Source organism: Drosophila nasuta, chromosome X (genome assembly GCF_023558535.2).
Source record: "Drosophila nasuta strain 15112-1781.00 chromosome X, ASM2355853v1, whole genome shotgun sequence".
Lineage (NCBI taxonomy): Eukaryota > Metazoa > Arthropoda > Insecta > Diptera > Drosophilidae > Drosophila > Drosophila nasuta.
The window spans coordinates 17,155,412-17,637,810 of NC_083459.1; the positions used below are offsets into that span (position 1 = coordinate 17,155,412).

Sequence of the window (482,399 nt, forward strand, 5' to 3'; positions counted from 1 at the left end):
GTATTTTGTGCTGCTTTAAGCTCCAGTTAATTTTAGCCTCGGTGTGCTTTGCATGCTTTATTTTCACTCTGGCGACACGCTGTCGCATATTTCTTTAGTATATAGCACACACTTTGTTCCCCAACCGAAAAAACAACAAAAAAAAAAAAAAAAAAGAAAAAACAACAACTCTGTCCGCTGACCAAGCAAAGTCAATAAAGTTAATGGCAGTTTCTAATGAGTAAATACTCGGCTATAGCCGAGCAAACATGCTGCTGGCATTTCTGTTCATTTTTATTTGAATTCGTGTTATTGTTGTTGTTGTTGCTTCTCGTTGTTTGCTTTACATAACAACAATGCGGCTTCAATTGACCGCACATTTTGCATTGCATACTTTTGTGCGACGCTTTTATGCGGCTGCCTGTCAATGCGAAACTCACTGTTTCACAGCATACTTTTGTGCGCTGCGATTTAATAGCCACATTCTGCAACTGGATTGGTTGTTGTACTAGCTAAGCTATTTAATATATGTATGTATACACGCCTGGCTGTTGCATGCCTTCTTGGACACTTGCATAAGCTGAGAGCTGGATTATATGTAGGCTTAAATAGCTACTCGCTTAATGGCACCAAAACTGGAATTTTCCTCGCACAAAAATGTCGTTTAACTGTCATGTAACATGTGTGTGTGTGTGTATGTCTGTGTGTGCGTGTTCATTTATTTGCCTGCGACTTTTGGGCGCTTCAACAATATGTATGACAAAGCAATGGCAAGAAGAACAAGCAAAGCCTAAAAAGTTATCGAGTTTCCCAGGCCTTTTCCTACTGTGCACAGTGCTGTCGCCTAGAAATGTGCGTGTGCCCATTTCCTTCGTCTATTGTCACAATTTGATTGTTGCTATTCAATTGGTTTTCTTGTTCAGCTGCTACTGATTTGCTCTTCTTGTTGTTGTTCTTACTTTCGTTATTGTTGTTGTCGTTGTTGTTGGGTGTGCCAAATTTACATAACGTAAATGCTGCATAAATAAATTATTAAATACGTGCTGTGACAATGGATTGAATGTGAACAGAATGTCTAAAAGGCCAAACACACACACACACACACACAGCCTGAAAGTATGCAATGTTTTTTTAGTGTGTTGCGATTCCGTAACAATTTCACAATTTCGATTGCAAAATACATTGTATATATTTCTCATTTGCATAGCTCTCTAATTGTAACTTCCATAACGAGAGCTACAAACCACATCACAGGCAACAGCAGCACTCACTCTCGGTATGTGTGTCGAGGCACTTAATTGACCAATTGACTGGACAATGCAATGCAATAAAATGCACTGCACAAAAGCGGATCAGCAGGTCATAATGATTTGTGATAATAGCTCTGTGCTATTTATAACGAGAGGGGGGAAAAAACGATTGCCAGCAAAAAAAAAACACACACACAACCACACACACACACACACACAAAAGGGGTTGAGGTCCAGTCTGGCCGGTGCCAAATGTTGCCAAACGCCAAACGTTTTTCTTTTTTCATTTTTTTTTTGTTGTTCACTTCTGAGCAAATGTCGTTGCTGCGGCGAGGCGAGAGAGTTGGCCACCAATTTGATGACCTAAAAATAGCATAAGTCAAGTCAGTAAGGCATGCGGCGAGAACAGCGGCAAAGTAGCACAACAAAAGTTGTGTTGACAACGAGTAAATGGTGGACACAGTGGCCGATCCAGGGGGATTGGGAGGCAGCAACTGGGGGGGTGAAAGGCGAACACTAATCGAAGCGAGAGAGAACATACACACACACACATACACGCACACAGGGAAAGGCGCGGCGAGGATTCTCTTTGCAGCGAATTCGTTGCCGCGGCACTAAAATGAATAAGAACAAAAAAAACAGTTGCTGCAGCCTTTTCGTTCAAATTGGAGCTGAAAATTGTGTGTGTGTTTCAAACTTTTTATTATCCTTGATATTAAATGTGTTTTGTGAAATATTTGAAAAGCAAGCAAAGCAAAAACGTTAAATAAATAGTGTAAGCTGCTCTTACGCTCTCGTTTGTTCTCGCTCTCTCTGCCTGCCTGCCTGCCTGCCCGCCTGCCTGTCTCTCTCTTTCCCTCTCTCAGAGAGTGTTGACGTCGCCGTCGACGTTGACTTCGACGCTTAGCGTCAGCGTCAGCGTCAGCGTTTTCGCCCTGACTGACTCGATTTGTCTTTGACTTTGGTGCTGGCTGCGTTTTTCACGTGCGCGCGAAAGTATGCTACGAAAATAATCTGCTCGCTCAACGGTTTCTCCAAGTTGCATAAACATAAACAAACAACCAACAATAAAAATCAAATAAACAAAGCATATTTATTTAAAGAAAATAAAATAAAATGACAACAAACAAATAAGAAATTTCATATTTTTTTTTTTCGTGTGACTTTTTTGCAAGTGAAATAAATCTGTGACCCAGACAAAACACACGCATTGCGCTGTAGTGACAAAAATCGTATATATGCGTATATATGCCATATGTATGAGAAACTGCCATGAATAATTGCATAAAGAAACAAGTTGAATGCAAGCATTAATCAAATAACAAGATAAACCGACACCGACAACGACAACGACGACGAAAGCAAAAGTAACGAAAATAGCAACACAAAAAAAAAATAGGAAAAAGAAAACCGAGCAACCGAACGAATGAACGAACAATCAATCAATCAATCAATCGATAGCGCAACAACAAGAACAATAAACTAAAAACCCTCACATCAAAAATCATCATCAAAAAAAAAAAAAAAAACAGTTGTGCCGGCTGCAAATGCGAAAGACGCATTCACACGCACATGCTTGTGGACAGAAGCTGGCTGTTACGGCACCAAAGTCTGTCCACAATCATAATACACACACTCACACATTCTCACACTTTGATTAATTTGTAATTTGTTATTCGTTCTTTGTTCAGCGCTGGGAACCAACAAAACAGTAAATAATATTACAAAGCAAAAAAAAAAAAAAAAACAAAATACCAGAAAAACCCATGAAATAAAATAGCAAAGAAAGTAAAACAAAAAACAACAACACCAATAAATAAAATAGTTAAACAAAAAAATAAAACAACAAAGCACGCGTACGCATCGCAAAGCAACACAAAAAAAAAACAACAAAACTAAAGCAAAAGAGTAATCAAAAAAGAGATAAGTAAAGCGAAAGAAGAATTGTTGCAACGCGCCGCGTCGTCATCCGAGTGCCGCCATCTGCTGTGGCTGTTTGCCTGTGACTGTGTGCAACCTGCTTGTGTGTGTGTGTGTGTGTGTGTGTGTGCAACTGAAACAACAACAACTGCAACAACTGAAACAGCAACAGCAACAAGAGAGTTAACAGCAAGCCTGCAGCAACATTTGTAGCAGTTCAACAGCAGCAGTAGCAGCAGCAGCAACAACAAGCGGCAACAACAACAACAAAAACAACAATCATCAAAACATCATTACCAACAGCAACAACAACAACAACAATTGCAGCAGCAGCGGCAGCAACAAAGGCGCAACATCGATTGACATCGATTAACGGCAAGTACACACACTCTTAAGAGTTCGACTTCGATTTCGAGTTTGAGTTCGAGTTTGAGTTCGAGTTATGTAAAGATCTTTTTGACAATTGCCAACGCAAATTGAAGTCGTTGTGTGAGTGTTGAAGCTGAGCTTCAATGTTGTGCAGCATCACAATGTTTGAGGCTAATTGTTAGCCATGATGATTATGTCATTAATGAGGCCTAAAAGCAAACGGCACACACTCGCATTCAGGGAGAGACGCACGCAGTTGGCCTACTGCATAGTTGGCACAACCTTTTGCTGGCTTTTGGAGGGCAAACTTTTTAGCCAAGTTAGTCGAAGCACACAGCCGAAGCCACGCCACGACTACGACCACGACCAAAACGTTGCGAGTTTCGTTAAGAAAAATGCCAAAATATATAATTGTATCTTTGAGATACAAGTCGGACAAAGAGAGAGAGCGCAGGATAACTTGCGCAAACTCTCTCTCTCTCTCTCCCTCTCTTGTTCTCTCGCTAGCCCACTTTCGCTCACTTTCTCTCTACGCTCTCTCTCTCCCTCTCTTGCTTGCCTAGCAAATTGTATATGTAAAATTCATTGACTAACAACATGTGAATTTCGATGTTCGTTCAGTTTATGGCAAGTGTATGTTTTATAATATTATTATATAGATACATATACATATAAATATATATATATCAAGAGTATATAGTATGTATATAGAGCGTTGGCTAGTTAATCAATTTGCGCTACGCTTAGGCAGCATTAAATATTAAACGTTGGCTGCTGCAGCAGCAGCTGCTTTAATTATGGCAAAATGCATCTATGCATTTTTTATAGCATACTTTTGAGCGCCTCAACGCTTGCTGATGATTCTTCCTTCTGTGCTGTGCTGTGCTGTGCTGTGTCCGACAATTTTGAGCCTTGTTTCATACAAATTATGCGCATGCTGAGCCAATGAATGAAACACGCATACATATGTCGAGATGGATGTCTGTGTGTGTGTGTGTGTACATAAATTCATGTAAGCTGCGTTTCCAAGAGTGTTTGTGTGTGCGTTGCGTATATGAAGGAAGGAAACACGTCGAAATATCGAACTGACCTACTTTTGTGCTCGATACAAGCACACACACATACATGTTTACATAGATATTCGTGTGTGTGTGTGTTGTGTCCATGTTTCGCCGAATACGCCAAAAAGGCAGCGCACACACACACACACATACACACATATTCTGCCATTGGACAAGAGTGCTTTGACCTTAGCTCGCTGGCTGCGCTTATATAAGCCCCAAAAAAAATAAAAGAAAAGAAAAGAAAAGCATAGAAAAAACCAATTTCCAGGCAATTCTACAAGTTTATACGATATATCAAGCTATATTATTTATGTAATTCCGTGCCACGACTAACAACAACAATTAAACGCACAACAAACTATGCGATGCGAATTTGAAAACAATCACATTTTTTTTCATTGAACTCTTAACTTGATTTTCGAGTTTTCGATTTCTGTTTTTGCCATGAGAAAACCTTGATACGCTTTTCACTAGAATCTCGATGTTGGTGTTGCCCTTTTTTTCGCAATTACTATTTGGCTTGCGTTTGCTTCTTGGAAAGGATAATCATTCAGTCAATCGTCTGTTGTTGATTCTCTCCCCATGCTCTGTATGAATTCTATCATGCCATTTTTCTTTACCTTTTACCGTTTTCCATTTTCCATTTTCAGTTTTCAGTTTTTTTAATTAGTTTCGTGCTTGAATGCATGTTCCTGGAATTGTGGCAATTGCAAAATTCAAGAACAGGCACGTTTGTCTATTTTCAAAACGCAAGCAAAGATACTTTGTGCAATCCATGGCAAATAACTAGTAGTTGTCCTTGATGTAGCGTGTGCAGCAGAACAAAACAACAAGTTTAACAAGTTTCAAGTGGCAAATCACAATTCAAGGCATTAAATTGTTATGCTCGCTGTTTCGAATTACTTTTCAATAATTTGCTAATAGTTCTTCTATTTAATTAGCTAAATTTAAATATATTTTAAATAGTGGGAGAAGAGTTCTGCAATTTAAATAATATTATTTTAAAATATTTGCAAAGGCTTTAACAAATCAATGTTATGATAATGTAAAGTCTTTTACATATTATCACTATTGATAATAACGATATTAATAACGACCTGAAATAGATATATATTTGAAATTTAAGCAACATAAACAACTTACTTCTAACTTGAATTTGTATTTTAGTATTTTGTGGTGAATAGCTTGGTATGTTTTCGGAAATTTATCGCACTGAATGTAAATATCGATATAAAAAATTTTGCTCTCGGAATATTTTTTAGTATTTTGTGGTATATTAATTCGGTATATTTAAAGAAAATTATCGCACTGAATGTATAACTATATCGATATAGCAAATATAGGCTTCGGTATTTTTTTTTTGAATATTTTTGTTGTATATTAATTTGGTATACTTTAAGTAATATACCGCACAGTTTTGCTTTTATTCAGAATGTATAGCGGGTATCTCACAGTCGAGCACACACAACTGTGGCTTTCTTTCTTGCTTTTATTTGCTCTAATATTATTTTTTATACACACATTGTGGTTAATTAAAATTCAACAAACAATATGGCATCTTGGGTTTATTATAAGTTTATCCCAGAAATATTTAGCAGAGCCCTGCAAATCGAACTTTTGCTGAGCGGAACCAAATAATCAATTGATGATTATTGTTGATTATATTTCTTTTTCTTGTTATAATCATACAACAGCTCGATTAACTACAAAGGTTCTATTTTCTGTTTCTTTCGTTGTAACTTATAATATATTAAAATCAAAATTATATTTATTTTTTTTTTGTATAAAATACAAATTTGATTGTTTGATTTCCTTTTAGAGTTCTTTTTATCCTCTGTTTCTTTTGATATAAATTATAATAAAATCAAAATTATATTTATTTTACTTCTTATATATAATATATAATAATATAATACTTAGATTTTTATATATCTTTTTTTCGGAAAATAATTATTAAATATTCTATAAAAATCATTAATTTATGTATAAAATACCAAATTTTCTTTCTTTAGTTTAAACACGTTTTCTTTCTTTTCCTATTAATCTAATAAAGTGTTCTACTTTGCCACTATAATAGTTGGATTTACGTAGCTACTTCTAGCTGTCAGTCTCTGCACTGCATTTATTGATTGTCAATTGTTTTGGTTTTCAATTTGATTGGAATGCACTTAATGGCAATTGCCACCTGCAGTTAATCCCAATTACACAGTGCATTGCGTTGTGGTTTCTGGTTGTTGACTTTCCGCTTCGCGTTCCTCTTACTCTTCCTCTCTCCTTCTCCTTCTCCCTTTCTCTTACTTCTCTTCGAGTTCAATGAGCCTGTCACACTTGAATTTCACATTTAAATTGATGTTGCATACTAATAAATTATGTTTTTTTTCACGGTTCTGTGTTTTTTTTTTCTATTTACAGCATCGTGCTAAGCGGCGGGCGCTACTCGAACATGGCGCCTCGGATATAGTTGTAGCTTCATGTAGCAGGCGACATCCATGTGCCTCATGTGAGTATTGATCAAAAATTGTGTTGTCTCTCTCTCTCTACCTCTGAAATTGGGCTATTTAATTTGTTAATCGTAATCCTAATCATAATCGTTTGTGTGTGTGATATTGTGTGGAAATCGTCGTGGAAATCAGGCCTTGGAAATCTAAGGCTCTCATCGTTGGCCGCATAGACAATGACAGAAGATTCCGACTCGATATCTGAGGAAGAACGCAGTTTGTTCCGTCCCTTTACCCGCGAATCATTGGTGCAAATTGAACAACGCATTGCCGCTGAACATGAAAAGCAAAAGGAGCTGGAAAGAAAGAGAGCCGAGGGAGAGGTGGTAATTATTTCTAGCTGAATGTTGTAACCGCCTCTAACTACTTATTTATTATTACTTTATACTTTAATTTTATACGCTATATACTATATATATATGCAATACGTATTATGTGCTACTACTACTACTATTATATTCTGTGTACCTAATCGAATATCTCTGCTGTATCTGTAATTCTAACTCTATTAACTCTCTATATATTATATACTACGTAATTACTATTTGTTGTGAGCCGATAATCGATTGTTCATCGATCAATTATCGATTCACATGAACATGAACGCTATTGTGCGCTTATAATCGTGCTTAAACGTCTATTGAATATGATGTATAAATAGCCAAAAACTACTAATACCTGCTAATACTACTACCTACTACTACTATTACCTACTATTACTACTAATAATAATAATAATACTACTGTTACTACCATTCCTAATCCAAAAACAACCAAGTACTTAAAACATATTACTTGCTATTAGCCCATTCGTTGACAAAACAAAACCAAAAATATAATATGCCAAACAGTCAATTCTTAAACATTAAATCCCTCTCCCATCGTCGATGACTATCTTCTGTTCATTAACACAACAATCATTAATTCAATTTCAACTGTCCAACTGTTCAACTGTCCCAACTGTGTGTAAATACTCGTTGTCTATCATTATTTCTGTACTCTGTATAAAATCCATAACCATTTCGATGCTTAATGATTCAATCATTTCCCATCTACCATTCTATTCTTTGCCTAGGATGAATCATCGTGAAATCCACTTGAGTAACGAAAAAACTCTCTCTCTCTCTCACTCTCTGCACACTCTCTTCTATCTATCTTCAAATTCAACTTTCCAAGTATTGTTAACTATCTTCTTCAATCCATATATAACTTTAATGTACTCGTATCGTAATAGAAACCAATACCAAATACCAGCTAGAACATCTACTCTGTGTTTCTGTTTCCCCTTCACCCCTTCACCCACGCCCACGCCCACGCCCACGAACATTCATTTGGGTTTTTGTGCTTCGTGTGAATAATAATAATAATAAATTCTCATTTAAGTCTATGCTAATTCAATGATTTCGTCGTTTTCTTATCATTTCCACCAAATTCAAAAACAATTTATCCAAAAATATATGTATTATTCGTATGTTCTTTTTTACTTTTTGTTGTTGTCGTATTTCGTATTTCGTATAACTCACAAATTTTCCTCGCTCCCAATTCGTAACTATGCGTAACCTTATTCATATCGTATCTACAAAAACAACAAATCGAAAAACAAAAGAAAACTTTTCCTGCCATAATCGTTGTATGTTTGTTTGTTCGTTTGATGGTTTGTTTGTTTCATTGTTTTTTTCGGTATTGAGAGTAAGAAATGTGTATTCCAACTATTGGCTTCGTAATGTGTTCTAATCGTGTATATATATATCGTAATTGACTATATCGATTTATGTACGATTTTTTCGTTTTTGTTTTTCATTTCTCAAGTATTTTTCTATTTCAACGCAATAACTTTTGATTATTGTCCAAGGCAAAATGTTTAATTTCGTTTGTGTTTCCTTCTTTAATTTTGAATATTGCGTTTCATTATTGCCTTGTTTCTTTTCACAAATGTTTATGTTGATCTCATTTCTATAACTTCAACTTCGACTCAATAAATCACTGTCCTTAGTCCTGTGAATCACACACAGTACGTCGTAACTCACAAAAACCAAACAGAAAAAAAAAACACCAAGCAAAAAAAGAATACGAAAAAAAAACTAGTAAAAGAAACCCAGTCATGAAAGTTTGGTTGTGTAAATACTTATACTAAAAGTTCGAAATTGCCATTGAAACCACTTCACTAGATCAAAAGAAAAAAAAAAAAAAAAACAAAAAATAAAAGCCAGACCATATATACATAATATACATATATACATGTGTACCTATATACAATCATACTTTCAATGAATTAGTTCTGTATACTCGTAGTTGCGATTCAATCAATTATATATACTTATAAATAATCAATAATAATAATAATCATAATAATGATCGTAAACAACATTAAACCGGGAAGTTCAAAAAGATCTCATAGCTGGCAGCTACAAGCAGCACTGGGAGCCACTCAAAAGCTGCATGCTACGATATCAGCTCATTATGTTTCATTCTCAATAGTTGTACAATAATTTGCTTAGTTTAAGTGCTATCGCTATCGCTCTCTATCTCTCTCAATCAATCAACTCTTCTTTTCGCTCTCTCTCTCTCTCTCTAGCAGAACATGTATAAAGAAAAAGAAAATAGTTTACACGTTAACAATTTCCTCGCGAGCACTAACATCAGTTTAGAAATCAGCTTCTATATAGAACTATAAAATAATTCAATATCTATCGCTCACAGTATCGTAATGTTCTCTCAAGCTCTGTTTCCGTCTTCGTGTCGCTCCCCTTTCTAACTCTCACTTGACATTGCCACAGCTACGTCTCTTTACTTCACTTCACTTAACAGCTCTCTATCTCCCTGTCTATCTGTCTCTTTCGCTCTCTATCTATCAATCGTATTCGTCCTTCATTTATCTATCTCTCTCTATCTTTCTTTCTGTCTCTTTCTCTGTGCAACTGTGTTGCGTCCCACACAAAAACATAACGAAAACACAGCGATAATAAATCATAGAGCATAAATATTGATCATAACCAAAAAAAAAAAAAACCAAAGAAACAAAAACGAAAAAGAATTAAGACAATTATCAGCAGAAAATTAAACAGTATTATTATAAATATTACGTATAATATCTTGAAGAATGCTGAACATTTCACATATATATATATATTATATTATTTTTTTCTACTTTTTTTTTCGTGTACTTTTTTCTTTTTCATTTACAACTTTTTCTCTACTATTTAATGCTCCCAAAACGAAACTTTTGCGCGCTGCTGTCTGGAAAAAATATGAAAATAAATAATAAATATAATAATTAACAAAAACTATGTATAATAATGAAATATGATGGATGTAATTCGGCGCTTGCATTTCGAATATAACAAATATTTAATTTTTTTGCATAACTTTTACTCGAATGAAATGCTCCAAACTAAAAACGAAAAACCAAAAAAAAAAAAAAAAACCAAAAAAACAAAATATCCTAAACCAAATACCAAATCCAAATCTTCTTTCAGCCGCAATATGGTCGCAAGAAAAAACAAAAAGAAGTAAGATTTTTCACAGAACTTTTAGTCTAAACACACAAAAAAAAAAAAAAAAAAAAAACAAAACGAACAACGTACCTGCCTAAAACACACAAGAAAACCTAAAAACCTTCAAAATACCCCTCGAAAAAATACTAAAGAAAACCATATCCAAAAGAAAATACCAAAATTTACAAAACCCAAAAAAAAAGAGAAAAGAAACAAAGCTTTTAATTTGATTTTGCCATATTTGATTTGGAAACGTTATTGCCAAAATTTGTTAGTTCTTTAGCAGCTTATTCTTTTGTTCGTTTTTATCGTAATCGTAATTGCTTCCAAAGATTTGCTGTATTCATATATTCGTATAAGTATATTCGTATATAATATATTCGTAAACGTAATCCTATCTGTATTTGTAATTGTAATTCTATTCGTAAACGTAATCGTATTCGTAATCGTGTGTTGGTATGCGTACTCTCTCTCTCTCTCTTAACCCCCCCAAAAATGTATTATAAGAATACTCGTATATTAGCCTAATTTGGACCTGAACACTTGCCCAAGAAAAAAACAAAATTATATCAGTTATCTACTTTACGAAACTTTTAAACTTTAAATCTAACAACTTTTGCTTTTGCGTATAACTCACGTCTAACTGTATAATCTCGTATATATACTATATACACTATATTACTTAATACTATTATATTCCTACTGCTACTACTACTATTACAAACTAAATACTGCTATTTCAACTACTATCAACTTTATGGCCAAAGCAACTTTGACTTGATTCTTTTGTAAACTCTTAAGTATATAATACATACTATATATATATGTTATATACCGCTTTCATTTTGTCACTTTTCTAAAGCTACGCCAATTGCAAATTCTACTTCTATATTATCTTAAGTATATTATCTATGTACTTCCACTTAAGTGTGTCTTTTGCTTTGAGTGAAATTGAAATAGTTTAACGAGCTTTAACATACACTATGCAACAGGATGTGTTAAAGTTAGTCAGATTGAATAATCTGATTTCGATAAATAACCCCGAAAAGTATGCTTTAATATTTCACATGACGAACTAATTAAGATTGTATGAGTTAAATACCTTGTTGTTCAGTTTGTTGCATAGTGTAGTGCTCATGTGATCAAAGCAAATGCTTTGAACTTCTACTCAAGCTCAAGCAATCTTTGCCACCCTTCTTTACCTCCGCCCCCTGAATACTTGAGTACCGTTAATGCGCTTATGAGGCATAGCGTAGTAGAAGAGGACACAACAACACAAAAAAGAAAGGGAAAGTGTGGGGGAAAAGATGAGAACGAATTGCGACTCAAAGATACAAAATCAATGCACAAATTCCAAGAGCTCAACTGTTATACGCAAGGCACTTTGACTGTTCTACTACACGAGTAGCAAGCAAGCTAGTGTGTGTGTGTGTGTATGTCCCAGTGTGTGTGTCTCGTAGGGATAATAAGAATAAGAATGCGCTAGAGTAGGACAGACAGAATCGTTTCTTTTGACCATACTATGCAGATGTCTGATGATTTACACAGTGCGCGCAATGGCCAAATTTATGCACAACAAGCAAATTTAGCATTGCCGTCAACAAGCAAAAACCAGCAAAAACAAGAACAACAAGTACAACGAATAACTAACTAAAAAGTGTTACACAAAAAGACTCTTGCAAGAGGCAAAACTATAAACTATAAGCATAATATTCAACTTGAGCTGTATAACGACTTGTGTATGACTCATCGTGCCACATCGTATGTGTAAGTGGGTAAATGGAATCAGAAGTAAGTGCCCCCTCTCAGACTCTCTGACAAACAACAACAACTATAACAACTACTACATACAAGAAACACAACAACAACTAAGAGTATTATTAAAGCAACTTCGGCATCTGCAGCGAAGTTAATGCCCAGCTTTTTGAGCAAAACTTTGCACTTAAGCTGCGCGCATTACTCTAGGAACAATTAATTGCTTAGCATTTAGCCAGGCTCTTTGTGTTGATTTCTTTCGTTTCTTTTTTCATTTGTAGCTGCTTGCCTCTCCCCCAAATATAGTAATCCAACCCTCTGGCCAAATAGATATTTGTAGTTCCGTATACGAATTCCCCCTATACAGTAAATAACTAAAAAATATGTGCGTTTGACTTAGTGCCATGAATGCAACTTGTTTGTTTCCCTTAGTCTGTGCATGATGCATCGAATAACTTTCGACTCTCTTACATGCTATACATGACATATATATACTCTACTTTCACACACAATCATCATTTATTAGGTGTTCTCTGCAAAGTTATGCCTGATTCCCTGAGAAAGTAATCAAATTTTAAAATCTACACTGTTCCATAAAGTTTAAACTGTCGTGAAAGTCAGTTATTCAATCAATTAAATTCAAACTTGAATAATTAAATATATTTCCGTAATTTCTTTATAAAGTGGAAACGAAGGAATTGGGTTCAGAATTTATAAAATTCTCTATAATAAATATAAAACTCGACAGAGTTTCCTTCAGCTATAATCTTAGTTCTGCGTTTCCGTTTCGTCTAAGATTTCGATTTCGGTTTCGATTTCTGTTCCCCTTTATGGATAAAAAGCAGTTTTCGTTTCGATTCCAAAGTTCCACTTCTACCTTCAGTTTCAATTCCAGTTTCAGTTGCATGCGTCATAATTAAATACGTTTTGTGTGAGCTGAAATTCTACTGTAATTTCTTTATAAGGCGAAAACGAAAGCATTGTGAGAAATACTAAATAATAGAGATTGTAATTATAAAACTCGACTGAGTTATCTTCAGCTTTAATCTTAGTTCTCCGCTTCCGTTTCGTCTAAGATTTCGATTTCGGTTTCGATTTTGAAAAGCAGTTTTCGTTTCGATTGCAGTTTCAATTCTAGTTGGAATTCTGCCGTAATTTCTTTATAAAGTGAAAGCGGAAGAATTCGGTTATAAAATCATAAAATTAGGGATAACAAATATAAAACTCGACTGCAGTCTTAGTTCTCTACTTCCGTTTCGACTAAGATTTCCATATCGGTTTCGATTACGATTCCTCTTTATGCAGTTTTCGTTTCGATTCTTCTTATAGTTTCAGTTTTAGTTACAGTTCCAGTTCCAGTTTCAGTTGCATGCGTCATAAATTGTATACGATGTGTGTGAGCTGGAATTCTGGTCAAGTCGTGTCCAGTTGAAACCGCCGCGTTTGGTTTTCTTTGTGTGCGTGTCCACGCGTGTGTGTGTGTTGGGCTTTTGTGGTGCGGTTTTGCCTTTTATTAGTTTAAATATAGACTTGACTTGGCCTGTTTAAGGGACCACCCTGGCTGTTCACCATTCGCCGCAGTCCCCACACAAGTTTCGCTAGCCTGGAGGCAAGCTATGTGGCCATGGCTCCAGCTCTTGCTTCACTCTCCATCCTGGGGCCTCATTCGGTTGGCGCAATTGCGTCAACACACAAACACATACACATAAACATACACACATTCACATGTATACACCAATACTCGGGCAATCTAATTGTCTCGCCAAGCAAACAAGCAAGCAAACCAACTATTATGGAATTTTTTAGCGCTCTTTCGCTCTCTCGCTCCCTCCCATGCGACTGTGTGTGCGAATGTGTGTGTGTGTGTGTGTGTGTGTGTGTGTGTGTGTGTGTGTGTGAATAGAGGCAACTCGAACAATTTCATGACGGTGACGTTCGACTTTTTGCTTTACTTTAGCTTTTGGCATTGCATGTCCATGTCCACGTCCACATTCATGTCCATGGAAAGTAAAAACTAACTACAATGCTAGTTATTTTATACATCGATACTCACTCACTCACTCTCCCTTCTCCTTCTCTGTCTCTCTCTCTCTCTATGTGAGTGTGTGCGTGTGTGTGTTTGTGTGTTTCCTTGAAATCGATAGAAGTGTCGTGGCCGCAGCAATGGGACACAAATATTGTCCCCCCATACAATATGCATGACAGGGCAATTAAAGTTGCCCAAAGCATACAAAAATAATCATTGTCATAATAAATATCTAACTGGATAAACACAACAAAAGGAAAAGCGAAAAAAACAACTCAAAAAACCAGTCGAAACCGAATAACGTAGATTCCTTATAAGGTTTGAGGTCTGAGGTGTGTGTGTGTGTGTGTGTGTGTGTGTGTGTGTGTGTGTGTGTATATAGAACTGTATATAATATTTGTATGTAGCTTAAATTCCTTTGTCCTTAATGTTAGAATGCACACACAACTCTGCATGCATTCTTTGCTCTAGCTATGCGACTATATTTGCACATTAACCAACACTGTACTGGTTAGCTAACACTGTTTTTTTTTTAGCATGTGCCTTACTTTCGATACAACTCTTGTTTTTCTTTTGGCATGTATTTTACACTTCTTTATTTTTCAAATTTATGTTTTCGTTTTCAGTAGCAATCCTTTAAACACTAACCAACACTGGTTAGCCAATACTGTTTTTGGAAACTCTTTTCATTTGTAAACCGATATATATATATATTTTGACTTTCATTTCAACACACTAATCAACACACAGTTTTGCATGCACTTTATTCTTCAGTTTAACGACAATTTTCTTTTGATGAAAACGTTTTCTTTGTTTCCCAACACTTGGATTTCTAAGAGAAAAGCTCTATTGAATTGTGATGATGAGACCAGTCCACTTTGGTTTTAGCTTTTGCATAACAACCCGAGTCCCAAAAAAAAAAAAACACTAAAAGTGAAGAAATGCTAATGCTTATTTCTATATATTTCTGATATATAACTTTACTTCCTTCTCTCTCTCTTCAACTCTATGTGAAGTGTGTGCTATGCAAAACTATAAACCATAATTTGAAATTCGAAATTCCTTCAAGATTTCTCTAATAAAACTAATGATGCCCCCTATTTGACCATGATGATTTCAATTAATGTTTTTAGCTTTTTTGATTTGTATTTAGTTACCTCTATTTACTACTAATGTGCCTACTCCTAACTGCTACTACTTTAATACTACTACTACTACTACTACTACTACTACTAATATTGTCACAACTTGATGGACTATAACTACAAAAAATACCTATACTTAATGTCTATGTATGTGTGGTGTTATGCAACTGCAAATGTTGTTGTTGATATCACGCATACGTATTGAGTATACGATGTTGTGTTATATGAATGCTAAAGATCATAATGATTATGATGATGTTGATGGCGATGATTGCCGTTTCCGTTTCGATGTTAAATACTAATATGTGTGTGCGCAATGTTCTTTGTTCTTTGCTGTGTGCGTGTGTGCCGCAACGTGCCGCATTCACAGATCCGATATGATGACGAGGACGAGGATGAAGGTCCACAACCGGATCCTACACTTGAACAGGGTGTGCCAATACCTGTTCGATTGCAGGGCAGCTTCCCGCCGGAATTGGCCTCCACTCCTCTCGAGGATATCGATCCATACTACAGCAATGTACTGGTAAGTTCCTCCCAAGTATTTTATAACATTTTACATTCCCAGAACTAATCTTGAAATAATTGAATTGATATATGTATATATTTCGTATAAAATGATGTGATGTGTATCTCGTTTTGCAGACATTCGTAGTTGTAAGCAAGGGAAAAGATATTTTTCGCTTTTCTGCATCAAAAGCAATGTGGCTGCTCGATCCATTCAATCCGATACGTCGTGTGGCCATTTACATTTTAGTGCATCCATTATTTTCGTTATTTATCATTACCACCATTCTCGTGAACTGCATTTTGATGATAATGCCGACAACGCCCACGGTCGAGTCCACTGAGTAAGTACTGTTGCATTAGCGATTGTCTAGAGTTTAACTAGAGATGGCCCCGATATGTACATACATATATATATATATATATATATATGTATATGTATATATCGGGACAACCCTTAGATAAAATCGATTGATTTTCTTTATTATTACAATCTATTTTCGATTGTTTTTTATTATCCTACCTAATTTTTACCCATTGAACTTGATGTTTTGTTTTGTCTTTGACAACAATAATAATAATTATCTATATATGTAACTATATATATTTATATATGCTATATAATCAATATATTTACGTAATACTACTACTACTATACAAATATATATATCTATATATACATATATATTAAATGTAACTTTTTCGATATTGATGCAGACGTGTATTTAGGTCAATGCATAAATTTCTTTTAATAAAACGTAAAAACAACAAAAACAAAAACACAAAAAATAGTTAACAAAAACAAAAACAAAAGCCAAGCAAAACAACAACAAACCAAAGTAATAGTATAATAAAATAACGGTAACGATTGCATTTACAGTCACATTTCTGATGTGAGTAGAAAAGAATTTTTCGAAGCGCCTCAAAAAAAGGTAAAAGAAAACTGAACAAATTTGTCACAGTCTCTTTCTCTTTAGTAATGCCAGGAAATTGTTGTAAAATATGAATTAATCGGTAATCGATAAACGATAAACGATCAAACAGATCAGCGATCATTATTGTAGTAGTTGAAAAGCCCATTGCTATGAAACTCGCGCGCTGAGTGCCGCGCTCAACAGCTTTTGTCCGCCAGCAAAACCTGTTGAATGCAGCCCTGACCCTCGGCCCAGCCCTGTGTAATATAAATACTACTTACTTACAACTCTCTTCAATTCGATTGTACTTGTAAACTATCACGTGCATACTGTTCATCTAATTAACTAACTTAATAAATTACGCTATCTATTATATATTCAATCAATCAACTTGCAATTGTGTAAAAAATAATAAAGTAAATTGAACGTAATCGAAAGACGAGCTTAGTTACATTTCTCAAAATGCCTCATTGTAAATTGCCGTAATCGAAATCGCATTTAGTTACCTGGGCGCTCTCTTTAACTATCGATTTGTAGTCACAACCTAAACTTACTTACAAAAATAAAAAACTTGTTATTCAATATGTAAAATTACATTACTATTTATGCGAACTGGCTGTACAAATTGGTCAGATGGTTTTGGTTTGTTCACGTTTCGTAAAAAAAAAAAAAATACAGAAAAATAAAATACCAATCCATCAACTTAAATTCGAACACATTTTCAAATAGACTTTTACTTAGTAATATATTCTTGACGTAGCTGTTAGTCGAAACTCATAAGTAGTAGTAATCAACATCAATATTAATAACAATATATATATATCTTCTTATATAGTACATACGATAATTTGTAAGTAGTCTTAAGACCTATATAAGTATCGCTTAATTCCCGTCCCCCCAAAAATATATGTCTGTATATCGATAAATATAATAGTTTAGTTAACGTAGCATTTATAAAACTAGTTCCATTTTGTTAGTGATCATAATCATACATATATAATAATTGTAACTGTACAATACGTATATATAAATTATATCTGAATTAGTTAGATCGAAAATTGGATAAAAGTAAAAGTACCTCTAGGAGTAAAGTATAGCAAGTACTATGCTAAATATAACCATAAAATTTATAGCTAATAGCTAGTATACATAATGTAGATCTGATATCTGATATACATAATATATATATACTATAGATATTTGACTATAGAAAACTTGTCGTATAGTTAGTCCAACTCCCCTCAGACCCGCCCCCCGTTGTAATCCTCCTGCGCTCTCTCTCATTATTGTAAAGTGCCACAAAAAACAAATAATGCAATCTGCCATTGTGTTTCGATTTACATAGCTGCGTAACTAAATCTGTATAACTTCATTCGATCTGCCAAATACTTAAAGTGGTCCATATATATATACATATATAGAATCGAGTTGAATCATTCGTATATTTAGCGGTAAATTGTACATAGTTCATGTACTTTTTTGTAATATCGTAACGTAGACACAGACAAAATAGTTGTAAAGTCGTAAAAAAAAACCAAAAATTGAAATAACGAGCAAAATGCTTGAAAGTGAAAGAAGCGATAAAATAAGCAACTAAAAGTGAAAAGAGTTACGTCATTTTTTTTAGCTGATATCAAAAACATTGTCGCAGATTTGGTATCAGAATCGAGCACCCTAACAGAATAATCGTTAGCCCGCAGCAAGTGTGTGTGCGTGGGAGTGTGGGAGTGTGTGTGCGAGTGTCACTTGAACTTGGTACGTGAAACATAAAGACAGACAGACAGGCGGACGGACAGACAGAAGGAAGAAGAAAAAGTGCTGCTCCAACTTCGTTTCGTTGGCGTCTTGGGCTTGGGCTTTTGGGCCAAGTTCTCAGGGTCTCGGTTGACAACGGCTGACGGCGACTGCGCTTAGCACAAAATGGCACAGCTGCTGTGCCGCATAACTTGAGACCTCTTCCTCCCCTCTTCCCTCTCAATTCTCGCACACACACACACACACACACACACACATAGAATTTTGTAGGAGTGAACCACATAGGGAAAGAGCGAAAGAGAGAATAGAGAAACTTTGTGTCTATCTAAGCAGTTGGCAGTCGCATCTATGTGGGTCGCCATCGCCAGCCTGCCTGGTGGCTGTTGATGATGATGATGCTGATGCTGATGCTGATGCTGTGATGCTGTGGGCAGCACTTGTGGGCAGAAGAGAAAGACATAATACCTGCAATTAAAACGCAACTCAAGTGTCCTTCACAGGCATTGGGGCCTAGGTCAAACGCAACAGCAGCATCAGCAGCAGCAGCAGCAGCAGCGACTTTGAACTACATAGTGTGTTGCAGTGGCAAGGAAATGTCGTGGCAACTGGACTGTCTCAACTGTCCATCTGTCTGTCTGTCTGTCTGTCACATGCAAGTCGCCTTAAATCTATCAATTGACTAACCAAGAAGACAGACGCAGAACAGAGCCGAGTAGAGCAGCTGCCTCAGCTGAAATTGAGGCCGAAGGTCGACCTATTGATCTAACGCCCACACACACATACACACACACACACAAAAGTGGCTTGAGGATGAGAGCACGACAGGCAGGACCAACTACAACTACAACTACAACTACAATTACAACTACAGCAAGTCCTTTATCAAGTATTAACCATTATTGACATTGACAATTGGCACGAGACCGTGCAACAACTGCGCCCATGTCTGTGTCCTATCTATCTGCAATCTCAACTACACGTAATTAACAATTGCGCCCTTTGATCTCTCTCACTCTCTTTCTCTTTCTCTCTCTCTCTCTAGTTGCCAATTGTCGATTATACGACTCTTGATTGCCAATTGCCAGTTGTCAGTTTTCAACAACATACATACATATGTATGTATGTGATATTATGCAATTCGAGCATATTATTATTATTGGGAGTAGCTTCTCCCATTCTCCTCAAACGCATTGCGGTGAATCGAAGCACAAGGATTAGCTTTTAATTGAATATACATATATTTGCAATAAGTTTGAAGAGCTATGAATTTGAGATTTGACATTCGATAGGGTTAAGCTAATCATTAAGTCTAATTGTAAGCCTAAGTAATTAACTAACTAAACTAACTAACGAGAGCTTAGCAAACAATGTTTCTCTTCAACACAATTGGAAGCAGCGCAGAACCTAAGAATTTTCCACTTTTCGTTTTGATTTCATGTGATTTTCCATTTCGTTTGTTACTTATTTAATACGCTTGCAGTTGAAAGAATAAAAGAAAAATCATAATATAATTTAAATTTATATAAATGCAACTTATTTTCAAACTTCAAGCGTATGCATATCTTCGGCTCTTGTCGAACTTTGATTTGTCTCTATTTGATTAATCCTGATAATGAAAGTAAAAAAAAAAAAAAAAAAAATGAAGGCAGGCAGCGCAAGATTGAGAAAAGAGAACAAAAAACAAATTGCATTCGAAATTCAATTCGTTTTTAGGGTGATATTCACCGGAATCTACACATTTGAATCAGCTGTTAAAGTGATGGCACGAGGTTTCATTTTATGCCCGTTTACGTATCTTAGAGATGCATGGAATTGGCTGGACTTCGTAGTAATAGCTTTAGCGTGAGTTAATATTATGATTACTATATATTCAACTATTTAAATAACGAATTTTACCATTTATGAATTAATGAATCATTAATCAACTCAATTAATCAATCATCCCATCCATGCTTCGTATACAAAACTATATATATACTTCTATATATACTTTATACATATATATCTATATATTGCTATCTGTACTCTTTAACATATATTTGTGTTTTTTTGTTGTTCATTTTTCTTTTATATCGTATCGTATATCGTATATCGTAACATGATTATTAACTCGGTGAATTATCATTGCAATCGCTTATGATTTACTTTCAATTGTGTAGTTAATACATATCGTATGATAATTAACTAGCATCCAGAGCCCATTAAATACAGAAAAATATAAAAAGTACTTCGTTTTGTTTTCGCTTTAATTTCTGTTCTGATTCTCTGATTACCAATTAGACATATTTATTGCACAATATTTATTAATTTCTTGTTCAACAAGCTTCATCCACATTTACATAATTGTGCGTGTGTGCAGTTGGGTGTAAGTGTGTGTGTGTAATTGGCATTCATTAGCTACGCTTGGTTGAGCATTTAATTAAATAAAAAATATTTATTTTATATATTTAATCAACGAATTTCTTGTACAATTGAGCGATAAATTGCACATTATTTTCAACTACAAAAAGAGAGACACATACACATACGCATACACATACACATACACATGCAGACGATGTGGCTAACATGTGAAAATGTCACGTTAACAACAACAACTACAACAAGAACAACAACAACGACATTAACAATAATAACACGTCGCAAACGGCAGCTAAAATTATACATACGCCATGTGAGCCGCGCCGCGGGCTGAAAAAGTCGCGTTAGTTGAGCGCTTTTATTGATTTATTTTGTGCCGTTACTAATGACGTGCCCAACACACACACACACACACACACATACCAACACACATACTATTTGGATTTTCTATGATTATTTCCAATTCTTACACACACACACACACACACAGAGAGGAAAGTCATAAACAAATTTTTTGGCTTTTTATTTGGTCATGCAAGTTATTATTTTCTCTTCTTTCATTCGCTCTCCTCCCCTCGCTCTCACACTCTCTTTCGCTAGCTTTTTGTTGTTCTTTTCTTTTTTTTTTTTGTTAGTTTTTGTTGTTTTGTGTTGGTTTCGTGACAGTTTCATTTCATTGCTTTTTGCTCCATTTTAACCATTTATTGGGCGCCCTTTGTCTGAGTAGCGTTCCAACTTGCCCTGGGAGTGAAGTAGTTGGATGGATGTAGTTAGGGGGCAGAGACTGTGGGGACTGACTTCGAGGTTACTGTAACGGGGTTTGGCGGCTATTCGTGCAGCAGCGTTGTTTCGCTGGCGCCGCATAGACGCGCAGCCTTGGACACCAATGAGAACGAATGAGAATGGAAAAAACATTTTAAAGCGCAAATTAAAGTCAAGTCGAAATGGGAAATGGAAAATGAAATGCATACTCTAAACTTTGAGAGAGAGTTTGACTTTTAAACCTGCATATATGTATTAGATAATACTGACATACGTGAAGAGTAGAAATTGGGAAGGGGATGGGGAAGGGGAAGGGGAAGGAGGGGAGAATGAGTGGCAAACACAGTTTTAGAGGCCAGCACAATTAGATGGCCAAGTTGCACGCAATATGAATGTACTTCAGCGAGTGTGTGTGTTGACTGTATTTATATGCGTCGAAATCGATAAATATTCATGAAATATAAATGAAAGGTGGCTGCAGAAGTAACGACGCTGTGAATTCCCAAAGGATGACAGCATACACAGCCAAAGCGACAAGGCAAACAACTCAAGCAAATGGACATTAGCAGGCCACGCCAATACCTTCTTCTTCTTTCAAGTCTCTGTCTCTTTCTCTCTCTGTGTTGGTGTGTATGTGTGTGTGTGCGTGTATAAATATTTTTATAGCAACACCCACAACAAACCACATGCACAATTGATGTGACAGCAGCAGCAGCAGCAGCAGCAGCAGCAGTTGGAGCTGCACCTGCCTGCTGCCTCAGGTGTGACTCGGAGCGAAAGAGAGAGAGAGCGAATGAAAGAGAGAGTGAGAGCTCTGAGCTCGCCCGCAGCTTGTGGCACATTTTCGTAATGAATCATTAACTTGAGGGCTGCGGTTTTGTGGTTGGGGTTTGGGGTTAGGAGTGCACAGGAGGGAGGAGCGGGTGTAAGCTAGCCAAACCCATTTCACAACTCGCACACACACACGCATTCACTCATTTTCAGCTCTGTAAATTCTTTCTTTTCGTTTTTTTTGTGCGCTTTGTATAATTTGTTGATCTTTATTTTCGGAGGCAGAAGAAGCATTAAAATGATGCAGCAACAATACTGTTATACATTTGTAATTACTAAACGACTGCAAACATTATCTCTCGTACGCAACAACTACTATTTTTTACCACTACTCCATTACTACTACTACTTAGATCGATAGTTTAACAATTGCCAATACTTAATGACATTTCATCTGTATATGTATATTTGCTTTTGTGTTATCGTCAAACCACAACAACAACAACAACACCATCGTTGGATCTGCGCAGTTATGTGACCATGGGTATAGATTTAGGTAATCTTGCAGCCTTGCGAACGTTTAGGGTGCTGCGTGCGCTTAAGACCGTAGCCATTGTTCCAGGTACATTTTCCAAAAGCAAAAAAACTAAAAAAAAAACAGTTATATTTGCACATTGTTACACTGTTATACATACGCACATATGAAACTGTTATACTAATACGAAATGCATTATAGGCCTGAAAACCATTGTCGGCGCCGTCATTGAGTCTGTGAAAAATCTGCGCGATGTGATAATTTTGACAATGTTCTCCCTCTCGGTGTTCGCACTGATGGGTCTGCAAATCTATATGGGCGTGCTGACACAGAAATGCATCAAGAAGTTCCCCCTCGATGGCTCCTGGGGCAATCTGACCGATGAGAATTGGGACTATCACAATCGCAATAGCACCAATTGGTATTCCGAAGACGAGGGCATATCGTTTCCACTGTGCGGCAACATTTCTGGCGCCGGGTAACTGATTGAACAACTGATTGATCCTACAATGTATAACACTTGTATAACACTTGCTACACTTGTGTGTGTGTCTATTTTCAGACAATGCGATGACGACTATGTGTGTCTGCAGGGGTTTGGACCGAATCCAAACTATGGCTATACCAGTTTCGATTCCTTTGGCTGGGCTTTTCTGTCTGCTTTCCGCTTGATGACGCAGGACTTTTGGGAGGATCTGTATCAGCTGGTGTTGCGCGCCGCTGGACCATGGCACATGCTGTTCTTTATAGTCATCATCTTCCTAGGTTCATTCTATCTTGTGAATTTGATTTTGGCCATTGTTGCCATGTCATATGACGAATTGCAAAAGAAGGCCGAAGAAGAAGAGGCTGCCGAAGAGGAGGCGATACGTGTAAGTAGAAACCCAGTAGAGACCCGAAAACAACAACAACAACAACGCCCAATGGACTAACAAAAACCAAAAAAAAAAAAAACGAACCAACAACCCAACAAGAAACCAACCATTCCATAAGCCACTTGAATACTTAAAATGGGTAGATAATTTCAATCTCAATATCCACAAAGCTGAATTGATCATTGAAAATATCTACCTCTAAGAACAGAGTTGCTTTTTTCTTTTTGTATATGTATGTATAACAAACAAATTCCTATAATACTAATAATAATAATAATCGTCTACGTAATCGTACTATATATCCGTAATAGTAAAACTTAATCGTACGTCATATACGTGTTGATCGTAATGTATGATGATATATCTCTATCTATCTCTCTCTTTTAATATACTATCTTTCCACTTATCTACTATCTATAATCACATTTGAATGTACATAACAGTACTTACTACAATATCTCATGTAGAGCTGTACAAAGCAAAAAAACCAGAAAAAAAAATAGAACACCTATTTTCACTCGTAAATGTATAACTTAATCGTACACATACATACATATGCATATGTGATTGATCAATCAAAACTTTAACTTATACTTCACTTTTCATTTACATTATGATTTCTATGTGTTCGACTTCTATTTCGTATTTCGTATATTGTAATCTTAATCTTGACTCTTTTCCTTCAATTCACTTCTGACTATTTGCAATAATAATCGTATAATCTCTCAATATATCTATGTATATTTCTATATATATATTATCGTATGCATTTCTCTTTTCTTTTGTTGTTTTAATTTTCATTTATGTGCACTTTTATTTCAACTAATGCAAAATTCACACCTGAAAGTAAAAAGCAATGAACAAAAGCAAAAAAAAAAGCTGAAAAAAATGAAAATACTTTAGACTTGTACTTTGAACTTTCCCTCAATCTGTCTATCGTAATCCTCCTTCCCCTCCAAAAAAAAATTCCATCCAATCCCGGACCAAGCACCGCACTTTATACACTTATAATTTCAATAGCATAATCTCAGTAGATGGTTGCCCTTAGTTCTGTATTCCAAACACTGTTTCCCTCCCCGCCCACCAAGTACTACTACTACTTACTACTGCTATACTCTTCCTACTATACTATACTTACTATATATATATGATATATAAACTATAAATGTATATGTACTTGTATATGGATATATATACCTGTTGTACTATATATATAAATATACTATATATGCGTCGATATGTTGGATGTGGATGCGCACCAATTGAAAGAACATATCTAGCTATACGAATCATTGTGTGTGCATCGTGTCATTGTAGGAGGCAGAAGAGGCGGCCGCTGCGAAAGCGGCCAAGCTGGAGGAGAGGGCCAATGCCCAGGCGCAGGCGGCAGCCGATGCAGCTGCCGCCGAGGAGGCGGCATTGCATCCCGAAATGGCAAAGAGTCCAACGTACTCGTGCATCAGCTACGAGCTGTTCGTGGGCGGTGAGAAGGGCAACGATGACAACAACAAGGAGAAGATGTCCATACGTAGCGTCGAAGTGGAGTCGGAGTCGGTGAGCGTTATACAAAGACAACCAGCACCTACCACAGCACACCAAGCTACCAAAGTTCGTAAAGTGAGCACGGTAAGTATTCCGAGCGCAATAATAATTTCCCATTATCGGTTTTCTGTTTTAGTCTCTTTAATCTTTAATCTTGAATCTTTAATATTTGATAATATTTAATCTTTATCGTTTTTATCGTTATCGTTATCGTTTTCATTTTTAACCGTAATTGATTGTGATTTTGGTTTTGTGTTTTTTGTTTTGTGTAAAATGGGTTATATACTTATATATAACGTCTATGTATATAAATATATATGTATATTCTTTGGTATTTGATTTCGATTACAAATTTCGATTTGGATTTCGATTACCCTTTTTTGTCATACGCAGCTAAATGGCCGGCCTCTTTAACTTATCGATTCTTTCGTTTCTGAATGAGTGTATTTTTGGTCATTTCTGATTTCTGATTTCCTTAGTTTCGCATTCACTTTGTTGCCTTTTCTCTCTTTCTCTCTCTCTCTATCTATCTATCTATCTCTATCTGTCTCTTCTGATTTGCTTTACGTTGATTCCCCGCTGCAAAGTTTGAGCGAGCTTGCGCTCTCGTCGTTTCACTCTCGTTACTTTCTGAAAGAATGAGCTCAGCTCAGCTCTCTCTATTTCTCTCGTTCTTGCAGCTGCTCGCTGCTCTTTCGGCTACTCGCTGAATGTTCATTTCCGTTAAACGTCAACACTCGCTACTCGCAGCTTACGAGACAATAATTTTTGCTGTTTAAACTTTAAACTGTTATACCATTATCATTACGTTTAGTTGTTGTGCTCTCCTTGGTTTATAAATTGCCATTGTTCCTTTTGTTGTTGGATCGATCGTACTACATATCGTGTTTATCGTATATATATACTCGTACTCTTATCATAAACTAGCGATAAACTATTGATTCCTTTTGCCTCTCTATCTCTCATTATATCGTATCAACGAGTAGTGCTCTAGTTCGTCTATGTGTGTGTATGTAAAAAACTATTCTAGTTATTAGCTATATACTAGTTCCATGTTCCACATCTAACATCTAAATTACTCGCCAGAGGGGGGGACAGGGAGACTCTCTCTCTATTATCTTATATCTTACTTGATCGCTCTCTTTTCGTGTAACTCTCTCTCTGTCTCTCTCTCTCTCTGTATCTTCCTACATATATCCTGCTCTGTTTCTTTGCAGTCTCCATTCTAAAGTAGCAAGTCTTTAATTGTGTTAGTGCATGCCAGTCTCATTACATGTGTGTGTGTGTGTGAGCAAGTGTGTGGGAGTGTGAGTGTGTGTGCGTGTTTTTGGTGGTCAGGCAGTTGTATCCAAAACAAAATATCTAGTACTTATTTTGTTCTTTGTATTCGTAGTTAGCTGGCTCTTATAATTGGCATTCGCATACGTAATTTATTCGTTTTAAAGAACTTTTGTCATTATTTCCTTATTGATTTCTCAATTTCAATTTTATGATTTTTAAATTTTTCCGGTTGATTTTCCGTGAAATTTGTTGGACTTTTGCGTTAAAACTCATTGCTCGGAATGCTTTAGGTGAAAACTTTTCAGTTGTACGCGATTGGAGCTCAATAAAAATCTAAATCAAATTCCACTTTCGATAATCAACAAAAACAAATTACGAAAAGAAATGAAACAATTTACCAATTACCAATTACAATTTACCAATATACAAATTACCAATTACCAATTACAAATTACAAATACAACGATGCTTAATTTCATTACCAATGCAAGCAAAAATTTAAAACTGAGGACGACAGCAATGCTAAACAAATGCGAATGGCTTCAATTGATTGATTGAGACTGATTGATTGATTGATTGATCACACGATTGAAGTGCCAAAAAATCAAAGCAAAGCAATCAAAACAAATGCTTTTTCAGGCTTTACAACAATTTACTACTCTTTACACCCAACAACTAACTTTCTGCGCTCTCTCACAATCAGTCGAAATCTATATTTTAATATTACTACTACTACTACTACTCCTAATAGTTATATTATGCTCGTGCTTGACTTTACACACACACACACACACACACACAATCACACGACACATGCATGCATACATACATGCAGATGATGGATTGATTTGATTGACTTATGTATGTATGTATGTGTGTGTACATATGTACGTGTACATCAACTTTTGCGTAGGTCAGCTTTGGGCTCTCCATTCAACTGCAAAACACCTTCGTTATCCTCTCTCTTTCTCTCTCTGTCTTTCTCTCTCTCTCTCTCTTTTACTTGTCTTGTGTTTGTTTCTTTCATTCTATATTTGTTTAATCGAAATTGATTTGTGTTTGTGTGTGAACATGATTTCGATTATTTCGATGGCTGAATTATCATTTGCATGCAAAAAAAAAACATTCAGTGAACGTTGCTTTCATTTTTTTTTTTTTTCGTTAACTGAACTTATGTCTGAAGAAAGTGCAAAACATAGATATTTAAGTACTCTACTTATACAAAATATAACTTCTACTACTCTTCTCTACTTTACATACTATTATATCAAATCAAATTCGATCAAAAGAAACTGAAACAGAAAGTACAGTACGCACTAGCATCCATCTCTAGGCAATCGATAGACGATAAATAGCAAATCGTTGCAGTGTGATGAACATTCTCAATAAGCCGTTGCATGCCCTGTCTGAATTCGCTCTCTCTCTCTCTACTATTTCTCTTTCGCCACACACACTCAGAAACACACTCAAGTACACTTAATAGTGAGTTTTGGCTTTGGCAAGTATTTGCTTAGCGCACAGCGGCTGAAACAATCGAAAACTTGGCACCGATTTAAGGGAAACCAAATCGAACATCACAACACACACAGAGCAGCCTATAATACCACTTGGAATAGACTTCATATGCCTTTGCAGTGCTCGAGGAACAATCCAAAATTGACTGCGAGTCATTTATCGATAAATGAATTTCGATCACAGGGCAAACTGCAAGGGTATTTGATCTTCGGCTAGTCGAAGTCATTTTTCGGTTCGTTCGATTCGATTTGCAAAAAACGATCGAAGTGTGTATGAAAAATAATTATCGAACTTTTGCGCTCACTACTCAATACTATCGCTGTCTCGCTCTTGCATTCGCTAGCTCGTTCTTAATGACCATTTAATTGCTCAGAGTCGCATTTCCAAATACTTAATACAATACTCATAATCGTTATCGTAATCGTTATCGCTGGCTCCCAGCTAGCTAGCATCTCAACCAAGTGGCCCTTGGCCTCAGGTAGGTTTCTCTATCTCTCTCTCTCTCTCTCTCTCTCTGTTTGTCTAATGCTCTCACACTCGCTAATTTACTCTTTCTCTCTTTAAAACAAAGAAAAACTTTACACTTCAAAGAAACAACAAGTAAAGAATTTCTAGTTGAGATAAATGGGATATAATATTTAAACTTTATAGAGCATACACTTTACACAATACACACACAAACACAAACACTCACATACACACACACACACATAATGTAGGTTGTATCGTTTGATACATTTAAGATTGCGATAAATATCGCACAAAGTAATCGTGTGATCTCTAGCAAGTTTTTTGAAATGCATCCGTAAGAATTTTACAATGAAAACTATAATGTAGAATTTAAAAAAAAATGTTATGTTCAATTTCGAGTTCCATTGAATGTATACTTTTGTAACGATTTTCTGTTCTGTTCATCTAATGATCTTATCTCAGTATGAGGCTGAAAATTGTTATATCTTTTAGTTTAGTTTTACCTTCTGATTTTCATTCAAAGTGATTTATTTGTAAGTCAATTCTCTGTAGAGCACTCCAAAAGAGAGCTTTCTCAATTTTGTACTAATATTAACTCTATCTAAAAACAAAAAAAAAAGAAACATAATAAGATATCACACACATATACATAATAACATCTTTACTAAATAGTTATTATAAAAAGCAGCTAAATTATTGAGTATATTAATTATTTAAATAGTTGCAATTTAAACACATCAAAACTGGGGCACTTTAAAACTTCATTAATTTACTGTAGCATATTGTAATTCTCACACTCATACACATATATTCGAACACACAATAATTACAGTTAAACACTTTCTTGAGTATATATCTTTTAAATACTTATATAAAACAACAAATACAACAACAAAAAATATGCTATTTTCCTTTTGACAACTACAGTAAAATATTTTAGCAGGAAATATCTATATTATTCTACATAAATATATTTTATTTGATTCAATTTTTCTTTTTCTTCTATTTATATTTTATTTGTAAAAAAAAAATGAAACGAACGACAAAAAATATAAAAACAACTTAGACATCCTTATCCTTACCTGGTTCACCGTTTAACATACGCAGGGGATCACGTAGTTCTCACAAGGTAAGCGCCCAATACACACACACACAAACACACACAGAGCCATGAACACACTCACACCCACACACACACGTATTCAATCAGTGACAGCTAACAGTACAATAATAATAACAAAACAAGAACTACAAATCGCCTTTAACCATCTCATATCATAGTCGACTAGAAAGCGTATCAAACAATCAAAAAATTTCAATTCATTAACTGCACTCACTCTTCCATTCACAACTGACCCATGAGTGTGTGTGTGTATGTGTGTGCAAAACTGTTATACTACCACAGTCACACATACACACAGCCCTTAACATTCATTGAATATCAATTTTTGCATAGATCGTAAATAAATCGTCCGATCGAATTCGTCGATCAGTTGGGCAATGTTGCCGAAGATCAGACAAATGAATTTCAAACCGAAGAAAGCCAGACTGTATATACGTTAATACTCTTAAGATTATCCAAAAACACACACACACATACACACACAATCAAGTCACTTACACGCACTCACACACACACACTCATACACATAAATGCCCATAGCTGTAGTTTCGATATATAGGAAAACTCTTTAGTCAATCCATAACGTAGAGGTTAGTTATATAATCTCATACATCCCGTAATACTAGGTACATCTAACATAGCTGCATACTAAATAAACACACACACATATATATATATATATAACCTCCCGTACTATATCTCTCATATATAGACGATACGATTAGTGAGCTGTCATTTTGTTGGGCTTTCACTGAGGCGCATTTACCATATTTGTATTTTGTTATAGTTTATCATACTCTACTTACCATATATCCATATATATATGACTATATATTATATATACATTTATCTGTTTTCATCTATATATATATATTTTCTATGTATAATCGTAACTACATTATAATCTATGAATTTCTCGTCTCGTCGTACATTTCTCACTTTTGTTTTATTTATTTGTTGAGTTCATGCCCCCCACTCGTATTATTCACATCTTATATATACAATATATATCTTATGTCCGTATCTACATATTCCAATACTACGTATACTCATTTTGTGTTTGTTTTGTAATATATATACATACATATCATATGTATAATTTCGTGATTTTGTCTTGTTTGGTGTAACTTGATCTACATATACCTACATACGAGTGTCTTTCATAATATCTCACCTCTCTCACTCTTCCACTCTATATCTCTCGCTCTGTCTCTCTCTCTCTCTCTCTCTCTCCCTCCCTGTCTCTCTCTGTCTGTCATTTCCTCCTATATCAACTTTTCTCTTTCTAACTGTCACTTTGTATGTACAAACCTAAAGCAATCAGTATTTGTACTATCGGCTGATGTGTCTGTGTCTATTTGTGTGTGTACGAGAGTCTATGTGTATGCGTGTGAGTGTGTACGAGTGTGAGAGTATGTGTGTCTGCTCCATGTTTCATGTTCGATGACAGCTTCGAAAAATATCTGTCAAACTCTAAAATTTTGTATGTACAATGTGAATGTATGTATGTGTGTTTATATGTATGTATGTATATGTATGTGACCCAATTGGATGTGTGAGCAAGGAACTGTTTATTTCATCAGCGTATTGAGGCGCAGCCAACTTAATAAGGCCACCGACTGCTGTGTCAGTGATGCCAGATCAAGGGAAATGAACAGTTCTCACCAGCAGTATGCGACACACACGTTCACTGTATATGCACATGTTTGAATCGTCACAGTCACAGACACGGTCACAGTCGCGGTCACAGTCACTGAATACAGGCATACAGTCACCATCACTGTCACTGTCACTGTCACTGTCACTGTCACTGTCACTGTTTCGGTCACTGTCACGTTTCAATCGAAAAGTCTTTTGTTGACTTCAACTTCCAATCAATATATATACTATATATAAATTATTCTTTTGTTGATGAGTGTGTATGTCTTACATTTGTTTATTTTTATTTTTATGTTGTCGCCAGTATGTAATCTTGATGATTATATAGATTTTTTTTTTCATTTTCATTTAATTGAACTGCAATTCATATCGAATTGATATCAGCAAATATTTTCTCGCTCTCTCTTTCCCTCTCTCTTTGTCCTCTGTCTCTATATACCCTTCTATTTGTCTGTCTGTTGTCCCACATTGTGTGTGTGTATTAACCCTGTCTATGTGGTATATACTACACACAATGACCGCTAGGGACCCATCAAGTGTGTATGTATATGTGCCGGTTATGTCAATTACTGTTTGAGTTATGTACTTGAGTTAATTGTTGTTTTTTCTTTCTGGGTTCTCTACAATCATTTATAATTGTTGTTATCCCTCATACAAACTCATGCCAATAACTTGGCACTTTTTTAATTTACTCAAAAATATATATAATTCTCTTGTATATCATGATATTTGCTATTAAAAAAGAAATAAAACTCACCACTTTGACAATAACTTACTTATTAATCAATAACCTAAGTACTACTTACAACCACCACTACAAAAACTACTACTACTACTTTTACTGCTACTTATACTACCTACTACTATTACAACTACAACTACTGCTACTGCTACTAGTACTGTTATAACTGCTACTATTACTGTTACCGTTACTGCTACTGCTACTTATCGATGAGTTTGTGTGAGTTCATGTACTAACCGGCAGTTTAATCGTCAACTCGAAACCAGTACACGATACGCAATGGACGTGGCCGTTTCGGAATACCCGGCAGCGATCGCAAACCGCTCGTATTGTCAACATATCAGGATGCACAGCAGCACTTGCCCTATGCTGATGACTCGAACGCCGTGACGCCCATGTCTGAGGAGAATGGGGCCATCATAGTGCCAGTTTATTATGGCAATCTAGGTGAGTGTGGTATTAAAATATACCAATATACCGGAAAATACTAAATTATATCAGAAGCTATATTTTGGTATATTTATATACTATTACATACAAAATATGACAATAAAGTAAAAAATATACCAGATTGTCATATAATGATAAAACAATCTAGGCGAGTACGGAATTTAAATATACCGAATTATTCTTCCGAAATATACTAGATTATATCGAAAGCTATATTTTGTATATCGATATAGTACTACATTCAAAATGTACCAGATTGTCATATTGTGGCACATGTAATAAAATAAAAAATAAGTCTTGTGTATATAGATTTAATACTTTATTCTAAACATACCAATATATAATAAAATATAAAATCGTAAATAAATTAAAAAATCAAGAATAAATAAGATATCCACACAAATTTCGATAAATCACATTAAACGTTATCCAAATAGTTCCTTTAATACAATTTTCTTTACTTTTAAATCTTGTCACAGGCTCTAGACACTCATCATATACCTCACACCAATCCCGTATATCGTATACCTCACATGGCGATCTGCTCGGGGGCATGGCCGTCATGGGCGTCAGCACAATGACCAAGGAGAGCAAGTTGCGGAATCGCAATACACGCAATCAATCAGTGGGCGCCACAAATGGCGGCACCACCTGCCTGGACACCAATCACAAGGTCGAGCATCGCGATTACGTAAGTGTTCGATATTTGTCGATAGTATTTCAAACCCAAATTTAATTAATAACGCTGCAGGAAATCGGCCTCGAGTGCACGGACGAAGCGGGCAAGATCAAACATCACGACAATCCTTTTATTGAGCCCGTCCAGACACAAACGGTGGTCGACATGAAAGGTAAGTTTATACTTCTATATACCGTTTAGTATACCATTTAAATATAAACCATTTCTTTCTTTTTTAGATGTTATGGTCCTGAATGATATTATTGAGCAAGCCGCTGGTCGGCATAGTCGAGCTAGTGATCGCGGTGGTAAGTAACAAACTGTAGATAAATTCCAAAATCTGATCTTGATATCGTATCGTATTGCATTGCGTTCATGTTGTACATTATTGACATTATGCCATTGAATATACCTACATACATGCTCGTTTACATACATACATATCCTATACTATATATACATATTTCTATATTCAACTATCGATCGTCTTTGTTTGTGTTTTTCTGTTCCATGTGCATTGTTTTTCTTTTTTCCCTCTCCTTGGTTTCATCTTATCATTTGAATACCTCCAAAAGATTGATGTAAATACTTAATCGCAAAAGAAAAAAACCAATAACAACAGATCATTATTAATGCATTTTATTTTTGCTGTATGAATTCTCAATTTAATAATATTCTAGACTAAGTGCCGTAACGTTTGTTCCTGTGACAACGGATTTTTCCCATAGTCTATTTCTATTTTCTATATTTTTATCCGCAAATCTGTATCTAAAATACAATACGAAATACAATACGAAAATTAATCAATTGCGATTCATAAAACAAAATCCATCAGAAATATCGGAAATGTGCTGAGAGCTATCTATACTTTTTTCATTTTTGTCTATAGATTGGCTTTCTTTCTATACTCTACATATTTCGATTTTTACGTTTTGACTTTGGTTCAAATAGCGCATGAGGTTTGTGCGTTTTTCAAAGGGTTACAGACTGGCTGATTGATTGATGATTGATGGATTGATTGATTAACTTATTTAATGGCTTGAAATATATTTCTAGCGTGCTGCATGTGGAAGCATAAAAGCCTGAAAGCCTGTGCATCAGTTGATTAACCCAGTTAATATTCCCTCCCTCCAAATATTGATTTCATTTTTTCAATTTGTCCAGAAATTCAATCTGCGAACTTTTTTGTGCTAGCAAATACAATTTTACTCACTTGCATTTACTTACAACAAATACTCTTGATATCTAATTTTTGTGTTCTCATTTACCCTTTCTATTTTTTGTTTGTTTTGTGTTTTCTACTTTGATTATTAACAAAGAACTCAAGCAAAATGAAAATATAAAAAACATACTTTACTATTTTAATAATTATACTTATACAAATATAATTATATACTTATATGTATACCCAAATGAATGACTTCTTTGACTCGTCCATTTTATTTAATGCCGTTGATGCTAACAGAAGAAAGCGAAAAATATCGAAAAAAAAACGAAAAAACGAAAAACCAAAATCAAAAAATCAAAAATAATACAAATAACAATTTACAGAACATATATATATATATAAAATGCAGCAAGCAAGCCAAAACACACACACTCACATATTCCAGCAAATATGATAATTTTGTATGACTAAACTCACACATTGACAACAACAATCCAATCCAATTACACGCACATACACCTGCAGTTAATGCATATTTCCGCCTTCGCTTCTCGCAGTTGCCCCAAAAAGTAGGCAACACTTTTTAGGCGCTTTCCGATACGTCCTCCTCTGAGCTTTTGTTAGCTTGCTGCACCATTACCTCTTGCCTTTTACCTCTTTAATCGCTGCTTCACTGCACAACACAACATAGTTGCTGCCAAACAAATCTCAATTTTTCAATAGATACGCGGAGAACTAACAATAAAACCAATTTCAAGTTCTCAGCATAACTGTTGAAAACAAATTCAAATTCTTAATAAAAAAAAAACAGAGAGGCTCAAAAAACACGTAATACATTTGGACCACAATAACAATAATGAAAAAACAAAAAAATGAAAAAAATATAATAATTTCAACTTCATTTTGATTTGATTTCTTACTTCTTCTAAAAAAAAAATACACAGCAAAAATTTGTTAGTTTTTCGACTTGATTTTTGACTAATTTAATACTGCATGCCTAATACTAATCTTAAATCTATCTAATTTCTAATCTAACTAAGTATTCTATTGACTTGTGTAACATAGAGTTAATGCTTTTGTTTCGTAGTTTGCGCTTGCCTTGTAATTGATCGATTGCTAATTACATACAATAATCTAATCTATTTTGAATACTGAATTAATCTAGTCTAAGTTTTAGTATACAATATCCTCTATATATGATTAGCGCATGCTTTTTCAGTAGTCAGTCACTCAATCACCCTACTCCCTACCCAAAAAAAAAAACCAATCCTATTGCAACAACTCGTAATTATTTTTAACATATGTTAGAACTTGATCTACATATAATAAACGCTGCGAGCTGAATCTGAATGCTAAACATTTGTATTGGAATATAATTCGCGCTTTAGTAGCCAATCGATTATTGACCAACTTTTCGAGGTGCAATTCAAATATATACTAATATTTCTTGTTGTCGAATTTTCCAACTCAAGTTTAAATAGATGAAAATAGTCCGATTTGGGAATTTGCCGATTAAACATTCATTTAATTTGCTCGTAGTTAGTTGCAGCGTTGTACCACGTAGCTTGAAACAGAAAACATCTCTCATATATCTCTCAGTAATGGAGCTGCTTAACGTAGACTATCTGAACAGAACAGAGTATAGAGTAACTAACAGTCGTGCAAAGTCGAAAGTAGTTAAATTATTACTTTTCATTCAACATTTGACAAGCGCTCCAAATCCAAAAAAAATAAAATAAAAAAAGCCTCTCTCTTTTTCCAACAAAGACAAAAATGAAGCACACCTTAACACACACACACACACATTCACACACACTCTCACACACACACACAAATTACACTGTGTTTTTTCTTTCCGTTTAACCTGAAAAGCTAACGAATAATTTCCAATGCAATGAAGCTTCAAAACAAAGAAAAGAATCAAAAGAAAAGAAAAAAATACTTTCATACTAACTGCGAAACTCGATCGTATGAGAAATCTGCTAATGAAAAAAAACAAAAAATGAAGAAAATCTGCTAATCTGGCTGAGTCAAAGTTGGTCAAATCACAACTAATAACAAACTTTTGTATGGTTCAGTCTCCGTTTACTATTTCCCAACAGAGGACGACGACGAGGATGGGCCGACATTCAAAGACAAGGCACTCGAAGTGATACTCAAGGGCATCGATGTGTTTTGTGTGTGGGACTGCTGCTGGGTTTGGTTGAAATTTCAGGAATGGGTCTCGCTAATCGTCTTCGATCCCTTCGTTGAGCTCTTCATCACGCTGTGCATCGTTGTCAACACCATGTTCATGGCCATGGATCATCACGACATGAACAAGGAAATGGAACGTGTGCTCAAGAGTGGCAACTATGTGAGTACCCCAACTATATTTACTTTTATAGCCATTACATATAGGATAGAAGGGTATTATAACTTTGTATGTAACAGGCAGAAGGAGACATCTCCAACCCTACAAAGTATATACATTCTTGATTAGAGCTAACAGCCGGGATGATATAGCCGTGTTCGTTTGTCTGTCCTTATGAACACCTAGATCTCAGAGATTATTAAAGATAGAGATATAATCTTAATGTTACGCAGATAATATTTGTATCACATTTTTACCACGCCCACTTTCGCCTCTGCCATTTTAATATAGACAATAATAAATATAGTATTTATAATTCCTGAGAATTTGGTTATGAACGGATAAAAATTTTTGAAGTTATTTAAGAAATTTATATTTTAGTATATTTCAGTATTCTATGGTATATTTTGAATGTAGTACTACATCAATAAACCACATCCATTGGTATATTTTTAATATTTTTGCGGCATACTTATTTGGTATATTTGCATTTTACTATTTCAAATATAGCCTGTGGTATATTTTTAGTATATTTGTGGTATATTAATATGGTATATTTTAATGACACTATTTCGCTTCCATTCAATATGGGCGGTATCTTATAGTCGAGCACACTCGACTGTAGACTTCATACTTCTTGATAATAAATATTGAATTGAAATCTCTTTTCTAGTTCTTCACTGCAACGTTTGCGATTGAGGCAACCATGAAGCTGATGGCCATGAGTCCCAAATACTATTTCCAAGAGGGCTGGAACATCTTCGATTTCATCATTGTCGCCCTCTCACTGCTCGAGCTGGGCCTCGAGGGCGTCCAGGGTCTGTCCGTGTTGCGTTCTTTTCGTTTGGTAAGCACCCCGCACACTTCTCACATTCAGTACTTTCAGCTTTCAGCTCTTTCTGTCTAGTTTAGCTCAGGAACTAAGGTAGTTTTTGTTGTGTATGTACATGAACGAACGAGCAAAGAACTTCTTAGTGATGATGATGACTCTTTCAGTGCGATGATCGTATCGTAAACGTTAATCTCTGTCCCCCCATCTTTCTCTCTCTCTCTCTCACTCTCTCAAAATGTGAACCCCTCACACATTAACAAACACACACACATACACACACACACGCTCTAATGTTAACCACGTTGTGCCAATTTACAGCTGCGTGTATTCAAATTGGCCAAATCATGGCCAACGTTAAATTTACTCATATCGATTATGGGTCGCACTGTCGGCGCTCTGGGCAATCTGACCTTCGTCTTATGCATTATAATCTTCATATTTGCTGTAATGGGCATGCAGCTGTTTGGCAAAAACTACACAGGTATTAAACTATATGCCCAACTGACAACAAAAACCAAAACCCCACAACAAACAACCAATCCCCCGCCTCCGCCTCAGCCTCAGCCTCTGCCTTTTATCCCTTTTTATCCTATAACCAAACTAAACAAGAAAAAACAAAAGCCAGACAATTAACCACTGCAAAACAAACAAAAAGCAAGTTTTTCTTAGCGTGCAACAAACAATTTTTCTTAATCTTAAACTTAAAACTTAACATAACTAATAATCGTACCAAGCATTTTCCTAGTACTCAAACTTTTACTCTCAACTTTTTACTACTCTACAAGTTAATTCAGTTTTCCTTTTTCCTTATTATTTTTCAATACAATTTTTCGTTTTGTTTTTGCCAAAATACTAGTTGAACACCTTCTTTGATAATTGACAAACCGAATCGAAAACTCAAAAAACAAAACAAAAATGCTTTTGGGCACGGTTTATCATTTTGATTACGATTTTCCAATTTTGCTTCAGCAAATCTCAAATGACAAAACAAAAAGTGTTTGAACAATGAGAGAGAATTTTGTATGCGATAAAACTGGATGGGTTAACTAATCGTATACTTAATATTTAAGCTGCGCGCGCCCTAAGTTATGTACATACATATATACTAATTGAGTGAATGAAGTATCATGCACAGCATTCGAAACTAGCACCGAGTCTGCAAATCTACAATATATATAGAGTCTACAGTCTACTGCATATTACTATAAAGTGCCACAGTTCACAGGTCCTTAGGTCTGGCATATGTATTTGTAGCGAGTCCAGTCGCAATTGCTGTGCATGATGGACGTCATTAGCTACGGTCACTTCGTAGCTTCCTTCTTTTTTATAAATCATAGTTACAAACGTTTTTTGCATTTCCAACAACATAATGCTATATCTATATCTATATATATAAATATTTTTTTGTATTCCTAATGCTTTGCCCGGCTTACAAACCAAAAAAACAAAATACAAAACCAATAATAATAATAATGATAATGACAATAATGATAATTATTACCATAATGATAACTGAAATTAATCAATATCAACATTCCCATACACTAATTGCAAATCAACTCAAATCATATCAAATCAAATCAAATTGAATTGAATAAAATCAAATGAATGCTATTTAAAATCCCCACTACATCACAACAAATCAAATATGAAAACTAAATTCAAAATCAAATCGTAACGAATCCGTAAATGCAGCTGCGTGTATTCAAATTGGCCAAGTCTTGGCCAACACTTAATTTACTCATTTCGATTATGGGCCGCACCATGGGCGCTTTGGGTAATCTGACATTTGTACTTTGCATTATCATCTTCATCTTTGCGGTGATGGGAATGCAACTGTTCGGAAAGAACTATCATGGTAAGTGCTCCAGTTCCTCCAGTTCCGCTCGCCTTCTATCGATGTGCATACTTTCGTTGTTTATCGTTTATCGTTTTTGGATCTTTCTTTTCTGTTTAGTATGTGTGTGCGTAACTTATATACATATGTATATGTCATTTGGGTTCTGTCATAAATGTTGTATTTACTTATATATCCATATAATTGATGTACATAAAATCTTATGTTGTAACTGTGAGATTGCTTATTATATTTTATAATTCAGTTGCATACTTCAAAATGCAGGAGTTTAAAGTAATTTGATTTGTGTAAATCATACTTCATTAGATTCACACTTTATTCTTTGGCTTAAAGTAATGGTAATGCCTCGAGTTTAATGGGGATGAACTATTGATAGCATTTCGTTATAGAGAAGCTCCTCCACTCTTTCAATTGTGTGTTCCATTTACTTGTATTTATTGTTCTTATCCCGCCCAAGCACAAAACCCAAAAAAATCACTTAATTTTTATATTTAACTTATTATTATTGATTATTCCGTCCGAAAGAGATAATGAGATACAATTATATATGTTAGTTAGGGATTCACATTTGATGATTGCGCTGCTTACGTTTATGTTTTTGAGTTGAGTTTTTCGGGTCGCAATTTGCCTGGCTCTCTCTGGTTGGTATTGTCTTCAGTAAGTACTAAATAGCGTGCAATGAGCAACAACTTTTCCTCTAGCTTATTTATACTCCAAGCTCTCAAACGTTGTTTTTTTTTTCCTACTCTACTGTACCATATATAGTTTAATCCTCAATATGCATATTTACTAAATACATAATGCAACAAATTTGCAAATCTGCAACATGGCTGTCAACATTTTGAAGCCTCGCGATTTGTTTTGGGTTTCTTAATTTCCCGTATGGTTTTTTTCCAATATTTTAATTTTTGATTGTGGTTTTGTGTACGAAACTATTTTCATGCATATTTACACAAAAAACACTTGTATTTTTGGGTGCTGCTGCCACTTTTGCACACGCTTTTTGTATGTGGCTTGAGTAACACGCAAAAAAAAAAAGAAAAATAAATAAAAATGTGAAACCAAAAGAAACCTATCCTATTAATTGTGAGCACTACTGATTACTGATTATTATATTTGCTCACTACATCTTTTGTACGTTTCTCCACTTTATTCTCTGTGTGAAACAGATCATAAAGATCGTTTTCCGGATGGCGATCTGCCGCGCTGGAACTTCACCGACTTCATGCACAGCTTCATGATCGTGTTCCGAGTACTGTGCGGCGAATGGATCGAGTCCATGTGGGATTGCATGTACGTGGGCGATGTCTCCTGTATACCATTCTTCTTGGCCACCGTTGTCATCGGCAATCTTGTGGTAAGTATCAGATTTGTATTGAATTACCAAATGGAAATTGTTGATGAGTTATTCTCTTGCAGGTTCTTAACCTTTTCTTAGCCTTGCTTTTGTCAAATTTTGGCTCATCTAGTTTATCAGCACCGACTGCCGACAATGATACGAACAAAATAGCCGAGGCCTTTAATCGAATTGGCCGTTTTAAAAGTTGGGTTAAGCGTAATATTGCTGATTGTTTCAAGTTAATACGTAACAAATTGACAAATCAAATAAGTGATCAACCATCAGGTGAGAGGACCAACCAGATCAGTTGGATTTGGAGCGAAGGTTTTTATCCACTTGTTTTCAAACTATTACAACTACTTTTAATTATATAATCTGTTATGATATGATATATATACTGCATATAATATCAAATATTGATAATTATATATAAATACTTAATACTAATTGCGTATAATTGAGTTTAACGTTAACTTCCAATTGGCCAAACCAAACAAACAAAACAAAACAAAAAACGTACCGATCAAATTATCAAAATCGAAAATGCAAATTCTAGTTCAGTCAACTCAAAACCCAATTCGTCTGTAACTGTAATGAAAATGTTCCAAAAATCAAAGTAAATGAAAAAACGTAAACGTAAAATCAAAATTATCTTTAGTTAGATCTTCCACTTCCCCACCCCCCTCAGTCAAAATGCAACTTTCCCCACAATAAATCCCAGCAAATCATTCACATGAAATCTATCGAATAATCGAATTCGAAATCGAAATCAAAATCAACATCTTTCGCCCGTCTCATCTCGAAATTTATAATCGTAATCGTTTTCCTTTTTGGTTTCCGTTCGATTTGAACATAATTGTTGTTGTTCGATAACCTCAAGAGACTATGCATATGTACATATGTATGTATGTATGTATGTATATATGTGTATGTGTGTGTATCTGTCTATATATATATATATGCTAAAATATATATCTGTATCTGTATTAACTGTATGCATCGCGGGGGCATCTCAAGAGTGTGACATAACCGATAGACTCACTTCATACCCGATTCTACCTATATATATATATATCTATCTATATATCGATCTATCAAATAGCTATCTTTATACCCAAGTAACCACCCAACCCAACCTCTATATATTAAAACATATATATATGATAGAATTGTAGCCTTAGTGCGTAATTTAGTCAAGCAACCGTCATGCCAACCAAAAAAAGAAACAAAAAAAAAACATACATACATACAAACATATATTTAATTCCTTTTAGAATTAATAATTATTGAAATTTACTTCTTGTACTCGTACTTAGTAACTGGTCGCTCTTGTTACTCGTTACCTACTACTACTTCTAATCGTTACTCTTTTTTTTCGTTTGTTTATTTTCCCATTCTTACTCGTCGTACTCGTTCTCGTTGCATTCATATATTATACATACGTATGTATATACTATCTACAGTCTATCTCAGTTATCAGTTAGAACTCTCTCGTCGTAATCTCTTGTATATTTGGGTAATTCGAAGAACTTGTTCAAAGTTTTTGATTTTTCAATCGGTTTCATGATTCCCTCGCATTCCCAACAACAACAAAAAAAATACAAAAATCATCAAAGTTTGCACCCTTAATTCCGAATAAAAACATTTCTTTCTTTGGGCCTCCACATTAGCGAAATTCTAACAAAATCAAAATATATTTACAAAAGTCTCTTGACATTTTGCTAGTTAATTGCCAATCTAAAAAAACAAAACAAAAAAAACAGTAATAAATAACATTATGTAATAGTTCCCCATTGTAACGAAAAATTATATAAATTGAAAGTAAAACAGTGGATTTGATCCTTCATCTAGTATTACAGAACTTTTCTTTTTCGATATTATTGTTGTCTGTGTATATTGTATATTGTATATGTATGGAATTGAATTTTCAAAAAAATGAAAAAAAAAAACAAAAAACAAACTTTAGCACTTAAATTTCATCATAAAGTTGTATTTAAAAGTAAACTTAGTGCTTATGTAACATTCATGTCAAAATTCAAAAAGCCAAAACAAAAAAAATCATCTCGCATTTTGGTCTTTTGAATACGGACACAAGTACAGTTCCATCGATTTATTTGTTGTGTTCTCGATAACAGCATAATCGTTCATCTTAGCAATCATCTTTTGTCTCACATCCACATTTCACTCAGCAGCTCTTGCTCTCTAGGAGCTTTGATCAGATCACAGTTTACGATACTTCGAGTACCGTATCGTATCGTATCGTTGTTCGCTGTTGTGTTGTATCCGCGTACCGATAAATAACTGGTAATCGACTGCAGTACTGTACCGATCACTGATCACTGATCTCTCGTTCATTTCAATGTAAATGCAAAAGCAAAGCGAAACCAGTTATCGATATGTTTAGAAAAAAACGTGACCTATTCTATTCGTATGTCTTGTGTTTTGCATTAATCGTACTCGTACTCGTATGTGTGTCGTAATCAAGCATTGTCAACCCAATATGATATTAATCGCATAACTATATCTATATTCTTTTTCATTCACACTTTGTCATGATTTAACAAAAATTGAAAATCAAAAATAATTATCGTATTGCATTGGCCGATGTATCAACAACGCTTCATAAACTAAAAAAAATCAATCGATCAACCAACGACAACCGATAACAACGTTTACGACGACAACAACAACAACAACCAACGACAACAACAACAACCAACGACGACAACAACAACCAACAACAACAACAACAACTCTTGCGAACGGCAACTGCTTGCGGCGAATTCGCTTTATGATTTCCATCATCCCAATCCACATTGTACGTGCAATTACATATACATACACACACAAACACACGTGCGTGTCTGTATGTGTATATGTTGTACGTGATCTATCGCTCTCTCTCTCGCAATCTCGCAATCTCTCTCTCTCTCTCTCGATATATGCCATACCTATATATATATTATGTAACATGTACATATCGAAAATTAAATGTGTGTGTATATAATACTATAATATATATAATTCGCAATGCGATGTGATATTCGGATACGAAAAAGGCAAGGGCGTTTGTCGTTGTATATCTGCAGAGCATGGTGACAACGAGCTGGAGCTGGGACACGACGAGATCCTCGCCGATGGCCTCATCAAGAAGGGCATCAAGGAGCAAACACAGCTGGAGGTTGCCATCGGTGATGGCATGGAGTTTACGATACACGGCGACATGAAAAACAACAAACCGAAGAAATCGAAATATCTAAATAATGCAACGGTAAGTCACTCCAAAATCGAGTAAGTCCGAGTCCCCTTCGTGCCCCTCAAACACTATACTACTACATACATACATATATCTCTAATCTATCTACTACAACTATTTGCTCACACACTTACAACCATAACAACAACTATGAATTCTATATACATGCGTATATACATGTGTACATATCTGATATCTGATTAATCGAGATCGATCTATCCAGCATATATACATGTGTGTGTGTGTATGTGTAAATTATATATCTTATAAATCATACTATGTCTCGATTTCTCAATTAACACTTAACATATACTTATATACATTCTTAGACTAATTTACTTACTACATTAACGACAACAAATTGATTTATGTTTTATTCATTTCCTTTTCGTTTACCTTTTTGTTTTTTTCTTTTACATATAACTGTCTATATGTGTACTGTTATGTGTGTGTGTGTATTCCACAAATCCAATCAACCAAAAACAAAAAAAAAAAACTGAAAAAAATATGATAACCAACCAATCCAAACCAACTGAACCCGACACTTGAACTGAAATCGTTCCAAAAAATATAACAAAAAAAAAAAAAAAAAAAAAATACTGAAAACCAAATACAAAAAAAAAAAAAAACAAAATATATATATATGATATATGAATAATTATACAGATGATTGGCAACTCAATTAACCACCAAGACAATAGACTGGAACACGAGCTAAACCATAGAGGTTTGTCCTTACAGGACGACGACACTGCCAGCATTAACTCATATGGTAGCCATAAGAATCGACCATTCAAGGACGAGAGCCACAAGGGCAGCGCCGAAACGATGGAAGGCGAGGAGAAGCGTGACGCCAGTAAAGAGGATTTAGGTCTCGACGAGGAGCTCGACGAGGAGGGCGAATGCGAGGAGGGCCCGCTCGACGGTGATATCATAATACATGCTAACGACGAGGATATACTTGACGAGTATCCAGCTGATTGCTGCCCCGATTCGTACTATAAGAAATTTCCAATCTTAGCCGGTGACGAAGATTCGCCGTTCTGGCAAGGATGGGGCAATTTACGACTGAAAACTTTTCAATTAATTGAAAATAAATATTTTGAAACAGCTGTTATCACTATGATTTTAATGAGTAGCTTAGCTTTGGTAAGTCAACTACAACTACAACTACTTACAAAAAAAAAAGAAATATTAAAAAAAAAGAAAAGAAATTTCACTTATTTTTGTGAGTTTCGATTGCTGTAAAACCTCTTGCAGCCATCTGTAAATTCACAAAAATAATTTAATTCATTACAATTAAAAATGAAAAGAAAACAATATACAAAAAAATGAAAATAAGTAGTTAATCAAGCCTTGCTTAAAAACTTTACCAAAGTTGATTGCTTCATTTACTTTTAGGTTTATCATTTAACTCTAGAGTTAATTAGAATTTTGCTAGTGCAGCATAGTTTAGCTTAGAGATTAAATTCTAGATCATTATGTTAAAATCAATGTAATTTTGTTCAAGTGATTTTTTTTTATTTTCAAATGCTGCTGATAGCAACACAATTCACATTGCTTTCTGCCTAACTGCTTTCCAAGTAAACTATTTTTACGCTTGCAGAATTTAAATATCGGATTTAGCTACATACATATTATTTATCTGTCATTTTAATTTGCTGGAAATTGAAAATATTAAATATTCAACATCCACCCTCTGCAAGCGTATTTCAATTCGATTTGCCAAAGAAATACATCCAGCAAGCTGTTGCTATCAGTAGTGCTTCAATTAATAATATAATTTTATTTTAAGTTTTTCAAAATTGAAACGCGATATTCGAATCGTTAACAAAAAGAGTCTCGTAAGACCGACTTTCGACTTGAACTTAGGCGCAAACCATTAGTCAAACGGTTTGTGTCTTTGCTCAAGCCGAAAGTGTTCCCGCATAAAATTGATAAGTGAAGATCAAGATGGGAACAGGTCTTCAACGAGTTTGTGTGTTTGTTCATGTTCTAAGTATGTATGTATTGTTGTACATATCGTTGAGGGTTCTTTGTGTAGTTGTTTAGTGTTAGATTTTATGGTTAGACGCTTAAATGCGTATTATTTCAAGAATTTTGTCTTCAATTTCTTTGAAAATTTTTCTTTAATTGCGTTTGACTTTGAGTTGTCCATAAACAAAGAAAAAGACACGAAACCAACAATTGACCAAAGTTGCCTTTTTTCTTGCGTAAAATACGAAAATCGAAAAAAAAAAAAATATACAAAAATAATAATAATGTTAATAAAAAAAAGAAAGCAAAAAAGAAGAGAACAATAGTAGACACTGTAATATGAGTAACGCCACTTACATTAATTCCTACTACTATATATTATACTACAAACCTTAATTGTTGTTACGAATTATCCTAGCTTTTTATACAAAAATGCTTCTCTAGATTCTCTAGACAAAAATTTGTATGTACTTGTAATGCATTTCTTTTATAAATAACTTAAATACCCCCCTCCACCCCCTGCCCAACAACAACAACAACAACAACAACTCAACGAAACATCGCAACAACAGGCTTTAGAAGATGTACATCTGCCACAAAGGCCCATACTGCAGGATATTTTATACTATATGGACAGAATATTTACGGTGATATTCTTCTTGGAGATGTTAATCAAGTGGTTGGCCCTCGGCTTCAAAGTGTACTTCACGAACGCGTGGTGCTGGCTTGATTTCGTCATTGTCATGGTAAGTGATCATGTTGGCCATGCTAACAACTCACCCACAACTCCACAACTCTTTTTTCGACACTGTCTCTCTTTTTGGTTAACTTATCGGAATCTCAAAAAAAAGAACAAAAACCAAAAAACAAAACAAAAGATATAGATACGTACATACTCCAATTCTATAGATACACTTGTACAAAAAAAAAAATATAAAAAAAAATATATAAACAGAAAAACACTGACTGACTTTTGTGGACTTGAAAATTGTATATGATTTATGATTTTGCTATAAACAGCGTATAAATATGTTGATATACTCTAGTTAAATGCTGCAATCAAACAGTTATAACAGCTCAAAAGTTAGGAGATCTCTTATATAACGTATATAACATATGTAATTGTAGTATTCTATATAACAATCGAGTAAAACCATGTATAAAACCCAGTTGATATAGCCAAACAAATTAGTTAGTGATTTATTTAGTTAGTCTAAGCATAAATACCCTACAATTTGCACTCGTACCTAACTTACATACTATATACTATATATATAAAATACTATTATATTCAGTAGATCATTTCGAGTTGAGTTTTGTGTTCATCCATTTTTTGGTTTGTAAAGCTTTTGAGTTTCGATTTCAATTACAAAATTTTGAGGTGTGGTTTACGCTTCACAATACATATAGTATACTATGTATTTACTACTACCATTATGTGTGATATGGTCTGGTTTAGCTGTCGCTAATCAATTTGGCTGCGGTCTGGTCCGGAGCCGACGATGTGCCCGCCTTCCGCTCGATGCGGACCCTGCGCGCTTTGAGGCCATTGCGCGCTGTTTCGCGATGGGAGGGCATGAAAGTAAGTAGTGTCCATCCGGGACAGTTCCTTTCCCTCTCTCTCTCTCTCTCTCTGTCTCTCACTATCTCTCTGTCTGTCTCTTCTCGCTGTATCACTCTATGTGTGTCTCCTCTCTCTCTGTCTCTCTCTGTTTATAATCGTTAAACATATCTGTGTCTTGCTCTCGCTCGCTCTAACTTTAACTCAAATTCTATTTCTCTCTATATACAAATACATGCATATTGTTGTCGCTGTGTGTGAGTGTGTGAGTGTGTATATGTGCGTGAGTGTAAGTGTGTGTGTGCAGCTAGGTCAAGTGTGCATATCGATGTATGTACATATGCTATTCAATGTTGTATCCACATGTAATTAAGAATCTTTTTCATACATCTAACTAATTGTACTAACTGTTATACAACTAATACCTATCAGAGCCTTCTCAGCTTCAAGCTGTACTTTCCAATCGGCTCCATGTTCTATTATTCTCTCTATCTTGCTGTTGTATTTAAGTGTTATACATCTTGTATGTATCTATGTTTAACATATGTGTGCGTGTGTGTGTGTGTGTGTGAAATGAAACTGTTATACTGATACTCAAGCAACATCAGGCTAAGCATTTGCTTAGTACTGCAGCTGTTGTAAACTGTTATACGCGCTTCTAAGTACTTACCCAATTTTTATGCCAATTTGCCATTCTCAATGTATGTTTGTGAGAGGGTGTGTGTGTGTGAGTGTTGATGTGTGTTTCAGCTGTTATTGGTGTTGAATATGGAACTCACTGTGTGCGTAGGGCGGCGCTATGCTAACTGTTATACCAGCCAGTTTATACATTTCGTTTATGTTTCGTTAGCCATTGTATCAATCAGCCCCACTCCCCCCTCCATCCGCCATGCTAATATATCCAATATATAACCTATACTACCTACTATATAACAGATGTATTATACCTATAATCTATCGTATTTCCCCAGTCTATAATCCTTTGTATGTACCCTAACTATATGCCAACATTTACCTATGCTTTCTTTACCTTTTGTGTGGGGTGTATGATGTGTGTAACATGTTTGTACATACTCGTAATATGTATTAATGATGTACGTTGATGCTGTGACGCTTTAGCTTTGTATATTATGTATTTCAACTGTTATCATACACATCGTACTGTTATATACATATATATTGATATAAGCTCAGATCCATACAAGCGCCTAGAGCAAATTAGCAATGTAATTTAGGTTAGTTAAGTCTTAACTGTATAACAGTTGTATCATATGTATTTATGTATATGTATATCTAGTGTTAAGTACTTGCCCAAAACATACTAGATTACGTATGTATGTAAGTAGTTTGGTTCAATCGCAAAAACAAGTATTAATACTCGCGTCTCGTCCATTGTAAAGTATCGTTATCGTAATAGAGTCGTCCCCTTAGTCGTTGATATATATCCTCGATATACCCCGTACATACCGATTATATAGTACAGTAGTCCCTAGCGTAAACATCAAGTAGCATTGACTTTTCAACCAACCTCCAACCAACTACATGCATAACTATTTGCAAACGATCCGAACCCCGAAATCCATAAACGAACCCAAAAGCAGATCTCTCTCTCTCTCTCTCTCTCTCTATCTCTATTACTTAGCGGCACCGATAATATAATACTCTATATATTTTGCTGTACTCGTTGGTACACGCGTTGATGCACCACCACTGTATAAAGACTCGAACAAAGTGAACTTCCCCGTTTTTGCGATCCTCAGTGATTGCTTAGTGTATAAAATACTCGTTTCCAAATGTAGGTGTGATATTAATTCGAGTGTATATACTCGTATTGTATATATGTATTAAATATAGAATCGAAAAAAGACAAAACAACAAATAACAATGACAACAAGTGCAATTGTTGTGTCAATTGACACACATTGCGTATACGCAGTGGTGGCAGTGTTTTACTTAAATACAAGCCGCATCCAAAATAAAACTCTAAACTCTCAAAATACGATCTTCAACATTGACATTCAGTCACACAATTACCGCTTGGTCTCGGCTATAAACGATCTCTCTCTCTCTCTTTCTCTATTTTACTCACTCTCTCTCGCTCTCTTTATATTAAATAAAAAACATAGTAAATATATGTAATTACCAACCAGCCAAAGATATCCACGACCCAATCGAGTCCGGCAGCAAAGTTTGAGCAAAAATGTGTCAATATAAAGACAAAAGCCAAAATGAAATGAACCCGAGAAATCATTTCAAAAGAAAAACCTAGTTAAAATGAACGTCGCGCGGCTACACAATAGACCAAAAGGCAGTGCAAATGTCATGATCTCATAACGAGGACAATCGAAAAGGGAATTTGTATATACAACTACTACTAATAATAATACTCTATTCGTATATGGAAGCGCACCTAGTAATTGTATTTGTAACTGTAACTTTAACTGTACCTTTCTTTCTTTCTCTTTCTCTTATTCTGTCGCTCTTTATCTATCGATAACTGTAACTAACTCGATCATGACCATGAGCATTGCATAAACTTAAAGAACTCTCTCTCTCTCTATCTATCTCTCTTCAATAATCATCTTGGTCCATGTGGCGTTTGCATGCCACATTTGTCCATTGTGGAGCGTTGCGCGGCCGTTGAGGGTGCAATAATGAATTTAAACTTACATACTTCGAATCTTCTTCTACTTCAACATAGCTTCAAAACAAATATCGATATGTGTGAACAATCGTCGAAACCATTTCTTCGTTCACTCGAATCACACACTTTCCCTCTCTCGCTCTATTCGAAATATAAGACTTTTTAGAATAGGCGCGATCTCAACCATTTTACTAACAAGTTGACTGTACTACGAAATATACAACTACTTTATTCTACTCAGGTCTCACAGTCTCTCATTCTACCACATACTATATATTTATGCTATAAATTATATACTCTCCAACATTACACTTTTGATATTACTCTATCTCTCTCTCTCTCTCTGTTCCCCTGTTAAAACTTACTACTTTTGAGTGTTGTAATCTCCTGCAAGTTGTGTTGTGTAACCCTTGATATTGAAATGAAAGTAAAACAGAAAAGCAACTCGAATGCTCTCGTTTTCTATAACTTACATATACATACTTATTGAGCTGTACTGTACTTCGTTCGTACTTCAACTGTGTTCTTGTCCAAATGTAGCGTATAATTGAACCACAACTACATGCATCACTCTTATAATATTAAGTATTATACTTGCCGTGTTCGTCTTATATACTCCTAATACTATATGTGTGAGTGTGTGTGTGTGTGTGTGTGTGTGTGCGTGCGTGTGTGTGTGATCTCCTATATACTTAGCTAAGTAATTATGTGTTTCGCAAGTACAATATATACTTATTTAACACTAGGCTAAAATATAAGACTTTCTTTCTCTCTCTCTTTTATAAGTATAAGGCTAGGCTCGTTCCCTTCACTTTCTACAGAACTTTTATTGAGAACATTAAGAAGCAGCAGCAGTTAGTTGTTTACTTAAAGCTTATTTCAATTGCATAATATAATGTATTTAACAAAAGAACGATTTGAGTTATTTGAGAACAACTACGACAGGACAAAACACTTAACAACTCCCCCTCCAATTATTATTATTATTATTACGCTACAAAACAACAGAAAAACAACAAAGACTTGAAAAGATGGTTTTACACAATCACATATACAACTATATATCGTATCTTTTACAACAACAACCAAAACCAAAACCAAAACCAAAACCAAAAACAATGATAATAATGTGTTGATGATTATGATGATGATTTAAATGATGATAACAAAATTGTTAAACTTGGCACTATTCGAACTATATCGAAACTAGGTATCGCTTATCAACTTCGTTGCTTCACTTGTTGGAGCTGGTGGTATTCAAGCCTTCAAGACTATGCGAACGTTAAGAGCACTGAGACCACTACGTGCCATGTCCCGTATGCAGGGCATGCGGGTACGTACTTTCATACATAAAAACAAACAACAACAGCAAAAAAAAAAAATACAATCAAATACTTACAAAAAAAAAAAAAAATACAAAGCAAAACTTTTCAATACTTACATTCCACATCAAATTCAGTATCAATATATCAGTATCAGCATCCAGTATCAATTTCAATCATTTTCGATTACAACGTTTTTTAAAATACCAAATTAAATAAATACCACTATTATACGTGCGCTGTATTACTCTTATACATATTCATGCCACAACTAACAAGCGAAAAAACCACCACACACCAAAAATACCAAAACTAAATCTCTTACTTAGTTAATTTGTAACCAAATGTATTTAGTCAACTTTATTAGTACAATTAAAAAAACAAAATAACAACCAACAATTTAAACAAAAACCTTTAATAACAGTTATCAAAGTGCAGCAGATGATATTTTGTTGTCCTTAGATATCGTTATCAATTAGAATGCATCCACAAATTTATTTGACTGATTAGCTTTAGCTCTTTATTACTCTAACTCTCTATTTCTCTCTCGCTCTTACCATCTTATTGTATTTGTCATATTCTTTGAATTTATTTAAATATACAAATACACAGTTTTTTTGTCTTACTTAATAATACCGTACTTAGCATACTTTTACTCTTATTCTTATTCTTACTCTTACTCTTAACTCGTACTGCAACTGCATTCAATTAATTAGATTTGCCTTAGTTAACATTAAATTTAATGTTAAATAAATCACATTCTCATTTCCACAGCTTTTCATACAAATCTGCGCTCTCTTTCTCTCTTACCCACTTACTACTATCTGATCTCTCTCTCTCTCTCTCTGGTTAGCTCATCTCTCAGTTGTTCAAAAGTAACTCGAAATTCAAACCACATCCTAGGTTATATTCGCTTCATCAATTGTAGCTTTAGATTACTTGTACTTATATTTGCCTGCCCACATCGAAAATCCTACAGATGTAACTTATATTATTACACCTCTTAAAATGATCGAACAAACTCTTATACTGCATTTCGCTACTACTCGATAGATTTATGGAATGAAGATAGTTATTTTGGTTCAAGTTCATTTATTTATTTGCTTATTATTTTGTTGTAATTGAAATACCAAATACAGCATCAAAATCTTCATTCCCAGCAGAGATCGTAACTTAAAATTCATTGCAAAGTCAATTGAAATGCATATTTACTCGTATTTAGTTAAGTTATACATACGATAAACAAGCACTTATACTACTATATCTTTAAACTAGAGATAGCGCACTTGAGAGTAATTTTAAATCTAATTGGCTATTCTGATTTCACACCAATGTAACTGCAATGTTGTATAGTGTATATTGTATAGTGTACAGTGTATGCTTCGCTTTGCTATTGCTGCATAAATTTTGCTTGCCGCATGCGTTTTTTATCAACCGAATGCCTTACTATACAGTATATAGAGGAAACTTTACACAAATAGACACTGCCATTAGACACCATTTCATGTACTATATCATAACCTCAACTCTATACTAACCTCACTCTCTCACTCAAACACACACACTCTCATACAAAGTGTACTATACCATGCTTACTACACACACATAACTAATTAACTAATACTATATATACTATATATATTATATCAAATTGACTAAATAACTCTCTGCATTTATTGTATTATATTCTATATACTCTCCCTCCAACCAAACCAAACCAAAACCAACAAAACAAACAAACTAAATAAAAAATGAAATCACTCAAACATAAATTCACTCTACGATCCCGCGATCCTCAACCAACCTTAACCTCAAAATGTTCCCACACATCAACGACATCAAAACTTCGACATCTCGACATCGACATCGACATCGTTGCGACAACGACGACGACCCACATCTAATCCACCAATTGCGATCAATCGAATCCGAATTACTCATCTTATCGAAATACACACAAAAAAAAATCGAAAAAAAAAACCGAAAAAATTATCGATAAACCAGGTCGTCGTTAATGCGCTGGTACAAGCTATACCGTCCATCTTCAATGTGCTATTGGTGTGTCTAATATTTTGGCTAATTTTTGCCATAATGGGTGTACAGCTTTTTGCTGGAAAATATTTTAAGGTACGTGCAAACGTTTTTCAAGACAATCAAAACCAAAAAAACCAAAAAAAAAAAACAATTCCAAAAATTAAATGAAAACCGAAACCCCCCAAAAGAAACAATTAAAAACAATGACAAAAAATCTCGAAAAGTATTGCAAACGAGCTTTCTTTTGTACTATTTTTCGATTACGAAATTCAAAGCAGCAATTAATTAGCAAACATAAGAATTAGTAATTAATTCAATGATCGAAATCGAGAGAGAAGCAAGTAGTCTTCCAACTTGAATGATATGCGTATCTTTGCATCTATTTTTCGTAAATAGTTGATCAAATTCAATTTCAAATTCATAACTACGATTATGTCGATAATGCTCGATAGAATGTTGCAAACAAAAAACTCAAAAAAAATAAACATATAACAGTGTTTGTTGCCTGTGGACAAATGTCTGTAAAACATATTCGTATGCTGCTGTACATATATAGTACTATATACTACTTCGATTATGTGTATATGCCCAACTGTATAATTTAGTCGTTGCAGTTGGGCAAACAGCATGAATACAATAACAATAACAACAATATATACTCGTAGTTGTGTATATACAATAATTGCAAGTACATCTATCGAACGAGTCAGTTGCACTCCTAAAGAAAAAAAAAAAAACTTACTACTTAATCATTTAACTATCAAAATTAGTACACTAACTTAGTACTAGCATTTAGTTTTTTGCCTTTTGCACCAAAACTCGTACTCGTACCCTCAACAAAACCAAAAAAAAAAAAAAAACAATAAATATATAATTTAAACTACAATTAAAAATCCAATTTCTAGGCAAGCCAAATGGCTGCTATCAATACAATTTATCAAATGCTAATTAGCTGCTGAATTTACACACAATGAACACACACATCTTATACTTACACCCCTCTCCTCTCAATTATTATACGATATTTCATTTATAAATTAGCTAGTGCTTAGCTATATTAAATATATTCTTAATTCTTGTTCTAAACTGCTGCTCTTAGACTGCCGCAACAAGTTTGCTGAAACATGTTGCTGCAACAAAGTTGCTAAGAATGTTGCAAGCCAGCTGATGAATTTTCGTTTGTTTTTTCTTACGAATTCATTTTCGTTTTTGTTTTGCTTATTGTTTTGAACAAGGCTGCGCACTCGCTTGCAGAAAATCAAAATAACAAATATCATTGCTCCCTAAACCCATCAAATGCTTGCTCAAAAGACAAATAAAAAGGCATGACACAAATTTGCGATCATGCATGTAACAATAATAATAACAACAACAACTGATTGAAGTACGTATTTCACATGTATATCACAAGCAATATTTTCGTATACGAACTAAGTATATCCCCTTTATCATAACAAGCGAATCAATCCATCCGAATTGTCTGTCTTCTACACTAAATAACGAGAAATTGCCACAAGCTGTAATCAAATCTCAAATCTGAACTGCAGAATTGGTCTCCAAAATATTTTGTCGGAAATGAAGCCAAGCTGCATTGATGGGTGCAGGGTAGCGCCCAGTCGAGCACTCTCGACTTGTGCATTTTGTTAATATATTTTGTCGTTGCGCTTGTTGCGGCAGTGTAAAAGTGGCTTTTACCCCCCATTTGCCTTGTGTAATTTTGCATAACTGAAATACATTTTTCTTAAATTAAATTTTAAAAAAAATTCCCCCCCAAAAATCAAAATCAAAATTTAAAAATTCGAAAATCATCTCAACGTCGACGATGATGATGCTGCTGCTGCTCGGATATGCTGATGAATGGTGATTGGCCACGAACGAAAACACAGTGCGAAGACACTAATGGAACGAAGCTCAGCCATGAGATCATACCAAATCGCAATGCATGCGAAAGCGAAAACTACACGTGGGTGAATTCAGCAATGAATTTCGATCATGTAGGTAACGCGTATCTGTGCCTTTTCCAAGTGGCCACCTTCAAAGGCTGGATACAAATAATGAACGATGCAATCGATTCACGAGAGGTAATGTTGTCCAGTTTGCCTAATTTCTTTACATATGTATATGTATATGTATATGTTTTATTTTCATTTTTATACCGTACACTAACATACATACTATATATACTACTAAAATATACTGAATATTTATTTGGTTATGCGCTTAAACGAAAAAAAAAAACAATCGAATATATATATACAAATAAAAAACGCAATTAATACTTTGAGTAATTTTCGATTAATCAAATATTTCTATCTATATATTTTTTTCTCTTTTTTATATGAACTACAACTACAACTCCAACAACAACAACAACCACAACACTATACTACAAACAACAATCACTCCAACTACAACAACAACAACCACTCTTGTATGGCCCACAACAACACTACTACAACAACATCAACATCAACAACACTGCCGTATAACACTAAAAATGATCCATTCACCACCGAAAAAAAAACAAAATACCGATGCGAATTGCAACACTAAATTTGATATCGATCTCATGGTAATCGATAACAAAAATGTCACGAAACATTGCAAAAAAAAAAAATTAAAAAACAGGTGGACAAGCAGCCGATTCGTGAAACGAACATCTACATGTATTTATATTTCGTGTTCTTCATCATATTTGGATCATTTTTCACACTCAATCTGTTCATTGGTGTTATCATTGATAATTTTAATGAGCAAAAGAAAAAAGCAGGTGGATCATTAGAAATGTTCATGACAGAAGATCAGAAAAAGTACTATAATGCTATGAAAAAGATGGGCTCTAAAAAACCATTAAAAGCCATTCCAAGACCAAGGGTAAGACAACAACAAAAATACCAAAAAATAAGAAAACCAAAAAAACAATAAGAAATGAGAAAATATTACTAAACATTACTAAGTATCAAAAAAAGAAGTAAGCCAACTAACCAAAACTAACCAAACTAACAAGCCAAACAATTTAACATTAATTATTATGCATAACAACAAAATCTGACATATCAATCTCTAATAACAAAGAAAAATACCCCAAATATACATAAATACTTATAAACAAAAAAAGAAAGATTAGGTCAAGACACGATGTGAGCTATGTTTTTTCCGAAATTATTTTCACTCAATTTATAACAATATGTGTACATAATTCGAAATAAAGTCTCAGATAGTCTTTGTTTCAAGCCATCCAGTTAGGTTTTACTAGCTCCGTCGTACGCTTTATAACTAATATTAACTAATGATATACTACTTATAAAAGAAACAATTAACAAAATAAATACTTTGAGTCGACGTAAAAATCGCGTAATCTGTGCCAATCGTATTTCGAATTGTATATACTTCAAATTTTTTGTATATGTGATTAACACTTTTTTCTATACGTACGGTGAAAATGCTGCTTTTGTATTTAACTGTTTTACTGTTATACAATACTGTTATACGGACTGTTATACATTCGCAATTATGCAATTTCACTGACCAGAACGACAATGACGATGACGTCGACGCCAAATACCCTTGCAATCTGTATACATTTCTTATAAACTTGTCATTACTGCAAATATATCGATCAATTACAAAGGCCCTGTTCTCTAGCAATATTTTGATCAAGTTGAATAATGGATCTTAAAACAAGCGCAAAAGTTGAGTCGCTGGAATAGCTGCCGTAGTGTGTGGCATGCACAGCTGTATGTACATAAATGTTTACATCCACATTTCATACATGTGATGTATACATCAAGCAATATAGTTTTGTGCATAGTTCCATTGAATTTAGATAATCGCACCCTACTGTTGCCATTGAGCGAACTCCTGAAAGCATACTATGTTCTCAACATACTACTGTTTTTCTTCAATAATATTGTACAACTATACTTAATTTCAATATCAATATTTAAGTGTCCGTTTGGTTGTCTGTACTTAAACATTTTTATGTCTGCCATTTTTAAGCTGGACGAACATGAAATTTATGCCAAAATTCAAAAAAATAAGAAAAAATTAAACTGTTAAATAAAAAGAATTTAATTTATGTATATATTCTAACTTTCTCTCTCTCTATCTATCTTTCTCTCTATATAACTAACTACACTCTCAAACTATTTGTAATGGCAAGCTAAATGCATGTTTCTTTTTAAACTAACTTAACTAAATGGCACGTGACTCAAACGATGTTCTGGGCATGATTAGCGTTAGACACCCGCTCAAATTAGACACAACTGGCATGTCGAAAAAAAAAAACGCGAAATGCGAAAAATAGATTTGAGAATTGGGATGATCGATCAACGATCGATTCGAAGCGAAACGAAATTGACTGACGTATTAGAGACAACAACAAAAAGAAAAAAACAAAATGACACTAGCAGCACGTTTTATACTACAAGTAATAATCATTATACCAATTAATCAACTTACTCAATCTTGAATGCTGTCTGTCCTTATGAAGTAGTGTGTATGAAAAGTCTGTTCTCAATCAATCAAGCGCACTGACTCACTTGTTACACTTGTTATTCCCAGGTATTAACAAACAAAATACTACAATATACTATAATATGCATACACTTACTATACATGATGTAAATGTGTTCCATTCTACGCATACTTTACTGTACATACAGGTTTTTGAGCGCGCGCGCCGATCAATGGAAAAAAGTTTGCTATTGGCACAGATCTACAACGAATCCAAAAGAAAACAGAAATAATATAATAAATCAAACAATGATAATGCTAACAATAACAATAAAAATACTAACATTAATAATGACAATAATTTATATATAATATAATATTATAAACGACAAGACTAACCCAAATAACTAATCGAATAAGTAACTAACTTACCCTTTCATAGGATATACATAAGTTCAAAATAACGTCATGTCTATGTACATACATGGTATGCCTTAATATCCAATCAATAATTTATAATAGGAAAGACAAAAGCTATTGCCGTATGTGTACATAATCATATTTATATATCTTTCTATATACATAGTATACGAGTAACTAAGTAACTAAGAATCGTGGTTAACCAAAATGTACTTATACCAAACTTTTCTATTCCTCTTTTTTTCTTATCTCTCTTCTCTTCCTTGTGTTTTGTGTGTGTGTGTGTGTCTCGTTACCGTTATCCGTTCCCGAACTTATAATTTCCGTGCGTGTGTGTGTGTGCATTTGTGTTTCCCAACACTACTTTTTGTTTTCGTTTTCTTTTGTGATTACAATTGATACTTTTTGATTTCGATTTATTCTCCATTTTTACAGTGGCGTCCACAAGCAATAGTCTTTGAAATAGTAACCGATAAGAAATTCGATATAATCATTATGTTATTCATTGGTCTAAACATGTTCACCATGACACTCGATCGTTACGATGCGTCAGACACGTACAACGCGGTCCTTGACTATCTCAATGCGATATTCGTAGTTATTTTCAGTTCCGAATGTCTATTAAAAATATTCGCTTTACGATATCACTATTTTATTGAGCCATGGAATTTATTTGATGTAGTAGTTGTCATTTTATCCATCTTAGGTAAGTAACAAAGCCAAAATTTTTATAACAAACCAAAATCCAAAAACAAAACAAAATGTTAAAGATGCTTAAACAAATAGCCAAAAACAAAAAAAGAAAAAGCTAACTTTACCATCCAATTTCCAAACAAACCAAAATGTTCGAATACCCTTCCTCCAAATTACCATATAACCGTACGCTCTTTTGCTGTATGTGTCTCTCTCTCTCTCCCTCTCTCTTACACTTTCTGTAATTGTCTCTCTCTATATCTCTGTATTATTTTCTGTCTTAATGCTCTGTAATAAAAGACACAGTACGCTCCTTTTCCTCTATATAAATACTTAATATATGTACTAAACCTTTCTAATAATTGTTACTAACTTGCTGTCGTACTTATGCGTATATTCAATTGTCCAAATTGTTAATTGTTCATTCGTAATATAATTCGTAATTAAATGTTGTTACAAACCCAAAAAAAAAACAAATTCCAAATGTACTTAAGAAACGTAATCAATTTGTTGTAACCAATTTGTGTTCTTGATTTCTTCGCATCATAATTGTGGTAATTTGCCAATTTCTGCAAATATACTTTCACAATTTTTACTATATAAATTTATATATTCGATTTATTTGTGAATTGTGCAAATATGCCAAATGTGATGCGAATCAATCTAATGTCGTTGTGCTTATCGTATTCCAAATGATTTGTTAGCTTTGCGAGTTGATTTCAACAGGGCAAATATAACAGTTGCAACTGTTATACACGCTCACGTTAAAGTCAGCTTCTCTTTATTGTTTTATTCTTATAATTTGTTTGTTGCTTTTTAAATGTTGTCGATTAACTGTAAATTTAGAAAATTGTGTTGATTTGTATTAATTTGAAAAAAGGAAAAAAAATGAAAAAAACATAAATGTTGAACAATATTATAATCCAATTATTGGTGTTGAAATTTGATGTTGTGATTGTTGTTAAATTATTATTATATGAAATTACCAAAGTATTTGTAAACATGCGAGTATAACAGTTTGAATTATTGATTAACAATTCGTGATCTCATCGTAAAAATAACGACTTCGTAATTATATTTCCATTTTCATTTTGCTGCAAGTTTTCCATATTGTATTCAATTATATCCTATGTCTCTGAATATTACGATATCATTTGGCAGACTATTGCTACAGCTTAACAATTGCGCATACGTAAGCACACAAAGAAATCCGAAAGGAAACCAAAAAAAAAAAAGGAATTCTAAATCAAAATAAGGTCAAAGTGAAATACGTTCTTTTCATTTCGAATACATTTTCTTTCTTCTTCTCCAATCAAACTTTTTACATATACAATATGTATATATATTCTCTTTATACTATCTTTTCCTTTTGTTTGTTCTCGTTGATCGATCAATTTTTGGATAAAGAAAACTATGGCTATGTGTGTGAAGCAATCAAAAAAAAAAAAAAAAAAAAAACGATAACTGTACAAAAGATGGCTTAAAATATGCTTTACTACATTCATTTTTGCAACAGAGAGCTTCCATTTTATCTACTTGTATTTCGAACTTGCGAATAACATGTACATAAAAGGGATGTTGTTATCATTTCTGCTGCTTCCTCAAAACTAAAAAGAAAAACCAAAAATGAATTCTCTTTTAAAATAATACCCCGATAAGACGTTTAGCTCGACTCTTGACCCGTCCCCATTATTCAGCGTAACAAGTTCTTCGTCGAATACTTCTTCTTCTTCTTTTTTAAATAAGTATTGTGAGCAATTTTTTTTAGTTTTTGTTTTCCCTCTAAAAATGCTTCAACTTCAAGTTAGATTTAAAAAAAAAAACAAAACTTTACTACTACAAAATGCTGCAATTTTATTATTGCTTTTGCTTATTTATGTGAGACACGCGCCAATGATAATAACTATGTTTCCAAGCGCACTTTCAATAACTTTACCAACTTAACAATTCAATTTCTCAAATTGAAAAACAAAACCAGCTTCAAGAGCAAAAACAAACTTACTTACTAACGCCTTAAAGTATATGCTTCATTCTTTGGCTTCGATGTTGTTGTTGCAGCCCCGTTGCAAACGCAGAGTGATATCCTTATAGACGAATATATTAATACACGCTTTAACAAGAACAAAAAAGAAAAACAATGAAAACAACAACAAGCAAAGAAAAGAACAAAAAACATAACTAACAAAACTTACAGAAACCTAAAAAAACTACGCTTTGTAAATGCTAAAAGAAAAAAAAGAAAAAAGTATAAAAAGCTGAAACTAATAAGCAAATATAACTGCGATATACATAAATCAATAAAATAAAAGAAGAAATGCTAATTTACACCCACACTCAACACACACACACCAACACCAATACACACACACAGAGTTAAGAAAATGGCTTGCACAGAACGCAATGAAATGAAACGAATTCGTTACACAACACAATAAAGATTCAATCAGAGTTAGGTGTCAATGGGCATTCCACAACTCTCTGTGCGATTGTCGGTTGCATAACTCTGTCAGCTACTGCCCGGTATACAAAGATCTGACGATTGTCAATGCAAATCCCCCCTCCACACACTCACCTCAATACTTCGTCAACCATTTGTCATCACCCTCCATCACCCTCTCCACACTCGGGCAGCCAATGCAGCGGCCGTGCAGAATGCTTAGCAACCATTCGTGTACGACAATTGTATTGGCCAGAAACTTAGTTTGGCCTGATTCGATTTATAGTGTGTAGCTGGAACTTGGACCCACCCAACCCCCCTTTATCATTTACATCCGATTTATGTGTTCACAATATTGGAATATTATGTATATCCCAAAAGTGATAAGAAATGAATATACAACAAATACCGTGGCACTAGCCTGAATCTTCTTAATGGTTTTGGTCCAATCTGCAATGGAGATTATGTACTTTACTATGAACGTAGTAAAACGCATATAAAATATTTATATAGAGTTAGCATATATATACATCCAAATGCTATCCCAAATCCCGTAACGCGATTTAGCTAGGAACCAAGTACAAAAAAAAAAATAATGATCTCTATTTTATGATAATTAATTCTAGTTCCAATTTTTTTTGTTAAATAATAACTTTATTATTTACTGGTTTCTCCATCTATCTGTCTTTTTACTACACTCTATCTCTCTATGTCTCTCTTTTTCTCTCGCCGCTCTCTTTTTGCCATTTCGTTCGCTATTTTACAATCGTTTATTAGCCTAATGCTCTCTCCCTTGTACCACGCCACTCCACTCTTCTTTTTTGTACTCTTCTTCTCGAATCGATGTTTCTTTCTAAGATTTCTTCCCCACCGCCCCTACCCATCGCAATAGTTCGTTTGTCTACCCAGCTCTTCCCCCCTCCGCTCGTCAGCTCATCGCTCACGTTAGTGCGCATTTCGTTTCATTTAGCGAATATTTAGAGCAACAGAAAAATGAAAAAACCAAAACGAAAACGAAACCAATGAACATATTGTTCCAAAATTTCTCCCACTCTCTTACCATTTCGCTCTCTATCTCGCTCTCTCGCTAATCTCTGAATTCTTCTCTCTCCTCTGAGCCTAAAGGGGCAGCGAACGAACTTTGCTGATATTTGGCAACCTTAAAATATGCTGCGGATTATCGCTAAAGTTAAGCAAAAAGAAAAGAAAAGACGCCTACGTACAGCTCACGCATAATTTTTATACCCAAACCATTCAAAAATCGAATAATTATAAAAAACAAATAAAAACAAAAAAGATCTGAAGTCAAGTGTGCAAAAGTATCCCAAAAGACGAGATGTGATTTCCGATGTCAACGCTCTCTCCCCCCCAACGCCTACGCCTTCGCCTTTGCAAACGCTGCTGCTGCTTACAAAAATGCCTGTGCCGCTAGCAAATCAATAAAAAAAAGAAATACTACAAAAAAGTAAAAGAAAAGGATATCGACTACTGAGTGTTGCTGCTTAACGTTATCGTTACTGTTAACCGTTCTATACTTAATACGTATTCTTCAGTTTCAGTTTCATTTTCATTTTTGATTTTGATTTCATCAACATACTCATATGAACTACGTATGTAATTAAACTCTGTATCAATTGAACTAAGCCAACGTATTTGTATCTGTAACTCTGTATCTCTCTGTGTCCATGTATTTTTGTATTTGTTTCTGTATTTCGTTTACAACTTTCTATGTCTTATCGCTAATACTGTACATACATAACTGTATAACAAACCTTAACTAATTTATTGTTTTATACGCGCTCTGGATCAAATTAAGTTGATCTTGTTGCTGCCTAGCTTCTAACTGCTTAACTGTATTTTGTGGCAATCAAATCGACAAAACTTTAACTCAAATCTTTCGCTGCATAACTTACAAATTTCTTCTCCCCGATCGAGTTTTTGTTATGCACCTCATGGCTCAAAGCTTCAGTTAAAGTTTTCGATCAATTCGATTGCAGTCAGCAGAGTTTACAAACACACACGTATCTTGTTTTTGTTTTCGTTGGTATTATTATTTTGGACAGCACTGTACATATGTATGTAAATGTATATGTATGTGTATACTCGCATTGTACTCGTATTATTTGACTAACACTTTAACTAATTTTCAGTTTTCAAAAGGTGACTAACAAAAAAGAACATTGTAAACTTGTGTCTGTACTTAATGCTTTGACTAACCTATATTTCAGCTATGTAAATTGTTGATATTGTGCTGCGCCCCCCTCAAATATATTTTCGTGTCTTGTTTGTGCAATTTTGATTGCGCTGAGCATCGAACCCAACCCGTTAACCCAAAAACAATCCCAAATCCCAAATCCCAAATCCTAACCCAACAAAATAAATGAAAAAACAATTTTATGCAAAAATGCTCTACACAAATTTCTCACTTAACAACTTAACTCTTTCCCCAAAACTGCTGTCTCGCTCACTGTGCGATCGTTTCTGTGCGATCGCCGATCTGTGCAGGTCTCGTACTTAGCGATATTATCGAAAAATACTTCGTCTCACCGACGCTGCTCCGTGTGGTGCGCGTGGCGAAAGTGGGTCGTGTGCTGCGTCTGGTCAAAGGCGCCAAGGGCATACGAACTCTGCTGTTCGCGCTGGCGATGTCGCTGCCGGCATTGTTCAACATTTGCCTGCTGCTCTTCCTCGTGATGTTCATCTTTGCGATCTTCGGCATGTCGTTCTTCATGCACGTGAAGGAGAAGAGCGGCATCAACGATGTCTACAACTTCAAGACATTTGGCCAGAGCATGATTCTGCTCTTTCAGGTAAGACCATCACGCCACAATTCCGTTAACGGTTTATGTTGTCTATTGTTGTTGTCGTTGGGTGATGTTGCCACAAACCCCACACTTCCCCCCCTAACCCTCAACTCCCATCCAAACAACCCGCCAACCAACCCACCAACCAACCAGCACCTTCCAGTTACCTGCGAGCGGTCTGGCAGGTCTTGAGCGCACACACAGTGAAGTGTGGCAACGCCGCACAGGCTGTTATCGATCAATTGACTAACCAAGCTATCGATACTCTTGCCTTGCACCGTGTGTGCGTCAAAGTTTTTACTTCTTCTTTTCTCGTTTTTCGTTCTTTAAATGTTTTTTTTTAAGTGGCAACATCACAATGTTGATTCAAGCTGCGGTATTTGTTGGTAAAAGCTAAATTAGTGCGATTTTTTGATCACCCACCTTGATCCCGTTCCTTTTTATTCTTTAGTTACTTTCATTTCACATTTCTGCCATCAGCTGGCATTCAATCAATTCCTCCTTTCGATCACAATTGCTGATCTTCTAAACTTCCAATTGTATAAATTATTATTTTCCACCACTCAGCTTTATTTCAATCCTGAACTCCCGTTTTAAATACAACCAAAAACAAAAAATGCAAATCTAATTCAGCTCTTTCAACAAATGCCAAACGAAATGTTGGAATTTCCTCATGACACATTGCAAAATGAATACTTTTCGCGCGTTTTTCAAACGCCACCGAACACAGAACTACGCTACTCTCTCCCACTCTCTGTCTCTCTCTTTCTCTATCTATCTCTCTGTCACTGTCTCTTACTGAAACTCTAACTATAACTGTAGCCCTGTTTCTAACCCTATCTTACACACTAAAGCATACACTCTCTCCCTTTCTCTCTCACACACGTACACTTTAAATGTTTCCAACTCGAACATAACCTCAAAAACGTAACGAAAGCTTGCATTTACCGCTACTTGTGTAGTCGGCCTGACCCCTCCGAATTGTACATAACTGTTTGTTGGCCAATTGGCCAATCGCCCTCCTCTCCACACACCACACACACACACAGACACATACACGAACACACACACACACATGCAGCAAGCGATCGTTGTTATCGAGTTACAAGAACACACTACTGTAAATTGTATGCTACACCAACAACTACTACAGTTACAACATTTACTTATACAACTGCTACTACTGCTACTTATACTTCTACTACTACTACTACTACTACTACTACTATTACAACTACAACTTCTTCAACTATTTGTCTCATAGCTACTTACTTAGTTTTGCTTAACCAAGTGATCCATTAACCTAACGTTTGACTAATGACTCTTCTTGTTATTGTATCTTCTGTCTTAAACTTCTCTTTCACTGCCCACACATACACACACACAAACACACACGACACGACAAAATAAAACGATAAATGAACGAAACCACCAAAAAACAACAAATACAAAACTACAAACAACCAAAAACAAAACCCAAAAAAAAAACACCAAACCAACCGCACAACTGCCTGCCGTCGACATGCGTTTCGAAATCGAAATCGACGTCGACCTCGATATCGATGACAAAACGAAAACGCAAACGTTATCGAACGTTGATCGTTCCACACGAACGATTCAACACACATTCGATATATTCCATTGCATTTTGCGCATGCGCTAAACTTAAAAAAAAAAAAATCGAAAAAAAAAACGAAAAAAACTATATCGATATATCGAAACTTGACTTGACTTGGCAGATGTCCACCTCAGCCGGTTGGGATGGTGTACTCGACGCCATTATCAATGAGGAAGCATGCGATCCACCCGACAACGACAAAGGCTATCCGGGCAATTGTGGTTCAGCGACCGTTGGAATAACGTTTCTCCTCTCATATCTAGTTATAAGCTTTTTGATAGTTATTAATATGTACATTGCTGTCATTCTTGAGAACTATAGTCAGGCCACCGAGGATGTGCAAGAGGGTCTCACCGACGACGATTACGATATGTACTATGAGATCTGGCAGCAATTCGATCCCGAGGGCACACAATACATACGCTACGATCAGTTGAGCGAATTCTTGGATGTGCTCGAGCCCCCGCTGCAGATCCACAAGCCCAACAAGTACAAAATCATATCGATGGACATACCCATCTGTCGCGGTGATCTCATGTACTGCGTCGACATACTCGACGCACTCACCAAAGACTTTTTCGCGCGCAAAGGCAATCCCATCGAGGAGACGGGCGAGATCGGTGAAATTGCCGCCCGACCCGACACCGAGGGCTACGAGCCCGTATCCTCGACCCTCTGGCGCCAGCGAGAGGAGTACTGTGCCCGTCTCATCCAGCATGCGTGGCGCAAGCACAAGACGCGAGCCGAAGGCGGCGGCGGTGGCGACGATGCTGACCCCGATGGCGATGCACCTGATGGTGAAGGAGGTGGAGGAGAAGATGGCGCAGGAGGGGATGCCACCATCAATGGTGATGGTGATCCTGGTGATGGTGCTGCTGCTGCCAATGGTAACGGCGGTGGCGGTGGCGAAGGTGATGAGAATGCCGCCCACGATGGGGGCGGAGGTGTTTACAATGATGACCCAGATGCCGCTGGCGATGCGGCAGCAGCAGCAAACGATGCCGCCGCTGGCGATGAGCCCCAGAAGAGCAATGTAAATAGTCCAACGGAAGGTGGCGGCGGCAGTGGCGGCGGTGGCGGCAGTCCCGGTGGCCAGAGCGCCGGCAGTGGCGGCAGCGCCGGTCGCCAGACGGCCGTTCTCGTCGAGAGCGATGGTTTTGTGACAAAAAACGGCCACAAGGTTGTAATACACTCGCGATCGCCGAGCATAACATCGCGCACGGCAGATGTCTGAGCCAGGCCTCGCCCCCCCCTCCAAGACGCACGCGAGTATTAGGAGCAGCATCAGCGGACAACAGCAACATCAACAGCAGCAGCAACAACAACAGCAGCAACAGCAACTGATGTCGGCTGACAGCGGCTACAAAGAAAACAGCGAACAACAACAGCAGCATAACAAACAACAGTGAGCAACAGGTACAGCGAACAACAACAGCAAACAACAAGCATAATTTTCTGCTATAGATAACAAAATACAAAAACAAACAAATATAACAAGCAACAACAACAACAAACAACAGGCAGCAACTCAACACCAACAACAACAAAAAATAGGACAACGACGAAGGACGATTGACGACAGCAGCAAGTGTCTACATTTAAGTTAATTCAGTTCTCAAAGTAAGCACAACAAACAACAACAACAAACACCAACTACAACAAACTACAAACAACAATCATAATTAAGCAAATAAGAAAAATGAAACCCAAAAAAAAAAGAAACACAAAGTAATTAAATTTGTAAGCAGGCTCGTAGTTATACCGAAAACAAACAAACAAACAAACACCAATCGAATCAAATCAATTGAATTGAATCCAAATACCTTAACCGTTAACCTTAGTAAAAAACAATTCACAATTGGCCTATTTAACTAATTATATACTAATAGATGCAATCCAATGAATTCTCATCATCGTAACTTAAGCGACATAATATAACAGATAACACACACTTCACACACACAGCCGCAAAAATATGAACAAGTATTCAATTTGAATTCTCTTTAAGAAGCTACAACTTTATAGTTTTCTTTTTTATTGCTAACAATCCATAACAAAAGAAAAGTGCGAATATAACTACAGAAGAAGTGAGCAAAGCAAGAGCAAAAGAGCAACGGCATAGCATATTCCAAACCCATAAAAACATAAACATAATTAAACTAAAATTAATAATCGATTACTCAAAATAATGAAGAAATGAAGTCAAACACCAATTTGCATGGATTACGTAAATAGTATTTTGTACATTGACATTTTACACACATTTGAACATTCAAAATGATGTTGATTACCAACCGTGTCTGAAGAACTGCCATAAAAAGCAATACGAAAAATAAAATACTAATGAGAAATATCACAATATAGCGAAAAACATTCGAGAACATTTCACGCACAAAACAAAATGAAAACATAACAGACACTAACTACTTAGCGAGTGTTTGTCAACTCAACAAGAACAACAACAACAACCACGACTCCAACTGCAACTACAACAAGAAATAACATAATATCGAAATATATAGTATACCTTATAGAGTTTTCATTTGCAGCTAAATTTCAAATCGATTCCCAATTTCGATTTCGGCGTGCCTATCGAGTCATTAAACATTAAAGCAATATGTTGAAGCGAATTTATTCCTTTTTTTTATTTTTTATTTGTCTGGATCAATCGAAACACTGAGACACCCACACATGTTAGGTTATGATACGTTTATGCGATGACGTCACAAACGTAAGTTGAAGAGAGATTTCTTGGAATGAAGCGGCGGCAATTAGCAATAAGTCAAAAGCATACATAACCAAACCACATTTCGAGACACATGCACCAACTATACAACAACAAACAAGAAAACAAAGCAAAACAAAAACAACAAATCCATAATAACAATCAACAGTGCTGACAAACTGTACCGCACTCACAATCCTCACACTCACACACACATACCCACAATCGAAAAATACACACACACACACTCTGAGAGAAACATTTACATTGGAGCTGGGGCGCATGAGCTAAATATGAAACGGAACTAAACAGAACAACAACAAAAACAACAGGAAAATCTTAAAATAACAAAAAAGTATATACTTTATATCAAAATGATACTGAAACGAAAACCGAAATGAACAATGACATTCAATTAACTAAAATAAAATAGGTAGAGCGAGAGAGAGCGATAGAAAACTCAACGAAGAAACGAAGAAAACTGTGCAAAATATCACATGAGTGAAGTGAGGTCATTTAAGACCACCAACAACAAAAAGCAAAAGCAAATGCAAAGGCAAATGCAGAAACAAAAGCAAATACAATACTGACAATGTAAGATGCAAAGCAGAGCAACAAAGGTGCTGAGTTAAATGTAAACAATAAATGAATGAACAAATGCAAAACACAAAAACTTAAATTTGCTTTCAAAGAAAGCGTGTGAGAGAAGCAAAAACAAAAAAATTAAAAGAAACAAAAAAAAACTTACCAAAAACCTAAAACAAAAAGAAAAACAATGGAGCACAAAGAGTGTACAATCGAGAGTTTTATTTGATGAACGTGTTCTCTTTTTTAACAACTCATTCGTCTTTTTCTCAATCCTTAACTAGCAAACAAGCAAACAAAATAAACACAAAAAGCTACAACCCAAAACCGAAAATATGTAAAGTGCAGTGAAAAGTCAACAAAATGCAAGCGAAACTTAAGCGAAAATAAAAACCTAATAATTGACGAACAAAACTTAAAATTTTAAAATATATACATACATATATATGCGTACATGTATAAGTATAAATAGTATTCAATTAAATCAAAAAACCAAAAAAAAAAAAAAAAAAAAAAAAAAAAAAAAAAAAATGCGAAGAAAAAGAAGATTTTTTGCTTGATTGCTTTGTGTATCGAACAAAAACAAAACTGCTTTTGCATCGTATCGCATTCGCCGCCTTATGTTACGTTTCATTTCGCTTCGTTTCGTTTCGCTTGAATTTTGCCTCGTTTGATTTCGCTGCGTTTCGCTTCGCTTTGACTTAGTGTGTAACATTTTGCTTCCAAAAACTAGCGAAACATTTTGTGTTAATTGATTTTGTATTAGATCTTTTTGGTTGTTCTATTAATTTGAGATGCGATTCCAAGAGGTAAAAAGCAACTAACAATGGATGAGTTAACGAGATGCGAAACTGCAGTTAATTATCCAATAAAATACATTTGTAAAATACAATATGAGGTTCCATTGCGCACTAAACACATAACTAAGCACAACTCACCTCCACACACTCACTAACACACACACTCACTAACACACACACTCACACTATACACTCACATGCTTTGCTATTGCCAACTGAAATGAAATGGAAGGGAAACAAATGAAGGAAGCGCCTCTTTAAGTTCTATCAAAAAATAGTAGAAACACACACACACATACACAAAACATTTGAAACATACTCGACTTACCTTATAAATAGTACAAACCCTAGCGTCAGCTCACTTGCTCTCTCTCTCTCTCTCTGTCTCTCTCCGTCTATCTCTCAGTCTGTCGCTCTGTCTCTCTTCTGTATTTCGAGAACAAACGGAAGAATCACTCACTCACACACACACACACACGTGCTTTGAACACACTGCCTTCTTCTTCTTCCAAACTGACTTGAACGTGTCTGTAAAATTGATCCTAAACTCACACACACACACTACTACACGCATAGAGATCAACGAAATTATGTAAAATGAAATTGAGAGAACGTAGCAAAAACATTTTAAATCCACACCCAAGGCAAAGACAAACGTTAAGCTTCAATAGATTAATTCAATTCAATTGTACGTCAATTATTTTCTTTTCTCTCGAATCGATCGAAAGACTCTAATTTGCAAGCCGTATAAATGTATTATTTCGATCACAAGCGTATAACAGTATTCCAGTATTTCAGTTTGAGTTTCCATTTTAGAATTTGAGCTTCAACTTCCGCAATCTTTTCCGTTCATTTTTCGATTGCAACCTAACCTTAAAAAGCACCGAGTTAATATGCATACATACATACATATTATGTATTGTATGTGGTAGTATTTACATACATATATTATACATTATGGGGACCAGTTTGAGCGTTGCCTTTGTAATTGAACACGAACAAGTCGAAGTCGAACAACAAGCAAAAACCAACCAAAAACCAAAAAAACAACAAATCAAAAATCAAAATCCTTGTTTTTACATACATATTTGTGTACATAATATGTACATATATGCTTTTTGTTTACTCCCCCGAAGTTTTAAAGGCAATCTTTTCATACATTCATACTCGTATAAAGAGCATCCATATCCCATCATGAGGCGTGTTCACGCGATGCACAGACTGTTTGCTCGTCTCTATGGAGCAGTGCAACACAGTGCGTATGCGTGATATAGCCTGAACAGTTCCTTCGCTTATTGAAATTGAAATTTGATCATTTTTGGTATCTATATATGTATATGTGTATTCTTAGCGCCTCTTTTGATTTTGACGCTTTTGACGCATACTTCTACGTTTCCAGCGAAAAAGGCTCATTTACCGGTTACTTAACTTAACCCAATAATTTCTCCCCCCACTTCACGAAAAAGGAAAAAAAAGAATGAAGAACGTAAATAATACAACAACGCTTGCCAATTGCCAATTGTGTTTAACGACTTGAATATAGCTTCATTATTATACATTTTGTTGGCTGTTTGAAAAATAATATGAATCCACGAAACGAACTATGATATAATAACAAACAAATTGAACACATTGCTAAACAATTAACCAACAAAAAAACAATTAACAAATATGCTAAAAAAAAAGAAAACTAATAACAGAAAATTAAGTTTGAAATTCCGTACAAAATGCATAAGTTATAACAAAAAAAAAACATATATATATCTACTGAGTGCACTGTTATAAATGAGGGGCGGGGCGAGATTAAATAAAACAAACAAAAAAAAAACAACAAACAAAACAAAAACGAATACTACAAGTAAATATTATAAAAAAAAGAAAACGAAAAACAAAATACATTACAAAATGACGTTATAAAAAAAAAAAACGAGCGTACACAAATTAAGCTTATGCGATTCAAGAACTACAAATGCGACAAAAACGAAAAAAAGAAAACCAAGAACAAGAAGAAAAAGCTAAGAACACTTATAAAAAGAATTGTAAAATTACAATAATAATAAATTCGAATTAATAATACAATAATAATCATAAATAACAAAGTTTAGTATTAAACGAATATGACATAAATTATTAAATGATTATCAAAGTAAAACGTGAAAAGGAAAACAAAAATTACAACAAATGGAGAACTAAGTATTTCATATTTTAGCATAAATATTTTTTGTGCCGAGGTTACGTTCGAAGCAACACGCGCATCATTGCCATTAGACGAGAATAAATTAAATAAATCAATAAATATATATATATATATATATATAGATATATAATATATATATACATATATATACGGACATATATATATATGTGTATATATATATACATGTATTGTATATATATACAATATGAACATGCCTAAAACTGAATATGAAGTATAACTATTTATAATAAAATACTTATTGCATATTTTGTGCTGCTGAATGAGGTCACAACGCAACAACAAAACAAAACCAAAAAACCCAAAAAAAAAAAAAAACAAACAAAAAAACAATAATGCAAAATAAATTTATTACAAATCTAGAGCAATAAAATCCATCTGCATAAACTTAGAAACTTACATAGTTATTTGTAAGCGTAGTGTGACCAATATTTACCGCCTGCACTGTGTCACTGCACTGTGCCCATTTGCGCACAGGCGGCAGAAGAGAGACAACAACAACACACACTCTGACACAAGCTCACTGGTACAACACTTCAACAGTCACACTGCAAACAGACACAGATCAGTGTACACAGTGCCGGCGCAAAATATGTGAACAGGCGCGACAAAATTAAAGCAACAAAAAAAACTTAAAAAAAAACAACAAAAATGGAAAAAAAAATAATTAATAAAACCAAAACGACATAAAAGAAAACAAACAAAAAAAAACAAACATTTTTTTTAGGTACACTTAAATCAAAGCGTGGAATATTATATTAGTTAATTAAAATAAATGCTTTTTTGTTAAATCACTATAGAAAAATGAACAAAAAAAAAAAAAACAAAAAAAAAAAAATACAGATAATGAAATGAACAACAACTTTAGCTTTATACTCGTACATTTACATTTGTAATATATTACATAAGTCTAGTTAATTACATAAACAAAAAAAAACAAATCTAAGAATGAAAATCAAACGAAGCATAGCAAATTAATTCAAAGAAAATATATGAAAAATTATATAAAAAAACGAACTGTAAAGAGAAAAAAAAAACAAAAAACATTTAAATGTAATGCAGCCAGTTATTATGCATAGCTATAAATAATAATACAGCAAAAGAAAAAAAAAACAGATTAATAATGAAAACATTTGCAATTAGATATTCTATATATAAAAATTTTACATTTCGACATATTTATATATATTTTTTTGGAATTTTCGTTACCTTTGTGGTGTGATTTAGTTACGAATATATACTTATGTTGCTCACACACACACACACACTCACATACACGCATACATACGTACATACATACATATACACAGCGATGCCCATGCCAAGCAGCTGAGAAATAATTACCTAATTAATTGAAGCAAGTCAAGCCTAGAGAGCAAGCTAAAAACCAACAACAACAACAACAACTACAAGAACTACACAACAACAACAACAACAACAATTATGAAAGTTGCCATCCAGCGAAATATTTGCAATTTACATTCCATGTGTATTGAGCGCATTGAGAAGCATTCCAATTCAAAGAAACAAACAAAAATGCGATAAACGATTAAATTAATTGACGAAAACAGAACAACAGAGAAAAACAAAATAAAACCAAAAAACAGACTGAAAAAAATGAATAAAATAAAAATGTAATAAAAAAAACTGCAAGATGTCAAGAGAAATGCGACAAGCTGCTTTTAAAGATACAGATACAGATACACACACTCACACACACACACACACATACACCTAAATCCAAACACTCACAGACACACGCACACATACGCAGTTTATTAGCAGCAGCAACGGACAGTTTAATAAACCTAAAACTAACATGAAATATAAATAGCGCCACAAGAAAATGCTTGTAAAAATTCAAATAATATCAGATGAGAATATATATACATAAATATATATATGATATGATATGATACGATAAACAAACGACAAACAATAAGAAAAATGTATTTATATTTATACATTATACACAACAAAAACAAGCAAGCAATGAATAATTTAAATATATACATATGAAATTCTTTTCTAAACACTGACAAAAAACTGATGAAAAAATCGACAAAAAAAAAATGCAAAAAAAAAAAAAAAAGAAATAAATGAAGATGAGAGTCACAGGCACCGTTAGCATATTTTTTTTATATACAAAATACAATTTAAGCAAAGAAAAAAAAAAAACAAAAAAGAAAAAAAACCAAAAAAAATAAAAGAAAAAGAAGTACATGAGGTAAAAATAAATTAGTGAGAAACAACTGATGTCTTTGTAAAGACTTTATATATGCCTGCCATATGCCTACATATGCCTACATCTGCCTAGCTGTCTGACTACTCTATTGAACACCAAATTTATTTCTCTCGCTTGAGCACTGAACACTCACCCCCCACAAAAGAGTCCCCAACAAATACACACACACACAGATACAGATACAGACTAAAATTGCATACTCCATCCAAAATAGATAAAAATGAAGCTCACAGGCAAATCTAATGAATACAGAGTTGGCGCGCTTAGCTTAACTTTTTGAGAATCGCAGAGAGGAGTCGTCGTGTTCCTTTGGAACACAGAATTTCCTGTGTTTGGTTTTTTTCGTTGCCAATTCTACACACATACATATGTATGATCGATATATGTATATGTCGACATTACTTTCAACGCGCATTGAAACAACTCCTCCCCCAAAGTAAAGAAAAACTCCACACAAAATGGAGCGCAGTGTTTTGAGCAACTCGATTTGATAGCAACTTCCCCGGCTACAAATGATTAGTGGTTCAGATGACTGTACACGCCCGAAAAAGAAAACAAAAGAAAATTGTTATACTGTTATATATATTTGTAATAGTATTTGCAGCTCAACACAAAGAAAAAACCGAATAAAAACAATTAAAAAACGAAAAAAATAATGTATGTATGTATGACACCCGCCACTTTTCTACTAAATAAATCGACTGTATATATAAGATAATACAATGTATGAGTATATATATATAAATATATGTATTTATGTAGCAGTATAACAGTACAGAGTATGTGTTGTGCATTTGCTTGTCAGGACACACACACACACACACACACCCACATTACACAAACAGACACACACACACACACACACACACACACACACACGACTCGCTATAGATGTATGTGGGTCGTTGCATTTTTTCCTGAAATTATTTATATTTTCTTTCACCGAACATTACTTCTATTAGCAATATTCTTACAGCAAAATAACAAAAATATATGAAAACAAAATCTAAGTAAATAAATTAAAGATACAAAATAAAGCTGTCATACTTACATCTAAATGTTTTCGCAACTCGAAAATGTTATGCATAAAATAAAACAAAATATATGAAGAGAAGCAAAAGAAAAGAAATGAAAATAAAAAAACCAAAATGAACAACTATTGTTATCGATTTTTTTAAATACTCGTAAACTACAAGATCATTAAGTTTGAGCGCCATTTTTGATAATACAACTACAAAGCAAAAGCAAAAGAGTAAAATAAATATACATATACATAGATATATATATATATATTTATATATATATAATATGTATGTATATATATATAAGTATATATTTATATATATATTAATGTATATACATATATCAAATATTTAACAAATGCAGTGCGACAACAATTTTGTATGTATTAATTTTTATTAATGACAAAATACACAACAACAACAACAACAACAACAACAAGAACAACACAAACATGAATTGTTTTTATAAAATTATATATATATAAATAAATATATATATAAATATATATATATACATTAGATATATTATATATAAAACAAAAAACAAAAAGAAGATAAACTTAAATAAAAACAAAACAAAATATAAGATACAAAGACGCCTGAATTAGTTTGTTACGCAAACAAAAAATTATAATTAACTAAATTCAATGTAAACAACAACAAAACAAAAAGACAAGTACCCAAACAAAAACAACAACAACAACTGCACAATAACATCTAAATGTAAAAATATGAATTAATTATACTTAAACCGCAATGCAAAAAGAGAAAACTGAACATACAGATTAAACAACAACAAAATGACAAAACAACAAATTATGTCCGAAGAGCGCTAAAAACAAAGTAAATCATTTTTATTTTCATTATATATAAATAATTAATGCTTTTTTAGTTCTCAACAAGTTGCATTCATGTATAATTTATAAAAAACGAAGAAAACAAAACAAATAATAATAATAATAATAATGAAATCCAACTTTAAAAAAAGAATAACAACAACAAAATATTGTAATGTAATAAAAACAAAAAGTATATATATATTAAATTAAAAGCGAAATTTTTTCACACTTTAGCTTAATAAATTGTAAAAAACAAAAAATACAAAAAAAAACAAAACTGAAATAAAATGAGATTTAATTGAATTTGTTATGCAAATGAAAAAAAATAACATGGCGTATTATTAACTTTTCTAGTTTTAGTTTTAATTATGTTTCAAATTTGCGCACAAGGTCCGCAGCAAGAATTATGCATTTGTTGCAGCATACTTTTAGGTGGCGATAATTTAAATCATAATTGACGCCACTTACCAACTTGCTGCCAAGCTTGGCATACTTTTAGGGTGTGCATTTTAGTCCGTGAAATGACTTACAGAGAATTTATTTTGAAGCTAATTTAAAGCATACTTTAAGGATGACAAAGTTAATTGTGTTCAATCTGGCTCATGCAATTTAAAATTCTGAAAAGTATGTTGGCATACTTTTAGTATAAGAAATTTTTAATGAATTTATTTCTGCTTGCTGCTGATTTATGTTCGCCTGGTGTTTCATTTGGTCCAAGTGGCAGTTTACAAGGGATTTTCGATCTCTCAAAATTGTTGGGTACGTCATCTACCATAAGGACGATCGAAATAAAATGCGGCAGAACAATAGTCCTCACAAATACTCTTTGATTGACGTAGGACACGCATGGATCAAATAGGATATGGCTATGGTATACACGATTTTCTGTAAGCATAAACAAAACATATACAAAAATAATGATAAAAAATTATTTTTAAATTTTAACAGATTTGCTTTTTCTTGTCGGTTACTTTAAAATTTCAATCTTAAAATTGTGCCCAAAATGGATGGCGCCACTAATTTTGTAGCTGCCTTTGACTAGGAAGTTTTTGCCGTTCTTGATTGTTGTTGATGTTGTTGTTGTAGTCGATGCTGTTTTTGTTGTTGGCCATTCGATGCCTCGACGAATGGCTAAAAAGTGACAATTCAGCAAGAGAAATACTAGGCGAACATAAATCAGCAGCAAGCAGATTTACAAAAATCGTGGAAATGCGCCATCTATGAGTAGCTCTGACAAACTTACGATATTGTAGCAACTTATAGATGGCGCTATTCAATGATTTTTGAAAATATGCTTGTTGTAGCAACTCATAGATGGCGCTATTTAATGATTTTTATAAATCTACTTGCTGTTGATTCATGTTTCCCTAGTTCTTTTTTTTCCGTCAACTGTTGCCGTTCTTGGCCACCTGACGAACGGCGAAAAAGTGCCAAGTCAGCAGATGAAATACCAGACGAACATAAATCAGCAGCAAGCAGATTTACAAAAAATCGTGGAAAAGCGCCATCTATGATTAGCTACAAACTTACGCTATTCAATGATTTTTGTAAATCTGCTTGTTGTAGCAACTCATAGATGGCGCTTTTCCACGATTTGTGTAAATCTGCTTGCTGCTGATTCATGTTTCCCTAGATTTTATTTTTCTGTCAACTGTTGCTGTTCTTGGCCACCTGAAACAGCCGTGAACGGCGAAAAAGTACCAAGTTAGCAGATAAAATACCAGACGAACATAAATCAGCATAGCATATTTTTAAAAAAAATATCGTGGGAAAGCGCCATCTATGAGTAGCTATGACAAACTGACGATATTTAGTACACCCTGAAAGTATGCTACACTAATTATTTATTCTTTAGCCTGCTTGCTAATTTTATGTAGCATACTTTGGATCTGCACCAATTTTCGTTGGTTTTCGTAGCAACTCATAGATGGCGGTATTCAATGATTTTTCTAAATCTGCTTACTGCTGATTTATGTTCGCCTAGTATTTCACTTGCTGAATTGACACTTTTAAGCCCTTCCTCGTGGCATCGAATGGCCACCAACAGCATCGACCACTACAACAACAACAATTCCATCTGTGACTACAACAACTACAACCTTAGGCAAATTCAGTTGTTAAGAATCCAATAATTTTGGGGTCATCTCAGAGATCGCCTGCTGCATTCTGGATTGCATATGGATCATAAGCAAGTGACTTTCTACGTGGCTACTTGCTACCCACTTCTGTTGGCCTGGTAGAATGTTTCAATTTTCATATTTAAGGTGGCCGCAAAAAAGAAAATTGTAATGTATGTACATATTTTTAAAGTTAAGTAAGTGATTTTTTTTTTGCATTTCTGCTGGATGCAACGTCTTTTCTAGACCCTGAAGGATTTAAAACGAAAACAAATTTCCTTTAACTATAACTTGTGATAACTCGAAAGAAAACACGCAAAGTTCTTGATAAGAATATGGAATCTTAAATATTTAATTTGCAACAGAATTTTGCAATATACAAAATACTAAATAATACACAAATATTATAATAAATGTATAAGTACTACTGAATGTGTATCGTATCGTATCGTATTATATGGTTAATAAGTACTTTCTAATCCAAAGTCGCATCTTGTTAAACGCCCAGTTCAATTATTTCGCTGGGCTTATATGTACCTAATATAAACTTAGGTTTATTATATTTATAATCATAGCTTATTGTATATGTATTCAGAATGAATTTAAGAAAACATTAATTAAATGGACTTTAAGTTTTACTTTGCAATTTTTCACTTTTGCACACAAAATGGCGATTGCTTTATAGCTAAACAAAAAAAAAAGATTTATGATAACTATACTGATATTATTATATATAAATATGATAATGGTAATGCCTGTGTATATATGTGTGTGTTATTTACAGCATGATTTGATATCCTTTCAAGTGACAAATTTAAGTTCGTTTGTTTATTTTATACAATCCAAATGATGAAAGTTGCATTTGTTTGACTTTTGACAAAATGTTTTTGAGACTTGCTTCAACTGAATTCGTTATCGATTCTCTCACGATACTTAATTGAAATTATTAATATATACGGGTATGTATTTACATGGTCTTTGACTTAGAGTTAGACGATCGATTAATGCAATTTTGTTGCTTATTGTAAGCTTAAATTAAGCTAAGCGCATCGCATTGCGCGCTTTACATGGAATACTTTCATTTCTTGTAATTGTATTTGAATTTGTTGTAATATGAGCTTAAATATATGCATTTGTGGTGAGGATGAAGAGTGTGTGTATGTGGGCTTACTTTCCCTTGTCAATTGGGTATAAAAAGAACATTAATTTAAAAACCAAAAAACAAAAAAAAGAAATATTTATATGTATTCATATATGAATATGCATCAAACTGGTTGCCAGTTTTGACAATTGCTTTGCCGGCCGCTTGCGTCTCACACGCGTCTTAAACAACGTCTCCTTCCCATCCGATTAGCACTCGGTGGCATAGTAGAAGACCTCCACTTCGCTCAACTCCGAGTGGCGGCTGTGTGGACTCTCCACGAGAACGTCGCGTGTGGCGCGCGCATGCGCCAGCACCTATAGTCACACTTTCGAGGCATGCGGCTGTGCACCTGCAGCACTGCCGTATTGTGACTGCGACTGCGATTGCGCCTTCTGCACTGTCTGATAAGTGGGCTGCTGCTGTTGCTGCTGTGGCATGCCACTCTGCTCGCGTATGGTCACCTGGGTCACAAATGGACCGCGACTACGTGCACTGCTGTTGAGCGATGCCGGCGAGAAGCCATTCAATGCGGCTGCCTTCCAATGCGGCTGTGCCACATTGACGCTGATGGGCGACGGCGTCGAGTTGTTGTTGCCGTTGTGCAACTGATGCGAGCCATGGCTGTGATTGTGGTTGCTGTGCTTGATGCTGCCCACACGCTGTTGCTGCTGCACAGTGTCGTATTCATAGTAGCTGCTCATGGGACGCAGACCGCCATTTGATTGCTGCTGAAGGGCTGCTGCCGATGGCGGTAAAGGCAGAGGAGGCTGTTGCTGCTGCTGTTGTTGGCTTGACGTTGAATGCATGCTTATGTCCTGGGAACGGGCGCTACGCTGCGAATGGTAATGCTGATGGCGTCGACTGCAAAAGCGTATAATACAAATGAGTTGATGCGATGCGAAATAGTAGAGAGAAGCAAGTCGGGTTGTTAGTCGGTACGAAAAACATTAGCTAACTACAACCAGGCAGTATGTTACTATATGTGTGGGAGTGTATTAGTATGTGTGTGTGTTACCTTTCGGCCTCGACTTTGATGCGCTGCCTGATCACCTGTTGTCGCATGCATTCGAGCGTCGACTCTGAGAGCGCCTCTTGCACGCCACCAACACCAATATCATCGCTGCTGCAGCTGCTGTCCAGTGTTGGTTAATGTATGGTTATCGTGTGAGTACAGTAGCGTGTGTGTGTGGGTGTGTGATCGAGTGTGAAAGAGATACATATATAATATGTGGTACACAGAACAGACAGAGAAAGAGAACATGAAACACAGTGACGGGTTAATAATAAACAAACACAAACAAATGCAAATGTTAATAACAACACATTTAGCCACATAACAAAATAGTGCAGTTAAAGCCACAACAACAAATCACTAGAATATATTATATATCTTCAGATCTATGCAAAACAAATATTTCTGACAGTCTATTTCAATACCAAATACATTTTGAAACTTTGCTTCTAGTCCACCTCAGCATTCCTTTTAAGTCTTTTACTTTGTTAGACAATCACAACTGTAAATTATTTAAATATCTCATATTTTGCAATATTATTAACCTGAAGTTATCTTTAGTATTCAGCTAAACTTTTCAAGCATATCTATAATCTCTAATTTAATATTTTTTGCTTTGTAAAAGACAACCATAAATCTAACATCAATTATATATAAAATGCTGATCAAGAAAAAACGTTTTCTTTTCTCTAAACCTTCCTTTTGTAAAGTTAAAAATGCAAAAAATATCAAAGCTTTAAAGTAGTCTTAAGAAAAGTATCTTACATTGAAATTAAGTAGCGAAGCAAAGGAACTTTTTGAAGGAAGTCTTGCGATTGCTACAAATAAATAGAGACATAGAGACAGAAGTCTTCATTTCGAGTAAACAGAACAGACAAGAACGAAGTGAATATGCAGCGAATTACTAAAATAATGAAGTCTGTCAAAAGTAGAAAACTTTTGCAAACATTAAAAATTGCCTAATTTATGTTGTTGAATTTTGAAACAGAAGAGATCCCAATAAAGGTTAGTTATATAACAAATTTGTGAACCAACACCGTTAGATAAACAAACAAACAAACAAACATATATTAATGTGGTTGATGTGATGTGTGAGTTGAGTTGAGTTGAATTGTGCTTTAATGGGCAGCCTATCTCACCTAATCTGATGCTGATGCAGATCTTCGTAGTTGGCGTAATGCTGATAGCGATGATTGAATATGTCGTTCTGATGAATCCCACCATTGAGGGCCGAGCCACCATTGACGGCTGCTCCCCCTGCCCCACCGCCACCGCCACCTGATGCATTTGGAGCCGGCAACGGCGGCGGCGGCTGATAGGCTGGCGGTTTGCCATTCCTCTCAAGAGCCGCCAAAGCAGCAGCTGGAATTTGTTGTTGCTGCTGTTGCTGCTGCTGCAGTTGTTGCTGCTGCTGCTGATGTTGAGCTGAGTTTGGCGCGGCAGAGACCAGCGTGGAGGTGGCATAGCTATCGACGGGCACAACGCCATCCTTGCGATTCTTGCCAAAGCGAAACATGTGTCCAATGCCGCGCAATATGCTCGGCTTCTTGGCGCGCGACTTGCTGCCGTGTTTGCCATCGTTGAGCGAACTCTGGAACGGACCGTTGCGCTGCGAGGAAAATCCGCCCTCGTGATCGCCCTCCTCCAGCAGCCAAGTTTTGCGTGGTTCTAAAATAGAAATGGGAGGTGTAAGAAAAGGCATCAAGGAGAAGTTTTCTATGCTTACTGTTGGCATCCGGTTCACTGACGACCGCAGCTCGTAGACTGTCCTCTCGCCCACGTCCGCGTGGCGCACGCAGCGCATGATGAGCACGCGGCTCATCGGACATTTGCAGCTCCTGCACCATCGTCTGTAGCGACTCCAGCGACGACGACTTCTTCAGTCCCAGCGATGGCCCCAAGTCACCCAGCTGATCGCGAGCCTCCGCCTCGGCGGCGAGCATTTGTTGCTCCCGCTGCTGCTGCTCGCGCTGCTCAATGTGCGAGCTGGTCTTGGCGTGCTTATAGCCCGCCGCCGCAGCCGCCATCTGTGCATTGGCGCTGGCAATGCGCGTCAGTGTCAGCGACTCAATAGAGCCGCCATAAACCGCTGATTTGGTCAGCTGAATGCGACGTTCGCGTTCTCGCTCCTCGCGCAACTTCTTGTTCCGCTGATACGTTCCCGTCTCGCGTGCATCCAACGCTGCATGATGCTTCTCCGAGATGCTGCGACGTCCTAGCGCATCGCGTGAGAAATGTTCCACTCCCGAATTGTTTGTCTCGAGACTCAGTTGCGATGAGTAGGTGGCATCAAAGTTTGCCGCAGCTGCAGCCGCTGATGTTGCTGTTCCACCGGCTGCTGCTGTTGTTGTTGCTGCTGTTGTGGCGCCTCCAGGCGTTGGGATGCCACCAATCATCTGCCCCATCTGTCCGGCGCCAGCTTGCGATGTGTTTCCGCTGCTCGCGTTGCAGTGTTGACCATCGTGATTGCGCACCGGCAGCGTGCTGTAAAGGAAGTGGCAATTAGTTGAGGGGTTTAGGAAGAAGCTTCTATTAAAATATTAAGCATACAAATGTGATTATTATGTATACTTTTGTGTTTATAAATATGTTTAGGATTATTAAAATATTCATATTTATCGTTATATTTTACATACATTTCCTGTCAGCAGAAAATAATAATACCCTTCAACCTTATGGGTAACGGTACCTTACGGTAAATAGCATTGCAATGATTGATTGGCAAAACACAAAAGTAATCAACAATAAAGTGAAGTTGTTGCTTACGGTGACATGGGCTCCGCATCGTCCTCGATAAGCAGCGCCGTGTTGCCGTGCCCATTGAGCAGCTGCAGCTGCGCTGGCGACCAGTTGTCATTGGTGGCCATGTAGTAGCTCTCGTTGCGCAGCGTTGCCGGCGGCGGCGGCAGACGACGCTGTGACTGCGACTGCGATTGTGGCGTCTGTTGTTGTTGCTGCTGCTGATGATGCTGATGTTGCTGATGGTGTTGCTGTTGCTGATGTGTGGGCTGCGCAGAGTTGCTGGAGCAAATGCCACCGGTTAGACGATCCAAAACGGGATTGCTCCATCTGCAAAGTAAATCAAATACATTGAATGAACTGAGAAAGTCAATAACAGATTTATCACCTACCTATTCATGTCGCTGCCAGCGCTGCCAGGTCCGTTGCCGCTGCCGCCGCGTGGTTCACGCTTCTCTGGACTCAGATAGATGACAGTGGCGCCTGAATTGTCGCTGGCATTGGAGCTGCTGTTGTTGTTGCAATTGTTGCTATTGCTTCCGCTGCCGCTGCCACTGCCACTGCTATTGCTGTGACTGTGACTGTGCTCGAGGATGTCACTGGAGCTGGCCGAGCGCAGTATTTTGCGTCCCACCAGCAGCGTTATGGTCCCCGGATGCTTGCCCGGATTGTTCACCATGGCACGACGCAGCGTCTCCATCGCCTCGGCATTGTTCTGGCCACGCAACGAGACGCCATTCACGCTCAGCAATTGATCATTCATCCTTAAGCGGCCATCGCGAGACGCTGCACCACCGTGGATCACATTCTTCACAAAGATGCCCAGATCACCATCGTGTTTCACGCTGCCGGCGCTCGCCGATGAGCTGTTCAGGTTCGAGCACGTCTTGCCTTTGACACTGACGCCCAGGCCAGCCTTCTCTGTGTCGTGGACGGGTATGTGCAGTGTCAGCTCCTCCCGCGAGTGCCAGCTGCTGCTGCTTGGCGGAAGGCTGTCCTATAGAGCGGAGGGAGAAGAGATAAGAGAAAAGTATTAGTGAATGAACGAGAACAATTTACAATTGTTAAGGTTTACTTTAACTTATTGAAATGCTTTCGAATACTTATTAATTTTTGACTTTTATATATGTATACATACGAGTATATTGTATAAATTTAATATTTGGAGTCATTTTGTAATTCCCATTCCCATTTATTGAAGTAATTTTTTAGGGTTTAGTTATTAAATTAACACTAGTTAAGTTTTCAATTTAATCTAATGCCCTAAGTGAAAAGACGTTATGTGAAGCAACAACTCCTATGATTTATATTTATTTCATCTACTTTATCTTTTAATGTGCCACTGTTAAACGCACAAAATATGTCAGAAAGTAATGTAAATGGAGTGCAAATGACATAAAATGAGACGAAACAATAAGAGAGGATTTATGGGAACTTTTTCCAAACATATAATATATATTCTTTACACTGCAATTCATTAGTTTCATTCACACTGAACTCTTTTCTTTATGTTCTTCCATAAATTCACACCCACTTGCCAAGTATTTATATTATTAATAATTAATAAGAATGAGCTCAACTTACGTTGGACGCTGCCGATTCGCTGCCCGCATCGATAAAGTGCTGAGATTCATTGAGCTGCGCCTGCTGCTGCTGCTGTTGCTGCTGGAACAGCGAGCGAGCGCTGCTCGACTTTTGCACGGGAATCGAGACAGGGGCTGCTGTTGCTCCAGCTCCAGCTCCAGGTGCAATTCCTGCTCCTGCTGTTGCTGTTGTGCCTCCGACCTGTTTCTCCACAGTCTCAGTCTGCAAATACATGAATATTAGTAAAGAGCAACCAATACAACTCATGATTTAACTCACCCCAACTGGCATCTCAGCCAACTCTTGTTGTCGCGAGACCACAATGCGTACCGTGGCGCCCGCTGGCATGCCTCGTAGTATGGCCACGACATCGGTTTGTGTCTTGCCCGTCATCGGTGTGCCATCGACCTCGAGCAGCCGATCGCCGGGCTTGAGGCGACCATCCTCGATGGCGGCGCCTCGTGGCAAAATGTTCTTGATGTAGATGGGGCAATGGCCGCCGGCGGGATTGTCGCGCGTCGTCACCGAGAAGCCCAGACCGTTGGGGCCCTTCTTCAGCAGTATCTCGATTTTGCGCCCCAGCTTCCGGGTGTTGGCCACCTGCAGCGAAGTGCCCACCGGCGCTGCATGCGGCTTGCGTGTGGGCGACACGGTGGCCACCTCCACCATTTCAGCCACCTTCGAGTCGCGTCTTTGTTGCTGTTGCTGCTGGCGACGCCGTTGATCACCGCGCAACACACGCACACGAAGCTCCGAGGATTCGAGGGCACGACGCAGCTGCTCCTGCACCTGGGACTCGCTCAGACCGAGCAGCTTGATGCCATTGATCTCCAGGATGCGATCGTCGCGACGCAAGCGACCGCGCTCCGCTCGACTCCCAGGCTCAACGTGCTGCACCAGCAGCCCGCCGCCATGCTCCTTGTCCGGCATCGCCGTCAGTCCCAGCGGACTGCCGTACTCGTTGATGATCAGCAGCATCTCGCCGTCCTTCTCGCGTATCGATTCGTACGCCTGGCCGAGCGGCTCTTTGCGTTTGCTTTCGCGTGGCAGCGATTTGCTTGAGTACGCGCTGTTCGGCAGCGAGCTGCTGGGCAACGGTTGTGGCTGCTGTTGATGCTGCAGCTTCTCGGCTGCCTCCATCCACTTGTAGCCATTGCCATCGCCAAGGAACTGCATCGACAGTCGACCGGAGCGTGCAAAGGGCTGATGACCTGCTCCTCCTCCGGCTGCAGCTGGTTGCAACAGTTGCTGCTGCTGCAACAGCTGCTCCTTGAGCTGTGCGGCCGCATCGTCCTCCTCCTCCCATTGTGGCGACAGCTGACCGCCAGCCTTGTCCAGCAGCAGCCGTTCCGGCGAATCGCCGCCAGCGTAATGCGGCGCTGCGGCCGACCAACGCTTGTTGCTGCCCTCCGACTTGAGCGAGGCCAACAGATTCGGATCGCTGCTGCGTCGCACCATCAGCCCCACTCCCAGGCCGGCCATCGGTCCCGAAGTGGTGCTCGTCACCTCGATGTGTGGCGTGGACAAGTCGCGGGTGGGCGCCTCGGTGTTGGTGGGATCGCGAAAGATGTCCGGTGAGCCGGTGCCCACCGAGGAGCTGCCCGAGGCGCCATCGCCGCCGCCCTGCGGCACTCCCGGATCGGGTCCCGAGTCCTCGAAGTGGGCGAGTATCTGCTCGCGATCGTCGGCCACATCGCGCACACAATCGTCGGGATCTAGGATGCCCGACTGTGTCTGCAGATGATGCACCGCCACCCATGAGCCAGCCTCCTGCAAAGGCAGACAGTAGAGTAAAAATGTTAATAAGTGTTTAAGAAAAGCAATTTTATTTTAAAACTCATTTCAAATATTCTGAAAATTCGAAATTTTTATAGAATATCCCCCACTTATTATCTATTATATTGTGTTGCCAGGAAAAGGAATTTAAAACAGTAAAAAAATTTCATTACTAGTTTGTAAGAATGTTACAATCAAGTGTGCTCGACTATGAGATACCCGCTACCCACTTACAATAAAACTATATTCTAAAAATATACCAAATTAATATATAGTAGGACATAGTACTGTATTTAAAACATACCATAGAGTACAAAATATACCATATTGTCAGCCAAAGCAACTAAGACCCGCGTGAAGTGGCCTTTTTTGTACCATACACAAGTATTTCTTAAATAACTTCTACATCTAACTTCTTCTATCTGGTATCAACCAAATCTTCTGGAACCATAAAAACTATTATTATTATTGTATGTACCAAAAATCAATACACTACAAACTATTTGAATTCATTATTATTAAAGATGTAAATTTTAATTCTATACGAATTGACAATTGAAGAAAAAAATGTTCGTATAAATAACTCATACGCAATGTTCAACGTCAAACAGCAATTCGAATTAAATGAATTAATTCGTAGCGTAAATTGACTGCCAAAAACTAGTTCAACATTTTATAAATGCACTTGTTTTAGGTTTCTACAAAAACAAGTAATTTGGAATTTGAGAATTTGTTATATAAAATTCAGCTCAATAAATAAATACTTGAATGCAATGCAGTTCGTGGAATTATAAAGTGTGAAGCGCCAGCTTCGACTTCTCAGACTCTGTGAGCTGCGAAGACAAAGACAAAGCAGACGCCAATGCAGTTGGAATTGCAAGAGAAGTTTAGGCGCTTCCGGGCCCTGAAACAATTGCCCAATTGGCCATGTCGTTGAGTCATTGGCGTAGCAGCTCTACAGCTCTTCAGTTCTTCAGCTGGCAGCCAAGCTAAGCAAAGTCTTGCGAGTCGCCATCCATTGAAGCGACGAAGACGACGACGACGACGACGCCGGCGACGGCGACCTCCAGCCTACCAAATACTGCAGCACGGACAATGGACACAAAAACGTTGAACAAAAATATAAAAATAAAAACAAAAAGCAATACCAAAAAAAAACAGGCAAACGAATCAAGTTGGTAACGCTATCATTGCTGGCATTCCATTGAATTCCAGCACACACAAATGCCAAATGCCGAAAACTGGCCAACAACAACAATAACAACAGCAGCAACAGCAACAGCAACAGAATCGACAACAACAATTGCATCATGGCCCGAAACCAGTCATGGAAGCAGCAGAGCGTGCGCTTCGCTCCCTGAACTAAACTGAACTGAACTGAGCTGAACTGGAGAACTGGAACGTCAACTTGGCGCAACAATTTGGAAGGTTGTTTTCTAGTTTATGTTGCTGTTGTTGTTGTTGTTGTTGTTGTTGTTTTTCTTATTTTCGCTAGTTTGCAGCCAAACAAACACAGTGACTAATGTTGCTGTTGTTGTTCTTGGATTTATGGGTCAAAAAGCGTCCACTGGCATTGCATTCTATTGTTCCATAAATTGATTTTATTTTTATTTGATTATTTTCGTAATAATTATTCACTTGTCTGTCTGTGTGCTCTGCTTCGTATTTCGCACAGTGGTTTAAATTTAACGAATTAAGTGCTTAACGAAAATCTAAAATAAATGAATTAATATTGATCATTTTAAAGTATCCTTTTTTACAAAAGTATATCGCAATCGATTACAAGAAATATATCAATAATATGTATAAACATATATTACACATACGCACTGTTGCTTAACAATTTAGTGATCAAAATTTAAATTCAATATTTTTAAAGTAATATTGTTGATTTTCATAATTTTGTTTCAAAATATTGTAAATTCATTATTTTTAAAGTAATATTTGTAGTTTCCATTAACTACCACAATCGATACAATCAAAATAATTAATATTACGTATACGCAGTGTTGCAATACTATTTATCATTGTTAAATACTAACTTCACAATTTTAGTGAGCATAACAAAAAACGATCACAATCTATTAAAAAATCGATGCTTATATATTTATATATATTAAGTATACGCATATCACCCATACGCACTGTTGCAATACAATTAAACGATGATCGCCAACAGTTTTATTTTCTTTATTTTTTACCCGCACAATGCATGAGCTGAGCCCACTGTAGTTGCGGTGTGCGGTTTTTTGTCATGTCTGTTGTTTGTTTGTGGCATATCTCAATCGTTGATTGTTTCTTTATGGTCATTTGTCAATGGATATTATGCGTCAATGGGCATCCGACAACGATCACAACGATCGTATATCATAAACATTAGCATACGTATGTATGTGTGTGAGTGTGTGTGTGGGCGTATGAGGGGGGCGTGTCTTATCACATTGAAGAGGAGTTGACAACAGTTTTCATTTGAATTTTGATTCGATTTAAATTGTAGTTTTGTATTTTCGGATTCGTTACCTTCACGCAATCGTAGCTCGGCGATGGCGGCCGCTTGGGCAGCGTCAGTGAATAGGATTTGTGGAGGGTGCCATGCGGTATGCCCTCATGCTTGGCGGCCACCTTGTAGGTGTGGCGCCACCCAAACAGACCGCTCAACTTGTTGGCCAATGCCGGACACTTGGGCGGCACGTCGAACATGCTTTCTTTATTTAGTCTCTTGATTCTTTGGTTTCTTTGGGTTTGTTGTTTTTAGTTTTCTTTGTCTCACAATTGATTATTTGTTTGTTGATTTGTTGTTAATTGAGTTCTTCATTGTTGGGGGTTAGTTCCGAGTTAGTTTCACATTTTTACACTTGAGCAAAAGTCATGAAAATTCGCTGCTCGTTTTGAGAACGCAGGACGCACTGATCGCTTAGGAACATTGCACCGTTCTTTTGTTTTGCTTCTGTTTCTAAACACACACAAAATATATTATTAATCTTATACTAGAATTGTTTTTGTTGATTTGCTTTGTTGTTGCTATCGTTGAGAGGCACGCGCACGTTTCTTTCTTTTTTGTTTCAGTTTCTGTTCTTATCGATGATGCAATTCCAGTTACGCTATCGAGTGCAACACGACACGCTTATCAAATGCAATGCAGTAGCAATCAGTCAACTATCCAAACAGTAATCAGAGAACTACCATAAGCTGATAGCTTGAGAATTTTCTTTGTTTCCACAGCGTTTCCACAAACCATTTATTTATAAACACTGCAATTCCTGATCGCCATAAGCTAAATGTTTACCAAAGCAAAGTTGATCAAATAACACGAAACAAGTGCTTACAAAGAAGTAACATAAGCATTTAAACAATATTGATTTCAAATTATTATTATTTTATTGAAATAACGAATACAATTCCTTATTGCAATGAGGCTAAGAGATTTCAAATGTTTTGAAGTATTGTATTTTCTCAATTGATTAGAAATTCAATTAAAAATTAGTATGATCTTTAATGATTGCACTTGATTTAGCATTGCACTTTTTTCCGCCCCTTATCGTGACTATTGTTTTCCCACTTGTTTGCCTGATTTCCCACAGTTTCCATGAAGTGCATACAACTGTTGTTCGTGCACAGTTGGCATTAAATACGTTGAAAAAATGTAAGATATAGACATCAACTGACAATAGATGTGTGAAGGGAGGAGGAGGAGGGGGAGGAAGAGCAACAACTTGAACTCATTTCGCACACAAATTCACATTGATTATGCACTTGTTCAGACACACCTGTAATAAAGGCGACGTCAACTTGACGCACAGCAGAAGCAGCAGCAGCAACAGCTACTAAAACAACAATAATAATAGTAGAGACACCCATTTTGAGTGCGAAGTAGACGACGCACTGAGGCATAAACAACTCGCAACAGCAGCTTCAACCTCACTCGCTGCTGCTGATGATGATGAGGGGAAGGGAAGCCAGAGGAGGGGAGAGGAAAGTGAGAGAAGAGGCGCCGCTTGCGATATATTTGCTTACTAGAAATTTTCGACGTAAACAGCAGGCAATGAAAAAAAAACAGGCAAAAACAAAAGAAAAACAGCAACAACTACACTATAAAAAAACGGTGCCAATTAAAGTAAGTATTACAAACACACATGAGTACATATGTGCATACCCACATTTAATATGTATACAACACAAACACACATACACACACACACACACCTAAACACACGTACACATTTTACTATATTTTGCCCAATTTTGTTGTGAAAAGTGGTAAACAAAAAAAAAATGGCAAGAGAAAGAACTGAGCGTGCTAAGTACACAATTAAGCCACAGCGTAAATACCCTCATATAACAGTTGCTGTTGAGTATAACAACTAGATCGTGCTTTGAAATGGCAAAAGAATGTGGTGAGCATTGTTTGCAAATAGCAAATATAATGCTAAGAAGCAGAATTTCCTCAACACTTTTGTTTAACAGCTTAAAAAGAGCTCGTAAAAGCAAAGTAAAAAAGATCTGCATTTGTATAACAGCTATGTATAATAGTTGTACAAAAAACTGATGACACTTCTATATACCCTTCATATAAACATACAAATACATATGGTATTATTGTATAACAGTATAACAGCCTTGTATAACTGGGACTTCATACTATATTTAAGGAGTAAAACATATAAAAATAATTTAAAAGTGTAACAGATTAATAAAATAGAATGGAACAGATTCATATAAATGTTTTGTATAACAGTTTCGTTTTTATATTTAATGAATGAATTTCAATTACTACAAGAAAGAAATGGTATACACGAAAAAACTAAAGCTATTTTAGTATCCATAATGAAATATAACAGATCTGTTTAACAGTTCTGTATAACAGTCGTGAATATCAGCTATTACAACACTTGCGTATAATGTTCTCGTATTGATTTCAATTACAAGAAAAACACAATCATGCCACAAAGCAAACTAAGGCTTCGATGCCATCCAACAATCAGAGCTATGAGTAATCACACACTACTAAGCATACACTACACTCTGCTAATTATGGCTATTACAGGGTACAATGACAATTAATTCCAATGTCAATTCTAAACTTAGCCACACAGCAAAGCGAACGAAGCAAGCGCAATTAAAAAAGGTTTTGTAATAGAAATGAGTGATACAAACAGTCGATTCATTCATAACACACAAAAGAAAACACAAAACCATTCACAATATTGTAATGGAGCGCGACAAGAGAGGAGAACAGAGCAGAGCCACAGCACAACAGGTAGCCAGCAAACAAACAATGAATGGGTTCAAGTTCGATTTGGGTATTCAAACAATTTGTTTGTCTAACACGTAGTATTTGCAAGTGACTCAATAGAACACCGATGCACGACTATGATTCATTTGGTATTCATCGAGTAACCTTATAAACAATCCTCTGCATATTTGAAATATGAATCGTGAAGGGAAAAGCGAAAACAAACCCAAGTGGGATCCTTCATATGAAATTCCTTTCGGGAGAAGCAATCACGCTTCATGCATAGAAACTGCAGAATTACGTTGCCAACATTAATAATAAATCCCAAGCATAAGGAATGAATTGATTTTATAATGAACTGACAATAGACTCAACTCAACTCGACTCGACTCGAATCGAATCGTAGCCTGAGTAGCCTTTTATAGACCCAACCAAGTTAAGCGAAGTGGGGCAACAAAAATTAATTAAAAATTGCATGCGCAAAGCGCAGAAAAATATAAAAAAAAATACATAAGATGTGAGCACTCGTAAATTAGCATAAAATGCTTTTTAGCCACATGCCATCAAAATGCCATGAATAAGGCTTGTATTGTGATCTGAAAGCGATGGCAGGTAGAGGGCACTGATAAATAATCACAACATGCAACTGGCGTATTTGCCACGCCCACACCCTTGAGACTAGAGACTCCTTTACTCGCTCTATCCATAATTTGCAATCAGACTCTTAACAACCCACGACACCGAAGTCTTTGCTCCAATCTGCCGACAACTACAGCAACAAGCAGCAGAAATCTAAAAAGAAATCCACAACGACAACGACGACGACGGCGACCAAGAAATATGCAAGGCAGGCAAAAAGAAAGGCCAAATTACATGTTGTCATTATGCAGCAAGGGGCGAGGGCGAGTGCCAGGGAGGGAGACACTACACACAACACACCGCACACAACACACAACATACAACACACACATAATGAAGTGTAGCAAAAGGCATGCAACGGCCACGTTTGTTGTTTGTTGATTCGCAAAACGTTATAGTTAGCTATGAGTGCAAGTTTTGAGTGCGGAGTGAATGTTACTGCGAATGCGAATACGAATACCGACTAACGAGGGTCACTCCTAGAGTTGCAACATTACCAAAAGCAATCAACAGAAAACTAAACATCAATTTAACAAAGCATTTTAACAAATTCTATATTTATTGCCATTGAAGTAGTTGAAAATATATTCATACTATCCAAAAATAAAATACCTTATGTTGATAGTATCAAAATATGAAATACCAAAAAGAATACAAAATACTATCAAAGCATCAAAACGCCACATAATAAATTAATACCAAATATTTTTATACTTTCCAAACATTAACTACGACAAGGAACTTGAAATATTTTCATACTAACAAATGATTAAATAAGATAAAGAATTCAATGTATTTTCATACTATTCAAGAATTATCTATGATAAGGAGTTGCAAGTCAGCAAAATTGTGTTCCCCATAGTTTCTTGTTTCCTAACAACACCTTCTACAATTTGCAAATTATTTATCAGTCTCATATGAAAGATAGGAAAATAGGTTCTTAGTCCCATCGCTTGTTGCCAAAAGAAACCATCGATTTGCCCCTCGCGCTTGAACGTGAGAGGCCAAGTGAAAGGAGCAGCCATAATAGGCTCTCACAGCGGACTCTATCGATAATGGGCAACCTTCTCTCGCTCTCTTCTCTTCTCTCCGCCAAAAATGGAATCCTCAAATGCGAGACGTCACGACGTGCCAAGCTAATCAGCTGATTTGCATATGATTAACAAGAAAATAAATATGTTGACACAAATAATTAGCAGGTAATCCGCAAAGCAGCTGTTTCTCTTTTAGCGATCTTTATTTTATTTACATTCATTTTTTGGGCAAAACAACAGAAACTGCTGCGAACACATGACGTTAAGAATGTGTGTTATCAACACAGGCAAGCTGGCAGGCAAAACCTCTGACTAACAATGAGACAAGTATATATATATGCTATATATACTCGAAGAAGACAACTGAATTTATCACTTACTCGCAAGTCGATTAATGTCAATGCTTTCTAATGCCTCAATATGTGTATATACCATATATTATTGCGTTTGTCTGTGCTTTGTTTGTTTTGTTGTCTCATTGTCTTTCAATTTTCTTTTCATTATCAGTCGAGTGAGTGGGCGTTGGGTTTTGATTCACACAAACACACACATTGATTAGTCAGAGGCCTGGCCAGTGATTTTTATCTTTATCGCCAGGGCGCATTTGTTATAGTTACTAACGCCAACACCGATTTCAGACGAAACAATAACACCTCGCGAGGTCGTTCTCATTGACAACAATGCCAAACTAACTATAATACAATTTAAGTATGTAGTTTTCTAGAGCCAAACAGTCTGATACCCTATGATGTATGGTTAACGAGATAAGACTACTGAGAATGAAATTTCAAAAGCGTTGAATGCCAAAGTAATGAAGAAGTTTCCAAATGTTTATTAAACGTAGAGTAACTCTTCAATTAGTTAAAGGGTATTAAAATGTGTGTAGAAAACAGTGAAAACGGTAACAAATGCAATGGACAAGAAAGCGCACTCATAATTGCGATCACACAGGGCACAAATTGTAAAAAAAGAAAAAAACGCGAGAGAGCTCAGGTGATTGGGGTGATGGGATTGCAGACGATGGTAAAGCTGGTGAATAGGTTCCCACATGAGGGGCCAACTACCTTAGCGGCTCATCAACTTTTGCTCTGCTTTTTTCCTTTTCGTTTACTTTAATATACTTATATTACACACTATATGAAAGTGCACTTAATTGCCACAAGAGAGCTGGCGAACCGGACTGGTACTGGACGGGTGCCATATGTGCCATATGGCCAAATGCTGGTTGGGAGTTGGATAGTTTCACACAGAACAGAAGAAGTTAGTCGTCGAACAAACTGATGATGATGACTAAACAAGTTTCACCGCAAATCGATCAATGAAGTCTTACCCCGCCACCCGCCACCCGCTGTCTATCGCAACTCCCTCTCGGGGCATCATTAGCAATGATAGATTCTTATTAAAACGAACGATACTAAACGATTTTCATTGAAGCTTTCTCTGCTGCTTCAATGAAGTGCTTGAATCTTTCATATATATGTATATGGACATAGCCATAACTGGCCTATATCCGTCTTAATTGTTTGAAACTCTCTTTCTTCTTCTTCTGCTTTTTCTCATGCACAGAAATTACTCTCTCAAGAGCGTAAAAGCTCGTTGAGTTTATTCTCACTTAAGTCGTAACTCAATCTTGTAGACAAGCAATTAAATCAAAAGCGAGCTGAACACAAAACCCCAGACAAGGCATAACAAATTGCCGAATTGATGAATTGAATGATTGACAAAGCATGGCGTAAAGATTGTGTGCCTAATGAGCGGATTGACAAATTTAGCTTCTTATCTCATTACGTATTATTCATTTGTACAAAGCCCAAACAATGTATAAATAACTTTCTTTCCTTCTTTCTTTCTTTTTGATTATTTTTTTGTACTTTTTTACGTTTGTCGTGTCGTCATTTAAGTGGCGTCTCATAAAGTGCACTTAGAGTTACAGCAATAGCGAAAAACGCCACGAAAAAACAACAAAAGCCGCTTACAAACTTTACTCGTAATTGCGATTGCCGAAAAACCAGGCAGCAGCAAACACATGGAACCCAGAGTTAAAGCCACAGCCACAGAGTGTGTGTTTGGAGAATGGAGTATATTTTATATACATACATACATATATATATTTTGGAGTAGGGAGGCAAACTACATACATATGTATATGTTGAACCGGTTGGCTACTTGGAGCACCGAAAAGTTGATTGAACCTGCGCGCTGCTGATTGAGTAACACACATTTAATTGATTTAAATGCGAGGCTTTTGCTTAATTGCCACATCAACATAAACAGCTAAGAAACGGCGGCCAATTATAATTACAGATGCTGTGCACAAGTCGAAAGTGAAACGACAGCCACAATAAACGGAATAAAAAAGTTTAGGTTACAAGCAAACAAACTAAAATAAAATAAAAATAATAATATAAAAACAAATGTGCGCCCTTTGGGGGTAATTGACGAAACACTGCTGCTTTATCATAAAGAGGAGAGCAAAGTGCGCATACTCTGCATTCAAGGCATATCAGACATTATATCTTAACTGAAACGTGCTTCTCATTATTTCTTATTGCAGTCTGAGCCACAAGTGAAGCAGTTTTTAATTTAAGATTAACATTTGCAAAGAGTATTGCAATTATAATAAGAACTTTCTGCAGATTGTCATATTTTTTAATGATTAGTTTAGAAGATTATCGAAGTATCAGATTGTATTATTGCTTAGAGCTTTCTGCAGATTGTTTTTTTATTATGATTAGTTTAGAAGATTATCGAAATTTTAGATTTTATCATTGATTAGAACTTTCTGCAGATTGTTCTTTATTATGATTCGTTTAGAAGATTATCGAAATATGATATTGTACCATTACTTAGATTTGAATTTATTACGTAACTGCATTTGAAAGTGCATAGTGTTCGCATTAACATGATTGATAAGCAATCATAATTACACATTGATTAATAGACAGACATATAAATGGATTTTATGTTGCATTTGCTGTCTGCTCTAGCTTTTATATTTTTTGCAGGGTATACGGAAGGCAACGTAGCGGGTCAATTGAGTTCACTGTCACTTTCACTCTCACTCCATCTCTGTCTCTGTCTCCGACTCCGACTTCGACTTTGACTGTCTTCTGAAGCCGCCTGTGCGTCGTCGTCAGCTGGTGACAAGAGGTGACATTTTGTACACAATTTTAATCGATGATTAAGTGCTTCAAACTGCGAGCAGAGAGTACAGTTAATCAAGGGGAAGGGGAAACAAAAGACGGAGACGGCGATGATGACGTGAGTTGACCGCTTCAGCTTCTGCTTCATTCACCGCATTAACTGTGCATTTCGAGTGTTTGTTTTTATTGGTATTTATGCTATGTTTACCCGCCCGATTTGCGATGTCTCTTACCCTCTCTCTCTCCCTCTCTCTGTCTCTGACCAAATCTTTTAGTAACTCGTTTCGTTTTATTGGCTCGAATTGTCGCCATTTTCAAGGCGGCATATTCAGTTCACAATATCAATCGAAAATATTTGGCTTAAGGGTTTTTGCTTTTGCTTTTTGTTGCCCATCATTATTTAATTTTTTTTTTGTGGCGGAAAGATGAAAACGGTAGCGATTCGAATGGAGGTGAATGCACTCAAAGATCTTCATTTTTGATTTATTTCATTTGGGATCGGAGTGAATATTAATGAAATGTATTCATAACTGCATTTTGTTATACTAGCACTCAATGAATATGCTAATTCTGCAATGTGGCGAGTTTATTCAATGATTCATGAATGCAGTGACTGAATAAACTGTATTGTTCAACACACCCATGCGTGGTATTGACTTGACACTTAATCAATTAGATAAGTTTAACATGATTTGTTAGCATACTCATAGTATTCACGAGTGTATTCATGAATAAAACGTATTCATTTGCAGCATCAAAAGCTGATATTGATCTTTCTATTCGCTGTATTCAAAACTATGTGAGTGTATTCATGAGTGTATTCGAAAGTATTCAATGTGAAGTAATGCTTAATCCTCCAAACAGACGCTTTTGTGAAGCACTCTTAAGCCATTTATTCGTCATCTAATTCACTTAAGATTCACAGGTACACACAATTATTCAATCGCTCGGTTCGCACACACTCATTGGGTTCTTTTGTTCGTAGTCTTAAGAGCTCTACAACTTTTTTCCGTTTGTTGTTTATGGTTAGAGGCTTTTGTGTTTTATTTTTGTTTGCGTCTATTTTCTTTGTGAAAACCCCGAAACTAAATACACTCAAACCACTTTTTGGGTGTATTCGCACTCACTCACAAATATGTGTGACATAAACAACAACAATATTTTTTATCAACTTCTTTAGTAGCTTGCTTAGTTATTTTATCGACGAAGGACCCAAAAAAATGCTGATGATTAGATTAAGTAAACACCGACAATGCAATGAAAACAAATACCTCGCAAATCGTTGGGCGGGTGTGTTCAAAAATGTGTCATAGAGGATTGAATATTCATTGAAGACTTTAAAGTAAACTTATTTGCATTTCTAAGGGTATAACTGTTGTTGTTCTGGTATTCAAGTTTGAGCAACGACAACAATTCCGTTGCCTGCATTTTGGAGTCGTTCGTCATAGTTAGGCGGGATTGTTGTCAAGCAATTTGATTAATTTGCGCTTAGCTTTAAAGCGTTGGCATGCACAGTGGGTCAGCGTCAATGGAAAACGCCTTCAAGGCCAGCAAGAACAACAGCAACAATTGGAACAAGAACAAGAACTGCAACTGCAACTGCAGCAACAACAACTGGCTGATGCATGTGCTACATGCGCCTTGTTGTTGTAGTTGGCCTGTTGCACATTCCTGGCTAGTGAAAGTCGCTTTGGCCAACAAGAAATCTCAAGGCTACAACATTCAACAGGCTGCCGTGTTTTGTGGCCTGGCCCAGCTGCGTAATCCGAGACCCAAATAGATTTATTAGCTGTCGCCTTTAATTGAAAACGCAGGCAACTGCATTAGGCATTAGAGAGAGCGAGAGCGATAGATATCCTCCTTAGGTAGAACCACAAAAAATAAAACCGAGAAGCCAATGAAAAGTAGTGGAAGAAGCAGTATGATAATGCCTGGGAAACTCAACGGACACTTGAAATTCTTCCCCAAAACCCACCCTCAACCGCAGTCGCTGCTCAAGACTCTCCCACACACACACACACACACAAACACACAGGCAAACACACACACATAGCACGTCTTTAGACATTTCCTGCTGCAATTCGTTGCTCGCGTCATGGGAAGCTAAACACACTAAGAAGTTCAAGAACGAAGCGAAGTTGAAGAAGAAGCAGACGAAACATAAGAGGACGAATAGAAGACGAAGACGCCTCTTGCATGCATATAAAAGTATATGAAGTACTTATACATTGATAAAGCATGCATGTATATACATCCGTGTGCGCCAGGCATATAATTAAGCAAGAATTCAAAGTTATCTGGAATTTAATCTGCATTTAAATAAAAATGTGTGTTCACGTAGATAACGTCACGAAATTTAGATAAAACCCGAAAACAAAATTATTCACTTGACATTTTTTTCGCAATGCATTTTTTGGTACTCGCAAAAAAAAGATACACACAAAACAGGCGACGCGCACTTGTGTTTTTTGTACAAATGACAATAACTAAAAACTAAATCAAACTGTCAACAGCAGCAGCAACAACAACAAACAACGAAAAAAAAACTGCGTAACCAGCGCAATAGTAACAACAACAACCACAAGAAAAACTACGTACAAACTGCGACGACGACGTCGACGGCGACGTTGTGAACCGAGCGAAGTGCGCTGCGCTCGCGTTTCGTTTTAAAACTAAAGTCAAAGCACAGTCAGCCACAACGATCATGCAGCGACAAGTGAACAGCACAAACACACACATAGCCAACCACACAAAGAGAGTGTTGGGAGAGCGTGTGCGTGTTCATATGCGAGAGCGGCAGGTGTGAGAGCGAGCTTAAGTAATCAGTGTGAGAGAGAGAACAACAATTTTGCCGGTGTGCCGTGAGAGAAGTGCAAGCAACACTGTGCTGCTGCTGCTTCTGCTCTAGTGGCTGCCAAACTGTGCAGTGCAGCTCAAACGTGGCGCTGGACAGCATAGAATTGGAGAATTGGCCAGAGAACCCGGAGGGAGAACAATGAATGACCAGCTAGCAGCTGAACATGGCCAAAGCAAAGCATAGATAGCGACAGCAGTTTGTCAAGCGTAACGCAAATAAGCACGCAAAACAACAAATCAGCAGCATAGTCAAGCAAAATCAAACCGACTGGGCCAATGCTCTAACAAAATTGCAATCTGTGCGTTACGATTTAAATTCTATTTAGTATATATTTAATACTTATGTATATACTTATGGTTTTTATTAATTTGTCACCTTAGAGTTTTAGAATTTATGCTCTTGGTTTTCTTTCAGAATAATTTTCCCATTAACAAACCTTGCCTCAAAGCCCATAGACTCCCTCAATCCTACTCTCTCTCTCTCCTGAGTTTCTATGTATTTCTCTGGTTCTTCCTATGTTTATTTTTTATGCATTTTCCTTAGCAGCTCATAAAAAAGAAGCTAAAGGCAAAGAAAGACAAAGGCGAGCGAAGCATGCAAATCTGCGGCGAGTCAGAGACAGAAACAGAGTCAGAGTCAGGACGGTGGCAACAACAACAGGTGGCAACTCTGCAGCCAGTTATACGAGAGACAATTGCCGAGGGCGTCGCATGGGCGTGTGCATAATGCAACAAGTGGTACACAGGTAGAGGGGGACTGGGGAGTGGGGGGAAGGGGGTTGCATAATTGCCAAGAACATTGCAAAACGATGGCAAGCGTTTCCTTTAGCGATTTCCCCTTTTGGGCCAACAGAGCGAGATAGAGAGAGAAAGAGATAGCATAAAAATGAATTGGCCTTCGAGTGCAACATTGTGGCGAGTTGGAGTTGCTGGCTTTAAATGAATTCTAGCCTGCTGCAAACGTAATGAAATTAAACGAACTGGAAAGCTTCCTTTTTCCATGAAAAGCCTCCGCATCGTTGGCATAATTAATGAGAGAAAACCGAAGCACAGCAAAACAGCAACAACAACAAAAGGAGATGGCAGCAAATGTATTCAAACGAATGAATGCATATATATGAGTATTTTCATATTGTATATAGTATATATTCGTATATTCAATTTGTTATTGTAATTTACCATGGCATAAATAATGCAAAAGTTGCACTCTGCAACAATTATAATTGCATCAAAACGGGAAATGCGATAAGCACGTGAATGCGAGTGAGGGAATGAGTGTGAGTGTATTCATAGCACACACACACACACACACACACACACACACACACACACATGCATTTCCTATTCACAGCATAATCAAGACATTTTCATATTTTATTCGACGCTCCAAATTCATTGAGCATTCTGCGCAGTTTGAAATGCATCAAACCAATGACTCTCAAACTGTCCGCTCAGCCAAACAGCTGATCTTAAAACCCGTTTCACCGCGCTCCTTTCGCACTCACTCAACAAAGACGATGTTGGCCGGCAAAGCTTTTTGGCCAAACAAAAGCGAACTACCGTTAATTTGATTGTGCGACTTGAGCACTTGGCAATCTCATTAAAAGCACACAAAGACTTCCGTTCGACATTATTAAAGCACAAAACTCGTGTGTCACCATCATCCCAGCTAGTGAGAGTGAGAGCGAGAGCGGGATAGTGTCTGCTTAGTACCCCCACCCACCGCCAGGAGGAGAAGTGATTGACCGAAGCAGCAACAAAGGCAACTAATGAGCAAAAAAACAAAAAGAAAGAAACGCAAAAATAGAAGAAACACAATGGAAAATGAAAAATGAGGAAAGAAACGCAAAGCTTAGGGAATTCTCAATCAGAGCTTTGTACTTTTGTGTATAAATTTAAGTATACCCTGTAAAATAAATAATACAAATATGTTTGAAGTCAAGGAATTGCAATAGTTTCAAGTTTTCTTTTTAAACAAAATCAAACCAACTGAAAACATTGGAAGCATTCTTCAGCCAAGTTTATTAAGGCATTACAATATTTTAGGCGATAAGTTAAGTCGTTTGTTGAAAACAAGAATATTTCTTCTAATACTGATTTTAAAATATTTCATCATTTAAGTGTAATTATATGAACCCGCTACAAATAATCTGTTCTTTTTAAAGAGTATCTACAGTTCGAGTTCACTTTACAGATGCAAATGAAAATGCTTTTCATGATTTGCCTAATCCTAAACTGTGTTTCTCTCTCTTTCTCTTTCCCATTTTAAGTTTTTCACTGTTTTTTTCTGTGTCTCTTTTGCACTGATTTTCTGACTGGCGGCTGAGCACTCAGCTGATTTTGTGTGTAGTTTTTCTATGGCTTTTGCGGCTTAAAGCTGGTCTCGTTTTGGGAGTCGCGTGTTTCGAGCGCTGCCCAAGCGGTTTGACTGGTCCATTTTAGCCGCTTTGCCGCTTTCCGCTCACAGCTCACAGCTCGCCGCTTGCCAATTGCCGATTGCCGTTTTGTGGCTTAAAAGGCGTCTGTGGCTAAAGCTGTCGGTGTCTGTCTGTATGTGTGTGTGTTGGCCTAAACTAAAACAAAAGGCGAGCAAGTTCATTCACCATTTCACCTAATTTTTATGTTGCTGATTCGATGCTTTGTGTTTCGATTTGAGGCTTTCAATCCGCTTTAAGCCATAAAAGCAGGACAGAGAGATTGAGAGGAAGAGAAGAAAGAAATGCAAACAGACAATTGTCACTGCAATGCAAAAAAAAAAAACAACACGTGCACGATTCGCTTCGCTGCGCTTTGACTTCAAAGACCTCAAGGTCGCATAGAAAAACTAGCCAAAAAAAAAAGAAGCATAAATTGATGCAAGTGTGTTGCGCGTGTTGTGTCGCCAGATGTCGCCACCGAATGCAACTGCAAATTGAATGCGATCAGCGATTGTGCTCTGTGCGTGTGAAGAAGTTTTGCTCTCATTGCGGCAATTGTTGTTGGCGTGTGAATAGCAAACAATGAAAGAGAGAGACAGAGAGATAGGGACAGAGTTGGAGAAGCAGACGACAAGTGGAACAAACATTTTCCATTTGGCTTTTCCCTCGTCATTAATTTCAATCAAATCACACACATTAGCTAAGCAACCATCGATGATAGCGATAATGATTATCTCACTGATAATGCACAGTGAGTTATCTGCACTCTGTAAAAACCATAAACAACAGTTAGTTAACTAACCAGATTACGCATAGATAATGTAATCTTGCCATTATTATTATATAGTAGTCGAGAAGACTGTTCAATAAAGTTACAACACGATATTGTTTACTGGATTATCAATATCATTATTAAAAGCAGACTATATATTAGGCTTCCAAAAGTCTAATATAAAACATAAATGTTAAGTGCAAAATATATGAACTAGCTATATTATTTAGCCTAATTCGTCAAAGGCATTCATAACAAATAATTCTAATAATTTATTACTTTGCTAACGCATTAATGGAAATATTATACAAACTAAAAACAAAATAAATAATGCTAAATGTAAATGAAACATTTTAAATAATCAACAAATGTATTTTCCAAATAATAAACAAATGTATTTGCGACAGATGCGCACAATTGTTTATAATTTTGCAGAAAACCACAGAAATAAATACATTTACAATGTGGTGATCATTTGGCGCCATCTACCGCATGTCGACAGCAACTCATAGCAAAAGTGCTCTTCTACACAGCGGGTTCGTGTCTCAGCTAAAGCGCAAGCAGTGTTGATAGTTGTGGTCCGTGCTTGAATTTTCAACGAAAATACTGCACTGCTTTGCTCTGAGCTTTTATGGAAAAGCTTTGAAAGCCGAAAAAGCGTCATAAATTATTTATTTGATTGTCGTTAGTTATATTGTTGCCTACCGCTGTTGCTATTTATCGTTGTTGTTGTCGCTGGTTATTTGGCCTATTTACCCAAATATTTGTTGTTACTTGCAACATGCATCGATTTAATGGCAGCATTTTCCACCGAACAACGATAAGATATGACGGCGGCAACAAACAAAATACGAAAATATACACAAATAAAACAAACATATTGTGCAACGACAACGACGCCAACAACAACAACAGGTAAGAAACAGATCCAGCTAACTAGATGCGATGCTTATGAAGCTTGTTTGCAACCAGCTTTTGCCTCCAACCTGATCTTCTTCTTTATGGCCGTCTGCCACTCTTCTTCGCGTTGTTGTCCTTACGACTCAGTGCACTTGTGGCATGTGTCGGCTTTGGCTTTGCATTTCATTTGTCAAATTGGCAACACACGCCTCTTTTGACCACCGTCACCGACTTAAAGAATATAACATTTCAACTAGCTTATTTATTCTTCAGTCTTTACCTTTGCTATTCGAATCGATTTTCCGCTTATCTAGCACACAACCCGATTGCATTTCCCAATTTTCCCCCCCCATTTTCTTCTTACCACTTAAATGCTGATAACCAATTGAGGCCGCATGAAATGTCGAGTGTCGAAAAATTGTTATGCTTACCTGCAAAGATAACAGAGAAAAGAAAGAAAATATTTATGTCAAATATTTGTTTAATCAACGATTGTAACTATATTGGGGTAGGTAGGTAAAGTTATGACTTATCTAATCTATTTGAAGTAACGATAAAACTATCGTTGTGATAAAGTAAAATTTAGAAAAGAAAATCATTTTCAATAACATCAATTTAAAAAAAAAAAAAAAAAATTTTGACAGAAATTTTCCAACTTTTCTGGTTCACTTATTTCTGAATTAACTTGTATGTTTAGCAATCAATTGTTCTGAAAGTTGTACAATGAATACAAAATATAGTTAATTAAATAATAGTCCAGCTGTAATCACTGGGTTCAAGAGTCACTCGATATATTTTAAAGTACAAAGAAAGTTGCCAACTTTTCTGTTTTCCGATTTCTAAAATAACTTTAATCTTTAACAATCAATTTCTCTGAAATTTGTAGAATGAACTGAAATCCAAGTTAATTAAGAAATTTACTAACAATTGATATTGAAAATCCGTTTAATCAAACTTGATATCTTCTATTTAGATAATTTAATACTAAGGAAAGTTTCCAACTTTTCTGCTTTACAAATTTCTAAAATAACTTTTCTGTTTATCAAAAAATTGCTTTGAAATTTGTAGAATGAAGAGAAATAATTGTTAATTAAAAATGTTGCTATCACTTGATATTTAAAATCCAATTAATCAACAGTAGACAGATATTTTCTATGTAGATACATAAATTTGAAAGAACATCATCGATTTAAAGTATAAAGAAAGTTTCCAACTTTTCTACTTCATTAATTTATTAAATCATTTTTATGTTCACCAATAACCTTCTCTGAAATTTGTAGAACACATGCAAAAAAGTTAATTAAATAGCTTGGTAGCAATTAATACTAAATTTGCATTTGTTTTTACATAATTATCAGTTGCGTTTAATCGAAAGTAACTCGATAACTTCTATATAGATACGTGTAGTATTTACCACTAGGCTGCGCTTTCAATTCACAATTGATTAACGCCGACAAAGCGTTGTTATTGATATTCCGAACAGAGAAGACGTGTTGTGATCATGCTTTAGATACACATACATTTCCATTTGAAATGAAAAACCCCAATAAATTCTTGCGTGGCTGCTGCTGTCACCGCTTGTAACTAGATAGATAGATTTATGGATTGGCATATTGAATTGAGTTGAATTGAATTGAATGGAGGAGAGTTTACTGCACTCATTATGCGCAACAACAGCACAATTGTTGGCTAAACAAATTCCAATTTCAATACGATTTTCATTGGAAATATCGATAGAGGGGGAATGCAATGCTTATCACGTCGACAGTTTCGAATGTGACTCAACTGCGACATATTGTGGGGCTAGGCGACATCGGCCGCAATCCCTGCCACAGACCCTGCCCTAATACCAGTCACAGTCGCAGCAATCCCCGGGTCTTAATCCCAATCCCAATCCCCAACCCAATTTCAATTCCAATCCCAGTCAAAGTCAGAGCACCACCCCCAAAAAAACAAAACAAAAAAAAAATGACTCGATAACGTCACGAGCCGTCGACTAAACCGCTTGTAATTGATCGTGTCTTTGACATTAGAAAACATTTGTCCGTCCGTCCGATCGTCTTGCAGTCGTTATTTGGTTGCCATGAAAATGTAACGCGAAACACGCCAAGAGACGCCGCCAACTGGTGCACGGTGGCTAATAAAGCGCATGGAAGGCGAACGCACGCAGCGACAACAAATCCACTTAGGCGTGCAACACAGAGGCAAGCCAAGACACTCCAAGCAATTGTGGCAGCAACAACAGCAACAGCAACAACAGCAGCAGGAGGAAGCCAAACAAGGCAGCCAAGAGCGTCGAGTGAAATGAGACGTGGCAACAACACCAGCAAACAACAAACAGCCAACAACAAACAGCAACAGGCACATCGACATTCATTGGCTTTTGCCAATGTGGAGGGACTCCACATTTGGGTCTATGAATGCATACAGTCTATATGCAATATATATATATATGTATATGTATATAGTTCGTACATAGTTCGATAGAGCTCTGGGCCCACTAATCGGCTAATAACACAAAGTGCAATTCCAATGTTCGCAGTCAACTGAAAGTGGTTGGAGAAAAAAAAAACGCTTTTCTCTCGCCACATTACAAAATGTTTTGCTAAGGCTGCACTTTCAATTAATAAGAAAAACATTGATTTCAAATGAACTGTTTAATATTTAAGGAGTAGATCTTTATTAAAAGAGTAGATCCTTTAAAAGATGAATTTTTTATAAAGTAAATATACTTTAGTATTTTGTTTGAAAGCTTAATTATTCAGAAAATAAACCATTGAATTAAATATTTAATATTTAAGTAATAGTTACACTTAAGGGTGCATTAAGGGTGTAGACAAAATAAATATTATTTAGTATTTTGCTCAGAAGTTCCATTTTTCGTGACGGAAAACAATTGAAAGTTTAGTTTTGTTATGCTTTAAATTACATTTATTCTAAAATCCTTATAGAAGACATACTATACACATACTATACTTCAAAACTCTAGGAAAGCATTGAATTGCACTATTTTTTGTTTTTAGTTAATATGTTGTTCTAAATATAGAATATTTTTAAAAGTTAAATCATTACGAAAATGAACATCTTTTTACAAAGTACAAATTTAAAGTTAGTTTATCACTTTGTTGTTTAAATTTCGGGAAGCAGAATCATTTAGAGATCGAGCCATGTTTTCTTTACGATTTTATTTTCAATTCAAATTAAATCATTAAATCACAGATGATCAAAAATACGTAATGAATATGCTACAATATTTTGTACTGAGGTTTTTGAATTATTTTAAATCTAAACTATATTTTCTTTAAGAATTATATTCCAAAGTTTATTTAATAATGCTTTTAATATGAAATTCATTATTCGACATATAAAACTGGCTTAAAATTCTCAATAATTTATCATCTACTCTACTCATAATTTCACTCTCCCTTTTCATAGCTACAATCTTGAAATGGTTTTCCTGCAGTTCTATCGTTGCTCTCAGCTACGCTCTTGGATATCCTGGCCATGACTCAGCAGCAAAGTCAGAGCAGAGAGATGACTTGCGGATCACCAAATTGAATGAAGCGTGCTGCTGACCCAGAGAAACAGAAGCAGAGACGGTAAAGTGAAGTGCTTGGAAATTGTTAAGCGGCTTGAGCTAAAGACACAGCGCCATCTAACGAGCAACAGCAACAACAGAAGTGGAAGACAATGACGAAAACGAAGAGCAGAAGAAGAAGCAAGAGCAAGTGAACCAATCGGATATTGCGCAATCGAGTTTTAATTCATTTCATCGCGTCAACTGTGAGTTTCCGCAATGCCAACAACGCGAAGAGCAGACGTGTTAAGCTGGCAGCTTTTGCTCCCGCTCTCCCTCCCTCCTCTCTCCTCACACATCGTCTCATCGACAACACATCGAGCGGCGGGTCAGTAAAGTTCATTGCAAAAGCTCAACTTAGGCGGCCCATGGGAGTTGTTATGGGTTCAGTGTGTGTTATGCAAAAGACGAGAGACGAAAGAAGAGAGAAGAGAGGCGATGCGATGGCGAAAGTGATGGCAACAGGTGAGTCAAAGACAACAGCAACAGCAACAACAACAACAACAACAACGGAAACGTTGTTGCGTTTTCAAGGCGAACCAGATTAATCAATCAATCAATCGTATCTGTCCGTCAGCCAACCAGTCAGTCAGTCAGTCAATCAATCAATCAAATTACTGCTAAAGGTTGGCTTACACAGCTTCATCAATGCGATACCAAGGAAAACCAAACCAAGTTTGTCATCCGTTTGTGAAATTCAAACCTCAATAAAAACAAACACAGCAAAGAAAAAACAAAGAGAAATGATTATCATGATTATTATTATAATTACTATTATACACACACACACGCACACAAACATGGCGGTATTAAATGTTGGTAACCGGATTCGAAATCGGTTTCAGATTCCAGACAAACGCAGCTCAGAACAAAGAAAGCACCTTTTGTGATCATCTCCACACAAATCGCAGCAAGCGGGGGAGAGCAAGCTAAAAAAAGCGGCATCAAAAGTGGAAGAAGCGCGCCAAAACAATATAATTTATTGTTTACCTTAGCGCAATTGACAGACGGACGGACAAAGCGCGTCTTAAGTCTAAAGAACAACTGGCGGACAGCAAAAGCGAAGCGAAGCCAAGCATAAGATGAGTAAATGATATTTTAACCATGTGACAAAAAGAGAAAAACACACACAAACAGAAATAAAGTGCAGAACGGGGGCACAGTAAAAGCCTCTCATTGGAAGCTGCTGCCAGACACAGACAGTGTAATTGTATATAGACTACAGTGAGCCCTCGCTAACAGTATCTTCAACTACTTTTGGGGAGAGTGTAAAGAATGTGCTGTAAATGAAAAAGGTAAAGCGAAGAATGGCTTAAAACATGTCACGCTAAAGTTTTATAAGAAATAAATTAAATACAACAAAAATAAAGTCAAGTAAGATAAAATAAAAATAAAACTAAAAAAATGAAATAATGAAATAATGAAAAACAAATAAAAAAAAATACAAAATAAAAAAAAATAATAATAATTACAATTTAAAACGTAATCAAATAAAAAGAATAAAATTAAAACAATTTAAAAAATTTGAATATAAACCAATAATAAAAAGAAATACCATGCTTTTCAATAGTTTAACAATAGAATGTAAAACTTTACTACATTTAAATGGTATATTAAAGTATTGATACAAGTGGCGATACAAAATTCCCTAATTAAATACATAAAATAAAAAGAAATTTCACTTTATTTTTCCAACGTAATGTTTAGAAATTACTTTATTCAAGCATGAACCTTAGACATATCATTTAGACATATTTCAAAAAGAATTTCTCAGCTACTCAGCAATAGCAAAAGCAATGAGTGCTCACTGTGTGGTAATAGAAAGCGTCAAAATGCTAAATGCCTTTGCCTTAAAGTAGGAAAACCTTTCACAAAGCATAAAAAAGAAAGAGAAATACCTTTAACAAAGGATGACAACTGCCACTTAAATTTCAATAGCTTTTTTCTTTTTGTTGGTGTCCAACACAGAACAGCAGTAAAATGAGATCTCAAGTTGAGAGCAAAATGTGAGTATGAGTAGAGTAAATGCGATTACGAGCATGTAATGCCAATCATTGATCATTTTGTATATAGGCAACAGACAGACAGACGGACAGACGTGAAGAGTGGAAACGGCTTTTGGGTCTCGTTATTTTTCTAAGAACACACAAAACATTAAAACGTGCCCCGCAATGACGGGGCGACAGTTCATTAAAAAGAAATTACGAGGATGAAGGACAGACAGACCACGACAAAGAAAGAGATCGAGAGCGACAGCGACAGCGAGAGCGAGAGAGACAGAGAGGGAGAGACTGAGAGATCGACAGAGAATCGTAAAATTGTCAGTTTATGAGCGTGGCAGGAACTGAGCAATGCCATCGACAATAGATAAAAAGGCAGTCAGGTAAATTCATGGAATTGCCGCAAGTTCGGCAATCCCAACAAGTTATCTTCTTTATTTTCTTTTTATTATTTGTATGCTTTAAGATTATTTCTCCACATTATCGACTGACTATGGGAACCATGTGAGTCGTGGTAATATCTATATTGCAAAAGCAAAGCTGCAAAAGGTTTTGTAAGGTGGAAGTGACATCACATTGTGTATTACACACATGTTTATAGATGGCTAAGTCGAAAACGAAGTGAATGAATGTGATGGCAACCCTAGGCTAAAAGCCAGCATAACACACAAACACACAAAACATAAATAACAATAAACATCAAGACAAAGACAGACAGCGAAATTAAAAGAAACAACATCAAGCTTTTAAGTAAAAAACTTATAAAAAAAAAAAAGACGAACACAAGAAGAAAACATCCAAAATCGCATTTTTACGCATACGCAACAAAAAATACATCAACAATCATAACAACAACCACAACAGCAAACAACAACAACAACAAAAATGTTGACAACTGTTTCATTTTATGGGTGTCGAGAGCTTTTTTAGCGGAAAAAGTTTTACTCACACACAATTTCTATATAAGCAATTAATTTTACTTTTATTTATGAGACGCTTTATTCGGCCTCTTTTTTGTTTTTGTTTGCAAGTGAAATTAAAAGCTGCGTAGCCCTCAATTCGCATAGCTTTGTGATTATTTTTAAGTTTATTGTCAAGTTGCATTAAGCATGGAAAATATTTCAACATGACTAAATGTGTTTACCACAAACAGACAAAAGTTTTATCAACTTTTATTGAATTACAATTGAATCAAATTATTTGAACAAAAGTGAATGTAAGAAAATGTAATTCTAGAGTCAAAATGGATGTCTATTTATGAAGAACAGTTTCGTTACTTGAACCGGTTTCTGAACCACTTTAGTAACTAAATAAAAAAAAAACAAAAAAGAGAAACAAGTTTTATATAATTTAATAAAAAAAAAATAATAATAAAATGATGATTTAAAAAAAATTATTATAAACTATTTTTATTGGCAAAATAGTTGTCTATCTGAAAGAACCATTTGGTTATTTCAATCGTTCTCTGAACCACTTTTTAAATGGCAAAGAAAAACATGTTCCCGGCCATTTACATTGAAAATGCAAATTTAAATAAATTTATTAAACTTTTAAACTGAAATTACAAGGCAAATTGTGAGGTAAGCGCAAATGATAATTGTTGTTGTAGTTGCTGTTGTTGCACAGCAAATTCAAGGCCACAAAACGAAGGCGTCGCTGCTTATGTGGGTGTCTTTGCAGCAGGTATTTGTGTGTGTATGTGTGTGTAAGTGTGTGTGTGTGACATAGCAAAGTTCAGCGGCACTCAATCGGAACGAAGCAGCAGCAGGGCCATGCCACGCCCCTCCCCCGCATCGCCTCGCCTCGCGCTCGCTTCGAATGGCCGACATTTTTAGGGTGGCGCGTCAAGTTTGTCGCTTGAGTCTTTTGTTCTGCGCATGCCACAAAAATGTCAATTATTTATTTATTTATGTATGTATTATTTAATTAATTAAGCATGCACACGCATACACACACACACACACACACACACGCACACACACACATACAAGCTATCTGCGCAATTACCCAGCTCCACAGCTCCGCATGAGCATGGGCGTGTCTTTAGCCCAGTTGCCTACCAATTTCTCATTCTCATGTTAATGTTGTTGTTGCTGTTGCTGTTTTTACTGTTGTTGTTGCGACTCGCACGTGCAGCGCCTACGCAAAAAACAAATGTGAAGCGGAGACGCAAAACAAATAAATAAGTATAAATAAAGCGGGCAAAACGAGCAACGACCAAGCTAAACACTGTAAAACACCGAACAACAGTCGCAAAAGTATGCAAAAAAAAAACAAGGCAAATTGTGAATACTCTTCACTTAGAGAAATGTGGAAGCTAAATACATATAGGAATATATCATGCAGATAGTCATAAAATTCAATCCAATTCAAGTCTATTTTCTTTTCGAATTTTATAGCATTGCTAAGCCATAAATATAAATAAGAATATATCAAGCAAATATCCAAAGAAACTTTTTATTAGAATGTCCATAATAATAAGAATATTATCTAAATACGTATTCAAATATATCATGCAGATAGTCATAGATTATCAATAATAATATGTTCAATTCAAATCATAATAACATTTCTTTATAGTGAATTTTCTTTTCGAAACTTTAAGCATTACTTTCCAGTAATGCTAATTCTAATTCCAAATATAAATCATGAATAAAAATAAGAACGCTTTACAGCCTCATAAATATGTTATATTTAATTTTCATTAAATAAATAAATAAACATATCAATCAAATATCCAGAGAGACTTTTCAAAGAATGAAAACCTTACTTTGCCTTGAATTTTCTTGGCAAATTTGCAAACATTAATTCAGAATATCAAAAGAGAAATAATTATATAGAACAAGTATTAGTTCAAAATATAAAAAAATGAATAAATACCAAGTATAAACCACTTAACACATCTTTATATAATAAACTTATTGTTCCACTTTTAAAATCCAGAATATAACACCATATGAACCACATCAAAGACAACTATTACAAGTCTTTGCAATTCTTTATAGCCTCTTGCTTTGTCAACACATTATATGAGTACAGGGTATTAAAAAAAATCAAAACAACTGTGAACTCACTGCTGTCTGCATCCACAATTATGTGTGTGTTTATTTTAAGAAAACCATCTTTACGCTCTTGACAACAGGGTATAAAAAACATGATAAAATTATACCAACTGCCACATAACGAATTCAAGTCGAGTGAAATCGGTTGTGTGGATCAAGAATTTATATGTGGAGCTACCTCTTTAAGGAATCGCCGTTGCCCGGTTTGATTGCGTTCGTAATTCGTGAGTGTACAAAATAAAAAATTATAATAAAAAGCATATTAAGTTAATGTAAGACGATGCCAAAGTCGAAGTTGAAGTCTCAGTCGCTGTGGAAGTTAAACTTAAACTTAAAGTCGCAGTCGCTGTTAAAAGTCGCAGTCGATGTCGAAGTCGAAGTCGGAGTCGAAGTTGTTGCCGCCGTTTGCTGCATGAAGATAGCAGCAGCAACAACAACAACAACAAGCGAAGCACAATCCGAACATTTTACGACCTTTTGTGGCCTTCAACATTCTTTGGCCGCGAGTCGTTTGGCAACACTGGCGATTGCTCTCGCTCTCGCTCTCCTTCGACTCCTATCTCTCATTCTCTCCAACTCATGATCGCGCTCTTTCTCTCGCTCTCTCTCTCTCTCTGTCTCGCTCCACTCCCACTCTCTAGATGCTGAGCCATCGTTGTCGGCTTTGGCTTTAACGTATGATTCATGCATTAAATTTCACGTTTTAGAGGAAACACCTGGATAAATACCTCTATAGCTACACGATCGCCGAAGTCGCCGTCGCCGTCGACGTCGCACCAGATAAATTGCTTATTATTATGTGAAGCTGAAGTGAGTCAACGTACCTCCGGAATAACAAATTCTGGATGCTGTGTGACAACATAATGTAAATACACAAATACACAACATTGTTGTTAATAAATATTTATATTCTCATGTGTGTGTGTGTGTGTGTGTGGAGAAAGAGCCATTAAATCAAACAGCGCGCATTTCGTAAATTTTGATACACTTTTTTGTTTACTTGCATTTCATTTAGGTCATTTCCGGAATGTGGAAATAAAAACCAAAAACTTGTATTAGTTTAAACTTTGACATTTATTGCCTAAGCAATACATTTTTACTGTGTTTATGGTTGCTGAACTAAAATGTTAAACTGTTTTTTGTGCAATCGAAACCTTCTTGTAATTACTAATTTTAATTGTTGTGCTTTGGGTTGAGACTTCCTTGACAGATAATTCCTTTTTTTTGTTTTTTTTTTGTTTGTGGATGCTTCTCACGAATCGAGCATTGTTTTGATGCGCAATTGTGTCGGAACGCTTTGAGCTCTTTTGTTTCATTGGAAACCATCTCATAATTATCCATTTGAATGGTTTCAGTATTATACCCGCTACCCAAAGGTTAAAAGGGTATTGCAGCTTTGCAGAGGGAGACATCTCCAACCACAGTAAAGTATAAATATATATTATACTTATAGTTATACTTATAGTTATATACTTATATTATGCTTATAGTTATAGTTATAGTCTTAGTTGTATAATTTGTATGTAATACTATATCAATATACGTTATATATTCTTTGGTATATTTTAGTATTTTTTCGGTATCTTAATTTGGTGTATTTTGTGGGTTGCGATCAGATAAAAATTCTTAAAGTTATTTAACGCCATCTGAAATCGGGTCTCTGTTGCTTTGGTATATTTTAAATGTAGTACTATACCAATATACCATGTATAGCCTTTGGTATATTTTAGTATTTTTGTGGTATATGAATTTTTACCCATTGAATATGAAACCAAATCGTTATACAATATATAACACTTGGTATATTTTTGTGGTATATTTTAATAATAATATCATAATGTTTTGCTATTATTTAAAATGGATAGCGGGTATCTCAAAGTCGAGTGTGCTCGACTTGTTGGTTATATTCGGACAACGACTCAAATGTGTAACTCATGTCAGTTCTTCAGCCCGCACATGAGTCAGAACATATATTTTATTATTTATTTGTAGCTAGTCAGATTGCAGATTGGCGACAGTTCGACAGGTCAGTATTCACTTCCTCTTTCTCTCTCTACGCTATCGAGGGGGACGCACTGGAGTGAAGCGTGCAATGGGCGTGCATCTCTCTCGCTGGTCAACGAAAAAACAGAAAAAAAGACCGAGTGCAGTTGCTGTTTTTGGCTCAGACACGTACACGTTTCGGACAAAGCATATTTCTGTGTACATCTGTCTGTGTGTGTGTGTGTGTGTGTGTTTGTGTGTGGCATGAGTAAGCGCGAAATTGGCACGCTACGAGTGTGGCACTTTACCTTTGGCTATAGCAATATATGTAGGTATGTACAATGTATGTGTGTGTTCATATATAGTACTCGTATGTATATATTTATACGGTACGCGCTATAAAGCCGGGCTGCCGCACCGCCTGATCGCATTCGCCAGATATGACGACACATGCATGCATAGAGAGCTGAACTCCGCGCTGGGAATGTGGATGGCGAAAGGGTTGGCTGGGTCAACATACCGTAGTCAACAGCAACAGCAACAGCGACAGCCACAGCAAAAGCAACAGCAACAATAGCCAACAAACTGGCAACCGGCAACCGTCACCAGGCAGTCAGCCCATCATCACGATCAACGTCAACGTCATAAACACATTAACCACTGTGCTTTGTTATTGTTGTAGTTGTTGTTGTTGTTGTTGTTGTTGCTGTTGCTGGCGACGACTTTGCGTCTGCAACAGCAGCTTCAACCAAGCAACCAAGCAACGAACGAACCGAGCCAAACATTTCCCCCAAAGCCAATGGAATGCATTCCACAATTTTTGCATTGCATTTTGTTAACGAAATCCAAAACCCAATTGCAAAACTCACAATATCGAAGCTGGAGCAATTCACTCGCAACGTCGCGCACGTTTTAGCAATAAAACCAAAAAACAAAAAGCAAAAAATGACAACAAAAAATTGTAACGACATTTTGTGATATGCAAAACTTGTAGTTTTGCTTTTATGGCCAAGAATATTTCATCACAATAATTAATACAATATCTGAGTTTGCTCACATTCTTTGCCTGGCATAATTAATTCAGACTTCGGCCTGGCAACTGAAACATATTAATTAGTATAATTCATTTAAAAATACACACATCAAAGGTTTACGTTTGCGTAATTCTTGGTAAAGAAATCTATCAGCCAATGAATCACTTGAGACGTGAGTAAAGCACAGGAGATGACTTGAACAGCCAAAGTAATTAAAACAGATTTGCGCTCCATTGATAAGAAATGCTAATAAACCGTGGAATGACTCATTGGGAGAGAAATGAAGAAATGTTGAAAGAAATCAATAGAATAAAGACTTGTTTTTTTCCATTAAGTTGAGATAATCAGAAATATAGTTTTAATCACGTAATTTTTGAATATTTTACTATATATGTACATATCGTCTATTACCAACGACCTTTCTGATGAACGCTTTGTTATCTTAAAGCACTCAGTACTTTACTTTCTTTTAACTTTATATATATTCAATCATCTTTTCATTCCAAGATTCGCTCAGTTTTTATGGCAACAAAGAAATAAATCGAATGTACAAAAGCTTTTTTTCTAAAAGTTAAGTTAAGTAAAAGAAAAGTTTTACGTATGAGAAACGTCGGAAATACAGATCTTATTATCAATATATTCAATTACTATTCTCAACTAAGGATTAATTTAAATGTAAATCGATATTCTAATACACAACTATATAAATAAATTATTTTATCAACCACCTTTCAGCTATAAGTTTTTGCTACATTTGTCTTCTATAAGAATTTGGAATCTTAACTTGCTCTTAACTTTATACACTTTTATGATCTCTTTATTCTACTTATTTCCCCCTTGAAGTACACCATTCCAACTCTTGGTCTTCTTTTGAGGGGGAAGGGAAGAGTACACTTGCAAGATAATGATTTGAACTTCACCTTCGCCCAGCAATTGACATTCACTTAATCATGCACTTGACCCAATGCACCTCAATGGAGCATATCATCTGTAGTCTGGAAGCCACCGTTGAGGTCCAAAAACCCAACGATGCGTGGCAGCCAACACAATGACGCAGAAGAAGCAACATAAGAGCTAGAAGAAGCAGAAATATAGCTAGACAAGAGAGGGGGAGATGGGGTGGGGAGTAGAGAGTAGAGAGCAGAGAGTGGGGGCAGTTAGTTTTACCTTGAACTCTGGCCGACTGGCAACACAACTCAATTGATTAAAGTGAAGCGAACAAAACCGAAATGGTAAAAATAACAAGGAAAAGTGAACAAATTAATTAGAATGATGAGAATAATGAATATTGATGCAGTTGCTTTTTGTTTACGCTTTTGTTGTGCCAACAACAATGGGTGCGTCATCTAGGCGCAGTAGAGGGGGTAAGAGTAAGGGGGAGTAATCAACTTGGGATGAGTTTCTGTGGCATGAACTAGCGTGGCGCTTCCGTTGCGTTTTGATTGTCATTAGGCCTCAGTTTTGTTGTTGCTCCAGCCACTGTTATATTTTAATGATATATCGCCAGGGTAACGCATTGCAGTAGCTGCTTTTGTTGTTGTTGTTGTTGGTTCGTTATTTGAGCTGCAGTTCGACACGCAAAGGGCGAGTGCAGAGCGCAGGGCGCAGTTCGGCAGGAAGTTCATTTAATTAATGTGTCAGGCACTCGAAGTCAGTTCGTTTTTTTTTTGGGCAAATCCTGCACTGCATTTAGTTGGGTGTGTGTGTGTGTTTGAGCAGAGAAACAAACAGAACGGAGAACAAGAAAGTCGGAAAGGTAGTTCAGCAAACAAAAAGACACAGAAACACACACGTGTGCGTGACTAAAATAGATACTCAATTAGTGCGGCAATAAAAGTATTGTTTGTAATTGCAGAAGATACTGACTGCTGCCTGCTGACTGTTGCACCCGCCACCGCACCACCTACACATGCACCCGCACATGCATTCACCCACCACAACGCACAGAACTTCGTGCAGTCGTGTGGCAAATAGATTAACCACGGCGGTGGCGGTGGTGGAGGCGGAGGTTAAGGGGGAGAACTTCAGAACTACATTTTATTGGGGCCAACAGCAGACACACGTTTTGCGGCATTGCACTTATGGGCCACAATTTGGAACAGTCGTGAAAGACAAACAAATCCGACACTCTTGTGCGTTTCATTTATATTTTCTCATGCCTCATATTAACCTATTTATATAATCAACACATTTCTGTCACAAGTCACTTTAACTATTTCCCACTTTCTCATCTCAATGTCAACTTGCAATTAAACCCAAAGCTGTCATCTGTTGTGTCAAAACTATTTCAACTGTTGTCTTGTTGCCAACTGACCGGCAACAAAAAAACAGCAGAAACGATCAATGCCAACTAGAAAATATAATCAGACTTTAGTTGCTACATGACAATTATCTATATGCTAAAAACTTGCCTCAACGTGATTTCTGCTGCGTTTCAAAATAATATCTGCCACTAAACTGCGGCGGGTGGCACATTTTGTTATCAGCTGGATGATAAATACTTTTCATATTGTATGAAAACATCACAATAATAAGCTTTCAAATATAATTTCCTATTTAAAACTGCATTTTATTATATTGCTAAGAAGTTAAATTAAATTCATTTGTAGTTAACTAAGCACATAGTTAGTTGACTTACAGTTAACATAACAACCAATTAATTAACTTACAGTTAAGTAAACAACAAGAGAGAAAACCTTAAATAACTGATTTAACCTCATTCCATTTCATCATAATTAATTTCGTAGTCATAGGCAATTGTTTAATAATATTATCTGTCATTTAACGTAACTTTATCAGCTATATGATAAATATTTTTCGTATTTCTTAAGCATCACAGTAATTAGCAATAATTTGATTCCAATTTTGACTATTGTTTTAACATACTACTAAGAAATGTAATCAAGTTGGCCTACAATTAACTTCACAAGATATTTAACCTGCAGTTAACTTGACAACAAGTTATAATCTTTATGTTGAAAGTTGTGCGAAAACCTTCAATAACATAATTAACTACCTCGCATTGTAATGTCGTATCGAACTATTATATTTTGTTAGGAAATTGTTTCAAAATATTATCAGCCACTAAACTTAACTTTAACTTCAGCTTGTATCGGATTTCTTTAACGGATAAATGATAAATATATTTTGTCTTTTACAGACCAAGTACAGTCACAACAAATAGCTTTTAACAACAATTTCCTATGTAAAGATTCATTTGATTGTATAGCTTTTTTACTCAGAGAACTTCACTTAACTTAACAACACGTTGTTATCTTCAAGTTAAGTTATTTAGCTGCCTCGCATTGTAATGTCGTATTGAACCATTTTTTATTTCGTTAAGTGATTAGACAATTGCTTAACGGTATGCCAAAAATGCAGCACAGTGGGCTGCAATTGAGTTTAGTTCTCTTCTGTGCTCTGAATTACAGGCTTCTGTCCAATGTGTGGGCGATCGATAGCGTATTAAATCAGCCTGGGACTGTAAATGGGGGAATGTGGGCGGCGGGCAATTGAGGTTTGGAAATTGTTTTCAATTACAGAGTGGACCCCAAAAAAAAAGAGAGGAGAGAAACAAAATAAACCGGGCAACTTCAAGTGAGACGGGAGCTGCTGAATGAGTGTGTCTTTGACTTGCGAGACAATAATTCAATTGAATTTCGCGCCTAATTTGGTCAAGCGCATGAATCAACCCGAAAGCAGCCCACAATGCAATGCGCGTTTCAATCTAGTATTTATATGGTAGATAAATGCCAATACGATTACGAGTATCTATTGTTGACATTATATGACAATTGTAACGCTATATACTATATATGATACCTATATATACATATATATATTGATATTTACTACTGGCATATGTTGTGGCCCGGTTGTCATGACAACAACGAACGACTAAACAACATTCAGCCAACCCTCGGTGAGTTTTTTCGCTGCTTTTCGAGTCCGAGTTTTGTCAAGGTGGGCGCAAAGAAAGAAGAAGAAAAAACAATATTAAAACGCAATTGATTTTTATACCCTACATACATACATATATGAAAAGTGTATGCCAGCTGACTATGCAAAATTCATTACAAAGTCGAGGGTATTTAAGCTTCGTTCACATTATTTCTAGTGTTCCCATTTTAGTTGCAATATTGTGTATACAGAAAGAGGGCGGACAGGGTCTCAGCTAACTGAAAATGGCAAAACCATTATGGCATTAGACCCACAGCTATAATTGGCTTGCATTCTGAGCCAAACACGCTTCGGCATTTTGAGGTTAACAGCAGCAAAAAAGAAAGCCTTGAAGAGAACTTTGTTAAGGGTTCCTCCTTCAGTTCGAATTATGTATAGAGAAAGAACAAATGCGGAATTAGCACCTTGACCAATTAGAATTTTCCACTCAAGTGCTGTGAAAGCATTTCTTGACTGTTATTTAATAGCAAATTACTCAACTTTTATTCATTGAGCGTTAGCGATTCTAAACCTGCAAAGCAATGTGAAAGTTGAATTATAATTGGAATTTATGCGAATGCAAATTTGATTCAAGCAATTAAGATTATATTAATTGGTTATTGCATTTACTATAAAAAACCATTCAGCAAATGAGTGTATAAATTTGAGTTTTATTGCAAATCTTCTAAGCAATAACAATTCCACAACCGCAGCCGATTGTGACGATTGTCAAGCCTAATTAATCGCAGAATTATATTTATAATTGTGTATATGAATGTTTCAATATTTCATTCAATGTTTCGCATAGCTTGTGCACTTGCTCAGCAAAAGATCGCGACGACTGAGAACGGAACGGTGTTCGACTGAAACCAGTTTCGATTTCCGGTTATACATATGTTATGTATGTATGTGGCTACTACTACTACTACTATATATATATATATATGTATGTTTATATCATTATAGTAGCCCCGATGGCCGATAATTATCCTCAATACTGTCTGTGGCTACACCTGCAATGTAATCGACTTGATCTACTTCCAAAAAATAACAAGGTTTCTTCACATAGATCTCAATAATTTTCAGAAAATATTAAATAGATTAAGTCCATTTCATTGGAATAATAATAATAATATAAGTTATAATTTCTTGACTTTAATACATTACGAAGAGAGCTTGATATAAACAAAAGTTAGATACAATAATTTAAATGAAATGTATTTTTATTCAGAGTCGATGACTGTTTAATGAAATTCGCAAACTCATTCGTAAGAATTGGCAACACACAAAAAGCTTAACCAAAAACAATAATACTTCTGGTTTAAAACTAATGAGCTTGAAAAAAGTTCTGTTCAGGGTCTCTGGAAGAATTCCTTGAGACAATGAATGTAGAGAAATATCTATTGGATTACTGCATAAAGCAGGCGTTTGAGTCTGTCGTCAATGTCAGTATTTGTTATTGTTTAATGTTGATATTTGCCATGGAATTTCTTGGGTGTTGAGGCGTTGTCGTTGTTGTTGTTGTATCGCACAGGTGTTGAGGTGTTTTCCATTCTAATTATTAAGTGTTTGGGGCCAATTAGAGCGCACTTAAAATGCGCTACAATTAGCGTGAGCAAATTTTCAAATTTTTAACAGCAAAAATATTTTTTTTACGCTATTTTTTTTCGCGCCAGCTTCGTCACACACACACATGCTTGTCTGCATACAATTATATAGATATATGAATTTTTTTCTTTAGTTGTCTTCTGTTCTGCTGTTCTCTTTTTATGACTGAATAATTTACAAATTGAGCAAAGCAAAAAAAATGAAAAAAAAAAGAAAAACAGGTTTTTTAGGTTTTCAGAGACTTCAGAGACACAAGCACGGAATGCTCAATGAATCTTTTTCAGCTGACGGTTTTGCTCGTTGTCCAGATTGCGATTCCCAGACGCGGTTCTCAGTGCTTTGCTGTGCCGAGTTGTGCCAAAATGAAAACAAACAACAAAACAAAACAAATGCCAAGAATGGCACGCCCAGTTACCACAGTTAGTTACCCAGCTCAGTCTTGGGTTCTTCCAATTCCAATTCAACAGAGCTGCCCAGTTGGCAGCGTTAGCGATAAGGCGATAAAAAACGCCCACCAACCAAGAGAAAAATGAATAGCGGAGACTCGCTGTATAATTGATTAAACAATTATTGCATTTATTTATGCAAACAATTTGTTATTGCTTCTAGTACTTGCATCGAACTCTTTGATAAACTCTGATTGCAAACATGCGGGCTTTCTTCATGTGGAATGCTGATCAAATTTGTTATTTCCTGAGATTAATGCTAATTGAATAGATAAAGAATTACTTAACAGTTTGCAGATTATTTTCCAACTTTACTAAGCTTCTACTTCCAATTTAATTTATCCTTAAACTTCCACTAAACTTATGTATATCTAGTAAAGTAAAGATCGATAAGAATTGAAAGATTCTGTATCTATCTTGCAGATTATTTTCTAATATTAAGCGCACTCAGTTTACTAAGTTTCAATTTTCAAATCAATTTATCCTTCAACTTCATATATTCCTATAATATATAATGATAAAGTGGACAGGTAAATATTGATGCAAATTAAAAAGATGGGTAAATAAGTATTTCGATTAGTTTACTTAGTTTTCATCTATTGAAACCCCAACTAAGCTCAAGTTTGACTAAGCAGTTACGAATAGTTCAGTTCAATCATAGAGATTGCACCAAATTCCATGCCAAACACGACAGCTGCGAAAGCGAATCCGAATCCGTTGATGCCAAAAGCACAAAAAGAAAAAGAAGAAGAGAAAAAAGAAGGGGGTCTGTTGCTGGGCTGTTATAGCGGCTATCATCATTCCATGTGCGAGAATTTGAAATCAGAGCTAGAGTCTCTTTCTCTCTCGCTTCGTGTTGTAGTTGTTGTTGTTTTGTTTTTATTGTTGATGTTGCAATTTGTGTGCCGTTGAAGCATTAAATTGCATAATTAGCAAGTTAGCTGCGGAACTGTAGCCCGAGCTATCGCTATAGCTATGGATATAGCTTTATATGTTAGGTCTGGGTCTGGGTCTGGGTCTGTTGGAATTGCCTTGGCCAGCCAGTCCCAGACACACGTGATCGCGAAATGGAAAGCGTTGGCTTATCTTCTTCTGTTTTTTTTGTGTATTTTTGCAGCTGACACAGTTTCCATTTCCATTCGAAAACAATTGAGAGTGTGATGCCAAATATTCACACGTTGCACAAATGAAGATTTATTTAGATGGCTGCATTTTCGTTTCTAACTCTTTCTCTACCGGAAATTCCAAAAACCCCAAAATCTTTATAATGACTTAATCAGCTCAAAGTTCTTCATCATCGCCAACGCCAACGCCAACTCCGCCATCATCATCATCATCATCAGCAGCAGTGGCAGCTCGATTGTGATTATCATAATGAAATTGATTTGATTTCTTTTCCCCTCTTTCTTTTTTGAATTCTTTATAGTATTGTTGTTTTTGTTGGTGTTGTTGTTGTTGTTGCTTTTGATTAATTACAAGGCGCTGAACCGTATGCAACTGCCCGGAACCCTTAACCCAAACACGAACCCAAACCCAAGCCCAAATCGAAACCCAGATCCCATATCATATTCGTCTTCTTCTGCTTGGTTCTCCATCTCTTTGCTCCTTCTTCTCCATCTCCTTCTCTGTTTCTCCCTCTCTCCCACGTCTCCACTGCTGCATTACAACGTTGTACCTGTCGTCTTCTTTGTGGGCACAAGGCTGGGCCCTTAATTTGTTGCCCCTGACGTTAGAGCTGCTCTTCTCGTCTCTTCTCTTCCCTACCCAACCCATCTCTTCTCTTCTCGGGTTCAAATGAGTTCACAATGCGCTGCTGGCCCCCTCCTCTTCTTTACTCTTCCCCCTCCCTCTACCACAATCTTTTGGTTTTAAAGGTATTTATTTACCTTCTCCTTTATTTTTTCTTGTGACTGCTTTGCCTCTTTGCTGTCTGAATTTCAGTTTGTCTTTTCGATTTTGTTTGTTGTTGTTATCATTTCTTGAGCATTTACATAACTATCTTCAACTTTTGGGAGACCCTTTAACAAAAGCTATACGAGTTTTCTAAGCAAACTTGTAACTGATATTCCACACACAAAGAAGGAGACTCAATTTAATGCATTAAATAATTAATAAACATTTCGACTTGAAATGAATTCTGACAACAAAGCACAGCTTCTGTAATGCCAATAAGTAGCGTATTCAAATGTCGTTACTATAAAAAAAATAACAATGTTTACCTAAATACATTAAATATTTATTAAGCATTCGAATTGAAACGAATGCTAAAATATAAAAGAAAGATGCTTTGGCTTTGTGATAAATTACAATTAATATTCGTAAGAATGCCAATAAGGAGTGTATTTAAAGGTCGTAGAAATAAAAAAAAAATATTAAAGTTTAACGCAATACATTAAATATAGTATTAGTTTACATTTCAATTCAAACGAATTTTTATAAAAATATGAAGAAGAACATATAGCATCTTCAATACAATTTTTCTAATATGACAAATAATTCCAATAAGAAGTGTATTAAAATGTCGTAACGACTTTAAGTTTTGCTGTTTTTATTTGAACTCATTTGCTTGCTTAGTCTTTTCTTTTTTTTTTTCTTTCTTTTTTTCTTGTCGTCCCCCCTCTCATTTTGGTGCGTATTTTATTGGGCCGCCGTTTATCATTATTCAAATATTTTACCTAGAGACTATCCTCTCTCACATTCCATTCTGCTTTACCATCATCTTTCTAAGCGCGATAACAACTACAAGTACACATGCACTTATGTATGTGTGCTTGCATGTATATGGTATAAGTGTGTGTGTGTGTGTGTTCTCTCGCTCTTTTTTTGGGGGGGAGTTCAATTTGGTGCGTTATAATTACAAACAACTGACGCTCAAGTGCAGTATTTCCGCTCACACGAACAGCACAGGCTGAGGTGTGTGTGCGAAGGGAAGGGGTGGATACCTATGTATGTATATGTAAGTTATGTATAGATGTGTAAGCTTACCTTGCCGGCTGCCTTTTTGTAGCGTCGCGTGGCCTCGCTGATCAAATCCCTGACGAGCAGTTCACCGGAGCCGCAGGGCACCAAAATGCGAACATCACCAAAGCAGACGGTAACCTTCATACTTGGTTTCGTTTTCGCTTCCAAAATACACTTTCTATTCGAATTGAATTTGTAATTTTAATTTAATTATATTAATAATGCACTTGACTTTCGACTTCTTTGTTATTTCGTTGTTTTTGTTGTTGTTACTGTTGTTCTTTAATGTCGTTGATATTCGTGTAATTCACGTTGTCGTTGTTCTTGTTGTTGTTCTTGTTGCTTTTGTCTGTTGTTGGCTTTTGGCTTTGGCATCATCTTCTTGCTTTCTGCTCATCCTAAACGTATTCCAAGCAGCTGCATTCATTCGTTTTGTATGCACGTCTCTCTCTCTGTATGTGTGTATGTCTGAGAGGGTATGTGTGTGGCTATTCGTCTAGCTTAGTGCTGTGCAGCAGGAGTGCGAACGAGATGGCATGCACTACACACGTTTAAAGGACTTTGGCGTCGCTGCTGCGCCTGTTTCTACTGCTGGCTGCGGCTGCGCACTTGACAGCAGCTGTACACAACACAAACGACGAAGAGAGAAAAAAACGTGTGTGTGTGTGTCTGTATTTTTTTTTTTTTCACCTACCACCAACGAACGGTCAGAACTATCGCGTGTGTGTGCGCGCGTGCGTCTGTGTGTGTGTGTGTTGAAGAGCACCGCTGTTTTGTATTTGTATATTTTTTAATTTTTATTCTTTTTATTTTTTTGTGGGTTTCTTATCGATGCTCTCAATGCAGGATGCACTCGTCAATCGCGCACTCGTTTTTTTGCCTTTGCTTTGTGTGTTATTTATTTAGCATATTTCACACTGCACTCACTGCTGCTAACTGTTATTGTTGGTGTTGTTGTTACTGTATGAATCACACGCGCTATCGTCGTCATACAAAACGAGTTACAATAACATCAAGCAGTCGCCGCAGCGAAATACAAAACAAAAACAGGCAACCAACAGGCCAAGATCATCGGAAACGTCGTAAACGCAAAAAAAACACGTTAGACAACAACAATAATACAAAAACACAAGCTGCACCCCGAAAATAGCAAACTGCAATTGCAATTTTTACGTACGCTTGATTCGCGTTTTTCGCTTTTATTTAATGTTAATTTGTCTCTCTTTTACCAACTGCTGGCACACATATTCCGTTCGATCATTTTTTACGTTTTTTTTTATTTTGTCGTTCGCAACGTCGTTTCGTGGTTATCTTCGCTTTAAATATGTGTAAGCGTCGTTTTTCTTATTTTGTTATGCTTGCACCTTTACTGTGTACTGCATGTAGTATTCTTGTTGCACTTGATCGTTCTCGATTCTATACAATTATCATTTAGTTAGGTCTTAACGTGTTATTTCAAAAACAACAGCACACAAAAAAAAAAAAAAAATTCCTTAGCGTTGAACATCGCGCTGCGCTGCGAACGCTGTCTTCGCGTCAAATGCCAACAACAACTAACGATGTCGCGCACCATCGATGTATCGTTGCGCCAAACGTATATCGGCTAATAGAGCTCGATAGGTGGCGAGCTATTTCGATAGCACACGGCAATTCGATATGCATATCGTTATATTGAACACATATTAATGAGTGAATTGCATATTATGCAAACTTTGAAATAAATATAAATTAAACTCATTACAAGAATTAATACTTTCCATAAAAATTGTACAAATAAAATATATAATGTTTCAATAAGCATAAAGTTGGACTGAACCAATTGGATATTGCATTGAAAAAGAGTATTTAAGTTTTTTTTTAGTAGTCATATTAAAATTAATATTTAATTATTTGCCTCACGAAATTATGATTTTTTGTAAGTAATTCCCGCTCTTTTAGTGGCATTGCAATTAATCAACGAACTAGTTTGAGAACAATGTGACCACTTCGCTTTCGCACATAAGTATGTTATCGAAAATAATCGACAGTGTAACCAAAACATCATAACATACAAAATACTCAGGCGGTGTAATAGTTGATTGGTGGACGCAGCAATCGCTCAGCACAGGTTGTTACTGATGGAAGATGAAACGTAAATGATGTATAAAAACTTGTTATTGAATAAAAGTGAATAAATATATAGTGCAAAATGGCCGACGCCCGTTACAACTACAAGACACTGCTGTAAGTAAGCAAAATACGAGTAATAACAAATCTCAAATCTATTGTGCGGCAAATTCCATTTTGCAGTTGCACCAACATACCGGAACTTTTCCTCGACAAATTTGTGGCGCGCACGCATTTCGGACGCTTCGGCAACTTGGTGAACTTTGTGCTGCGCCCACGACGCATGACATGCACGGTCAGCTACGCGAACGAAGCGGAGGCAGCCAAAGCTCTAAAGGAAGGCAACATCTACAATGGCCACAGATTTGATTTGAGTTACATGGAGAACGAGTCGTCGCCCGCCCAAAAAACGGAGGAATGGGTGGACCCTGATGTGCAGGCGGAGCTGAGTGCGCTCAGTTCGGTGGCCTGGACGGGCGGCAAGACTTTCGCCGATGCTGTCAAGGCGGTCAACAAAACGCCGGTAGAACGTGATCGTGGCAGCAAAGAAAAGGAACGCGAAAGGGAGCGAGAACGTGAGCGGGAACGTGAGCTTCAGCGTGCCCCAGCGCACTACAAGACAACCAAGCTGGAGCTGGAGAGCATTATGCACAAGGCGGCGCATAGCAGCGAGGAAAAGTATCGTGTGCTTGATGCCCGCGACAAATTGATGCGTCTGCAACAGCGTATGGACACCGCTCAGCCGCAACATGGCCTGCAGGGTCATTGTCCGGACATGTGTCCAGAGAAGGAGCGTGTGCTGCGTGAGTTTCAGCGTCAGGTGGCCGCCTATGAACTGCAGCCGTATTCGGATCAATTGATTGCCCACGAGTTGGCGCTGAAACAATATTCGCGTAGTAGTGCGGATCAGGAGACACCGCTGCCGCACGAATTGCGCGACGAACAGGCGCTGCACATGACCATGAGCTATCTGATGCACGAGATCATGGATCGCAGCGAGCAAGTGAATGCGAATCTGGGCGATTGGTTTCACTTCGTTTGGGATCGCACACGTTCCATACGTAAGGAGATCACACAGCAAGAGCTGTGCTCGCTGGGCGCTGTCAAACTAGTGGAGCAATGTGCCCGCTTTCACATCCATTGCACGGCTCGTCTGGTGGCCGAGGATCCCAGCGTCTTTGACATGAAGATCAATGCGGAGAACTTGACGAAATGCCTGCAAACACTCAAGTACATGTATCACGATCTGCGGCTCAAGGGTGTCGAGTGTCCGCGTGAGGCCGAATTCCGTGGATACATTGTGCTGCTCAATCTGGCGGACGCGAACTTTCTGTGGGACATTGGCCAGCTGCCGGTGAAGCTGCAAAATTGCGAGCAAGTGCGTCGCGCCATTCGTTTCCATTTGGCCCTGCAGGACACGAACTTTGTGCGCTTCTTTCAAATGCTGCGCGATCCGCAGACCAGCTACTTGGAGGCCTGCATCCTCATCAGCTATTTCACCCGGCTGCGCATCCTGGCGCTGCAGCGTCTGCTTGCCGCGTATCGTGCACCGCGCAAGCACGAACGCTCCTCGTTGCCCGTCGCCTATGTGCGCCAGATGCTCGACTTTCAGGATGATGGCGAGGCTGAAGAGTTTCTCGAGAGCTGTGATCTCATTGTCAACGAAACCGGGTGCGTTGTCTACAGCAGCAAACGGGTCGAGCCACCGGAGCACTACACGCTGCAGCGGCAATTGGAGGTGAGTTAAATTAGACATGTTCATTTGTTTTTAACAAACAAATTAGTTCTGCAATATTTGAAAATAATTGAGTATATTTTGCACTCTATGGTATATTTTGAATGTAGTACTTTATTAATATAATAAATACAGAATTTGGTATAATTTTAGTAATTTGCGGTATATTAATTCAGTATATTTTAAAGTTAATACCGCATTGTTTTACTTTTATTCACAATGTATAGTGCGTATCTTAGAGTCGAGCACACTCGACTGTAGCTTTCTTACTTGATTTATTATGACTTACCCATCTCCCTCTCGCTCTAGTTGGTGGAATCGAAGCGCATGCAAACGGTAGGCGAATGCATCTGTGGCGAAGAGCTGCCGCCCAAGTCGCTGTATCAATCGCATCGGCCGCACAACAGCTTCAATGCGCAGGGCTTTCTGAAGAGCGGCGCCTGGACGGCAAAGGATCAGTTGCGCAACGGCGTCGAGCACGAGGAGGAGGAGCAAGAGGAGCTGCCTCCGCCCAAGGAGCAGCCAACAACTGTTGTTGCAATCAGCAGCGTCGTACAACCCGCCAAGGACAGCAGCAATATATTCAAAGTGCCGCTCTTCTCGGCACCAATATCACCCAAGTTGAAAGCAGCAACTCCGCCGCCTCAAGCACATCAACAGCCAACACAACAACAACAGCCAAGCAAAAGCTTTAGCTTTGTGGCTCAGCCATCGCAACAACAACAGCAACAACCAGCAGCGACAACCACATTTAGTGGCAACATCTTCGAGGTGAAGCCGAGCAGCAACGCCTTGGGTGGATTTAGCTTTGCGGCCGCTAAGCAAACAGCAGCAGCAAATACTGCGCTCATCGCACAAGAGCAGCAGCAGCGACAACAAAAAGCGGCCGCCGAGGAGGCTAAGCTGGCGGCACTGCAGCAGGCGATAGCGGCAGCCAAGCAGCGTGAAGTGGAGCTGCTTGAGCTGCAGAAGGCCAAGGCAGCGCAGCTGGAACGTGCGCGTCAAGCGCGTCAACTGGAGCAGCAACAGTTGCTGCAGAAACAGCAGGAGCAGCAACAACAGCAGCAGCAGCAACGCGCCGAGGAGGAGCAGCGACAGCAGCGTGCGCGTCAAGCGGCCGCCGAGGCGGCACAACAAGCAGCAGCTGCCGCCGCTGCAGCCGCCGCGGAACAGAAGCGTCAGCGACAACTCGAGAAGCAGGCGGAATGCGAGGCGAAGAGTCGCCAGCTGTTGCAGCAACTGTTGCAGCAGCAAATCGAAGAGTTGTGCGCCCACGAAAAGCAGCTGCATAACAAAGCGATGCAATGCTACGACACGCTGCTGGATCAGGAGATTGAGCAGCTGGTGCGCAGCCAGACGCTGCGCGCCGACTACGAGCTGCGACTGATGCGCGAATATTGGCAACGTTGGCGCCGCTATCGTCGCGTGCAGCAGGAGAAGAAGGCGCTCTTTGCCAGCCTCCCGCTGAGCTTTGCCGGCGAATCAAGCGATCAGCTGCTGGACATGCGCAATGCGGCGCCAGCATTGCGTCTGATGCGTCGCTATCGCCAAGGCGCCGCTTGTGATTATCGCCAGCTACTCGCCGGCCTGGAGGAGCAGTGTTGGCTCAAGCTGGATCTGTGGGAGCTGTTGGCGCGCACTTTAACGCCACAGCAGCCGGGCGTGCGTCGTTTCTACAAGCTGCTGTTGTCGCTGCCCGCTGGCCCCGCGGGTCAGGTGGTGGAGCATGCCTTAGATCGTGGTCTGCTGCAGCAGCCGCTAGAGGAACAACATTCGACTGCCAGCAGCAACAACAACAACAAAGCCGGCTATATCAATGGACTTTCCCGTGGCGTGGCATTGTGTGTGCAAAAGTTGCTCGGTTTGCCGCAAGATGTGCGACAGCTGTACCACTCCGATGGCATTGTTTGCTATGTGCATGGCGAGCAACTGGCGGAGGCACAGCAGCGATTGCAGCTGCTGGCGCGGCACAGCAATTGCCGGCATGTGGCGCTCATTCTGCTGCCCTCACAACAGCAGCAACAGTTCAATGTGGAGACTCTGAAACTGCAGGTGCAGCAACTCTTTCAAACGCATCACATCTTTGGCACCCGCACGCCAACGCTGGGCAAGCAGAAGCAACAGCTCGTCGCTCTCCTACAGTGTGCCGTGCAATTTGTGGCCAAGCAGCCGCATCGCAGTCGCAGCGCATTGCAGCAACGCGAACTGCGCGATTGGCTGCTCTGGCATCTGGGTGATGAGCTGTTTCAGCGTCTGCGTTTTGCCGCCAAGCAGGATGTAACAATTGGTCAGCGTTGCCGGCAGACGCCGCAGTTCTGTGTGCGTCTCTACAATGAGGCAGTGCGTCGACTGCAGCTGATCGCTGGCGAATCGCTCGAGGATCGTCCGCAATTGCCTCAAGAGTTGCGCGCCTATGTGGAGCCATTGTCATCGCTGTTGCCGCTGCCCAATCGATTGGAGTACTTTGTGGACGGTTGGCAGCGTGACGAGCAGCGTGCCAAGATTGTGCAGCTGCTGGAGCAGGCCAAGCTGCCAGAGATGTCGCCACTGCCGCAAGCGCAGCTAGAGTTCTGTGAGTGGCTGTTGGATTATGCGCAACGCAGTCAGTCATCGATGCAGCCAGAAACGGAGGTCGAAGCGGTGGCATTGCGTGCCATACAAACGCTGGAGCTGCAAATGCGGAGAGATGCACTAAACTATCTGGATATTGTGGAGATCTTTGCCAAGGAGCGTTTGCAATTGTTGCTGGAACAAGCAGCCAACACGCTGCTCGCAGCGATTGTCTACAGACGCCAGACAATGCAGCGCACGTTTGAGTCGCATTGGTATTACGAGTGGCAGCCACCAGATGCGGCTGCAGTTGCCGAAGCGGCAGAGAAACTGCAAGAAATGGCCGAGCAGGAGGAGGAAGAGGAGGAGCTATTGCAACAGCAACAGCAGCAGCTGAAACCCATCGATGAGCTGAGCTTCGAGCAAGTTCTGGGCCGTGCCCAAGCCGTGCTCGACAAGTTCCAGCAGCAGCGTAGCGATCACGAGCGTCGCACTTTAGGCGATCTAAATGCGCCGCTTGGCAAACTGCAGCGTGCCATTGAACGTTGCGACAACACTGCCATCAACAGGCCAGAGGAGCCCGCTATCTCTTCATCTGTATCGTCTTCGTTGTCGTTGACAAGGTCGTCATCATCGCCACCGAAACAGCGCAAGCCACTTGAACAAGCCGAGAACCTGCCAGCCATGAAACGAGCTCGTCTCAGCGGCCCATCAACAGCAGCACAAGATTCCTTGCGTGATGAGTCGGCTGCGTTGCTCGATCGCACCGAGCGTCTGATCAATAGCTGTCAAACGAGCGAACAGCGACGTCTGCAAACGATGCGGCGTGCCAAGAAATTTTTATAACTCTCGTCATATTTTTGTACTATACAAGCGCCAATAAACAAGTTCATTTCAATTTATTTTCGCGATTTATTTAAATGTTGTACCAAAAATGTTTTCTTATTGATTTCCAAGATTTTTAAAAATGCCCCATTTTTTTATAGATTTTATTTGTTAGGAATGGGGTTAAACAGCATGCCACATTAAACAATAAAAGCCAGCAATGATTAAATTGTTGTTGTCGGAAATTAAATACAAATTTTGAATTCGGACAAATATTAGCAATGATTTGCATTATTTTAAATTGTCCCTCAAATTAAACGCAGATTAATAGGACGCTTCAATTCTTCCATAATTACAGTTACAACTTCAATATTTCACGGAATGGTTTTTGAATAGCTTCAATTTAAAGTAATTAATTTTGTTATACCGATAAATGAGGGAATCCCCTTAGATAAATATTTGCAATATGGCAACACTGGCAATCACTTGCATAATAATAGAGCAACACTGTCCCCAAAGTGCAAGTGTAATAAAACCGATAATTTTTGAAAGCAGTATTTTTCTCAACTGTCAATTTGGTATATTTTGAAATAACGGTCACGCTGCTTTTTGTTTGAAGTGCTAACAAATACAAATAGAACAAAAAACAAAATAAAAAACATGCACTGCAGTCACTATTCAACGCTCAGATCAAAATTTTATAATTATAACCAGACCAAATTTACATATATTTTTTCGTACTCCAACTAAACTCAAAATTATTAATCGACGGACATTATCTAGCAACAGAGATATCAAGACCCATTTTTCTAATAACATTTGACTGCTTTTCAATATTTCCTATCCGTTTTTTTACCATCTTAACAATACAATATTAACGATGATGAACAATCTGTCGTTGGGATGCTGCAGCAATACATGGAAAATGCTGCCCAGGCAGGGCATGATCTGGTGGCAAATGTATCGATGCAATGTAATGCAATCGATAAAACGTATCGAGAACAAGCTGATGGCATTTGGTGGCCAGGATCCGCAAGCAACAGTGCCTGTGGTGCAACGCAATGCGAGAACAATGGTGCCACAGCATCGCTTTGGCATGTGGTGCAAAGCAATGATGCTACCCACATCGTTTGCCTGGACAGGATTGCAGCCGCAACGGGCCTACGTGACAAAACCGAAACACAATCGATACGATAAGTTTGGCCGCAAGATCGAGAAAAATGACAACGAACAGCAGCAAAAGAATGAGCAGCAAACAAAAAAGACATGCAGCACAAGTGGGACCAAATTGACAGCGGAGAGTAATCTAAATAAGAAGAGCACAGAGAAATGCCGCAGTGTGGCCAAACAGCGAACAGCGCGCTCACACAAGTTGGACATTCGATTGGCGGCCGAAGGACAATTGGATAACAAGGCCACACTCGATTATGGCAAATCGAAAATAACGCGCCATTTCTATTTGAAAAACAAGTACCTCTTGATGGATAAGACGACGTCGGGTCGCAAAAAACGCAAAGTAGACTATTATACTCTTAAAGTGTCGACCAAGTCAACAGCGGAACCACAGAGTACAATAAAAAAGCGACAAAGGTCAACTGATCGTTCAGATATCAAGTTTAAATCGGAGCAAAGTGGACTTAAGCATTTGCTGGCAGATCTGTTGGACAGAAAGCCCAAAAAAGAGCAGTCCCCGAATTATGAATATATAAAAAGTTCGCCCATCTTTAAATTGATCACACATAGCGCTGAGCGTCGCAATTGTTTGCGTGCTGGTTTCTTTCACAAACAACTTGAAATACCCACAATCTTTAAGCATCCGTTGGACAATCTTCGTAGACGAAAGATCAATACAGTGCGACGTACGATTCTTGGCCCAAGCGAAAATCTAATTGAGAAGCGAACGAAGAGTGCCCTGAAAACGAAGTTATGTCTTCTTCTACAAGATCACAAGGATCAGGACGATGATGTGGACTAATTAATAAAGTGACTAATGCGGTATCAATTTTAAAGTGTGTCATACATTCTATTGGTTGCCATGGTGAATCAAAATTACTTATATACATATGTACATCTACATATATAGATTGGCATATATATACATGTATATATATATATTGCTACTTGTAAATAAATTTTTGGTTATGTGCGTGATTCTTCTTCAATAAGTGATTATTTTCATTTTCGTAAAAATACCTGTTTAAAATCAGTTTATATAAATTAAAAAAATTTGTACTGAAAAAATTAAACAAATTGTACTTTTGAATTATTTTAATTTCGTTATATGTAAATGACTTCGTATATATGACTTTCTTTTAAAATAAATAAAGCAAAGAAAACTTGATTGAAATTAGCTTTTGTTAATAAATGCGCAATATGTGCACAATTAATTTCGTTTAGAAGACCATTCTGTAATTATTCGAAAACAGTTTAATTCAAAATTTTACGAAAATTGCTGAAATTAAAAGTGAAAGCTTTGTCCTATAGATAGAGGTTGACTAACACAGTGAGTGAAAGCGAGATAGATGTCGATGGGGGGTAGAATATTCCAACACAATGCACAAGTGTATGTGTGTGACTAATACAAATACACTGTGCACTATCGGAAACGTAAACATGTTTATCATAATCGATTCTGTTTACTTGGCCTGGTGTGACCATTTCACCAAAATAAGCCGCAATTAGCGCAGCGAAATCAAAACAACAACAAAGCGACAGCGTCGCACGCGATGTTTGCTGTCTCTTTCTTGCCTGGTCACAACATATCAGCCCTTTTTGCATCAGCAGCAAATGAATCAGGTTGTCTATTTTAAGACACAATGCGCGCCTTCTTTTCATCCAAAGAAAAAGTGCAAGGTCATGTTCGAAACTCACGTGACATGCACAAACACACGCAATACATATGTATGTACATATGAATGTATGGATGTGAACACCATTTCACAACACGATGCAAAATTTGCATCATACACATTATCCCGCTAGCCCAATAAGAACATTTAGTGTTTTTTTTTCTTTTTCATCAGCGACCCTTTTTGGTGTCGCTGCATTTCTATTGAACATCTTCACTAAATTAAACAATTTGTTGTCTCATTAACAATTATATATGAATATGTAAAACTAATTGCAGAAAAAAAATAAACAAAAAGTAAAGAAACAACACTAGCTCAACATTTTCGCCATTGTGTTTTTAGAGTAGCATAATGTGTTGTTGTTGTATTGTTGTCATTTGCTAATTGTTGTTGTTGTTTACTGCAGATGATGCTGCACCTTGCACTGTCGCAACGCCTCATTGAATCCCTCGCAGAGCGACAAATCCGATTGACCTTGAGCGCATTGCAGGAACTGTTTGATCTCCCAAGCGCAAGCGCCTTGCGGCTCATTGGCCTGCGCGGGCTGCGCATAGTACTGTTGTTGTTGTGGTGCTGGCGCAGCAGCAGCCGGGGCAGCGGCCTCCTTATCGCCAGAGCCGCTGAACAGCGATGTCAGGCCATGACCGACAGTGTGACCAATCGCCGAGCCGACAGCAACGCCGCCAGCGGTTGCCGCCATCTGTTGGAACATCGATGGTTGTTGTGGTGCCGGCATGCCAACGGCGCTAGGTGGCGCTGCCATTGGCGTGGGAGCCGGTGGTGGTGCAGCGGCACGTGCGGGCACCGGAGCAGGTGCTGGCGCTGGTGCACTACTGTAAAACCAAAAAACAAAAACACAAACACACAATTGTATTATTTGAATTATCTCTCGTTGTCATTGTTGTTGTTGTTGCCACGCGTTTGAACTTTGTACGTTGCACCGTGTTTTTTTTTGGTTACGTAACTGATGATTGCGGAAGCAAAACTTCCAGAAATATCTTTGCGTTTCCCAACATTTCTTTTCACATTAACAAACATCTATATATTGAATACTATTTACTTTTCTCCACCATTTTGCATGCAAAAAAAAGAAATACACTTCACACAAACACACATGCATCCACATAGACATGTCGCCTGTTGTCTTACGTCTTTGTGGAATTTGAATACGCAGTGTTCACGCATTGCATTTTATTTTTTCGCTACTTTATTGTTGCAACTTACCGTCTGGTTGATGGTGGGGGGCTAGCAGAACGTCCACGGCGTACCATTTTGTTTGATTTGATTTTTTCTTTATTAACTTGAAAAAGTCGAAAAGTGCTAGTTGCTTAGTTATTTACGAGAATTTAACTGTGTGCCTGCCGATGCCTGCTTCTCTTTATAAACTGTAGATGAATTTCGACTTTTTTCTTACAAAATAGAGCTTTCTGAAAGCTTTTCGCTTTAACAGCTGTATCAGGGTGTGACCAAAGGCAATATTTGTAAGAATATACTCAAATACAGTAAGCATAATAAGTGCCAGCTGGTCACACAACGAAGTTCGAAGCTGTAAATAAACGCACTGCAGCGTAATTCTGCAGTGACGTTTTTTTAAAATTGTAATTCATTTTTCAACATCAATTCATAACGTAATTAACATCTTTCATATATTTGCATTTTTATGATTTAAAAGACTGTACGTCAAGTAGTACTCCAAATATTATTTTCAATAGGTGTGTGCATATCACACTTTTTATGTATGACAAGATTACTAATTTAAAAAAATGTGTACACACCATTCGATCTTATTAATTAATTTATAATGTTTTGCAATTTTTTGTAAAACAAATTTTCTTTAAAAATAGCATACTTTATTTTTTAATAAAAACAATATTTTCTGTACGACAGTTATCGATATCAGCCAGCCAGTGTTGACGAGTGATTCGGTGTGCCAGCGTTGCCAGAAGTTGCAGGAAACGGTAACCATGCGATCCGTTGTAACGGTTAATGGCGCCCATTTTCATAATTTCATAATGTAAAAGACCGCAACGAGGTTAAGCAGAATGTTGCGATTAATGGTAATACTACTTTTTGGCTGTAGCTGGCTGCCAAATGCAGCATTGGCCAACGATTTGCTCGAACTGGGCTGCCACAACGATACCGATTGCCAGCAATATGAACATGCCAAATGCCATAACTCACATTGCCAATGCACCGCCTCCGCCGAGGGCAACGAACAAGTAACCTGCAAGCCCAAGGAACTCAAGTACAGTAACATCATCGGTGGAGCCTGCACAAAGGAACACACATGCACCCAGCCGTATACCGTATGCGAACACTCAACCGAACAATGCTACTGTGGCGAACATTACATGCCCAGCGATGATAAACGACGCTGCATACCACGAGCCGTGGCACTCGACGATGCATGTGAGTTGACGATGCAATGCCAGGCCAAGGACAGGGCGGCCGTGTGCCACCCGTCACAGAAGAGTTGCATGTGCAAGGAACACTTTGATAAGCATGAGCAACGTTGTGTCGCTTTATTGGGTAAGTTTTGCTTTATATGCCAGACTATATATGTATTCCCATTCACCATCTGATCTCATCTTAGATGTCAGCTGTCGCAACGATACCGTGTGCAGTGCCCTCGATGCCATTTGCCTGACCAAGCTGGAGAAGTGCGCCTGCATCGCTGGACACGTTCACAACCCCAACATGACCATGTGCTTGCCTGGTGTTGCTTATGGCGACAATTGCACCACCAACGCCCAATGCAAACTGACGCTGGGCAACGGTGCCGCCTGCACCAACAACACCTGTCTCTGCAGTCCTAAGCATTATACCAAGATCAGCAGTGAGAATGACACGATTTGTGCAGCAGATGTTGCCTATGGCGGCTATTGTCGCCGACAAGAGGATTGCGAAGAGTCCGCTGAACCCTTGCAGCTACAGTGCAAATGGGGCGAATGCATGTGCCGGGATAACTATCAGGTGGTGGACAATGCACATTGTGTGCCGGAGGTGAAAACAGCAACTGCTTCTCAGCTGTTCAGTCAATATCATTTGCTCGCTTTGCTCCAAATCTTTTGGCTTATTTATTAAAACAGAAAAAAAAAACATTTGTGGATAATTGTGTATACAAAGGCAAATGAAAATATATGTATAAAATAATAATAATTGGTTGTTAATCGCTGCAGTCGTCTAGAGTCCGATGCGCGCTGGAGTGCGACGTGGCGTTGCATTGCCTGGCGTTGCAATCTCCTGTTTGGCCGCCAGTTGTTCTTCGCGTTGTGCTGCCTGCTGTTTGCGCTCCTCCATCTCGTGCTGCGCCTGCAACATTTGCTCCTCCATCTCCTTCAAATGCTCGGCGGCCAATTTCTTTTTATCCCGTCCACTGCGTCCCGTTTCCTTCACCGAAAAGAACATAGGACCCAGCTCGGCCAACCAATAGCCATCCACAGCGGTGGCACATTGCATATACTCCTTGGCCGTCATAATCAGCTCGTGATACACCACATAATCCGGTGTTGTTCCCAGTCCATAGAGCGCTGACGTTGGATGCAAATGACAAGGCATTCCGGTCCTCAAATTCACGTACTCGCCGATACCCTTGAGACGCGCCGCTTGATAGAAATAGGCGGAGCAGATGCACTTGCGCACAATGTCCCAATCGGTGCCGCACGACTTGACGTTCATCTTCTGCTGGGTCATGATGTCCTTGAGCTGTTGCCGCACCTCGCGCACCTTGCGCATCGCCTTGATGTGTATAAAGTGCTCGTTGCACCACGTGGAGCTGTAGCTGTTGTTGTGCAGAAGAGTTGAAGATTAGTTAGTAGGAAGGTCGAAGGTGTTGCGAATTTGTTGCACTTACTTGTTCTGCTTCCACTGCAGATACACATTGAGGTAGGTCAAGTGATCCGATTCGGGCACCTGGAACTTTTCACGCACTCCATCCGCCTCCTCCTCGCGTCCTTTGGGGCGATAGAAGATCGAGGGCACCGACAGCATGGAAACTGCAAAGGAAAAAGAATAAAAGCATTAAACGATTGATTAATTGAAGTTTTGTTTGGAATTAATCCAACAAAGTCAACTATTGAATAATATAAATAAGTAAGCAACTAAAGTAGTAAGCAAAATTTAAACTCAACCTACTAAGGCGAGTTTCTTCGTTAAGTTGAGATACAAACCAAAGCATGTACTTCAACCAGTGCTGATTGAAGACACAAACCAGTTGTAGCTTATTTCATGTTAGTGGATGAATAACTATTTAATAGGCATATATAACCATATAATAATTAAGTTGAGTCGAAGGCCCCAGCAGCCAGTACTCTCTTCTCTATTAAATGTAGTATTAAATACTAGATTTAATATAATAAAGTTCTTTCTTCTTTCTAATAAAGTTCGCTGCCTTTTCACTGACCTATGATGAGCACCTCGGAGCTGCACTCCATTTGGCAGGCGACGATCAGCATTTGACACTGCGGCGGATCCAGAGGAAACTCGGCCATCTGTCTGCCCAGCGTGGTCAGCGCACCCGTATGATCCAGGGCACCCAAAATCCACAGCTGATACAGCGAATTGAGAATGTTATCCTGCGGCGGTGGATCCATGAAATGAAACTGCAGCAGATCGACAACGCCCAACGATTTAAGCAGCAACACCGTATTGGCCAAATTGGTGCGCTGTATCTCGGGCACTGTGAGCGCCAACAGCTCGTCCTTGTACTGACGTTGGGTGTAGAGGCGATACGCCTGACCAGGACCTGTACGTCCAGCACGTCCGGAACGCTGATTGGCATTCGCCTGCGAGATGGGATAGATTTGCAGGGCATCCATGCCAATCCTTGGATTGTAGACCTTCAGCTTACAGTAGCCGGAGTCAATCACATAGATGATGCCATCGACGGTCAGCGATGTCTCTGCTATGTTGGTGGCCACCACACATTTGCGCACACCATCTGCGGATTTCTGAAAGATCTTCGCCTGAAGATCCGATGGCAGCTGGGAGTAGATGGGCAGTATGCTCAGTTCGGGTGCATTATCGATTTCACTGAGTCGCTCCTCGAGCACCTCGCACGTGACTTCGATGTCCTCCTGGCCGGGCATAAAGATGAGCATGTCGCCCTCATTGGGCGTCAAGTGCACTTGCAGCGCCTGCTTCACGGCAGACTCCACGTAATCCTCGCAAGCGTTCTTGCTGAACATCACATCGACGGGAAACGTGCGTCCCGGGATGGTAAATGTGGGCACGTTGCCAAAGAACGTGGCAAACTTGGTCGAGTCCATGGTAGCGGACGTAACGATCAATTTCAGATCATGGCGACGCGCAACAATCTGCAACACAAAATGGGAGAAAAACATATAAACTTTAAGTTGAATTTCAAATATGGGTATAAAAGTTCGATAAGAAATCATTTAAAAGGGGAAATCGATTGTTATCTTAACAATACATTAATCGATTGGAATTTGATGTCATTGATCGATTGATAGGCAAGAATTGATAACAGTGTTTCAAACGCAGTAAATCGATGGGCATTTGACATACGAACAATCGATTGACATTACAATAAATCGATAGCTCATCATTGACATTCGAAATGCAATCAATTGGCAGCATCTTATGACACAATTTCCAATCAGAACGTAACTGGACTAACGTTTTTTTGCCCATTTTTGTTTGTGTTGGCCGAACAACTGCTGAATGCAATGACGTGGCGCTTTCTAGAGCATTCAACTTGGGTGCTACTTGATGATGCTGCGGCCTTGGAGCTAAGCCCCCAACCCCAAGATACACACAACTCCCCTTTCCCCACAATGTTGTGTGGAACAAGCATGACCCAAATCCCAAACAGCGGCACTAAAAGCTAAGCAAGCAGCAACAACAAAAACAACAACAACAACAGTAATTTCAAGTCGCAAGTCATGAAAATCATCCAAGCAGCGCAGCAGCAGCGACAGCGACGACAGCGCTTTTATCCTTAGCCAGAACACACACATTTCAAGTGTGTTGAATTCAAGCACGAACAAAACGAAACTCAACACACCCGAAGCGCTGGCAGCGTGAGACGACAACGCGACTGCGGGAGAGCGACAGAGCAGCAAAACGTTTTGCGACTGCGACGCGAACGATTTAACGAAACAACAACGTTGCTAGAGAGAGAGCGCAAGAGAGCCGTAGGAATGTGACGAAAGAAGACGAGCGACCGACCAACCGACCGAAGCAATGCGATGATTTGGGTGGTGGTTGCAGTCGGCAGCTAGCCCAACACCTCCTGGCCCCCGGACAGGCGATAAAACATGCCGGAACGCACGTAGGCAGCGTAAGCAGCAAGCGCTGGGGGCCAAGCCATGGGGGAGTGAAGAGGACGTGTCGCAGATCCTTTTGTGCACTGCATCATGCACTGTGCTTATGCGTGTGTGTGTGTTTGTGAGTGAGACTGTGTGTGTGTGTGTTTGTGAGTGAGACTATGTGTGCTTTGCAGTTCTATGCAAATTTGACAAGCAGCAGCGAGAGTGACAGCAAAAATACCCTATAAATTATTTTGAAAATATTTTTAATTAGCTTTTAGCTTTAATTTAAAGCATATTAATCTATGTTGGTTTATTCACACTCGACAACCGACTATAAAATACCGAATGATAATATATTTATATTTCTGATGTACTTTAAATACAAAATCATTTTTTTAAAAAATCAAACAATCATAAAAAACACCTAAGCTTATAGAACTGCAAAGTGATCATGAATAATTAGTCAACGAAATGCATTTTAAAAAACAATTTCAACTAGCTTATTTTCAACGTAATCGTTTAAAAGCCTGCGTGCTAAATTTTAAGTAAAATTCAAAACTTTTATTTATTCATCTTATTATCTAAAAATTATGTTTATTGCTTATTTATTGATTTTTCTAAATTATATGCATTTCAAAAACAATTTTAGTTAGCTAATTTTCTCATTGTACAGTATTATAGTTTGCCATTTCTACTGACTATGACTATGACTAGGACTAAAGTATAGAGAATTATTTTAGCTTATAGATTATATTATAAAGCTGTCCCTTTCATATACAACTGAACTGTAGTTTAGTGATCCAAACAATTATATTCACCGATAGGCTTTTCACTGCATATAGAAAAACAGAATTTCTTCAAAGTAACTTGCACATTTTAATGATATGCTCCACTTTCTCAGGTTTGCTTTACAGGGTATCTAACAAGCCACACATTAGCCATTCCGTTTGCAGCACCTGCGGCACAGCGAGAGCGGCAAACTGTTGTCGAATCACTGGCAAATTGCGCATTAATTTGCAAGGCGCTTAGAGGCGTGGCACACAGAATACAACAACGCAACACGACCACACATGCAAAGGGTTTATTATGCGGTTTATCAAGATATACACAACACACTAAGACACTCTGCATAAATAACGAGCACAGCGAGAGAGCGAGAGGAAGCGAGAGGGAGCGAGAGGGAATATAGTATTTATAGCAGCTCCAGTTTTGCACTCCAAACGGATAACGTCAATGCATTTGCTTCAATTTTATCTCGAGCAGCAGCTCGAGCGATAAATGACGTTGTACATTGTTCCGTTCGTTCATTAATTGCGATAACATTTCGATATATGACAGTTATATGGCACGCATACACATTTACTAACATATATAGTATATAATATATGGTTTATGGGAACACAAGATAAGACTGCGAGTCTGAAAATGAAAAAGCACAACACGCAGAGAAGTCGATAAAAAAATATAAATGAAAACAGACAGTAAAAGCAGCAATGAGAGTGAAAGTAGAAGCTGATAAGCAAAATCTTGAATAAAGTTGATCTAAAAACGATAAAAATAAACATTATAATGCACATGCAACAGTAGCTAAAAGATTGCAGTTTCCTTATTGAAAGTTCTTTTTCTTATATATTAATTCTAAGGTAATGCAAATATCTATGTAATACTGTGGGCAAAAAGTAGTAAGACTTTGTTCATAATTTTAAAATTCTTTATTTATTCGGCCAAATCTATTTCGTCCCCCTCAAATTAATCCCCCCCGGCCACAATACACTTTCGCAAACGTTTTTTCCAATCCTCGAAATAGTTTTTAAAGTAGATTTCCGGAACAGCCTTCAATGCGCGTAGCTATTCTCGTTTAATGTCTTCAATTGACTCAAAACGATTTCCCCGGAGCGATCGTTTGAGTTTTCTGAACAGCCAGAAGTCACACGGAGCTAAATCAGGCGAATACGGTGGTTGTGGAACGATATTGGTTGAATTTTTGGCAAAAAACTCACTAAGAATCAATGCAGTATGCGACAATGCATTATCGTGCAGCAGAAACCAACAGTTATTGATCCATAATTTTGGTCTTTTAGACGAATTGCCTCACGCAAACGACGCATAACGTTCAAATAATAGTCCTTATTAACAGTTTGGCCGGATGGAAGGAAATCATAGTGCGCAACACCACGAAAATCGAAAAAAAACTGTCATCATGACCTTGATTTTTGAACGACTTTGACGAGCTCATTCTTGACCCTCCTTGAAGTCTTTGTACCACTTATAAACCTTTTTTTGTGACATGGTAGAATCACCGAAGGCCTTTTGCAACATTTTGAAACATTTCGGCACCCGAAATTTGATTCCGCACACAAAATTTAATGGAACTTCTTTATTGAAAAATTTCACTCATTGTAAAAATCGCCGAATGCACTTTTTGTACTTCAGAAAAACAGGCATATATTAAACACTAATGATTATTTTGATATGATATTTGGCATAGAAGTTACTGACAGTCTTGCCAACCTAGAAACAAAATATTTCGACGAATGGACTTCCGCACGAAATATAAATTAAAAAGTCTTACTACTTTTTGCCCACAGTAGTACACTTCAAATTTGAAATCTCTACCGCTTTTAGAGACTGAGTTAGCAGCTTTTGAGCAAGCGGACGGACGGACAGCCGGAGCTTTTTGCTGATAAGTTTTGGAGTTGTCTGTTGGTTTAACCCTTTTTTTTTGTGCACCAAAATTATGGCAATGCAGTCGCAATCTCAAGTTGTTATACACACATACGAATGATGATTAAGCTGCAGATAATAATCGACATATTCGTATCGCCAAGGTCGCAAAAAAACATCTATAAGCAATGTATATGTATGATTAAATGGAGCTGATATTTGTGAAACGTTTTATGATCGTATCATAAAGTGTAAATATAAAGCGATGGCAACTATAAATATGACTAAAGGCAAAACAAATGCAACGTGACGAAAGCGCCAACTATTTATTGAACAAACATGACGAAAATGCAATTTAAATAGTCTACAAGCTAGATAAACTGTTAAACTATATATTGATAAGCATTCATCGGGGATTACTTCAGAATATACAAATTTCATCAGCTGTCACAAAGCTGTGACTAACTACAACACTGACTAAGAGAAATCACGAGCTATAGTCACACACCCACTTAATCTCCCTCTTGTATACGAGTCGTAGGTCTATATGTACATATGTCTTATAATTCAACTGATACTAGACTAATTCGATTAAAGTCGTAAAACCGGGGCGTTTGCACCTTGTGCCCATTGAAAGCAAACCGAAGAAGCAGAAAAGACGGCGACCCGTACATATTATACATATGGTATATATATTATTGATGAGCATCAATCAGCCGTTAGGCGCCTGATTGCCCTACTTGACGTATCTTTGCGATTCGATGAACTAGCAACTTTCAATTGGGTCGTTAAATAATACTTTTTCTATATTTATATGATTATGTAAATCATTAATTTATGTTTGGAGTAACTTTTTTAAATTCATTATTGTTTAGATCGATTCTATAACTAATTATATATAAACTATATAACTAAATTCTTTCATTCATTCATTGGTCAAACATCAACGCACAGCGCAAGTGGCAAATGCTGAAAAGCACCCCTAAATGGACTACTTACATTACGCCCCATAAAGTATACCAATGGAGTAGTCGCAATATAGTGTACCAAAATGAAATACTTAGATTACATTATAGTTATTTTTATTTGATGTCAAGTTATTTTTGTATAACTTATAATTGAGAATAGCAATAATAAATTAAATTTTTCTGCTCGTTGATTTCCGCATTATTGAATTTCTTTCTTCTTAAAGTCGTTATTTTATGATTTGTACAGGGTTTCTCACAGCCGAGTCTACTTAGTCTAGTTTGAATATGCGCGCTGCCTTATTCAATGTGGTATATACTAATTTAGAGCGTACGTGTTTTTTTCAATTCTTTTTGATTTCTTTCTTGAATGTGGAATGTAGTATGTAGTAGTATATCAATCTTGATTGCGATAACATGGTCACTGAGCCACTTGAGCTAAGTTCTGACTTTGCTCGTAATATCTACATAGATAGATGGTGTTGTGGTGATAGGTAAACGAGTAATGTACCCACTAACCACTACTTCTATTTATATTGCAATTTCATTTCAAAACTGTTGTTATTCATCAACACACACACACACTCACACAGTGGCTGTCAATTGTTAACGCCACATGTGCGATCATAAGGAAACAGAACACAGGAAATGCTCATCCAAAAACAACAAAAAAAAAACAACGTCGAACTTTGATAATGCCCGAAAAATCGATCGTACACTTGACATAAGGCAATTAATCAAGGCATAAGTATAATGTAAATAAATTATAAATCAATGGGAATTGCGCTATGGAAATTGTAATACTCTGCAAAACTTTTACAATTCTATACATATAGAGATAAGATAATAAAAGGAATACCACATATCTATATACACATGTATGTGTATGTAGTATAATCCTCAATAGACTTTCCATTGCTTTTATGACAGCTATATAATCGACATAAAGTGTCTCAGGTTTCCCCACTGTTCAGTTCATAAGGAACATGTGTCTATAGCGTAGCAGTTCGTCGGCCTGATCGACTCACCATATAATTCTACGTATACGTGATAAGATCGAAATAACGTTACAAAAATCACGACCAAATTGTACAAATAAAGATTCTATTATACATTACTCCATATCTATCAGGAAATTGCATTGAGCTGCGGCAATCAAAAATGCACACAAACATTTAAGAAATCGTATAAGAAAAATCGTAGGCTACAAAAAAAAAGAAAAACAATTTTCGGTGTCATTTGGTTGAATTTGATGGGCAGCGAGCCAATAAATTTTTTTAGATGACACGAATCGCAACAACCGAAATACACCAGATATATAAAAGAAACGATAAATACAAAAAAGAAATATATATCTGTATATATATTATATATATTCTACATACGTAAGAAATCAGTTTTATATGAAGCATAATTAATATGATGTACTAAAAATTATGACACAGTGAATGTATTTTGATTGAAGGGCATTGTTATAACTCTTTAAGTGGGTCACGTCAAACACTATGATATAGTGTGTACAATACTTATCGCCATAGTTTTCGGGGTGCGATTCATATGGAGAAATGTCTAGTTTATGGCATTCTCTTATTTCATTTTAAATGAGCTGACGCTTCTGCCCAGCCCAAGTAATTTCGAGCAGTGCGATCTTCTTGATTTAATGCCCACATCATTTGCAAAACGACAAACAAATGCAAGTAATTAAATATACAATTTATGCAAATGTGTAAAAATTGCACACACAATACTCTCTAGGTAGTATTTAAACAATAACAAAAAGAAATACAGCATTTATTTTGAGTGCAAATTTGATTTGAGGAATGCAATTGCTAATTAAGTATATAACTTGGACGCACATTCAATGATTTCAACCCAGAAATGTGGCAGACAACCCCAAACAGAGTACAAAGTCTGTTTCTTGATCTGTATTTTATATACATAGACAAATAATGCATGAATATTGATGGAAAATACCTGAAAAAGAGCATGTAAATTGTTCGCAGCAATATGTAACACATTTCAAACTTTAGATCTGTCTATAACTGTAGTTTAGTAACAACTTATATATGTATAAAATTGTTAAATACAGTTTCCCTCTTGAAATAATAACATTATATATAAAATTTGTAATTTATAATAAAAATAAAATGCAAATCATCAGATAAAATCTTTATCTAAAACTTATTCAAATAAAATATATATATTATATATAATAATCTTATCTAAAAGCTTTTTAAATGCAAGTGTATCTTCAGATAATAACATTATCTTGAAATTTTAAAAATAAAATATACATAGTATCTTTAGATACTAACTTTATATATAAGCTTTTGAAATAAAATATCAATCTTTCGATAGTAAAACTACAACCAATTAAATATAAATACATGATATAATGAAGTTGTACAAAAATTATTATTTATGTTACAACTAAAGATATGTGAAATCAGATAATTGCAATCAAATTCGATTAGCTGCAATCGCAACACAAATAAATGTGTAAGAACACTTTGGTGTGTAAACACATATTATTATGCTTGTTGAAACTTATCAAGAGAGCCTTTGCATAAAGTAGATATTTAAGCCCACACTCCATTGACGTCTGATATTCCCATAGAGCTGTAAGCTGATAACCATTGCAGTGCGCTAAAGTGGGAGCTTTAATTGCTTTCATTGCTGATAAAGCTCTCCACGCAATGAGTGCAATACTAGAGAGCTTTTGGCGCTAGAAGAGTATTGCATCTTCGGCAGCTTGGATAAACATTTGCCAAGATATCGAGCGATATATTCTTGTTGCTTTTGTACGAGGCGCCAAGTGTCGTCAAATCTATGCGATATATATATGTTCATGTATGTATGTACATATACATATGTATAATTGATGTCCGCATGCAATTTTCAGTGCATTTGCATTGCAAAAAAAGCAAAAAAAAAAAAATGTCGGAACGGGTGAGTGGAAAAGCTCTTTTTTTCCATTGCCTGAGTCTGATGAACTGAGTTGTGTTGTGAGTGGGCAGCAAAACAGCAAAAAGTAGAAGAGAAAATGTTATATTCACTGGCTGCAGGCTCAAAACTTGCAGGCAGCTTTTAGGCGACACCGCTATGAGGAAGGGAAGGAGATAAAGAGGGAGCACGAGAGGAAGAGAACAACGGAAAGAGCGAGAGAGTGCGGGAGAGCGTGCTGTCGTCGCTGCCGTCGACGCTGTGGTGAATTTTATGTGCTGCCATTGGGAGGTGTGGCATCGTTACTCGTATGATAAAAACAGCAATTTATTTGGCAAAACACTAACCGCATCAAAGATGTAAACAAAGCACATATTCACACACACACACACTGGCGCTCATACACAAGGCAAGCGAAATAATATAGTATGCAGGCACGAGCAAAAACACGAGCCAACAACAACACATCCAAGTCAAATACAAAAACAATAAGAGCTAAAAAAAATATTCGCCATGCAAAATATGTGAATAATTTAAAACAACAACAACGATCGTCGTCGTATTTACTTTGCTGTTTCATATTATTTCTGTTTTTTTTTTTTTGCATATTTTGTTTTTATCCGCACATTTGCAAGGCAGAACAAACGAGCAAAAGGCAAAACAATGAAGCCGCAAAACGAGTTATGAGCGGCAGCAGATGTCGACGTCAACGTCAACGTCTCTGTCAGCGTTGGTTGGCGAAGGTGAATAACACCCGAGCCAGGCAGCAGCCTAAAACGCCAGAGACTGACAGAGCGAGAGAAAAAGAGAGAGACATGTGTGAGTAGGTAGAGGAAGCTTACAAGCCCAAGTGGCCCATCTGCTTGCCCAACAGCTTTTTTCTGCAGTTTACAATGGGATTGATGTTTATTTATTGCAATAACAACAACAAGAGGCCCCAACAGCTGTTGCAGACTCCTTGTTTGCTTCCGCCATTACCGCTTCCCCCTCTTCGCCCTGCTTAGCCCAATATTTCACCTCTAAACCTTGCCACACACCAGGAAGAAAACGCCGCCATTGCGACGGCTGTGAAAACACAAGAATTCTTTCATTTTGTTTGTGTTTTTACATTTTTGCATATTTTATATTTATTTTCTGCGCTTTTTTCGCCGTTGCTCTGGTTGTTGTAGCCGCAATTTTTGCCTCGCGTTTCATGTTTTTGTATTTGCCGTTTTTGGTTTTTGTTGTTTTATGATTATCTAAAAATAGCTGAGAGCAAAGCACATGACAGACGCCGTTGAAGCTGACAGCGACGTCGGCGCTAACGTCAACGGCGACGTCAGCAGACAGAATGTTGCGGTTTAGGATTACAATAACAATATCAACAAATGGCGGCCACAGGTGGCTTTACTTTGCTGTCTATATTTATTTCACACGCTCTCTCCGTCTCTCTCTGTTTTTTATTGCTCTCTTTCGCCGAAATCTGTGCTATAGTAAAAACATTTTGTATTGATCAATACAAGATTCTGTTGCGTATTTAATTCTTACTTCACTTTGCCAATTGCCAAAGCTTTGGTGTGCGTGCTTTTAAAAAAGCTTCACCAAATTGCCATAAACGTTTTGTGTTTATCACTTCCATCTACATTATCCACGGTCTCAGTCGCAGTCTCTGCCTGCGTCGCAGTCACTGCCATAGTCGCAGACCGCGACCCGGGCCATTGTCATTTTCATTGTTAAAGTCATGTTTTGACTAGACGCTCAATTGAGTGTGTATGCGTGTGTATGTTCTCTCTGTGTGTGTGTGTGTTTGTGTGCAGGCTTGCAGTCTATTCTATTCTCATCTAGTTACTTTTACTTCGTGCGCCTGCCCATCATTTTACTTAGCGGTTGTTTACTTGAACCTGACAAAGTCTCCGACATCGCCAACGCCTGTGACTAGACCCCCCACCTCCCCCTCCACTCAACACTCTACATTCTCCACCCTACGCTGCACACAATGTTTGTCAACACAGAACAAAACTAAAGCAAAGCAACGCAAAGCAAAACGAAACAAAACAAAGCAAAACGGAAACAGATTTAAAGCTTCGGCATGAGACCAAAGTACGGTTATCGATATCGCTAAATAAAGACTTTAAGTAGCATCGGCTTAAGAAATATAACCGCAATACAACAACAACACGGTATAAAATACTTGAGTTATGATGACCTAGCTTGCATATACCCTGCAGGCAGCATTCAATTTTTCAGAGAAAATCAATGTAAAAAACAAATGACATAAACAATGATAATCTAGAAAACAATTATTATAATAATTGTATATACATATATTATAATTCTAATATATATTTTTCACAATTTCAATTTATTTCTTCACAGTTCGAAACTTCTAGAAATTTTAATTAATCCATGCAATGGATTATTTAATTTCAATTTCTTGTTTTCACTTAATAAAATAAGTTCAAAAGCACAGAAATCTTTTGTATTGTAGATTTTCACTCTATAGAAAATAAAATTGTTCACAAACAAAGCAGTACTCTGTTACCTTCTAGAAGATTCTTAAGTTATTCAATAATAATATGAAGCCAAAAACGATATACCCGCTCTCAATACATTTTAGTGTTACAGGGTATTTTTAATAGAGCACAAACACTTGAAACGAGTTTCGTTTTTGTTGCTGCATTTCGCATTAGAATTTGTGGTGTAGTATGTAAATTGATAGATAGTTGCGCTGATAGCCTGGCCCATTCATTAGCGTATTAAAAGCAGGGGGCTCAACTTGTATCGACATCGACGTACATACCACATACATATTTATTATTCATGCAACGCAGACATGCCACATGCCAAGTTGAAAATATTAGCGACCAAGTTAGACAAGTTCACCAAATTAGCCCAACAATAGACAATGGGTATAAACAAATACAGGTGGTTCAGGTGCTTCGATTCGATTCGAGAAACGAAACCACAAGAAAAAACCAATAAAACGAATAACAAAAAGGGCAGCAACAGAGAACAAGCGAGAAAGAGAGGGAGAGAACTGCAACCATATGAATATGTATGATTGTGTGCGCTTGTGTCTGTGCACATAATGGAAGGCAAACAATGCAAAATCGTAAATGCAAATAAGCTTGCATAAAATGTAACTCAAAACTGTGCTATTCGACTGCAAAATACCCTGCATTTAATGCAAATTGCGCTCATATATTACTCTCATATATTCCTTAATGATTTCGAGTGGTTTTTAAAGGTTTTTTTTACTAGATTTTATTTATATGTTTGTTTATTGAATATTGATTCTAAATATAGTGTGCTCATTATTAGGAAATAACGTAAAACAATCGATGAAATAGGAGACTAAACGTTTATTTATTTATTTAAAGGTTAGCTATAATTAAAATTAATACTAACGCTATTGATAAAGCAATGGCAGCGAAGGCCTTCAGCTTAGACTAAACGTTTAAAAGTAATAGAATGTTCTAGAACTCATGATTTTTGGTTTTTTTTTTGTTTGAAAGTGTGTCTGTTGATAACATAGTGTGGCTTTTAAGCGTGGTATGTATGGAAATATTATAGAAAATATGAAAAAAATTATTAATTTTGTAGATGTTCTAGTTTATCTACTTAGCTGAACGTTCTGAAATTCTTGGAATTTGTTAATAGATCAGTATTGAAATGTTCAGCCAAACGTCGTTTGTAATTTTTCAAACTACAAATTTTAATTTTTAAAATTCATACCGAGTAAAAGTCAAAATGATCATTTAAAGTAAGTTGACCGACTAATCGAGAGTATTTGAACATAATACATTGTGTGTGGACTATCAAATAACAAGTAGAATGTACGTTGGATATTATTACGCTCGACTGGATGATGAGCGTTGATATTGTTGCCGTTTTTGGACACTGACCTACGCACTTGCGTGTCGCATTGCGCTGTGTTGCGTAATTGGCGACTAAAACAATAATTGCAATAACAACTATAACTACAACTACAACTGTGACAACAGTCAGAAAATAAAACAAGCTGCAAATGCAGCACTCGTAATTAGACAAACAACTGAAAGTGATAAACGAACAGGTGTGCGATAGTGTGTGTGTGTGTGTGTGGGAGAGGTGTAATACAGAGTTTAGCGATGGGAGCGTGATTTAGTTATTATCACGAAGTAAGATTAAAACTATTCTGACAGATATGAAGTAAAACTATAATTCAATTCAACAATTCAAGAATATTCAATATAAGATTACCTATGTCATGTCGTGTCGTGTCGTGTCACGCCACATTTGTGCACATCGCTAGCAGAGGCTGCTAATTAAACGCAGTTCAACTGAGCAACGAAACAGTCAATTGGCAGCGAAAATGTGAGACACGGCATAATCATCTCACACCCCTCACGCCCCCGACAAACAATCCAATCCACTTGACATGTTCTCCCCAACTATCGGCAAGGTTAAACTAAAAATAGATATGGAGAATAACATTGCAAACAACAACAACAACAACTACAACAAGTTGCAGAGCTGCGGGTATTTATAGCTGTAGCGGCGACGACTGTAAAATACTCGACTAAATGGAAAACTCGAAAAACAAACATCGAACAAGAAGCAGAACGGCAAAACTATAATAATACCCTGTGGGATATTAAAGTAGAAACATTGACCAGAGGGAACTTTTGTAATAATAAATTGGTAAATTATGTGATATAATCTTTTTGTATTTAAATGAAAGTGAAAATTAAATTAATTTCTGTTTCAAATCCTTAAACAGACACCTAATACGATTATTCATTTTTCTATCCTTAAAACACAATTCCTACAAATTATTAGAGTATAATATTAAGTTACTTTGAAGTAGATGACAAAAAAATACTAAATACCAAAAAGAATATAATAATAAAACACTCAACTTTAGAAAAGTTTTAATATAAAATGGAAATTTTTGAAAATTCAGTAAATTTAAATGTTAAATAGCCACTTAATTTGTATAAGAAATATAAAAAATATATGGATATAACGAAATATTAACTTGCGGTGTCAAAGTCGACGCTACTTTGGCCCAGATTTAAAGCTTTGGCAACTTAATAGGTCACATTAATTGTTGTGTGCGATGCCCCAAAAACCAAAACACTATTTATATATGTGCGTGTGTGTGTGTGTGTGTTTAAGTAAACGAAAGCTGCGACGTCACAACGAAAAGCTTTAATACAAGCAAAGCCACATTGTTGATAAAGCCAGACGATTGAACCACTTGGAACCACTCGACCTTTCGCTACTCGGTATCGATCTGCCCCGCCAAGGGCGAGGGGACGCAGGGGGAGGGCGGAAGACAACAGCAACAACTAAAATCGTTAGTCTTGTATGGCCTCTTGAAAATGTGATTACGGATTCTCAATGACCAATAATATCTCTAATGCCCCCAACGATGGGGTTACGTACACATTGATCAAGAAAGAGGTTGGGAAGATGGGGAGGAGAAGCGATTTACTAATTGCATTTATTGTGTGGACCTTTTAGCACTTGGAAAGAACTCAAATGTAAACTCGCAATTCGAATTTCGCATGTATTTTATACATTTGCAAATTGCGATTTCGTCAGTTCACTTAAATCGAACGGATCTCGCAAAAAATTGTGAAATAACCGAAATTGTGCAACCGTATCAAAGGAAGTGCCGATAAAAACAAATAATTATCAAATGCAATCTGTGCTAATCACATGAATATTACAGTGAAGCTTCGCTAAGCTGAAAAGCTCTTCAAATTTAATAAATATATTTCATTGAATTCAAGAAAATTAAACTTATCAGGGAAAAATAAATAAATAATTAAATATGTATATGGAAAGCTTGGAAGATAAATAAATAATTTTAAATTAAAAAAAAATGTTTTTAAAGCTAATATTTTTATTCAGCTTTTATAAAATGACAAAGAAATAAAATATATAGATAGGAAACAAGATTAAATTTCAGCAACTTAAAGCTTAGGATGGACAAAAAGCTCGTTGTATGAGAAGCTTTCGAAATACTGCTAATTGAGCTTTATTTTAAGCACGCATTTAAATACTTCCACATGAGCTAGAGAATTAGTAGAGTGGGAGTAATAAATAAATATAGACAGCGAGTAAATATATGATCATATGTGGTGGTGGTAATCAAAGTTATCAACAATTGCCAATACACAATACATCAATCACATTTCTCATAATAATAAAAAATCAATCATTTTTTATAGTTTATTTTTGGGGTTTTCGGGGGCTGTGCCATGTGATGTACATAAATAAATAAATAACTATACTTTGTTGTGTATTAAACATTTTGTTGCGCACTGTGTGAAGGGCAGCAGCAGCAAAAACAACAGCAACAAATACCGCTGACAATAACAAAAAAAAACTACGCCGTTAACAAAAACAAAAATCAACGATACAAATTTCTTATAAGAATCAAAAGAAGGTCAGGCAGTCAGTGATGTCGTCGTCGTCGTCGCCGCAATTGCAGTCGCAGTCGCTGTCGACGGCGCTGCTGACGCCAGGTGAGCTGTTGTTGTTGTTGTTGTTGCTGTAGTAACTGCATATGCAAGAGACAGGCACATAATTAAATTGATATGCCCAACAATTAAGCAAAAAGGCAGCAACAATAATATTAGGCGCAAATGTCTAACGGAACGTGCAACAAGCCAACGATTGTGCTGTCTCACGGGGGGGGATGGGGTGGTGGGCAGCGAAGCGACAGCAGCGCTGTAACTCACCACAGCAGCGACAGAGAGCGAGAGCGAGCGCGAGACCACCACAAAGAGAAGAGAGAGCGTCACAAAGCGCGCTGTCGACGCCAACGACGACGACAGCGACAAGCCGAAACCGGCTTTGGTTATAAATAAACCTTTGCCGTGCTGGTATTTGGCTTTCGAGTCTCTTGCGGTGCAGTAAGAGCAACAGCAGCAGCAGCGAGCAGCAAACAGAAAAACAACACCAGGCGAAAAACACGAATATACCGAGTCGAAAAACCGTTGTGAAAAGAAAACAAAAGAAACACACAAAACAGAAAAAAAACCGAGACCAAACAAAACAAGCAAAGAAAAATTGTACTCGGCACAGACTTTTAATTATTTTTTACCCCTACCCCCCAACTTGTTATCGTTGCTTCAATAATTCCATTGAAGCTCCCATTGCGCTCTTTTTTTTTGTTGTGTGACTTTTCTTTAAATTGTCTACAAAAAAAGACAACACAATTAGTGCAAAACTAAGACGCGTGTTGCGTTTGTTTTTTGTGTCGCGCACATCAGCAACAGCAAAAAAAATCTAATTGGAAAAATCGAAAAAAAAGAAAAGAAAACTGCCGAGGGGGGAAAAATCGCGCGCGCACTGCAAGTGTGAATTTTGAGTGAAAGTTACGCGTGCGTGTGCATCACAGACACACACACAGTCTAAGCGCCACGCCCACGTGCGCCCACAAACAACAACAAATCATAGCAACACAATGAACCGATCAAACAGTTTTGTCAGCTCATTGAAATGGTGGCCACTGCAGGGCCACAACAATCAAGCGACAGCCGCAACGCCAGCAGCGCCCTCTGGCGGCAACGTTTATTCCCAATCAGCGCCCAGCTCTCCCACATCTAATTGGCCGCCATCGCTGCAGCAGCATCAGCATAAGCTTAACGTTGGCGGCGTCGGCGCTGCCGCCAATGTAAGCGCAACGTTCGGCAGCAGCGTCGCCGTACAAAAGCTGCGCGAATCGAAATGGTTCAAGCCCGAAGAGCAGCGCATTTTCTGCGCCGTCGTCGAATGCGGCTTCATTGTGGAGGTGCGCAGCAGTGCCGCTGCCGAAGCAGCTGCAGCAGCAGCGGCCGCCGCCGCAGCAGCCGCTGCGGCCAGTGATGCCGATTCCCTGGACATCGATTGTCCAGCACTGATGACATTGGCACCGCCGCCACTCATAATACCACGCAACGGCAGCAGCAGCATTAGTTTCCTTGAGGCGCAGGATGAGAACGAGACGCCGGTGGCGTCGTGGTATGGCATCGTTCTCTGCAAGGTGGCCAAAGGTGAGTAACACCCACATACACACTTGCATATATACAGAACCCACCTTAAGATATGTAGGTACAACAAAAAAGCTCTTAGAGGGTATCATTTATCGGTTTATCGATTGCATTGATATCGTTTTCCTTCGCCTCCTTCGCCCTATTAAAAACTTATCAATCAATAATTCGAATTACTTTTAATTCTCATAATGACCTATTAAATAGTTTTCGTTGTCCGTGTTCTTGACCCAAAAAACTAATGAAACAGTTTTTCCCATATTTCGATATGCGTTGAATGATTAATAATCACTCATATGTACATTGAAGGCGGACGTCAGAGCAATTAAAGAGCGTCGACGTCTTATCTCACAAGTTCGGTAAAATGCTGATATATATTTCAAAATGACATTCAATAAAAAAAAAACAGCAAAACACACATATACACACATGTATTTTATCTAATCAAACACACAACAACAACGACAACAACAGCAACATTGTCAAGTGCGGCAAACAAGAACAATGGGAACGCAAAACAAAGCGCCAGCAGCGACGTCGACGCTTCGCTTTTGCACGTACACACACAAGTGTGTGTATATTATACTCCCGACTCGCTCGCACTTGCTGCTGCAGAGCAACATCATGACCATTCACAATGCTGCGCCGACAGCTGCCAGAACATTCCATTTGTATGCGTGCGCATACAACAACTACAACAACAACAACAGCAGCAATATACACATGCACAGAAACAACGAACGAAACGTACATATATGGAATGTAAACAAAACGAATATTCAAATAAAGCCTGACAGCAGCAGCATCATGTGCTTTGAGTCACGCATGCAGCTTTCTGTTGTTGTTGTTGTCGCTGTGTGTCTGACTGTCTTGTGATGCGTGGTGAGCTAGCAAAGCTCTCCCACACACACATGTACACGCATAGCCAGCTAGCTATTCACCATGGCGAGCTGCTATGATTGTTGCATCTCGTGCGGCCAATAACCCACCACACGTGCGATGGGTGTTGAAAGTGCGTGTGCGTGAGTGTGTGTGTGTGACAATCAATATTTCAAGCTTTTGCTTTTAATCGCATGTCATGTGGTAATTATCCTGTGTACATGACAAAACACCGTTACACACGCTAGACTGCATTTTCTTACGTGTGTGTGTGGGTGTGTGTTGCATTGATATACAAGAATATTCTAGGCAGATGTCTGATTAGTCTACTTGTGACGTCACACGAACAATGATGACGCTACTTCTTATCAGAAGCGCTTGAATGAAACTTATCAGCTTCGGCCAACAGGTGTCGCTAAAGTGTAAGGCGTTCAATGAACTAAATACAAAAATAATCTGCAATCCATGAGATGAGCTCACTGCAAATTGCCCCATATTAGTCACTTTCTCACGGTGAATAGATTACATATTGCTGATAAGACGAAGATTACACCATCTTGTGTCATCAGCTTGGCTATATAGAGAGACATACAACAAAATATTGCAATTCTAGCGCACAACAATTTGAAATGCGTGCAAATTAGTTGCGCATGGCAAACAACAATAGAAAAAACAATTTAACAAAAAGGAGCATCAAAGTGTGAAGTATCATCAACAACGACGTTAATTATAGATGATTAAAACCCATGTCAAACAATTGCGCAACAAAATTCAACAGCAAACAAAAAATTAAAAGCAGCGCATTAAAATTTAAGTAATATGCATTATGATATAATTTACAAATTGTTTATTTATATAATGAGCTACTTAAGCAATTGCAACATAAACTATAACAACAAAAAATGTGAGAAAAGACTTGAAAATTATATTTGATTTTGTGATGAAATCAAAATACATTTCGGACTGACTTGCATAAGCGAAAGCTCTTACTGTAATCGGTTATCGTTAGTCGCACTTACAATCGATGACAGTTCTCTTAGTACGCAATGTTAGTGTTGTATAACATTTGCATAATCTGCACGCAAGGGGGCAACGCTGCAAATTGCAATGGCAATTTGAATCAATTGAAATTGCGAAAGGGGAATGGGAATGGGAATGGGAACGGGAATTGTACACCTGAATTGAGAATTGCTTTAAATTGTTCTTAAATGAAATGTCAATACAAATTAATAATATCAATCTGTCTATTGTTGTTGTTGCTTTTGGTTTTTATTTATAGATAACAAACCAAAACCGGATACCATTGAGATATTTTCTGTGAAAATACGCGAAAATGGAACATACAAGCTGATCAAAATGTCATTGGCCGACATCTGGAGCCATGGCTGGGAGTTGCGCATCAATAATTTCGCCGACAAGGAGAAGATGCCACACAACGAGAAGGACATACGCAATCAGGTAAAGATATTTTAAATTGAATTCCATTTTTTTTGTTTTTTTTTTGAAAAGGGTTGTGTCTTCGATAAGCACTGGTTGAAATGCAGACTATGGTTTGTGTCTCGACTGAACTTAATGAAGAAATTGCTTGTTTTTTGACGCAATCTTAAGTTAGATAGCATTGGAAATGCTTCCTTATTACATTTTATTAATAATTATATGCATTTTCTTTATTTTCAGGTGTCACTGGCACGCAAAGCCAGACAAAGTCTGTGGAATAATAACAAGCATTTTGTGTATTGGTGCCGTTATGGAAGTCGCCAGCAGGATGTGCGCAAGCGACAGGTAACGACGAGTGCAAATCACGTGCTGCTGCATTTGATCAACTGATAAGCAAATCAAAATCAAAAAAGAAGAAAAACAAAAAGCGAATGCAAAAATCGGACCTATATACAATGCACTTTTCTCCAAATATGCGTTTATTGTATATAGGTATTACATTGATGTAATATTCCAAATGCCCGCCACAAAATTACCCTCAACACACACACACACACACATGCATACACAAATACACACACACACAAACACACATTGTTGTAGTTGCAGCAGCAAAATTCAAACTGAACTAATTTCTAATTGTAAAAGCAAAAAAAAAGAAGCAAAATCACACTCACATACACACACACACGCACGCACATTCATCGCCCTGGCGCCCTCTATCGACCTAGCTTCCTCCCCTCCCGCAAACTCATCTTACACCAAACACAATTGAATTCGTGTTGAATTTCAATGCAAATGGCAAATCTTACAAGTAATCCTATCTTACAGATGTCCGAGTGCGTGAAATGGGGCAGCGTTGGCATGAATGCGGGCATGTTGCTGGTGCTCAATAATAGGCAAAAAAGCTACTCCCACTCAAAGTAACTAACACACCACACACACACACACACACACACATAGACACAAATATACTCTCTTTTTAATGTTGCGATCACACACACACATACATACATTCAGCTGCTAATTCTTCTGCTTTGTCAACAAAGCAAATTGTGATAAAACAGCAAACACACACACACACACACATATATATACATATATTTATTTATTAGAAACAGCTCAAGAATGAGCAAGACAGCAAGAGAGCAGGCTCCAAATTTGTTATTTCAAAAGCAAAACAAAAAAGAAAAACAAAATGAAAAAAACCAATTCACAATTAATTTCCAAGTCCCAAAGCGTGCATCACTCACACACACACATACACACACTTTGTTCATTTGCTGTTGCAACTTGAGCTACAATTTATGCAAAATACGAATTGTATTTACATTTTTGTACAATTGACAGAGAGAGAGACACACTGTGAAATTCGAAAAGACTTATTAACAATTTGTTGATTTTTTTTTAATATTATTATTACTATTATTATTATTATTATCGTATAAACTATTATATAATGCCTATTATATTATATTATGTTGTAATAGGAATAAAAACAAATACCATATGCAGGCACATTCTATATTCTCCAATTCTTATTTGTTTTCTTTGGCAAACAAAAAACGAAATCAAAATCACAAAGTCAAACAAAAGCAAAAGCAAAGAAAGAAATTGCTGCATACTTTTGTGCGCGTCGCTTTAATCCTGTATATACATACATACTATGTTACGTATATGATAGGGCAAGAACAAAAACCCACACAAACACACCACAGCTGCTACATTCACACATTACGTAACGCCACGTAACGTAACGTTTGGATACGTCAAACATATTTAGCGCGTAAGCAAATTTAGATCTTTTTTTTTTCGTTCTAATCTTTAAGCGCGGTTTATACACAAACAATATTTATATGCAAAAAAAAAAGAAGAAAACAAAAACGTTTGTAAAATACTTTACCTATATATATATATTTGGATATTATTAAATGTTTGACAAACACAGTCTTTTTACTGCAATCGGACAAAAAACCAAACAAAAAAAAAGCGTTTTGAAATTTATTTAAGAAACTCACCTCACGCAGCAGCCCAAAGAGCACATCGGTGGATAGCGAACGTTCGTGTGCCTCGTCCATTATAATGGCCGCATAGCTGTCCAGATCGGGATCACGCAAACTCTCACGCAACAAAATACCATCCGTCATATATTTGATCACTGTGCGCTCCGAGGTGCAATCCTCAAAACGTATAGCATAGCCAACATCTTCGCCTACAGTGGAGATAGAGAGAGCGAAAGGGAGAGTTATTAAAGACTAGTGGTAAGAGAAATTAGTAACAGAGGTAAGGAGGTGGTAACTATATAGAGTGTAATGAAGAAGAAAAGCTTTGACAATCATTCCCTTTCATAATTATAACTAAGCAAATTAGTAGTAATTACTACGAAGCATTAGGAAAATGTCGAAAAACTTACAATTAGTAGCTTATAGAAAGCTAAACAGAAGAGTTCCTATTATGTCTTCTATTTATCTAGTTTCAACGTATTGGAAGATAACGAGAAATGAGCAATATTATTATTATTATTACTGGGAAACTAAGAACTCGTTTTTAAAGGAGTAATTGGAAATAATGACGAAGCCTTTAACAGTTTTACTAGGTGAATAAGATTCAGTACACGCCAAAATTATTACAGAGTAACCGATAGGTACTTAAAATCAGTAACAACTAAGAATTATTGCAGTTTAATCAGCAGTTATTAAAGGGTAACCAGACTAGGACTGATTAAGTACAGGGTAATAAGAAATGATTAAAGGGTCACTAAGACTGATTGCAATTTAGTACAGGGTGATAGGAAGAGCGTAAAGGATAACTAGACTAGGACTGATTTAAGTTTAGTACAGGGTAATAAGAAATGAGTATAGAGTGACTCGTCAATCAGTTATTGGAATTTAGAACAGGGTAATAAGAAGAGAGTAATAAGACTAGGACTGATTGAAATGAAGTACAGCGTAATAAGAAATAGTACAGTGATTAAAACATTGTACTTAAAATTAGTAATAACTAAGAATTATTGCAGTTTAATCGGCAGGTATTAAAGGGTAACTAGCCTAAGACTGATTGAACTTTAGTACAGAGTAATAAGAAATGAGTACAAAGTAACTAAGAGTTATAAAAGATGAAATAAAGCTGCAGTAGAAGCTAGGAATATCTCTAAAATAAGCAGAAGTTATTAAAGGGTAACTGGGCACGCTTTTTAGCAGCTTAACAGCCTAACCAGAATTTAGTACCGGGTAAGTAGAACTTAGTACAGCTTAACTAAGAGCTGAAGAATGGTATTAAAGCCCACTTTAAGTTAAAAATCATTAAAGCTTTACCATGGCTAACGGGAAATGATTGTTGTGTGACTACAAATAAATTGCAGGGTATTACAAAACGCAATAGCCGTGAGAAACTCACCCAGTTGGGTGTCCATCTCATCAGAGACACGCTTGGCCACCGACATGGCGGCCACACGACGCGGCTGCGTGCAACCGATCATGCCGCTTTTGCTGTAGCCATCCTCATGCAGATATTGGGTCAACTGCGTCGTCTTGCCGCTGCCCGTCTCGCCGACAATGATGACCACCGAATTCTCGCGTATCACATTCAAGAGCTCCTGCCGTGAGGCAAACACGGGCAGAAAGCGACGCTGCTCCCCAATGGTTTTCTTGCGCGAGAATTCGGATTTGCCGCCGCCCGATTTGTGATCCTGCATGTCGCGCATGTGATCGGCAAACTTTTGATCCTTGCGATAGTCGGCCGTATCGTTATCCTTGTCGTATTTGGCATCGTCCTCGTCCTGCGGCTGCTGCACACCCATGATGTTGCCCAGCTTGGTGCCACCGAGTTCCCAGTGCTTCTTTTGCGCCTTGCGACGCTCCTTTTGCTCGCGATAATTGCGCACCAAGGCGCTGCCCTTGCGTGCCAACAGAGCCATGTCCGAGGTGGGATCCTTGACCGGCACCACCGGCTCCGGTTGCTTCGTGAACACAATGCGCCCGTCAAGAAACGGCGGCACTATGTGATGCACCAGCAGATGCACTCGCTCCAGCGCCTCCTCATCGAAGTCGTCGCTCACATTGATCGATGTGACAACGCCCGAGGTCAACATGCGATTGCGTTCCCACAGCTCGTTGTCGCGATTATTCTGTCGCTGCTGGGCGCTGATGCGTTTCTTGCGCTTCTGCTCCAGCTGCTCCTCGCGTCGCTGGAAGTAATCGGCATTGCTGCCGCCAAACGGATTGTTCTCCTCGTCGTAACCCTCATCGATGTTGTACCATTCGCGATCCAAGCGCCGTTGCTCCTCCTCCCACAGATCCCGTGACTCGGCATCGCCGGACCAGGCGGGTGTCGCTCCACTACGCTTGCGATCGTGTGCCCATTGATTGTAGCGATGTGCGGGCGTTGCACGCGTCGTGTCATCCGTCTGCTGGCCACGACGACTGCTTGGCGGGGGACGCGAGCGACTGTGACTGCGCTCGGAGCGACTCCAATCGCTGCTGCTGCCGTAGCCGGAACGTGGGGTGGGCAAATCCCAGTCCGATTTGATGCCCGTTTGATGATCGTCGTCGTCCCAGGAGCTGTTGGAGACCCCACCGCCGCCGGTGGTGCTGCCTGGCGTCCCCGGCTCGCTGCGCACGGACACGGATCGATCTCGATGCCTGTCGCGTCGCCTGTCCTGATCGCGTGCCCGCTTGCGTCGCTCGTCGCCGCGCCGCTGCCGTTCACGTTCCCGTTCGCGATCCCGATCACGATCCCGTTCTCGCTCTCGATCACGATCGCGATCACGATCTCTCTCCCGGTCACGTCCATCGCCACCTTTGTGCCGCTCGCGATCACGCTGAATGTGTTCGCGCAGACGTTCGCGTGCCTTCTCCGAGACGCCGCCAGTGTGCGAGGGCGTTTCGTCTTTGTGCTCGCGCAGCTGGCGACTCAGTTTCTCAAAGCTTTTGGTATCAGGTTTCTTGAATGCAAACTCACTGACATTGACAGAGGAATTGGGTGTGCTGGGAGTGTGTTGGCCATCATCGTACTCGGTGTCCTTGAAGCTAATCAGACGTTCGTTGCGCGCCTTTTCCGCTCTACGTTTGGCCGCCAATTTGTCCAGGCCCAGCAACGATGCTTGCGGCACTTTGAAACTGCCGCCACTAGCGTCCTTACTGCCCCCACTGCTGTCCTTGGACTTCTTGATGACGAGGCCGCCGCGTGCTGGCTGGCCGGCGGTGCCCTCCAGGCGATGCACGCCCGCCTCATCCTCGGACATTGCAAATATTGTTTGAGTTTTCTTCTTGTTTTTGGCTATTAAAAACGTTTCGTGCGCGTTTCACAATAGTGGTGGTAAAACTATAAAATTGCGCTATCGTTGCACTCCACTAGTTGCCAGATATCGATATACATTGAAGCACATCGATAGCACTTTGATTTACGTACATGCGCCAATAAAATTGCAACTTGCACAATATAAACATTTTTGGTGGTTCTTCTGTTGTGCATTTTAATTTCTATTTATATTATGCTAAGCTGTCGATGACATTTGCTTTTGAATTGTACAGCGCAGCTGTTTAGACCAAAATTCTGTCCAAAAATCTGGCAGCTCTCGCCAATGGCGGCGAAAATCTGTTGAATTATTCGCGAGCTCTGAAAACAAGAAAAGCTTATGAGTTACATATACAAGGTGCTGTGTTTTGTTTGCTTTCTGTAATAAAAAAACAACTGCTTCTCAATATGCATGATTTACATTACTAAAGTGTTTACGTTGTGCGCCTTTAAATTGCCCAACACAAAGCTATTATTCCATTGTGCAGCAAAACCATCTGGCAACGCTCACTAATGTCGGCGAAAGTAAAACAGCGCAAAGCTTAGCTTAATTGAGTTCAACCGTTTATTTAAATTGCTTTACAACTTATTAGTCTTTGCTCTCCGCTTTCTCCGGCACCGTTTGCGTTATCCAATTCAGATAGGGCAGATTGCCAGCCTGGATGGGCAGCGATATTACCTCGGCGACGCTGTATGGATGATTCTCACGCACAAATTTGCTCAGCTCATCAATGCGTGTTGAGCGTGTCTTAATCATCATCAAATATTCGTTATCCTCGTTGACTTTGCCCTCCCACATGTAGATTGATTCGATTTGTGGCATTATATTCACACAGGCGGCCAGTTTGCGCTCGATAATGCCATGGGCCAATTTCTTGGCCGACTCTTTGTCTGGTGTGGTGACAAATGCCACCGAACTGGTGCCGGGTGTATAGGTTTCATCGGCCATTTTGCTGCTGGGATTCTTGATGCCAAAGGAAGTTGCTGATGGTGATGAAGTGTTTGTCGCAAAGGCCGAGCGACTTGTGAGGGCAACTGTGGCTGTGGCAACGAGTAATAAATTTCGAGTAAATTGCCAACGGAAGGGCAGCGAACTTGCGCGTCCCAGATACTGCATTAAATGCACTTTGCTCCGCACTCGAATTGAATTGCGCAAATGAAAACAATAACAACTGACGTACTAAAGCTGTGAACACATCGCCGGCACTATCGATATATTGATTTCATTCGAGCAGCTACGATGTTGTTGTTTTGTTTACAAGTGTGGCAGCACAAAAAAAAACTATTATTTATAATTGCCCAATTACGATTGGGTTATTAAATGATATTTTCCCCTGTAGCTTTATACTAAATAAATAAAATGAAATAAATGTGAATATTGTTTTCGTAAAACGTCAAATCGATAACACTACTCTTGATATCGATAGCCTGCTATCCAAGTTACGCGCCAAGAAAACTCAAGTTTGAAAGTTTTAATTTGTTTAAAATATCTATTCTTTACATAAAGTAGTTATAGTATGTATATTTATGAAAAAAACATATTATTTTTAAGTTGCCTTAAATTGTCTGTGTGTAAAATGCAAAATAAAAAAAAATTTGTTGTTTTATATTTTATAGTATGTAATAATAGTTCTGCTTTTATCTTAAACTAAACTAATGAATTGGGGATTCTTTTGTGTGTGTTTGTTATACTTATAATTCTTAATATTTGCTCTCTTGCTCTGATTTACGTGATTTTTCCCAAGAGGCTTTTGCTACGTTCGCTTTTTGCCGCATTCTTATTTGTACGAGCTAATTTACAATCGTAAAGATCCAGCTGTTTTATTTTCTTTCTTTATGTGTGTTTTGTCCAGTTGCAGTTCCATTTTCAGGTCCTAGTCCGTTTCATGCTTTTCCGACTCTTGTTTGGCTGCAGCCGCATCGCCACTCGCTGCTGTTGCTGTAATTGCTGGCGGCGGCGCAGCGGCAACTGTTGATGCTGTGCTTGCCACAGCTGTTGGCGGCGGCTGCTGCTGCAGTTGCTGCGGTGGCATTGCATGTGGTTGCTGTGACTGCGCTTGTGGTTGCTGTGGCTGCGGTGGTTGCTGCTGCTGTTGTCCACTGTAGACAGCGCCAGCTGCTGCCTCATGCATCAAACCCGGCGGCGGCTGTTGCTGTTGTTGCTGCGGTGGTGGTTGCTGCTGCTGCTGTTGTGGTGGTGGCTGCTGCTGCTGTTGAGGTTGCTGCTGCTGCTGTGCGGCACCTGGTGGCGCATTGCCTGCCGCACCGGCATGCTCGCGGGCATAGTGCAACTGGGCGTACGGTTGATAGGCCTGCAAATGCGGATAATACGGCTGGCGGGACAACGGACCGTGGCCATACTGCGGCTGATAGTAGTGTGTGTGGCCGGCATGCGCGCCTCCAGGTCCGGGGCCACCATAGTTGGCATAGCCCATGTGTGGCAGCGGTGGCGGTGGCAGACCCGGCATGCCACCGGGTGGCGGTGGCGTCGGTTGTTGCTGCTGCTGTTGTGGCGGTTGCTGTTGCTGCGGTGCCAGATGCGGTGGCATGTGCGGATGCGCTGCTGCTGCTGGCGGCGGTCCTGGCACCACATGCGCATGTGGATGCAAATGTGGCGCCGCTGTTGGCGGCTGTTGCAACTGTGGTTGTTGTTGTTGTTGCTGCTGCTGCAGCTGCTGCTGTGGCGGCGGTGTTGTTGCTGGCGCTTCATTCAATGCTGCTGCTGCAGGCGCTGCTGTTGTTGCTGACGGCGCAGTTGCTGGTGCTGGTGGCGTTGCTGCTATTGGCGCCGATGTTGGTGTCACTGCCTTGCCCGGCACCGTGGTCACCGATGTCACCAACACGGGCGTCTTGCTGGGCTCCTTCAGGGGCTCACCGCCAATGGCCATGGCCATGGGCAGGTCCAGTTTATCATGCTTCATGGGCGGCGGTGGTGGTGGCACCGATGGCTTGGGCGGCGGCTCAATGTCCATGGGCTCCGGATCCGTTTTGCTCGCCAGCTCGTGCACAGGCGGCTGCTGTGGTGGCTGCGCTGGCGTTGGTTGCGACGGTGGCGGCTGAGTTGGAGCTGTTGGCACAGCGGTCGCTGTTGGTGGGACTGCAGCTGCTGCTGCTGTTCCGGCTGCCGTTACTCCTGCTCCGGGTGGTGTTGTTTTAAGCGGCTCTGCTTTGGCGCCCGCAGCTGGTGTCGCCTCATTGGCCGGCTGCGGTTGCGGGGGCTGTGGTGGCTGTTGTTCCTCCTTGCTGCGATTTGGCGCCTCCTCCAGCCGCTGACGATCCCGCCGTATGTCTTCGTACATGCGATGCACCATCTTCTGGAATGTCTCTTCGTCCACGGCCGGTTTGCAGTGACGCTTCAGCTCCTCTTGAAAAGCATCGCTCGACTCCAGCATGCGTTGCTTTTTCGCCTCGAATTTCTCCTCCATTTGCTGCAATTCCGCCTCCAACTTGGTCTGATGCATGGTTAACGAGCTGACCTGACGTTTTAGCACTTGCATTCGCTGTGTGGTCACCACGGAACGCACATCGGGCACCACAGCTTCGGAAAAGATCTCGTTGATTAGCCGATGATTGCGCAAATAGCGTGCATAGGCCATGTGCTTGGCCGTATAGCCCTCATCCACATCATCCTCATCCTCGGCGGGCTGAATGTCAATGCGACGCTCGTGCTGACTTTTGCTGCCGCCGCCACGTGAGGGCGTCTCATGGACATCGGCCACTTCGGATTTGACCTTCGATTTGGCCGAGATGTAAGCCTGGTAGGCGGGCGTCTGATGATACGCCTTGAGGGCCTTCTCATACTCCAGCTTCTCAGCCTCGTACTCATCGATGAATTCCATTTTCTCTTCTTCGCTTAGTTGCTTCCACATGGCGCCAATCTTTTTGCCAAGTTCCCACAGCTTGAGTTCGGGGTGTTGCGCCTTGACGCTGTCCCAAACACGCTTGGAATACCGCATATAGGGCAAAATGGGTTTCTCTGGCGGCTTTGGTGGCTTGGGCAGACGTGATTCGTTCTGTTGCTTGCTGCTCGACGATTTGGTGACTTTCTGTGGCGTAAACGCTGGATTGCCATAATTGCTGTGCGTAAATATGGGCGTTTGATCCTTATTGCGGTCGGCGCCACCGCCGCCACCAGATGAACGCGAACGACTGCTGCCACCTCCACCACCACCGCCGCCTCCTCCACCACCTCCGCCGCCACCTCCACTGCCGCCTCCTCCGCCACCAATGCCGCCGCCAACGACGCCGGCTCCACTTGGCACTAACGAAGTTACCGGTCCAACGGCGATTTGCTTGTAGTTGCTCGGCAGCGCCATGTTCATTAACATATAGGCAGTAAAATGTGCAGTCTTCTTCGTATGCAACTCAAATAACAACAACAATTATATTATATTATTATGTGTTTAGAAAAAAATTAAAATCATATAAATTCACGCGGACGCCATTGATGGGTTTTTCTCTATACTGAAAATTAGAGATGGTAGTTGACGCGTCACAACAACAGTCGAGCTGCGATAAATTTGCGGTGTTGTGCAACACTGACATTCGCGCACATTCAGTTCAGATAGTGCGCAGAATTTTTTCACTGTAAAATATATTGCCATTTATTGTCGACAATTTTGCGGAAAAGAACAATTTTTATCACATAAAATCTATCTTTTAGTATTATTATATAATTTTATTATTGGAACAAGCCCAATAAGGCATTTATCCCATAAAAATATAATTTCTCAAATTAATTTAAAAGTATTCAAGTATAATATTGCGTTTATTAATTCATTTGGCGTATATTGTACTTATATATCTAATTTGTTGTAAAATAAAGTATTTTGAATAAATTAAATTAACAATGTTTTGCTATCGATTTACTGTTAGCAAGATTTCTTTATATGACAGTCCGGCAACTCTATCGATACCTCAGCTGGCAACGCCGCATCGTGCTAGGCACAAATAACAAAAACAAAACAGTGCTCAGCTATAAATTACTAAGGAAATAAACAAAAATTATGAATGTGGCACGCAGATTAATACGCGTGGCACAAATCTTGCGGCGCAGCAGCCACAACTACAAAAATGCACTTGCCGCAACACAATCTATAAACTATGTCGGCACAATAGCCGCAATCAACAAAAGTGTAGTTCCAACAAGCTGTCGTTTCTATAGCCAGCAGAAAACAGAAGAAACGGTTGATGCCACAGCCGAGCTGGACAGTGCCACCTATGAACGTGTATGCGCCGAGACGTTGGACGCCCTCTCTGATTACTTTGATGAGCTGACAGAGAACGCTAGCGATTTAATTGGCACAGATGTGGCCTATGGCGTGAGTACTCTACAGAGAAATGCGATTACATCATATAATTGCAAATAATTTGGCAGGATGGCGTCTTGACTGTGAATCTGGGACAGACACATGGCACCTATGTGATCAATCGTCAGACGCCCAACAAACAGATTTGGCTCAGTTCACCGACAAGCGGCCCAAAGCGTTTCGATTACGTTGCCGGCAAATGGATCTACAAACATAGCGGCGAATCTTTGCATCAACTGTTGCAGCTGGAGATTGGAAAGATTATTAAGAAGCAGCCGGTGGACTTTATGCAATTGCCTTACTGTAGCTGAAAGCTGAAAATTTGTTCCAAGGCAACAACATAAATACAATTTACTATACATAGTTTATACACTCGCTTGTGTGATGCTGCCGTTCTTTATTGCTAATTTCAAACATTTATTTCACTCGATATCATACATAGATATTTAGTATGTGTAGCTTATTCAGTTCCAGTTGCGGCTAGAAAAAAAAACTTAACAATACTTTTATATTTATGCAAAAAAAAGTATAATCAAATAATGAGAGTTGCAAGTTAAGTTTTAGTGATGTCCGCCAAACATGTTGTTGCCGCTGTTGTTGTTATTGTTGTAAGATGATTGCTGTGGCATGTAGTTCTGCTGCTGTGACATGTTGTTGTATGCCCCATTATTGGCCCAGGGATTAATGGCAGCACCACCGTAAGCCGGATGCTGCATTTGCTGTTGTCCATAGGCATTGAAATTGTTCATGCTGTAGCCACCGGGCGGTTGTTGTTGCTGCTGTTGCATGTTTTGATAGGAATTAGCAGGATTGCTGGCAGGAGATAAAGGCTGTTGCTGTTGCTGATCGCCATCAAAGTCATAGAAACGATCACCTGGAAAACAAGGACGCTTATTGCTCCCAAACGATTGCTGCGGCATCTGTCGCTGCTGCTGCTGCTGTTGTTGTTGTTGCTGCTGCTGTTGTGACTTGTTTGCCTGATGGCTGCTGTTGTTGGTCAGCGTGCCCATCAGATTGGCAATGATATTTTCGGTATCCTTGAGCGATATCTTTGCTGATGCCGCCGGCTTAAAGGTCAAGGCATTCGCTGTCGATGGCAATCCACCAATTTGATTGAGGCCACTTGTCGATGTCTTATTGTTGTTGTTGCTGCCGTTGTTGTTGTTGGTGTTGCTGTTGTTGCCGCTGAGCAACGTGGACTTTTTGCCATTCGCATTCGTGTCGTTTGCCTTCTTGATCAGATCACCGAATTCATAATCATCATCTTCGTCATCTTCATCTAGCGTAAAGTTGCGCATCGGCAACTTGCTAGCAGATGTTGTTGCTGTTGCTGTTGTTGTTCCCAGCTGCTGGTCGCCGCTCTTGCGTCGCATTGCGTCCAAGGAACTGGCTGTGGTCTTGCGTGTGCCACCAGCTGCAGTCGCAGAGGCAGCAGCGGGTCGCACATTGGCCACGACACGCGACAGATAATCACTGCAGGATTCGCCGTCGCTGCTCAGCTCGGCCAAATTCACGTATTTGCGTAAACGCTCGACACGCGCCGGCTCCAAGACCTCCAGCTTCCGCAGATGGCTGACCAGATGCACTTGCTCCTCGTTCGACAGGAATTTAAAGTTCTGCAGCAATGTTTGCAAATCGGAATCGGTTAACGATTCCATGCCATTGCTGGATTCGTTAACAAAGTTCTGTTGCTGCTGCTGCTGCTGTTGTTGCTGCTGTTGTTGTTGTTGCTGCTGCTGTTGCAGCTGATCGTTACTGTTGTCCTTGGCAGCAAAATGATTTTCCACCTCTTGGATCAGAGCTTTCAAATCAATATTATCCTGATTGCAAATGGGCTCCGAATCGAGCGACATATTCAAACCTAAGCGGGTAACAGCTTCGCTGAAGTTCAAGCCGCTATTAAGGCTGCGATCCGTTTGACGGCGTGCGTGATGCGTCTTCGCCAGCAGCGTGAAGAAGTGCAGCAAACGATTCATATCATCGACACTCACATCATCCACACCGTTCACAATCAATGCGTTGGCCAGCTTCGATGACACTAATTGTCTGTCGTAGGGCAGCTGATAGTCCCTCGAACTCTTCTTGGCCAAGTCGACGCCATGCCTGCCGGTATCGGCTTGTGAGCCAGTCTCCTTCACATCTGCAAGCAAAGGCGTTTTGGGGGAGTCGAGTAAAAAGGCGTGATTAATTAAATTTGATTAAGCCGGTAGCGTTTTCAACTAAATCTGATAAATGTTGCATTCAACAGGCGTTGTTATACATACGGAAAATAAATGTACAGCATATTGTCGATAATTGCCATTACATTTATTTGCACATCTCGGATAATTGCCAAACAAGATTTAATGTAAGTTGAAATGGTTTCATTTCGTTCATTTCACACATTTGACAACAATTGTACATCACATTATATTTAAATACATTGCACATAAGTGCAACTATAGAATTATTGCATTAATTTTGAGGCAATCGATTTTATAAAGGTATAATTTAATGCTCAAACATTATTAAGTTATTCCACTTAACGAAAATAAAATATAATTTTTTTTCTTTAAATTTCACATTACACATAATTGCAATTTTGTTTTTTTTTCTTAAGTGTGCAATTATCGGCATTATGCTTTAACTACAAACTACAAAAATTACATACAGCTTTTACCCAGGGCTCGACGATGATTCGACAGGTCACTTGAAAACAGGGAATTAACCATATAACTGTACTTTAACATTTTCCCTTTTATTTTTTCGTTTTCTCATACTTCGATTTTCTTTTTTTTCATTTTTATCAACACTTTGTGCGCACTAAAACTATTCTGATGTAGCTCAGCGAGAACCCAAAACTACGAACTCGATCATCCGATTACGATCTCGATCCCGTAACCAAATCAATATTAAATTTAATTTAATAATTGTTTTGGTTTGATAATGAAACGACAAATCTAAAAGATTTGAGTACAGCAAACAATTGAAAAATCATTTGCTTCATATGTACATATATTACAAAGATCATTTTTGTTGTTAATGGTATTAGTGCTTAATCTTAATTTTAGAAGAGAAGAAAATTGCGAAATAGTTGGGGCAATTGGTTTATTCGAAATATATGCTTTATTATGAATTTATTAATTCTGAAATCAAGACAAACTTTATTCTTTATTACAAAAAAAACCAAAAAAGTATGTAATCTTATTTGTAGATCACAGTTTTATTGGCTTTCCCAAGTGAAATTGGAAAAATGTTTCCCAAAAATAAAAAAAAAATATATTTTTCAAATCTCAGCAAGAAATGAGATTATAAATTTAAAATCATTCTCAACTTTTCTCACACGGAAACTTAATGAAAGCCGCACGAAATTGGAATTATTTCCGATAGAAATGTGTTCCCGAGATTATTTTATTTTATTTATTTATAGCCCCATATATTTCAGCGAAATAGGCAACGCGACACTACAAACCGAAATCGAGGAAAAGCATTCCAAAACAGTTTTCCGACAATTCCCATTTCAACACTTGAGGGTTTAAATACTTACCTTCAATCGGCCGATCCAAGTGGAATCTGAAAACTGTTCGAAAACGATAACGAATGCTGTTCAACTTACCCTTGGATGTGACTTGAAAGATCACGGTGGCAATGTTGCTGATTAACTTTTTTACAACGCGCACTTTTTGTGGATCATCGAGCACTTCGGCAATGAGAATGCCCTTCAGCTTCTCCTTGATCGTCTCCATGAACACACAATTGTCCTCATTCAGCAGCAAATCATCGGCCGCATTCGGTTTAATCTTCTCCATGGCCAGGGCCTTGCTTAGCATATTAAGCGCCTTCGGTCCCAAGCTGCCCAAATGATCCTCGAGCGCCGAGAGCATACGCAATACGGTGACCACTGTAATGGGACCCTCGGGCTCTTCCCTCTCCCTATAATAATCATCACGTCCACGATCACGATCGTAATCATCGTGACCGCGTGAACTGTGCGATTTATCGCGACTCCGGCTGTACGGCGAACGTGAGTTGCGCCGATGAGATGAACGCGAACGGGAACGCGAGCGTCTCGTGCGTCGTCGCGATGCCATCGGTGATCGTGACCGGGAGCGTCCCCGGCCCAAGCGACGGCCACGTTTTGGTGACTCGGAGCGCGACAAACTGCGTCCATAGGGCGGACGACGATGTGGTCGTGTGGCCGATGGCGCTGACGACGCCTGCTCATCGTCGCTAATGTCAATGATGGCCTCGCTGGACATGCCAGAGCCACCACCGTTGCCGGCACGATTATTTGACGAGCGATAGTTGGGCTTGCGACGCACACCAAGCGTTGCGGTAGCTTGTGTGCCTGTTGTGGTGGCCGCTGCATTGGCACTCCCATCTTTTGGACTATTCACGCGTATTTTGTAACGTTCCATCAGCATCTTGGTGTTCTCTTCGTCCTCATCGCCCAGCTGGAATTTCTCTTGCAGCTCTTTCTTGATCTTATTGGCAGCGATATTGAAGAGTTCAACGCGTCGATCCTTCCAATAGCTAATCCATTCGGGTTTATAGTCATAGCTATTCGGATCACATTTCTTCTCCTCCTGCAGCTGCTTGTAGCGGCGATTCCAAAACTGTTTCCATTCATCTGAATAGTCGGGATGCTTCTCCGGACTCGATTCATAAGTTTCGGTCACATCGCGCAATTGTTTCAGCTGCGCTTCGAGTACACAACGAAACTTCTCCCATTTGTAGCGCTCTTGGGCAATCTGTGAGGCCTGCATCGACAGCTCCTTGGGTGTGGGCAACACCTTATGGCCACCAGTTGCTGTCACTGCGCCTACTGCTGGCACAGCTGTTGGAGCCGTTGTTGTCAGCTTCGGTGGCGGCGGGGAACGATTCACAGCACGATATGCTGGCTGTTGTTCCTCCTGTTTTTTGCTTGGCTTCTTCACATTCGGCTGCTGTTGTTGCTGTGGCGGTTTGGGCGAAAAATTTACATCATCGTCGTCGCTGGAGATTGCATCTAATGTTTTTGAATGTGATTCTATTGGCGGCTTTGCGTCGCTAATAAACTGACGCATCTCCTTGAGGAAATCTGGTCCATAGCTTTCATTGTAATGGTATTTATGGCGCACCTGGGCACAAATCTTAGCGCGATAACGACGAAAATCGCCGCCAGCAATGGCCAGGATCTGTGTACTGCGGCCATACTGTTGCTCAACGATCTGCATAAATTTTGTGGTGACATTCAGCACTTGTTCGTTGGAATTCGAAGAGGAGCGACGCATCTGTTGAAGCAGATCGTGGGCCTTTTGATAGTGGTTTCGCAGATAGTTGGTGCGATGCGTCACCGAGGTCCAGTGTATGAAGATGGAGCGCACATCGTTGCACGTGTTGCACAGCACACAGAAATAATCGGGACGCATCTGACCGTTCTCATGCAGCTCCACCACGTATTCGGTGCCAATTAAGGGGCCATCGTTAAAGGATTCAATCTGCTTCTGGATGTCAGCTGGGCGTCCGAAATCATCCTCAAAGCCCGGCGGCACTGGCTCGCCGGCTAAATAGTTCATGATTAAGTGCAATCAATCAAATAGAATCTGCAAGAATTGAGTTTAGTTCGAAGCGTTCTCTCGTACACAATAATAAATACAAATTGATAACAACACACGCTTAGAGATTGCGACATGAGTATGACAAGGACGACAATATAGTGTCGCCTAAGTTATCGATAGCATAAACAATAATTGTCAGCCTATGACAGTTGCAATTTAGCGCAACAAAATAATCAATTTTGTCATAAACATTAAAGCGCATATATATATTTAAATGAGAACATTTTAAATATCTGTGCTGCGCCAATCTCTAAATGTAACATAATCGCCGTTTGACCAAATTACCTTTTGCCCCGTTCACTTCGAGCTGTGTTCACACACTTTGTGGTTTATTGTTTGCACTTCTCTGATGAAAAACAGGCAAAATAAATACGTAAATAACGCGTTTGTTAATACACTTGCGCTTTCACGCACTCACACACACGCGTACGCTCGCACAGAAACAATTTGCGAAAAGCGGCTCCTTATTTACTTTATTTTGTTTTTATTTTTTTGCTGGCCACAAATTGGAGGTTGTTGCAAACAAATGCTGCGATGTTTGTCTGGTATTATATCTTGTTTTACTTACAGCGCTAATTACAAGTAGCTCACTTAAAATGTACACTGAATCAAGTAAAATGTATAATAACAAATAAAACGTATTTGCAATAAAACTTGTTTGTTGCTTAAATAATTGTCTGGCATGCACAACACACAATATCAACAGGAACGAAAAATTATGATGTGTAACAGTGTTGACAAATTTCGTTTTGTCTGACTTCGATTGAAGCGTACTCGCGCCAGTGTTGTTTCACACCAGTATTATTTTTCAAATCGAAATATACCAAGGTGGGGAAATAGACTTTATCGGTGCAACTTTTAATGTACCACAATTATCGATTAATTATGTTGACCTGTGCTTTCCAATGATGAATAAACAGTTATTGGCGCAAATTTCAATTTACCATCGCTAGCTATTCGCCATATTGGCAACTTTTGGCGCTAAAGTTGTGAATTAAGTATTCAAACTTCGAGTATTTGCAATTATTGCATTCGCTAAATAAGTTTTTACTGTGTTAATATCAATATTGAGCAATGTTCTCAACGTATTTGTTTGTGTGAGTGTTGTTTTTTTCAAGTGTGTAGAAAATCAATTATGTGTGTGTGCAAAATCAAATTATGCATTTCTTGTGGCCATTAAAATCTGTCGGATTTTGTGAAATATAATTAGGCAGCATGTCCATCTATGTCCATGTCTAATATTAATGCTGTTCGTCCATGCCGTGACATTTTTGATGAAGTTTGCTGCACTTGAGCCCCCCGGCAGCTTAACGCACTTTGCCTTTGATAACTAATGCGTTAATGCCTCAGAGCACATCGAGCATTATGTACACATTCACACACACACACACATGGACACGAGTATGTGCTTACTAGTGTGTGTGTGAATGTGTGTTTTTGTATGCAGTGCCTCGACCAAACAACAGGGCGGCCAAATGGCAGCACGTCCCAAAACAATTTTGCACCCACCCACCCCAAATTAAAAAGTATGTGTAACAGAGTGAGAGAGGGAGAGATAGATAGAACGAGGAGAGGAGGAACGAGTAGATTGGAAAACGTGTGCTGTGATAGATGTAACACGTAGGGCATTCATAACTGCAAATGAAATGAAGGGGGGAGGAGTGGCATTAATCGCAACACGATGATGATGATGATAATGGCAAAATAAGCGAGTTCACAATGAGTTGACCATATGCGCACATAGACAATCAAATGTTGTGAAACGGAATCCACCCAAAAAGCGACAACGACAACGACAACTGGTGCAACTGGTATAACGACGGTATACACGGAGATGTATCATCAGAGACCGGCAGCAGTCAGTTCACATTTAATGAACACAACGTTGACATGAGTTATGGGCCATTTTTCCTTCTTCTTCTCTTATTTTTTTTTGACAACGAAAAATTGCGAATCAGCACAGCTGTTGAGCTCTGTGGTCGCCGCCACACTCTCCCTAGGGGCGGGAATGCAAATGCTATTTTGCATTACAATTTTCGAATGAACAGAAGCCTCCTCCTCCTTCTCCTGTTCTATCCTCCAATCGATCCACGCGACAGTGAAGACGAAGCTGAGCCACATTCCGATTACGGTGAATGCAGACACATCCAAAGGGGGTGTAGCGGAGGGTTAGAAGAAGTGGTGCGTAGACACCCCTTTTCTTTTTGCGAAATCGGAATCAGCTAAAAAGATCTGCGCGATATTGCCGCTTAACATAATGTCTTTTAGACAAAGTGGCAGACGCAGACATATCGTCTACTTCGCTCTCAATGTATCTCTCTCTATATTTGTCCATGCCACAGTTTGCTGCACAACTTTGTCATATCGTTTGGAGCTGCAATTATGCTGAGGTAAGTACTTTATTTCTTTGATCTCTATGAATTATTGCTGAGATACACAATCAAAATGAAAACTGCATTCCTTAGCAGTAAATAAACACCATCATAAACACTTTTAATATGTTCATAAAATGTTGCAATTTGCCATTGCAATTGTGTTTATTTACAAATTTTATATTGAGCTATAAATTCATTGCAAAATACAAACACTGTCATTAAAACTTTTATTTGCAAATCGTTTGTGAAATTTCGAGTCTTGAAATTTCAATAGGAATGTTTTTAGGAACTTTTTTCATACTTCATAAAAAAAGATTTACTATTTTCATTGAAGAAATATATTGAAAAAGACTTTATATTTTTTAAATTTAGTTTGGATATTTGTCTATTTGATACATCCCAGAGAAAATATTATTATTACTATTAAAATTTATCGAATAAATTCATGATTAACATAATTTTGAATTTTAATTTAGATTTCTGTATAAAAACTAAAAATAACTATATATTTTTTTAAGCTTTATGTTAAGAATTTATTTAAAGAACGCGAAAAACTAATTGCTAAGAATATTTGAAATTTTTTGGTAATGCAATTCATATTTTACAATCGCATAAAATTCTCAAACCTCATTTAAGTTTTAGATACTTAAACTTGGCAGGTTAGAAGAATTAGAGTATTATTTAACGTCTTCGGTATAAAAATGTAAAAAAAACTTAATTTTTTTAAGCTTTACGTTAAGAATTTATTTAAAGTACTTGAAAAACTAATCGATGAGAATTTTAATAGATTTTCTGTAATGCATTTCATATTTTCCAATCATTCAAAATTCTTAAACGTAATTGAAGTTTTAAGTTTTAGAAGATTTAGAGTATTTAGCGTCTTCGGTATGACGGCAATTAAAATGTCTTTGTTCAAGTTTGTTTTTGTAGTTGGTTTTTGTGTTTTTTGTGTTGCGCTTCACAACAAGATTTCTTGGCAAGTTGTGCGCAATTCATTAAGCGAAATCTGCTCGAATGCGAATAATGCAAATTGCTCTATTTCGGGCTAACTGCAACGCCAGCAGCAAACACGACGACAAATTTATTTGAGGCCCCATGTGGCAAGTGGCAAGTGGCAAAGTAAAAAGGCAAGCTCTGCCCCATCTCCCGTTCATCCCCCCCTTTCATTCCTCCCCACAACCATCTGTCGCTGCCATGTTCAACTGCAAACTCCATCAATGAAATGAATGCTGTGTGTGTGTGTTTTTAGCAGACTTTCGGTATTTGCACCGAAAGTTCAAAAATTCCATTAATTATTTTGTTGCGTTTCTGTTGTTGTTCCTGCTCTCTTGTTTTTATTTTCACTCATCTTCTTCTTCTTCTTCTTCTTGTTATTTCGATCCTCTGCTAATTTTGAAGAATTCGAAATTTCTTAATGGATTCTATTTTCAGCCGGCCAACTGCAATTGTTTTGCCTATTAGCTTGGGAAAGTTGGTTTTTTTTTTTTTTTTCATTGTTGTTTCTTGGTTGCTTTATTATTTTTGTTGTTGTTGTTTGTGACTTAACCCTACCCCTATATGTATGTATATACAAGTTTTCCACATTTCCACCCCATGCCACCTCGGGTGGCACTTTAACTCTGGCTGGACCGGATGTGCTCATTGTGCGTCATTTCTACTTATCACCCAGGGGAATACGCGTTAAGCATCCAGCGGCCCAACGGAAGCGCTCCATTGCCCAACAGCGGCAGCTGCTTTTGCTGTTGCTGATGCTGTGGCCATGTCTGTGATTATTTTACAGCTAGTTGCTGCTTCTACAGATTTTACTACTGCTGAGTGGGCTACTGAATTCCCCCATTCCCATTCGCCTGCTTTTTCCCATTGTCAATTCTGGTGTTATTGCTGCTATTTTACGACTGTTGCTCTTCACTGTTATTTTTGTTATTGTCGATTCTTCTGCCGAAAATTTATATTACTGATTCTAGCTGCTGCTGCTGAATTGAGCAATATGCCAAATGACTATGCTATGGTTAATCTCCATGCCTATTGTGCTGATATTTCGCACAGCAAATTCAGTTTGCTGATTATTCAGCTGCTTTTAATTGTTTCTGCTTTGGTCAATTCTCTTATTATTTCTTAAGCAAATCCAGCGACTATTTCAGATTATACATCCTGTATATACATATATTATATATTATATATTATATATACAAATTATAACTGCTGCTGTTTTGCTGATATCTTACTCCCAAAAATACTTTTGATATTCAACATTCTTCTGATGTTGCTCACTTTATGGAAATTTATATTGTTGAATTTTTAGCAAATTTTACTGTTCTGTTTTACTGTTGATTATATTTATTTCATTGTTCTTTATTTTTTCTTTTTATGACGCATTCATTTAAGATTATGATACATTTATAATTCCTACATTATATTCTAAAAAAAAGTGTTTACTCATTTACATGGAAATAAATGTACAATGTATAAATACATACACTATTAATATTTCCTAGAAAATATGTTCATTAGGTAAAGCATTGAATAAATTGTACTGATTTTATTATAAGTTCGATTACAGTTGCTGAATTTGCTAAATAGTATGTCAATTCCTTTGCAAATTCAACAACTGTTTCATAGAAAATTATTTTAATTTTTGCAAGTTTCCTTTACTATTTACTGATTCTTTTAACATTTTAAATGCTGCTGCTAAGTTTAGTATGGGTTTTTTATACCCGCTACCTATAGGGTAGAAGGATATTATAACTTTGTGCCGGCAGGAAATGTATGTAACAGGTAGAAGGAGGCATCTCCGACCCTATAAAGTATTCTTGATACTCATCAACAGCCGAGACGATCTAGCCATGTCCGTCTGTCTGTCTGTCCGTCTGTGTGTCTGTCCGGCCGTCCATATGAAACACTGGATCTCAGTGTCTATAAGAGATATCATTTTTTATGTTTGTACGCAGATCAAGTTTGTTTCAAATTTTTGTCACGCCCACTTCCGCCCCCGCAAATCAATAAAATCGAATAACAAGCGTATTTTTTAAAGCTACAGCTGCGAATTTTGGTGTATACAATAATAACTATAGTAGTTATGATTCCTGAAAATTTGGTTGCGATCAGATTAAAATTCTGGAAGGTATTAAGGAAATACTTTTGTATGGGCAAAAACGCCTACATACTAGGGCCCTTAGTTGCTTTGGCCGACAATCTGGTACATTGTGCCGTCAATGGTGTATTTTGAATGTGGTATTATATCAATATACCAAATATACCATTTGGTATATTTTTGTTGTAGCAATTTCGGTATATTTTGAAAATAATACCGCAATATTTTGCTTTTATTCAAAATGGGTAGCGGGTATCTCACAGTTGAGCATACTTGACTGTAGCTTTCTAACTTGTTTTTCTACTATTTCGGATGATGCTGCTGAATTTGATGCATACCAATTCCTCTGTAATTTCCACAGCTATTGCTGATTAAGGATTATACTGCTGCTATTTCTGCTATTCTTCTAAAATTTTAAGTATTGCTGTTAAGTTTAGTATGCGTTTTTTTTTTTATTATTTAATGATTTTCTACTATTTCGGTTCCTGCTGCTGAATTTGCTGCATACCAATTCCTCTGTAATTTCCACAGCTATTCCTGATTTTACAGTAGCCTCTTCTGCATTTTTCGTCTGCTGGTTTCTTGGGCTTTTGATGCTGCAGATTTTTCTTCATCTGACTATTGCTTGCTGTATCTTTTAGTGGTTTTACTTGTTGTTGATTCTATTGCTCCAACATCTACCGCTAAGGATTTTACTGCTGCTATTTCTGCTGTCGCTGCTGTTGACTTTGCTGCTGCTGTTGACGTTACGCCTGCTGCTGCTACTGCTGTTGCTCTTTCTGCTGCCGTTGTGCTCCTTCTGCTTCCACTGCTGTCAGAGTTACCCTTGCTGCTTGCCACCAGCCTCTGCTACTCCTACTTCTGCTGACTGCTGTCATTGCCAGTTTCCACTCGAAAGTCCAAATCCCAAGCCGTGTCCGTGTCCGTGTCCCTGTTCCTGTCCCTGTCCCTGACCGAGTCTTCCTTCGTTTGCCTCGTTCGTTGGCGAGCCGGCAAAAACTTTTGTTGCATGCCTCAAAAATGCGTAAATCAAACTAAAAACAAACGGCTAAACGACTTGCCATGAATTAGTATTAGTGTAAAACGGCTTTTAATAAGTCGGACAGCCGCCTCGCATCTGCATCTGCCCCAATCTGCCCATCCAAATGGTGGGCTCAGGATGGTTGTAGAGGGGGGAGGAAGAGAGGAGGGGAGGAGGATTGTACGACAAAGTCAATTGCGGTGGCCGCAAAATGAAATTTTGTTTTAAAAAGTTTTCTCTGCACTGCAAAATGGCTCGCCATGGGCGCATAAATTTCAAAGCTGCTTTTTGTTCACTTTTTGCCTTCTCCACTTTTTTTCCCTATATTTTTGTTTTACCCCACCATAACTTTGTCAACAAGCTGGGCATATGTACACAAAAAAAAAATAAAGTATTTTTGGTGGGGAGTAGGAGAAAAGTACGAAAAAAAGGCTAAGAAAATGTTTGGAAATGTTTCAAAACTACTAATTTGAAATTTATACATTATGTTTATGTCATTTGAAGTGGTTCGAAAGTGGTTTCAAGAGGGGGCTTCAAAAAATTATAGCAGCAAAGCCGTTGCAGACTTTTAGAAATTACGCTGCTGCAATTTACAATTTTGTTCCTTTTTTTTTTTTTTTTGTTTTGTGGGTCACATAAACCAGGATTAATTGTGATATATGCTGGAAATTATTTTTAAACATGATATTGCAGTAACTGCCTTAGATAGTTGATCTATGTAATATATTGTTGTTCTTTCGTTTCGTGTAGTTTATTGTGTTGTTGTTGTTGTGTTTTTTTTTTCGACAATTTCAAACATGCAACATGTTGCAATAGAGTTATAAACCAGCCCCAAACTTCAAACTTTGCAGACGACTTATGTAAAGGCATGGAGTGGGGAAGAGAGTGCAGGGGATGGGATGGAAGGGGAGGGGGGCTACCTCGCGCGTGTAAGGGCAGCATGCCAAATGGAAAAAAGTTTTTGCCTTAATTTTTGGCGTTCTTTTTCAGTATTATTTTTCTTTTGTGTGTGTGTGTGTGTGAGTGGTTTTTTTATACTCGGCCGCTTTATTAACGTTGCCCTGTTTTAGGTAGGGTGAACTGCCGTTAGAAGGCAGAAGCAGCAGCAACAAAAAGAAGAAGAACAAGGAGAAGCAGGAGAAGGCAACTGCAGAGGAGCAGAGCACGAACGCGAAAGTGAGGTTGTGTCATGGCAGAGAGAGAGCTGAGGTAGGTGGCCATTTTTTTTTTTTGGGTGGTAGGGTCGGTTGGTGAGGGGGTGGGAGGTAGCTGTTTGTTTGCTGGCAGCAGCGCAGCAAGTAATATTTTTGCCGCATAAAAGTCAAAATATGCAAATAAAGCAGGAGCTTCTTGTTGTTGCTGCTGTTGTTATTGTTATTGCAGTGAGTGTGTAGGGCAACGTGTGTGTGTGTGGGGAGTGGAGCGGTAAGCTAATACAGCAACAGTCAGACACTATGGTGGGCTGGGGGAGGTGGGGAGCGCTAGAACAATGCGCATAGAGCAGTCGGAAAGAGAATGCAATACAGATAAATAGGCAGCGAAAGGAGAGTGAGCGCAACGCAGACATAGGGAGAGTGAGTGAGAGAGCGAGTGTGTGTGAGAACAGCGTGGCTTAAATAATAAATGTAGTACACGCTTTGAAAGAATTTACTATGCTTTGGCAAATGGAAGTTATAAAAACCAAACACACTCGCAAACAAACACACAGACAGACAGACATGCACGTACACATATACACACAGACACACACACATGTGCAGAGCATATATAAATAAACAATGCCCCTATATAACCCGAGGCAACTCACTGAAAGCAAGAGAGAAAGAGAGCGAATGAGGAGAGAGGTAGCGGCATTTCCATATTGTTGCTATAATCAGCGGCTGCTTTGATTCATCTGCATGCACGCGCGCGCTGCCGATAAAGGGAGCAGGCAACGGGTGTAGAGGGGGGTAGGAGGGAGCAACACTACCACCACCACCAATGAACGAACGAACGAACGAACGTCAAAGCCAAAGCCAAAGCCATACTCTCATAGCTATGCTATATGGCCATACCGATTGCCGTAGCTATAGCCAAAGCTAAATCCATAGCCAAAGCCTTAGAGTACTAGTGTTGCCACCCCATCATCATCATCAAAGTCAAACCCAACCCAAACTTAAACCCAATCCATACTGAGCGAAGCAACCACCAAAACAGAACGGAACAGACACACACAGACTCCGTGACTCCGCTGGCACCCAACTTCCAACTCCAACAAATAATTTTGCTTTTTTTTGCTCTTCTTGCAATTTAGCGATGACAATGCTTAACTGTTTGACGCGCACGAATTAATCACGTCGCGCATTGCAGCTCAGCCCATAGGGAACTTTACACCTTTCGCATTGCTTAGTGATTAACATTTTAAATTTGCTTGCTTAAATCATTGCTTACATTTGGTTATTAATAATCAATTATCAATTAATGCAAATATCGCCTTGTTCGTGCGACACGCGCTCCTCGCGAATGCAATTTGAATATCGTGTCGAACATGTTCGCGTTGGATGTTGCTACTCGTGCTCGAACAACAACCACCGACTGACGCCCCTTTTCAGCATGTGCGCACGGCTTGTGCTGTGGCCTTGCCAGCCAGTTCTAGCCGTAAAAATGCCAAAAGTGTTGATAATTGGAAATTGCAAAGCGATAACAAAAGTATACGAATACTACAAGCAGGCTGGCAATAATTAGTTTGTAAATAAAAATTTGTTTAATTAAAAAAATGACTATGTTCATTCAAGTGCAGAGTTTAATAATAGCTAGATCTTTAGAGGTTTTCTGGCTGCAGCAGCTGTTTGCTTATAGTAGCCCTTTTACTTAGCTCTTCTCTGCTCTGTTCGTTTCGTATGTTCGTTCGCTTGTCTGTGTGTGTGTGTCTGTTTTATGTCGGCGTCTGACTGCTGCGCACGTGTGTGTGTGTGTGTACTTGTGTGTTATCTCGCAGCCTGGTTCTGGTTCAGTTTTCGTTTTCCGTTAGTGCAGCATTTATCCTCGACGACGTTGGTTGGTTTCGCCTTCGCCCTCTGTCATTGTCACTGTCGCTGTCGCCGTCGCTGTCGTTGTTGCTCTGCCCGCACAGAGTCTCTCTGCCGTCGAAGTCGCGTCGCCTTGTATACGCCTGCTTGCTGGGTGTGTGTTGTTATTTTTCTGCTTTTGCTGACGCTGCTGCTGCTGCTGCTGCGCTGCTGCTCTTGCTCTACTCTTGCTGCTCTCGTTGTGTGTGCACGTTTTTATTTATTGTTGTCGTGTGTGCTGTTTGTTTGTGTTTTATTTTTATTTTTTGTTATGGTGCCAGTTCCAGTTCCAGTGCCAGTGCCAACTTACCTGAGCATATAGCTCAAATAAAAAACTTAAACAAGCAGGAGAGGCGAGAAGAAGCCCGGGGAAGACGAAAAAGAAGCAGAGTCAGGGCCAACAGCCACAGCATGTTGTTAACAACCGCCCCAACGCCTCCCAACAAACAAAGTGCCAGCCCGGGACTAACCAATAAGTAAACCAACAACAACAACAACAAAAATACGAGAAAAAAATACGAAAATACCGAAACTAAACGACGCGCAGCAGCTTCAAAACATACACACACATACACTTTAATACACATAGTCGAAGTTACAGTTGCAGCTCGAGTGCATTTAACAACAACAACAACAACAACAACAACAAGAACAACAGCTGCTGCTGCTTCACTAAGTGCAGTCGACGTCGACGTCGCTGTCGTCACACTCGTCGCATATTATGAACAGCACTTGATACAAAAATAAACAAACACAAAATCAATCAATTAATCAATCTGTGAACGCCCCTACGGAGCCTACGCTAACGCCCACGCCCACGCTCACGCCCAACAACAACAACAACAACAACAACAGCAGCAACAACAAGAGAAGGAGGAAGAGGACAACAAAAACAGTAGAAGAAGCAGCAGAATGTTTCAGTCATTTGGCATAGTCATCATAGTCAGTGCGCTGCTCGTTGCTGCTGCCCAAGCGACAGCGGAGCAACAGTATGCGAATTCGAATGCAGACGCTGCCGCCGAACTGCAGGCGACGAGTCAGGACACAGCAGCGACGCCGCTCGGCAGCAAGCAGTTAACCAGATGCCGCCAAAGCTGCTATCAGCAGGTAAGTCTACAACTACTCTACGACTATGTCTACGACGACTCTTTGCCCTGCCCCGGCCCTGCCCTGCCCTGCCCTGGGTCTGCCCTGCAACGCCCCCCTCTGGTTAGGCCACTAAAAAGATAAGAACGCACTTGATGGACACTTGTATACCGCTCGACTGAGCGCAAGACAACTACCAAGGCCAGTCAAGAGCTCACCGGACAGCAGCAAGCAGCGCTGTCCCTATTCCCTATTCCCTACCCCTGACCCTCTTTCCACTGCTGTCTAACCCAAGAGACTTGCCCAAAAACTCAGCACACGGGCATTGACAATGCCTCTGACAGACAAGACAAGCGACGACCCAACGTTCTTTAATACCCAAGCTGGTCAATTGAGTTGAAGGGCATTATAAATTTGTGACAATCGGAAATACAAATATTAAGCCCAAGCCCACAAATTAGTTGTCTTTTGAAATTTGAATCCTGCCGAAATTGCTGTTTTTGAAGTATGTTAGTTGAAGTGGAAAATTATATTTTGTTGCATGCATTTCAAACTAAAAAAACAAGTTCCATCTATGCCACAAAATTCTTTAGTTTCTTATGCTTTATTAAATCAGATGATTTATAACTGAATTACATTTACAAATGCAATATTATGTAAAGGCATTGTCATCTTTGAAATCTTTCTGAAATTAAACCTAAATTTAAGGTTTTGTTGCATATAGTTAAACAAAATTCAAGCTACATTTATTGCACTAGTTTGTTTAGTTCTGTTTGATGTATTTTTATTACAATAGAAATATGAAATATAAATATTGTTTTATTTTCAAAGTAGGATTATTCCATTACATTAGATATAAAAATATGTTCTACATATTTTAATTTATCAGACAAAACAAAATGATTCGAAATAACGATGATGTCTTTTATATATTTCAGAAATTAAAACTATCTTTAGAAAAGATATACTTTGATCTGTTTTAACAACTGCAACGGTTTATATAGCAATGCTGTCTGTCTTTCTTGTCTAAGCATTTATATGAATTCATGTCTCTCAGAGACTATAAAAGCAAGAGTTGCCCAAATTCTTAATAATAAAATTATATTTAGCTTTTGACCTTTTGAGGGAATAAGAAAGGGAAGACTAGTATTTTAATGATTTCGAATGCATTCGATTTATAGAAATAAGGAAATCAAATTGAAAAAAAATGGAAGCAAAGATTACTTTGTTTGTATATTTAACGGGTATTTCTCAGTCGACTTCCTTACGTGTTTTTTTCGCCGTTGTCATCGTCTTCTTATTTTTTATGCCGCTGCTGCTGCTGCTGGTCGCCTTTATCAGCGCGCTGACATCGCTGCCGGTCGCTTCCCAGGTAGCTCTCTGGCTGTCGCTGTAGCCGGTTCAGTTGACAATGTCAGCTGGGTGGTCCAAGGCAGTCATAGAACGCTGCTAATAGAGATTAGGTAACTGGGAGGGATCAGCCTGCCGTTGCCATTGGGTGTGCCTTAAAAAGACAGAGAGAGAGAGAGGGGAAAAAACACAGACGAGTAAAAAACAGTGAAAAGAAAACACCATTGAAGCGGAGGGTTTCTTCTCATTGTCAATTGCACGATGACGCAGACAAATAGTATTCTAATCAAGCGGCGGCAGATGGTAACAAGTTTCAACAGGATATCCAGTAACCCTTCAAGGAAAACTAGAGGATAAAAGTGATGCCGACTTTCAAGATCGACATTGACAAAGCTGAAATTTATGCAGCTTACAAATTTGATTAATATGGGAATACTGAAATTCTGATGCGCAGATGAAAACGAAAAGTTGTGGCTTATGAGGTGATAATAATGAAATATTACCACTACTTCATACATTTCAAATCAGAGTCCAAAAAAAACAGTTCCATTGTTTCCATATACAAATTCGATTTAATTTAAATTGAAGTAACCCTTAAAGCAAACAAAAAAGAAGCATTCCAAGAAAGACCTCTAAAATAAGGGCAATCTTTAACGAAATTGATTTAAATTGCCGCTTTGAATCCTGCTTTTCGTTCAAAGTCAATTAATTTATAGCTGCTCGAGGAGAAGTCAAGAGATCATTTAAAACCGTTGCTGAAACTAGCTTTGTGCATTCCGTTGAACAGCGATTAAATGACTTAATGGCAAATAAAAAATACAAATAAAAGAGTGCTGCTGCAGTTAAGATAAATGACAGAAATTACACCGACTGAACATTTATGTATCCGTCGTTTACCTAGAACTTCTTGAGTGTCAATACAGAAGAAGTAGCGCATTTTAAAGTGGTACCGAATTCACGATAAACCTTGTCAAAAGCAAACATAAACCAAACCACTTCTTTGCACTTTGGATTGTGATCATTCAAGCCGGGTATCCGCGACATTGGCTTTGACTTTTCAAAATCGAGACCTTGAAATTCCCCAGAAGAGAGAGAGAAGATAGCGGAGAGTGAAGATTGGAGAGTGAAGTGGGATAAGCACAACAAAAAAAAACTAGTTTCAAGGGATAAAAGTGGTTTTCGAATATCCGAGATAAGCTAAACTTTTGTTGAAACTGAAACAAATCGTTCTGACTCGTTTGACTTCCATTTTCTGTTTGCTGTATATTTTTTTTTCTTTTTTGTAAACTTAATTTATGCTCTAGATAAATTGGACAACTAAATTTGATTAATTTATCAAAAAGAAGTCAAGTTTACTGTTTCGAATAATTTTATGTGTTGTTGTTTTGGAAATGTCGCCTAACCTTTGTTATCTTAAATTGACATTTCTACGAAGCGCACGAAAGTTTTGTGTATGTGTGTTTTGTGATAACTTTTCGGACAGATATTAGTTGATGCTGATGATGATAATGATTTTATGGCAGTGGAGAGGGCAGAGGAGAGGGGGATGGAACAATTTGTGGGAAATACTTGTGCACGTAATTAATTCGATTTCAAATGAATTCCAAATTCAATCACGAGTCTTTTCGTTTTGTATTTTGTATTTTAATTATTTACAAGCTGCTCGAGAACAATCAAGCAAAGCCAATGACAATGGAGACATTTTTTGCCTGGTCGTCATTTGTTTGCTAGAACAATACAGACCGAAAACGGATTAGGGATTAAAGAGGAAAGTTGCTGTGTGGTTGGTTCCACTTTTGTCCAAAAGGGATTAGTTAAGGGGAGCGGCAAAACGATTTAAATGTAGATTGACCAAAACATTCCAGAAAACTGCGCAAATTAGAGAGCAACAACAAAATTCCAGAGATGCGAATCGTCGTCATTTACTTGCGTCCTCATTGCTTCCCTCGGCTCTAAATATTTCCGCTTGATAGGAATCTTTTTGATTTCCAAAATCAATAAAAAGACACAAAAAAACAAGCTTAAAATGCGCAGTTAACTGGCCACGACTTTAAAGCACCCGGTAGCTTTAGGAAACAAATTATACTGACTTCTAATACTTATGGAATTTTAGTTAATTTATTATGCAAACTTAAGGAAATTTGTCAAGTGAATGAAATGACATATATTAAATACTGAATACTGAATATAATAATCAAATACTAAATTTTAAAATCGTTAAGTTATTATTTAAATGGAAGCGTACTGAATAAATACTAAATATGAAAACATATACTTAAATACTGAATATTACATTTTATCAAATATCTACTAAAATTGGCATATAAATACTAAATATTGAAATGTATACTTAAATAGTAAATATCAAATTTAAATATATACTAAACTTTAAAATTGATATTTAAATACAAAATGTTAACATTATTATTAGTATTAATATATATACTTAAATACTAAATATTAAACTTGATAATGTTAAAGTTGATATGTGAATACTAAATATGAAAACGTATACTAATATACTAAATACTAAAAATCAATATATATCTACAAAATATCAAAATTTATATTTAAATACTTAATGTAAAAATTTATTTGCTGTGAAAACAATCCTGAGATATATAAAGTTTCCAACTTTTTTCGATAGTTTTCGGGCAAATTTGTTGTACAATTCAAATGATTACAAATTGAAAATGATTGCTTTTGAATTGGCTATTTTGATGGAATAGTTATTTATGAAATTGAAAGGTTACTTATAAAGAAATTCTTACACATATTTCGTAGCTACATCTGTAATAGTTTGCTCAAATTCAAGGCCTATAAATTTGCGGAATTAATGCTACTAATGAGGCGCATTAGCAGAAGCCTCTGACTGTCAATAAAACGAATTTTATATTGCCAATAAATCATGAGACCCTTTTGTAAGATTCTCGCTACCGGGTACAAAATGGAAAATCAGGGGGAAAAAATGTTTTTTTGGAAACGTTTGCGGAAGTTGTGCTGAATGAATTGTGCAGTGAAGGGGGAAGGGGGCAGGGGAAGGGGAAGAGGAGAGAAACGCAGTCGATGCGCTTGATTAAAGCGTCACACAAAAATTTGCTTCGATGATCCATATTGTTGGCGTTGCTGCTGCATGCAGAGTGCATATTGACCTCTTAAGGGTTGCTGCAACCCTACACAACATACTACATATACATATATATAGTATATGCAGCACTGGGGCTGGCTAATTTCACGCCTGTCCGGATCTAATCCCTGGCACAGGCCACCAAGCCACGAGCGTCGCTCAATCAGCGCCAAATTAACACCATAAAACTTGGCAGCATCCAAAAAGACTTTGTTCGTTGATTTTTCGGGGCAACTTTCTTGACGAACAAAAGCGTGAAGAAATTGAGGGGGGAGGGGGTGGCGGAAGAGAAGTGGCAGCATGGAAGGGTGGCGCGTCTTCTTCTCTTCTTTTTTTTTTTCTCTCTTTGTAAGCTTTACTTTGCTCAAATATTGTAATGGCCATGTGCGTATGCCGGGCACGTAGCCTTTGGCTGGTGGTGGAATCTGTTCCGACAGCGCTTCAATAATTGACAAGCGCAGCATTTGGCGACTACGTGCCACCAGAGCAGCAAACTGGGCAACGGCATCGACATCGGCATCGGCATCGACATCGACATATTTCGACTATGGACTATGGGCAGCTCATAAAACTGCTCAAAACTGACCTGGATGGGTAATTTATGTGGCCTGGGTGTGAAACGTTGTCCAATTCCGTGGGCAATTGCATGTAAAAGTTGTTCGCTGCCTGCGTTTAATTTATATGGGCCAACAACTATGGCCCAGGTAGGCCACAAGATGCTCTCCCTCTCTCTTTCTCTCTGTCTCTCTCCTTTACTTCAATTTACTTTACTTTACTTTTTCCCTCTCACTCTCAATGGAACATTTGCAACGATTGTGGGTTGGCGGACAATGGACAGACTGTGAGACTGAGAGACAGACAGACAGACTGAAGGAGGCCTCTGACTGCCTGCTCAGCGTTTTCATTGAGCGTGTGGTGTGCGTTTTGTTTGCTCTATGCCAACTAGAGATGGCTGCGTGACACGACAACGGCCAAGCACTATCCGATATATATATGAATCTAGTCCTGCTGACTGACTTATTGATTTACTGTCTGCAATTTGTGCAATATTATTTCGTGCAATAAGACTGAGTTTTTCTTAAAAGTCTTTTCTTATTAAATTAAATATGGAATTCAAATTGTTAGTAAAGTATATCGAATAATGGAAAATATCTGTTATGCCCTCTTAAGCGCTAATATTCATAACTAACTCGCGACACTTTAGTATTATTTTTAGTTCACTGAGGGTTTCAAATGTACAATAAATTGTAGATGTTAATTAAATCGAGCAACTCAATATTTGATTGTTTTAGTAATCACTTTGTTATAAAATATTGTGCAGTTATGCCTAAAAAGCAATTCATTATAAAATATAAATAATTAACGAAAATAACAAGACAGTTTTTTAGATAAAATATTTAATTTACAAGCTGTTTCACAATGAAGTACAATTCTACATGTTGTGTAGTTGTCTTAAAAATGCATAGAGTGAAGTACTTTGATAATATAACTAAGCAATCGTTGCCTAAAATATTTTTGGGGCAGTTTTTTTAGTATTCTAATAAGTATTGAGGAGATTAACCACAGTTACTATTTTATACTGTATACATTACTATTACATTATATTATTTTTTGTGTTCTATTAAGTATCGAGTTGATCAATCGCAGCTACAATCTTATACTAGATAATTATTGTACTGGATGTTCAATTATTTTTAGTTGCATTAAAAAAATATAGCGCAAACTTTTTAACTTTATTAATTTTTCAAATATTTTTTGATTGCCTTGAAAGTTGCAAGTTTATGAATGAAAGACTTGACTGTCAAATTGATTCGATTTCTTAGCAGCTGCATTAGCAAATGATACCAACAATATGAATTTAAAATATAAAAATATATATATAATACTGTACAATTTTTAGTTTACTCACTTATTCTGAAATGAATTGTTAAGTTTGCATTCAGCTCTTTACACTCTCTAACCTATACGATAGTTTTGTAGCGATAGCGATAGTATGGCGATCACGGTCGCATCTCGAATTGGCAACAACTGTGCCATTCAGGCAGTCAGTCACTCATTCGTTCATTCATTTGCCGCCTTATTGTTGTTACTTATCGCCCAAGTTGTTTCGCAAAGGCCAAAAATTCAATTGAGCGGAAAATATGTTGTCTTTGCGATTTTCCTTTTGGCATGCTCGTTTATCTGGCCGCCTTATTGTGTAATGATGACAAAGTGCTCCTGCTGCTGCTGCTGCCGCTGCTCGTGATGACGATGGGTGCCTCTGCCTCTGCCTCTGCCTCTAACTGTGACTGTGTGACTGTGCCCTGCCCTAAAGACTCTGTTGGCCTGCTCTGATGCCCGGCCATCGTTCAAAGCACACACACACACACACACACACATATACAGAAAACAATCCAAATGCCGGTGTCGTCCCTTTCTCAACGGCAAAACCAAAACCAAAAACTCTCGATTCTTCAGTTCTTCAGTTCGCATCAGCACATTCATTCATTTGTCTGCGTGCTCATTCATAAACTAAACGGACAGGACGCTGACTGTGACTCGGCCTGTTGTCAGAGAGCCCGACCAGGACTTGCGAATGGAATGTCCTTCTATCCTAGCAGCTGTCGCTGCTGCGTAGCTAAAGCGACAGTTGACAAAGGCTAAGCAGGCAAGTCCAGTTAGTCCACAGTTTCATCTCTCTCTACTGACTGCCGACTGCCAACAGCGTAAAAATTTCAATTCGCCATACAACTTTGCGGTCATTTATACACACACACACACACACACATAGATATCTCTCACTGTGTCTTTTTTCTAGCCAGGCCTTTTATATTACAGTTACAAATTTGCGTCTATTGTTGGTAATGGCGTTCGTTGTGGGAAGTGGGAAATGGGCGGGGGGGAAGCGGGACAAGTTGAGCGGGAGATGAGCCTGCGGGCTCTGTGCCTGATTACTTTTTCTAGCTTACTTAAAATTCGATTAGGCCACGCCCACTAACTAACTTTTTTGCTCCCCCCTTTGCTGTTGTTGTTGTTATTGCTGCTGTTGCTGTATCTCATCTCTCATCTCTCTTTTCGCTTTTTCTCTCTTTTTGTATTTTGCAGTTTGCGAGGGATTGGCATGATTGCACGGATTTCGTTGATTGCAGAAATGTAAGTACCATCCCAATGTCCATATAATAACTACTATAAAGGACACCACACACACACCAACACAACGTATATATACACTATATATAAAGTACAAAGATATATATATTTGTAGATAGCTAACCCCTTCGGGGCTGACTCACTCACACGCTCTAAAGCACACTCAGGCGCAACAGTTAATAATTGTTTTGCTTTCTTAACCCCATTCAAGTGCCGCACAAATTGGCTAAAAGCCGCCCCAACTTTGCGCGAAACATTAATTAAAGCGCAGCACTTGAAGAAGCCAAAGTCGAGAGTGCTCTCAACTGTCAACTGCGCCTTATTCGTTCAGCATTACAGCAAGTGCCATGTAGCAGCTATCAAATAAAACAAAAGACTAACTGCTCCTTAAATAAAAAGAAGAAATCATATAATCGTCAATCAAGCTTAGTTGAAATTACAAATTAACAAAGGATAACTATGAATATATCTATTTTGTTGAAGGAATTATAATTATATTAGAAGATTGTAACGGACTATAGGTGACATCTTCAAACACATTATATTAAATTAAAGTATTCAGACTCTTAAGCATTAAGAGGTAAAATCCATCAAAGTTCACTTCGATAATTAGTTGTTGATTGTTTATTGATAGATAATTGCATACACATAAAAAAAATGAGCAATCATTTAATTCGAAACTATACATATGTACATACATATATCAATAATTACATTTAAATCAAATTAATCAGACAGGCAAAGTTTTGACAATGTATTTCGATAATTAACACAGCACTTTAAGAGAATACATTTTAAATAATTATATCATCGGAAATTAAAATGACCACCACATTTTAGGCTAGCAACTTGAGCGATTAGGAGTTAGAAATATTGCAAATTTATTATTATTACTTATTTTATTTCAAGATTTTGAAAATCGTTAAGAATTAAGTTAAAATGTTGCAAGTCAATTGATGTTGAAACCGAAAGAAGTTAACAATTTGAGAACAGAGAGCGGAAAGTTTAAACTAAAAAAGTATACAATTTGAGAATCGCGAAGAAAAATAAGCTAAAAGTTTAAACTAAAGAACTTCACAATTTGAGAATCGCGGAGAAGAGAACTGAAATTTTACTGTTTAATTCAAATTGAATAATAAAAGTCACAAATTGGATGTTCCATTGGTGAAATTAAATAAGGAAATAGAGCATCAATTCTAAATAAGAAAAAACTAATATTAAAAGTCATCTTTTGCTTTGTTAATAATTTGAGGAAGCTAAAAGTTTTTTTTTCAATTAAAAATGATTTGTCACAAATTAGAAGTTACATTGGCGAAGTTAAGAATGTGAAATGATTAGAACTAGAAAGAATGCATAATTTGCTAATCAATTCGAATTAAAAAGAAAACCAATATTAAAAGTCACCTTTAACACTTTGAGAATTGCCGAGAAGAGCAGCCGAGGGATTAGCAGGCAAACTATTGCTATAAAATTGAAAGAGAAACTTAAATACGGCCGCCTATTGACATCGTTGGCATGCAAATGAGTTTTGCGAACCCACAGAAAAAAAAAAGAAATTTGAAAATGTTCATTATGGCATTGATTGGCTTGAGGATTGCGAAACGCAATGACGATGTCGATGGCGATGGCGATAGCGATGGGGATTTGTGTTTGAATTTTGAGAACGCTGGCACGTCGATGGGTTAAATGTTGTTGCTGTTTGATTGCTGCGGGCGGCTGGCAAAATTGCGTTGCCAATTTTGCGGGCAACGCAATCGCGAATCTTGTGTCGCTCGCTCGCTATGTATCTGTGTGTGTGTGTGTGCTTGGGTGTGTGTGTATGTGTTTGTGTGTATCCAATGACTATTGCTGCAACTCTATGTGTTGTTTGACTATTTAACCCGAACAGTGCCGTCAAAACTGCCAACGGCAATTGGCGCCCTTTGAACTGCGTGTCCATCACGCCCAACGACAAGGCGCCTTGGTGCTGACGGACATCGGCTGGGATGAGTTGATTGCGAACGCATCGCGTCAATGCCTGATCACCTGGGAGGTATCCGGTGGCGGCCTCATGGGCAACCTGCTAACGGATACGGCACGCGCCGAGCTATCACTCTGGCCGGATACGGTCTACAACATACAGGTCACCTGCAAGCATAAGGTAAGTTACCCAAAAAATAGTACGAAAATTAACTACCGAGATTTGACTGTAATAGACCCTTTACCCTTTACTTTTGTGTTGAGTGTATGCACAATGTATTTATTAATATAAGTGAAGGGTCTCTCAGAAAGTATCTAAACAGAAATCTGCGATCTAGACTGGACTGTAATAGACCCTTTGCTTTATATTTGGGTACTTAATTCAATTCGTTTTGTATTGAGTGTATGTTAATATATTTATTACTTATTCAGAAGTCGAATTCGTTTTGTATTGCGTGTGAAGGGTCTCTTAAAAAGTATCTAAATAAAAATCTGCAGTGTAGACTGGACTGTAATACCCCTTTTACTTTATATTGGAATACTCAATTTTTGTTTGTACAAGTATAATATATTTTTTATTTAAAATCATCTATTCATTAATAAAGGTGAAGTTCTAACAAAAAATGTCTAATAAGAAATGTGCAGTCAAGTCTGGACTAAACTAAACATCTTAGCAACTTGAATTTGAATTATGCAAGTTAAAAATTATCTTTATTTAGAAGCATCTAAAAGTAGTAAACGAGTAACATTCATGAATTGACTACGATAGACCCTTTATTTTATTATCGTCATCATTTTTTGACTGCATTAGTTTCTTCATTTGAAATCTGTTAACAGACAATCAAAATGAATTAGAATTACTCATTATTTTAAACGTAAAGAGTTTAATAGCAGAAACATTTGACTGCCTTAGACCCTTAACTTTATGTGCGCTGTATAATTAATACTTTATTGCAAAAGCAAAGGGTCTAACAAGTCAGGAACTCCTAATCAACTGTCAACTAACTCACGCTCTCTCTCTCTCTCTCTCTCTCTTTGTGTATTTTACTTTCACAGCTAACGGGTATGATGCGTCGCTCTCTCAAGCTGAATGTGGATACACATCAGTTGCTGTCAACGTCACCGACGTCAGCAACGACAATCGCCAATCGCCGGACAACTGCAAGTCGCGTCGTGTCCATGTCAGCGACATCAGCATCATCAACAACACCAACAACAGCAATCACAAAAGGAGCTGCAACAGTTGCTGCTGCTGCTGGGATTGCTGGTGTAACCACAGTGCAACATCAGCAGCAACAACAGCAGCAACAGCAGCCACAACGTGTTCGTCCCACGGACCGTGTGTATATCATCAGTGCGTTGCCAACGGCCAGCCAATTGAGCGGCGTTGTGTATCCGGCATTTGGTGCGTTGGCCTTCTTTCTGGCCCTGCTGGTCATGTTCCTGTTTCTGCGTCCGCAACGCAAGCGAACAACTGATGCCGATGCGGACACCGCATCGCTGCTAAGCGGCGGACGTCGTTCCTCCTGCAGCGCATCATCGTCACGACTCTCCATGGACAACAATTCCACGTTGCATGTGTAAGAGCAAAAAACTGTAGTGAAAACAAAAAACAAAACTCCCACACTTCCAAAACAATTGCAGCAACTGCAAAACAAATGAAAAGAAAAATACAACAATACAGAAAAATAAAAACACCAAACTATCAGAATGTAGAAGAAAAAGTAGAAGAAGGAGAACAAAATCAATCCGAACTAAAAACAAAAAAAAAAAACAAAGAAAAAATTAAATGAGAACTTGTAGTCGTATATGTCTGACTATGTGATATTCTGCACCCAAATTGTACATAACACACACACACACACACACACATACACACAAACATCACACACACATACACTCATATACACACACACACATGCGCTGAAGCAACATGCATAAAAATAAAACTGTTCCCAGGCCAAGTTTTGTGTAGCATACTTTGCGGCATCTGGGAACAGCTCAAGAAATGAAAATATCTCACATCCAAGTCCAAAAAACAATTTAAGTGAAAAAATCAACAAAAATCGCAAAAACAAAAAAAAAAAACAAACAAATTTGTTCGCTCAAATCATATGTTTAAGTTTTACCTTTTTAGCGTATAGGCCAAAAGATGAAAGTCGAAGTAGAAGGAAAATGAAAACAGTCATACAAATTATAAGTATATTATTATTATTATTATTATTACAATTATTATTATGATTATTATGAACTATTATACAATTACGCCTATATACATACATAACATACTATATCATAGCTATATACATCATATTGCATATATATATATACATTTATATATATCAAATATATATACAGACAAGTATTTAGAGTATTATCGAGGGGGCTTCGGCCAACAACTACATACACCAAACTAAATGCAACAAATTGCTACAAATTTTATGCAACAAACAAAACAAAACAAAAAAAAACCTAACAAACAAAACAAAAACAACAATTTTTTTCTCGTCGCGTCGCTTTTTCAATATACATCTACATATATATAAATATATATATACATATATATTACAAATCTTAAAGATCGCATGTCGTTTATAATTCGTCGTCTTTAACAAACAAAAAACAAAATAATAACTTAAATTAATTCCGAAAAAATCGTAAAAAAAGACAAAAAACTAAAATCAAAATGAAATATTTTTCAAAAATTTTAAATGTTTATACTTAGCTAAAAAAAAAAAAACAAAAATAAAAAAATAATGAAATGCATTCAAAAATCGTAAACTACATAAACATACAGTACATACAACAAACATTAACATTACATTAAGAACCGCGTTCCGAGTTCCACAATCGCAAGCGAAATGTTTTCTCAATTATGTTAGTTGTAATGATTTCAAAGCATTGCGTGGCAAGTGGGCAACAAACCGGCTTTTTGATTATTAACAAAACAAAACTAAAACCGTAAAGCGAAATACAAAACAAATACAATTATGTACAACTTAAAGACAACAACAAACAACAAAAACAAACAAGTTTACTAAGAGGAATATTGAAAAGCTTCGCTACGCAAAATGCCTGTAAATATTTAAGCGTCAAAATAGCATAAGGAAAGTTTGTTGGACTCTTTTTTTTTGTAATTTTTTGGTAACAAAATATGAAAATAACATAATTCGAAAATCGTAAAAATCGTATTCAAAAAAGTAAAGAAAAAAAACAACAAGCTCTTTTCCAGGTCAAAGTATCCTCTACATAAGTATTAAGATTAAGTGCCAGAAGAATACAAGTACAGACAGAAACACACACACATTAACTGCAAATGAGGCTAAAACTTTCTATCTGTTTGTCTGATACCATAAATACAAACACTCACACACAAACACACTCACAAATCCATAGACAGATACATTAATGATAATCATCTACAAATCCGTAGCATATATAATACCTAAGAAATCGGACCAACTTCGAGTTGATTTTTTTTGTTTCTCATTTAAGTTCTCATCCAACTTTTCAATGACTTTCTTTTTATGTAATTGACTGAGAAATTCACACATACGTATTTAGGAATATTCATACTCGTAATACTCAGTAATTTCCATATAGGCGGCCAAATATTACCACAAAAACAAAAAAAGAAATTAACTTAAAGCTCAATACGCTCTACTATAAAACATTATAATAGATAGGTATGGTACTGCAATAGATCAACATAGAGACTAGATAAACAATAATGAAATGAATTAACATAAAATCCACATTCAAACCAACAAACAAACAAACAAACATGCGTTCACACACACACACACACACACACACACACACACAAAATACATTACAATGTAGCCAACGGTAGTTAGAGAAAAATATCCAAAAAAAAAAAAAAAAAAAAAAAAAAAAAGATAAAAATAAAATAAACTTTGGAGTGCCGAAGTTGTAATACCCTTGCAACAACAACAAAAAAAGAAAAGATAAATACTGAGAACAGCTTGCGGGTATTGCGAAAGCAACCATTTTTGTTGAGTCTGAAATTCTAGAATTATATAAAAGTATAACATACTATATACCATATATACATATAGACATAACATAGCTTGCCTATACAAATCAACAAACTGACTAACCGGAAAAGAGCATACAATATTCGGTGCACACCGAAAGAACACTATATAAATATACATATACATATGTATAAAGCATACCGCAAAACGTATGTTACTTGTTTTTAGTTCATAAGTAACGATAATTTTTTCATTTTTTTTTTATTCTTTTTTTTTTTTTTTTGATGGAGCACAATGCATATGTTAGTGTAAAGTATAAATATTGTTTTTTGGTATGCTATAATTATTATTATTATTTTTATTTGATTATGTAAATATAATTTGATTTGTTATTGCAAAGCATTTTGGGTTTTTTATTACATTTGTGTTGTTGGCATGGGGAATATTCGGAATATCGACTCTATCGCGATTGTTGGTTGAGGCCCCCGAACTAAGTCATCGATTTTTGTTCTTGGTTTTTGGTTTTTTGTTCCATCCGCGCTGCGCCATGGATGGATGTTGATAAAAACAAAATGGATAACCACTTACCATATAAATTGGAGCTGCAAAATATGCCAACGATAAAAAAAAGAGGAACAGAACAGAAAAGAAAAGAAAAGAAAACAAGCTTTCCACCCCGACTCGTTCTCATTCTGGTTCTCTCACTCGATGTGAGGCGTTGTCCTTTATCCAATTGGTTTGGTTTCCTCGCTCGGTTTACCTAGTTAGGGAGTTGATGCCTCCTCCTTCGCCACCCCTCTGCCCTCATTGTCCCAGCCACATTTACATTTATGTATTTTTGTGGTTTTCCAACTTATGCCATAAATATGCCCAACTACACGAGAGCATTCGCTTCAATTTTGATTATTCCAATTCTCTTGATATTTAACTAAGAGGTTTTTTTTGCTCACTCGCATAAATGTGCATACATTACAATAGATTTGGCAGGCAGATCGAACAGAGAGGGTTTTACTCTGGGGTTAAGGCTGAAAAAAATGGAATCAAATGGAATTGAACTTACAACAATTTATTAACATATTTAAAGATAATGCTATTAAATATTGATTCTACAAATTTCGTCAAGATCGTTCGTTTGATTTGATAGTTACAGATTTGTTCCTTTTGTTGAGGAACAGTCTAACATCGTTAGTATAATTTTTATGTACTAAGTTAAAGATAAAAAACATTTATTTACTTAAATATATTGTTATTAAGTATTGATTCTACAAATTTCATGAAGATCGCTCGCGTAATTTGTTAATTATAGATTTGTTTCCCTTACTTGACCAACTTTTTACCTTTGTTAGTAGATTTTGCATTTACCTAACCAAAGACATAAAACATTTATATATTTAAATATAATGTTATTAACTAATGATTCTAAAAATTTCACCAAGATCGCTGGCGTCACTTGTTAGATAAAATAGGCAAAATATTCGTGAGCAACTTCAGCTGTGTTTTTGTGTATGGATTTCGTTAGTCTGTTGATACTTTAATGGATTTTGTATTTGCCTAAGCAAAGAGGCACAACGACACACACACACACAAACACACAGAACAATAATGTGTTTTAGTATATCAGGGGATTTGCCTTCGACTCGAGATAATTTCAAGATGCGTTCTCCCCCCGCCATCGTCCCGTATTCTATGCTCTCGAAATTGTATCAAGTAACTGTTAGCTCGCTTGGTTGCAGCTTGTGCTTACTCCAATTTCGTGATTTATTTTTACACATTGTAACACCTTATTGTACGGTAACACACGCTAGTTGTAAGAGTTTTGGATGACGCAAAGGTAAACAGCATCGTTACAGATTGTGTGTTCCACTTGAGGAATTGTTTTGAATTTCAATACCAAAAAAATGAAGAAAAAAAAAAGCGAAATGCCACTAGACACAGCTCTAGGGTCGGTTCCCCAGTCGCTTTCTCCTCCCTCCCTTCCTCCCCCCGACCCTGTTCTCTCTGTCATTTGCTGTTTGCTCAATGTTATATAGCCCACACTGTACAACAACAAATCTCAAGTTGCATTATCTCAAGTTCCATTTTGGGAGAGCTAAGGGGTTATACCAGAGAAGGCTGCAACGCGGGCTTCTCTAACTGTGGGGCATTTTGTTGGTCGTCGTCGGTCGTCGGTTCGTTGGTTCGTTGGCCACTTGGCTTCCCAGCTTGGTCTCCATTCTGTGTGCTCGTTCTCAAGCACTTTTTATAAACCAAATTAAATTTATATGGCTCCCGGCAGCAGCCTCCCATTTTACTTTGCCTTACACCCACACCCACACCCACACTGCCACACCCCCTCTTCCCTGGCCTGCTCTGCCCTCGACTCATTCCCTTGTGCTTGACGCTGTCAACTGCCAATTAGCTGAGCATTTTTCAACATTTTAAATTGTCTTGCCGAGTGCGTGGCCCCAGCTCTGGGGCAACACTTGAGTGAGTCGTTTTATGCGACAGCCTCGATGCCTCAATGCCTCAATGCCTCAGATTTTTACTCCTATTTGTTGTTTGAGTTGTTCTTGTTGCTGTTGTTGCTGTTGTTGTTGCTGCTGTCAGCTGTGCAGCGCGTGCTTCATTTATCAAAAAGCAATTACAATGTTATGGGCAATTCGATGCCCGATGTTTGCTCTCTCTCTAGCTCTCTCTTTCTTTCTGTTCCCATGGGCAATATACACACATACATATGTACTTGTCTGTGTGTGTGTGTTCACTCGGTTAGCTACTCGACGTCATCAGCCAAAGTAGCAGCCACCTGCCAAAACAGCCCAAGAAGCAGCAGCAATTTGATTTCGGTTTGTTTACTTTGTTGCTGTTGTGTTTTTTTTTTGTCGTTTATACCCTGTAAATGGCCCAAGGTGGCCATGCTGGGCTACCGTTTAGAACTGCCCAGAGTATTGACAAGTCGTGTATGTCTCAAGCATTTTTTTTCTTTCTACACAATTTCTAATCAAAAGTCAAGCCACAAGCTGAGAGTCGATTGAGTCGTGTGTCCTTCACCACAAATTTCTGTCTGTCCGTCCGTCCGTCCGTCCGTCTGTCTGTCTGTCCGCCTCTTTCTATGCAAATTAGTCGCTCAGTTATGAAGCAATCTTGATGAAACTTCGCAACAGCCACGTCTTATTGCTGTAGGCGGTTGCTATGCCCCAACTGACCGAATCGGTTGGCTATAGCCTATAGCTGCCATAGCAATGATTGTGCGAAAATTCCAAATTAAAAATACAAAAAATCAAATCAATTTCCATTGTATTGTTCAGCCAAATATTTCCCCAACATATTGCACGCACAGAAAGTGTATTTAAATGTCGTTCTTCTTATTTTCAGTTAATATTTTACTTTCTGTATAATTTTTACACTCATTTGTACAAAATAGCTGATAACATAAAGAGACAAGAGGATGAAAAATGCAAATTACAAATATGTAAGGAATTTTGCAAGGAAAAAGAAAGAAAATTCAAGTGGAAAAACCAAGAAAATTCAAATGGAAAATGGAAAATATGAAAATATTGAAGCATATAGCGTGTACCTACAAACATATTGTATTACAATAAACAACACAAATTATTAACTTTAAGTAGACAAAACACAAAACCAAACAACAAAAAAAAAAAAAAAAAAAAAAAAAAAAAACCAAAAATGCTAAAGGACGTTAACGACGACGTCAATGATGGAAAAAGGATGGAGGTAAAAAACAAAAGAAGAAGAGGCTGCAGAAAAGCAAGAAAAATAAAATAAATTAGACTACAAAACTCAAAAGCTGGCAAAAGAGCAACAACATTTATTCTAAAAACACTAGAGAAGCGGATGAGCAAAGGAAAAGGGGTTGGGGGTGGGGTTGGAGGGCGGAGGATGAAGAGCAGTTGAAGTAGAAAGAGGGAGGAGACGAAGACAAAAAGCGAGCATGTGTTTGTGCCATAAAAGGTTTCTCATTACAATTTTTGGCCAAGGGTCGCATCGTTGCACAAAATTACTTTTTTTCCTCTTGTTTTTGTTGTTGCTGCTGCTGCTGTTGCTACTGCTACTGCTGCTGTTGTCGGTTGTTGTTGTTGTTGTTGCTGTTGTGGTCGTTGTTGTTTTTGGTGCTTCGCGCTCTCAACGCCAGCGGCGCTGTCAGAGCAAGTGGTGAGGGGAGGGTGGAGAGGAGGAGGCGCTGCCTGTGTGTTTGGGGACAAGCCAGCCGCCCAAAGGCCGATTGATATACAACACACAAACACACACACATATACTACCATAGATACACACAAACGCATAGAGATGATGCTGGCGCTGTTTATAGCACACACCTACTCACACACACAGTCAACGCACCAACACACTGTAGGTGTGTGTTTGAGTTCGATTCGATTGAGTTCGGTTCGTGTCGGTTCGGTTTGCACGTGACGCTGTCAAACATGTTCGATGCTCTGCATGCCAGAGTGGTTCGATGCAAAGGATAATACGGTATCCATATCCGACAAGTAAGCAAAAAAAAGATAACAGACAACAGCAGCCAGTGCGTCGGCGCTTCGCCTCGCCACAAAATACGCTCACTCACAACATACACTTACAACACAACACACAACACAATGGGCAGGAAACAGGCAACGACAGCAGCAGCAGCAGCAACAGCAACAACAACAACAACAACATCGGTAACTACAAATAAAGTAAAGCCTTGCCTTGCTCTTGCTCTTGCTACTCTACTGCTGCTGCTCTTGGCGTGGCACAATTCGCGGGTGCTGCGCTCACATTTAACCTTACCAAAGGTTACGCGGCGAACGCGCGAGAGTCAGACACGACGATAACACAACGACGTCGCCGTCGCCGTCGATGTCGACGTTGACGCTGACGCTTACGCTGATGTCGAGAACGATGTCGTCCCCGACGATGGCCGACGACAGCTGCTTGGCCGAAGAGCTGACTAGCTGAAGAGGCTATAGAAAGAACTTTTGCCCGTCACAGCTGTCTGTGCAGATATGGAGATGATGATGATGAGCTGATACTTTTACCTTGAGTGCTGGACGCGTGTCGTGTTGACTTTGTTGGTCGTGACACGACCTAATTTCTTTTCTTTTTGACAGCATTGTTCAATAAACAAAGCGTTGCACGCATAAAGTATGCGACATGTGTTCACAAGATGTGGACACAGCAATGTTTAAAGAAAAGAGTGAGTATAGTCAATAATAATAAAGAGAGAGTAATGTGCAGTTCTAAAAATAAAGTAAATAAAACAATTTTGTCAATCAAAAAATGTATTTTATAAATTACAAAATTTTACAGGAACATTTTTGAAGTAAAAAGTTGCTATTTATTATATTATTAAGTTTTATTCATTTTTATTAAGCTACTTTGGTTAGGTTACTTATTTTGGCATAGTAATTAAAAAAAACAAGAAAAAAACATTATTTGTCATTATCATAACAATTTTTATTTTTTAGATTAAAAAATTATTATTATTGGAAAAGTTGAAAAAAAATAATATTCTTTTTTAGAAAATATAAATCATTCCATAAAAATATAATTTTGTAATAGAAATTAAACATATTTAATATGTTGCGTATTGTAAATCGTACGATGACAGTCTCTTTATGTTATTATTTAACAAAAAAAAAAGAAATGCAAAAATCATTGTTATTTAAAATAGTAGTTTCTAAAAATACTAATATTACTTATTTTGTATAACCTAATGATGATATCAGTATTTATTAGTAATATAAATGTTCCATAAAAAGATTAAAAATAAATGTATATGGGTAATTCTCTGGTAAATGTCGAGTGCGAACAGCTTTTCAGTGACAAAAAAAAACATAAACTAAAACAATTTTAAAATTAAGTGAAGGTTTTTCTTAAAGCTTTGGATTAGCACTATTTTTAGAGCTAAGATTGATTATAGTAACTTATTCTGTTTTACGATAAAATATATAAATTCGTTCATTTTTTGGTTTTGCGTACGAATTTGTTAAACAGAAAAAAAATTCCAAACCATTCTTAGCTCTAATTAAAGTACTAATCTAGAGCTATAAAAAAACCCTTTACTTATTTTTAAAATTGTTTCAGAATATGTTTTTTTTTGTAACTGAAAAGCTGGTCGCACTCGACATCCCTCAGAGAATTACCCATATTGAATTGTCCATTTGAGAGGAATGCTGTCACGCGCTCATCTCTAATAGCTACTGTCCTACTGTGTGTTCTGTGTACTGCCTACTGCTTTGCACTGGGCTGCCACTGCCTCCTGTTGGGGCTGCCACTGCAATTGACAGCTGTGACGGGCGGTAACATGTTGATGCGAGTATTGTATCTCAGAGATTTCATCTAATTCGCTTTACGTTACACTTGATTTTCGGCTTGTGTTATTAAAAGACAATCAGATTGAGTATTACGGCCATGTCTCATTGTAAATCTCTTTCAGCTTCGCTTTGCAGCTTCCCACTTTCCCCTCCACTTGACAGCCACTGACAAGCTGTTAAGGCTGCAATCACTGATTTTTGAATAGTCACTGCAATTTGTCTTCTATAAGTACAAGTGCGAGAGAGAGAGAGAGAGAGAGTCGTTGTGTGTAAATAAGGTAGTATTGTATTACGCGCAACTAAGAGTATTTAGTTTAAGCACATTTATTTGCTTTGACTATGACAAGTCACGTCTGGGATTAAACTTAAGCCGACTAAATAAATCCACGCAGACAAATCAATCACGTTTAGATAAACCAACAAAACTGAGCTCAACAAGACGAAGTTGTCAAAATTGTTCGAGTTTTGTGATGTCGTGTTAATTAATTACTGTCGACAGAAGTGAACTTGGATAATATTTTACACACTTATGAGGGAAACTTAGCATATGGCAAGCTTCAAAAATTGTGCTTTTACTTTTTTTTTTTTTATAAAATATAATTTAATTTAATATCAATATTTGTATTCTGTTATCATAAAACCTAAAATGTTTTAAAGATTTTAATAATATAAATTTAATTACATCACTTAATACACATTTTTTTTAAAACAAATTAAAAATGAAACTTTGATTTATTTTTGAATACCTTATTAAAAATATAAACATGTGTCTTTCTCGTCATGAAGGTTTTTTTCATCGTTTTAACTAATATTTACGTTTCCTGCTATTAACATATAAATAAAAAATAAATACAAAACTATTTAGTACCGAAAAGTTTTAAATACCGAATTTTTCATTATATTCAATAAGTTTTTGTTTTCTAGAAATTCTCGAATCTTAAGCTATAGTGTTGATAAATAGGAACAAACTGATCTGCATCCCTTTAAAATCATTGCACATTCTGCTGAGTTTTATCTACAATGAAGTTAAACATTTCATTGACCGCGCCTCAAAGTATGCAACAAAAATTGATTTGCTGCATATAAACAAAAAATAGAAAAATGATTATATCTCTACCATATCCTTGAACATTTCGGGCGGACTTGTTGCATTCGATTCGTGGCATTGAAATCTATCGAATGGCATCAAAAAATTGTGGGGTCATCTAAGAATCCAACACTTCAAAAATTTTGGCTTCAGGGCGAGGAGAAAGTGGTGAAAAACAAAAAATCCTGTCTAACTCTGAACCTAATGGAACAATTTAAATGTCATTTGGTCAGTCGATAGGACTAACAAAAAGTAATTGTTTAGCAATAAGCCGATCCCGATCCTAGCAAGGACTTCAGAGATATAGCTTATTTTTTGAATAAAAATAAGTCCATATATCTCAGTTGTTTGAAGGACTTTCAAGGATATTCTTATGGATTATGTATGCTTACATCAATACCTAACGATCTGGAAAAGGACATCAAAATCGTCCTTAAAATGGCGGAGTTACAGCGCGAAACTTGAATTCAGAACAATTTTTGGAAATATTTTCGATAATTTTTTTGGTTGCATCTTAAAAATCCTGGAATGCCAATCAATAGTGTTAGTCTGTGTGAGCCCAAAAAGGTAGGTCCTTTCGAGATCTGCCCAGATCCTGCCGAGTTATAGCCATAATTAATATAGCTATACACATGGCAGCAGCCTTAAAGTATGCAACAAAAAATGTAGAATAGGAAAATTTAAAATAATGTTGATCCTAGCAAGTCAAGTGAATTGCAGTTAATATTTAAAGTTCTATGTCAGTCATAATCTCCGTCGTCAGGCGCCGGCACAGAATAAAAAAAAATCTACTTATAAAAAAGAGTAAAGTAAAGTTTTAACGTTGGTTATTTGCGTTTAATTTCGGTATTTTATTTGTGCTCTCTCTCTCATTGAATTGATGTTATTTTCGAGAAATAAACAAAAATTATCATGGACAAATTAAGTGAAGATAAGATGGCAGAGATTTGCAATACGTTTGCCATACTCGACGTCGATGGCAGCGGATCGATAAGCGCCCGCGAACTGAAAGGAATGATGAGTGTGTTTGGTTACGAGAACAGCGAAGAGGACATCCAACGCATGATCGATGTGGTGGACACCGATGGCAGTGGCAAACTGAACTGTGCCAAGTTCTGTGCCGCCTTGCTGTGGAAAAGCACGCCCGAAGAGTGCAATCAACGGAACGCTGGCACCCAAACCAATTGCAAGGATGTGCCAAAAGATGTTCCATGATGATGAATACGTTAAATTCCGTTTATGTATTTTTAACGATTTTACAAATTTTCACAAGTTGTTGATTTGAGGTTGCGAATATTGTATTAAATTTATAGCCAAGTTATTAGAAAATTGCGAGTGTTTAGTTTCAGGTTATTCGCAGTCGGAATATTGAGGTTAGGTACGTAAGCAAAGATTCGGCGATATCTTGTCTTTTGATAAAACAAAATGTTGGTGTTTATTTCAGCTCAAAGGTTTTTGATGAATACAAAAAAAATATATATAAGATATTGTACAATATGTTAATGTTGTTTGTTATTCATTTAGTTGTTATTTTTTCGGTTTTTTTCTTTTCATTTCTCAATCTGCTGCATGACATTTGTTTTATTTCTTTACTTGTTGCTGTTATTGTTATATTTGTTTGTTTGTTGTGTGTATAATCAATACATACATAATAATAGTAGATAAATGTTGGTTTCTTTTCACATTATTTGTTGTTAATTACCGTTCCCCATTCCCGCCCCAAAAACTAAGTGTTACCAGTTATCAATTATGTATATATATAGTATTTGTTGTGGTTTTCTCTTTTTTTTTTAATTTCATTTCTGTATATTTTTGTTATATTTATATATGTATATTATAATTATCTAGTTTTTCCACAGTGCTTTCTGCTCGTGCAGTTTCATTCTCTGTTGAATTTATTTGTTGTAATATAATTTTTAATTTTTTAAGTACGTGCGCACAGGAAATAACAATTTATCGGTTATTAGAATGTGGAAATGTAGGCCACACGGTGTGCTGAGCTTTTTTTAAAATTGCAATTGCAATTGCAAATTGCATTTTGCATGTATCTATATGTGTGTTTATGTGTCTGTGTCTGTGTGTGTGTGTGTGTGTGTGTGTAAGGGCAGTCGCCAGACTTCCATTATGTGACGTCACAATGTGCAGCCTGCCGTTTAAGAGCCTTCTTCTTAGTTGGTTACAAACCCAAAAAAAAAAAAATTCATACGAGCTTAATACATATTACACATACATACATATATAACAAAAATTAAGTTTCATCTATATATATATATATAAGAATTGTAATAATAATAATAACTATGCGCTAAGCAAGCGCTCGATCGATCGATATACCATTGACTCTTTTATTATCGATCAGCTCTCTGCTCTTGACTTTTCTTTTTTTTGTTTCTGAAAAATGCTAAGCTTGAAATAAATGCGCTGCCTTTTTTTTTCTTCAGTTTTTTTTTTTTTTTTTTTTTTTGCTAAGTATACACAATTTTTGTTTTTTTTGTCACATTCATGTTGTGTTTGTTGTTGTTGATGTTGTCTTGGTAATTGTTGCAATTTACAATTGTAGTGTAGTGGCTATATAATGTATTATTATTATTATGTGGCTTGACGCTTTCAAATGACTTTATTGTCTTATATTAAAACTGAATTGTTGTCTTTTACACAGAACGGTTTACACACACGGAAAATAAAGGCAAAAAATCATAATAACCATAATAATAGCATATAATATTAATAATAATAATAATAGAAGTAGTTGTAGTTGTTGTTAAAGCAGTAATAGTAGAATATTAAATAAGAATTGCAGACTCTAAAAAAGATAAACGATAGTTTTGACAAGAACAAATAAAGAACTGTTGATAGAGCTTTTACACGTACACACACATGTAGAAATTATAAATATATAATTGGTACTAGAGTAAAAAAAAAATGGTTTTCAAATCGCATTATACTCATCATTCAGGTTCACACATTCCCATAGTATATTCGCTTTTAATCGATTGAAGATGGCTCAATTAACGGAGGCAGAAGAGCAGTCTGAAGATGTTACATGAGTTAGCTGAATGAGAAGAGAATTATATCCTTGGTGACAAGTGAAGAGATGAACTTCGTAGGTTGTAGCTGCTGTTGCTGCGGCTGCTTTCTTATCCTGTGTGTGAATAAATGGGCGCGATTGTGTGTGTGGGTGGTATGTGTGTGCTTGTGGTTCACTGTGTTAACTTATTTTACAATATATATATGCGTGTGGCAACCTCTCTGTATTTAGCTGTGCTCTACTCTGTCACTGTGTGTGTGTGGGTGTCCGCGTGTTTGTGTGTGTGTGTGGTCTTTAAGCTAACACACTTGCGATAATACACGTTGCTTATTCAATAGGCGGCTGCTGATCCGGAAAACCGCTAACCTCCGTCTGCTCCACCAGCTGCTGGCCATCGAGCGTGTATTGAATGCGCAAACGCATGCGCAGTACCGCCTAAAAAAAGTGAAGAAAAAGTTAGTTACACAGCTGAAAAGTATGCTATACATTTGCAAGCTTACATTCGATGTGGCGACGACGCGCATTTCCTGCGTTATAACGCCACCCGGCGGCAGCACCGAACCCGATGGCGGCAGCATTTGCAGCTCGAAACTCTTCTGCACCGCCGCCTGCAAAATGTAAAAGGTTATAAATTATAATAAATGCATTTATATAAGTGAAATTGCATCACTTGCCTTTAGCAAATACTGCTCCAATGTATTGTCTGAGCTATTTGTGGTTGTCATAAATATCTTCATGCAATCGCTGCCCCTCAACGGCACCAACTGCACCAGCAGTCCATTCTTGTCCAGGGCCGTCAACTTGGGACCCTGCGGAGGCTAAACAAATATACAGCATTAATATAAGACGATTTATAGATATGATATTCGACAAATGTTTACCACTGTCACATTGTTGGTTGTCGTCGTTGTGGCATTTAGTTCGCCGAGCAAATTATCGTCACCGAGCGACGGCAGCACAGCATTATTAGCCGGCGCACCGAGGCCGCCCAACATACTAGCCAAATCGTTGCCATTTGTGGGTATGCTGCTGGCCATGGCATCGATGGCACCAAGACCAACGCCGCTGCCGACGCCACCGCCACCACCAAAGCCCATATTTAAATCGATGCCACGCAGGTTCATCATATTGTTGACATTGCCCAGATCCGTGGTGCCCATAACGGACGTTGTTGTCGATGGTGTCGACATATCCAGATCGAGCAAATCGAGTAGATCCTGATTGTTGGTGGACGGCGTCTCATTGTTGGCATTGCGTGTATTCTTTTTATGCACCGCATTCGATAGATCTGTGGCCATGGCCAAATCGCTTGGGCCACCCGCCGACAGATCTGTGCTGCCCAACAAATCCAATAGAATGTTCTACAATAAAGATATATTAGCAAGTGAATTGATATACAAATTTAACTCGGCTGCTTACCGTATTGTCACCCATGGTATTCATATTGCTTTCGATTAACGGATGTGCGCCACTGCCGCCAATCTCGATGCCATTCTCGATGACATCGGGACTGTTGTCATCGAAGGAGCCGCCGCTTTCGCCATTCTGCGAACTGATGCGACTGATCTGCATGGCGGGCATCTTCTCCAGCAGCGGTGGACGCAAATGCTTATAGCTGCCAAAGAGTTGCGTAAACTCAACGCCACGCTGCTGCAGATCCACATTCAGATGGCTGCCAAACGAGGTAATCAATGCCTGGATTTCTCTGCAACAACACAAATAAGTAACATCATTAATATAAAGTTGAAGGCAGTCAAAGAATTAGGTTCACTTACTCCACGCATTGCTGGAGGCGCGTGCTCAGCTTGGCCAAGGAGACGAGCGCATATTGCTTGCTTGTGGTCGACACTTGAGCAGAGGTTAAAAACTTATGATACACAGCGATCAGATCGCTCTCCGTGGGACGTTCAAACTCTGTAAAGAAATGGAATTCAATTTAAATATATTGCACAATTTTAATTCAAATGTTATTGGCACCTAAAATGATGCCACTGATTGATTTAACTGCACTTTTTGTTTATCAAAAGTTTCAGTTTAAAGAATAAAAGCTGTTAAGCTTCAAACAAATGCAATACGACTTTGGAGATTAGAAAACTGAGCATTGCAGATAATTGCATAATTTTGTTGTATACAGAATGGGGATGCATTTATAAACATATATCGTATATAAAGAAGAAAACTTTCGACTTACCATCCTCATTGGCGCCGTACATAAACAGATCACCGTATTCGCCTATGGCCCAAACGGCAACCTGCAGCAGCGGCTGCTTATCTTCACAATGATTGGCCACCTGCAGCGATTCCCAGAAGCGATTCGTGATATATGTTTGCTCCGGCACCGGACTGCTCGACACCAGCTGTATGGTGGATGAGACAACATCGTCGCGCACATAATTGCCAGCCGCTATCAGCACACTCAACTGGGTGTCCAGATGCCAACGTGAATTCGGCGAATAACGTTCGGCGGCCAAGATCATGCCCGAACTGCATTGGGCCTTGAATTCGGCATCGGCCTTCTCGAGGAACAGCAGCAGCTCCTTGGTCATTGTACGTATGTTTTGTGCATTGATCAGTGCAAACGATAGTTCCATTGCCCGGCGTCGTATCGAGACATCCGGATCCTTGAGGCACTCCAAAATGGTTGTACGATGACGTTGCACAGCCGATGTGTCCGCGTGCACTGTTCGCAGCAGTGTGTTGAGGGCCACATAACGGATGTTCTTGTCCGAGTTGAGTAGAAAGCGACCCAGAATGTTCACAGCCAGCACACGCAGACCGCCCTCCGAGCTGTAACAGAAGAGTGCAAAATATTTATGTAATAGGTTTATGAAAAAACTTGGCAAATATATAGGAAATTATACTTAGTTACGTTACACAATTTAATCAGAACGCAAAGAAGACAACTAATAAAAAAATAATAATTAAGAGTGATTGATAGTTAGATAGCTCTTATCTTTTTCCCTATTTGAAAATATGAACATCTTAATAACAATATGTTTAACAGAACTGGAAACATTAACATTACAGCCTTCTGTGAAAACAGTTCAGTTAACAAACAACCTCGCTTGTTAAGGAACAGCTTTTTAAAAACTTAAATTTGGAATTGATAACTTTCTAACTATTCCATTTTTAAGTCAATTTGTGGAAAGTGAACTAATTTAGAAATAAAAATGGCTGTGTTTAACAAAGACAAGCATTACCAGCTAGACGCTAAGAAGTTATCTTTCATAGTCTTTGAGATAAAATTGTTTAAGTGAACGGACAGACAGACATTCGGATATGAATACATTATTTTGCTATATAAGAATATGGTTTTAGAGTATATACTATATAGGATCGGAAATAAATTTCCTTCTGTCACAAAGTAAGAGCACTTACGCTTTTGTTAGTAAAGAAATAATTTGAAATATTTCAATAATCGCTTAACTTACCGTATATCCATAATGGAGAGCACCGTCTCATAGAGAATGGTGTTGCCCACATTTTTGCTGGTCTCCGTGTTCGTGGCCACCTGCGCCAATATATCGTTCATCGCCTCGGAGGCATCCGGATCATTGTGGCCGAGAATGCGCAACAAGCGAAGGATTTTCACCTGCAGGAACGGATCGCTGACGCCGCTGACATCGTGCTCCGGTGAATAGCCGCCCAGGATAAGGCTCTTCAGGATGCGCACCAGATTCGGCACAATCTGCACCAGAAGTGAAAGCGAAGAGAGAGAAAGCAGAACGTATTAAATGTGCAAATTGGACAAACAAATAGGTGCATTAAAAGTGGGAAAATAGAGAAAGAGAGAGAGAGAGGGAAATATAAAGATAGTGTGTGGAAAAGAGTTGGCAAATCTAAAAAGTGTGTCGTGTAATTTGTGTGCGTGTGTGCAAGTGCAACAGCGCTAGTCTGTGCAAGTGTACAAGAGCGAGTGGGAAGATACTCAGAGAAATATTGCAGCAAATTATTTAACTAAAATAATTAATTGAGGGAAAAAACGGTAAAATAAATATAAGCCAACAAGGGGGTGAAATATTATATTACGAAAAAAAAACACAAAAAGAACAACACTAAACAACAACAAGAACTAGAACAACAACAACAACAACGATAATAATATTGACAATTAAGAGGGGAAATACGAATATTATTTGTTAATAAAGGCACAAATCGCAATCATACCTCTCGATTTCCGCTATCCTGGCAAGCAAATTACAACAAATTTCATTTTGTGTTTTGCGCGGTTTTCGATCAAAAACAAACAAGCGTTAATTTTGTAAGTAGAATACAAAATATGTGTGTGTTTGGTTTGTCGTTTTGTCAAAATGGTTTCAATTAATGTGTTTACAAAGCGATAAAAACAATAATACAATTAAACGAAGACAAATTGTGGGACAATAACAAATATACGAGTAGATGAATGATCCGTTTTGGTTTGACCAAAAGGGGAGCAACGAAAAAGATGAATTCACAATATTCAATATACATCATATATATAGAAGTAATAGTAAAATATATGTATATAGAAAGTATACAACAAGTAATAATAACGAGATACATTAGGCTGCCCAAAAACGTTTCGAGATGGGTTTTTTCATTTTGTTTTTGGTTTGGTGAATTCAATGAGAGGATCGCAAAACCACGCTGGTTGCTAGCTGTTGAAGCTGTTTTTTTTTTTAGTAGTTTTTTTTTTCTTTTTTTTTTGTTATTTGTTGTCTCTCTTTGCCTGCCTTGGGTCCCCGTCCAGAGCCGTCACGTCCAGCAAACTTACCTTTTTGAAATGCATCAACGTATCCGAGCTGTTCTCGCACATTTCCGTAATCAGCGTAACGCCGGTTATCAGTATGCCTATAAAATTGGGAGTGTTCAATTAACTATTGTTTAAATTCATATATATTCTCTATGTCATACCGTGATTCTTCTCACTGAGCAGCGAACGTGTCGCTGGCAAAAAGATCTCCATCAGCTCGGGCACACGTCGAATGACACGGAATGCACAAAGTGTCGCCTTTTTGCGTATGTACGTATTGGGCGATTTCATCAATCGCTCGACTTCGCTGGCCAGATCACGCGCCATCTCCGGCGATGCAATCGCTCCCAGCGTACACAGCGCCAGTCCAACCACAAACTGTGTCGAACTGTTCAGATCACTGCAAATGAAACGATAGATTAATCAAGTCGTTAAGCCACAAATTTCAATAACAAATCATTTAAATGGTATGCTTATTGAATATGCTTATAATAAGGTAATAACGTAGTCAAATACTAACATAAGGTAGTAAGTAATAAGATGGTAAAGTATTAAGTCAAGATAATAAGGTAGCAAAATATTAAGGTAAGTAGTACGTAGTAAGTTGCAAGGTAGAAAGATACTAAGGTAAGGTAGTAAGATATTAATAAAGAAGTAATAAAGTAATCCAAAGAGCTGTATAAATTATTCAATCTATGTTGAAACATTGGGTTTGCAGTTTACATTGCACTACAAATATCTAGTTATTTTAGAGCCCATTTAGATGACAATTAATCTGTGGTTTAGCATAAGAATACATTGCTTAAAGTTTCGGTAAAGTTTATACAATATCTCTTGCTGTTTATCTTATGGATTAAAGCTTTCCCTGCAATCCTCATGTTTTCTGACATTCATTTAAAGATCTTTCCTCTATCTCATCGCTTAGCTTTTGCATTAATTTACAATTAAAGCCAAAGTTGAACTGAAGCTAAGCTTAACTTGATACTATTTCAATAAATTCCATTAGCTTACTTTTTCAAGCAGTTCGTGATCAGCAAGTGGACATCCTGACGTTCGTCCAGCAGCAACATGGCGCCCAAGTAACCAATTCGCTTATCTGTGAAACGCGTGCTCGCCGTCAGCTTGAGACACTCGAGTTGGCCAAAATGCGCCGGATAGCCAAGCATGTGTATGTACAGCAGCTTGGCAATGTTCCGACAACTAAAGAGAGTCAAAGGTTAATATTGCTTGCTTAGTGAAAGACAACTTAAAAAAAAAGAGAGACTGTGCTCACCGCCAGACGGAGTCCTCCTCACGGAATGTGCTGCGTATGTAGGCGCACTCTTTGTTCACCACAGCTCGCTCCTCGGCTGCCGTTCGGGCAGCTCGTATCTGCCGTATAAGATCACGCAGTCGTGTGGGCGTCGGCATTCTCACTGTACATCAACAACAACAACGAATGAAAGAAAGAGAACGAAGTGCGCACACGCGTAGGCGAAGGCAATTCAAGTTGGATGATTAGTTGAGTTGGTTGGCAACACAAGCCATGTAGGCAAATGCATTTAGGTTGGCAACGCGTACAAGTAGGCAAAAGCATGGCAATGCAAAAAAGGCATTTCCAATTGGATGCTTGCTTGAATTGGTTGGCAACACATTTCTATTTTGCATACCTCGTTCGACGGCCTCTGTGAATGCCTGGCGTATGGTGGCCATATTGAAGGCTGGATTGAATCTGTAGAGTATTAAAGAGTCAACATTAGTATAGTGAATATTTTGCGCATATGCAGTGAACACTCCCGTTTTCACTGTATTTATTTGAGGCATTTACCCATGCTCGGAATTCATTGTGAGGCGATGCTACTGCTCTACTGCGCTGCTGCGGCGGCCGCACTTTGTAGCACTTTGGTAGTGGCAAGCAGACGAAACTGCTGATGTTGCTTGTTTGCTTTTTTTTTGTTGCTGTTGTTGTTTGCTTGTTCAACTCTTTATCTTAGCACTTTTTCTTCTTCTGCCGTTGCTGCTGCTGCTTCTTCTTGCCGGCCTATGCTTTCACACACGCAAACACCTTTAGTTGTTGCTGTTGTTACAGCTGCGTTGCGATCGCAGCAACAGTAACAACAACATTGACAGCCGGCCGCTATTTGCTTGCAATTTTTGGTCTCTCTTTTCTTGTGCTCTCCCACACACACGCACACACACACACACATGCACATGTATACGCATACACTGAGTTGCACTTGCAAAACTTTTAACACTGCAATATGAACTTTAGCTGCTAACTAGCTACCTCTCGCTCACGATCTCTCTCTATGCTGCTCACTCTTGATATCGGACGGTGATGCTGGGCTTCTTTATTGTTATTACTAACACACACATGCACGCACAAACAATATCAGCACAATCAACACAGTGCTGCTGCTGACTGCGCTAGTTATGAAACGTTTACATACAAAAATACATATGTATGAATGTATATATTTATGAATGTGTGCGTAAGCTGAGGCTTAAAACAAATATACAGTTATATGGATGTGCGTACATATGATCTGTCGCCGTTCAATGCAAACAAAAAAGCTCTAAGCTTACAAACGCATACATAGATTTGTACTTTATGCATGGGCAATGAAGTACCTTTTAGATGGGCATACACATATGTAAGTATGTGTCCATATGTATGTAGTTGGCCAGTGCTGGCCAACGAAGCGCAGCGCAACGCAAGGCAGCAAAAAGTAGGCTAGGCTGTGTAGGGTGTTAATTAAGACGACAAAAAAATAAAAAGAAATGGCAGGCTCACACTCAAAGAATGCAAAACACAGTTTTGTTTGCTGCCCCTATGCTGATGAAATGATTAATTCAGTTGTGTGAATAATACGAAAACCGCACTTGAAGCATAAGCCAAGGTAGACGACGATTAGCGCGCATTGAGTTGACAGCAACTCACACAGTCACACACACACTACAGCACGCACACATATGTAGAGAAAGAGAGGCGTATTAAAATCCAATTGGAATTTATAGCGTAACTGCTAATTAATTGTATAGATCCTGCAAACGCTATTATTTGTTTGCTAGCAGCTGCACAACACAACGTGAAATTATTGCAATCGCAATTGCCACATCAAATTAACTCTTTAAAAAACTTGATCACACTTTTTGGTTTTGGTTTAAAGAGGCCCGAACGGCAGTCACACAGTTTGGTTACAAAGTCAGTCACCAGTCATGGCTAAAAACCAAAACAGCTGCCGTCATTCGTGCGTTGTTTTTCTTATCGATACTCTCGATATCGATATGCACGGCACTTTTTTTTATATCGAGTGCATTGCATGCGTTGCAAAAACACATATATATTTGTTGTATGTATGTATTTGCATAAAATCACAGTGAGAAACACGTATGCGTCGTTTTGTTCCATTCACAACCCCATATGCCACTTGTAACTTAACACGTATTTTTTTTGCAAAAATATTGCATTACTCTTTTCGGGTTAATGTGATTTCATTGGAAAGCCCAAGTTACATAGACACATCAAAAGAGACACACACACATATATATATACACTTGTCACACGCACACAACAACACAGCAATGAGCGTTAAGCGTATGCTGCTTTTTGGTCACAAGGAAAACGAAACATTTAATTAATTTGTGTGTATGTGTGCGTTTTAATGGCTTTTCATAGTTTGCATGCACTAAATGTATACGTTTTTATTTTATTGGGTTTTATTAGCAACCTGGCCGCCTTCAAAACTTCTAAAAAATGCAAATTTTAACAACGCGACAAAAATGCTCCGTCCACACAAATGTTGACGATGGATGGATGAGCGCAACAGTAGTAGTAGTAGTATTTTGTAGTAGTAGTTGTCTTCTGTGTAGCCCAACAGCAGTGAGAGCGAGAGAGCGCTAGCGCGCTCAAGCGGTTGACATTTCGTATTTTTGACAGTAGCAGCAACAGCAGTGCTGTGTTATCGTCAACTATCGATAGGCCTGCCGCCCGATGTAATCGCAAGATATCGCAAAGGAACGCATCGCTCACAAGAATATAACGTCATTTTTGTATTTAAAAACTGAATACTAACCTGCGATTGTTTTCCGGTGGCAAAACACTCCAATCCTGCTCGTAATAGGGATACATGACGATAATAGCGGCGTATTTTTTTGTTGTTGTTCGTAAATACACTCACACACACGAAAATAAATAAAACTCTTTCACTCCACACGTTGGTGGTATAATATCAATGATAAGCGACTACGACGACGACAGTGTGCTCCACATTCGTGTGTAGGTGTTATCTAATGTACATTTATATGTAATTACGATTTCAATCCCTCCCCCCAAAAAACACACACAGACACACGCGCTCTTTTGCTTTCCTTTTTTTGTTTTTCCTCGTTTTTCTGGATGATGCATCGATACCGAACGCAAACAAGAGTCGAAGATCGTTATAAAGAAACAGCACCGATCATAGAGTTCATTATAATTATGACTGTTAAGGCGCCCTGATCTGCGGTTATTGCACACATGAGACACGATATTACAAATATGTTGACTTGTATTATAATGTAGTATAATATAATGTTGTGTGTGGTCGCCACAATCCGTGCGGTTGTGCCACTAACAGAAGACTAACTGACTGACTGAACATTATTATATATGGGGTGGCATTCATTCCCATTCATCGACATCGCGGACATGGGGCTGGCTGCAGTTGAGCTGCAGATAGACCTAGAGGTAGTATAGTAGTTATCACACAACAACTAGACGCTCTCATATTGCTTTTGCCATGTCAGGCATACCAAAAGCCACTCACACTAACTTATCTCGCTTTTTTAGCTCAGCCCTGATAAGAAACAGGTAAGCGCGATAGTTGAGCGTACTCGACTCTCTATCACTGAGTCATAAAATGTTAGTTAAACAGTTTACCATTTTAAAATAGTGAGCGAATTACAAACAATGGATGAGTATTCAAGGCTTCTAGCTGTTTGAAAATCAGAGAGTAAGTTTTGAAAGTTATTTACAAATGTTGCTTAATTAATGTCTCCTGATGGCACACAAGCTTATAATACGCAGTCAGTTTCTGAGAGGGAGCGGGTATAACAATCGTGAGAACGCCACACGGCAAATTCATTTGGTTTTCGGATAAGCAAACGGCGTCATCGACTGGGCTGATAAGCTAGCAATAGCGTTGGGTGAAAGTCAATTCTTGAAAATGTATATAATATATAGTACATCTATTATCCTTGTTGAGCTATATAAATATATGAAATGTATTTGATACATGTTTAAACGCTATGTTCTGTACACGTTCCTCTCTCTCTTTCTCTGTTTCGCTCTGGAATCATTCGTTGGCCTGTGTTTCTCCTCTCCTCTATAAGCATTAGCTTCTCTCTAGTCGTTTACACGCGGCGGACGCACTACAGCATGTCGTTTGATGGCCTCCACCAGCCATTTGATGCCCTCGTCGACGCCTTCGCCTGTGAGCGCTGAGACGGGAATTGTAAGACAATCACGACGTCCAATTAAGGTACCAGCTTGCTGAAAGACGGGCTTAATCTCGCGCACGCCCATCACATCGGGCAGGTCCTGTTTGTTGGCCAATATTAACAGCGGCACACCCGACAACAGCTCGTTCTTAATCATTTTATCTGTCAAACAGAAATATGAACATGAAACATCATTAAAATAATCGACTTTAAAGACATACCAAAGATCACTTTGCTTTCGTCCATGCGTTCGCGATCATTGGAGTCGATCACATAAATGACGCCATGTGATTCTTGATAGTACTTGTCCCATAGCGATTGCAGCTCCTGTTGTCCACCCAAGTCCCAGAAATTGAGTCGCACGCTCTGCACATCGATGGTGCCTATGTTGAGGCCGACTGTTGTCGTTATCTTGGCCGGATTGAGGCCTTTGTAGTTCTTTGTAAACTTGGTCTTGGCTGCCTCCAGATAGGTCTGCAATTTGTTTAATTACGTTCGAACTTTAAACGTGTCCCAAACAAGTTGTTATCGCTTTGGTTTTTTGCTTACCGTTTTGCCTGCATTGTCAAGGCCCAGAATAACCACGCAATATTCATCTTTTTGTGTGAGATGCTTGTAGAAGCCATGCATTAATGTGTACATTGTATTTATTTATAATCTATAAGCTAAGCTAGCAAATATTGCATTTAAATTAAAGTCACAACACAAAATACGAACAAGAGACTGGAGGACAGTAAAGAATTTTGAGATTTCGTTATAGTTGGATGCTTTATGCTTTGGTTTCTACTATGTCGGCATAGCAGAGAGACTATGTATTTTGCATTTGTTTTTGTTTCTTAACAGCAATAATAATGTGTTGTAATTTAGCATTTCTTGTTAACAACTGCGTTTGCTGGCAAATTTCACTTGTCGTTATCGTTGTCATCGATTTATCGATAGGCAACCGGTGGTGATTCAATAGGTAGCAACAGCTGTTTATGCGCCACTGGCAACGCCCTGCACTTTGTTTACATTTTTATTGCGGCGATCTGGCAGCGCCACAAAAGTGTTCGGCGTCGTGGCGCCAATTAACGTATACATTTAAAAACACATTTAAAATCCATTTCAAATGTATTTATTTATTGGAATATATGCAGATATCTTTTTAGCTAAACCCACAAACAAAAAAAGTACATATATTGTTACGTCTTATATGATATTAATGGAAATTTATAATACCTATAGCACACAAATAAAAAGCGCTAAATAAATTTGTTAAGTAAAATGAGTTCATAATGTGTTTAAAAATAATCACTTTAAAAAAAATCTATTTGTAAAGTAGAGGCAACGTGCAGTGAGGCTCCGTATAACTCGGATTGTCCGAATAGAGTGAAAAGGTTTTGGCATTCAAGTCGAAAATGCCCATAGAAATGGTTTTAACCACTTCATCCGGTTTGCCATTATCACGCCACACGCAATAACAGCCGCCCGAAGCATCGCCCAGCATGTTACGCACATCCTGCTCACTGGCCGGCGGCTTGTAGGTGCAGAACGTACGCATTCGCGAGACACTCGATTCCACCATGGGCTCATTGGCCTGATCCATGTGAATGCGATCAAATCTGTCAAAAATAATATTTATTTTGTATTTGTTCTTAAAAAAAATGACTAAGAGGGGCAGCTGAAGCTTACTGATTAGCATGGAAATTGAAGGAACCCATGGGCACCTCCTTAATACTTAAATGGGATTCATTTTTACGCTCTGGATTCGGCGCCATCTCCACGTTGTAGAACATTTGCCGAGGATCGCTGCAAGGAAATTAAGTCATAAGTAGTGTTGCAAAGTGCAAAATGCGATATTGCTTACCCCAAGAAGGTGAAGTTAATGGAGCACGCATCGGCGGCACCAACGCCAGCATCTTGCAGCACCCTGAAGGCATCATCCACATTGCTGGTGGCGAGCAACGCTCGAGTGATGAAATGACGTGCTGCAAGCAAATTGAGTATACGACGTGTATGTTAGTTTAAGGTATCAGAAGAAAACACAAAATTTGTATAAAAAAATTAGAGCCAAAGAATTTGCCACTTTAAAAAAGTCAAACAAAATTAACATTTTTCTTTATCGAATAAAAAAATAATTAAGCTTAAGTACTTCAGTACATCTAAAATGAGGAATTTTTTAAATAATTTTTGAGATAATCGTTATGAAATTTGAAATTAAATTTGTAGTTTGATTTACATAATAATGTATTAATGAAAAATCTTGAGTTTTGCATTAATTTTTAAATGTTTTATTGAAAAGACGATAATCTTTATGGAATTTTAAGTTGAATTTAAACTCTTATTTACAGAATACTGTTTGAATTGAAAATCTTTATTTCTACCTTAACTTTTAACAAATTTGAATTTCGAATTTCAATTTCAATAATTAAAATATTCTTAATATTTTTATATTTTTTATTATATTTAAATTCATAGACTGGAAATTGACCACTTACGTGTTTTGCCACTGCGCAACAATTCGGCGCTGATCGTGTTAATGCTAAACACGAGACCGTGTTGATTGTGGCTCATTGTGTAGCCGGGCAAGTGTCCAGCATAGCAGAGGGACATGAAGTGCTCCTCCTTCACATTGTATTTGCCCTCCGGCTTATCGCTGATGATGTGAGCGACCACAAAGTAATAATGATTGAGCGTCTCTGTCAAAGCATCCTCAGTGTGGCCAAGCAAGCGCTAAAGTCATGGGGAGAGAGGGTGAGAGAGAAAAGGGGTCTGTCATTGCTGTCAACAGTTGAGCAACAGTTGACTTACGCAATGCGGCTTGTTCACAATGATCGAGGAGCAGCCAGTTGGTTGATTCTTGCTGCGAGGCTGATGCTTCAGAGATTGCGGCAATATCTCGTCCAAGTGCAGCAGAAATAGCTAAAAATAAAAGATTGAAAGCAGAGAACAAATTACGATATAACAATAATATTTATTAAATTTAATTAAACATTGAATATTATAATTATGATTTGATTTCTAAATATTAATACAAATATCAATGCTGAACATTAGATATAATTTAAGTTGAAGTCATGTACTCATCTATAATAAAAAGCAAAATTTTAATTTAAATAGATTTTTATTTTAAAAATCAAAAAATAATCAATCAACTTTCAAGCAATCAGAAAGAAACGTTAGAAGCTATCACCGAATAAAAAAGCTTGTTATCGACTGAAAGATCGATAACAGTCCGATGAAGTGATCAACATCTTTTTTTCGCTTATTTTGATCTCTATTGTTGTCGCTGATCCGGGGTTAAGGAACACTTAATGAAAAGCACACACAAAATTGGCGAAGCAATTTAAAAAGCATGTTATTAATTATGATGAATTGCACGTTCAACGCTGAGCTGCAACACTTTGCTGCATATTAATTGAAATGAGCAAAAAACATGCACAAAACAATTTAACTCCCAATTGCAATTAAGTGAAATGTGCAACCCATAATTATACAAAATTTCCATTTTTGGTAATAAATCATATCAAATTTTAAAGACCAAGTGATGCAGTCTGCATTTTAAATAAGGAGATCAATTAGAGATGGGTGCGTGACTGCAATAGTGACGAACCTTCGATCACAATTGTTTATGACAAGTAATTAATTGAAATTGAATTGAAATGTGCAGTTCATAAATATTCAATATTTGAATTTTGAACAATAAATTAAAACAAATTTTAATGAACATGTGATGCATTCTCCTGTTTAATAAGCCAGCTTATTTAGAGAGGGGTGCGTGACTATAATATCGATCGATAACATCGCGAATTCAAGGAATGTTAAATGGTATTTAAAATTTAAATTTTTGGCAATAAATCATATCAAATTTTGAAGACCAAGTGATGCAGTCTGCATTTTAATTAAGGAGATCAATTAGAGATGGGTGCGTGACTAGAATAGTAACAAACATCGAATAAGTGTATTGCAAATTAAAAGCGAATACAAAGAATGTTAAACAGCATTTAAGAATTCAATATCTGTCAATGAATTATGACAGATTATAATTAACATGCGTTGCACTCTTCATTTGAACAAGCCGGCTTCATTAGAGATGGGTGCGTGACTGCAATAGTGACAAAGATCGATCGCGATAGCATCGCGAACTCAAAGCGAATGCAAAGAATTTTAAGTTGTAGGCTTTATGCTGTTAATTGGCAGCTGAAAATTGCTAATTTGATCTGTATTGAATGATAATTATGCAATTGCCAGCCGAATGCAAGCCAAAGCCAAAGCCAAAGTGTTGTCATTCCCTTGACTGGCTTCGTCGTGAGCTCTGATGATAAGCCGACAACGGTCGCTAGGCGGTTAGGCCAAGGTTACTTTTGCGATTTTTGCGTGCATTTAATTGGCCAACTAATAGCACGCAAAAAAATTATAACACATTATATTGGCAGCTGCGCATTGCAACCGAAAAAAAAAATATAGAAATATAAATAAAAAACAACCCGTCATGTTGTTACGATGCTAATACGCCAAGTCTGTGAAGCCAATGTGAGACCCTTGTAACGCTCTCAGACTAGTTCTTCTTCTTGTTGTTCTTGTGCTTCTTCTTATTTAGCACTGTTGACGGGCTTCTCTCTGTCACTTGACTGCATTTTCATTTTATATGACCAAATTGGCTTAAAAACAAAAACAAAAAAAAAAACAAGAGGCGAAAACGGAACTAGTTCAATGACCAATGTGCGTTTAGCACCTACAGTAAACGCTGCCTACAACTGCTGCTGTCCAATTGGACAGCTAAATTGTGCTGGCAATTAACTGGAAAATCAATCCAAAAATCATCAAAAATATGATCGACATGTTGCATGATCTGGCATGATCTGAATTGGCAGCAGCTGTCGGTATTGCTCAAGAGTATGATTTAAAAATTACTGCACTCAATTGTATTGCGTGTGTGACTTGCATAATTAATTGCCGCAAGTATTTAGCAGTGCAATCAAAATAATAACAAAGAATCGACAGCTCACATCATAATAACAATACTTGATCACAATTTCAGACACTGAATATTATTGATTTTTTTTTTTTTTGATTCGTTACAAAAAACAGACAAACATTGTGTGTAATACTCATTTCAATTATTTTAAGTTTTGAAATTCTAATAATAATGATTGAATTTAAGCAGTTTCATTATCATAATCTCAAATAAAATGTATTATTTTTGAGTATTATTACTTTTTATCGATAATGATAAAACTTTGAATTTATAACCCTATTGACAATTTTTTGACTTTTTCTTATTTTAAAATTATATATTATTATTTGAACTGATTCGTTGATTACAAAATATTGAACATTTTTATAAGATGTTTGTAATGAAATTTCCAAATTCATTCTTTACGTGATTTAAAATTCAAGTAGTTTTATTAAACTACAATTAAGTTGTATTTTGTGCGAACATTTGAAAAAGTCATTAATAAAATATGAGTTTGTTTTTAGTAAAAAGGTAGTATTTACATTGTCGTTTAAATATCTTAAAGTAAATTATAGATCAAATGATTGTATAATTATACTCATATAATACATCATTTTCATAGAAACAAAATAAATTGAAAAACTTGTTAAAACAAAGTTCAATTTTAAAAAGGAATAAAAACTTCTTAGGAAAACGATCAATTATAAATACAGGAAAAATATTATACGTTTTTTTTTAATGTTTTTGTATTTTATATTGAGCGTTTTTTTTTATAAATTCTTTAGTCTTTCTTTATACTAAGAAAAATAACTCTCAAAAAATGGTTAATCTCCTTTTTATATGCTTTTCAAATTGATTTTTTTTTATTTTTATTTTTTATTTTATTTTTAGGTACGAAATCTACTTTCCTTTTCGTTCTAAACTAAGATTTTGATTCATATCCTCATCAATCTTTCATTCCTAATACTTTTAAAAATGAAAATCTATTTTGTTGTTAATTTCTTTAAAATTGTTTTATTTTTTTTAGTTTAAAAATGATGATAAACTTTAAAAATGCATGAAATTACTAGAGTTTACTAGTTATTAATAGTGAATGTCAAAGAAAAGCTCGGAAAATCAAAAGATAATTATAACAATGGCATTTTTATAAAGCAACTGATAACGATTACATTCCCTGACAAGACAAAAAATTAATAAAAAGATAGAAAAACAATAGGCGCCACAGTTGAGTGCATCGCTGAGATGGCGATTAATAGCTCATAAATGTAATTTAATTAAAATACACAATTTATATTGAGCGCTAATTATGTATGTGCTCGTTTTAGGCGAGTGCCAATTGTAATTAACTGTTATACAAACATATATACTTAGTATATCTTGAATTGGTTAAGTATGCATGTGGCATGTTGTTGTGCATAAGTCGTTGTCATTGAAAACATTATGGGCTTTGCAACTTGCAACTTGAACAACAAAAATAGCAACAAAATAAATAGTAAGAAAAAAAATAAGTTCGCAGCACGCAACACGCAACAAATGCGACGACGACTTTGGCATTAGCTTTACCGTTAGAAAGCTCAAGTTGAAGTTTGTTTTGGCCCCCGCTTTCCGCCCACAGATTAGCTTATTTCATTTATTTTTTTATATTTTGTATTTGTTTTAATGGCCAGTTAATTGTTAACAGCTGGAGTGCTAATTATTACAGCCACTCAAAGGGGGGTCGATTCATGTTTTTTTCGTTTTTTTTTTGTTGTGGGGTAATCATAATTTTCAAAATCATTGTGATTCACTCACCTTATGGAATTCAACTTCGGCACCATCGGCCACGCCCTCCAATTCGCGTATATATTGCGGAAAACTACATTTCACCGATTCAAGCGTCTCATTATAGATTTGCCCTGTAACGATTCCATTCGATTCCAAATGATTCACATTAGTCACTCACTTCTTGCTCAATGAGTACTCCAAGTTGATTGCTTTTTGAAGTTCGGGGTAGAATACTTACTGCCTTTTGTGGTCGCATATTGCGGCAAGTAGGTTTCGTTCAGTGGCTGCGATAAGATCAGAAAGTTCTTGATCATCGAGCCGAATGTGCGACCCTGTAATAAAAAAAAGAACAAAAAATTGAGAAGTGAATACATTTGAGTACTTTCTAACCAATTTGCCAATTGAGTTTGTTCTTGCTTTTGTTTATCTCCGCGGGGAGCATTCTTGATTACTAACTAAACGCGATTTCTAATGACCAATCGTAAATTTGATTACTGCTCAAAATGAAACTCGAAGCTGCTTATTAAAAGTTCAGGTAATTTCTTATAATATTTTGCAAGTCAAGTTCTCGTTTCCTGAAGTCTTTTTACAATGGCTGTAAAATTAAATTATTGCTTTTGAACGAAGAACATAAGGAAAACAAACATAATTTGTTCTATTTACTAATGACTTATTTTGGCTCTAGTTTAATTGTTGTTCATTTCAAAAATTTTAAATTACAATTACTTTAGAACACTTTATTTGAAAAATATTTATATTTATAATACAAAATACAAAAAAAAAAGGAATTAAGTCATTTGAACTTTTATTGTTAAGCAGATTAATCATTTAATTTAATTAGAACATTTTATTAAAGCATAAAATTCAAATTTTACAAATGAACTTGTTTAGCGAAAAACCAATTTGGTTTATTCGACTTAAACAGATGATACTAATTGAAAAGCAAAACATGATATATGATTTATAACTTTAAGAGAAAAAAGGAGTATATAGAACCTCACAGAATAAACTGATTAATAATGAAATTAATGAAAAACAATGTAAAAAAGTAATATAATAAATTTTTGGGTATTTATAAAAATGCCTATAAAATGTAATTTCGTAATAAATAGGAAGATACAAAAAATGTTCAATACAAGATACAAAAACCTGACAGAATAAACAGAAACTAAAGAAAAATGTTGGAAAGAACTTAATACAATAAATTGTTGGGGTATTTATAAAAAAAATAAATACATATAAATATTTCCAAGCATATAGAACACCTTTTGAAATATTGCTCTAGGTTAAGCTAGTATAATAATATAAATATTCCTAATAAAATGCAATAGAAATTATGGTTAAGATTAGAAATATTTCCGATAAAAGGCAATCGAGAATAAAATAAAATATAGAAATTGTAGATTACATTTTTTATTCATTATAGATTCTTTTATTATTCTAATTAGGGTAAATAAAAACGCGACTCCGCCAATAAATAGTTTTTAGAGTATTATTTTAAGAGACTTATTTGGCTACAGTTTTTCGTAATTTGAATATGCAAATCAGACAGACATCGAAATATGAGTGCATGTTTCAAGCAATTGCTGAAAGAGATTATAAAATAGACATAGCAACAGCGACAGCAATAAATGTAAGAAAAAAAAGCATAATCGATCACGACCGATCGCAGTGCAAACAAAAAATAAAAAAAAGCGACAGTACAGTGAATAGTATGAATAATGGGCATTGTTAGTGAGTCTTGTTCGCCGTTGTTGGCCGCAATTGAATACTTGTATTCATTTTAAAAATAAAATCACCATCAGGGTGGGCCCCCCAACAGGTCGCTCTACGTGAATATGTAACAACAAACTATATATATAGAGTAGTCGACAACTAAATGTCCAGAGGTGACTATTGACATTCGACACCCTCGGATTTCTGGCACTGATCTTGGGCCCGGGAGCGTGCCTGCATGCTAATTGCCATTTGTCCTTGATATTGGCCAATTGTTCACGCTTTTTCGCTTTTTTCTTATACTAAGCTTTATTATATATATTTAGTTGCAACCGATTCCGGTTCAAAGCTACAGCAAGTGAGTGTGAGCGACAAAATGAAGGTTAAACAGGAACTGGGTCAAGCAACAAAGAAATAATACGATGATAGCTAGAAGAGAATAAAGTCTAACTAATTTAATTAATATTGAAATTTAATACTCAACTTTGCCTCAACAAAATTTGAAACTAATTATGAAATGTTCTCTGCAGTAAAGCGAAAATTTGTACATAAAAATGTATTGTGTAAAATGATGAAACTAACTGTATCCTTAGAAATTACTCACTTTATTAGTTAAATTATTTTATTTATAGGTATTATTTATTTAAAGTATAGTACATCAATGCAAAATGTCCTAAGCTATATACAAATAATTTCAATTTAAATGCTGAATCTACATTATTCTTTTTGTGTCAAATCATTGGAGAAATTATACAAATTTTAATCTTATCTAAATCAAGACTTAATTAATGATCTAGGATTATATATTGGGACATATCTGCATCAAATCTTTATACAAATGATGAAAATTTAAAACACCGCTAAATTAAGATAAGATCTTCAAATATAACTTTCTCAATGTGTAAACTTTAGGTAAATAATTAAAAATCAAAAATTCTAAAGAATGTTTTGAAAATACTTTAATTAAATAAACTTTAATTTAAAACTATTGAACTGAAGATACATTACTTATATTGGCATCAAATTTATGCAGAATTTTTTATAATTTTCATCATAAATATATAAATACTTTTAATTTAAATGCTGAATTAAATATTTTAGAATTTACATCATCTAATACTTGTAGAAATTATTACAATTTTTAAATATTTGTAAATCAAGATATAATCTTGATATTACTAAACTTTAAATAAATACCTAAGATTTACATGCTGAAGATACATTACTTTTATTGGCATCAAGTCTTTGCAAAAATGATGGAAATGTTAACCATATCAAAATTTAAGTAGTTTTGCAAGTAAGCTTTTTCATTAATAAAGTTCTACATCGACTGTATTAGTTCAATTGAAGCGATATCAAAGTCTATAGTATATTTTTGCTATCTACGAAAAATAATTAGGTCAACTATATTTGTGCGATTACTGAAAGCTAAAGTTTACATAGACTTCAGGCAGATTAAAATTGTAGATGAATAGCTAAAAGTTGACAGAAAAGTGCAACGCGCATTAAAAATAAAAATGTAATTCTCTCTTTGTCTCTATCTGATTCTCGCTCTCTTTGTAATCTATATGGAGCAACAGATCTATTTTCGTTTTTTATTTGTGCAGTATCATTTAATAATTTCTCTGTCAGTTTGTTTGTTATTTTTATGGATGCGTGGAGAGTGTTAAACGACTGATTGTTATTAACACAGTTTCGCTTATCGGGATTTTAGTACAACGCCTTCAAGTCTATACATATATATATATATATAAATATACGATAAGAATAAAGTACTGGGACAATGCAAACAATCTGCAAATAAATGCTAATTGCACTGCGAGAAATAAGTTTTCAATGAACATTTTCGTTTCGTTTTTGAATGAAAGCCAATTGTATTTGGATTTTACGTGTATTCCATATTTATCTTTTTTTTTTTTTTTTACTATGCCAATTTCGATTTGAATAGCTAATTAGTTTTGCATTGAGTTTATGCGAATGCAATTTATTTATTTATTTATAGTTTGTTCTTTCCCTTTTTTTTATTTGCAGTTTTCGCAGTTTTTGTATTAATTTTGAATTCGCACATTTTCACAGCACATCCATATAAAAATTTGAATTTTCTGCTTGAATGACAACTCAAAATGCATTGTGAATTCGATCATCATTCGATCATATTACAAATGCAATTTCCAGTCTGCTCTCTTAATTAATCAGCGATCTTGAAAGTTGCCAAGATTGAATAATACTTCCAACTAGATATAGCACACATGCTACAGCTAATTAGATCGCCCAGCTATATACTATATAAAGCGGGGAATGCTGAATTCTGAATTTCATATTTGGGATTATTATTTTTCCAAACAGCTGTCGAATGTTTTAATGTTAGAGCATTAATTAGTCGTTATCGTTGACTTCGCTTCTCATTCGTAATTAGAAATTAAAATCGTATATGTTATCGAACAATTAGAAATTGTAAATTCCCTATAGTCGCTCACGTTTTAATGCCCCAACAGTGGGTATTTCAGATATCAGATTTTTATTTTGAAATTTCTTTAAGTTTTTATTTTTGTTCTTAGAAGTCACTTCAACACTGCTATTGACTATTTTTTATACAACAATTAACAAGTAACTCGTTTATTTACTTTGAATGTGCTATATAAAAAATGTAAATTATATTAGGAAATTTCATTTGAAAATTTGAAAATTTCTTACTCAGTATTTCTTGTCTATAATCTAAAAATATAATGAAAATTGCCTCAGGAAATTTCTCTTTTAAAGTCTCTTTCAGCTTTTTCGTAGACCAAATTAGAAAACTACAAATTAATAAAATTTTTCTAAATATTCAAATTTATCTCTCGGATCTCAGAAGACTTTTTTTACACTATACTTTACAGCAGATTCTAATACTTTTATTACCTTTACTAAAGCCTTTACTTAACAGTAGATTATAATAGATCTGTAAAATTAATTTGTGAACAATTTTATTTTTGAAATTTGCAGCCTTTTTGTAATTCAGTTTGTTTATAAAAGTTGTTTCTAGTTTTGGAAATATACTAAATGTTTCTATGTTGACTGCAACTTATATGATCTATAAAACTTTTAAATTGCTTTTTCAGAACTCAGAACATTTCTTCTTTACGAAATTTCTACATGCTGCATGCTATAGCTGTCTATAATTAACATTATATCTAAAAAAAAAATATTTTAATTTTATTTTTATTCATTTCTTTTAAACTTAGAACTTTTGTTGTAGGTAATTACTGATTGATTTATGATATGATTTGTAATATAATAAAACAGCATTTTACGAATGACAAAAAAAAAGAATTTTCTTTTATAAAATATATATTTTTAGCAATTATTAATATTTATATCTACAAAAATGCAAAATATTTGAAAATATATCTGTTTGAAGCAAGTTTTTCGTTTTACGTCAATCTAAACTGTAGTCAAAAATGTTAATATCGATCAAAATTAGTCAAAGAAGCAAAGTGCTCAAAAAAAAAAGAATTTTACAATTTCCTGCATTTGAAATCCCCCCAAAACGTAAATTGTGGTATGTCTTTTGTGTGGGTTGCCGTTCTATATAGTTTATTATAGAGTCTATAATTAGGTTGGCGTGACTTGAACTTGGTGTTCCCCAGTGAAAGGTCAAAGGACAATTGCAGTGCTTACCATATCGAAGCCGACCTCATAGTGAGTGCCTCTGGTATAGAGAACGGGAATCGCTTGGCGACGGGGCAAAATCTTTCCGGACGACATGCTCGATAGCATTTGGTGGGCGGCGGGGGAGGTGAAAATGGCGGCTTTTGCTTTCGTCCTCGGTTATTTTGTGTGGACCGTTTATCGTTCCTCTCACTTCTTGGCACTGAAATTCGAGCAGAACAGCGATGAGCAATGACTTCAAATCTATCTCTCTCTCTCTCTTGCTTTCGTTCGCACACTAAAACTGTAAACTCTCTCTTTAGTTTGCGTTCGTATGTGTGTAAGAGTATGTGTGCAAGTGTATGTGTGTGTTAAGGCTTTCGCGACGCGTCTCAGTTTGTTATCAACGAATCGATCGCGTAAGAAAAGCAAAAGCAAACAAAACTAAATTAAAATTGCAAATTGCAACGCTGGAAAACCAAAAACACAACAACAATCCAGACTTAATAATTAATTAATATGTCAAAAAACAATAAAAAAAAACCCAACAAATTAATACGCACACACACAATTTCAATGTTTGTGTCAACAATAATTTTTAGCTACAAATAATTCGCGCTAAAATAATGGCCAAGTTTTATTTTATTGTTTTTTCTGTGTTTTGTATTTTTTTCGTATGTTCTAAAGCGCTTGAAGGCAGAATTCAAACTGAATTGTCTGTGAGTTTTGGCGGCGGCAAATCGAGCTGCCCGAATGAACGGCCAACAATCTAACAGCGGCAACAACAATAACAACAACCGCAATGCAACAACACGAAGACAGCGACGTCAGCGTCAGCGTCAACGACGACGACGACGACGCGATAACAACAACAGCAACGGCGCTGACTGCGACGCGAGCAGAGACAGCGACTGCGACGCTGATGATCCCAGAGAGTTTGAAACGGATTTCAATTCAAATTTCTTATGCGCCATGCGCAGCAACAATATTAGTTATTTTGATAAAAATCAACAAATTTATGGATGTCATATGCATATCCAATTAATTATACAATGAAATGTTGCAAAAAAAAAGAGAATGCAATGCACAAAGAATTTAAGGTGTATGCTAAAAGCAAAAAGTAATTAGTGAGTGTAAAACTGTAATTGGCTAATTAAATGGCATAATATTTAACTCATCTGCGAGCTGAACTGTTTTACAACGCTCGTAAGCTAATTAGTTGGCTAATAGGCTTTTCTTGTCATACCCTCAAATGCAAATACATCGGGTATGCTCGCTCGATCTATCTAACACAATACACAGAATAAAAGGCGTTAATGACTAAACAAACGTGTGATGCTGCAAAATAGCGAAATCAAAATCACAACAAAAAAGAATCCAGTTCTGCTTACAACCAAAAACCAAAAAAAAAGACATTTAAATAACCTGTATGAATGGGGAAGACCTGAAATTGATGTGTTTGATTATTGTTATTGCTGTTTAACGAAACTAGAAACTAAAAAAAAAACGAAATCATTCTAGGCTTTGCTTTGCATTTAATGCCCGACGACTTTTTGTTGTATTTGTTGTTTTCTTTTTGGTTCTAGGGTATAATAGTTTCACGTTACGTATAAGCGACGTAATCGACTAAACTTTGACCATGAAAATCTAACGTGCTTTGGTCTGTGTGTCATTTGCCTTTTGCTTAGCTTTTGCTTTCCATGGAAACACGTTTCTTGCCATTTGTTGTGTTCTTTCTCTCCATTTTTTTTTTGTGTTTTTGTTTTTATTACGGCCTGCATAAATTGTGCATACGCCAAGGCGGATTCCAATGGTCGACAATCACAGTCAGTGTCAAGGACAACCACCAACTGCAGCACTGCACTGCACTCTGGCTAATCTAATTCGCTATCAAAAGCTGTTTTTATTTTTTTTTAGGTTGATTGACTGCATCTTCGCATTTATAACTGACAAATTCAATTTTGTTGTTGCCACACACTGGCTAATGGCGCTGCCAGAGCGTTAACTGCTGTGAAGATGGCAGCACTGTAATCAATCAATCAATTGCAAATTTGTTTTGCAACTTTGTTGCAAGAATTTCAGCAGTAACCTAGTTATGAATTTATTTGAAATGTATGCCCTGTGCATTCAAATTTCTGTCTTTTAAATTTATAATTTTATAGCCTCTTTCCACCTCACTCAGTTTTTCTACGTTTTTTAAAGTCCCGTTTCGGGGTTTCCATCTGCACGAACCGAAAAATATGGGCAACGGTAAATTTCTCAATATGGCCGCTCTGAAATATCAGCTGTTCAAATGTAAACACGAGTTGGCGAACATTTCAAAAAACAGCACGCGCATTTGAAGATGGAAAATTTTATTAAATTGCAGAATTTTTATGAGGATTTTAACGAAGTGGAGGGAAAATTAGCGAAGTATAGAGTATAGGCCATTGCTGGCAGCAATGTAATATTTACATAAATACATTTACTTTTTAGCAACGGCATGGGTGTTTTTAGGAGCGCGATGTTCCTGGAAACAACGAATCATTTTTTGAAGATAATGTTCGAATTAATAGGGAGGAGTTTGGCATCCTTGTGGAGCGCCTTTGTGGATTGGCCAAAAAAGGCACTACATTTCTCCTCCCATAACTCGAACAACATAGCCTTGTGGATGCCACTCCACGATATTGACGGCTTTCGAGTTTTTTGGCTCATCTAAAATATAAAAAATTTGCTTTAAAAATCAAAATAAAATTTTTATTTTTCTATTTTCATACCTTGGCGCACTTTAATGTCAGCTGTTTTGTTAGTGGTGAGCTCTTTTTCGTTGTCATATCGATCAAAATATCGCATAATTACCCAAAAAGTGCGTTCGCTATTTCTACGTAGCTCGCGAACGTAGAAAAACCGACTTTTTTTTCTTATGGGTTTTTACATGGGGCGAACGTAACATTCGGCCTGAACGTGAAAAAACCAAAGAAAACCAAAGAAAACCGAGAGGTGGAAAGAGGCTATTATTTAAGTGCACGCATATTTTAGTGTTCTCTCAGATATCGATAACTATATTTTACAAGCTATTTCCTTGGCATCCGTTATTAATTATTTATTTATTGAATTTATTGTTTTCCTTAAAAATAAAACTATTTTAAAGCGTGGTAGTTATTTTACACTTGTTAAAAATTAAATAAAATAAGCTTTTTTTTTATATGCAGCGATAATACGTAGAGAATTTATCGATATTACTCGCAGCTGTCGTGCGTCGTCTGGCAACGCTAGCACACACATTGTTGTTGTTGCTGTTTGCTAAACAGCTGTTTTTAATTTCGCAACTTTCGGTGCGAGCATTTTATTTATTTATGTTTACGTAACTGTAAACATTTTTGGACATCAGCGAGCTAAACTAAATTGTGTGTGGCAGCCAATTGACACAATAATATAGCGCTAAATGCAATACCAAAGCGGCCGCTGACCAACGTTGCCGGCAACAACAAGTGACTGAGAGTAGCGTGCGAGAGTGAGAGAGAGATCAAGAAAGTGAGACACCCACTCGTGTGTGAGAGTGAGTGGTCATGAGTCGGGCAGCGCAAGACGTGCTCGGGGTGCTGCGCGGCCTGCAATTGGTTGCGGAGGCGTGCGGACGCGAGCATCTGGCGTTGACTAAGCATCTGTGGAGCAATTCGAGTCTACGCGAACTGCTCAGCGAGAATGTGACTCAGACAACGAACACGCTGCGTGCAGCACAACAGCAACCAGGTGTCGAGCTGCAGAAGTTGCAACAGCTGCTGCAAGAAAGTGGCGAACGTGGTTACGTAGTGGCCCAGGGATTGTGTCAGCTGTTGGAAACATCGAGATTACGTTGCGATCACTTGACAGCCATGCAATGCAGCAACAACAACATCAACAGCACGCAAAATGTTGCTGCAGGTCCAGCAGCAGCAACAGTTGCTGCTACTCCCTGCAACAACGTCAGCGGTCAAGTGGATGCCAGCCAACTGGATATCTCCTCTATAACGTTGCATGAATTTGAGGAGATTTTGTCGCAACGCAACAAGAATCGCAATGTGAGCTTGCGCACAGCAAACACCGAGAAGAAGCAGCTGCCTGCCAAGGAGACGCCTTCCGTGGATACCTCCAAGCTCAACAAGGACACACAGTATGTGGACAACATAATGCGCATGGTAGCCAGCGACAGCAGCAGCAGCACGGCAACAGCCACTGAAGCTACGCCAGGTAAGTGGCAAATGCGCTTAGCTAATCCTCGCTAGCTTTTAAGTCACTTTCTCTCATTCTCTCGTATAGTCGCGCTACCCGAACTGAGCAAAGTGGCCAAGCAGCGTCGTGTGCCTGCCTCGCGTCTTGGTCGCATGGCCTCGTTTGGCGGCCTCTTCGCTGGCCTCGGCATCGGCACCATCAACGAGCTAACCAAAGGGGCCCTCGGTTTGGGCGGCTCCACGAATATGCGCGAAGCGTTGCTCAGTCCGGCAAATGCGGAACGCATCGTGGACACGCTGTGCAAGGTGCGTGGCGCAGCGCTGAAGATTGGCCAAATCCTGAGCATTCAGGACACGAATGTGGTGTCGCCGCAGCTGGCCAAAGCATTCGAGCGTGTGCGTCAGGCGGCGGACTACATGCCCGACTGGCAGGTGGAGCGTGTGATGACCACCCAACTGGGCGCCGAGTGGCGTCAACGCTTGTCCAGCTTCGATGACAAACCATTTGCTGCCGCCTCCATTGGTCAAGTGCATCGGGCTACCTTGCAAGACGGCGGCATGGAAGTGGCTATTAAGATTCAGTATCCCGGTGTGGCACAGAGCATTGAGAGCGATATAGATAATCTGGTGGGCATGCTCAAGGTGTGGGATGTCTTTCCCCAAGGCTTCTTCATTGACAACGTCGTGCGCGTGGCGAAGCGCGAGCTGCAATGGGAGGTGGACTATGCCAGGGAGGCGGAGTACACGGAAAAGTTTCGCCAGATGATTGCCCCCTATCCGGAGTACTATGTGCCCAGAGTGGTGCGTGAGCTGACCACGTCCAGTGTGCTTACCACGGAATTGGTGCCTGGAGTGCCACTCGACAAGTGCTTCGACTTGAGGTGAGTACGAAAGGGAGAGAGAGCGAGAGTGAAAGAGGGAGATGAAGACAACTATTGTAGCAGATAGAGTAGAGGGACATTATCATAAAGTTATTGCTTGCTAGCATGTCGTCCGTCTTTCAGTCTGTCCGCTTATAGAAATAGCTAGAACTTAATAAAGCGACTAGATAAGCAATGCTTATTCTCAATGAATGCGTTTTGTAAATCAATATAAGCATTAAAAGACAGTTAAAACGCAAAATCTATGTTTGTTCTTCCGTCTTTCTGTCTGTCCGCTTGTTGAAATAGCTATAGCTTAACAAATATAAGAGCTAAAGACAACAAATTTGCAGAGGTTTGAAACTTGTTATACATAAAATTAAACACCTACTTAAATTTCGTAACGAGCGTAAATCGAGACACAAAGTCAATGGGTTCCATAAAAGGGCAAACCTTCAGCTTATTCGATAACTTATTTTCAATTTTTTTTACTCTTTCAGCTATGAACATCGTTCGCATATTGCCGCCTCCGTGTTGAAGCTGTGTTTGCGTGAACTGTTCGAGATTGAGTGCATGCAAACGGATCCCAATTGGTCGAATTTCCTATACGATGCGCCAAGTCGCCGACTGATGCTCATCGACTTTGGCTCGACGCGTTTTTTACAAGCACGAATTCATACGCAGCTATCGCCAGGTGATCATCAGTGCGGCGCAAAACAATCGCCAGGGTGTGCTGGAGATGTCACGCGAGATGGGCTTCCTCACTGGCTACGAGACGAAGCAGATGGAGCAGGCGCACGTCGATGCCGTGATGATCTTGGGCGAGATCTTTCGCTATGATGGCGAATTTGATTTTGGCAAACAGAATACGACGGAACGCTTGGCCGCTTTGGTGCCCACAATGGTGGCGCATCGTTTGTGTCCGCCACCCGAGGAGATTTACTCCATTCACCGAAAGTTGTCGGGCATCTTTTTGCTCTGCGCTCGTCTCAACGTGCGTATGAATTGTGTGCCCTTCTACAATGAGATCATCTTGGGCAAGTTCAAGGATTAATTTGATGGAGATATCATTGGCTTCGTTTTTTTTCTATATATAACTAAGTGCTCTTAATGTAAATGTATTAAAAATATTATTTGTAAACCAGTTGAAAAGGGGATGGAATAAAACAACGTTTGATAAACTTTTGAAAATGAAAATGACGGTAAACCACAAAGTACGTCTCAAACTGTACAGTTTGAGTGTAGTTATATGAGCTGATTATTGTGGTTAATTGCTTTGGTTCTTTTTTACGAAAAAGACTTGATTGTATTACTAGAATGATCTCATAAAAATAGGTAAATGCAATTGACATTTATTTGGACATATATGCAGCAGCACCATCGTTAACAAATCAAAAACGGTTTGCACTAAATATAAATTCAAAAATTAAATTGATTTAGACATAGAACCATAACAGACTCAATTAGTACTGCAGCTTTCTATGGCTAATGCAGAAAATGTTAAATACAGCAGCTTAACAGCGCTCTGATCGCACATAGATCGTTCGCGTGAAAAAATTAAAGTTCGACGTTTTTTAATGCCGCGTTCGGAAAGTGTTATTTTTTAAAAGTAGAAATAGTGATTTGTGAGTTAACGACAGAAATTAATGAAAACCTTTGCAAAACCCCCGTATTTTAAATCGTCGCGCTTTTTTTACGCGCTTTTGAAATCCAGAGTGACCGTTGACAATTATCACATGCGGTATATGTCGGCGGTATATTTTCACAAGTTTTATTTGAGGTCACATCTCGACACAGCTGTTAAATGAAACCGCAATTGGAAAAGCTAATAACATAAGATATCAATTGAGCTAAATTATAATTTATTCAATAATACAAATATAAAACCAACGAATTTATATGCTATGCTTGGCAATACAGCAATTTTGGCAACAATAAAACGAATTTTGAAAATATTGAGTAAATCGATTGTGCGCCACCGATATGCTTATTGTGATCGATAACGGTGCCAATTTGAGTAATTTGCGTTATTTTTGCTTTTCATTTGAATGAACCTGTCGTCTTGCAACCTGTGGACAGAAATTAATTTGTGCAGCTAATAGAACGGTATCAGTGCATAATGAAAGGCGGTAAACAAGCTGGAAGAATCAAAAAATTGAATGTGCAATGCAATTTATGGAATAGATTCTCGCTCAAATGCGCGCGCGTGGGCTTCATACGTAAATGAAAAGGAAAAAAAAAATGTCGCTGCCTACTCTCTTTTAAATATCAGTTTTCAGTGCGTTTTTGCATTTCGTGCGTGTCAGATCGTTGATCGTTCGTCGTGCACTTCGTGCGTTCGTCGTTCGTTGGTGTAGTGACCGTCATCGTAAGCGATAGAGAAGCCGTCGTCGCCGTCGCCGCTGCCGCCGTCACAGTAGCAGCAGCAGCAGCAGAGACAGCAGCAGCAGCAACAAGAATTATTATTATAATAACAATAAAAACAACAGACGGACGTATTATGTACATACAAACATGCTTGTATTTTACTTAATTTAAATTCTTGACTCTTTATTTAATTCAATATTTGATGCCGCCTGTCGTTTTTGTTGTTGTAGTTGCTGTTGCTCTTATTGTTGTTGCTGTTGTGCGACTTAAAACCGCGCGCGCGCAACTTTAAGCCGCCTTTATTACTACTATTATTTCGTTTTGTTTTTTAATTGTTTTATATTTTTTTCAAGTTTAGAATTTTTTTTATAAACGTGCGTGCAATAAATAATAACAATTGCAATAAGCAAATAGCAAAAACACTACAATAGTGCAAATATTATTACAACAGCAGTGTTAGTGTGTGTGAGTGAGAAAGAGAGAGTGTATTTGTGACTGCATACACATACATATGCATATGTATAACGGCGTGTATATGTGTGAGGAAGTTACAGTTTAATGTTGGTTAGTCTCAATTGTCGACGACGACGACGACGCATTGTAGCTGATTGATGCCAGTTTGCTGTTTTGTTGTTGCGGCTACTTTGGACACATACATACACATGCAACTACATTTCAATGTAAGTACGAATGCATACGTATTCAAATCTACATATATGTACTCCCATAAAGAGAGACAGAGAGAGAAAGAGCGTAAAACAAAAGCCGCAAAGACAAAGTGCAGCAACAGCAGCCGTTGATCTCTCTGTGTTGCTGTCGTTTATCAATGAAAGTGATTTCAAGTTGTTGTTGCTGTTGTTTCTGTTATTGTTGTACTTCTTTTCGGGTGCTGCCAACTTGTCGCATAGACGGCAAACTTCAAGTATTATTATATTATTATTTTTAATATCATTTTTATTGCATGTACTTCAATTCTTAGTATGTAGTACTTTTTAATATTTTTATTTTATGATTAAGTACTTTGAAATTAATTGGAATTCATTTACTTAATATTATTCCAAGAAATTCCATCATAGGAATTAATATTCATATTATTTCAATAAAATATGTTATTATTCACATGTGTTTATTACAATCAAGCAGCATTATTATTACACTTCATAATTATATTATGATCTTTTTTTTTTAAGTTTTAAGGCATCGTATTCTAAATATTTATTGGTATGTGCAATTATTATTAAACCAATTAATTTAAATATTATTATTATTACAATTTAATACATATTCTAAGGTATTCAATTCAAATGAGCCTTAGTAATTTGATTAGATTTGCATTATGTTGTCTAAATATTTTGAAAGTGTTAGTGTATACAGCAAGTTAACGTTAACTGTGATAAACGTGACATTTACTTTAGCTTAATTTATAATAATTTTTGCACGAGGGCTTATACGGCTTATTCGCTCTTGTTTATTTAATGTGTACTATCAAAGCACGTCGAAAAATGTCTTTATTATGTAGGTATATAGATTCTGTATAGTATATATATGGTATGTATGTCTGTGATACACACATATGTGCAGACATATGTACGTACGGGGCAAATAAACTGTTTTACATATGTAGCATGTGTATTGAGAAATGCCGTTGCCAGCAACAGCAATAGCAACAGCAACAGCAACAGCAGCAGCAACAATAAGAAGAAACCCCTCTTTTGATAATCATATCACGCAGTCCACTGATAATTCCCATTGTATTCTACTATTGTTGTTGTTGGTGTTGTACTTATTGTTATTGTTGCCAGGGATCGGCGCGCGTTCAGCGTCACATTATCAGCAGCTCTCTTTCTCTCTCCCATTCTCCGGCATTCTCTCGGATCTTTTATTCGCTCTTTCTTGTCGCCCACTCTTTATTATCGTTGTTGTTGTTGTATTTCAAGAGAGACGCATGGTATAAGAAACATCGCGACTCTTTTTTGATTGGAATTCTTTCTTTGCATACAAGTAAATTTTGATTTTCTTTTTAGCTATATGTACTTAATTTTAGAATACAGTGAAATTTCCAAGAAAGTTCGATACATCTATTGATAAGAAAATTCTTAACCAACATATTGTATACACACATCAGCATGGGATTGATCTTTCAACAGATTCGAAAAAATCTAGAAATATCTTTTTTGCATTAAACATTTGTTTTTTGCTTTATCATGAGCGAGAGATTTGCTTTATTTATCACATTGTACTCGAGTTGTTCTAATTAAAAATTTATTTACATTTCGCTCAGTGTAATATCAGATAAGTTCCACACCATATCATATCTTTATCATCTGTTAAAGTCTGAGTTTTTATGCCATGTATTCATGAAATGCTGCTTATATATCGTTTTCGCAATATAAGATAAATTCACACTTCCCTTAAACTAAACAATTCTATGTTGCTATGTGTTCTCAAATATTCTAAACAAACTGGAATTGTTTGTATTTAGATATCACTTTCTTTCGAATATCAAATGAGAATGTAACTTTTTGCAATCAATGGAAAATCACAGTTGAGCGAATAATGCATACGAAATTTGTATGCAAAGGAATGGAAAAGAAACGTTAAAGCAACAAAGAATGAAAAAAAAACACAGAAGAAAAAAAAAAACTGAAAATTATTTCAAACTATTGTGTAATTTACATTAACGAGCGGAAGTCGTTGGCTTCTACAATATAATGAACCAATTACCCAGTTTGTCTCTTGATTCGATTGCTTGCACACACAGAGCCAGAGACAGAGACAGACACAGACACAGATACAGCGACAGATACAGATACAGATACAAATACATTCGGAGATACAATGCGAGTATGTGGGTAAATTGTACTACGAGTGAACATTTTGCACAGCAACTGGCGAGATTTGTGCGCCTTTTGCGCTTCCATTTAAATTTCATTCATGTTGGAAGAAGACTCCCACTTGATGATTATCAACATTAAAGCACTGCAAAATGCTGCGAAATACACAGAGATACAGATACAGTCACAAGATATGAAATACTTGCACATATATTTTTTGAGATTTGTTTCTCTTTCGTTAACTTTTTTCTCATTTTTTCTTTTTGTGGGGGGACTTCAAGTGCCGCTTCCGCATTTGCCGGCCACCCACGTGCCAAGCGCCAAATATTTACGAGTAGTACTCATAGTTAAGTAGTTGTACTCGAAAAGCATTCCAAAAATGCGAGCCATCTACTCAAGAACACACACAGTGTCTGCCTGGGATGCTGTCACCGGGATTTGCTTGGCAAATATTTCGATTAAATTGTTCAATTTGCTTTGAGCTTAACCAGTGCTTGCACTCTCTATATAGTATACTATATACTCATGTATATAAATGCGTCCTATCTGAATAACCAAATAATCTATCTGAGTACATACATACGTATCAGTTTATTCTGGCAGAATTCGGCATTTTATTTGACCAAAAGACATTTGCGTACTTCTTTTATGAACTCTCAAATTATACGATGGCCTTATCTAAATTCTTAATAATTGTCTAATAATGATTTTGCGTAGATAAATTAAATGAGTTGACCCAAGATATTCAGAGATCATTGTGATATCGATTTGTGTTAAATTTACATTTAAAGATATGGTTAAAGTTAAAGTTAAAGTTAAAGTTAAAGTTAAAGTTAAAGTTAAAGTTAAAGTTAAAGTTAAAGTTAAAGTTAAAGTTAAAGTTAAAGTTAAAGTTAAAGTTAAAGTTAAAGTTAAAGTTAAAGTTAAAGTTAAAGTTAAAGTTAAAGTTAAAGTTAAAGTTAAAGTTAAAGTTAAAGTTAAAGTTAAAGTTAAAGTTAAAGTTAAAGTTAAAGTTAAAGTTAAAGTTAAAGTTAAAGTTAAAGTTAAAGTTAAAGTTAAAGTTAAAGTTAAAGTTAAAGTTAAAGTTAAAGTTAAAGTTAAAGTTAAAGTTAAAGTTAAAGTTAAAGTTAAAGTTAAAGTTAAAGTTAAAGTTAAAGTTAAAGTTAAAGTTAAAGTTAAAGTTAAAGTTAAAGTTAAAGTTAAAGTTAAAGTTAAAGTTAAAGTTAAAGTTAAAGTTAAAGTTAAAGTTAAACACAAAAAATCTTAAAATAATTAAAATAAAAAAAATTAAAATGTTCTTTATTTGATAAGCTGATTGGCTGTTTAATGAGAGTATTAAATCAGTGTTAAAGCTAACTGTATAGTGTTTATCTAAATGATTATCGTTATTATTGTTGTTGATGTCGTAGTCGTTGTCGTTGTCGCTGTCGTTTGCCGACTCTTATTATTGCTATTACATGTGTAGTTATATACGATACTTGTCTTATTATCATCGTCATATTGTTTCTTGTGTGTTGTATTTCTTACGCTGGTTTGCGCTGTTGACACTTCTAAGACGTTTGTGATTGACACGTTTACTTGATTTTAACACACACACAGACACATACACACACACACACACACACACACGCACTTGTCGCTCTCTTGAATCAACGACTTTACGAGTTTATGCACGATACCCGTGCGATAAAGTGACGAGCCGTGGAGCTCTCGAGCCCCGGAGGCCTTCGCCCGCCTCTTAGTTGAAAGGCGCAGTTCAACAACTTGTCGTTGAATTCGTTTTGCGCAGCTATTAGATAATGATATAGTACTCGTACTACGAGTACTAACTGTCCCACTGCCCCAGCCCAACCTATCATCATCATCCCCACCAAAAAAACAGGAACAAAATACAAACACCCACACCCCGTTATGTGACCAGTTGAGACAGTTTGCATCATTTGTCCAGACCCCTCAGAAGAAGAATACCAAAATTACTCACGAATACCGCCATAAACTGGCTAAGGGCTGATCTGCTCTGATCCGATCTGATCTTTGCTTTAGTCGGACAATTGAGTGAAATCCTTCAATTATGATTAATACAAGACCTGACTTTTCGCCTCGCAGCTAGCTCTATTTATTGCAATTACCCAAAAAAAATATATGCATATAAAATATGCTGTGGAAAAACACTTTTCGCATTGAATGAAATTTTCCATCGCATTTTGTGTGTTTACTTTGAAATATTTATTTAGATTTTCGATTGCATTTCCGAGAGTTTAAGTTCTAAATAAATATTTTTTTACGTATACTTTATTTACTTATGCTTGAGCTGATTGAAATTTAATTTCTTTGTTTATTAATCTGTTATTTATTAATTTCATATTGTTACGATGGATTTTCGGTTATATTTCATTGTTGTATATTTATTTTAAATAAATTTATTTAAAAATTGCGTTAAATTTTTTGTTATTTATGTTAAAAAACTTTGATTACACATTCATTCAATGCGTTCATTTAGTAAACTTTATATCCAAAGCACCATTCATCGCTAAATAAATAAATATAGCCCCGTTTCACATTTTCCATCTGTTTCGCTAGATAATAATATGTTTATTTTAGAATACGCACTCGACTTGAATGCCTATATCAAGTCAATTTGAAATGTATATAATTAAATACGCATAAAATTGTTTTAGGTAACCAGTTAAATTGAATAGAGTAGCTAACAACTGGTTGAGGATGATTATGAAGGCAGCAGAAAAAAAGAGGCAGAGGCAGAAAAACAAAAACAACAATGTTATGTCTTTGGCGCCACTAAGAAACGCCACGAGAACAACAACAAGCACTTATTTTAACAGCAACAGCAACAGCAACAACAACAACAAACAACAACCACAACCAGCAATTATCAGATCCATAATTTATCAACAATTTTCATACCAAGACCAAGGCGTTTGTTAAGTGTTATTAAAATTACAAACAACAGCAACAATTTAACAGCATGCATGCAATTGTGTGTGTGTGTGTATGAGTGTGTGTGCGTATGCGTATTCGTGTGTGTGTGTGTGTGTGTGTGTGTGTGTGTGTGTGTGTGTGTGTGAATAACTCATTTGTAAGCAAGTTCGAATCTATCGGGGCATTTTGCGAGTCTCATGAATATGCAAAAGGCAACGAACGCATCGAAGGAAATGCCGGATAGTTTTCCAATCATAAATTATAGTGGCAACAACGACAACGACAACAGCAGCAGCAACAGCAACGACCAAGTTTTCAGCGGAAACTTGCAACCTGACAGCTAGCCTGGGATATTAAAAACAATTATAACTGTCCCAGGCACCGCAAGACTCAGAAAATAAACGCTGAGAATGACAACAGAAAACGCCAAAGAAAAGATACAATATAGAGACCCATCGTTGTTGTCCTATCATTAAAATACAAAATTCGAAAAAAATTCCAAAAACGAAACGCAGTGGAACAACTTGTTTTCTTTTTCTCTCTTTTTGTTTAAGTGGAATTGGAAATGCGAGTTGAAACAAATAAAAAAAAAAACGTATTCTTATCAATTGATAGATGATATTGGTGGTATATACACAAATGGAATAGTTTTTTTTGTAATTTAAGTGTAAATGATATTTCCATTTCATTGTTTTCTATCGTACGTAATTATGTAGGTCAACTACTAAAATGTGGGTATTTTAGAGTGGAAACAACTGCTCAAAGACTGTCGTCGTAGATCTGTGAATCAGCAGCCATATGTGGGCTTCTGAATTGGCATCGCTATCACACACAATATCATCCGATTCATCGGTGCACATAGTATATACATATATAAGAATGAGTATAGAACTAGGGATTGGGAAATGGAAATGAGAATGGGATTGGGATTGGGAATGGGAATTGGAATGGTAATGAGAATCGGAATGGGAATGAGAATAGTAAATAAAAATTCATGTGTTGTTTGCATTTCAACGCAACAAAATTTGCCGCAATGGCAGCTGAGAAAGCTTTAAGGTGGGACTGATAGATACCCTGTAATCGCTTCTCAAACATAATAACTTTTATTCAAAAGTATTGCAGAAATATTTATATGTACAAATTTATACTTCTTTTAAGACATTAAAGTTCTAGCTTCGATACCCTTTAGTTGCATTCCAATAAGTACAGGGTATGCAGAACAAACAAAAATTGTCGAAATATTACTTAGTAATACTAATAACGTTATATTGTTTGTGTAGTTTTTGTTTTTTCCTCCTTTTTTGTTTTGTTTTTGGTTTTGTATTTGTTGTTAATATATTTCTGTTGTTGTCGTTGTATATTTAAAATTGTTTCTTTTTTTTTTTTTTTTTTTTTTTTGTTTTTGGCATTTTTAATGTTTTGTTAACTACGAAAAATTGTATAAACAATGAAACACTTAAGCACCGCACCGAAAAAAGCAAAAAGCGAAAAGCGCATTGTGCGGGCGTTGTTTGTGCCCGCTAAATCAACTAGTTAAGAATTTAGATTTTTGCTTTCGATTATTTAATTATGGATATGCAAAAATGTTGTGTACTTATATTTTAGAAATAATGTAATTACTTCTACAATATTATTGTTTTAGCTAAGAGAAGAATACTTTTTTAAAATAAGTATATATAAACAAATATTCTGGAACTGAATGAAGATCATATTTGAAGGCTTTGAAATATACTACTTAGTAAAAGAATTTGCTGAACATTAACAAACTTAAATATGTTTTTAATAATCAGTTAAACAGCTATTAAAATGTTGTGTTGCTATAGCAACGGATTAGGGGATTTTTTTGAGATGTTTTTAATGCTCTTTTTGGACTTAGAACTATCAGAGAATAGTTATTCTAATGATATTCTGTTGATCACAAATATTAACATTTTATTAAATTAAAAATACAAATTTGATAGGTTTGCGTTCAGGTTGCTTGGTTTGGTTTGGTTTGGTTTGGTGTTGGTTCGCTTAACTTTCTTTGCGAAGATGATGATAATCCCTAAACGAAACCTGATCTTCACTACCTTTTGGCACAGCATGTACTAAGCAACTGCGCTCACGTATAACATTCGACTACATGAACCTGTAAGCCAGTTACCAGTTGTCAGTTGGTGTTGCATGTGCAACAAACTCCTCAAAAACGAAAACTAAAGAAAAAAATGAAAACCCAACCCAGCCCAGAACCCAACCCATAGCATTCGATTCGATCTTGGTCTGTTTATGAACGATCTTGACAGTACACAACACGATCGCAAAACTGAGCGAAACTTGTTCTTGGTCTCTGTATGTGTGTGTGTGTGTGTGAGTGTGTGGATGGAAGATGGGAGGATGAGGTTGGCACATTCTTGAGCGGCGTCATCAATGTTTGCGATGATGACGTTGAGAGAGTGTCGCTGCATGTTGATCACGATGATCATGATGATGATCATTGCGTATTGAACTGGCTGTTTAGCCAGTTGCTGCTGCTGCTGCTTCTTCTTATCTCTCGCTGTCGTCTTTGGGTTCCGTTCTACAGACGACCTTAAGCGGGGCAAAGAACAGGCACCACCAAAGTTGGGGACTGGAGCAAACCACTTTTGGTTTTGTTGTTTTTTTTCTCTTTTTTTTTTTTTTGTTGTGTTCTCCCTGCTGTTGTTGTTTTTATTTAATAGCAAACAAAGATCGCTACAATGTAGACCTGTTGCCGCATAGTTTGACTCGATTACTACTCACAAGATATTTTCCCGTGCCTTGCCCACCAAGTTTTTACAACCGGTTCGCTTCGTCTCTGCTATTTTTGTGTCTCTGCATCACCAAACAAACTCGACAACAAAATTTACAAAAAAAAGCAGAAATCAAACAACGACATTATAAGAAAATAAACGAAGAACAACAACAAAAAAGTGTGTGTGTAATAATAATAAAGGTGTAGGGGGAAGCAGAAGAAAAACAACTAGAAGAGAGTGTAATAAAACGCAAAAGAATTGATAAGGTGTGCAAACGCATTCGAAACGCATTTCCATGAGTACTCGATTATATGGTCAAGAGCTACACAATTAACTATGAGAGAGAGAGAGAGAGAGAGAGAGAGAGAGAGAGAGAGAGAGAGAGAGAGAGAGAGAGAGAGAGAGAGTATACTCCAATTTATTCCAATACTGAATCTGCTATATAGCGAAGCAAAAGTTCACCTCAACCTCTTGATGCACATTTGTTCTTGTTGTCCGAGTTTTTTTTTGTGTTCGTGAACTTTGGGGGCTTGGACCTGGGAGGGTGGACGGTTGGCTTTCACTTTTGATTACGCTTCGATCGCATACTATATAGCTGCTCATTTGCCATGTTCTTCCCTATCAATGCTACGTAATGAAAATACCCGAGCAACAGCAACAGCAACAGTAACAGAAACAACAACAAATAAATAAATAAAAACTGTCGCCAATCGTTGATAAGAGACCACCGAAAGCAGCTCAAATGACTGGAAAGTACTAGGCACGGGTGATGGCAATGTAATAGCAATAATAATGCCTCAAATAACTAATAATCAAGAGGCTTAATAGTGCGCATTTTGGACTTATTAGTCAGCTGCTGTTGCCGTTGCTATTGCTCATTGTCATTGTTGATCTTGCAAATGATTCAGCTGAGTTGGTTTAGTTTTCAAATGCACTCTCGAGTCCAAAGCTTACAACTGATTGTCATCATCGCTCTCAATCAGCTGATTACGTTGAAATGGAAAAAACTTTCCATTTAAGCGCAACAAATTGTTTGTCAAACTTGTGTCAAATCAATCACATTAATGACGTACATCGTTCACTGAGCAATGAAATAATCTTTTCGAAATCTTTTCTAGAAAAATGAATAGAAATTTGCTGATCTTGTATGTGAAATTAATTATTAATTTAATTTAAATGTGAATATACAAATTGCAATTCCTAACATTTCTAAAGTTCAGAAAAAGCAGAAAACTTCGTTTTGAACTTTTTATTTCAAAGATGTTGATTTTAAATAATAATAATTAGGGTGTCAAATAGATTTGTCTCATCGCCATGTGTATTACAAAATCAAAATCAAATTTGTATGTAAATTGTAGCTTAAAATATTATTTAATTAATATGGAAGTAAAGCTTTTAATTATGTATGCCATTGCGATAGAAATAGAAAGAATTTCAACTGCTATCTTAAATGAAAAAAAACATTTTATATTAAAAAACTTTTAATTCTAAAAAGTTCAACTTTGAATTCAGATTTCGAGTGTCAAATAAATGAGCATATTTTTTCTTTTTTGCGATCTAATATATAGTTTAAAATATTTGTATTATATTATGATTTGATTGATTTGCTTGCATTAGGAATACAACGAATCTTACTAAATAATATTTATTAAATTTCCTATTTTCTGAAATAATATTAATTCTATAATGCAATTTTATTAAACAAAAGTATTTCAAATGTGAATAAATTAGTTTAACTTTGAATTTATAAATATGATATAAAATAATTTGCATTCGCATAGTACTTAATTAAATAAGAATTTAACTAAATTATAGTTGAAAACATTATTAATATGATATGGAAATAAAATGATATTCAAATATGAAAATAAATGCGCAATATAATATAAAATATAAAGATAATTAATTTAATTATAGTTTAGATCATTATTGATAATTAAGCCTTTACAATGAAAATAAATTAGTTTGCTAATTTATAGTTCAAAACATTATTAATATTATATGAAATTGAAGTCTGTTTCACTGACTGTGAATTTGATAATGTTTGCAGTTGATCCTCGCAGAGATCTGAGATTAAATCAAGTTACTTGCGTATCTTGAGTGCATCTTGCACTTTGTAATAATTTTGTGGACTTTGAACGCAATGCCTGGTATGTGTGTGTGTGTGTGTGAGTGTGTGCGTGTGTGTGACAAACGAGTCTTGCATTGCCCATAAAAGAGCTTAACAGTGAGAGCAAAATAGAGGGAGAGCGAGCGTGCAACTTGCACGTGCTGAGAGAGGAAGAGACAGAAAGAGAGAGAAAGAGAGAGAGAGAGAGAGAGAGAGAGAGAGAGAGAGAGAGAGAGAGAGAGAGAGAGAGAGAGAGAGAGAGAGAGAGCAATTGAGCGTCGCGTTAAGTGAGAAAGAATTGAAATTCCAAGCGATTCTACAACAAGGGAGATATGCCAAAGACGCGTCTTCTCTGTATGCAGACAAGTGCACAACATAAATTGCAAAACAATCTGAGCTCGAGACTCACTGTTAACTGGTAAAGCTTATGCTTATATCTCTCTTTGTGTGTGTGTGCGTGTGTGTGTGTGTAAAAAACTAAATAAATACAAAAAAAAGGGGCAAAAAATAAAGTTATCAGCGTAACGCTTCGATGAACTGTCAAAAAAGTTTGTGACTCTAAATTTAGAATGTTCAACTACGAGCGTCGTTTTTTCTATTTTGCTTTTTAATTTTTTTTTTGGCAAACAGTTCATTCGCATTCGCAATCTCGTATTCACATTCTCCACTCTTATTCTTCATACGCATTGCGATTGCGATTCCGATTCCCATTCGCATTCGCATTCCCATTTTCATTAGTCTAGTTAACAATGAGAAGTGCCTTTGCCTGATAACAAGCTACCTTGTCACACGTTGGGCGAGTTCTGTTATTTTCTTTTCCTACTATATCATCAAATGTGTTAAGTGCAATTTGTTAGCCCAATTTGCGTATCAAGCGAATACCTAATGAGCTCTGCAAATGATATTGCTAAAGAGCTGAACTTTGCACCCAAAATCGAATTGATTAATGGATCTTCAAAGTCTTCAAATCATAATCGTCTCACGAAGGTCTTTGATCTGGCGAGTGCCTAACGAAAGCGATCAATAATACTTTTTTTTACGATTATGTCTTGTATTGTCTTAGTTTTAAGAGTATCTGAGAGTCGTTCAACTTTGCTGTGTTTAGCTAGTGAATAATCTTGTGATCTTAACTCTCTTGAGTTGTTGAGTTCATAATATGTACAGGTTAAAAACCTTTGTGCTGTTGCTGCTTTGTTCTTTTCAACTTTTATTGGGGCCAAGTGTGGCAAAAATATAATTTAATTATCTTTTCTTTTTGACAGCAGCCGGCAGTTGTGAGAGAAACTATTTTTAAACATTTTTGTTGTGCGAGTGTGTGTGCTATTTATGAAAAGATTATTATTATTTTGCATTTGGCAAGTAGATAAAGTGTATTAAGATAAAACGCATAACGTTTTCCAAAACAATTCGAACGAAAGTCAAAGAGATAATGCTTCATCATGTGTGATCTTTGTTCTTTGAGTGGGAAGTTGTTACAAATTCCCAAGGGGATTTGACATTAGTTTCATTTTATATCTTGGTATTCATTAGATAAAGCACACGAGCAAATCGACATTGAAGTTCTTCTGTTCGATTCTGTAAATGTATCCGCTAATTAGCGCTTATAAATGACCAGACAATAGAGTTGCCAGACTGAAACCCAGAAGTGAATTGTCACACACAGACTTATTTATTGTGTGGTTTAGTTTCTAACACCTTAACGCTTGCTTTATTATTATTTTGGCTCAATTTGTCAACGCGCTACGTAAAAAATGCCAAAGCCAAAACGTAAAACGACGCGACATGACTCGCAATTTATGAGATACATTTTGTTTTTGTTTTCCGTTTTCTGTCTGTTTTATTTTTTGTCTTTTTTTTTTTATTTTTGGGGGCAACGCATGCGCAGAGTCGCGTGCCAGCTGAAATTGAAACCGATACAAAACAAAAAAAAGTATAACAAACTGAAATGAAATTGAAACTGAAACTGAAACAGGAGGCGACAAATTATCAGTTCGCGTCAGAGTCTGACAGTTGGAATCAGTTTAAAGGGTGACACTTATAATTCACAAGCTGCCGCTGTCGATTATCGGCAGAAACCTTGGCTTTATTCGCAGTCGCAGTCGCAGTCGCAATCGTCAACGTTGGCCATGCAAATCGCTCTGATCTAAGGGCACCCGCAGAATCGCAATTTTTAGTTTTTTTTATTTTATTTTTGATCAAGGCAAAGTCTTCGTTAAAGAAATCACATGTGTTGTGCGGTTGCCAAGCGTCGAATTTAATAGAAGACACGTGTGAAGACTGGAAGCGATTGGCACACAAACTATAAATAGCATACCACAAGATTAATTTTATCTGGAAAACAATGAAAGAATTTTTAGCAAGTGAAACTGTCTTTTGTATTGCTAATGGCACTTCTGTGCTGTCAATTTATGACGATGAGAAGATAAAAGCTTTTGTAGAAATGATCACCGAATTCTTGAGACTAATTTTCGGCATCGTTAGAGGTAATATTTGTAATTTCATTTAGTTCTTAATTCTTATTAGATTATAAATGTAGCATGTATCAGTTATATAAATATAAAATATTGTATAGTAGTTAATAATAGGGAATAACAGAAATAGAGTCAGAACAATCAAAAATCGAATTACTTGAAAAACTATAAATTGTTTAATCGCTGTCAATTTATAGGGATGCGAAGCTAAAAGTTCTTGTAGTAATGATCACGAAATTCTTAAGAGTTTGGTATATTTTTTGTCTTAGTATAAATAGAATAATTGAAATATCAACAATATAGAAGTATTAGAATATAAAATATGATGTGAATTAAATAGGAAATACTTGAAAAATAATCATGTTTTTGGCCTGTGTATCAAATGCACAGATAGATTTTAATTAAGGAATGATCGCAGTATTCTTTTGAGATCAATTTATTAGATTTTTGGCGTTAAAAATAAAATATTGCATTTATTAAAAGTGTAAGTAAATTGTTTAGTTTATTATTACTTAAAATGGAAGATACATAAAATTGAAATATATATTTTCTTTACACTACAAAATACAAAACTAATGACAAACTAGAAAGAAGTAAACTGAGCGAACTTAATGAATAAAATTCTTAGATGTATGAGAAGTGAAACAGAAAATGATGGGAAACCCATTAAGTGGAAATGTTTGTATATTTTTGTGTTTTTTTATTTCACACATCGCAAGTCCGATCATTTCCTTTGGCCAAGAGTTGCATGCTTGGGTAAACATTTCCAAGTTATTTGTTTGTTTGTTTATTAGTATTGGAATTTCTATGGGCACAACAACAAGTAAATATCTATTTGTATATATTTCGATATATATATATATATATCGTGTGTATGTCACTTGGTTTTTGGTTTTCAAAATGTTTTAATCAATTGATTTAAAAAGTTCGCCTTGCTACAACTTATTGTGGCTGGCTGTGTGAGTGTGTGAATGTGCGTGTGGATGGATGGATGGATAGATGGATGGATGGATACTTCTCGTGTACACTGAAAAGTCCATTAGCAAGTCAAAAAACTTTGCGAGATTTTATAAAGTATTATGTAATAACATTAAGACAAGTTTCGGGGTTTATTTACGCTTTTGCATATTGAAATTGAATTTGTGCCAAACTGCAGATTGAGCTTCAAAAATCAATCTGTTGTGTTTTCGTTCGTTGAATATTGATTAAAATGTGAGCGATGTGCCGTGTAATCCTTAAAGCAAGAAATTATTCAATTGTTTCGCTTTTATCAACTTAACCTATGAGAGAGCCAGTGTGTTTGGGTGTGTGTGTTTGTGTGCCACAAAAATGCAGTCCGGAAATGGCTAGTGAAAATATGCAGCTCAATTTGCTCGATTTTGTTCGAGCTTTCGTTGCATTCAAGTTTGCGGCTTGTGTTGACAATGACAGTGTGTTTTTCTACCTCTCTTTTGTCAGTGTATGTGTGAACGTGAGTATGTGTGTGAAGAGGAATCTGTGTGCACGTTAGTGTGTGTTTGTGTGTTTGTAATTCTTTATTTATTTTTAATAAAGCAGAGACTATCATTTTAGTCCTTTGGAGCTCTTCTGTTGTGTATGTCAAGCACAGAGTTTGCAGGCAATTTTATAGTTATCAACACTCGGCAAATTTAATACATTTCATATGCAGCATGCACACAAACACAGTAAGCCTTAAGCTATGACCACGTTGCGTATGCGTGATATATATATATACGTATGCAATGCTGTCTCGTTGCATCTTTTAATCCCAATTTTCAAATAGTTTCCGCTCGCAATGCTTGTTACAAGTTAATTTTGTACATTTTGTGCAACAACTGCAAATAATTCGAGGTATTAAATCAATCAGCAAATAATTAGTTTGAACTAGGCAAAACCAAATAAATCACTTATGAACTGATTCATATAATTTGCGGATTGTAAAACGAATTGCTTTTATATTTTAGTACTTTTTTTTTTATTTCGATGATGGCGGTGAAACACTTTCGGACTTTGTGTGTGCGCGCTGAAATTAAATGCAGTGTGTTTGTGTTTAAAAGTTTATAGCTGGGCAGCTCTCTAATCTATTGATCGTTTTAGTATTTCATATATGTACATACATATATATGCGTACTCATAACTGACCACATAAGTCATAAAAAACACACACATACATTGACACCGACACACAGAAAGATACAAATACAGATACACAGTTAGTCGCAGTTGTAGTTGTAGTTGTAGTTGTGTGTTTGTAGCAGTTACTTTCTGGCCACAACAATTAACAATTGAAATTGATAACAATTTTTAATTACGCCGCCGTCGAAGCCTAAAGGCAACAACACACAACATCAAGCGGCGTTTTGTTTTTTATATACCTTGTAGCCCATAAAAACGAAACGAAACGAACAAAAAACAAAATAACACTGAGCAAACAGGCGTCTCATAAAGCGCGACAAAACAGATAGAGATATGCGAGCGATATATTAAGTATACGTACGCTTGGGTTGACCTAGTCAACTAGCTAGAATTTCCGCTGCAAAACTATAGTAAAGTGTTGTAAAATTTAAATAGTGTCATAAAAATCGTAGTGCAAACTGATCACAGGGTAGCTGTGTGTCGTGCAGCATGCTCTATGCTCTTACTTTGTTACATTTTCCTTTGTTTTGCTTTTATATTTATCTTTTGCTGCGGGCAGCATTGAAATGTTGGTCTAGATTTCGAAAGCCGCCATATATGAGTAAATAAATAAATTGACACACACATATGTAGATACCAAACACACACACACACACGCACACGCACAATTGTAGATACAATAAAACTTGCAGCAACAGTTACAGCAACAGTTATAGATATAGATATATAGATACAGATACTTATTGGCCATATCAAGGTGCGATTGTTGAATTGTTAACATGTCTGTTTACACACTCATTTTGATGTAACAATTAATCAAATAAATACCATTCTAATTGCATACAAAGATTGTTTTCAAATGAGATTTCAAATGTTTGCCTCTTCCATAATTTGTGTCAATTATTTTACTTACAGTGCGCAACATGAGCTGAGAATTGTATGGAGAATTGGATATCTTTAAAGTAAGTTGAAATAAATACATAAATTCCTATCTTGATTTTTGGATTTCATTTAAATGAATATTTATTTATTTTACCATTAAAATGAATTTCCATTTCTGATGTAAATGCAAAATATTTACTTAATTTTATTCGAGATGAGAGATGGCAAGTTAAGCTGCAAATGAATGTGTGAGTTATATGTATTTATTCACATATCACATTATTCATTATCTGCACCTCCGACTCGCACTCATCTCTCACTGTCAACGGTGGGGCGATTTAAGCAAGCGGAACGAACACTTGTCGCCGTATTCAAAAAAAAAAAAAACGGAGCGAGTTGAAGCGAGTTGTGAGTGTAAAGCGCCATTGATCAATGGGTGTATCAAGGCGGCATTAGCCGACTAAAGCCCTTCTCCAGATGTCACTGTGAGCAACGATAACAGCACACTTCAGTTTGTGGCTGTTGTTGTTCTATTTCATTAAATTTCTGTTTATTCCGTGTGCTCTGCGTTATTGTAGATACAATTGTATCTGCAAGTGTCGCTCACATGTCAAGTTCAATTAATTGCGACTTCCTTTAGTTTTTGCCACATTAGCGTAATTATTTATTCACATTCATACATATTCTTTATGCTCCCTTCGCCTTAATTACTCAAAACGTTTTCTTAGATGTGAGTCTCACATACAACTAACACTTATCGATATTGGCAAAAAAGTTTTCTCAATTTATGTTGCATGCAAAATTCAAGTTTTTCACTGTCTGACAAATTGCTAACTCTCCAGCTTTCGGTTTGGGATTCAAATGTAGCTATAATATAATAAAAGCTTCTATAGTTTTTAGTATATTGGTTTATTTCTTTAATTTTACAATTAGAAAATAAAAGAAAGAAAAATATATCTGAAATGTGTTTAAAAAGATTAGTACAAAATTTTAAATTTTTATATTATGAAATGAATTATGTTAAAAATGATAGAAAAGAAAGCGAGAATGATAGCAAATTGAAATTATGACTAAAATTACTAATAGTAATTTTTAAAATGTTTCAGAAAAATGAATATAAATCAGGGTGTCGAAAATGATTTATATGTTTTTTTTTTTCATTAACAAGTTTTGTATGACACTTACTGATATTTAATTAACCTTTATTAATTTGTCAATTATAAAATACTTGAAAAAAAAACCTAGAATAAAATAAATTCCTTTATATCAAATTTGTAATGTAATCAGTGTGCCTAAACAAATTAATATATATATTTTTTTAATTTCTCAATTTTGAAGTAAATTTAATATAAAATATATTGAATTTAAAGAAGCTTTTGGAAAAAAATCAGTGTGTCTAAATTGTTTGCTTCCAATAAGTAGTTGAAACTGTTCATGTATGTGTTTCAAGCAATTTCTTTTGAAATGTGTGCTATTTATTTGTATTTGTCGTTTTACGTTTTGTTTTTTGTTTAAATAGATTGCTTGTCTGTTGCCTGTATCGCTAGGGGCATCATTTAACTGCCTTTCACTTTGAAGTTTTCCCAGCGGTCGCGTTTTGTTTTCGCTTGTTTTTAATCATTTGTCATTGCAATGTAGTTGCAGTTGTTGTTGTTCTTGTTGTTGTTGTTTCTCTTTCTCCGTGTTTTGTTGCATTGTTGTCAGTGTTGCACTGATGGCGGTGCGTGTGTGTTTTCATTGACGTCACAGGGCGAATGCCACCACCAGGCACTGAACCACTTACTCAACCACTGAACTACCGAACGAACCATCATCCAGACAACGACTACAGTATAGTATATAGTATATGGTATAAAGTGTGTTGTGTGTGCATGTTGCACGCAAACACAAAATACCCAAACACAAACTGTTTGCCACATTGTCCCACCAACATTGCCACATTGTCCCAATCGTTGTCGTTGCTCCACTCTATGTGTATGTGTGTGTGTCTGTGTGTGTGTGTGTAAAGCTCTCTCAAGTAAGCAGGTCAGGCCGCAGTTCGCTGAGTGCGCCTGGCGAGCGGTTCTTGCGGTTGTCCAATCCCTCAACCTCCTCCTCGCTCTTGCTCCTTCTATGCTACTAACATACAACAAGTAAGAAAGCTACAGTCGAGTGTGCTTGACGGTGAGATACCCGTTTATACACTTTTTGAATAGAGGCAAAGCAGTGCGGTATTATTCTTCAAATTTACCAAATTACCACAAAATACTAAAGTGTACCGAATGGTATATTTGATATATTGATATATGTAGCTACCCATTGTGAATAAACGCTCAACAGAGCGGTATTATTCTTAAAATATATCAAATTGACATGCCGCAAAAATACTTAAATATACCGAATGCTTTATGTGGTATATTGATATATTTACCCATTTTGAATAAACTCAAAGCAGTACGGTATTATTTTTAAATTATTCCAAAATAATATACCAAAATACTAAAATATACCGAATGCTTTGGTATATTGATATATGTAGCTACCCATTGTGAATAAATTAGTGCGATATTTTTCTTAAAATAAATATACCACCGAGAGCTATATTTGGTACAGTATTACTGGCAAAATATACCATTGATTACGAAATATATCGAATTTAACCCGATTTCTAATGTCTCTGAGATCTAGATCGTCGATTCTGTTGACGCTGATTTAGAATAGTACTTTATGGGGTCACGGATGTCTTCTACTGCCTGTTATTATACCCTTCTACCCTAATGGGTAGCGGGTATAACATGCAGAAGCAGCAAACGAAGCAGCAACATCAACAGCAACAGCAACTTGGTTGCTTTCGCGGTTAACTTCAAGTTGTTCTGTTCTGCACTTTCTTTTGGCCGCTGCCTTCACCTACACTACTTTGTTGCATAATAATATTTTTCGTTAGTTAAAATTGAAATTGATTTTTATGAGTTGTGACCGCAAGGTGAGATACCCGCTGTACTTTAGCCATGTCTCCGCTTTCGTTTCCGTTGCTCTGTCATTGCCAGTTGTCTGTTTTCCCATTTGCCGTTGTGTTTTGGCCAATTGCAGTTGAATTGGCGCCCGTAAGTATGCAGTCGACTTTTGTGTTTTCGACATAAAAATCAATTTCAATTAACCAAATATGCAAATATTTATGCGACTATATAGTATATCACTGGACTGAGCCATAAATATACACGCCTATTGATCCAATCAAAGCTGTCAGCTTTCCCTCCTTGTTTTCTTTTTTTTTCGATTTTTTTCGCATTTTATTATATTGGTTGTTTTGGTTTTTTTCCCCCTTTTTGTGACTTTATTCCTGCGCTTTGTAATGCCACGCGCTTATTGATATTTAAAGAACTTTGGCTTGTTGACTTTTCTCGTGCGCCGAGGCAAACAAATTTACAAATTTACCAACACACACAGACGACAGGGTCGGTCCATCAGTTCATCAAGCAGTCGAGGCAGACAGTGGCAGCATTTGGTTGAATCAGTTGATGATGCCTCAGTCGACGGCTGTGGCAAAAGTCACGTTTTGCATATTGCTTGAAATCTTAATAGACTCTTATAGGTGGCAAATAGACTTAATAACTTCATTAAATTTATGAAAATTAACTACGCAAGTGAATGCTACGCAAATGCTGCAAATATTGAAATAGGAAAGTAATTAGAAAATAAGTAAAATTGAGGAGGGAAAGAAATGTATAAGAGCCTTGAGTAGATCATTTATTTAATAATATAACGTGTCTTGTCTTAAATTGTAGAATAAAGATGGCTGCATAACATTTTTCAAAGCAGTTGCGAAAAAGTGCATTATGTATTGCCCATAAAGAAATTAATTCAACTTTTATATAAATAGTGCACAAGTCAAAAAATTTGTTGTCTGAATTGCGAAATCTGTGTGAGCCATAAAAGTAAATAGAATAAAGTAAAAGACGATAAAATAAATATGAAAAAGTTTTGCTTTATTTCTATAAAATCGAAATAGTTTTCTGATGACAGCAGAGTAGTAATCAATCGGGGCTTGAATGCATGATTGTTTATCCTTTATCTTTATTGCTGTTTATTCTGCACGTGTCACAAAGGAAACCGCAACTGGCTCTTCGGGCTCTTTTGTTTTCGAGCATATTTACACTATTGTTTGTCATGTCCTTCAATCTCGGCCCGCCCTTGAAGTTTACACCTGATTTGTGTGCAGCAATTTCGATTGACAAATACTTTGTTTTGAGCACTGAACGACATTGCGTATACGCAATTTGTTTGCCGCATGCCATTTGAATAGAGAGAGAGAAAGAGAGGTTGTGAATTGCAACCTCAGACAAACAGAGCAATGCAGCAAAAGGGGTAAACAATGCCACCGGGAGACGGTGGTGGGCGGTTGTGGTACTATATATGTGTGTGGGCGTGGCCCGTAAGTCAGCATCACGAGTGGCAACGCAGGACAAAAGCAAAGCAGAGCAGAGCAAAAGCAGTGCAAAGTGCAAAGTGAAGTAAACAAACAAACAAAAACCACAAAAACCATACTCTCGCTCTCTATGCTTTGACTTTTGTTGAGATAACTGTGTGTGTGTGTGTGTGTTGTGTCCTGTGTGTAGGGTTTGCGGCCAGCTGAGGCAGCTGCTCCTCTTCCTTTTTGCTTTAATAACTGTTGCTACGCAATTGCAGCGACAAGTTAATAATAAGCATAACGCAAAATGCAAAACGAATGAATTTCACGTCCTTTCTGAAAACGTCGATGTGTTGTCCTTTTGTGATGCATCCTCACTTTGTACTCTCACTTTGTGCGCTCTCCTGTCCGTAATTGGAGACACACAAATTTATTGAATTTTCCAACAAATGCCACTGAAATCTTTTGAAGCGTAACAAGCAATAACGTCATTGTGTTCGCAAATTTAATTAGTTTTGATTACAACTTCGAATGCAGCCAAATTTGCTCGTCTTTCATGGATGAAGTCGTTGAAGAACCTTTGAAATTCTATTTCATTTTGATAGTTCCTGAGCAGTGTTAAGAGATTACTCTGCATTGATTTGAGATTTATGTCGAAGAGAGAGAACGCATTGTTGGAAAAGTGCTTTGTAAAGTGCTTAAAACATTTAATTACTATTTCAGAATTTGAGCTTTCTCTTTAGAACTCATAAAGTGTAATTGAAGAGTTTAGTTTAGTGTTAGAAAATTGGTTTAGTTGTTAGGAATTATGAAATAATACAATTTTAATTGTATGTATATATTAAACGCATAAAATTCAATCATTCATTCAGGTTAACTCAAATGTTATTTTTATTATTATTTTATTTAATACATAATTCATATTAAATATGAAATTAAAGTGTCTTAGCGTTAGAATGCAGCGCAGCATTATAATGCCGCTAATTATTAATTAGAAACTAATCTGATTTGTAATTAGCAGCTGTTGTTGATCAAATTTACCAATTTAATGTGCCACAAAAAAAGTAGAGAAAGAGATGCGAATGGAAAATAAAATAAAATTCATATCTGTGCGCATATATTGTCTGGTTAATTGCGCGGCTTTGCTTGCCACTTTAAATACATATTTATATGAAAATTAAAACACACTCACACACACACACAGCTGTGTGTGTGCGTGTTGACAATATAAGTTAATTGAGTTATGTTATCAAAGGTATTTGCTGCTGTTGCGGCTTTCAGCAGCAACTTTTTGTCAACGCATCACAAACATGAATTCAAGGTGGCCCCGAGTTTGTGTGTGTGTGTGTGCGTTCGTATGTGTGTGTATGTGAGGTAGGGTATTTCGGTTTCGAGTCGTTAGTTGGCCATTTGTTTTTTAGTTTTCTAGCTTTGCTCATTTTGGACATTGCTTTGACATGGGTAAACATTTGGCCTAAACATTTTCCGAGTTTAAAGTTCATTGCATTGTGCTCACTCTCTCTTTCGCTCTTCCTCTCTCTTCCTCTCTCTCTTTCGCTTTCTGTCTGTGTAAATATGTGCTGGACTAGCCCTTAATCCATGCATTATTCACCTGCCCTGTCGTAGCCTGGCCTTGTTTTTAGCTGCCCCACTGAATCACTGCCAACACAAAACAGAAATGACTAGAGAAACTACAGAGAAAGCACTAACAAAAAAACTAAAAAATGAATTGAAAACGTAGAGCAGCACTTTCATTTCCATGCCTAAATGCTTTCACTATTTCCCTTTTGCTCATATCTTACACCGCCTTCGTCTTCAACCACGCCTCTTGCTTCTCGCTTCTCGAGTCTCGTTCTCTTTCTCGTCCTTGTCGCAGCGCCTGTTCAACTTTAGCTATTCAGGCAAAACATTCATTCAAACACTCAAATGTAATGCATTTTTAAAATTTGCATGTGCTTCAGCCAGGCTACAATGGTAGCTGTTAGTGTTTAACTAGTTAGTTAGTGCCCAGGTGCTCTCAGCTGCTCTCTCTCTCTTACCTCTCACCTCTCACATCCCACTCCCTCCCTTTCTCTCGCTTTCTCTTCCTCCTTACAACTTGATGTTCTTCGGCTTGATGATGACTGCTTTGCTTTGCTTGGCTTTGGCTTTGCCTGCTCGAGCTGCGTTTGCTGTTCCAGGCGCAAAAACACGCGAATTGACTTCATCAAACGCTCGCAAGCTGCTCAAAATTGGTTCGCTTCACTGTCGCACAGTGGTGCCTAGTTTTGTTCGTCAGCTCTTAAAGTACATTTTTTAAGGTTGCACAATTCTAGAAGAATATACAAAACAATCACAAGTGCTCAATCACAATTTAAAAATCAAAGCACTTTTTGACTTGACTTATTAATCCAACTTAAACTATAAATCATCAAAAGTCTAGAATCAGTGAAGTGTTTTTTACGTCGATTTTTTCACAACTTTAGACAGTATTTTAATGTTGTTTTTGACCCACAAATTATTATTCTCAACATTCATTTTACAGTAGAATTATTGAATATATCCGACATATGTATGTATCTCTGGATTTGACAGTCTCTATGTTGTTCTGTTCTCTGTTGTTACGACATGGATACAATCAAGCTGTTTGATTAATTGTGTTGTCATTCAAAAATGCGTATACGTAATTTGCTAAACCATATTTGTCCATTTAAATGTATCTCTTCAAAATTACGTATACGTAATGTGGCCATTTTATGTGGTTGCAAAATGTGACACTGCTAAAAAATTTCCTCTACGCTCTAAATCATCTTTAAAGTCTGTGTAAATGTGCTGCGCCTAAATATTACGTATACGTCATGTGGTTAATAATCTTTAGAGGCAGCATATTTGTCTGTCTGATTACGTATACGTAATTTGGTAAATCATTTTTGTCTCTTTCAATGTGTTGCTCTCAAATATTACGTAAACGTAATCTGCTGAATTATTTTGGCCTGTTTTAAGATGTCTCTTAAAATGTATACGAAATATATTGAAATAAGCTTTATAGACAGCATCTCTGCTTGTTTAAATGTGTTACTATTAAATATTACGTATACGTAATGTTGTAAATTTTCTTTGGTTTTGCTTTTTCCCTATGGTTGGTTAGGAAAAAAAAAGTTCTTTAAAGATAAGTTCGATGCACGCCAGATAAACGCAGATTAATTGTCGTTGGTCAATTGGTTGTTTGGCAATTTTGGTGACACTGTGCGGTTGAAGGTATTGCTGCCACTGCCATCAGCGATTGCATTCGCTACGACTAGGCAAGAGCAAAAACTACAACTACAATAACGAGTAGCAAGCAGCAAGCAGCAAGCAGCAAGCAGCAAGCAGCAAGTAACAGCAACAATAACAGCAACAATAACAAGCAACACGGTAAACAGCAACAACATTGCACTTTGACTTTAACGCTGTTGCATTTTACTAGGTCAAAAGCAACGTCACCGCCCGCAAAGGTTGTGCATGGCCTGAGACCGAGTGAGAAGGAGTGCCCAAGCGAAAGAGCGGGAGAGAGAGAGAGTGTAAAAGAGCTAACATATGTGTGTGTGTGTGTGTGTGTGTGTGTGTGTGTGAGTGTATTTGTCTGCGTGTGTGGTGTCAAACATAAATATGGTGTAAAGGTGAAACTGTTGCTGCTCCTTGCTGACTTCTGGGCATAAATCGGTGCTTGTGTGTGCAACTGTGTGTGTCGCTGTGTTAGTGTGTGTGTGTGTGTGTTGTAGTATTGCGCGCTAAATTTCACACACACACACACACTCGCATACATAAGCGAGCGCGGCCAAATAGCAAACTATTTCTAATTGGAGGTCGTTCTGCTTGTGTTGTCTTCGCTGCTCTGCCTTTTGCCCAACTTGTTGTTGTTGTTGTTATCGTTTTTAACGTTGTTGTCGTTGCTGTTGTTGGCAGTTTGCTGCTTATGTTGCGGAGCGCCATCATTTTTCTTATGATATGCACGCAAGGACGAAGGACGAAGCCAGTTGCTAGTAGCAGGCAAAATGTTTGCAAGCTTTTCGTAAATAATGCAATGAGCCAATGCCAACGCAGCCAGCAGAACTTTGGCTAACCAAAAAAACGCAGTGAGAATTCAAAAATCAAATGCTCTCATGGGAGTTTGTCACAATTGCGAGCAGCTGATGATTGAGGCGGGGAAGGGGAAAAGAAAAGAATAACACTTGTTTTAGCATGCTGCATATGGTTTGTGTCTCCTTAGAGTTGCGTAAATTTTGAACGCTTGGGTCCTTGTGTCATCAACGCAATAAGCTGCAAGCCCTGCGGATGCCAACTGCTTAGTTGGTTGGACAGTTTCTTATCAGTTGAATGAAGTAGATGGAATTTATGCGTTTATCGATAAGATTAATTGAAATGAATACTGCATTTGGATTGAATTTATGCGCTGATAGATACGGGTTTGAATTATTGTATGTTATTTATTTTATATAAAATAATGAGAATACTCACTTTGCATTGTCATCAATAAATTAAAATAATTATACGTATTTAGTTGTAATTATTCTATACCAAAATGAATTTGCGATCGCTATAAAAACACGAATTGCGTATGTTGCATTGATAGTTTAGTTAGTAAGTCAGCTTGGTTATCGATCGAGTTATACAATTATTACTGCGGTTCCATTTTCAAGTATAAATATTTGTAATTACATTTATTCATAGTAATTTAAAAAAAGTAAAGCTAAATATTAAAAGTCAATATTTGAATGTCGTTTTTGAATTTCAGTTTTATTTCATTTCATTACATCGTTTGCGTATTATGTAATAGTATGAAAAAAAAATGTAAAGAACAACTTTCACATATTTAAATGTGCATTCACTGCATAACAAATAAATTGAATAATAATAAAATACACAAAATTTAATTCTATAATTTTCGTTTTACAAATTTATTAAAATGAAGAAGGCAAGTTTTACGGAACTAAATCAAATGCAGTTTACTTGCTAAATAACAAATCACCTTTAACAATTTGATCCATCAGAGTTTTGCAGAGTATGTAAATGGTTGCGTCTTACACGAAGTTTTCAGCTTGTTCTTAACTTGTTTGCGTTTCGCATTTATCTTTGGCCACTCTTTGGAAACTCGTTGCAAGCTGGCGACCATGAGCGCTTTTCATTGTCAATGCTGTCGCTGACTGCCGCGCTCCGGCTTTCCATTTATCCTCTTTGCCATTGAGGAGATTGAGAGATGGTGACGCAGATGGAGATGGAGATGGAGATGCTGCCCACATTCGGGTGGGATTCGATAGGTCGCTTAGTATCTGGTTTAGGCACGTGCGGCATGCCACAAATGATTGACATGGCAGTTTCTGCGGCGAATGGATGTTGGACTGTTCTGGCTTTCAATTGCAACTTAGTTAGTTGTTTAGTTTGTATTTTGCTTAATTTTCCCAATGGCCTTTACCTTGTTGCTTGGTGGCTTGTGTTTGTGTTGTTGCTCTTTGTTGTTTTCATTCTGTTTTTGTTGAGTTTTCGTTCAATGTTTGTGTTTGTGTTTGTGTATGTGTGGTGGCCTGTCCGGTCATTTAATTGAATCGTGAATGCACTCATGTAAAATTCAATAATTTCCACCTACTAACTCAATTAAATTGCCATTTAAGTTGTACGTTATGTGGGCGGAGACAGAGGCGGGGGCGGCGGTGAAAGGAAATGATGTGAGGTGTTTATCCATCAGCAGCAGCAACAGCAATACCAACACTTTGCAGCATCGTCTTTATCTTTATCAGGCGACTTGGCTCAAAAGAATCTTCTTGATTTTCGTCAAGACCGAAAAGGTCACTTGACATCGCATCTGCAGCTCACACAAAAATTAAGCAAAATCAATTTGATGCTGACATTCTGCACATTTGACTTAAGGTCACAAGTTCACGGCTTTGCTAAAATAACACACATCAATGCATTTGAAGTTTCATTATCAAATGTCTGACAATTAGCTAAGCAACCGAGCTAAGTGTTTACTTAACTGAGCACCGAAAGACAGGTGAATTTATATTAAATTAAATAAACAATGCAATCCACACAAATGGATTCTCATAATTGACAGCGAATAATTGCTAAAGTGGTATTTTAAGCAAAGAAAATTTGAGGAAAGAACAGAAATATAAGTATAGAGAAATAAAATAATAGAAGAATAGAACTAAAATTATAGAAGAGTAAAAGTATAAAAGAATGGAAGTATGAAAGAATAAATGTATAGAAAAATAAAAGCATTGAAATATTGAAGAATAATAAGTATACAAGCATTGAGGACTGTAGGTATATAAGAAAATAAGTATAGAAGTGTAGAAGAATAGAATACTAAAATAAAAGAGGAATAAAAGTATAGAAGAATTAAAGTATAGAAAAATAGAAGTGATGAGGAATAGACGTATAGAACTTTAAAGGTATATCATACTAATAGAAATTAAAACAAGAAAGCTACAGTCGATATATCGAAATATACCGAATATACTGCAAAAATACTTAAAATATACCAATTGGTATATTTGGTATATCGATATAGTACTGCATTCAAAATATACCATAGACGGCACAATATACCAGATTGTCAGCCAAACCAACTAAGACCCCTAGTAAGTAGGCATTTTTGCACATACAAAATTATTTCTTTAACAAGTAAGAAAGTTACAGTCGAGTGTGCTCGACTGTGAGATACCCGCTACCTATTTTTAATAAAGGACAGACGGACATGGCTATATTGTCTCGGCTGTTGACGCTGATCAAGAATATATATACTTTATAGGGTCGGAGATGCCTCCTTCTACCTGTTACAAACATTTCCTGACGGCACAAAGTTATAATACCTTTCTACCCTATGGGTAGCGGGTAACGTCGCCAATTTTTATCTGATCGCAACCAAATGTTCAGGAATCATAACTACTATAGTTATTATTGTATATACCAATTCGCAACTAGCTTGAAAACTACGCTTGTTATTCGATTTTTGAAACAAACTTGATCTGCGTGCAAGCATAACAAATACTGTCGAAAAAAAAATTATAGCTCTAACTCTTATAGTCTCTGAGATCCAGTGTTTCAAACGGACAGACACAGACGGACAGACGGACATGGCTATATCGTCTCGGCTGTTGACGCTGATCAAGAATATATATACTTTATAGGGTCGGAGATGCCTCGTTCTACCTGTTACATATATTTCCTGCCGGCACAATGTTATAATACCCTTCTACTCTATGGTCTAAAAAAATGTCATGCAACTTTACTACATATTAACTACATATGTATATTTCCTCATTTGTACTTAATAATGCCTTAATATATTTATTTAAAGCCTTTGATTGGTATTATTATAATACAGATACAGATAACATATTATTTATTATTTAGAAAATTATTGAGAAACAAATGTGGGAAGAAAACCCTACATTTACTACATTTACTTTATTACTTTACTTTCAGTACATTGAAATACTTAGTATTTAGTACGCTGCACTTTTAGAATAACAAATGAATATCTCCGGATATATATCTGGTACTTCATACAGATAACAGATAAATAAAGCTCGCATTGCGATGCGGATGTGAAAAGCAGCGTGCGGAAATGTGCGATGATGATTGATTGATCGATTGATTGAATTATGGACAGTGCTGAGCAGCTGCATTTACTAGAGAGCTTCGCTAAGCTGCTGCTGCTGCTGTTGTTGTTGTTGTTGTTGTTGTTGTTTATGCTCTTGTTAGTGGCAGATAGCAGAGATAGTAGACTGTTGATGCCGCCTTGTGGCAAACGCAACAACATCGCTATAAACGGGCGAACGGAGTGTGATTATGGCTGGCCAAATAGGTGTTGTAGCGAGTGCGATTGCTATTGCGATTGTGAGTGCGAGTGCGATTGCTGTTGGCTGTTGGCGTCGCATTTGGTCAAGAAATGCCACCTTGCCCTTGTAAATGTGATCCACTTGATGGCAGCGAGCGATGGCATCCTCATTAATCACGACGCCCAATCGCTCAAAGTGCTTCGACAATGCTGCCGCTGCTGCTGCTTGTGGCAACATTCGTGCTGTTGCTGCTGCAAATTGCATTCAACAGTGGCGCATATAATTGCAGCTTGCTGCGCTGCTGCTGCTGCTGCTACTGTCTGTGGCATTAATATTTGAACTTGCGTCGTGCTACTGCGAATTTATGGTATGCCAGACAATGGCAATTACCTCACCATCGTTGAGCGGACATTTGATGCTGTCGCTGAAATTGTCACATAATGTCGCAAGCACACTTGCACCTGCGGCAACTTGGCGCAAAACGTTGCAACGTTGCCTCGTGCTATTATGATTATCGCAATGAATTTATGTTGCTAATACAACTGACGAGAGTAGAGATCACTGCGCGATAGCAAACTAATGATCTTGCAAGATTTCTTCAGCAGCAGCTGCTTAAGTTTCTATACTTTTAAGTTTAGAAAACTTCGATGGGAAAACTTCTACAATGTTAACCAATGACAGAAAATACTCTCATCAACATGGCAAGGCGTTCAGGCAGCATTGAAGTGCTGCATTGAAGTTGCTTAATTAACTCCTCATAGGCATGAAGAGCTTTGAGCGAATTCTGGCTGTTGAGCACATTGTAGCTCCCTGGTAATTTTAGATCATCGCGAGTCGAGAAATTATTCGTAAAGTTGTCCTTGGGACAATGTAATGCCTTGCAGCTGCTCTTAAGTTTGCCTCAGCAATACTTCATCTTTTTCTAAAAGAAAATAATATTTACCTCGTTACCACGCATAAGTCAAATGTACTGCAGCAATAGAAACTACTTTTATACTGTTTTTATGTTTTATGATTAGCTTAAATATAAAAAAAAACAGTCAAGTTAATAAAATGAAGACAATGAATAACTCAATAAATAAAATTCCTAAAGACTGAGAAAAGCAAATATAAATAAATTAAATTAAAAGTAAGAAAACTGTGTGAATGAAATAAAATAAAAATAGGAAAAATGTGTGAGTGAAATAAAATGAAATAATGAGTAACTTTAACTCTCCAGTTATTCACATTTAATGCTGTCAAAATACTAAAGAGTTGTGTTGGTTAATTTTCTAGGAAGCATTTTTTGTTTTTGTTTTTTTGTGGAACTGGAGTATTAGCCGCAACCCTTGACCTGGGCTGAGAACAGCCAGCAGCTGTGTTCGGTTGATGCAAAAATTCCCTTAGATCTGTTTGCTTTCTAAGAAGTCGAACTGGGTAACCATTATCTTAATTAGGAGTAGGGACAATCGCATGTTGCTTGGGCTGTGTAACTGGGTTTGTTTATTTTGGCCAGTTGATTCCATATTTCGTTTGTTGTGCCATATCATTTGTCATATCATAGTGATAACTTTATGTGTGTGCGTGTGTGTTTGTGTGTTGAAAAGTAGACATGATAAAATGGCCGCTTAGGCGCTGTCAGCAGCACAAAATGCAAATACCAAACACAGATACACACACACACACATACACACACACACGCATACGCACACACAGAGGCAACTAAAGCTACACTTTATGGTATATGCTTGAAAGATTATATTGTGGAGTGTGTGTGTGTTGGAATGTGTGCCTGACAAATGAGACACTGACGAGCAACAATGTTGACATGTAGATGTCTTTAGACAAGTATATTTCTTTACAGCCAGTTATTCTCTTTATTCTCCCCCATCGAAGATGATGATGTAGACGATGATAGATAGCATCAATCAATTGTAAATAGCTGACAAAGGACACAACGACGAGGTGAATTAAGCGATTAATGTTAAATCAACATCGACAACCAATTGCTGTTAATATTAATGTTGTCCTAATTGAGCTCGCTTCGCGATTTGATTGAAGCTTTGACACAAGTTTTGTGTCCAATAATTTAAATGAATTCATATTTACACAGCTGACACTCGGTAATTATTGTCCAATATTATCAAATGTGTTGCCCGTATGCCATTTTGACGTTTGACAACACTGGCTGGCTGATTGATTGATTGATTCATGCGTATAATCGACGCAAATCTGATTACTTGAGTTAACTCTAATTGCAATCATTTCATTTGATTGATCTTTGACAACGCGGTCCTTGGTTATGATGCTATCAGTTAAGCATTTCACATCACTGATTTGATTGATTGATATAAGTTTATAATTTATTTATGTGAATGATTTTAATTACTGTTTTGCAAAAATTGTAAATGAATGTGATTGATTTATCACACTCACTTTGAAAGATAAGAAGAATTTTTAGTCAAGTGTAATTTGATTGCATTGCCGATAAGCGGCTTAGTCCTCTTCACATATTATTGATGTCTTAGTTTGTCTCTGATTGACAACTTGACACACGATAATCGCAGCAATTTCCATGACCAAGTGAGAAAGCAGATTACTTACTGTTTAGTATGCCGATGCAGCATCAATCAGATGTTCCAATTGACGCAGACATGGCTCATTCAATTACAGGCTAAAGTTGCCACTTTTAGTTGTCAGTTTTCTCCTATTTTTTTGTTTTGTTTTTGAGTTTTGTAACTTGATACTGGGGACTGACTTGATAACGCCTTTGATTAAGTGACTGCCAAGCAAGACACTTATTGATGGCACACTAGCCATTTATCTATTTGTTGTTGTGCTTGCTTTATTTTAGTAATCGAGATATGTTTAACTGATTGATGATTGACGAAATCATTTGCCCAGATCAATAACGAGTAATTCCCCCAATTGATTGAAGTTAATCGATAATAGCTTTTAATATTTTGTTTGGTAAATTTGTATTAAATTATGAGCCACTTCTTCTTATCCACAGTTTGGCAAAGCGAAACAGTAAATAAACGCTGCCAAGTCCTTAAGCTATTTACTGCTTGACCCCTTTTTCGGAACCTGAATTGGATATACACGAGAATGTATCTTGAAGTTCGCCGCTCGCTTTCAATGTATCCAGTGTAGGCAGCTTTGCTTCGAGTACTTCTGTGGAAGCCCGAAAAACAACTTTTTTTTAAGACCAGTTGTGCTGCCGCCGCCTTTCGTTTTATTGACATTGGAAGCAGCAGCTCAAATATTTAGATAAGCCGAAAGGTGTCGCTGGCAGAGAGACGAGTATATCCTGTAGATACACACAAATACACACACACAGATACAGACACAGAGAAATTAGGATGGGTCGTGTTGCAACCGCTGGCTGTTACCTGCTGCCTGCCGCTGTCATGTAAACGGTTTCATAATCCAAACGAAACGCTTGAAGATGTAACTAGACCGCGATTTTTCATGACAGCGCCCAAGCCCAAGCCCAAAAATGAAACAAGTACGAAAGCTACAGTCAAGTGTGCTCGACTGTGAGATATCCGCTACTAATTCTGAATAAAACCAAAGCAATGCGGTATTATTTTTGAAATATACCAAATACCTAAAAATACTAAAATATGCCATAGGTTATATTTTGTATATTGCTATATTATTAGTGGAAAATATACCATTGTGTGCAACAACATTGAGGTATTATTCTTAAAATACCAAATACTAAAGAATACAAATTATACCAAATCATATATTTGGTATATAGATACATAGATACATTATTATTATTATTCTTCAAATATACCAAATAATGATTTGTTATACCGAATGATTCTAAAATATACCACTGTCTGTTTTTGGTTGATCGTTATATTATTAGGTGCAAAAAATACCATTGAATACCATAACATTATGGTGGTATATACCAAATCAACACACTGAGAAATAATAAATGAAATAACCATAGGCTATATTTAGTATATCGAATATTATAACGTATTAAATATATCAGATTGCAGCTGTACCTCTTATAGTCTATGAGATACCGTGTTTCACACACACATATGGACATGGCTATAACGGGTCGAAAATGTCTCCTTCAGCCTATTGCATACATTTCCTGTAGTCACAATGTTATGATACCCTTCTACTCTGTGGGTAGCGGGTATAAAAAACTCCAGCCCAAGCCCAAGTCCAACTTCAGCTGCTGTTCGCCACGCACATAGTTGTCAGTTATTTTATTTTGTATTTTCATTTTTTTTTTGTGTGTTTGGTAGGGAAACGGCCCTGGAAAGGATTTGCCTGTCATCTTTAGCCAAATGCCATTTGACATTTATGTTGGTCCCGTAGCCTCGCTGTGATTTGCTTTTTTGTCACATTAAATCTTGTTTATGATGTTTAAGCACTTTATTTTCGCTCGATTAAATTGCCATAATGACAGGCTGAGAATTTTCATTATATTTCGCTTGGCTTTTTTCTTCGTTTCTCGTTTCTCGTTGTTTTTGGTTTTTCATCTTTTCTTGCGCTGCTTTTACCTTTCGAGGAGTTTGACAACAAACAAACAGACAGCGGAAAAAAGAGACAGCAGCGAAACAGAGAGAAATGGACGGCGAAAAGAGCAACGAAAAACGGGCTAAAACAGCTGGTTGCTGCATTAACTTCAATTGACTGTAATGAGCATCAAGTGGGCAGGACAACGGGTCGTCTCTTGCTCTTTCTCTCTCTCTCTGTCACTCTTTCGCTCTACGCTTTGCTCTTTGTCAGTCTGTGTCTGTGGGCATCATCAACATCAACATCGTTATCGTCATCCTCATCGTCATTCGCTGGCATCCAACCGATTTGGGTAACAGCTTCTGGCATGCGGCACAATGCTCCATTTGCTGCAACTCGTCCATAAAATTTAAGTGTGCATTTTGTCGCTCGCCTTTTGGCCAGCATTTCAAATGTGTTTGATCTTCGTTGTCGTTGTCGTTGTTGTCTTTGCCGTTGTTGTTGTTGTTGGTGTTGTCGACGCTGCCAAAATGTATTGGCATGTTTTAATTAAACGAAATTGCTTGTATCCATTGATGGCCTAATACGACGAGTGACTGTTTCTCTCACATCCCCTTGCCCCTGTTTCCTCGCTTCTGTGTCCCCTGTACTAATTCCAAACAATTTTGTCTCCACTTGCCGGGGATAATTTAACCAAGTGTGAAGCCATCGTTTTGTCTGCCTCCTTGTATTCTCATCTACAATATACGAGTATGTATGTATCTCACCAAATTGCTAAGATATTGACACTTTTGTTGACCAGGCAATGTTTCAATTATTACACGTACTTGCTGTTGCCCATCTTTGGTAATTAAAAGCATGCTAAAGAGACTTAAGCGCCTTATCACAGCATTAAGATATTAGATGCAACAATTTATTTCACTGCAAACTGAACAGTATTTAAAACTTGTTTATTTGCCAGTTGCTTTTTCTAGGAATTATGAATTTAATTGTAATAATTCACACAATATTTCTGAAATGTTTATGCTTTTACGCTACTTTAATTATTGCTATAATGAACAAATATATTTATGTGCTGTCAAATTATGATATTGAAGTTCTGTTAATAAAGATGGCTGACACAAAATTTGAATCTTAAAATAATATATTTTTAATCCTAGAATGCAAATTTAGCATTCATATCTTGATTTAAGATTTTTTCGACTTAAAATTCTTATTTTAAGATTGATGTTTGGTAAGGTTGAAAAAATCTTAAATCAAGATTTACAATCTACTTTTCAATCTCGATTTTTTTCTCTCTGTGCAGTTAATCTCTTAATTGAGTAAGCTAACATGAAGTTCACTCTGTTTATTTGATATTTTGTTTCACTAACTTGACTTAATGGATAACGGTTTGGAAGTCGTGTAAGTAGTAATGCTAATGGCTGTATTTATGTCTTTGCTCGCTAGCTAATCATACGAAAACAAGGTAAACCATCATGGGCCATAATTCGTGCCATGCTTTTTGGCTAGCAACTGGCATAAGTAAGTACGAACGTGAATTGCTTGCTTAGTTTGCCATTTGTCGTTTGTCGTTTGTTGTTCGTCGTTCGCTGTTTGCTGTTCGTTGTCGTTCTGCCACACTAACTGAACCATTCAAAAGTTACAAAAATCAACAAAAGCCACAGCACACACCACAGCACACACTAGCTGTAATTTATGCAGACACAACAACACACGACACACTCTTGCCTTTTTGGCAGGCTGCTGCTGCTGCTGTAGCTGGGAAGGAGCGTTGTGGGTGATGATAAGATAAACTCAAACTAAGGCCTCGTCCTTCCTGTAAAGTGTACAATACGACAGCAGAAGCAGCGTGTATTGTGTGCCTTACTTTCTCTCACTCTCTCTCTCTGTGTCGCTTGCTCGGTCTCTGCCTATCGCACTTATTGTTGCTTGTTGTAATGCCATAACAATCAACTGAAATTACGCTAAATGACATGCTCATTACGGCTACTTGCCCGGAATTTAGAGAGCGACAAAGACAGAAAGAGAGAGTGTGAGACGGGAGGGAAGGGAGTAGGGAAGTCTCACAAGCCACAACAAAGCAAAAGTTATTGCCTACTTATGAGCGCCTCTCTGATGATCGACTCGACCTAAGCTCGCGCCCATTTATTATTTAAATAATCACATACAAATAAGCGCTTCAAAAGCGCTTTACAACACTTTAACACACGCACACACACACACACACACACACACTGGCACATTATTATGATTATTTGCATATAAAAAGTGTTCATTGTGTTGTGAGCACAGAGATGACGATGACAATACGCATTGTTGTTGCTTGTTGTTGGCATTCTGATACCCTGTAATTGACAAAATTTAGTAAGCAGGAATTTAATCAAATGAACCGGGTTTATAGCTAGATAATTGACAATTTGGAAGGGACGAAAAGAGGAGAGAGGATAGCAAATATATTTAAAATGTGTCGTTAACAATATTATTATTACTGCAGTCCAAAAATTGAGATTGATAAAATAGTATTAAATTTTATTAAAGTTTGTGTAGTCACTTTTTTATTCTAAAAATCATATACTATGTTCCTTTCATTTAAGGTGCTTTATTAAAAAAGTTCAAATATATTCTTTTATTTTTCTGTTTTTTTCTTTTAAACACGTTCACATTTATATTTTATTCCCATAAAGTGTACCAATTATCATCTTTCCTTTGAAGAACTCCCACACATCAATTTATTTGTATATTACATAAATATATTAAATATGTATATATATTAATTATTATTTCTGCAGTGTCAAAAAGTTATATTAAAAATTATATTACGAAAATGATTTATTAAATGTGGTTTCTTTAAAGAAATATTATTATTACTTCAACTGTTGTTGACAGCATAATATTAATTATGATTTCTTTAAACATACTAATTAATTTTGATGTGTTTTCTTCTTTTATTTTTAGCTCAACGCACAGAAGAATTTTATCTTTAACATACAGGTAAATTTCTCTTTAAATTAGTAATTTCTAATTTTTATTTGCTCGCTTTTAATTCACTTCTCTGGTTGCTCTTAGTAACCGAGCTAATTGTTGTTGTCTATGCCTTGGAGGGTATCTCTAGCCTAGTCACATTTGTGCCTCCAGTTCATGTTAATTTTTGTGTGCCTCCACGAAAGTTGTCCACTAAAATCTGTCACGCATTTGGCTTGATGAGCCGCACTGAATGTGGGCGACGCGGAGGCAGAGGCCGGGCGGAGTCTTTGCTTTGAAACGGCTCTTTAAACGCTTTTATTGGCTCTCAAATTGGCTACAGGCACAGCAACAACAACGGCAACAAAAACAACAACAACGAAAGTAGAAACAGAAAGAAAAAATATTGTACATAAAGTCAAATTATATTGCGCCCAGTGAATCGCGCAAAGTTTGCTTCTGGACGAGAGGCTTTTGAAGTTTTTTACCCCGCCAAAACGCCGACGTTCAAGCCGAAGTCGAAGTCGAAGTCGCTCTCGAAGTCGCCTTCGTTGTCGCCCCTTTCCTTCCCCTCCCTCTCGCCTCTCCCCTCGCCCTGCACTTACCTTGTAAGTATCTGGCAAAAGTGAAAGTGAAAGTAAAGTGTAATTAGGTTTATTTTGTGTTGCGTCTGCAAATGAAATGCCTGCGTCTCTGACTTCGTCCTGGTAGCGTCCTTTCGAAGCAACAGGACGAAGGAAATAGCATTGAGCCGTTCATTATTGGACACAGAACGCGTTGGCAAAGCTGTAAAATTTAATAGACTTTTAACTACAATTTCGATTTTCACATGCAAATCCATCTACGTGTATATTGTATGTCACGTATACGCAGCGTACAACAACAATTGCAATTGCCAAGCCCATAATAAAGCCTTGTTCTACACGTTCTCAATAAACACCGGCGTCCATTTTGAATGTCCATTTTGTACAGGCATATAATGAACTTCACATTGCAGATTTAAGGCTTACAGCCATATAATCCGATTTAGTGATTTGCAATTGATTTCGCTAGGCGTAACAAAAGAGTTTTCCCCATTGTGTTTGACAATGCATGTACACGGGAGCTATTTCGCATAGAAAATAGCGACAAATGTTTTGGTTTATGAAGCATCAAGCAATTTGCTTAGATGCAGTTGCGATTAATTATCATAAAGTTTGAAGATATAAAGGGAGATATAATGTCGAAAATGTTTTTGAAGAAGAACTCACACAAAATTTCTACTCCACTCTTTCTTTCTTTTTTTGGTTTAAGAAAAGGAGCGTTGAATATGTTTTGTTATGAAATACTTTTTTGCTAAAGCGTTTTGGAAGCTAAACTTGTAATCAATATCAAAAACATCTTCAACAATATTTATTAAAAAGCGTTGAATATGCTGCGTAATTTAAATTATGTTATTTATGAAGCACTTTTTGCGATATTAAAAACAACTCCCGCAATATTTCTACTCACTACTATTTTTAAGTGGTTAAATTTAGTTTAAATTCTTTATTTTCCAAAGCTCGACTTTAATTTTACTTACTTCTTCTATTTTAAGGTGAATGAATATCTTTTTTTTGTTTCGTTTTTTACGAGTGCGTTTTAGAAAGACAACTTTCATTTCCTATAAAATACATTTTGCAGACTATTTGTATACTCGCTATTTCTCTTGTTTACAATTTGCAAGGTCTGCAATTCTTAATCATACATTGAGTAATAAAAACATGTATAATTGCATATTGAATCATGCAGCAAAAACAAAAAAAAAATCGAGGGCTATTTATTTAGCGACGCCTCAAGAGCTTCCAGCGAATTTATTGGCTTCAGTTCACTCACTCACTCAACGGCGGCATTGTGTTAAAGTCAAAGGGAAAAATATCGATAAAAAAAATAGAAACAAAAAGTATGCAGACATAAAGACATGTTGTGAGTATGACAAGTAGAGTACAATATCTATCATTGGCTTTTCTTCAAATGCCAAGAAACGCAAAAAAGAAACACAAAAAATAAACAAAACCAAAATGAAACAAAAACAACTGATGGTTAAGTGTCAATTGAGGACTGAGGACTGGCGAAGTCAGACACACGATTGCCTTGTCAACTGTTATCTGGCCATAAATAAGCCGGTCAATGCGACTCTCTGATACCATCAAAGATTATTATTAAAGTCTATGGCCAATGCCCAATATGGAGGGTTAGACTCTGCCTGTGCTGCTAACATATATTCCGCATCCATCCCCGCAAAACTTGTACACATAATCTGCTTCATAAGTATTTGATGTGTTCGAAAATAATTTGATTTGCATGGTTGTCCCAGTGGTTTATTTTCTTCGGGCATTGATTGTGCAGCCTCTCCTCCTTCCCCTTCTCGCCACATAGTAATAAAGACATAAGTATTATCCCATCAATTTTCCTCGGCCCCTTTTTTTTTGCAATTAACGTCGTACAAAAGTTTATGACAAACCACATTTATGAACTGGCCAAAAATATCATTACTTTTTATAGATAAATACATATATGTGATCTGCCCCTAAATATAATGGACCAGTAAAACTTGACCTTGAGCGAATTGTAATAACAGTGGGAATGAGCTAAGGAAACATTCTTTCTTACTTTGTTAATAAGTTAGAACTGTCTAGGGTCAAAATCGCCAAGTCACAACAACTAAATTCTTTAAGCTAAATAAAATATTTATGAAATGATTGATGATTGATTGCGCTACAATTTTTTCTAAAATAATTCGACTTCTCCTTTTCTTTGGCGAATAAGTTTTGTCTGAATTCATTATTTTGCAAAAGTATTTTAGCAGCTAAGCTTTCATTCCATATTAAAACAATCTCCCAAGATATTTCTACTCCCATTTTGATATTGTTAGCTAAAAAAAAGTAACTAACTCTGTTATTTAAGTTTTTGCCTTTGCTGATCTTATGAATTTGAATCATTGCAAAATATATCACTTTTAAGCAGAATTCGGTTTGCTTATTTTTTAATTTTTTTTTAAACTAAGGATAAATCTTGTTTTTCAGTTTTTATCTCAAATTATACAAACTTCTATATCTTAAAATGTTGAGTATTAAAGTTCTCTCCTAATAAATAGGATACCTATATTTTAATCCGCAAGAATGTGAAAATTAACATAACAAACGATTATTAAATGTTAAATATTCGAGTCTTAAAATCTTTGAATCAAAAGTGTACTGAAAATGTGAAAATTTTGATTTAAATCGAAAAACAAGATCAACAACATTTCAAAACTAAAAATGATTAATTTTGGTTTGTAAGTTCTTGAATCACTTTATTTGAAACATAATCAATACTTTTAAATTGAATTTAGCTTGCCTTTTATATAATTAAATATCTTTTATAAATTCATGAATTTCCTAAAAAAGAAGGACAACCTTATTATATTTACTATATTTATTGGCAAGTATTATCAACATTTTTGTAGCAGAATTTCGTTTGCTTTCAGAATGTATTTTTTCGTAGGCGTCGACAATGTTTAATAAGCCTTTTTTCGCGGAAGTCAAGTTAATTTGCCTGTTTCTAGCCTGCTATTTAAATAAAGTCGTTGTACAAAATAAACCAAGATAATTTTATAAAGTGCTAAAAAAAAGCGGAACAGAACAGAGAAAGTTGAGAAATCAGTCGATGACAGCCTTCAGGTTCGGTTCATAAGCCATATCCAAATGGGAAGCAGCTTCATTACAAACTTCTGGCACCCAAAAAAAAAAAGCAAACGTGTAAAAAAATGACGAAGTGACTGGCTGACTGAGTGACTGGCGGACTACTTTAAGCAACGGCAAACATTAGCATAAACCAGGGCTATCATTCCTAAGTGCGTTTGTGAATAAAGCGTTGCGTTATTGTTGTTGTGTCTAGTGTTGCTTTTTTGTTTCTCGTTTTCTTTTTTTTCGTTGTCGTTGTCGTCTTCTTCTTCGTGGTGTTGCTGCTTGGCTGTGGGGAATAAGGTAAATATCAGCTGGCAGCAAGCTGGCAACGAGGACAACGTGGACAACTCTCGGCCTCGTCCACGTCCTCGTCGACGTCGACGTCGACGTCCTCGTGCACGTCCTCGCTAAATCACAGGTGTGCGAGACCAGCAACAACAACAGCAACGTGCGAAACATAAGAAGCCTTTCGTCCTTTCTCTCTCTCTCTCTCTCTGTGCTATAAGCTATGCTTTGGCTATGCTATCCTATGCTATCCTATGCTCAACTCTCTTTATCCCTGCGTCGAAGCGCAGGCGCCGAGAGCAGTCGCCGAAAGCTTCGCAGGATAACACGAAATTGTTGAATTAAATTGCATGACTGTGTTTGCTTCTCACTCTACTCGCTGTCGCGCCGTCTCCCTCTCTCGCTCTTTCCCATTCGCCAGAGCCTTGAAAGCTCAGCTCTCAAAGGACAAAAAGCTCGCTCTTTCTCGCTCCCTGTGTGTGTTATACTGCTTGCAGTCGGTTTTTGTAAACTGTTCGTTCTGTTCGGTCAGTCAGTTGTTGCTTCACTTCAGTTCTGTACAGTTCACAGCAGTCACAGCTGAGAGAAGTCGCTCAAAGAGTCATTTTTCAACCGTTAGTGAAGCGCAGTGATTATTTTCAAAGTGTTTCCCCAAATTCAACTATTTTCGATTTATTTTTTAATTTTATTAATTTTTAAAATCATATTTCTTATTATTTTTATTTGAGTGTGTGTTTTGTGTGTCTGACAAAACTCTTAGAAATATTTAAATATATTAAAAGTTTAAAAATGAAGATGAGTAAATCATATTTTTCAATTGCGATCAGCAATTTTTGAAGCACTGTTGATAATAGCAAAGATCTTGCGGGCTGTTATACACGTACAGTGCATTGTATAACAGTTGTTAAAATGCAACGTTTTCAATGATAACGGATATTTCGTGCCAAATATTGGCCAGAAAACGAAAAAAAAGAACAGAAATATAAAATAAAATAGGAGCAAACCTGTTTGAAAGTTTTTTTTTACTTGGCGAGCTTTTCACGCGTTCGCTCTCTTCTTCCTGAACTTTTGTTCAGCCTCGTTCCTCGTTTTTGGTCTGTGGCGGCATCGCTCGGACATTGTTCGTGTGCGACTCATCGTCGCACAGTCGTCAGTCGTCGTCAGTCGCAAGTTGCGAGCGCAACGCCAATCAACTGAACCGTTTCGGTATGCTAACTCATTTTAGCTTTTGAACTCATTCAGTTCAAATTTACCAGCGGATTTGTGCGGATTACAGAGCACACGCACACACACACACTTTTACACAGAGAGAAAGACACACTCGCGCGTTGACACGCAAACAAACCATAGTTACACACACACACACACACACACGCATTTATGCACTCAGCGAAACCGAAAGTCGCATCAAGTGCCACACACACACACACACACACACACACTCACACAGTCAACGTCGCGAACGCAAACAAAACAAAAGCGTGACCAAAAAAAAAAAAAAAAAAGAACGAAAACGAAATAATATAAAAAAAGCGAATGCGAAAAAAATTATATTAAAATAACACAAAAAAAGAAAGCGAGCGAATCAAATTTAATTATTTAAAGCTAAACGAAAACTAGAATATATCTGAGAGCTTGTGCGCGATATTTGTTAATTTTGTGTTCTTCATGTTTGTTTATTATTCCATCTCTCTCCCCCATTGTTTTTAACTTTATACTGTATGTGAGTCAACTATAACAAATAGTAAAAAGAAAGAAATCTATATTTTTTTTGCAATTGTTTTTTCTGGTGCAATCAGTCTACAGTGCGTATGTGCAATATTTTTGGAGAAGCAGTGCTTGATGCATACTAATTATAGCAACAACAACAACAACAAAAAATAAAGATAAACAAACAAAAATCAAACAACAACAAAGACAACAAGCCTCCGACAACGATAACAACAACAACAACAACAACAACTGCATTAGCAGCAGCAACAAAAACAAATTGAAAAGCAAAGCAAACGGAGACACAGGCAAGTCTTAGTAGAATCCTAACATTCTACGGCTAAGCTGTGTATGAGTAATCTAAACACACACACACACACACACAGACGATTGCAACTACACACATGCACATCAATTTTATTCATTTTGCCTTTTGCTTTTTATGTGGTTTTTGCCTCGTATGTCGCAATCTTCGCCCCTGCTGTGCCCGCCCCCTCCTTTACTCAACCTCCTCCTGCTCCTCGCATCTTATCCTACTTTTCATCTGTGTTCATTTGTCTGTCTGCCTGCATAGCTTGTGTGTGCCTAGCTAGCTTGTCTGCCTGTTTTCCCCCCCATTGTTGGGGTTAGCGTCAAACAACAGAAATTAACAAAAGCAAAACACACACACATACACATGGAATTCAAGTCAAGTGTTGCGGCAAATGCTCAAGTTCCCATCTGAAAGGGGCACTAAGACCCAGGCTCTAACCCCACTCTAACCCTTTTATTTTTTTATTTTTGTGCTCGTGCCCTAACAAGCTACAACTTTTACTTCTAAGCTAATCGATTTCCCAGCATTGTATTCCCATTTCAATTTGATTTCAAGTTGCATGCTGCCAACACACAAAAATAAATGCAAACAACTAATACGTAACGCGTTGCACTAATTAAGCAAAAATTTCCCTAGATACTCGGCTCAGTTCTTTGTGCGTTGCTTCTGCTTTGGCGAGCTTTTCCTTAATCCCCCCGTCGAGCATACGGCGAAATAGTTTTGCTGCTACCAAGTGCAAAAAGTTGTAATAATAATTATAATATGGCCAAGCATTAAATCGGGTTATCGCTGCAGCAACAGCCACAGAGAGTTGGCAAAAATACAAAGCAGTTGACATTTTAATTATAAACAAGTTTTTACACAACAAAAAAATGCGACTTTGTGTGTGTGTGTAAAATACAAAATAGTACAATCATCATTATAGCACGCTGGTTTTTTTTCCTTTTTTTTTGGGGTCAGCAAGCCAAGGCAAGTCAGGAAGTTAACACGATAAGCAGGCTGAAGCCAGACAGCCAGCAACACGCCTTGAAGCAAGCCTTTCTTTTTGACTGGCATGTCATTTAATGTGCGCCTAAGTGTAGGCTATAAATTTTTTATATGCATTTTAACGCATTTCGAGTTATGATTTCGCTCGCTCACTGACGTGCATAAAAATTTCATTTGTTTAATGAACATGAAAATGCATATGGAACGCCTAGAAATATACACATGTATTTGAAATAAGAAAAAACCGTCGAAGGTGATCGACTGCGAGATACCCATACACATAAAATCATTTGATAGAAAAGATACTAAGATATCGTGAAGATCATGTTTGGTATACATATACTATTACTTTAAATATATACCGTATTGTTCAAAATATACCAAAGTGTCAAAAATACTATAATATACCGATGATCATAATTGGTATATCGATATACTACTACATTTCAAATATACCAGAGAATTCAAAGTATACCAGTATATAGTATATTGATATACCATTAAGTTAAAAGTTTACTAGATTTTTATAATACCCTTCTACTCTGTGGGTAGAGGGTATAGAAATTGACTCTTCTAGCTCCACTTTGGGTAAATGTGTAATGATACTGCAACGACAATTTGAGGACCTAGTTATGTCAAGACTGCGGTTGCTTTTCTTTTATTTTCGTTTTTTTTTTTTTTTTATTAAAACATATTTCACTCGATAGGTGCAAAATTTATGTTGAAATCGAAAAAAGCCAATTTGTGGCGTTTTTAGAATCTTCTTTGAATATTTAGTGTAAGTCTTTTAGCGTAAATGGCAGAGAGAGAGACTATGCCAATATATTTATAAATTCAATTTGCTGAAATTGCTCACATTATTGATTTTGTGTGTGTGTGTTGTGTGTGTGTGTGTGTGTGTGTGTGTGTGTGTGTGTGTGTGTGTGTGTGCGGAGGGTGCAGTCGGGGGAAAAACATGTTGAGCTGAAGAAGTTTATGATTCAATCAGCAATTTGGATCAGCTAAGTGCCGTTGCTCCCTCATTAACTTGACTCGTAAATTTTAAAAGCATTCAAACTACGAGCAACTGCAATAGTTTCGCTTTCATCTCTCTCTCTCTCTCTCTTGCAAAGGTGTCGCAAGCTATATTAATATATGTACCATATATATAGAGAGAGAGAGAGTGCGAGGGAAGCTGCTTGGTTGAGCTGAGCGCTGTGTGCAGCTTAAGTACTATATATATATGCATATACATGTCCTGATACGTACTTTAGCACCTATAAATTTTTATGGAACTCTATACAAAATGCCTGAAAACTCGGTTTTTGCGATTGACTTGAGTTCGAATTGGGGAATTTTCTTTTCTATTTTCGTTTTTTTTGTTGGTGTGGTTTCAAGTGTTCTTCAAAAATTCCATTTTACTACTGACCTGTCTGTCTGTCTGACTGTCTGTCGCTTTGCTTGTGCTTGTCAAGCTCGTAAAATTATGGAAATTTTCTTGCCCTTTTCCGGCCATTACCAAAAAGCATCTTCTAACTGTTCGCTTTCTCTCTCTTTCTCTTTCGCTTCACGCATAGATAACAGAGAGATAGCATTTTTAACGATGCGAACTCTGTGTTGGGTGATGTTTGTATGTGTGTGTGTGTGTGCTCTGTGCACCTGTCCAAGTTTTGCGGCTTGAGCAAAGTTTCCGAAATTTCCCGGTCGCTGCAACAAACAAAGGCAGCTGCCAATCAAAACTTTACCTCAGGCGATTCACTTCAATACACGCTGTCTGTCTCGACTGCCTCGACTGCGTTTGTCTGCCTGCTAACTACAGGCTTAATAACATCCAACAGCGTTTGGCAAGTTAGTTAGCATTTTGTGGCTACAAGCAAGCATACATACCTATACAAAACAGTTGCTGACAGTTTCAGGGATGGGGAGGAGGAGGAGAAAGGGGAGAAAGGGTGTTGTAGGGTGTCTACTAGCATTGTCATCAACTTTCATCGTTTCAATGCACGCCGCGCGCTTTGCCTTCAGTCATCGCCTGTCAAGCGTGAATTTTGTTGTACTCAAGCCACACGCTGATAGTAATGACAAAGCAATCAGCAGCGAGAGACAGAAACATGGAACGAACAGGAAATAGTGCTTAAAAGAAAAGGGCAAAACGCATAAAGAGAGAGAGAGAGAGAGAGAGAGAGACTGTTAGAAATGGTCAGTTTATTAACTAGCTTTTGTATTCACTTTGGTCTAGCGAAAAAGAGGATAAGTCAGTAATTATTATTTATTGATTAGCTGCAAGTATAATAGATTTAAATTATTGCCAGAGTTACATTAAAAAAAGACTCTTCAACACATTTGGCTACATAAAATTAAAGGAGAGATTTATAGTGAGAAGGGCAGATGAAGCATTCATTTGCTTGCAAGTAATGAACATTTAAATTTAAACAAGTCAAGCATACACTGGCAACATTGTTGTAGCAATAAAATAAATATATTCACGATTTATTATTCAGTTTCTTTTGATTTTTAAATACATATATTTTAGTTTAGCTAACTGTTCTATTATTTGAATTTTAAATTATTATTACGCATTGAAGATAACCTTGCGCAATTCATTTTATTTTAAAAGACTTTAGTTGCCAAAATGTGATATATAAAATTTAAAGTTCAACTATTGTATTATGGAAAAATAATGCTAAAAAAATATAACCCAAAATAAAAAGAACCTTCCAAAATTGATCATAAATCTGTAGAACAAAATTCGAATAAAATTATAATTGAAAAAAGTTGTTTCGCAAAATGGTATTTACAAAAACAATACTAAAAGACAACCTGTTGTTTCCATGCTTCATTTCAATGGTTGCGCTGATTAGCAACTCTATGCAAGCGAATAGCTATAACAAAAATATGTATCTAACATATATGATATAGCCACTGTATAATCAAGATGGCTGCTCAATTGCTCTAATTTTATGGAGATTCACTCCTTAACGAATGCAACAATTCGCGTGCTCATGTGGTGACAGATTTGCTTGCCTTCGTAGCTAAATGAAAACGTTGTGCTCGAATGGCTTTCGCATTCAGCTTGTAAACTTTGCCGCAAGTTTTTCTTTATTTTTTTTTTTTGTTCCTATCTGCCCACGCAACTCATATTCATACAACATGATAGAAAGATGGATGTGTGACAGGCTGTGACATAATTGCATGCATTTGCCTGACATTCGCATAGACAGGGGCCCCGCTTCAAGTTAATTATATGCACCAAAAAAAAAAAACGAAACCACAAACAACAACAAAGAAGAAGACAAAATTATGAGTAAAAACAGCAGAGAGTAGAAAACAAAAGCAACAAAACATGAGAAATAAGAAATAAGAAATGAAAAGAGGGTTCCGAGTAACATGCAAATTTCATCAGCAACCGCAAGCAAACTAACAAACATGTCTTTGCCCCTCTCTCTCTCTCTCTCTCTCTCTCTCTCTCTCTCTTTCTATCTCTCTCTAAGTGTGTGTGTGTGTGCATGTGTGTGTGTGTCAAGTGGAGGCAAAAAATTTGTAAGCCAAGCTTACATTAATTTGTTGATAAATTGCGCAAAAATAGGAAAATAGGTTAAAAGCACTTAACAGCTATGAGACAAGAATAAAAAAAAAAACGAAAAACGAAATAAGACGACGAAGGCGACGCTTATTTTATACACTGTACGACTGGTCGATACCCTAGAAAATATGAATATTTTTTAGAGAATTTTCAATTTTTGTAGATGCTTCTATAAATCTTGGTAAGATTCAATTTACGATGCTTCTTATTTCCTTTGGAAATTGCTCAAGTGATTTCAACTCACTTCGGTGTAAAATACCATGCGTATACTTAATTTACTAGATCTTAAGATGACGCATTCCCTTACTATTCGCTTTCCACATACATTAATTTCCCCGCTCTCTGCTCGCTTTCGTTAATAATGATGATGTTCTATGGAAATGGAAAATGATGGCCGCAGACTTGAGCACAACTTTGCTCAACGCAAGAGCAACGACTGCAGGGGTAAATGCTTTGTGAAAACTCTCGCGTTAAGATACGGAAATTATTTTTGCTACCGTTGGTTTTCAGCTGATGTGTGTGTGTGTGTGTGTGTGTGTGTGTGCTGACAGCGCTTAAAATATGTGCGTATGTATGTGTGTGTGTGTATGAAATTTATGCCTGTGTATGTTGTATGTGTGTGTGTATGTTTTTTTTATAATGCGCGCGAAATTAGCAAAATAATAAAAATGGCGCAAAACAAGGTCGCGCATAAATAATGAGAAAAGAGCGCGAGCTGCTCGCTTCGGTGGGTCGATTGGAGCGCTGTGTTGTGCACCTCTATGACGTTGTGTCATGCTCTTGCAGCGCAAAAGAGACAGCAATCGAGAAAGAGAGAGAGAGAGACGACCACGACGAGAAGGAAAGAAAGCGGCGGTGTCGACGGCGGGGAAATGTGTGCAAAGAGTTTTCCTCATTGTTTGCGCGTATGTGTGTCAATTGTAGATTAGGCGTTCAGTTTGTTTTCCTTTTCTCTGTCTGTGTGTGTGTGTGTGTGTGTGTAAGCATTTATGCATGTGTGTGTGTGTGTGTGGTGGGGGAGCAGAAGGCAGAGGGGAGCAAGTTATGCGCCAATTAACTGCCAAGGCGCCATTGTTTGTGGAAAAAACAATTTGGTTGAACAACAATGCTGCGAAAATTTTGTTTTGCAATGATAAAACTCAAAAGTTGATTTCAACAGCAATTCCAATGGCCCAAAAGCCCCGGCATTTCAATTCAACACACCCCCCCCACGTCCCGCACAAAACAACAGCAGCAGCAGCATATCAATTTACAGCGCTCAGTTATGAACAATACACGAAATCAAGCAACGCGGCAAATGCTTGCCTTCTATATTTCGATATTGGGACTATGCGAAAACAACATTAATTGTGTACTCCAAATATGGTGTAAACAAAACTATAGATACGAAATGTGCATATATAAATATATCAATTTATCATTATCTTAAATAAGTCGTTGAATATTTGTTTCCTGCTACTTTTTAATTTATGCTGTAGCTGTATCATTAATGTATTAACTTGAAATTAATTAAATTGAGTAATGTGTTTCTTCAGAATGTATGCAGTACTTTATTTATAAAAAATAAAGCTTATCTAAATTTTTTAATTTTAGCATTTAAGTAAATAATTATAACCTTATTATTACATTATTAAATTTACCAATACATTGTTAAATCTTTGGTGTTATCTAATAGTCATTTTCTCACTTATTTACACGAATCGATTACCAGTCACTTACTAAATTTAAATTTCTTGTCTTGACTTCTTGCAAGTTATTTAAAATTATTATTTTTTATATATTAAGTCAAGTAAGAAAGATACAGTAAAAAATACTATTGTCAGTATCGTCTGTAACAAAATTCTCGACAATTGAAAATATTCTAAAAATGTATTTTTATATATAATTTAAAAAATAATATTATTAAATTATTCTAAAAATTTATTTTTTTTATTTTAATTCAGTTTAATTTTGGTTCTTTTTCAATTTAATGTAATATGTATATATTATGTTTTATTTTGAAGTGAAGCGATGCTACTTTTAATACTTTTAAATACACTATTTCCATTCAACAATTTACATAAATAGAAATTATGTATTTACATTTATGTGGGTAAAAATGCAAAATCGTATGTGAAATGCGCAGTGTACGCTTCATTTTAATGCGATTTTCATTGAGCTGCTAATGGAATCGCATCGCATGTTTAATGCTATTTTGTGGTTATGCTTAAGATGTCGTTTCAGCGACGCGCTGCAGGATGCGAGGGAGGGAAGTGGAGGTGGGTGAGGATGGGAAGAGGGTGCGAAGGGTGCGAGTATGCAATGGCACTTGAAAGTTGAACCATAATTAGCGCAACGCATCAGACGGGCCCACTTTGAGTAGCACAATTTTCTCGCGCTGAAATCCATTTAACTACTTAATTTTTGTTCGTTTTTTTTTTTTTTTGCTGTTGCTGCTGCTGATGTATATTATATATTATATGCATATATACGTATATATTTTTATTAAAATTATGAAGATTGCAGCAGTAACAGCAGTGGCAAATGGCATTGCCTACTTAGCGGCGCTGCTGAGTGGCCCTTAATGTGTGTGTGTGTGTGAGAGAGAGAGAGTGTGTGTGTGTATGTGTGTGTGGGTGTTGCTCATAATGCTAATAACATTTTCGCATTTTGCGCTGAAAGCAAGAAAACAAAAGCAAAATAAGATGATGAAGCAGAATTAAATACGAAATGGACAACGAGCTAAATTTGTATGTGTGTGTGTGTATGCAGTAGTAGTAGTAGTAGTGTTTGTGTGTGTGTGTGTGTCATTAGCTGTGAATGGCAGCCATGTTGCATTTTTGCCATGCTGTAAATAAACGTAGTAAAGCGTCAAATGCAAATGTTAAAACCGCATTTTCATTTGCCAGCTGTCAACGTTCGCAGTCTACGCTAATGGGATGTCGAGGGGCGTGGCAAACATTACACACACACACACACACACATCAAAAGAGAAAGCGAGTGAGAGAGAGAAAAGTCTAACACGTCCATTAGCTATGCCAGAAATGTCTTCGAGATGCAACTGAAAATCCAATATAAAATGGAATACAGACTTTCGCTCCCCCTCTTTCTCTCTTTTATGTAGCCATTATATTTGTATTATAAGCTAGTTGAGTATAGGAAGGGACTGCGACTTATAGACTGATATAAGCGGATGCGTAGACACAAGTGGCATTATGCCATGAGAATATAACAAGCATGAAAATGTGAAAAGTGCATTTTTTCTGTTTTTTGTTCTGATTTCTTATGCAGAGCAGAACGCAAGGGGCGAGTGCATTAAATTCGAATTCGAATGAATGCCTCAAACACACGCAAACGCAATACAACATACAAGTTGCCTGTGGCAAGGACCTCGACTGCTTAAATTATTAAACACCTTGGCCGAATGGCAAAGTAAGCCCTCTAGAAATAGTCAAATTGAATGCCATAAACCAATGCACGCATCACGCGCGATTCTCTCAGTATGTATTAGAGAGAGAGAGAGAAAGAGAGAGAGAGAGAGAGTGAGATGGAGCGTGGGCCGGGCAAATATGGATATGTTATAATTAGTTGTGTGGATTAGTTACCCAGCACAGCAAACCAAATGTGGCTGCTTTATCTTGCGTGCCTCATTTGAGAATCGCCGAGAGAGGCGGGCTCGCATATTTAACTAACTAACATTTCGGTTAAGCACAGTTAACTTTTGCATTCATTAGATATATGATGTTGATGATACATCAACATATCTAGAAATGTGTTTATCGATCTGCGAACTAACTCAAATCCCTGATACTTTAATTAATTTCAATTTCAATGCAATTACTATTACACAGATATTCGATAAACTCAAGTGTTGAGTTACATCTACTGTCCATATTTGACCTTTAACATTTGCAATAGTCGTCTGCATATATTAATTTCAACTACTATTTTCCTTTTTCTATTTACAGGTGAGCTGATAATTAAATGAAAATCAATTAAACACAAACCAACGGTGAGTTGGATGCAATCCAAATCAAACCCAAATTGATGGAAATTGTTATACAAAATATTTGAAGTTTTGTTTTCTAGCTAAACGATTCTTTAATTTCTGGTTTATAAATAACTTTGATTTTGAGCATAGCTTCCAATATTGATACTGACTGTATTAATGTGCTCGCATTGTATTATTATCTTAGGTTTGGGGTATTGGAACGTGTCTTTTTCTTCTTTGTTGTTTTTTTTTTAATGGTCGCATTCAATGAAGCGTTTAAATTGAGCTCTTGATAGCTGTAAGCATATCGCATTACTTCCCACTGCCAACTCGATTGCCATACACTATATTGCTTTCTATCCATGTCCGTGTCCGTGTCCATGTTTCGTGTCCCTCTCAGTCTCTCTCTCTCTCTCTGTCTCTGTCGCTTTTGGCTGCTCGCGTTCACGTTGACGACGTTCACGTAATATGGCTCTTATCCCTCATATGGTCGTTATCTACATATTGTCTCGCGACAGGCCCAGACGACGCCCCTATGCCTTCAACGTCGTTGCTGTCGTTGTAGTTGTCGTTGTCGCTGACCTGCCAATTAACACTGAAACATTATCATCCATGAGCAAGCAAGCAACACATTCACATATGCATATACGTATGTGCATGTGTGTGAGTGTGTGGCCAAGCACTTTGGCCAAGTAAAACGGCGGCTCAACCAACAACATCAATTAACCTCGTCGACGCTCGCCTTTTCTTACCCGCAAACCAAGATATACATACAAACACATCTATGGGAATGTCTGCAAGTGTGGAAGTGTGAGTGGTTCATTATTATGTGTGCTTGTCCATGTGTGTGTGTCTCTCTCTCTCTTTCTGGCTCTGTGCTGTGCTGTGCCTCTTGATGTGCCGTCGTGTCCGAGCTGAGCTCTGGTGTCCGTTCTTCATCTTGGGCAAATAAACAATCAATGTTCATTATTTATTTACGTCTGTTTACGTTAGCATTTTACGTTTTTCTTTTCACGCTATTACGCACGGCCATTTGCCTTTGGGCTAATGAAATTTCCGCCACGGATTGCTTACCATTAAGGATTGTAGCTTCGTCCACTACTACTTCGCGTCGATAGCTCAATCTGCTGCCCGAGTGGGTAAAGCCTGAAGTTGATGAAAACCGCACACAGAAAATCCAATTGATTAACTAAATTCCTAGCGTATTAGAGGTCAAAATTAAAAAAAGGGAGAAAGAAATATATAATTAAACTCAATAAATTACCAAAAAACAATCGATAAACTAAGCGATAGTGTAGTGAAGTATTAACAATCGATAGTAGTAGAGCTGTAAAAATTAACAACAGTTACTTATATTTGTATAAATATATTTTTTTATTATATTTCAATTCTGTGCAGCATTTAAAAAGTTGTTTCAATAAAATTCGAAGCTCTTAAAATCAGCATTCAATAATCTAAGCGATAGTGATTGTTATCGATAGTATTAAAATTACAAAGAAACTGATAGTAAGCATTTGGTTATATTGCTTCTTTAATATCAATTCAATTCACTGTTATTGCAATATGAGTCGAAATAATTAAAGGTAACATTGAATAATTTAGGCGATAGCAAGATCGATAGAATTAGAAATATTTTTTATATTTCACTACAGATGATAATTGTTATACCCTTTTATTTTAATTGTATTTGGATTTTATTTGCAAATTGTTATTTCAATGAAAGCCAACCTTTAACGTCTGCGATAGTATTGCTTATCGATAGTATTAGAACTAACATATTATTACAACTATTTAACTACAGATTCTATTTGTATTGAGCAGTTGTTTTCAGTTGCTTTCTTTATTTCATTGCATTTCATGCAGTTCAGCATTTGATAACTTGTTGTTTCGTTATATAGCCAAGCAAGCCCCTAAAAGGCATCATTCAATATTATATTGCCAGCTGAGTTTGTTCAGCTAACTTACGAAAAATAATAGCAATAATAATTATAAGCTGTTGTACGTGCTGGCGAAATTTCGCGCAGCACTTAAAGCTGCAGCAGAGTTTTTAATCGAATCTCGATGGCAAACAAACCCAAAACAAAACTGCAGCCAAGTGAGGCTATAAAATACCAATCGGATTACGCGGCGTATTATCAACGACACACGCACGTAGTGGCAATAGTTTGGCTGTTTGTACAAAACATATATAATATATATAATAGAATTTAAAATAGAATCTGTTTGCTTGGTGGTATTTCATTTATGTCCCAGCACACACACACCACACACACGCACACAGCACAATAAATGCGAGTAGCAAATCACACAAATTGCATTTTCGCAAGTCTTTTGAAATGCCATTTGATTCGATTTACAATAGTTGTATAGAGAGAACAGTGCTCTCCATGCATGTCATCGCTCAATTAGCGCTGCGGCAGACAATATAATTTCACTGCCATAAGCACTAAGCTATGGTATGTTGTGTGCAGCTATAGTAGTAACAAAAAAAGAGAGTCTACTCGACATAGCGAGACCCTGCAGCAGGTATTTCTAATAAACTTTGATAGCAGTTTCAAAGTGAAGCCAATATACCCATTTGATTGCAGCAAAACTATTTTAAGCTCACTCTGCCATACCACATCCATATTTATGATATATATGCGTAGCTATTTGTGAGATTTTCCATATATGCAAATGACTGCCTATAATTGCATTTGCTGCCTATGTGTGTGCGTGGATGTTTTATGGTTCAATTAATGCTTTTTTAATAGACGACATCAAACCGAACCGAAAAAAAAACTCAATTCTGAGGCTAACATTTGTTTATTGGTAATTATGACAAGCAATTTATTTGCTTTCTTATTTGTAATTTGTAATTGGCGTATTATAAACAAATAAACGCAAGCGTTAAGTTAATTAACTAAATTTGTAAGCTTTATTTAAAGTACAAATTGGATTAGTATATTTTAGTTTTATCAGGTATCTGTTGGTCATGCAACAGCAAAAGTAATGCGCAAAGTTTTGTTGCTTGGAAAGTTTGTTATGCTATGTTTCGCCTAAAACATCCATTTATCGTCATAAAAGTCTGTGATCTGTTGATCCTTCAGCCACTTAGTTATGGGGCAAACACATGCAACTGCGCCGTCAAGTTTGTGCAGCAGCAGCATGAAAACTTTTTACGTATAGTTTGCAGTTTTCCTTCGGGGCGTATACTTGTTTTTTTTCTTCCTCGTTTTGGGGTTCGTTTTGGTATTTAGTTTTTGGTGTTCTGGCAAGTTATAAGCTGATAACTTGCTGTCTAAGTTGATTGATTAGTCGGGTTAAAGTTGATAAAACAGATTTCAAAAGCAACAGAAACAGGACCAAATGCAACCAACGTTTATGATTAGCTTCTGGCCTTTGAACACACTCGCACACACACTCATATACACTCAAGAGATTGCATGAGTAGGCAGAGTGAAATTCAGATGGGTTATTTTTACGTATTCGTTTTTCCAGCTCTTGCATTTTGCTGGCAGGTCTTAACCAACACACACACACACTCACACACAGACTCACACACACGACAGAAACAACTGCAACTTGTCGTATCCTTTTGCCCATTTCAGTTGCTGTTTCAGTTCCTGTCGTTGTTGCGTTCTGCATTCGCTTAAGCCGCAATGCAAATTGACTTGTTTCCGCTTTTTTCTTTTTGCTCTCTTTCTTTTTTTTTACCTGTGCTCTCCGCCATGTATTATGTACATAGCAAAAGCAACCAGCAAAAAGAGAAAAAAGAAAGCGAAACGAAACGAGTCACTTTTCCTCCTTCACGGTATCCTTCTTGAAATTGTTTCGATTTTCTCCATTTTCCATTCTCGCTGTTCGCTGTTCGCTTCGCTTGCTGCAAAATACTCTAACTAAAGGGCAACAGCACTTTGTCGAGTGGCTCAACTAAAAACTTTGCTAGTTGTTCGAGTGGAAAGTGAAGACGAAAGTTCGGCTTGCCTTTCCCATTTCGCCTTTGCTTTAACCGTTCGGGTTTAAGTTTGTAATTTTGAGCTAATTCCTGCGCCTTTACTGCCAGCAGCCAGCAGCCAGCTCCGGTTTGTTTATCTGCCTCGTACCGCAGCTGTCCTTAAAAATGGCTCGATTTCCAGATTTATGCGTTGTCCTGGCAACACACAGTCACAGCCACAGCCACTGCCACAGTCACTGCCACAGCCTTGTCCTTGTCTTTTTGTCTTTGTCTCTTTCATGAAGATTTATTATTGTTGCACTCTAATTACAATATAGCATTGTGGCGTCGCCTTCGTCGCTGTTGCTGTTGCTGCCGCAAACGAAGCGCACTCAGAAATTGAATTTAAATGACTTTTTAATTTGCTTCTGCTGTTGCTCGGCTGACTCGATTAGTTTTACTTGAAATTGCATTTCATTTGAGGCCGAAAACCTTTTGCCAAGCATTATTATTATGTATAGTATATTTAACCCCAGCTGAGAATCGACTTTCTTTTTATTTTGGTTTCAATAATTTCGCATATCAAATACATTTTTGCATATGGCAATACTCGCTACGTACTTAGAATGGATTATTTGCTTTGATTTCTTCTTTCAAACGTGCATAAGTAAATTCATATGCATATGTTCCGACTGTTACACTGCTATAAATTTGCGGTGGAGTTAAGGTATTTTGAATCATATATTTCTGAGATTTTCTTGGTGAATTGTTGAAGCTTATAAACATAATTTGTCTCTTTTTCCATCCGCCTCTTTCCTTGCAATTTATTGTCTCGATATTGAAGTTATCCGTATATATGCTGAGATTATATTGATAGCACTAATATTCAACACAAACCTATTCACTATGTGTACGCAAATTTCTTGAATAATCTCAGAACTTTTTACTAAGCATAAAATCAACAAGTGCTGCAAAAATTTCTTCGAGTGTAATAGGATGACACGAGTGAGAAGTTGCGCATATTTTGGCACTCAACATGAATTTTGAAAGTATGTTAAGCCTTTTTTTTCAAATAATCAGCTTAGAAGCGAAGGCTTTTCTAGTAGCCTTCGACTTTGACATTGTGTTTAAGTTTTGTTCGCAGCGCACACAAAATACACATAAAGCACAACGAACACGAGCGAAGAAACACACAACGTAATATTCTAACTGGAATAGAATTACAATCACTACAACAATAACAACAACAATCACAAAAGTTACGCTCATCAGACTAGACACACAACAATCTCAACAATAACAAAAAAAACCAAAATTTAAAAAAGATTTTTTTTGCAATTTTGGTTGGGCACAAAAAATGTTGGCGCTAATCACGCAGACGAAGGTGCAGCGTGCTTGGATTCAGTTGGGCACTGGCAGCGGCATTCCCCTAGCCTTGAAGCCCTCGGATGAGGAAAAGTCAACGCCAACAGAGTTGTCAGCGGCGGAAGAGTTTCAAGTGGAAACAGAGTCGACAGTGTTACCAGTTAAGACGGATCTGGAATTACCAGTAGCAACAGAGTTGCCAACGCTGTCGGAGTTGCAATCGCAAATCGAGTTGCCAGGGTTGCCAACACAAACAGAGTTGCCAAAACATCCAATATTACAAGAGCAATCAGAGTTGCCAGAACTGTCAGCGCAAAAAGCGTTGCCAACGCTATCAGAGTTTCAATCGCAAACGGATTTGCCAGGGTTGGCAAAGCAAATAGAGTTGCCAGCATTGTCTACGCAGACTGAGTTGCAACCTTTCCCAGAGCTGTTGGCGTTGCAATCACAAACAGAGTTGCCAGAATTGCCATCACAAACGGAGTTTCCAGCGTTGCCAGAGTTGAAGACTCCTATTAAGAGTTGTCAGCGAAAGAAGTCGAGAATCCCTCGCATGATCAGGGCAGCAAACAATCAGCCTAAGGAGCCACGGCAAGCCAACGAAGTCGTGATCAATCGACAACCTGTGGCAACAATAAGCACACCACTTGTGGTACGTAGCACACGCACTTCGCGATGTCGCATTAAATTGGCGCATCCCGAGTGGGAAGACACGCAAGAGAACTCGCCACATCCTCTCAGCTCCAGTCCCAGCGTCAGTTGCTGCAGCAAACGCGACTTCTCGGAGTCACAGAATGCAGTAGGAGGCAAGCGCAAGCGTCTTACAGAGCCGCAAACCTCGACAATAGTGATTGAGATCAGTGATCGATTGCAGAATGGTCACAAGCAGCGTCTGTGGCGTTTGAAGTGTTGCGATCAGAAGCAGATTCATGTGCCCAGCCAGCTGATCAATCGCTACTCAGTCGCATTGAGTGAACGCGAAAGGGAGCCAAACTTTAGTTTCAGTCGTGCCATCTACTTGGACTCGATTAGCTCGTTGACGGTGCTGCGTGTGGTGCAGTGGATGCAACATCATTGCAACGAGGATATCTCGCAGCTGTCGAAGACATTGCCATCGTTGCACAATGCCCAAAGCACCGACTGCACTTGGGATGAACGCTTTTTGGGTGTCGAGCTGGAGCCGGTGTTGCAGCTGCTGTTGGCCGCCAGAGTTTTGGGCATCAATCCGTTAATGGAGCACACAATGCTCTATTTTATGCAGCTTATCGAGCAACGGCCGAATCCACAATCAACTGCTGTTGCTGCTGCTGGCGATGAGCAACTGCAAATGCAGCTGCAGCTGCAGCTGGCATTAGACAATGTGACAGAGACAGACGCCACTTCAGAGTTGCCGCAAACTGTTGCAGATGACGAAGATGGCAGCACAGTTGAAGTTGAGTTTAAGTAAAATTAGAAGCCCAACAAAATTCTATTATTTCTTTGCTTCTCTTTTTTTTATTGTATTATATGTGTATATGTTTCTATATATCTGTGGATAGTATATACATATATTTCTTTCACTTGCACACACCTTGAACATTCTCAATTAACGGTCATTCGCACAAATAATGGTCACAATTTTTTCCATTTCTCTGTTCGGTATTCACTGCAGACATTGCTGTCTCCGTGTGGGCAAAAAGATTTCGCCCGCGACACACCTTAAAATCGTTGAAAGCCAAAGGCAGCACATTTAGCTGGTTACTTTCTACAGTATTCTAATCCTTTTTTGTACACCCGCTAGCTATAGGGTAGAAGGGTGTTATAACTTTGTGCCTGCAGGAAATGTGTGTAACAGGCAGAAGGAGGCATCTCTGGCTCTATAAAGTATATATATTCTTAATCAGCGTCAATTAATTTGGTATATTTTCAAATTAATACTGCACTGTTTTGCTTTTATTCACCATGGGTAGCACATACTTGTTTTTGTAGAATTTGTAGTATTGATATCAATATTTAATATCAGTTTGAAGAATATGTTTCTGTATAACAAGTCGCTGTTCTGCAGTGCTCTTTAAGTGCACTCATGTTTCACATCGCACTCTCTTTAAAGTGGCCATGGAGGGGCGTTGAACTTAATTGCTTTCTCCACAAGCATTTCGCATTCAGTTAACACATTTGCAAGTTTTATGTGATGCTGCTTCTGTTGCTGCTACTGTGCTTTGTAGTCTTCAAAACCTGACCATGGAGGGCGCCGAGCATGAAAAACATTTTCGCCTGGTCACTTAGCACGCAACAGTAACAGCAATAGCAACAGCAACAGTAGTCGCAGTTTTACATTTGGCACTTCGCGCACTTCATGGTCACATTAAAAATAAGTACACATTTCCGACGTCGCGACGTCTCAGGCTTTAGTTCTCAGCAACTACTTTAATTACTTAAGACTTATGAGTGTGTGTGTGTGGTTGTGGGTGTGTGTTTGTGCTTGTATTTCGTATTTTGTATTTTGCCTGCCTTGAAATGCGTAGCAATTAAGCGATAAAATATGCAAGAAGCCAATTATGCGCACATTAAATGCTTCGAACTACCTTTTTGTGCTCTCCTCTGCTCTGCTCTGCTCTGCCAGCACATCCCACAAAAGCAAAGATCATTTACACAGCTGTGACACGCCCACCATTTTTGCCAATTGTCTTGTGCCAACAAAGCAGCCCAGGTCCTGAACTCCAGGTAGACAGACTACAGGCAAGGCGCGCAGAGAGAGAGAGATAAAAAAACAAAGTTTTCGACAAGTTGTTTGGCTTGCTGAAAGGTCAGGACGCATAAATATTTAATGTCATTGCCGCGAATTGGAAAGGTTTTTGTTTTTTTTCTTCATTGACTTTGCGCCTGAGGTCGCTGCCATAAGCCTTTAAGCAAGCTGTCTGATTGTTGGCTATTCGCACGCACGTTGGGCGCCAATGTTGCAGCTCACTTGCCAGTGAATGAAGTTGAAACGTTTTGTGTGTTGAGTTGAGTTAAGTTGAAATTAGAAGTTTGCAATGCAATTGTTTAACGACTGTACGTAGGGCGCTCACTTACCATTGATTGAATTCAAGTAAAGTACGAATTGCGTTGCCGATGAGCTGACACGTTATGTGAGTTGAGAAGTTTACAATTGTTTTATCTACCACACGTTGGGCGCCAGATTACTCCAAAATCCCCTGTCCCGCTGTCTCAGTGTCAGTCCTAAACTTAGCTTTGGTCCAACTTGCAGTGGCAACTGCAGAGCTTAGACTAAAGCTCAACTGTGGCGAATCTGCGTCTTGACATGCAGAACAGTGCGAGAGTCAGTGTGTTGACTGGCAATTGTTCTGTGCTGTGTGTGTGTGCATTGGGCAAAGTCAGTTAGCAGCGTGTCAGCTGGCAATCACATTGCACATTGCCTCGCCTCGTTGCGCCTCGCACACAACACCTCTAATAGCAATCACAAACAAAGAGCACACAACAGTCATCGCTTCATCTCTGTCGCTCTGGTGTGAAGTTCAAGGACCTGGTTGACTTGGTCGTAACTAAAAATACGTAAAAATAATGTACGTAACGGCGTCGTCATAATGAGTAGCTATGCCACGTTACACACCCAGTTTTCCCAGCTGTTTGTCTCTGTGTGTGTTCCTGCGTGGGTGTGTGTGTGTGTGTGTGTGTCTGTAACCATTTTTATTTTTGTATCACGCATACGCCACGGTGACAGCTCGTGGGGTGGTTGAGGATTAGACTTGCTCTGGTCTTTCGCCTTTCGTTGGGCGCCAGTTTCTTGACAGTTGCCTCACCTCACCATTCACCACTCACCTCTTCCCCCTCTCTCTCTCTCTCTTTGGCTTTGCTTTGCTTCGCTTCGCGTCACGTCGCGTGAGCGCCTTAAATGTTATAAATTTATTTGGCCCGCTGAGCGCAGCGTCAAATCGACTTCGATTGCTTTTCGGTTGTGTGTTTGTGTGTATGTGTTTGTGTGTTTTGTGTGTCTCGCAACAGGTAGAAGAATCCGTTTGCTCTTTCTCCCTTCCTATGGTTGGTCGTAGTATGTATGTTTCATTTATTTGATTTCATTGCTGGCCATTGTCATTGCTAATGAAAATCTACACGAAACTTGTAGACTTGTTTTAGTTGTGGTTTCTATTTTTATAAAAGTATTTTATTATTTTGCTCTCGTCTAGCTAGCTCCTCTTCCTTCTGTTATGTTTGTCTGTCATTTTCAGTCTGTTACTGCAATTTAACAGTTGGTATTTGTCGCTAACGTTAATATATAGCAGCTTGCACAACTTAGCCCCTCCCAGCTGGCAAAAACGAGGAAAAAAAAAAGAAACGAAACGAGAAAAACTTATAACCACCCATGGACCCTTGAGTATACGCGTTGGGGCGCACAATAAAACACGATTCGCGCGCCCCGCCCTCCATTTACTGCCTCCATCCACAAACGAAATAAAAAAGGAAAACTTTTCGTTTTCGTCGTTGTTGTTGTTTTTCCATGTTGTTGCTGTCGTCTCCCCCCTGAAAGAAGTAAAGTGAAAATCGTCCATTGAACTGTGAGCGCGCTTCTGCCCTTCTTCCTTTCTCTCCTTATGTGTTTTGCCTCTAGTTGAATTTAGCACGATTCTGTTGAGAGCTGCTGCGCTGCTTACTGCGCTTACTTCCCTGCTTCTCGATGCTTTGTCATTTACTTAATACGCTTTCACGTTGTTGCGCTTTAAGCATTCAACAACAACATTTTTTTTTTGAAGTGCTATCGCAACTTTTATCTGCAAAAACTATACTAAGCGAGATGTCTTCAAGGCACAACTTAAACGTAGTTCAACAATGTACGAAGAAGCGAACACATTTTAATTAAGAAGCGAGAAAAAGTATAAAGACCTTTCATTAAGTGGCAAATACAAATGTATAAGTATAATAACAAAATGAATTAAGAAGCAATCAATTGCAGCTGCATTAAATGCACTCGAAATGTGCGTTGTATCAAAGTAAATGAAGTGGCTGGAAGATTACTACTTAAGCTGCTGACAATTATAGCTTAATTAATCAAGGAAAGGAAACGAATGGAAAGGAAAGGAAAGGAATTCATGCAATTAATTGCATACAAATTGAAACAAAGAAAACCAGCAAGTGGCGAAACTGCGATTGATTCAAGTATTTTGGTTGCAGTGCAAAAGATAATATAAATGTGGCCAAGAAAGTGAATGAGAGAGAGAGAGAGACAGAGACAAAGGCTAATTCAGCCACATAATCAAATGAAAGCCAGTGAATGTGAGCGGGTGAGTGTGAGTCAACAATTCGTTTTACAGCTTTTATGCTCAATTACTTTTGTTGATGCTTTCAATTTATGCCACACACACACATACACACACACACACAGACGCACACACGTATGATTTTTAATGCTATTGTTGCTGCAACAGCATCTTGCAACGTCTCCCAGTGGACAGCATAATTAAGTTTAATTGACAACCGCTGACTGTTTGATTGGCTTCGCTTTTCGGGGTGGGTTCTTGCTATCTCCCCCCCCTTCCATCCCTCACCGTCTCTCGCTTTTTGTTATTGCTCTGCGACCTCCTGCTGTCGTGGCAGTCTCTCCGCCCCTCCCACCGCCCACTTTTGCTGTGGCTTTTGCCTATGCATGCGCAACAATTGCTGTTTGCTTTCGCACGTCTCAGTTGCCGCTGTTGCGGTCAACGCTGGCGTATACTTAATGTCAGCCCCATTGCGTATGCAATGTGCATTTACATTGTGGCAAGATTAAAACATTTGCACTTGAAATGCGCATACTTAAATCATTAATCCGCTGGCAAAATCCATGCTCGCTCATGTTCGTTCGCTTCACTTCGATTCTCTTAATTCATACGTGTGTGTGTATGTGTACTACACACGCTTTATTTATTCATCATCGATTTTTAGCAGTGCATAAATGTGTGTGTGAGTGTGTATTTTCTCGAGTGTATGTGCGTGCGTCATCAGGCTATGGCTCAGATAATTGCCGTAATTGCGCACATAATTAATTTATGTCGCAACTTGTGTCGTCTATTGTTCCTGTTGTTGTTGTTGTTGTTGCTCCTCTTCCAATTGTTCCAAATGCTCATTTTGTATTTTCTTTTCGTCGTTACACATTTTATTTAGCTTTATTTTTGCTATTTTGTTAATCTAATTCATGTTTTGGGACTGCATTTTCATGATGATCGCCATTGCATGGCTATTTTCCATTATCTAACTGGCAATTCGATACCAAAAAGGGCAGCGTTTAATGGCCATATGCGAGCTAATTGCCAAACTCGCGTTTCAGGGGCTTAAAGTGCATTCAAATTGTTAACAATTTTGTTGTGTAGCAAATGCAGTCATTAGTGTTGCAATTAATTAAAATGTAATTAAGCTTTAGTTTAGCGTTTAGCTTTAAAATTTAAGGCGCATAGCACATAAATATTAGGTGTTTTAATTTTCGTAATTTTATTTCTCATAATTTTTCGTAATTTTTTTTTATTCTACAATTTTATGGTTTTAATCTTTACGTGCTAAGCGTTTTAATAATTTATGTTCAAGCTTTTAATTTTAAACACTTGATGTGCAGTAGTTTTATTTTACGTTTAGCTTTTGAATTTTAGGCGTTTAATCTTTGTGTGGTAAGCGATTACGCTTACGATTAAAATTGTAAGAGGTTAAATTGTGGTATTGATAGTAAATTGGTTGCGATCAGATCAAAATTGCAAAAGTTGATCAAGAAATACTTTTGAATAAGGAAAATCGCCTATCAACTAGGGTTTTTACTTGTTTTGGCTGACAATCAAGTATATTTTGCACTCCTTGGTACATTTTCAATGTCGTTCCATATTAATAAAATAAATACAGCTTTTGGTATATTTTTAGTATTTTTACGGTATATTAATTTGCACGAGCTCGCTAGACTATAACTTTCATACTTGTTATTTCATTTTCATTTCTTAATATTCAAATGGCAAGCTCCATAACATTATTTAAATTGGCAAGCAAAAAGAATCAAAATTCAAAGGAAGAGATTCAAAGGCATAGCCAAATGTATCAGCAATTGATTCCCATTTAATGTTAATGTTCACAATTTGTGCAAACAACCGCCCGTTGCGCCTGCTATGAAGGTAAGACAAGTCGTAACAATTAGCTAAATGCGAAGGCAGTTCAAGCAAGTTGAATATTACAAAATATGAGAGGCTAACAAGGAGCAAAACAATCGATTAATGGGCAGCAATTAATTTGTAAACATAATTAAACTTATAATTAAAGTCTGGCAGACTGCTGGCTGGCTGGCTGAACCCTCAATTGACCTCGTTTAATGATGATGCCAGATGGCAAACTGTGTTTGAACCAGCTTCTGTGTTGACCATTTGTAAATGCATTTGATAATTCTAGACAGTGTGTGTGTGTGTGTGTGTGTGTGTAAGCAGAGATTGAAATGCAAATTGCATTGCAGTTTGCCCTCACTTAACCTGGCGCCCACACATGAAGTTAAAACACAGCAAGGAAGAGACAGTGAAAGAGAGAGAGAGCAAGAGCGAGAGGAGTGAGATGGCAAGCAAATTACATAGTACTAATGGCATTTCGCACAGCTCTGGAAATGAAATTTAAGATACTCTTGATACGCACTTACGACTTGCTTCTTGTCTTCGTCTTCGTCTTCGTCTTCGACTTGTGTCTTTGGTTATGCAAATAACAATTTACTTGGCAGTTTATTGCGCAAAACTTTTGCCCAAAACACACGACTGGAAGCCAAGCAATTTATGCATTAATATGCAAATCTTATAAAACAAGTTTTAGGCTAGAAATTAAAATCGTTCAACTACACAAATTGACATTAAAAACCGTTAAGGTAGCGATCCTTATTCTGCCTAAAACGTTAAAGCAACTTTTTTTTCTTCGGAAAATGCTCGAAATCTGCTTTCGCTGCCTGCAAAATGGATTTTCACTTGAGAAAAAAAGGGACATAACTTTTCGCAAAATAGTAATGAGATTTCACAAACTTTATCACAAGTTGTTTAAAAAACAACTCTTAAAGTGCTCGTTGCTCTGCTCTGCTCTGCGTTGTGATTTCTCTGTGTATTCATTGATCTCAGCAATATACACCATATACATATACATATACATACATATATACGACTTGTCAATCTAATGTTCATCTTCTTCTCGCTTTTGCGCTCCTGTTTTCATTAAAGTAAATTGGATTCGTCCATATCAATCATATTAAGGTCTGGCAGCAAACTTTTCTGGCTTCAGGTTTCCTTAGCGAAGCGCACAAAAAAAAACCATTGCCTACTTATTGGCGCAGAGTTTTTTCGTTTTTCGTTTTTTTTTTTTAAAGAGCCCCAAAGAACATTGAATGCGTAATGTGTATTTGACATGGCGCGAACTCGTCACTCAAGCAGCTGTAATGAGTTTTGATTTTGTACACAGGGCGTATAAATAAATAAATAAGTAAATAAATAAATAAAATATATAGATTGCTAAGCGCCACCAGCAACAGCATTTAAATCAAGAAAATAAAACAAAAAAAAAGAATGCTGAGTGGATTTTGAAGCTGAATTCATATTTGATATTTATTTGTGCAAACGTTTTGCGCCTCATCGTTTTCCCCACATACTCCCTCTGTGTGCGAGAACAGCCTGAGCTCTATTTATGGAAAATCGTTATGCAAAAAAAGCCGAGAAAAAAACTGCAGAAAATAACAATAACAAATACAACGAAACCCTTTTTTTCTGTGTGTTGGTTGGCCAGGATATGTGGGGAGCTCGTTTTTATGATTGTCTTGAGGATTTTCGTTTTACATTTGTATGAAATTTTAATATGCCAAGATATAAAACAAAAACAACAACAATAACAACAAGAGCAACAAATGCGTATATCGTGCAGCATAAATAGCAAACAGCCAAAAGCGAAAAAGGAATCGGAATCAAAATCAGCAACAGCAACAGCAGTAGAGAAACCAAGCAAGATGATGTGGTAGACATATCAACGGGGGGAGGGGAGGAGGAGAAACGGAAGAGGAAAAGAAGTGGGGGAGAGCGGGCGGGAACAAAGAAACGACAGGCCAACAAAATATAAAGATAAAAAGGAATATCAAGCCAAATAAACCTTAAGGACATTGTAATATTAATTCAAACGGACATATACAAAAGTCAAAATACATATGTACACACAAACACACACACATTCAGACACACACACACACACACACACACTCGCACACTCACTCAGTTGTCTTTTTGCCAAAGTTGAAGCGGTCTTAAGGCTTTTTTTCTTGGTCGCTTTCTTTCATTTCTCTCAGTTTCTCTGTTCTTGCTACTTGTGGCTTATAAAGGCGAAAGCTGGCGCTGCTTTTGATTGCGAGCTACACACACATACGTGCATATATAAATACATTCATAATATATTTATATATATATTATTTATGTGTACCTTCAAGATATACAAACATGATATATTATGTAATATATTTGATATTATAAAATGCGCTAATAATATGCCCAAATCACACACACAAAACGTGTTTTTAAGTTCTTCCTCCAAACGGAACCGCCAAATAGAGAATCTCTAACTATTTGAATTCTATTTCGCCTTGGCCTTTGATCCCTTTTTGGCGAAATATCAAAGAAACTGTTTGCAAGAACTCGCCTGGAACTTGTGTGCGTCTTTGCTGTCGGCGATGTCAGAGCCTTAAATAAAATATATATATGTCAGTGCTTTGTACATTATACATAACCTAGGCAACTTTACAAGAGTCAAACGCGAAACGAATACACTCACTCACTCACTCATCGAGTGAGTATTTACAGTCACAGTCGAAGTGTATTTATACCACGTTGAACTTTTATTTAATGAGCCGAGTCTAGAACATAATGGATATGTCTCTGACATCCGATATGGTTTGATTTCCAAAACTAAACTTGATCGATATAAATCGCGCATCAATTCATCTTTAAAGATTCAATTTGCTGGTGATTAAATGCAGACTGATTTCATTATACTTTGCTTTACTTTTAGTAGCTGATTTCGTGTCGAAAGCAAACTCGTTAAGAGCAATAGAGTGTGAGAGCGGGTTATTAAATTTCGATGATATTTTATAAGACTTTACACGTTTAATATTTGTGTTAGTGTGGCTGCCACTTTTTCTCTATCCTTTTGCTGCGTATACTTAATAAAAGAGGTAGAAAAAGCAAAAGCAATTTAAAACAAGAAGAAAGCTGAGGTCCAGTGTGCTCGACTGTAGGATACTCGCTACCCATTTTAAATGAAATGAAAGCACTGCGATATTAAATTTGAAATTAACCAAATTAATATACCGCAAAAATACTGACATGAATATACATTTCCTACTGGCATTAAGTTATAATACCTTTCTACCCTATGGGTAGCGGATATTAAAAACCTTTTAAATTATTTTAAGAATCGAATATGAAAAGCAATTGCTTTAGATCTTTCGGGCTCATAATCAAAGTCGACAAAGCCAATTGAGCTGCCTCTGATGTTGGCAAACAGAAAAGCAAAGAGTTGAGCTCAAAGCGCGGCTAATTGCATTAAATCAAAATGAGATTGAATTTTATAAATGTGTTCAGTTATTTGACTAACCAATACCCGGAACCTGAAGCATGCTTATGTGTGCCAAGCGTATAATAATAATAATAACAATATCTTGAGAATGATAATTAAATGATCAAACAATGATGCTTGCTCGCCTTGGCCCATTATGGCATTTTGTTTGTTCTTCATCTTTTATGATAATCGTAGTGAATGCATCAAAAGTTGCTCTTAAATGTTCTTAAGACCCACTTGAGAGAGCGTTGAGTGTGTGCAAATGATATTTCTTGCTTATAAAAAAAAAAAGAAAAATGAAATGAAATGCCATGCGCAAAAATATATACATAATTTGCCTTGTTTCTTCAACTCACCAAATGCACATAGGTGTAGGTGTGTGTGTGTGTGTGGATTGCGGTCAGCAGAAGCACACACACACACACACAGATATACCGCTTAAGTGTGTAATAAGGATAACAATTTCCCATGGCACTAAAACTGACCTTTCTCAAGTGCCTCATACACACACACACACGCACACTCACACGGGAGACGTCGCTAAGGGCGCCCAGAAAATGGAGACACACGGCACATGAAACCGCAACATGGCTGCATATACTCTACGGTCTATAGGGTATAGCTAAAACATGCTTCAATATGCAACATTTACTTTCTATTGATTGCTGTGCAGTATTTAGCATTCGCCTTTGCTTTAGCTTTTATATATTATATTTTTTGTTTCATTTTTCAAATTACAATAAGTCATAAGAAAAAGGTCCAAAAGAAGAATTGTGTGTGTGTGGCAAAAAATCTATAAGCTCAGCATGTTGTTATTTTAACATTAGCTTTGGCCAATTAACTCTGAACAACTTTTTTTTTGCTTTTTCTTTTGGCTTGCGGCTTGCGCATAAATTATGTAGAAATATCAAGTGGGACTTTAAATTGCGGCAAATGTCAAAGTCAATCACAAATATTTTATTGATATGCAATATCAATAAAAATATATGAAAACTTTCAACGAAAATCATTTGCTTCCATTTTTTTTTATCGCAGTTGTTGTGGTTAAGCTTGATTTAATAAAAACGTAATTAAATTGGTAAAGTTGTGATAGATTAACAATTGAGAAATGAAGCTCGATATTTTTTGTGGCGTGAAATTTATACAATTTTCTTATGTGCAAATTAAATTTAAATATTAAATTTTTGTAGTGTTCTAAGCTTAGCTCGCTTTTTCAAGCACCATTCTGTTTTGCGATCTTGGCCTCATTTGACTGCATGTTTTATATTGTTTTTTCTCTTGAATAGCAAACCACACAGCTGGAGTGGTGTAAAATCCGCTGGCTGCTTGTGTATTGTGTGGTTCATTTAAAGGCAAGTGGGGAACGCACATGCAGCAGGAAACAACGCGCAGCAGGCGAGCGATTCGCAACAGAATCCCAAATCGAGCGAGTAAATTCGTTTGCCCGCTGCGTTCAATCGCCCCTCGCTTATTGGTGGCTTTATCTGCTTGCTGCTGTCTTGGCCCCATTTTTCCCCCATCGTTTTTTGGAGTAGCCTTTCATGCCTGAATTCACGTCGCATTTCCGCGCATTTATGCCAAAGGAAATTGCCACACAGAACTGCAGAAAACATGTCGTCAACTTACCCTTGAGGAAATGCTTCGAAAGATGAGTTGAAAATATCGCTCTAGCTTTGCCACAAAATTCGTTTTGTTCTCACGTTTTGTTTGTTATTGTTTATTGAAATTTCAATTGAACAAACAACAAAGACAGAGAGGGAGAAAAAGAGAGGAAAACGAAGATGAATTTCATGCAAAAGATCATGCAAGTGCTGCGTGTGGATGGCATCAGTTTTATGCTAACTCTGGGCTTGGCTCTGACGCTCCACTTTGGCGGCCTCATCTGGGACCCGTTGGTCAGTCATCAGCCCGATCTCAGTTCGGGATTGTTCATCTGTGCCGTACTGTTGCTGTTGTTGCAGCCATTTAGGCGGCAGGCAACGCAACGTTTTTGGCGCTCCGTTTGGCTCAACTCGCTGAAGATTTCGTTATCGCTGTTGCTGCTGCAGCATATGGCACTCATCGGCATCTGGGATAACTGCGGTTGGCTGCTCAATTGCATCGCTGGCCACCACTGGGCGCCCAAATGTCGACTGCTGCTCTCCATGCTGCTGCTCTCGTATGCCGTCTATCGTTGGCTCAGTCGACAGCGTGCCGAGGCCTTCATTCCCATGCCAGCGACGGTGCCGGAGCACTTTTGTCCCTACTGTTCGGGGCTGGGCGCGGATCAACAACTGTCCAATTTCAACGAGAACGTATTGGATTCATTTTTACCAGACATGTTGCTGAGCTAAACTGTGTGTGTGTGTGTGTTAACTCTACAAATTTGATTCTCTTCTGCAGTTATATATTTTCTAAAAAAAAAAAAAATTATATGTCGTTGTTTGTGTAGAATTGTGGTTAATTAAAAATAGTAATGTAAAAGAAACGTGTCTCACTTGTAATCATTTTTAATGAAATTTTGGGGTGGAGGAACTTAATGCATATATAGCTTAAGAGCGCCCCTTTTTGTTAGTTACATTAAAAAATACTGAAGCATACCATTAAGTACAATATTTACCAGATCGTCATTAAATTCAGCCGTTTTTATACACGTTTATAAAAATACTGAACTATACCGAAAGCTACATTTCATCATTCAAAATGAATGATGAATGACAATCTGATATATATTTAGTACAAGTATGATACAAGTACTAAATATATATCAGATTGGCATTCAATCCAGCCGTTTTCGTTAAATTCATTATGATTCAATGTTAAGATTGAATGTACAATGTATCCTCTAAAATATATTGACAAAAGTAAAAGTATATAGAATTGAATAAAATTAATGGTTAATGTATAAGTGAACTTTATATTGTGGCTTCAACTTGTGCTGCCTTTAAATGTATTTTATGAATATTCTGATTTTGCAATTCTGTATTTAAGAATACAAACTCTATGTTTGTGTGTAATTGTGAGCAATTCAAAATAGTTAGGTCTAATAACTTTACTCAAGTTGCTACATTATTTCTTTGCTTTTGACTAACATTTCTAATTAATTTCTAATTCGACTTGATGTGGCTTTGACTTGCGCTCTTTGTAGCATAACTACTAGACGTGCATCTAAAGCTTCAATATATATGTGTATAGTATACATATGTCGAACTCTGGTAGACTGATGTGTTAACTGGTTTCTTGTTTTTATGTGGCTGCTGCTGCTGCGTTGCTGCATGGCGAATTGATTTTCCATGTAAGCGCATTAAGCAGCACACTGCACAATCTTTCTGTGTGTGTGTGTGTGTCAACTTGAATGAGTGTGTGCCAGTCAGTCAGTCAGTCAGTTTGTCAGTCAGTCAATCTGGTGTCAGTTATTGCAGCATCATAAAGAGTTGTACGCACATCATAAGAGCCAACTGAGGGCAAAACCCATTTGAGGTTACACGAAAAATCGCTTTACTTTTCGACCCAACCGATGAGGTGGCTTCGGTTGCTCCTTCGCCTGCTGTGACTGTGTGTGCGTGTGTGTGTATGTGTGTGGTTGTGTGGTTGTGTGTTTGCTCTTAGGTGTATACTATGTCCATTAATTGAATTGCCAAAAATTTGATGGCACACATCACTTGGGCTCCCGCTCAATGTTTAACAGCATTAACAATTTTTTATTGTCTGGTGCTGTTGCTTCTTCTGCTCCTCTATATATAAAGTATCTATATAGTAGTAGTAACAATGTCGCTGCAGGATATTGTGCGTTAAAATCTGTCAACAGAAATTCAATTACATTGTGTGCGCTGTCCAGCAAAAATAGAATAAAAAAGGAGAATAAAAAAATCGCCCCCAAGCTGGAAGCAACACACTTCCGCCATCCTTTCGGTGTGTCCTTCTTAGTCCTACTTGTTGTCGTCGCTGTCAGCAGCTTACAACTGTTACAACACGAACAGAGACAGATAGAGAGAGAGAGAGAGAGAGAGAGAGAGAGAGAGAGAGAGAGAGAACAACACATTGACTGTCTTTTCAACGCCATTCTCTATATTCTTTTTTTTTTGTCTGTTTTTCTTTGCGTCGCCAAGTCTTTGCCATCTGCAGCCCGTTAGCTGTGCTCTCTCTTTAACTATCGCCGCAACCGCAACATCCGCTAAGCAGAATTGAGCCATCGATTCACTTGCTGCATTCTCTCTGAGCACGTTCCGGCATCTTCTTCCATCAACTACTGATGCATAAGCTGCCATTGATTGCGACGCGACGCGACGCGTCCAAGTCCAAGTTGAGTCTAAGTGGATTCTGATTCGGCTGCTTGACCACTGGATAAGGCCGAAGTGGTAGATTAGTTTCGCACTGACTAAAAATGAGAAATGGATGATAATAAAGAGACAGAAAGCATATAAATATAATTTACTTGGCAGTAGCTTTTGTTGCTTGCACTGTACGTTGATGTTTAATACGTGAATCAGTGACGAAGAATTGATAGAAAACAAATTTGAAAAAAATAATAAATAAACTTAAAGTTTACATTTTAAAATGATTTTACTTATTTCAGAAATGTAGAAATCGTTGTATTTATTTTCTACTATAAACCTAGAAAATTATATGATATATTAAATTTTAATGTAGCCGTTCTCTTCTAGTTACTATTTTTACCTTTTTGCTATATATTTAAAGCGTATTTTAGTGATAATCAAGTCGATAAATTTAATCTATTTGTTGTATATTTTGGTCTTGTGATTATTTCATTACAACATTAAGTGCTTATGGACATAGAAGTGATGATTTAAGCCAATGATTACTGTACAATTTAAAGACTCTAATATTTGTAGACGCGAGGCAAACAATTGTAATTTTTTAATGATTTTATTTTAAAGCAACCGCAAGACAAATTCAGTAAGATCGAGCTATTAAGTAGAAGTGAAAAATATAGATGTTTTACTGTATTTCATTAAACAAAATTAAAAAAAAAAAATTATGAAGGAGATAAATTAAGCTATGTAAAAATATAGAAATTTTACTTTATTCCTTTGCACATAATCTAAAATATAAAAGGTATTAAGTAAATTAATAGTATAGAAATATATAGAAATTTTATAATATTTCATTTAACAAAGTTAAAAAAAGAAAAGATATAAAGGAGAGTAAAAATAAGCTACATAAAAATACATAAATTTGATTATATTTGATCCAACAAAATTAAAAGTAAAGTTATTATAAATAAGCTATATAAAAATATATAAGTTTTTACTATACCATATATATACCATATATATATATAAGTTTTTCTTACCATAAAATTTAAAATAAAAATGCTGCGTACAAGCGCCATTTTTTTTAACGCTGAAAAGTATGCAACGTTTTTCGCATTAACTCAGCAGCTTTTGGCTTCGCTTGACCTTCAACTGCGCTTATTTGCAATGAAATGAAATGCGATTTGAACGTGGTGGATTTGTGCCCAGAGGTTGGATTAAGTTATGACAAAAATGTAGAAGAAGAAGACGATGATGCAGAGAAAGCTGTTTTGTTCTTGCGTAGTTTTTATTTTATTTGTGCGTGGCGGAATATTATACAAAATTAATATCCTCCGCAGCTAGATTGAATGGCCAAACAGATGGATTGATGGCATGGATGGCATTCCGCGTGAAAGTAAAGCGCAAAATCTGTCAACATTCCAAAGTCAAGTCCAAGTTATGCCAGAGTTTCATTCCTTCAGAGTTCTTGGCAAGCAACAGGCTTGGAAAGGAGAAAGGAGAATGGAAAACGGAAAACGGAGAAGAGCGAACTGTCATTCATTCGTTTATTGATTCATGAACGCTTTTATTCGTCTAATTTGAATAGCAGCTTTTTAATAAGCTCATTTTGGCTGGATTTATTGCAAATCATTTCGTTTATTATTGTGTTTTCGGATATCATCAAAGATTCCTATGCCATTCGCTCCGCTTAAGCTGCGTGGGAGCAAAATACTTGTGAAATTCGTAGGATTTCATCTGCTTAGCTTGCTTTTGATACAAATTGATTCCAAAACTCTTCTACTATTGTCTTTGAACGATTGCTAATCAAATGATGAATTATTTTTCTCTGAAACTTTTGCAATTGAAATTTTGTTTCTCTTATCGCTGTCTTCATATAAACTCAAGTCTAATTGTTCTTTACGAAAAAAGTTTATTTCTAATTCAGACTCGAAGTCAATTCGAGCTGTCGATTGCTTTATTTAGCTCGCATTTCATTGCTAAAGCAAAATAAAAATAAGTAAGTAGTTGAGCTTCGAAGGTGTTAAGAGGCGGGTGAGGGGGGGCAAAAGTTAATCTTCCAATAGAAGAAGCCGGACATAGTTAACACTGATTGGTAATCGATAAAAGACACGAATGAGCACGAAATGCAATGAGAAAGTTGAATTAATAATTGAATTCGGGTTGCTTCCACATCCAATTGGAGGGCGTTCCGGCAAAAGTAGTTGACTTGACTTGACTTGACTTGAGTTCTGTGCTGTGCTGTTCAGTTGAGTTGAATTAAGCCAAAAAGTTGAGTTCTCTCTGTTCGACTCTTTTTCTGTTGCTCACCTTTGCTTCTCCTCCTTCTCCTTCTTCTTTACTTCTAGCTAGATATTTGTGTGTGTTTGTGTGTATTTGTCCAGGATCCATCGTCGTCTTAAAATAGCAAATTGAGGCAATGAAAGCAAAAGTTTTTAATCAGTTATGTAAATTTGTTTCCTCAAACTTTTACCGGGCTTTTGCTGCTGTCAAAGTTATGTTTTTGTTGTTACCGCTGCCAGTCGACTCCTCATTCCCCAGTCAGCGAAATATTTAATTGGCTTTTATTTTATGAATTTATACAAATATCTGGCGCACATGATAAGTTCTTGCCACTTGACATTCAGCATTCACCGAACAGCATCGAAATAAAATGGAAAGCAAAAGCAAAGGAAACGATACGAAATAAAATGAAACCAAACCAAACCAATGCGATTCCTGTGCTGCAATTGGCCACGCAATTGATTTATTTTCATTGCAGTCTTCTTCTTTTTAATTCAGTTATCGATGAACAAACATTAATGCCATAATATTGATATTCGAGTGCGCGAATTTTTCTGCGCAAATGTCAAACGCTGAATAAATGTTTGCACACAGTTGTTGCATTTGCTGCAGTTAACAATAAATACAAACAAAAAAAAAACTCAATCTTTTAGATGCTTTGCTAATAATCAACTTTAAGCGAAAAGTTCCTGTCAAACAAGCAGATAGAATATATCCAGTTATCATCCACTTAAAGCACATTAACGGTCTGACGGTTCGAGTCAATTTTTTTTTGTGTTGCGTCGAGTCGAGTCGAGTTGAATGCGGGATTTGTAAATCTTAAACTTAAGTCCCGCCAATATTATCCATCACTCAGCAGAGCTGAAAGGTTATTTAAATCGCCACGCGTTTCCGCTTCACTGAATGCTTCTTACCTACGCTTTCTCCAACTCCATCGACATCTTCATCTCCATCGCCATCGCCATGGCATCTTCATCTACATCGCTCTATCGTCGTCAGGCATCGCACTTTCCTGTGCTCTCTCTCTCTCTCTCTCTGTCTCTCTTACTCTCACCTTTTCTCTTCTCTAACACTTACTCACTCATCCGCCATTCGATTGTCTGTGATTTTCCGGCTGGAGACGACGAAGGCGCAACTGCCAAATGGATGATGGCAATGTCGATGTCGATGGCGTTGTCTGTGCCAGTTCCCACGGTAAAAGTTGCTTGAGCGACGAATAACCTACAGAATTTTGTGATACCAACTGCTTGAGATACTAGAAATGTATCTCAGCTATGCTATATACAGCAATCTGCATACGTAGCTGTAACTGTGACTGTAACAGCCCAGCCAACCTCAAGAGTGTAAAGCAGAAGTGTTAGAGTGTAATCAAATATAAATTATACGAAGCGTTGTTTTTTACTGATGCTCATTTATTGTTTTTATATTGCAATGAAATTGATAATGATAGTTATTGATAGAACATAACTCAATTAATAATCACAATTTTAATTTATGATTTGTATTTTTCTGCACAATTATTGACAAAGTTGTACAACCTTTAAAAATCATTATTATTTAAGTTTATACAAAATCCTTATCGAAACTTTATAATTAGTATTTTATAGTTATAATCATTCAACAAATTTTCATAACTACAAACTACTATTAAAAATAAATATTAATAATAAAAATGATAAGAAATTCGCATAAATAAAAAATACTATTAAAAATAATGAATCATGTAAAATAGTTGAAATTAATTAACAAAATTATTATGAATAATAATGTAATAAAATAAAATTTAGTAAAAACACTTGTGATTTAAAATCTAAAATTATTTTTTGCCTAATTCAGTATTTTTATATGTTTCGCTAAAGCAAATTAAAAGTATTTGAATTTTTGCTTGAAAGTGTATTTTTTATGGTTATAACTATTTAAAATTATATACATATATAATACTTATTTTAAATTCCTCAAACTAAGCAATAGTTTTTAGTATGACTCTTTATCAAATGTTCTTCTTTTAATTGGAAATCGTTTCAAAAGCTGGCAGAAGATACATTTGTTATTAAATTTGACTCGTTTGCTTTAGTAGGGAGAAAAAAAGAAAGACTATGAGTAACTACGACTGCAACTGTAACTGTAACTGTAGCTGTATCTATGACTTTGACTCTGACTCTTTGAATGTATCTGAATCTGAAACTGAAGCTGAAGCTGTGAGTGCTTCTCCCTGTGGCTGGCTCTGCAACTGGCTGCTGTCAGTTTGTTGTCGTTGTTCTCGTTGTTGTTTCTGTTGCTGCTGCTTCTTCTGCAATATGCATGACATGTGCGGTACACACACACACACACACACACATACACTCGTACACACAGAGTCACATTCACAGTGTCTCTCTCGGCCATTAATTGTGTGGCCCGGACAGGCATTGTGAGTGACTTGGGCCAGGCAGGTAAGCAGCTGCGATAACTCAACGACATTTCATTAGACCATTAACTGTCAACTGCATGGGGCATGCGGCATGATTCTCCATCTCTTTCTAGCTCTCCTCTCTCTGTGTGTGTGTGTGTGTTAGTGTGTTTACATTGTTGCTTTTGTTGGTTGGTTTTTCGTTTACTTCCGCTGCTTTTCACATTTTGGGACTTGCTTGGCTGTTGTGTCTGAACAAATTGGCCAGAAAACATTATTTATGGTCGACCTTCAGTCATTTTTGAATTGTCTCTTGTGCAAGCAGACTACAACGAGTCAGAGAGAGAGAGAGAGAGAGAGAGACATAAAAAGAGAGAGAGATAGAGAAGGGACAGATTTTATGTAAGGTAATCACTTGATGCTTCAATCGATTGTGATGCTGGCAATTTCTTATAAATATTATTAGCATGCATCATTTCATAGTATCATCATTTTTTCAATAGTATTTGCTAACTTTATTTTGTAATTATTATTATACATCATTATTTTTATAGCATTAATTATAATTTTTAGTGATTCATATAAGTGTTTTGTATGGTATTGAAACTTAAAACTTTCAATTTTGAAAGATTTCTAATAATTACTTTTAATTTTACATAATTATATTATTACACATATTTATTCTTAAAATGAAAGTAACAATGAAATTTCTTATTTGCTGCAATCACTGTGAAGATCTCTTAATGGAACATTTAGTTAATTTGTTGTAAATATTCGGCAGTCATCAAGTTATTTGCTGCTTATTTAATTGTGTCCAGTGTTGCACACCGTGAAAACCGCAGAGAAATGTCGTTAACCAACACATTTTGCGGCTAGCCACTGCAATTGTTGCTGCCGTAAGACGATGAGTGGGATTCAAGCAATAATCCTTCGAGTTATATGCAGCTAACACACACAGATATACACGCAATTTGTAGACATTTACATACATAGTGTAGTATACTATATAAAGCGTGTGTGTGTGTGTGTGTGTGTGTAGTTGTAACAATGTTGTAACTGGTAACTGTCAAATTGCTTGATAGAGCAGCAGCACAGTAAACTCATCCAGAGAATGGTCCGGCAAATTGAAGCTGGTTGTGTAAAGCACACACACACACACATACGGGAAGTGGGCGGATGAGAAGAAGAGAAGAGAGAGGGAGAGGAGTGCGAGAAAGGCAGCTAGAGGCTGTCAAACAAATAGTTTGCGTTTTGTTGACTCGGCTTGCTTTTTGCCCAAGAAGCTGCCCTTTCACCTCCCACTAAATATGTATGTGTGTGTGTGTGTGCGATTGTTTGTGACTTTTGATTAGGCCGAATGTTTGCATGGCGGTCAAAATGTCCGACCCAACGTCCTAGGCAAATACATTTTGACCTGACTGAGTGAACGGTTGCTGCTGCTGCTGCTGTTCCACTTGTTTTTGTTGCCTACTTTCAGGCGCGCATTGCGGTTGCTTTGTGGCCCAATTGCTGTTGCTGACAACAACGGCAACAACATACAGCGGACAGCAGCAACTGTCAAGTTTGTTAGTTTGTGCTGCTGCTGCTGCTGCCTTTAATGTGGCAGGCGGCGATACCCTGCAGCAACTAAACTGCTGATAATGGGGTATATGAAGACTTAATAGAGTTGAACAGAGAGTGAAATTAATTTGATGGCAAAACTATAGAATGAAGCTTCAAATTCTCAAGTATCTCAAGCCACATTTTAATACATTTATTTTATTGAGTGAAAAGCTGTAGAATTACTCGTTGATTAAGATTAAATCTCAATTTAACTTTTATTACACTAAGAAATAACCAAATTATTTGAGTAGCTTTCCGACGAAAATGTTGCGTGCGACACTATCTAAAGTAAGCTTGACTTTGAAACTTGACTTTCATGCAAATGTTGTTCATAATTTGAACAGCTTTTTTTTAACATATTTTCTACCTAATAAACTAAAGTACATTCTACTCGAGTAACTATTGGAAATGTGCTCTGTCTATTTAGTTGACTTTTGTGTGTAGGCAAGGCCAAATATTTGGTGTGTTTGTTGTGTGTATGTGTGTGTGTTTATCTGCTCGGCTCGACGAATATTGTCTTTATTTGCAGGCAGCGGCTCAATTTCTTCTTTATGTCGACACACACACACACATATACAAAAATGTCAACTGTTATTTTCATTTTTATGTGGGGTCTTCTCTCTTTTTGTTTGTGTGTGCTCTGCTGCTCCATCTAGTTGTGTAGCTGCTGCTGCTGTTGTTGTTTATCTTGCGGACATTTCATTTGACTCACAGCTATCATCATTTGTTTTGCCACGTTGACACGTTGACCACGTGCCACACACACACACACACACACACATACACATATTTACAACCATGTCTAATGTTTATTTGTACACATTGTCGACGTACCTGGGTCCTGTCTCTGTCTCTCTGTCTCCCCCCCTTGGGAGCAGCGCCGCTCTTTGTCATTTTGATTAATTCTCGTTTTATTTAATTGAAAGTTTAGTTGGCGATTTACTTGGATTAGCCGCAAATGCATTTAATTTATTAAAAGCAAGCTTCTTCGTCCCACCATCAATTCAACTTGAAATTGAACTCGAGTGGACGCAAATTAAAATAAATACACGAATGAATGTAAAGATATTTTTCTGACCTCGAAAAAAAAAACGAAATGCAAGCATTAATTACAAATTGCAATTGGCAGAAATTTTAATGGAATGACAGCGAAAAAATTGCTATGGAAAATATGCATTGCATTGCTTTTATTTATCGCGAAATTTTACAATGCGCAATTAAATTACACAAAAATCGAATGCAGAGAAACAACAACAACAACAAAAATACAGAATGAAATGAAATGCTGCAGTAATGCGATCTGATTGCATGTTGCCCTTGAAAATTATGATTAAAATATGTTAATTTGCAATTATTCGAGTGAAATGAGATGCCAATTTGCAAATGCAATTTCAGTTTAGATTTATGCATTATCAGAGTCAATTTTAAATTCGCAATTTTTTTTTTGTGTTTCCTCTTTAAATTGAAATCGCGTAATCGCATAAATATTTATTGGCTTAGTTGAGTTTAGTAGCGCCATCTATCGGCAAGTAGCTATCCCAATAACGCAATAACGCGTATACGCAACGTTGTCGTTGTCGTTGTCGCTGTTAATTGCGTGTTGAGCTGCAGCAAAATTGCAACTGTTGCTGTTAATTAGCTGAGCTCAGCTCTCTTTTACTCCACTCGATACGAGTTGCAACTCATACCGAAAAATACTTTCTATAGCTATGTGAGTGTGTGTGTAAGTGAGTGTGTGTGTGTGGCATGTGGCATGTGTTGGCGTTGGTGTATTGACAGTCGTCCTTAACCACCATCGTCATCGTGGTGCTCATCGTTGTTGCTGTTGTTCGTCGCTTGTTTACCGGACTTATTTATAGATTGTCAGGGATTGTGCCCAGAACCTGACACACAAACACACACACACACACAGTGCGTGCGTGGGTTGAAGCTGCCGCTACTGTTGGATGGCTGGCTGGCTGGTTGGTTGGCAAGCTCGTAATTTCCATATTAAACCCACATGAGGGTCACAAATACCGAAAAGGTGGCGAAAAGAGGCGACACAAGAAAAACTACAACTAATGCGACTGCCGCTGTCGTTGTCGCTGTCGCTGCCGCTGCCGCTGCAAAAGCGGAAAATGGAAAATGGCAAATGTGTGTCTGACAACTGCAAACAAGTAAAATGGCAAAAACGAGCGTGCGTCTCTCTCTTTTCGCTTCACTAGTTCACTCACTCTCTTTCTGTATGTCTCTCTCTATCTCTGGCTGAGCCGTTGGACAAACAAACTGACACTGGAGACGTTGGAGCAGTGGATAGAAAGACTAGGTGAAGGGCGAAGAAGTGTAAGAAAAGTGAAGAGCAGAAGCAGGAGCCGGCAGACTTTTGATTTATCACCTTAATAAGCGCAAAGAATCCTGTGGGTAACATTATTTACAACTAGCATGAATGATGAATGATGCCAGCTCTCTCCTCTCTCTCCCCTCCTCACTGTTGCTAACTGGCGAACAGGTGAGACAAACAAAGCCCAAGGATATCCCAATACACACTCACACACTTGCGTTTTCAATGGCATCATCAGCAGCACATTATTGACATGAAATAGAAATTAAAAACCCACACACACACAGACACACGGACCAACACACACACACTCGCACACACTTCGCTGCAGAGCGGAAAATCTGAAAATCAGTTGCTTAAGTAAGTTCGCTCTGGCGGCGTCCGTTTGCCATCTCCGTGTCCTGTGTGTCCTGTGTGTGTCCTCACATCCTGCTGCCTGTTTATTTTATACGGTTCGTTGGCTTTGCTTTTAACCGCTCTGCACGCTCTGCGTCTCTTTCTATCTCCGTATCTCGCATCTCTTTCTCAGTATCTTGGCTTGTTTGCGCTTAGTTTGATTGAACACCAATGCGTGTCTGTGTGTGTGTGCGTGTGTGTGAAATTGTGTGTATGACATGAAGGGAATGTCAAGGCATCAGACAACATGATTGCTCAGACAAAACGCTTGCTTGGACTTTGTGCTTTGCTCTGTGTTTAGCATATCCCAAAATGTCACGAGCTTTCTTTTTTTCATCTGTGTTCTTCCTCACAAATTCACAGATTCAGATTCTTCACGGCATTTGCATAACTTTTCATCTGGGTTTCGCTTGCGTTTCGCCTGCTTTGTTTATCCACTCAATTGTCTAGTTTATTCGCCAATTCTCTAAAATATAGTTCGTCAATTTTCAATCATTTTTCGCAGCAATAAATTTGCGATAGTTGTTTATTTGCTATACGCAAAAATCACAATGAAAAAATATTCATTAAAAAAAAGAATATAACATTTTAAATAGCGTTATTGAAAAGCAAAGATCAAACACATATTTATAATAAAATTTAAAGCAATAAAACTAAAGTAGCAGTAAAAAAAAAAAACAAAAACACTTTAATGAAAGTTGATTAAGAAAATAAATCAAATAATTTTTGGCTGAGTTTCCAATATAGAACTAAGAGTATAGAATTATGTTAGATATAGTTGTTTAATTTAATTTAATCACATATAATAAAATGAATTTAAAAGATAGAAAATAGATTACAGAATGGATTCCATATAATTCAAAAAGTGAAGAAGAAAATTGTGTCGTAATAACGTATAGACCACATTAAATCCTATAATTGCGTCGAAATTATTATAATCGTTATGATAAAAACTAAATTTGTAATACAAAATCAAAATACTTTAATAGAAATTGCTTCAGTTGGAAATTTTAAGAAATAATATGGTGTCGTAATTATAGTATTAGTATTATGACAATCAATACAACATAATACCCAATAATATACTTTAATTGTGTCAAATTTATAAGAATATCAATAAAACCACAAAATAGTAAATGATTCTACTGACATTTAAATGCGTTTAAAAGTCGAAAAATTTGCCATTTGAATAACATTTGATTGTACCGAGAAGTGCTTACACAAAATGCTTAAATGAAAATGGCACAGACACACACATTTATTCGAAGAAGCACAACCAACAAGATGCACTAGATGTGTGTATTTGTGGAGAGTGACTCGTAACTGTGTTTACAACTGCCATAAAAGTGCCCAAAATGCAAACATGTTGAATGCATTTAATTAGTTGCAGATTAGCTGCGACTAAGAGGCGCCCAGCAAAGCTCAGACAGAGCAGAGCAGAGCAGAGTGAGAGAGAGATAAAGAGCAGAGAACTTGGCTGCTGGATGCTAGATGACGATGCCATATATGATGGCAGGATGCCAACGTTTTTGCCACTGCCAACTGGCCAACTGGCGAACCAGGCTAAAACCGGCCAAGTTGGCTGGCCAAGCCATTATTTAGGGTTGTTAAGTGATTTCCGTTGTGGGATTGAATATTTTGCAGGCGCTTCAAGTTCTTCTCTTTCCCCATATGTGTGTGTGTGTGTGTATGTGTGTGTGTGTGTGGTGCGTGAGTGTCTGGTATATTTACATTTTAAGCAAATGCACAATGCAGCACACACACACACGCTTAGGGACAGCGTTGAGCACGAAAAGCTGCAAAAATATGCAAAGGCAAAACAAGCAACCAAAAGCCCAATTCTCACACACACACACACACACACACACACACATACACACACACTCATACATACTCGTAGCTGGCAAATAAAACGTTGGCAACCGCACGCCATTTTCATGTTGCATCCTGTCATTACACACAAATACTCTCACACAAACTCACACACACAGTTGCCGGCTTCACGGCTTCTCTGGGTCTCGGTTCTCGGGTCTCTCGCATACACTGGCCGCATATGCAAAACTGCTCGTTTATTCAACAACATAAACATTGTTGTGCACATAAATTTATACAAAGTTCTAGTTTACATACCAACACACACACACTCACTCACACACTCATATACAGGGCAGGGCTGGCACAGTTAAACGGGCCGAATCGATATTCATATCAACCGCAAAATGTGTGTCGCCGTCGCCGCCGTTGCTGCTGCTGCAGCATTTCAAGCTCTCTTTTTTCCATTCTCGATATACTCTAGGTCAGCGGGGTAGATGGATTTCTTCGAGGCAGCTGGCTAGTGAAACATATATTTAACATTTTACGGTTTAATTGAAAAAAAATTCTTTTGCTAATAACAAATTTTAAAAAGATTTTTTATATTTGTGAAAACTTTTTGTTCTTATTTATAATACTATTGTTAGAAAATAGAAGTTTGCAAAAATAGTTCATATTCAAATAGTTAACATTGGATGATTTGAAATGTAAAAGAAAAAAATCTTTCGTATACATTACAATTTTACAATATTTTAATCATGTGAAATCCTATCGAATTTATTTTAAATGCTACATATATTGTAAATTAGAAGCAATAAAAAAATTTTGGGTATATATAAAACATGGTATATTAAACATGTTAAAGTTCAATTACAAAAGTCTCTTTTTGATTTATTTAAAAACATTTTAAAATATTTCTTACTTGTATGATTTGTTTGTATTGCTTTATTATAATCTAAAGGCTTCCACAAATAGTTGAATATGTATTTATATTTTAACATTCAATAGAAACTTTCTCAATAAGATTCAATGCTTTATTGTAATATACAGACTTTGAAAAATATTACAAATATTATGATTTCAAGAAATAAAATCTCTTTCTGATGAATATTACAAATAAATGTTACAATATTTCAATTATGTGAAATACTTTTGTTTCTTTTCCTTTAAAGAATAGTTGAATATATATTTAACAAATTATGGTTTAATAGAAAAAATGATCCATTTTGTATACATTTGAAAAAAAAGTTTATATCTTATATTTGTAAAATACTGGTATTAAATAATAATCAAATATATATTACATATTTTTTGGTTTAATAGAAAAATGTTTTCTTTTGATATTATAAATTTCAAAATGATTTTTGCTATTAAAAAGATTAATGCCTCATTATTGTGTGAAATCTGTTTGTATTGTATGAAGCCTTTCCTTTTAATGCTCTATTTTTTATTAATTAATTTATTGATTTTATGCTCATTTATTTTTATTGCTACATTTTAGTTTATTAATTATTTCACTCTCATTTATAGCGCATTTGTATATTGTACTCATTGCTGCAACGTTTTCTGTATTTAATGTTGTTTTGGGTCATGCGGGCGATTTGCCTTAAAGTAAGGCTGCACAATTGATGCATTTAAAGCACCTGCATATTGTCAGGGTTGCCACCTCTTTCCCCCTCTTTTACCCTCCTCTCATGGCCGATTTCGGGTAGCATATGTTTGTTGTAATTGTAATGCGTCCATCAATCAGTTAGTCAAATAAATGCTATAAAACACTTTCGCAATTAAAGACTTTGGTCAGTGTTTTGACTATAAACAAGTTTTTGTCAGCTTTAAAGTTCGAGAAGTTCTTTAAAGTTTTAACTGCGAGTGTTTCGAGACTCTGTTTGCAGTCTCTGCATCTTTACTTGTTGTTGTTGTTGTCTTATTGCCACCAGCTTCACTCTTCTGTTAATTGCGACAATTCGCAGCTCATCTTCCACCACCAGAACCTTGGTTTCAGCCTCCGTCTCTGCCTCCATCTCTTGTCTTCGTCTCCGTCTCCATCTCAGTTTCAGCTTCTGGTGCTGCTGCTGCACGCCTACTCAACCTCAAGGACTTGCAAAAAAGCTTTCTGGCATGTCAGATGCGCTCCACTGCACTCTTCTTCTCTCTCTCTCGGAGTTCGTGTGTTTATCTGTGCCTGGCAGCAGAGAACAGGACACGCCAAATGCTATCTATGCCAACACTCAACAGACTCTAAATCTGAATCTGGCACCTCTCGTTGAGATGTGGTTACCTCCATCTAGGTGGTCACATTCAAGGCAAGCAGCCGCTTCTCGCCATCAGACAACTTACACAGCTTCTCACAGCTCGCAGCTCACTATACTCTATATATCCTTAGTACTTGCTAGTTGTGATACTGCTGTGGAATCATAGGATTTATTTACAAGGAATCAATTGCTGGCAAAGCCAACTTAATAGATTATTGACTACACTCGAAATAAAACGTGTACTCGTATATGTTTTTATTGTCGATTATTTTGGCATTTGAGTATGTGAAACGTTTGATTTATATGCTTCAGAATGCTAGCAACTTGTTTTAGTCCTTAGAAATAAATTTGGATTTTGTATAAAATATGTTTGGTTGTATTCTGCTTTTGAGAGACTTAATTAATTGATGTTTAAACATCAGAGTCATAGAAACTTGATGAATAGTTTTGAAATTTGCTTAAAATATGTATATATAATTTTTATTTGAGATTGCTTTCATTTCTCAGAATATAAAACAATTAAGCGACAAGATTCGAATGTTAGAATGATGTGAACTTGTTTTATTTCCTAAGAATCAATTTTAAATGAACATAAATGAAATATATATAGTCTTCGATATTTTTGCCTTTGAGAACATGTTTAAACTTCAGATTAGAGATTAGTTTCAAATTTGATTAAAATATATACAGTTCTATTTAGGATTGCTTTCACTAGTGAGAATATAAAACGATTAATCGATAAGCTGTATAATGTTAACGACTTTATTTATAATTTCAAAATTAATTTGGAACTTGTATAAAATATGATTCATTTTTTTTTTGGATTATATTTTCATTTGAGAATATGAATCACTAAAAGTTTAAGCTTCACAGTTTTGGAAACTAGATGATTTACATTTTATTAAAATGTAAAAAGTTTTATTTAGGAATGTTTTTACTTTCGAGAACATGAAACGATTAAGTTCAGAATGCTAACAACTTGTGTTATTTTTTAAAAATACATTTAAACAAAATTGAATAATACGACATTTATATGAATTTTATATAACTTCTTTCTCGCATTCAAAATTATTTTGGCATTTCAGTTCAAATTATTTGAAATTTGTCTTAAATATAAAGTACAATATTAATGCAAATATTTCTTAAATGTATCGTAAAACACACTTTCAAATTAGTTAACTTAAGTTGTAGTACTATTCACATTATTTGCAATTAATTATACGAAGAAACTATAAAAAGAAAAACAGTTTTAAAGCAATGAATATACGTGCCTGGGTATTTAATCTGAGACACCCCCAAAAAAAAAGTAAAAAAAAGCAACTCGCGTCGCGTTTTTGTGTGTGTTTTTTATTATTTGTATTTAACGTGGCAAAAATGCCAAACCGAAGCTTATTAAAAAACATTTCATTTCATTTGCTGGCTGGCGTTTCGCTTTGCGCTCTCAGTTGTTTTGTTGCTGTTTTGCTTGCCTTATGCTGTAAATAAATAAAATGGCAACAACAGCAACGATGGCAACCAGCAACCAGCAACCAGCAACTTGGCAAGCACCCAAAATTGTTGTTACCATTCAACAGTTGGCCACGTTCATTGAGGTTGTCTGGTGCCCTGCCGCCTGCTGCTATCGTGTAAGTTGTTGGGGGGAGAAAGACGTATGAAGACGTATGAAGGGAAGTTGCTGGCGTGTTTTGGATACGAAGCCGCATTTGCGTCCTCGGCGGTTTTTGTTTGCGTTTGCGTTTTGTCAGCCATGTGTCAGCAGCGGCAAAACAGCGCCACCTGCGGCTCCATATTGACACTTCTCTCTCTCTCTCTCTCTCTCTTTCCCACTCTCTTCCTCTCTCTCTCTCTCTCCCTCTCCCCTTCGTATTTGTATGTGCGCCTTTTTGATCGTATTTGCCGAAGAGCTTTAATCAAACAGCCCATAATTAAATGTTGCAAGTTTTTCAGTGGCAAATAAACAACAATAAACGAAATGAGCAAGCAGCAATACTTTTCTTTCTCTTTCTCCCTTTCATTTGTTGATTATCTACCTGTATAACCTTTGTCTCGCATTTTTTGCTCGTGACAAAATTGTCAGCATGCCAAAGGACCTCGACACCATCATCGACACACAAATAACATGCCACGTTAACTGCTCGCAATGCGTTCGACATTCCAAAACTGAAGCTGACATTGCACAGAGAACGTTGAGAGCGTCGAGTAAGCCAATCAGAACTTTGTCTAGTCAGAAGGGCGGAAGGTGGGAGTCAAGGACAAAGACAGCAGTTGTGTTAACAAGGCTGCTAAATGAGTATTGATTTAAGCCAGGGTAATGCAAAAAGTCATGCCTAGCCGACAAACTTGCCAAACATTTCGAGTTAGCGCAGTGCGGAATTCATTGAAATTATAAACAAATCATAGATTTAGATTTAATAGACTTTGAACTTGCACAGCTTATTCAATTTGCAAACAAGTCTGGTACAAATTGTTATTTTTCTGAAATAGTTGTGTTAACATGATCCCAATGCTTTAATTTGCTTACATTGAGTCCAAAAATGTTCAGTATTTAATGTGCGAAGTATTCGTCCAAAACACTTAATAATAGAAAGACGTTAAATACAAAATTGCAACCATTTTAAACACTTGCTTGCAACTTTCTAAAACCTTTGTGTATTTCTTCCTTGTTCTATTCTTTATATATCTCAATATAACTTACATATGGTATACTTATCTCGCTCAATTTATGTTTTTCTCCCCCCCTCCCTGCGTGTCTTTAGCAGTTGACACACTTTAAACTTTTGCCGTACAAAGTGTAGCTTAAGTTTGACGTATCTTCAAACATGAATCTGGTTTTTTATTTGATGCCCGTAGGGCAAGAGCTATGTTGCAATACCCTGTAAATGCCATTGCCTCCAAGGGTATGTAGTAGCAAATGTGTAATTCGAATGAGATTTATAAAATAAAGTTATCTACTCGTTAAATTGATTATGAACAATCAAAACGGTAAAGCAAGGAGGTTGTAATTTGTACACAGCATTTCATGGTGCAATAAGGCTGGGTTAAGGTTGTGTAATATACTAGAAATTGAGTTGCTGGGTATCTGCTAGTCACAACTCGGTAGGCGACCCTCTCGTTGGTGTGGCAACAAAGAATTCTTCCGAACACCATGCACTATTCTGTACTCCACTCCACTCCACTCCACGTCGCTCCATGTGGCATTCAGTTGGCGCTTTGTCTTGCCGCACACACGAGCTGTGCTGACAAAGATGACAGACTGAATGACAGCTGGACGGACAGCGGCTGCCTTCAGCTTTTGCCCGTAACGCCTGCTGACCACATGCGTTTATGTGTGTGTGTGTGTGAGTGTGTGTATTTGTGTGGGTGTGTGTAAGTTGCACTTAACCGACTGAAGCCATGAGCCACGGGGAAAGTAACTGTTTGACATTTGCTGTCATTGTCAACGTCCTCGACAATTGTTATTGTTATTGTTCTTCCTGCTGCTGCCTGCTGCTGCTGTTGTCACTGTTGCTGCTGCTGTTGCTGGTATTGTGGCCTTTTGTGCAATTGCCGTTGTTTATCCAGAACCTTTGGCCATCATTGCTTTTGTATCTGTTTCTGTTTCTGTGGTCGCTGCTTGTACCTTATATATGAGAAATTTTAAAACCATCTCTGGTCTTGAGTTGCACTTTCCAATCAATCCCTCGGCAACAATAATGCTTAAGTGCAACAGCAGCAGTAGCAACCGAGGCTATAAATGTAATGCGAGTTGGCAAATACTTTTTAAAGTTTTAATTGTCTGGCATTTCTATATTATTTATGTGCAATTTATGCGACGTTTTGCCTCATTAAACTGACAGCGATTGAGGGCTTACATTTCACTTGATATTAGAACAAATTATGCAACTTTCAACGTAAAAATATAAAAGGAAAAATACTATAACACGTATATATATAAAATAAGATTATTTTTTAGTATAAATAAAAAAACTAAACAAACCAAATACTTAAACAGATAAAAGTGAGGTACATAGCCGTGACATTTCTCGTTACTCGTTACTCGCTACTCGTTACTTTTGTTTTGTGCACTAGAACTAAGTTAAGCGCTTAAACTATGCATAAATGATGAAGTCAATATGCATGACTGACATTTCTAATTAATGTTGAATGCAATTTTTTCATTGTTTGTTTGTATCTTTGCAGGCATTGCGATTGTTTCACAAAAACGGAAACGGAAGTGACGTGCCGGCTGCGCCAAAAGCGACAACGTTTTCAGACAGTTGAAAAATGCAAATTAAAATACAATAAAATGTAAAACACGACACTGACAACAGCGACAACAACAGCCACAGCAACAACAACATCTGCAGCAGCAGTTGAAGCAGAAAAGACTAAAACTCTGATAGAGAGAGAGAGAGAAAGCTAGTATATGTGAAAAAGAGATAGAAGGAAAGCGAGAGTGAGTGAGAGAGGGGAGAAGTAGAAAGTGAATCGTGGAAATGGAAATGAGAAACGCAAAGTGGCGGCAACTTTTCCACTGAATTGATTTGAGCAATCGGCATCAACGACATCTCAACGGTCACAGGATACGCTATAGATATCAGCAACAGCAACAGCAGTAGCATTAATTTGCATAATTTTCAGAGCATTAGCAAACAAAAGCGAACGCGGCCATAAAAAGGCGTCACGCAAACGCATAAAGAAATTACACCAAAAAAAAAAAAAAAAAGGAGAGAGAAGCAAATGAAATTAAAACAATGAAAGCCAAAGGCTGCGCAAACATCGTGATGTCTTCGCCTGCAGCAATTGTTGTGCAAGCAAATTAATGCAAACAGTAGCAACAGCAACAGCAACAACACTTTGACCACGTGTAACGCGCGCCCCAAACGCGACATTTACGAGAAAGAAACGGACGCGAGGGTTGCCTATAAATGTACCAGGACAGCGGCTGCAGCAGCAGTAGTCGACGTGGCAGCGCAGCAGCCGCAGCAGCAGCAGCACCAACAACAGCAGCCGCAGCAGCAACTGGCGACGAGGAGACGTTGGAGGCGCTGACAATAATCACAACCACAACGATCACAACGACAACGGCTGATGCGAAAATTGGCTCTGCCGACACCACAGCAACAACCACAACAACAACAACCACAGTAATCACAGCAGCAGCAGCCGCCGCCGCAGCAGCAGCAGCGACAACAACAACAAGCGCCACAGTCGATAGCATCGCTAGCAGCAGCAGCAGTAGCAGCAATCAAGGCAGCAACAGCGACGACGACGACGTTTACGCTGACGCCGACGCTTACATTGACGTAGACGTCGACGTTGACGTCGACGTTGACGTGGATATTGAGTGTACAACAGCGCACGGTTCGCGATTGCCGTCGTCAAACAGCAGCAGCAGCTGCGGAAATGCTGCAGCATTGCAACAGCAGCAACAACAAGCACTGCAGCCACAGCAACAACAACCACTGCAACAACAACTACACTCGCAGCAACAACAGCTACAACAGCAACTGCAACGTGGCAACGCGGCTTCGTTGAACGCCGATGTGCGGCTGCTGCGTAAAATTGGATACATTGCATCGCGAGTTCGTTGCTTGGCCAAATATTACGGCGACTTTCGGCTCGTTAATCCGTACAGTGCTCAGCGGCAGCGGCGACAACTGCAGGAGATCTTGCTAAAGCACTCGATCTTTGATCCGGGACGCGAACGCGAACGGGCGCTGGTGCTGGCCGCGGCAGCGGTTGCCGTGGGTGCAGCCTCAGCAGCAGCAGCATTAGCAACAGCAACAGCAGCAACAGCGACAGCTGTGACACGCAGCCAAAGCTGCAGCAGTTGCTTTGAGGAGCAACAACTGGAAGAGGAAAGCGAATTGCAACACGAATCGGAGCCAGAAGAGGAGCAAGAGTTGCCCCCAGTCACACCAGCAGCAGCAGCAGCAGCAACAGCAGCAACGACAACAACAACCACAACAGCGACGGCAACAGTGAGACGCAAATCGTCGAGCAGCTCGGCGAGTGCAACAGCCACAGCATCGGCATCAGCTTCGGCATCGACATCGGCTTCAGCGTCCGCATCGACATCGCTGCTGGCAGCTGCCACGCCCATTGCGCTGCTCGAAGAGTTGTTGATACAGTTCTACGAGGATCAGGATCAGTGCAGTCACAAGTTGACTGTGATACGCAGACGTTTGGCCTGCAGCGACAACCTCAACAACAATAACAACAATAACGCCAGCAACAACAACAATAATAATAGCAGCAACAACAGCAACAGCAGTGACACTCGTCAGCATAACAACAACAGCAGCAACAGCAATAGTAACAGCAACAGCAACAGCATTAGCAACGGCCAAAGTCTGACCATGTCCACGTCCATGTCGAACATGGTGGAAGCAACAACAGCAGCAGCAGCCGCCGCAAGCGCAGCAGCGGCCGCCGCAGCAGCAGCAGCTGCGGCAGCAACCACAGCTGCTGCAGCGGCAGCAACAACTGGCGGCGAGACAGCCACTGATGGCGGCAACCCGACAACAGCAACCACAACAACAGCAACTAGTCATCAGACACGCGCTTATCTGCAACCATCGCACGATGCGGACAATCCACGACGTCGTCGGGCCAGCGATTGCTCCGCTGTGCAGGCAGCGGCCGCTTTGTCCAATCAGCTGCACTGCATCACGCTCAAGAACAACAATTGCACAGCGGCAACAGCCACGGCCGCAACGACGGCAGCCAAGTTGCCGTTTCATCGCGGCAGCTGCGGCGCTGCCGGCGAACATTTGTTGGCGGCGAATTCAATTGCCAATCGTGCCACGATCATATTGAGCAAATCGTGCAGCAATGTGGATGGCGATGCCGGTCTCCGGGCGGCGAATGTTGTCGGGAGCAACAAGTTGCGTGCCAGCGCCACCGACATTGAGAGCAATTCGAATGCTTTGAATGGGGCACGCGATGCGATGACAACAATTGCGAATGCCGCCGCCGCGGCTGCCTCCAACAATGGCAACAATGAGTTCAGCATCCTGCAGCTGAACAACACGATCATCCAGTGTCACTTCAATGACGACGATTTTCGCGCCCTTGTCAAGGATCTCAAGCGCAAGGTTGAGTACACGGAGCGCATGAATTGGCTATGTAAGTACTTGATATTGCTTTTTACTTGTTCACTTTACAACAATCGATCAAGTATGTTGTCTAAAAATACCTTTTATGAATTGTTTCGATGCTCGAAGTACGGACAAAACGTACAGTTTTTATTAGGACTGTTTTTATTAGCTACTTAATTACATACGTGCTTGCTTCCCATTCGAGAAGGGCTTGGCTCATAAATACAAAGAACAAACAAAGTCATTTGCAAAACCAAACTTTTAAGGGTTAAATATTTGCCAGAAGGAACAATTGTTGAATATTACAAAACCGCAACTGGACCGAGAAACAAGTTGAATACAAAGTAGAAAAAATTGAAGGTGAGCTCGTCTAAGACAAATATGGACAAAGTATGCAGCAAAACCGCAAAACTTACTGAATTGTAGCCTAGCACAGCAACAACAACAAGAAGTACAATATTGATGACCAGAACTATCTTTTATTTTCTACTTATTTACATTACAACAATCGATCAAATATGCCCCCTTTATGTTGTCCTCTAATTACATTTATGAATTAATACTGTCTGAGTTCAATTCACAGTAAACTGAAGAACTTGCTAAAGAAATTTCTTGTGATTTTCTTGGAAATGTTCTTAAATTTGATCACAGTTTTTTAGATAATATTTGTTAATTAAATCATAATCCCAGCTGCCTGGAAATAAATCTAGTATAGACTATATTTAAATGACATAAATTTGCCTTAGAAATTTTGCAGAATTTGTTGTATAAAACGTTTATTAAAAAGCAAAGTTCATGTAAGAAGACCTCGGCTGGAAATCAAATGCTCAACTCTATAGCTAAACGTTGAGATATTTGTCATAGAAATTGCTGCTAACAAATTGTCGGTCGCTCAAGTTTTGATGTGTAAATGCCTCAAATGAGCCGTAAGCAAAAGCAACAGAAGCAAGAGCAACAACAACGAACTAAAAGCAAATGCAAAATTGTTTAAATGGAACTACAATGAAATGTAAAAATCATTTCAAATTGTTGTGTTCACAATTGCTAAAGGGGTCGCCCATTCGTATTCACATTCGCATTCAACATCGCCATCGCATCGCCATCGCAATCGCAATCGCAATTTATTCGGTTCGCTGCCTTCGATGACCTCGCTTGATACGCATTTTCGCCCACACGGTCCAGAGTAAAGCGCAAAGCAAAGGAAAGCATTAAGCGATTTAGCTCAAGTGTTGAGGAATCAGACGAAAACGAGTTGAACTGAGCTGCTGCGACTTATGTATTAAGAAGTTAAGTCAAACATGCTGCAAATTTATTTTTGTCTCACTTCAACTTGTTGCTAGGCAAAGGCAATATAAAAAGTGACGCTTAGTTGCATTGTTGATTGCTCAACCGCAAGAAAGTCGACACTCAATTGATTAATTTTCTCTGCTCAATGGCTAAATTGAATTTTGTTTTCAATTAGTTGCATAATTACTTACGTGGTTGATGCGACACTAAAAATAAAGTCAGTTTCGATACTCGACATACGAATTAAGCGGACAGTTTTTATTAGCTACTTAATTACATACGTGACTCATTTGCTTGTTTTCCATTCGAGAGGGGTTTGGCTCATAAATACAAAGAACAAACCAACAACAAAACCATTTGCAAAACCAAACTGTTAAGGGTTAAATATTTGCCAGAAAGAACAATTGTTAAATATTGCAAAACCGCAACTGGACCGAGAAACAAGTTGAATACAAAGTAGCAAAATTAAAGGTGAGCTCGACTAAGATACTTAAGCTCGAAGACGACGACAAAGACGCAGACAAAGTATGCAGCAAAACCGCAAAACTAACTAAATTGTAGACGATAAACTGGCAAAAAACCCGTGCGACAAGGACGACAGTCGAGGACAGCAACAAGAAGAACAACATTGATGGACAGGCAATACAGTCATGTGACTTCTGATGCTCATCAAAAGTTACGCTACTTTTGGGCCACGACAACAACAACTCGAGCAACAAATATAAAGACAACTACAGCTGGCAATGTCCAGTTTGTGTCTCTGTCCCTGTCTCTGTCTGTGTCTGTGTCTAGGGCTTGGCTTCTTTCTCCTTCTCTCTCTAACGCTTTCACTGTGCTTCTTGTGGCTGCCACATTTTGCTTTTACAGCTTACGCCTTTTATGTGTTCTCTGTACTATGCCGCCTTCTCTTTTCTTCCTCTCTCTCTCTGTCGCTGAGTACCTGAGTTCATCCAAGGACAACGGCAACAACTTTGTTGAATGGCATTAAAAGTTGTCTTTGTATCGACGCGCGACGTTTGCCACGTTTTTGTTTGTTTCCTTGCGCCCTTGCACTTGCCCAGCAATATATAGTTTTATATCTACATATATATATGTATATATCTCTATGTGTGTGAGTTGGCATTCTTCCTGCACATTGTCGCATTTTAAACATTTCAATTAAACTCGAACTGAAATTGGAATACAGAAAGTGTTGCCTACTTTTTGGCGCCTGTTGATTGCCTTCCATTCAATTGCACTGCAATATTTTTGCGATGCCACGTGACATCACACGCATTCTTCTACTGCTCTCTCTGTCTCTCTCTTTCTTTCACTCTTTCCCTTTCTTTCTTTGTCCTTGGTTCTTCTGCTGCTGTTGTCTGTCCGCGTTGATTTTTATTGTTGTTGTTAATCTCTTAAGTTGATTACGCGCTCAAGCGTATGACGTTCCGCACCGACGTGTGTGAATCTCTTTCTCTATGTGTATGTGTGTGTATTTTACCGGTGTGTGTGTATGTGTGTGTGGCCACACAATTTTCTTTAAGCTGCGCTGGCAATCATCGCCATCGTTACTTCATTTTCTACTTTTCTGCTTCCGCTTCCTATTGGCCTTGCATAATTTTATAGCTCGTTTTTTAACTGTTTTTACCACCCCGTTTATTCAGCTGAATCTCGCTTTTCCTTCTGCTTGGTCTTGGGATGCATTTACAACCCAAAAGCTGCTTTCGGATTTAACAATTAAGTCCGAAAGACGCTCAGCGCCGCCAAAGCTGCCGCAATTTCCAACGATGGCAAAAGTTTTTTTTTTCCTTTTTGTTTTCTGTTTTCGCTCTCGCTTTTTAATTGAACTGTGTTGTGTCGTAAATTTGCCAGATTTTATCGCAACGCGTGACGCTCTGTGTGTGAGGTGTCGGTGTGTGTGCGTTTTCCAACACTGCTACATTTACTTTAATTACTTAACAATACTGCACGCAATTAAATTCCATCTCAGAGATCCCGAGCGCCTTTTAATGCCTATTTCGGTGACTTTTATCTTTAGTGTTTATTTGGCGAGCACATGAATTAAATGAAAATGGAAAATATATAGAATTTAACTGAAGGAAATTGTAGTGCAAGAATTAGCAGCTGCTATTAATCAGAGCATTAGAAAGATTTCATTCAATATGAAGCTTTACTCCAAACAAAACTAAAAGAAGAAATTTCTTACATTACAAGATAGCATAATTCAGGCAAGAACTTATTGTAGAAAGAAATGCAATAGCAAAAAGTAAAGCCAGCATACCCGCTCACACTTACAGAGTATTTGTTGTCCTATCTCGTTTGTGTGTTACAAAATAACACCTGGTGTATTTTGTTGACTTTTAATCTGCATTCAGCAACGCAGAAAACGCAAATTTAATGTTGATGTCGATTTTGATATGGCCAAAAGATGAAGTCTCAAAACTCAGCTCAAAAGTAGGAGAAGGAAGCAGCGACTCGTCAAGTGGGTCAAGCACGTAGCGTTGTGGCCCAGTCAGCGCTCTGGGTCGTAAATCAAAACACAGTTACACACGTAGCGTAGAATGTGAATGCGAATACGAGTACGAGAGCCTGAGCCAGAGCCAGAGCATGTGTCAAAGGTCGCAAAAACCTAAATTGCCGCAGGGGCAAAGGAAACGAAGGAGACATTTCAAAAAGCAGAAAAAAAAGACGACAACAAAAAAAAGCCACAAAACGCAAAATGGCCATAAATTCAAAAAGCCTAAATGGCTTGGCAATACTTACTTACAACAAGCGGCCACGAAAATTTCAACACTCTTGGCATCAACAACAACAACAACAGCAACACAAAGAAAAAACGCTTGGGAAAGAGAAAGAGAGCGAGGCCCACATAATACAAATGACAAATAACAAGAGGCAAGAAATATGTCGGAAATCTACTCGAGACAGCCGCAAGCCTCCAAATGCCAAACGCTAACCGCCAGGCATATCCCAACAGTCATATCACAGAGCCAAAAGGCACTTAAGGCCAACAGCAGCAGCGGCAGATGGAGAAGGAGAAGAAGAATAAGAATAAAGCCAGGAGATGAGAGAGCAAAGAGGAGACTGGTTTTCTTCTCTGTTGGCGACAAAAGCAATGGCCAAATGCTGAACTGAACAGCAAGCAAAAATCTAATAATAATAAAATACTTTATTGTTCGGTTAACAATTCAATTGTTTCACTTAACAGGACTTGGCTAACACAGCAGATATAGCAGATACAGATACAGACAAGGACAAAATATGCGCAAATGAAATGAGAAATAAAAAATAAATTGCCACAAAACAACATTAAGTGATAAAGTGTTTGGCAAATCAAAACGAATGACTTGAATGACTGCAACGCACACACAAAGTGATTGTTCAACACAGACACAGGCAGAGAGAGAAGAGAGAAGCGAAAAGTGAAAAGTGAAAATATGGTCAAACTACATACACACACACACATATGTGAAAGAGACAACGAAAGAGAGTGAAGGTAAAGGTGAAGGTGAAGGTGAAGAGGTGAGAGAGAGAGGCCACTTTCATTCATTAAAAGAAATATCCTTGGATCTGTGTGCGCCAACAAGTGAGTGTTGATTCAACATCAATGCGAAACCATGAGAGTTGAGCTGCAATCGATTTCCCAGAGTGCCATTTCACTTTGCTTAACTCCAAACCACACACACACAGCATCGAGCACTTGTGTGTGTACTTGAGCTGAATCTGAGAATGGTTTAGTCAGTTCTCAAAGCAAGCAGATGTGCTGTCCATGTTGTTTATTTGATTCGCTTCGAATCGATGCCATGCTTCAAATATCATTAGCAAATTTGTTTATTAGAAAATTATTGAGAGCTTAACTAGCAGTTATGTAAAGTAAATATAGTGCAAAGAAATTTAATTGCCAATTAAGAAAATAATTTTACAATTTGTTGGAATTTATTGAGAATTTAATTTGTAACAAAAGAAGAATAAATTAAATGCGTTAGAAGTAAAATCAAGCATGATAGTGCGGTATTACTATTAAAATATATTAACCCAGTTAATATACTGCAAAAAAGAAATATGCCAGTGGATATATTTCATATATTGTGCGGTTTTATTTTTAAAATAGCATATATTTATATATCGAAAAAATTTACATTCTAAATGTGCAAACAGCAGCTGGATTTAGCCCTTTAAAACAATTTCTTAAGCACATTTTAATAACAACAAAATATTTATACACTACTTGCACTCGAACAATTGTTAATTACAACACATTATCCGGCATAATCGTTTAACATAATGCAGCAAAACTGTTAACACAACTGTTTAGCATATGTACATTAAAAAGTTAGACAACCGCACGTCTTTTGCGCAACTGTTTAACATCATCATGATGGCAAAAGAAGAATTTGAATTTGAATAAAAAACTCGCCTCTTACAGCTGTTTAACATGCTTTACGAAATGTTAATGCTGCTTGCTGCTTTCTGCTCATGAATAAATTTCCATTTGGTGGAAAATAAAACAGCTGCGACTTGTTTACTTTTTGTGCCTAGTTTGCAACGATGACGATGATGATGTTGATGATGGCAAATCTGTTTCATCACATAAGTAGTAGAGATGAAATCAGTTGTTCTGCAAGTATTTAAGCTCACTTTAAGCAGCCCACACACACACATTATCATCTTATATTTCTTATTTGTGGTAGAAACTATAAATACGCGTTTTGCATTTTGCAAAGATTTCTCGCTTGATACTCGCTATCAAGGTTTCGATATGAGAGCAGAAGTTTCTGCTATCCCCAAAGCACGAAGCTGTTTATAGCACTGAGCTGCATCTCGCTCTATCTCGCTATCTATCTATCGCGCTCTTTAGCTGTCTCTGTCTAGCAGTAATGGGCGTGTGCACACATGTCCACGCGTGACATTTAATGCGTCGACAAAAGGCCGCATCAACGGGAATATTGTGCAGCAAACTATTTATGCACCTCAGCCTGCAGGCAACACGGCATCGCGGGGTGGGTGGGCAAAAGGGGCGTGGTCTGTCAGTCGAGTTGGTAGGGAAAATATTTGTTAACAAAGCACAAACATATAAATTTCATTATCTTCTTCGCTGCGGCGTTGTTGGAAAATAAAATGGCATTGCATATTGCGCTTTTATTATGTCAGTGTTGAGCAAATATTTGCTCTGGCGTCGTCGTTTGTACGTCGTCGTCGTCGTCGTCGCCGTCGTGTTGCAAGGTTGCCGTGGCTGCCAGTTTAAATTGCAGCCGCAATCTCTTACTTAGTCTGCTGCTCGTTGCAGCACATTAATAGTCATAATACAGTTCCAAAAAAAAAGAAACAGGAAAGAAACAAGCAAAAATGCTGAGGCAAGCAGCTCATGTTGCAAGCCAAAGCACACACACACAACTTGCCTCTCAGCCATACAACACTCGAGAACAGCAACAGCAACTAAAGCAACAGCAACTGAAGCTGATGAGTAAACAGAGAGAATGTTGCGTCTTTTTTGGTTTCATTAACTCCTGGCCAAATAACCTGCAGCACTTTTTTGCCTAATTTCAAGAACAATCTTTTGCACACTCGAATGACTCCATAAATGTTCTGCCTCTCTGTGTTTCCAGTTCGAATAGCTTCTGAAAATATGTCCGACTTCATCAGCATTATGTGTGGCTGCTGCTGTGATAAACAAGCTCATCATGACTCCATCTAAATAAATTGCTGCCACTTTTCAGTGCTGTTGCTGTTCGCATTGTTATTCTGCTTTCGCACTGCCTATTTTGGCCCTCAGTTTTTTGTTTTGTTTTTTCTGTTTTTCGCTTGTATGTGCAACCAAAAGTTACGATGAACCCGTCAAATAAAAAGCAAAGTTTGCTTTTGGCAACAGCTGCAAGATTGTTGTATTGTTTTCATGACTCTGTTGACTGTTTTCCCCCCCTTTACAACACATATTCTGAGTGTTTGTGTGTGTGTGTGTGTGTGGTTTGTGGCAAGTGCAACCTTCTCGTAGTTGCAACAGCTTGCGCGATTCATTGACGTTCTGCCGGCTCGCTTTCCCTTCCTCTCTCACTCTCTCTCTCTCTGTATATGCACTCAACACTGAACGCATTAACATGACAACAGGAAATGTTCTTCACTTACAACACACACACACTAACAACACACACACGCACACACTTGTGTCAGACAAAGTCGATAAAGTTGTTGAGCGTCACAAGAGCATTATCAATGCCGAGTATAATGTCTACGAAAGCAGCTGATGCAATTACAATTTGATTGACACACGAACTACAGCTGATGCAACTATAACCATAAACATTATTATGCTCTTGACGAAATAACTTTCGTAGTGCTGAAAATATTGGTAAACAAAATATGGAAGCATTTCATTGTGTTGACTTAACTTTTGAAGTGATGAACATGATGTTCTTAATATAGAAGAATTTTGTTACAATTCGCTGTCAATACAGAATTGAATCTTTTGAACAGACTTAGGCTTATTATCTCTACATTATTTAAATTACATTTAAATTACTTCCCTTGACTTTTATTGTATAAATTATTACCTATTTTATTTACATTGAAGAACCCTTACAAATGAATAAAAATAGTTCCATAACTTCGCAGCTTAAAACACTTAAGAATAGACCCAACGGAACTTGTTTTAACATTCAATAATACTCCTCACCGAATGTGCCATAACAATAGCTCACTTAAATTGACAATTGCTTCGCAAATAGTTGCAGTAAATAAAACAAACGAACTATAAAATACAATAGCTCGAGGCAAGAATTTATGTTTTTGAAGCGTCATCGAATCCATCATCGAAACTCGCACACACATACATCCAAGGCAATCAGTCAAGGCAATGTGTGAGTGTGTGTGTGAGTGTGGCGCGTTTATTTGATCAATTTCTATATTATCGATACAGTGACAGATGCTTTTTACAGTCGGTTAGACGCATGAGTTACCAGCGCTTAAAAGTATGCTATAGTTTTGTTTTGTTTTCGCCAACACAAAATTGCTACGCACAACACAAAAACCACCCTCTCGCATTGTGACTGTTGCTGTGTATGTAAGTGTGTGTGTGTGTGTGTGTGAATGACTCTCTAATCTGGCTAACAGTCACACCTAGTCACACACACACACACACCACACACTCACATGGAAAGAGGGCGAACGCACGCACAACAAACACACACCTTGCTTCGCTTGTTCGCTAATAAAGTTAAGCAATCAATAAAAATGTTGATTTTGTGCGCCAGCGGCAACAACTAGAACAAAAGCTTTAAGCAGCACACACACACGCACACCCAAGAGTGCGTGCGTGTGTGTGTCTGTGAGTATGCAAATTTCATGCTGTGCCGCGCATAACACACAAAATAATCAAAGTGCTGTTTAACTGACGCCGTTACATCCATTGCTGAGGCTCTCTCGCTTTCTCACTCTCTCGTGCTTTCTTTCTTTTTCTTTCTCGCATTGCATTTGAACGCCTAGTCACCAAAAAAAAATAAAGGAAAAGGGATGAAAGGGTTTCTCATTCTATGTTCATTGCTAGTTCAACTTTTTGGCTAATCATAAATTTGTTATTGACTCGCGTTGAGACTCGTAAATGTATAGCGAGAAAGAGAAAAGAGAGAGAGAGAGAGAAAGAGAGAGAGAGAAAGAGACAGCTCGCGAAACATGCCCAATACTCGTAAATACATTTATGTTAGCAACAATTTTAATGAGCAATAAAATGTTGCATACTTAAGAACGCAACAACAACCGCAAAACAGCGCCCATAAATTATGATATGTCTCTGTATGCGCGCGCGTGTGTGTGGGTGTGTGCCAGTGTGTGTGCAAACACTCGCTCCACACTTTTGACACCTTTTCGTTAGACTTTTGCTGGCACTTTTCAAAACTTTTTGCAGCAACAGCAGCAACCGGAAGCAGCGGAAAAAGGGAAAGGAACGAAACGTTGCTGGCAACAGACGCAAAGCTGCCAAACACCTTCACAATACGCTTGCGTGTATTTGTGTGTTTGTATGTTTGCTATACCCTTCTGGAAATTTTCATTGTTTGGCGCTGTTGGTAAACAGGCATTTAACTTAAATTATTTTACAACAAATGAGCAAAGTTTTTGCCGTCTTGCGGCTTAGAATTGAGTCAAGGCCGGAAAAGTGAGCCAACTCTTCTCTCTGCTGAATGCCTTCTAATGGCGTCCTTACAATCCGTGCTTGCCAAAGATATGTCATTGAAAGCTCGCTCACTCACTGCTTATTATTAAAGCATTTATTGTTGCAAATTCTCATTTGAAATGAATATTTCAATTTGTGTTTGTTGCAGTTTTAATTTGAAATCAACGCAGACAAAGAAGAGCTACTAAATATGATATTTATGTGATTACAGTTTAGTTTGCTGTTGTTTACTGGTTAGTGCTCTCTTTGCATTTATTTAGCTGCTGCTTAATTAAACCAATAGACAAACCACAGGCACAAGAATTTGCTATGCTTTAGCTTCGGTTTGCCTCGATATTTTGCTCCATTAGAAAGTTAACGAAATGCTTGCAGCAAATTCACTTCTCTCGTGGATACAAGGAATTCCTCTCATATTTTTGCCGATAACTTACTGTGGCAGTTCTTTGAAATTAACGTGCAACAACCAACAGCCAGCAATAACATTAGAAGTAGAAGTCGAAAAAGAAAAAATTCAAAAAACAAGTAAGAAGGCTACAGTCGACTGTGTTCGACTTTGAGATACCCGGTGACCATTTTTAAAGCAAAACACTGAGGTATTATTTTTAACATATACCACAAAATACTAAAAATATTCTAAAGGCTATTTTAGAATCAAAATATAGCATACTAATAGACCAGAAAAATACTACAAATATTCCAAAGGCTGATTTAGATTCAAAATATTCAATACAGTGCAAATTATAGCAGAATGTCAGTCAAAGCAACTGAGACCCGTAGTAAGTAGGCGTTTTTTTCCCATACAGTGCAGGCACAAAGTTATAATACCCTTCTACCCTATGGGTAGCGGGTATCGAAATGAACAGAAACCACCAACAACAACAACACCTAGAATGTGTATGCTTACAAAAATAATTATAATAATTCTCGGGCAGACATTCCACTCAATTAAGATGCCTGTCTGTTGCCCTGTGCATGGGTTTGTGTGTATGTGTGTGTGTGTGTGTGTGGCAAGGTGTCCTGTTGGCAGTGAAAGTCTACACCTGCCCAGAACATACAATGCTGCAGCAGCAGGGGAAAGCAAAAAAAGAGAAGGTCGCCCCTTCTAGTTGACTGTGATTTTTATTTCTATGTATGAAATGCTTGGCATTGCTGTGCACATTCAAATACCTCTGGCCATATCTAGTTACATGCTGCGTATACTTGATTATGAGTGCATACATTTAATATGTATAATCAATCCAATTAGCATTTCTGCATTGCTATTTGACAATGTTAATTGAAAGCTACGCGTATTAAATTACTAGTTTTGCACAATTAATTGACGCATTCGATAACGCGTGTTGTATTTAATAATTCGCATCACAGAATTGCAGTTGCTCTGAATTGAACTGAAATTTAAGACGTGATTCAATAAGTGTGACATTTGAAAATATGCACATAAAATACGTTTTCTATTCGAATGTCGAAAATATACATGTGCATATGTAAATTATTTCTATTTCTAGTCGCACTTATGTCTAAATAAAAAAAGAGAAAAAAGTGAGTACCTATGTTATGCTGGCACGTGCGGCTGTCAGGACTCATTGAATATTTTTCGTGCATATTCTTCCTGAGTGTATGTTGCCTCACAGCGAATATATATATTTTTTTTGGTGCCTCTTGTTCCTTGTTTCCCCTTCTTCTTCGTCTTTCGCTTTCCCATTGCCCCATTTCTATGCCATTGACGCCCACGGTGACGCTTACGCCCACGCCCACGCCCACTCCCTTGCCCATGTCTGTTGTCTGCTGTCTGCTGTCTCCTGTCCATGTCCAACTGCCACCTGCCACATTTCTCATGACGCGTGCCACTTGCCCCCGTTCTTCACATCTCTTCTTCGTGTTTTGTTGTGTGCCACATTTTGTTTTATTCATTGTTGTTATTGTTGTTGTTGCTGCTGTAATTTATACGTGTTGTTTATTTTATGCCAATTTAATGCAACTTCTACACCCCACGCACACACAGTTACACACACTCATAAATTCATACACACACACACACACTCACTCTCTCACACATTCACACATTGCCGCAAGGCAAAGAAAACAAACGAGTCGCGATTTGACTGACGATTCGCAAATTCTAAAAAAAAGAACGTGTGGAAACCTGTCTCTATGTGTGTGTGGGTGTATGTGTGTGTGTTTGATATGAAATATTTGACATATTGTTCACAATGAAGTGCAGTTACGTTACGCTGCACTATGGTCCAGCCGACCACTTTATTTGGCATTAATCAATTTTTTAAAAGTTAATATATCATCGAGGTTTTGATCGCATTCTACAAGAAACAGTCTGACCATCAATGTTGCATACCAAGAATTTGCATAGGTGGCGCCACTTTCGCGAAATCAGCTGTTAAAGTAAGCTGTTTGTCAACAAAAGCACGTGCAGTGGAAAAGTGCATTTCTACGTGCAGTTTTCAATATTCAATAATTTCAAAGAAAACATTAATTTGACTAAAATTTGTGATGAATTCGAATAATTGGGGTTTGTACTACGTGTTTTGTAATGTGAAATGTCTCAAGTCGTTGTGATGTCTTAGTAGTGATGTGTAAAAGTTTGTCTTCAAGCAAGTGCAAATTTGCACTTAAGTCTCATTTTCCAGAAGCTGAACAAAGTGTCTTTCGACCTCGTTTGACCTTGAAACGTATTGTGTGTCGTAGATAAATTAATTCTTGATCAATTGTATATAGTCTCCACATCCACATGTGACCACAGTTCGTGAAATTTGCATTTATAGACCATAACCTCAATTGCAAAAATACAGAGTTATAAGTTATATGAAAATCAATGTTGAGAAAAAAAGCAAAGTTGATTTTTTTTGTTAACTATTATGGAATGGCTATAGGTAGTAATTGATATGAGTACGTAAACAGTAATTTTATCTAATAAAATGGAAAATATTGGTCAAATCATTGCATGAAATATGAGACATCTTAAGACCGTTTCAATGAGCAAAACATGGCTCTGCTGATATTAGCGATCTTGAATGGGAACTCTATATAGTAAAGCAAATTGAATTAAACTTGCCAAGTGGAATTTAATAGTTGGCGATAAGATTTTTGGCTACGTAAGGCGACCGCAGAGAATGTGTTTAGTTTTGCTGAGCATGATAATGCTGAAAATTATAATAATTTTGATTTTACAGATATATATAGCCTTATAATCAATAAATATGTTTTAATTAGAGGTAAACGCTTAACAAAAATGATTTTCCATTGTGTCTTAACCTTTTAATAATATGGAGCGTATGTCAAGGAGCAATTTTGTTAAGCCAGCAAAAAACTTTATTTTTTATGATCAGAAGTTAAAATAATGAAAATTTAATGATATAACACTCCAAATTTAGGTCAAAGTTAATAAAATTTTTAATTTTTAAAATCATCCGCATATGAAAAAAAAAAATTTTTTAAAAAAAAAATTATTTCTCGTAGGCGTGGACACGCCTACTTTTCCAAATTTATTCTAAGGACCTTCCTTAGTTAAAATAAAAAAACCGCATCAAAAAATCTTATCTAGTTCAGGAGTTATTAATAAATGCCACAAAAAGTGGTCGGCTGGACCATAGTGCGCTGCTCCTCTTGTCGTTGTTGTCATTGTTGTCATTGTTGCCGCCGTGCAGCAGCTCCAGAAACAGCCTCAACATAAGCACGCACATAATATTCATATTAGCTTAGCGGGAGCTTGGCTCAATGACAGACTAGCGTATACCTTATAAATGGCGAATCTGTAAAATAGTATAGAGAATTTCTTACGTATACTTAATATAAAGCTGGGAAATAAAATAAAACATTCTTTCGCTAAAAAATAATCTGCTTAACAAAACAAGTCAGTTATACTTTTATTACAATAACAAGTAACGTAAAATGAATACTAATAATGATTAAATACATTTAGTTGAAATGTAAGCTCATAAATTATATTTAGGCCAAAAATGCAGTTAGTAATTTGTATTTCTAATTACTATAATCAATCAAATACACTCTTCAAAATTACAGCAATTATTTGCAAAAATAAATAATATTGAGCTTTGCATATCAGTTTGTCTAAAAACCGTTGAAATTTTCGCTGAATTCTCCAATTATTCTGCAGTTCCAAGCAATCCATCATTATTGCGAATATCGATTGTTGAGATCGAGCAATTCACTCGAGATTATTCAGGAAAGCTTTTTCTTTGGTTGTCAATGCGGGTTGGCCTTAAGGAAGTTGTGATCATTGAGGAAATGTGCAATGTGTTCTTATTCAGCATCAAAAACGAATTGAATGAATTAAATCGAAATATTGAGCACTCTTTAATGCAGAATTTTCAGTTCCATATGTTAAATGTTGCTAGCATTTAATAATTTAAAGTTGTCTCTTAATGTTTTTGTGTGTATTTTATTAAGAAACAAACAAAAACAAACGAATCGTAAGATACAATCTTATATGTTAAGCTGTATCCCGCCTGTGTTTTGGCTGCTTTTTTATGGCCCCAAAAAGAGCTGCCCAAAATGTATTAACAGCATGTTGTTACCCTTTACATTTATTTGTTTCATTTCATCTGCAAATGCGATAAATTTCGTGTGCGTTTTGTTTGTTGTTTAAATTTAAATAAACACATATTTTTACAGCCAAAGTTATTTTTTTGTTTGTCTGGCAACATTCGGCAGCTTCATACGTATCGGCGTTGCTATTCATTAGATGCGCTTAATCAACTGTATTTTGGGTTGTCTGGCATGCATATGCCACATACCACATGCCACACGCCGCATGCCACATTAAAATTGACTTAATGCCCCCTACGAAATTGTCGTGACGTGCAAATAAAATGCGAAATAAAAATGGCGAATGAAATATACATATATATATACATGTGTACATATGTATGTATAAAATAAAGGTAAAATAAAATTAAAAACAAAAAAGAAACCAATAAAGAAGGAAGAGAAAATGCGTCAAGCGGAAAGCGCTGGCAAAGTTTCGCTCGGCTTCTCGGTTACCTAGCAAAAACCTAAATAATTAAAAATGAAAAATTCATGTTGTCGTTGCTTTTGTTGTTGTTGTTGCTGCGTGGTTCGTCTTCATATTTATTGCGCCCACCTGCTGTGTGTGTGTGTGTGTGGTGTGAGCGTTGCCTTTGACAGTTGAAAGGATTATGAATCTGTTGGCAAAGTAAATGAGAGGCAAAACTAAGCACAAAGTGGACAAATACACATAAGACGCCCCCAGCTGGGGCAGCCAATGGAACAGGAGAAGGACACCGTGACATGACACTTTGAAGACGTGCCGCAAATTGTTTGTGGTTAACAACGGGAGTTGCTTACTAAATTTACATTTTTCGGGTGAAGCTGACACCTTGTCTCTATCCTCTATTCTCTAACCTCTATTGCCTTCGTCAGGCTGCTGCCAATGGAATCATTTGAGTATATTAATTAAAAGCACTCGGTAAATACACTGCCAACTAAGTCCCAGCTGTGTGCGGTGCTGTCCGCTGTCCGCTGGCGTGTTTGCCAGCAAATTATCAAGGCAACAAGTTCAATAGCCAAATTCCCCAAACACTGCTCTCTGCTGCTGCTCAAGATCGAAAAAGCTTCGCTTCTCCGATGGCGCCATTTGCATTAATTGCCCTCTCTCTCCATCTCTCTCTCTCTCTCTCTCCATCTCTCTCTCTCTCTCTCTCTCTCTTTCTCTCTCGACGTATCTCACGCAATGACGACGCCATTTTTTCGACCATTGCATGCGATTTTTATGACAGCTGCGCGCAGCTGCCACGCTGCCTTCTTGCCACAAAACTCGACTTTTGTTCAAAGGTCGCAGCTTCAATGTTCTTTCTCTTCTCTTTTTTTTAGGGCTGAGTTGTAGCAGCTTCAACTGCTCGCGAACTATGCGTATGTAAATAGGGAAGTCTACTCACATAAAAGCAATTTCTTGAAACTTTAAGCGACTCACAAAATTGCATTGAAATCTATTATTTAGGCAGAAAAAATCTTTGGCTCAAGCGAAATCAAATATGGTTTATTAGTTGCGTCTTACCAGATTTGATTTAGTCGTATTTATCTGGTTTATGAGATGTGAAATAAACTTCGCACTGTCAAATGATGTATATGAGCATATGGTCGCACTGAAATGTCAGCTTTGATTTGATTATCACCACCTAATCAAAAGTCTTAAAAATTACCAAAATTTTTGCCATATGATCACACTGAATACAAAATAAATAAAACTATGAGAGTACTGTCAGCTCTGAATGTCAGTCTATAAAAATAAAGTTGTTTTTCTAAGTTTTGTTCTCTGCTTCATGGATCCCATGAGCAATCGGCTAATGGTGTTGGAGGCCATCAAGGAGAATGTTGCGAATGTGTTGCACGAACATCGAATGTTGGGAACGAGCAATTCACCCGACATTATTCAGCGACGCAATGCGATGAAAAGAGAAGCCTTCGCTATGGTGGCCAATGCTGTGGCTGTGGAAACTGATATCGTTGAGGAAGATATGATCATTGTGGAAATGTTCAATCTGTTGTTAGACACCATCGAAAACGAATTGAATGAATGAAGCGTAACTTGTTGAGCACTCTTTAATGCTGAATGTGAATGCGAATACGAATGTTACCTTGGCTTAAAAATACACTTTCAGTTCTATAAATGTTGCTTGCATTAAATAATTCAGCACGTCCCCCCAAAGAGGGAGGAGGAACGACAGCGGCAAAGATAGATATGTATCTGCGAGTGGAGTAGAGTCGAGTCGTTTTGCGATATGAATTTCAAATTCATAATTTTAATGTAATAAAAATTTATCATGAGTTTCACTTTTCCAAGCGTGTGCTCAAACAAAAAGTTTGGCACGTTTCGGCTCTGGCAATTCCCAAACGTGTTGTCCCTATTTGTACATCCCTCTCTCTCTTCCCATCTCTCTCTCTCTCTCTCGTTCTGTGATGGCTGTGCTATGCTGTGTCACATGAGCCTGGGCCATTTTTATTTTTGATGGTGCAACTGGAGACGAGCTGAGTGAAAAGTGTATTTTTATTTGTCATGTATCTGCAAGTTGAAGTTTTCAGTTCAGGTTCGTGGGCGTCGACTCTTTCATTATGATTAGACTATAACTATTTATGGCACATAACAACAGCAACGACAACAACATTAACAGCAAAGAGATAGGGTCTCAAATTCAAATTCAAATTTTAACGTTAAATACAAAATACAGAAAACAGAATTCTAAATTCAAATTCACGTTGAATTGTTTGCTCGGGCAACGAAAAAGAAATCAAATTTGCATTTTCGCCTTTAGCTGTTTTCCCACTGAGCTCGAAGAGTGTGTCTGTGTGTGTGTGTGTGTGTAATAAGTGTGTGTGTGTAAAGTGTGTATTGCGTGTGTTTTTGCTTTTTAGCTTCTGTTAGTGGCAGTTTGCTTTCATTTCACTCTGCATACACAACTCTCGCACTCTCTCGATGCCATTCTCCTTTTTTTTTTATTTGTGGGCTACGCTTTTTAATTTATCGCAATGCCACGCCCCCTTCCCAGTCACACCCCAGACTCATGCTTGATCACCTTACCCTTTAGCTTGCAGCATATCACAAGTTCACTTGCCAACAATAATTTTACAGCTTTTTTCTGGCGATCATAATGCAGTCTGTTCTGGCTTATTGTGTCCTTTACTTGTATTTGTCAATTCAATACCAAAACTTTCATCAATAAGTTCATATATTGGTATATTCATTCATATATTTGAATAGAACATTTGGTGGAGCTAAGAAAAAGAGAGAGAATTGAAAATTTAAAACTTTTGATTTTTATACACTTACACTTAACTTACATGAAATTGGGTTTCTTTGTTTAATACTAGAATAATATGCACTTCGTTTTACCAAACGTGCAGGGTATATGGCCGTCGAGCATTCGCTTTTTGAGCCGCTGCTCACAGCGACGTCGCAACATTATTGTTGGACTAGATGAGTGAACATCTTCTAATTGCATAGCACAAGTTCGTGGAGCTTTGTCTGTCAGTTATCCTGTGTGGCTTGTTACATCCTGTTATGCTGGCATTTTAATGCCACACGTCACTCCCCTCGTCCCTTGCTCCTCTCTCTCTCTCTCTCTCTCTCTCACTGTGTTTTGCTAAGCCCAACTGGGCTGGTCCATTTCACTCCGTTTAGCATCTTAGCTTGTTTTCATTAACTGTTTGGCTTTCAGTTAACTGCTGATGCAGGATTTGCCAATCAGTGGAGTTGCCTTCGTCCTTCGTCCTTCATCCTGCGTCCGTTGTCGTCCTTTGTCCTTTGGCCTGCGCCCCTGGCTGACAGCATAAAAACACAAATTACCGCAAATTTGCAAATTTCTGCACGGAAAATGGAAAGAATGAAAGAAATGCGGTTCATATGCGCATGAGTGTATGTGTGTGTGTGTGTGTGTGTGCTACATTTTGTGGCATATGCCTTGTATTGATGCCTGCTGCCGGAAGGACATTGCAAAACATTGCGATAAAAATCCATTTAGATGCGCAAATAAGCAAAAATCAACAAGGAAATTGACTTTGATGAGAGACGACAACGGCAGACTCTCACACACACACACACATACGCATACACACACTGAGATGCCTAGACACGCCCATACCACAAACAATCACACACACACACACGCCTCCAATTGCCGCCCTGCTTTCTGCTCGCATATATGATGAGATATTTATTTGCGCTAATTTTTTGTTCGCCTGCGAATTTTTTGACACGAGCGAGAGAGAGAGAACTGTCTCCAAGGATGCCAGCAATTGTTTCCATTTTGATTTTTGCACATTCTCATTCCATTTCGCTCTCTCTCTTTCTCTTTTCCACCTCCACCTCTCCCCACCCAACAATTCTTTCTCTTCCCTTTGCCGTAGGCGTAACGTTTTTGACAGCTGTCAAAACTTGACTGCAGGCCTCAGCGGTCCCCGCACATAATTCATTTATTGACAGTTGAAGCAATTAAAGTGTACTCCCTTTCCCCTCTCTTTCCCCTTCTCCCTTTCGCTTTGACGACCCCGCTGTCAACTCTTAATACGTTTATTTTGCATTAAATTTGCTCCACAACAACGTGACAAAAAAGACAAAATAAAATGAGGGAGTTAACGAGAAAACCTTCCTTCGATTTTTGTCAGGCCTGAGCCTTGTTAATCGCATTTGGGTTTGCATTTCACGTGGCCAACTTCAAAACTTGAGCTTAAACTGCCTAAGCAGCAAAAACAGCGAAATTTAAATGAGAATGTGGAAAATGTCGCACATGCTTCAAACAATGCATTACAGATAATGTTCAAACGATTCAAATTATAATTTAACATTTTCGAATTGTAACTGGAATTGTCAGAGAATATTCTGTTACAGAGTTCTTAGAAGAAAAAAGTTGCTTTTATTGAAAGTGAATTATATTATAGCACAAATTTAATTTTGCAATGATTAAATTTATAATTTGTGAATAGATATCTAAGAGTCTATTTTGTTATAGATTTTTTTAGTGTTCATATATTAATTAAGGTATACTTCAAGTCAAGATATATATTATTTAGAGAAAAAAAGATTATAATTTGAATTTTTAAATTTATACTTTGTGAATGGAATTCTCTAAGATTAGGAAGAAAATAAGTTGCTACTATTTGAAATTTATTTATAGTCAAGATTTCGATTCGAAAAAACTTAAAATAGCATAAGAAACGAAATAAGCAAATATTTGAGCAACTAGTGAAACTAAATACGCTGCGAAATACGATGATATTTGTTAATTCATAGCTGATGTTGATATTTAATATTAATAACAATAATCTTGGTTGATATTTGCATAAGTTCGTTCAAGCTTGGCATAAATATTTAAAGCTTCGTTCAACTTGAACTGCTAATTTGTGATTTAAGGTCAGTTATTGATTGACGAAATTTAGTTGCATAATTTCTCTGTGTATTTCTGGCAGAGTGTGTGTATAAGGTGTGTGTGTGTGTATGCGTGTGTGTGTGTCTTTGTCAAGGGAATGGCCGAAGTGACGCACATGAAAACTTCATTTGTGTGAAGCTTTTAATTTGTTGAAGGCACAGCAGAAGGGAGAACAAGTGAAGAGAGAGAGAGAGAGAGAAAAATACTGTGCCAAAAATGTCAACTAACCTTAAATGAATGTATGTGTGTGGGTGAGTGAGACAGTATGCGTGTGTGTGTTTGGAGCTAAAATTGGAAAGGGAAGCGGAAAGGAGAGTTGGCCGACTGCAAACTCTCTAAACTCATTTAATCAGCACAAAGCGTTTAATCTCGCAAAATGTATAATACGCAAACAAACACACACACACACACATACACAGAAAAAAAAACGCAGAGGCAAGAACAACGAAGAGAGAAGAACGTGATTACGCGCATATTAATCAGTGTGAGTGTGTGTGTGAGCCTAAGAGTGTATGAGTATGTGCCCTGCGAATGTGGGTGTGTGTGTGTGTGCTGCCACCTTGCAAATTTAATCAGTTATAATACCCTCTATCATGAACCTGACCGACGCTTCCTTGTCCTCTGCCTCCGCCTCAGCTTCAGGTTTCGGTTCGGTTTATGCCTCACTTCTCAACAGCGAATCTGCATGAATATATCGAATGAATGTGTGTGTATCGAGTACTCGTGAATAATGATTCGCATTTAAAATGCGTTAGGCCAAATGGAAAAAGAAGTGAAAGCGTAAGCGAAACAAAAAGCAACACAAGTTCAATACGAAAAAAAAGCGAATAAAACCGGGAATAAAATAAAAAGGCAGGAAAGCAAATAAAATTAAAGATACAGATACAGATGCAGATAAAGATAAGAATAAACAAAATGAAAATGCGAAATCCACAAGTGAAACTTTCATTAATTTAAAAGTCAAGGGAATTAATGAGACTCGTTTATCAAACTCAAGAAAAACTTAAGCAAATTGTTTCAAAGCATTTTCATTTACACAGCAGAAAATTAAACGCAAAATTAGCTATAAATTAGGTATTGCTAGAGAGCTCTTAAAACCATAAGGAAAAATTTTGTATTTATTTCAAAGTATTTACTTAAAACAAATTGTATTAGTCGGTTTTTAGTGGCTTTGGTTGACAATCTGGTATATTTTGTAGTGTGTGGTATTTTGAAAGTAGTACTATATCGATAAACTTTCATATTTATTTTTATATGTATTGTATGGAATGGTATGGTATATTTTGAACGTAGTACCATATCGATATACCAAATATTCGGTACATTCGGTACATATTTAATACTTTTTCGGTATATTATAAGAATAAAACCCACTATTTTGCTTTTATTGCAAATTAATAGCGGTTACCTCTAAATCGAGCTTAGTTACTTGTCTTCAAGTCTGAGCTGTCTAAGCTGATTAAACTATCTAAGCTGATTAAACTGTAATTTCTTTTGCTATTGCAATTAATTTAACTGTGCATTTAATATATGGTTGCATAAAAAAAGCGATAAAGTGAGCTAGCTGACGAAATCATCGAGCAATTTAATTGCAAAACGTTCGCAATTCGAATTCGGAAATTGAAAAGCAATGGATACAAGCGAAGACAGCAAAAGAAATGTCAAAGACAAGTTTCAATTAAGTGTAGAGAGGAGACGCTCAAATATTTTTACACACACACACAAACACACACATCGCATTGGCAATCGTTTTTATTTGCTTCGCTTTCACTCTCGTTGCTGCTGCTCTTCTTCCTGTTGCTATTGTTGTTTGCAGGCTGTTGGCCATCAATTTGCAAATTTTTCACTGTGTGTGTGTGTGTGTGTATGTATGTGTGTTACCTGCGGCTGCAGTGTTTTTACTTTTGCTTTATTTGCAATAACCGCAAGCGTTTTTGTGGCTCTCCTTCGGTCCCCGTCCTTCCCCCTTCGCACCCGGCGGCGACGGCAACCGCAGTCGAAATGAGTTTGCTGGCCAGCAACATACATACAAAACAAGCGACAACAACAACAGCAACAGCAACATCAGCAACAACAATAACAATCACAAATAATGCATAACGACGAGGAATGCAATAATTAATTTGTAGCTCGCACACACGCATACGCACACGCACAACGTGGCGTATGCGCAACGATTGAGCACGCCAATAAATGTAATTACCAAAATAAAGTAAAGCCCGGGCATTATAAATAATATACATATGTATGCAGCCCGACAAAATATATAGATACGATATGTTATGCTCTGTTTTGCTGTGCTGTGCACACAAATCAACATAATGATTAGCCCAAGGGCCAAGCGAGAGCACGAAACTAAATTCAAATTGCAAAATTAAATCAAAATTTCGAAAACTCGCATTTGTATTGTGTTATTTGCGTTGTAATTGTTGTTTCATTATGCGCGCATATCAATACAATTACAATTCGATATGAGAGCATAATTAATAAACACAATAGCATATTTTTAAAGGTTTCGACTCCAACTTGACTTCATCACTGAATTTCACCCCAACCAACATCAAGTGTTGGCCAGCTTGTTAAGCTGTAGCAGCAGTCGATTGACTTTTGTGGTTTTTCTGCCTCATCGGGCGCACATTTTGCCATTGCGGTCAAATCATATTCCCAAAGAGCCACCTAATTGGCAACAAGTGGTGCATTCCAGAGTCTAGACTGCGATAACAACATGTTGTATGTACGTACGTATGTTGAGTGGGAGGCGAGCTTAGAATGCCATATCATAAATTAAACAATTAGCTTTTGACCTTTGGCAGCGTCACAAAAAAGAAAAAGAGAAAACGCAACCAAACAATAGCAAAATCTGTAAAAGAGAAAGAGAGAGGACGTGCCCAGAGGTTCATAAATCAATGCAAGTCCAAAAGGCAAGCAGCGAAAAATTACAGAGCGAGAGAGAGAGAGAGAGAGAGTGAAAAAGGGAAAGGGACACTTTTGGGGCAGCCATTAATTATGCGAGTGTATAAGCCATCATTTCACGCCTAACAATATGCAATAAAATATGAGTTCTCGCTGTGTTTTTGTGTGTGGCATTTGAAGCTGAAGCGAAGGCCGAAAAAAACAACCGAGAAACAAGGCAAAAAGCACAAGAGAAAAACGTGGCAGCAACAGCAGCAAAAAAAAGGGCGAGCAAAACGTGCGCTGATGTTGATTATGGCCACATTATGTATACAAGTTGCTTATGGCAGTTGTTCTTGTTGTTCTTGTTGTTGTTGTTGTCCTTTTTGGCCTGTTGCTGCCGGCTGTTTAGTCCTAATGACCCCCCGTTTGCGTTCTCTAATTAATTAATTGATTGTAATTAATTATTTAACGCAATGTTATTCGTCGTCTTTTTACAGTCGCTTTTCCTTTTGTCGTTGTCTCATTCTCTCTCTGTGTGTATGCGTGTGTATGGCTGTGTGTGTGGGCGTGTTTTAGCTGTTCAATGTCTTGAATACATTCGATATGCATGTTTGACAAAACGAACAACATGCAACAACAACATCGAGAACAACATGACAACAACTAATGACTGAAATGAAAGCAAAGCTCAACTGCAAGATATCCTATGAATATCATGTTTATAAATGAGCGAAAAGAGCAGCTTAAGCAAAGCGAGTAAATGTAGAAATTAAATGCAACAACTTGAGTGGAAAAACCAAATTAATTCTGGTTGAAATCACAGCAAAACAAAAAGCAACAAAATGCTATGCTAATTCGCTGGAACATTATATCCAATGATAATGATAAGCAACTCAGGTTGCGAACGTCTTAAATTAAGCGCAAGGTGAATGACACATTAAGACTTTGTTGAAAGGCAAATGCAGAGAAGTATGAATAAAAGTGCGAAGTGTTATTTAGAAATAAAGCAGAAAATTTACTTTTTATTAAATAATAATTAAGCAATGATTTTTATATGAATAAAAGTACGAAATGTAATTCAGAAATTAAACAGAAAATCTGATTTTTAATATGAATTAAAATACTAAATAAAGCAAAGAAATAAATCTAGGATTCTACTTTGTAATATGAATTAAAATACTAAATAATGAATCTTATTTTTACTAAAAATTTAAGTAGTAAATACAATTTAGAAATGGCTTTTTAATATGAATTCAAGTACTAAATGCAATTCAGAAATAATGTGAAACAAATTTTGAAATAGGTAAACATAAACGCATTAATTTATCGCAAAATTTAAATAGAAATCAATCACATTGAAGCTTGTAGCCATGGAAATAACAGTGAAAACGTAAAAATGTAGAACAAAACACGACGAATCCAATCAAATGGAAAGCAGCCTGCAGACACTACACAATGATGACCGAAAGAATGTTGACCAAGCGCTGCCTTCAATTCGCTCCCTCTTTCACTCTCTCTCTCTCTCTTTCTCTATCTCTCTCCTTCACTCAGAATTTGCTGCGGGGCGGGCAAATATGTTAACTTGGCTTGCCCACTGATTAATGGGGCAGCAGCGAGCTTCAGGAAAATGTTGGGCCAGGCAGGTGCAGGTCCACTTACATGGGGCCACATGGCGTATGCGCAATGGGGGAAGCATACTACGAGGAAGCGAAGAAGCTCGAAGCGAGCAATTGCAATATTTGGCAATTGGTTTGGTTTGGTTAGCTTGGCTTGCCGCTTCGTCTACCCACAAAATATTGAGTTAATTTATCAAACAGCTCGCATGCAGCATGTCCTCTCTCTTTCCAAGTGTGTGTATGTGTGTATGTGTGTGTGAGTGTGAGTGTATCCTGGCGACAAATTGGCAAATGAAACTGTGCTTTCTGCTTTGGCACAATTACTTTGATTGCGCATCACATGAGTGTGCATGTGTGTGTGTGTGTGTGTGTGTGTGTGTGTGTGTGTTTTGAGGTGTGCCCAAAGAATCCTTGGAATTTCATATAATTGAGGCAGCAGGTGTCAAAGGGTCGTCACTACTTTCCCCTCGCTCCTTCTCCCCCCTTGACAGCTGTCACTCGCCATTCTTTATGCAATGCAAGAAATGCGAATTCCGCACACATACATAAATGGCAAAGTAACCTCAACTCCTTTCACTTCTCACTTCACTCAAGTGCAGTCCACCACACATGCCACATCCCTTTCACTCAGCAGGCACTCAGAGACCCAAACATAATTGACAGTTAATATTTTGCAGCTGCCGCAAAACGAACAAGAACAAGAAGAAGCAGCTTAAGAAGCTGCTGTGGCAAAAGGAAATGCAGAAATGCAGTAAAAATTGGCACAGCAAAGTGCGCTGCGCTGCGCTCTTCATCGATCAAATTGTCACGCTTCATGTTTGTTTTTCTTTCTTTTTGTTGTATTTCTTTCGAGGCAACGTAAAAATGTGTAATTCAATTTTCCATTAAGGCAAACAAACGCACCAGAGAGAGAGAATGCATGCAAAAGAAAAGTTGGCCAACGCAACACAAAGAAGGCAAGAAAGAAAGCAAAAAAGAATGAAGGAAAGCAGCCTGAGTTGGCGACACTCTGAATAAAGCACTCGTTATGCCATGAGTGCATTTGATGGCATTCACTTTGTTGCATGCAACACACATACACTCACACACACACATGCAAGATAATCCACTGACAATTTTTCATCAACTTTTATTTTTCTTTATTCTTCATTATTGCGAACAAAAACGCTGAGTGCGTAATAAGTCAAGTTAAGCTTGGCTCTGGCCAAAAGAGAAATGCTGCTTAAAGCAATTGCGAATTATACGCAAATTATTGCTGCCAAAGCTTGCGCAAATCAGCGCACTTAAAGCTGTTATACGCAACTGTTATACTTTGTGGAATAAGTTGACATTTTTTTTAATGAAATCCATTTATACATATGTAAACATCACTTAAAGACATCACAAATAATTCCATCTACAACATTTGAGTAAGGAAATTATTGAACCTATTTAGAGTGGAATAAGTAGACTTTTATTACGGAAAACTATTTTTTTGTAGTGAACTTTTTTAAACATTGTTTAAAGCAATCACGAATAATAGTTTTAACATTATTTAGCTAAGATGTTGTAAACAACTGTACTTTTGAAAAAGGTAGATTTTGTGGAATAAATATATTTTACACCTAATATTTAAAATATATCTCAAATAATCCTATTTTGAAAATTTGAGCTTCGATAATCAACTTTTACTCGGAAAATGAATAGTAAAAAATCATATGTAGATTTGCATTTAATCAGTTGCTGAAAAATATTTGATAGTTACAATTTAAAAGCAATGCTGAAAAAAAAAAATAATTGTATTTACATCATTTGAGCTCAGAAAATATTTAACTTTTGAATAGTAATGTAATAATTAAAATGAAAATTAGTTACTGAATGAAATGTTATTTTTGTCTTACCTATTATTTGAATATGAATTGAACAACATTGAATTCAACATTAACAAATTGCTAATCGAGTTTTTTTTTACTATTTCTTTTTTTTTGGTGTTTATGTTTGTGGGTTGATTGAAACTCAAATAAATTTGCCCGTAATATTATTGATCAAGTGGTTGGGCTCTTTGCGATTGCAGTCCATTAGTTTGAGCTGCAGCACGCGGCGTATACGCAATGTAATGCAAATCCACCTGCAGTTTATTAACGAAATGAAACGAAAGGTGAATTAAGTATTTGCAGGCATTTCAATTCAGCAAATGGCCTTAACATTGTTGTTGGTGCTGCTGCGGTGGGCGCAAAAAGGAAAAACGAACGAGAAACGAGGAAAAAAAAGAGGAAATCTGCTAGCTGATGGTGCTGCAGGTGACTGAAGGTGGTTGAAGTGGTTGGTCGCGTAGGGGCCGGGGGGAGAACGGGGGGTAAATAGAAATGCGCTCAGAACTGTGCTTAATTAAAAATTGTAAGTGGCAGTAAATTAATTATAACCGCGGCCCGCAAAGTGTTTGGTTTATAGCAACAGCAGCAGCAACAGCAGCTCCACATGTGGGCGTGCAAGCAACGAACTGTGGGGGCGTGGCCCGTTTTGCTTTCTTTCAGCTCCAGCTCCGTTTTTGCCAGCTGTCAGCATTTTAATTTCTTTGTGCATCAAAAGCAGCAATTTTAATCAAATTTCCATCCTTGATTATGTGTGTGTGCTCGCTGTCGCTCTCTCTCTCTCTCTCTCTCTCTCTCTCTCTCTCTCTCTTATGTATTTGCCTATTTGTGGCGGGGGAGGAGAGAGAGAGAGAGCAAAGTGGCTCTGGGTATTGCGTTGTCAGTTGTCACTTTCCAAATATGAAAGAGTCGAGTTTAGAGTCCCAACTATATGCGTATGAGTATTGTGGCATTTGAGCCTGCCCCATGGCAAATTGTTGTCAACGCAACACAATTAACAGCGAAACATTTCAAACGATGCTGCGCTTTCGCTTTCGCTATTGCTTTCCCGCTGTGCTCTGTGCTCTGCTCTGTGTTATGTGCAACTGACACTCGAGGTGGAAGCAATGCGAAACAAAACGAAAGTCACGCAAACGCAGCGACCGAGAAAGCGACTTGAATGTGCTTTTAATTGGCAAATATTTGCAACTATGACAAATACAACTTTCAGCCCAAAAACTCATAATTAATTAATATGCACACGAATTATGCTTGAAAAGTTTCATAAATGAAAATGCTTAAAATTTGAAATTGACAGCATGTTAATTAATATATTAAAATGATCGTAATGGATTAGAAATTGAATTTAGCTTAGCAGACAAACTTTGCTGAAACTCTGTAGAAAGCATTTCCTGGTTGACTCGCAGTGAATTAACTAATAAATGAACAATATGACTAAGTAATTGAATAAATAAATAAATAAATGAAGTCATAATTAATTAAGTTTATATAATATAAAAGTTTATATAATATATTCTAATCAAACCAACCATCCAGGTGGTAATCATTTGGTAATTGAATTGTGTCCAAAAATGCTATGCCAAAAATTTTCGTTTGTGTCTTTCAAATGGCTCTGAATATGCTTGGTTAGGCGGCGGAGCGAGCTAAAGGTGAAGGCGGATGTGTTAAGTGGGCGTGTTCGAGCAGTAGAGCTTCACAAAGATTGGCGAGGGTACATTTGATCAACTGTTGCTCAACGGTTGAGCAGAACCTCAACGCATTACGGATGATGGCTTGCTAAACGATCGAGTGTAAAAATGGCTTGCCAAAACTTTTATTTTGTGTCATTCAAATACCTCTGAATGTGTTTACGAGTAACTAGGCGGCGGACCGATAAATTTATGTGGGCGGATGTCTTAAGTAGGCATGGTCAATCAGAAGAGCTTCAGAAAGATTGTCTGGCTAGCTTAGGTAGTGCTTACGCTGCTTTTAATCAACTGTTGTGCAGAAATCAAAGACATTGCAATGCATTGAGAGCGAAGCTGCTACTGGTTGATTTCAGCGAGTGACTGAAAAAGTCATTGCCAAAAATTTGTGAGTATGTGTGTCATATGTTGTGTGTGTTTGACTAGGCGCCGGACCAAGATAATTGTGTAGGCGGAGGTGTTATGTAGGCATGGTCCAGCAGGGGATCTTCAGAAAGATTGCACAGTTTGATTTGGTGCATAATTGTTCTCCAACAGTTGAACTGAAAAAATGAGCTGCCAAAAATTTGAGAATTTTTATAAAATTTACATGTTGAGGTGTTTGACTAGGCGGCGGACCGAAATAAAAATGAAGGCGGATCAGCTTAATTGGCGTGGTCGACCAATAGAGCTTTACAAAGAGTGTACAGCCTAGATATGCATGTGTGAGTTTGTTTATGTGTGTTTCTACTTAACTGTTTAAGCAGAACTGAAAGGCTTTCAAAATGTAATCTACCAGGTAACTTGTTTTTAATGGAATTGTGTGAGAAAGTGATATGCCAAATATTTGAAGATATGCCTTCCAAATTCCTCTAAATGCGTTTGACAAGGCGGCGGACCGACCTAATAGTGAATGCGAAGGTGTTAAGTGGGCGTGGTCAGCGAGCAAAGTTTACTTAGGGTACTTTTGATCAACAGTTGCTCAACAGTTGTGCAGAACCTTAACGCATTGCGGGTTAGCGATCGTTCGTGAAAATTTTAGCTTATGTCTGCGAAATGCATGCGAAAGAAGAAGAATGTGAAAATGTAGCAAATCTCCAACTGAAATTAAGTTAGTCATAGAAAATCAACTTGATTGAAATAAGACACAGTAAATGAGAGTACATACAAAATTACAATTTTAATTTAGCTAAGGTTAATTTGAAATTAAGTTAATCAGACGACATTATATTTAGTGAGAAGCAACTACGATTTTCAGTAAAAAGAAATAATTGAATTAGAAAATTTGAATTTTTATTTAGCAACTATCAATTTAAAATGAAATTAAACAGAGAAAATTCAAATTTATATAATAGTAAAACAATTAATACCTTAAGTATATGGAAAAAGGGTAATAAAGTGCAGCTAAATTATAATATTATAGTGTGAATGTATTAAATCTCAATTGAAAGTGCAATTAGTAGTGTTTTAAATGCAAGCAAAGAATATGGCAATCGATTATCATGTAAAGAATTGCAAATAGTTTGAATATGCTTACTGCAAATAGTAAAAGCAGAGCAAGCAAATAGAGTTCTCTCCGCCACTCTCTGCCTCTGTCTTTGTTTCTTTCTCTATCTCGCTCCTTCTCTCTTGCTTCACACATAAAGTGACAATGAAGGACGCTACGCTCAGCAAACACGGCCAAAGTTATGTGAGCTATTCAACTGAGTTGCTGTTGCTGCTTCGGCTGCTCTGGCTGCTGTGGCTGCTGCTGTGGGCACATATTCAAAATGGAAATTGAAGTGCTCCATTGCCAGCAATCGCTGGAGGACAAAAGGGGGGCATGGAGAGGGGGAAGGTGGGCTAGAGTTGTTGGCCAGCTGTGTGTGTGTGTGTGTGTTGGATATGTGCCCTGCAGAAAATTGCCATAGAAATTCTATTCGATACGCACGGCTGACAATTTGAAACGCAGTCAAGTTTTGGCCCGGCGGCCACAGATCGACAGCTCAGCTGTCGCACCTCACGCACACCTGTGCGACCTGCAAAACACACGCGCACACACACACATACACACTCGAGAGAAACCGAAACAAAAAACCCCAAAAAAAAGAGAAAAATACTGCAGTTGTTGTTCCTGGTTTCTTTCTTTCGCTTGGGTTTTTCCTCATTTTTTTGTTGCTTTTTCGCTTTTTTGGTGTGTAGTTGTTTCATTTGGTCAGCGAAGCGTGCGGCCGATTGAAAATTTAATTTCCCGCCCATGGCACCGTCACTCTCTCTCTCTCTCTTTTTCTCTCTATGGCCATCTCTTTCTGGCTGTGCTTGGCCAGTGTATTTCCGCCATTTCAGCGTTTGCTGTTCCGTTTCGCTTTTCAGTGGACTTTGATTTGGTCGCTTGGCCACGCTTCCCTCTCTCTTTCTCTCTCACACACTCTTTTACTATATATCTCCATCTCTTTCGCACGCTGTTAGTGTCAGTCAGTCAGTCAGTCAGTCAGTCAGTCAGTCAGCGTGTCAGTCTGGCTGTCGTTTTTCAATGCGCCTTGTTTATGGCTCTTCATTTGCAATAATCCAAATTGCCATGGCTACCAGTCGACTTCCCAGCTGTATTTCCTGTTTCAATTTGCTGATTTATTTATTGCCACTGTCGACAGTGGCAACAACACTTGGCTGATTTCCGTTCCGTCACCAAAGTCTGCAAAGCATCTCTTAGCACACACACACACACATATATATACATCCACAGAAACATCTATATCTGCATCTCCATCTATAACTTTTTCTTCTTTTCACATTTCCATTTCAGGTCTCTCCAATCGGCCATTGGGCCCGCCACATCGCAAGAGCAGTCTACCAAAGCATCAGGAGGTGAAGCGTCGCTTCCTGGAAATTTGTGATACCAACTTTTCGGACGAGGTGAAGGCGGCTTTGCGTCTGCCAGCCTTCGATTCATATGAATGGGGCGATGCGGATGTCATACACCTAATGCAGACCATGTTCCTCGAGCTGGGCTTCATCGAGAAGTTCAGCATACCGGTTGATACGCTGCGCGAGTGGCTCTATGAGGTCTACAAGCACTACAACGAGGTGCCATTTCACAATTTTCGGCATTGCTTCTGTGTCGCCCAAATGGTAAGTTTTACTCCCATCCGACCCCCAAAAGTATGCTACATATTTTGCTTGCTAAAAGTGCTTGTAAATTCTGCTGGGAATCACACAATATTTAAGCTGTTTGTTTAGCTTTCATTTAAATTGCATTCAAAGCTAGCTATTCTTTATATATTGTTTTTTTATGATTTTGATTGCATAGAAAACATTATGACAGAGTTAAAGAACATCATTTCAATTGTTCAGGGCATCAACACTCAAAGAGTGTGAATACAACTTAAGGCAAACTCCTTTAGAAATATCAATGACAGTTACTAAAGAGAAATGTATTAAAAGAAAATAATTGAACTTACTTTGAAATATCAATGACAGTCTCTACATAAAAATGTATTAAATGAAAATAATTGAATTGAGGCATTTTTTTGGCATTGTTCTGTGGAAAGTGTTGCCCAGCAATCACTTGCGCTTAAAAGTAGGCTACAACATTTAGTAGTATTGATGCAATTGCAGTTGGAAATCATTTAGTACTATAATATGATTAGTATATGAACGTATATTAAAATGAAATATTAAAAAAACAACTTTGTGCAGCTCAGATTTAGTTGCATGCCATACATTTTGGTAGTTTAAATTTGATACAATTCGAATTGGAAATTAAATGGTTTTATGTAATTTTAGAACTTTCCTTTCAAATGCATTCACAATTATTTTTCGTTTCTTTCATTTATTATTGTGTTTGCGTAGAAAGCAGAAACAAATGGCACATAGTTTCATTGCCCAAGATAAAATCAAATTTCTATTGTTGTGGTGTGAATAAGACTATTGTGAAATCTATTTACGAATATCAATGACAGAAATCTGTATTAAATGAAAATAATTGAATTGAGAGTTACATAATAAACAGTTTTGTTTTGTGTTTTAAATAATAGACAGACGAAGCAAGCGTTGAGAACAGTTAACAACAGCTTGATAAGCATAACAACAAAAGTGTTTTGCATTTAATGGCTTATTATGCTTGGTTGGATTGCATTATAATTAGGCGTGCGATGTGTGAAACCGCACTTGAAAATGAGTTCACATTCAACAAGACGTGCACAGAACTTGAAATATATCAATAACAATCGGGCATCGAATGTTGGCATATTTTTAGATATGCACAGTAAGCACATAATAAATGCAATATTTGTGCCATTTGTGGTCTTTAAGTGCAGCCATGTGCTATATAATTAAGTGTGAATCTATTATTAACTTGGAATATGAAATTGAACTAGTTTATTTATAAGCCATGTCTTGCCTTGCCTCCCCCGCTTGTTGTCGCTGCTTGTTCAATTTGAATTGTTTTGCGAGATGCTTTCGCAGCAGTGGGAAATGTGCAAGTACCGAACATAGATAGTTTTATGTGTACGATATATATATACATACATATATATATATATTTATTATGTGGCTATAAAGAATAAACGATGTCCAGGCTCAATGAAATCGATATCCGTTTTCGTCCCTGTCTCTTGCTCTTGCTCTCCTTCTGTGTGCCGTACAAAAATGTATGTACGAAACGCCAAAGGGGCGAAAATAAGACAAGAAACATACGCACACACATGCTGGTCTGTGTGTGTGTGTGTGTGTGTGTGAAGAAAGGCCTATTTATAGGCAACAAGACAGACACAGACACACACACGTGCATGCATAAAGAGACAGCGCAACAATAGCTAAAGAAAGCGCACAACAAGTTTTTTAGCATTTAAAAATAGCAACAACTGAAGAGACCAAGAAATGGACGCGCCAAATGTTGCCCAGCACAGCAACAACAACAATAGCAGCAGCAACAACTGACTCGCTGACTGACTGACTGACTGACTGACTGACCGACAAAAAATACTCGTCAAGCATTTGCAGTACAAATAAAACCACATCAAGTATACGACTATTGCACACAGTTTGCACAGCGAAAAGTATCAGATATTTAGTATGCAAAATACATTGCTGCTGACATAGCTAGCATACCCAAAGCTAAACAGCGTATGCATGAAAAAAAGAAACATTAAAAAAGGAAAACAAAAAAAAGGCAAATGGCGACTGCAAATTGCAGCCAAAATACTGAGGCCATCGCCATTCTCGCTCTCTCTCTCTCTCTCTCTCTCTCTCTTTCACTCACTCTGCTGGGCGACCAGCTGGCCAAAGCAAACAACAAACGAAACGCCACAAAACGAAAAGAAATGAAAAAAAAGAAAAGAAGAGAGAAGAGAAGAAAAGCCACCGCACCTGCACCGCATCAACCCACTGACAGCGACCCACTTAGATGCTCAAGTACCAAGTTTGGGACGAAGTATTTTCCAAGCCGACTTTTTAACCTACATTTTTGGCAAATGAAACTTGCTTGTACAACTGTACATACACACACACACATATATATATTTATATATAGCTATATAGTATATCTGTTATTGTTGTTGTTCTTGTTGTTTGCTCTGCTCAACATTTATATGAAATATTAATTCTCTGTTAGTTGGCATCTTGAGTTGCAGCAACAGCAACAGCAGCAGCTGCTTTGCCGCAAATTGTTGCACCGCACAGCTTAAGACAAAGCAAAATGGGGTCACCACTAAAATGCAATACACAACTATCGATAGAATCCATTTCATAGAATGCTTTGGCAATTATTTATTGCCTATTTTTGTTTAATAATGTTAAACGTGTTATTATAAACATTCAAAAACCAAATCTGTTGTGCTTACTAAATATTATTCCAACTATCGTCGCGATAAACTCGAAACGCTCATGCCAAATTCAACCTTAATTCTTATCTGCGTTAAATACAATTTTATTGTCTTATTCAGTTAATATATTCTATTATTCATCTATATATTTAATAGTTTGCTATTAAGCTTATTCAATTTATTACTCAATTAGTTAGTTATCTTAAGTTTAATTTAAATATTCAACTGTTTAGTTACTATAAATACTTATTGAAACTAATAGTCAACTGAGAATTTAAACGGAAGCTATCGTAAAAACGAATCTTTTAATTTGAACTTTTTTTAATTTTTAAAAATCAAATTTTTTTTATTGTTATATTGTTTTTATTCAATCCTTAATTAACTTCACAATCAATAGCAAACTAGATAAAATTTGAATAAATTGTTTAATTTGACAACAAAAGCCAACGACAAAGTTAATGTCGACTTTTGCTGAAGAAAAGAGGAAGAATGAAAGAAAGGAAAGAGTTGTAAGAGTTGATCAGCTTGAATAATGCAAATAGAGAGAGAGAGAGAGCGAGAGAGAGAGAGAGAGAGAGAGAGAGAAAGAGCATTAGCTGATTTCTTTATTACGCATACGCACTGTTGCCGCAAAGCTTTTACGCATTCTCGTTGCCAGCTAGCCACAAAACAATGCGAACAATTTGAAGCATTTTAGCTGTCGAAAGCAGCAGCAACAAAGACTCTGCCGGTTGTCACGACAGTTGCAGTTAAAGTGTTATCGATAGCACGACAAACTGTTTAAACTCCCCTCGCTTTGGTTTCAGTCTCCATGCATGTGGCATTCGGCGGCCTCTAAGCTGCAAAATGGCCGCTAGACTCGTCTGCATATGCGATGGTGCGTATTTTACAATTCAATGGACGGCCATTTGCATAGGCACTCATGTATGTAGAGCCCATGTAATTTCCTCTCTCGCTTCCTCTCTCTCTCTCTCTCTCTCGCTCTCTTTCTGTCCCTCTGCGAATAGCACAGAAGAGTCGTTAAGCGGCTTTCGCTTTTGCCTTCCTGGCAGCGACAACAACAACAAAAAAAACGAACTCAAAACGGGGCAACAAAAAAAGAAAATACTGCGGCTGAATTATTGAGTTTACAGTGGACCACGACACACACACTCTCACACACACACTCACACACAGACACTCAAGCGAATGGTGACAAATTCTTGCAGCAAAATGAGCGTCTCATCGCCTGAGCTTTTCATTACCAAAGTGCAGTTGCAAGTTGCCCGTTTTGCCGGTTGCCGGTTGCAAGTTGCAAGTTGCACTTGATTTCCTTGGGGTGTTTGACGCCCGCCCAGCAAAACTTTTGCCACTGGCAACACTTGAGGCAGGCTGGCAGCAGATGCATCTGCAAATGTTGCCAACGGTTCTGAGCTGATGATGATCCAAGAGTTGAGAGTTGAGAGAGCAGAAATTTGGATTCTCGCTGTTGACAATGAATTTAGATAAACTTGCGAAATTCGAAATGCAAACAGCATTTTGCATTTGCATAAATTTATAGCACTTGCCAAGCGAGCGAGCGTCGAACGCACAATCATTGCTCCTCAGTTACCTCTGCGACGCATTAACGACGATTTCGCCTTTAAAGAGAGACAGAGAACGTGAAAGAGATGGAGTGAGGGAGATAGAGAGACAGACCTTCATTGGCGTCGCTTAATGCGAAGACCAAAGTTGTGCAGCAACTTTTACGACACCCTTCAGCCACCCTTTCACTACCCACCGCGTTGCTAGTGCAACTTTAGGTGCGCAGCAAAGCGCAAAGCAAACTTTACGCTGCTTTTGTATTTCAAAAAGCTTAAATTGAACGCTGTTGAAATTCCTTAAGGGTCTCCAACGGGCCAAGTCATTTTCCTTCGAGGTGTCTAGGCGTGCTACCAACTTTAAGGGGTGGGTGGAATGCAATTGGGGTTAAAGGAAAAGGGAAGATCTGTAGATATAGCTGCTCCTGGTAATTGCAAAGGTTTCGCAGCAGACAAATTAAGTTGCCTTTCAACTTTACCTTTACCATTTTTGCCATTGGCTTAAGCTTTAGCTTGTTTCTTTTGCCACAGTTGCTGCTCTCTGGCCACGTTGCAGCATCAAATGTGATTTAGCTTAATGGTTAGCAACATTAAAAGTGCTCCTTTTGTGCCAGCCATTGGCATTCTTTAAGATATTAGCAACAACAGTAGCCAGACACTTCATTTAATTAACCAAATTGAGAGACAATATTCCAAAGAGCAGCTTGCAAAGAGAGATCCAAGAAATTAGAGTGCAATAGAGGTTGCCAGAGCTGGATAGTAAAACCGACTTTGCAATTGCCCTGTGAATGTTAAATCACTTTACAATTACGGCTCACAGCGCAACGATTAATCCGATTAGAAACACGCTTTTGGCTATGTTCTTTCGAACATAGTTGTATTTGGATTAAATTGTAAAACACTCTCTTGAAATAATTTTATTACACATTTTGTTTCTCTAGTTAAGCTAGTAAAATTTAATTATTATTTATGACTATTCAGCAAAAGTCTTTATGTCACCTTATCTCATTTAATCTCATCTTCAGCTTTTAAATTCCTTAGAAAAAAAACTATTTGGGACTCTCTAAATAACTGGAAAAACAATTCTTCGAAAAGAGTAGAAAATAAATTATTGTTTTTAGAAATAGTATTTATTGATAAGGCAAAATATGTATATTGAGCCAGTCTAAGCAATAAACACAACAAATTATTTTAAATTAGTACTTATTTCGATTAAATTAGCATTTTGCCAACTACAAGGCAGCTTCAACTCATAAAATATATTTTTCATAGTAAAAAGATGATTTGTGTATGCTTTCTATTTGCAGATGTATGCGATTACACGCCAAGCGAATTTACTGAATCGTCTGGGCGATCTAGAATGCTTGATCCTGCTGGTGTCCTGCATTTGCCACGACCTCGATCATCCCGGCTACAACAATATCTATCAAATCAATGCACGCACTGAGCTAGCACTCAGGTGAGTCAAGAAAAGTGGGTGATTAAATAACATATATTAATTTCAATATATTCTTCTCAACCAGATATAATGACATCTCGCCGTTGGAGAATCATCATTGTTCGATTGCGTTCCGTTTGCTGGAGCATCCCGAGTGCAATATATTCAAAAACTTTAGCCGTGACACATTCAAGTGAGTTCTAACGACGTTTTCTGCTTTTACATTGTGCTTGGGTCAGGAGGTCGAATCCCTGGGTCATCGTCGTAGTCGTGGCCATTTAATTGCCAAGTTTTGCTTTGCTCGACTTCTGCTTGTATTTTATGCGCGGCACGTACAAAATGATGTTGCATTAAACGACGGCCCATTGGCCGGGTCTAATTAACAACAGGCAGCAGGGAACAGGCCAACAGACCAACAGACCAACAGACCAACAGCTGGCTGCAACCGTGCCACTTGCCCCATATCGATTTAGTGTCTAGAAACTTTAAAAGGCGAAGCCCAACTCGAAACTCGCAACTCGTGCTTTGTTCTTGTTTCTGCCACAAAGCCAAAGAAATGCTCAGCGAGAAATTAACTGATTACATTTCATAACAAGCGTTTCACATTTCGATTTAAATGCCAACGCGCATTTTAAATTTCGTTTGTATTCGTTTAATATGCGCATGATTAATTCCCCTACTTGCAATTGGAAATAATGCAATTAGAGCTGCAGCTAATTGGCTTGTAATTGGCCTGCTGCTGTAATTAATGCAAATCTGAAGAATGCATTTTATGCTCATCCAATTTCATATTGCTAATCAGTGCATTAATTATTTCGCTTGGCTTTTCTTTTCGATTTTTTTTTCCGCTGCTGCTGGTGATTAATTTCATTCCATTCTTTATTTTGTGCACATTAATTAAATGGATTAGAAGTGGAGGCAAATACATTTTTTTTTGTCGGTTTTGGGCTCACGTCTCACGTAGACAAAATAGCAGCAGTCAAAAGCGAGGCCATCATCATCATCGTCATCATCTTCGACAGCATTTGCAACTTCATAGCTGAGTGTGCAACATCATCAACAAAACAGAGCAGTGAGTGTGTGGCAAGCTGCTGAGGCAATGCCCTAAGGACTAGCCACACTTTTGCCCACTTCAGTTTGGTTTCTGCGACGCGCGCCGTCGCCTTCACTTCGCGTCGTTTTGCTGCCAAGTTTGCGTGCATAAACTGCTGCATACTTTTGGGAGTTTTTGATGGCAAAACTTGGCTGAAATGCCATATGCACAATATGCTCGTAAATGTTATGCAGCAGCCGTAGCAGCAACAGCCTCGAAAAGTGCCAACAACTTGCCTCTGTTTGCTTAAGTATATATCACACACTCACTCACAGACTCGCAGATATATAGCGCATTGTTATTGCTATTATTACTATGATGCATTAAGTAATCAGCAGACGACGACGACGACGGCAACAAGCGGCTTGTCAAATTGTGTCGCATATTTCGAGTCAGTCTCTCTCTCTCTCTCTCTCTCTCTTTCCTCTGTGCGACATCCATAAACATTAAAATGCCATTTGTAAACATTGTGCGAACATCATTCCATCTTCCTCGCTTCGATGCAATTGCCAAGAGCTCCCAAGTACGAGCGTTTTTGCTGTCAACTTGAGTAGCATAGAACCATAAAGTAGTCTGTGCAACTTGACAACACTGTCAGCATTTGGATAGTTAATCAACACTTGCGAAATAAAGCACACAATGTTGCTGAAACTCTGAAATTAGTAAAACACTTGCGAAAGACAAAGCTAGATTAAATGACATGAAATATAATCAATTTGAAGTATGTAGCAGCCTATTTATTGCTTAATAATCAAATTAAATCAAATTCAACAAAACAATCTTAACTATTTCAGAATTATTATTAGTTTTATTGCATAATTTTTAAATTAATTCATATTACATTTTACACTTAGCAACACTTGCTTACAGAGTTGAGTTTAATATAATATAAACTTATTTGCAGAAAGTATAATGAGCTTAATTTTTCTGGAATTTTGTGAGTTTCAAGTGCACTCTACATATTTTGTTTATACTTTACTTTCTATTCAATTATCTAATGAAAGTTTTAATACCTCTCCACTTTTATATGTGTTAGTGAAATTTATTTTACTTTATTTGCCGTTCATTCTTCATATTTGATTTAATTAATATTTTGCTAGTTTTTTTGTGCTGGCTTGTTAAAAGCTTTTATTTAGTTTTGTTGAAGCTTATCAGCTTTTGTGAGCGTTGGCAGCTAAAAATAGAATCGCAGCAGAGCAATTTGTTGTTTTCATTTTTTAATCTACGGCGCTTGATTCAAATGAAAGTGTTGAGCAACAACTGCAGATTAGAAGCTGTGAAGCGTAATTTTAAAGCACTTTGCAACACTGATTTATTAGTTAAGGCAACGATTCGTAAGTGAAATGCAGCTTCATTTTTTTGCATTGCTTTAATAACAATCTACGAGCAGCTTCGCCTTCCTTCCCTCACCTCCGCTCACCACATGCGGCACTTGTCCGGCGGATTCATCAAGCTGCCCGCACGACAATCGAAAGCCTCAGCGAACTCGGCAAAGTTACCCAGCACATTGTTGACACGCTCCCAGTGAGCGGGATGCTGTTGCTGCTGTCCACTAGATGGCGCTGCTGTTCCTACTGCGGCCGAGTGTCCGCACCAGTTCTGAGCAAATGCCACAAAGAAGCTGCCCAAGGCAGTGCTGTTGAGCTGCTGCTGCGCCAGCTGCTCGCGATATGCACTGAAAGCGAATCGCAATCCCTCGCTGTCTGCCATATTCTCGTTGATCATCACCGTGGCATTGCTGTAGCGATAGTTCAAATAGCATTGAGAGCGCACGCCAAAGCGTATAATAGTTCTCGCCGGCCAATCCTCTGCAGCCAAATGACCAGCTGCATCGTAGTGAATGCCCACATAGTCAAAGCCGTGCACCATCTCGTGGGCAATCATAAAGCCAAGTCCGCCATAGAGTCGCGCTACTTGATGAAAGTTGCTCGGCGCGACAGAGTTGTGCAACAGCGGGGCACGCAGCAGTCCCAACGGCAACTCGATGGCATTCAGCTTCAGTCTGTAGTAGACATTGACGTCCAGCGAGCCAAGTGAAGGTCCCGTCGATGCACTCACTGATGTGTCGCAAGGCAGCTGGAGACAAGACAACGCAAGGCGAAATTGTTGCAAGCTTTGCGCCTGCGACAGCTGCAACAGCTTGGCATCGTAGCTGAGCGCAGGTTGTAGTTGCTGTTGCGACTGCTGCTGCACTGGTTGCACCTGCGGCAACAGCAGCCGCATGGCACGCACCTTATGCAGCGCCTGCGCCTGCGACGTGGCGTCCAGCTCAAAGATGTAGGTGTCATTCATCAGGCGTTCGAATTGCAGTTTCAACCTGTCGAACACTTGCTGTAGCTCGTGTTGCATGCGACTGTAGAAGGCGGCGGCAGCAGCATCGCTGCCGTGCAGCAGCCGCAACAACAGCTGCGACAACTGCTGCGGCATCAGGCGATTCAATTGCTGCAGGCACTGCTCTCGCTGTGCGGCCAGCGACAGATCCTCGTGCAGATGCAGCTCAAAGTGCGCCGGCAGCTGCAATAGCAGCCAGCTGGACACGATCAGCGGATCCGTCGTCTCCAACAGACGTGGCAGGCGTTGCAGATACTCCGTGTCTGCCACCAGCAGCAGTTGCGGCGTAAACTCATCGCCCAGCAGCAGTTGAAAGTACTCGAGCAGCTGCAGCTGCGGGAATTGTGTGTGCAGCTGTTGCAACGTCTGCGGGGCATGCAACACCAGCGCCTCGGCGCTATCCTGTGCTGCCGGCAGCAACTGTTGCAGCTGCTCCTCGAAGGCGCTCAGCTGCTCGGCCAGATCGGCAGCACGACGCACTCGCAGCCCCAACTCGAGCAGCAGATACTTGAGATAGCGGCGATAGAGAAACCGGCTCATCTCGCTGCGTCCGATCAGCTCAAAGCTCGGCGGCAGTACATAGAAGACTTGCTGCTCCCCGGCCTGCCAATTCTGTTGCACCAGTAGACGCCACAGGCCGTGGGCGCCAAAGCGACGCACAGCGGCGCTGCCTCGCGACCAGCTAAACTGCGTCGCATTGTTGAGAAGCGGCCAATCGGGCAGCACTCGCTGCACCGCATCCATGTAGACGTGCAACGCCTGTCGTCCGTTCATGCAGCTATCGTAGAGCGAGTGCAGTTCTTGTTCCCCTTCCGGTAGTCCGTTGCCGTTGCCGCTGCCGCTGCCGCTGTTGCTTGCCTCAAAGTGTCTCACGAAGAGCTGCTTATTCAGCGCACGCAATCGCGAACGCATATCGTGAGCGCCGAGAGCACGCAACCCGTATGGTGCATGCCAATTGCCGCAGGCGTGTTCGTGGAAATTCTCGCACGGCGACTTCTGCACATCCATCGCATCCTCCACATCCTGCTCCCAGGGCGCGTGGCTCAGCGAGAGAGCGTCGCTGCCTCCCCAGAGTACGGCACAGACAAAGAGCAGCTTTCGCCACATTGTTCGCGTTTGTTTCGTTCTGTGACTGATCGAAACTGCGACGCGATTAGCAGAGACTTTTTGGTGGCGAAAGCTTCAGCTCCGGCCTCAGATTGATAAGCGCTGACATTGAGCGACAGCTTTATGCAATGCCAAATGCGTTGATAACTGGTAACCACGAGAGGGCAGCCACAAGAGTTGTGCTCACTAATTAATCCTAAAGTAGTAGAACAACAGAATAAAAGTGACAGCGACGCTGGCAATTTGCAATTAAAGCAACGAGAGACAGACAGACAGTCGAGAGTGAGAGGGAAACACGTGTAATCAATTAATCATTACTTATACGCCATGTACAACCAAATTAGCTACACATCTTCTTACGCCCACTGCGCGCTGCTCTCTATCTCTGCTCTGCTCTGCTCTCCTCTCCTCTGGTTCTAATCAAATTGAAAGCCAAAGTTTACATTAGAGCACATTTGAAAACAAATCAAGCGAGAGCTTGAGAAGGGAAAACCCTTAATCATCAGTAGCTGAGCTGTGCTAAAATCATTTTTATTTATTTATAGGGTAACATCAGCTTCTCAGCTCAAATCTTCGACTTCCCAAAATTATAGAAAAGAAAATATACTAATATATTGTCCTTCAAAATATTAATTTATTTGTTTAGTTGCGTAGTTAAATCAAACTGTTGGTTACTCAACAAATTATCCCCTTATCCTGATGTGCAACTTACAATCAAATTGTGGAATACAATTAAATTGTAGCTTCTGCAGCTGAGAACAGTATTTATATTTATAGCGTAGCAGCAGTCTGTCAGCTTGACGAACTGATTTTGCATGTTGTTTAGTCAAAATGTTTGACGACTTTCGCTTCACCAAAAAATTGAGCAATCGTCCTACAAATTATCTCTTTATTGTGATGCGCAACTTGCAATAAAATTATAGCTTAAGCAGTTAGGAACTATTACACTTCTAGTTATAGGGTACCAGCAGTCTAATTTCTAAATATAAGTACATGTATTAACAACAATTTTATACTTAACAATATTTCTACTATTTTTCTCGACTTTTTCTGCTTCGCAATGTATAGAGTAACAGCAGACTGTTAGCTTTGCAATTGTTAATTATCACAACTAAAATGATTTAGTTTAACATTTTTAGGGTAGCAGCTATCAGCTATCAGTCTGTCAAAAATTCCTATAATAGAATTGTACAAAATTATCTGCCACTTTTGCTGTGGTTTCCCAACAAACTGGCAGTCTATTTTCCATTTATTTAATTCTTTTCTTTATCGTAATTTAATTCTATGCTTCAAATTGCAGCTAGAGCTAAATCGTATGTTATGAAACGTTACTCAATGCTTAACTTCCATAAAAGTATAAATTATTTCTTAGTTGCAGATTTATAGAACAGCAAAAATCTGTTAAAATAAACATTGACAATTGTTTGCTACTAGTTAAAGAATTTTCTTCAAGAAAATTTGCTATTGATTGTTACAAATTCGAAATGAATGCTTAATATTTGTGAGAACCGAATTAAGCAAAATTAAATTATGTTTAAACACTTTAGTCAAATTATCGATGGCTAACAAATTTGCCAGATCAAATCACTTGTTGCAACTGCAATTTGTAACTCAAAATTGCTCTTAAATCAAATGCGCTAATTATATATTTTGTAATTCTTACATTGTTCAAATTAACTTTGGCAATTACTGGCATTACGTATACGACTAGTTGTGCTCTATATATATTTAGTAGATATTCAACTGGCAATTTAAAGGCGAATTGCGTGTGCAGCTGCAGCACTTTGGCAATTGCCATGGAAATTCATTGAAATGAAAAACCTGCCCGTTGAAACAGGTGTCAAACAATTAACGCGACTCTTCTCAAGTGACCCAAAAAAAAAACAGTGAAGTGAAGTGAAGCTGCTCCGCCCAGCAAATTGGGGCCAAGCCAAGGTGACTGCGAAATGCAAACGAAATGGCCATTGTTTTTCTTTTCTTTTTTTTTGGGTTTGAAAGAATGCGCGAGCGCCAGGGCAAGATGTGAAGTGCGTGGGCAAATTATGCGATAATTAAGCTGAAAAATGTTGGCATTTCATAATAATCAAAGCAAATGAAATGCCAAGCAACCAACAGCATGAGAGACAGAGAGGGAGAGAAAGAGCGAGCGAGAATGTCGCTTAATTTCAATCACAAAAATTCTAAAGTCTAAAGTCTAATAAAATATTCGGCGGGCTGAAGAATGCGGCTGAACTTTAAAATGCGCCAGAAAGTTGGGCCAATAAATTCACAGATTTTTCGTTGATTGATGACATGTGAAGAGCGAGCGGCAAATACATAATTTGCTCATAATTAGGCAGCCATTAATCATCCATTTCATCAGCCGCTCATTAACTGCAGCTTAACACGTGTTCAGCAAAAATATTCAAATTGCAAAAATATAATATTTTATGATGTGTGTGTGGTAATTAGACGCATAAACGGCGGCAACAGATGGCAAACAGTTTTCGTTGCTGTCATGGCAACCTACCTGGAGGCATGCCACATGTGGCATCAGCTGATGCTTAATGCACTCTTGTGGCACTTTCTGCCAATTACTTTGCCTGCCTCTTCCATTGAAGGGATAAAGGATAAGGGATAAAGCAAAAACTGTTGCATAGCTTTGTGCGCTTTGCTGCACACGCGCACTCACACACACACAAACACACACACACACCCACACACGCACACGCAGCAAATGCAATGCAAATCTTTTGCAAATCCTCTCAACTGTGTCTTTGCTACACGTGCATCAATCGCCCACAATAATTAAGCTTCAATTCAAGTGACAAGACGTCACACACACACGCACACATACACTTTTGCAACAAAGAACACATCACATTCCCCTCTCATATCTCCTCCCCTCCCCACTACCACACGCATTTCTTCACAATTTTCAAGGACAGAAATCGATATACGTAATCAGAGTGCAAATCCCATCCAGCTTACATGCAGCTGAACAGAGAGAGATGCCAGAGAACAGAGCATAAAAGAATGCAGCACAGAGTTTAGAGGATAAAAGAATGAAGAGCATAGAAATTATAACGAGAATAAGCGAATACATGTTGAACACATTTAAAGTGACATTTATTATTAAGTATTTTAGATATAGAAAGTTATACGATTATTGTATGTTTATATGATATTTAATATTTGTAATTAATTGTTCTACTGGATATGCAAAGTTTTTTGCTTACATATGTATATTGAACATTTATCATGGGGAAAGATTTATTCTGAAGAGAAGCCAGAGTGTGTTTATTGAACATAAATTGAAATAATTTTAAAAATAAGTAAAGTTTATTCTAATTGCTCTGGATTAGCCCTATATTTTTGAAATCTGGATTGACTTTAGGATCGTTTTCTGTTATACAATTTATAAATTCGTTCATTTTTTGGTTTGCTTACGAATTCGTCAATTTTTGCAATTATCGTAAAATAGCAACAAAAAAAATCTGTGATAAATACATCGAATTTAATATACCTATTCTTAAGCTAAAAACTTAAAATTTTCTGTTAAAGTTATTATTTAGCAAAGAAATGTATTCATATCTTAACTCACAAATTTGGAAACCTAAATCTAGTAGTTAAGTTTTACTTTGACATTTTATTTTTATATTTAATTTAAAACCTAAATCATACATTAAATATTTAAAATTTCAAAGTAAACTTAAAATACTAGACTCAGGCTTCAAATTAGGGTTAGAAAATAGGCTTAAATCAAGACTAAAATACTTGATTTTCTTTAAGAAGTTCTTTTTGGTGTACAATAAACACACCAAGCTTATCAAATGAAAAATATCTTTTTCTTTCATGTTAAGTTTCTCTCAAGAGTGCAGAAATATCTAATTTCTCAACATGTAGAGAACTTCATAGTCCTTTTAAAGTAGGAAATGACTTACTTTTTAAAAAGAAAGTGTAACTTTTTTTTCCTGGAATGTAAATAGTGGCAGTTAGACGTAAAAGATGTTTAACCAAACTGTAACTCTGTTTACGTTATTTACCAAAAAAAAAAAGCGAAAGACTATTAGAAGAGCAGAGATATAGAGAAAGGGAGAGAGAGAGAGAGAGAGAGAATTGCAGCAAGACTGCGAGCAGTTGGCAATGTTGGGACAGTAAATGCAATAAGTTGAGCCCCAAAGCTGATCTAATGTAGCCAAGTTAATGCCGCTTCCCTTTAGTCTGTCAGTGTGTCGGTGGGTTTCGGTTCGCACTTCTTGCATTGTGGTGCATGGTGCACGGTGCATGGAAATGCATAGAAGGTGCGACGTTGACGCAGTGAGAACACAATAGAGTCTCGCCCTCCATTATGGTCTTGGATTGCACAAAGGAAACACATAAATACAGAGACATGCAATTGTAATAGTCGCAAAGAGGATTACAAAATGTGCAATTTGAAATTTGAAATTTCTTCTCCATTTTTTTTTCTTTCTTTTGTGCAAAATTCGATTAACGACAGCAGAGAGCAAGTAATAGAGAAAGTGAGAGCGAGAGAGCAAGCGACCTTCAGCTTGTTAGCTCTCTTCTGACCTTGTCATCTAGTTGGCATTGCCATTGCATTTGCCTTTGGTTGCCATTGTGTGTATTGTGCGTAGTAGATTTTGCACACTGATGATGATGATGCGCCACCATAATTATCTTGTGTAAAATCACAGAATAGCAAAGGCAAGGTAAAAAGCAAAAAAAAAAAAAATGGAAACTCAATTCGTTGGCAAGTCGAGTGCATAAAATGCTTCGCTCTATTTGCAGTATAAACGTGGCAGGTGTTGAGTTTCCAATGCTATCTCTCACTCTCTCTATCTCTCTCTCTTTCTCTCAAGTCCTTTACCCATCCCACACTGACACTAGCTGCAGCTGTTGGCTCTTAGCTGTGCTGTCTGTGCAACGTCAATGCTACTTGACACGAAAAAATTCAATTTTCTGCTCGTATATGACGCGACTTTTTCAAATTTTTCATTTTCTTTTGAAATAAAAATAAAACGAAATGCAATTTAATATTTACGCGTCGCATACTTTTTACTCGGTTCTTTCTCGTCGCTCTCGTCTTCGGTCTTCGTTCTATTGCTCTTCTTAAATGTCAACATGTATATTTGCACTTTTAACCGTTTAGCAGCCGTCTCAAGTCGCACGTGAGCCAAAACATCAGTAAACAACGCACATGCGGCGTATACGCAATATGTCTGTGTGTGTATGTGCACTGCAAGCATGTCCTGTTTAATGACAGCTTCCACCTTTATATTGTTTCCACACATATTCTTCATTAGCTTTGCCCGCCAGAAAGATTGTTTGTGAAACGCTTCAATTGTGGTTCACAAATTGATGTTCACAAAGTGAATGCGAAAACTGACTTAATGGTGCATTAAGTGTATTTATTTGTTTGTACATATCCAATTCATGAATGATATACTTGTCGTAATTATATGATAAGTTTAAATTGTTTGTAGAGCTCTTGAAAATTCGAAAATTCAGTTGAGTTTTCTTCTATTTTTTCATGTATTATAATTATTTTTGTTAAATTGATTGAACGTTTTATGTACAAGTCTAAATAGGAAAAAGAGACTAAGAGAAAATCTTCAGTAACATAATTTTATTTCAATTGATGACCAGATATTATAAGTTTTATTTAAGTACTATATAAAGTTATTATTGCTAGTACTTATTCCAAATACAAGTACAAAGTACAAGTACAAATATTATACCTTAGTTAATTAATAAATGTTTCTGCTTGCAGCACAATTCGGGAGGGCATCATTCGCTGCATCCTTGCCACCGATATGGCGCGCCACAATGAGATCCTAACGCAGTTTATTGAGATCACGCCCATCTTCGACTACAACAATCGTGCACACATCAATCTGGTAAGCAAACAAACGGCGCACTTATCGCACTTAACGAACAATTTTAATCGATTAACTGTCGCTTGCTAGAAATACATGTATTTTTTCATAAATGTGGCCGTTAAGTAAGATTTAGTTGTTTTTAGCATTACTTACACTTACTTACTGACATTGAAGTGCCGCTTAACGAAATACACTTAGTTATTTTTTATCGCTTGAATACTCATGAAAAGAAAATGTCTAAATAATACGTTTCCTTTTTTTTTTTATTATGAGCTATTGCCGTTAAATGAAATGTAGTTGTGGTTAGCACTAAACATTATTTACTTAACTGCCACTTAACAAAATGCACTTTGTGACATTCTTTTAATCGATTAACTACCACACCCAGGCAACGAAAATATCTGAAAACTATATTAATTTTCTCCTAGCTTTGGCTGTTATGTAAGATTTAGTTGTATTAAGCAATCATTCGTTATTCAGTTAACCGTTTTCTAAATTACACTTAGTGACATACTTTTAGCTGTTAAGTGAAATTGAGTTGTACTTAACATTACTCATCATGAACTTTATTCCAGCTATGCATGATACTCATCAAGGTGGCGGACATATCGAACGAAGCACGGCCCATGGACGTGGCCGAGCCGTGGCTGGATCGCCTGCTGCAGGAGTTCTTCGCTCAGAGTGCGGCAGAGAAATCGGAGGGATTGCCGGTGACGCCATTCATGGATCCGGACAAGGTGAGCAAGCCGGGTTCGCAGGTGCGTTTCATTGGCCTCGTGCTGTTGCCGCTCTTCGAAGCCCTGGGCGAATTGGTGCCCGAGTTGACTGAGCTGATCATCATCCCAGTACGCATAGCACTCGAGTACTACAGGTGAGAATGATTTCATTTAGCTAGTGAGTGCACCCGTAGCAAACTTTCGTTTTTGTTTAGACGCTTAAATGATGCACAGACCAAGACACGCAAATCGGTGGCAGACAGCAACACATCGGCCACGTCGGCCACATCGGACAGCAACAGCGGCAACATGGACTCGAATGCGGCCATGGCCAGCACACCGGGCAACAACAGCAGCGACAAACTCGACAAGCAGGGACAATCGCAGTCAGGCAATGCTGCTGGAGGTGGAGGCGGAGGAGGAGGCGGCGGTGGTAGCTGCGGTGGCAGCTCAACTGCTACTGTTGCATCATCATCAGCTGGCGGCAATGCTTCAAGCGGCGGCGGCGGCGTCGGAGGCGGCACAACAACTGGCAGCAGCTCACCGCAAATGCCGCGCTCAGGATCCGGCATCAGCGTTAAGTCCCGTCGCAGCATCCCATCACAGAAGTCGGCGTCGCGCACCTCGGTGGATGAGCCCGGTGGCATGGCCGCTGAGTTGCACGATCTGCCCGAGGGAAGCGAGAGCGGCGACTCCGAAACAGCCACCGAAGTCGATGTAAGTACAAGCAGCAAATAAAGCGCATTTAACTCGAAAGCAGAGCTAGAAAATTTCTGAAATTTCCTTAAAGCTTATTGAATTCACCATCAGATTAGAATTGCAGGGACAAATTTTTATTGGATATTACTTGAATTGAAATGAATTTAATTTTTGTTTGAACTAAAGTTAAATTTCAAGATTAAGTTCAATTTAGTTGTCTATTACAAAACATATTAAAAAATGCAAACTTATTTCTAAAATGCAGTACATCTTCTATTAAATTAAAAGTACAATATCTAACAGAAAATGAATGAATAGTCTACATTTCTTTTGAAGGCATATTGTCAAATGATTGTAGTACGTTCTTAAGTCTTCTTTCAGTCATCTAAAGTAGAAGTAGAAGTGCACTTTATTTTGAATCTTATTTAACTCGTGCTTCTATTAACATCACATTACAGTACTTATTCCTATTTATGTTAATGTTACAATATCGCCTTACCTTGCCATCATACTATTATGTATCCAGCACTGTCAACCTGCTACAATAAGAAACCTTTTTTCACGTAATTTTATGCGGTTTCAAAAAAGCGACACTCGTTTAAGAATGAAATAAGCTTTAAGCTTGTTGCTTAGCTTGTTGCTTAGCTTGTTGCAACAACCATTTCATTATCAAACACTCATACTTTCTCTCTCTCCTATTTACTTATTGCCGCAGGTGGCCGAGAAGACGTCCAAGTTCAAGGTGGACACGGAGGGCTGCAGCAACCGGAGCAAGAGCTCGCACTCGACATCGCGCAAATCGTCGCGCGAGAAGCGACCATCGATGATCGGCGAGTTGTGCAGCAGCGGCGGCGGTCAAAGGATGCGCAACTCGTACGGCAACATACACGGTTACCACGCCAATCGCTGTCACTTTGGCAGCAATCGGGCCGTCAGCCTCGATCAGTACAGCACCAACAATCGCCGGTTGTCCGATGGACTGCCGCAGGTCATATCCGACAGCAACGTGTTCTACGGTCGACACAATCGCAGCAGCCTCGAAGCGCATGCAGCACAAGCTCAAGTGACAATGGGAGCAACAACAACAGGAACAGCAGCAACTGTTGCTCGTATCGGGGAGGATCTCAATATGAATACGAGCAGCAATCAGATGGGGCCGGTGGTGCAGCAGCCACACAGTCAGCTGGACAAGTTGCAGCTGCAGCTGCAGCAAGTGGAGCTGGACAAGTTGGCAAGCCAGGCAACAGCCACAGCAGCTGCTGCTGCTGCTGCCACATCGAATGGCAACATATCGCCCACACTGATGCAGCAGCAGCCTCTGAATCAGCAAGCGAGCAATGGCAGCGCACGCAGCAGCAGCGTTGGCAGCACTCGCCTGGCTGCCACACAACAGCCACATTCGGGGCAGCAGCAACCACAAGCGGGACAGCAACAACCGAGCGGCAGCAGCAGCAGCTGGAAATCGCGACTGCGTCAATTCTCCGACTATTTCAGCTTCAGCTTTGACAAGGGCAACAAACGCTTTGGCAGCACACGCAGCAGCCCCTGTGCCCCAACCCGTGGCAACAACAATGCAACGGCAGCCGCAAATGGTGGCGGCGGTGGCGATGTCACAGCGGACGGCGGCTGCAACATGCAACAGCCAGCGACCTGTTGCACCATTTCGAATAGCATGCCATCGCCAGTTGCTCCGACTTCAGCTGCTGCCGGTGGAGGAGGCGCCTCCGCTCACCTGGGAGGCATAGCGCGGCATCGAGCGTACAGCTTGGATGTGCCGTGCAGCAGGCACATGGCGGGGGGCACACGCTACTCCTCGGGCGACAGCAGCAGTCGCAAGTCGTCGCGCCACGACGAGCACAACAACATGAGCAACATGAGCAACAATAGCAACAACAGCAACATGAGCAACAACACGTTGCACAGCAGCGGAGGCCTCATGATTGGCGAGCAATTGTCCGGAATACGCATTCGCATCGGTAGCGCAGATGCCACAACAGTTGTGGCAGCAGCAGCAGCAACAGGAGTGCCAACTACGGCAGCTGGGGAGCCCGCTTTGATGCCGCCCAGCGTCAGCTGTGAGCTGGGCTTGGCCAGCGGATCGTCGTCGGAGGCGGGGCCAAAGATTTGACAACAGGGGAGTTCCGATACGAGCAACACGAACAATTCGCTGTGCAATCAGGCGCCGTTCACCGAGGGCGAAGCGGAGGCCGAGGCCGAGGCGGAGGCCATCGTCAATGACAGCGACAACGATGCGATGGATGGTCCCAGCGAGGAGGCGGATGCTTTGCAGCAGGACACGTCCAGCTGTGAAGTGTCGTCGATGTCGATGACCGTCTGGTCGGCGATTGGTCAGCGATTGAATGCGCTCGTCTGTCATTGCTGTGAGCGGAAGTTGCCCGAGCCGGAGAATGTGTAAGCCACCGAAAAGAGAGGGTCGATCAATCAAACAAACAAACAATCTGTCAGTCAGTCAGTCAGTCAGTCAATCAGCCAACTAGCCAGTCAATCAAATCAGTCATTGCCATTCACACAGTCATCGATTCATTCACCCAGCGCAACTTTCTCTTTCTATAGCTCTTTCTGTACATCTATCTCGCTCTATTCCCAGTTTCTTGCGCACAGGGTAACTTCTAGTCGAGCACACTCGACTGCAGCGCTCTCACTTGTGTGTGCTGACGATGCACATTCTTCATGCCTAGCAAATAATTTAAATCAATTCTACACACGAACACACACACACACACACACACACACAATTCAATACACTATAATTAAATATATGCTATATAATCTTATATTATTATATTATACATTATTATTATTATTATTATTATATACAATTATTATTTTTTAATTTACAACAAACTAGTTTTATTTATTTTTTTGTTATTAATCAGAGATAGAAATGCAGTTTTATTCGCAGTTCGGTAATTCATTGAAGTGAAGAAAACATATACCAAACAAGAAAGAAAGCAACAGTCGAGTGTGCTCGACTGTGAGATACCCGTTATTCATTTTGAATAAAAGTAAAACAGTGCGGTATTATTCGTAAAATATACGAAATTCATATACAAAATACTAAAAATAGCAAAACTTATATTTGGTTGCATCGTTGCAATACTACATGTGTAATATACCATAAATGTCAAAATATAATAGATTGTCAGAAAAAAAACCTGAAGCCCGTAGTAAGTAGTCGAATTTTCCCATTCAAAAGAAATTCTTATATAACTTTTACAATTACCCGATCGTAATCAAATTCTGATCGTAATCTGACGCTGATTTAGAATATATACACTTAAAGGTTTCAGAGATGTCTTTTTTCTCTGTTACACAGATTTCCTACAGTCACGTAGTTATAATACCTTTCTACCGAAACATTCTTTAGATGAATCTTATAGCTTAGCACGACAAACTGCAATTGGGGCATTAGCAAACTGATTAGCCAAAGGATGCGGCTTATGGCGATTCATTTTCATGCATCGCCATCGGCTGGGACATGTCGCCTTATTATGGGGCCGCGGCGTTGGCCCCTGGTTGCCGCATGTTGCATGGCATATGCTGCTGCTACTGCTGCTGCTGCTGCCACATGCCACACACTGTATGCGTCTGCGTTCACGTTTAATTACGCAAAACAAATTTTTGCATTTTGCATACGCCAACGAGGAGCGCGTCCCCATGCAACCTTGCTGCCACCCTTTGCCCCCGCCCCCGCCCCCGCCACACACACTCCACACTCGGCGGACAAGATAGCTGGCCACCAGGAGCGACCATGTATGTATGCCTAATTTCATTTGCTGCTACGTGGTTTACTTTTTTTTTTCGTTAGTGTGTGTGGAGGGGGGAGGCAACACCACATGGGGCAGCTGCTGACACGGACTACGCTTGCAGCATGCAGCGTGCCACGTTATTGAAAGTCAGCGTGGGGCTCAATTCGATTTTGTAGCACGCAGCGCAGCGCAGCTGTTGCAGGTGCTGCGTGTGGCACACAATTAAACGCCAAAACCAATGGCTCTGCCTCATCTGCTGCAGTTGCTGCTTCTGCTGCTGCAATTGAAGCGAATGACACTCAACTGAACGCAACGCAACGCATCGCATCGCATCGAAACTCGAATTTTGCATGCCCCGCAGCCTTTCAGCCATTCAAATGTACCACAAAAATTTGTTTAGCAGTTTTTGAAGGGAATCCTAATTGCAACCAGCCATGCCCCCAGGGACACTCCCACTTCGGTTCGGTTCGGTTCGGTTCGCTTTGGCTAAAAGGTTTTTCGACGCCGTCGAGATATACATTTTGTTGCAACTCGATTGCGATACCAATTTCGTCTTTCTTTTTGCTCATTTCGTGTTGCCCAAAAACTTTTCAACAACTCGTTGATGGGCAGTCGCTCGCCACATGTGTCGAATTAACAATTAGCACCTTGTCAGTTCCAGCTCGAAACATATTCAATTGTAGTTTTTTCTGATTGAGCAAATAACATTGTCACAGCTTAATAATGTTTACTGAATTCCATGGCGATGCATTTGAAGTTGCTTGAAAGTTTAGTTGGTTTATTGTCGGTGCATTTCAATTTGATTAAAAGTTTAACTGATTTTTTGTCAATCAAACACATTTTGAGTTCTAAACCTTCTTTGTCTCCTTATTTTAATGGATTCATGTCAAATGCAGCTCAACATCCAGTGGAATACATGGGACATTTTCAGTTTCAGCCAAAGTATTTGCCTTACACACAATAAATGTTTAATACTTTCGTTCACTATCATAAGCTTGATATTCACTTTTTTTAGTGGAATATTTTGTATATGCATTTGACATACTTCTCATATTCATTAACTATTTTAAATACAAACTTTGATGACTATCATAAAAGACTATATTGTGAAATCCATTAATAGTACTTGAATATGTCATCAATACAATTCACTTGCAAATATTTTTTCTCGCTCTTAGCTTTTGAATTTAATTTTTGTATGTTAAGTAAACATACAATATTAAATTTATTAAATTTTCAAGTCGAACTTTAAACAACTTTCCACAAACGAAAAGAGTCTATTCAATATTTCAACATAATTGAAACTCAATTCGATAAATATGGCTCAATACTCATCTTAAGCTCATCAATTATTGCTGGCGTTGCCTCCACACACACACACACGCTCACACACATACACATCTCCAAAGATATACGAAAAGTGCAGGACACATCGCATCGTGCATTTCCGGTAAGATGGCAATGAAGGAGCGAGTTAAGCAAAAGAAAAGAAAATGAAGAAAAACCATCCCGACAAAAGAACAAACAAATTAACCACACAGAACTGCAAAAAGCGAAGCATTTGTATTTGCAAAATGCAACAAACCCCGAACTTGACATCCCAAGCAGGATGAAAAATGAAAAACTATTGACGAACTGGAAAATGGAGAATGAAAATAAAAGCTGGGCGAACTTGTGTCCCAAAGCAAACAAAGAAAACAAATCGAAATGAAAAATTATAGAAAAATAATATATATATAAATAATATCAATGTAAATTTCTGTATGTAATTATGTTAAATTTGCGATACGCGCACATACACACACTCATACACACAACCAAACACACACACGCATGTCATGTTGAAAATACATAGCATACTTTTTAGCGCCAGGGTCACACAGTGGCAATTGGTTTTAAGACAAAGGGCAAGGGGACTGGGGACGGAAAGTAAATATAGTAGGAAAATAATATTAAAAAAAAGTAAAAAAGAAAGAAAGAAAAATACACAAAACACACACAAATTTCAATTAAAAGTTAAGCGCAGCTGGCAACCAAGCTGGTACTTGGCCAAACTTATATGGAGAACTAAACTATGTGCATTTTCATAGAAATTTTCTTCGTTTTTTTTTTTTTGTTTTTTGTTTCATTTACAATAAACAATGAAAACACAAAATGAATACAAACTACGATACGATTTTAAGACACAATATGGCAAAATGGTGGAAATCTGTTTAAATTTAACGACGTTAATTAAATGTACATTTAAATGTCTAGCTAAAAATACGAAATTGATGGCAAAATATTATAACTAAATGGTAAACGATATCAAATTTGTGTACGTACATACATTTATTGTTAATTGTAATTGGAGACATATACGGACATACATATATCTATATTTTTTCAGTTTGTAGTCAACGTCAACGCAATCGTCGTTATTGTAATTGTTGTTGTTGTTGCTCAAGATGTCTATGAGTATGTTGATCAAAGCGAAAACAATGACAAAACTAAAAGAAAACAATATTAATGTTTGCGATGTCAAAATTGTTTTTTTGAGCATAGTTAGAGCTGACTTAGTGCAGCTGAAAGTAATGTCTACAGATACCAAAATACCAAAACAAAAATCAATATATACTAGAAACAAACTGAAATCTTTAGGTGTATAAATGTATTACGAGTATGTATTAGCTATAAGTATGATCTACCAAGTATCGCTTCAACAAATCAACCACACAATGAATTGTTTCACACAGACACACACACACAAACACATACACACACGCACACAGAGAGGCTGGCGTGTGTATTGAAAGCGCTTTCAAACTTTGAACGAGGCCCATTGCAAAATGCCACAACTTCCCTTGTTTGATGAAAAACATAAAGACTAATACTTGAATTTACAAACCTTTCCAACAAAAACCAAAAAACAAAAATCTAAATATATATATATATATATGCAATTGAACAAACTAAAAAGAAAAAAATAAAACTATATATGTTAAATTAAACTAAACAAAAAAAACTCTAGGTGTTTTACAAATGTACGAAAACAAAAAAAAATGTCAATGGAAACTTAAAAAAAAAAAATAAATGAGAAGAGAAGAGAAAACAAAATAAAACTGAAACTACAAAAACAAAAACCATTTTAAGCATAATTTAATTAGACTAGAAAAAAATGAAAATGAAAATGCTTTTCAATGTACAATTTAAATATTAGTCTACATTTTTGGCAGTCAATTACAAAAATAATGAACAAGAACAAAACAGAAAAACACAAATAAAACACACGCTTCCCCTTCCACCTCCAAAATGCAGCAAAGCAAAAATAAATAAACTAAACGAAAAATAGAAACAAAAAGCAAAGCAAAAATTGTTTGCAAAATATGTTCGAAATGTATCAATTATAAAATCAGATGTATGTATGTAGGTAGGTGACGAGTTAAAGTTATCGGATGGGCAAATGTTTGTTTATATTTTGTAGAACGGTAGTACGAATAGTTAAGAGCAAATTGTGTACGATATATGTGTGGCTAGGCAGAAAAACAAAAATGTTAAAACAAATATTATGAGCAATTTGGACCAAATCACTAAATACTCTCTATCTCTATCTTTCACTCTGTCTATCTATGTTTAACTCTCTCACACACACACATACACACAGACTATATCTGTAACTTTCTCACTGTCTGAATACTGAAAGCAGCATGCATTATAAATAAATACGCGTAAAAAACATTATACTATATAGCATACACACACACACACATATAGATATATTACTTGTTCTTGCGAATAGTTAAATGTAAACTACAAAACCCAAAAGAAAAAAGACAACTGATAAATCAATATTAAATGTAAAAGTCAAATGAAAACAAAGAAATACACGTAACTCTCAACCACAACTACCTGTCGACTATCTACAGCACAGCTAAGCTGAAGCCTGATCATATCGATGACAGCAATTGCGATTGCGATAAACGATAAATCGATTTTTGTTGTCAGGCAACAGCATCTAATTTATACTTTTCTACGTATCTTACACAAAAAATGGAGTGGCAGCAAAAAAGAACTTTCCAAAAAAAAAAGGTTTCCATACCACTAATCTCTGCAATAGTCAGTCAGAATCCCCTCCAAAAAAGGCAGACGGACGGACGGACGGACAGACAGACAGACAGACTGTCGTATCGAACATTCAACATGCAAATAACCACCGATAACGGACCACAGTAGTGCATCAACGCGCTTCCCAAGAGCCCAAGAAGATCATTTATTATCGATAACTGTTGAATATCGGACAGCAGATACTTCCTATCATATAAACATATATGCTCAATTATTGCGTTTACGTTTTTCTCTCTCTCTCTCTCTCTATATATATAAACCTGTATCTGTCCCTCTTTCTCTCACTCTTTCCCGCTACCTTCCCTGACACACTGCAAATACTGCACGCGACAGTTAAAAAAGAGCTCTTAGAGAAGTACATTTAAGTGCATAGACTATATATACTACTTATATACATATATACTATATATATATATATATATACATACTAGAGACCCTCCTGAACTTCAAAACCAAAAGCCTTTAAATTCAACAAAACAAAAACAAAGACTACATTTTATTATACAACAAACAAACCAACAAAAAAAAAAAACTAAAAAAAAATACAAAATGGGGACAAGATGAAAGCGAAACTTTGATGCAATTTTAAATGGAGTAAAACGAGTAAAAGTTATTAAAGCATTCTTCGGCAGGCCGAAGCTTAGATGCTCTCTTTAAAGGCCCACACACACACACACACACTGACACACACTCACATCGACAGACACACTCACACATGAAAAGTTTCAATCGAGAGAAAATAACGAAATACGTGTACTACAAGTATGTTTAACAGGAGCTTTGGAGACTAACCCCCGCTTTCTTTGGTGGATTGAGAACTTCTAAGATTACCTACTAAATCGAAATCTAGTCAAAGTTTATGATCTTTTTGAAAGAGTCTAAGCAAATGAAAGTCTACATATAAATAATATATATATATTTTCAAAATGTGTATGTCAATGGAAATGAAATCTCTACAAATAATTGACTAGAGTAATATACACACAAAAATACATACTAAAAGTTATTATTTTTAAGTAAAAATTGTTGATAACAAAAAATAAACAAAAAAAAATAATTAAATGAATATGGCATCAATTATGTGGAAACTAGCTTGAAGGAGTAGGAAAACTACTAAAAATATATACAAAAACTAAAAAATATATATAGAGAGAGAAATGCCTATTCAGCGTATCATACACAAAAAAGATTCAAAAGAAACAAAGAATAAATACTACAAAATAAAAGAAATTTTCCATGCACGTCGTGTTGAATAAGTGGCAATTACATACATACAAATAAATATATTAGCAGCTGCAAAGATTAAGTGTAAAATATTAAATAATATGTATTAAAATCAAATAAGACATACAAATATGTGTGTGTTAACTACGCATCTCTTTCCCCCTGCCACAGTTGACCATAAATCGCAAAAAAAAGAAAATATATATGAAATGTCGAGTATATGAATAAATTGCATTTGAGTGGAAATTACTAGGTAAAGCAGTTGGAAACTATTTACAAGTGGTATAAATACAGCATCCACAACAACAAAGAAAAAAAAGAAAAGAAAAACTATGAAACAAAGGAAAACAAGTCAAACTTGTCGTAATGGAACCCAAAGAAACATTTCAAATGAATAAACCAACACACAAAAAAGTATATATAAATCTCTAAATAATGATGACGAAGGCGAGCAAAGCAAAAACAATTCTAAGTGTACAATGAATCAAGTTAAATGCATTAACGAAATCAAGCAACAATAAAACTTAAGTACACACATAGACACACAGACACTCACATAAACATAAATCTACTAGTACTACTCACATTTGATGTCAACTCTTGTCAACTACAAAAACTACACTGGCCATATTGAAGAGCTAATCGCAGAAGCCGTATATCAACAAATACTAATTATACAATATGTACGAGTATATATGTGAAACCCCAATTCCAATCTGCAACAAAACCGAACAACAATAAAAATGAAAAATACAAATCAACACACAAAAAAAAGAGTGAAAAACCAAATAAGCAGACAACAGATAAAAGGATAAAATAACAACAACAACAAAACGCAAAAAAAAAATAATTAAAAACCAAAAAAAAAAAACACTCAAAAATGAAAAACCATACCAAAAATAAAAAACTTTTCTGAAATGCATTTAAATGGAAAATATTCAAATGAAAATTGTATTTAAAATTTAAGTTTCGTCCGAGGGGCAAAATGGGGGTGGGCGAGTACCCATGAGTACACTCGTTAGTCTAACTAAATTGCCAACGAGTGCTCGTCCAAAGCGGACTTCACTCACAGCATTCGCTCACCCATACAAAAACACAAAACACACACACATACACACTCACACAACACGTATTTTTGTGTAAAAGTTTAAAACAAAATAAATATATATATAATTAAAAAAAGAGCAGAAAATATGAACTACTGATTAATATGAAATATATTGAAATAAAATAATTTCCAAACTAACTTGAAGAGCGTTTTTCTTTTGCTTTTGATTTATAGCTTTATAAACTAATTATAAATATAATGTATGTTTGTAGTTGTGTAAAGCTATTAAATAAGACAAGCCCTAAATATTAATAATCAATGGTAGTTTACAGCCTGGTACTTTGTAGCACCATCTATGATTCGTTGGCGCAATAAGTGTTTAAATTTGCACATCCTAAAAGTATGCTACAGCTATTTACTGTAGCTTCAACTTACCACGTAAAGGCCACTACAAATATATGAAAATTGTTGTAGCATACTTTTAGAAGCGAAAGTTACCAACACAAAATAAGCAAGTAACGTGCTGCATTTCTGCTTGCTGCTGATTTATGTTCGCCTGGTATTTTATCTGCTGATCTGGTTCTTTTCAGCCGTTCGCGGTTGTTTCAAGTGGTCAACAACAAAATCAAATGATGGTAAAACCTGTCCAGTCAGGAAATGAAATACCAGGAGAACATGAATCAGCAGCTAGCAGAACTTCTCTAAATCAGTTACAAAATTAATGACGCCAGCCATTTTGGAACTAATTTAATTTTAAAAAGGAACCGCCAAAAGAAAAATCCGTTAAAATTCAAATATAATTTGTTGATATAGTATTTCGTTTTTCTGTTACACCTCAGCGAAATCCTAAATCAGGATAACTAATTCTATGAAGTAAAATGCAAGGACTTTAAGGACTTTCTCATAAATTTCACTTTAATAATGAGCGGACATTAAAAAAAAAAAAATTGACTGTATCTCGGTCATTTGAAAGGCGATTGCGAAATCCTTTGACACAAGAATTTCTCTAATAAAGGCAAACTTATAAACACACTTAAAAGGATGAATGCCCTTACAGGACGAGATAAATTAAGATTTTATTTGTAATTTGAAAATTGCTTATATCTCAGTCATATCGTTTTTGATCTTTGCAGTAACTATGTGAAACGATGTAATTTTATGGGAGCTATTATAGTATCAAAGGAGTTATATTGGAATTTGCAATTCTCATATCCAGCTGCTTAGTAGCGCCATCTATTGTTTGTTGATACAATGAGGGTTCAATAGGTGCAGCCTGAAAGTATGCTACATCTGTTTGCTGCACTTCCAATATTTTTTTGAATATATCGCGCAATTTCAATTTTAAAATATGAAATTTTTGTTGCTTACTTTTGAGAGCTGAAGTTGCCGCCATCAAATAAGCTAGCGATTTGCTGTATTTCTACTTACTACTGACTTATATTCGCCTGGAATTTTATCAGCTTACTTGATTCTTTTAGCCGTTCACGGCTGCTTTTAAATGACCTGCAACAGCAACAGATGAGGCCATAAAATGCTACAGTAAGTCACCAACTGAATTAGTAGCGCTATTCACTTGGGCGCAAATTTAAAATATAAAATTAACCGACAAAAAAAGAATCCGTTAAAATTCAGATATAATTTTTCGTTTAATATTTGCGTTTCTTTTTCATATCTCGGCCAAATCCTAAATTATCTTGCCTGGACTTACCTTTTTGTAATCAGGACAACTAGTTCTATCGATTGAAATTCAAGGACACAATTTAAGATATCCACTTTATCACGGTCACTAAGAGGAGGATCTCGATGTCCTTTGGCGTAAGGATTGCTCTTATAAAGATAAACTGATTGGTCACTAATTAGTGACATAAAGTGAGTTCTTTCATAAACCAAAATTGCGTATATCTCGGCCAAACCCTGTCAGATCTTTCCAGCACCTATGACAAGCGAAGCTTTCTGATTAGAACTATCATCGTGCTAAAGAATATTACAAATTTTGAATGTGAAATGAAAACGACAAAAAATGAGATTCGTTAAAATTTTAAAATAATTTATTTGTAGTATATATTACCCAGCAAGTGACTTGGTGTATTTCTGCTTGATGTTGATTTACGTTATGTTGGCAACCTAAAGCTACCACAATTATGTCGTTTACTTAATTAATTATTTCAATCATCCATAATCCTTGTCAATATCCGCAAAAGTAATTCAAACAGCCTCGAATGGAGGTTTTTTGTGTGCAGAAAACTTGTTTTACATATCTCTGGAATACTGGATACATCTGAAATTGGAGTTAAATAATATATTATTTATTACTGATATATCCCAACTACTTATAAAGTGTCCTGCCAGTTTTGGCTGTAGCCAAGAGGTTAATATTCTTTTAATGTTATCAAATTAAACATTTAGAAAATATCGCTTGAGTTAATGTAGGTTTCAGCTGTAAAATGTTAAAAAGAGAAGAGACTTAAAAAATGTCCTGTTACTAACTAAAACTCATAATTTTTCAATGCACCCCAGTTGCCATTCAAATTCTACATTCAAAGCAAGCAATATTTAGCGCCAAGGACTTGCCGGACGTCAACAAAGGCAATCAGCTGTTTGTCCTTACAAGTTCTGGAAATGTTTGTATGGTGTTCTTGTGTATGGTCACTCTCTTACGCAAGACTTAACAGCTGATAGTCGGCTCATGCGCAGTGAAAGTAATCAGCAGTATTGATTTTAATTTGTCGTTTGTTGTAGTATATTTAAGCAAACGTTGGTGGAATTAACAAAGTACGAAATTTTAATGAATAACAATATACAAATGGACGGAGTGATTAGCTAGCACTCAAAGTCCAATTGTCAATCCATATGGATATTGACGAGATGATGGGTAACAAATTGTGAATGCACGTACGATATGTACTACTCATACATATAGTATCTAACCCGTATTTGAAAAGACTGAAACCGATTTGACGTATGCAATTACAAGAGGAAGGGAAATAAAACAGAGAATTAGAATCAGAGCGAAGCTGAAACTTTTGAAGGATTCGATAGCAACAAGCAAAATGGAGATTCCCATATCAAATATATTGTTGCTCTGTCTAATATTCCTGCTAATCGGTGGCGTAGTTATGATATTACTGCAGTATTTGCTCTTTATCAAATTCTCAAATCTACCCGATGAAAGCGAGGAACAGAAACAAATGAGCGCTATGTATACATTACCCACGGTGAGTTAGATAATGTTTGCAAGTATTATCAATAAATATTAATATTTATTAATCATCAGAATATAAAGCAAACGGCACGAAATCTAAACACTGGCCAAAACGATGGCACCAACTACGAAGTTCATCACAATAATGTGCAAAACTCATCCACGTTGGGTTCCTTCAATTTCGTTATGCAGTTCCTGTTTCACGAATTCAAAAACTCAAATCGTGTACGCAAATGGTTTTATCGCAAGCTCACTATTGAGCTAGATGAGCTAATTACTAAAACAACTACTGGAAAATTACTGGACAAATTAACGGTTTGCCTATTAGTTGCAGTTGTAGTGGTTAGAAAACATTAATGCAAATATATCTACTTTCAGATCAGGGAACTTGAGTTGGGCGACCAGTTTCCAGACATTAAATCTCTATCGGTGCATAATGTGCAACTCGATGAGGCAGAACAGCGCATCGAAAATTTAGACTTGTTAATGGATATTAACTACATAGGGAATTTCTCTACTTCCATCGATGCGGACATGGTGCTGGGAAAGAAAGGTTCCATTATGCTTAAAGGTAAATATTATAGCGAAGGAGAGATTACAAGAATGAAAATGCAATTGATTTATTGCTGGCATCATTTTCTAGATAATTTCTACTTCCGTTCATGCTCTAACGAACTAAACCATTTTTAATTCAATTATTTTTCATTTCAAGACCAATTTGATTGACCTTCAAAGCCAAAGAGCATTATTTAGTATCGTATAGACTTTTGACCCGCTTAAAGCATATACTTAATTGCGTCATAAATAATTCTTTGCTATTGAATGTTTTGTTTTTTTTTAGTGAAACAGCTATCTGGCTTGGTCCGTCTACAGTTCACACGCAAACCGTACACGCACTGGTCGCTTAGCTTTTTGGGCGATCCGGAACTCAATTTGGTGGTTGAATCCAAGTATCAAGGGCGGCAAATGCAATCAAATATTACGAACCTCATATCGAATCAAATACGCAAAGCAGTCCGACGAAAACACACGCTGCCCAACTACAAACTGCGCTACAAACCCTTCTTCCACTGGACAGCCGAGACGCCGGACGAGGCGGGCGGGGAGTGCGACATACAGCCAAACGGTGGACTCACAGTGCGTGTGGCCGAGCTGTCACGATTGATGGCCTGCCCCGGCACCAGTCACATCTATTGCACCATTACGCTTGCGCCGGTTCCATTCATTGAGGCACAACAAAAGGATAATCGCAATGTGCTCATCTCACTGGATGTTATCATACACAAGGCGAAGAATCAGCAAATCGGCATTGTGTTCAAGCAGAGCACCAGTCAGGTGGTGAAAATCGAATCGATACTGCCCAACACACCGGCCTGCAAATCGAATCTATTGTCGGGCGATATTCTTGTTGCGATTGAGGGCAAACAGGTGACGACGATTCAGCAAATCGCCAAGGTGGTCAAAAATCTGCAGTCGACGGTCTGTTGCCTGCGCATCGAACGCATTATTCCGGGCATCATACGCAACGATGCCATATTGGAGGATCTGGAGAAATACGATGATCTATGCGATATTCCAGCCACAGTTTCTGCTGCAGCGAAATCGGATGCTGACGATGCAACTGAGATCAACACCAAACTTTTGGCAGTGCAAAAAAGTCGCAACTCGAGCGAGTCGAGTCTAAGTGCAACGCCCACGAATTCACCTAAAAAATCAAATATTATTGCCAAGGCCATCAAGAAGACGATGAGCCGTGAAAGCGGCGATGCACATAAATCAGATGAGACGCCTTCAAAGTCCGCTGCCACTTTAACAGCTGATGACAAGTCAACAGTCACAGGCACAGCGGCTGGTGAAAAGTCGCTAGATGATGTCAACTATTTCTATCAACACTCGACGATCGACTGTCCGTTCAGTCCGCTCATTCACATGGGCGATTTGTCCAACTTTCAGCTGGATGCCAACAGTCGGTATATCAATGTATGCGTCTTTGGCAAGTGTGCGGGCGAGAGTGTGCTGCTCGGCTACAATAACATACAGATTGGTCAGATATTGGTCGAGTGCTGTGAAACAACGCTAAGTCAATGTCTCAAACAAATAATTCTGAATCCGGCCAATCTATTGCCTGTGTGAGTAGAGAATATAAGAACTTATATTACTTGATTATTTATTAATATTGTATTCCCTTGCAGTAAATCACATCCATTGTCGAATCAGTCTGGCTTCAATCCGAATCTTTGCTTTGGCGATATTCTATTCGGTTTTTCGTGGAATGGCAGTCCAAATAGTGAGAGCACATCAAAAACTCCTGGCAAGAGTTTGTCTCCTGTTAGGTAAGTTTAGGCAAGCATGTTGTTATGCCAGCTATCCATAGGGTAGAAGGGTATTATAACTTTGTGCCTCCAGGAAATGAATGTAACAGGCAGAAGGAGGCATCTCTGACTCTATAAAATATATATATTCTTGATCAGCGTCTGTATGTGATCTGTATTTCCGTCCGTCTGCATGAGCATCTAGATCTCAAAGACTATAAGAGACAGAAATATAAATTTTGCCACGCCCAGTTCCGCTACGGTGGCGATACAATAATTACATATGCAAGTCTTTAATTAATTTAATTCCTAGTTACGATTAGATAAACATTGATAAAGGTATTTGAGAAATACTTTTTTTGGATGGGGAAAAACACCTACAAACTTACAATCTGGTATATTTTGAATGTAGTGATATATCAATATACCAAATATAGAATTAGGTATATTAGTATTATTTTTCAGATAGCTTGTTTTTTACTTGAGTTTTATTCCGTTGTTTTTTTAGAAGTCAATCAACTACCAGTGATAAAAACACCGAAGATGGAAATGCAGAGGCGGCAGCTGCAAAGTCCACGTATTCAGATGGCGCTGCAACAGCGGCGACAACGACAAAAGCCCACAATTTTATACGCACCCATTTCCACCGTGCCACACAGTGTGATTTCTGTGGCAAGAAGATCTGGCTAAAGGATGCGATGCAGTGCAAAGATTGCACCATGTGCTGTCACAAAAAATGCATTGCCAAATGTCAAAACGCCACCGTCTGCGGCCCCGTCGAGTGCTATGCACCCCCAACTACAACCCAGACAACAGTTGTCAATAAGCCCGAGTTTACAATTACCCAAGCCGAGTACATCGACCTCGTGGAGCCAAAAAGTTCGAGTGGTGCCATGCAACCCGATGAGGCGAGTTTCGATGGCGGCATTGAGCCAACGCAGCAGGGCAATCTCGATGTGCACCGAGCGAGTCTAACTGAAATGCTTGCCCAGGGCATCAAGCGACAGGCAAGCAATCTGGATATACCCGGCATAGTGTCATCATTATCCGGCAACAATTCGCCAATTAACTCCAAGAGTCTACCTCCGAGTCCGCAGCAGTCGCTATCGCGGTGAGTTCTCTCTCTCTCTCTCCCTCTCTCGCTCTTTCTTTCTGTTGCCATCTCTCTCTGAACCGAGTTTGAATTTCAGAAAGACGTCAATGTCCGAAGAAGCATTAAAGCAACAACTTCCAAATCAAAATCCTTTTGTGCGCGTTACACAGCATTTAGAGGCTTTGCCATTGGAGTGTGCAACATTCAGTTTCGAACAAGTTGTGCTCATCACTGAGCCCATTGTCAAGCATTCTCGTAACGAGGATCTCATGAATCTGGCCAAAAGTTACAGCAAGGATCTCTATACGGAAATTCCACCCAATGAGCGTGTGGCCAAAATTAATGAACTGGTAAGACTTGACTTCTCTCCTCTCTCTCTCTCTCTGCGAAATTAACAACAAATTGTTGTGTTGCAGCTGACGAAACTGAAGATTGCATTGGATGCCGAAACTGAGGGTTACACAACGCCTCAAACTGATGGCCAAAAGTTGAAGTTGAAGTCAGACTCGCCATGGAAAGCAATGGCTAGCACAAAGAATCAGTCAGAGGAGCGGGTTCAGGCACTAAGCATTATAATGCTCTATTTGTGCACAGGGCTGCAGCATGCCCAGGGCGTGGTAACGCAGTAGAGAAGAAGAAGAAGCGAAGCATATTAAATGAATGAATCCAGTTTTATATACTTACATTTGACTCGACTGTAAATGTGTGTTAGTGAGTAACCTAAGGGCATTTTTAATCCGTGTTGTGTTACGAAAATAATCCCAATCGTTTAGACCGTTTGTTTGTCAAAAAAAAAAAAAAAAAAATAGTATGTCTATATATGTAATTATTTCTAATCGCAAAATTTGTCGAATTACAAAATCATTGATATATCATAGACGTAGACTTTGAACAGCAAAAATTCAAAATAAAATACTAAAAGCAAAAGCCACATATTTTGAGTCCTCCCGACTAGACTATACCGGGTAGGTATGTTTTTATTGTATTTTAGAGTTGCCCAAACATTACTGTAAAAACGAAACTTAAAATAAAATATATATAAATCGTATTGTAGTGAAGTGGGTAAAAATATTTGTTTTACCTACTTCAAACTCTTTTCAATTAACGAACTATAAAAGTTGCAGTTCTATACATCCAAAGATCTCAATCAGAATTTTCTTCTCTTTTCCTGATATAACAATGTATAATTATTAATTTGGGTGTAAGATCGGGTGTAAGATTGGTTCGACATGCAGCAGAGCTTTAATTGCATTTCAAAAAGAAGTATCTCAAAGAATTCCCATCTCTTTATCTGATATAACAATGTATAATTATTGATATGGGTGTAAGAAAAAACGTAATAACCATTTGATCAATCGAAAGAGATTGGTTCGTCATGCAGCAAAGCTTTAATTGCATGACATTCTAATGAAAGCTTTATTGGTTCACTTTTAAAATCAAATCAAAATAGAAAGCTTTTAAAAGTTAATTTAAGAACTTTCTGCGTAATGCATTGAAAGAAGCAAAGCTGCGTTATTACGCATACATCGATATGCGTTGTACACAAATCGTAATTTTCACGGTCTGCTTTGTTGTGACGAGGACGTCCTCGTCTTTAAATACCCAAACACTTTCCATCAATTACATTATGTACATTGTATGTCTGTTTTTCATTAATTTTTCTCAGAAATTAATTACTTATATGCTATATATTCAGATTCACTTGCATATATTCTGCAAGTGTGCGGAAAATATTTACAAATAGTTCCGGTATCTGAACAACGCCATATTTCAGATGCGCAATAGTCGGATCTGCTTCTACACATATATATAGTAGTAGTATCTGCATTGTGTATCTGTGTGTGTGAGTTTGTATAAGCACAATTTTTTATTTTGTATATTTTGAGCTTGTACGCATTACATTCTACTCATTTAACGATATGCTCTCTCTCTCTCTCTTTCTGTGTCTCTCTCACTTTCAAAGTGATGAACTTTTACACTTTTCCGTGGTCAGAACTGAGCGGGCCAAGAGAAAGAGTGTTTATAACAGAGGCTATTGCTCTTATGATGACAAGACGTTTTTGTAGAATGCAACAATACCCTTTTCATGATTTCATTCTATTCTTATATCATTATCTTTGCAACATGTGTATATAATCAAAAACATTTAACCATTTAAGTTAATCCAAAAATTGTTAGTGTCTTAAGTCTACGTTTCAAAAGTATTCACAAAATATATAAAATTGTTATTCGTTATAATAATGAATGATCATATATATTTAATTAATCTTGATTTCTTAATTTAAGTTAAACAGGGAATATAGAGTTTATTTTAGGTATTTTTAAAAATAAATGCATTTTTTTGCAAAATTTTCAAAAATATATTAAATTTGTGAAAATTATTTATACATATATCGATTTTTAAGATTTAAGAATTAAATAAATAATATGGTTAGCGCATCTATGTTTTTAAGAATGTATTATATAAGATTGTATTATATTTATATTAAAAAAGGAAACTACCCATTCAGTATTTCGCTTTTTTTAACATTAATTTCTAATTTCATTTTATTTCGAGCTTATACATATTTTAAAATTTTTGAGCAGTCAATTTGAGCATTAATAAAAATAACTGATATTTAAAATTGTATTACTAAAACCTTCTCTTAGAATAAATATTTTTTTTCAAAATCAAAAACATTTGGAAAGGGTATATGAAAAATATCTAGCCGGTAGTAATGTCGATTTCTGGCCAATTATTTGTTTTTCTTGCCATTTTATTTTTCATTTATTTTGTTATGCGCAGTTTTTCTTTCTTCTTCCGTGCTATAAAAACCGAAAGTAAAAAGCATTTTCAATATTTCAATGCGCAAGAGAGTCACGATCAGTTGGTTGTGGAAAAGTTAACGCTTTTTTGAAAACATTTTTTTTTTCTTGTTAAAGTGTGTGCGAATACTTGATAATTGATTCAGTTGAGAATTGAACGCGTAACAGAAGAAAATACATAAATTTATCGAGTGATATATATTTTTTAAAGTGTAGTTTGAGTGCAGCAAGATAAGCTTCAAATATTGCTAGTAGAAAGGCAATAATAGAAGTATTACGGCTTTAATCGGGAGTGCACGACTTCGGCATACTTCGCGTCAAGCTCTGAAAGATTCTCGATTCCAGACTGGAAAACGAGTTCACACCGATTTACACACACAAAGTAAGAACGGAGTTGAGCCTCGAAGGATTACAATGTTATAAAACACAATTTTATTTTTGGGACGCAGGATAAAAACACATTGAAGGATGCGTCCTTTTGGCAATGACATTACAAACATCGCAAATAACAGCGGAGCGGGGAATGGCGATGACAATGGAAATGACAACAACAGAGACAGAGACAGAAACAATGATGATGAGAACGACAACGAGGACCCCGACAGAGGCAACTCAGACTCATCGGGCAATGAGGCAACATCAGAGACAGAAGCAGATCCCCGCATACCGCCGCATATAGCCAGAATCGGTGGCATAGTGACATTCTCTCCAATCGCCGGACGTGGAGTAATTCGTGTGGTTCATCGCTGCGAGGCAGCCAAAGAGAATCGCAAATTAGGTACGTATATTGGATGAGTTAAAGATCTTTACACCATTCGAATGGTAGTTTTTGAAATGGAAATTCGGCGTAGTTTATTCATCGCACAATTAATGTTTATAACAAAATACGTATATATGTATTTGGACAACTGCCAATTGCAGTAATAGCGCGTCAAGTATCTCGTGAACTTGTTTGTTTATCAGACAAATACACATGTAAACGCAACTCGATTTTTATAGCATGCCAATTGAAGATAATTGATTTAAAAACAAAAGCAATTCAATTACTGATAACTCCAGACTGAATGACGACGAACTCGACACATTCAACTAACGCAATAAGACCACAATTTTGTGCTTTCTGAGTCAACTAAAGAGCCGCAATTACATATAGATACTATATAGTATATATATATATACTTCGTGTTCAGGGCTGATAGGGGGACTACATCACTGCTTGTATATTTGCCTAACGTTGCAGTCGAATTATATGTGCTCTTTTTGAAAGATTTGCACTCTTCAGAAGCCGAATGCTAACACAGTGCGCATAGAGAAAGCTAAATAAAGCAGCATTATCAATCTCTTACGTTGTGACCAAAGCTGATTCATTCAAGACCCCAGCGAAGCAATACGTCATTGAGATGTGCATTACGGAAGCATTGCTTAGCCATCATAGAGGCAACAATGGTTAATCCAGAAATCGAAATAATACTTGCTCAAGCTTGTATTCGTGATTTCCCCTGGCAATTGCAAAGTTTTGCCAAATTTTAATCCCAAATTAATGCAGTCCAAATAAAATGCGTTATACAACTTAGGAATCGTGTATGCACTCGTAACATACAAAAGTACGTACAGCACAGCCGACTACTGATCAGTGTTGGCCGGTTTTTAAATACCATAAAAAAAGCTAATATCAAAATGCTATAGATTTTACAGAAAATATATCAAGCCATTTGATATATTTGTAGAAAGGTTTAAAACATTATTTTTATGCATTATTATAATACATAATATGGCATATAATATATTACTACTCTTTTCATCTGTACTTTTAACAACTCTTATTTTTCCATATGGTAGAAGTGTTTAATAACTAATTGATATGTTTATGTGTGCTCCAGATTGAAGCAAAAATCGATCCATTAAAATATATATTCATAATAAATACTATTCGTATAGATGAAGAATTCCAGATAAGCGATATACATACATATATATGGTTAAAATGAGGCTCTTATTGAACATAATTGACTGTAAACAATATTGAAAAATATAATTTTGACATCCTTCCCATATAAAATCGCTCGATCAATCGATCACCATAATAAGGCAAAGTTGACGGTAAAATAGCTAAATTAGCAACACTGCTGAGAGCCCGTCTGATGAGAGAGCAAACAAAACTTAAAATTTTATTCTCCCCTCACGAAAGCGAATGCGAGTGCTCTCTCCGGCAAGTTTTGGTATACAAAGAGAGAATCCGAGTGAGTGGTGGGTAGCGCATAAAACATATGCTATTTAGTATTGCCCCATTCGTTTAGTGCGTTAGGTCATGCTTACACATCTTTGGAACGGCAGCAGCAACAGACGACACATGTGAGCACATTGCTAGCTCATTATTATTTTAGAGACTGCAGAACTTAGTTATTTTTATGGAACAATAATGGCACACTTGGTGGTTCAAGTTGTGGAGCGTTGTGAAAATGCAGCGGAAAATGCTCATCTAGGTAAGGGATTATCTTGCCAAAACTATAACCAAGTTATTGGCTAGATCTACACACATTTAATACATCCATATATGTATGTACTTATGCATATATGAATGAGCGATAGCGAAAAGTTTCGATATTGCCTAAATGTTGTGGCGCCATCTATTGCAAGCTTTCGACAGCCAACACCTTTTGCTTGCTTATTGCTGATAAAACAAACTTATTATGTTCATATCTAAATGTACTATAAGTAAGTTCTAAATATGTATTTCCTTTTTTCGCAATTCTGTACATAAAGATTCAACAATTTTGTTTTATTATTTTTTGGAAAAAATTAATAGTAAAGTTTTTATGAATTGCCGCAACACAATTGTCTATTTTTGTGTGAGCTACAATATCATCATCATACTCTGAGAAATAATGCTAAATATAATTGAACTTGACCATTATCAAAAATGAAACATAGCCACGCATACTTTAAATTTTCTTTCATGGAGAACGCATGACATTGACCTTATAATTCGATTTATTCATTTCACTTTTTGTTTGAGTATTCCCTCCTTTGTAAAATAGAATTGTATTAATTTTTATATTTGACGTGCTTATTTAATTATTCTAAAGTTTTTATATTTACAAATTTTATATAATTTCCCCAAATATCGTAAATGAAGCTGACCAAAAAGAAATTTTCAAGCTGAAAACCTTTGCAGCACTAGTGTTAATTTTAATTACATATAATCTTCTTCATTAAATACTTAAAAGAAAGTTTATATAGATTATCAGTTTATGATTGTATTACATAAGCCTTTCTAACTTGTAATATAAACACATTAATAATGAAAAGTCTCTGCTTCTTTTCAGATCTATCACAATGTGAACTGATGCAAATTCCAGATGCAGTTTATCATCTTATGCGCAATACAGAGCTAAAGACATGCAACTTTAGCGGTAATGTGCTCAAAAAAGGTGACACCAAAGTTTGCGCTGAAATTTAGCGCAATTACAGGCATGTACAACATACAGATCTAAATTGAATTGAGTCGATTTTAATACTTTTACTTTTACTTGCAGATCTCAATCTCTCACACAACCAGCTATCAAGGCTGCCCGATGAATTCTCTAGTCTTAGTGAATTAACCACACTCAACATTTCGCACAATTCATTTATTGTTCTACCTCAAGTCGTTTTCAAGTTGAAGAAGCTTGCCAATTTAGATGCTCAGCATAATGCTATTTTTGGTAAGTCAAAACTGAATCGAAATAGCACACACTGTAAATGATTGTTATCAATTTTCTTAATTCACAAAAACACAGAGATCGATACTGAAGAGGCGATTAGCAGTGATTGCTTGGCTGTGGTGGATCTGCGCAACAATCCGATAAGCAAAAAACTGTCGTGACAAATTGCAGGATATCAAAACTAGTTTTCGTCTCGAGCTTTCCGAAGAAGTTGAAGATGATTGGTAGCAGCAGAAGCATTGGCGACAGCAAATGCACAACCAAAAATACTCTTGCTGTAGTTTAAAAAAATGTTTATTGATCATTTAATTTATTGTGTTTTGAAAAATACACGTATTTTTATATAAATCATACCCCATTGAAAAATGTTATACATCATTTTGTAATTTATATTTGGATTTGTCGAAGTTCTCGAAATTTGTGCTGAATAAGAGTTTAACGATTATGTTATTTGCATTTTAAATGGCATACTTGTCAATCGAATTGAAAAGAAGCTAAAGTATGCATTACAAAGAGATATAAATCATCAACCCCATGGATCAAAATTGGCATCAATACTTCTTAGCATTCCAGACAGATCAAATGCTGTCAGTTTAGACATTATCAATTGCAAAGCCATTCACTTCACCTGTAAGTACTCTCTATTCCGCTTACAATTGTCGCTACGATTTCCAGGAATTACATTGTGCACATCTTGACTCGCTTCAACATGTCAAATGATTCATCAATGAATCAAGAATTTTTGGACTCCACCCTCGATGCGTCATACGCATACGCCCCTAAAGATTGGAGATTGCGATCTGATTGTCAACTAGAAAGTGAAGTAACTCCATAAAGAAATATATATACATATATGAATATATTCCAATTGGATCAGAGACCAATAATAACAATATTTCACACGTTGCATATGCTCAAGTTCAAATTGACATTTTCAATGCGGAAAAACTTGTCAATTTCACGAATCAATAAGACAGCTCTAGGCAGAGTTCATGAATACGAATTTGTTGCTTGGCCATGTGCAATTGCGAGTGCGTTAATAAACACACTCGATCATTACCTTATTCTTTCTTCATCTTCACCGCCGAAAAGCTTTTAAACTCCGTGTGGTTTTTTTCATTTTTGTTTGATGTGTTGCGTGGGATATTTGACGCCTTTGCTAAAGATTTCATAACCACTTTTTTTACACACAGTCAAGTACCGTTGTCGCTAACAGCTGCCTTGTTTATTTCGATTTATACCAAAAAAATGAATGTTAAAGGTCAATGCATTATTTAAGGTTTTGTTTAAACAAAATTGATTCCACTTTTCAAAATAATCGCATTAAAGGTATTTCAATCAGCGATTTGTTTGCTGCGACAATAAATCAGCAATTTAACTGGTGCAAAAATTTATAATTATATCTGTACTCATTTGTTGCGAATTTACAAACTTAGCTAGATATGTAGGCTTTGCCATATTAAGTATACGCATGTAACAAGTACTTTTTAATTGCAAAATCTCGTATGTTGTAGATCACTTTCAATTGAGCCACATATGCAATTATTTGCAGCGAATGACAGTTTTGAAAATGCCGTAAGAAAGCTGCTGTCGAGTGTGCTCAACTGTAAAATACCCGTCACGCTTTTAAATAATAACTTCTGCTGTTGATGTTGATACAGAATATGTGGTATATTCTGATGCTAATCAAGCTAATTGTTATATTTAAAACAATAATAAATGGTTGCAAAAACAATTAACTAAGAATTCTAATATATTTGATGATTAATTAGCAAATGAGAAATGAATTACTTGCGAGAAATGTTCAAATAGCTGTTTTCAATGCAAGTCGTAAGCAATTTTCGGTGCCTCAGAGAGTCTTTTTCGCTCGCTCACTTGTGAGAGACTTTTATTTTGGCAAGAGAGAGACAGAGAGTGAGAGAGAGACTGTCTAATGCATAACAAACGGCAGAGCAAAAACCAGTGCTAGGCGCAATTAAAGCCAGCGCAACAGGTTTGACATCATGCCGAGAAATACTCGACTACAAAGCCGACGATGACGATGCCGATGTTGATGCCGAATGCTGATATGGCCCTCCACTTTACTTCACTCCACTCCACTCCACTCCACTTCACTCGCTGTCGCGGTTAGTTGATCATGGCCAAGTTGGTTGGGGTGGGGAATGAGGCATGAGGGGAATGGGAGGCCGAAAGTGGCTCTGGCTAAAATAAATTCGTTGTGCATCGTTGACCAGCTGAATGAAAATGAGAAATGAGCAGTGCAATGCTGAGCGAGTTGAGTGTTAAAATTGCCCCACCGCGCAGAGAGAGAGAGAAAGAGAGTGAGCGAGAGTAAGACACAAAGCTTGGCTCGCATGTTGGTGGGAGCCAAAGCCTCGTCGAGAGCGTGAGCGTGAGAGAGCGGAGCGGAAGTCGCTGATGTTGTTAGGAGCTCCAAGCGCCAAGTTCCCAGCTACTGCCAAATAGCAAACTGGCTCAACAGTCGTTAGCTGGTAATCTTTTCGAGCACGTACGGGCACGGATCAGTTTTTGCGTGATTCAAGAGAAAAAAGAATTGATTCAAAATATACAGTAGAAAAAAGCAGAGAACAAAAACATAAAACATAATAACACACATAACGGTCGATCTAACGAACGCGGTAAGCAAAACGTGAAAACAACAACAACAACAACGAAAATCAACAATAACGACGAACAACAAAAATTGCAAAACACGAATACCAAAAAAAAAAAAGAAAATATAAATTGAAAAAGTTTGAAAGAGTCGTAGAAAAGCAAATTCCCATCGGCAACATCGTTGCAAAATTCTGTTATTAATGGCTTAAAACTTACATACCTATATGTATGTACGAATGTATGTATGTATGTACATAGTCAATTATGTAAATGATAGCAACAAGAGTGAGCTTTTAGCCCAAACTGGAGTTGGTCAATACGTTGCTAAAACAAACAAATAGTCAAGTTTAAAAAGCAATACGCTCAATTCATTTACATTACTTATGTACGTATGTATATACATTTGTATGTATATAATTAAAGACATACATCAACGTATGTAGACATGCACGCATTATAATCGTAATCGGCTTACAATTATTTCGTTTTTTTTTGCTTTGATTTTTTTTACTGTGTTCAAAAGGTGATCAAACACACAACGCTGCATATACACATAATTTGTATATGCTTTGAAAAAAGACGTTGGCAGCAAAATTAATAGTTGACCATTTGTTCGGAGTACGAAGAAGTGAAGAAGTCTTCAAGCATCTCTGAGCACTTGAGGAATGTATGTAATTAGCTGCATTAAGCGTACATACGTGCATTCAAACGAACAACAAATGTACTAAGAATGTACTAAAAAGTGTACTAAATATTGTACTACGAAAATATGCAAAGTATTATTTTATATTTCCGAGTGAATTCCAAAACAAAATCTTGAACCTGCGAAATACGTTTTCAAGAAACACATGTGATGTCATAGCTAAGTTGTTCAGCGAATGAATCTTAACGTTATTTATTTTTAATAGCTGGCCTTTAGCTTGCGGAGTTTTAAGGTATTTGTTAAGGATCAGTTCTGGTATTAGATACAATACAATAACCAAATCTCTAACTATATGCATCATTTGTATGAACTCTACCTCTATATGGTACTTGAACATTTCGTCAAGTTTCAAAGCAGCCTAGCCAAAGTAGCATCCGCGTCACGTAATCATTAAGTCGGGTATGTATCAGAGTTGAGCGCCAAGGCAAGTTGAGTCAAGGGACAGACCTGAGAGCGAGAGCGGGAGCGAGATTGAGATCGAGAAAGACGGGGGGCCAAAATGAGAGTACTAGCGAGTGAGCGAGAGCGAGAGAGAGACAAAAGACAGACAACAAGTTAAAATACCAGTTTTGCTCGAAATCGTCGTCATCTGGGCTGCTTCGCTAAAGCTTTTGCCAGTCAGGTAAAGCATTACCTCTGACTCTAGAGCTGAGACAGAGACTCAGACTCAGACTGAGTCTGAGTTCCAGTACCCTAATGTACACAGGTACATACATGCAATCGCTCTGATATACTATATAAATAAGTAAATATATATGCATGCAAGTAAATTCATTCTTTGTAGGTGCGTGCTCATGCATTCTAAGTATGTTGTTGCTGGATTGAGGCCTTTTCAGCTGCACAAATGTGCAAAAGCTTTATTTATTGTTTATTGAGCACTTGTTCACGGATTAGACTCTTTGTCATAGCTGCACATTTGTAGCCACTGAAAATATATATTAGCATTTTCAAGGCATTAGCATTTTATGACCAATCATTTTTCATACATACTTATTATACCATATCGTATTTTATAAATATTACTACTATACCATACTCTATCTATTATTTCTGAAATATTTAAGGAGTGCTAAAAGATAATAAATAGCTTGATAGATAGTTAGAACATACACAGACTAAAAAACTATATTAATGATTTCCTTTTTAATAAGTACATTTATTGATATTAAAACTGAAATTATTTATTTTTGAAAAAACTCTCATGAATCAAGGAATTATTAATAACCTAATAAATTTACTATTTAAAAGGAAAATCCTTAATATATATGTTTTGTTGTCTGTATACATTTGAATTATCTATATTTCAATCTATTTACTATCTTTCAAACTTGGCTTCATTTAACTATCCCCTAAAACGCTAATTTAAGAAACTGATACAGCAGTAAAATCTCTGCTCCAAGAGTATTAACTATAATAAACAAAGACATATATATTTCAAGTACAATTTTACATACCTCAGATTTAACTTTTAAAAATTGGTCATATTTTCTACAACACCTAATTACAACAGTAGAACTTATATTAAATAATCCATAATATTTTATAAACTAAGCAATGGGCAGTGCTGCATATATTAATATATGTTCTTATGATATAAATATGAGATTTGTCCTGAATCAGTTTTCCCTTGAATGTGTTGATATGATAATTTATTATTATTGGTTAACTAACTTAATAAATATATAATCGACAAATTAAACTCCAGTCAACAGCAAAGTTACGCGCATAAGTTAGAGTATCTCAAAAAGTGAAGTAAAGCGCAGACAGAGACGAAGTATCTGGTAGTTGAGCACTTTCCAATTGCAGCATTTTGTTTTCTTTTGTTGTCATTTGAAACTCGCTAAACATGTTCGAATAACCTTCAAAATATATATTTATTTTTTCAAATGAAGTCATGACTAAACTAAAACTAAAACTCTGCGAAGCGAGTCAAAGTAGCGAGCAGCGCAGGCAGCAACTCGATCCGTGGCGAATCTTTCGCCAACAAATTTCATATGCATGCAGTATTTTGTACTTTGTACAGTACGTACCCACTAAGTACATACGATGAATACGAATGTGTTATGGTGTGTGCTTACTACACATTATTGCAATGTACACGTACTCCGTTAAGAATTCTCCAGAGTTTGAGTCTGAGTCGGAGTCTGAACCTGAGCCTAAGCCGGTCCCAGTCGAGAGGCTTAACTTCAAGTCCATACCTTACTTAGGTCGATCTCCAAGCAACAGCAACAACTAAACAGCCCATGTATATTCCATGTCTGTGTGTGGGAGAATGTGTGCTTGTCTGTGTGTGTGTGTGTGTGTGTGTGTGTGCTTGGCCAAAACTTGTTTGGACACAAATGCTCAAATGAAGTAGAATTTTAAGCCAAGCCACAAAGCCAAGTCTACCTCTAAAGATTTTGCTTTCGACGCATTGCAGCGCAGCTGTCTGCTGGTTATCCAAGGCGACAAGCTGACAAATATGGCAAAATTGTCGTAGGAGTTGTTTCATTGCTGTTGTTTCTGTTTTTTATTATTTTATTTTTTTATTATACAGACACATGTATCAATACTTGCATAAGTATACTATGTATATCGATATGACGTCTGTTGTTGCATAATTCTGCTTTCCCCATCCAAAACATATATTTTCGGTGTCGAAGTCGATGTCGATGTCGAAGACACACTTAACTTTGACCCTGATTTGTGAGGAATCAAAAATAGAAATGGAATCAACAATAGATCAATTCAATTCATCCATTGTTTGCATTTCTATGCCACTCTCCACTCTTTATATCTGTAACAATTTGATGGCCAAAGAAAGCCAACAAGAATGTGCTTAATCTCTCTCACAATGTTCTTGCGACGAACGAAGAACAACAACATGATAATGATGATGATGATGATAAAGTCTGAACACTATGAAGACCATGAAGACTTTGTTTTTCTCATGGTTGTGCCACAGTCTCTTTTTTTGAATATAGAGAAACCATGTACTAGAATTTGTCTTTTATCTTTTGCTACCCTGCTATGGGCATAGTCAAAACATTGTTCAACCCAAAAACTATTTTCTTGCGAAATATGACTATACATTTGATATTTATTTCTTCAAGTTTTGGCAATTTTTCATCTGCTGAACACGCTAACTATGTTTTCTTTTTAAGGGGGTATATCGCAGGGTATCTATTAGTCATGTTTTCGCGCGTTGTCGCGACTTTTTTATTTGTTCTGCAGATTCGGTGAGTGTGGCAACTGCGATTTGGGCCGAAGGTCGTTGACAGTGGTGGGCCGACCGGCCGCCATCTAACGGTAACGGTCACCATGTCCGCTCCAGCGCAATTCCAATTTCAATTCAAATTCAAATCGAAATAGGGCGTTCTTAATGTCTATTTAGAGCTGGTCAAACGACAATTGCCCAGTGGTGTCCAAGTATCTAAGATCAACTTTCAGGTACTTAAATCGCAAGTAGGATGGAAAGACTTTCTCATTATCGCATTTCCTATTAATACATATGTAAACTTGTGTACTTAAAGTTACAAAATTAACGAGCATCGCAATTAAACACATGTTTTTTTCTATGCTAGTTCGATAGTTCCAACATCATTTAAAGTGACTGCCAGCAATAGATCTATGTAAGTGTACCTTTTTGTACCTTTTTTGTACCGACATGCCCCCATGTGTACCGTAATGTAGCATTATGTACTTGTGTACTTATAGTTACAAAATTACAAGAAACATTTACTCTTTCTTTTGCTAGCGATAGTTCGAACATAATATAAAGTGTGTGCAAGCAATAGATCTATGTAAGTGTACCTATTTGTACCCATATGCACCATTATGTACCAATATATACCGAGCATTGCAATTATCCATTTGTTTCTTATGTCAGTGATAGTTCAATCATATTAAATGTGTGTAAATGTACCTTTTTCTACTTTGTTATACCCATATGTACTATTATATACCAATGTATACCTAAATGTACCAATGTGTACCTAAGTGTACCTATGTGCATGTAAATGTATAAGGTATTTTGTGTTGCACTAAAATGGTAACCCCAATTTGGCAACTTGTTTGCAATTGCTGTCAGTTTAACTTATGCAGCTGTGCAGCTGTGATCACTAACAAAAGACAACAGCAGCAGCCACAACAACTACAACAACATCAACAACAATGCAAGTACTGCAGCTGCGAGTTGCTCTCCCCATTTGCGTCACGGTTGCAACTTCAGTCGATTGCAGTCGACCAACTGGGGCCACTGGGGAGCACATTGCCTCTCCTCAGTACAAGCTCGAATATTGAATATGTGGGATTTTCGTGGGCATTCGTCGCCATCGCAGTTCACTCTATTTTACAAGATTTTGTTGCTGTTGTTCTCAGATAGAGCAAATGCATAACAGCTGCAATAGTCTAGAATATATTCTCGATCAGCTCGCGTACTTTTACACTCAATTACGAACGTAACGGATTAATAGGAAGATAAGATATTATTGGCATATCATTAAAGTATTTGAATTCATATTGTATTTACATTAAGATCAAATTATGCAAAAAGGAAGACAATTATTAAAGTAAAGTTAAACGAAATGAATAAATAAAAAATTAAAAAATAACAAATTAAATAAATTAAATTAAAATAAATTAAAATAAAAACTAAAAACAATAAAAAAAAACAAAATAACAAATTAAATAAAATAATATAAAATAAAAACAAGTAAACAAAACAAAATACAATTTAAAAAAATAAGATATAATTATTTGGCAAAAATCAGTTCAGTGCATTTGATGTAGATCTTAAAATATGACAATAAGTGAAATATATTGAAAATTCTGTGATTCGGAATCAGTTTCTAGACAATCACCACCTTTGGTTGATTTCTTCTACATATAGTTTTATTCCCTTAACAGATAAATTCGAGCAAAATGAAGTCGGATCCGTGGCCGATGTTGGTCAGCGGTTTGCGTTGCATATCCCTCACTGCCCTCCTCTTGCTGCTGTGCGGCGGGCAGCAAACAGCAGCGCAATCGAATTACGTGCAACATGGCGAAAGTGGCAACTACTCCACAAACGGACTGCCCGAGGAGGCCACTCTGGATGGAAAGGTAAGTGTAATTTGTATTTTGTTAAACTATTTTTTGTGGATCATATAACAAATGGTACTTGTAATGAATATGAATTAATCCCATGCGAAACTATTTGTAGTGAAAACAACACAAATTGAAACAATTTCAAAAGTATGATATATAGAAGTATTCTTATACATAGCACTGCTATATTGATGTAATGAACTTTTTCTGTTTTACGTTAAAATATGTTATATAAATTCGTTCATTTTTGGATTGCGTACGAATTCGTTAATTGTTTCAATTATCTAAAAACAGAAAAATATTTCCGAAATCAGTTAGTAAATGTTAAAATTGTTTAGCGGAAGTATTTTTAAAAGCAATGCCTATTTTAATTGAGCATCTGTAGATATTCTCAGCACAGAGAAACATTAGAGTTGAAATGTTAGATTAAAATCTCAAGCTAATTGCAAAGTCAATTCGAGTGGAATAGCAAATATTGTGAGATCTTAGAAATTTTATGATTGATTTTCTCACAGCTGTTCCATTGCTCAATTAAAAAAAATAGTAAACTAGCATTCTCGTACTTCCTCTCAATCAATTTGACCAGCAATGCAACTCTATCTACGCTGTTCAAATAAACATAGTTATATCAAAAATCTGAACACACAAGTTTCTTATCAATTCCGCAAACACACACATAATTATATACCTTATGTAGGAAAATGTGAAAATATAAGTAAATACACATAACACAGTTAATATGCAAGACTATGGGAAGCAGTGCTGGAATTTCTTTCGCTGAAACTGAGGCAGTAACAATAAAAAATTAACTTACTACCTCGTGAGTATCGAGGACAAGCAAAACAAAGTCAGATGATGGGAGCCCACACTGGTAGCTTACATAATAATCACACAACGAGTATATCAAAAAATTAGCCTATTGAATAATTAATTTACTCGACTGGAGCCAGAGAGTCAGAGATACATACATCGACAGAGCTTCTTCCCACACGATGAGCACACGCGATTACAATTACGTTTGTTATTGTTTTTCTTTGTTTTGTGCTTTGCTCTTTTCTGCAGGTGACCAAGCTCGATGACATTAGCCCCTTGATCTTTCTGAATCGCACCAAGGCCGCTCTCAACTGTGCAGCCGGCTCAATGCAAGTATGTGAATTGAATTTGCTTCACTTGATGACAAGATTAACCGATTAATAAACGATTCGATGTAAACAGGTTGATTTAAAATTCAACGATCCGTTCCATGGCATCATCCAAGCGGACTACGATCGTGGCAGCGCTTGTCGTGTCAGTGGCAAGGGATCGCTTAACTATCGCCTCGAGTTGCCCTTGAAAGGATGCGGCACCATTCAAGTAAGAATTGCACAGCTCTTCAATTGAATCCTCAGCTTAACTATTTTACTGATCTTGCTCGTAGAATCCCACACGCGTGTTCACCAACAACATCATTGTACGCTTCCATGCCAATCTGGAGATGGATGGCGATGAGATCATCACAATTGTGTGCCGCTACCCGCCGCCGATTCCCTCACTGCCACCAGCACTGCCAGCTCCCATGTGAGTCTTGATTATCAATCATAATCATAATCCCCGATTACTAAATGCTATCATCTCTTCACAGTTTGAATCCAATTGCCACAAGCGCGATCATACAGCCACCGCTGAAGAGCATACAGATCCTCATGATCATCTGTGCCATCATGTTCCTCACTTTGTTGCTCCTGGGTCTCGCCGTCTCCTACTATTGTCTGCGCAGTCGCCCCATTCCCGTGGTGCGTCGCCTGCCCATGAGCATGGGCAGTGGCTCCGAGATCACCAAGCTGAGTGGCAGCAGCGTGGGCAACATCAGTGCCTTCGAGGGCGTCAAGATACCGCGTGCCCATGCCGCACTTCAGGCTGTCTACAGCTCGTCGGGCAGCGAGGGCGCACTGATCCCATCGGATTATCCCAGTGAATCGCATTCTGAGATCGAGGAGATCGACACACGTTCGTTGCCCTTCAGTTCGGCGGGCAGCTTCGAGAATCGTGCCTTTGTCCAGGAGACTTCGAGCATTTACAGTGATCATTATGCGCCCGCTCAGGAGATGCCCGCTGCCAATGCAGTGATGACAACGGTGCAGCAGGAAATCATCGCCGGTTCACCCAAATTCGATGTACAGGTGCGTGTCAAGAAATCACCTATACCCAACTCACAATCGCCTGTTACCTCGGACACGGAAAGTGTTGCCACGCTGCGTCCCGATCGCAACAATCTGTCCACGATCATGGAGGCCTACGAGGATCGCGAGAGTGTGCTGACAATGGACACACTGCCCACGCACGTCGAGGAGACAATGCAATCGCAGTTCACCTATGTGCCCGAGCTGCATCCGGCACCGCAACCCCAACCCTTGCCCCATGTGGCCGAACCCATGTTCTCGGTGTACACGCGCACACATCACGAGGTCGTCGACGGACGTCCCGAGACCTGGTCGGATTACACAGACGGACCAGCGCCCAGCGAGATAACCGATCTGTCATCAGAAGTACCCGACAATCATGTGCATGAGACGTCCACGACAGCCCTGCACTACTATGAGGATGAGTATGTGCCCGTCGAGCCGATGGTAATGCCCAAGCCACTGCCAGTGACATCGCACACGGTGGACGATGTCTATTTGCGCACGGTCACCGAGAAGAAGACCATCGAGGACATTGAGAGCCACAAACGTCGAGTCACCGAGTACAAGAGCAAACCGAAGGCACCACTGCCGCCACTGCCACCAGCTGTCGTTGTACCCGATCCCAAGTTCGATGTGCGTGTGCGTAAATATCCCAGCGAAAGGGAGCAACAACAGTGGGAGAACTTCTCGGACATTTCCAGTGCCTCGGGTCTGACGCTAACACCCAAGATGGAGCGCTCGGAGTTGAGTCTGGCACCACCCGCTGAGCCACCGGCACAGATCCATGACAACAAACTGAAGTTGACCAGTCCCGAGCTGGTGGGCAACATGAAACCGATCGAAGTGCCGCCCCAGGATAAGGATGTGCCCAACTGGGATGTGCTCATACGCATTCTGGAGGAGCCCGAGATGTCCGAGATGGGTGCCGATGACGCCAGTTCGGTGCACAACATTAGCTACGACGATCGGGCCAAGTGGAAGGAGATCATCACCACGCAGTCCTCGTTGCGAACAATGCTCACCGAGGCGGTGGTGCGTGAGGACTTTGAGCGCATTCGCCAGGACACGCGTTACGAGCGCATGTTTGAGCCACAGACCTGGGACGTCATCATCCGCATTCTGGCACCGCCGCGCGACGATGATCCCGACGTCGAGCTGCGCACCCCGAAGCGTGGCAAGAAGTCGGCGCCACAACCGTGGGACACACGCTCGCGCCGCAGCTCGCTGCCCACGCTCTATGAGTACGACAGCGATGGCGGCTCGAGTGTGCGCACCATACGCAACGATCCCTCGATGCCATTGCATGGCATGGGACCCGTTGGTGTCGGACCCGGTTCGTTCCACATGCAACAACAGCGATCACAGCGCAGTTCGCGTGCCTCGTATCAAACGGATCACAACGACTTCCGTTCCATGTCCGAGGTGACGGTCGACTTTGGCCGCCCGCAGCCGGATCATTCGGATAACTTTAGCGATGCCAGCTCGTACTATCGCATGCAGTATGACGACGACGAGGACAGACGCTCCTCGTTCCATCGCTCGATCAGTCACCCGTCGTTGGCCCGCTCGGCCAGCGAGTTCACCGAGCACTGGACTGCACCCGATGACATTGAGATCTCTTCGCCGGAAGGCACGCCCAGGGCGCACCGTGCTCGTCAGGTAAGTTTATAGCATCTCGAAAGTTAATTTAGAGAGGTTTTTTTCTTAGAGAAAAACTATATATCCGAAATATTCTATGGCAAATTTAATAAATGTTTAATAGCAGTTCAGTTTAGTGCAGTTCTTTCACGAAAAAAATGTATAATATACGACGCATAAGATAAATATTCGAAACATTTTCAGAAAGCAAATGTAGTTTGAAAAAACAGTTGCAAAACTATTATATTTTCCAATTAAGATAACTATTCGGAATATTATTTAAAGGTAAAATGTATAGGTTGAAAATAGAAGAGAAGTACTTGATAGCAAATAAATAATAGAAACATTTTATAACGGAACGCACATATTATCGTTTAGTCTAATATCAAAAAGTCCAATAATAATTTAAAAAATCGAATTCGATGTCAATAACTTAATTTCAAATATTTTAAATGTGAGAAAATAGAAAAAAGAGTACTAATTTGTTGAACAAAACTAAATCTCTGTTGGTTCTAAGAACTGTTTCACAAAGCCCAACCAAGTTTAGAATGTTGGTTTGACTAAATTGATTTCGTTAAGAATTTATAACTTCGGTGTGAGTCGTCACTAAATTGTATTCCTCTTTTACACAGCCACTACTAAGTTTAGAATTTCGGTTTGAGTCGAGACTAAATAGTTTTCCTATTTCACAGCCACTGCAGCTGCTGCCTGGCCAGGCCGGAGAACAACGCATCGTGGCCCAATCGCAGAGCGAATACGTGGAGACACATCGCAGCATTTACCAGGCCGAAAAGCAGCTACCACAGCCACCACAAAAGTGGTAGGCGTTCGATCCTTAAAACGATTCAATTCAATACAATTTTCCACTTTTCAAAACTAAACAACACACAAGCAAATGAAATGCGCTTCGGAGAGGGGTATATATAATGCATAACACACACATGATATTAAACAAAAAAGATAACTTGTAGTAAATTGCTTAAATTCAGTTGAATCGCTTTATGGAATAATCCGAAAATCTATCTAAGTATAATAACAATACAATACTACTATATAAATCTAACAAAAGTGCCAATTATAATTGCCTGACATACTAGTTAGCAGCATTAACGAAAATTCAATTATGTCTCTCATATGCATTTACCTTCAATACAAAATTATCAATCGATCGATCGGTCGATCGCATGCGAAACCCTTTTTAATGCATATTTAATTAAACACACACACACACAGCACACACACTTTATGATTGTAAGCGAGAGTCAGCCGAAAGTTGAGCATGCTGATTGAATTTATTTTTAGTACATAAAGAAAATATAAATACATTCTATCTACATACATACTTATATACTCACATCGAAGCTAAACAAATGAATGTTTAACTTTGAGAATATATACTAAATTATGCTGCCTTTTTGTCGTATATTCTGCAGTCACAAGTCAAGCATGAAATTATTGTTTATGCCTTTTAAATATAATTTAATTACATATACATATACAAACTACTCAATATTGCATGACATTCCTAATTATCGCCGTGACACAAGAGACAAGTTAACCATAAACGATTATGGGGAAACTTCACAATTGAACAAGTATTATTAAAAACACTATTGATCGAAGGCATTATACAATTATTTATATATAGACATGTGCACAATTGTGCTTTGGTCCCGAACTCGTTCTTTTGAAATCGAAATACATTTCCCTTTCAAATAAATGATTTTGGGACCAATGACAAGTTTTCTAAAATGGTGAAATTTCTTAATTCGAAGTTGCAGACGAAGATTATTAGTTTAGAGCTGAACAAAAACATCGCTGCAATACAAATTTGTTTTTGTACGTATCTTACACTTTGATCAACCCACCAGTAAGATAGAGAAATTGCTTTTTTTTATTTTATATATAGTACAATCTGCACTAAATTGAAAAATATGAGAAATCTAGATAACTGCAACAGCATCGATGTTTTTAAGGCTCTATTTTAAGTGTATAACGTTCACTAATCCGTCCAATATATAAATATATACATTTAAGCTAACAAAAAGTATGAAAGGAATGAAACTAATAGTATGAAGCGTGTATTTAAAATACCGTTTGATTGGATTTATGTACAATGTTTTTTTTGTATTTCAGTTTCTAAAACTTATTAAGAACTACAAATTATATATGTTTGCATAATGTTAGTGACAGTGCTTTAGTGATCAAATAATACTTATGTACTCTCATGTACATATGTATGTAAACCGCTTAAAAAAAGACGAAACTATAAAAAACTCACTTAATATACTGCCTGCATAAAGCAATATTAATATTACTATTAATATAATTACGTAGTGGTATTCAATGTTTTCGCATAAACTCAATTCTAGGTGAATATAAACGAATACTGCATACGAGCAAACAAACAATACTAGATTATTATTTTGTATCGTAATAGAAATATGCCTGTAATTGAAATACTACAAAGACAATAAATAAATAAATCTACTAACAATCCGATTACTGTTTTATTTTCACAATATTCAATATTTACATTAAATACATGTCCGAACAACAAAAAAATGTGTATGCTATCCCGCTCACACAAACTTGTCACCTTGTCTTATCCATGTTCAAAAATTCCCTTATTATTGGAATTTCTGTTCCGCACAGAAGTATGCAACATTTTTATTCAATCTGGGAAAACAAGTTCAAGACGCCGCGCACCTGTTCGAAATTCATGATCAGCCAACGGCAGGTTTTAAGCCAAGCTTAGCGGCGTTCAAATCGGTTAACACCATTTTGCACAATGGTTTGTGCTTTCGAATAAAGTTGACAAAAGCGCCATCTTTTGGAAAAATACAAACTTCTTAAACGGGTATATTTGAAATTTAGCTGCATTCAAACCGTTTGTTTGCTTTTTGGTACGTACATTGGCAAAATGGTTTGTGTCTCAGTGAAGATGAAGAAAGTAGCCATCTTTTGTAAAAAATAGGTACTTCCTCAAACGAACAGTCCATTTTTGAATTCAATTCACACTCAAATTACGCAATTCATTTAAATATTTAAAATTAAATATTTATAAAAGCGATGTCGATTAAAGTCTATGTCTTAATCCATTTACTCGGTATTTAGTAGCGTTTACTATAATATGGAATACGAAATTACTACTATTGTTAAATTGCTAAAGTACTTCGAACAAGAACACCGAAGATATATTAGATTTTTTTTAATTTACAGTATTCCTAAATATTGTTCCCTTCCTTTGATAAATACTTTCAATGTTTTCAAAGTCTATCAAATTTATTTAGGTAGATATTATTTGGAGAACAAATTAATAAAGCAAAGAAAAAACAAGCATATATCAGTACTAATCAATTTTTCATAAACAAATACCTGGAAAATTGAGGACTTTTGAACAAATCAATTGGATAAAATATTTTTAAAATAAAAAACTGAAGGATGGTGGAAAATAAAGACACTTTACTTTATTTTACACCAACTATCAGACATCCTTTCAATTTCATCCTTGAGTATGATATGATATCTTAACCTATCCATCCTATTTAATAAAGCGGTACCCAATTTTTGTCATATAAAAAAATGTATTTCAATGCAAAATTACGAGAACATACGATCCTGATATATTCGTGTTCTTTTATCTCATAGTACAACGTTAGTTCTCATGTTCATAAATGTTTATCTAAGGCATGGGAAAATATTTGAGTAGTATGCTTGACCTTCAGCACACACACATACATACATCAACACACACTCACATAGCAAGTGGAGCGATATGCGCATTTTTGCACACAAAATATGTTAGAATAAATGTTTGTGTATGTGTGAGTAATACTTATTGTTGTTATTATTATATTCGCCTGATAAGCTGCAAGTTTCCCACAGTAGCGAACGAAATAAACCAATGAAAATATTTAGATATCCCATGGGAGTAAAGCTAAAGACTGATAAACAATTATTATGAAGCCTAACAATGGCAACGACATAAAAGCAGAAATAAGTCAATATGTGCAAATTTTGCAGAATTTATTTATTTCAATTTTTGTGAAACTTGAAAATTTCTTAATTTTATTTTATAAAATGTTGAAATACTCGCACACAAGGAATTCTCAGATTGCAACTTGCGGACTTGCAGCAAACATTGTTTGGTCTAGACTCTAGACTCGGGCGACTTTCGAAATTGTTGAGTTCGAGTTCTTTGGTGAGACCACAAAAAGAGGTTGTGTGTGGCAACCGCAGCCCAATCGTTTTTTTGTATGATAACTTTTTATCTCAGTGCTATCAACATTTGTAAAAAAAAAAAAAAATATAATAAGAAGAATATTTATTTGGTAGTAAAACATTTTGTATTTATTTATTTATTCAGCAGCAATTGAAAACAACACTCAAATTGATAATGAACTTGAGCTCAACGCATAAATCAAAGTCACTCTTTTATGTTTTTATTTGGTTCGCCATGTGTCGAACAAGTCGAACACATGTAGCTGAGGAGGAATAATGCAGACAAAGTGTGAAAGAGCGAACCAAAGAGCGTGCTCTGGCCAATTGGCGAGACAACGAGACCAGGCCCAGGCTCCACCCAATGGTAGACAGCAATTGTCGCCCCAGAAAGCAAAGCGAGCGACAACAGCAACAGCAGCAACAACAACAACGACAAGAAGCGAGTGGAAAGCCAAAGTATGCCTCAACCACCATGACCTACAATGCACACAGTTACGCACACACTCTGATGCACACGCACACACACACGGAAACGTTGACCAATCAGCAATCGTTGTATGCGCACAATGCAAAGGCAACGCGAAGCCGATTGGCTGCCAAGCGACGCCGACGCACAGTCAGGAGTCAAAGACAGAGAGACGAACGTAACTTCAGCTATGCAAGCGTCAATTGCTGAATACACAACAAAAGAGCGCAGCCAAACCGAAGAGAGCCGAAGTGAGAGAGATAGAGAGAGAGAGCGCCTGCTTGTGTAAAGCAGCTTATCAGCACAGCAAGTGTTGTTGTTGCTGTTGGTGTGAGCTCGGCTCAACTCGGCTCAGTTCGGCTCGATTGACTTGTTGGCTGGCTCGCGGCTGCTGCTGCTGCCGTCGTTGGCGCTGCTGCTGCTGCTGTTGCGGCTGCTGCTGCTGCTGCTGATGTTGTTCTATGGGTTAAGTCGCCGCTGGTGGCCACGTTAGGTGTCAGTAACAATTGACTTCGACACGCGGACGCACCTGTTTTTTTACATATTTTGTTTGTTGCCAAAAACCAAAATACAAATAACAAAATAAACAACAAAAACTCCCCCCTCAAATGCAACTGTGTGTGTGTGTGTGTGTGTACGTGTGTTCGATATTAATTAATTACAATATCATTTTGTAAGCCGGGTAAATACAATAACGAAATTCGCATTTAGTTTTGCGATCGTCTCGCGAGCTACAAAAAAAAATCCCCAAAATAATTCAATACAAATATAAAAAAAAAACAAACATCTACAAAACCTATAAACAAATAGTAAAATACTTGTGAACTTTTCTACAAATGTTTTTGGTACTTTAAAACCAAACAACATTTGATGTTGTTGTTGTCACTGCAGTGGTTGTTGTGGCTGCTGCTGTTGCAGTTGTTGTGTATTTCTGTGAAACACTTAAAAAGAAACAAAATTGTTGACAAAATATTGTCGAAATAAAACAAGAAAAACTCTGGCATTGCTGCTCGCTGATCTTAATATTGTTGCTGTCGTTATTGTTGCTGTTGTTGCTGTTGTTGCTGCTGACGCATTGCTTGATGAGGGCGCTTAAATGAGGGCGCGTCTAAAATAATTCCACAGAATATGATTTACATGCTATATACATATGTATATGTATTATAATATAGTACAACTTTGATAATGCATGTAGCAACAACAGCAGCAACATTAATAGTTACTAAGGCAAAAGGGCAACCAAAGTTGCAACGCCTGAAAATAGGCAACAGCAACATCAGAACACGGCTTCATGTTTTCATGTTTTTTGCATCTTTTTTTCTGTGTGAGTGTGTGTGTGTGTGCATGATGTGGTATTGTGTGTATAGTTGTGTGTGCGTGTGTTTGTGCGTAGTTGTCAAATCAGAAACATAAAAGAGTTGCTGTCTAGAGTGATAAGAGCAGCAGCAACACACATTACAATTTTCAAATTATTGAACTGAGAAATAGCAGCAAATCAAAGCAATCACACTTGCAACACGCAACCCGCACAATCAATCGCGTCAACTTGGCGCCACAGCGGCAACAACAGCGGCGACAACAGCACCAGCAACAACATCAGCGCCATCAGCTGTTGGCGTCATCGATACTAAGAGCACTTTATACTTTATAGGGGCTCGTCAGCAGTAGCAACAGCAACAGAAAATGCAACAGCAATAGTTTAAGTAATAGTGACAGCAACAGCCACTGAAATAAGAGCAACAGCAGCATCAACATTAACAATAATTGTATTTACAACAGCAGCAACAGCAACTGCAATAACAGTTTGAAAAGCGGGATCAACAACAGCATCAACAACCACATTTACCAGCAACGAATCTGCAGGATTAAACACAAAAAATAGCAATTGCAACAATTGATTGCATGAACAGCAGCAGCAACTGCCTTAACAGCAACAGAAGCATTAACATAAATAGTAACAGCAGCAACTGCAACTGCAACTGCAACTGCAACTGTAGCAAACTGCAAGAGCAGCAGCAGCAGCAGCAGCAACAGCGACAGCGACAGCGCCGACGAGAGCAGCAACATCGATTGCAACTGCGAGTGCAAGTGAAATTGCCGCAACTGCGTCGGCAAGCAACGCAGAATGGTCACATCGTCGGCATCGCCAACAGGAACGGGAACGGGCTGGTCGGCACCTGGGGACTACAAGAGCGCCAACACAGCGGTCACAGCGGCAACGGCTGCTGCTGCCACTGGGATCATGTGCGAAGTGTTGCCGTCGAGCAGCGCCAGCGTTGGTAGCAGTTCGCCAACGGGAGGTGCCAGCAATGGCACCGCCAATAGTGCGCACAGTGGCAGCAATAAGAATAGCAACAGCAACAGTATCAACAACAACAATAACAACAACAACAACAGCAACAATAACAATGCAGTGCATCAGGATCTGCTTTGGATGGAACGATTTGTGCTGGAAAGACAACAGGAATTTCCAGGCGAGTTGGGTAAGGCAACACTACAGTGATCTCTGGATATAGTGAACGAATTACAAAGCAATGAAAATTAGTTTCTAAATCAATTACACAGAGTTAAACAAAGATCTCAAGGAGAACTTATTATTTAAGAAGGATCAATCTTCTCAGTTCATCGCAGTCAATCTTCGAAGTTTTTAGTGTCCAAATTTACGCGTCAGAGTGACCACTGTACGGTTCAGATACGTACTCAAAGTCTTAACAAAAAAAAAACTATTTGTGATACTTTGATACAAATTTATTGGAAGCGTCGCGAATCTCTGATCTCTTTATCGCTTGAACTCTTAAAGTACTACAGTGAATACTCATAGTTTCATACTCTTGAGCTTCTTTTTAATTAGCTTAATGCATTCTAAAGATTAAATATTCAAGTTTGTTGAAAATTGCAATTAAAAAATAAATTCTTAATACAACAAATTTTGATTAACACGATTTCTCAGAAATAAGGAAATTTCAAGTACAAAAGCCATTCAATCATCACAATTTGTTGTGTAATTTTAATCAGCTTCCAATGGATATTTCGATATACGCATTTATTACCAAATTCTCTCTTAAATCAATCAAGATACATTTTAAAATTTTGTTGCAGACTCATATTTAACATTTTCTAGGAATTTAAATTTAAAAAAGGAAATTTCATATGCAAAAGCAATTAAATTATTACAAGCTCTGATGTAATTTTTATCGATATTTCGATATTTATCACAAGAAATTCTTAAATCAATCTTGACACAGTTTGAAGATTAGTTTCTGACTCAACACATTTCAGAAGAATAGATCAATTTCTACATTTATGTTAAACTTGTGGCGTCGCGTAAAAGCAAGATATACTGTAGCACACTCAAGGATAATGCGATACACCTTAAAGAAAGTCAATGAAATCAACGATGCAATGTCCTCAGACTCAGATTGAAACATCAGCGCGTGTCAATTATTGAAGACAGGAGAAAATGTGCATGCAGCACTTGTTGGGCTTTTTTTACGGGTTCCTCGATGGTTATTCGATGATGCTGCCAATGCGAAAATGCGTAAATTGATATCAATAATTGTTATTGATATCGAAGCACGTTCGCTACGAAAGTTGTGAATAAAATCACAGCGAGTGAAATATGACTCTTGTTCTCCTCATAAAAAATTAAGGACAAAAATGTTAAACAAAGAATTTGAGCCCCATTCATAAATTCGCAGGTTCATGAAATCTGCTCAAAGTGTAGCTTCGACTTTTGGCCACCTAATTATTGTGTTATTATAACAACCAACAGTCGGCGCTTTAATCGCCATTCTGGGGTTATCCGGTCTGTATCCTGTTTGGCCGTCAACTGTCAACAAGGGTCACAACAAAATATCACAGCCCACTAATTAATTATGTAGCGTTTTTGAGTGGAGTGAAACCAGCGGATGTGGAGTCCAGATGATTGACTATCAATTATAGAAAAATTATGCCGCCAAATAACTATTAATTATTTACATTATTTTACACAAAAATCAATTAAATAAGCTGATTGAATTGCCATATTTTTTGATGTTTTATTTATTGTCATTTTATATTCTTTGTTTTGTTGTTTTCTAGTGCGAACGAGCAATCCATATTTCCTATGCTCAGCTCTGCCCTCCCATTGGCGTTCAAATAAAACGCTGCCGATGGCATTTAAAGTTGTCGCTCTAGCGGATGTCGGAGATGGAACTTATGTCACCATACGAGCGGGAAATGATGAAAACTGTTGCGCCGAATTGCGCAATTACACAGCACAGATGAAGAGCGGCGTTGCCAAATTCAACGATCTGCGCTTCGTCGGACGCAGCGGAAGAGGTGAGTGGCTTAGAACTTCGAATGTACTATAATTCATGTTAAACTCTTTTCATTTAAAACAAATGAAACTAGCAGCAGCATTTCTAGTTGCAATGGCAAAAAGTCTACAATGCGATATACAAATTCACTGAAAAGGTTTAGAAAAACAATAACGAAACACAAACAGCTGACCATCTATCAAGAAAAAACGTTCTTTATCAGCTACAATAGTTTTGTTTCAATCTAAAGCGCTTCAAATTATTTATCATCTATACAAAAGAATATCTAATAAAAAACAAAAATAATTAAGATAGGGTTAAAGTTTCTAGCTTTCAATTATAGTACGTTCACAATTGTATATCATTTTTGTATTTTAAATAATTGTGATCTTGCTTATTCATATGGAATCGTATATGATTCCTTGTAAAAAAGTTAAAAATAACTCAATAGCCTTTTAGTCTCAGATCGAAAATGTAGAATACTTTTAAACAATGTTCAAGAAATTTAACAACAATCTTAGCAATTATTAATGCTTCATAATAGAGCAGAATCTTCAGATGGTTACTGTTAATAATCTTGGTTGATGAGACAGTCGAAGAATTATAATTTAAAGAAAATAGAAGTAGGTATAAAAGTAAAGAGGCAAGTGTGAAAAGAAATCCGTCACCCAACAGCATGTTTAAGGATGTATCTAATTTGAAAAGAAAGTAAAGACAGACAGCACACATTGAACACTGCACTTGATTGCAATTCTATGCAACAAGACCCGAAATACAAAACGTGGCAATAATTCGGGCTTTTAGTACAAATTATACGAGCACACATGCGATATAAAGATGCACATTTCCTTGGGCGAATTATATTGCATGCATTTGAATGCTCATTTTACGCCTTTTCATTTGTCTCTCACACATTGTATACGCATATCGTAACAACGAGTTCATTCACAAATCAATGCTGAGAGCGGAAGCTCTCTGAAGAGCGGAAATGTTTTGATTGAGTGACGTGAGCTTCTCATATCGATCGATTGATCGGTCTGCAAGTGATGCCTAACACGCATCAAGGATCAACAATGTTCAGCAGTCATCACATTAGGCAGAGAGAGAGAAAGAGAGAAGTGACTGCTGCTGCTGCTGCTGCAGTTGGCGCTGGCCCCGAGGACAACATGCAATGAAATGTGAATAACATTAAAGGCAGCACACATCGTCATCGACTCGTGATCGTCTCGTGATCGTTCTCGTGCTCGTGCTCGTCGTGATCGTGTCGCGAATGTTGAGAGACGGTCGGCTGCTCAAAGTGCGCTGGCAAAAGTCGCTTGAGTGTCACGCGATGCTCGTTGCCAGCCAATAGCATAATCGATTTGAGCCCACCATTAATATGGGATATGCATAGAATTTGCAGCAACAGCAGCAAAAGCAGCAGCAGCAGTTGGCTAATTAGCTGCAACTGTTGTCGCCCTGACTGACTGACTGACTGGCTGGCTGACTGAATGGCTGCCCGCCACTTTTGCCTGCTGGCCCGGTCTCTGACGAGCATGCCTGCAAATTGGCTGCCCGTGCCGCAAAAGGCCAGCACATAATTACTGCCCCAGCAACAGCAGCAGCAACAGCAACAGCAACAGCAGCGGCAGCAATCGGTCGCGGCAGCGGCGACGGCGACGTCCGTCAGGCATGCAAATAACAAGCTAATGATGTAAAAACATAAGCGCTGACCAAATTGTCAAAAACAGCCTCAGCACACGTAACTCACCCAGCACTCACCCCACATTCACCACTCACCACCCACTTCTCCACTCCCTCAATCCCCACACCTTTCGCGATGTAAATCGCCAACCGGGACATCATGCGGCGAATTCTGATTAAATAACAAAACACATTCTCGTGGCAGCAGCAGCAACAACAATAACAGCAACAACAAAACAAAACACATTATATGCATTCAACAAAAAATCACATCCTCTCCCTTCCCCACTCCCTTCTATCCCCTTCGCTGTGGGCGGGGCTGAAGTTGCCTGACAATGTCATGCGCTGAAATTTTTGATGTTTTAATTTTCACTTGATTTTGTTTTTTCGTTGTTTTGTGTTTTTTGCGTATCATAAATGTTGTCCACCAACGCAAGCGAGCGGCACTTAATTCCATACTCTTATCGCTTAGTTGATTAATATTCATCATCTCTGCCTATCAGCTGGCCATCTAGCAACGCTCTAATCATATCAAAGGACTTGACTTCCACAAGTCAACAAGCCGAGCAAAGGATTAAAAGTACTCGCAAACAAATTGACAAATAAGTGGCACGCGCCAAAGCTATTTATAAGTCGCTTAACTCTGCCCCTAAAAACTTGGTTTCGCAAATGCTTCACAAAACATGAAATGCCTGTGTGAGAGTACACACAAGTATTTGTAAGATAGGGGAGGTACTCAATTCTAATAGATATAGGCGGGGTCAGAGAGTTTATTAAGAGTTGTGGGGAGCATATAAGAATTTGTCTTTAAATTAGTTATCAAATATGCTTTACTCCTGACTGACTGACTGACTGGGTAAACTATTCACGCTCAACTTAAATGGTAAGAGCGAGGAGGCTGCACTTTATATAGAGCAAAGCTTCTATTTGAGACTCTAGCTGAGAGTTTATAGGAAATGTGTGCCATAAAATAATGACAATCTCAATTCAGTCTACTACTTGATTGCCTGAGTAAACTATTCAATCTTAAATCGAAAGCTAAGAGCGAGGAGGCTTCAGTTTGTATAGAGCAAAGAGTCTACAATATCAGAGAGTTTATTAGGAAGTGTATGGCATAAAATAACAACTTGTCAGACAATATAAATTTTGTTTACTTCTTAATTGAACGAATAAGCTACGCTTAATCTAAACAGTAAGGGTTGAGGAGGCAGCACTTTGTATAGACTAAAGCTTCAGCACTATTCCAAGTAGAAGAATATGTAAATTCATACGAATTTCTTTCATTTTCCTTTTACACATTTTTAAATATATTTCATAAGACAAAAAATTATAAGAACAGAAGCAAAATACAGATTTCAATAAAAACAAACAATGAAAATATTTTAATTAAATATTGCGGAGTTTAATCATTTCCAGTTCGGTGATTAATTTCATTTCTTCATATTGTTAATCATACTTTATTTGTCCATTATTATTATTTAAGAACTACTTCTTATCAGTGTTGAAACTAATTAAATTTTATAAATATTGCACGAGCAATGTAAAGTAATTTTGTAAAAAAATAAATGCGTGTAGCTGAAAATGCCGCATAGCAACAATTATACAGGTCAAAGATCGACTCATCGACTATATTTATCAGGTCGCAATACCGTTACAATTTACATTTATCGTTTTTATTATTAACATAAACCTGCATATTCATCTGGGAAACGAAATGTTTCTTCAAAATCAAATTGAAAGTAAATATTAAAATTGTATTTCATTAAAGAAATGAGCTTAAAAATTTTGTTGAGATCACAGTTGTTGTTTCTGACAAAAAGTGAGAAAACAAAGGAATAAGAAATGACTAGGTAGTTATATGAATATGTTCAATACAATTGTTAAAGGTTCTACTAACTCATTTCACTTGTGGTTTCATCAGATGTAAACGGCCATACAAAAAAGTATCCTGTAAACGCGCTCTGAGCAACAAGCTGCTCATCAGTAAGACAATTATAATGTAGTATTGGGACATATGGACCGCCTACGACGAAAGTCCTTCATTAAACCGGTTCAGGTATAAAGCACTCTTCATAAAAGATAAAAACACGACTAGGCGAAATAATTAAATTGGACCCGAAGCTTTTAACTTATTGCCTTTATAAATGTTACAAAAACTACTTGGATAACGATGTACTATATCTCTCATTATTCGAGAGTGCTTTTAAAATGTATATCATTCACTTTTGTAATCAGCTGTTAAGTAAAATATAATAAAATAATATGTGATGTTGTTCAATTTAAATCGAATTTAGTTTTTGCAAATTTTCTATTTAAAATCATAATTGTGTAACTATAAAAATGTCCTCGAATTTCCTTGAATGAACAGGAGACAATAATGAAAATATCAGATGGCATATCAAATGTTGATGAAGCAAGAAAGATGAATATTCATATGTTTATCGAGATTGTCATGGTTAAAAACGTATTGTATTTATGCAAATGACATTATGACACACTCACTTTTGTGTGACCAAGAGCTATGAGTAAGAGAAGTCAAGAAGCAATAGCCTTGAATAATAATACACGTGAAATCGTTCTTCTAACCGATTATTGCCTAAATACTAGTGAAATTTACATTTACTGTCTTTTCATCAGCCGTCTCTAAATCAAAATTTGTCCATTTGCAGCCCTCGTTTAGGGTTTTTTTTTTGTGTAATTCTCTCGTGGCTCTTGCAGTTTATTTTTAATTCGATTGCTGCTACCAATTACTCTGATTATGATTACGATTACGAGGAGAGCCCAGAAGCCAGAAAACCCCGAAACGATTTTTATTGGATCGCTGTGCGTGGCTTATGATGCGTTATATGTTAGTTCAATGCTTCGCCTCCACTTGCCTCTATTGTTGAAATGTGGTTGAAGCTGATGACTTATTTAGATTGCATGCTTTGTTTTGCTTTTTACCGAATCAACTCAACTCACCCGCGAATAAGACCGACTGCTCTCGGCTGCTGCTGCTGCTGCTACTGCTGCTTATTATGATTATTATGTATTATCATTTACATTGAGTCTTTAGTGCTCCAAAGTAGTGCCATATTTTATCATAACCAACAAAAGGCAGACACACGAGAGCATATCTCGCACTCGTACATAGATTCCCTTGTTATACCCTACAACGGACTTTGGCTGTAAGGGGCATGCTGTTCTATGCTGTTCGATGTTGCCATTACATATAATATAGAAATTACAACTAGCATTCAAAGTCTCATTAAAATATAATATATTCGAATTGAATAGAATTTACTTTTGTTCTTACTTCACCAACTATATTTTTGTAAATTATTTAAAAGCATTCAGTGTCATTTGTATGTCTGCTGGAATGCAATTTCGAAATTTAACAATCACAACTCAATTCTTTATTCTGAATCACATTTTGATTAACTTATTATTTGTTAACAATTTTTGTAAATTACTTAAATGCATTCTATATCATTTTATTGTGTCTACAGGGAATTAAATTTCTAATTTTAAAAAATCACAATTTAATTCGTATATATTTATTTTCATTTTTCCCTAATTTAAAACTTAACTCTGAATTTAATTTTGATTAACATATGTATGTTAACTTTTGGCATTAAGAGCAACTCTGATCACAGGGTATCGCTTAGTCAAGCACTCCACTAGAGAGTTCTTACTTGATTTTAATTGTGTGTGCTCAAGAGTCCGATTGGTTACTTGATTGCCACACGAAAGTGCGTGCATATACATATATACGATTATGTTGCTCCAGATTTCCTTACCCATAACCCTTTTTCCATTCCCGTTAAGCAAACCAATTCAAGGTAACAACAATTCAACGACTTCGAGTCGGTTGAATTATGAGCTTCCCCCCCGCTCATAAAAAACAAAAAGGAAAGCAACTAAAATGGACTAGGAGTCTCTTTCAAAGAGATTTTGGTATTCGCTTTTGACTTTTTGATTTTTGTTTCATTACATCTTTGTTAGTTTTGTTTTGTATTTTTTCGCTTTTTGTTTTTTGTTGTTTTGTTGAAGCGCTTTTGATTAATTTGCCTGCTCGTTTCAATAGATTTAACTTTCAAACGCAAACGCGAGCTCAACTCCCGAAGTAATGAAGACATTTGTAGCCCACTTCTTCTCTATCATCTATGTACACGTAGCACGCCAATATATCTAAATGACAGCAGAGGGAATAGAGGGGACTGTCAGAAATGGAACAACGCTCTTTTGGAGGACAAAACGCTTTCTAACTGATGAACACACAATTTAAAGAGCCAGCATACACAAAATACATATATAGATATAATTATAATAGTAGTCGTCGCATATCAGGTTAACGAACTTTTCACAATATATACATGTGCTAGATAAATAAAATAACCTCGCTACTTACCTTATTAATTATCATGAGCTCTGCCGAATTGAATTCGAATTATGACAGCTTTGAAAATTAGTGCTTCCTAGTTATCGAACATCGATGAGCTGCTCTCGTGAGTTATCGTTGCGATGCATTTGAAAGTCTATCGACGAAATATTAACGAAAAATGTCGAATTCTACCGAATGTTATTCCTCAAAGCAAAAACAAAGAACTTTATTTTTATTCAAATGAAAAAGCATAACTTTGAAACATAGAAACAGTAAAGTAATTTTGTAGAATTATGCACTTTGCTAGGGCACAACAAAGACTCAGAAAGACACTGAGGATGGGCCTAAGGTTTTGCGGTTTTTACACACAAATACACACACATACACAATGGCGTGTATATGAATTTATGTCTGATTTCTGTTCTCTTGTTTTTCTGACCCTTGAGCTCCGTTTCGGCTTTGTAACTTAACTTACAAAGTAAATATAATGTCGCTGTTGTGGGTGTTTAATTATATACGAAAATAAATGCACAAAAAAGTGTGTTACATTCCATGTGCCATGTGTCTGTATGTCTGCCTCTCCATCTGCCCATCTGTCTGTCTCTATCTGTTTGTCGGTGTGCTAACCACAGAACACAATAACGAAGGCAGTGCTCTTATTATTTAACAACCAGACAGTGTGAAGGAGCAATCATTGCCACAAAGAAGTCAAAATGTTGACCAGCCTCCGCTTGATTTGTAGCACTCAAAACTGGGGCATTCGTTAATTTATTCGATTATGAAGAAGAATTGTGAATTGTTCTTTGGTTTCTATCGATACCAATCCAACACAAGTGTGTAAAAATAATCTATGTGAGATATGGCAAGTTTTCGAATGAATTAGTAAGCTTACAAAAAAAAAATATTATTATTAGAAAACATAAAAGTAGTTTACAATAATTTATAATAATATAATATGAAAAATAAAAACAAGCACATAACATGCGTAATCCACTTTTGTAAACCTTATTTAATTTAATAACATTCATGTACATCTTTTATCCAATTAAAATTTTTTTTTGTGATTTAAGATTTTAACACACAAATTTGTATTTGATTCAAATGAATGTACAATAGTGTTAACAACAAAATCTAAAATTCAACATAGCATATGCCCAATTTGATCTATTCTTATTTCTCCGACACTCTTCAAAGCCTTTTCTTCTATTATATCGCAATTACTCCTTAGAAAACAAAAATATATCTAGATGTATTTGCTTTTAACAAGTTATGTTAGAAACCCAAAAGATAAGTAGAAGTTTAGAATACATCTAAACCTTTTTTGAAAGCTAAACTATTTATTTTTGAAGTTACATTAGTGTTTCTGAGGACAAGCTAATTTCTATTGAGCTAATGTATCAAGTGCAGCATGAATCGGATGGCGATTTATCGTCCTTCTAAGCATTAACACAGTCTGATGCATTAAAAGAGCACAATGTTGCCCAACATGAGGCAGTCAACAGAAAGACAGACAGGTTTCAACATTTTTATAGCGTTATTATTATTTTGTTTAGTTGTAAAGGTTTTACGGGGCGCAAACACAACGTCCATCAAGAGAAGATCAACAAAATTTATGCAGAAAGTGTTCACATGAATTGCACCACACAGAAGCTAAAGGATTAGTTGAAATTTTGCTACTCTACAACATGAGTAATATAGATTTTTTTTTGCTATATATTCTTTTATCAAAATAAATATTAACTATTGCTGCAATTTTATTGAAATATTCAACACACTCGATTTGCAATGTAGTATGACAATATGGTTGATGTAGCCGTTATGCTCTTTCTTAAAGAAAGGGAAAACGTTGTGAGAATTATTCTGTGTTTGTGTTGTGTGTGGGGCGGAGTTGAAAATTGATTCGGTAGCCAATTTGTTGTCGCATAAATCAGTGAATGACTTTTACCACCGCTTTTGTACCTTCTGTTTCTGTATCTTATTCTTGTTCTTGTTCTTGTTGCAGGGAAAAGTTTTACGCTAACAATTACCGTTGCAACAAGTCCGCCACAGGTGGCTACCTACGCCAAAGCCATCAAAGTGACCGTTGACGGTCCAAGGGAACCGCGCTCCAAAACGAGTAAGTAACAACAAACAACAATAAAGAAGCATATCCCATAGCAATTAACACCCTGCACTTTACTAGCACTAAAGTTAAAAAGAAACAAAACAGAAAACAGAAAACAAAGAAAGAAAAGCAAAATCGCAAAATCGCAAAAAGAAAGGCTCGCCATCGATATGTGCAGTAGAGAGAGGCTTAAGCGTCTTTTAGCCATGTGGCCAATAATCCGCCTTAAATAAGTGTCTAATTAATGTAAATGGCTAAGCCGAGTTGCTCAATTGCACACACACTGAGCTAATCATTCATAATCCCTGGTGGCACAACATAAGGTCTGTTTGTTATTGTTGTGCTCGACATACGCTCAAAATATTTTCAAATTAGATTGACTTCGAAAATCGCACACACACACACATACACACACACACATCGTGTGTATGTGACAGATGACTGCCATTTTCTCTGGTTCTCGTATTAAGAAACCTTTCGGAAAGGTGTTTGAAAAGTGCAGCCGGTTGTTGCCTGTTAACGGACAGAAAGACAGACAGACAGACACACATACAGTAAGACATGCGGACAGACACGACGAGCTCAACCCAACTGAACTGAACTCAACCGAACTGAACTGCTTCCTACGGTTTCTGAAAATTTTGCGGTTTTCAAAGAAAACCTTTTTGCAAAGGCGGCAACGTCGGCGTTACTCGTATTGAGTTTTTAGTTCATGTAATGCATATACGTGTATAAATTAATTTTTTTTTTCTTTACTTATTTATTTATTTTTATTATGTATATATGTATACATATATTTTTTTTCGTTAAGGCATTTTTATGTCTTCACTCCACACAACACACTTAATGCGCCGACTCGAGTGTAGATAAGAATAAACTTATGCCCCGGTTAGCGGCCATTTGCTTATTTGTAAATTTCTTCATAACTTGCAGTTACAGTCAAACAGATGGCTATGCTGACGAGGCTACGCCTCTTTTTATAAAAATATTTGAAACATTAATTCATTTAGAGGTTAATATAAATTTTGGAATTATTTGTTATCTAGTAAAGAGTTTTACCGTAATATACTTCAGTTTAAATTGTTTTTATCTGATTTAAGTTATTCACAAAAACAGTTCGATTACTAAAATATAGAACTGTTAACTGATACATACCATAGAAAGACTATATACCATAAATTATGTAATAACTGACAGCTTTTAAAACCATATATATACCATACAAAAACTATATACCATTATACATATTTAATATACTATATACTAAATATCATAACAAGTATTGAACATACCCTATAATATACTAAATACCATAAAGTATAAATATACTCAAAATCAGAACAATATAATATATACCGTGAAGTATACTACATACCACAAAATATTCAATATACCATACAATATACTATATACAATAACATATTCAGTATACCATACAATATACTATATACCATAACTTATCCAATTCACTATATAATATGATATTCACTATAAAACACGGCACAGTTTATCACACTTAATACAAATGTTAAAGCGGCCAAATAAATATATAAATAGTAGATGGCAACAGTTTGCTAGCTTGTGAATTATTCGTAAGGTGTTATAGTGACTGGATCTAACTAGTTAACAAAAGGGGGAATAATAAAGCACAAAAAGTCGCTGGGTGTGATCCAAATCAAAAAGTGTAAAACACAGACGAACTTACGCAAAAGTTAATTAAAATATACGTATATTAATTAGGAATTTTCATTTCAGGTCCTCCAGGTGCGCAACCATATCGAGCACTGGGTCTCGGCCAACGGCCATTCATAGATGGTTTTCCCAAAACTTTTCACGAACTGGAAACGCTGCGACGATCGGCAAAAGTGGCGGCAGCGACAACAGCAGCGGCTGCGGCGGCATCGACTGTGGCATCGGTGGCAACAGCAGGCAATGGGTTGACAACGAGTGCACAGCAATTGGAGAGCAATTATTCGTCGTCAAATAGTACAATAAATTCAGATTGCCAGATCTATAAGCCAAACGCGCCACAAATTCAAGGTAAGTGGCGAGAAACAAACGCTTTCTCAATAACTTTTCCACACACGCTTTCCACTTTTCCCTCCCCCCTCAGACATCCATCAAAAACAAAAATAATAAAACTGAACCAGGAAAGTTAAACGTTATAATTGAGTTAATAAAGTGCCTCAGTCTCAGTCTCTGTGTCTGTCTCTGTCTTAGTGCTAGTCTCGATTTATTTTTGGTATTTATTACTTTTGACATTGTGACGCTAATTTATTTATTTTTTCTTGAACATAACTTAAAAATAGTTCAGTTCAACGTCGCGTAGTCGTATATACAAGTATAAATTTGTACCCGCCAAACATTGATTGATTAGGAAATCGCAATATATAATTCGATTACTGTAAGTGAAAGTCATGCTCAAGCTTCAACTAAAGTTAAAACTTAATTGACATTGTCGAACAATGTAAAGCGAAGAGAATTTTGAAATTTAAGAATTGAAAACATGCAAATTACTCGCAAATGCGCTAATTTGAGAGCAGAGAATCTGTAAAGCATCTCTGTGTGTAGCGAAACAAATTAAAGGAGCTGTGAACTGTTGAATCTAAATCTGGATCGGGGACTGGTACGAACAGAAGGCACTGGCTATGTGAATGTGAGAAATGGAAATGGGTATACGACTGGATTGAACTCAACTGACTCACTTTATTCATGACTCAGCAGTTGCTTGGCCGCTAGACAAATCTGTAACACGAAACAAAAACAAACTCAGATGCGACGACTAAGCGTTACTTATGCTAATTAATTTATTAATTTTGTATACTGTTTTATTTTTTGTTGTTGTTTGTTTTTTGTGAGTTCGCGCGCGCTCGCATTTTTTTGTTTCGTTGCCAAGAGATCGAGCGAGTCGTCTGTGTGGAGTAGACCTGGCTCATCGAACTGGTCAAATACGATTCAAGTATAAATATATGCGTACTCTCTTATTCGCATGTGTGCGTGTGTGTGTGTGTGTGTGCGTGTGTGAATAAAATGACACATCGTTGATATCGCAGCGTCGTCGTTGGGTGTGTCAATTATCGAAAAGCAATAGCAACCATAAAGCTCAACAATACAGCTATAGATACAGATACAGATACTGATACAGCTACACAGCTACAGATACTTTTTGGCGCTGCAATCGTTTTCGTTTTCGTTTCGGTTCCGAAAATAAACTATGCCGGAAATGCCCCGAGCTTATTTTTAAAAATCTCTCAGCAATGTTTTGCACTGTGAAAAGCTTTAAGTTTGCTTTTTGTTTATTGTTGTTGTTGTTGCTAGCCATAAATTAACTCATGAATATTTAAATGTGGCGCTTAAAGTTTTCAATAGATACACTCGATTGTGGCTGAAATCATAGATGATGCACAACATTTTGTGTTTGGCACAAAAAATCATTGAGAAATTCCCAGAATATCAAAAAAAGGCAGCAAAAAGTTACGCATCTGTTTGATTGCTTATTAACGTTGTAATGACCAAGAAAGAGAATTCTTTTTGTACTGAAATATTCTTATTCTTAGGCAAGGTGTTGGCAAATAATTTGTTAATGTTAATCAACATTTTATAAAAGAAAGTCTGTTCGATATAGTCAAGAAAAGTTAAAACTTCATAGATGAAAAGTCAAACTAATTAACTACAAATTATTCATTCTTCCAATTAAAATAGTTAACTCAGTCAGGATAATGAACAAATATGATTTATATAAATATTGTTTATTATCCTAACTAAGTTACATATTTCAATTAGAATAATGAATAATTTGCTACCTATTTAAAATGTATTAATGGTTCAATAACACAAGCTAATGCTTATCAAATCGATTGTTTATACAAATTTCAAACCTAAATGAGAATAAAGAATAATTAGGATCCGATTTACAAATTTGTTACCATCTTAACAATACAAATAGCTTCTTATCAAATCGTAAATTTATTCATTTGTTTGTCATTTACATACAAAATTCAAATCAAATGGGAATAAGGAATAATTCGCATCTAACAAAAATTGTTGCTTATCAAATCGCAAATAAAAAATATTAAAACCAAAAATTAAATTATGAATAAATGACCGATCTACAAATTTATTACTATTCCTGCTAATTATTTCGTAAATGAAATCAATTCTTTATTACACACAAGATTAAAATAATAATCGTTATTTTAATTTTGATGGATCTTTGGATCGGTGTTCTGTTCTATTTTTGCTTGAGGGCTAAACACCTGTGCAACAAATTACGAGCATGTGGCAAGTGGGAAACAAATTCTTTTATTTTTTGCATCTGAATCGATTATTTCCTGTGCTCGCAGACATCGAAGAAGATGCCATCCAACGATTGATGTGTGTGTGTGCTGTATGAGCTTCAAATGTTGCAGCACTTGACATGCGGCTGATGCGTTCGTGTTGCAATATAGTTTGAAACTACATCTGTTTGGCGTGTGTAGCGTTTTTTTCGATGTTTTTGGTGTTGTTATATTTTGGGGTAATGGCGAGAGCTTTTTACTTGATGGTAGTATGTGAGTTCAAGCCACAAATCAATCCAAATGCGGTTACGCAGCTGTTGCTGTTGCTGTTGCTGCACCAACAGCAGCCAGCATTCAACATCAAATTGCAAGATGCATCCAGAAATGTGTGCCGTGTGTGCAAGACTCACACACACACACACACACACACACTCACACACTGTCAACCATCGCACATTGAAATGAAATCTTTTTGGCCCATAAAACGCCAACTGTGGCCAAGTTGGTGCGCCACCAAACTCCAACCGCAAACTCACTTCCGTTTCGTGCCGTTTGCTGTTTTACAACGACGTCCACATTATTGTTGTTGCTGCTGCAATTTTTTTAAGCGTCCGCCATTTTGTAAGTTATACACAACAAAAAACGAACAAAAAACGCAACATTTAAGTTGAAGCTAAGGCAAAGAAGGCAAGCTTACATATATTTCTATATGTAGAGGCACTTTAATTAACATTACTAGTATAAGCACTCGTTGCCGTTGTGGCAAATACTTCAAGCTCTGCTCTCACTCTTTCTGTCTCTGTCTTTGTCTCACTCTCTCTCACTTTTGGCTGATCATAATGAGACCCAAGATGGCGACGACTTCGAAAGCTGTGAGAACCGGGAAAAGGGTCGCTGAGCGGAGCTTCAACTTCGGCTTCAACTTTTGCTTTAACTTCTACTTCTACTTCTGCTTCTACTTCAACTTCTGCTTTTGCTTGAAACTTGTGCCCCAATATTGCCAATGCCCTGCTGCCGCCGATTATTGGTTTTGCCGGGGCTGCGGTTTTTCTTCCAGCCGATTCGTTTTCGATGATGCACAGTGTCTCTTCCTCGTTTGCACGTTTCCCCGTTCCTTCCTCGCTCACGCTTGATTGCATGCCAAACGGATATGGGATATGGCCAGCGAAAATCGAAGATATCCGGACGAGACTCTCTGGCCAAAACAATTGCTGCATGTGCTGCAAGTGCTATGAGAATCAATCTGCTGCTGTCTTTTATTTCTGCCTATTCTGCCGCTTTTGCTTCTTACCAATTTGTATTCTGCACTTTGCATATAGTCTAGAGCTGTCTCAGTTCGTAACCCAATAAAAAGTTCAACAAGTGCATCTCGATATGCAAATTATTATAATTGAATATTGCATTCAAGCTAGGAGAATAATTTGCAATGAAATAGTTTAGAATGCTAGACTTATTCTGGTTTTCTTAGCTTAAAATGTTTTAAAGTCTGCACATGCATTAAATTTCTTTTGATTTCTATATTTAATACTTTTGTGTGTTTGGTTGATAATTGACTACAATCAATTTCTTATTAAACTTCCAAATTGAAATAGTTTACAAATATTAATAATAAATTAATGCCTCCAGCTGTTACTCATAAAACTTTGTTTAATTTGAAATATTTAAGCGTTTGTTAGGTTTCAAGATTGAAGTAATAAAAATTATATAGTTTGAAGATGATAAGTTAAAATTAAATGCCAATTCTATCAGCTAATTAAAATGTTCTCTTAAAGTTTAAAAGCTCAATGAAAATGGTAAAGAGAAACAGTAGAAGGGCCACAAAATTGGTAAACACATAAAATAAAATCTATCACATCCTTTATTGACCTTAAGTGACGGTAAAACACCCACTTTAAAACAATGTTTGCGTTGCATTTCTAATTTGAGCCTTGCCGCAAATTATGTTAGTTAAATAAACCTGACATTACGTATACGCACCGTGAGAGAACGGCCGGCAATTACAGTCAACGCAAGTGACATTAATGAGTGAGTGAGTGGACTATGACCAAGGTCTAATAGCAGTCTCTGTCTTAACTTCCCCTCCACTGGCGCCAGCCTTTAAATGCCTGATGTATAAGTACGTGCTGCCCTGGCTCAGTTGAGTTAAGTTGAGTTCTCTGCTCTCTGGGCCATTATTCGCCCCGTTTGCTTTCACCCCGATGGTCTCGCTTCATTGCAACCTCGGCAATGTTGCGGTAGTTGTGTTTTGTGATTACTACAACCAACGGCTACATGCTTTCTGCTTTTGCAATGCAATTTGGCGCCTTAATTGAAACATTAAAATGTGATAAGTGCCGGGTGAAAAGTTGCATGCATGCCCTACTACAATATTACGCTCCGCCTTCTCCTCCTCCTTCGTCACCCAACCCTTTCATTACCTATAGGCGGTAAATGCAAAAGACTAACATTTCAATGAATGTGATGCGTATGCGAATGGAAATGCTTGGACAGAAAGCGTAAGATGCAGATGAAGCTTTGATCCTTTGATCTTTGACCTTCGGTGAAATAAAAATGTACATAAATATGTATATTGAAATGTACATATAATTTGGTGTGAAATTAAATGTACATACATGATAAGAAACGTACATAAATATACATACATATATCTATACATATTGTATTTACTTATGTCAAATTATAAATGAACATACATAAGTTTATTGAAATGTTTAAGTGTATATATTTATATTTGGTATACAAACAATATGTATTTATGTAATTAAATGTACATATATGTGTTCAAATTTAAACATAACATATGCAACATATCCATGTGTATATCTTATAATGAATATTTATGTATAAAAATTCACACTTTTTTACATATTCACTTTATACTGCTATTGCAATGAAAATCTTAATACATCCTTTTACTTTGGTTATTAGAGGTATTTGCTGAAATATTGAGATACCAAACAACATAAATTAAACAACTAAATTTTGTTTTGAAGTTGCGTTTGTAATATAATATTTTATAATTTCAAACGCGTTGGTCGTCAGCACAGCTATTTCAAAGTTCACATCAGTATTTATATAAATATATGTACATATATTTAGATGTACATATACATATCTATTAATAGATATATATGTATGTACGTAAACGTATGTACATCTTTTTAAATAAATAAATTTATGCAAATATTGATAGATATTGCATAGATTCACTTACTATATATGCGCATCTACGTACATACATATGTACATATATACATACATACAACTGTACATATTTGTGTATATAATTCTATGTATGTATACTAATTTAATCGATTTATTTACGCTATTGATGCACATTTATATATGTCTTCATAATGTATGTATAATTATACATACTTCTATGTTTATGTATCAAAAGGTATGCCTATGTATACGCGTTTAGCTTTTCATTAACAAGCTCTGAGATTATGAGCACGATAATTGAAAAGTCTTCAACCTGGCGCCTTCTAATAAATTTGATTAATTAAACGACATTTTTGGCATCTTGTTTTCACCGACTTTTTGAACTTTATACTTTACGCTGTCACTTGCTTGTAGCAGCTTCCTGAGCCCGCTCGCTGGCTTGCAACATAATTAATCAAAATATGTGCGTCGCAACATTGATGATGTCGCTTGAGTAAGGAGGATTGAGGATGATGAAGGCGTCCCGCTGTTTTTGTTTTGCCATTTGTCTGGGAATGCCTTGGAATTTTCTTTTGCTCTGCCAATTTGTTAACCCTTTTTTTTGTCAAAGGGATAGGTGGTGGGTGGTGAAATGTTCGATGCTGGGTGACTGAAAAGTACAGTGGAAGGGCAAGACACACACGTGGGTCTCGTCAGCGCATATGAAATTATTTTACAATTATCCATTTCTGCAACGCCCACGCATGCGACTGACAAGTGCATAGAGTGAGAGAGAGAGAGGGAGAGGGAGAGAGAGAGAGAGAGAGACAGAGATTGGGAATTGCTTGTTAATTGGCTTTTGTGTCTATCAAATCTGACAATATGTATTTATGAAATTTATTTACAGAGTCCGATATGATAGGCGCAGCCGAGTGGACAGGCTCAAGTGGGTCCGCTGGCAATGTTGCGTATCCCGTTGGAGTTGGCGTTGGCGTTGGCGTTGGAGTCGGTGTTGGAGTTGGAGTTGCCGGAGTGCCGTATCATCATGCCCATCACAGTCACTCGCATTCGCATTCGCACACCCATTCGCACTCACACTCGCACTCGCATTCACATTCGGCGGCGCATCATCATCATGCGCACCACTTGCAGCATCAAGTGGCCTTGCCACCGCCACCGCCACCGCCGGCCGCAGCGCCCGTCGCTGTGCCGGTGGTGAATGCGACGGCCATGAATCATTATGGCAGCGCCATGGGTGGCTATGACACAACCACACTGGACGCCGCTGGCAATTATCACATATCGACCGTGCTCCCCGATATGCACGGCTTTACCACCGACCCCTATCAGACGGCCACCTCCGCCGGCTATGGGGGTGTCGGTGTCGGAGTTGGAGTTGGAGTTGGAGGCGGTGGCGGCGGTGGCATTGGCAACAAATCGGATCTGGATTCGATCAGCTATGGCGCAACGCCAGCGGCTGCGTATAATAATGCCGCTGCCTGGTCGAATGGCTACAACAACTATCAATACGGCAGCTGTTCGGCGGCAACGGCGGCGGCGGCTCAATATGCGGGCGCCGGTGGGCATGGCAGTGCACCGCCACCGCCGCCGCCAGTGGTGCTCTATCCGCAACTCTACTCGACGGTCAATCAGAATCAAATCCATCTGCATCTGCATAGCAGCGAGAAGCTGGAGCAATATCTGGCCACCGATCAGCAGCTGACAATAAGCTCATTAGCTGGCAATCGTTCGGGCATTGAGATTGGTCTCGGCGGCGGCGGAGGTGGCGGAGGCGGAGGCGGTAATAATGGTGGCATTGCTTTGGGCTCGGATCAGGAGCAGCAGGCGGCGGCTGTTGCCATTGCGGAGCAGGCGGCCGAAGGTGCCGCCTCGCAGAACTATCATTTGCATCATCATCACCATCATCACGACTCGCAGCGGCAGGCGGAAGCTCAACAGCAGCAGCAGCAGCAGCAGCAGCAGCATCAGAGCGAAGTCAACAGCGATGCGGCGAGGGACGAAGATGTCACTGATCTCACCCAGGTCTGGCGTCCCTATTGACCCAATCTCATATCGCGCGCACTTCTGCACATAGAACTGAACTAGAATTAAAAAACAACAAACAAACAACAAGCAAAACAGAATACTCTCCTCCCTCTGTCGCGTACACTTTTTTTTTTTGCTTCCCAATCGTTATACTGATACCCTGAGCAATGGATCGAAAGCGGGCATATTTTGTTTAGTGCAATAAGCAAAACTTTGTTCGATTCTACCATATTCAAAGTTTGTACATAGCTTCCTCTTAGATAGATTCTTTATTTATAATCAACATACATATATAATATTTCTCGCCAAAGTACACAGCTTAGAGCTCAGGGTATCTTCTCCAAACTCTAGAGCGCTCTTGTTTTTTTTTTTACTATCCTTAAGAGTTGTAAATAATACCGATACTATATATATGTGTAATAATAGTAAAACGTATACCATCTGTACATGACTAAGAATAATACAATATATATGGTATAAATATAATATATATATATATTTTTTTTTGGAATTTAGTCTTAAGTCTAGACTCTAGTTTATAACTAGGATAATGTATTGAATATTTTCGATTATTTCGTTCAAAAATTTGCGAAAGGCGTTAAATAATATAACTGAAGACTATAAATAAAGTTATTGTATTTATTTAAAAACAATTCATACGCATCCCTCGTTTACCTTCATTGCAAAGACAAAAAAAAAAGTAGCTAAAAACTAAGAAATGTACGATTATGCAAAAAGTTAACCACAAAACGAATGAAATGCAGGGAAAATGGTAAAAATACTCCGACACAATAAAATAATAATGGCAACAACAATTACTACAGTTAATTATGCACATATTTTAAAGAGAAAGAGAGAGAGAGAGAGAGAGAAGCAAGCAAAAATAAGAGATACGCAAAAAAAAACAGCATTTGTGAAAATCATGAATTTTGAATGAAGCCATAAAAGTGAGTTCAAATAAGTTATGCCTTGAGTAATGCAACAAAACCACACAAAAGATGAACATCCATGCCCCTCTGACTCTCTCATGTTACACACATAGTTGCATTTGGGGGCATCAACAACAGCTACAACAACAACAACAACTACAACTACTGTGATACACTCTGCTGCAGTTGAGTTGGCTGCAAGCTCTTCTTCTTGATCCAGAGATCTCCGTCTACATTTTTCTCTTTTACAGTTTTGCAGTTTGAACTAGAGCAAAATGTGCTACAATTGTGTTGTGTGTGCAAATCGATAGCACGCAGTCAGTTGTTAAATTGAAAAAGACATTGCCAAAGACTGCATGCGTATAGCATAACTATGCGTGTGCCATGCATGTGTCCAGCCAGCCAGTCAGTCAGTCAGTCAGTCATTCAGGCGAAGGAGCTGGAGCTGGAACTGGAGAAGAAACTCTAGCCAGTGCCGAGAAGCCAAATGCAAGCAGCGGCAATTCGAGTACTCATTCTTGTACTCAGAGTCGAGAGTCGCGCGTTAAGATCGATGCCTCGATGACTCGACGATCGACAATCGCCGGCAGACGAACGACAGACGACTGAAAGAAGCCCGACACACGCCTGATCAAGAAGAAGAAGAAGAAGAAGATCGCGATCGTTGTGCTCATCTCTTTATTCGCATTTGCTTTGGTCGTTTGTCGCTTGTTGTACATTCAATCAACCCGCTTGCGGTGAAAACAGAAGAACAAAAAATCAGAGCTTTGCTTGTGCTGATCTACTTGAATTACCTTAGCACCGAGTACTTCATTTACCTTCCACTCCTAGCGTCTAATTAACTCTCTCTCTCTCACTCTATCTCTCTTGCTTAATACACTGCGAGTACGTAATACTTTATATACTAGACGAGTTGCGAGTTGCGAGTACAACAACAACTGGCTACAGCTACCGTTCATTATTGTTGTGTATGGTTCCCGACTGTGTGGTCCTGTCAGCACACTGAGCTCAAATCGCAACTAGATATGCTTATTTTAATAGGCCAGCTCATTGGAGTATAAGGTGACACCTACGTATACGTAAGTGTGCGTTGCATTTTTCTAAACTTGTTTGGTATTTTATTTATCATTTTCTTAAAATATAATTATTGACTTAAGTCGAAATTATGTATTCATAATTTGCCTTTTGAGACTTGTTTGTTCAATTGATCACTTCATTACTTACTATATGAAGGGAATTTCGCAAGTGTTTAAAGGGTAGAATAAAGAGTATGGGCCAATTTGATTAGAGCAAATGCACTCAGCAATCAAACAATTTGTAGAGGAAATTAAAATAACAATTATTAAGAATTCAGTTCTCTTTTTGCTTTATCACATTTTTCATACTGTTTTAAAAGAAGTCAGAGATAACAAGTAAGAAATCTATAGTCGAGTGTGAAATTAAAACAGTGCGGTATTATTCTTAAAATATACCAATTGAATATAATGAAAAATACTAAAAATACATTTTAAAGTAAAGTAGCTATATATTTCCAAAATCAAAACAAACTATGAATATGTTATCAATATGTTTCTTTTATTTTTGGAGATAGGTAATATGGAGTTCGATTGGTAAGTAAGTATTCCATTCGTTTTTTGCATATCTCACTTAATAAACTAAATTTTAAATCCAAAATATGAGAATTTTCATCCATTTAATATTATCCAGCTCAATAGTTTCAAGCTTTTAAAAAGGAATTATTGATGCAAGAATTGGAATGATTTCATGATAGGTATAAATAAAATACTAATAATAAAGAGAATAAATAAATTCTAGAAATAACTATGCGTGAAATATTGAAAATATGTCAGTATTCAAAAAAAAAGTTTAAGTCTAAATACAGTAAGTTTATTTTGGGAATCTTCAACCAATGCAGGCAAATTGTTATAAGTTTCTCTTATGTTCATTACAATCGCTTTTAGCAGACTTAAAAGTATTGTAAAATACATGTACATATATGAAAGTATATAATAGTCTTTTACCTATTTTTATGACTAATGATAAGCTGGTGGCAAAGTTTGTGCATGTGATTAACAGCGACTGAAGCAATGAATATGGTAAAATCAAGCGAATGAAATGCGTCATTCTTTAGTTTAAGCAACAAAAACGATTTTCAGATGCTAAAACTAAAACTAAAAAAAAAAGAAATAAAGAAACTGTGTGAGTAAATGAAACTGAAATGGTAAAGTAAATGGAGCCACAACCACTTTAAATGGAGTTTGTTGCGTACAACACACACACACACACACACTCACAAAAAAAGGCAAATTAAATTGCGGCTGGCATTAAAACAAAACAACAGCAACAACAACAAAGAGAAAGAAATATAGATAACGAAGCACAAGCTCCTCCCACAATTGTAAACAGAACAACAAAGCCAAATACAAAACCAAACCAAACCAACAAAAAAACAAAGCAGAAACGTGAACAAAAACAAATACCTTCAAACAATTTTATTTGTTGCAGCGTGTGCGCGGCAATTGAAGAGAAAGCGCACAAAGCGCCAAAAGAGAAACACACAAGCTTGGCGCTGACAAAAAGAGAGCGAGAGAGCGCAGCCTCAGCTCATGATGTGCGCTCTTAGTAGCTTAGTAGCTGATAAGCCGAAGCGTTGTGATGAGAAAGTCCAAGACAGCAAGCATGACAGTAAGGTCAGTATTTGTTCGAAATGTTCGAAACAGTCATCCGATATCATGTGTAAAATATTACGCATTCAGTCGACCCTTGTACTGATTAAATTGCATAATAATAAAAAATAAAAGAGAACGAAATACTTTTCTACATTTATTTTAGAAATGTATATTACAGCATTCATATACTGAATACTCAATTGGAATTTCCCTAATTTTAACTGCGATTGATCAAAAGGCAGTCAACTCACATTCAGTTATTTCTCTTTCGCTTGTCTTGTCTTGCCAATGTTTAGTGTTGTGAGCACGTATTCAGCAATTGTTCGTTCGCTCTCTTGTTCGCTCTGGGAATCATGATTCACACTGGATCATTTGGGTTTTTTATTGTTGTTGTTTTTATTTTAACCGCCAGTCGAACTAGAGCCGTTGGCCTGGCCGAAACACACACATAATGTCACAATTTGCTGCACTGCATGCCAAGCCAAGTCAAATGCGAATTGCATTAAGTAGTGGGAATATTTCCGATAAGAATTTGTTTGTGCTTACTGAGAAATATTTGCAAGTGCTTGTTAATTATCACCAATACAACGATTAAACGTTTCAGTTTCAGCTCATTTACATACATTTATTATTATAATTTATTTTTTTGCTTACGTATTTATGTTGATCGAAAACAAAGACAACGTTTAACGCTGCGTATGAGTAATGTGTCAAATGCTGTGTCTGTGTCTGACTAAGCAGCCAAATTAGTCAGTTGCATCGATCGACGACGATCAAAGCCAGCTGATTGACCATCTCATCATTTTTTTTCCCCCGCTTTTATTTCCTCTACTACTTCTTCTACTACTTTTTGTGTGTGCGAGCCGCTTCCCAATTTGGCTGTCAAAGAAGACGGGGCACGCACATGGCCCCAAAAAGAGCATTTGAAAGCAACGAGAACGATTGCCAAAACTGACAAATCACTGCCAGCATTGAGAGCACTGCACTGTCCACACTGATCTAAGTCTTCTGCTTCAAAAAAAAAGAACACCTGGCATGGCAGCGTCTTTGCGATTTTGTATGTAAATTTTTGTTAACTAATTTCGGGTGGCAACAAAAACAAAATACACATAAAATTAGCAGACAGCCCCGAAAATCGAGGCGTGATGGTAATTTTGTGGGCTGCAGAGGAAAGTATTGCCACGGACATGGCTAATGTGTTGGCATGTGTCAGTTGCGTTTCAAACACAGACATCAGGCAGCGATAAAAACCCCTTTGCAATTTCAGCAATCAGCAGTAAAACAAAAAATAAATACAAAATAAAATGCCAATAGATTTTGAATAAAATTGATTTATTCTAATGAGGTAAAACTTCGATATTAAGTATATTTGACTTGCTGCTTGTTTTAGAGAAACGAATTGAAATTATTTAAAGTTATTTAACACTCGTGTCGAAAATCAAGATTGGAGAAATCAATTCCTTTTTCGCTGAGAATTCTGCATTTTCTTTGCAATAACTATTGCGTAGAAGATTCAAAATTCTCAACTAGAAACCAACTATAGAAATTTAATATTCAAACTATTTTTATTATTTTGATTTATCAATATGCATTGTTTTAATATCAATGTAATAAAATCAACAGAAAATAAGTAAGAAAGCTGCTGTCGTATGTGCTTGACCAAAATAATATACCGAAAAAAATACTAAAATATACCGAAGTCTATAATTGGTATATTGATATAGTACTACATTAAAAATATACTAACCAAAGCTACTTCAACAGACCACAAAATTAATACCCTTCTATAATATTTACTCCATGGGTTGCGGGTATAACAATTGAATTTTGTATAAAATTGTATAAATACAATTAATTGTTAAATAATTCCTTTTGTATACAATTTTATAAATACCATAAATGAATAATTCTTTGAAATTTTATGCAATTTTAAGATATTAACTCTTTAATTTTTTTATGCAATTCTATTAAAACTATAAATTAAAAATTCCTTGTTTTTTTATGACATTTTATAAATACCATAAATAAGTAATTCTTTGTTTTTTTCTGTAATATTTGTTTTTCCATAAATGATTCTAAGATATTTTATGCAATTTTATAAAAATTCTTTGATCAATTTTCAAGCACATCAATGCAATTGGTTTAATCGATCTAAATTTGCGAATCCCAAAAATCTTTGCCAGTGTCACACACACACACACACATATGGCCTTGGCTCTTTTCAAATGACCTGCTAACTAAACATCTGCTCTGCGCTTTTTTGAACTGCATGCAAAACCGCATCTGCCCCTTGATGGTGATTGCTGGGTGAAAGTGCAACCGCTGCCCCACCACGTACGGAAATCGAGACGGAGTCAGAGGCGGAGATGAGGAGGCATGACGATGATGATGATGATGAGGATGAGGATGAGAATGAGGATGAGGAAGAGGAGAGCAAGAGGCATTTGCAACCTGTGTAACCTGTGTGTGCGCTTGATTAGCGGTTGCAGTTCATTGGATCTTTAAAAGGTCGCGTTGAGTGATTAGTTAACAACGTTGTTGTTGTTGGCGTTGCTGCCACATCATTAAAGCAATTTTATTAGATTTTGGAATATTTTAACAGCAGCCTGTTGTCGATGTTGTTGGTGGCGCCACCGCATGTCCTTTTTATAACGCTGTTGCTGCTAACCGCTTATTAAAAATCCTATGAGCTGAATAAATAAAATAAAAATCAAACACAAACACAAAAAAATAGCACATGATATGCACATCAAAATAAATGCGATAAATGAACCGTTGCCGTTGCATTTATTATTTCATTCAATGGAATTTATCACCACCAAAGGCTTGCCAAACAAAACCAAACTGGAATTAAATTGATTGCTTTAATCAGATTATCTTTCATTGAACATTATCGAATTAGTTTGAAGATTTTCGCCAATTGATTTGAAATCATCGAAAATATGTTAATAAACTAATCATTAAAATATTTTAGTAAACTAAATATTAAATATGAAACAAATAAAGTGTGATTTGATGTGAGTTCAAAGTACTCGAACGAATTCTTATTACGATGCTGTTATACAATACAATTACACAATAGCAGAATGTATCTTCCAAGTACGTATGAATGTGCATAAACATACATATATATATATAAATATCTCTGTGGATATTCCCTTTGGATATGGGCAATCACCAGCACTAAGTAATTATTTATTGACAAAGCACAGCAAAACAATATGAAACATTTAAACGTCGACAGCTCGAATTGCTGATGCTCTTCAATAATGAAGTAATAAAAAGTGTAAATGTAATAAATTATTATTTATATTTAGTTATGATGAGGACAAAACATTGACTAATAATGTTTTCTACAAATTGTTGCAAATTGTTAATTAATTAATAGTCATCCCACTGAAGAGACATTCGATGCAGACAAAGTGGCGTATCATCCAGCAAGTGAATCATCTCGGGCACGTCACAAAACAAAACTGACGCTGAGACTGATGCCAATTTGTTGGCAAGTAATCGTTTAGGTAATGAGACGGACACTCGACGTTGTGCGTATCTCTCTTACCTCGTTGACACGCCGAGGGCCGCACGTAAACCAAACCAAACACAGCCCCAAACGCCCTGAACTTCAACTCGCTCGCTCGTTTGCTCGCTCACTGGTTCATTAGTATGCACAAGCCGAGCTAAGCCAACAGTTGATAGCGAATGCGATTGCGATTGCGATCGACTGGGAATATGGGAACTCCAAAGAATTGACGTTGACCGGTGCGAATTGTTTGTTTTTTGCCCCATATTGTAGAGGGCGGAAATAACAGTCAGTACAATATGCCAAGCAAAGCGAACTCATAACGCTGAATGGGCCACGCGCATAATACAAAATCTGAAGATAATTCATAGCATAACCCAAGATTGAATAATTTATTTATTGTATGTATTTAGTAATCTTATAAAAGGAAATAAATTTAAAAAAAATTAAAAAATAATTATAATAATAATAATAATAATAATAATAATAATAATAATAATAATAATAATAATAATAATAATAATAATAATAATAATAATAATAATAATAATAATAATAATAATAATAATAATAATAATAATAATAATAATAATAATAATAATAATAATAATAATAATAATAATAATAATAATAATAATAATAATAATAATAATAATAATAATAATAATAATAATAATAATACATATAATTATTATATTTTAGTTGATGTTCACTTTAAAAAAGAAAAAAATGTCTTTACTTATGAAGCTTAAATTAAGAAATTGTATTAATACCTAAATTAAAATTAACTCGATATAACACACTCAATTTACAAATTAATTTTGAAGCAATTCTAAGACAATTTATGTAAAAATAAATTTTTTGAATCATTGCTTAAAATATCACTTAATATCCCAATATAAAGATGTATATGTTGAATTATATAATTGAGTTAATTTGAATGTATTAAGCAAATATCTAAGCTCGATATCTGTCACTTCAATTCAGTTTATCGTCGCATTTTTATTTATTTATTTAGCCGGGTATTTCACAGTTCTTTTCATCGTAGTTTCTTTCCCAACTTGATCAATGCATCACCTCAGTTTCTAAGATTCGGAATGTGATTTTTCCTAAATTTCCAACGCATCATCATTTGAATGTAGAGCTATGTAAATTTATAAATAAATATCGTTTATTCATTACAACATTTCTGATCACTTTTGCGTCATAGCAGAGAGCGTTAAAGACTTGGACTTTGTTCCCACAACGAAGCTAAACTTTATTATATAATATCTAGAGAAAAAAACCCAAATAAAAAGGGTAATCGACTGTGTGATACTACGCATCTTAATGTAGCTTCACTTAACCTATATCGTTCTATTATATTTTAAATAAATTTGAAGTTTATAATACTTTAAACTCAAATAGATTATCTTTCATATACATAGTATCTTTCATCTTTTTTAAATAACAACTTCTTATCATAATTTAAACTTAAATAGATTATCGTATCTTTCTACTTTTTTATTTTAAAATTTCTTGGCAATATTTTTAAAAAAGTTATTAAAGTATTTATCTCTAATGTTGAAATGCATTGCACAATTCAATTAATTTTATTACATATTAAGTTAGATGGCAATTATATTTTGTGGGTTTTGAGTTGGGTTTTGTCTTGTAAATTACGTATGTAAACGGTTCGGTTCGGCTTCAGTTGAATTAACCGGTACAACTAAGTTTGGTTCCGGACCGATTTGCAGCGCTATTCGAAATGAGGCTAGCAAGAGACAATTTATAGACCGTTTGAAAGACATCAACTTGGGTAAATAGTATTCAAAGTGGGCGAGCAATTAGCTGCGTCTACTCGTAAATCATTAGAAAAACAGGTTGGCAGTTCGACGCACTACCACTTGGTGAATCATGTAGAGGCAGAGGCAGTTTTTCGCTGACGTCACAAATGCGATGGCAACAAGAGAGGGGGGAGACAAATGCAACAAAATTGCAAGTTAAACGTGTGCAAAGCCAAAGCGGCTGAAGAAGAAACTTTTAACCAAGACCCAGCTTCGAATGGCTATAAACAAAGGTAGGGAAATAGGTACTGTTCCCTCCCTGGCTGACCAGAGAAATATAGAGAGAGGAGACAGACAATTTTTCAAATTGAAATGCATGGTGAAAACCGCAAGGTTCTTAACTACCTCTATTTATTGGCGCACATAATAGATGCGTTTTGGAAATCGCACTGTGCGTTATCCAAGGGACAATTTGCCATTGGCTCCGAGTGCCTCCGAGTGCGGAGCCTAGAGTGCCCCTGAGTGCCTAAAGTAGTAGTGATGAAATTGCGAGTAAACCGGATGTGCAGTGCACCCATCAGCCACTTTTTTGGGGCAGAAGAGTCTGAGATCCGCAAAAAAAAGGGGGCAGACAGACACATGCGAGAAACCTACAATTTGATTATCGCAATGAGAATTGCTACACTTGGCCACCAGACCAGACGACCAGGGCGACTGGTGACCGGTAACCGGTGACTGGTGACTGGTGACCGCTCTTTGTCGCTTGGGTCTTCCTCAATGGAGATGTAAAAAGCAGTAAGGAACAATGTAGAGCAAGGGACATTTTAGCCATGGCATAAAAAGTCGACTTGTTGTGGCTACAACAACAACAACAACAAGAACAAGAACAACATCAGCTCAGTACAAATTAACAACCAGTCACATCCCTTTGCCCCACATTCGATTGCATACGGAGCCCAAGCCCAAGGCGAAGCCAAACGACACGCGTTGCATTTGTCAACATGTGTAGCTGTCTGTTTTAATGGTCAATTTCTCACTCTAAATGGCAACATAGATGCCAGCCAGCCTGCCTGTTGACCAGGCCTTAAGGCTTGGCCTCTATCCATTTTGGTTCTATTGCACTGCCAGCACTCCTTAATCTCCCATCCTAGTATGAGCTCTGACTCCATGTTCTCCTCAGTTCTCAGTCCTGTCTCCCAAACTCTTTGCACCCTTAGCATTATTCCGAGCAGCATAACTAAAGTGCACTTCTTGTGTTCAAGATAAACATGACATTACATTAAAAGTATGCTTACTAATTTGTTGTAGCTTCGCGAATGCAATTTAAAGTCACTTGATAATCAAAAACTTTACAAACGTTGTTTAATTGTAAATTTCAAAACTGTATTCTTCACCTATGAATATTATTAGAATTGTATTTTAGATGAAATTATAAATTTCATATTCAATATTCAGCTTATAAAGTTTTTTTCTCAAATAGTTACAAAACATTAAATTCAAGTATAGAGTAACACTATAAACAAAATCAATTCAAGCTATTGAAATTAAATATCAAATTTAAGTGATTCTAAATGAGTATTCTCTATGGATTAAGCATAAACATTTTCAAATCTGCATATTTAACGCAATAATAAAAATAACAATATTAATAGAGCTCAAAACTAAATGCATAACCTTAAGCAAAGGTCTTTGAACCGCACTTTAGTTTTGTGGTGGGACCACACTTTCTATATTTAAAGGTTTCTTGCCTTCTTACTGATATAAATAAATAAAAGTAAGAGCATTGAGGAGTCGTATGACTTCTGCTTGTTCCAATTTACTTTCAACTTGAAGCGGGCAAGAAGAATATTCGAAGGGAACGCGTTTTGCGGCCAGTGCCAACTTCTGTTCCTATTCCTATTCCCATTCCCATTCCCAATCCTAGTTCCAGTTCCGTTTCTGTGCCTGTTCCTGTGCCTATTCCTCTTGTTGTGCCTACTCCTTTGGCTCTTTCCATGTCCTGGTCCTGTTCCTGTGCCTGTGATTCTTTTGCCTGCCTGCCTCCTACGTTTCTTTCGGAGCTGCGTAGTGCGGAGTCTGAGTCGGAGTCGGCTAATGTAGTAACATTTGGTGACTTGGGCAGATGCCGGAAATGCGTCTGCTGCAAGGAAGCACACATGTAGTTATGCCATCGAGTCCGACTGTCGACTCTGTCTGACTACTGAGTGTGGTCGGTCTTCTTGCTTCTGCTAAATGGCTGCAAATTATTTGCAAATGTCGCTGTCACATTTTACACATAAAAATGTCACAGACACCGTGTTAGGGGAGAGCGGCGAGGGGACAGGGGAAAGGGGCATTCCTAACGGTTAATTCTCATACCAATAATGGCGGCGGCTTAAACGCTTTTTCCAGCCAGGAAATGCATTTTCATTTAGCAGCGGAAGTAGCTGCAAATGAGCTTTTAGTTTTTACCTATTTTCACTTCTAGCCAAACGTCAATCCTACATACATATATCCAAAATCTGAATCAGAAATTGTGCACAATTTCAAACAGCAAAACCGGATGCCACAATTGCAGACGCAGTTGCAGTTGCAGTTGCACTTGCTGTTGCTATTGCTGTTGCAATCGACGTTGAACCTCCACCTGTTGCCCAAAAACAAACTCAAGTCTGGCTACATTAGCACACACACACACAGAAATATCTCCTCCATCAAATTACGCGGTAAATTTGATTTTAATCAAATTATCTCTAACTTTGCATTAGTTGCCATTCGACGACCGCCCTCCTTTCCCCTTCCCATTCCCCCTGGAAACAACATTAACCCCAGCATCAACATCTCAATCTACCCTCCATCTCCGATCCAATTCCAGGACAAGCGTCACCTTCTCAATCCGACTTATGCGGGTCTAATATATGCATATACTTACTATATATAAATATATAATATATATTTTGTGGCGATAAAAGAGCCACACACACCGCAATGAGCAGTCTATATCGGAATATCGACTTGATTCACACCAATTTCTACAACCGCATAACAAATAAATGTACATTTATTTTTAAAGGTGACCGCCTAAGTGACTTACAGACTGATTGACTGACTTACTAATTGGCTTCGAATAACCCTTTCGATATGCAGGTACATTGAACCCACTTAAATAAATCACTAGCTATTAGCCAACTCATTAAACAACAATAGCAAATATTTCACTCCATAAATTGACTGTAAATCATAAGATTTAGTAATAACATATTACTCTTTAATAATATATCGCATTCAATATTATTACAAGTAAGACAGTCAAATGCGCTCGACTGTGAGTTATCCGCAACCCACTTTCAATAAAAGTAAAAAAGTGCAGTATTACTCTTAAAATATTCCAAATTTATATACCGTAAAAATACCAAAATATACCGAATACTGTGTTTGTTATATATCTAGTATACTTCATTCAAAATATACCATAGAGAAGTAAATATACCAAATTGTCAGCCAAATATAATATTATTACTATCATTAACAAGTAAGAAAGACCCAGACGAGTGTGCTCAACTGCGAGTTACCAGCTACCCATTTTTAATGAAAGTACAACAGAAGATGCGGTCTTATTCTTAAAATATTTAAAACTAATATACCGAAGAAATACCAAAAACTTCGAATATATGAAAATATGGTATATCGATATACTATTACATTCGAAATATACCATAGAGAGAAAATATATAGCAGTTTGATGCACGATTTTTCTTGCTAACTGAATACATAAATTAATTTGTTTTAGTTTTTAATGTAATGCAATAGTCTTTAAAATTTTCAATATAGATTTTTTTTTTGAAAATTTGTTATTTATCAGCGACTAAATAAATTGAAATTTAACAAGATTATTTAAATGTTTGATTTGTTGTACAGCACTTGTTTGGAATAAAAGTATAATTGGAATATTTGCAAGCCGGTCTCAGCCTAAAATTTCGGTCATGACGTTTTAAATAATTTGAGGGATTCTGAAAATGATTTCATAACTCGGTTACTGCGCTCCACTCGCCCCCTCGCCCTCCCCCTCGCCCTCGTCCTCACCCTCACCCGTAACTCAGCTTTGAAGTTGAGGCAAGTAAGCAGTGGAATATGAAGTGCCGGACACTGTGTGACTGCCGCCAGTGGAGACGATTTACAAATGGCCATAACGAGTAAATATGTCAAGTGCAGGTGACCCGAAAAAACAACAACAAAAATTGCAATAGCAACAACAACAACAACAACAACAAGAGCGTGAAGCGAAAACCAAACAAAGCCAAAAACAGAAGCAGCAGACAACGGGTGAACAACAGCCAGAGAAAAATATATATATGTACGAGTGGGAGGAGAGCGAAAGGGAGAAAAGTTGGCTATCATCTACATAGCGAGGAGAGAAGGGGAGGGGGGAAGGGTAGAGTAGCCGACAGAAACGGTTCGGTTCGGCCTTCAGTGCATGCGTTTCCGGTTGCACTCAGTGGCAAACGGTTTTCAGTGTAATTTGGTCAACTAAATTATGCAGCATCAGTTGCACCAGCAGCCAAGCTGTCAGTTTATCTCCCTTCCCCTTCCCCTTCCCCCTCCCCATCCGCCTCCATCCCTCAAACTGTTGCCCTTTGGCAAAAATGCAACAGCAACAGCTGAGTAAAATTTGCATTCTATAAAATTTTAAAGCAAAATAAAGTGTCGCCTCCCATGCGACGATAGTGAAGAGAGGCAAATTTTGTTGCCGTTGACTTAGCAGCGATTATAACACATAATCTCAATATAGTTTTCAATAGAGTTTCTCTCAATTAAGCAAAATTTTGTCATGTTGCATTTAATTATTTTTAGAACTTGTTATTGTTATATATTCTATACTGTGAGTATTCATCGTATATCTAATAAATTAAATATGAAATAAATTCTTAGCAGACTTTAATATTGCCACAACTTCAACTTACATTTAAACAAATAATAAATAAATAATTAATAGTTTCATCCAACTTCAAATAACAATTTCATTTAAATGAAAAAATAAATAATAAATTGTTTCAAATTTATATTATATTATTATTTTTAATAAATAAAAATCCATTGTTATATTCTCTTCCTGTTGGATCCTGTTATTCACAGTCCCAAAGTGTTTTTAAAAAACTGATCAACTCGGAAGTGTGTTTGTGTGTTTTTGTGTGTGTGTGTGTGTGTGTGTGTGTGTGTGTGTGTGTGGGCGCGAGTCAATTGGCTGCTGTTGTTGTGTTGTTGTAGTAAAGCCCCAGATACATATGTTCGTGGTTCTTTAGTTGGTGGTCAAGCGGCGTGCTCGGCCCTTTTGACCGCTGGCTATTTGTCACTTGCAACCGCGACTGCCATTTCCGCCAGCCAGTCGCCATATTTTTTCCTTTTTTGTTTTTGTGCAGTTGTAAAATCTGCATCAATTGATGGCCAATGACAATATGCACGGGAGAAAGGTGAGGCGAGGCGAGGTAAGAGCGAGATGGGGGCAACGGTTCGTTCAGTCAGTGGCCACAATTTAGCGCTCAGCGACTACCGAAAAGTGCATTGCAGATTGCCTTCAATGCTGATGAATGCACAAATAATGGGCTGCGTAATGCCAAACAGGAAATAAATTATTCTGCTTGCCTCCGTCCCCGTCCCTGTCTCTGTCCGTGTCCCTCTCCCCCTCCGCCACACACACACATTTCACTACTATTTGCATGAAGCCAAGCATCGATGGGTCTCAGTCTCAGTCTCTCGGCCAGAAACTCAGACAGCAGCCAAGCAACAAGCAGCAAGCATCATAATAATAACAATCAGCAGCATTTGCTGCCTCTGTTGCTGTTGTTGTTGCTGCTGTTGTTGCTACAGAAAGATCAACATGAATTATCATCATTATGTTGGCAGCAGTGAACAAAAATTTTCTTATAATGAGCTTATTTGATTTGCATCTAAAATGCAAGCAGCCAATATCTTATAGCGTACAAAAAGAAATTTGATTATTAACACTTAATTTGCTCTTTATCTTATTTTATATTTAACATTTTCAAATAACTTGTATCTTTGTCTGAAACTTAAGATATTTCCAACTTTTGCATTTTATTCTTTCATATAATCTTTTTCTTTTTTTCATTTTTTATTTATTTCCTTTTTTTAGAAATCTTCATAATACCCTACATCATTTTTAAATATAATTTTTATTTAAAAGGATTGATATTGTTTTCATTTTTTAATAGATATTATCGAAATTTCTATAAAATTACAAAATAATATAAATAAATTGAACCTTTAGGTTTTCATTTAAAGGTAATTTAAACATTGAAATCCAAATTTATCTAAATAGATAAAAAATAAAGTGTATTTGATGAACATTGTGTGTTTGAGTAAGTTGTAAGACCCAGTTGTCAATACAAACAAGAGATTCATAAATAAGTAGAATTGCATAAGTCCTTATAATCATCACTATGCAATAGCTCAGCTTTAAACTGTTCCGAAAATTTCATAATCGTATTATAAATACAAAAGTTGTTGAATATAAAATTGAAAAGTTCGTCAACCCAAATTAATAAGAACATCAGTTAAGGATTCTTTGGAGATCTTTTTTATAAACTCTGCACCAATACATATATTATATAGTATCATGGAAAAACAGAGTAAATAGCTAGTCGGTTTGTCACGCAGTAAAAAATTTCGAGCATGCTTTGTTTGATTTTGATTGAACGCCAAATTGAGGATTCGACAATTTTAGGGTAGCCGCTAAGCCGCTCAATCTGAGGGCAGGGCAAGAGAGGGCAAGGCGATGGCCTGCTGCTCTCTGCTGAGGTGAGGACGTGTGCTTATTGTCAAAGTCGAAGTTCATCTCAGAGAGCAGCTTGCGAACCCATTAATAGGCGTGTAATACAATATACTACTGCTATGTTGTATATTCAGCATTTCTCTTTGCCGCAGTTGATAATTTGCATGGGGTTCTGGCAACAAATCAACAGTTCAACAGTTGTAGTCACTGCCACTGTTGTTGTTTTCCAGCCGTCGTCGAGGTAATTGGCCAAGTTATTTTGCGCTTTCTGCTTACTCCTTTGCCAAATTGATTTTGCTTCGTGCCTCATCAGCAGCGACAATTGCCCTGACCCTGGCAAAGTTTGCTTGCTGCTGCTTCTGCTGCATGATGATCATATTGTTTGCTGCTGTTGTTGCCGCTCTTTGCTCTTTTGCTGCGTGCCACATGTAGTCAATGCCCCCTTGTGTGTGTGTGTGTGTGTGCCACTTCAGTTTAGGTTTTAGCCATTTTAATGCTACTGCTGCCGCTGCTGCTGTTGCTACTGATGTTTTTTGCGGTTTCACACTTTGGTTAAGGTTGCATGCCCTTCGCACTCATCAGGCAGGCAACCACTCAAGTTTTGGGTCAGCAACCAAAAACCGCTATACAATGTGTATTAATTTATTATTGAACTCTCAACACAAGACAAGTTTGTAGTAGTAATAGTAATGAAGAAAAAAAAAACTATGTTACTTAATGTACTTATCCATAAACTTCTTATGGAAATCGGAACGCAACGCATCGTTGACAAAGTGCGTTTTCTTCTCGGGAGCAGAGCGTGCACAATTCTTAAAGACAACATCATCATCCCAACGGCGTTTCACCTTCAGATCACCACCTAGGCCCGAAGTGCGTCCAGCCGCCGAGGCAGCTGTGCCCGGTTCATAGTTGATGAGCGGATTTCCTGAGAGAATATTTTCCATGCGTATGCGTTCGTCTTCCTGTTTCTTCTCTGCCTCGCGACGTGCCGTCTCCTGCAGACGCTCCTGTTTGATTTTCTGCAATTCAGCCAACAGGGCAGCATCATCGTCATCGGAATCGCTGTCAGAGTCGGAGCTATCATTGTCCAGCGGCTCATCTGCGTCCAGATTGGCGGAAGCGTGCTGTTGCTGCTGTTGTTGTTGCTGCTGCTGTTGCTGTTGCAGCTGCGATGAGCTGTCCAATTTGGCACGCTTAGTACTGCTGCTGCTGCTCGCATTGTTTGCCTCAATGGCCTTGCGCACGATGGAAGGCAAAGCCTTGCCAGAGCTGACGCCAGAGCGTGCATCGCGTTCGCGTTCCTCGAGTTCCTTGCGAAAGTCACGGTTGCGGATTTCCTCGCTGGTGCCTTGGCCAGTTTCCCTAGAAGCAGCCCGCAAATTAAATTCAATTTTCATCTACTTTTTTGCTAAACGTTTTCAGCTTACCTGTATTTCAATTTCGTGTGTCCAGGCAAGTCGCGACTCGAGTATTGTTTACTGAGTGCGCTCAAGTCTTTTTCTCCTCGTCCAGAGCCACCACGAGCTGGATCGAATGTGGGGCGAGCTGCTGTCGTCATTGTTTAGGTCGCTTATTTCTTAATTTGTTAATATTAAATTATTATAGCAATTTGATGATTATTGTTGAAAAAATGCTTGCTTGTTTTGTTTCGTATCAACTGTTTTGCTAGAGTTGCAAGTAAACAGTTTCGATAAGCGAGAGATATCGATATTAAACAATTCAGTGTTACCGCTCAATGCGACAAATACAAATACATCGATAAGCTGAATCAAGAAAATTTGTTTGAACTATTTTAAAAAAAATAATTTTTCAAAACGGATTTTTATATTTATTTCAATTTATTTAAATAACTAAGGTTAAAAACAACGCCAGATTTCACAAAATATTGCCGTTTTGTTGTTCCCATCTTGATTACTATCGATATTGGCTGGTGTCGATATTTGCACGTTATCGAATTGACAACCACGTGAGTTGCGGCGAATATCGAATATAATCGTGTAATCGATTGTTGATGCACATGCAAAACACGCGCATTTTGCAAAATAAAAAACAATAAATAAAACATGCAACTACAACCCCACAGTTACAAGCATTACAAAATAACATTGCGAGACTTGCTGCAAAGCGTCACAACTCTCATTCGCAACTATGTCAACACATTAAAAAGCCAGACACCAAACCTCATAACACAAGCAAATCGACTATGGGAATTGAGACAGCGGCAGCGTTTAGTCATGGGGTAAAGATGATAGCTAGATATTTTCCCTTCCTCTCCCACTGCATAAGAGTAATGTTTTAAATAATTTCCAGTGTCGAGGCAGCAGCTGCGAATAATCTGCTTACAGCTAGTAACGCCGTATACCAGCAAATTTACCAGGCAATGTGAGTCTTAAACATAGGCACACATATGCCAATACATTTATTCTTCCTTCCTTTGGTGTTGTTACAGAGAAAGTCTGCTTGAAGCGCTAGACGAGATTGCTAAGCACATTGAAGATTTCGAACGCATAAGCAATGAACTCAGGGAAGAAGCACAGCAGAATTGTGAACTGCCAACACTTTCCCACTGCACTGGATGGTTATTGCAAACGCTGAGCGTTCTGCAAACCCAGGCGAAATATTTGGAACTTCACACACGTTCACTGCATCCAGCGGCAATCGAGAGCACAACGGCGAAACAGCTGCAGAAAGACCTGCAGCTAGTCAAGGAATACGAGCTAAACATTTGCATGGGTATTGCAAAAGCGGAGCGACAACAACTTGATATTTTGCCGCCTTTTGCGATAACAATATGACCACAATTATTGCAAATAAGCACATCATATAAATACTATATATTTATAATAAACTTGAAAACAATTGCAATTTATTTGCTAGAAATTCTCAAAGATTTTGTTGCTGTTGTTGTTGCAGAGCAAGCCACTGTTTTGAAGTTCGGTTCACAGATATCACAAAACAAAAAATGTTTAAAAAAATAAATACAACTTAGGCGTGTTGTTAACGTTTTAAGCACTGAAATACTTGAAATTTATTTACAACATTTCAATTGGGTTGATTTCATTTCATTGCATTTCTCGGGATAGTTTTATGATGTTGATGGTGTTGTTATTCCAACCTAACCGCTGTGTCGCGAAATTCCAAAATGCAAATCCTGATCTAGATGCAAGAGGGGAGAGGTAGGTTAAATAGTGCAACTAGAGTTGTCGATTATCGTTTTCACCACTTACATTATCATAAACAAATCCCAAGCGAGTAGCACTCTTAGTTTTTAGCGTAATCTTCTGGCTTCACGTTCAGATTCCAGCAGCGTCAGAATGTCGCCCTCACGCACGGGTCCCTTAACGTTGCGAATAATTTGGCGGTTCTGTTCGCCAAGGAATTCAACCTTGACCTGTGTACACTGACCCTGGGAGCCAGTGCGGCCAAGAACCTTCATGACGCGAGCCCAAACAACTGGTTTATCCATAGTTTTTCAGTTATTTTTCTCGAAGAGAATTAACGTGCGAGTTGCGCTTCAATTGACAGACGCAAGCGAAAAGGAAGTCGCTCGCTATTCGCCACACACACGTTAAGGTGGCTGCACTTAATACGCAGTGTTGCTCTTAACTAAGAGTGTTGCAAAACACACGTATATATGTCAAATTATTTAAGTTTGAGCATTTCAAAATCAACTGACTTATGCAAATATTTTTATTAATTTTTTGCAATTTTTTCAAGTAATTTTATACTGCGATTTTATTCATTTAAGCAAATAATGTAACAACTAGTCAAAAATTTGACAGATTATGCTAATTTGCAGCACTGACAGCACAATGTTGCCACACCAGCAGAAAAGCAACAAGTTCAAATCCATATATCTATGCAATTATCAATGAAATGTTTGCATATTTAAATTGATTATAAATGTCACTTCCAATTATGTTGGTAAATCAATAAAAACAATCATTTGCTTTGCTATAAACGCTTATCGCTTGACGCGATCTGGCAACGCGGAGCTGTCAGTTGACGCGGCACCACGTAGCCATCTGACAAGTGAAAGTCGGCAGCGTTCGTGTAACTTCGGCTGCCCGCAATACCGCTGGCCAGCACACACTCTTTTAGTTTCTCTCGTTCGCGTCGGTTGTCGTCCGTTGTTGCGTTTCGTTGCGGTGCGTTTTCATTTAATTCACATTTCAAACAAAAGCACAACAATTATTGAAACAAAATGAAGAACCTTATGTTCTTAATGCTGCTGGTGTTGCCCACCATAATCTGCACCTTCACACCCGGTAAGTCTCAACTAAATTGTCGTTGTTGTTTTGTTGTTGTTGCTTCCCCCCTTGATCGACTGCTAACGTGGCAGTCGCCAACACCGAAGAAGTGAAGAGTGTGCAAGCGCCTCTTGCTTATAAGAGAAAATATGTTGAGCTGGCACTCTCCAATCTCCAATCTCAACTCTCCACATTCTCTTTCTCGCACTTCCTTTCTGAAACTCCTGATATTCATTTGTTGTGTTTTTGTTCCTCTTGTTGTTGTTTTCGTCTGCAGCTAACAAACTCGGTGCCTATGCCGCCGAAGCTGTCGAAGATGATCTGGTCGATGTGGAGAGCGAAGAGGGCGCCGTAACGGGCGATGACGTTGAGACCGATGAGGATGCGGATAGCGGCAGTAGCAGCACATCTCCCCTGGCCGACACTTATTTGTTGTTCACGAAACCCCTGCATACGCCCGGTCAGCAATTGGATTTGCCCGGCGGTAAACCCGTGGAGTTCCTCATTGGCTTCACGAACAAGGGCCAGGAGGAGTTTGTGATTGAGACGGTGGAGGCATCGTTCCGTTATCCCATGGACTTCAACTATTTCATTCAGAACTTCTCGGCTGTGGCCTACAACCGTGAGGTGAAACCCGGCTTTGAGTCAACCGTCTCGTATACGTTCCTGCCATCCGATCAATTCGCTGGCCGTCCATTTGGTCTGAACATTGCGTTGGCCTATCGCGATGCCAATGGCATTCAGTACAACGAGGCCGTGTTCAACGAGACGGTGCTGATCTCTGAGGTCGATGAGGGACTCGATGGTGAGACGTTCTTCCTGTACGTGATGTTGGCCGGCATTGTTGTCCTGCTCCTGGTCATTGGACAGCAGTATCTGTTGGGCAGCACTGGCAAGCGTAAGCGTGCTGCTGCCAAGAAGGTCATTGAGACCGGAACTGCCAACGATAGCAACATCGATTACGATTGGGTGCCACAGGAGACACTCCGTGCGCTGCGTAAGTTTTTCCCCACCGAAGTGTAATTATCCACATAAAAAGCAATGTCTATATATCATTATTCTTACAGAGAAATCGCCACCAAAGTCGAAAACGCCAAAAACATCACCCAAGCCAGGCAAACAGGCCAGTCCAAAGGCGGCTGCCCAACAGAGTCCCAAGCAACGCAAGGTGAAGCGTTCGGCGGGAGATGATTAAGAAGAAGGCTGCGCAAATCTGCGATTTCGATCTATATGCATCCCCACAACTCACCACACAACACAACACACACACACAATGCACACAAATGCAATTCCATACAACAAACAAAAAACATCCAACATGCGTCGTAGCAGTCTAATTACCTTATAAATAATACTATACCATTTTTTTTCGGTCATATACCATTTGACAAATGAATGTGTAGAGATTGTTAGTGTTTAGCACGAACCAGAGATGTAAAGAATGAATGAAAAATTTTTAAATTTCTGTAAACTTTAGCAAATTGAATTTTTTTTACCCTATTTTTGTATTCAAATGGTTCTTAATACTATTTTTTTTTGTTTTGTTGGTTTCTGTTCTACACACGAACTGCCGGCCACACTGGTAATACATACTCTATCAAAAAACACGGGCCCAAAACTTCGTGCCACGCCACCTAATTAATTGTCTTCGTTTGTTGAAGATCCGAGAGAACGTGACCAAAACCTTCCAATTGTACGATAAAGAAACAAAACTAAATAAGCATTATTTTTTAATGCTGATGTATCTTGAAAGCGTTCTAATAATAATAATAATAAAAAAAAAGAAACACAAACATATTAAATTCTTTTATACAAAAGTATCTTTAGCTAGAGAACAGTTTCGCGAGCTCTGCACATTGTGAGCAGGGCACACTTTAAGTAAAGAGGAGCTTTCCCAAAAAAAAAAAAAAAAAAGAAAAAATATGAAACGAAAGCAAAACAAATAAACGAGATAATTGTGAAGTAACAAATAAATGTAACTGTATTTTGATTTAAGAAAGATATCATTGGTGATAAGATAGCGAGCTGGTCGTCAACATCACAATTGATGTGTGAAACTTTTTTAGTGAAATCAGCTGGCGAGCTCTGTATATTAAATTTCCAATTCAATTTCAATGCGTCCCATATTGAGAATTCTGTTTGAACTATGAATATCTAGTAAGTGGAACAGCTTACCCTTAAATTGAACTAAAGTTGTGGGTTATAAGCGAAAACTCGATTAGTTTGTGAAAGTGTAAAAACATGTCTTAAAGTCTGTAAACAAGTTATGTTGCAACTTTATTGTCAATTTTGATTTACATACGAGTGTAGATGTCCTCTGACAATAGTAACGCCACTTTAAATTGTATTATTAAAATGCATTAACCCAAATAATTTTCGAGGTGTATAACTATTGTATCTTTGAGATATTTTATTTAATTTATCTCTTATTACAATGTCTATAAATGTGGGTCTATTTAAAATTTTACAAATCATAATTAAAATGTTGCTAACGTTATCACTTAATATGCTCAAATGGATGTCATAAAACCCTGATATTCAGAAAGTATATAGTTTATATCACTATACTTCGCAACGCATTTAAATTTATTAACTGCATTTAAGCACTTTGATTTTGTTCTGTTGTATGAAGATGAATTTAGACTTGTACATTTTATTCCTTGCTTTTGATTATATGTAGAATACTCCATTGTTCTGATCTTAGTACATTTCATAGCGCTTTTCAAAACGTTGAAAAGAATTTGCAAATAATTCCCTAAGTGAAAAGCAAAGTGTAAGATGTTGCTTGTAAATCTATGAAATTGAAGTAAAAAGCTTTCTGTGATTTGGATTCAAAAAATGAGCAAGAAGATATTTTTGTTCCAAACGTTTTTCAAATATATTATGAATATTTTAGACTTTTTCATCTCTTATCTCCCTTTGTGTTTTATTTGCTAAACAAGCATTTTATTAAGGTTGCATTTTGAATTTATTCTAATAATTGAGACTGGAAAACATGACGATATTTTTAAGTTGAATTTATGGTCAGCAATAATTATTATTATTAAATGTAGAGAGAATTTGCAATTCTAATTGATTGCTTTGGTTCATTTAAATTGAAAATCGCATACTTAAAAAAAAAAGTAGAAAACAGCATAACATGAAATAGAACACATTGAAGAGTCTCTCACAAATAAAAAAGGGAGAGCACTATACAGATGACACACATAAAACATTGACAAAATCAAGGCTGCCCACGATTTCGAAAGAGTTCACAGGTAATGAGGTCAACAGCATTTAATGTAAGTGAGAGACCGGAGGTTAAAGGAAAGACAATCTGATGAAAAGAAAACGAAGTAGAGAGAGTTTTAACATCATTGTAAACAGTTAAAAATAAGTCAAGCTTTCATAACTATTACCAATTAATTTGTATTATATTTCATTTTTGTTGTAGTATAAAAATATTAAATATTTTCATAAAATTTTTGGAATATATGTTTTATAAAATTGTTAGTTATTGCCATAAATACAGTCACTCAGTGCGTCACGCGAATCGAAAAGAGATGGCATGATTTATTAACAAATATGTTTGATAACAGAACTCTGAACCATGAAGCAAACAAGACTCTTACATGAATTCGAGTGAGATAAACACAAACTTGGAAACATTTTTAAAGCTTTAAGTTTTAATAATACGATTTACGAAATAGCTTTTATTTTGTAAATTTTTTTTTAACAAATACAAATGGAAATTACATAATAATATCACACAGTTTAAATCACAATGGAAACATTTAAAAAATTGATTATAAAATAGTATATGTGAGAATTTCAAATAATCTCTGCCGAAAAAAAAACACGGAAAAACTCGTTAGTTAGTTTTCTTCTTTTGCCAATTTCGAAAGTTTAATTTGATTAGTTTCGACTTCGTCTTATTTGCCATACGGCGAAGGTGTTTTTGCCCATTAGTTTTGTTTTGTTTGCGACCATTGCAATTAGTGACTTTGGTGACATTTGAAGCTCATTCGTTTTTATACCCGCTATCCATAGGGTAGAAGGGTATTATAACTTTGTGCCGACAGAAAATGTATGTAACAGGTAGAAGGAGGCATCTCCGACCCTATAAAGTATATATATTCTTGATCAGCGTCAAAAGCCGAGAAGATCTAGCCATGTCCGTCTGTCCGTCTGTGTGTCTGTCCGTCTGTGTGTCTGCCCGTCTGTCCGTCTGTGTGTCTGTCCGTCTGTCCGTATGAACACCTACATAGATCTACGAGACTACGAGAGATAGAGCTATAATTTTTTTTCAACAGCATTTGTTATGTTTGCACGCAAATCAAGTTTGTTTCAAATTTTCGCCACGCCCACTCCCGCCCCCGCAAACTAAAAAAATCGAATAACAAGAGTAATTTTAAAGCTATAAGCTAATAATAACTATAGTAGTTATGATTCCTGAAAATTTGGTTGCGATCAGATAAAAATTGTCGAAGTTATTAAGGAAATACTTTTGTATGGGCAAAAACGTCTACTTACTAGGGTCTTAGTTGCTTTGGCTGACAATCTGGTATATTGAGCCGTCTATGGTATATTTTGAATACGGTACTATATCGATATACCACATATACCATTTGGTATATTTTTTTTTAAGTATTTTTGTAGTATATTTGGTATATTTTGAGAATAATACCGCAAAATATATTGCTTTTATTCAAAATGGGTAGCGGGTATCTCACAGTCGAGTACACTTGACTGTAGCTTTCTTACTTGTTCAACCTACTTTTAGTTGCTTTATTTACTTAAACGTACTTCAATTTATCTTGTTTATTATCTGGTGGTGTGTAGTTTTGGCTATTTTTTTTGTAGTAAATTATTTATTTTATTTACGTTCCTTTTTTTTAATGAATACAAATTGTTTACTTGCTGAAATACTTTTGCTTTGAACAATTTTTTAAAAAACTAATTTTTGTTTTAATTTTAACATAATCTTTAACATATGTATGTATATAAATATAATTTACACAATCTTTGTTTACATCAAAAAATTTCGATAAAACAAGTTAAATAACAACATACATTTTAATGTTTTAAAATGTTGAAGATAATTTGAATTTATAAAGGATTTTACTCTCTGCAATATTTTTTTATATATCAAATACACTTTTTTTTAAAACAAGTAAAAAAGGTACAGCCAAGTGTGCTCGACTGTAAGACAGCCGTTACTCCCATTTTCAACAACTTCATATTCCTAAAATATACTAAATTAATATTCCTCAAAAATACTAAATAATACATAAGGCTTAATTTTGTATATCGACATAGTACTATTTTCGAAAAATACCACAGGGTCCAAAATATACCAGATTGTCAGCCAAAGCAACTATACCAAATATACAAAATATAATTATTGATATAGTTTAAGTATTTTTTTCGGTATACAAATTGATAGCGGATATCTCGCAGTCGAGCACACTCGACTGTTGCTTTCTTACTTGTTGTATATATTTTCTATTTCATATAGTCAAGTAAACAATAGCAATACACTTTAATAACTTTAATTGCAATTTGTAGAAGATTCGAATTTCCAGTGTAATACGCTTTATTGTTTTGCCAGAGGTGGAGGGAGGAAAGTAGGGAATAGTATAAAAATATACATGATTGCAGCAGATTGTCGCCCGACTTGCTGACTCCTTGGTTGGCTCCTCGCTGAATGTTATCGACCACCCAGTTACGCCTTCCAAGCACGCACCAAATTGATTAATCGTCGTCGACGTCGTCGTCGCCATCGTAGTTGCCACTGTTGCATGAGCCGCAAATGCCTTAAATCACGTACAACAACGAAATGTCACAGGTGAAAACGTTGTACAGATGTAGACGCGAATTGCAGGGGGGTTGGATGGAAAAAAGAATCTCAGGTAGCTACTTAGATTTAGTTCCGAGTTGTTGCTGCAGCTGTGGCTGATGTTGTTGTTGCTGTTGTTGTTGTTGCTGTTGCTGTTGTTGCGCGCATTAACATAAATAAATCACTCGGCGCCATCAATCAGTCTGTTCGCATTTGGCACACAAAAATCACCTTGCCCCCCCACCTCACCTCTGACCCCATCGCCATCGCCATTCATTTCATTTTTGCTTTCCTTGTGCGAATTTCGAGAGTACGTTTTGTTATTGTTATTGCTGTTGTTGTTGTTGTTGTTGTCGCGCGAGTTGCGTTTATGCTTAGCGCGCATATTTCTTTGATTTATCGATGTCTCGACTATTAAGCAATTAACTTTTAGCGCTGCTGCCTTTGCGTGTCCTAGACAAAGAACCTTTCCCCCTTTCCCTTCTCTCCGCAGCAGATTCAGCTTCAGAGCTTCAAGAGTGCAAAAACCTCAACACAAACAACAACAGAAAGAACAACATAAAGCAAATGTGGTGATAAAAAAAAAAACAAAACAAAACAAAACAAAAAAATACAAAGTTGTTGCCACCCTGCGGTAGCAAAGCTCAAACAAGCAATGGACGAGATGCGTTGCGGTCATTTTTATTCATTACTCTCATCGCAAGAGGATTCCATGCAGAGGACACGCTGGACGCTGGACGCTGGACACGCTGCACAGATGAAGGACATTCAAGGAGGGAGAGCCCACAAAACAGCAGCAGCAAGGACAAACTTTCCATGTACTCTCGTACTTCCAAAATTAGCAAATAGAGCGCAAAATGAAGAAACTCTCGGTGCAGAAGCTCTTCTTGGTAAATATGGTTGTATATTTTACATATACTTGTATTTTGTATGTTGCACTATGAGATTAACTTAACCAGATGTACTTACAAAGTGTTTGTATTTTAACTTTCGAGCAAAGTTGCTTAACGCATTTAAAATTACTTGAGAGAACAATAAATATTCATAGAAATTAATATCTCGCGATTTCATCGTAAACTTTTGAATTTCTTTCTTTTGTTTAAGCTTTGTTGTTGTTTTCTTTTCTGTAATCCTCTCGATCCCAAGTGTATTTTAAATAGATATCAGATATCACGATGGAATTTGGGATACGTTAAAGTTAATTCAAGATTCATTTTTGTATTATTAAAGTGACAAAGCTTTTTAGAGATTATTTAAACAATATGTTGCCGTCTCATTAATACTTATGTATCTTTCGTTTTTTAATCTTTCGCTATTGGAATTGGATATTTCTTTCTTTTTATTCTATTTACTACTTTCACAACTATATAAGGGATTTGAATTTTGCTTAAAGCACATTATTTTTAAATAATTTTTAATCAAATTACATTTTTATGTAGCCTAACTGAGATACTTAAATTTTTTAAAACACTACAAAAAAAGTAGTTAAGTTTGTCAAATAAATTGAAAATATTTAATACACACATACGTATGTATGTAAATGGATTAATGTATTATTGTATTATATTGTAGTATGCTAGAAAAATATATTTTATAAAATATAATTTTTGCAAATAGAAAAAAGTAAATAAATAAACTATTAATAACTCACCGCCACTTCATCGCTGGACTAAATTGCATATATCCATTTTTAATGTCATCTCTGACGGCGTAATAATAAAATTGCGTACTGATATATTCTAAGAATCACAAAAAAAAAAAGAAAACAATCGCACAAGCTTTTAAAGCTAGGCATGTGTGCTTAAATTTTCGCACGTTCACTTATATTCACACAAAAAAAAAAACAACCAAAAACAAAAACACACACTTCAACACTCTTATATTTCACTCATGTATTCACTCTTATATTTAGATTCACTTCAATGCAGACATGGGAGGCAACGAACGAATTGGACTGCGTCAATCACTAACACCAAAACAATTATGAGCTTGCGGCCGCAGCCAAGCGAGAGAGCGAGACGAAAGAACACCGCGTAGCTTTTCGCACATTCGCCTTAAATAAAAGGGTTGAATTATCTCCCGCTTTCATGCCGATCGACTAAACCATTTGCACGCGGGTTAACGAAGAGCGATTTAAAATAGACGCGAATTAGATTCTATGCAATTTGCAGCAACAGCGTATGAGGGAGAAACGCAAAGTGACGCCTCGATTTGCCCGCCAAAAAAAAAAAATGTTTTCACAAGAAGTTTATTTAATTTTTGATAAATAAACAATAGCACTTTTTAGAACAGATTAAAAAATTTCATTTGGCTTGCAAAAAAACATCACACACACGTACATATTATATATGTAAATGCATATGTTCAAATAAAAGCTTGGCTTCACAACACAAAATTCACTTCACATTATCCAAAAAAAGATTTAAGCTTATTGTTATTGTAAATTTATATATTATATGTATTTACGTACATGTTCTTTACGATTTATCGATCGTTTATTAATTAATTAGGAAACCGCCGCGAATTTTAATGAAAATTATGCGCCGCTCTGCGCTTGTCTGCATACTAATATTCTTCTTCTTCGTTACTAAACTGCAAGGTGCAGAATTTTAGGCAAAATGGGTAAAAATTCTCCAAATTGGGCAATCATGGCAGCATTGTCGATAACTATTTAGATGAGTGCGAGTGCAAGCGAGTGCGCGCTTGTCAATTGTCATAGCAAATATTCGCTGATCGTTTCCATCACACACACTCGCAAGCATATAAGCTAGCAGAAGATGTGTGTCAGTGTGTGGGCGTCAAAGAACTTTGGGCGGAGTTTTGTTGTTCTCTTATACGTTTTTGTCTTCGTCCCTTGCAATTATGGGACACAGCTGCCGTGATTGCCCTATTGGGTGTACGTTTTTGTTGTTGTGGAGATTCACTTTTTGCTTTTGCAAATTCAGATGAATGAAATAATGTGTGAGTGCGTCTGTGTGATAGACACGATCAGCGAACGCTAGCTTTGCCAATCGACTATCGCGTACTCCCTTGCACTTGCATATAAAGTTTGCTATTTGAAATGAAGAAGTGCTCTCCTTCAAATGTATGTAAATGTCAACAACAAAGACTGTAATTCATATCATATATTTTATGTATGTATGTTACATAACACAAGTTAATTCGAATAAGAGAATCGTTTTCATATTGGAAAGTATCGTTATGAAAATAATTCTCAAAAATTAAAAATGTATTTTGAGGGATAGAAGGATTTCGTATTAAAATGTGGCAACAAATTATTTAATTTATAATAAACCATTTAAACATAAATTAAAACGTATCGGAGATATGAACAGAAAATCCGAGATCAATCAATTTATAATGAACAATTATTTAGAATACGTTAGAACATTTTAATTTTTTTTTTATCTTTCTTAAAAGCACATTCGCATTTCGGATCGATTTTCTTTGGCTATTCGAAAATGTAAATTATTTATTGTAGCAGAAGAGGAACTATTATATATTTATTGTTAACACTTGCCAAAAGTTAATAGAAAACTTGTGAAATTTGGTCGCTAGCCAAAACCAGTGGCAACCAAAAAAAAAGAAAAAAAAAAACATACGCCAGAGGTTTCTAGGGCATCCCTGAGTACTTAATGCCACTTGGCTTCTAGCGGATGTCAATTCAGGCAACACATGAGCTTAATACATACTATAGATACATGTGTTTGCCACGTGGCAACAAAGATACATATGTACGTAATACATAATCAAGTGCCTTAATAATTACTAAGTTCAACAAGCAAACAAAACAACAAAAACAAGGAAAGCTGAGTAAATAATTAATTAATAAGGTGAACAGGAATATACGACAAAAAAAAAACTAATCAATAATTAAAATTAAAGCGAATACTTATTCGATAAAATTGTAAGAATATATTAAAGCCAATTTCTTTAAAAAAATATATAATTAAAAATATAATATAAATATACTCCTGAAGAAATACCAAGAATACATGTGAGGAATCTTCAATCCTAAAAACAATATTCCTTAATTTATAAAACACTTAAAAAAAAAGTAAATTAAGTTTCTGTAAATTTTATTAAATTATTATTTTTAAATTCACTGAATAAATTTTTAGAAATTTTCTTAAATTTGTAAAATACTTAAATAAAAAGTAAATACTGAGTTTTCGTACATTTTTTTTTTTTGTAGCGGACTTTGCAGCGTTTACATAGCGCCCTAAAGTTTTGGCCAAGACGCATACTTTTGCAACAAACTGTGGCCATAGGCTAACATTTTTGCAAGCTTGGTTTGCCTGCGAAAACATAAACAACCAAAATTTTCGGGCCAGACTTCTGCAAGAGTTTTCAAAATAGACAATGGCCACTTTTTTGTTACACAAATGCGCCCCCGAACAACTTATGCGAAACAGCAGTAGCAACAACACCAAAAACATCAATACAGCAACAACAAGAACACACGGAAAAGTAAAAAAAAAAACGAGAACAAGAACAAGAACAACGAGTGAAACATTTTCAAGGCAGGCTGCAAAACGGAAACAAAGCCGAAAAATTGCCTCAGTCTACAAACACACAAAGAAAAGTCACTCGACCAAAACGTGCAAAAACTATTTTCAAACTCTAGCAACTTGGAAGGCCAACAACAACAACAATGGCAACAACTCCAGAAGCGCCAAAAACACCATCAGCAGCAACAACAACAACAACAAGAACAATATTCTGATAATATAAGTCAGCTGTAACATAGATAAAAGTGATCGACTATCAGATACGCATTAGTCGCGATCGACAATCAAATGACAATTCAATTATTTGTTGTCTAAAATATCAAACACGGATTTCGTTTCAAATTTGAGAACAGGACAAATATTTGATTATACAATATATATATATTGAAATGGTAACAAATTAATACCAATTCCTATTCAGCAAGTTTCTTATTTAAAATGAAGTAAAGTTAATTCTTTACAAAAGTGAATTCTTTTTATTCGAATACTAAATAAAATGATAAGCCAATAAAATAAGTTGACAATCGAAGTTGCTTGCAAAATGTATTTAAGAATAATTGTAATTGAAGTATAAGTTATTCTCTCAGAATATTATAATTTTAATTCTATGAAGAATGTGAAAAATATCATTTAAGATTTTCCAATTCGTATTTCGATCTAACTTGTTACTTTATCTTATTGAGTTTGAAGCAAACTAGAACTGAAAATTTGTTTAATTATATGCCTGTTGGAGTTGTGATTAAGATCATTTTGAGAAATGGAAAAATAGTTGAATAGATTAGTAAAAATTTTAAATTTCATATTCTTCAATTCAAAATAGAATAGATTTGTATATATAGTATATGTATTTTAAATCATATCATATGTTTCATATTCTAAAATTTAAATTCTATATACAAATCTATTCTATTTTGAATTGGAGAATATGATACAAGTAAAAGAAATAGTTGAATGTTGTTTATTGCTAAATTGCCACACAGCTTAACAACTCGTGCTGAATTCACAGACTAAGTACAACGAGTGTGGCAGTTGTTGGCGACGAGGCTGCCAAAAGTATTTGCAAAGTACGCGCCAAGCAAAAGTCAAGGGCAGACAGAGGGACCAAAAGCTAGAAACCGAACCTGCCTGGGCCACATCAAGCCACTGCTTCAAACCTCTTCAATGTCCTGGCCAGTTAGTGCATGAAAAAAACCAATCAATAAATGCGAAAAATTGCGCCCAAAAAAGCAAAAACAAAAAAAAACCAAGACACATAACAAATTTAAAAAGTCGTAAAAGAAATGGCTGAGTAAAACTGTTAAGCACAACAACAACAAGAACAGCGAGACTGAATGACTGCAGTCGAGCGTAGTCGACTGAGAGATACTCTTTACATTTTGTTTGATCACCCAATTTTTTATGCAAATATGAAACTAACAGTCAGGGCGGTGAACAAATTCATTATGTTAGAGTTCATGATTAAACTGACTTTAAATAGATCGTATCGATAAACGATACGATGAACTTTGGGTTATGCATATAGATTCGTAAATATAGCTAAAATAATTATGTTAAACATCGGTATAAAATGACTTTAAAAAGAGTTTTATATTTTCTTATTCGATTACAAATAAGTACTAGAAAATGTGCAAATTTCTATTATATTAATATTTTTCTTTAAAGTATATTTTTAATATATATATTATATATTATTATTATTGCAAGCTATTAATTTATATATATATATTTTTGTTTTACAGTGTTGAAATAAAGTTCTGCAATATTTTGATTTGATTATATTGTGAAGTAAGGAATCATTTCATCCCTGCTAAGTGCAGGGTATAATAATTTAGTGACATTTCAGAATTGTATTCAACAACAGACAAATGGAGGCATTACCCAAAACACATAAAGTTAGTACAATAAATTTTTGAGTGCAATACTTATAATAGAATACACAACATATCGCGTAATGTTTGTAGTAGTTTGCTTAAATTTATTGTGTTTGAGTTACAACCATATAAAAGAAAAAAAATCAATTTGAGTAGATTTAAAATTAGTGCAATACGTATTTCACAATACGAAGTATATTTCTGTAATGCTGCCAAAAATATATAAGTATAAAATGTAATGTTTCTGCCATAAATTTGCTTTAACCTTGACACATGTGTGATTTTCAAGCAGAAGATAATTACAAGTATTGCAATGAATAAATTAAAAATACAAATAAATATATAAAAATATTACATATTAAATGAATAAACTAAATTTGAAATGCTTCATTCAAACCGTTTTGTTATTTTTTTGTCTTTGCTCTTTATAAGATTTACAAATATTAATATTTTGTATTTTTAAATATAATCTTAATGTATATGTTTCAGTAATTTGGTATATTCATTTTAAATATTTAAAGGTTTTTATGATGCCTTATTGATATATGCTAAACGTATGTGTTGTGTATATTATTTGGTATATTTCAGTATATTTTCGTTATATTCATTTTGCATATTTTGAGAATAATACAGCAAGGTTTTTATAATACCTTTTTTGATGTATGTTATATGTATATGTTGCATATATTTGGTATATTGTAGAATATTTTGGTATTTCATTTAGCATACCGTTAGAATAATATTGCACGTTTATTGTGATACCTCATTGATTTATGTGAATGTAAACATGGTATACATCATCATATGGTATTCATATATTTTAGTATTTTTTCGGTATATTAAATTAACATATCTTAAAAATTATATCGCATATCTATGTATAAAACACCTAATTAATATATAATAGTATAGTATAACTCTTTGGGTGAATTTTAGTAATTGTCTTTAAAGTGATTTAGTATATTTTAAGAATATTTCCGCATTGTCAAATTCTTAGACAACAATGTTAATATATTAACATGTTGACAAAAATATTCACACTTATGCACATCGATTGTCGCATGTTTTTGGACTATTGGTGCAACAGGCGACTCTGAGACCAGTTAAGTCCATTTATTTTCGAGAACAAATTGAAATAGTATCGGTAGATAAATGGTGAGAAAGGTAGAGAGACAGAGAGAGACAGAGAGAGAGAGAGTGAGGGGGAAAACTTTGGTGTGCTCTGAGCTCTGCATCAGGCACAATGCCTTCAAAACTTTTGCACAAAACCAATTGCGGCAAAATGTCACTCAATTTAAAGTTGCCACTTACTGAGTACCTGACTATTTAACCACCTTGCCTCACACACACACACACACAACTCACACCCACTTGAATTCAGTTCAGTTCTGTTCTGTTCTCCAAAAATACAACATCGACCAATTGCAACTTTTATTTGCTGGAAGTTTGCATTGCCCATTGAACAGACGGAATGACGCGATGGCTTCGTCGTTGGCAGCTCACGAAATCGAAACCAAAATCAAGCGTAAAATTCATTTAAAATGTTCAAAGTCATTCGCCATCCGCCACTCGCCACCCGCGCACACACACACACACACACAGTGAGTGCGAAAAATATAAAAACAACTAACTAAGTATACAGTATGTTGTGCGTGCTCGACCATGAAATACCATAATAACTTTTGGTATCATAAGTAGAAGAAAATAAATTCTGATTAGCGCGAAACAAAAAACAAACTGTCATAAATATATTATTTTATAAGATCTTCGTTTCATAACATTTGTCATTACTTAATAATAATGAACCACCAATAATAATGAACTTAATAATAATGAACCACAGAATGTGACTATCAGTATTTTACAGTAAAATACTGCTATACATTTTTTGGGATTTAAAACTTAATCAAACAAAAGCTCTAGAAATGTTTGATTGATTGTTTGTTATGCATTTGATATGAAACTTTTCCAAATAATTGAACATTTAGTTATTATCAAGTATTACTTCTTTTAATCAGCATTGATTGCCAATAAATTTGGTATAGTACTTTTAGTATTTTATTTCCATTTATGGTATTTATTAGGCTCTAGGGTATATAAAAATTTGAGCATTTCTGGATATTCCAATGCGCTTGAATGGAATTCAATTGCAAAGTGAAGAGAGGAGGAAATCAGAGTGGAGATGGATGTAGATGTAGACGTAGAGAGAAAGAGAGCGGGAAATAGCGACACCAAATAAACGAAATTAACATTTCAAATATTGTGGCATATCATTTGCTCTTTGCATTTTCCATCGTTAAGAATTATAGTACATACTTATAGAATCTTAAATTCATTTCAATCGACTTTAGTCTTGCGACCTGCATCAAGAATTTCAACTTAATTGACTGCTGCTAAGTGCGGGGATAGAAATAGGAGCGGGAATGGGAATGGGATAGGATAATGGGGAGAGATTCGCATTTGTGTGGTTAGATGTTGACTCGCTTGATTTGAAAGTCGTGACAACTGACGGGAAAGAAGCATCAGGCGATAATCAAAGTGTATATGTGTTACACGTGCGTGTGTGTGTGTGTGTGTACTTATGTATGATGGAGGTGTGGCGTTGAGCTTGCCATATGATTGTGTAATTGATTTTATCAATAGAAAAGCCAAACCAAAGACAAGCAGAACGAGAACGAGGGAGGTCGAAAGTTTCAGAGACAGTTGTGGAGATTGGTTAAATTGCTGAGACGAGAAGAACGCGAACATTGAGACACGCACTTTCGCATTGTGATTTTTATACCCTGTGTCCTTTAACAATAGTGGGTCAATAAAGGGTGTAACAACCTTAGCAGAAGTTGATGGAATATTGTGTGAAAAAGTATCTACGGCTTTGAATCGAAAGTCTCCAGCAGCCAGTGCTCTAGTTTCTGTACTAATAAATGTATTAAATTTAATACTAGATATAACATAATAAATAAAGTAGAATAAAATCACCGACTTTATGCTTTTCTTTTATTATTTATTTATTTATTATTTTATTTATTTTATGATATTCATTTTACTAGAATAAGAACCTATCTTAAAAAATAACAAAAATAATCGAAGATATCTTTCGAACATATAAACAAACCTAATTGGAAAACAAATTCGAGACACCCCAAAAGAAGAAGAGTATTTGATAGTTTGCTCCCACTTGATGGAAGAGTTCTTACTGCTGCTCTTCGCTTTACTTTCTTCGCTGTTTTCGTTTTTTTTGTAGTTGTTGTCTATTTATAGGGCTTTGCGATGGCGCCATTAAAAACCATCAAGCAAGTTGACCATTGCGATAGGGGCAGCAGTTTTTGTTGTTGCCCTTTTTTTTGTTGTTGCTTTTGTCAATTCCGTTTTTCTATTCTTCGTCCAAACTTTTTTTTTACGTTCGCCAAATGCTATTTTTGCTTTGCTTCTGTTTCCACTTTCCGCGTAATTTGTTCTAATACGATTTGGCCACTCACTAAAAAAAACTAGTCTTGATAACAACGCTTGGCTTTAAGATACCCTCTACTTCAGTTGAAGACATTTTAAAAATGCAGCTGTATTTAATAACGTATAATTTAATTCATTAGCAATATGCTTTTAGTTTTGAATCGTGTTTTAATAAACATTGACAGATTAAACTTGATTTATTTTTTTAATTTCTTAACAAAAATGTAATAGATTTTTAAAGGTACCACTCCCAGCTTGACATTTAGTGGATATTTTTATGACACGCACAATATCGCAAAAATGGATTGTATGACAAATTTTCAGGGAAGTAAAATTTGAGGTGAGTTCAGCTATTAAATTTATTTTGGATTTGTTGAGGTAAGCAGAAACTTAATTGCACTGATTGGAAGAAACGTTTTTGGGAATTAACCCTCTTATATTTATACATTTAAATGATGAAAATCAATTTGTTTTTTTTAATACTGAAATATTTTTGTTACTTTTACTTTAAAAACAAACAAAACTTTGCTTTCATTATTTAAAAACAAAAAACATTTGTTGAACTTGGTGAATAAAATTTCAAAGGATTATCATAAAATTCTTTAAGTTATTGACTTTTTAATAAATACCAATTTTAAGGATTATTATAAAATTCTATCAGTTTTGAAATTCGCCTCAATATCGTAGTCAGTTTCTCTTCAGGCAATAAATAATTACATATCAAACAGTTGTAATAAATATACACATGTGAATGTGTGTGCACAAAGGCTTTAACAGAATTTTGTGCCCAAATGTTAATCTCCACAGCGCGTAGGGTATAAGAAAAGAGCTCCCCCCAGAAAAAAGAAAAAAAAAGAATGTTGGCGAAAATTGAAAGTAAAGCAATGCGAAGCACAGCGAAGCAATCTTTTGGCTTCCATTGGCCTGGGCATCGACATCGCCATCGCCATCGCCATCGCCATCAACATCGGCATCTACATCGATTTTTGCATTGAAAGTGGATTGCTGTATATACGTAGGATAGGATAGAATAGGATAGGAAAAAAATCATCCACATTGAAAATGTGCCGCACATCTATTTCCATATAAATTGGCTGTCGTGGCACGCTGAGAGAGAGCATCCAAAGACGCTTTTTTTCGTTTCTATTTTTTTTTTGTTTTTGTATTTTTGGGGCGTTCAGCGCCGACCAACTTTGCCAATAATAAAGCACCATTAGTTCTGCATCATAAAATGAAACCGGGAATGAAAGTAAGTATCTATCGAACAGTAAGAGCATGCTTAGACCTAGACCTAAAACTGTAGCTTGCGATTTGCTTGTGGCGCCACGACACGAGGTGCCTCGCAATGTGAACAAGAGTGAGAACAAATCATAAGGATTAAACAGGACTGCTGGGGTGTTTGTGTCTTCAAAACTTCCTTCTAGTTGAAGTTAACAAAGTTGGGCACAATATTTCACATTTGTATGTTAGAAGCAGCATTTCACTCATTGTTTTCTTTTAAAGATAAAAAACTTTTAATTTTAACATATATTATTGCAATTAATGTATTACAAATTTATTTATTTTTTAAGTTTATTTCATTTTATGCTGTTTAATACACATTCATTCCACAACTCGAACCAAAGAGATTCATATATGTTATGGCTTAATGCAGACGGATTTATTACTTTACCATTCACCCTTTCAATAGGCATAAAATAAAGAAAACGAAAGAAATAATATTTGGCAAGCATCAACATGCGAAAAGTATCCGACGCCATAAAATAGACAAAAGACTCTCGTATATATTTGCTTACACACTAATATGCATATTGTGTTGGCTTAGATGGGGTCGATTGAAGGTCATGTTAATGTCCAGATTGAATTGTATAAAGCTCATTAGAATTGTTTGTGATGAAGCTGCAGTTGATAATGGTAATCTTTTATATTTTTTGGTGCAACTTATAAGCTTATTAATTTTCGAGACTGTAAGATGCATGCTATAAAATCCAGATGCTATGGTATTATTCTTAAAATGTACTAAATTAATATAGCGAAGAAATATTTTTATATTGCGAAGATCTTTCTATAAAAATATCTCAGTTACAATTTTATTGTTAGTTTTTTTAAACTTTATCTTCCTTTTATTGCTCATTTTTTGTTTTAATTTAGTCTTTTGTACTTTATTTATTTCATACAAAAGAGTACAGTATTATTCTTAGAATATACAAAATTAAAATACCGAAAGAATATTTATAATTATCGAAAAATCCAATTCACAAAAGTATTCTTAATAAAATCTCTAAAAATCATTTAAGAAAGTGTTCGACAATACTAATAAATTTCCCATTGAGAATTTAAATTCAAGACTACATTTGAAGAAAATCAAACTTACAAATTTGCAAATACAAATTCATTCCATTATTTGCAGTACTTTATAAAATTGACGATGCCAGAGATTATGGAATTGACATGCATGTTCGGTTGCGTATACGTTATTTAAGCCATGCAGCAGTCTACATGCTTATTACAAAAGCGTTTACTATATCTCTTTCTGCGTACCCCGTAGACATAGACGTGCAAATGGCAAATGGCATTGGCACCGCCCATGTAACTGTTTTAATGCACGCATACTTCACCAGAGATGGAACATGTCCTTTTATGGCTTGTGATAGCAATGCGTATCATGATGTGTGCTTGTCTATGTGTGTGGCTTGTGGTTGCAGTGACATCATCTTTATGGCTTTGTGACACAATGACTTAACATGTTTTTAAATAAAATTAAAGGGTTTCGGCATGCAAAAGACTGACAACATGCTTTTTAGCATTGCTACGATCGAGCGTGAAACGTACCGAAACTATTCGAAAAAACCATATTCAGAGAAAATATGATAACTAAAAGTTAAATATGTAATAACTAACATTCAAAGAATTGATTGTTGTATTTGATGGAGTTATATCAAAAATGGGAAATAAATAAAGTCATTACGTATACGTAATTTACTAATAATTAAATACATAATGAACCAAATGATATTTTTTTTTTCATGTCTATATATTGATCTGCAAGAGTCGTTCTATCATATTTCGACTATTGTCATGACGATGAAATATTACGTATACGTTATATACTTACATTTATTTGAAGCTAGCGACTTCTGTGCATACAAAGTTAAAAGTAAGTGATGATTTTGTAATTAATCAGTGTATTGTTAACAAATTTAAAATATATTAAGCTCATTTACAGATGCCATATTGTAATATTACGTATACGTAATTTTGTTAAATAATTTTTTAAAACTATTTTGATTAGCATCAAAAATTCAAAATTAGGTGTAAGTAATTTCATATTTATTTGTCTACTTTTCTATTTTAAAACACTATTATTTCAGTAATATTATTTATGTTCTATTTATGTTATTTTATTCGAACACAAAATATTTACATTAAATATGTAGAAGTGAGAACGGAAAATATAGACCTATGAGTTTTGGAAATAGATTTTTTTAAATTTAGAATTTAATAATATTTAGAATAGAATAGAAATTCGGATTTATTATTTTTTAAAATTTTGGCATATTCTTTTGAATTAAAGTAATAATAATAAAGTAAAGATTTTATGCTGATTTTGATTTTAAGGAATTTCATTAAATTATTTTGAATTAAAGTAATAAATTGGGAAATTTACCTGATTTCTGTATTTTACTATATTGAGAATTAAAGGATTTACTGCGGCATAACAATTACGCTGTGGCAGACTTCGTAGCTCGATAACAGTTAACATATTCAAAATTAGCTTTTATAATGCGTTAAATCGCGATGAAACACGTTTGCAATACCATAAAAAAAACCACAGGTGGTGTTTATATGCTGCACTTTAGCTGTTAAAGTCAATGACGTTGTGCGTTAAGCGTTGAAAAAGAGTGTTTGTTTTATACATGTATATGAAATGTGCTATATGTATAAAAACTAATTGTAGTTTATATACCGAAAGAAAATAAAACTGTATCGAAGGGCAGATTTGGTATATCGTTATACTATTACATTCGAAATATACTATAGAGAACAAAATATACCATTTTCAAACCGGGCGATATTATTCTTAAAATATATCAAATTGATATACCGAAAGAATACAAAATTTAGCGAAGGGTATATTTTGTATATCGATGAAATGTGTTCGATGCACATATAAATTAATTGTAGGATCTAAAATAAACGTGAAATATAAAGTATTTCAAATTGCATCAGAGTCTGTTTATTGAGGCACAAAATATGGCGAAATCACTTAAAATATCATAGGTATAAGGGTATAAAGCATGTGAAAGTAAGCATCTTTTGATTCTTTTTTATGGTAAGTGCGTGCGTGTTTTTGTTTAGCGCATAAAAATATTGGTAGTATGTATGTATGTGTGTGTATGCAACATACATACATATTTATGTAAGCTCTGCCCGTTCTTCCATATGAATTTATTGCGGTATTAATGCCATACATAAAATAAATACTCATTTTCGTGCACAAGTCTCGAGTCAGAGATTCTCTATTTCCCTCTCTCTCTCTGTTTCTGCTTATATTCGTACATAGTAAATGTACATACGTCCACACAAACAAACAACATTGAAGCAAAGTAATAAGCGTACAACTTTGCAATATCTTCAGTGTTCCTTTATTTGCAAACAAACCTCGCCACAACGAAATACAAATAAAATGCAAAAACGCTGCTTGCCTTGTGTGTATGTGTGTGTGTGTGTGTGTGAGTGTGTGTTTGTTGGGGGCAGCGCAGCGTAAGGAGACAACATAACGGCAAATTATAATCGTTTTGCCTATTCCCTTTTGCACACTATGCAGCATAGCGGTCGCTCTTCTTTTTTTCGGCTCGTCGTCTACTTACATATGTATGTGTGTTTACACATCACGGCCTTGACTCGCACACAAGGTTTAGGTGTGCATCAGACTGATTTAAAAAAGAAAACAAAAAAAGATCCAAATATAAGTAAAGCCATCAGAGTCGTCAAGATCCGACTACGGCATACCCTGTGAAAAAAAAGATTTAATGATTACAAATTTGTCAGCTACATCGAAATACAAACATGAATTTTATTTTTTGTATACGCTTTTACTAATATTAATGTCGTGCAGTTATTTAAAAGTGAATGAGCATCAGCTACAATAAGAATTTGGAGGGAAACTGAAGTCGGGTATGCTCGACTGTGAGATACTCGCTACCCATTTTCAGTCTTAGAAAATATCAAATTGGTTTACCGAAAGAAACCAACAATACAATAAATACTATTACATTTGAAATATACTAGAGAATAAAATATACCATATGATATTAATATACCTAAAAATAATAATAACTTATACCAAAGTCTATATTCAATATATTGACAAACTAATACATTGAAAATATACCATAGACTAGAAGATATACCAGATACGGCATAATTATTAAAATATACCAAATTAATATACCTAATACAGATTATAATAAGCCAAAGGCTATAATTAATATATTGATATACTTTTACTTTCAAAACATACTACAGTACATACATAAAGTATTAAAAATATAAGATTTCTTCAAGCCATTTTTTCAAGTCAACAATTATAGTCATTTAATAGACCCAATAATTTATTATTGTGTCGTAAATTTTATATGAAATGTCATAGCTACAGGCCTTGATATAGTTATAGGATATTACAGCATATTATAGTATATTAAAGTGTATTATAGTATGTTATATCATAGTGTATAGAATATTAAAATTATGAAATTAATGAATTTCTAAAATTGACTTTCTATGCCATATAATCGAATCTGCATTACTACCTGATTATACCCTTTGGCAGGCCATGAGCAAACATGAATATTACACGCGGGGAATGCGCCAGTATTTGGCTGGCTAAAAGATAATCACATCTGAATGTGGTTTCCGTGGTTGTGGCTTTCGAATGGGTTTCTGTTTTCGTCAGTTCCTTTCAGTTCAGTGGATCTCACTCGCCTCTGTGTGTAAATTCACCGCAAGTTCTGCGGGTTGCCGCAGTTGGGGGAACTCATTTGGTCTTTGATCCTCCATTTGTAGCTGTTTAAATATGCGAATAAGAACTATAAAGATTGATCCACAATCATGCTTAATAATACTAAAAATAAAATACTAAATTATACTGTATTTAGCATTTATGTTGCCCAACAACTACACTAACAAACTATTGATTAATAAGTTGAAGCTTGTTGCGTCGGCAGCATTAAATCAAATACTATATCGCAATTAATTATGTTGTTAAGTATTTAAGTAAGCTTTGGTATTTCTCAGCGTGAGGCGAGAAAGGGAAACGCCTCGCAGCGCAACAACAACATAAAAAAAAACAAAAAAAACAAAAGAGTGGGAGAGATAGACGCAATAAAATTGCGTTAAAATTATGTAAATAATAAAAGTGCCGAAGGATTTTCGTCGTTCGACTTTCACAGTTGAGGATCTGCTAACGAGTCGACGTCGTTGTCGTCCACGTCCACGTTCACGTTGTCGTCTTGGTCTTCGTCTTCGTCGCCGTTGTGGCTGCCACAAAACAAAAGCCAAATTGCAAATCCTCCAAAAACAACAATTCACTGATGATAATCTTAGGCAGGCAATGAGCTCCAGTCACGCACCCTAAGCAACTCCCCGGGCCCAAAAACCAAAAAGAAAAGAAGAAAACTCCAGTCGTTGGCCTCCTTCCCATTTTCCCATTTCCTTCACCACCAACGACAACGACATTCTACACCTCCCTGCCTCCCATTATGCTCTGTTTTATGTTAACGAATTTATTTATTATTATTTAGTTTTTTTTTTTTTTGGTTCTTTTTTTTTTGGTTGGTTTGTTGGTCCTCGTCGCCGTCGTCGTCGTCGTCGTGTTACGTTTTTATGGCGCTCCTGCCACTTGCCAACGTTCCGCCTCTCCTGCCACCTTCTGCGTATTTCTAGAATGCTGAAAATTAATTTTGTGTGTAGCATCCGAGAGCAAAAAAAAAAACAACACAAAACCAAAAAGAAACACAACGGCAAAAAAAAATGTAAGCCGTAAAAGGCAACATGCGTTAAATAATGCGTATACGCCTTATCGGCCATTACACACATACAAACATACTTACACACGGATATGCTTATGTGTGTATTAGTCTGTGTGTGTTTGTGGATTTGCTGTTAAGGTACGCGGGGTGAACGGGGTGAAGGGCTGCAACACTTCCGGCGTCTGCACACAGTTTCGAAGCAAATAATTCTCAAATAATTTCGAATTGAATTTTGATTGCCAACGTCCGCCCATCAACGGATTATTTTTGAGCAACTTTCGATTGGAATTCCAGTTCTAACTCGATTCTACCTCTTCACAAAAGGAGCAACAGCAACAGCAGCAGGAACAACATTAACCAAAACGTCTCCCTTTGGACGCCGCGGAGAAAGCTAATTACGCCAACTGTGTCAGCAGGCAGCGGGCACATTAGCTAATTATTAAAAATGCTCGCAGACATTAAAAAGCACTTTTGCCTCTGGAACTCGAAATGATAATCGCAAAATGCTGCACGCCAAAGCAGCCTGTCTTTCTTTCTTTCGTTACTCCTCGTCTCTCCCCCCGTCTGTCTCATCACATCTCATTGTAAAAACACTCCATTTTCCCCCTCTATCATTTCCCATGTTGATTTCCACTTCTCACTTAAGACTTCTCAGCTCTCTTTCTCTTGTTGTTAATTTCGCGCATGTTTTGTTGTCTAAGCTGCTTTTTGTGGCTTATTACATTCGCTGCATTTACAATTGAGCAGTAGGAAATCGTTCTATAGAAATTCATTCTTATCACACAAGCGAATAAATAGTTCAAGAGAAGAAATCAACAGCAGTAAAAACTTACAAGATAGAACTGCCTAAAGTTGAATTCTTTCTATAATTGTAATACAAATTTTCTTTTGCTTATTACTTATTATTCAAAATAAATACGAAAAAAGTGTTCTATGTCTATTGGACAAATTTTGGTGTTCCTTTTACTATTTAAAAGCCAAAAGAAAAGTTTATTTTAATGAAAGTTTTCCACATTTTTTTACTTTATAATAAAAGAAGTGCA

At 37.3% G+C, this 482,399-nt stretch overlaps 26 protein-coding genes and 2 long non-coding RNA genes across 92 annotated transcripts; 15 read left to right on the forward strand and 13 right to left on the reverse strand.

The window, feature by feature from the left end:
• Nucleotides 1-6,994: 6,994 nt before the first annotated feature.
• LOC132795632 (sodium channel protein para) lies at nucleotides 6,995-74,920 on the forward strand. Of its 50 annotated transcripts, none has more exons than XM_060806439.1 (30): nucleotides 6,995-7,082; nucleotides 7,216-7,406; nucleotides 10,557-10,589; nucleotides 15,871-16,026; nucleotides 16,146-16,351; nucleotides 20,390-20,518; nucleotides 23,101-23,192; nucleotides 23,307-23,583; nucleotides 23,668-23,977; nucleotides 25,298-25,606; nucleotides 29,856-29,918; nucleotides 32,580-32,760; nucleotides 33,243-33,454; nucleotides 33,515-33,614; nucleotides 33,682-33,750; nucleotides 36,689-36,966; nucleotides 37,637-37,810; nucleotides 38,114-38,276; nucleotides 40,823-41,010; nucleotides 41,073-41,316; nucleotides 44,082-44,263; nucleotides 44,915-45,397; nucleotides 46,798-46,971; nucleotides 51,641-51,763; nucleotides 53,757-53,879; nucleotides 55,673-55,867; nucleotides 56,415-56,660; nucleotides 59,097-59,367; nucleotides 64,297-64,601; nucleotides 66,335-74,920. In XM_060806439.1, the coding sequence occupies exons 2-30, from the start codon at nucleotides 7,257-7,259 to the stop codon at nucleotides 67,445-67,447; spliced, it is 6,549 nt and encodes a 2,182-aa protein (XP_060662422.1). In that variant the 5' UTR covers nucleotides 6,995-7,082; nucleotides 7,216-7,256; the 3' UTR covers nucleotides 67,448-74,920. The 50 variants fall into 50 exon arrangements, with proteins under 50 accessions (XP_060662422.1, XP_060662424.1, XP_060662472.1 ...); XM_060806441.1 differs by having other exon boundaries at nucleotides 41,073-41,277; nucleotides 44,052-44,263; XM_060806489.1 differs by having other exon boundaries at nucleotides 41,073-41,277; nucleotides 44,052-44,263; nucleotides 44,990-45,397.
• A 4,168-nt stretch (nucleotides 74,921-79,088) lies between these two features.
• On the reverse strand, nucleotides 79,089-126,168 carry LOC132797451 (partitioning defective 3 homolog). Of its 4 annotated transcripts, none has more exons than XM_060809230.1 (10): nucleotides 99,664-99,744; nucleotides 89,537-89,969; nucleotides 85,520-87,010; nucleotides 85,241-85,462; nucleotides 84,049-84,653; nucleotides 83,684-83,986; nucleotides 82,644-83,401; nucleotides 82,057-82,585; nucleotides 80,921-81,034; nucleotides 79,089-80,766 (listed from the first exon to the last, which is right to left on the reverse strand). In XM_060809230.1, exons 2-10 carry the CDS (start codon nucleotides 89,714-89,716, stop codon nucleotides 80,226-80,228), a joined length of 4,743 nt encoding a protein of 1,580 aa, XP_060665213.1. In that variant the 5' UTR covers nucleotides 89,717-89,969; nucleotides 99,664-99,744; the 3' UTR covers nucleotides 79,089-80,225. The 4 variants fall into 4 exon arrangements, with proteins under 4 accessions (XP_060665213.1, XP_060665212.1, XP_060665215.1 ...); XM_060809229.1 differs by having other exon boundaries at nucleotides 80,921-81,037; XM_060809232.1 differs by lacking the exons at nucleotides 89,537-89,969; nucleotides 99,664-99,744 and adding an exon at nucleotides 124,645-126,168 and having other exon boundaries at nucleotides 80,921-81,037.
• A 512-nt stretch (nucleotides 126,169-126,680) lies between these two features.
• LOC132795308 (protein xmas) lies at nucleotides 126,681-131,919 on the forward strand. Its single transcript, XM_060805960.1, has 3 exons — nucleotides 126,681-126,843; nucleotides 126,910-128,464; nucleotides 128,771-131,919. Exons 1-3 carry the CDS (start codon nucleotides 126,809-126,811, stop codon nucleotides 131,855-131,857), a joined length of 4,677 nt encoding a protein of 1,558 aa, XP_060661943.1. The 5' UTR covers nucleotides 126,681-126,808; the 3' UTR covers nucleotides 131,858-131,919.
• A 2,951-nt stretch (nucleotides 131,920-134,870) lies between these two features.
• LOC132796658 (coiled-coil-helix-coiled-coil-helix domain-containing protein 2) lies at nucleotides 134,871-136,077 on the reverse strand. The gene is made up of 2 exons (XM_060807905.1): nucleotides 135,910-136,077; nucleotides 134,871-135,518 (listed from the first exon to the last, which is right to left on the reverse strand). Exons 1-2 carry the CDS (start codon nucleotides 135,954-135,956, stop codon nucleotides 135,083-135,085), a joined length of 483 nt encoding a protein of 160 aa, XP_060663888.1. The 5' UTR covers nucleotides 135,957-136,077; the 3' UTR covers nucleotides 134,871-135,082.
• Nucleotides 136,078-136,680: 603 nt separating this feature from the next.
• On the forward strand, nucleotides 136,681-138,074 carry LOC132796631 (multiple epidermal growth factor-like domains protein 10). The gene is made up of 2 exons (XM_060807875.1): nucleotides 136,681-137,214; nucleotides 137,279-138,074. The coding sequence occupies exons 1-2, from the start codon at nucleotides 136,728-136,730 to the stop codon at nucleotides 137,767-137,769; spliced, it is 978 nt and encodes a 325-aa protein (XP_060663858.1). The 5' UTR covers nucleotides 136,681-136,727; the 3' UTR covers nucleotides 137,770-138,074.
• LOC132796628 (pre-mRNA-splicing factor ATP-dependent RNA helicase PRP16) lies at nucleotides 137,869-163,271 on the reverse strand. Its single transcript, XM_060807871.1, has 5 exons — nucleotides 161,248-163,271; nucleotides 159,870-160,063; nucleotides 139,088-140,000; nucleotides 138,539-138,680; nucleotides 137,869-138,466 (listed from the first exon to the last, which is right to left on the reverse strand). Exons 1-5 carry the CDS (start codon nucleotides 163,091-163,093, stop codon nucleotides 137,869-137,871), a joined length of 3,693 nt encoding a protein of 1,230 aa, XP_060663854.1. The 5' UTR covers nucleotides 163,094-163,271.
• LOC132796632 (uncharacterized) lies at nucleotides 154,380-159,835 on the forward strand. Its single transcript, XM_060807876.1, has 4 exons — nucleotides 154,380-155,538; nucleotides 157,694-157,872; nucleotides 158,092-158,196; nucleotides 158,683-159,835. Exons 1-4 carry the CDS (start codon nucleotides 154,971-154,973, stop codon nucleotides 158,776-158,778), a joined length of 948 nt encoding a protein of 315 aa, XP_060663859.1. The 5' UTR covers nucleotides 154,380-154,970; the 3' UTR covers nucleotides 158,779-159,835.
• Nucleotides 163,272-163,709: 438 nt separating the features above from the next.
• On the reverse strand, nucleotides 163,710-164,406 carry LOC132796634 (protein CutA homolog). The gene has a single exon (XM_060807878.1). It carries the CDS (start codon nucleotides 164,261-164,263, stop codon nucleotides 163,736-163,738), a length of 528 nt encoding a protein of 175 aa, XP_060663861.1. The 5' UTR covers nucleotides 164,264-164,406; the 3' UTR covers nucleotides 163,710-163,735.
• Nucleotides 164,407-164,690: 284 nt separating this feature from the next.
• On the reverse strand, nucleotides 164,691-167,612 carry LOC132796630 (trithorax group protein osa). The gene has a single exon (XM_060807873.1). The coding sequence runs from the start codon at nucleotides 167,472-167,474 to the stop codon at nucleotides 165,021-165,023; it is 2,454 nt and encodes an 817-aa protein (XP_060663856.1). The 5' UTR covers nucleotides 167,475-167,612; the 3' UTR covers nucleotides 164,691-165,020.
• A 458-nt stretch (nucleotides 167,613-168,070) lies between these two features.
• Nucleotides 168,071-168,779, forward strand: LOC132796633 (frataxin homolog, mitochondrial). Its single transcript, XM_060807877.1, has 2 exons — nucleotides 168,071-168,467; nucleotides 168,524-168,779. Exons 1-2 carry the CDS (start codon nucleotides 168,153-168,155, stop codon nucleotides 168,764-168,766), a joined length of 558 nt encoding a protein of 185 aa, XP_060663860.1. The 5' UTR covers nucleotides 168,071-168,152; the 3' UTR covers nucleotides 168,767-168,779.
• Nucleotides 168,780-169,015: 236 nt separating this feature from the next.
• Nucleotides 169,016-174,762, reverse strand: LOC132796629 (uncharacterized protein CG7065). The gene is made up of 4 exons (XM_060807872.1): nucleotides 174,603-174,762; nucleotides 174,320-174,380; nucleotides 172,051-174,019; nucleotides 169,016-170,595 (listed from the first exon to the last, which is right to left on the reverse strand). Exons 3-4 carry the CDS (start codon nucleotides 173,990-173,992, stop codon nucleotides 169,016-169,018), a joined length of 3,522 nt encoding a protein of 1,173 aa, XP_060663855.1. The 5' UTR covers nucleotides 173,993-174,019; nucleotides 174,320-174,380; nucleotides 174,603-174,762.
• An 8,756-nt stretch (nucleotides 174,763-183,518) lies between these two features.
• LOC132795772 (transmembrane protein fend) lies at nucleotides 183,519-196,315 on the forward strand. Its single transcript, XM_060806655.1, has 4 exons — nucleotides 183,519-184,675; nucleotides 192,216-192,263; nucleotides 194,149-194,400; nucleotides 195,276-196,315. Exons 1-4 carry the CDS (start codon nucleotides 184,481-184,483, stop codon nucleotides 195,801-195,803), a joined length of 1,023 nt encoding a protein of 340 aa, XP_060662638.1. The 5' UTR covers nucleotides 183,519-184,480; the 3' UTR covers nucleotides 195,804-196,315.
• Nucleotides 196,316-207,344: 11,029 nt separating this feature from the next.
• LOC132795096 (AP-1 complex subunit gamma-1) lies at nucleotides 207,345-217,785 on the reverse strand. 7 transcript variants are annotated; one of them, XM_060805545.1, is made up of 16 exons: nucleotides 217,071-217,217; nucleotides 215,168-215,380; nucleotides 215,010-215,071; nucleotides 214,634-214,775; nucleotides 214,372-214,560; nucleotides 213,522-213,760; nucleotides 213,382-213,458; nucleotides 212,793-212,810; nucleotides 212,057-212,313; nucleotides 210,817-211,412; nucleotides 210,401-210,539; nucleotides 210,045-210,330; nucleotides 209,507-209,986; nucleotides 209,300-209,443; nucleotides 209,126-209,233; nucleotides 207,345-209,060 (listed from the first exon to the last, which is right to left on the reverse strand). In XM_060805545.1, the coding sequence occupies exons 2-16, from the start codon at nucleotides 215,182-215,184 to the stop codon at nucleotides 208,953-208,955; spliced, it is 2,862 nt and encodes a 953-aa protein (XP_060661528.1). In that variant the 5' UTR covers nucleotides 215,185-215,380; nucleotides 217,071-217,217; the 3' UTR covers nucleotides 207,345-208,952. The 7 variants fall into 7 exon arrangements, with proteins under 7 accessions (XP_060661528.1, XP_060661529.1, XP_060661531.1 ...); XM_060805546.1 differs by lacking the exon at nucleotides 217,071-217,217 and adding an exon at nucleotides 217,041-217,058; XM_060805548.1 differs by lacking the exon at nucleotides 217,071-217,217 and adding an exon at nucleotides 216,814-216,828.
• Nucleotides 217,786-218,571: 786 nt separating this feature from the next.
• On the reverse strand, nucleotides 218,572-219,741 carry LOC132795098 (ADP-ribosylation factor-related protein 1). Its single transcript, XM_060805550.1, has 3 exons — nucleotides 219,370-219,741; nucleotides 219,042-219,294; nucleotides 218,572-218,982 (listed from the first exon to the last, which is right to left on the reverse strand). The coding sequence occupies exons 1-3, from the start codon at nucleotides 219,460-219,462 to the stop codon at nucleotides 218,726-218,728; spliced, it is 603 nt and encodes a 200-aa protein (XP_060661533.1). The 5' UTR covers nucleotides 219,463-219,741; the 3' UTR covers nucleotides 218,572-218,725.
• Nucleotides 219,742-219,918: 177 nt separating this feature from the next.
• On the reverse strand, nucleotides 219,919-231,567 carry LOC132796472 (beta-alanyl-dopamine/carcinine hydrolase). 2 transcript variants are annotated; one of them, XM_060807654.1, is made up of 9 exons: nucleotides 231,433-231,567; nucleotides 230,894-231,086; nucleotides 225,759-225,852; nucleotides 225,548-225,651; nucleotides 221,611-221,721; nucleotides 221,298-221,532; nucleotides 220,667-220,787; nucleotides 220,492-220,608; nucleotides 219,919-220,421 (listed from the first exon to the last, which is right to left on the reverse strand). In XM_060807654.1, exons 2-9 carry the CDS (start codon nucleotides 230,990-230,992, stop codon nucleotides 220,127-220,129), a joined length of 1,176 nt encoding a protein of 391 aa, XP_060663637.1. In that variant the 5' UTR covers nucleotides 230,993-231,086; nucleotides 231,433-231,567; the 3' UTR covers nucleotides 219,919-220,126. The 2 variants fall into 2 exon arrangements, with proteins under 2 accessions (XP_060663637.1, XP_060663636.1); XM_060807653.1 differs by having other exon boundaries at nucleotides 231,427-231,567.
• LOC132796473 (uncharacterized) lies at nucleotides 230,662-231,004 on the forward strand. The gene is made up of 2 exons (XR_009633560.1): nucleotides 230,662-230,774; nucleotides 230,832-231,004. It is a non-coding gene; the product is annotated as an uncharacterized LOC132796473 (long non-coding RNA).
• Nucleotides 231,568-234,126: 2,559 nt separating the features above from the next.
• Nucleotides 234,127-237,099, forward strand: LOC132796263 (atypical kinase COQ8B, mitochondrial). Its single transcript, XM_060807361.1, has 3 exons — nucleotides 234,127-235,072; nucleotides 235,142-235,934; nucleotides 236,414-237,099. The coding sequence occupies exons 1-3, from the start codon at nucleotides 234,412-234,414 to the stop codon at nucleotides 236,751-236,753; spliced, it is 1,794 nt and encodes a 597-aa protein (XP_060663344.1). The 5' UTR covers nucleotides 234,127-234,411; the 3' UTR covers nucleotides 236,754-237,099.
• Nucleotides 237,100-238,188: 1,089 nt separating this feature from the next.
• LOC132795278 (high affinity cGMP-specific 3',5'-cyclic phosphodiesterase 9A) lies at nucleotides 238,189-379,499 on the forward strand. The gene is made up of 12 exons (XM_060805928.1): nucleotides 238,189-238,281; nucleotides 238,634-238,960; nucleotides 254,434-254,480; nucleotides 274,018-274,053; nucleotides 325,849-328,779; nucleotides 358,903-359,228; nucleotides 364,788-364,939; nucleotides 365,004-365,111; nucleotides 375,202-375,328; nucleotides 375,886-376,181; nucleotides 376,242-376,743; nucleotides 377,441-379,499. Exons 5-12 carry the CDS (start codon nucleotides 326,577-326,579, stop codon nucleotides 378,851-378,853), a joined length of 5,127 nt encoding a protein of 1,708 aa, XP_060661911.1. The 5' UTR covers nucleotides 238,189-238,281; nucleotides 238,634-238,960; nucleotides 254,434-254,480; nucleotides 274,018-274,053; nucleotides 325,849-326,576; the 3' UTR covers nucleotides 378,854-379,499.
• LOC132797315 (uncharacterized) lies at nucleotides 342,824-344,250 on the reverse strand. The gene is made up of 3 exons (XR_009633649.1): nucleotides 344,231-344,250; nucleotides 344,112-344,162; nucleotides 342,824-342,996 (listed from the first exon to the last, which is right to left on the reverse strand). It is a non-coding gene; the product is annotated as an uncharacterized LOC132797315 (long non-coding RNA).
• LOC132796400 (neprilysin-4) lies at nucleotides 367,296-369,513 on the reverse strand. Its single transcript, XM_060807562.1, has one exon. The coding sequence runs from the start codon at nucleotides 369,447-369,449 to the stop codon at nucleotides 367,428-367,430; it is 2,022 nt and encodes a 673-aa protein (XP_060663545.1). The 5' UTR covers nucleotides 369,450-369,513; the 3' UTR covers nucleotides 367,296-367,427.
• Nucleotides 379,500-389,599: 10,100 nt separating the features above from the next.
• On the forward strand, nucleotides 389,600-395,757 carry LOC132796623 (PDZ domain-containing protein 8). The gene is made up of 8 exons (XM_060807866.1): nucleotides 389,600-390,086; nucleotides 390,146-390,388; nucleotides 390,452-390,644; nucleotides 390,915-392,202; nucleotides 392,266-392,406; nucleotides 392,894-393,496; nucleotides 393,576-393,828; nucleotides 393,895-395,757. Exons 1-8 carry the CDS (start codon nucleotides 389,922-389,924, stop codon nucleotides 394,105-394,107), a joined length of 3,099 nt encoding a protein of 1,032 aa, XP_060663849.1. The 5' UTR covers nucleotides 389,600-389,921; the 3' UTR covers nucleotides 394,108-395,757.
• A 553-nt stretch (nucleotides 395,758-396,310) lies between these two features.
• LOC132796709 (leucine-rich repeat-containing protein 20) lies at nucleotides 396,311-400,358 on the forward strand. Its single transcript, XM_060807966.1, is given in 7 exon segments — nucleotides 396,311-396,665; nucleotides 396,733-397,061; nucleotides 399,610-399,707; nucleotides 399,709-399,754; nucleotides 399,820-399,987; nucleotides 400,063-400,133; nucleotides 400,135-400,358. Coding segments are annotated over 6 exon segments (774 nt in total). The 5' UTR covers nucleotides 396,311-396,665; nucleotides 396,733-396,751; the 3' UTR covers nucleotides 400,216-400,358.
• Nucleotides 400,359-402,460: 2,102 nt separating this feature from the next.
• LOC132795672 (uncharacterized) lies at nucleotides 402,461-414,682 on the forward strand. 2 transcript variants are annotated; one of them, XM_060806530.1, is made up of 7 exons: nucleotides 402,461-402,626; nucleotides 408,177-408,388; nucleotides 409,436-409,519; nucleotides 409,589-409,726; nucleotides 409,791-409,930; nucleotides 409,995-412,194; nucleotides 412,866-414,682. In XM_060806530.1, exons 2-7 carry the CDS (start codon nucleotides 408,209-408,211, stop codon nucleotides 412,995-412,997), a joined length of 2,874 nt encoding a protein of 957 aa, XP_060662513.1. In that variant the 5' UTR covers nucleotides 402,461-402,626; nucleotides 408,177-408,208; the 3' UTR covers nucleotides 412,998-414,682. The 2 variants fall into 2 exon arrangements, with proteins under 2 accessions (XP_060662513.1, XP_060662512.1); XM_060806529.1 differs by having other exon boundaries at nucleotides 408,194-408,388.
• A 2,619-nt stretch (nucleotides 414,683-417,301) lies between these two features.
• On the forward strand, nucleotides 417,302-438,907 carry LOC132796787 (protein lozenge). Of its 4 annotated transcripts, none has more exons than XM_060808070.1 (6): nucleotides 417,302-417,545; nucleotides 418,643-419,346; nucleotides 420,944-421,183; nucleotides 429,210-429,323; nucleotides 431,067-431,351; nucleotides 437,640-438,907. In XM_060808070.1, exons 2-6 carry the CDS (start codon nucleotides 418,989-418,991, stop codon nucleotides 438,791-438,793), a joined length of 2,151 nt encoding a protein of 716 aa, XP_060664053.1. In that variant the 5' UTR covers nucleotides 417,302-417,545; nucleotides 418,643-418,988; the 3' UTR covers nucleotides 438,794-438,907. The 4 variants fall into 4 exon arrangements, with proteins under 4 accessions (XP_060664053.1, XP_060664054.1, XP_060664052.1 ...); XM_060808071.1 differs by having other exon boundaries at nucleotides 418,646-419,346; XM_060808069.1 differs by lacking the exon at nucleotides 417,302-417,545 and having other exon boundaries at nucleotides 417,605-419,346.
• Nucleotides 438,908-455,054: 16,147 nt separating this feature from the next.
• On the reverse strand, nucleotides 455,055-456,104 carry LOC132795282 (protein CWC15 homolog). Its single transcript, XM_060805934.1, has 2 exons — nucleotides 455,856-456,104; nucleotides 455,055-455,790 (listed from the first exon to the last, which is right to left on the reverse strand). The coding sequence occupies exons 1-2, from the start codon at nucleotides 455,984-455,986 to the stop codon at nucleotides 455,139-455,141; spliced, it is 783 nt and encodes a 260-aa protein (XP_060661917.1). The 5' UTR covers nucleotides 455,987-456,104; the 3' UTR covers nucleotides 455,055-455,138.
• A 308-nt stretch (nucleotides 456,105-456,412) lies between these two features.
• On the forward strand, nucleotides 456,413-457,585 carry LOC132795283 (uncharacterized). Its single transcript, XM_060805935.1, has 3 exons — nucleotides 456,413-456,667; nucleotides 456,739-456,810; nucleotides 456,878-457,585. The coding sequence occupies exons 1-3, from the start codon at nucleotides 456,492-456,494 to the stop codon at nucleotides 457,221-457,223; spliced, it is 594 nt and encodes a 197-aa protein (XP_060661918.1). The 5' UTR covers nucleotides 456,413-456,491; the 3' UTR covers nucleotides 457,224-457,585.
• Nucleotides 457,421-457,978, reverse strand: LOC132795285 (small ribosomal subunit protein eS28). Of its 2 annotated transcripts, none has more exons than XM_060805937.1 (2): nucleotides 457,656-457,978; nucleotides 457,421-457,579 (listed from the first exon to the last, which is right to left on the reverse strand). In XM_060805937.1, exon 1 carries the CDS (start codon nucleotides 457,892-457,894, stop codon nucleotides 457,697-457,699), a length of 198 nt encoding a protein of 65 aa, XP_060661920.1. In that variant the 5' UTR covers nucleotides 457,895-457,978; the 3' UTR covers nucleotides 457,421-457,579; nucleotides 457,656-457,696. The 2 variants fall into 2 exon arrangements, with proteins under 2 accessions (XP_060661920.1, XP_060661919.1); XM_060805936.1 differs by having other exon boundaries at nucleotides 457,421-457,584; nucleotides 457,656-457,976.
• Nucleotides 457,979-458,507: 529 nt separating this feature from the next.
• Nucleotides 458,508-460,652, forward strand: LOC132795281 (translocon-associated protein subunit alpha). The gene is made up of 3 exons (XM_060805933.1): nucleotides 458,508-458,696; nucleotides 458,956-459,675; nucleotides 459,746-460,652. Exons 1-3 carry the CDS (start codon nucleotides 458,633-458,635, stop codon nucleotides 459,871-459,873), a joined length of 912 nt encoding a protein of 303 aa, XP_060661916.1. The 5' UTR covers nucleotides 458,508-458,632; the 3' UTR covers nucleotides 459,874-460,652.
• Nucleotides 460,653-482,399: the final 21,747 nt, after the last annotated feature.

What these genes read in the sequence shown, in the direction of transcription:
- LOC132795632 (XM_060806439.1), top strand. Translation starts at nt 7,257, where the DNA reads ATGACAGAAGATTCCGACTCGATATCTGAGGAAGAACGCAGTTTGTTC. An exon ending in TTGCTGGAAAATATTTTAAG is followed by an intron (nt 53,880 to 55,672) that starts GTACGTGCAAAC and finishes ACGAAAACACAG; the next exon opens with TGCGAAGACACTAATGGAAC. An exon ending in ATGCAATCGATTCACGAGAG is followed by an intron (nt 55,868 to 56,414) that starts GTAATGTTGTCC and finishes ATTAAAAAACAG; the next exon opens with GTGGACAAGCAGCCGATTCG.
- LOC132797451 (XM_060809229.1), bottom strand. Translation starts at nt 89,716, where the DNA reads ATGTTCGACGTGCCGCCCAAGTGTCCGGCATTGGCCAACAAGTTGAGC. An exon ending in TGGCTGAGATGCCAGTTGGG is followed by an intron (nt 85,463 to 85,519) that starts GTGAGTTAAATC and finishes ATGTATTTGCAG; the next exon opens with ACTGAGACTGTGGAGAAACA. An exon ending in ATCAAAGTCGAGGCCGAAAG is followed by an intron (nt 80,767 to 80,920) that starts GTAACACACACA and finishes ACGCTTTTGCAG; the next exon opens with TCGACGCCATCAGCATTACC.
- LOC132795308 (XM_060805960.1), top strand. Translation starts at nt 126,809, where the DNA reads ATGGCCGACGCCCGTTACAACTACAAGACACTGCT. An exon ending in TACAACTACAAGACACTGCT is followed by an intron (nt 126,844 to 126,909) that starts GTAAGTAAGCAA and finishes TCCATTTTGCAG; the next exon opens with TTGCACCAACATACCGGAAC. An exon ending in CGCTGCAGCGGCAATTGGAG is followed by an intron (nt 128,465 to 128,770) that starts GTGAGTTAAATT and finishes CTCTCGCTCTAG; the next exon opens with TTGGTGGAATCGAAGCGCAT.
- LOC132796658 (XM_060807905.1), bottom strand. Translation starts at nt 135,956, where the DNA reads ATGGTACGCCGTGGACGTTCTGCTAGCCCCCCACCATCAACCAGACG. An exon ending in CCCCCACCATCAACCAGACG is followed by an intron (nt 135,519 to 135,909) that starts GTAAGTTGCAAC and finishes TTGGTTTTACAG; the next exon opens with TAGTGCACCAGCGCCAGCAC.
- LOC132796631 (XM_060807875.1), top strand. Translation starts at nt 136,728, where the DNA reads ATGTTGCGATTAATGGTAATACTACTTTTTGGCTGTAGCTGGCTGCCA. An exon ending in ACGTTGTGTCGCTTTATTGG is followed by an intron (nt 137,215 to 137,278) that starts GTAAGTTTTGCT and finishes ATCTCATCTTAG; the next exon opens with ATGTCAGCTGTCGCAACGAT.
- LOC132796632 (XM_060807876.1), top strand. Translation starts at nt 154,971, where the DNA reads ATGAACCGATCAAACAGTTTTGTCAGCTCATTGAAATGGTGGCCACTG. An exon ending in TCTCTGCAAGGTGGCCAAAG is followed by an intron (nt 155,539 to 157,693) that starts GTGAGTAACACC and finishes TTTTATTTATAG; the next exon opens with ATAACAAACCAAAACCGGAT. An exon ending in AGGATGTGCGCAAGCGACAG is followed by an intron (nt 158,197 to 158,682) that starts GTAACGACGAGT and finishes CCTATCTTACAG; the next exon opens with ATGTCCGAGTGCGTGAAATG.
- LOC132796628 (XM_060807871.1), bottom strand. Translation starts at nt 163,093, where the DNA reads ATGTCCGAGGATGAGGCGGGCGTGCATCGCCTGGAGGGCACCGCCGGC. An exon ending in TGAGATGGACACCCAACTGG is followed by an intron (nt 160,064 to 161,247) that starts GTGAGTTTCTCA and finishes TCTCCACTGTAG; the next exon opens with GCGAAGATGTTGGCTATGCT. An exon ending in TCTTTGGGCTGCTGCGTGAG is followed by an intron (nt 140,001 to 159,869) that starts GTGAGTTTCTTA and finishes TTTGTGTTGCAG; the next exon opens with ATTGTTGCGCGTCGCCATGA.
- LOC132796634 (XM_060807878.1), bottom strand. Translation starts at nt 164,263, where the DNA reads ATGCAGTATCTGGGACGCGCAAGTTCGCTGCCCTTCCGTTGGCAATTT.
- LOC132796630 (XM_060807873.1), bottom strand. Translation starts at nt 167,474, where the DNA reads ATGTTAATGAACATGGCGCTGCCGAGCAACTACAAGCAAATCGCCGTT.
- LOC132796633 (XM_060807877.1), top strand. Translation starts at nt 168,153, where the DNA reads ATGAATGTGGCACGCAGATTAATACGCGTGGCACAAATCTTGCGGCGC. An exon ending in GCACAGATGTGGCCTATGGC is followed by an intron (nt 168,468 to 168,523) that starts GTGAGTACTCTA and finishes ATAATTTGGCAG; the next exon opens with GATGGCGTCTTGACTGTGAA.
- LOC132796629 (XM_060807872.1), bottom strand. Translation starts at nt 173,992, where the DNA reads ATGAACTATTTAGCCGGCGAGCCAGTGCCGCCGGGCTTTGAGGATGAT. An exon ending in CTTTCAAGTCACATCCAAGG is followed by an intron (nt 170,596 to 172,050) that starts GTAAGTTGAACA and finishes CTTTGCTTGCAG; the next exon opens with ATGTGAAGGAGACTGGCTCA.
- LOC132795772 (XM_060806655.1), top strand. Translation starts at nt 184,481, where the DNA reads ATGTTTCAGTCATTTGGCATAGTCATCATAGTCAGTGCGCTGCTCGTT. An exon ending in ATTTCGTTGATTGCAGAAAT is followed by an intron (nt 192,264 to 194,148) that starts GTAAGTACCATC and finishes TAACCCGAACAG; the next exon opens with TGCCGTCAAAACTGCCAACG. An exon ending in AGGTCACCTGCAAGCATAAG is followed by an intron (nt 194,401 to 195,275) that starts GTAAGTTACCCA and finishes TTACTTTCACAG; the next exon opens with CTAACGGGTATGATGCGTCG.
- LOC132795096 (XM_060805543.1), bottom strand. Translation starts at nt 217,471, where the DNA reads ATGTATCCCTATTACGAGCAGGATTGGAGTGTTTTGCCACCGGAAAAC. An exon ending in ATCACGAACTGCTTGAAAAA is followed by an intron (nt 213,761 to 214,371) that starts GTAAGCTAATGG and finishes TTTCATTTGCAG; the next exon opens with TGATCTGAACAGTTCGACAC. An exon ending in ATACCATGGGTGACAATACG is followed by an intron (nt 209,987 to 210,044) that starts GTAAGCAGCCGA and finishes TCTTTATTGTAG; the next exon opens with AACATTCTATTGGATTTGTT.
- LOC132795098 (XM_060805550.1), bottom strand. Translation starts at nt 219,462, where the DNA reads ATGTACACATTAATGCATGGCTTCTACAAGCATCTCACACAAAAAGAT. An exon ending in TTGACAATGCAGGCAAAACG is followed by an intron (nt 219,295 to 219,369) that starts GTAAGCAAAAAA and finishes AACAAATTGCAG; the next exon opens with ACCTATCTGGAGGCAGCCAA. An exon ending in CGAAAGCAAAGTGATCTTTG is followed by an intron (nt 218,983 to 219,041) that starts GTATGTCTTTAA and finishes TCTGTTTGACAG; the next exon opens with ATAAAATGATTAAGAACGAG.
- LOC132796472 (XM_060807654.1), bottom strand. Translation starts at nt 230,992, where the DNA reads ATGCTATCGAGCATGTCGTCCGGAAAGATTTTGCCCCGTCGCCAAGCG. An exon ending in ATGAGGTCGGCTTCGATATG is followed by an intron (nt 225,853 to 230,893) that starts GTAAGCACTGCA and finishes TTTTTATTACAG; the next exon opens with GGTCGCACATTCGGCTCGAT. An exon ending in GTTGCGCAGTGGCAAAACAC is followed by an intron (nt 220,788 to 221,297) that starts GTAAGTGGTCAA and finishes ATTTGCTTGCAG; the next exon opens with CACGTCATTTCATCACTCGA.
- LOC132796263 (XM_060807361.1), top strand. Translation starts at nt 234,412, where the DNA reads ATGAGTCGGGCAGCGCAAGACGTGCTCGGGGTGCTGCGCGGCCTGCAA. An exon ending in AGCCACTGAAGCTACGCCAG is followed by an intron (nt 235,073 to 235,141) that starts GTAAGTGGCAAA and finishes TCTCTCGTATAG; the next exon opens with TCGCGCTACCCGAACTGAGC. An exon ending in GACAAGTGCTTCGACTTGAG is followed by an intron (nt 235,935 to 236,413) that starts GTGAGTACGAAA and finishes TTACTCTTTCAG; the next exon opens with CTATGAACATCGTTCGCATA.
- LOC132795278 (XM_060805928.1), top strand. Translation starts at nt 326,577, where the DNA reads ATGTACCAGGACAGCGGCTGCAGCAGCAGTAGTCGACGTGGCAGCGCA. An exon ending in GGAGCGCATGAATTGGCTAT is followed by an intron (nt 328,780 to 358,902) that starts GTAAGTACTTGA and finishes TTTCCATTTCAG; the next exon opens with GTCTCTCCAATCGGCCATTG. An exon ending in ATAGCACTCGAGTACTACAG is followed by an intron (nt 376,182 to 376,241) that starts GTGAGAATGATT and finishes GTTTTTGTTTAG; the next exon opens with ACGCTTAAATGATGCACAGA.
- LOC132796400 (XM_060807562.1), bottom strand. Translation starts at nt 369,449, where the DNA reads ATGTGGCGAAAGCTGCTCTTTGTCTGTGCCGTACTCTGGGGAGGCAGC.
- LOC132796623 (XM_060807866.1), top strand. Translation starts at nt 389,922, where the DNA reads ATGGAGATTCCCATATCAAATATATTGTTGCTCTGTCTAATATTCCTG. An exon ending in AATTACTGGACAAATTAACG is followed by an intron (nt 390,389 to 390,451) that starts GTTTGCCTATTA and finishes ATCTACTTTCAG; the next exon opens with ATCAGGGAACTTGAGTTGGG. An exon ending in CCGCAGCAGTCGCTATCGCG is followed by an intron (nt 393,497 to 393,575) that starts GTGAGTTCTCTC and finishes TTTGAATTTCAG; the next exon opens with AAAGACGTCAATGTCCGAAG.
- LOC132795672 (XM_060806530.1), top strand. Translation starts at nt 408,209, where the DNA reads ATGAAGTCGGATCCGTGGCCGATGTTGGTCAGCGGTTTGCGTTGCATA. An exon ending in GTGCAGCCGGCTCAATGCAA is followed by an intron (nt 409,520 to 409,588) that starts GTATGTGAATTG and finishes CGATGTAAACAG; the next exon opens with GTTGATTTAAAATTCAACGA. An exon ending in AAGGATGCGGCACCATTCAA is followed by an intron (nt 409,727 to 409,790) that starts GTAAGAATTGCA and finishes TCTTGCTCGTAG; the next exon opens with AATCCCACACGCGTGTTCAC.
- LOC132796787 (XM_060808070.1), top strand. Translation starts at nt 418,989, where the DNA reads ATGGTCACATCGTCGGCATCGCCAACAGGAACGGGAACGGGCTGGTCG. An exon ending in GGAACCGCGCTCCAAAACGA is followed by an intron (nt 429,324 to 431,066) that starts GTAAGTAACAAC and finishes TTTTCATTTCAG; the next exon opens with GTCCTCCAGGTGCGCAACCA. An exon ending in AAACGCGCCACAAATTCAAG is followed by an intron (nt 431,352 to 437,639) that starts GTAAGTGGCGAG and finishes ATTTATTTACAG; the next exon opens with AGTCCGATATGATAGGCGCA.
- LOC132795282 (XM_060805934.1), bottom strand. Translation starts at nt 455,986, where the DNA reads ATGACGACAGCAGCTCGCCCCACATTCGATCCAGCTCGTGGTGGCTCT. An exon ending in CACACGAAATTGAAATACAG is followed by an intron (nt 455,791 to 455,855) that starts GTAAGCTGAAAA and finishes GGCTGCTTCTAG; the next exon opens with GGAAACTGGCCAAGGCACCA.
- LOC132795283 (XM_060805935.1), top strand. Translation starts at nt 456,492, where the DNA reads ATGCAACTACAACCCCACAGTTACAAGCATTACAAAATAACATTGCGA. An exon ending in CGGCAGCGTTTAGTCATGGG is followed by an intron (nt 456,668 to 456,738) that starts GTAAAGATGATA and finishes AATAATTTCCAG; the next exon opens with TGTCGAGGCAGCAGCTGCGA. An exon ending in CAGCAAATTTACCAGGCAAT is followed by an intron (nt 456,811 to 456,877) that starts GTGAGTCTTAAA and finishes GTGTTGTTACAG; the next exon opens with AGAAAGTCTGCTTGAAGCGC.
- LOC132795285 (XM_060805937.1), bottom strand. Translation starts at nt 457,894, where the DNA reads ATGGATAAACCAGTTGTTTGGGCTCGCGTCATGAAGGTTCTTGGCCGC.
- LOC132795281 (XM_060805933.1), top strand. Translation starts at nt 458,633, where the DNA reads ATGAAGAACCTTATGTTCTTAATGCTGCTGGTGTTGCCCACCATAATC. An exon ending in AATCTGCACCTTCACACCCG is followed by an intron (nt 458,697 to 458,955) that starts GTAAGTCTCAAC and finishes TTTCGTCTGCAG; the next exon opens with CTAACAAACTCGGTGCCTAT. An exon ending in GGAGACACTCCGTGCGCTGC is followed by an intron (nt 459,676 to 459,745) that starts GTAAGTTTTTCC and finishes TTATTCTTACAG; the next exon opens with AGAAATCGCCACCAAAGTCG.